The sequence below is a fragment of the Hippopotamus amphibius genome, chromosome 1, assembly GCF_030028045.1.
Source record: "Hippopotamus amphibius kiboko isolate mHipAmp2 chromosome 1, mHipAmp2.hap2, whole genome shotgun sequence".
NCBI lineage: Eukaryota > Metazoa > Chordata > Mammalia > Artiodactyla > Hippopotamidae > Hippopotamus > Hippopotamus amphibius.
Window position 1 is genome coordinate 87,683,930 of NC_080186.1, and position 429,412 is coordinate 88,113,341.

General features: G+C 36.6%; 9 protein-coding genes, 2 long non-coding RNA genes, 2 other non-coding genes and 2 pseudogenes across 28 annotated transcripts; 9 read left to right on the plus strand and 6 right to left on the minus strand.

Annotated features, from left to right (window-relative positions):
- Window positions 1-12,318: 12,318 nt before the first annotated feature.
- On the plus strand, window positions 12,319-93,215 carry AGL (amylo-alpha-1, 6-glucosidase, 4-alpha-glucanotransferase). Of its 2 annotated transcripts, none has more exons than XM_057710521.1 (34): window positions 12,319-12,666; window positions 13,201-13,350; window positions 24,560-24,770; window positions 25,318-25,484; window positions 26,381-26,584; window positions 33,944-34,125; window positions 34,286-34,397; window positions 37,833-37,956; window positions 38,297-38,399; window positions 38,673-38,770; window positions 39,422-39,561; window positions 40,613-40,800; window positions 42,529-42,652; window positions 43,234-43,397; window positions 43,689-43,790; window positions 43,905-44,060; window positions 44,154-44,304; window positions 46,529-46,653; window positions 46,742-46,854; window positions 46,967-47,101; window positions 49,608-49,738; window positions 52,908-53,044; window positions 53,286-53,419; window positions 54,933-55,108; window positions 58,210-58,312; window positions 60,517-60,742; window positions 61,956-62,067; window positions 75,294-75,429; window positions 76,440-76,552; window positions 77,404-77,615; window positions 79,769-79,866; window positions 81,398-81,485; window positions 81,603-81,736; window positions 90,400-93,215. In XM_057710521.1, exons 2-34 carry the CDS (start codon window positions 13,269-13,271, stop codon window positions 90,515-90,517), a joined length of 4,599 nt encoding a protein of 1,532 aa, XP_057566504.1. In that variant the 5' UTR covers window positions 12,319-12,666; window positions 13,201-13,268; the 3' UTR covers window positions 90,518-93,215. The 2 variants fall into 2 exon arrangements, with proteins under 2 accessions (XP_057566504.1, XP_057574269.1); XM_057718286.1 differs by lacking the exon at window positions 12,319-12,666 and adding an exon at window positions 12,900-13,122.
- Window positions 93,216-105,554: 12,339 nt separating this feature from the next.
- Window positions 105,555-105,779, minus strand: LOC130845665 (small integral membrane protein 15-like; annotated as a pseudogene).
- A 7,487-nt stretch (window positions 105,780-113,266) lies between these two features.
- On the plus strand, window positions 113,267-113,339 carry TRNAW-CCA (transfer RNA tryptophan (anticodon CCA)). Its single transcript has one exon. It is a non-coding gene; the product is annotated as a tRNA-Trp (tRNA).
- A 2,377-nt stretch (window positions 113,340-115,716) lies between these two features.
- LOC130847150 (uncharacterized) lies at window positions 115,717-137,324 on the minus strand. Its single transcript, XR_009052412.1, has 3 exons — window positions 136,865-137,324; window positions 125,148-125,322; window positions 115,717-117,744 (listed from the first exon to the last, which is right to left on the minus strand). It is a non-coding gene; the product is annotated as an uncharacterized LOC130847150 (long non-coding RNA).
- Window positions 137,276-176,178, plus strand: SLC35A3 (solute carrier family 35 member A3). Of its 4 annotated transcripts, XR_009051334.1 has the most exons (9): window positions 141,255-144,071; window positions 158,784-158,988; window positions 161,362-161,516; window positions 161,592-161,714; window positions 163,662-163,833; window positions 167,745-167,863; window positions 169,454-169,587; window positions 173,854-173,975; window positions 175,229-175,329. XR_009051334.1 is itself a non-coding variant. In XM_057720559.1 (8 exons), exons 1-8 carry the CDS (start codon window positions 137,276-137,278, stop codon window positions 175,317-175,319), a joined length of 1,272 nt encoding a protein of 423 aa, XP_057576542.1. In that variant the 3' UTR covers window positions 175,320-176,178. The 4 variants fall into 4 exon arrangements, 3 of the variants coding, with proteins under 3 accessions (XP_057576542.1, XP_057578325.1, XP_057577026.1); XM_057720559.1 differs by lacking the exons at window positions 141,255-144,071; window positions 173,854-173,975 and adding an exon at window positions 137,276-137,548 and having other exon boundaries at window positions 175,229-176,178; XM_057721043.1 differs by lacking the exon at window positions 173,854-173,975 and having other exon boundaries at window positions 141,257-144,071; window positions 175,229-176,178.
- LOC130846292 (uncharacterized) lies at window positions 158,969-188,250 on the minus strand. Of its 2 annotated transcripts, XR_009051626.1 has the most exons (4): window positions 188,089-188,250; window positions 187,014-187,252; window positions 165,786-165,836; window positions 158,969-160,388 (listed from the first exon to the last, which is right to left on the minus strand). It is a non-coding gene; the product is annotated as an uncharacterized LOC130846292 (long non-coding RNA). The 2 variants fall into 2 exon arrangements; XR_009051577.1 differs by lacking the exon at window positions 158,969-160,388 and having other exon boundaries at window positions 165,555-165,836.
- A 74-nt stretch (window positions 188,251-188,324) lies between these two features.
- MFSD14A (major facilitator superfamily domain containing 14A) lies at window positions 188,325-227,038 on the plus strand. The gene is made up of 12 exons (XM_057727176.1): window positions 188,325-188,556; window positions 200,385-200,480; window positions 208,594-208,656; window positions 209,349-209,476; window positions 211,315-211,429; window positions 214,879-215,097; window positions 215,381-215,494; window positions 216,238-216,309; window positions 221,952-222,064; window positions 223,251-223,348; window positions 224,571-224,734; window positions 225,797-227,038. Exons 1-12 carry the CDS (start codon window positions 188,473-188,475, stop codon window positions 226,001-226,003), a joined length of 1,473 nt encoding a protein of 490 aa, XP_057583159.1. The 5' UTR covers window positions 188,325-188,472; the 3' UTR covers window positions 226,004-227,038.
- Window positions 227,039-227,098: 60 nt separating this feature from the next.
- Window positions 227,099-282,680, minus strand: SASS6 (SAS-6 centriolar assembly protein). Its single transcript, XM_057726094.1, is given in 18 exon segments — window positions 227,099-229,529; window positions 229,634-229,728; window positions 231,495-231,592; window positions 248,657-248,785; window positions 252,661-252,797; window positions 253,486-253,567; window positions 253,975-254,154; window positions 254,233-254,322; window positions 254,432-254,626; window positions 257,140-257,331; window positions 266,131-266,250; window positions 267,306-267,371; window positions 268,422-268,593; window positions 272,055-272,159; window positions 272,563-272,642; window positions 282,361-282,568; window positions 282,570-282,617; window positions 282,619-282,680. Coding segments are annotated over 18 exon segments (2,166 nt in total). The 3' UTR covers window positions 227,099-229,422.
- Window positions 241,919-242,347, plus strand: LOC130852303 (40S ribosomal protein S23-like; annotated as a pseudogene).
- TRMT13 (tRNA methyltransferase 13 homolog) lies at window positions 282,648-301,727 on the plus strand. 3 transcript variants are annotated; one of them, XM_057728335.1, is made up of 11 exons: window positions 282,648-282,917; window positions 286,483-286,529; window positions 286,617-286,683; window positions 290,926-290,988; window positions 291,155-291,224; window positions 291,358-291,464; window positions 291,819-291,986; window positions 293,680-293,752; window positions 297,742-297,816; window positions 300,685-301,117; window positions 301,423-301,727. In XM_057728335.1, exons 1-11 carry the CDS (start codon window positions 282,771-282,773, stop codon window positions 301,613-301,615), a joined length of 1,443 nt encoding a protein of 480 aa, XP_057584318.1. In that variant the 5' UTR covers window positions 282,648-282,770; the 3' UTR covers window positions 301,616-301,727. The 3 variants fall into 3 exon arrangements, with proteins under 3 accessions (XP_057584318.1, XP_057585110.1, XP_057585845.1); XM_057729127.1 differs by lacking the exon at window positions 301,423-301,727 and having other exon boundaries at window positions 282,691-282,917; window positions 300,884-301,080; XM_057729862.1 differs by lacking the exon at window positions 301,423-301,727 and having other exon boundaries at window positions 282,691-282,917; window positions 298,157-300,821.
- Window positions 301,644-323,973, minus strand: LRRC39 (leucine rich repeat containing 39). Of its 2 annotated transcripts, none has more exons than XM_057730920.1 (10): window positions 323,932-323,973; window positions 320,880-320,993; window positions 316,554-316,737; window positions 311,582-311,687; window positions 310,326-310,482; window positions 309,620-309,756; window positions 306,836-306,981; window positions 305,803-305,955; window positions 304,754-304,890; window positions 301,644-301,898 (listed from the first exon to the last, which is right to left on the minus strand). In XM_057730920.1, exons 3-10 carry the CDS (start codon window positions 316,664-316,666, stop codon window positions 301,843-301,845), a joined length of 1,005 nt encoding a protein of 334 aa, XP_057586903.1. In that variant the 5' UTR covers window positions 316,667-316,737; window positions 320,880-320,993; window positions 323,932-323,973; the 3' UTR covers window positions 301,644-301,842. The 2 variants fall into 2 exon arrangements, 1 of the variants encoding a protein (XP_057586903.1); XR_009053193.1 differs by lacking the exon at window positions 301,644-301,898 and adding an exon at window positions 304,986-305,060 and having other exon boundaries at window positions 304,812-304,890.
- Window positions 319,447-320,114, plus strand: LOC130851614 (NADH dehydrogenase [ubiquinone] 1 alpha subcomplex assembly factor 2-like). Its single transcript, XM_057732544.1, has one exon. The coding sequence runs from the start codon at window positions 319,490-319,492 to the stop codon at window positions 319,997-319,999; it is 510 nt and encodes a 169-aa protein (XP_057588527.1). The 5' UTR covers window positions 319,447-319,489; the 3' UTR covers window positions 320,000-320,114.
- A 12,650-nt stretch (window positions 323,974-336,623) lies between the features above and the next one.
- Window positions 336,624-371,266, minus strand: DBT (dihydrolipoamide branched chain transacylase E2). Of its 5 annotated transcripts, none has more exons than XR_009053973.1 (12): window positions 371,185-371,266; window positions 365,721-365,844; window positions 361,981-362,056; window positions 359,770-359,951; window positions 349,609-349,730; window positions 346,809-347,025; window positions 346,023-346,189; window positions 341,474-341,551; window positions 339,746-339,937; window positions 339,538-339,609; window positions 337,061-337,159; window positions 336,624-336,811 (listed from the first exon to the last, which is right to left on the minus strand). XR_009053973.1 is itself a non-coding variant. In XM_057735943.1 (11 exons), the coding sequence occupies exons 1-11, from the start codon at window positions 371,233-371,235 to the stop codon at window positions 337,124-337,126; spliced, it is 1,317 nt and encodes a 438-aa protein (XP_057591926.1). In that variant the 5' UTR covers window positions 371,236-371,266; the 3' UTR covers window positions 336,624-337,123. The 5 variants fall into 5 exon arrangements, 3 of the variants coding, with proteins under 3 accessions (XP_057591926.1, XP_057590649.1, XP_057593028.1); XR_009053789.1 differs by having other exon boundaries at window positions 337,061-338,146; XM_057735943.1 differs by having other exon boundaries at window positions 336,624-337,159.
- Window positions 371,267-383,304: 12,038 nt separating this feature from the next.
- Window positions 383,305-405,020, plus strand: RTCA (RNA 3'-terminal phosphate cyclase). 4 transcript variants are annotated; one of them, XM_057737999.1, is made up of 11 exons: window positions 383,305-383,547; window positions 383,646-383,746; window positions 385,473-385,616; window positions 387,327-387,450; window positions 390,735-390,793; window positions 392,304-392,445; window positions 392,802-392,926; window positions 393,858-393,916; window positions 399,722-399,816; window positions 401,033-401,137; window positions 404,639-405,020. In XM_057737999.1, the coding sequence occupies exons 1-11, from the start codon at window positions 383,503-383,505 to the stop codon at window positions 404,738-404,740; spliced, it is 1,101 nt and encodes a 366-aa protein (XP_057593982.1). In that variant the 5' UTR covers window positions 383,305-383,502; the 3' UTR covers window positions 404,741-405,020. The 4 variants fall into 4 exon arrangements, with proteins under 4 accessions (XP_057593982.1, XP_057594851.1, XP_057595668.1 ...); XM_057739685.1 differs by having other exon boundaries at window positions 383,522-383,547; window positions 385,458-385,616; XM_057738868.1 differs by lacking the exon at window positions 385,473-385,616.
- Window positions 388,839-388,975, plus strand: LOC130843262 (small nucleolar RNA SNORA2/SNORA34 family). Its single transcript, XR_009050869.1, has one exon. It is a non-coding gene; the product is annotated as a small nucleolar RNA SNORA2/SNORA34 family (small nucleolar RNA).
- Window positions 405,021-429,412: the final 24,392 nt, after the last annotated feature.

Here is a 429,412-nt window from a genome sequence, read left to right on the forward strand (position 1 = left end):
ATATACAAATAAATAAGTAAATGGTATCCAAATAGAAAAGAAAAAAGTAAAATTATCTCTGTTCACAGATGTTATGATCTTATAGTAGAAAACCCTAAAGATTCCACACACAAAACAAACTATTACAACCAATAAATACAGCAAAATAGCAGGATAAAAGTCAACACATACACAAAAAATAAGTTGCATTTCTATATACTAACAATGAACATCTGAAAACAAAATTACAAAAACAATTCCATTTACAATACTATCAAGAACAAATAATTAGTAATTAACCAAGAAGAGAAAAGATTTGTGCAATGAAAACTACAAAACATTGCTAAAAGAAATCAAAGAAGACATAAATAAACAGAAAGATATCCTATCTTCATGGATAGGAAGGCTTAATATTGCTAAATGTCAGTATCACCCAAAGTGATACTCAGATATAATGCAATCTCTATCAAATCCAAATGACTTCTTATTTTTTGCAGAAATACAAAAATTTATCATAAAATTCATATGGAATGTCAAGGGGCCCCAAACAACCAAAACAATTTGAAAAAGAAGGGATTTCCCTGGTGGTCCAGTGGCTAAGACTCCACACTCCCAATGCAGGGGGCCTGGGTTTGTTCTCTCATCAGAGAATTATATCCCACATGCCACAACTAAGAGTTCAACTGCCGCAAAAGATCCTGCATGCTGCAACAAAAATCCCCCATGCCTCAATGAAGATGCCATGTGCCAAAATTAAGACCCAGTGCAGCCAAATAAATAAATAAATAAATAAATATTAAAAAAAAATTTTTAGGGACTTACCTGGTGGCGCAGTAGTTAAGAAACCGCCTGCCAATGCAGGGGACACCGGTTCGATCCCTGCTCCAGGAAGATCCCACATGCCACAGAGCAACTAAGCCCATGCTCCACAACTACTGAGCCTGTGCTCTAGAGCCCACAAGCCACAGCTACTGAGCCCATGTGCTGCAACTACTGAAGCCCAAGGACCTACAGCCCATGCTCTGCAACAAGAGAAACCACCACAATGAGAAACCAACACACCACAACAAATAGTAGCCCCCAACTAGTAGCTTGCCACAACTAGAGAAAGCCTGCACATAGCAACGAAGACCCAATGCAGCAGTAAATAAATAAATAAATAACAAATATTAACAATTTTGAAAAAGAACAAAATTGGAGGACTCGCACTTCCTGACTTCAAAACTTACTACAAAGATACAGTAATCAAAATAGTACAGTAATAAAAATAAAGACAGACATATAGACCAATGGAATAGAATAGGGAGCCCAGAAATAGACCTTCATATATATGGTGAAATGTTTTTTGACAAGGATGACAAGACCATTCAATGAGGAAAGGGCAGTCTTTTCAAAATAAGGTGCTGGGAAAACTAGATATCCATATCCAAAAGAATGAAGTTAGACTTTTAACTAATACTATATATAAACATAAATTCAAAATGGATCAAAGACTTAAATGTAAAACTATATAACTATAAACATATATGTAAATATATATACATATACATATAAAATACAATTACAGTTTATATACTATAAACTATAAAACTAAAAAACTCTTAGAAGAAAACATAGGGCATAAAGTTCATGATATTGAATTTGGCAATGATTTCTTGGATATGACACAAAAGGCACAGACAATAAAAGAAAAAATTAGACAAATTGGACTTCATGAAAATTAAAAACCCTGTGCATCAAAGGACACAATTAACACAGTTAAAAGGTAACCCATGGAATGGGAGAAAATATTTGCATACCTATATCTGATAAAAGATTACTATCTAGAATGTATAGAGACTCCAACAACAACAAAACAAACAGTTCAATTCAAAAATTGGCAAAGGACCTGAACAGACAATTCTCCAAAGAAAGTATACAAGTGGTCAATAAGCACATGCAAAGATGCTCAACATCACTACTCATTAGGGAAACACAAATCAAAATCACGATGATGCACCACCTCACACCCATTAGGATCACTGCTATCAAAAATAAATAAATAAAAATAAAAAACAGAAAATAACAAGTTGTTGGCAAGGATGCAAACTAGAACCCTTATGCACTGATCACGGGAATGTAAAATGGTAAAGTAGTTATGCAAAATAGTATGATGTTCTTCAAAAAATTAAAAATAGACTTACCATATGATCCAGCAATTACACTTCTGAGTATGTATCCAAAGTAATTGGAAGCAGGGCCTTGAAGAGACATTGGTACATCCATGTTCTCAGCAGCATTATTCACAGTAGCTAAAATGAGGAAGCAACCCAAGTGTCCATTGACAGATGAATCAATAAGCAAGATGTGGTATATACATACAATGGAATATTATTCAACCTTAAAAAGGAAGGAAATTCTGACATAGGCTACAACATAGATAAGCCCTGAGGACATTATGCTAAGTGAAATATGTCAGTCACAAAAAGACAAATACTATATGATTGTACTCATATGAGGTATTTAAAGTAATCAGAATCATAGAGACAAAAAGTTAAAATGGTGTTTGCCAAGAGTTGGAAGGAGGGGGGAAATAGGGAGTTTATCATTTAATGAATATAGAGTCTCAACCTTTGCAAGATGAGAAGAGTTCTGGAGAGATGGTGGTGATGGTTGCACAACAATATGAATGTAAATGTACCTAACCACTGAACTGTATACTTTAAAATGGTTTAAATAGTAAATTTTATGTTATGTGTATTTTACCACAATAAAAAATAATTGAGGGAAGAAAAGAAATAAAGAAATGTAGCTCAGTGTGTGAGTTCTGTAAGCCTTGATCAATGAGATATTCACCTACCTACACAAAAGCAAAAAAATAAATAAACAAATAACAAGGAAAAAAGAATTAAGATGTCAAAGTGAGCCTAAGTGAATTACTCATTAAACCAGAAACAAAAGTATAGATATTATAATTCATTTAGTTTTTCATTCCTTCCATCCTTCATTCATTCTTATAGATATCGTTGAATGCCTTTAAGTACCAGGCACAACATCAGGCAATGGAGATCCCAATGTAACAGGGATAATATTTTTAAAGATATCAATGCAGTTTTCTCATTTGTCTTTGCAACATTCAAGACTTTCTCCATTCAGCCTAAGACATCGAGGGGGGGACTTGAACCATTACAAAATGAATACAAAGAGAAAAGAAAGTTAATATTTAACACCTGACATTCAAAATAGGATTTTGCGGCAAGACTACAGGCATTTTTGAGATAGAAAAATGTTCTAAGTTCTTTTTATCTCTCCTTTAACATATTAGGGGCTCAGACTAATGAACTAGTTTCTGATAGAAAGGAAGGAAAACTCATTCCTTCTGAGTCTGAGTGATCGTGAAGATGAGACAACCTAAAGAAGAGAGAAGAAGGTGAAAGAAACAGTCTGATGTATCTTAATGGAAGTAAGTCAGATAGGTTGAGGGGATTATTAGCATTAGTTTATACTTCACATGGGCAAGGATTCACTACTGCTCCCCTAGTGCCTAGACAGTGCTTAGCACCCAGTAGGTATCATATCTGTTGAATGGATAGAGAGAATTTTGTTCTGCTCCCTATTCTGAACCCTGGGTGTAGCATGCTATGTTTAGGCACAGGTGGGGGGCGGGGGGGGGCTGGGGGCGGCAGTGAGGGGGGTGGTCCCAGCATGGTTAGGAGGGTAAAGCAAGGAATCAATTATAGACAGAACCAAGTTTTCATCCCTAGCACATATTTCATGGATCCACCACGGCAGAGGTGTGATCACTCCAACAAAGACTTATGGAATGGATGCCTTGGGCCTTGGACCAGGCCAAGAATATCTCAGATATTCAAAGGACTCTGTAGTGAAAGTAAGATTTCAAGGAAGGCTGAGACAGCGAGCCAAGAAAAAATGATCAAGAAACTATCAGCTACAGACATCAGTAGCTGATGCCAACAGGAGAGCCAAGGATCGGGTGAGAGACAGACTTGAGGCGATGCCAGTCCCTACACAATGACCAGTCAGGGTCATAGAGTTCAATTCCGCCAACGCAATAAGGTCATGTGAGACCCTGCTCTGTGTGCCAGATACCATCTTAGCAGCAGGCAGAGGAAGTGGGAGGGGTTGGGGGGTGGGGTTGAAAACATAAAACAATGATTTCAAAGAGACAGGGTTAAAGAGATTATTTAAATAACCAGATCAGAATTAGTTTTAAAACAGACTAGACTAAATTTTTTTTTGTTTTCCATGCCTACCTAGCAGTTGAGGAATGGTAAAGAGATCAGGGAAGTTTTTAAGAATAAAGTATATAGGGAAACAACCTAAGTGTTCATCAATGGATGAAGAGATAAAGAAAATATGGTACATACGAGGGTGAGTCAAAAGTTATCTGCACTCTGCAGAATTTATAAAAGTTTTAATATAACCAAAGTGCAGTTGATGTTTGACTCACCTTCATACATAATGGAGTATTCTTCTGCCATGAAAAAGGAGACCCGGCCACTTGCAACAATGTAAAGGGACTTTGAGGGCATTAAGCTGAGAAAAAGACAACTAGTGTATAATATCACTTATATCTGGAATCTAAAAAAGCTGAACTTGTTAAAACAGAGACTAGAATGGTGCTTACCAGGGGCTGGGGGGAGAGAGAGTTGGAGAAATATTGTTTAAGGGTACAAACTAGCAACCAGTAGGTAAATCCTGGAGATTTAACGCACAGCATTGGGATTATAGACAACAATACTGTGTGATAAACTTCAAAGTTTCTGAAAGACTATATCTTAATTGTTCCCATCACAAAAAAGAAATGAATAAACTGTGCACTGCGGTTATAAACAATGTGTCAACATTGGTTCACTAATTGTAAAATATGCATCATACTACTTACTATAAGATGTTAGCAACAGGAACATGTTGAAACAAAGAAACAGAAACAGTGTGAAGAATTCAGGAACTCTCTGTGCTCTCTTGCAACTATTTTCTTTAAACTATTCTAAAATATAAAATGTACTTAAAAATTTTTTTAAAGAATAAAGTATGGTTTTCTCATTATATCTAAAAAGTGTAAACAGCTTCACAACTCTGCCTTCCAGACACATAAAACACAGCCCCTGTCTCAGGGACTCCAGAGGGAAAGGGCGGAAAGGGTAAAGGCAGTTATAATATAACAAAGGATCATAGAGGGGGAGCACCCATTCCAGACCCATGGAAGGGAGGGCAAGGCAGGGAAACTGAAGGAACTGTCCTGAGATGACTGAGTCTTAAATTAGCTAGAAACTCCGCAGAAGCAAGAAAACAAACTCATTGTTGACACAGCCATAGATAAAGCAAGCAACATCCAACTTTAACTTATAAAACTTGTATTGATTACCGGGCCGTAGGGATAATATTAGTGCCCTCAGATTTAGAGTTTACTGAACAGAATCACTGAGAATGCAATTGAAATCACATTCTTCTGCTATCTGACCTTAAGCAAGTTATTTAAACTCGGGGACTCAGTTTCCTTATCTTTAAATTGGGGGTAATGACAGTATTGTTTGGGGAACTAAATTAGTACATGCAATGGGCTTAGAGCAGTGTCTGGTACCTCCTAGATGCTCATTAAATATTAGTTGTTATTAACTATTTATAGGGCATATACTTTTTTTTTTTGCCATTTTAAGCATTTATTTTTGCCATACAATAAACTGCATATATTTAAAGTGTACAATTTGATATTTTTTTTTCTTATTAGTAATGTATATATGGCAATCCCAATCTCCCAATTCATTCCCCCCCAACCCTCCCCGCTTTCCCCGCTTGGTGTCCATATGTTTGTTCTCTACATCTGTGTCTCTATTTCTGCCTTGCAAACCGGTTGATTTGTACCTTTTTTTCTATATTCTGCACATATGTGTTAATATACGATATTTGTTTTTCTCTTTCTGACTCACTTCACTCTGTATGACAGTCTCTAGGTCCATCCATGTCTCTACAAATGTCCCAGTTTCATTGCTTTTTACAGCTGAGTAATATTCCATTGTATGTATGTACCACATCTTCTTTATCCATTCATCTGTTGATGGACATTTAGGTTGCTTCCATGTCCTGGCTATTGTAAATAGTGCTGCAATGAACATTGGAGTGCATGTGTCTTTTTGAATGATGGTGTTCTCTGGGTATATGCCCAGCAGTGGGATTGCTGGTCACATGGTAGTTCTATTTTTAGTTTTGCAAGGAACCTCCATACTGTTCTCCACAGTGGCTGTATCAATTTACATTCCCACCAACAGTGCAAGAGTGTTCCCTTTTCTCCACACCCTCTCCAGCATTTACTGTTTGTAGATTTTCTGATGATGCCCATTCTAACCGGTGTGAGGTGATACCTCGATATAGTTTTGATGTGCATGTCTCTAACAATTAGTGATGTTGGGCAGCTTTTCATGTGCCTCTTGGCCATCCGTGTGTCTTCTTTGGAGAAATTTAGGTCTTCTGCCCATTTTTTGATTGGGTTGTTTTTTTGATATTGAGCTGGATGGACTGTTTATATATTTTGCTTAGAGCAGTGCCTGGTACCTCCTAGATGCTCATTAAGTATTAGTTGTTATTAACTATCTATAGGGTATATATTCTTTTCCTTTTGATTAGAGGATATTTTTTTTTAATTTTTTATTTTTTACAATAACTGCATATATTTAGAGTGTACAGTTTGGTATCCCAATCTCCCAATTCATTCCTCCCCCCAGGGCATATATTCATTTTCAAAACATTTCATATATTTTATGTTTGCATATCCTTGGAAGATAGAGTACAGTTTAGGAATTGGACATAAAAGAGGTTAAATGACTGGCATGATGCCTAAAGAAGAATGTTTTTCCCTAATTCTGTTTCCTTTGAAGAAAGAGCTTCTCTAAACAAACTTCTGGTTTCTCTTTGCTCTTTAACTCACTCCATTCCTGGGGAGGTAGAGTGACTTACCTGTTGGTGAATTTGGGAAGAATAACTGGGTGAGCTTGGCTCGCCTCCGCCCTTCTTCCTCTTGGGAGTAAACATGCAGTGAGCATGATTTCCCCAGTCCTTTGTGACGTGAAGGGAAAGTTGGCCAGTTCTGGAGTTTAGTTTTAGCAAGCTCATCTGGCTGATAGATCTAAAGCTACAGGCCCCAACTGGACTTTTTCTTTTTTTCTCCAAGTGAATCATTGATTGATTCACCCCCAAGCTTTCTGACAGAAAACGAGGTGTTTGTGAGGCATCTCTCAATGCAGTCAAGCACATTACATAATCAGTTCTTTTTTTTTTTTCTTGGAGACATTCCTCCTGAGACTTCCATCCCTCTGCTCCAAGTGCACTATAACAATTAAAGTGAAAAATAAAGTACCATGCAAACTGTGGCCAAGACTACCAGTTAAATCCATGACTACCAAAATCCATTCTTTCTTTCCTTAATAATAAAACTTGGATTTTGTCTAGTCTCGCTGCTGACTAGATAAAGGTTGCATTTGTGTGTACCTTGTGACTAAGTTTTGGCTAATGAGATACAAGCGGAAATGTTGTGTGGTATTTCCAGGAATTCTTAAAGGTAGGTAAATCACCCTTCTCTTCCTCTTCCTCCATTCTTTTCCCTGAATGTGGATATGACAGCTGGAGTTCTAGCAGCCTTATTGCACTATGATGAGTTCCACCTAATAAGAGGAAGGAAGCTGTGAGCTAGAGAGTCCGGCTTCCTGATGATATTATAGAGCTGCCATGCCCGCTTTGAATTGCTCACATTACCTCCGGACTTTTATGTGAGAGAGAAATAAACATCTCTAGTTTAAGCCACAGTTGTTTTATTTTTCTGTGATATGCAGCTGTAGTCACCCTGACAAACACAGAAAATTAGTTTCAAGCCCCTCTTCCTTGTCCTTTCTTCCCAACCAGACTGTCTACTCTAAACCCTCCTATATGCAAACTCTGGAGCCACTATTTTAACAGAAAGTTAAATTTACTTGCAAGGGAAAAATGATTTAGCATTAAATTGGAGACCAAACAAGTCCTAAAAGATTTAAGAAAAAAGAAAAGATCACCACTAAAAACGCCCTCTCAAAGTTCCTCCTATCAGGGTTTCTAAGCATTCCAGGCACTGCTGGATGTAACATATTAGCCAATGTGTTATATCCAGCAGGCTAATATGTTATATCAATGTTTAGGAATTTTTAAATGACTCTTCCTATGTTAGTTCTAGAGCCCAAAATTTGTTTTTTATTTCAATAGAAATACAAGTGTATTTACCTCTATACATGTACATCTCAATAAATTTTCCAACAAATATTTATTATATACCAACTAACCCTTATTTCATTCTCAGGCTTCACCCTTCCTCTGTTCTGTACAATTTAGGCTGAAAATTTGGGCTCTTACTTTGCTCTTTGAATTTGCCTTTATACTTCATGGAGTAAGAGACCTTTTGAGGATGTCTTTCGTCTCTGCCATGTGCTGGAAGCCTCCCCTTCATCTACTTTGTCTGATGAGCATCTTTGACCCAGCAAAGACAACTAGTTATCACCCCTTCTTTTTTAAGACTATCCTTATTAAAAGCCTAATTTTTGCAAAATACTAAATGATACTTTAAATGCCTTTATTATTTCATCTAATCTTCACGCTGACCCCACAAGTGAGGTGTTGTTCTCTCCATTTTACGAATGAATCAACTGTGATTCAGAGAGACTGAAACTAATCCAAGGTTTGTTGTACAATAGCCTTTTTGGAAAATCTCTGTTTTTCCACAATTCTCAGACTTCAATTCTATTTCCTTTCCTACTTTCCCTTCTTCTCCTCACTGGCTATATGTGGATATTTGAAAACCTGCAGAATACATTATTCACCTTAGAAGGGCTTTTGGAAACACAGTTCCAAATTTTATAAGATAAAACTATTAATAATATCAGTATATTATTGCTACAAAATAAAATTCACAGAAAATATGTAAAAACCACCCCAAATAACTCCTTTCCTTTCAGAAAACATACACATACATACACAAACCTGAAGAAAGCCCCTTCTGACCACAGCCCTTTTCCCACTCCCCAGGTGCATTAATATTGATGTTTTAGAAAACACTGGAGTCTCTGCCAAATAGCTGAGATCATCCATCAGTTGTTCCTCAAGGAGAGTCTTCTCCTAACAACTCCAGCATGAGGTTACTGTGTATATATAGATCACTGTCATGCACAGGACAGGCACATGACAAATGTTCACCAGAATGAAGGCTGCACATAGCACCACTGTCACCCTAGACTGCAAATTCACTGGCATTCCAAGAACTTCACCAATAGCACGAAGTGTGACTTTTCTTTTTAAAAAGGATACTATGCAGCTTGTAAATTTAATCTTAGAGATGCATCACATTAAATCATCGTGTTTTCATTACTTAACATTCTTCACTTTCTTTCACAATATGAAATCCAAATTAAGGTCATTTGGATTAATGAATCTTCTTTTTAAATTCAAGCACTTGTGTAAGAAGAATTCAACACTAAAGGAATTCACTTCATCAATCTGTTTTACTTCTTATACCTGGTTGAAATATTGGGCACTGAAGTGAGTGCTTTGTTGGAGGAAGGACAGCAGGAAAGGCTAATTTTGGAGCCCTGGAGAAGAGTGATCAACAGGTGGGCAGTGTGATGAGACAGTGATAGGAAAACCTGAAAGCAGAAGAGGGTATGGAAAGGGGAGACTGAAGACAAACATAAATGTGGACTGTGTTTCACAACATGGTCAGGACCCCACTCTGCTCTGATATTTGTACTTACACAGTACTTAGTATGTATTAGGCACAGCTCTTAGGTCCTTGTTTAATTAATAGTAGGTACTATTTTTATCCCTACTTTACAGTTGGAAAAACCAAAGCACAAAGAAGTTGAGTATCTTCCAAAGCTTCACGGCTACTCAGGGGCAGAGCTGAGATTCAAACCCAGGCACCATTTCATAATCATGAATTATTACCATTTTACACAGCATACATTCTAGAGCAGTGGCTCTCAAACTTGTTTTTAACTCTTGACCCCCAGGAGGAATACATGATCCAGCACATCAAAACATAAGTAATAGAAACAGAAGTTCTGTGAAATAATACTTTCACTAGATGCAATGCATTCAGATCTCTTATTTCAAATTGTTGGTTGCAACCATTAAATCGATTTTACAACCTTTAATGGGTTACAATTTGAAAAACACTACTTTGGAGACCAGGGTTACAAATGGTAATTCAGCATCTCCACTTGGAGGTTTGACAGTCAACTCAAGCAAGTGGACAGTCATCTTCACTTCCTCATCGACAGTCTACAGCCAAACTCCTGAATTTCACCCTCCAATCCTGCTCCTCCCCCTTTGCTCCCACTCTCACTAAATGACAGCTTCTTCTGCACTGTCCACGTACCACAAGAAGCTATCAAGCACTTGAAATGTCGTTACCGGAATTGAGACATGCTGGAAGTGTAAAATATACACTAGGTTTAGAAGACAGTACAAAAAAAGAATCTAAAATATCTCATTAATAACTTTTTATACTGATTGAAAGTTGAAATCATGTTTAAGAGACACTGAGTTGAATACAATATACAATATATTATTAAAATTAATTTCACCTCTTTCTTTTTATTTTTTCTGATGTGGCTACAAGAAGAATTTTAATTACCTACGTGGAATATTATATTTGTCAGACACTAATGTCCTAGTTGCTCAGGCTAAAAAACTTTGAATCATCCTTGACTCCTTTCTCTCCACCAGCAAGTGGCACAGGCGTGACCATTAAAACAGATTCATAATTCAACAACTTCGCACCACTTTCACTGCTGCACACACATCCCGCTATCTCTTGCTTGGATAACTGAAATAGCTTCTTAACAGGTCTCCTTGCTTCCTTGCTCACCACACCCTACAGTTTATTTAGCTATTCTGTTTAAAGTTGCCAAGTGATCCCTTTATAAGGTCAGTCGAATTATGTCACGCCTATGTTCAAAATCCGCCTATGGCTCTTTGTCCCAGAGCAAAAGCCCAAGTCCTTGCAATGGCCTACAAAGCCTTTTAGGCCACCCACCCCACCCCATCTATGTGTCCTAATTTCTTAATACTCTCCACTCAGCCAGAGTGACCACTTTGAATTCACCAAGTATGCACCTACCTTGCACTTCCTGTACCTCTGGGTATAACCCTCTACCCTGGATATCCTCTACCTTCTTTCCTTGTTTTGGATCAAATGTCAATTTATCAGCAAGTCCTTTACTGATGATTGTACTTAAAATTGCAAACCACCCTCTCCTGTTTCCTCCACACTTTCTCCTTCTTCGCTTTATGTCTTACGACCTTTAATTAATTATCCTACAAAATTTACTTAATTTGTTTATCGGTCTCCCACCAATCACATGTAGGAGTTCCATGAGATCAGTGACCTTGTTTCATTGCTGCATTCCCAGCACTCATGTGCCTGGCAAATCACAGGTGCTCAATAAATCATTCTCAGAAAACTACCGAAACAAGCAAACATTTCGGTATCTTTAGTTTTTAACCCATTATTCTTCTTGGACCTACAGTAATTCCACAATAAAGAAAGCAAGATCCTTCTCCACATGCCAAGCCTTTTGTCCATTTTCTCATGATCCCTTGGTGCCCTCCAACAGCCCTGGAAGATGGACTTTCCTCTTCCCCCAGGCATAAAATCTCCTTAGGCATCTGCACCACGTCCTGACTGTCTGCCCTAAAATATGTGCAGCTACAGCCAATACAGATTATTCATCTCAGACGATCTTCACGTCTACGCGGTGTACATTAGGGACAACCAGACGTTGTAAACAGAAGTGTATCTGCCCCCTTGATTCTTCGCAAACTGGCCTTACTTCACCTACCTAGTCCTATCACGTCTGCATTCAGGAAGATGCGCCCACTTTGTGACAGAACTAGAAACGTGGACACGTGAAGGAGGGAACGTCCGAGATTGTGGCCAGGCCCCTCATCTTAGACACGGGGAGATCAAGGTTCGGAGAATTAGGCCAGGTAAACTTAGGCCACGTAAAAAAGCCAAAACGAAGACACAGAACATAACTTGGCAGAAAAGGCACCGGAAGCCGGGTGGCCTGCCTCCCGCCATTCAGCGGGTGCACAAAACCCGTGGTGCAGCTCAACCTAGTCTGCAGGCAGCCTTCTCCCTCAGCACTTTAATGTTCAGCCATGATCCTGCATGCTGGGAAAGGAGAGGCACACTTTTGCCGTCGCACCTGCCGCGGGGCGAGAAAAAAAGCGGCTCTCAGCCAAGGCCTCAGTCGCCTCCCAGACGCTGGGCGCCCGCGACTGCACTCTCGCGAGACTAGCGTTCTGGGGGAGCGCGTGCGGAGCCTCCCGGAAGTGGGCGACGGGACCTGACAGCTCCCCCCCGCCCCCCCGCGACTGTGTTCTTGGGGCCCCGCTGGGGTCGAGGGTTTCCTCGGGGGCCGGCGCGAGGCGGAGTCAAGGAGAACCTCTCTGCCACTCAGGCAGCGGCCTCGGCCCTGCCCCGGTTACCGCCGCCCCTCCCTTTGCCCTTCACGGCGCCCGGCCTCCCTCGTCTGCGGCTTCTTTCTGCGCCTGGGCAGCCTGCCTTTTCCCTTTAGGTTTCCTTCCCGCCTCCTCCCCGGACTCTTAACACCAGAGTCGCGGGTCCTGCAGTGTCCCAGAAGCCGCACGTAGAACTTGCTCGGTGTAAGTGTTAGGAATGCCGCCGGCCTCCCGGGGAAACGCGTGCTTTCTATCTATAGCTCTGTCTGTACATTCTATGTCCACGGCAGCTATTCCAGGGGCAACAACTGCTTCCCTCTGTTCGCATCTCCCCATTGGTGGCCTCCGACCCGAATTTGGGAATGGGGAGATCTCCCACCTGTTATCTTTGAGCAGGCTAATCTCTTGTAAGCAGAGGTGCCATATGAAGTCTTCAAAGCCGTTTGGCTTGGGACTGGGAATTTTACCCCCCACCCAACTCCAGACTTTCCAAAACGTATTGCTTTTCTGTGAAAATACTTCATTTTTATTAAATTGTAATTTTTGCTTCGGTCTTCTGCTCGAAGGGAGGAAACAAGTATCAATTTGCTTTTTCTGGTCTTATTTATAAGATTCATTCTTTCTCTTTGCTCTGCTTGGGTTAAAACACATTTTGAACATGTAAGTGTGGCTGTCAGCCTTAGAGAACTTAAGATAATAGTTATTTTCTTTATCTTAATTCCTTTTTTTGTTTCATAGGGGTAACTCATTCGATTTCGGAGTTCTTTTAATTCTTCTGAAAGATTTAAAATCCTTTAGAAGCCAAAATGGGACACAGTAAACAGATAAGGATTTTACTTCTGAACGAAATGGAAAAGCTGGAAAAGACCCTCTTCAGACTTGAACAAGGTCAGTAGCAGGTCATTTGATTAGCTCTATGTCTTTTACATTTTTAATTCATTGTCATATTAAATTTTTTTAACTTTTAGATATAATTTCCAAAGACCTTTCTAAACCTGATTTGTGAAGATGTTGCTGTATTCTAAAAACTATCACTAATTAACGTGAATTTTAGTTGAAAATATTTTATGTATATCTATCATGTTAGAATGAGGATAAAATAGTTCACTTTACATGCTAACTTCCACTTAAGACAGAAGTTGCATTTATAATCAGAAGATTGACTATTATTTCTATTAGCATTTACTATTAAAACTTGGGAAATTGCTTCAAAAGTAATTTTACTTTGGGTGTATATGTAGTTTTGCTTTTTTATAGCTCTCACTCTTTTCCTTTACTAGGCATTTGAATTAGTAAAATAGATCACAGCAAAAAGTAAACAATCATGTGTGTTTATCCAAAACCTCTTAACTATGGCAAAGATAAAAGCTGAACATATTTTTTTTGCCAAGTAAAAAGTGAAATAACTAATTAGGTTGTGTTGAAATGGATTTGAGCTGTGATTTAAAAGATCAAATTATATTTCTATAAGACTAATCAAATAGATGCTTTATTTTCTTAGACTTTATATCTTTCAACATTGAAAAAAACATTTTATACTCCTTTATGTTGATATAACTTACGAAGTATTCAGTAGAAGTTTAATATATGAAAAATAAAATGCAGTCCCCTTTATTATTGTACTAAATGAATGTTGATAGTATTAAACATTTTCAAGAAATTTTTTTCCTTGAATTTCTCAAGAGCTAAATTTCTTTTTTTCAGTTTTGTCCATCAGATGTGTTTCATCCATGCCAAATCTTCATCTTCTTCCAACTTCAGCATTTAAGATCACTGAGCACATAATCCATTTTTGGCTTTCCTGACTCTGCAGTTTTCTGGTTTTGATTTTTTTTTCCTACCCTCTTGAGTACTCCTGTCAACTTGGTGGTGTCTTTTGCTGAGCTCTCTTCTTCCACATTTTAATTAATAGTGTGTGTCTTCAAGGAATCCTTTTTCTGTTCTCCTGCCCTCAAAGAAATATACATTCTCATGGCCTCAGCTGTTGCCTTCATACTGATGACTCCTTTTGGAAGAAAGGCCTTGAGCTTTGCTTGCTTCTTGGAAGCAAGCGAATGTAATGGCAAGAGTAGGGAACTAGAACTTCCCTGGCTGTGCTGAAACAAATTGTTTGACTTTGCACAAGTCACATTAATTCTAAACATTAATTTACTTGTGATCTGAAGGTATTAATTTCTGCTTTTCTACTTTCCTGAGTTTTGAGGCTCAAAATTAATAATAAATGATTTTAAAGACCTAAATAGATATAAGGCATTGCTGGATCACTATACCTGTCTATTCTTGCCCTGGATTCTTGGCTTCATCCCAGTATCATACCATGCAAGAGCCTTAGGATAGCTCCAGTTGGATTTGCATAAATCTAACACGTCCAAACTGTCTCTTCACAATTGTCAAATGTTCTTTACTTCTCCGCTTCCCTGTTTACTTTAGCGATGTCTCGGTTTTCATAGTTTCCAAGGCTAAAAACTTTGGACTCTTCCTTGATGATTTCTTCTCTTTAATTGCAGTCTCTCTTTAAGCCCTATAATTTCTTTCCAAATGTCTCTTGCCTGCCTGTTTCTTCCACATGCCTGAATATGGGTGCTGGAATAATCTTCCTATGCCATCTCTTCTCTTTTTATTATTTGGTGTTCATAAGGTCAAATTTAAACACCTCTGCTTGGCTTCCAGGACATTCCACAGTGAATCCACCTTCCCGAGCCAAGATTTTATCTCATTCCTCATTATTAGTGTCCTACATCTTTGCAGTTCCCGAGTGGTTTTTCTCATGCATGTTCTTACACCTCCACTCCTGTCAGATTCCTCTGTGTCTGTTAAATACTATTTTACGTGTTGCCTCCCTCTCAGCCTTCAGCTAAAATTCCATGGCCTCCAGCAAGCTTTTTTTTAAAAATTTGTTATCTCCTTTCCTTGATTTCTGATTACACAATGGGCACAGAATCTGGAAGTGCTTAACAATGTAGCAGTGTCTAAAAGCTTATAATGTCTGTGACGTTTAAGATCTGTGAAGATAGAAACAGTGTTACAATCCTAGTGCAATATACAACAGCTAATAAATCCTTGCTGGTTGATTACTAAAGTGCCAGTTAAAGCTAGCCAAGCTATTTGAAGAGGGAACTCTGAAGGGTTTGTAAAATAAGCGATATGGTTGACTCTGTAACTGTGGTTAAAGTCAGTAAATTCATTCAAATGGTATAAATGGAAAGATATTGAATTTTTACATACAGTAATGATGTCGTATTATTTTAGAAGATAATTGTACTGTGAAAGATAAAGAGAAGGAACATTGGAGACAAAATAATGGAGAAGGCTATTTTAAAAACATCTCTGGTTTAACTACATCAGGATTGAAAAAAAGGGAGGACAGAGTATGAGACACTTTAAAATTCATAGGACTTGGGGACCAATTAGGTGTAAAGAAAAGCTCTGGCAATTTTTGGTTCTTTCACCAAGCCCTTATTCATTTTTCTTTTCTTTTCACTTTTCCCTAAGAAATGATTCCTCTTCATTTTCAAGGCTAATATCTCTGTAGACTCTTCTAGTTTAACAAGTACAAGACCAAATAATTATCTTTTCTAGCCAAATCATAGCCTTTCCCTCTATTTCATATCTCATTTAGTGGCAGAATAGTGAATAAAATTATTATTCCCCAAACCTGGAATTCTTCCATTTTTTATATAGGTTGGTCAAATTTTAATTTTTACTTTTTTTAAAAAGAAAATATTTATAAAGGTTCCTTGATTAGGAGTCAAGTTTATATAAATTGAGTAGAGGGAACGAGTTAGAAAAATAAAGTTTACAGTAATAGTTTAATCAGTCATCTTGCTAGTTTAATCAGTCATCTTGCAAGAGGGAAATGGCTAATCTGAGTCAAGTATCCCTGGTGTATGAGGAATAAGATAGCCACACCACGTACTGCTGTGCTAAGCTAATTTTAGCAAATTGAGCAGTTAATTATGGAAGTGGACATTCTAGGTATTCTGATGTTTCATGTACTGTATATAAAAATTTTAGTTTCAGAAATATGGGTTAGAGCTCTACAGAGTGGCTATATATACCCTTTGGAGTATGCACTAACCTATCTATTGGGATATAGAAAGAATAGGATTTATTTTTCTTTCTTTTCTCTCTTTCTTTCTGTCTGTCTATATATCTACCTATCTATTTTTGATTTTTAAAAGTAATTAAGGGGAATTCCCCGACTGTCCGGTAGTTAAGACTCTCTGCACTGTCACTGCCAAGGGCCCAGGTTCCATCACTGGTCAGGGAACTAACATGCCACAAGCCATGCGACATGACTGCAAAAAAAAAAATTAAAAATTTTTTAAAAGGTAATTAAATTTTGCTAATATATGAATTGATATTGATGCTCTCAGTTTGTATATCAAATGAGTTATAAACAAAAAAGATATATTCTGAGGAAAGAGTGGAGGTTCTAGGTCTAGAAGAGGTTGACAGTCCCACTGTCACTGGTTTGCTTGCATTATGTTGCCATGCATTACACTTTTACCTAAGCCAGTTTAAGTAGATATACAAGTTATATTATCGTGAATAGTAGAACATTTACAATACTTTGTAACAAGAGGTAGTGTAACTGTAAATGTCTCTTTTATCTCTGGAGGCTGTCAGACTTAAAGATGAGTTAGAAAGTGTTTGAACTTTGCCATTTGAGTTTTGTCCGTTTCAGAAATGACACGTAGCTTTATATAGTGCACTTAGAAAATATTCTCTGAAAAATAAACACAGTCTAACTCTGGGGTAAACATGAGTTAGAAAGTAAACTGCTTTTAATGGAAATTGATGCTATAGAACAGAGTTCAGCACATTTTTTTGTTGTAAAGGTTCAGGTAGCAAATATTTTCAGCTTTGCAGGCCATATGCTTTCTGTTGCAGTTACTCAACTCTGTCATCGTACTATGAAAGCAGCCACAGACAGTACATAAATGAATGATGTGACCGTTCCAATAAAACTTTATTTACAAAAAGAGGGTATAGTTTGCCAACTCTTGTTATATGGGGAGCATTTTAAATATGTATTTTTTGTAATACTTCCATCATATGATGTAGCCATATAAATGAATATCTGTTCACTTTTAAAAGTTGATAACAGACTTTTATAATCTATTTGAAATCTACCAAATAAAGAATTTCAGTTGATTTTCAGATCATCTCTTTAATATATAAAATGGGACATCTTCTCTTTAGCTTATAAAAACAATTGATGTATGTCAAGGAAGATATATATATTTACTAGCACATTTCAAGAAAAATATTTACATAATTGATGAATGGATTTGAAAAGTTAAGGTCATGGATTAGTAAACATAGCTTCTAAGAACTTTATCCATTGGGATTTGGGTATCTTTGTGTTAAATTTTTTTCAAATCTGAAGCTATTAAATCACGTATCAAAACAAACAGGACTTGGAATGTTTAAATTACTTTATCACAAAATATTAAACCAAGACTTTTAAAATTAACGAAATTTATTTAATCACATTACTTTCATGACAGATATTACCAATATTAATTTTTAATGAGAGCTAAAAGATTTATTCCATTAATTAATAAATAAAATTATTTAAAATATTGTTTATTTACATCTTATCCTTATTTTTGTTTTTTATAAATTACATAATCTATTAAATTATCATACATGGGACTTCCTAGATGGCGCAGTGGTTAAGAATCCACCTGCCAACACAGGGGACACGGGTTTGAGCCCTGCGCTGGGAAGATTCCACACGCCACGGAGCAGCTAAGCCCATGCGCCACAACTATTGAGCCTGTGCTCTAGAGCCCGTGAGCCACAACTGTTGAGCCCGTGTGCTGCAACTATTGAAGCCCACATGCCTAGAGCCCATGCTCCACAACAACAGAAGCCACTACAATGAGGAGCCTGCACACCACAATGAAGAGTAGCCCCCACTCTCAGCAACTAGAGAAAGCCCTTGTGCAGCAATGAAGACCCAACACAGCCAATAAATAAATAAAATAAATTAATTAATTTAAAAAATTATCATACATGTATATTATATAAATAAATATTCTTATTTGGAGAATACTTGTCATCTTTTTTCCAAAGGTAGACAACTGATCCAAATACTGTTTTAGAGGTTTTGGATGAGGTTTTAACCTTTGTACTACAAGTTCTCTGAATCCTTGTGTAATTATAAAAACAATATTTGTATAAGCTGAACAGGGGACAGGTTGTTTAAATGTGCTCTGACAGCTAATCTCTGATATTTGTACTGTTCAAAATGACACCATTACTTCTGTAATAAATTTAATCATTCCTTCACACATAGATATTTATGGTTTTCACAATCACTAAGTATTAAAACTTCATATTTTAATTCTTTGGGCGATTACTTCTCCATCTATCTCTTCATAATTATAGCTAATATAAAAATGATGTTTCCCAATTATAAAATTATAAAAAGTCTTTTTTTCTATGCTTTTTGTTTCAAAACAAAGTTGTGTTTATACTACCTAAACAATTTTGATACCTGCTTATAGTATCATGGTGTGTGAATTCCACCTCCCTGCTTAATGCCACATTGCATTCATACTTTTTTCCAGAACGGATTTCAAAAGGTCTATATAGATGCATAAACTATAACAAAACAGTAAAAGTAATCATATTATTAAATATCCCTTGATAATATGATTTATAGTGGCTTTATAATATTCCTACTTCTGATGTACCCCCAAAAAATAAAAAAAAATAAAAAAAATAAAAAAAAAGACACACACAAAAATAATAATAATAATATTCCTACTTACAGAATACCATAATTTGTGCCATAATTTACTTAATCATTCCCAATCGTTAGATACTTAGTTTGTTGTGAGTTTATGTAATTATAATAAATGAAACTGTGATGAACATCTTTATGTATAATCTGTGTTTGCATCCCTCGTTAATTCCCCAGAAAATAAATGTCTTTATGAAATTTTTGAGCCAAAAATATAAACTTCATTAATATTCTTAGTATATTTATGCCAAATTGCTTTATAGAAAAATTTATGCATGTAGCTACTTGGAAAAGAAATTATTAATTTCACTGTATAGTGTGAGAAGTAAAAGTGAGTCCCTCGATTTTTGCAAAGTTACTTCATAACTCCATTTGAATAATTTGTTTCTTGCTTGCTAAAGCCATTTACTACAAATAAATTTGTATCCATATTTTGGTCCAATCTAGGAATACGGTTAGCAGTACTTATCACTAAATTGTAATTTTTTCCAGGGATTCCTAGAGCTTCCATTCCCTCCTATTTTCCACATTGCAGTATATAAAACAGAGCATTCATATTTCTCTAGATAAATATAGAAGTATTTAATTGGATTAAATTGGAAGAGTCCAGCATTCTCTTAATGTCATGTACTGATATCTTTTCTTCACAAAGTATCTTACCCAAGTTTAATATTATGGTATAGAGTTTACCACCTGTCAGACATCACTGTGAGGGCTTTACTTCTACCAAAGAGCAATTTTAGACATGACTAAAGTATACCTACATGTTCTTTATTTCAGGATTTGCCTTGAACCAAACTGACATTCTTTATATACAAATAAATAACAGTTCATACTCATATTTCTGATTCATATCACCATAGCAGGTGATATGAATCATCCTTATTCCCCTGTTAATACTATGTCTTTTTTCCTCTCTGGCTGCTTATAAGATATGCTCATTTTCACTGGTTTTGAGCAATTTGATTTTTTTTTTAAAGTAGAAGTTTAATCTTTATTTATTTATTTATTGGCTCTGTTGGGTCTTCGTTGCTGCACATGGGCGTTCTCTAGTTGTGGCGAGCAAGGGCTACTCTTCTTTGCAGTGTGTGGGCTCCTCATTGCGTGGCTTCTCATGTTGCAGAACATGGGTTCTAGGTGTGTGGGCTTCAGTAGTTGTGGCACGTGGTCTCAATAGTTGTGGCTCATGGGCTCTAAAGCACAGGCTCAATAGTTGTGGTGCACAGGCTTAGTTGCTCCACGGCATGTGGGATCTTCCTGGAGCAGGGATAGAACCCATGTTCCCTGCATCGGCAGGCAGATTCTTAACCACTGCACTACCTAGGAAGCCCCAAACAATTTGATTTCGATATTCTTTGGTGTAACATTCTTCATATTTCATGTGTGAAATTGGGGATTGGTTGAACTTCTTGGATCTGTAAGGTTGTTGTTTTTACCAAATTTGGGGAATTTTTTACCTATTATTTCTTCAAATAATTTATATCTCCCTTCTTTCTTCTCTCCTTTGAGGACTCTAATTACCTTTATGTTAAGCCATTTGAGTTGTCTGATGCTCTTTCCATTTTTTAGATTCTTTTTTCTCTCTTTTTTCTTTTTGCATAGTTTCTTTTCTTGTGTCCTGAAATTTACTGATCTATTTTTCTGCCATGTCTCAGCATCCATTAATTCCATTCTCTGTATTTTTCATCTCAGATATTGGAGTTTTACTCTCTAAAAGTTTGATTTGGATCTTTTTTCTTTTTCTTTTGTTTTAATATTTTACATGTCTTGATCTAATTTTTTGAACATACGGATACAGTTATGATAACTGAAGTCTTTCTTTGTCTACTATTTCAACATCTATGTCATTCCTGGGTCTGTTTTCATTGATTGATTATTCTCTTTATTATGGATGTGTTTTCCTCCTTCTTTGTATTTCTTGTAATCTTTGTTTGGATGCCAGATGTTACTACTTTTACCTTGCTGAGCTCTGGGTATTTTTGGATTCTTATAAATGTTCTCAGTCTTTGTTCTGGAATGAAGTTAAGTTACTTGGAAATATTATAGACTTTTTGAATATTACTTTTATGATTTGTTAAGCCATTGTAGTACTATGCCCTATCTAGGGCTCATTATTCCCCACTAATGAAGCAAGATTCTTCTGAACTTTCTACACAGTGCCTCATGAATTATGAGTTTTCCCAATCTAGCTGGTGAAACAAGCACTGTTCCTGGTCTCAGGTATTTTTCTCACAGACATGCACTGATCATTACTCTTGTATACTCAATACTCAAGGGAGACCTTTTGCAGATCTCTGGAGTTCTGTCTCTGTGCAGGTTTCTCCTCTTCATTCACTACTCTCACCTAAAAACTCTAGCCGCCTTGGTCTCCACAGATTCTTAGTTTCATCTCCTCAACAAAAGAAGTCAGTTGAGGACTACCTGGGTTCCTTCTCCCTGTGCCCCAACTTGGAAACTCTTTCAGCGTAGTAGGCAGGGGCAGTTGTAGGGCTCATCTTGTTTACTCTCCCTCTCTCAGGGATTACTGACTTTTGTTGCGTGATGTCAAGGTCTTGAAAAACCATCATTTCACATATTTTGTCTAGTTTTTGGTTACTGTTAGTTTCTTTTAAGTTTCACAGAGGAGGGTAAATCTAATCTCTGTTATTCCATCTTTGCCAGAAGCAAGTCTCAGGTCCTTTAGATCTCTGTTTCCTCTATGTGGAATGCCCTCTTCCAGGTATCTGTGTGATCAACTCCCTCACCTTCTCTTTCTGTTTATCACTTTTTTACTGGATGCAGGACATTGTGAATATTCTGTTTTTATCTCTGGATTTTGTTGTCTTTAAAGGAGTGATAAGTTTTATTTTAGAAGTCATTTACATTATCTGTGGATTTGCTTAATCCTTTTGAGGCTTGTTTTTAAGCTTTGATAGGATAGGTTTATAGTAGTTTTTACTCTAGGGCTACTTTAACCCTGTTACTTAAGACATGACTGTCTTGAATACAACAGGTGTTCAGCAAGGTCTCAACTCTGGCTGCTTAAAAGTTGTAATGTATCTCAGGCCTGAGTAAGCTCTGAGAATTGTTCAATTTATAGCTCCCACTAGTTGTTCTTTTCCCAGCCTTATGTAGTCAAATCCTACTCATGTAGGCAGACTCAAGATGACTTTAGGTGAATTCCTGGAGCTCTTTCTTTGTATAGCTCCCTTTTTACCATACTCTGCCCTGAAAACTGCAGTCTCTTCACCATCCCAAACTCTAATCTCTGTCTCCTCAACTCAGTGAGATTACTGTGCCTGCTCCCAGTGTCACAGTCCAGGAAGGTCCCCTACTCTGAAAGCTAGAAGGTTCATAGAAATCATCCTTCTCTCAGGCATCACAGTCCTTCTCTACCTGTTTTTGAGAACAGTTGTCTCGTGTAGTTCTTTTAATTTTTCATCAGAGAGCAAGTCCAGTACCAGTTACTCCATTATGGCCAGAAGCAGATATCTTCAGGATAATATTTTTAATACACAAGTTAGGTCATGTCACTCCTACTCAAAACTGTTCACTGGCTTATTTCAGTCAGTGAAGAAGCCAAAATACAATGACTTTCAAGACTCCGCATGATCTGGCTCCCCTGTTGCCTTTCTTTCCTTATACCCTACTGTTCCTCCCTCAGCTTATTCCAGTCTAGCCGTACTGAGCTTCTTGTTATCTCTGGAACCACCAGGCATGCTTCTGTTCTGGGTCCTTTGCGCTGTTTCCTTTGCTTGATCGGCACTTTCCCTTCATGGCCGTGGTTACCCATATGGCTCTCACCCCCCTCAAGCCCTGCAACTTCTCAGTAACCATCCTATTTAAAGTTGCTGCCATCTCCTCACCATCACTCCTTTCCTCCCTTTTTCTTACACTGCTCTGATTTTTGTCTCTTAGCATTTATCCCTTTCTGGCATACTGCTTTTTCTCATTTATTTGTCATGTCCATTGTTTAATGACTGCCTTCCCCCTTTAGAACTCAGGCTTCACAAGGGCAGAGATCATTGTTCTTTTTTGTTCCCTATTACATCATATGTGGTCAGTATGTCACTTTTTATTACTTTGTTGGATGCTTAATAAATTATCAAAAGTATAAATATTACTATACTTTTCTTCTCAACAATTCCTTAAGCTTAAAGATTATAACCAGCAGAACTAAATTTTCCTGCCTTCATCAGTTATTATTACCCATCATTAATTAAATGTTACACCCATGTTTAAAATTTACGTGCCTGATGTTTCTAATAGACTTACTGTAGCCAGAATATTCACATGCTAATCATTATAATGGAAGTCTGCCTTAAGCCAGTAAACATTTTTATTTCACAGTGAAGGTATAACTTTAATGTGGTCTGTGGCAAAATACTTGTAATGCAGTACAGAAGTTTCAGGTATATTTTAATAGAAATAACCTAACTAAGGCAAAAATGAGAATGTTTTGGCTTTCAGAATACCAGGAAAGGCTTAAATAACTCACGCGTGAAGAGCAGAGATAGAGGCAGTAGTATGCTGCAGTTGTTCCTGTTGGCGCATAAGAGCTGGTCATACATATCTCTTCCCAATTCCATGCTCAGTGATGTCATATTGGTAGCTTGAGATTGACCATGATGAGATTGTTTCCCCCAGAAGTCAGCAAACAGTGCAAATTAGTGTTCCTCACCATGCCCATCCCACTCAGCTTCACACAGCCACTTGTTAACCCTCTATTACCGCATATCTGGAGTTGAGCAGACATCAGGAACAGCTGGTATCAGAGGTTTAAATGCCTTTAGAACTTCTGTTAGAAATCTGAATTCTGCCTCTCTAGAGGCTGACTTCTCTCAGGGAAGTCATTGGCTTGCTCTCAATGGTGAGATAGTTGTCCCCTGATACCTCCCAAGTTTTATATACTATCACATACTCTGATACCACAGAGAAACTCACTTTCTCTTTTGCAGTTTGGAAAATACCAGCGAAGGCCTCTGGTTAGGTGCCTACCTCTGGGAAGTCAGTTCAGGAAGTTGTGGTGGGGGTGGGAAGGAGGTGAAGGGATCATGGGAAATGGGGTCATGTAAGAACTTGCATATTCCAAAGTAGCCATGCAACTAGGGATCAGTTTCCAGGAGAAGAAGAGAGGGACAATACAAAGCAGGCACTTCTATGATGTATACTATATGTTAAAATACAAATTAAGCTAAATTGGAATGCAGAGTGGTTCCAAAAACAGCATTAAGTATTTGGAATTATTTTAAACAGAGTTGAGAAATATTGCTCATATAATTAATACTTTAAATAAAGCATATTTTTAATGTGGTAATTTAAGTCCTACAATGAGTTTATTAAAATGTGTTTTTTGTTTAGGGTTTGAACTACAGTTCCGATTAGGCCCAACTTTACAGGGAAAAGCAGTTACTGTGTATACAAATTACCCATTTCCTGGAGAAGCATTTAATCGAGAAAAATTCCGTTCCCTAGAATGGGAAAATCCAACAGAAAGAGAAGATGATTCTGATAAATACTGCAAACTTAATCTTCAGCAAGCTGGATCATTTCAGTATCACTTCCTTCAAGGGTAAGTCAGGTGTTCTGCATGTGAAAAAAAAAGTTAATTTATTCTATAATTTGAAGTTATCTAACTTGTAAAAAGTTACCATATGAACCATGGCAGTGCAATTTTAATACAATTTGATTCTTCAGTTTTTAGGAATTAATTGTAAGCCTCATTGCATATTCAAAGTATTATTATTATTATTTTAACTAACAACATAAATATGCTAATCTTTTCATTCATCCTGATTATAGGATGCCATTTACTTAAGTGCCCTTGCTATTACTGATAGATTTTAGTATACTTATTTTTCTTGAAAGCAATATATATATAATATATATAATATAATATAGTTATATATATATAATATATGTATAATGTCATTATGTAGACATTGGTAAAGGATAAAATGTGGCTTTTCCATTGAGTTTTATTGTAACTTTTAAAATGATTTTATGTGTTTTGAAATATGTTTTTAAATGGGACAACTTACTTTCTAGAGTCAGACTATTAGATGAGAATTTTTTTTCCTGTCACTAATTGAGACGTGTTTGTTTTGTTTTTTCCTTAGAAATGAGAAAAGTGGTGGGGGTTACATAGTTGTGGACCCTATTTTACGTGTTGGTGCTGATAATCATGTGTTACCCTTGGACTGTGTTACTCTCCAGACATTTTTAGCCAAGTGTATGGGACCCTTTGATGAATGGGAAAGCAGACTTAGGGTCGCAAAAGAATCAGGTAATGTCAGCTTTCTTTCTTTTCTTCTTCTTTAAAATAAGTGTAATTATCCTCTGTGATATAGATTTCAAAGGCTTTGATTCTTCTTTTAATTTCATTTCTTAGTATATTTAGTAATATAAATAGATAGAACCGTATGAAATTGTTGATACTTGACCATTTTTAACCTACAAAAATGGCAAATTAAATGGTTCAGCCTAATAAATTAAGGAAGTCTATGATAAAAGGAGATTATTATTGTTTCTAAGACTTTACTTTGACATATAAAAATTGGTAGTAAGCTACTAGAATGTGTTGGAAAATGTATTACCATTATATATAATTTTAATTCAACAAACATTGATTAATTGTCTTCCATATGAAAGTCATAGGCTGCCATGCATAAGAAGAGTAAAGTGGAATGTAAGTTGTATTTTACTCTTAAGTAAAGGATAATGTTAATTTTCTACTTTCAACTTGAATATAGAATGAAGAAAGAAATGAGAAGTTCACTGACATAACTAAAACAGAATACAAGTACTATAGAATGTTAAAACTAGGAGAGACATACTGATATACTTGCCTAGGATATTTTTTCTATATGTAAATATATCCATTCAAGAAATATAAATTGAACTCCTAATCGTAACTAGGCACTGTGTGTGATTTAGTTTCAGATACATCAGCTCATTATTCCTGTCTTGTATTTGAGGACACTGATATCCTGGAAGATTTAAGTAGACTTGCTTGAAGTCACTTGTGGTACAGCTAGGATCTGAACCCAAGTCTAACCCCTTTTCTAGGAGCATGGTTGCCTTGCCATTTAAAATTACTTATGCAAGTTTAACCTTGCATTTTGCTTAGTTTTAGGTATGTTTTTTCTTATAATGGTCTTTGTTTATTTTCTTGTATTACAGGCTACAACATGATTCATTTCACCCCACTGCAGACTCTTGGACTATCTAGGTCATGCTACTCCCTTGCTGATCAGTTAGAATTAAACCCTGACTTTTCCAGACCTAATAAAAAGTACACCTGGACTGATGTTGGGCAGCTAGTGGAAAAATTGAAAAAGGAATGGAATATTCTTTGTATTACTGATGTTGTCTACAATCATACTGGTATGAGCTTCATTAATTACTTCTATTAATTTTGATGAGATTATTATGTTCTAATTATTTCATTCCTTGCTGTTTTATATAACATAAATTTTGAAAACACAAGTGATGATGAGTTGTCTTTCCATTTAAAAATAACTATATATAGTACCACTTTTTTCTTCCAAAGAAAAGTGTTAACTGAAGATATAATCAGTATGTAAGTATTTTACATGTGATAATTATAAAAACAGGAGTGTGTGATCATAGAAAAGACCACATATTTCAACTTACAGGGTTAATACTTTCCAGACCAACTAATGAATCCTATTTAGCAACAGTTCTGGTTGCACATATTTGAAAAAACTGAATGACTTATTTAAAGAGAAAATTATTGGTAAACTCTTACAATTTAAATCTGAAAATTATATATTTTACATGTTAAAAGATATTATTAAAATTAATCTATTTTGGATCCCAAAATTTCTTACCAATATACAGTTCTATAAAATATATCAGAGGTTTCCAAATGCTGATCCTCAGGGGCATGACTGCTTCCATCAGCTGTCAGAGCAGCTGGACCTGAAGAAGCCTCTGGCCATGATCAGTTTTCAGTTTAACCGAGTATACCTTGCAAATATTTTCCTCTACTTGTGCCATGGTGTAGAAAAGTCAGGAAACCACTGATTTACATTTGTAAACAACAGGAATTCTGGGTGGTACAAAACATTTAACCACAACAAAAAAATCTCTGGTGTGTCATAAAATTGTATTCTAACTAACCATAGGAACTATGAAGATATTTAAAAGCTCAAATATTTAATTTACCAGAAGAGATAATAATCTATAATAATAATAATAAAAACAATCAAAGTGAGGCAAACAAATGGGTACTTTCTAAAATTTGTTGTTTCTGCATGCACCTGCAAAGTAAGCATCAGAGTCCACAGTGAAAACTTCATAATATCCAAGAATTCAGTATTCTTCACTTGAAAATTTGACATTGTTGATAACTACTTTGACATCTATAATACCACTCATATCAAATTTATCAAATCGCATAATGACATCGTACGAATTACAATATGGCTTAGGCAGCTATAACAAAGAGACAGAAAAATATAGTGACTTAAGACTTAAATTGTCTTTATTTCTTATAAAAGATTAAGAAATGCATTCCAAGACTGGTGTGGTAACCACCGGTGATAGGGAACGAAGTTCTTTCTCTCATGCTGCTCTGCTGTCTCCAGCACTTTGCGTCCATCTCTTAATCAGATATGGCCACTCCAGTTCCTTATATCACCTTCTACCCAGTGGACATGAGAAAAGGGAAGTAATGTCTTTTAAGGGCATGGTCCCGTGCCCTTCTGTCACATTGTATCAGATAGGATTTTGTCTCTTGTTCACACCTAGCTGTAAAGGAGCTGACAGTGTAGTCTTGTGTTTGTCAACCATGTCTATTGCTGAACCTTGAGAGTTCTGTTACTAAAGAAACAAAGGGAGTGTAAACTTTGGAGTATAGTCACAGACTCCGTTAGAGACTATATTTTGTAAAACATTTGAGAGAGTCTATGTTATATAAAAGAAGTGAAATTTGCTTCCTCCTTACTTGGAAAGTGTTGCGTATCATAATGTCCTTTCTGTGAAACAGATTTTTATTAAAAAGCTACTATCCAGGGAAAGTCAACTTCCAGAATAGCATTGTGAGAGCTTCACAGACCTCCTACCCTGCAAAACAACTATAACTGGTAAAAATTATTTTTAAAAAACTAAAGTCTCTGAAAATTGTCCTAAGGGCACTCAGCATATGGAGAGGCATTTATTCAAGAAAATCTGCTAAATCTCAGAAAGAGTAGTGGGAGTCTGTGACATTCGAACCACAACCTGCTCCTCCCTCCCTGCCCTGCCTCAGCTCAGTGTTGATAGGTCTGTTCCTAGCAGGTGCTCCCAAGGACACCAGGCTCCCTTTCTCCCTGGCTCCCTTTCTCCCTGGCTCCCATTCTAGGGCTGTGGTTGAATTCGGCAGGCTTCCAGTGTTTCTCATTCCCCTCTTTCAGCACTATGTTACAAAACTATTCCAGGCGAGAGCAGATGAGAGGTGTGGGGCTCCTTTCCTTCACCCAGCCCCCACTCATAGAGAGAAAGGTCTACCCGGTGCATGGCAGGTCAGGAATACTGGAGCCTTGCCCCAGCTTGCTTGTGGGTTGGAGTTCCACATGTGGAGAGGTAAGCCAAGAAAACCAGAGTCTGCTTTCCCTGCCACCAGTGGTGGAGCAGTGACACTGGTGTTCTGCCCAGAGGAAGAGATGTTCAGTAAGAACAAAGTAAGAATGGACTTTATTTGGTACATAGCATGGGGAAGTTCAAGCCTATGAGCGCTATTGAAAACAATGGAGACTTTGGTGGTAAACAGTCAAGAGGTGGCTGGTATCTTCATGAGAGCAACATGCTAAACCACAGGCTACCTAGTAGTCTAATAGAGAGAACCAGGGAAAAGACAGCTAATAAGAGCCTTCCTGGCATTAGCACAAGCCTCAAAGTCAGGCCTCAAAGACTACTTTTGCCAGGGAACTCAAATTTAATTGGATCATATTGTGTTGCAATTTATGCTCCAGAATATTATCAAAAATAATAGCACAGTCAGCCTGAGTAACAGCTCAGGAGAGTAATAACTGAGTGTGATACTAGCAGAAGCAGATAGCTTAACAGAGTTCAGGGAAAAAGACACTTAAGGGAGCCCTGCTAAAAACCACCATCATCCCAGGCTGACTGCCCATGGCCAAGGCTGCGCCTTCTGAGTAGCAACATCAAGGCTACACACTGTGGGGGAAATAGACTTCCCTAAAATACTCCTGACAAGCCACAAACAAGCAACCAAAAAGACCTGGAGGGGATGGAATCAGCATCCAGGTTTACTACAGTTATTATATTATCTAAATCACCAACACTCAACAAAAAATTGAGACGTAAAGAAACAGCAAAGTGTGACTCTCACCAAGAAAAACGTAGGCAACAGAAATCACCTTTGAGAAGTCCTAGATGTCATACTTGAAATGGACTTTAAAGCAAGTATTAAAAACGTATTTAAAGAACTAAAGGAAACCAACTTAAGGCAGTAAAGGAGGATAGATATTATGATGATATCACGTCAAAGAGAGAATATCATAAATAGAAATTTTTTAAAAGATCCAAATGAGAATTCTGGAGTTGAAAAGTAAATAACCAAAATGAAGAATTTACCAGAGCTGATCAGCAGAATATTTGAGTTGACGGAGGAAAGGATTAGTGAAGAGTGACTATGCAATCTAAAGAACAGAAAGAAAAAGATGAAAATGAGTGGAGCTTCAGTGAAATGTGAGACATGGAAATACCAGAAGGAGAGGAAAGAATGGAAAAAATACTTGAAGAAATAATGGCTGAAAGCCTCCCAACCTTCAACATTAATTTACACATCCTAAAACTCAGGGATCTCCAAGTAACATAAACAGAAGAGAGCCACACTCAGACACATCATAGTAAAAATTTTGGAAGCCAAAGACTTAGGGAATCTTGAAAGTAATATCCTGAAAGGCAGAGATTATCAGAGTCAATAAAAAAGATCCAGATATATGCTGTCTACATACCATACTTTAAATTTGAACATACAGATAGGTTGACAGTTGAAAGGTTGGAAAAAAATAAACCTGAAATGGTTAGTTTGGGGGTTCCCTATCTGACTGCTGCTGAGACAGCTCAGCCTTGGGCATACACATGGTCTTCCAGACTGCCAGAGGTGAATGTGATTTATTTATAAGGCTGGCCTCCTAGAAGTCACCCTGGGTCAGAGTGTACTTCATTGTTCACTCGGTGTTTGGTTAGAGGTTGTATTTATGTCCCTTTGCCGGTGACTTTCTGTCCTGTGTTGATGGATGTGTATGTGGTTTGGGGAATGCTTTCAAGTCTTTCCCATGTCCTTCTAGGATTGTTCCTGAGGGGCTGCATCCAAGTGCACTCAGCCTTCCCAAACTTCGTTGTTCCCTGTGATCCTGGGAGAGCTCTCCTCGGCTATCTCTTTCCCTGGTTCTCTATGAGATTTCTGGTTGCTCTCATTTTTTCTTGTATCATGGAGCTATCAGCATTCTCTCAACTGCTCCCCACCAAGGTCACCATTATTTTGAACATCATTCTTAGGCATGGAGTTCTCCACTTGTTGTTCCAAATAAACTCAGTCCTTTCAGACACAGCTCTTCATCCTTATGGCTTGCCTCCTGAGCAAAACGCCTGTGCCACTGCTCCAGAGCTGGGGACAGGATTGCTTTTCGTGGAGTGCCACCCCATTCTGGGTCTGCTCAAGCAGGAGGTGGCAATCTCTGGTTTTCTTGGTTGCCCCTCCGTGTGTGGAACCTCCACCCTACAAGCAAGCTCCCGCTCTTGGGGGCAATTAGAGTCCCAGTATTCTGGGCCTCCCACAGCTGGGGTAGGGCAGCTACCCTACAAGAGGGGGCTCGGTGAAGGAGAAGAGCCAAGGTTTCTCTACCTGCAACCTGGAATAGAGCTTCTATAACTCGGGTCTAGAGGGAGTGAGAAACACAGGCAGCCTGCCTTTCCCAGAATGAAACTAACCCCAGACTGGGAGTTGGGAAAGGGCATCTCCCATCTTGGCCACAGCTGCCTGGAGAAGAGCACCTGGGGTAGAGCTTCCATAACAAATAGTTGGTTGGGAGGGATAAGGGAGCAGGTTGTGGTTCAAATGCCACAGACTCTTGCTATGCTTACCAAGAATTAGTAGATTTTCTTGAATAAATGTTTTCCCATGTGCCAGAGGCCCTCAGGACAATTTCCAGAAACTTTCTTTACTATGCTACTCTGGAGGTCCATCTTTCATTTTTGATTTTGATTATGTAAGTCATAGTTTGGAGTTTGACTCCTCTTTCATGTAGAAGTAGAAAAATACTTTTATTACCTAATGTTTAGAATTCTTTCGTTTTGCACTTGATTTTGTTTCATAAAATTGAAATAAGAAATAAAGTTTCAGGATTTTACCATGTAAAAAGTTGGGGTTGCCTTAATATTTATTCTTAATGAAAATCCAAATTCGATATAATTATCATGACATTTTTCTCTTACATAAGCTTGAATTGCAATGACTATGATGATAAATCTTGGGAAAACTATCTTGATTCAAATTTGGAGAATTATCAATGTAACTTTTATTACAGCATCTCTGCTTCTTATGTATTCTGTCTATTAAATACTAAGTAAATCAATGACTTACTAAATGATTTATCATATAAATGAAACTAAAAATAATAATGATTTTAAAACTCTGTAGGGATTGTAAGGGTTCTCAGCTGAGTGAACAAGGCATGACCACATTCATCTCAGCCATAGAGCAAAGTGCTTAGATTGCAGATTCTGAAGAGACTTGCCCAGGTGTTTTCCTGGCTGTGTGACTTTTCACTTATCTCAGTTCCTCATCTGTCAAAGGAACATAATAGTATGTCCTATATCATGTGGAGGGACATGAGGGTTAATAAATTAATGCATTTAACAATTCCTGGCATATGGTAGGTACTGAATAATTGTTACTACTTTCACGTACATTAACCACTCCTGAGAATGAATTTACAGGGCATTAGTCCCTTGTAAAGATGAAACAAAATGTTTCTAACTTTTATTAATAAATTAAAACAAATTATCTCCAATGTTGTAAATGCTTGACATACCTTGCAAAACTCCTGATTCTGATTCTGAACTTACAAAGGGATAATAAGATACAAGCTACACGCTTGTTCTTTGAGTATATTTCTTTCAGCAGTTTCTCAGCCTCACTTTTATCAGTCATCAAAACAATATATCTTATTAACCTTTCAAGACTAGCTATACAAAGAGGTTACCTATGGGAGAACTGACTTTTCTTCCATCAGGATTGTCTAAGCAAAATTAAAAATAAAAACAAACAAAACAACCCATTCTAGAATGAAAGCTCCATGAGCACAGGAACCTTGCTCACCTATTTGCTGCAGAATATCTAGCTCATAGAACAGAGCCTGGAATGTATCACACTTTCAGTGTAGATATATGTGGACCTATGAATGGATTTTGAGTTAACATGCTGTCCCCAGGCAGTGCTATCCATCATGTGCTTGGGTAGATGTGCCTTGGCCTCAGCTGGGGCCTGGACCAGTTTGAGAGATGTACAGAGAAGAGTGGATGTGATGAGCATGTTCAAGGAAAGAGAAGGACTAACATGAAGCAAACCTCGCTCCAAGGTTTAAAGCAGATGAGAAGGAAGAGAGAGGGCACAAAAGAGAGAAGGAAAATTTTAAAGCAACCAAGAAAACAACACCTTTTGTAAATCAAGGAAGAGGTCTTTTGTAAATCAAGGAAGGACTAATTAGTAATGGCAAATGTTGCAGAGATTGAAAGTGATGAAAATGAGAAAGTAACACTAAATTTCATGATTAGGAGGCTGGAGTAATCTCAGTGGAGTGCTGGCTGTAGAAGCATATTGAAGTGAGAAAAGGAATGAGAGTGGGGAGAAAGTGGAAGCAGTAGATACAGGTTGGATTTTCAAGACGTTTGGTCTCAATACTAATAGACGCTGCAGAACTTAGAGAAATAACTGTTTAGATAAGATGTGTGTTTGTATTCTTAGCTTTGGGGAGATATAAGCATATTTAAAGATCTAGAGGAAGGAATCTCACCTCCCTCTCACCTCCAAAAAAAAAAAAAAAAAACCACAGGAGAACATGATATGTAGGGAAAAAAGAGATAAATGACATTTTGCATTCTAAAGGTAGGTGAGAGAACCTAGAGCTTAGGTGCAGCCGAAGAAGGGCCCTCTCACTCAGAAGACCAGGAGTAAAAAGGGAAAGCTCCTGGAGAGAATAAATGTCAGGGGGCTCTTCTGCCCTAGAACCTAATAATAGCCAGACACTGAAAAGCCTAAACCAGAGCTGAAGTTACAAGCAACCGTCTGCTTTAATGAGGCCAGAGAACTTGACATCGGGCAAAAGCCCAGTCTTCCTTAAAGGAAAAGTCCTTTGGGTTTAGAAGCAGCATTCGAAAATATAGTTCACCCAAGGACCGTCAGAACAGGCCAAGGACAGACTGTTCTTAACTCCCACCACAATAGTAAACAATTCATGCAGTGGCATTAATAAGTCAATGTTGACCCTATTTACTGTCAATTAAAAACTCCTACAATAGGAAAGAAAAATGTATGGTGAAATAGATGTATGGTGAAATAAAAATAGAAGCAAAAAATTGTTTTCATACTACAGTATCATTATAAAATATTGATATCTAAGAAAGTGAGGGGTAGATGTTGATGTTTTATTTCACCTTTAAACTTCAGTTTAATTACATAATACTCCTTTATGTTTTTCCTTTTTCTTTAAGCTGCTAATAGTCGATGGCTCCAGGAACATCCAGAAAGTGCATATAACCTTGTGAATTCCCCACACTTAAAACCTGCCTGGGTTTTAGACAGAGCACTTTGGCATTTATCCTGTGACGTTGCGGAAGGGAAATACAAAGAAAGAGGAGTACCTGCTTTGATTGAAAATGATCGTCAAATGAATGTCAGTATGTATAGTGGAATACCACACTAAAACAATAGCAAAATTTCTAAAGTATAAAGTAAATGTATGGTTGAAAATCATTTAGAACCTGTCTTTTAATATGCTAAATAATATTTAGTAGAAAGATTTTAAATATATTTTAACTGTTGATATTTTTCAGTGCATTCGAAAAATAATTTGGGAGGATATTTTTCCAAAGATTCACCTCTGGGAATTTTTCCAAGTAGATGTTGACAAAGCAGTTGAGCAATTTAGAGGACTTCTTACACAAGGTAAAGGAGAGACACTAGAATGTTTCTATCGATTTTAAGAAATTTAGTATTACTCTTGAAGTGATAATTCTTCTCTTGGTTAACACGTTATTAAATCTGTTATTATTATTATATGGTATTTGTGTTGTTTTTGATGCTCTAAAGCTGATTCTGGAAGCTATCTGAGACTTAGCAGAGATATCTAAAGGGCATGTAATGCCTAATTATTTCCCTTGGGGATTGTGTCTACATTGGTTTCTTAGCACAATGCTCAGAATACCGTAGAGCTCAATGTATATTTGTTAAATGCATGAATGGCAGGTAAGTAGGGCAGATTATTTCAGCTGTCAAAGACTTGAAACAGGCTTTGAAACTGAGAGATGTAATTGTTTTCTGTTGGCTAACGTAGAACTCTTTACTGAGGTGGAGGGGCTTCTAGCTGATGGTGCCCACCGTTAAGGCCACTTAACCGCTAGTGAGACTGATTCAGATACTAGTCAGTAGCAAAGATAGAGAAACAGATCTTCAGTTAAGGATGTAATTAACCTCAAAAAGTTAATCATTGTGTCCCTGACAAAGTAGGATAGGAAAAACCATGCTGAAAGAGAAATTAGGGTTATTAGGAGGCAAATTAGAAAAATTATGAAGAATGTATCTACAATTAGCATAGGACAACCTAACAGCAAGGATCTTTGCTGGTTCTTAAAATAAGGGATCTTCTTCCTTATCCAGAAACTAGAACTCGAGTAGGCCCATAAATATCACCTTCAAAGTAGACGTCAGTATGACTTGAGGCCCAGGAAGCTTAGGGTCAGATTCAGTTTTCACAATTGTGTAACATCTTAATACATGAATTTTTTATATTAACTTTCCTTCGTGTTTTATTTTACTAAAGGGCCTCCATCCTCCCTTCCCTCTGATATTTATAAGCTATATTATTTATTTGCAATAATGTGCAAAAATATAATAAATGGAATGTGTGATTTTGTCTCCCCCAAAACCTACTTATTAGAAGGAACTATCAATTAATAGTTTCTTGTATTTCTTTTCAGACTTTTTGAAAGAAATTCCAACTTTATATAATTAGGTATATATAAATTATATTTGTAAGTTTTATATGAGCATTTATATCTATTTTATACACACACAGATAAGACTACAGCATACAGACTAACAACTTGTTCTTTTAGTTGACAGCATAATCTTATTACAGCTCATTGTTTCTTTTGCCCTCTGAATACCAATACACTGGGGTTTGTTTGTTTGTTTGTTTGTTTGTTATTTATTGGCTATGTTGGGTCTTCATTGCTGCAGGCAGGCTTTTCTTTAGTTGTAGCAAGCGGGGGCTACTCTTCGTTGCAGTGCGCAGGCTTCTCTTGCTGTGGAGCACGGGTTCTAGGCACGTGGGCTTCAGTAGTTGCGGCACATGGACTCAGTAGTTGTGGCACAGAGGCTCTAGAGTGCAAGCTCAGTAGTTGTGGTGCATGGGCTTAGTTTCTCTGCGGCATGTGGGATCTTCCCAGACCAGGGCTCAAACCTGTGTCCCCTGCGTTGGCAGGTGGATTCTTGACCGTTGCACCACCTGGGAAGTCCTCCAATATACTTTTTAAAAGTACTTGAATTTCCTTAGCCTTTTTGATAGATTATTTGCAGTTCATTTCTCATTCATTCATGCATTCAGTATGTATTTATTGAATCACCTATTATGTACAACGCACTCTTCCAAGCATGGGGATTCAATGGTGAATGTAGTAGCAAGCCCTTGCCTTAGGGGAATTTATATTCTTATAAGCAGTAAAATAGAAAATATATCCTTGTACGTGTTATCTTTACTTGATATGTGAGTAAATCTGTAGGAAAATTTGTTAGACATAGAATTCATAGGTCAAAGAGTACATAAATTTAATGATAAATTTATGATATATATTGTCAAATTGCTTTTCAACACAAGTTGTACCAGTTTACATTATCACTAGCTATACCATCATCAACATTAGATACCATTAATCTTTATAATCTTTGTCAGTAAGGGAAAATATATTCATTAATTTACATTTCTTTGCTTATTAGTGAAATATCTTTTCACATGTTAATTAGCCATTTATAGTTCTTCTATCAGTTGCCTATTAATGTTCTTTCCTTACTTTTCTATTGGGTTTTTTGTCTTTTTCATATTGACTTATTATTATTAGTGATTCCTTATTATAGCGGCCTCAAATATATCCTCCTAGTATGCTGTTGATCTTTTAGCTCTTGTTTATGGTGGGTTTTTTTCCAAATTTGTTGATCTTTTCTTTTATGGCTACTGATTTCACATTTTGCCTAGACCTTTAAACAACAATCTATAACAATTAACAATCTGATAATCTTATTTATATTTTACTTTTAAATATGTAATATACCTGGAATTTATATAAAGAAGATATTTAACTTTATTCCTATTTTTAAAATGATGTTGAGTTGATAATCCATCCTTTTCCAGTGATTTGGGGTACCACCATAATACTTCATGATGTATAATCATATACTAAATATACATGAACCTGGTAGCTGTGCTGTTCCAGTGGTCTGTCTTTTAGTCTACCAATACTAAACACTGATTTATAATATACACTGATTGTGTACCTTTTTCTCTTTTTTAAACATTTCTTGGCATTTTTCATGTATGTTACTTTTCTAGATTAACCTCAGAAACTGCATTTCAAAATCTGTTTAATTTTTATCTTATTTTGTTTGTGCCTTTATAAGCCATTTCAAATCTGTTTGGAATAAGCCAGATACTAATTAATATAAAATCAAACCCAGTGGAGGCAATTCTGCACCAATACCTGATTTATTAGGAACAAATTCCAGAATAAGAGTGAAAAGTCCCCCCACAAAATGTTTACTTTTTTCATTTTTTTTATTATTATGTAAGAGGAATGTGCTTGTTGATGAAAAGTAAAAAAGGATAAAAACGAACCTGTGTGCTTCTTTCAGAGGAAGTCATGTTGTTAATAAGACTTACTTTTTAGAATAGAAGGCAATCTTTGATGAAAAAGAACTCCTAACATTAGTGTATTTGGTAGCACCTGGGAAGAAAATTTGTGCCATCAGCATCCTTAATGCCCTAAAAAATGTGAGGGATAACTGAATGCTGACTGAGGCAGAAGATGGGACTGGGGTCGGACTGGTAGGAATTGCTATGTTTTTCTTCTATAGTGTTGTTGGTTTTGTTTTTTTTTTGTCAATCAGTCAGTTAGTCTGTTTCCTTCTCTGTGTGTGTGTGTGTGTGTGTGTGTGTGTGTGTGTGTGTGTTAGGTGGTGTGCAGGAGGACGGACAGGGAGGTAGGAAGGATGCTTATGAAATAAACATTTATTTTCTAAGAAAAAATTATAAACTAAAAATTTGAAATCAGTAACAGTTATAATCTACTTATGCATATCTGCATTTAAGATATATTTTCTTCCTTTCAGAAAACAGGAAAACAGCAAAGCCTGATCCAAAACAACACCTTAAGGTTATTCAGGATCCTGAATACAGACGGCTTGGCTGTACTGTAGATATGAACGTTGCGCTGGCAACTTTCATACCACATGAGTATGTTTTGTATTTTACTACATATTAAAGAGTAATATTATTTGTAAACTTTTATGACTAGTATTATTTTCATGCTATTTGTTAAAATCTTGAATAGAAAATGAAATAAAGTAATTCACCATAATTCGACTACTTCAAATGCATGATGTTTCCCCTTCTGTCTGCGGGCTGCTTTGTGTTTCTATACATGTAAAAATGTATACAATTGGAAAACTTCTTCAGCCATAATTAAGATCCTGGTGAATATATTTAAAGTTTCTATGACCCTTATTAGAAAATTTTTAAATGTAGAATTTGTAAAACCCTTAAATAATATTTGTGTTGCTTTATCTGCTTCAAGCAATGGACCAGCCGCAATTAATGAATGCTGCAATTGGTTGCGGAAGAGAATTGAGGAATTAAATTCAGAGAAGCATCAACTTGTGAACTATCATCAGGAACAGGTTTTACCTACTTCTTTTGAGCTGCTGTTTTTCTTTGAGTCTTAATACTGTTTTTTGTCGTTGTTTTTCCCATTCTGAGGGTTGCCTTTTAGTCTTGTTTATGGTTTCTTTTGCTGTGCAAAAGCTTTTAAGTTTCATGAGGTCCCATTCGTTTATTCTTGATTTTATTTCCATGATTCTAGGAGGTGGGTCAAAAAGGATGTTGCTTTGATGTATGTCAAAGAGTGTTCTGCCTATGTCGTTGTTGACATAACATAATTTCATGTTTTCTAGGCAGTCAATTGCCTTTTGGGAAATGTGTTTTATGAACGACTGGCTGGCCATGGTCCTAAACGAGGACCTGTCACTAGAAAATATCCTTTGGTTACCAGGTATTCTGATTTTGTTTTCTTCTCGTTAAAAGTTAAAAATTGAAAAGTGTACTAAACTCTTCAAATTAACTTAAATATTTCCTTCAATGTGTGACTCAATACATTTCTTAAATTGAAACAAGTTTTGATATGGAACTAGGATTAATATTAATTAATTTTGTTAGGCAAATCTTTAATTAGAGTAACTATCATCAGTAGGAACCAATTTATAATCATTTACTTTTATGTTTCTGGAGGACTGCGTACTTACTAATAAATTCAATGTTAATCAAATTAAGCAAGCATTTAGCTCCTTATAAGTAACATACAGCATAGATGAGGCAACTGAAGTGTAGTAAAAAATCTTTGCAAGATAATGTCAGTGCCTCAGTAATTTTCTTAGTAATTTTATGAGATTTTTAAAGTTATTATTTAGAATGTTAATCAGATATGCTATAATACTAACTCAATTTCTCAAATCCTACTAGATTTACTCAAAAAGTCTACTGATGATTTTTTTTACCTATATTGCAGTTTATTTCCATAAATGGTGTCAAACTAACCTTACCTATTCTGTTCATTAGGTAGGAAGCTTAGTCTTAATAGTGCTTATTCAGATTCTCTCCAAGGAGTTTCTCTGTATGGATTTCACACTTAATTGTGTCTCCCTAGATATTTTACTTTCCCTTTTGAAGACACATCCGTCTCCACAGAAGAATCTATGATTCATGTCCCAAATAAGGCTTGTTTTCTGATGGCACATAATGGATGGGTAATGGGAGATGATCCCCTTAGAAACTTTGCTGAACCAGGTATGTCATTTTTGTTAACTGCTCTTTGAATAGGGAAATAAAAGTTCGTGGCAGGCTCAAAATATGAATTATTTATTTATTTATTTCCCTCCACTAGGCCAGTGGTTTTTGAACTGTTTCATTACAGATGCCAGAAGTGCATACAGTTTGAGAGAGAAGAGAAGGGATTAACAGGATGGGATTTACGTTCTTCTTTCCCCTCCTTTCCTTTTCTACCCCTTATCTCCTCAAACAAAATAGCTTTTATATATCTACTTTATATTGTGGTTCTACCTAAGATTTTATTTAGGCAACAATTTATTGCATTTTTAAAAGACATTTGAAACCTCTATTATTACAAATGTTTACTATAAGAGATGTTTTCACTCATTAGCCAGAGGAGTATTTAAGGTATTTGAATGGCAGTTAAACTAGAAACCCATTGTTTTTAAAGTCCTTCTCACTTAATCCTAGCATCTTATTTTTCTACAGCTATTTCATTGCCAGGAAGAATTTTGCAGGGGACCTCTCAGTATATTTTTTTTTAACATTTTAGAATTAGAAGCCTGTTTCAATGACATTAAATTTAATTCAGAAATCTCATTAAAAAAAAAAGAAGGTAGCTTTGAATTTAAGTATCTCTGCCCTCTCCTTTCTAACCATTCTAAATGAAAAAAGCCATTCTGCTCTACACCATGGATTTAATGTCACCTGTTGCCAAAAATGGATAGCAAGGTGGAGATGGAGCTTTAAATGCTTTTGGTAGAACTATAGCTTTAAAGGCCTATGATATTACTATTATTGTTTTCCTTTAAGAAGCAACTTGAATTTTTGTCATTAAGCACACATTTTTAGAAGAGACAGTAAGGTACAATTTTAGCAAAATAGATATGAGATCTAAATTACTATTAATTTTTAAAAACTTTATCCCATGCCATTTAGATGTAATTTTAACCTATATATGGTTTGTGTTAGAAATAGTAAATGTAATTTAAAAACAACAGTTTTTCCTTGAAGTAAATATTTTCATTTTATTTCTTGAATCATTGAAAGCAAGCTTCTTTCTTAACAGGTTCAGATGTTTATCTAAGGAGAGAACTTATTTGCTGGGGAGACAGTGTTAAGTTACGCTATGGGAAAAAACCAGAGGACTGTCCTTATCTCTGGGCACACATGAAAAAATACACTGAAATAGCTGCGACATATTTCCAGGGAGTCCGTCTTGATAACTGTCACTCAACACCTCTTCATGTAGCTGAGGTACAGAAAAACAATTCATCTACATTAAGAAAAGAAATTCAGTATTCTTTCCTAGATTTCCTTAAATAGAGTATACACATATATGTTTCCTTTTGCTAGCTGGATACCAGCATTGATTTGGTGGTAGTATTTAACACTTGCATAATATGCATAATTCTGACAATTTTTTGATGCCGCGTAATAATGGAATACTGGGCTATAAAATGTTTGAGTTAATATTTTTAAGTTAGAGAAGTGCATTATATTGTCTCTGATAATACACACACAACCATATTGCCATGTATATATTATTAAAATATTTTTAATATTTTAATCTTAATGGTTTAACAGAATCAATCTTATATTTTAATATATAAATATTAATTTGTCTTATTATTTTTAGGTTGCTTTCAATACATTAGTAGCCACTGTGAAGTTGAATAGCTTATTTCATATTATAGGGATTATTTAAACACTAACATTACAGCATATTGAAACTAGTTTTAGCCTCATTGATTCAATTTTTATTAATTATTTATAAAAATGTAAATGTAAACATAAAAGTTTTATGTTCTTCTTTGGGTTTTTGACAGTAATTTAAGCAATGCCAACACTTATAGCATTATCTTTATGTTTACAACTTTGTAAATGCTTCAAATTTTCATTCTATTTATAAGATCTTTGATTGTTTCCTAGTGACAAGTTTGTGTTCTTTGGAAATGTGTGCTTATCTGAAAAACATCTATTTCTATACTTTTAAAGCAGTATTATAATGTATATGTTTCAAGTACTGTGAAGAAAAATTGATTGGATTTGGGAGAATTTAATGAACATTAATTAAGGTAGTAGAATGTTTTTTAGCTTAAAAAAATGGCATAGGTTTTTTTTCTGTGTGCCTTTAGAAACAGCAAAAATAAAAATACACTTTTAAGATTGTTATAATATTATGGCAAAACTTAGAATATTAAAATTTAATTTGCTTAATTTTAAGTTACAAAATCCCCTAGGATCTTACTTGATAGAATTTCAAGTATTTTATTAGCCTTTGTACAAATGTTATGTTAAAAAAATTTTTTGGAGCTGATCTGATTTCTGATTAAGAATTTTGGGGAATTCCCTGGCGGTCCAGTGGTTAGGACTCAGTGCTTTCACTGCCATGGCCCAAGTTCAGTCCCGGGTCAGGGAACTAAGATTCCACAAGCCGCGGAGCACAGCCAAAAAAAATAAAAAAATTTATTATCATCTGTAGGAAGAACTGGCTTCAGTCTAGTCAGACCTAATCTTTGCAATAGCTAAATGATTCACCAGCAGGGAATTTATCATGAATAGTTCTGTCAAGTGCCTGGAAATTAATAGTCTGATTAGAGGTATTAAAAACAAAGACATAAAACAGGGGGAAAGCCCAGCAGAATTGCAGTGTTATGGTTTACATTTTTTAATGTGACGCTAACATTTTTCTTTTTCCTTTTTTTCCCTCTCCTGTGTCCCCGTATCTGCAAAATCTAATCTGCTTTTTTAACTGTTATATTCTCTTTATAAATTCTCTTGTTTCCTGTGTGTATTGGTCTGTTTTATGTTTTCTTACATATGCATAATTAAATTTGTTTGGAAATTCTTCTTGGATTTCCATTTTGTTTTGCTGCATGATACTTTCCTATGTCAAATCCATGCCTAGTCTTGCCTCCTCTCCTTCCCCTGCACCATCTTGCTTTTCTCTTTCTGTTACGTTTGCGACTGTGCTTTTTGCAGTACATGTTGGATGCTGCTAGGAAATTGCAACCCAATTTATATGTAGTAGCTGAACTGTTCACAGGAAGTGAAGACCTGGACAATATCTTTGTTACTAGACTGGGCATTAGTTCCTTAATAAGAGGTAAGCTTATTGAAAGTGTTTTTCCCATCTAAAGCTTTAGTTTTTATTTAAGTAGATTAAAAGGCATTTAATAGCTTTATATACAGTGTTTAATAATGTTCAACATAGTTACTGTTCTTTTAAATATTCTACTCAAAATTTCCTAATATAACTTAGTCTGTTTTCATCAGTAAAAATTTCCACTTTGGGGTAAAATATTTCAACTTGAAAAACCAGTGGAATGAACTGATGATTCATGAACAAAACCATTTTTTTGTTGTTGATAATATACAAATCTGTTTTTCATCTCCTACGTGCCTATATAATCTTTAGATTTTTTGCCATAGATTTTATATAACTAGCATCCTAATAAACAACGTATGTTTCCTTTTACCTGCATAAGCCATTTCTCTGGTTAAGTTACAGAGAAGACTTTTTCTTAATCATTTAAGCTAATGGGCATTTGTTTACATGTTTAAAGCAGTTTTATTTTTTATAATATTTATGTGGTCTTTTTTTGAAAGTCAGTCATGATACGATATCTAATCTCTTCTTGGACACTGACAATGAAGATTTTTTAAATATTCTGTAACGCTTTGCAGAGGCAATGAGTGCGTACGATAGTCATGAAGAGGGCAGATTAGTTTACCGATATGGGGGAGAACCTGTTGGATCCTTCGTTCAACCCTGTTTGAGGCCTTTAATGCCAGCTATTGCACATGCCCTGTTTATGGATATTACCCATGATAATGAGTGTCCTATTGTGGTAAGCATCTAACCTGTTTCTTGTATTTTCTTATTCTGCTAAATGGTTTGATACTTAGTTCTCTGCTGTTTAGTGGAAGTAATAGCCACAAAACTTCAAAATAGCGCCTTAGGTTTATAAGTTACTGTGATACAAAGGTTTTTGAATGTTTCGTTATTTGTTTTAAAGCAAATGAATGTATCTTATCGAATGTATTTACGTACTTATCCTTTTACTTCATTATGCTATAGGATGGCACTTTGCTTCTGAAAGAAAATAAACTTTTGGTTGCGTTTCTTTATTGTTTTCTAGCATAGGTCAGCATATGATGCTCTCCCGAGTTCCACGATTGTCTCTATGGCATGTTGTGCTAGTGGAAGTACTAAGGGCTATGACGAATTAGTGCCTCATCAGGTTTGTTTATGTGCTATTTTTCCAAATCCACAAGGCCAAAAACTTTGATCATTTTTACCGAAAGTTCTCATTGTAATTAAAACATACACATGGCTAAGTTTTAACTTTGTTCAGATTTCAGTCGTTTCTGAAGAACGGTTTTACACTAAGTGGAATCCTGCAGCATCACCATCCAACGCCAGTGAAGTTAATTTCCAAAGTGGCATTATTGCAGCCAGGTGTGCTATCAATAAACTTCACCAAGAGCTTGGAGCGAAGGGTTTTATTCAGGCAAGAAACTCAGTTTTCTAGGTTTCTTTCTTAAGGTTCAATTTTAGAGTCTTTCCGATTTGAACACAAATATGTTTTCTCTTTGTTTCTCAGGTGTATGTGGACCAAGTTGATGAAGACATAGTTGCAGTAACAAGACACTCACCTAGTATCCATCAATCAGTTGTATCTGTGTCTAGAACTGCTTTCAGGAATCCCAAGACTTCATTTTACAGCAAGGAAGTGCCTCACATGTGCATCCCTGGTAATGTGATCTAAAAAATGTTATTGTGATTATATTATATTGTTAAAGTGTTAATAGCAATAATAATAAATATTATTAAATTGTTGTTACATATCATACATATTGTAACAGTGCAAGTGTAGATGTAGTTGAGAAAAAGAATTAGAAATTTTTGACAATGTATATTTTTACTACATGGACCAAAACCTGGAAATACTCTCAAATGTTAACATTTTTTTGAGCTGTGAAGTGATTTTGTTTTCATCTTAATACATTCCCTTATCTCCTAATTTGTATAAAATGAACGTGTATTTCTTCCATACCCAGGAAAATATATATGTATGTTCATGTGTTTGTATATGTGTATATACATATGTATTCGTATGTGTGTCCAAGTGTTTTTATGTATGTGTATACACGTATTTACATATATAAACCAAAATGGAAAATAGTTTAATATTTAAGGCTCTTTATAATCCATCCTCATCTACCTTCCTGGCCCTGTGTCACTCCACTATTTCAACTAAATAGATATTTTCACTGCTCCCCAAGTAGTCTTACTGCCACTTATTTATGAATTCTTTACATCTTTCAAAGACTAAAATTTCACCTTCTTTGAGAAGTTTTCTGCAAGTACTCAGTGAATTTTTTGTCCTCTGAACATATAGCAATTATAGTCCTCTATATCATTCTGACACTTAGTTATAAAATACATCCTTGAGATATATCCTTATTATTGCTTGATTTTTTTCTAGACGTGTGTATTTTATTTCCTGACTATTATTATATATAATATATTATGACCATAACATGCTGCTGTGCATACAGCAGCTATCCAAGTCTGTTGATTGAGTGAGTGAAGATTCTCATAAAACATCATATTCTACATTGATTGCTAGTTGCTAAATATTCATAACTCCCATTTTTAGAAATTATCAACTTGAATAGTTTCAGGGTTAAATGTTTATTACTTTTTTTTAACTGTTCACAAGTTTATATTCAGTAATCTCATCTAGTTGTTGCTAATATACATATACATAGTTTTACATGGCTGTACTCAGTGTATACAGTAGTATGTCAGGGGTTGGGTTTTGTTTTTTTTTTTTTTTTGGTAAGTGATAATTCTTAAAATATTTTCCATTTTGTTAGTCCACAAAATTGTCATTTTCTTTGTGTTGAATATTTTATATTTTGTTATGTTACTATTCCATTTTTAATATTTTGGGGTATGTTTAGCAGTGCTCTTTAAGATTTCAATATACACCAGGAATAATTTCTTTTTCTTTTGAACAATTTTCTTAGTATATATTTCCAGAAGTAGATTTCTGGATCAAAAGGTCTTTCACTGTCAGATTAATGGCTTAAAGTTCAAATTATTTAAATAATAAAGTTGCAGTTTTATATATCCTTTGATCCAGCAATTCTATTCCCAGGTATATGTCTGAGAAGCTCTGTTGCATTTCTGTTAGGAAATATGCACAAAAATATTTATTGTAACATTATTTGTAATAGAGAAAAACAGTGACAGCGTTAATAAAATGAATGCATTTTGGTGTATTCATACAATGGAATACTATTTGGCATTTGAAATAAATGAGATAGAGCTAATATAGCAATATGAACAAATCTAAAAAGCACAACGTTGTCCAATAGAAAGGAAGTTGCAGAAATGTATATATAACTTGAATCCACTTAAATAAACTTGGAAGTATGGAGAATAGTATGCTTGCTGAGGGAAGCATCATATGTCGCAGAAATGCACAGAATCATTGAACCCTAACCTTCAGACAGTGGTTATCTCTGAAGGGGAAGAAAGGGTGCACAGCGACATCAGTTGGATTTGGAGTCTTTTCTTAAGCAAGGTAGTGGGATCTGGGTGTTTTAAATTTTTCCCTACTTTTTCTATCTTTGAAATATTCCATTTTTTAAAATGTAAGTCTTCCAAGTGTTCTACTTTCTCTCCTCTCAATATTAGGAAAGTTGTACATTGTTCCTCAGAGCTAAGCCATTATTACTTGACAAGATCTCTTTTCAATTAAAGCTTTGTTAATTAAGTTGTGATTTTTTTTTTAAAGCATTGGGTAAAAACTGCATCCTAGGTAGAATTATATACTTTCAGATTGCTTTTTTTAAATTAACATATTTCATATTCAACTTTAAGTTAAATGATTTAAAACCCCTTTAGCAATTCTTAACTTCAGATGGTTTAGTGTGAGATTTTGTTAAAGTTTTTATATATTCCTAGGCAAAATTGAAGAAGTAGTTCTTGAAGCTAGAACTGTTGAGAGAAAAACGGAACCTTATAGGAAGGATGCTAATTCAATCAATGGAATACCAAATATCACAGTAGAAATTAGAGAACATATTCAGGTATTTGGGACTCTCATCTTACTACTGTGTTTAACATTTTAAGGACATTAGAATTATCTATTGAATGGTTTTATATAATTTTTTTAAGCTTAATGAAAGTAAAATTGTTAAACAAGCGGGAGTTACCACAAAAGGACCCAATGAATATATTCAAGAAATAGAATTTGAAAATTTGTCTCCAGGAAGTGTTATTATATTCAGGTATGTTAATTAGTGTTCAAACTGTTGACTTTATATATAAAGTATTTTACATATCTCTAATTTTGAACAAATTACTCCTAAAAATCAACCATATTTTAATTAATATTTTCAGAGTTAGTCTTGATCCACATGCACAAGTTGCTGTTGGAATTCTTCGAAATCATCTGACACAGTTCAGTCCTCACTTTAAATCTGGGAGTCTTGCTGTTAACGACGCAGATCCCATATTAAAAATTCCTTTTGCTTCGTAAGTATGCCTTATTTTATGGAGATTTGTACTTTAATACCTGAAAAGTTACCACAAGCCTGATTTAAGCAGTTTTAAGGGCCCTCTATATCCTTGTTGTTCAAAGAATAGTCCAAAGACCAGCAGTATTGCCATCACTTAGTGTTAACATTTTGTCCTGTTGCTTTATCATTTGTACGCGTGTATGCGTGCATGCTCTCTCTCATATGCTCTCAGATAGGTAGGTAAATAGGTAGGTAGGTAGACAGACAGACAGATATGAATGCACACATACACTATGCATGTCTGTCTACCTATCTTTACATGTCTCTATCTATACACATATACACAGTTTTTCTGAGCTATTTGAGACTAAGTTGCATACATCATACTCCTTACCACTTCATTTTTTTAATGCCAATGCATTATTCTAATATACAGCTATACCATAATTTATTTCATGAGTCTACATTTTTTGGACCACTAAATTGCTCACATTGATTCCCTATTATGTATGTCTTTGTACATTCATCTTTGCATAAATCCTTACTAATCGTGCTCTTGCTAGGTGGTACCGTATAGTACTAAAGAGTGTGGGTTTTGAAATTTAAGGTTCGGTTTAACTCCAGCTTCACCACTGTCAGTATGATCTTGGACAAGTTATTTAGACTTTCTTCATCTCAGTTTCCTCATCTGGAAAATGGGATTTACAATAGTTCCTACCTCTTAGATTCTGTAAGGATTAAATAGGATAATGCATATGAAGCACTTAACACAATTCATGGCACATAACAAATGCTCAGTATATGTTTGATATCATGAGTACTAGGGTAATTTCCAGGAATGGAATTTCTGAGTTAGACTATCTGTACATATGAGGCTTTTAATACTGCCACATTCACTTCAGAAAGATTGTATTAATTAATATTTTCAGTTCTATGTAAAAGAGTATGGTATCTCACATCCTTACCAATACTGAGTATATGTTATTATAATGTAATGTTTAAAAGCAGAGAGGATGAGACCAGACAGCCAGGGTTTGAATCCAATTTCAGACTCTTATTAGCTTTAAAAGTAAGACCTTGGGAAGGTTATCTAAGAGAGATAATTATAGTGACTCGCAGAGTAGTGTTTGACACAGAGTAAGTGATCAATAGCTAATAAAATTAGCTATTACTAGTCAAATTGGTAAATATAAAATACTTTACAATATCTCAATTTATTTTAAATTTTAGTTAAGCTAATTTTTTTGTTCATCAGCCATTTGTATTTATTTGCTGATATGTCATTTCACATATTAGCTCATTTTTCCGTTCTATTCAATTGTTTTTTAAGAGATTTTATTAGTAATGATATTAACTCAATTCAAACCATACTTAGTAGTTATATTCTAAAAAAATCTATGATGAAGCAGTTTTGTGTTTCTATGGAGTGTTTATAAAATGCACATTCCTCATCAGAGCTACTCAGATTATCTTGGGACAAGATCAAGAAATCTGCACTTTCATATGATCTTCAGGTGATTCTTATGCAGAGTTCACTGGCTACATCTTAAAAAATATTGCACTAGAATGGAGTTGGTACTGAGGCTGCTAATAGATTTGACTGATGAACTCAGTGGCAGGGCTTAATTAAAGACTCACTCTTGACTCACAAATTGCAAAGGAAGGGTCAGGCCCAGCCAGGGGGAGAGAGGTTAGCAAAGACAGAGGAAACAAAGTACAGGTGACAACCTTCTCAATTGAAACAGAACTAAAAGAGAAAGAAGGGGTTACATTCAAGAGGATATGTATTCAGTTATATAAAATGAAATTACCTGAGTACTTAGAAGTGCAGGAAACTAGGGTTTCATTTGTATTGAGGTGTGGTCGCTTACACAATCTCACTGCTAACTGAACAAAGGGAAACCAAGGCCGTGATGGTTAGACACTTCAGTCTGATCATTATCAAGAAACATCTTTAGCTAAGAAAGTCTGCTTTCTTAAGCAACCAAGCTGAAGGGTAATGCAACCGTAGGAGAGGAAAGAAGGGAAAAGGAGAGAAATGCAACAGTAGACTACCACGTGATTTCTAAGGTGGTTAACTGTGACTTTTGATTATCCTTTCACTGGCCCTTTGTTAATTGTTTTGAGTTTAAGATAATTAACATAAAAAGTTCTTCTTGTCCCACATAGGAGAATATAAAGGAGAGGAAAAACTAAGCCTGAACTAGAAAGATTAAAAACACAAATTTATAAGATAAAGACTATAGCAACCAAAAGATTTTTCCAGTGTACTTCTAATTAATAAAATTTAGCACTTGGTTATTTCCTTGGCTTGGGAGAAATGTTACTTCTAATTGTGTTTTTAGCGTATTTACCCTTTCATTATTGTGTATAGTGTATATTGTTTACAGTGTGTAGTATAATGGATACGTTATAATGGAGACATTTCATGGTTAGTGACTCAGATTTTCTTCTTCATCTTTGTTGAGAGAAAGTGAAATTTCAGTATATTTAACCAGTTTTCTTTATTTTCCAATTTTTAGTATTGCCTCTAAATTAACTTTGGCTGAGCTAAATCAGGTACTTTACCGATGTGAATCTGAAGAACAAGAAGATGGTGGAGGGTGTTATAACATACCAAACTGGTCATCTCTTAAATATGCAGGTCTCCAAGGTAAGCAAGTGTAAGGATGGTGAAGCTTTTCCAGTTTTTTAGTTTGTTTGTTTTTAGGGTAATATGGTGTCTCCCTCCTAGAAATAAGAGTATGGGCTCAGAGTTTGATTGCTTGGGTTCAGATTATGGCTCTGCCACCTACTCACTGATTGACCTCTGGCAAGTAACTTAAAATCTCTGTGCCCCAACTTCTGCCTCCATAAAATGTGAATAATATTGTCTAATTCATGGACTTTGATGAGGATTAAATGAGATCACATTGTACATATATTCATCTTTCTTTTTCATCTAATTCGAAATATTTTTGTTGAATATTTGTTTTATATGACAAAGAGAACTTTTAGTTAAATATGATATAGTTAGAGTAGTTGTAAAGTGGGAAACAGGAACTAAATATTTAACTATCAGTTTAACTCATTTGGTTGGTAATATTTTCTTAGATTTTTATCTAGGAAATTTGGCTTATCACACATGTATTCCTGGTTCATAGTTTCTCACTTATCAAACCTTCTTTTCAACTCCTCCTTACTTCTTTGTCCATCTAACCCATCTTTAAGGGCCAGTTCAATTCTTACATCTTCCACAAATCCTTCCTTAACTATTTTTTGTTTTTAAAGATTTATTTTATTTATTTATTTATTTAAAATTTGGCTGCATTGGGTCCTCTTTGCTGTTCACGGGCTTTCTCTAGTTGTAGTTGTGGCAAGTGGGGCCTACTCTTTGTTGTGGTGCATGGGTTTCTCATTGCGGTGGCTTCTCTTGTTGCGGAGCATGGACTCAGTAGTTGTGGCTCACAGGCCCTAGAGCACAGGCTCAATAGTTGTGGCAAATGGGCTTAGTTATTCCGCAGAATGTGGGATCTTCCCAGCCCAGGGATCAAACCCATGTCAGCCTGCATTGGCAGACAGATTCTTGACCGTTGTGCCACAGGAAGCCCCTTCCTTAACTATCGCTTTCACAGTAGTTTCTTTGAACTCCAGACACCCGTTGCATTTATCTATTATGTCTCTTATTAACCCTTGGAATTTATTACCTTATTTTAATAATCAGTATAATTTTTTATGAATCTTCATTATTGTGATCAAGAAATAGGCTTTTAGAGCTACACTCTATGGGTAACACTGACTAGCTGTATAACTATATGGTAAACTCTCTGTGGCTCAGTTTTCTCATCTGTAAAATGAAGATAAAAATAGTATCTACCACAAGGGGTTACTGTTAGGATTAAATGAGTTAATACATGTAAAGGACTTAGACATAAGTCCTTTACATGTATTAGTTCATAGTATGTATCAGTGATAATTAGCTTTTAAAAGTCCGCTACGTAGACTGTACCTTGAGAAAGAATACTGTTTGCCTTTTGGGGATTCTTGTTTTTAGCTTTCATACCTTCTAAAAAATGAAGCACATAGGAAGCTCTCAGTAAAAATTTTTAAGACTTTTTGTGCTTACAACATTTTATTTTTTTCTAAAATATTCTTATTTTCAACAGAAAATGTTTTGTGCTGTGAGTAGTAAAGAAATGTATATCTTACCAGTCTTAAGCAGATACCTACTCCATTTTCACTCTGAGCTGTTAAACTTCTTCTACTTGCCTGAAAAAAATAGATTTGTGTGAACTTCTTTTCTGGCCTTTGTGTTTCTTAAAGTTAAGTGTAGGTTTTTACTAATTCTCTATAGCTTCTCATCAAATGATTTGTCTCATTCTTTATAAATATAATTGCCCTTACCTGATTTATTTTTTACTCTATACCAATCCCTTTTCCCTCTGGCAATTTAATATTTCCAGCAGTCACCTGACATTTCCGGCAGTCACCTGGTATTTCCAGCAGGCTGTTAATAGCAACCTCAGGTTAAATCACACAATCATTTCACTGACCTTTCTGTCCTGTGACCAAAATTCCCCTTCCCTGCTTTTTGTAACAATACATATTCAGTCATGTTGGACTCCAGGAATCCACTTTTGGACCTGCCCCTTTCATCCTCAACTTTCAATCAGTAATTATAACTTCTGGATTTTTTCTGTATTCTCTTTTGGTATACAGTTTCCTTTTTTACTTCCACAGTTATCATTACTATTCTAGGACTAAGTCCTGTCTACAAAACCAACTAACCAGTTTTCCAACCTCTTGACACCTCTTCCACAAGTCATACCATCCCATTGGTCATCATCAGACCTCTCTTCTAAAACACTGCTCCATCATGTCATTCCATTATTCAGTAAGTGGAACTGACATTTACTGAGCAATATTTACCTTCCCTGAAAATGCTAGGGCATATGTAGACCATTATTTTATACTGTCTTGTTTTCTAGATTTTTTATGTTTTAAGCTTTGTTTCCCAAAGATTATAAGCTTCTTGAAGGAAAGAATAATATCTTAAATTTATATATTTATTTTTTAATTTCTCAAAACATGCTATATGCACAGTAAAATTAGTTAAATTCTAACTAAATTAATTTATTTGAACTGAAGTCAGTGAAGCCAATAAAATTTTTAAGATGGAAATTACTACTTTATTACATAATGAAATAAGTGCTATTGCTCTGTCATTGAAATAACAGAATGTGCTATGTATGCATACGAATTCTAATACTTCTATTTGAGTAGTGCTTGAGGATATGCCTGTATACCTCATTTTGATATTTCATTTAGTTCAGGTACCTCTGTTACATTTCAAACAGCCTCTCCAAAACAGACTTTATTATGATCACCATAGGTTTTCTTGCTGTCTCTGAAACCAGTGCTATGATTTTGTTAAATCTTGCTTGAATATTAATGAATCCACCACTTTTCAACTGTGAAAAGATGCAGACTTACCAGTTTTCTTCCCCCAGATCCTTGGCAGGGAAGCTATGCCAAATGCCTTTGAATATTGTAATATTAAAATTCAAAAGAGCAGGACCAGCCCCAGAAGATAGGAATCTTGGAAAACTCCGCATAGCTCTTGTGACAGCAGCCCCCTTCAGTATGGCTTTGTATCTTGGTTCAGGTCAGTGTTGCCACAGTTATCTCCAGCCATGGGAAGTGCCATGAGGACTGTGCAGCCCTTGTGTCTACCTGTATATATGTTCACCCCAAATCACTGGAGACTAGCAGCAGCCCACGCTATGAGAAAAAACTACCTCTGCCAATGATGAAATTGGCATGATATTTCTTTGAATTTTCAGGGTTAATGTCCGAATTGGCAGAAATAAGACCAAAGAATGACTTGGGGCATCCGTTTTGTGATAATTTGAGATCTGGAGACTGGATGATTGACTATGTCAGTAACCGGCTTATTTCACGGTCAGGAACTATTGCTGAAGTAAGTAAAGCTGTATTCTAGTCCAAAAAGACAAGGGCACAATAAGAAGTATATTAACATATGTAATATATATATTGTTTTCTAAACTGAAACATTTTCCTCCATTCATCATCTTTCAGTTGTAATAAGCAAAAATCTGGTTAATAGATTGCTAGTAGAGTTGCATGTTTGGCTTTAGCTCTTAAAATACAGCTAGCCTATAAGCACACCAAATTAACTTTTAAAATTATTTTTATAACAGGTTGGTAAATGGTTGCAGGCTATGTTCTTCTACCTGAAGCAGATCCCACGTTACCTTATCCCATGTTACTTTGACGCTATTTTAATTGGTGCATATACCACTCTTCTGGATATAGCATGGAAGCAGATGTCAAGGTATATCCAGCAAAGCCTGAGTAAATAGGCATGTTTTTGTAGAAGCCACATACCATCAGTTTATACACTCTTTAAGAGACCAAAACATGAGGAATTGTCATACATGCATAGAGCTGAAAAAGTTAAGTGGATAGTAAATTTATTAACATCCTTTAATCTGGAACATGCAAAAACAAACTTAGATATTAAAATCTGTTCTATACAGCTAAAACACGATGGGAAATTTTTATTGTTTTATGTCATCAGTTTCTGTTTATTCCTTAACTTGTTAAGTTAATGGATACAATTTCTTAAATCTACACACACCATTCTTTTTCTTTTTTTTTTTTTTAATTAATTAATTTATTTTTTGGGGGGGGTACACCAAGTTCAATCATCTGTTTTTATACACATATCCCTGTATTCCCTCCCTCCCTTGATTCCCCCCCACCCTCCCTCAAGTCCCCCCCACCATTCTTTTTCTAATTTTTCATTAATTAAGAAAAAAAATATTCTGCTATTATTATAAATGAAATTTGCCTTTATTGGTGAATTTCCCTAAAGTGAAACCACAGGTTGAAATGTACTGGTGAAGAGCCACCAAGTCAATTTTGGCATGATTTCAGAAAGAAGATTTCAGCCCTACCATTTGTTTTACAACAGATCTTTTAAAGCCAGCTGGATAGAATATTGGGTGAAATGAAAGCAGTTCTGAGACCTTAACCAAATTGAAAATTTTGTTCAACTGATATTAGCATTGTTACGCATTTGTGTAGAGAGACTTTTTAAAGGGAAGAAACCACGTAAAATAATACTGCTAAAAATTTTTGAATCAATGGGTGTAAAATTTCAAGTATTCATGCAAGATGAATAAGTTTTGAGATCTGATGTACAACGTTGTGGCTATAAATAACAGTGTTGTATTGTACTCTTAAAAATCTGTTAAAGTATATGTAATGAGGTGGATAGAACTACAGTCTGTCATACATAGTGAAGTAAGTGAGAAAGAGAAGGACAAATATTGTATGCTAACTCACATATACGGAATCTAAAAATGGTACTGATGAACTCAGTGACAAGAACAGGGACGCAGATACAGAGAATGGACTGGAGAACTCGAGGTATGGGAGGGGGCGGGGGGTGAAGGGGAAACTGAGATGAAGCGAGAGAGTAGCACAGACATATATATACTACCAACTGTAAAATAGTCAGTGGGAAGTTGTTGTATAGCAAAGGGAGCCCAACTCGAGGATGGAAGATGCCTTAGAGGACTGGGGCGGGGAGGGTGGGGGGGACTCGAGGGGGGGGAGTCAAGGAAGGGAGGGAATACGGGGATATGTGTATAAAAACAGATGATTGAACCTGGTGTACCCCCCAAAAAATAAAAAAAAATTTAAAAAAAAAATCTGTTAAAGAAGGTAGATCTCAAATCAGGTATTCTTACTCTAATAAAATTGTTTTAGTAAATCAACGAATGATAAAAAATTTTTGTATTTCTACACATAATATTTTGAACTCTATAATTTTGTTGCAGCTTTGTTCAGAATGGTTCTACCTTTGTGAAACACCTTTCCCTGGGTTCAGTCCAAATGTGTGGAGTAGGAAAATTCCCTTCTCTGCCACTTCTCTCACCTTCCCTTACGGATGTACCATGCAGGCTGAATGAGATCACAGGAGAGAAGGAGCAGTGTTGTGTGTCTCTAGCTGCAGGTGAGAAATTATGTACAAGGTTAAAATGTGTAAGTCAGTATCAGTCAGAGAGGAAAATTATGAAGAAATGATTATTAAAGAAACTAATGGTGTTATCCAAGATTTTATGTTACTGCTTAGTAAAATTTCATGGGTATTCACTTGTAAAAATAGTAACCATGCTAACTATTTAATTATCACTGTGCACCATACATTTATTTATGTGCATTTTTTATTGTGGCCAGTTAATTCTTTTCTTGTGCATGTTTATTTTTTCCGACTCATGACATTTTGCATTTTTTAATCAAATTTGTTTTACTACCCTTTTCCTGTTACTTTATACTTTTTTTCCCAATTTAAAAAATTAACCCAACCTTGTAATTACCAAGAGATCATATAAAGGTCCTCTACAAGTTACAAAACACAAAACAAATGTTAAATAATTTTTATTATGTGTCTAATTGCAATCAAATGCTTTCAACTCTATTGGTAGCTTTTCCTAACAGTAGATTTAAAACCTGAATCAAGTAACAAGTCTAACTAAATCTAAGGAAAATAGGCATTTGGTTTCTTTTTAATAAACTAAAAAGTATTTAATATTTAAGTCCGCTGAAGTTTAGAACTTACCAAACTAAACTGAAAAATACCAGTTGCAGGATGAAAGTTAACAGTATCGTCTATGTGATTTCCTCTGTTTACTCTTAAATTTGCATTTGCTCAGACAAAGAAAAAAGACCTAGTGGGACCCAGCAAGTAAAAAAGAAATTAACTTTTCATTTGAAATGATCATGTGAACCTTCTGAATGTTTTAATTATATAATTGTGTTTTAGATTTTCACTCACTCACAATTATATAATTGTGTTTTAGATTTTAGATCACTGTGTGATCTCCTTCTGGTACTTTCCCCTGTGAATCTATGCAGATGGTCATAAAACTGAACAGGGCCATTGTGGGAAAAAGTTGATATGCAGAATTTGATTTTAAAGCCTATTGTTTAGAAGCCTATTACATAGAATAGTGGTCTCAACATTTTTGGTTACTCACTGCTGTTGTTAAGCACCCCCAAAATAAATATATTGATATCATAAATGATATACTGATATAAGTTATGATACTTGGTATGTTTACATATCATGTACAACATAAAACAAAAAAAGAAATTAAAAAAATAAGTTCATAAATATGAATAGAAGTTCTGGTATTTCTTTCTAGCATCCTAAGCGAGAGTTTTGTATGTTCCATACTAACAATATATATAGGACTGTACTCAAATTTGCAGATAGATTTCTTGCTTTTACTTTTAAATGAATGCAAAAGCCAGGAATACCTTCCTTTGGTGACAGTGGTACAAAATATATATAGTATATAATTATATATATATATAATTATAAGGTTGTATAATAATTGACAAGGTAGAAATCATTCAGAAGATGTGTGATCTGTAAGTCATATACTCTGAGAGGTCAGAAAGTTAATATAAATATTTCCATACATCAGTGCTAGAGCTTTTATGTTTTGAGTTTTTAACAAAGACCTGTATTTTAGAGCATACCAACTCAAACTCACCCTTGAATCTATCTATACTTATATTTTATGCAAGGTGTTAGTGGGGTAAAGTACCGGAAAGTCTGCGAGGCACAGGTACTTTGTGTGTGTGTGTGTGTGTATGTGTGTGTGTGAGATAGCTGCTGTCATCAGCAGCAGCAGAATTATCATCGGCCGTATATATAAACTGTGTGTGTGTGTGTGTGTGTGTGTGATAGCTGCTGTCATCAGCAGCAGCAGAATTATCATCAGCCGTATATATAAACTGTGTGTGTCTACCATGTATAAACAGTACATGTTTTGTGCCACTATTTGGGATACAATATAGAAAGAAATGTCTGATGTTACCTTCAGTTCTGATCTGTCTTAACAGAAGAACATAATTGTGTCTTTCTCCAAGGTGAAGATCCAGTAGGCAGACACTTAAATTGTGAAGTATTGCCAAAAATTTTTTTATCTTAATCAAATTCTTTCACCTCTCAATTTACCTTTTATAATTAATCTATTTCATGCATTCAATAAATTTTTATATTGATGTGTACCAGTTACAGTTTTCAGTGATATGCTTTGGTAAACAAGACAAATGAGGTTTCTGTTATCATGGATCTTGTTTTCTACTGAGGAGAGACATTCATTCAGCAAACCAGAAAACAAACAAGATAATGTCAAATAGTGTTAAGTGCTTAGAAAATATGAATAAATGCTGTGAACATTTTACTTATGTCCTCACTTTTTCCCCTCCTAAAATGTTTCTTACATTTATCCTTTAGCATAGCTTTTTTGAATGAAATGCTAATTTCCTTTGCTTTACTTTCCTGGTGATTATTGTTTTTAGAACATATACAGACAACAATTGTATTTCTTTTCATGATTTATGAGAAACCAAACTCAATCTAAAAGTAAAGTTTTAGATTGTATCCATCAGTCACTCTGTTTTATTTTGTGCAATAAAGGCTGCAGTTACCAAAAACGTTCAAGTTATTTGGCATCTGAAATCCTTGTTTTCATCTATAAAAACTGTTTCTGGCTAACAAACTATAACACTTTTAAGTTGTTGTAAATTAATGGAAAATTTGGTAATAAAGTAACTTTAGGGTGATAGACTAATAAACATTTAATTACATATCATTAAGGTAATCATCTCATATTTAGATTAATTTGTTGCCTTCAAATTGCAGGTAGAACCTTTTAAAATACATCATTACTATTATGTGTTTCTTTATGTGTTAAATATTGGACCTCTGATTTTAATCTTTAACTTTAGTTTATTAAAAGAAAGTTTGTGTTTAAAGACATATATTTGAACCAATTCAGATAAGCATTGTTGTCTAGCACTGGTTCTTAATCTCTTTTGGGTGACAGATTCCTTTAAGAATCAAATATGATTATGGAACCTCATTGCACAAAAGTTGACATTAGTATAGCCATACATTCTGCAGATCATTTAAGAGGGTTCGAAGAATCTTTTTTAGCTCATCCTTGACCCCTAAGGTTAGATTGACTCCTCTATAGTAATGTAATTCTTAGGCTTGTGTATATTACGATTAATATATTGCTTTATTGTGTTTTCTGTTAGGGTTACCTCACTTTTCTTCTGGTATTTTCCGCTGCTGGGGAAGGGATACTTTTATTGCCCTTAGAGGTCTACTGCTGATTACTGGACGCTATTTGGAGGCCAGGTAGGAGATCTCTAGAAAGTTCCAATGCGGTTAGCTCCAGTGGCGTAATCGGTTAGTGCGGGTACTTGTAAAAAGTTGCAATGCCAGTTTATGTCAATGTTTTTCACATGCTCTTCAAACTTTTCTTATTCATCTCTTCTCAACATTTGAGAGGTATGTTTTCCTTAGGTGTGTTTTTTATTTTTTATATGTTCATTTAGGAGGATCATAGAATTTCAAAGGAGTGAAAAATCTTTGAAGTTGCTAAGTTCTACTCCTTCATGTTACAGATCAGGTTATCTTCAGCATTTGCTACTTTATTTCAAGTAAAACTGAAAAACGTATAACCATATTACTAACATCACTCACTAAAGTGTAAAATTCTTATGCCTGAATTAAGTATAAGAACTCAGATGAACTTTTAGGTAAAATTGGAAAGACTGCCATTGTTTTATTCTTCTACAGTGAAGGTGTTGCTTGCTCTTTGACGGAATCCTGTAGAAAGAATTACAATATCAGACTTTCTTCTTCCTATTGTCAGACCTGGTAACCTTGTAACATTTTCTAGACTTAAAATGGTGTTTTCTTATGTCACAATATTATATGTGAATTTATCAGAGGTAGAAAGGAAAGGCTCTACAGCAGTGCTCTACAGTGTTCCACAAATCAGCAATGTCACCATCATCTGACAGCTTGTTAGAAATGCAAATTCGTGGTCCCTATGCTAGACCTCCTGAATCCACACCTGGGGCGGAAAAGGCAAAGCTGGCAGGTAGAAATCTGTGTTTTTGCAGGGGTTCCAGGTGATTTTCAGCGGCCTAAGACTAAAGTTGGAAAGCACTACTCTACAAGTTAAAACTTGTAACAAAAAAAGCATTTATATGATACTTTGTTTTGATGTCACCAGAAAAATAACTGAAGGTTTGCCAGTTCAAACAGCAAGAGTTTTATTTTTGCTCCTTTTAAAATTGGAAATTTCTAAGTGAGCATCTGAAATGTATTATATTCTTCCCTACTAGCCCAATATAATAAGACCTTTTCTTATGGAGTTAAGATACCATTATGAGACTGTAGAAATTTGGGAGGCTGTGTGCTTCTTCTGTACTCTATGGAGTATAGTGTAGTGGTTAAGAACTTGGGTTTGGGCCAGACTGCCAGGTTCTAATTGTGGTTCCAAACACCCACCTGACAAATTATTTATTCTCTTTGTGTTCTCTATAGGATGGTTTTAGTACTTACCTTGCAGGGATTTTGTGAGGATTAAATAAGCTAATACAGTTTAAGTATCTAGAGCAGTGTCTGCCACATGCTAAGCACTCCATAAATGTTTGTTTTGAAAGTTATTATTATTTTCATTGTTATCTGGGCTCCCAATTACCCCTTCCATGTACTATCAAAAATTTCTGCTTCTTAGTTTTGCATATGACTGTCTAGTCAGTTGTCAGCTAACTACAGCCTGTCACCAGTTTTGTATGATCTGTGCACTAAGAATGCTTTTTACCTTTTTAAAGGATCATTAAATAAGAATGCATGACCGAGATCATATATGGCCAAAAATATTTACTCTCTGGCCCTTTACAGAAAAGAGCTTGCCTACCCCTGAACTAGATGATTTCCCAGAGGATAATGCATTTGTTAGGGTAGTGGTAGCTGCTGTGAATTACAAACTCTTAAGTTTCAATGGCTTGTCACAAACAAAACTTATTTGCTCCTGGTCCTGTATGGGTGTTCAGGAGGCAGCTTTCCACATAGTGTTTCAGGGATACAGGCTCCTTTATCTACAGGATATACCATCTTCCAGGGTCTCTGGTTCTCTCCAGTCAGCTGACAGAGTGGGAAAGAGAGCCTGGGGGAAACATACCTGTTCCATGTGCTTAACTCTGCAGTTCTTATCCATTTATTTTTATTTTATCCATTTATGTGTTTATTTTATTCTTCGTATTCTTAGTTACTCAGATTTTGAAATGCCAGTGATTGAGAAAACTATCCCAGAGAGGGTGAGTCACACATGTTAGAGAAAAAGACAGGGCTAGGATCAAGGTTTCTGAGTTTTAATTCGGTGCTTGTTTGATATTATAATCACTTATTACGTGAAAATACAGAGACATAAGGGCAGGAGAGAAAAATGCATCAAAAGTAATGGTCACCAAAAATAACTCTTTTGTCTTCAATTTTTTAAATGATTGTTATTGTGTCAAATAATTCACCTAATTCTGTTGTTTTAGGAATATTATTCTAGCATTTGCTGGTACCCTGAGGCACGGTCTCATTCCTAATCTTCTGGGTGAAGGAACTTATGCCAGATACAACTGCCGGGATGCCGTGTGGTGGTGGCTGCAGTGTATTCAGGATTATTGTAAAATGGTTCCAAATGGTCTAGACATTCTCAAGTGCCCAGTTTCCAGAATGTATCCTACAGATGATTCTGCTCCTTTGTCTGCTGGCACACTGGTAAAGATCACTTCTTAAAATAATTTTTTTCCTGAAAAATGACTGGTAGCTTCTAATATAAAAATACATGTAATTAAGAATCTGAACCTTAAGAATTCTTCAGATATTGGTATTTATATAGCACCTGCTGCTACTATGAGAGACTGCATCGATAAGACTTGCTCTTTGCCCAAAGAGCTTGCAACGTGGTAGAAGAGGTGAGGTGTATATAATACAGTCATTGCAAAAAGAGGTGTATGGGAAGTGCTGTGTAGTCTCATGAAAGGAAGAGAGATGATCTGGTAGGTGGGCCTCAGGAGGACTACAGAAAGTAATTAAAATGTCACCTAAACTGAACCTTGAAAGGTGAGTAGGACGTCAGCAGAGATGAAGGAAGTTGTGAGAAGACATTAAAGATGAAAAGAATAATAAAGCACGGCAGGGGTTGAAGCACAGTTTAGGAAATACTGCTCAGTCTAGTTTGGCTTTTTATGTAGGGCACCTGGAGGGTAGTAAGGGATTGTAGAAAGGGTGGGCCAGGTTGTGGAGAGCCTTGGCTGCCAATCCAGGGAGTTCAGAGTTTCTCTTAGGAGCAGCGCAAAGTCAGTAACATTTTGAGTTGTTTTTTCCCAGTCAGAAATGTGCAGGGATACTGTACTTTTGCCATTCCTGATATGCCTTTATGTTTATACTTTGTTTGATATATGACTGTGAGAGACTTCTAATCTCCTCAGGGCTAGGATAGATTTATGTCTCCATGATGTTTATATCATGAAGTATTTAAAGAATATTTGTCCAAAAAAATTTACCTGAAGTAAATTAATACTTTAGTGTATAATTTATCTCCATTGCTATGTATGTAATGAGTAAGAACTTCAATGCCAGTTTAAAATTCAGATTTCTGTATAATAAGCTAGATTCATTTATTAGTTGAACTATTCACTCTAACACAAACTATACAAGCTCACAAGATCTGTTTTCATGCGTCAGCAAGATTACGGATTATTTCATGTCACAGAAATGTGTAGTCAAAGCTCCAGTGTGTTAAATATTCCTATGCCAGAGGTCTGCTGTATTATATGATGTACAGGAGCTGCTTCTTTCCCCACCCTTATCCCCATTCCTCCTTTTAAGGGAAAATATATGGTTTCACAAAACTGCAGTTGTGGAATTTGGGGGAAGATAGGAAAATTATAGTTTCTAACAGAGGTAACATCCATTACGTCTCCAACAGGATCAACCACTGTTTGAAGTAATACAGGAAGCTATGCAAAGACACATGCAGGGCATATGCTTCCGAGAAAGGAATGCCGGTCCACAGATAGATCGGAACATGAAGGATGAAGGTACATAACTTTAGGTACATAGTAAAGATTTACCGATGAGATGAAATTAAACCTTGTAATTGTTCATTTCTTTAACAAATATTTTATTTGTGTGTAAAACTTAAGACTATCATGATGAAAACAATTAAGAATTTCTGATCTCACTAGTTTAGTTTTAGCTTCTAGAGGAGAGATAAAATGTCACATCTTTTGTCAGCCAATTTAAAAGGTAATTTTGGTGGTTGCATTTATAATCATAATAATAATTGCTAATAGTTGAGTGCTTGCTATGTTCTAGGCAGTGTGCTAACTACTTTACCTATGTTATTCCCATCTAACATTCCCAGGAACATTGGGCATGTTGTATTGTTTCCATTTTTATTGGTAAGATGACTGAAGCAGACTGTCTCGCCCAGAGTCACACAGCTACTAAGTGACAGAGCTAAGATTTCACCCATAGTTTGTCTGCCCCTGTAATCTAGGCTCTTATAAAGTACTTTTTGTAAAGAAGTTTATTTGTATTGAGTTAAAATAGATATACTTTTTAACCTCTTCGAAGTTCATGATATTCCTATTTTTGTGGCAAACAGTCATCATGAGCCAACGCGAGGCTAACAGTTTATTTCATTTTATTACCCATGCCCCTTAGAGACATTCCAGTGGGTTTGTTGTATATTCATATATTATTTTGTAAAATATATATTGCTTTAAGTGCATGTAGACTTTTTTTTTAACTTTTTAATTTTGAAAGAATTGGGGACTGATAGAAAGTTACAAAAATGATATATAAGCGTATGTACCCTCAACCCTTCATCTAGCTTCCCCCAGTGAGGACATCTTGTATAACTGTAGTACAATATCAAGATCAGGAAGTAGATATTAGTGTAATACTGTTAACTAAGCTATAGACCATATTCCGTCTTCACCAGTTTTACATTAACTCATTTGCGTGTGTGTGTGTGTGTGTGTGTGTGTGTGTGTGGTTCTGTGCAATTTTACCCCATGTATAGCTTCGTGTAACCATTACCGCAGTCAAGATACAGAATTGTTCCATCACCACAAGGGTCTTCCTTGTGCTACCCCTTAATAGTCACACCAGCCATCCCTGGTCTCTGATAACTGCCAGTCTGTTCTGTGTCTCTGTAGTTTTGTCATTTTGAAAATGTAGATAAATGGAATCATATAGTATGTAACCTTTTGAGATTGGTTCTTTCACTAAACACAATTCCCCTTAGGAACCATCCAAGTTGCTGCATTTATCAGTATTTTATTGCTTTTTATTACTAAATAGTATTCCCTTTTATGGATGTACAATTCATCTTTTGAAGGACATTTGAATTGTTTCCATTTTTTTGGCTAATACAGATAGAATTGCTATGAACTTTCATATGCAGGTTTTTATGTAAACATAAGTTTCATTTCTCTGGGAGAAATGCCCAGTAATGTGATTGGGTAATATGGTTGGCACATGTTTTGTTTTGTAAGAAATTGCCAAACTATTTTCCAAAGTGGTTGTAACATTTTACACTCCCACCAGCAAACTGGATAGATCCAGTTTCTCCACATCCTTGCCAGAATTTGGTGTTATCACTTTTTTATTTCAGCTGTTTGGATAGTTGTGTAGACCACTCCGTATTGTGGTTTTGATTTGCACTTCCCTATTAGTGGTGTTGAACGTGTGTTCAAGTGCTTATTTACCATCTATATCTCCTCTTTGATAAAATGTCTATTCATATCTTTTATCCATTTTCTAACTGGATTGCTGGTTCTTTACTATTATGTGTGTGTAGTAAAATACACATTTACCATTTTATCATAAAATATATCATTTTAGCCATTTTTAAGTGTACAGTGCAGTGGCTTTAAGTACATTCACACTGTTTTTCAACCATCATCGCTGCCCATCTCCAGAACTTTTTCATTATCCCAAACAAAAACTCTATACCCAGTTAACAATAATTCCTCATTCTCTCCCCTGATAGCCCCTGGTAACTACCCATCTACTTTCTGTCTCTACGAATTTGACTATTCTAGGTACCTCATATAAATGGAATTGCCGAGACCAGCTCGGCAACTCGGGGCGAATGACGGGTGCCGCAAGCTTAAAGAAACACAGACACAGATTTAAGAGAAAGATGGGACCAGGGGACTCAACACCTCTAGGATCAAGAGCCCCGCTGCTTCATCCCACGTTGTTTTTATTGAGCTCTCGGCATTTCAGAAGCAAGATAGCATAAGGTTCTCACACTCCCAGTTTCGTCCCACAATCAAGGTTTTCTTTGAAATAACCAAACAAAGGCCTCATATGATTGGGGGCAGTGGTCTTTTGCAAGAACAGCAGAAGGAGGGCAGCTGCTATTGGCCAAGTCTCTGTTTGCCTCCTGGGTCCCAGTCTGAGCTGGGCGTGGGAAGCAACGCAGCCATGGGGGCAGGAGACCTCTCTCAGAAGGAATAAGGGTCTGTGCCCCACCCCTGTTGGCCCCTCTGCGACTGTGCCTGTCTTAGGTTGTTCCTCCTCTGAGGAAACTTACCCGTCTCTGGCTAACCAGCCATCCTCCGGGGCCAAACAGGGTGATATGAGGTGTGCAAGTGAGGAAGGGGCTGCGCCCCCAGAGAGGGTCAATTTTCTGTTTCCTCGGTAGCCTATGCCCCCATGGGCTCCACGCCCAGCACCCTTAGTTCCTCCGCTGCTCAAGCAGGACATCCTGCACCCAGTTGCTCGGCCCACATACTTTAATTACTTTTAGCCATATTTATTGTAACATTTTCAAGGTTTCAGAAAGACTTCTGAATGTTTTCCTACATGGAATTACATAATTTTTGTCCTTTTGTGTTTGGCTTATTTCACTTAACGTTGGTGTATCAGAGCTACATATACTACATTCTTATGCTCTTTGTTTAAATACTACCACATTGCTTTCCATAATTACCGCACCAGTCTCCATTCCTATTAACAATCAGAGTGACTTCTTATGCGCCCTCATGCCTACCAACATTAGGCATTATCCTCTAATGCCAGATGTGGGTGTAAAGCCATATGTAGTTGTTTTTACTTGCACTTCTCTTGTTATTGAGTTTGAGTATTTGCTTATGTGTTTATTGGCCTCTTTGGAAAGTTTCCTTTCCTATAAATTGTTTGTTCATGTTCTGCGCCTTTACTCATCTTTCTTTTGGTATTTCTGTGTTTTTAATGTTGATTATCAGGAGTTTTTTATTTATTCTAGGTATTTGTCCACCTTAGTTTTAGATCTGCACAAATCTTTTCCCAACTTATCTATGGTGTCCTTCACTATATTTTATTTTAGAAGTGCTACCCCCACCTTCATGTCATAAAGATAATCTCTCACATTAACTTTTATTAACTTTGGGGGTTTGCCTTTTACAAATTTTTTTTAAAAAGAAATAATACATTCCACTTTAATCCATTCTATTTTTGTTCTTATGATTCTTGTTTTTAAGACCTATATCTATATTAACTTAAACCATGTCTATGTTCATTTCTTTAACTTATTAAAATCCATACTGACCCCTAACAGAATAAATAATTTAGCATGTACCCCCTCCCCCAATCCCTATTTCATATTATCTAGATGGAATTTCAGTTTGAATTGTTGTGACTTTACTTCTTTTTCTTTACTTTGGTTATTGCCTTTTTTTTTAGGCAACAATAAACTTTGATGTGTAATTTGGTCGTCTTTTCATTCTGTATCTCTTAGTAGTATCCTCCTAGATTTCTTTCTTTACTTATTTGAGTTAATCAAATGAACTTATCTTATTGATTTATGTTAATATATGAAAACCTTTCAGAACAATGCCTACTACTACAGTGCCCTGTTGTAGTCGTTTTTATTGTTGCTATATGAGTATTTTTATTGTTGCTGTATGAGCGTTTTTAAAGTTGAAACTTACATGTCAAGACCTCCAAGACCTTGTATGACTGGCAGTATTTTTATTTATGCCCTCATATTTAAATGACAGATTGGACAGAAATGCTTTTTTCCTTCAATACTTTAGAAAATATTGTGCTGTTGACTTCTTGTTTCCAATATTGCTATTGAAAAGCATATGGACCTATACCTTGTTCCATTAGAAGTGACCTACCTTTTTTTCCTTGAAGATTTTACAACCATCTCTGTGTCTTAATTTGGATTTTACTCTAACTTTTCTTATCTGTTTCATTTGGTACTCTATGAGCCCTTTTAATCTGAAATACTTCTTGATTCTAGAATATTTATCATTTTATTTCTTCAGATATTTTCTTCCTTCTCTTTCCACTTTCTGGGGGTACTTTTGTTTGGATATCTTCTTGTTTATTTCTATCCCCATAGCTTTTAGCTCTTTTCTTCTATTTTCTCCCTTTAACCTTTACTGCTGCCTTTGGAGAATTTTTCAGTCTCGTCTTCCATCTCTCTAATTCATTCTTAGCTGTATCCATCTTTTAGTCTCTTTATCACCTTATCGTTTTCTTTATTTCAACTATTAAAGGTTTCAGACCTAACATCTCCACGCAGTCATTTTTAATGTCTTATGTTCCTGCTTTATGTTAATAATATCTTGTCTGCGTCTTTGCAGATATTTATTTTGCTTATTGTATATTATCAGTCCATCAATTCCAGTAATTCTGCTTCACGTGAAATATGCTACTCAGCTTCTCTCTCTTGTATAGTCTTTAGACTCCTCTGGTATCTAATGTTTTATCTTTTCCCAATAAGCTCATATTCCGTTGATTATTAGCTACTCTGTACAACACTAGAAAGAAGAAATCTCCTTAAGTTGTAACACAGCAGCCTTAAGAGCCGAAGTAGAATAAAAGTCCAAAGTGACTGGTCAGGTCTCACCTGTTTTTATGAGTTTCTCCCAAACGTTATGTCAGTTCTTCACAGCAATACCTCACACGTGCTTCTCCAGAGTTGATTGTGGGGAGGGAGCAAATAGCCTAGAATACTTTGCCAGCTCATCAGGAAGTGCAAAAATAGATTTTCTACTCACTTTATGCATTTGAGACAATCTACTCATTCATAGCCATTTTGACCTGTGTACCATTTTGTTTGTGTTCTTATGACCTTGTAGCCAAATCTCTGAGATTTAATCACTAAACGTTGACTATCCAGATATTTAATATCAAATAAATTAAAAAGCTCTTTGCCTTTGCATCGTATATTTAATATCAAATAAACTAAAAAGCTCTTTGCCTTTGTGTATCACTTGACTAACATTTTCCATAAACTAATACCTGTATTCCTAGTTTATAATAGAGGAAATAGGAACAGGAGGTAAAAATAGCTTGCCCAAGGACATGCATTGACCATCCATTAATAAACATAAGGGAAGCATTCAATATCACCAGTACTCAAACAAATTCATGTTAAAGTAGGTCACTGTATATATGTAATACACCCTTGTTTATTCATTCATCTGTTGATGGACTTTTAGGTTGTTTCCATGTCTTGACTATTGTAAATAGTGCTTCTGTGAACATTGGGGTACATGTATCTTTTTGAATTAGAATTTTCATCTTTTCTGGATATATGTCCAGGAGTAGGATTGCTGGATTATATGGTAGTTCTATTTTTAGGTTGTTAAGGAACCTCAGTACTGAAATGAGCCAGTGAACAGTTTTGAGCAGGAGTGACATGACCTAACTTGTGTGTTAAAAATATCATGGTGACTGCACCAATTTACTTTCCCAGCAACATTGTACGAGGGTATCCTTTTATCCACATCCTCCCCAACATTTGTTATTTGTAAACTTTTTGATAATAGCCATTCTGACAGGTATAAGGTGATACTTCATTGTGGTTTTGATGTACATTTCTCTAATAATAGCAACGTTGAGCATCTTTTCATATGCCTATTAGCCATCTGTATATCTTCTTTGGAAAAATGTCTACTCAAGTCTTCTATTTTTATTCAATTATGTGCATTTTTTAAAAAATATATTGAATTATATGAACTGTTCATATATATTGGACATTAACTGCTTGTTGTTTGCATTATTTGCAAGTATTTTCTCCCATTGTATAGCTTGTCTTTTTGTTTTGTTGATGGTTTCCTTCATTGTGAAAAAGCTTTTAAGTTTAATTAGGTCCTATTTGTTTATTTTTGCTTTTATTTCTTTTGCCTTAGGAGACAGATCCAAGAAAATATTGCTATGATTTATGTCAAAGAGTGTTCTGCCTATGTTCTTTTCTAGTTTTATGACTTCACGTTTCACATTTAGGTCTTTAAACCATTTTGAGTCTATTTTTGTATATGGTATGAAGCAATGTTCTTATCTCATTGTTTTACTTGTGTCTGTCCAGTTTTCCCAGCACCACTATTGAAAAACTCTCTTTTCTCCATTGTATATTCTTGCCTCCTTTGTCACAGATTAATTGACGGTAGCTACAGGGTTTATTTCTGAGCTCTCTATTCTGTTCCATTGATCTGTGCATCTGTTTTTATGCCAGTACTATGCTGTTTTCATTACTGTAGCTTTGTATTATAGTCTGAGGTCTAGGAGGGTTGTACCTCCAGCTTTGTTCTTTTTTCTTGGGGTTATTTTGGCAATTCAAGGTCTTTTGTGGTTCCATATAAATTTTAGGATTATTTGTTTTAGTTCTGTGAAAAAAATATTGTGGGTATTTTGATAGGAATTGCTTTAAATCTGTAGATTGCTTGGGTGATATGGCCATTTTAATAGTAGTAATTCTTGCAGTCTAATAGCACAGGATATCTTTCTGTTTCTTGGAATCATCTTCAGTTTCCATCAGAAATATTTTGTAGTTTTCAGAGTATAGGTCTTTAACCTTGGTTAAGTTTATCCCTAGGTTTTTGTCTTGTTTTGTTTTGTTTTTTTACTTTCTCTTTATGATATTTCATTATTAGTGTATAGAAATGCAACAGATTTCTGTATATTGATCTTATATCCTACAGCCTTGCTGAATTCATTTGTTAGTTCTAATAGTTTTGGGGTGGAGACTTTAGGGTTCTCTATATAGAGTATCATGTCATCTGCAAATAGTGACACTTTTTACCTCTTCCCTTCCAATTTGGATATGTTTTATTTCTTTTTCTTGTCTGATTGTTGTGGCTAGGACTTCCAATACAATGTTAAACAGAAGTGGCAAGAGTGACCATCCTTTTCTTGTTCCTGAATTTAGCGGGAAAGCTTTCAGCTTTTCACCATTGAGTACTATGTTGGCTGTGGGTTTGTAGTGAGTGGCCTTTACTAGGTTGAGATATGTTTCCTCTATATCCACTTTGATGAGAGTTTTATCATGAATGAATGTTGAATTTGGTCAGATGCTTTTTCTGCATTTATTTAAATGATCATGTGATTTTTTTTCTTTCTTTTTGCTAACATGGTATAACACATCGATTGATTTGCCTATGTTTATCCTTGTGACCCTGCAGTGAGTCCAGCTTGATCTTGATATATGATCCTTTTTATATATTGTTGGATTCAGTTGGCTAATATTTTGTTGAGAATTCTTTCATCTATATTCGTCAAAGATATTGGCCTGTAATTTTCTTTTTTTGTAGTGTCTTTGTCTGGTTTCGGTATCAGGGTGATGGTGGTCTCATAGAATGAATTTGGGAGTGTCCCCTCTTTTCAGTTTTTTGGAATAGTTTCAGAAGGATAGGTATAAGGTCTTCTTTATATGTTTGGTAGAATTCCCCTGTGACACTTACCGCTCCTGGACTTTTGTTTGCTGGGAGTTTTTAAATTACAGATTTAATCTCACTTCTAGTGATCAGTCTGTTCAAATTGTCTGTTTCTCCTTGACTCAATCTTGGCAGGCTATATGTTTCTAGAAATTTGTCCATTTCTTCTAGGTTATGCAGTTTGTTGGCATATAACTATTCATAGTACTCGCTTATGAATTTTTGTATCTCTGTAATATCAATTATTATTTCTCCTCTTTCATTTCTTATTTTGTTTAGGTCCTCTTTGTTTTTTTCCTGATGAGCCTGACTAAAAGTTTATTAATCTTGCTTATATTTTCAAAACAACACTCTTGGTTTCATTGATCTTCTCTATTGGGTTTTTTCCTTTTTTTTTTTTTTTTTTTTTGGTCTATATTTGTTTTCTCTGATTTTTCTTATACCCTTCCTTCTGCTGACTTTAGGCTTTGTTTATCCTTCTGTTTCTTATTCATTTAGATGGTAGGTTAAGTTTTTATTTGAGATTTTTCTTCTTTCTATTTTGCAGTGAACTTCCCTTTTACAGCTGCTTTTGCTACATCTCATGGATCTTGGAAAGTTGTGTTTTCATCTCCTTTTGTCTCCAGCTATTTCCTGATTTCCTCTTTAATTTCATCACTGACCTCCCCCCCTTTTTTTGGTAGCATATTGTTTAGTCTCCACTTGTTTGTTCTTTACCCATTTTTCTTTCTGTAGTTGATTTCTAGTTTCATACCTTTGTGGAAGAGAAGATGCTTGATATAACTTCTATCCTCTTAAATTTGTTTAGGCTTATTTTGTGGCCTAGTATATGATCTATTCTGGAGAACGTTCCATGTGCACTCAAAAAGAAGGTGTACTCTGCTTTTTTGGAATGTAGTGTCCTGTTTATATCAATAAAGTCCAACTGGTCTGTTGTGTCATTTAGGACCACTGTTGCCTTATCGATTTTCTGTCTGGATAATATGTCTGTTGATGTCAGAGAGGTTTTAAAGTCTCATACAATTATTGTATTATTGTCAATTTCTCCCTTTAGGTGTCTGTTAGTATTTGCCTTATATATTTAGGTGCTCCTATATTGGGTGCATGTATGTTAACGAGTATAATATCCTCTTCTTGTATTTATCCCTTTTTCTTTATATAATGCCTTCTTCATCTTTCATTAAAGCTTTTGTTTTAAAGCCTATTTTGTCTGATATGAGTATTGCTGCCCCTGCTCTCTTATTTCCATTTGCATGAAATATCTTTTTCCATCCCCGTACTTTCAGTTTGTGTGTCTTTCACCCTGAAGTGAGTCTCTTGTAGACAGCATATTGAGGGTCTTGTTTCTTTACCCAGTCAGCCACTGCCTGTCTTTTGATTGGAGCAGTTAGTCCAGTGACATTTACAGTAATTGTTGGTAAGTATGTACTTATTGCCATCTTATTCCTTGTTTTCCAGTTGTTTTTATAGTTCTTCTTTGTTCATTTCTTTTTCATTTTTCCCATTGTGGTTTGATGATTTTCTTTTGGAGTATGCTTGAGTTCCTTTCTTTTTGGTTTTTGTGTATCTCTTGCAGGTTTTTGATTTGTGGTTACCATGGGGTCCATATATGTTGACTCATAATTATATCTACTTGCTTTAAACTGATGATCATTTAAGTTCAAACATATTTTAAAAGATCTACATTTTTTACTCCCCTCCCCCACATTTTGTGTTTTTATGTAGTATTTTACATCTTCATGCTTATCCCTTTACTGTTATTGTAGATATAGTTGCTTTTACATTTTTTTGTTGTTGTTTTTTTTTAATCTACATACTGGTTTATTTCACTGATATTCAATCCTTACTGTATGTTTGCCCTTTCCTATTGGGATTTTCCCTTTTCTATGGATTTTTACTTCTTTTCCCATTTAAAGAAGACCCTTCAACATTTCTTTTAAGGTAGGTTTAGTATTGCTGAATTCTTTATTTTTTGCTTATCTGAGAAATTCTTTTTTTTTTTTAATTTATTTTTGGTGGCATTGGGTCTTCGTTGCTGCACGCAGGCTTTCTCTGCTTGCAGCAAGTGGGCTTATTGTGGTGGCTTTTCTTGCTGTGGAGCATGGGCTCTAGGGCATGCAGGCTTCAGTAGTTGTGGCGCATGCGCTCAGTAGTTGTGGCTCACAGGCTTAGTTGCTCTGCGGCATGTGGGATCTTCCTGGACCAGGGATTGAACCTGTGTCCCCTACAGTGGCAGGTGGATTCTTAACCACTGTGCCACCAGGGAAGTCCCTGAGAAATTCTTTATTTCTACTTCTATTCTAGATGATAATCTTTCTGGACAGAGTATTCTAGGTTGTAGGTTTTTCCCTTTCAGCACTTCAAATGTATCATACCACTCCTTCCTGGACTGCAGAGTTTCTGCAGAGAAACCAGCTGATAATCTTAAAGGAGTTCCCTTGTATATGACTCTTTGTTTTTCTCTTGCTGCCTTTAGAATTCTCTCTTTATCACTAACATTTGCCATTTTAATTATGATATGTCTTAGTTGAACCTATTGGGTTCATCTTGTTTGGGACCCTCTGTTTTCCTGTTCTGGATATCTGTTTCCTTCTTTGGGTTTGGGAAGATTTCAGCCATACTTTCTTCAATTACAGTTTTGATCCCCTTCTGTCTTCTCCTTCTGGAACCCCTATATTGACACATTTTATATTATTCCATAGATCTCGCATATTGCTTTTTTTTTTCATTTGTCTTTCTGTCTGTTATTCTAATTGGGTGATTTCCATTATTCTATCTTTCAGATCATTTATGCATTCTTCTTCGTCATTTAGTCTGCTATTCATTGCTTCTTGAGTGCTTTTTATCTCAGAAATTGAATTGTCTATTTTTTATTGGGTCTTCTTTATAGTTTCTAGTTCCTTGTTAAAATGATCCATGCTTAGATCAGTTCTCTTTCTTAATTTGGTTAACATCTGTGGCTCCACTCAGACACAGTCCAAGGTTCCGTTTTTTTCCCCTGTTGTAGTATCCCAGATCTAGTGCAAGGTTATGGCATGGAGTGGGCAGAGCCAAAACGTTAACTCAGCTGGCACTGGGATTCATGGCATTGTGGTTGTGAGAACTGAAGCAACTACACTCCTGTCAGATATCCAGGCTCTTTCTGTGGCACTGTTTGAGTAAGCGCCAACAGTGGCCACTGCCACCCTACCTGGACCATAACCCAGGCCCCTGGACTGTCTTCTGCATCCCTACATGGAATCTTTTCCCAGGACCTGGCTGCCTAGATCTATTGCCAAGCTGTGGCATGGAGTGAGTGGGGCCATGGTGTTCACTCAGCTCAGATTGGGGGGCACAAGGCGGCGACAGTCACTAGGGTAGACCTCTCTCTTCGCCCTGTCTGATGGCAAGCCAGCACCCACATATTCCTCACAAGTGGAGTCTGGGCTTCTCAAGCCCTTCTCTCCATCCCAGCAGTTCTCCAAACAGTCAAGTGGGCTTGTTGTCTCTGTATAGGACCCCAGAATTGGGATACCTAGTCTGGCTTGACCCACTCACTCCCCAGGGTGAGTGTCTGCCCTTGTGATCTCCCTTTCCACCCCAGTGCTTTTCTTCTCATCCTACCTGATTACATGGGAATCATTTTTGCAGCCTTGGTTGTATAGAAGTTCTTCTGCTGGGTCCCATTTAGTTTTCCATGAGAATTTTCCACACGTAGGTGTATTTTTGATGTGTTTGGGGAGAGGGGTGAGCTCCACATCCTCTTACTCTGACATCTTGATCTCCCACTGAAAAGAATCTTGTTCTTCTTTCTCAAAGTTGCTTTGGCTCTTTGGGGTCTTTTGTGTTTCCACACCAATTTTAGAATTATTTGTTCTAGTTCTGTGAAAAATGTCATTGGTATTTTGATAGGGATTGCATTGAATCTGTAGTTTGCTTTGGTAGTATGGTCATTTTAGCAATTTCATTCTTCCAGACAGACCATTAGCACTGTATATTTTCCATTTGTTTGTATCATCTTAAATTTCTTTTATCAATGTCTTATAGTTTTCCAAGTACAGGTCTTGGAAATGAGATTGTTTTCTTAATTTCTGTTTCATATAGTTCATTGTTAGCATATAGAAACACAACAGATTTCTATATGTGAATTTTGTATCCTGCAACTTTACCAAATTCATTGATGAGCTCCAGTCATCTTTTGGTGGTATCTTTAGGATTTTCTATACTGTATCATGTCATCTGCAAACAGTGACAGTTTTATTTCTTCCCTTTCAATTTGGATTCTTTTTATTTCTTTTTCTTGTCTGATTGCTGTGGCTTCCAATACTTCCAATACTGTGTTAAATAAAAGCAGCAAGAGTGGGCATACTTATCTTGTTCCTGAATTTAGCAGAAAAGATTTTAGCTTTTTACTGTTGAGTATGTTGTTAGCTGTGGGCTTTTCATATATGACCATTATTATTTTGATGTACATTCCCTCTGTACCCACTTTGTTGACAGTTTTTATCATAAATGGGTGTTGAATTTTGTCAAAAGCTTTTTCTGCATCTGTTGAGATTATCATATGATTTTGTTCTTCACTTTGTTAATGTGGTGTATCACACTGATTGATTTACAAACACTGAACCATCCTTGCATCCCTGGGGTAAATCCCACTTGATCATGGTGTGTGCTTTTTCATGTTGAATTTGGTTTGCTGATATTTTGTTGATAGTTTTTGCATCTGTGTTCATCTCTGAGTTATTTAAATTTTTAATTTTAATTATCAAATATCTCAACATACAGAAAATAATGTAAATTATGCTTTCAACCTAGAACTGAAATTAGACAGATATTAACATTTGGCCATATTTTCTTCAGATCATTTTCTTTTGTTTTGGAAAGAAATTAACCCACAGATACAGCTAAAGCTTCATGTCTATCTCTTTCTCTTCCCTCACTCTCTAGAATTAGCAACTATCCTATAATCAGGATTTACTATTTCCATGTAAATTTTTGTACTTTATGTGTTAATATGTGTTTGAATATGTGTAAATTATGTATGATATATATTATGTAGTATATATTCAGTATTATGTAGTATATATTCAGTATATTATAGTATATACTGTATAATGTGAATATATTATATGTTTTCTAATTTTATACAAATAGTATCATATTAGACATAGCCATATAGACACATATAGTTATATGTATTAGTATTATCTGTACTTTAAACTTTTACAGAAAAGTCATCTTATGCATATTCTTTTGCAACTTATTTACTCAGTCATTCCATTTTATCCATTTTGCTTTATGTAAATTCTAGTTCATTAATCTTAAATGGTATAGAGAGTTTTCCATTATATGACTAGACTAGTGTTTATCTGTTCCTCTTTTCAGCAGTTATACATTTTCTTGCTAATACAAACAATGTTGCAAAGAATATTCTTGTATGTGTCTCCATGTTCACATAGGTAAGCGTTTCTCCAGAGTGTATGTCTAGAAATGAAATTATTGTGTGGTAGAATATGCATATCTTCAACTTTTAAGGTGTCACCAAATTGCTCTCCAGAGTAGTTGTCCTAATTTATTATATTCCTTTTAAATTTTATAAATGTTTTGTTTTTCTTTTTTAGGCTTTAATATAACTGCAGGGGTTGATGAAGAAACAGGATTTGTTTATGGAGGAAATCGGTTAAATTGTGGTACATGGATGGATAAAATGGGAGACAGTGACAGAGCTAGAAACAGAGGAATCCCAGCCACTCCAAGGTAGTGTTTATTTATAGTTTATATATTTATATCATTTGTAAAGCGACATACTTGTGGAATCTTTTATTCTATTAACCATTAAGACTTCATGCTAAATCAGTCAAAATCTTCATTCCTTCCTCCCACTTCCCCTTCCATGCACTCCTTTTTCTCCCCCAGTATACATACACCCAATCCTTTTGATATGTCACCAAGTAAAGCTGTCTGTTCTCCTCTGGACGTTCTCATGGGTTGATTCCCTACGAGCACCTCAAAGGAAAGTTTTGTGATTCATTATTCCTGTGGTTAAGACATTTTTAATAACCTGAAGTATTTTCGTTGTAAATATTTCATTATTATTATCTTTTGTAAATATAGAAAACAACCAGTTGTCCTGTGTTTTATGAAATCCTTTCACTTTCTGGACATTTTTCCCCTTAATCTTTTAATCTTTTATCCCATCGTTTCTTTTTATAATTTCAAGTTCTTACTACAGTATCAAGTCTGGGAAACTATTTTCTTATTCCAAATTTTATCTTTGATCAAAATTATCAAAATTATTGAATAGTAGTTGTCATTACATGTTTTACAAATTCTTTTTAAAACCTGCTTATTTTGGTGAATTATTAGATCTTGTACTTCCCTTTCATTTTCCTTAAGAATGAGCTTTCAAATTATGCTGTTCACCTTCCCTGGCTTTCTTCAGTCCTATATCCCCTGTTTTCTGTCTTTTCTCTGGAACTCTATCTCAGTATTCTCTGACTCCTACTTCTGCCTTTTTTCCAGCAGCTGCCTCCTTTTATTCCATAATCTCTATTCTACTTGACAGAATTTTTTAAAAATACATTAAGATGGTAGGCAATGGCAAAGTAATAAGAGGAGTGATTTCTTATACATGCAATACACATTCCTATAAAGTGAGCATTTTTATAGTCATTTTTATAATACATTAGTTATGTAATTCTTCAAAATTGTTTTTTGAATGCCCTTTAAATAGTGCATCACAGAATAAAGTTTATTTTTAATTTTAGAGATGGATCTGCTGTGGAAATTGTGGGCCTGAGTAAATCTGCTGTTCGTTGGTTGCTGGAATTGTCCCAAAAAAATATTTTTCCTTATCATGAAGTTGCAGTAAAAAGACACGGTAAGCTGTTTCTTTTGTTTACAAAGAAACTCCAAATGTACTATCTATATTTTTTACCTATGTAATCATCATGTGACTCAATGAACTAATATAAGAAAACCCTTAGGATTAAGAGAAAAGAAAAACCATTAATTTACTAGTATGAAAATTGTAACAAGCCCAGTTACTAATCATATTTTTATAGCAACTTTGAACTGAGATATGAAGAACATCATACTTTTTTTTTCTTCAGTATGACCTTAAGCAGGTCAAGTTTTGATGAACAATTATGAAATCTTTACACCTCTTTTTCTAGAACAGTGCTGTCCAATAGAAATATAATTTGTCACATACATAATTTAAAATTTTCTAGTAGCTACATTTAAAAAAGTTAAAAGAGACAGGTGAAATTAATTATGATTATATTTTTTTATTAACTCAATATATGCCAAATATTATTTCAGCATGTAATCAATATGAAATTATTCATGAACTATTTTACATTCTTTTGGGGGGTACTATGTCTTTGAAATGCAGTATATATATAAATATATATATATAAACACAATATATTCTTCTGGCACCTCTCAATTCAGACTAGCCTCCTTTCAAGTGCTCAATAAAGATAATTTTATCAAATGTAAGAGTGATCCAAACAAAGACAAATGATCTGGGATCATTTGTTAGAGTCTAATCCTTTTTTTGGTAAATTAATAAAAGATGATTTTTAATTTCTGGCCAGTGTCCTTCAAAAGACCCTGACACTTTCAAAAAGTGGATAATTTATTGACTAAATAGTACTTTTTAGCTGTAACTAAGTGTATGGGTTTCTTTGAATGCTTAAAACTATCAAGTCTCTTATAATGTTTCAGGAAAAGTTGTGAGAGTCTCATATGATGAGTGGAACAGAAAAATACAAGCTAACTTTGAAAAGTTATTTTACGTGTCGGAAGACCCTTCAGATGTCAATGAGAAGCATCCTAACCTGGTACACAAACGTGGCATATACAAAGACAGTTACGGAGCTTCAAGCCCTTGGTGTGACTACCAGCTCAGGCCGAATTTTACCATAGCGATGGTTGTGGTGAGTGACTTGTTTTGTTCTTTGCAAATTTCAAAAATGTTATGATAGGGTTCATTTAGTTCTTTATTCCCATTTATTTTCAAATTCACTGAATTTCTAAAAAGTGCATTGTTTAGCAGCTAATTTTATATGGTCTTTTCTACTGAATAAAGCATTATGCATATCATCCTTAACCTATAACATTTGGTGTCAAAAATAGAAAATAATGGATGACGACTAATGAAGTTCTTCTAAATGTTTTTTACATCCTAACACACATAGAGAAAATGATGATATTTGTACAGCACGCTGGGCTAAATGGATTAGGTTGCTGCCAGATCCAGCTGCTTCTGTTAGCCCCAGGCCCCACCCAGCTGCCTTGAAAGCTGAGGACATCCATATTTCAGCACACCTGTGCCCTGACCAGTGCCTCAGCACACTAGTTGGAAACATCTGGACTAGTGAACTAATATGGGTAGCTTCAATTCACATTCTGTTTTCTCTGTTGTATTGCTCTAATTGGTTCTGTCTAGCCAAGGATTCTAGACTCTCCTTGTTTTATCTATACTTAGTCTAAAAATAAAGTACAGTAGAATAGAGAAGGTGTTCTATGCCTGCTTAGATGTTGCCACTTTGTCAAAAAGAATATTAAATGTAGTATTATTAATTATAGTAGAATAAAAAATACTCAGGTACATAAAGGTAGCTTTGGTTCAGTGTGCATTTGGTTTCATTTAACATTTAAAATTAATGCAAATTCTTTCTCTCCTTCTCTATATCACATGGAAGTTTACTCATGCTATTGGAGTGGAAATCCTTCTGTATTTTATTATGACCCTAAAAGCAAAAAATGAGTTCCAGGTGAACTTGAAGGAAGCTATTATAAATCTTCTGAAGAATGAATTATATGGGTTTAAATATGTTCTGCCTTCATTGTAGCTGTGGCAGCTTCATTTTGTATACGAGTATACTTTCTTAAGTGACACAAGGAAACAATCACCTCAAGCAGCTTTCCTAACCTCTACAGCCAAGATCAGCATTTCCAAGTTAACCTAATAGTATTAGGTCTGATTACGTGTCTGCACTTGATTTCTGACCTGCACTATATTTTTTTTCAATTATTTATTTATTTATTTATTTATTGGCTGCATCGGGTCTTCGTTGCTGTGCGCGGGCTTCCTCTGGTTACAGAGAGCAGGGGCTACTCTTTGTTGCAGTGCAGGGCTTCTCATTGTGGTGGCTTCTCTTGTTGCAGAGCACAGGCTTCAGTAATTGTAGCACATGGGCTCAGTAGTTGTGGCTCACGGGCTCTAGAGCGCAGGCTTAGTGGTTGTGGTGCAGGGGCTTCATCGCTCCTCGGCATGTGGGATCTTCTCCACCCGGGGATCAAACCCATATCCCCTGTATTGGCAGGCGAATTCTTAACCACTGAGCCACCAGCGAAGGTCCCTGACCCACACTGTATTTTTAAAGTTTTCATTATTTTCCAAGTTTATAGTTTATTTTCCAATGTGGGTGGACCCTAATTCTTCTGTGATCTTAAAAAGCTTGTGTATTTGGAGGGGTTTTTAAGCTTTACTTTTTTTAAAACTCTTTATTGGAATATAATTGCTTTACACTGTTGTGCCAGTTTTTGCTGTACACCAAAGTGAATCAGCTGTATTTATACATATATTCCCTTATCCCCTTCCTCCCACAACTCCCTCCCACCCTAACTATCCCAGCCTTCTAAGTCATTACCCATCATCGAGTTGATCTCCCTATGTTATGCAGCAACTTCTCCCTAGCTGTTTTACAGTTGGTAGTGTATATATGTCAATGCTACTCTCTCACTTCATCCCAGCTTCCCGTTCACCCCCCACTCCACCCCATGTCCTCAAGTCCATTCTCTACATCTGCATCTTTATTCTTGCCTGTCACTGCGTTCATCAGTACCATTTTTTAGATTCCATGTATATGAGTTAGCATACGGTATTTGTTTTTCTCTTTCTGGCTTACTTCACTCTGTATGACAGTCTCTAGGTCCATCCCCCTCACCAAAAATAACTCAATTGCATTCCATTTTATAGCTGAGTAATATTCCATTGTATATATGTGCCACATCTTCTTTATCCATTCATCTGTTGATGGGCATTTAGGTTAAAGCTTGTATATTTGTTTTTAACATTCATTAGGCCCCTGAGCTCTTTACTACAGAAAAAGCATGGAAAGCTTTGGAGATTGCAGAAAAAAAATTGCTTGGTCCTCTTGGCATGAAAACTTTAGATCCAGAGTAAGTCATAAGTATTAAGAATGTTGTTCATATTATATTTAATATATAATTATGTTTAATTATATTAACATTGGCATGAAAACTTTGGATCCAGAGTAACTTGGAGTATAAGTTTTAAGAATGTTGTTGATATTTTATTGTATCAAGCCATCATTTTTTTGCTTATCAAAAAAATCTCTAAAATTGCATTAAAGCTGAATTTTTTAAAATACCTTCTGTATCTTCATTAAACATCAGTGTTCAAAATGCCTTTGGCTTGTTCTGTATTCAGTACTCAATAAAAGAACTTTAATTTTATAAAACTAATATGTCACAAATATTTTCTAATGCCTTTTTTTTTCTGATTGTAAAAGTCATACATGATTATTATGAACATTGGAAATATAGACATATTGTCTCCTCAGAGACAATCTTAATTTTCTAAGTTGTCACTCCTAGTAATTCCCTCCATATTTCTAAATGGTATATGTTTGCATCTGTTTCTTAATTCTTTTAAATATTAGACATTTTACTCTTTGTGGTGACAGATGAGGATTTAACTCTGTCCTTACCTCGCCACAAACCATTTCTATCCTCTCTAAGTAATTACACCACTATTTTTATTTAAACCAATAAATAATTTTTATGATTGTATCTCATTTTGTATTTTTCTTTTTCCATTTTTGTTTTTTCTTGTGTTTCTAATACTTTCTGTTTTTCTTTCTAATACTCTTACTGTTTTGTTTAAAGCTTGATACCCATCATCAAATTGCTTTCTCTTGCATGTGTATGAGATTCCCATTTTTGTAGTACCGTTACCTTTGTAGATTTTTCCTAACTTATTGTGTACTCATTTCAGTCTTGAGATGCTAAATTTTATATGTGTATACTTCTCTGCATTCTAAAGTATCCTCTGTGTTTTCAGAGGTGTTAAGAACCACTGTCAAAACTAAAACCGATAGTGAAAGCTTACTCGTGTTGCAAGTTCTATCTCACTAAAAGAAAAAAAGATAGTAATTACACAGAGTATAGATAATTGTCTTGTATTAAATGCTGTAGTGTTTGTAACTTTGTATAGTTTGTAAGTATGTATAAATTGTGTGTATTCATTTGCTGTTTATAATCTGATAATGTGCCAGTTTAATTTTAAAATAACTTCATGAAGAAGTTTAAAAAACAACCTTTCCAACATATAATAATTAATAAAAGCTTATCTTTAATGTTTACTAATTCAAAATAATCTGTGTACAATTGTTATAAGTATATCAGAGGCCTAGTGAAATAATCTTAACTAATATTTAGTGCCTCCTTGAAGGCAAGATATCTGAGTATTCTATATTTTTTGTATTAGACAGTAGGTGTTTCTTAATCATTCTCTAACATTCTGAATTCAGTACATACTAATATAACGTTAAATGGATGATGAGCTTCAGTCTATAGATAGGAAGACAAAATAATTTGATTATTTCTTACCTTTGCTATTGGGAAGTTTTTCTAATGATTTCTATATAATTTCTGATCTTTTTTTAACCTAAATTCAATCATTTTGCAGCGATATGGTTTACTGTGGAACTTATGACAATGCCTTAGACAATGACAACTACAATCTTGCTAAAGGTTTCAATTATCACCAAGGACCTGTAAGAATTTCATTTTTCTTCTTTGAGTTTTCAATTAAAGTTATTTTTCAAAGAATTTTAGATATTTACAGCTCTTTTTTTTTTTCTTCCCCTTCACTTTTAAATTGTCTTTTTCAGGAGTGGCTATGGCCAATTGGGTATTTTCTTCGTGCGAAGTTATATTTTTCCAAATTGATGGGTCCAGAGATTACTGCAAAGACTATATTTTTGGTTAAAAATGTTCTTTCTCGACATTATGTTCATCTTGAGCGGTAAGTCATCAGGGCATGTAATTTCCAAAACTAGTGTTTAGTCAATTTAGTAGCTATTAAGTAAATGGCATTTCCTTAGAATTCATTTCTGTATATTCTGTGTATCCCCATGAAATTTGAAAGCTTTGCTCTTTAACACAAGTTCTGTTATTTTCACCTTCTTTTAATTATTTTAGGTTGTTATTTAAGTTAAAGACTTGATATTGCATGATTTATACATGTGGTGAAATAGTCTTTGGTTTTTAAAATTTAGCTAATCTTTTTGGATATGGTTAGCACAGGATAACTACAAAAGCTAGAAGTCTGAGTCTAAGCCTTTCAAGTTAACTGATTTAAAGATATATCAATAAATAATTTTCAGAAATGATTTCATTATAATTAAAATATCAGTGTTTGTGTTTTGACTATTTCAAACCCATTTGTCACCTCCTGATTATTAGCAGATAAATTGTATCAGAGTTATGTGTCTTTATAAGATGATATAGCTCAGTCAAAAGCTATCTTAATTTCACAAATGTTAGATTAAACCTAGATATATGTACATCTTATTGCTCAGAATAATTATGCATAAATATGCATCAACTACATAGATTTTTATCTCCTCTATTATAAGAACATGAGGGAATTCCATCTATCACCATGAATGTTGTCAAATTTTTCTTTTTTTTTCAAAGTTAATTTTCATTTGCTTAAATATAGTCACAGAAACCCCAATCCTGTCACACTTCTACCTTATCTAGAGATTGTTTGAAGTCTGTGTGATGTGAACAATCTTATATTCCATCCTTTACTGCCCCACAGTATTTCTCAATATTGGCATTACTTTTCTCTTTCTCCCTTTTTTTCCATGAGGAGTAAGAATATCTTGCACTGCAGAGTTGATTCTTCTACTTTTACCTATAATCCCATCCCTCCTGCCTGTTCCATGACCTTGTCCTTTCTTGGCATTCGACTTGATCCTCCCTTCCTTCCTAAGCTAAAAAGATATCTGTCAGCCTACCCTAAAATAAAGTCCCTTAGTGCAGTTCCTACCTCAAGCCTTGTTTTATCATTGTTTTCTTTTCAGTACATTTCCTATACAATTAACCGCTTTTTTTCCCTCAGATCTTTATTGGAGTATAGTTGCTTTACAGTATTGTGCAAGTTTCCACTGTACAACAAAGTGAATCAGCTGTATTTATACATATATCCCCTCTTTTTTTTTTTTTTTTCTTTTTGCTTTTTTTGGCACCCACTCAGTCATCACCACATGCAATCTGGCTTTTGTTTTGCCCTCACCAATCTGGTGAAGCCACTCAAGAAGAGCCCTTCTGGTTCCCAGATCCCATTGATGCCATGACTTCCTTTCAGTTCTCTTCTTTGACCTGGCTATAGTATCTGACATTGCTGCTTTCCTCTTTTCATGGAAGACCTTACGTTAGCCACAGCGTTAGGTTTCCCTTGTTAACCTAAGAATAGTAGCCACTATAATAATAACAGATAATATTTATTGAGTACTTACTATCTTCAGACATTGTTCTAAATGCGTTCATATAACACTACCCATTTCCTCCAAAAAACTATATAAAATAGCTACTGCTATTATTATTATCCTATTATTGTTATTCATATCTCCACTTAACTAGCTATGTGGCTGTGAGCAAGTTACTTAACTTCTTTAAGCCTCAGTTTCCTCATCTGTATAATGGATGTGCTGGTGTTGTTTTGAAAAGTCATACATTAGTACATGTAACACGGACAAGATACTAACTCACATATGAGCTACTAGCTCCATTTTATAAAGCAAGCTTATTTTTTTTTTAGCTCTTTATTGGAATATAATTGCTTTATACTCTTGTACCAGTTTATGAGGTACACCAGAGTCAATCAGCTGTATTTATACACATATCTCTATATCCCCTCCCTCCCACGACTCCCCCCCCCCCCCCCCGCCCGTCCCGGCCCTCTAAGGCATCACCCATCATCGAGTTGATCTCCCTTTGTTATTCAGCAACTTCCTACTGGCTATCTATTTTACAGTTGGTAGTGTATATATGTCTATGCTACTCTCTCACTTCGTCCCAGCTTCCCCTTCGCCCCCCGCCCACCCAACCTTGTGTCCTCCAGTCCATTCTCTGCATCCACATCCTTATTCTTGTCCTGTCACTGGGTTCATCAGTACCATTTTTTTTTTTTTTATTTTCCATATATATGTTAGCATACAATATTCGTTTTTCTCTTTCTGGCTTACTTCACTCTGTATGACAGACTCTAGGTCTATCCACCTCACTGCAGATAGCTCAATTTCATTCCTTTTTATGGCTGAGTAATATTCCGTTGTATATATATGCCACATCTTCTTTATCCATTCATCTGTTGATGGGCATTTTATGTTGCTTCCATGTCCTGGCTATTGTAAATAGTGCTGCAATGAACATTATGGTACATGTTTCTTTTGGGATTATGGTTTTCTCTGGGTATATGCCCAGGAGTGGGATTACTGGATCATATGGTAGTTCTATTTGTAGTTTTTTAAGGAACCTCCAAACTGTTTTCCATAGTGGCTGTACCAACTTAGAAAGTTAAGTAATTTATACAAAGTCAAATGGCAAGTAATTTGGTAGAGCTCTTACTAAACTCCAGGCAATCTGGCTTCACAGACAGTGCTCTTAACCACTATACTTTTGGCTCTATTTACTGTTTTTCTGGCTTTGCTTCCTGGCACTTAAATATGTTCATTTTCCAAAAATCTATCCTTGATCTTCCTTTCTTTTCTATCTACCTTGTCTTTTGTTATATTTCACCTAATCTCATGTCTTCACTCTTAAGGTAATTTTGAACTTTCACAAACTCCACTTCTACTTTTCAACTACCTGATAAGTTTCTTACCTCGGATGTCCTTCTGCCATCACTCACTTTCTCTCACATGTTTTTTCTTCCTATAGTTCCCACCTTTGTTATAGCATTACCATTATTCATGCTCTGCAAGGTCAGACATCCCAAGTACTTTTTAATTTTACTTCTTTACCTCTCTGGAACATCCAGATGGTTATCAAGACTTGATTCTAGCTCTGTTCCTTCTAACAGTGCACCCTCTTCTTTTCTGTTGCCAATGCCTGATTTGTAACTCATAACCTTTTCTCTGGAACAGGCAGTAGCCTCCATACTTCCACTCTCCTTTCTCCATTTTGTCATATGACCCCAATTAAGATCAATCTTTTTGAAATATAACTCTCACAATTTTAATCTTGTGTTTAAAGATCTTCCCCATTGGCTACAGAATGAAATCCAAATTCTTTAGTTGCCACAATCTTTTCTCAAACTACCATTCCATTTTTATTTCTTACTGTTTTCTGTAGCTACTTTTGATAGCATAATAGCTTTAACTATAAGCTCTGGATTCAGATTGGATTTCAGATTCTGTCCTTGCTGCTTATTTTCACATGTGACTTTAGCAAGTTACTTAACCTCTCTGAAATAAATTTCTTCATCTATAAAATGAGAATAATAATATGTCATTACTTGCTGTCAAGATTAAATGAAAAGATACATCAAAAATGTTTGTCACAATTCAAGAAATGGTTTCATCTAAAGTTCATTATTACATTATTATTTTTTAAACTATTATAGAATCTGTAGTAATGTCAATATTCTCATTCTTGACATTGATAAGTTGTATTTTCTCTCTCTTTTTTTTTTTTCATGATCTGCCTGGCTAGAGGCTTATCAATTTTATTGGTCTTCTTAAAGAACCAGCTTTTGATTTCACTGATTTTTTTTTGTATTGTTTTTCAGTTTTTAATTCATTGATTTCTACTCTACTTTTTATTATTCTCTTGTATTTACTTCAGGTTAATTTGTCTTTTTCTGTTTTTTCAAGGTGTAAGTTGAGGTCATTAATTAAAGACCTTTCTTCTTTCCTATTATAGGTACTTAGTGCTATAAAATGCTATAAATTTCTCACTGTGTACCAAATTAACAATACTCCAAATTGTGTTGTGTTTTCTTTTTCAATTCAGTTGAAAATACTTTGTTTTCCCCTTTGATTTCTTCTTTGATTCATGAGTTATTTAGAGAAAAGTGTTGTTTAGTTTTCAAATATTCAGGAATTTTCCAGAGATGTTTCTGTCACTGATTTCAAAATTAATTCTATTGTGGTCAAAGAATGTATTTTATATGACTAATCTTTTGAAACTTATTGATACTTATTTTATGGCTCAGAATATGTTTTAACTAGGTCACTACCCTGTTTCCAAGTGAAAAAATATGCCTTCTGCTGTCTTTGGGTGGAGTGTTCTTAAATTATCAACTAGGTCAAGTTAGTTGATAGTGTTGTACAAAGTACTTACAGATTTTTCTGTCTGCTTGTTCTCTGAGTTACCTAGAGAGGGGTATTGGCGTTTTCTACTATAATTATGGATGTGTCTATTTCTCCTTGGAGTTTCTGTGGGTTTCTGCTTCATATATTTTGAAGCCTTATTATTAGATGCATAAATGTTTGGAATTACTATGTTCTCTTGATGAATTGATCCTTTTATCATTATGAAATGGCTTTCTTTATCACTAGCAATATGTCTCTGCTCCAAAATCTACTTTGTTTTATATTAATATAAGCACTCCAGGTTTCTTTTTGTGTGTGAATCTGTTTTTTTTTAATTGAAGTATAGTTGATATATAATATTATATAAGTTACAGGTGTACAATGTAGTGATTCACAATTTTTAAAGGTTATACTCTATTTATAGTTATTATGACTCCAGATTTCCTCTGATTAGTTGTTAGAATGATATATATTTTTCCATCTTTTTACTTTTGACCTATTTATGTCTTTATATTCAAAGTAGGTTTCTTGTACATAGAGCATATAATTGAGTCTTATTTTTCTATGCAGCCTGATAATCTCTGCCTTTCAATGGGATGGTTACCATTTACACTTAATGTGATTTTTTATATGGTTAAGTATAAATCTATTTGCTTTCTGTTTATCCTGTCTGTTCTTTGTTAGCTTTTTCTTTTTTTTCCTGCTTCTTTTAGACTGAATGTTTTATTCCATTTTATCTCTTTTGTTGGCTAATTAGCTATTCTTATTTCAGCTTTTTGAATGCTTGCTTTAGGTATATAGTATACATCTTTAACTTAAAGTATACTTTCAAGTGAAGATATAGCACTTCAAGTATACTATAAGAACCTTAAAATAGTATAGGTCCATTTCTTCCCTTCAGATCCTTATGCTATTATTGTTATCTATTTTGCTTTTACATATATTGTAATGTCCACACTACACTGTTGTTATTTTTGTTTCAATCAGTTGTCTCTTGAAGATATTTAAATAATACAGAAAAAAGTCTTATATAAATACATAGTTGCCAGTGCTTTTCATCTCTATGTGAATATCCATATTTCTATCTTGTATCATTTTTTTCTGCCTAAGACTTCCTCTGTTATATCAGGCCTGCTCATGATGAATTCTTTAAGCTCTTGTATGTAAAAAAAGTCTTCGCCTTCATTTTTTGAAAGGTTTTTTTGTTGTGTGTAGAATTCAAGGTGAACAGACTTTTTTTCCAGTACTTTAAAGTTATTGCTTTATTTTGGCAAGAAATCTGCTGTCATCCTTATGTCTAATCTGCCATTACTTCATTCAGTGTATTTTTCATTTCATACATTGTAGTTTTCATCTCTGGAAGTTTAATTTAGGTCTTTTGTATACTTTCCATGTCTCTGCCTAATATTCTGAACATATGGAATACAGTTACAGTAGCTATTTTAATGTCTTTGTTTGCTAATTGATTTCTGGGTTGGTTTCACTTGAGATATTCTCTTATTATAGTTAATATTATCCTGCTTCTTTACCTGTTAGTGTTTTACTGGATGCTAGATGTGAATTTTAATTTCTTGGGTGCTGGATTTTTTTGTTGTTGTTGTATTTCCATAAATATTCTTGAACTTTAGTTTGGAATGCAGTTAAATTATTTGGAAAGAGTCTGATCTTTTCAGGTCTTGATTTTAAGCTTAGTTGGACCTAACCAAAACAGCATTTAGTTCAGGACTAATTAGTGTACACTAATGAGTCAAGACTCATCTGAGTTCTCTATCCGATTTCCCTAAAATTACAAAGTTTTCAAATCTACCTGGTGGAAATAAGCATTGTTCTTGACCCTGCATGAATGGCAGGTACTGCTTCTTCTAATACTTTTGGATAGTTCTTTCCCCATCCTTGGTTAGTTTCCTCTTGTGTATTTGCTGATGGGTGTGCTGTGAATACTTGAGCGAGACCCTCTACGTCTCCAGAGTTCTCTGTGCAGTTATCTCCTCTCTAGTACTCTGACCTGAAAATTCTAGCTGCCTTGGACTTCCTGGATTCTCAGTTGCATCTCTTCAACTCAAAGAGTCTGCCAGGCTCCACCTGGGTTGCCCTCCCTTTGTCAAATCCTAGAAACCCTCTCAAGACAGGAAGGTGTGGTAATCGCAGGACTCACTTCAATTTTTTCTTATTTCTTAGGAATCATTATTTTTTGTTGCTTAATATTCAGTGTCTTGAAAATTACTGCTTCATATACTTTGTCCCATTCTTTGATTGTTTCAGGCAGGAGGGAAATTCTGTTCATGCTGTTCTGTGTTTCCCAGTAGACAGAGCTAAGAAATATATATAATATATATATACACACACATATATTTAAATTTCTCTGTATTTATCTATCTCTATATACTGAAGACCTGCGTTCATACCTATTTAATTCTAGTGTTTAATTTTCTCCCTTTTCACATTTGTAATTCCCTTTTCCAACGGTGAGTAACCTACTCCCCATACTCTGCTATCGCCACCCCATGGACCCAGCTCACCCTGCTCTGGCTCTGACACCCCATGCTGGGATGCCACAGACATAGATGCCCTCTTCACCTTCCTTGGGTCTGGCCACCGCTTGTAGTCCACTCTTGTGTATGGATGCTCTCCTTATACCGCTTGGGCTGTGGACCACCCCAACCCTTGCTGTGAATTCCTTCCTCACCCCCCCGCCCCGGACTCTCATATTCCACTCAATGCTACTCCTGCTACCCTTCTTTCCTTCCCTCCTCAACTGTAGTCACTGACCTTTGTCGCAACTAATGACTTGAGGAATAAATTTTTCAGAAAGCAAGGGAAAGGGGACTTCCTTATACCAGTATGGGTATCTTCTACATTCTTGTGTTCATATCCAATTATGAGCAGCATTTAATGGTTCTGTAAGTTTGTTTTGTTTCTTGATTTTGGTGCTATATTAGTTTGCTTGGGCTGCTGTAACAAAGCACCACAAACTTAGAGGCTTAAACAACAGAAATGTATTATCTCATGGTTTTGCAAGCCAGAAATCTGAAATCAAGGCATTGGTAGCACCATGTTCCCTCTGAAGGTACTAGGGAAGGATCTCTTTCAGCCCTCTCTCCTAGCTTCTGGTATTTCCTTGTCTTGCACAGCATAATTCCCGTCTTCTCGTGGCATTCTCCTTGTATGCATGTTTGCATCCAAATTTCATTTTGTAAGGATACCAGTCATATTGGATTAGGGGCCCACCCTAATCCTTCTTAACTAGTTACATCTGCAGCAACCCTGTATCCAAATAAGTTCACATTCTGAGGTATTGAGGGTTGAGGACCTCAACCTGAATTTTGAGGACACAATTTAACCCATTACACATACCGAGGAACCCAACTTCAGTAATCTGCCATTTCACTCTGAAATAGTTTGAACAGTTGAAAATGAGTAAGTTTTCTATTTCTCTATGACACTTTTTTAAAATATGGTACCCAGCTGATATTATTATTAATTATTATTCAAAATATATCCATATTTACCTAATAGAATCATTTTTTCATTTTTATTATGAAATATTTCCTATCTTCAAAAAAATATATGTAAGTTACAAAACATAATAATGAAACAAGTTAAAAAGTGAACTAAAAAATGAAACATTACAGAATTCTGTATTTTTTTAAATTTTTGTTTCATATTTAAGGGATTACATTACATTGAAGAATAAATTTGGTATGCTAATAATGCTGTGTTCTGATAGTGAGATCTGGAACGAGTCATTAACCCCCATAAACTTCTCTTATCTCCTCTATAAATAGGAATAGTTATGATACCTATCTTATAGGGTTGCTGTGAGCATTAAATGAGATAATGTATAGAAAGCACTTAGAATACAATAAATTCACAATAAATACTAACTGTATTATTATTCAGGAGAGTGAGAAATTAGTATAGAAATTTAGATTGTTTTAATTGGCATTTTTTTCCTAATCATAATCCAGTGTTTCTTTATCATTTCATATTCATTTTACAATTTTGTCAAGATCAAACATACTACATTCACATAATTACAATTCGAGTCTCATAAACTTAATCCAAAAGATATAAAATCAGGCCTGAGGGGATGTTTGTCTCTATACTTATATATTGCTTGGAATGGTATTTTCCTCTGTTTTTAATACATAAAGGGACCTTTATTGTTGAAAATCTTAAATCCCAAAGATTGAATATCAAAGAATAATTTCAGTCTAAATTCTTGATACATAATCATTAGGATATCCTGTTTTATTTTGTAGTAAATGAGTTCATATGATTGTTTTCTAAAAGAGAAGGCAAAAATCACCAGGTATATTGCCTATTTTGTTAATCCAATAAGATGTATGTTTCTTTCTTCAAGATCCCATTGGAAAGGACTTCCAGAACTGACCAACCAGAATGGCCAATACTGTCCTTTCAGCTGTGAAACACAAGCCTGGTCGATTGCTGTTATTCTTGAAACACTCTATGACTTATAGTTGACTCATACGTATTTACTAAGTATGCAATCAATTGTATTGTTGAATGCAAGGTCCTAGTGTAATGTAAATGCTTTATATGCACAAGCTAAAATGATTTTTTAAATCTCATTCATATAATACTGATGCCTGATTAGGTAAGACTGTAAAGCATTGGTTTTTCTTTTTCTTTTTTTAATGGAATGTTTGTCTTTTGAATTCAGGAAGTATTCTTCAAATGCCTAGAAATAAATAATTTGAAATCCAGAGTTTGAAAAAGAAAAGTCATATAATCTTCTATTTGTACATAAGTAAAAAGGAAATATGAGACTGTAATAATGAAAGAAATGGAAAAGTACCTTTAAATGGTGGTATATATTTTCTTCAGTAACAGTATATACTGAATAGGATGTGGTTGATTAATACTTTTACTGCAGTATTTCTAGCACCTTCCACACTGCATTCAATAGATACTAAATGAATGTTGAATCATGGAAGTGTCCACCTATAATGTATGTTCATAAGTGGAGCACAGATATTTATAATGTGCTTTTATTTTTTTCACTGATATGTAATATGTTTTTAAGATAATGAATTTCAACAGTATATTTAACATAATTTACGTGTGCTAATGATGCGTAGGATATATGAAAAAACCACAAAGCATTAAGAATTTATTTTCTAAAAACAGTTTTTTAAAATTAGTCTTGATTCCAATTTCCTACTGTGAGATGGTTTACATTTTCGTAATGCAAACTGTTGGACATGTTTATGAGAACTTTAAAGAAAAAATACTATATTAATTTTTTAAACCTTAATTATTTTTAGTTTGTGTGTAAAAGTGTATTATACTGGTTTCCTATTAGACGAAACCTGTTGACAAGGCTAGCATTGAGAACAACCTTAACATAATATAGAGACATGAATTCAGTAGTTATCTTGAATTCAATAAAATCATTTGAAAAGTTTTCATGTTATTTTAAGATACCTTAAATCTGGAAAAGTCATAAAAGGAAAAAGGCTTTTAACATTTATATGATTTGACAATTTTTAATAGTACTTATTTTCTAGATGAATTTTTTTTTACTGTCTGTTTTTGTCTCAAGAAGGCACTTAAGTTAGATCATTATACTTTCAGTTGAAAGAAAATAGTTGCAAAAATCCATTTCATTATTCAATTGCATATTTATAGTTAAAATAATGGTGCAGTAACACTTTTCTCAGCTAGAGGTTACATACGCAACCACCTTAACTCTGAAGAAGGAGTAAAAATAAAGAAGAAAAACAAGTAAGCTAAAACTTCTGGGTAGTAAAAATATAAAAATGCTTTGGATGCCAAATACCCATGCTCGACCCTACTTTAGTTTTAACTAGCTTGGTTTCCTGGTTTCCCAACCTAAAGCTGATTAAATCCTACAGATTTAAGGACAGTTGTGATAGTAATCTGATCACTATCTATATACACATTGAGTTCCAAGTTTCCCCTCCTTCACTGCTCAATGTGAAGCCTGTGCAGTCAGAAAGAATGATGTTCCTTGAGAGGGAGAACCGTTAGTCATCAAAAATTCACATAGTTCTGTTGTTCTAATTTAACTTCTATATTAAAAGTGGTAAGAAAAGTAACTGAAAACCAACATTAAATGTGTTAAATACAAAAGCAAGAAGCAATGGGTGGCTGAAGGTTAAATGTGATAAATAAATAAGTAAATGAATAAATTAATTCTAATAAATAAATAATAGTAAATTGACAGTTTTAAAAATATAGCCATATTGGGTTATCTGTGGTAGGGCAAATATCCACCTCAGTAAAATTTTAGGAAATCATGTTGCACTAGAAAATTAAGTGGTTCATATTCCTCATTAGAAATATTAATGAAAGAACATTGTTATAATCTGCATGGCCTGTTTTGAAGTTTAAGAGGCATGTTACACATTATTTCATCGAAGGTGGTTAAAATAATAGCTTTAGACTTTAGAGGGATAAATGTTGTTTGACTACAAAATATTTAAATAGAATACTTCATTCCTGAGTGATGTTGGATGAGGTACCACTATATTACATGTTGAGAATGGTTCTGTGCCTTGGTTCTTAATTCAAATCATTCTTACCCTTTCACTTGAGAAAGTTTGCCAGTTTAAGCAGTATGCTGTGATAATTTAATACATTGCACAAGTGACTGAGGAAGCACGCGAGCTGCCATCCTATCCATGAACTTTATAACCTGGGTGAATTGTAATGCATTTCTGGTATGTCTTCAACTGCTCTATCTAGTAGGCAAATGTCCTTTTTATGTCTGTGTGCCAAGAAAATAAAAATCTTTTCTAAAGGGCTATATTTTGCATTTATTCCATTATTTACCAGTTAACTAATTTGTTGATGCTGACTACTGCCATTTATTCAGGGCTTGCTTATTTTAGGTGCTTTATCTTTTCGCAGGTTGTGTGGGGCAAAGAGAGGAGGAAGAATTTTAGGCTGTTAATTAATTTATTTAATTAACCATGTTGAAATTAGGAGCAAAGTTAACTTTTGATGTATAAATTGACCTGTTAGCAGCTATACACTCCCCCGATATTTCTTAAAATCCTTTACATGAGTATGAGTGAATTTGTCAAACTTGTCAGACTTATCTATATAGATCCCTAATGTGCCAATATAATAAACTCAAGTATGTTGATCAGTTTGGAGGCTTTTTTCCATTTGTATGAGATTTGAATTATTAAGTAATACTGATACTTTGTCATTTTGGCACAATTTTTTCTTAATATGTATCTCTTAGTATATCTGGTTTGGGTTAGAGGTTTTTTGTTTAACTTACAAAAGCTTTTCATTTTTCTTTAATCAAATCGTTTAGTGTTTATCTTTGTGAATTCTATCTCTTCAAAATTTAATTGAAATTTTGATCAATAATTTAATAAACTTGTTTCTGTGTTATATTCTGGTTTTATATTTATATATTTACAGCAGCATACAGTATGAGGTGAGACATACTTAGGTTTTTTTTTTTCCAAATTGTTATATCCAAACTAATGAATTGAATTTGCTTTGTAGTGATTCCTTTTTTAAATTATTGAATTTTTATTTAATACTGGGGTGTACTCCTGGGATATACCACTGAAGTTATCTATTCCTGTTCACTCATTTAACTATTATAATTTTTGTTTTGATATTTGTTAGAGCTTTTTCTCACCATCTTTCTCTCTCACTAATCCCCTACTCCTTTTTTACAATCTTGTGTTATATACCTACCTATTTGTTCTTCTCAAGTACTTTTCCATGTCCAAAAAGTATTCTCTTACCATTTTTACTAAATTTATACTCACACTGTAAGTTAATTTGATAGGAATTAACACAGTATTTAATCTTCTAAGAACATAGAGTGTCTGCATTTATTCAATTTTTTTTTTTAGATAGCTGAAATCCTTGCTAATTTTTGTTTTTGCCAGTTAGGATAAAAAACTCAGATTTAACAAACATTTATGAGCCCCTACCATGTAATAGGCAATTTTATATTGTAAGTATTATACCCATTTTATGTATGAGAACATTATTAAAGTGTCTTGCCCTTTAAGTCACATAACTGATAAATGACCGGAGCAAAACTCAACCCGTGATCTTCCTACCACAAATCCTTTTTCAAAGACCCTCAGGACTGAAGTCTTCTGTACTCACCTTCATACTTCTTGCCACCATCCATCCATAGGTCGAGCTGTGGCTGTTATCAGGTGCCCACACGATTATGGAAATAGTAGATCTTGTTCTGCTTGGGTCTAGATATACTCCCTTATTATGCTGGTCAGATAGTACATTTGACTCCCTGGTCAAAATGTGTCTGCAGCAATCTGCCTTGATAGGATAACTGATATTTACTGGCTCAATATTCAGATTCAAAGTGCATGAGTTAGGTTACATAACTTGGATAAATTTGCAAATGTAAGTGTCTTATCAAAGTGAGACAGAGAAGATTCAGAGGCAATAGGGACATGATAGTTAAGAGATGGCCAACTGTCAAAGTTGGTCCATGAGGATTTCTTGGTCAAAAGAAGCAAGTTATATCTATAGAAGTTTACTAACAAATATGGCAATTAAGCAAATACTCAATATATTTGTTGTAATTGATATATTTTGAAAGTGCAAAACTGAGCACTAAACATATTATAATCATAACATAAAGGAGAAATGCTCCAAAAATGATTCACCTTGACTCCCACATCACACTCAATGAATCGCAGTCTTCACTTTTACCTGCCTAGGCACTCATCTAATCCCCACTTTGCATTCTTATCTTGTCCTTAGACTAACATAAAGATTTCTAAATTAACCACAACTTACTCCATCCCTCATAGAACTGAAGAAAACCTTTCTTGAACACTGCTTATACCCCACCACTGATCAGAGGATGTTTGGGATACTCTATAATTTGGCCCCAATCTCATTCCAGTTTTGTTACGACTCTGCTCTTTCCAAACCTGATTACTTGCCACTCTGAGTGTTTTTTCAACTATAAAAACAAGAATGATGGTAATATCTACCTTGCAGGGCAGTAAGTATTCACAGAGGCAACCTGATATATGTTAGGATTAAGTTTGCACATAACAGGCCCCATAACAGTGGTCTCTATGAGACAAAGGTCCAGAAGTGTGCAATCCAGGGCTGATATGTTGGTTCTGTGGTCATCAGGAACCAAGGCTAGCATCTAATGTCAAAAAATATTCTATAATTTCTTAGATATAATTTTCTTAATGTAAATTCATTGTCTCCTCGATGTTATGAATAGATGTACAATAACTTATTCACTTATTTTGATCAGTGGTTTCTCCAAATTCTTTTTCTTCTTGACTTCCCAAAGCCTTACCTTGGGGAAAAAAGAATTCAAGGTTTCCATCTTTCAAAATGGTTGTAAATTTTATGACTTGGTTAAAATAAGAACAAATTTTAAATTCCTAATTTTATATTTTTAAATCATAATTTTATACTTAGATTAAATTTTAAAGAAGCAAAATAGCTATTATTGAAGTCTCTACTAATAAGGCAAGATGGAATTTTGTACAAATTTTTGTTTTGGGTTTGGTTGGTTCTCATCATTGAATAAAGGGAAAAAATGTATTTCAGCAGAAAAATAAATGAGATGGTTTGGAATAATTACCTAGAGTGCAATTGTTTAATAGACTTAGAATTCCCGTCTTTCTGAGTGTCTTTAGAAAACATAAGCTTTTTTATTTAAAGCAACTTCAAGGCACTAACTCTAAGACCTAAAGTAGGTTTCTATTAAAGTTTCACTTAACTTACTGGAATTCAACTCTGTTTACTCGGAAGCAAACAAATATGTTGCTTTGAATGAAGGGGATCTTCATTTCTGTGTGTTTCACATAATGTGATTGTTCCACTGAGTCAAATGTGATTCTAGTGTTTAAAGATGCCATTTTCCACAGAACATAGTTCCCTAAACCAGTGATTCCCAATATTCTATGTATTGTGGAATGTGTAGGAAAAGCTATTTAAACAGCATTGTGGTAAACAAGAGGAGGATACTTCTGGCTGCTGACAACTGGTTAGAGATGTTTGGCCTGAAGGGCTAAAGAAAACTACCTCATCACTCTTGTAACCTTTTTACCATGGGGCCCCCACTTTGGTTGGAAAACTGCGCTCAACACAGAGGCTACTTTACCTTATGCCCAATCTAAGGAAAACCATTTATAATTAAAGGGGTAATGGTTTGTTGGCTTGTTAAAGACATGGCTTAACAGTTTTCAGTTTAGAAACTTCTTAAGGAATGTTCAAGTACAATTGCTTTCCTGGAAAAAAATTATTTTGAAATATGTTGTCCACATAAAAAGTATATAACATATGTACACTTTTAAAGAAGAATAATTAAATGAACAACCACGAACCCAACACAGAATTGAAAACTGTAACAAATTTCCTGTCCCCAGTGTAAACAATACTAAGACCAAGCAAAGATAATAGCGGTGTATTCCAGGAATTCCGCTCTAAAAAGATAAGACGGTAAAACAACTAAAACAGCCTGCTCATCACTATTTTTCTGATGACATTTGCAGCAAGATTTGCTTCATAGGTGCTGGGGAATGGAGCAGGCTTTACACTGAACACTGGGAGTCAGACACCTTCCAAATTCATCAGACCATCTGACAGGCCTGTGAGAGACACAGCATCAAACTCAAGACGACTAGTGAAACTACTGTCTTTACAGAAGTAAGCAGGATGGTGGAAAGGCCACGTGCTGTGGGTTAGAGAATGCTCCCCAACTTAACATCATCTTTGAAATTACAAAAATTGTTCTTAGATGCTACATTTTATTGAAATTTCACTTGAAAATGCATTTATCAGATGATTGTCGTAATTCCCTTCCTATCTTGTCAAATAGTTCAAGAATATTTTGTATAGGGGACTTTCCTGGTGGTCTGTGGCTAAGCCTCCGTACTCCCCATGCAAGGGGCCCAGGTTCAGGCCCTGGTTGGGGAACTAAGATCTCACATGCCGCAACTAAAGATCCTGCATGCTGAAACTAAAGATGCCACACATGGCAACAAAGATCCCAAGTGCCGCAACTAAGACCTGGCACAAGCAAATAAATAAATAAATATCTTTAAAAAAAGAAGAATTTGTAGAATCTACTATTTTAAAACTTGGATAACAATTTTTTTCTCTTTTTTCTTCCAGCTGTATTTTTATATTTGACTCTTTTCTGTCTTTTGTAATCCTGTTGAAATGGTCATATATATATTTTAGAAGTAAAAGAGTTGTCCTTTTTACGAATAGCTGAGCAGTTTTTGTAAAACCCTACTATCTTTTCATCTCGCCTTCCATTTTTTTGTTTGTTTACCTTACTCCCTTTTCCCCTTTCTTTCCCTTTTTCCCCTCTCCTGTTATATTTTATTCCCTCCTTATTCTTACTGTGGGAAGTATAAGCATTGCACAGCCTCATAGTAGTATTCACAGATAGAAAACTGAACAGCTTTGAGTTCAATACCTACAAAATCTAAAACTCCTCTGACTAAACTTTGAAAATAATTGTTCCAGTGACAAAGCAACCAGATTATTTGGTTCAACATCTTTGCTTTTATAAGAACTCTGAGTGATTTTGACTAAGTTCCGTCGATACTGTAATTCTCAGATTTTATATTGGAAATGCTATTTGTGTGAAGAAATTCCATTTTCTAATAATCTTTTATTATTCCCATCATTCCTATAGGGGAAAAAAAAAACCTTCAACCCAAACCATTCTAAAATGGCTTAAGTAGTCATGATTATGTCAGGTAAATATTTCAACCATTTATTTAAATCATTAAAGCCTGTTTATTCTGATCCTAAGTTGTTGAACCAAAATGATTTTTGGTATTCCAACTATACATATTTCAAGGCTTATTACAATTGTGGGTTTTAACAGTTTTCTCTAAACTTTCATACCATAGATACAGGAAAATTATCTCATGGTACTGTATATAATGCAATCTTCATTACTGTTAAGTAAAGTCAGGCTATACCAGTTAAGATAACTGGAATAGATGTTTTACCTGTGGTAGTTTATTTCACTCCAGATTTCCTCTTAGGTTGTAATAATTCCCACTGTAGGGAGAGGGTGGGGGTGAGTAAAATGGGTGGAAGGGGTCAAAAGGTACAAACTTCCAGTTATAAAATAACAAAGTCATGGACATATAATGTACAGCATGGCGACTATAGTTAGGAATACTGTACTACATACCTGAAAGCTGCTGAGAGAATAGATCTTAAAAATTCTCATCACAAGAAAAGAAAATTGTTAACTTTAAGTGACGAATGTTAACTAGTCTTGTTGTGTGATCACTTCACAATATATACAAATATCGAATCATTATGTTGTACATCTGAAACTAATGTTATATGTCAATATCTCAATTTAAAATTCTCAATAATAAAAAAATTATTATATGGTGGGGAGAGAGATGAGGGCACTTCTCAGAAGAGCTAATGCTGACCTTCAAAAAAGGGAAAAGTCAGTCAAGAGCCAGATGTGATTACACAACAATTTGATTACAAGTGGGAAATTAAATGATGGAGACAATAACCAAATTGTTCAAAGATAACCAAGAGAGTCAGGAAATTCAAATTTAAATTCCCAAGTTGAATTTTGAGCTGAATTAGTCCTATTTAATTATGTGATGTTTAAAAGTTAAAAGATATCTGACTCTTTGGTTAAAAGTCGGACCTGAAGTTTGTCTGATTATCTTTCTTTAGTAATTTTTAGTGATATGTATATTTCTTCAGAATATTATATTAAATCTCATTCTATCTAGAATAAAATATGCAGTTAAAGGGAAAAAATGAACAGAAGAAAATTATTTGTAAATGTAATGTACAGAGTTATTTATGCTTAGAAATTATAAAAATAAGCTCTTAGCATTCTTGACTTTGCTTATAAAATGATTTAATTAGCTCTACTGTCTACCCTTTCTTTTAGCAATTAGTATATTTCTTGTGCTATTATTGATTCGTCTTCCAGTAAATGGTTACTCCTAATAATAGTTGTCTGGGAAATAATACAAGAGATATTCTCTTGTACACAAAGGCTTTTAAGAAGGAAGGTAAAATGATGCGTTTTAACAACCGAGGGAGAAGGTAAGTGGATAAGTGATGTTTGGGTTACTTAAGTGAAGCAAGTTGAGGTGGGCTGTTCCACATGGTTCTATTTTTCAGGTCCTGATGAAGACCCAACAAACAGGTAAAACATTTCTCTCACCAGTATTTATATATTATTATGTCAAAGGCCATGTCATCTATTTCTGTAAAAATTGAAAATTTCCAAGTCACTGCCAAATGTTGGAATATTATAACCAGTCATTTGAAAATTTTAACCACTATAAACGAGCAAAACCTAAGTTCTGTGCTATTTATAAAAAGAAAGATGCTTAAGAAAATCACTAATTCATTTTATATACTAATTACAAATTCACACCCTGCTTAGAAAGCTCATAGCCCTATTCAATACAACATGTATGTACTTTAATTTTGTAAAAAATTATTCTGGGGCTTCCCTGGTGGCACAGTGGTTAAGAATCCACCTGCCGATGCAGGGGACACGGGTTCGATCCCTGGGCCAGGAAGATCACACATGCCACGGAGCAACTAAGCCTGTGTGCCACAGCTGCTGAGCCTGTGCTTTAGAGCCCACGAGCCACAAATATTGAGCCCACGTACCACAGCTACTGAAGCCCAAGCGCCTAGAGCCCATGCTCCACAACAAGAGAAGCCACAGCAGTGAGAAGCCGGTGCACCACAATGAAGAATAGTCCCCACTCTGCAGCTAGAGAAAGCCCGCGCACAGCAACGAAGACCCAATGCAGCCAATAAATAAATAAATAAAAATTTTTAAAAATTATTCTGTATTCTACATGCTTTTTCACTATTAAATGGGCCTTTCCTGGTCCTATAGACCAGATTTCCTTATTATACTTTGCAACATTTAAATAGTTATAATTCTACATTAGTCATCATTTAATTAAAATAGTTCCCCTGCTAGGCTCACATTTCTAACCTGAAAACAGCCTGGAGAATGGAGTTCAGTGCCTAGAACACTGCAACGGGGTTCAGGACATACTACCCCAAACTATGGCATCTTAACATATTGAATATTTTTAATTTTTTGTTTCTAATGTATGGGCTTTATTGCCTAAAAATTTTGAGAATTATTATGGGGGTTTTGAGGTTTCCCCTACAAGAAGAAAGTTCCATGAGTCTTGTTCACCCTTGTTTCGGGTTGACCAAAAAGTTTGTCATTTTGGCCAACCTAATATATTCCAGCCTCACATACCGCATATGCTCAATAAATTAATGACTAAATTTCGTTTTCTTAGGACTGACAAAAGAGGAGCACAGTGACTGAGAAATATCCACAGCTGAACTGAAATGTGACTTCACAGCTAAACAAATATTTTATTCTATCTCCCAGGACCTACGATTTGCAATCTGATATACGTACGAAGCAGGTAAACTTTCCAGCTCACATTGAACTTGTAGGAGTTCTTCACTGAAGAGGTGAACTCAAATTGGGATTTGGAAAATAGTGGGGCTTGGGCAAGCCTAAGCAGGCTTCTATGTTGAGTAGAAGGATGGAGGTGAGAGTGAGTGTGGTACGTCCGAGGAATGTGGTCAACACGATTTGTGCTGGGATAAATTATGATAAGGTTAGATACAGGATCAGGCCTTGAAAAGCAAACCAGCTACACCCACCAAAAAAAGAGAACATAGCAAGTACTGACACGGATATGGAGTGACTGGAACTCTCGTACACTGCCTGTAGGAGTGTGAACTGGCACAACTGCTTTGGAAAACTGTTTGGCATCACCTAATGAGCTAGAGAAACGTGTTCATATGTTCAATAGAAGACATGTACAATAATGTTCAAAGAAACATTTGGTTTGGTTTATGATAGACCAAACTTAAAACTTTCTAAATGCTCATCAATAGAAAAATAGATAAATTCTGGTACGTTTGCACAGTGGAGTATACAGCAATGAGAAGAATGAACTACAGCTAAAGCAACTATGAAGATAAACCTTGCAAATAACGTTGTCAGATGCAGTAGAGTACACACTAGATGATTCCATTTACATAAAACATACAAATGAGCAAAACTAATCTATGCAATTGGAAGTCAGGATAGTGGTTTTCCTTGTGTGTTGGGTGGTGGTGTGCAGTGCTTAGAAAAGAGAATGAGAAAGGCTTCTGGGCATTGGCAATTGTTCTGTGTCCTGATTAGCTGCTGTTTATATGTATAAGGTCAGTTTGTAGAAAATCTTTGAGTTGCACACTTAACGATTTGTACAGTATTCTGTCTGTAGATTAGAGTTCAATAAAATGTTCCCCAGCCCTGCCATTAAAACCTGTTACAGAGCCCTTGTATTATTTCAGCAGTAGGTATACTGTATTTTTTGATTTACTACTTTAGGTTTTAAAGGTTACTATCTGCTGGAGAAGTAGTCCATTTTTTAAAATTTAGCTAAATGTGTCCTTTCAGAATTATTACTCAGTTTGATCAGTAAACCTCTGTTTATCCAAATTATGTTTATATAATTAGCATGATAATTTTATAGGCTCCTAGCATATCTCAGATCTTTTTGCCTGTAATCAGTTCTCTCTCTTTCTCTTTTCTGTCTCTCACACACATCATTTTACACACTTGTAAAAAAAAAAATTAGAGCCTAAGTGTTACACAGATTTTTAGATGCAGATATCCTGATGCCCAGCTCAGCAGTCTTCTTCCTGTGTCTCCATGGTGTAACAGGAGCTGGGTGCCTCTGGGGGACGTCCCTGATATAAGTGCTGCCGTTCACATTTTGTGACAACACGGTCACAAAATGGACCCAGGCATGAAATTGACCCCGTGGTTAGGGTCAGGGAATTCAGGAAAATTAGAATTCACATCAAAATGATATCAACATTTATTTAAAGGATTTAGCTTCTACAGAACATGTGACAAAAAGCCATCTTTGAAATTAAGCTTTTTCATTCTTAAACTTATGATTAATTTCTAAAATAAGTCCCTCCAAGAGCCATTCTGCAAGCTCACTGAAGATCCAGGAATGTGGTAGACGGTTCAGGAGTGCACCCCAGCAAGAGCCTGCTGTGCCGAGTGCCGAGCGGGGCTTGAAGGCTTCGCGAGCTGGAGCAAGTGCCGGCAGAGGGCTGTGTGTGCTCAGCTCACACCTCTGACTCACACCACTGCCCTGACAGATGAGGTTGAACAGTTCTCTCCAGCTGGGGGAACTTTCCCAACACATTTAGCTAACTGGGGACTTTGCCAGCTGAAATCAGGGAATGTTGCATATTTGCTTTAAATTTCATAAATCTAATTTGATAGTAAGTTTAACCCTGATATAAATTATACTATAAGACAGGGGCTTTTTTCCCCTCTCAGAAATGAAACTTTGCCTTTCTTTTGGATTGGTATTTGAGCATAATTGTGTGTACTCTGTCTTGTTACCCTTTACATAAGCTTTTCCAAATATCCCCAAACTTCCCAATAACCTAGTGGGATTGGTGACATTTCCCTTTGAGAAGAATTAACTAATCCTAAAAGAAATGAGATGACTTTTTTGGGGGGAAGGGAAGCAGATTTATTTATTTATTTATTTATTTTTATTTTTTTATTGATGTATAGTTGATTTACAATGTGTTAGTTTCAGATATATATAAATATATATGTATATATATTCTCCATTCTTTTTCAGATTCTTTTTTTCCAAATAGGTTATTACAGAATATTGAGTAGCGTTTCCTGTGCTATACAGTAAGTCCTTGTTATCTATTTTATATATAGTGTGTATCTGTTAATCCCAATCTCCTAATTAAGATGACTTTTTTAAACAGATCATTCAGTAAGAGACTACCAGTTATAAAAGTCTGCTCTGAAATTATGAATTCTTCACGTTTTCATTCATAATGTCCTGGTAATTTCTCCAATTGTCATCAGTCTCTTTATCAGTATGTTCATTTGTGGATATTTATTTATTTATTTATTGGCTGCATTGGGTCTTTGTTGCTGCACATGGGCTTTCTCTAGTTGCAGAGAGTGGGGGCTACTCTTTGTTGCTGTGCATGGGTTTCTCATTGTGGTGGCTTCTCTTGTTGCAGAGCACGGACTCTAGGTGTGGTCTCAGTAGTTGTAGCTCGCAGGCTCTAGGGCGCAGACTCTGTGTTGTGGTGCACGGGTTTTGTTGCTCCATGGCATGTGGGATCTTCCCAGACCAGGGCTCCAACCTGGGTCCCCTGCATTGGCAGGCGGATTCTTAACAACTGCCCCACCAGGGAAGACCCTGTGGATCTTTATAGAAAAGAAATCCCATATTGTGGTCATCTTTTATCAATATATATGTATAGCAAATCTTCATATTGTTCACCTTAAGCAAATATATCAATTATATCTGAATAAAGCTAGAAAACAAGAAAAGAAACTAAAGCCAAAACCCCAAATTAAATACATATCATTTCAACAATAGATAAGGTTGAAGTTTTAATTCATGAGAAAATTAAAGTTTTTTTTTCCAACCAATAAAGAGATTTTAATTTCAGTTTAGTAATAGTATGGGAGGAAAAAAACACTTTTGCATAAAGCCTCTTTGGATAACAATGCCTACTATTAAGAGATGAGATATTTCTATTGTTAAAAAGAAACAACATGCCCAAAATGGAGTCACTTGTGTTAAGCCCACGTCATCGTCACCAAACCAATTTATTACCTAACCTAATTGCAGTCTCACCTTCCCAGAAATGAAACCTTTAACCAGTCAATCTAGAATTACCTGGTCAGCACTAAGAAAGGTAATCCCTATAGCCCCTCCTGTACCTTTTAGGAGGGTGACCTTGCCTGAAACAATGCATTCTTGCAATAATTTCCTTTTCTCACACCCTTTCCACCATTAAAAACCTTTCCCTTTGTACAGCTTAGAGGAGCTCCCTTCTATTTGTTATGTGGGGTGCTGCCTGATCCGTGAATTGTTTAATAAAGCCAATTTGATTCTTGAATTTAGTTGAATTTTTGCTGTTTTAACACTATGCAGCCCATTTGGGTCAGGAAGGTGATATTCCCACTGCCTTCAAATAGTTCCCTATAGTTAAGGGTAGGTAGGAAATTGAGTAAGATGTGAGACATTTCCTCATTGCAAAATATTAGAAGTTGAAGAGGTTGCAAGGCAAGCCTTGTGTTCTCAGGACTCTTTAAAATGTCTCAGCATTTTTTTTTCTTTATAAAAAAGTATCAAATTTATTTCAGTATCTAGTTTCATTTTTAAGTTAAAGCTTTTGGATAATTTTTTTGTAATTTAAGATTCATTATCAGAGGTAAGGAAAACATTAATAAGCTATTAATTATTGATAACAAATAAAATTATTAATCATGCATTTACAAAAGCCATTTTAAAGAGTAAAAAGTTCCAGTTATACTACTTAACTGAAGGAAATATTCTTTAGCTCTTTATTTCGAATTATAACACATTCTTATTTAGACATAATTTACACCTTTTTCACCCAACTAATACTACGTCAAACAAAATTTTTCCAAATGTTAAGCCTTTCTTTTACGCTTTAAAAGTTCCTTAAAAGAAATTTGAAATTTTAATTTTCACCATGAACCTCTTGGATCAAAAAAGTAAAGGACATCACTACTAAATGAATTAAAAGAAAGACTGGAATAAAAAACAAAAGTGATACCCATATAATCAGCAAATTATCTGCTAAGACATTTTAACTACTTCACGTTTCTACTTAGCACAAGTTAGAATAAACTGGTTCCAAGGTACTACAAGGTTTGGCATTTTTACTCCAAACTTTAAATCATAGTGTTACTCTACTCAAATCACCTCTAAGAAAATGGCAGTGTTCATAAGTACAAAAATTGTTATATCCAGTAAGTGGTATTCTACATCCTCAAGATAATAATAAGAGAATTCTTTATCAAATTAGATTGTAAAAAATGCAGACTCTCTGGTAATTAACAGCATCTCAAAAGCTAAAATGAGAAAAATACAGAAAATAGAAGTACTGATTAAATAATATTATTTTGCTTTGAGGAAGCCAGAAATAATTCTACTCCAAGAAATAAGTAACAATGATAAAAGATGTAATTAATACACTATATCTCTTTTAAGCCAAAGCACACTTCTCACCTCAGGACAGCTCTGATTTTTACATTCCTAATCTCCTTTGTCCAGAGCAAGACCCCATTTTAAGCCATTACTTGAATAGAGTTCATAATCTAAAGCCATTTTTCTCCACAAGATGTTTTCATTTTAGTACATAAGCTGCAAAAAGGCAAATGACTAAGTCAGTTATGAAGAATTTGTAGCATAATAAATGCCAATTTACAGTAACTGTCAACAGACTTCTACATGGAAGCCTAAAAGTTGCTACAGTACAGGTGAGAACTAAGAGGATTCTTCCATATGCTCAGACTTCGTTTACTAAATAATACTGTCGTAAGATCCAAAAAGAAATCTTAATGGGTCCTTCCAAAGCTGCATAATTTTCCAAACGATCTTCCTCTGGTTGCAGAACCTGTTCGTTCCTTCAATCCTTTTTCAGTCGTTTAGCTTTTGCAATATTTTCTTGACGTTTTTGTTTCTTCTTTTGCTCCTTTTCCCTGGCCTCAATCATCTTGGCCAATTTCTAAGACAGTACAGCACTAGCTAGAAACAATGGAGTTAGGGCCAAAATAACTGTTGTAAGGAAGCCATATGGGTCCTTTGCAGCCCATTCCACAACATACTCAGCCCAAGCCTTTATATCAAACATCTTTGTGGAGGCCTTATGCTTGAGTAGTGATCTCTAATTTTGTCCTGGGATTATTAGCCAATCACAATTTCAGATGACCTTTGGTTGGTGGCCTTCTTCTTTAGCTCTACCATACACTTCTGAGAGATGGCTTAAATTCTATACACTCCAGGCCAGAAGCAGTAAAATGTCTCAGCATTTTGATGGCTCTAATCAGTTCAATCTTTTCTCTTTGGTTTACAAAGTAAATCATGTCATATTTGTTCACAGCCAATTGTGGAAGAGAATCTCTCCTACTCAACTCAGAGACTTTCAGGGAACATGGGTCTGGAGAATTTTTTAGAAACATGAGACATGATTGTACTTAAAATATGACAGTTTACTGTTAAGATTAGAGATCCATAACCTTGGTCCTTTTTTTCCTGGATAAAGTCAGGAAAATGCTAGTCTTAAACTGGCATTTTAAACCTTATCAAACAAGTTGTAAATGGTAGATTAAGTTACCATAAATTTCTCTTTGGTGTTGGGAGAAAAGAAGAAGATCCTGGATGTTTGAAGGGGTTTTGTTTGTTTTCACCTCAAAATGATCAAAAATTGCTCTTGCATGTCATTTCTAGTCAAAGTTAGTGTCTTTGAATAATAAATGTGAAGAAACTTGAGGTTCAGCCTGATTTTCACATTTATGACACAGAGATTTATGTGTAAAAGAAAACATTTGTAAATATAACTCATGCAGATAATTCTCTCTTCCTCATTTCTCCTTAATTGTAGGGATCTCAGGTCTTTATTGTCGAGGAGGGGGAGATTTCCCTCTACTCCTCTTGAGTTCTTGTGGCTGAACTAATAATAACATTGACATAAGACAGATTAACAGGAGAAAAAGAAAAAATTTAAGTCATGAGTATGGAGGCCTCATAAAAATGGGAACTAAGTAGTGACCAGAGCAGACACACCTTTTATACTTTTTAGACAAAAAAAAAAATTGTGAGGAATTGATAGGCCAAAAAAACTTAGGTTTTGGATGCCCAATGAGTGAAGAATCTAAATATAGTTTGGGATTAGGGTAGTGAATTAAAGAAGTAACAAGGTTTTTTACTTGGTCTTACAAACTTGTTTTTTTACAAGCTTCTCAGCCCCCAAATTTTATATCTGGCAATAAGGGTGTTCTTCTACCTCCAGATGCAGAGAGCGAACATTTCACATGAGAGATTTATTTCCTGCCTTCAGGGAGACAGAAAGGAGGGCCAGTGTATCCCTCTTGCATTGGCCATTTCTTAAGTAACTTTAATTCAAAATAATCAATATGCCATTGAAGCACATTTTGGGGACAGCATGCCCTGGGCCCCAACACTTCCCTCCTCTGAAACGTCCCTGGAAGTCTCACATATGAAAGCTGAGCTGCTGACTGCAGAGAAAGTATTAGTACAGTCCTCCATTTCACTGAATCAGTTTCTTAGCTCTGAGAATAGGTCAGTTCAGTTAAACAATTATATCTCATTTCAGGAAGCAGTGATGCAGATGCGCTCCCAAAGCTAGTCTTATGGTACAAACAATCAGGCCTTTAATAAGAGGCATTTCTGTGGAAACAAATGAAAAAACAATGGTTAATGATTAGAGCAGATTATAAGCCAGTTTCTGAGCCCGGGGGGAGTCAGTCAAAAAGATTTCTAGACATCAGAGTCAAAGCATCTTTTGCAGTTTGAAATGTCTCTGATGATGTCATTGGTTGTTCAGGTAAACTTTCTGAGAGGCTCATAGAGAAACAGGCACAAGAATTGTTTAAATGTGAGCTGTTGTGGTAATTTCTATGAAGTTTATACCAAGTCATCTAGCTTCAGTTTGCAGGATTTCAGGAAAAAGGCAGTTTTAGTTTTCAGTGATTCCAAAGCAGAAGGATGGGAGAAAACTGGAAATGTTAGAGAGTTACAGCCAGATTTTGGAGGAAAACAGAAAAATTCAGAATCCATCCAGTTTTCAGGAAATAATAAAACCTCAAGGAATATTAATAGCACTAGGATCTAATATCCACAAGTGTGTATTATAATTTCTTTTGAAACATAATTTTTCTCTCTAAAATCACCCTCATTTTTATCAAAGATAGCCAAATTAAGACTAATTTGTTTGCAAAATAAGTTTATTTTTAATAAATTTATTTTTATTTTATTTATTGACTGTGTTGGGTCTTTGTTGCTGCACACGGGCTTTCTCTAGTTGCAGCGAGTAGGGGCTACTCTTCATTGTGGTGCACAGGCTTCTCATTTTGGTGGCTTCTCTCGTTGCAGAGCATGGGCTCTAGGTGCAGGCTTCAGTAGTTGCAGCATGCGGGCTCATTAGTTTTGGCTTGCGGCCTCCAGAGCGCAGGCTCAATAGTTGTGGCCCACGGGCTTAGTTACTCCAAGGCATGTGGAATCTTCCTGGAGCAGGGCTCGAACCTGTGTCCCCTGCATTGGCAGGCTCATTCTTAACCACTAGTGCCAACCTGCAAAATAAGTTTAGATTCAACAAACTTGGCCTAATTATGTATTTAAGTCCAGCAAGAATAGCAGTTGGCCATATAGGCTCTTTTAAATCTGCTTTGCTGGAACATTTCATAATGAATCTCCAGATTGAATTTCAAACGCCTCTCAAGCCCTGGAAACCACACCAAAGACTTACCATCAGACTTGCCTATAATACCTATGGATTTGGGTGAATTTCTCTTCTTGAGGTCCCCAAAATATCCTAAGGTTCCTGCACCTGCCAGGAAGTGACCTTCCTTACTCACCAGGTAAGGCTGCTAGGAATCCTGTAAGTAGCTACCAGGCTGATTTTCCAAAGAGCTTTATTGGCTCCATAAAGGCAACCTTAGTTCCTTCAAACTGTCTGGTCATATCTGAGTCTACATGTCTATCTGAGTTTCCTATATGACATTCTAGTCAATGCCTTGGTAATATAATCAAATGTTTCCAATTGTGTCCTGTTATAAGGAGAACAGATTCTTACTGAACTTATGCATAACTATATTGTCAAGAAAATGATACATACTGAGAGTTTCTGAATTCTGAAGTGATCAGGTAGGGAGAAAAAGATAAATGTTTCAATTCTGCTTACAAAAGTATGGATTTACCAAGTTGCTGTAAGTCTAAAAAATTCTTTGTATCTGGAAAACAAAATATTTAAAAACCGGTAATATTTGAAACAAAAAGTCATAAAAAATATAATCCTATTCATCAGCTCATTCAATCCTATGTAATTAATCCTTGCTCTGCTTGAATCTAGTTTTTCCATTAGTTCTGTCAACCTTGCCTGATGATTGAGGGTGATAGAGACAGTGATAATTCCAAGCAGTTTGCAAGGTTTTTGTTAAGGCTCAAATGAATTGCCCAGTGAAGTAGATGTCTTGATCACTGAAGGTTGTTGAAGGTACACGCCAAGTGGGAAATGTTTTTTCAATTTTCTTGCCTTCGTGAGGGCATCGGGCTTGCAGCAAAGGAACGCTTCGCCCCATCTGGAAAACATATACGCCATAAGGAGAATGTTTTGATAACGCATACTAAGTGTCAGTTGAATGAAGTCCAGTTGCAAGTGTTCAAAGAGTCCAGAGGAAAGAAGTCTGAGGCCTCTGGGGACAAAAATAGTTGGTTTTTCCTCCAGGGTTATGGACCTGGCAAGTCAGACATTGCTGATAGACTGTTTTTTGCAGCTTTATAGAAATCTTCCCACCAATGTCTATTTACAACTTGAGTCATCTCAAATGCACTATGGTGGGTGAAGGAATGCAAAACAATAACAAAAGCAAAAAATGAGGTTTGTCAGGAAGCCAGAAGAACCAAGCAGCCGTCTTGGGTTTCCTATAGCCCTTACTGTTGTTTAATTTACAGCTATTGTTTACACATTTTAATTTCTCTGATTCAGGAGCAGACTGTTGCCGTGTTATAAGGGCATCAAGATGGCAAAAGTCTGGCAACAGGGGTCAATTTTTTTTTTTGCAGAAGCACAATAGATTTCATCTACGTGTGCCATGATCTTTACAGATTCTGTTGTTGCTGCCTTTTCATAAAAGTCAAAGCATTTCCCTGACACCTTCATTCCTTTTAGTGTGAGCCTCAATTTTGATGACAGACAACATTTCATGCCAAGATATATAAGATTCCCAGAAATTTCACGTATTTTCTAGAACACCTATATTACATACCTATACAGTCTCAGCATAAAGAAGGCTTAACATTACTTCTTGACAATGTTTCCTATGTAATTTAACATATCGAATATACCTAATTAGTTTAGTATCTTTTTATAAGGAGACAGAGCAAACTCTGAGATATTTCAGGGGCCCTCTGAAGTATCTTATATCTCAAAGTTAGGTCTAAGTCAAAAAGACTCATTGATTTTGGGGAATTTTGTCAAAAACATCAAAAAGGTTACTTCCCTGGTGGCTCAGTGGTTAAGAATCTGCCTGCCAATGCAGAGGACACGGGTTCTATCCCTGGTCTGGGAAGATCCCACATGCCATTGAGTAACTAAACCCATGCACCACAACTACTGAAGCCCGCGTTCCTAGAGCCTGTACTCCACAACAAGAGAAGCCACCGCGCTGAGAAGCCTGTGCATCACAACGAAGAGTAGCCCCTGCTTGCCACAACTAGAGAAAGCCTGAATGCAGCAACAAAGACCCAACACAGCCAGAAAAAAAAAAAAAATATATATATATATGTATATCTGTAATCTGTATCTATATATATCAAAAAGGTCTAAAAACATTTACTCAAATAGATCACTGTGAAGCAATGCTTAGTCATACACTTAACCAAAATAACAAAGACTTAATAGGCAAATACAGTTGGTTATATAGTCCAGAGCAAAATTTATCTTTGTTAAAATTGAGAGGACTTGGTTTACTTAAATAAGCAAAGAACTGATAAAGACAACATAGAACATAAGTGATTATTTTGACAAGATGTAAGATCTTTTTTTTCTCCCCCTAGGCAGATTACTTAAAGGTAAAGAAAAATTTTTCATTATCTCTTATTATCAAGAGCAGACCAGTAGAGGGAAAAAACAAAACAAAACAACTTTGTACCTTTAACAGAGGAAAAAACAAAACTCCATTTTGCACCAGTTGACTTTTGATATTAAAACTTATTTACTTAATTAAATTCATTCCAATCTTATTCAGTCCCGACCACACATAAAATTCCTTTCTAAAGATCCCTTTTTTCACAAACATTTTACAACTTTTTATCCCCATTTCATTTTGTCCCTTTTTTTCTTTCCCACTTAGAATTAACCAGCTTTAGGATAAAATTATTTTCTATTTCTTTAACAAAAATATCTCCCTACTTATACCTTTTCTTACTCAAAAACACATTCTATTTCTATTATTTTATGGTAGCTTTAACCACCTATATTAACTGGAATTCTTAATCCTTTGAAATCTTAATTTTTTAGTGAAAATAAAGAAGTAAACATTTCTGAACTGTATTAAAATTTCGTGTCTTGACAAACTTATAAATACATTTTATAATTTCTAGAAACATTCACTACTTCATAGTACAAGCTTTCAATAAAGCGCAAAACATATTTACTAATAAACCCAAACATACTTAGTCTCTCTAATAAGATGTAAAATGTAGGTAAACTTAGACTTGTTTGGCAATTAATGTTTCAGTATCTTATTTGGAAAGTATCTAGACATTCAATTAATTTCAATCATTTAATTTAACTTAGCAAAACTCAAAGGGTGTAAATTACCAAAGAGATTTAGAAAATTAAGTAGACATATCATAAAACAATTATTGTTTAAAAGTTTGCCCCAAAAGTCTTATCTCATTTACACCTACTTAATTCATTTGTTGTTAATAATCATACTTAGATTACTCATGAGACATTAAAGCAGTTAGTCATTATCAAGTGTTTTATTTTTCTGACAAACTTTGTAACAGAGACAAACATTAGCCCCTTGACTAGCAAACCCAGGTAGAAAAAAAGTTATTTATATGCATTATATGTAATGCTAACTCTGAATATATGCCTATATTAATTAAACAAACAAGCTTAAAATTAGCTTTCATTTCATTCACATAAACTTGAAAAACATTTGAGCTAGTTTTTATTAGATTTTAAAGATTTCTTATATAAGTACTTGTTTGTTTAAGCCAATTAAATAGAACTCTTTTTTAAATTAATTTTGGCAATACCATGCAGAGATAGAAGGATACCATATTTATAATATATACATATAGACATATAGACAGACACAACAAGAGATCTCATAGTTTTCATTTTAAAACTTAAAGCATGAGACAGGTACAATACACAAGTCACTAGTTTATAAATAACAGGTGGAGTAACGAGTGATGCCGAAAACTCAGCTTCTCTGTACACTTGTGCCGAATCAAACCTCGGAGATAGAGTTTTGGGTGAAGTAGGAAAGGATAGCTTTATTGTTTTGCCAGGCAAAGGGGGAACACAGTGGCTAATACCTCAAGAACGGTGCCCCCCTCCCTGGGGAATAGGGAGAGGTCTTATAGTCAGGGCTTGTGGTCAGGGGTAGGTGACAAGGATCAAGGCAGGAACAGTCCTGCATTCTTCTGATGGGCTGGTGGTGAGCTAAGTAGGAGTCAGCATCATCAACCTTCAGGTCCAGCTGGTCTGGGGTCTACATGCTTGTGGGCAGCATCCCATCAATCACTAATCTCTCACACCTGGAGGGGGTTTCAACGTCTGCAAACTAGCTCAAAGATATTGTTGTGTGTAATGTCGATGGGGAAACAGGACCTTTCCCCTAGGCTGCTCTTGACTGTTTATTTCTCCCTGGTCTCATATCCCCTCTCTTCCCTAATTGACAACTGCTTGAATCTGCCCACTGGAACTCAGGGAAGGTCATGGAGGCTGAAGGCTGTTTCCTATAATCAGAGAAATGGGGGGCACAGAAAGGCTTTGTGCCCAGGAGCCCCACAGGGCCCTGCATGGTATCACTAGGCATTCCTTCATGTGGCTAAAGTCTTTTATTATTTGTGGAGAAGACTATTAAGATCTGCATTTGCTGTTGACAAGCAATTTTAAGGAGGCTATTTGGGCAAGAGAGTTCTTTTAACAATTTGTGTTTTAAAAGGCCTCTTTCCCTTTTCTTTAGTTTCAGATTTACAATTGAGCTAATCTGGGTTCAGTCTCAGAGGATGTGGGCTGTGTTTACATTTCAAAGACATGATAAGATTTATAACTTTAAGGGACATAAGAAAATGTGAGTTTTCTCTTAGGAGTTTTGTAGTATATTTTTTTCTATTATCATAAGACTTAAGGCAATTTTTTTTCCTTAACAGGACAATTTTCTCCAGTATCCTGATCTTTTTTTTTTTATGTGCAGAATAAAATTTTACATTATTTTAATTAAAGAGCAAGAAGAAAGCATATTAAAAAGATGTGGGGACTTGCTGGTGGTCCAGTGGTTAAGACTCCACGCTTCCATTGCAGGGAGCATGGGTTTGATCCCTGGTCCGGGAACTAAGATCCCAGGTATTTCTGGAACTTCCCTGATGGTCCAGTGGTTAAGACTCCATGCTCCCAAAGCAGGGGGCCCAGGTTTGATCCCTGGTCAGGGAACTAGATCCTTCGTGCATGCCGCAACTGAGTCTGCATGCCACAACTAAAGATCCTGCATGCAGCAAGTAAGACCTGTCGCAGCTATGTGGCATGCACCTGGCCAGGTGGTAGGATGCAGACCAAAACTCAAAGTCTGCTGGAGTTAGAAGAAGCCAACATAGAAGTACTTGATGGCATCTGGTTTGAGGACTTAATGAGGCCCCCGTTTTTGATGTCTCATCGCAGAAAAAATTCAGTGAGAGACAAAGTGATAGGTAAGAGGTGAATTTATTTAAAGAGAAACACACTCCACAGGCAGAGTGCGGGCGATCTCAGAAGGTGAGAAAAGGCCCTGATCTTTTATAATACCTGCAAGTGTTTCGAGAGAAATAGGCAGGGCCTTGGGACTGGTTAGATGGGCCATAACTTGTTTCTAGTGTTGTACTTGGTTGTGCAGTGATTTGCAAGACAAAGACAGTTGTTTCTATCAGTCCTTGAATATTGGACTCCAGCTGATTTGTTTCCTGATTATTTTTAGGAGGGCCTGGAAATTGCTGAGGAGACAGGGCAATTTTTAAGAAGGGGAATTTATGTTGGATTTTTGCTTTAAGTCTGATTTTTGCCCCTTCATCTTAATAAGGGATTCCTTACGGCCAGTCCTTTCAACGTGATCCTCCCAGAAGTACCAGTATGACAGCTGTTTATGATGAGAGCTCTCACAAAAAAAATTTTCCTTTAAAATATAACCAGTTAACCAGTGATGCAAGAGGCCTCTCACAAGAGAATATGTAGCCCTCACAAGATCCAGAAAGTTCACCCTCAGAGACAGTCTAAGAAAGTAAAAACCCTTCATTGCTATAGGCAGTAAGAATGGTGTAGTAAAAACAATGTCTCTGGTGTCCCACAAAAATGTGGGCTTCCTCACAGCCATAGACCCGCTAATTTATGTCACCAGGCAGATGCTACTGGAATGGGACTTTTCCAGCATTAACAAGCAACAAATGTTGAGATGACAAAGGCCCCTTATGAACTAGGACCCCTTATGACAAAATCTCCTGGGAGCCAGCATGGCCCAACAAAGGGAATGCTGATTGTGACTTCGTGTCTCCGAACCCCAGTCTGTTCAACAGGACATCAGATGCACCCCAGTAAGTGTGCCTTCCGGATGGTGAAAACCAGAGAGATTATTCTCACTGGACACAAAGCCAGCTCTCTGGACGTAGAACAAGACAGAAGGAAAAACCTCAACTGATTTTTACATAGAGGACCCACAGCAAAGTCTATCTAAACAGACACGTGTCTAGTGAGAACCATTAACTCACCAGTCTGTACGGCCGGCTTATAGGGCCCATGCCTGCAGTCTGCCCTATGGTTCTTCCTCATTATGACAAACACAATAGACAGAGACAAAGAAAAAGTGACTGTCTCTGGGAGGAAAAGAATCCCCAGAGTCACTAAGTCAAAGGAACTAGCTCCACAAATATTTTCTCCCACTAATCTAAATTGATAGAGAGAGAAGGGACTCTCACCACTTTCCCATTCACCAGACTTTGCAGGCAGAGATCTGGGAGGTTGACATGGTCAGAAATCTCACCCTCTGCCAGCCTTTGTCAAATGTCCCAGGATTTCTCAGCTGCAGCAGCTTCAGGGCAGGAAGCAAGGTCCAGCCAGCCTCCTCCCTGACTCACCAGCTGTCAGAGAGGGGGAAATTGCCCATTGACACAAGACAGATTAGCAGGAGGAAAAGAAGCAAATTTTAATTCATAAGCATTGTGGTCTCATAAAATGGGAACTAAGAAGTGGCCAAAGTAGGCAGCTTTTATACTTTTTAGGTAAAGAAACAATACACTTGTGAGGAATTGATTGGACAAAAAAAAACAAAACTTAGCTTTCAGGTGCCCAGTGAGTGAAAAATCTAGACAGACTTTGGGATTTGTGCAGTGAATTAAAGTAACGAGGTGTGTTTACACAGGATTCTTGGCCCTGAGTTCCTTATCTCTGGTGATAAGGGTGTCCTTCTACCTCCAGATGCAGGGAGTACACCTTTCACATGAGAGATTTATTTCCTGCCTTCAGGAAGACAGAAAGCAAGGTCAGAGGATCCCTCTTGCATTGGCTATCTCTTAAGTAATTTTAATTCAAAATAATCTATGTGCCACCAAGGCACATTTTGGGGGTGTACTACCCTGCTCCCCAACTTTCTGATTCAGGTCATTATGATTCTAAATCTAGAGCCTGGAAAAAAGAGAAGCCTTGGGGGTTAATCTGATCTACATAATAAAGAGTTAGGAAAAAAACTGAAAAGGAAAGAGAACAGTAGAACAGTTGAATGCAAAGAATGATGTAGCTGAGCTCAATCCTCACCCCACCTCCCTCCATCTACCACCTGAGTAGACGAATATTTCTGTGTTTTCTCAACTCTGAGTCTTGCTGGGAAGGAAGATCCTTCACATCAAATGTAGAGTAATATGTTTCTGAAGTAAAATGAAATTCGCAGGTAGTGTCCAAACATCTTTTTAACTGTAAGCTTTAGCAAGAGGTGCTACCCCAAACGCTGACAATTCCATTTGATTCCCTGCAAAATACCTCTCACACTCTCTGGTGGAGACGTTAACGTTACTAAAGAGCAATAAACCAAACAGAGAGGAGACCTAGAGGGATGTTTACGATTAAAAAATAATTCAGAAAGTAGAAAATCTGGTGCCAACAAATTGAGAGCTGGCAGTTCAAATGAAGGAAAGGTGATTATCATCTATCCAGTTCTCCAGAAGCTGGAAGAAAAAATAAATCCTGAAAAATAGTAACTAGGTCACAGTTCAAGATCACAGGCAGGACATTTAGACCTTAGCCTCCCTTCACTTCATAGACCAGTTCTACTCAGAATGCTGTGCAGGCCAGGGCAGGGAAATGAGCTGTGTGTTACAGATCTGCGAATAGAGAAAGACAGCCGGTGGGAGTAAGCATTTGGAAAATTGATGGCAGTCTGACATTACCTGATCAGTTTGATTTTTATTTCACTTTTCTCGTAGCTCCTTTTTATTACAGTTTACCAAGATATCAATCCAAAATGATTTGAGGGGAAAAGAATTGGTCTTTCACTAGGATAATTGAGAAGCTCTGCCCTAGTCACCACTGAAAAGAGATTCAAATGTGTTAAGGCTCATCTGATGTAATAGTAGGAGAGGCCCAACCGTGATGTTCTCCATGGTCTTGGGAACTTTATAGGAACAAACTCTTCCTAAAATTGAGGACGTAGTTTAATGAACTTGACTCACTAGGGACGCCTTTGCCATAGAGAGGAACAGCATTTTGAGAACATATCAGTGGTTATCAATCAACTCTATTTCCATTTGTCTCCATGGATGTGTAAGTCTGAGTTCTGGAGACAGAAAAGTGCAGGAAATGTGGAAAGATTTTCTCTAAATGTTTTCTAGCAAGAAACAAGCAGCACTAGCTAGAGACTTCCTCTAACTGCAGATGAAACAAGAGGGAAAGAGGCATTGCATCCCTCATAGCACACCCTCAGTTTGCTTATGTTGGCTCCTGGTAACTGCCCAATATGAATAGGAGACAGAGGGGCTGGAGGTCCTGGATTCTGCTTCTATCTGCTGGAAGATGGTGGCAGCATTGGAAGAGGGTGTCATGTTTGGTAGAGCAGGGAGCCACCACTGGAAGGCTAATGTACGTTTGAGTCATGAGAGGTGATGGGAAGGAGATCACACAGGAGAACCACTGCAGCAATCAGCAAAGTGAATCTCAGTAAAACCCAGGGCGTGTGTGGTGCACATGCACACGTGTGAGATTTGTAGGTGTCTGCAGACCTTGCAAAACCCCTAGAAATTTGAGCCCCAGATTTCTCAGCAGGTTCACACAAAAGGGGGAAGGTGTGTGTTTGGCCTTGTCACGGGTAGACAGAGGAGTCATCCTCATGTCTTATGGGAGTCACGGGAAAGAGTGAACAGGGGAGTGTGTACTCTAGAGCACGAGCTCGCACCTCTCCAATTCTTTGATCAAAGAATAGAGCTTTCATTTGCTTATGAACTGAAAAAAAAAGGTATGAATGGTGAGTCTTATCTAAGTCATATGGGGAAGGATGGTTCTTTGCAGTAAACCCTTCCCTGGAACACAAAGTGTTGATGGGAGGTGGGAGCTTTCTTAACTGCTGCTCTTATCCAAGAACGTAAGGCTCAACGGAAGTTCAACACTGTCAGTCTTTCAGTGAAGATGAATGAATATCATTTTTTGCTGAACTGTTCAACGGTGATAATAAACAACCTGAGCGGAGCCAAGTAGGGTCCAAGAAATAATCCCTTAAGACCTCTTTTTTGTCGCTGTTTCTTCAAAATCAGTTGAACCATTTGGAGAGGTGATAGAAAAGGTCAGTTGTTTTAGAGTCCTGGATATCAGATATCTTAAAAAGGAATGCCTGAAATGAAAACAAGAAATATTACTATGAAAGTTTGTACTAAAGTAAATAGCCTCAAGAGCTGAACCTGAGAGTAACAAGTCCAGTGGATTCCAAGAAGTTGGTGGAGCACCACTCATTGAGTTCCTTGAAACGAAGATGCTGATGCTCTTGGCAATGTGGTTCACAGCCTCGTTACATTTCATGTAAGGACAAGCGTGACCCAGTATCTTGCCAAGCTTCCTTACTGGCCCAGACAATAGCTTATCCAGGGAAAAATCCAACCCATGCACGGTCTGCTATGGTGATGAGTCCTTGAGTCCTTCAAGATTTATATGAAGTGATTGGGCTTTAGCTCACAAGGCTTCTTCCGATCCTGGGAATAAATGCCTGTGAAGCACACAAAAGGAATCTGGGTGGTCAGATTTTAGTTTCTAAATACAGGAGGGACAGAATTTGGAAAACTTAGTTGAGAAGGTTGTAGCCAGATATTGAAGGAATCTGGAGGAATTGAACCTTTGCTACGTTGTAATGATTTGTGTAAGGTAACAGGATCCAGTCCAAATTATAGGTAGGTTCCTAAACCGGTTTTTCCACAAAGCAAGAAGGAAGTCACTTAAATCTCCACCAGAGAAGATGGAGTTTGCATATCCATCAATTACCTGTAATTTATTGTGTGCAAAGAGCACAAAGACAATGAAGAAGGCTAGAGTTTTGTAACTCCAACTATTGCTAACTTGGGACTAGAGTCAGAAGGGTGTGTTGTCGTTTTCCATTGAAACACAAAATTTCTCTCTATAGTTACTCCCCTGTTAATCAATGATAATCTCAAAGAAAGATTATTTTTTATTATAAAATAAAGCTAGTCTCATCAGATTTAGCCTGAATATTTACGTAGGTACAGCAAAAATGCTATTTATCACACAGTACTTCTCAAGTTTGCTTTGCTGAAAGTTTAATAAGAAATGTCAGATTGGATTTTTTTTTAAGAACTTTTATTGAGATACAGTTAACAGACAATAAACAGCATATATTTAGAGTGTACAATTTGGTATCCCAATCTCCCAGTTCACCCCCCCCAACCCTCCCCGCTTTCCCCACTTGGTGTCCATGTGTTTGTTTTCTACATCTGTGTCTCTATTTCTGCCTTGCATTTCCTCTTTCACAGTTGTTAGCATTTACCTTATGTATTGAGGTGCTCCTATATTGGGTGCATATATATTTATAATTGTTATCTCCTCTTCTTGGATGGATCCCTTGATCTTTATGTAATGTCTTTTCTTGTCTCTTTTAACATTTTTTATTTTAAAGTCTATTTTATCTGATATGACTGTTGCTGCTCCAGCTTTCTTTTGATTTTCATTTGCATGGAATATCTTTTTCCATCCCCTCACTTTCCATCTGTATGTGTCCCTAGGTCTGAAGCGGGTCTCTTGTAGACAGCATGTATATGGGTCTTGTTTTTGTATCCATTCAGCCAGTCTGTGTCTTCTGGGTGGTGCATTTAGTCCATTTACATTCAAGGTAATTACTGATATGTATGTTCCTATTACCATATTTTTAATTGTTTTGTTTATGTTTTTGTAGGTCCTTTTCTTCTCTTATGTTTCCCTCTTAGAGAAGTTCCTTTAACATTTGTTGTAGGGCTGGTTTGGTGCTGAATTCTCTTAGCTGTTGCTTGTCTGTAAAGCTTTTGATTTCTCCCTTGAATCTGAATGAGATCCTTGCTGGGTAGAGTATTCTTGGTTGTAGGTTCTTCGCTTTCATCACTTGAAATATATCATGCCACTCCCTTCTGGCTTGCAGAGTTTCTGCTGAGAAATCAGCTGTTAACCTGATGGGAGTTCCCTTGTATGTTATTTGTCGTTTTTCCCTTGTTGCTTTTAATAACTTTTCTCTGTCTTTAATTTTTGTCACTTTGACTACTATATGTCTTGGTGTGTTTCTCCTTGGGTTTATCCTGCTTGGGACTCTCTGCGCTTCCTGCACTTGGGTAGCTATTTCCTTTCCCATGTTAGGAAAGTTTCCAACTATAATCTCTTCCAATATTTTCTCAGGTCCTTTCTCTCTCTCGTCTCCTTCTGGGACCCCTATAGTGTGAATGTTGGTGTGTTTAACATTGTCCCAGAGGTATCTTAGGCTGTCTTCAGTTCTTTTCATTCTTTTTTCTTTATTCTTTTCCGCATCAGTGATTATTGCCATTCTGTCTTCCAGGTCACTTATTCGCCCTTCTGCCTCAGTTAATCTGCTGTTGGTTCCTTCTAGTGTATTTTTCACTTCAGTTGTTGTGCTGCATATCTCTGTTTGTTTGCTCTTTAATTCTTCTAGGTCTTTGGTAAACTTTTCGATCTTTGCATCCAGTGTTTTTTCAAAGTCCTGGATCATCTTCACTATCATTATTCTGAATTCTTTTTCTGGAAGGGTGCCTATCTCCTCTTCATTTAGTTGTTTTTCTGGGGTTTTATCCTGTCCCTTCATCTTGTACAAAATCCTCTGCTTTTTCCTTTTCTCTATCTTTCTGTGGCTGTGGTTTTCAGTTCCACAAGACGAAATACTGCTGATACTGCTTGATACTGCTGTCTGCCCTCTTGTGGAGGAAGCTATCTCGGAGGCTCATGGGTGCTTCCTGATGGGAGGGACTGATGTTGGGTAGGGCTGGGTGCGTGGAGCTCAGTAAAACTTTAATCCGATTTGGTGGGCGGAGCTCAGTAAAACTTTAATCTGTTTGTCTGCTAATGGGTGGGGCTGTGTTCACACCTTGTTGGTTGTTTGGCCTGAGGCTACCTAGCACTGGAGCTTACAGGCTCTTTGGTGGGGCTAATGGTGGACTGTGAGAGGGCTCACGCCAATGAGCACCTCCCAGAACCCCTGCTGCCAGCACCCCTATCTCCTCGGTGAGCCACAGCTGCCCCCCACCTCTGCAGGCAACCCCCCAACACCAGCAGGTAGGTCTCGTTCAGTCTCCTGTGGGGTCACTGCTCCTTCCCCCTGGGTCCTGGTGAGCACACTGTTTTGTCTGCCCTCCAAGAGTGGAGTCTCTGTTTCCCCCAGTCCTGTGGAGGTCCTGCAATCAAATCCCGCTGGCTTTCAAAGTCTGATTCTCTGGGGATTCCTCCTCCCATTGCTGGACTCCCAGGTTGGGAAGCCTGACATGGGGCTCAGAACCCTCACTTTAGTGGGTGGACTTCTGCAGTATAACTGTTCTCCAGTTTGTGAGTCACCCACCCAGCATTTATGGGATTTGATTTTAATGCAATTGTGCCCCTCCTACCATCTCGTTGCAGCTTCTCCTTTGTCTCTGGATGTGGGGTGTTTTTTTGGTGAGTTCCAGTGTCTTTCTGTCAATGATTGTTCAGCATTTAGTTGTAATTCCGGTGCTCTTGCAAGAGGGAGTCCAGATTAGATTTTAAAAGCCTCTTGAGCCAAGAACTCAGTCAGATTTCACTTGTAGTACCTATAAATTTGGGTAAATTCCGCTCTTCTCAAATACCCTGAAATATCCTAAGGTTCAGAGACCTGCCAGAAAGGGACATTTGCTACTTACTCTGTAAACCAGAAAACAGTCCGGTTTTCCTAAGCATGCTTTGTAAGCACTAGTGCCGTAATGTTAACTATAGTTCCTTAAAAATGTCTGGTCATATATAATTAAATTCAGCATTATTCTCAATTATTTAGTCCAGGCAAAGCCTTGGTTGCATAACCAATGTTTTCCATTAAGTCCTATTAACAAGGAGGACAGACTTTTATTGAAATTGTGAAAATAATTACATTGCCATGAAAATAAGAATACTCAATAAGAGTTTTCGAATTTTGGAGGAATCAGGAAGAAAGAAAAAGGTAAATGTTTCATTTTTGTTTACAAAAGCAGAGTTTACTAAATTATTATGAGTTATAGAGATAACTTAAGAGGAAAGAGAAAGGGGTTCCTTACATCTAGAAAATATAGCATCAACATCAACTACATTCCAAACAAACACCACAATCATCCCTCACCAGTTTATTCAGTCCTGTGTAATTAATTTGTATTCCACTTGATCTTGGGTTAGCAGTCTCAGGAACCCTTCTGTTTCTGGACTAGAGTCCTGGAAAGCCTGACTCAATCTAATCGTGTGGACTCAAAGTTGTTGAAGCAATGCCAGCAAAAGCTTGTGCCCAAGAATACGTAGGCACAGGGCTCTGAGAAAGTCCAATTTTGTTGATACACTCTGGCCTGTGGCCAACTGCAGATCTTTTCAGGGAAGCCTCAGAGTAAAACAAAAACTATCTGTAGATGACGAAAGACTGAAAATAGCTGCGGTTAATGTATTACTGATAATTTTCAAAAGTGAAAGGTTTGATGAGAGTTCATTGTCAGAGTAATGAAACTGGCAAAGAAGATTGTTTCTGTGGCATGCAAAGCAAAATCAATCCAAAAGAAGTTTTAGATAAAATATCTATAAACATAACAATCCTATTTTCAAAGACCTGTGTGAATTATATTTACTTTATGAAAATAAATGAATATAATCTTTACAGAAAAAAAAAACTTTAGATTTAATATATAATAATCCTGAGACATAATATTGTATGGATATTCCAAGTATCTAATTAGAGTAAAGTATCTATCAAGTAAAGAGATTTAGTAGAGTGGAGTAAGACCTTGACAGTTATGTATTCATAAAACTCCATAGGTAAGTGCTATGAATTCCCAGTTTAAAACCATTGGACTAGGAGAAGCTACATTCTAAATAAAGTGGAGACTAACTTAACATTTTAAAAAATTACTGAAATTATGATTGTATTCATTATACTTTTGCTGTCTAATATCAGGCAAAGCAGCACCCAATTCTGATAGATAGAAACATACCATAGACAGTAAGGATGCTGACAAATCTCTAGGAACATCTCAAACAGCATACAATGTCTGAAATATTCATACTAATAATATCTTACCTGCACAAAATCAGCCTAGGGAAGGTGAAGCATTTCTTCTGCTTTAACAGCTCTTCCCATGCAATTCATTAATAGTAACATATCAAATAAACCTAATTATTTCTAGAACCTCTCTTATTATAAGATTAAAGAAAAAATTCTTTATGATTTTTGAAGGGCCTTCTGGGAAATTAGTTTTAGATGCAAAATATATCATTTGCGATTTGATATTTGGAATGTAAAATATCAAAATTTGTTAGGAGGCTTGAATACTTGCTTAAATAGGATCATGGGTTACTGTGAAACAATACTTCACCAACAATTTAACCAAAATGACAATAAAATATTTAAAAAGTGTACATAGGTGATAACATGATTGTAAAGAACCTAGCGCTTTCAAAAGTAGGAGGACTTTGTACTTTTAAATAATCAAGGATATGATAAAATCAACATAAAGCACAGGAAGTAAGTCTGATAAGAGCAGAATCCTTGTTATATAGGCAAATTACTCAGAAGGTAAAGAAATCTCTTACAACCTCTTACTAAATAAAGCAGGCAAGTAATCCAAGAACAGAGAGAAAACTAAAGTCTAGTTTCTCCTCAGTATATTTGTTACTAAAACACTTTTTGACAATCTCATAAATAAATCCATTAAATTTTACCCACCTTTGACCACCACAATTAATATTTCCTTTCTGAGAACCTGATACAACTTTCTATATCTGTTCCAATTTTTTCCTACATCTTCCTCCTTCTCATTAAAACAAAGAGTCGGTTTACTTTAGCAGAAAACTATTCTTTTTGCTTAACAAAAACCCATCCTGCATACCTTGCATACAAAGTTCCTTTCTCCCACTGTTGCTCTGAGTAGAGACTCATTTGCGTATATTAATTATAACTTTTAACCACAGTCACTTAAAGAAAACTAAGAGGTTAGATAATTGAGACTGTCTGTAGCACACTAGCATTTTTAGCAGATAAGCAGAGCTTATGAATACACATCTCATAACTTTTATAGCCATACACATACCAAAGCTGCCAAAGTGAACACATTCATTAACAGATCCAAATAAAAATGAGCAGCAAAAAGTGTATAAAAATTATATAAATTAAAATTATGCTTTGCAATTAATGTTTCAATATCCTACTTAGAAATGATCTAGGTATCTATGAATATCTATTAATTGATTCAATTTAGCATTTGTCCAAGAGTTTAAGTCACCTAGAGATCTTGGAAGCTATTTCTAAGGGGACATACTATAAAACATAATTATTGATACTATTGAAATAAAGTTTGCCAGAATAACAATTCAGTTTGATTAAACACAAATTTACTTTTTCATAATCTCAAATTTCTAGCTGATATGTGCTAGCTTATTTGACCAGTTAATGTACAAGTTTAGAAAAAACATACCCAATTAGAATAAATATGTATCAAGTATGTTATATTTACGCTTAATGCTAATACTCAGAAGATACAACTTTTTTTATTAAACCAACAATATTAAACTAGTCTTATTTGCCAAAGATTTACCTAAATAATGTGAACTTGAATTCCTAAGCTACTTTCATTAATATGTAATATATATACATATATATACAATGAAATTAGTAAAAGATCAATTTCCTTAATTTCTCAGAATTGTAGAATTAGTTAAGGCTTACTTATCTCTAAATCACTTCAAGTAGCACTCTTTTAAGAGAGTTTATAATCTGGTAATACCATGAAGGAAAGAAAATATTACATACTCACAGACACATAAACATACATACAACCCCAAATAAGAGAGCTTATAGCTTCAATTTTATTTATGTATTTATTTAAATTTATTTATTTATTTGAACACTAGGAATTAGGTATTTTACATGCCACTTGTGAACTATTTTAATATGTATAGACTATTGTTAGTATGAAGTCTTTTGGAAAGAAATATGTTCAAAATGGTAACATTTTACCTCAGAAATGACATTGAACCCTTTGTCTTCATGTATATTACATTTCAAAAGAAGGTAGATATTATCCTGTCTGGTATCAAATGGCCTTAAGATTTTTTTTAATGAAACTGTAGTATAAAACATCTTTTGCTCTGGCTCTAATCCAATTGATTTTTTAAATTAATTTTTATTGGAGTATAGTTGCTTTACAATGTTGTGTTAGTTTCTACTGTACAGAAAGTGAATCTGCTATACATAGATATATCCCCTCTTTTTTTGGAGATTCAATTTTAAAATTCCAGTCAATTCTGTATTTCAGCCAAGTAGAAAAAAAGAGTGGTTTTGTTCTCATTAGGTACAAATTTTTAATTGATTTGAGTTTCGAATAGACAAAGTAGAAAAGAGAAAAAAAAGAATAATAAACCAGATTCTCTACTTTCCTTCACCCACAGAGACAAGATTTCTATAAACCATTTAAGACATTTACAGAGGTCATCAAAAGTTCAGACCATAAAAGCAAAAGAAGCTGTACCAGAAATAAAGCCAGTACTGCAAAAGAATAAAAATCAAGTCCTTACCATGCCATTGATGGACAGGAGTCTGGAACATTGGCCCAGAAGTTGGACTTGCTGTTGAATCTCTGGATTACCAGTCAAGAGTGGAGCTCAAAGAGCTCAAGGAGTTCTCCTTGCCTGGGTGGAGTAAAGAGGGACCGAGGGAAAGGTTCAGTCCTGTCTGATTCATGGCACCACACTGTAGAAGACAAAAACTGGACAAGTCAGGATATTGATTTTATTCAACTATTGGGGAAAGCAGATTATAGTATCTCAGCAAGTGGTTTTACCCTGGAGTTTCATAGAGAAATGCTGTGCTCTGAATGTTTGTTTCCCCCCAAAATTCATGTTGAAATCCTACTGCCCAGTGTGATGGTTTTGAGGTGGGGCCTTTGGGAGGTGTCTAAATCATAAGGATGGAGCCCTTGTGAATGAGATTAGTGCCCTTATGAAAGAGACTCCACAGAGCTCCCTAGCCTCTTCTGCCTTGTGAGGATACAGCTAGAAGGTGCATCTATGTATCAAAAAGCAGGCTCTCACCAAATGCCTCATCCACCAGCACCTTGATTTTAGACTTCCTAGGCTCCAGAACGGTGAGAAATAAATTTCTGTTGTTTATCAGCCACCCAGTCTGGTATTTTGTTGTTGCAGCTGGAACTAAAACAAGAAGGATCAACAAGTTGCAGATGGAGTGATTTACAGTTGGAAATGTTTTGCAAGCAAGGGAAGTCTCAGTTGGTTAGCTGAACAGGAAATGTTTTTCTCTATAGATAGCTAGTTTCAGGTGGACCAAACAGGTCTAATCTCAGCTAATCAATCATGAGACAGAGAATGGAAGTTGGATGTTCTCAGTCTGCCTGTGTCAGGATTCATGTAAAAGGAACTTGTCACAGGTAAACAGTGGAGTCATCTGAGTCTTATGGGAACCATGAGAAAGTTGGACAGCAAATCTTATTTAAATTGTATTGGGAGAAGTGGTTCTTTGTAGTAAGCCATTTCTCAGAACATGAAAGGGTAGAGGAGGGGTTTGGAAAACAAAGGGTGGGGGATTTCTTAAGCACCACTTATTTTCCAGGCTCAGGTAAAGTTTAACATTGACACTATACAACACAACCTAATCACGGGTGTGACACCAGGGGCAGAGAACACCGGGGCTATTTTAGAATTCTGCTTACCACAAGGGAAGTTCAAGAAGCTGAGAAAGTTGTTGAGAAAGTTGCCTAATAACTTCAGTTTTCTCTTTGAGTTATGTGTGTGAGGGGGAGAGTTGACATAAGGAGGAGAGCTGTCCACAGATCTGTGAAGGTTTGAAATGACTGTTGTGAAACATACAGTGAGTGAGTTGAAGATACTGAAAATCGCCATGAGTAGACATGTTATTTAATATCAAAGACTATAAATCTGCCATGGCTCTAATCCACTCAGTTATGTGGTTGTGTAGTTTTCTCCAAGAGTCTTTGGCAGATTTGTCAACTGAGTGTATGAATGGCAAAGGAGATTAGTGGACTGATCCAAGTTAAGTAATTTCGGGTGAATGGAAGTACAAAGGGACATGGCAATGGATGGTAGTGGGAAGAGGTTATGGACACTAGGGGTCAAATCTAGGTAGAAAAAAGAAGAAAGAAAGAAGGGAAAGATAGAATAAGGCAAATGGGGGAAACAAACTGACTAAAATCCTGAAGAATTCAAATAAATAGGTATAGTGGGAGTAAAGAAATGACACAGCTGAAATGAAAGGAAGTTCTGGATAGATACTGGACTCTTGGGGTTTATTATTTCAGAGACAGAGCATCATGGTGAGAAAGTCCAAAATGTAGCCATGGATATAGGTGGCTAAAGTACAGTAAAAGAAATAGACTGTAAATCACGTGGTAATGCTCCTGAAAATGTGGAAATATGGCTAGCAGATGTTGGGGATAAGGAGGGGCATAAGGTGGGAGAGTAAAGATGGCAAAGGAGGATTTTTTTTTTTTTCTTGTCAATGAGAGAATAATGTTTTAAAAGTAGTAGTGAGGAGCTAGAAAAATGACAACACCATCTTCTGGAGCTGGAGCAGCTCTTTAATGGAAGGAGTCGCCCTCCTAGCACACAGCTTAAGAAGGAGGAATATCAGTGCCTTGTATATTTCCCAAATACCTGGTACCTTGCTAATAAAAAAAGGTAGCATAATATTTATATTTTTGTCAAATGCCAATTTGCTGAAAATACCATCAAACCACCTACTGCCAAGACAAAGTTGAATTTATAACGTACAGTTAGTAAAGGTATTTTATATATATACAGAGAGAGAGAGAGAGAGACGGAGACAGAGAGAAAGAGACTACAGCTTACTTTTTTAAAAAAGATGTCCAGTTCTATCAGATTTAACACATGCTTAGATTTATGCAGCCACCACTACAATCAGAACACAGAACAACTCCATCACTCCCCAAATTTCCTTACGCTGTTTCTTTGTAGTCAAAATTTCTCCCCACCTCTAATCCCTGACAGCTACTTATTCCCCCTGCTTGGTCCCTATAATCCCCAGATGTCATATAATCGTACCTTGTATTGATGTACCCATTCAAAAACATTTGGGGCACTTGTAGGTTTGGGCAATTATGAATAATGTTGCTAAAGACATTCATATATAGGATTTTGTGTGAACATATGTTTTCAATTCTCTTGAGTAGATAAGTACCTAGGAACAGGATTGCTGGGTGATATAAGTATACATTTAATTTTATAAGAAACTGCAAAACTGTTTTCCAGAGTAGCTACATGACATCGTATTCCCACCAACAAAGTATGATAGTTTCTTGCTTCATATTCTTGTCAGCACTTATTGTCAATTTTTTATTTGTTTGTTTAGCTATTCTAAGAGGTATGTAAGGGTATCTTATTGCAAGTTTAATTTGCATTTCACTAATGGCTAATGATGTTGACCATCTATTCCTGTGCTTACTTGTCATCCGTATATCTTCTCTGAGAAAGTGTCCTTTCAAATCCTTTGCGCATTTTTTAAATTGGGCTTTTTCTTATTGTTGAATTTTGAGAGTTCTTTATGAATTCTGTGTGCAAGTCCTTTGTCGGGAGATTTTAAAATATAGTCTAGCAGTCTACAATTTGTATCTTAATTCTCTTAACAGTGTCTTTTGCAGAAAAAAATGTTTTGAAGTTTTGATGAAGTCCAATTTATAATTTTTTCTTTTATGGATTGTACTTTTGGTATCATAACTAAAAACAATTTGCCTAACTCAAGGGTCACAGAGATTTCCTTCTGTTTTCTTCTAAATGTTTTATAGTTTGGGGTTTTTTGAAGTTGAGGTAGAGGGTTTTTGTTTGTTTTTGTTTTGTTTGTTTTTTGCATTTGGATGTACAATTGTTTTTCCCTACCATTTGCTAAAAAGAGCCTCCTGTATCCATTAAATTGACTTTGTACCTTTGTCAAAAAGCAGTTGACTATATTTGTGTCTATTCCTGGACCCTGTGCTGTTCCATTGATCATATGTGTACATGTTCACCAATATCACAGTGTCGATTACTATAGCTTTATCATGATTCTTAAAACTGGGTACTGTGCATCCTTTAATTTTGCTCTGCAAATATTTTTTTCTGCACTAATTTCATTCTGCTTTCCTCCTGCCCCTCAAATGCATGAATGTTAGGCTACTTGATATCACCCTACAGTTCTCTGAGGCTCTGCCCAATTTTTTCCCAGTATTTTCTCTCTGTGGTTCAGGTTGAATAATTCCTATTGATCTTCAATTTCACGCACAATCTCCTCCTTTCCATTCTGCTGTTGAGCTGTTGAGTCTTGTCCTGGTAATTCTAACATCTGAGTTATCTCAAACTGGGATTCTTTTTTTTTCCCTTATGAGTTGCCACAATTTTCTTGGTTTTCCTCCTGTTTTATTTTTTAACATTGAGTAATTCCACATTATATCCTGGATGTTTTAATGGCTATGGTATGAGACTCTAAGTCCTGTTAAAGTCCTCTGGAGGATGTTGAGTTTTTCTTTGTTTTCTTTTAGCAGCTAGTTGTCCCAGTTAGGTTCAGGCCAAATGTCTTAGCCTGCCTTCTCTAGGCCACGGTTCCAATGTAATTTCTGTTTTCAAATATTTGCAGTATTATTTGGATCTGTTCTGTCTGTTTCCCTCAGGGGCTATACGGGCCTGGCTGGTGGTCTATACCACAGACAAGTGTTCAAAGCCTATGGGTCTTCTGTATCAGATTAGTTTCACACATGAGCTCCTGAGGTGATCCTAGAACTTCAAACACGTATATCTATAGGATTCCCTTTTTTGAGCTCTCTCCTCTCCAAAATCTTCACAACATTCTCTGGCTCCCAGGGCTTCTTCCCCTCATCCTCTGGCCAGAATGCCTGGCTTTCAGTCTTCTGTGCTGTCAGACAGACACTTCCCACAGCTGGATCTACCTTCAAGACAGATCAGCAAGCTCAGCTGCTGATGTGCCCACTGCCCTCAGCCACTGCCCAGAGAGAGTGCAGCTTTGGAACCGGAGCCCTGCAGAGCCAATAGAGGAAAACAAAACCAGGATATTTCCCCATTCTCTCCATTCTTCATGGGGCCCTTTTCCCATTCCTCTTATCTGAGAAACAGTGATTTTCTCTTGGCTGTGCCCATTGCAATGTTCCAGAATTTCAGTTGCCTTGAGACGAAACCAGGAAATAATAGAGGGAAACAAATAAGGAACTCACCATTGGTCTTATTTTGAGTTTTGATTTCCTCCCCAATTTGTCTGCTATTATTTACTTTTCAGAGTCCTCAGTTTCTTTATGTATTCTGTTCATGATTTTTGTTATAGCCATTGGGAGAAGTAGAATAGAGTATTCTTATGCCATTTAACTAGAGCTGCAACCTATACTTTTAATAATTCAAGAAATTTTGCTATTTGGGCGTGACCTATTGAGAAATACTTCCTCAAGTTTTATGTTAGGTAGACTGTATTGCTTTAAATATATTGGAATTAGAATTCCCCTAGCTCAAAAGTAATGTCTTTTGTGCTAACAGGCACTTTCATTTTCACAAGTCTTGTTATAAATTTGTCTTTTTACAAATTATGGCAATGCTTAAAGTCACATGAGTAGACATCCTCTCTGCATTAGACCATAGACTTTAACTTGTGGTACACAGCCACAGGCAGAGATTTTAAATATGGGTATGACAGAGATATGCTTGACTTGATCCTTGCCTAAAGTCCTAGTTCTAATAGCCTTTTTTTTGTTTTAAAAGTCTACTCATTTTTTTTAATAGTTTACCAATTGGGGACAAAAAGCCTATTTAATTTTGTAATTTACCAACTGAGGTGAAAAGCGTTTGCCACTTCCAACCCTGAAAGTTCTTGAACTCCTCTATTCTCTTTATTCCTTTCCATTTCTATTTATAAAAAAGTCAGTTATTTTTTGAGTGCTTCTCTTTCGTGAAGCATCTTGTCAAATGCAGCCAACACTAACCAACATATACAATTAACATTTGTTTTCTAGTTTCTTCTCCCAGAGCTATAAGCCTACTCGGTTCACTATTTACATTAGGTTCATTGTTTACAAGCCTACTAGATTCATTTCTGAGTTGTTTTAGGTGACAGTTTTATCAAATATTCCAATGCATAACATAATCATTCTTCCAGCTTATAAAATCAGCTTAATTGACCGCTAAGCCAATTCTGCAAAAGGAAGGTTTTTATTAAAACACACCCCATCTCTGGGCATCAGTTTCTGTATTAATCGATATATGCCAGGTTTTGTCAAAATTTTAATGACATATAATGACAAAGATTTATTCCTTGTTCACACTGAATGTCTATTGCCAGTTGCCGAGGACTTCACTTTACAGCCCCTCCCTCTAGGTAGGCTCATGGAGTCACGATCACGAACATCGCCAGACTCAAAGCAGAGAAAAAGAGAGTTCCCGAGGATCACAAAATACCAATTCAATGCTGTGGCACACATAATCTTGATGACACACATAATCTGCTTACAACTGATTAGTCACGTCAGAGAGGAAGAAATTTTCCTTTACTCTTCCAGGTTCTTCTGGCTGGTCTAAGAATTCGTTAACATGAGCCAAATTATAAGAAGAAAATCAAACAAAAGTTTAATAATATGTATACATGGGAGAGACCCAGGAAAGCTGAAAAGCTCACCCAAATGGCTAAAATCCTCACCTTAAATATCATCATCTAAAGACAAAAGAGGGTGTTGGGAGTTAGTGGTTTGGGACTTCCAAGTGGAGGAAGACAACTGCCATAGAGATAGAGAAACAAATGTTTGGCGAATAAATGTTGGCTGGGCCATGCAGAGACCATGGGATGCAGAGAGGAATTTTAACAAACAGACTCTGCTAGGTTCCTCTCTGTCTACACACCGAGTTCATACTACAGTTATCTGTAGTGATGGCTCCCTTCCTGGAACAGTTCCTCCATCTACATTCTTTAGGCAGCTACGGGGAAGGTCAAAGTTTCTTCCTGAGTGTTTTGGGCCGTGATTGTTTTCACCTCGAAATAATCCACATGCCAAAGAGAAATTTTGGCATGGTAAGTTCTGTTCCCCTACAGCCAGAACTAGTCATGTGGTCCCATTCCACCATAAGAGAGTCAGAAAGTACAACCTACCAAGTATCCTGAAGGTGGAGAGCAGGAAGTATTTGTAAACAGCAAAATCCAACTGCATATGAGTTGTATAATCAGATGTAGTCTAGGACTGTACAGAGGCCCAGCTTCACTAAATTGCAATGCCTCATCTGTTCTCAGACTTAAGCCCCTGACCAGCTTTAACAGCACAGGTGCATACTCTGTACCTTTCGCCTAGACTTCCACAAAGGCATCTGTGGTGATTTTGTCAGGTAACTCTGCCAGGTAAAAGGGAATCCCCTGACTCTAAGATAAAACCAATCCCTTGATGCCCAGACTACCAAGTTTACCTACCAATCAGAGACTTAAAAGAACATCAGGTGACAGCTGATGCTTTGACCAGAAGCAACAAGCTCCATGGGGCAGCAGTCATCTAGGGTAATTTCCCCAGTTTCTGAATACACAGAGCAAATGGCATCACTTCCGTTAAACAACCCCCTGATCCATTCCTCTCCCCAAAAGTAAGTCTGTTATATAGGAAAAGCCAAGCAGAAGCCCCTCTTTGGTAAAGAAGAAAATAAAAAGTAAGTTCCTTTCAAACCTGTCAGATAGCTGTTCTATAGAGTGTTAAACTCTACAGATCTATTACAAAGCAAAAGAATCACATGACTATTGAGCTATTGATGATATGGTAGTGACCTCATTCAACTTCTCTTAGAGGTAAATGATGGACAAGTGAATAATTTTTGGCTATTCTTTCCACACAGTTTCTTTGCCCTGAAGAACTAACAAGAACATGCCAGATGCAGCTCACCTGGTAGCTTTGAGGCAGGAGATAGATGGGCTCCAGTTTACATCTCATGAGGCAGAGAAGAAGATGAGCTCCGGGCTGGACATTCGTTACCAGCCCCCTGTTTACATTTCCTGAGGCAAGAGACAAACGGGCTCCAGGACTACATATTTATGACTGGACTCCTGTCTATATTTCAATATCTGCACTTCGATATAAGAAAGAGCAACAGGAATAGGGTAAATAACTGCACATTGGGCACTTTTATGGCAGGGACAGGGAGGGGCTAAACCCTGTTAAGAGATCAAGAGGTCACACACTCCCCATCCTTGGGACATTACACATGCACAGAAAGGCTCCTTGGAGGTCAAAAAGGAGGGGGCACCACCCCATAATATGTCATGCGAAGCCTTTCCCATAGGCCTCTGGGCTGAAATCCATCTGGGAAAAAAGTTGCGCATGCATGATGGGGAGGGTTCTAGGACAGGTCAGGTGTGGAAAAAGAAAGCAAATAATTGGCCAAAGGTAAACAAAGACCCGGAAGAACTGCCCTGTATAAATGACTTACCTGCCTCTTCAATGCACTCCTCCTCTTTAGGGGGGACGGCACACCCTTTCTCTCCAGGTGTGCATCTCTGCCTTGCTTCTGTCTTAACAAACTGTCTCTCTGTGTGCTCTCCCACTTGTTGTTATGCTATGTCTCTAATAATAAACTTTGTACCTGCTTTTACAGTGTTAGCATCCGTGAGAAATACATTTTTCACTGGGGGCAATAGCCAGGGAAAGATAGCGTCTAGCCTCTAGCCCTTGCTGGTCTGGTGGCTAGGACTCCTGGTTTTCATCCAGGCTACCCAGGTTCAATTCCTGGGCAGGGAATTAAGATCTTGCTTCACACCACTGCTCACTGCTGCCTCACCGAGATCAACTTGAGAGAACTGGTTTTTCCTGTTCGTGAGCTATACTTTCAATTCAATAGTTTTAAGAACTATAATAGCGTAAGAACAAAGTATAAGTGACACCTGGAGACCTGAGGTTTAATTCCCTAAGCACTGTTTTGGAATGAAATTCTTTAAAAAAATATAAATTGCTATCTATTTTACAGTTGGTAGTGTATATATGTCTATGCTACTCTTTCACTTCGTCCCAGCTTCCCCTTCGCCCCTGCCCCCCCAAACCCATGTCCTCCAGTCCATTCTCTGCATCTGCATCCTTATTCTTGCCCTGTCACTGGGTTCATCAGTACCATTTTTTTTTAGATTCCGTATATATGAGTTAGCATACAGTATTTGTTTTTCTCTTTCTGGCTTACTTCACTCTGTATGACAGACTCTAGGTCTATCCACCTCATTACATATAGCTCCATTTCATTCCTTTTTATGGCTGAGTAATATTCCACTGTATATATATGCTATGTCTTCTTTATCCATTTATCTGTTGATGGGCATTTAGGTTGCTTCCATGTCCTGGCTATTGTAAACAGTGCTGCAATGAACATTATGGTACAGTTGCTGTATAACAAAGGGAGATCAACTTGATGATGGGTGATGCCTTAGAGGGCCAGGACAGGGAGGGTGGGAGGGAGTCATTGGAAGGAGGGGATATGGGGATATGTGTACAAATACAGCTGATTCACTTTGGTGTACCTCAAAAGCTGGTACAAGAGTGTAAAGCAATTACATTCCAATAAAGAGCTTAAATATATATATATATAAATAAATATAAATCACCATAGTCCCCAAATAAGTTCTTTCTTATTTGTTGTCTTTTCTTTTTTTCCTATAGTTCATAAACTACCAGCCTTGATTCTGCCTGAAGATACTGGGGAATGTCACTTTGTCTGCATAATGCTTACAGTGTCATCTACACCAAAAATAATTTAATTTGGTTTTAATTTCTCTGGGGCATCCTTGGAAACTGCAGTTATTGTGCAATATTATAACACTCTCATGCTTTCAATAGGGTTGCCAGATTTAGAAAATAGAAATATAGGATACCCAGTTAACTCTGAATTTCTGATAAACAATAAATTCTTTTTAGTTTAGGTATTGTCAACTGAAGAAAAATGCACAAACTAAAAGTTGCAAGTTAAGTTTTATTTGGGAATCTTACTGAGGACTGTAGCCTGGGAAACAGCCTCTCAGATAGCTCTGGGGAATCACTCCAAAGGATATATAAGGGGTTTCTGCTGAAAACAAAACAAAACATGCACTCTAACATCAGAAGATTACTGCTAATCACAGAAAACAGACATCTGAAGTTAATGATGTTAGTGCTTTTCTCTATATGGACCAATGCATTGAAATTATTCCTTAGATAGACATTTCAACTATTGAGGGCCAGTATCCAAAAGCATAGACTGCTTCCTGTCTTTCTCCATCCTGAATTCCCCGCAGGGTACATGGGGTGAGGCGTGCTGCATTGGCTGGTGGCTTGATCCTTGTAGAACTGAAATGGCAGGCAACACTCTTTGTTTACTGGAATGGCAGGCAACATGCCCTTTCCATAGTATACACCATATTGCATATACTAAATAATTATTCATTGTTTATTTGGAATTCAAGTTTAACGAGGTGTCCTGCATTTTATCTGGCACCCTAATCAAGTACCAGTGGTCCTATTTGGCTCCGGCTGCCCTTAGACTGATATGTTATTCTCATTTGTCTGTCTTTAGGGTGTCAAAATTTTGCCTTTCAGATCTATTATCATAGAAAAGCCAAAACTGGGCCTCTGCCCCAGTGCACCCAGATTGCTGATTTTCTCTGTTCCTTCATGGCCATCTCTGTTCTTCACTGATACTTCTACCCCTATTGCTGCTTTTGCTGTCTGCCACCTTTTTTCTATACTGTGCTCATTCCTTTTCTGTTCCATTTTTTTCTTCCTGTGACAAGTAAGTGTATTGTTTTAAAGCACGGACTTAAAGGCAGACAAGTTAGGATTTCAATCCCAGTTCACCTTTCAGTAGATATGAGTGCTTCAGTAAGTTACTTAATGTCTGTAAGCCTCGGGTTCTCCTTCTATAAAATACAGGTACTAATGTCTACTTTAAAGGGCTGTTGTGAGAGTTAAATGAGATTGATACAGGCAAACTACTCAAAGGTACGATCCTACTGGATTGTTATTATTAAAAGAGCTTCAGGCCTTGGGTGCTGACTTGAATTCTTTGTGTGTTGTATGCCTAGACTTGCAGTTTAGGCTCTGCTGGACATGCTTCCCTGGTGAGCTTTTGTGCTGTCTGGTTTGTCTTCACCATCATTACCAACCAGTTCAGTTCTGTTCAGGAAGTATGTGTTGAGTTTCTAGTATGTGCTCAGCACTGTGCTAGGTGCTGGAGAGCCGGAGATAAATAGGATAGCGCTGACCTCAAGGAGAGTGTTGGGCAGAAAGGATAGATATAAATCAGATCATGATACAGTGAAGTACAATTATTTAGATATGCACAAGATGCCTCAAGATGTTATGGAAACACAGAGAAGGAGTTCAGACCCCTGGGAGGAAGGAGGCAAGAAAAGGCTTCAAGTTTGTGATAATATCTAAACAGAGAATTAAAAGATGAGTGGGGCTAGCTATAAAAAATGTAGGCAGGAGCAATGGAAACATTCTACATTCAGTGAACAGCATGAGGAATATGAATAGGTACTATCAATGATATATACAGGGAAACTCAAAGCAATTCAGTGTTAGTAGAGTATAAATTGTAAAGCTAGCAGAGGTTAATGGAAGTATTACTTCCTTTTGGTCATCAGTTTTGGGACTCATATCTTTGTATCAGTTGTGGGTCCCATATATTTAACCCTCTATTTTCATTGTTGATTTTGTTTGTCTAGAGTTTTGGTCATTTTCCAAGATGCCAAAGCACATGTTACTATTTTGTAATTAATGTGCCTCCACTTCTCTTTTTTTCGTTTTAAAGCTTTTTAAACAGACTGAAAGGTCCTTCTTTTCTCTGAAAAACTGTATTTATGTCATAAGGTGTATTTTTCCTGCTGGTGTATTTTTAAAATATTTTAAATGTTTTCCCTTCTTTCAACCACACATAATTACTACTATTTTTTAAAATGAATATATATTCATTATATATTATCTATCTATATCTTAATCTTAGAATAGTACCTAGCTATTTTTATTATGCACCAGGCACATTTTTCTTCCCAAATATATGGACAAACATTAAGATCTAATATATATTCCACCATCCAGGGAACTTCTAAAAATCACATTACAGAAAATTTTAAAGCCAGTTATTCTACTCTAACACAGTTATTAACGTTCTTTTACTGCTCTTTCTCCGTTTGCCTTTCTTGGACATAATTTTAATCATTTGCAATAGAAAGAGACAGGGGCTGATTCGCAGCGGCACTGTGTGAAGAGAAAAGGGCTAACCCTGCGCTCCTGTTTGGCTCGGCTCAGCGTCGGGGTCTAAGCCGGCTGGGAGGAGTGGTCGTTTCCACCCGAACAAGCCTTCCAGGAGACTGCGTGGCAGCCTGCAGTCTCGTTAGTTTTCACTGTCAGTGACAGTCATTTTTAGGAGGGGTTTGTTTGCTTCTCGGATCCACCTCCTCACCCCCTCTCAGGGTCCTTTGCCCCAGAGGACTTTGACTTTACTTTCGCAGCCGGACACCCTGGCGCCCTTCGCCACAGGACAGCCCGGCAGAGCCCCGCCGCTGGAGTTACTCCGTCCTCCGGCTCCCCTCGGGACACACTGAGCGGGAGGCACTGCCCCGGGCGGTGACACCACAGGGAAGCCAGCACCGGGGGTCGCCCGCGGAGCCGCCCGGGTGCCTCGCCTGCGGGATGGATCTGGCAAGCGCCGAGGTGGAGCCACCAGAGCGGAGCCGGGAACGGCGTTCGCCCGGGCCGAGGCGGAAGCCGGAGCATTTGGGGGACGGGACCGCGGGAACCCGGAAACGCCTGGGCCGCACCGGGCCGGCGGCAGCGACGGCAGCGGCAGCGGGCCGCGCTGCGCTTCAGCGGTCGCGGAGAACCCGGCGGGCGCCGCAGCCTGGGGCGCCCGGCGGAGCTGAGCCGCCGCTCCCAGTGCGCGCAGCCGGCCGAGCTGCGCGGGAGGTGAGCCTGGAGGGCACGGCGAGGCCGGCGGCCGCGGCTCCGGCAGGGGCGGTGATGCGGAGTGCGTCTGACTGAAGGGGAAGGTGTGCAAGACCTTAAGTACTAGGTAGGTAGGGGTGGGAGTGGATGAGGTGACACGTTGTAAGTCCGAGGGACGACGTGAGGAATGTGCTGGGTGGAGGAGGGAAAAAGGCCCGGGGAAAGGGGTGTGTCAGGCGAATGAAGACTGCAGTGTGTGCCTTGGAGCGTGGGGCGTGGGGAGCCGAGTGCCCGAAGGGCCAGGCGGGCGGTCATTCGGTCCGCGAACTGCTCTGGGGCTCCTGCTCAGTGTGTGGCGCTGCGGCAGGTAGTGAGCCACCAGCCGGGGACCCTGCGCTGAAAAAGCCGCAGGGACTTCAAGAAATGGAAAAGCTGTCCTTGGTAAGGCTAGTACGCAGGCAAGGGCTGTCTGAGACCAGGTGCGATTCCTGTTAGAACAGGTGTGTGTGTATGTTTGTGGGGGGGGGGGGGGGGGGGGCGGGGAGAGGATTCTGAGTGTTTAGGAAGAAAAGATTTTAATTAGCATTTATTTAAACCAGCTAAACTCCGGGAAACGCTGGTTCAGATGAATTAAAGAATAGTAATATTAAATATAGTACTGGGTCTTACTTAGTAAAACATATTTCATTACTTTATGGTAGAACACTGAATCTATCATTATGTTCTATTACATGTAGTATTTGAAAATGGAACCAGAGTTAAGTTTTTTGTTTTTGATCAGCATTGAACTTTGGTAGTTAAAGATGAAATTTGGTACAGTTTCTCACTTGGTGCGCTTACTCGTTTTCACTGGTAAACTCAGGTTGTTTCCTTTAAGGACATGACTTCTAAATTTACATTTCTGGCCCTAACTTTCCTCTCAAGTATTGATTCAACTTTTTCAGCATCTCAATTTGCTTCTTCCCTTTTTCATTCCTGTGCTAAACGTGGCTTCTCTTTCTTCTTTTTACTTGGCACTATAGCAATGGCTGGACTTGCTGCCCTCAGCCTGTATCCTTTCCAATAACTCCCCTCCATACTGCTTTTTAAAGCCAGAGGGCTTGTGTATTCTTTGGTTACTCTACCCTCAGAAATACTTAGTGACTCTCTGTTGGATCCAGAATAAATTTAAAATTATTTAGGGTAGCATGCAAAGCTCTTCAAAATTTGTAGCTGTCCGTGGCTCCAATCAGATCAACATGTCTCTTTCATTCTTTTTTTTTTTAAATTACTTTATCCTACATATTCTATCTTTTAGTTAAACCATAGTAGTTACTTTGAAATGTAATATCTGAACATGTTCTCTGCCTACCTGCCTTAGTCTTTGCTTACATCCTTTCTTCCTACAAGGAAGGCCTTCCTTACCATCTTTGTAGAAATTATATTTATTCTTTAATGCCACGTCCTTCTTTAAAAAATTTTTAAAAATTGAGATGTAATTGACATGTGATTATATTACTTTCCAGTGTACAAGATGATTTGATATTTTTATATATTGCAAAATTATCACCACAAATCTAGTTAACATCCATCACCACACATAGATACAAAATTTTTTTCTTGTGATGACAACTGTTAAGATTTACTCTCTTAGCAACTTTCAAATACACAATAGAGTATTATTAACTCTAGTTACCATGCTGTTCAGTATTACCAGGACTTCTTTTCTAACTGGAAGTTGCTGCCTCCTCCTTATGACGTTTTCTGAAGTCTATTCCAAAACATTATTTTTCTCTTGTGTGCTGGACTTTATAACAGGTATTTTATAATACTTGTTAAATTTGCATTTTACTATGTTTTTTTTGGGAAATTTATCTATACCACCTCAAAGATTTATTACTAGGATCAAAGTACTAAAACATAGAACAGAAAAGCATTTTCAAATATAAGGTTATTAATAAAAACCTGAAATAAGGTTATACCAAAACACAAGAGTGATAGATTCAGAGAACTAACAGGTGGTTGCCAGAGGAGACGAGGACGGAGTGAGGAGAGAAATAGGTGAAGGAGATTAAAAGGTACAAACTTTCAGTTACAAAATGAATGAGTAGGCAGTGTACAGTGTGGGGAATATAGTAAATAAATATGTAAATCTTTGGTGACAGATGGTGACTAGACTTATCATGGTGATCATTTTGGAAATATATAAAAATAGCAAATCACTATGTTGTATACCAGGAACTAACATAGTGTTGTAGGTCAATTATATTTCAAAAACAAACAAATTCAGAAAAAGGCATCAGATTTGTGGTTACCAGAGGGCGGCAGGGTGGGGCTGGGTAGGGTAGAAACGGATAAAGGTAGTCAAAAGGCAAAAAATTCCGTTTGTAAGATAAGTACTAGGGATGTAACGTACAACATGATCAATATAATTAATACTGCTATACTTTATATATCAAAGTTGTTGAGAGAGTAAATCCTAAGAGTTCTCATCATAAGGAAAAAAATATATATATATTTTTCTATTTCTTTAATTTTGTATTTATATGAGAAAGTGGATGTTCACTAAACTTACTGTGGTAATCATTTCATGATGTGTATAAGTCAAATCATCATGCTGTGCAACATAAACTTATACAGTGCTGTATGTCAATTATAGCTCAATAAAACTAGAAGAATAAAAAAGTTATCCTTGTCTCCAGGAGCACTAGAAATTTCTGTAAAGTTTATATCAAGTTGTCTGGGTTCAGCTTGCAGGGCCTCAGGAAAAGGACAATTTTTATTTTTTGTGATTCCAAGTCAGAAGTGTGAGAGGAAGTTGGAAATGTTAGTTTAGAGAGTTATAGCTAGATATTGGAGAAAACTAGAAGAATTCAGGATCCAGTCCACTGTATGAGTCGATAACAAAACCTCAAAGACGATAAACAGCACTAGAATTTGATATCCACCAAAGCGTGCTACTAAAACATAATTGTTCTCTCTATAGTCCTCTCCATTTCTACCAAAGATAATCACAGTGACTAATTTGTTTGCAAAATAAGTCTAGTCTCATTAAACTTGTTCTGATTATTTATATAAATACAGTAAGAATAGTAATTGACCATATAGGCTTTTTTTTAAAAAAATACAGTTATTTATTTATTTATTTATTGGCTGTGTTGGGTCTTCACTGCTGTGCACGGGCTTTTTCTAGTTGCGGTGAGCCGGGGCTACTCTTCACTGTGGTGCTTGGGCTTCTCATTGCGGTGGCTTCTCTTGGTGCAGAGCACAGGCTCTAGGCATGTGGGCTTCAGTAGTTATGGCACATGGGCTCAATAGTTGTGGCTCACAGGCTCCACAGCACAGGCTCAGTAGTTGTGGCACACGGGCTTAGTTGTTCCAAGGCATGTGGGATCTTCCCGGCTCAGGGATTGAACCCATGTCCCCTGCATTGGCAGGTGGATTCTTAACCACTGAACCACCAGGGATGTCCCAAAGCTCTTTTTTAAAATCTGCTTTTCTGGAACTTTTCAGAAGGAATCTCAGACTTTTGAAAGCATCTCAAGCCCAGGAAGCCACGCCAAGGACTCACATCAGATTTCTCCTGCAATACTTACAGATCTGAGGGAATTCCTCTCTTCTCTCTTCTTGAGGTCCCTAAGAAATCCTGAGGTTCTTGGACCTGCCAGAAAATGACCTTCCATACTCACCTGAGAAGGCTGGGCACTCTGAAAGCAAAATACCAGGGGATCTTTTGTGTGTTTGTTTTTGTTTTTTCTGAAAGGGGCTTCATTGGCCTTGGTTCCTTAAAACTGATGTTATGCACATCCTCAAATGTGATATACCAGTTAAAACTTTGGCTATATAGCCAGTGTTTCCAATTGTATCCTATTACAAGGAGAACAGATTTTTTTTTTTTTTTTTTTGGCTTTGTTGGGTCTTCATTGCTGCCTGTGGGCTTTTTCTAGTTGTGACGAGTAGGGGCTACTCTTTGTTGCAGTGCTCGGGCTTCTCATTGCAGTGGCTTCTCTTGTTGTGGACCATGGGCTCTAGGTGTGCGGGCTTCAGTAGTTGCAGCGCACAGGCCCTAGAGGGCATGGACTTCAGTAGTTGTGGTACACAGGCTCGGTAGTTGTGGCTCTCGGGCTCTAGAGTGCAGGCTCAGTAGTTATGGAGCACGGGCTTAGTTGCTCTGTGGCATGTGGGATCTTCCTGGACCAGGGATCTAACAGGTGTCCCCTGCATTGGCAGGTGGATTCTTAACCACTGAGCCATCAGGAAGCCCCGAGAACAGATTCTTATTGAACTTCTGCAAGTAACTATATTGTCATGCAATTAAGAACACTCACTATGAGTTTCTGAATTCTGGAGGAATCAGGTAGAGAGAAACAGATAAATGTTTCAATTCTTTTTACAAAGATATACTTTACCACTTTACCAACTTGCTTTAAGTTATAGAGAGCTTAAGAGAAAAGGTTTCCTTAAATTTGTTACAATGTTAAAGAACCAGAAGTGTTTTTAACAAAAACTTGTAAAAATTAAAATCATTCTCATCATTTTCTTAGTCCCATGTAACTATTCTTGTTTTGTTTGATCTGGGGTTAGTAGTTTCATGAATCCATTAATTTTTCCATTAGAGTTCTGGAAATTATTACTTAGTTCAATGGTATGATCTTAAAGTTATTGGAAATCTGTATTCTAGAGTACTTGTCAGTGTTGTTTTCATGAATCTTTTTGAAGACAAGCAATTTTGGATCATAGCTGCTTATTAAAACTTCAGGAAAGCATCAGAGTAAAACAATAACTATTTGTAAATGACAAAAGACTTAAAAATGGTCATGGTTAAAGATCTAATGAGAGGGGCTTCCTAGGTGGTGCAGTGGTTGAGAATCCACCTGCCAATGCAGGGGACACGGGTTCGATCCCTGCTCTAGGAAGATCCCACGTGCCGTGGAGCAGCTAAGCCCGAGCACCACAACTATTGAGCCTGCGCTTTAGAGCCCGTGAGCCACAACTATTGAGCCCCTGTGCTGCAACTACTGAAGCCCATGCGCCTAGAGCCCGTGCTCTGCAACAAGTCACGGCAATGAGGAGCCCGCGCACCACAATGAAGAGTAGCACTCACTGCAACTAAAGAAAGCCCATGCACAGCAAAAAAGACCCAACACAGCCAATAAAATAAATAAGTTAAAAAAATAAATAAATAAAATAAAAGACTTTGTCTTATAAATAAAAAAAAATCTAATGAGAGTTCATTCTAATGCAGGGGACAATGAAATTTGGTTATTTCTGTGATACACAAAATTTTAAGATGATAACATCCCACCCCCCAAGCTGGCATTAGTCAGTAGGACACTAACTACAAATGAGATGCAGCCCACATTTCTGTCTGGCTATATTCTTGTGGCCCCCAACCGTACAGTGGAGCTGCTTGCACACACAAGAATTAATAACCTGCATGCTTGGACAGGCAGAAAGCCAACCCCGTTTCTCAGGACATAAAATGAGACAAACAGGAAAGTAATAGCTGTCCCTGGGAAGGCAAAGATCAGAAGTCAATGAGTACACCAAAACCAATTCACAAAAGTCACAATTTAGAAAACTAATTTTTACAAATGCTCTCCTGCTAATCTGAATTTGTAAAGGAAGGGACAATGTGAAATTTTAGCTTCCTCTCCTAGTCTTCTCTCCTGTGATTAATAGTCCTCCTTGATTGATGAAGCTCCTTTGGGGAGGGGATTTATGACAGTTGAGTTCCTTTTAGAGGGTTTACCTTTAAGCAGGTAAGGGAAATTCAGGGAAGGTCTCCCTGCATTTGAATACCTACAGCTCAAAATAATCAGTATGTCAAAGTGGCATACTTTGGGGGTGGCATATTTTGCTTCCCATCACCACCTTTTATAAATTAGAATATTGAAGGTCAGACAGATCAAATAATTGGCACTACGTCCTACATACAGTCTTTGGGCTGCCTCAGTTATATTTGAAATGGATATAGTTTGTATCCTCAAATGTGTCTTTCACTCAGTAGAAAGTCAATATATTGAATGAGGGACTGGATAAATATTAGAATCAACTGAAATAATCTCTCCCTTAAAACCTAATCATCCTTCAGTAGCTATGAAGTATAACTTTTAAGTTTCTTTCCCTTTCCTAAAAGTTTTAGAGAGGGAGCTTTCTACAAGTAAGTCCCCTACATGTGAACGAGTTCCCTTCTGAGAGTGCATTCTTAAGTCCAGTTTGTTCCTAAGTCCAACAAAGTTAGCCTAGGTACCCAACTAACGCAATCGGCTATGTAGTACCGTACTGTGATAGGTTTATAATACTTTCCACACAAATAATACATAAAAAACAAACAAAAAATAAAACATTTTTAATCTTACAGTACAGTACCTTGAATAGTACAGTAGTACAGTACAACAGCTGGCATACAGGGGCTGGTACTGACTGGAGGAGGGAGAGGAGGTGGGAGATGGTAGAGCTGAAGAATCGTCAGCAACAGGAGATGGAGGGCAAGCTGCAATTTCACACATGCCTGACCTTGATGGAATGCACGTTCACATCTTTGAAAGTTCGAAACTTAAAGGTTCGTATGTAGGGGATTTACAGTATTTGATAATCTGCTGTGGATTTTGTGTGTGTGTGTATGAAATTGCAAAAAAGTTTAAGGGTAAATTGTAGACCTGTCTGAGTAACTGAAGTAGCTTGAACATCATCAAACTAGCAGTTAATAATGTGCATATGAATTTATTATTAAAGTTTAGATCAATTTGAATTAGTAGCTTAATATTAGATTTCAAGCCTGTAAAAAGCAAGTGTATCCTAAGTACATTCAACATGTTTCCTTTAGTGCTGTGGTTATGTATATTTTAATGATTGTTTTTTGGATGTCTTTTGCTATATAAATTTGAGAGTGTTTGGTATATAAATATGAGTGTTTATTTTGTAAGGTATAGTGTTACTCAGTAGCTCTATCCGGATTGCCTGCCCAAAACTCTTACTGGTTTATTATCCATGTTGGAGATACCATCCCAACTGAAACAAAAGAACCAGTTGCTGTCTGGAGATAAACATTTTGATTGAATAGCTATGCTAGGTCAGGTAAAATAGTAGAAAATGGAGTTAAGATGATGCTGAAAGTTTTAGGTCACGTCAGATAAATACTAAGAAAGATCATTCCAATAAGGAAGTGTCCACAATGACTTTATACCGACTCTGCCTGGTTTTCCTGTAAAAGCTAGATAAGGTTTTTCTAAATTTTTTTTCTTTTATTTATTTTACTTATTTGTATATATTTTACTTATTTGTGTTTATTTTATTTTTTTGGCTGTGTTGGATCTTCGTTGCTGCACGCAGGCTTTCTCTAGTTGTAGTGAGCAGGGGCTACTCTTCCTTGTGGTGCACAGGCTTCTCAGTGTGGAGGTTTCTCTTGTTGCTGAGCATGTGCTAGAGGCACGTGGGCTTCAGTAGCTGCAGCATGCGGGCTGACTAGTTGTGGCACGCAAGCTCTAAAGCACAGGCTCAGTAGTTGTGGAGCACAGGCTTAGTTGCTCTGCGGCATGTGGGATCTTCCTAGCCCAGGGATTGAACCTGTGTCCCCTGCATTGGCAGGTGGATTCTTAAACACTGTGCCACCAGGGAATAAGCCCCAGTTTTTCTAAATTTATATGTGCTGTAAAGACCCAATTTTAAACAACATTTCTAGTGGCATTTTGTAACATGAATAAGTCTTATAAAGTTATTCAGTAGATACTCAAATGAGGCAACGTAGTATTATAACCACTTTTTTTGTGATTTATATCCTTTAAACCAGCCTATGTTTATATTATTGTTTATTCCCATTTTACAGATATGGGAAAGGAGGGACAGAGAGTTAAGTAGTCGTGGTTGTCAAGTCATGGAGACAGAATGTGAAGTTAGGCAATCTGGTCTGGAGGCATACTCTAATATATTATGCTGACTGAGCCTCTAAAACTTAAACATGTTTCAACAGTTAGGCTTTACTGCAAAGACCATGCAAAAGACTTATTGAAAAAAATCGTGGGCCATGAATTGGTAGCTTGGAGAGAAATTGTGCTTCGTATCTGAGCTCTGGCATGTTATGCAAAGGAAGTTATAGACTTGATATCTCAGAACTTCAGTTTTTAAATCTGTAAAATGTGTAGTACCTCCTTTTACAGATTAAATGAGATTTAAATGAGATGATGCCTGTAAAGCACCTAGCACAGTGTCTGATGGGTTGGGTGTAGGTACTCAGTAAGTGTTATTTCATTAATTTAACTTCTCTTGTGAAGTTGCTTTTACTAGAAAATATTTAATGAGAACCAGTTTCAGTGTGTGTTTGTCTTTAATGTGTATACAGAGAGACTTAATTCACAAGATCATTCTTCTCTTCTGAGAATTTACATATTGTGGTGTTTATTTATTCTTTTAAAAATCCAACATAGTGTAAATGACTGATATGTGACAGGCACTGGTAAGGAGATACAGGAAATACAGTGATGAATAAATGTCAACATATTAGTTTGATAAAATTAATGAAATATTATGAAGTATTATGGCACCAGAATATAGTAGAGGAAAGGCTTCAGTTTACTTAGAAGACTTAAGAAAACTTCACTGAGCGGAGTGTTGTATTGTGAGGTCTGTAGTACATATAGAAGTTCTACAGATAAAGAAAAGGAAAGAGTTTTTTTGGCTTGTTTTTGTTTTTTAAGAGGGATATTTGTTCAGAGAATGCATGAAGAACAAAGTGTTTGAGATCAGTAATATTTTATGACAGGAAGTTTAGGTTGGGGCCAGATTATGAGGGGCTGTTTTATGTGAAGGAGTTTGTACTGTATCTTCTGTTTGGTAGGGAATCAGTTAAACTTTACAGATAGGGAAGGCATGTGATCAGATCTACATTTTATTAAGATATCTGCTGTATGGAGGATAGATTTAGAGTTGTAAGAGTCTGAAGGCTGTCTCCATCAGTTAGGAAGCAGGGCATGAGATGTATTCATAATGTATTCATAAACAGAAACACACTAACAGACATAGAAAACAAACTTACGGTTACCACAGGGGAAAGGTGGGGGGAGGGATACATCAGGAGTTTGAAATTAGCAGATACAAACTACTATATATATATAAAATAGGTAAACAACAAGGTTCTACTGTGTAGCACAGGGACCTGTATTCAATATCTTGTAATAACCTATAATGAAAAAGAATATGAAAGAGAATATATATGTATAACTGAGTCACTTTGCTATATACCAGAAACTAACACAATATTGTAAATCACCTGTAGTTCAATAAAAAAAAATTTTTGAACAAAACATTTGGAAATTAAAAGACAAGAAATAAATAAAATAAAATGTATTCATATTCTATATTGTTAATAAGCCCATAGTATATATGAACTTCTAAGACTATAGGTTTACCTGGGAGTGGTTGCATTGTCAGGTTTAGAAAGGATTTGAATTTTAATATTGGTATTTTGTCCTTAGGGGAGTGTGGTAATCTTTCATTAATTACCCAAGCACAATTAACAGCTAGGATTTTTAAAAGTTTAAAAATCCTTGACAGTTTGTCAGGCCATAAATCCATAAATAACAGCTCATTTTATGTGTTTTATTAAGTTTTAGTTCATTGTTTTCACTGATTAAACACATTTTTCTAAAATTTTTTACCATTTGTGAACACTGCAAAGAAAAATATTTTAAGGCCCCTATCTTAAAGGTTTATCCTCAGGCTGAATTAAATAAATAGCTAAACATTATTCTTGATTACCCTATTACATTTTAATAATGCTAGAACCCAAGCAGCAATTAATGTTACTGCTTGAGAGTCAATAATACCTTATAGAATGATGTTTGACTTTCTGCATATAGGTAGATATATTTCAGATGGCATGTTTTGACACATGTAGTATACCTGAAATTGGGCAGTAAATCACGTTTAAAGGAGTCAATTTGAGAATAATTGAGTATGGACAGAAAACTTAAAATTGGAAATTGTTTTATAGCTTATAACCTTTATCTCTGATTATCTGCTATTAATATTTTGGGTTATAAAAAAGACTGATAAAAATATCATCTGCACTTCCTTTTTGCCTTTATGTTCTTTAAAATAGCAAAGAAATTGATGTTTTCTAAAATTAGCTGTAGTAGAATTACTTTGTAATGTTGGTCAAGTCTTTACCTTTCCTATAGAAATGTTATTATTAATCATTTAGTTTTGTCAACCAAGTGGATGGGCTTCAGATTTCCCTGATGGATGATCACTAGACTAATATCTCATTTTTTTGGTATCCTTGATTTGTTACTGAGTTTGGCATTTATTTTTTTAAAAAATGCTTTCTGAGCACATACTATGTGCCAGGAACTGTTATGTGCACTTTTCAGTATAACCCAGTTTTCCTGATAACTTATTGAGTACTGAAAACTTAATTTTAACCACTCTTCTTCCCACACGTATTAAATGCATTCTTCCTGACTAGACATGGACTGGAGAACAATTACATTTTTTTCAGTATAGACTCAGATGCTTGTATTGGTTTCCTGGGGCTACTGTAACAAGTTACCATAAATTTGGTTGCTTAAAATTAGAGAAATGTACTTTCCCACAGTTCTGGAGGCCAGAAATCCAAAATCAATATCATTGGGCTGATATCAAAGTGTCAGAGGGACTGTGCTCCATCTGGAGGATCTAGGGGAGAATCCATTCCTTTCTTCATCCAGCTTCTGGTGGCTGCCAACATTCCTTAGTTTGTGACTGCATCACTCCAGTCTTCAAGGCCAGTATCTTCAAATCTCTTTTGTTCCATCTTTACATTGCCTTCTTCTCTTGAGTATCTGTATTTTCTTTTCCTCTTCTGTCTTTTATGAGGATACTTGTGTTGGCATTTAGGCCTCACGTAGCTAATCCAGAATAACTTTCCCATCTCAAGATCCTTAACTTAATTTCATCTGTAGAATTCCCTTTTCTAAATAAAGTAACATTTACATGTCCTAGAGATTAGGACCTGTTGCTTAGTAGGGTCAGCAGTTGGGAAGAGCTGACCTAAAGCGGGGAAGAGAGGGTAACTGGAACCTACCAGCACCTTTGTTTCTGTTTCGCCACATTCAACTATGAGAATCTTCTGGAGTAAAGGCTCTTACTTCACTCTGCCTTCCAAATGTTGTGCAGGGTTTGTGTTTAACCAATTCTGACCTGGCACTGTATACAGAAGGGGATTTGAGGACATGTGTTTGAGTTTAACCAAGTTCATACAGTAATTATACAAGGACCATAATTTCCCTGTGATATTTTCCTATTATACACTATGTCATAGCAGTTTACACCCTTATACTATTTCTTAAATTATTTGAATAATATGTGTCTTCCATGCTAGAAGATAAGCTCTGTGAAGAAACAGATTATATTTGTTTGGTTCATCATTGTGTATCCAGTGCTCATCATAGTGCCTGACCATAGTTAGTATGCATTTAAATATTGATAGTGAATTGTGATACTTTTATTTTCTACTTCTGATCCTGATCTCCCGAGTCTTGAAACTTCACTAATGGTTAGTGCCTGTGGAGCTGTTGTGGTGGAGGAATTTTTCCTCTACTCTTCTAGGTTCTTCCGGCTGGTCTAAGAATTAAATTGACATGAGACAGATTGAGAGGAGAAAAATCACACAAAAGTTTAATAGCAGGTATATGTGGGAGAGACCCAGGAAAACTGAGTAACTCATCAAAATGGCTGAAACTCTCACCTTGAATAACATCTGCGGCTAAAAACGAAAGAGGATGTTGGGGGTAGTGGCTTTAGTCTTCAAAGGAGAGGAAAGCAATTGACAATGGAGATGGAAAAGCAAAAGTTTGGTAAATAAATATTTGCAGGGTCATGCAGAGACAGTGAAACACAGAGTGGATTCTGATCTCTAGGCTCTGCCTAGAGTTTCCCTCCATCACACATAGCCCATATTCTTTGCAGATGTCCCTGGTGATATTTTGGGAACAGGCCTCTATCTGTTTTGTGTGTGTGTGTCATTTAGGGGAAAGGTCAAAGTTTATTGCTGAGTCTTCAGGGCCTTCACTGTTTCTGGCTTGAAATAATCCACATGCCAAAGAGATATTTTGGGGTGACAGATTTTGCTACCCTACAGGTCCTACCTGGATTGTACACTAGTCTCTGTACTTTGTAGGCTACCTTTAATGTCAACCTTTAGCTGTAAATGGTGGGAAGTGACCATAGCAGAGAATGGTAGAGCAGACTTGCACAGGGGTGGGGAAATGGGAGGGTGAGAAAGGAGTACCTTTTTACATGGCACCTCACATTAGAAGGGGATCTTAGAGCTATATTTATTAGGTCTTTATGTTTTCGCAGTCATTGACATTATGTAAAAAATACAATAATATTGAGTAATTTTTAATCTAAAAATTAGAATGCAATAGTTTTATATTTGTGAAGTTGAAGAAATATTTGAGTACTATTGATTTTATTTGAATGTAGGAGTGGAAATTCTAGTCTGTAAAAGAACAAGTTAAAAATTGACAGCACTCTAACTTACATACAAGTGATATTGTCTTATGTAAACAGATACCTGACACCTTGAGGAAGAAAAGGAAGGAGAAACAATGAAAAGTTGTTTAACTTAGAATGTAATAGGAACCATAGAATGTAAAGAGGCAGCTGTTAAGCGTTACTGAACAGGATTTTGCTTTCCTTAAACATTTAAGAGTGAACTTAAGTTCACTAACTTAGTGGAGGTTATTATTTCTATGGTAGAAAGAAACAAAATTGACTATATCAATAATGTAAACTACCTTTAACTCACATTTCTTTCACTTTTGTAAAAAATAAGATATTTGGAAATTCCACAGGATTATTATGGACTTCAAGTGTGACATATTGTTGCTACTTTTGTAGAATGCTGTTTCTACTTCTGAGATAGTTTGGCAAGAAGATATATAAATGTCAGTGTCAGAAGTAAAGCCAGTTGTGATGAATTTTATCTGTTATTATTTAGCATACAGTTATAGGTTGCAGTTTTAAAGTTTGGCATCATGGAAAATAATGGACAAAAAATTGCAGTTGAGGTCAGTATTTATGTATGTATTTACTTTTTCTCTTCATTGATTTGGAAAAACTTTAAAAGGTTTGTTTTTATACCAGTAGCTGTTTCTGACTAGTGTAATGTGAATTTATATTTGCATAGCACTTTAAAATGTGTGTGTTTTCATATGCACTCTATTATGTCATTAACCTGTAATCGATTATAATATTATACTTAGGGAGTATATTTTAGAACTAGTGTTTAGAAAATGTAAATATAGCTCACTAAAAATCTTGTTAGAAATTTAGCCTTTTGTTTTTATAATAGAAGGAAAATTGATTTGTAGAATTTCTTAGCTACTTAGTAGTCTTTAAAAATCTATATAAAGTTTATTACAATTTAAAAACATTGACTAAAGATTTAGTTTTGTGGGACTTTTAGTGGCTGGAGACATAACAGCAAAATACAGATATTATTGTCTCAGTAGAATGATGGGCTTCATACACAGACCTAAAAATTATACATGTAAGTTATTGGAAATAACTCTGTAGCCAGACTGATTTTCAGATTTACCTACAAGTACCTATCTCTGTTTGAAAAGATAAATAGAAATTATTAGTATATAGTGTTTTGAATATTTCAGAACTTTGTTAATGCAATAATGATAGTATAAACAACTGATTTCTCACGAACCCTGATTAATATAAAGGTGGAAGTAGTAGTAGTGTGCATTAATGATACATATACTTTACGTAAGGTATGTTTTTTAAATGTTTAAAGCCTGTAAAGTTACTCAGAATTGGCTGACAAAGCATCATAAAGGCAAGGATCTTAGGGAGCTACTTTAATGAAAATGAGGGATGTGTAATTAGCATATCACATATACTGAAATTATATCTTCTAGCATGTTTGAAAAACCTTTTTTTTCCTTAAGAGTCTTAAATAGTTACTCATAATTTTTTTGAACTCTTAATAAGGTTACTAATATTTTTTGCACACAATTCTAACCAAGTCATCATCCAAACTCATCAAATCCAAATGAATGGAGCTTATTGGATGAAGTTTTTGTTGTACATTTTTCTTTCAAGAGGTGAGAAGGGGTTTAAAAATAATAAAACTCAACTTTGTAAATATCAAACTTATATAACAATTCAGAAGAAAAGTACTGATTGGAAAGCAAGTACAAAATCTTTTACAGTAACTAACCAAATCCTGAAGTACTCCTGTGCAAAGGACTTTTAGAAGTCCTAGCAGTGTGACTGCATTGAATAAGTATGATTATAGTATACACACACACACACAAATTATAACTATAGATTATTATTATTATGCAATAATTAAACACTCATAATTTTACAATAGTTAATGATTATATATGTTATATATTACTGTATGTATACTCAAAGTTTACAGTTTAAAAATTGAGACAATACTGTTAGGTGAAAAAACTGAAATTAATAAAATTGTGTATGTGTGTTAGAACTGGAGGAGACCTGAGAAATCATATAAAATATTAAATTTTAGAAAAATGGCTTGAAATATTTGTAGCTTATATATTTAGGAGCTTACTTGTTGAAAATGTTTAAGAAAAATTTTAAATTTAAATCTTTAAAAGGAAAAAAAGGGTCCTAAATGTTCATCAGTAGGAGAATGGGTAAATAGAAGGTCTGCTTATTTGTTGGAACATTGTAGTTATTAAAAGCAATGAACTAGGTCTGTACATCAACATAGATAGCAAAACAATGCTGAATAAAGTAAGGAAGATGCTGAATAGCGTATACAGTTTTGATGTCATGTATGTATATTAAATATTTAGGCTTATTGATATTTCTGTACAGGTATATAAAATTTTAAAACTGCACTGAAATACGTACTCCAAATGTATGATAATAGGGAAGGGGAAAAGAAATAAGACTTGAGTTGTGGCTTAACAGGGACTTTGACTTTAATGTTTTATTCTTTTGAAAAAAGGAAAGGTAAGCAAATGTGACAAGATTGACACTTGTTAGTTGTGGGCGGTGGAATCATGGATGTTTGTTATATTCTTGGTACTTTATTGTATTTTTAAAATCCATTTTTTCTCCCTCAAGAAAGATCTATTATTTTTTAGGAGAATTTGGAACTTTGTGATGACAAGACTTTATTTTCTGTATAACTAAGAATCCCTCAAACTGTTGAAATACTTTCAGTGGGAATATGAAATGATCTAGGTACTTTATTTTACCTTTGCTTCTAACATCCTCGAGTTTAGGGATTTCCAAAAAACTTAAGGAAAATTGACAGAATCTATATCAAACTGTCATTAGATGTCTTTGGTAAGATTATGGTTTAAATTTTTACTTATTAATATAATTTTTAAGTTTCTACATTTTTCTCATAAGAATACACTGCTTTTTGTTTGTTTTTTAATAAATTTATTTATTTATTTATTTATTTATTGGCTGTGTTGGGTCTTCGTTGCTGCGCTCAAGCTTTCTTTAGTTGCGGTGAGCAGGGCTACTCTTCGTTGTGGTGTGCACGGGCTCCTCATTGCTGTGGCTTCTCTTGTTGTGGAGCATGGGCTCTAGGCACGTGGGCTTCAGTAGTTGCGGCACCTGGGCTCAGTAGTTGTGGCTCCTGGGCTCAGTAGTTGTGGCTCATGGGCTCTAAAGCGCAGGCTCAATAGTTGTGGCACACGGGCTTAGTTGCTCTGCGGCATGTGGGATCTTCCTAGAGCAGGGATCGAACCCGTGTCCCCTGCATTGGCAGCCGGATTCTTAACCACTGCACCACCTATGAAGCCCAAGAATACACTGCTTTTTATAGTAAATAAAGTAATAAATGCTTTTTTAGAAAAACCAGAACAAGTGAAAACAAAGAAAAGCCATCGGAATGAAATAGTGCCATTTACTCTAGTGATCAGGAAGAATACATTTTTCGGGTCTTAGCTGTTGAGGTGAAAGTGGAGCCTCTAAGCATCCTGACCCTTCTGACACTGCCATAAATCTCAGAGCCTCACTGAACTCCAAGTGGGTTTAGGGAGCATAGTAATCAGGGTCTTTAAAGGAACACGGGTGGTAATTTGTTGACTGGTTCATGACTTTTTTGACAATAAACTGAATGAGGCTCCATTTGTGAAAGAACCTAACAGTTTCTTATTGATTGTTGATCTATAAGTTTCTTGGATAGGAAATTTTCATGAAACGAATAATATGGAAACCAGAGGATTGGCAACATCTGAAAGGATAAAAGAAGGAGAATTTGGTGGTAAGAGAAAAAAACGGAGAGACTGAAATTAAATCTTAAACATGAAATTGGTAAAGATTGTTTTCAGTTATAATGGGAAAGGGTGGTAGACTTTAAAATGAAGAAACAATATTAACCTCATAAATTATAGCGGTGGAACATAATCTTTGTTTTCGTCTGTTTTGTATTTATGTATTTGCTTTGCATTTAGGGCTTGTATTAAGTGAAAGTACTTACTTTTACGTATATTGTTCTCCAAAACCAAACTAAGTACTTGTATATCTTAGAAATACTAGTATTTTGATTTTTTCATTTTTAGCTTTTTCTTCCCTTAGGTGGAATTGTAAATTAAATTGTAATTCTTTATAGGTGATCTAGTGCAAATGATCGTGTGTTTGCATTTTGCTTTTCAACTTCATATTAGAAAAGCAACACTGTTCTTTCCTCCTATGTGTCTCCTCTACTCCTCATACAGAATACCTTACTTCTAACACTTCCGGTCATCAGATGTATGTGAGGTTTTTCCCCACACCAAGCAATTCTCTGCAACACCAGCTGGATGTCCTGCTTCAGTTCTGACGCTGTCTGGAGATGGTGTCAGATCTCACACGTTTAAGGGCTCAGTCCCACAAGACTGCTCCTACCCTACTTCACATGCCGATCACAAGTAGTAGGTCCCCAGGTTACCCACAACTTCTCTCTGATTTGGACTTGGCTACAAATCAGAGGTTTTCACCACCTCCTTAGGTTTGATTAAATTGCTAGAGTGGCTCTCATAACTCAGGGAAACATTTATCTTTACAAGTTTATTAATGATATTATAAATGATACAGATGGACAGTCAGGTGAAGAAATACATAGGGCACAGTCTGGGAGGGTCTCCAGCACAGGAGCTTCCTGTCCCCATGGAATTGGGGTGCCTCACCTTCCTTATGTGGATGTGTTCACCAGCCTGAAGGCCCTCTGAACCCTATAGTATTGGGATTTTATGGCGGCTTCATCATGTAGGCATGATCAGTTATTAACTCCATTTTCAGCCCTTCTACCTTCTCAAGAGAATGGGGAGTAGAGGAGCTCAGGGGGTGGGGTTGAAAATTGCAAGCTTCTAATCACGGCTTGTGCTTTCTGGTAAGCTGCTCTCATTCAGGAGCCATCCAGAAGCCCACCCAAATTTGCCTCATCCGAACAAAAGACACTTCTATCACCCAGAAAATTACAGGGTTTCCAGGAACCCGGTGTCAGGAACTGGGTCAAAGACCAAATATTAGAACAAAAGATGCTCCTAGTGCTATCATTTAGGAAATTACAAGGGTTTCAGGAGCCCTGTGTCAGGAGCCAGTGGCAAAGACCACTAATATATATACTCATAGACTTAGAAAAACAAAACAACATTGTGAGAAACTAAGAATATTAAGAACTGTATTATCACAGTGAATGTTTATATCAATGTTGCATATACTGTACTTGGAAATAGAAAAGCAAATTGTACAGATAGTGTATCCTGGTTTAGAATCTGACCTTTAAGTTTTCATTTGAAAAGAAATCAGAGTATTGCCGTTATAACACTTCCTTATGGTCTTAGTTGTACAGAATAAACAAAAGACTTTCTTGAACGGGTTTGAAGTAATTGTTTGATGTTTTCCAGGAAAATCAGATGCCTATGCCAAATGTAGATTGCTGGCCACTTGCTCTCCTTTTATACAGAGATAAAGGCCACCAGGGAGTCTTTTGAAATTCTACAGTAGCATGGAATGGGATCTGGGAACCTGATGTTTAACTTTATAACTGTTATTTACATATCGTAGTTATAAGATCTTGAACAAGTCATTTAACTTCTCTGTTCACTATTTTCTTTATTTTAAAATGAGGAGATTGTACTAGATAATTTCTAAAGCATTTTCCACCTCTAAAATGCCACAATCTTATTTCCCATTAGGATTCTTTTGCTAATGCAGATTTTTAAAAATGAGACAGATGGTTGATAAAGTGGTTGTGCCACTTTACATTCCCACTAGCAAAGTTGAGAGTTCTGTTTGCTCTAAATCCTCTTCAACACTTGGTACATCAGTTTTTAAGATTTCAGCTATTCTAATATGTGTATAATGTTATCTCGTGGCTTTAATTTGTAGTTCTCTAAGACTGATGTTGAACATCTTTTCATGTGCATATTAGCCATTCATTTATCTTTTTTTGGTGAAGTGTCTGTTCAGATTTTTTGTCCTTTTAATTTGGGTTGTCTTCTACTCATTGTGTTGTAAGAGGTCTGAATACATTCTAGATACAAAGCCATGGTCAGATTTTTGTGTTGAGAATATTTTCTCCCATGATGTGGCTTGCCTCTTATTATTTTTATATCGTCTTTAGAAGAGCAGATTTAAATTTTGATGATGTCCAATTTTTCCATATTTTCCTTTTATGGTTTGTGTTTTTTGTATCCTAAGAAATCTTTGCCTGTTTTTATGTGGCTGTGTTTTTCTCCTATGTTTTCTTCTTGAATATTTATAGTTTTAGTTTTTATAACAGCTCTATTTCTAGTTAATATTGGTGTGAGGCAGATAAATAGCAGTTCATTTTTTCAAAAAAATACAGATATCTCATTGTTCCAGAATTATTTTTTGAAAAGACTATGCTTTCTTTTTGATACCTTTGTCAAAATTATTTGACTGAATATGTATGGATCTTGTTCTGGACTTCATTCTGTTCCATTGATCTATTCTTCTGTTCTTATGTCAATACCAGTCTTAATTACTAGGGCTTTATAGTAAGTCTGGAATTTCAGTAGTTTAACTCCTCCCACTTTATTCTTTCTTTTCAAAATTGTTTTGGTTGTCTAGGTCCTTTGTATTTTCCTATAAATTTGAAAATCAGTTTGTCAATTTCTGCCAAAAAAACCTTCAGGGATTTTGTTTGAGATTGAATCTTTAGATGAATTTGAAGCAAAGGATGTGACCCAGGATGGAGAGGCAGTTGACTGACCATGCACACTGCATTAAGTCCTTCTTTGAAGGAGGATGTTAGTGGAGCATCTTCAAGTCTACAGAGTTATAGTGGTTGATAGTGTTGTTCAAATCGTCTATATTCTTACCAGGTTTTGTATGTTTATGTGTGTGTTGTATCAATTACTGAGAAAGGTGGGTTAAAATCTCACATTATTTTTTTCTAAGAACTTTTATTGAGATACAGTTAACAGACAATAAACTGCATGTATTTAAAGTGTACAATTTGGTATCCCAACCTCCCAATTCATTCTCCCCCAACCCTCCCCGCTTTCCCCACTTGGTGTCCATATGTTTGTTCTCTACATCTCTGTCTCTGTTTCTGCCTTGCAAACCGGTTGATTTGTACCATTTTTCTATAGTCCGCATATATGAAAATCTCACATTCTGACTATGGATTTACCTGTTTTTCCTTTTAGTTCTATCAGTTTTTGCTTTATGTATTTTGAAGCTATGTTATTAGCACATGTACATTTATAATGGTTATATCTTCCTGATGTGTTGACTTTTATCATTATGAAGTGTCCTTTAATTCTAAAAATAATTCTTATGTAATCTTTTTGCCTGATATTAATCTAACCCCTCCAACTTTCTCATGGTTATTTTTCTCATGGCTTATCGTTTTACATCCTTTTACTTTTTAACATATTTGTATCTTCATATTTAAAGTGAGTCTCTTAGAGTTAATATTAAATTACTTTAGGAAAAATACAGAAACTTTGCTAATTTTGTTTTTGGAGGAAGCTGGGTAGAGGGTACATGAGAACTCCTGTACTATTTTTTTTCAACTATGTAAGTCTAAAATTATTTCAAGAATGTTTATAATTGCTTCTTGGTTGGTGCATTTTTGTAGTAACTTCTTTAAAATTCTTGTCTGATAATTCTAACATCTGTATCAACTGTGTGTTGTTGTCTGTTGATTGTCCTTATTCATCTTAGTTGAGATTTTTTTTCCTGTCTTGTGGTATGATGAGTATACTCATTTTGGATTGTATCCTGGACATTTTGAGTGTTATGAGACCTTGGTTCCTACTTAAATCTTCTATATTAGTAAACAGTCACTGGAGAGGAAGGAATGGTGCTGCATCTTTGCTGACATTCACCTTATATAGGGCAGGGATGGTTGGCAGGGCTCTGCCCCTACAGTCCTTGTGGCTGCAGCCCCTGGTGGGATATGGGAGGGCTACCAACTGTGTTGTCATTTGTGCAGGGTGGAGGATGATCAGCAAGGCTCTGCCCCACAGATTACACCTTCAGATGGTAAGGTTGCATCCTGCAGGGCTGCTGTCTTCCCAGTCCTTTGGTTGGAGACAGTGGGTTTTTTCTTACGGCTTTTTTGTTGTTGACCTACACCTGTTGATGGTTCCAGGTTGTGAACTGCTATAGCACGCAGGTGAGATACATGTGTGATAAAAAATCTCCAGGGAATTCATTGCTGGGTCATCACTCAAGATCTGCATTCTCAAGCCAGTTTGTCTTATTTTCGTCACCTTTTCAGAGTCTCCTTATAGTTGCTTTGTCTTGGGTCCAATGTTTATAGTTGTAATTAGCAGGAAGAATAGGATGGAATGCACTTAATTCTATCTTGTTTGGAATGAGACACCTCTTACTGGTTTTGTTTTGTTTTGTTTTAAATTAATTTTTATTATTTATTTATTGCCTGTGTTGGGTCTTCATTGCTGCACATGGGCATTCTCTAGTTGTGGTGAGCGGAGGCTATTCTTCATTGCTGTGCATGGGCACGTCATTGCGGTGGCGTCTCTTGTTGTGGAGCACAGGCTCTAGGCACACAGGCTTCAGTAGTTGCAGCACACTGGCTCAATAGTTGTGGCTCACGGGCTCTAGGGCACAGGCTCAATAGTTATGGCACATGGGCTTAGTTGCTCCCCGGCATGTGGGATCTTCCTGGAGCAGGGATCGAACCCAGGTCCCCTGCATTGGTAGGCGGATACTTACCCACTACACCACCTAGGAAGACCTGGTTTTTAATATATTTCTAATTTCTGTATTGTCTAACTTTATTTGCCCTGTGTATTTTGTTTTTCAGGCAAATGAAGATAAAACAATGTCAGCCAACCTGAAATACCTTTCCTTGGGGATTCTGGTCTTTCAGACTACCAGTCTGGTACTAACAATGCGTTATTCTAGGACTTTAAAAGAGGAGGGGCCTCGTTATCTATCATCTACAGCCGTGGTTGTTGCTGAACTTTTGAAGATAATGGCCTGCATTTTATTAGTCTACAAAGAGAGCAGTAGGTATCTAGGTTTTATTTGTTTGTTTGTTTTTAAATCATTGCAATTTATTTAATTGTTTTGGAGTTATTCACATATGAGATATATATATATGTACCTGTATATATGATATGTATATAGGTAACTACACATTTGAACACTGTTGCATTATTTAAGAACATTTCAATTTTCATTTTATTAAGATGGTTTTAGTCTAGTAATAAGGTATTTTATTCTAATCTCTATCATGATTCGTGTCCTCTGGTTAATGCTATAAATATGAAACAGTTTCTTGCATTTATAATAATTTGAGGATAAGAGTAATTTAGAGGAGTCATAATTTTTTACTAAAGTCAAGGCTTTTTTATTTTATTTGCTGCATGATTAGTCAAGCAGTGACTAATTTGATACAGTTTTTTTTTTTTTTTAATCTATGTTGAGGGAATTCCCTGGCAGTCCAGTGGTTAGGGCTCTGCGTGGTTAGATTATTTGGGGGTACATTAAAATGAAAACAGACTTTTCTCATTTTTTTGTATATCAAACCAAATGAGAAGACAAGCAACAGATTGAGAGTAGTTATTTACATCACATGTAATCACTAATAATTAATATCTAGAATGTACGAAGAACTCCCACAACTCAGTAAGAAAAAGACAAGCAACTCAACCAAAAACGGGGACAAGAGATGTAAATAGGAAACTCACGGAAGAGAAAACCTGAGTGGCCAATAAATGTATAAAAAGATGCTTAACCTCTAGCAATCAGAGAAATCAAATTAAAGCCACAAGACTCAGTTTCACTACTCTCATACTGCTAATGAGAAAAATATGTGATAGCATTAATTATTTAAAAGTTTAATTTAAAAAATGAGCTAATATTTTAGATTTTTTCTGCTAAAACTAAGAAAAAATCTTTTTTGTAATTTTTATTTTACTTAATTTTTTTACTATTATCTTAGGATCAGAAAAGGATGAATATCAAGTATTATTCTTTAAAGTTATTTTCATTTTGGAAACTAACAACATTGTACATCAACTATGCTCCACTAAAACTTAATTTTAAAAAAGTTATTTTCATTTTAAAAGTTTTCATAATCAAAGTTTTCAAGTTTTATATTGAGAGAGAAAATCATCTATAACATAGGGTTCCTCAGAATTTCTCCTTTCTTCGGGGATTTGTGTATCTCTTAAAGTTCTTTGGACATTTTTTTGTGTGTGACTGATACTGTGGGTTGGCTAGTTCAGAGTCCATTTTTCACTCCTTTCTCCCTTTCTTATCTCTAATGTAGAGAATATAAAAGAACAGAATAGATTTTCCAGCTCCCTTGCAGCAGGGGGTAGTTATGCAACACACAGTCCTTGTCAGTGAGAGGGAAAAAGATGCTTGCTAGGCCACTGTTTCCTCCTCTTCTTTCTTGCTGCTGGAAAGAAGAACCAGAGATGGCATCAGTCATTTGGTAACCTGTTGCAAAAATTATGTAGACAATAGATGAAAAGCATGAAAATAAAAAGCCAATATATATATAGAGAGAGTTTAGGTCCCTGATCTCATCACTGAGCTGCTGAAGCAGCTTTGGGCCTGCACTCATGATTATGTGAGACAAATCCCTATGGGTTTGAGCCATTGTTGGTTGAGTTTTCTGTAGTTTGAGCCAAATGCACTTCCTGATATTCTTCTTTTTATGATTAAAGTCTAATAATTATTAATTAGCATTAATGGCTGATGATAAAATACATTATAAAATACAGGGTATCAGTATTATAATGTTGCTATGATAAAGTAAGAATACTTGGTTGACAAATTAATACTTTAGAGGTTTTGGTTATTATAAATACATATGTGTATGTATCAATTTGATTTATTTCCCAATGAAAGATACATATATTTATATATATATAAAGATGATGCTCTTCTTAATATGCTACCTTATAGTATTTAATAGTTGAAATATTAACATCATTAAAGGCATAGGTATACCTTATTTTATTGCAGATATTGTGTTTTTTACAAATTGAAGATTTGTGACAACCCTGCGTTGTCAGATAATGGTGAGGATTTTTTAGCACTAAAGTATTTTTAAGTAAGGTATGTACTTTTTTTTTTTGGAAATAATCTTATTGCACAGTGAACAGACTATAGCAAATTGTAAATGTAACTTTTATATGCACTGAGAAACCAAAAAAATTATTATTGCAATATTTACTTTATGGCAGTGGTCTGGAACTGAACCTGCAATATATCTGAGGTATGTTTGTATACTTTAGTCCTAGAAGTATCTTAACATGTAGCCAAATTTCCATATTTTACAGGTGAAAAATGTGAGGGCTTGAGAGAGAGTATGAAACTTATTCGGAGTTAATTATTGATTTTGCTCATTTCATGTTTTTTTCTAGAATGTAGTCTAAGAGCACTGAATCGAATACTACATGATGAAATTCTTAATAAACCGATGGAAACACTTAAACTTGCTATTCCATCAGGGATATATACTCTTCAGAATAATTTACTCTATGTGGCACTGTCAAATCTAGATGCAGCTACTTATCAGGTACTTAAAATACATTTCTAATAGTGCTTCTAAGAAAAACAAACAAACAATAATATTAGCTGTTTTCTTTTTCAGGTCACATATCAGTTGAAAATTCTTACGACTGCATTATTTTCTGTGTCAATGCTTAGTAAAAAATTAGGTGTGTACCAGTGGCTCTCCCTAGTAATTTTGATGACAGGAGTTGCTTTTGTACAGGTAACTATTCAAGATAAGTATACCTTTTATTTTTATGACAGTTTCAAAACCTCATTTTGGAGAATATGGTTCTGTTATTTGTTGAAGCAAATTAATGCTTATTCTTACAATTGACATTTTTTGAGGGCTTCCTTTGAACAAGATACTACACTAGGACTGTGAATGATGCAAAGAAATAAAATCAAATTATCAGACATAAACAAACAGTCTATTTAGGGAAATAAGACACTGTATGTAAAACAAAGCTGAATTTTACTCAGTATCTGGACATTTGAGATCAACCACTCCCCTCCTATTGTCTATCAGCTTTCCTGATGCCATTCATTCCTGGTTCTTTTCACATCTTTCTAATGATTCCTTATTGGTTTCCTGCCTGGGGTCCTCTTCCTTGATATTCCCATTAGATATTGCGTTGTTGAAAGGCTTGTTATTTTTATTTAGGTAGGTATGTATGTATGTATTTTTGGCTGCTTTGGGTATTCATTGCTGCACGAAGGCTTTCTCTAGTTGTGGTGAGTGGGGGCTACTCTGTTGTGGTACACAGGCTTCTCAGTGCAGTAGCTCCTCTTGTTGCAGAGCACGGGCTCTAGGCACGCGGGCTTCAGTAGTTGCAGCACACGGGCTCAGTAGTTGTAGCACGTGGGCCCTAAAGCATGCAGGCTTCAGTAGTTGCGGTGCATGATCTCAGTAGTTGTGGTGCATGGGCTCCCTGGCATGTGGGGTCTTCCCGGACCAGGAATTGAATCCGTGTCCCCTGCATTGGCAGGCTAATTCTTAACCACTGCCCCACCAGGGAAGTCTGGCTTGTTATTTCTCTTAAATTATGTCCATACTTTTGGAGATTTAATTCTTTCTTAAGGTTTTTATTAACACATATGCTAATAGCTTCTTGGTCTGTGTCATCAGTTCTGGTTATCACCTCTAGTTTCAGATTTGTATATCTAAAAGCCTATTGGACATCTTTGGGTGTTCAACAGGCCTTATAAACTCAGTGTATCCAAAACGAAACTTTACCTTTTCCCCACCAGACCTGTTCTTTATTTCTATTTTTTCCAGTCATTATTTACTCAGCCTGAGAGTTGTCCTAGACTCTTCCTTCAGCTTGCACATCCAGTCAGTCACTAAGGCTTTCTGATTCTGCTTTCTAATACTTCTTGATTCTGTTCTTGTCTGTCTCTGCTAACACGTCCCCATTTCATGCCTTCTTTGTGTCTCAAGTGATCTTTTGCTTCCTATTTGATTTTTTTTCCAAACTTCTGCCTTACAGTTCAGCCTTCACTATCTAAAACCAAATCCAATCATGTCAATTTCCTGCCATCCAAAACTCCCCTCCCCCCAGTCATTTTCCTCAGTGTGGTATGTATATTTTGAATGAATATTTCTAATACTTATTTAAGTGGCTATTACAAAAATATAATTGGCATGTCAAACCCATATTTTCATTGATCCTGCTTAAGGAAAGGTAAAGTCAGTATTCAGTTTTTACAAGTGAGGTATTTTAAATTAAAATATCAAGTAATTAATAGTTCAGGTAGAACATGGAAATAATGAAGTTCTAGGAATACTGATCTACAGGCTACAGCTCAGAATAGTTAGCATGATATGGACCTTCCATAGTGAACCAACAGCTCCAGACTCATTTTTGCTGCTTCAACACTTCACACTGAATTTCTACAACTGAACTACTTGTAGAGGCTATTTTGTGCATCTGTGCATTTATTATTGTCTTTCTCTTTTTTAGCGTATTTTTTGAAATGATAAATTGTAACAGTAAAATCACTATGGGAAAAAAAAAATTCTAAGTTTTTCTTTCAAAAGCTCTCCTCTGCAGTCCCCAAGAATAGTATTGATTGCATTTTTACCTTAAGGTCTGAGAGTGGACTCTAAATATGTATTTTGTAAAATATTATAGGAATTAAACTGCAATTTTGTTTTTCTTTTGTTCAGTGGCCCTCAGATTCTCAACAGCTTAATTCTAAGGAACTTTCAGCTGGCTCACAATTTGTAGGCCTCATGGCAGTTCTCACAGCATGTTTTTCAAGTGGCTTTGCTGGGGTTTACTTTGAGAAAATCTTAAAAGAAACCAAACAATCAGTGTGGATAAGAAACATTCAACTTGGTAAGTTTTAAATGTTTTCTAATATTATTATTATTGTTATTATTATTATTTTTTTCTTATTTGACTGTGCCAGGTCTTCAGTTGTGGCCTGCGAATTCTTAGTTGCAGCATGTGGGATCTAGTTCCCCGACCAGGGATCGAACCTGTGTCCCCTAGATTGGGAGCCACTGTTTTAAGCACTGGACCACCAGAGAAGTCCTAAGTATTTTTAATTAAATAAACCTTTTATGAAAGCTGCTGTTGATACAAATATCTGGCAAGGTTTTTGCCTTTTGAAAAACTGTATTTTAAACGAATGTCTTTTATTCAAGAATATGGAATTTTGGGTCTGTGATCATAAGAGTGTATGAAGCCTGTTTCTGTCACCACCATTGGGAGCCTTTGTCTTTGGCTGCTATGTTTTCCACAGATGTTACAAATAACTTACATGTTTTCCTCCTGGGAAAAGAGATTAAGATAGCAGATTTAATTATATGATACAGTGTTATCAGCTATAGTCACCATGTTGTATATCAAATCACCACAACATACACTTTAAATGTCTTAGAATTTTATTTAGCTGTTATACCTCGATAAAGCTGAAAAATGTGGATACTTAAATGGAGGAAGTTTGAAATGGAGAAATTTTTGTCTCTGTTTAAAATTTTACTATGCTTTTTTATTTCAAATTGTTACATTTTAGCTTTTAAATATACAGCATTTTTCTAACTGTAGGTGAAAAATTTAAAAGAAAAAAGAGATTGAGAGATTGCCTTTGAATAGATATTTAAACTATTTATATACAGTATTGTAACATTTAACTCCTCATACAAAGATTTAAGAGTTTAGTATTCTTGCCATATATTCCTTTTGGAGGATGCTACATGTGAGAAGCAGCTCAATTGCAAATCAGCACATTCTGTTTTAATCCTCTATCCCTGTGACTTTGGAGCTCATCTTTGAAACCAGTTTTTTTCTTTGAAACCACTGTTTTTTTCTTTGAAACCACTGTTTCTTTCTTCACATCAACTTAATAGGTATACCACATTTCATGATAGTAGTCATAACAGGTCCTTCCAGGCCCTATATAGTGAATTGTCTGTAATCCTAATGGCCTGTATTTTACGTTAAACCATCTCATACAAACCTTCCAAATTTGATTAAAGTCCATCGTTTCAGCTGTTTTCACGTAATGTAACAAACAGATTGAACCTTCATTTTATCACATAGTATTTATTTGTTTCTCTAAAAAATTTTTTGAAATGTATTGTGGTGGTTTTTTTTTTTAAGAACCTTCAATGTAAATATTTTTAAAGACAAAATTAAATTAGCTTCTCTTTGTTCATTTTGTCTAGTAGGCAAGTTCAGACTTGAAAAGCATTCACAGAAAGAGTATAGCATAGTGGTTAAGAACTCTTGGTTTTGTAGTCTGATCACTCAAATCCTGATTTTATTATTTACCACGTGTGGCATTACAGAACTTACTTAACTTTCCTCTGCTTCCTCATCTATAAAATGTACTTAATTATGGTACTTACTTCATATGTTGCTATGAGGATTAAATGAGATAATGCATGTAGAGTGTTTAGAATAAGGTGCATTGCATATACTAAGCACTAATGTCAGCTATTTATATTAATGTGCAAATATCAGAGAAGAAAGAAATATTCAGGTTTGTATGTGTTGCCCCAAATTTTCTCTATTATAAGATAAAAATGAAAGGTCAGGATTCATGATTCTGTGGTATTTCATGGATTTCTTTATTCTTTGGTTTGACCTCATAACACAATCTAATGGTAATGGTAATAACTCAAAGTTTTGCAAAGGATACATAAATAAGTTATAGATAACTCGAGATTACTAAAACAAATTAAAACAATGTACAGAAGTTTTCAAACATCAGTGGTCAAAGTTTAGCTAACTGATAAAATCCAGGGTTAGCCACAGAATGGAGAAGCAGGAACTCTTGTTACCTGAGGTTGCTAGGAGTGCAGTCATCCCTTGGTATCTTGGTTCCAGGACCCCTGTGGATGATTAAGTCCCTTGTATAAAATCATGCATAGTGTTTGCATATAACTTATACAATCCTCCCATATACATTGAATCATCTCTAGATTATTTATAATACTTAATACAGTGTAAATGCTTTTAAATAAGTTGCTGGCAAATTCAAGATTTGCTTTTTGGAACTTTCTGGAATTTTTTTTCACATTTTTGATTCACAGATGGTTGAATCTGTGGATGCAAAACCTGCAAATATATAGGGCAAACTGGTAGACTGATGTAACCTTATTGGAACTCAATTTGGTAATATATAACAAAGTTTTAAATAAATAACGGCTTTAATGCAAAAATCCCATGTCTGGATAAGAATTTATCCTACAGATATAAATATTTATACAAGAACACAAAGATAAATGTCTGAGTTTATTCATTTCAGCATTGGTTACAATTGTAAAAAATGGAAAACATTTAGAATACTGGTTAAATAAATTATCAATATAATTAAATAGTGTAGTAGTTAAGATCATAGACTTCAAAACCACTCTGCCTGGATTAAAATCTTGAATCCATCACTAACCAGCAGTATGAGTTTGGGCAAATTTATTTAACCTTTCTTTGCTTCAGTTTCTTCATCTATAAAATGAGCTAAAAGTGTCTACTTCATAGGATTGTTATGAGTTAACATACATAAAGCACTTAGTACATTTTGTTGCATGTGGCATTACATACATATTTCATATTATTATCCATACGATGGAATATTATGCAACTGATAGAAAGAATGCAGTAGATCTGTACATACTGACGTGTATACTTGTCTGTAGTGTATATATTTTTGTAATTATCGTGTTATTTTTATAATTAAAAAATGAATACCCTTGTGCTTATTTTTGTGATTTTGTATTATTCCAGTATTATTTTCATGTTCTAAATTAGACATATAAAAATGATAGAGTGGGCATAAATAAAATTTTAGAAAGAACATTTCACATCCCTTTTGGTTCCTTTTCATTGTGGAATACTCTGATTAGTTGTGGATTTATAAAAAATTGCTTTACCCTGCACTTTTTGCATATCTTACCACAGACTGCCAAAGAGAGAACCCCTGTAGTATCCATTTTTTACTCATAGTGTAGGATTGCTCCAGGAAATCTTAGATCCAGTAGTCATGTGATAAGCTCTGTGGTAGAAGTAAGGGATTCAGCAGTGAATAAGACACATTTCCTGCTTTCACTGAGCTGACTTTCCCTAATAGTGAGACTTCAGTAACGACATTCTGATGTTGCCTATAACTGACTGTTTCTTAGCTCTAATTTTTTTTTTCTGTATGATCAGTTTATTTTTTTTGAACTTTTATTGAGATATAATTGACATACAATAAACTGCATATATTTAAAGCGTACAATTTGATTTTTTTTTTTCTTATTAGTAATGTATATATGGCAATCCCAATCTCCCAGCTCTTTTTGGATATTACTTATTGTACATTCAGCATTTCTAAATAAAGGAAAATGCTGTACCAGATAACTGGGCTATTATATCAAGTTGTATGAACGTGAATATATGAAAATCTAGATCTAGCAATAGGAAGATACAAGATACAATGAAATATATCAAAAGTAAGCATTTTACAAATATTTGAATGGAACAGCCATATAGTCCTGTAATGTATACATTATATTTTTTCAGTGCTCCAAAGTTGGCAATCTCTGTTCTTTTTTATATTCCCATGTCTTTTTCTTATAGTCATAGTATTAAATATACTTTTCTTAAGTTTATATAATTATACAAGTAAAAAAAAATTAAAGTTGTCGAATTTTATCAAAAAGGAAAAGCTCAAGTTTAAAATTACTTGGGAATGTTAATGGAAAGATATCTCTCCAGACAAGCTAAATGACATATGATAAAGACTTTGTTTTTTTTTTTAGGTTTCTTTGGGAGTATATTTGGATTAATGGGTGTATATGTTTATGATGGAGAACTGGTATCAAAAAATGGATTTTTTCAGGGGTATAACCGGCTGACCTGGATAGTTGTTGTCCTTCAGGTAAAGCATTTAAAGTCTTATATTTATGCTAATAAATTTTATTTTAACATAGAGAATCAAAGTAGCTATGATGTACTGATATGAGAAAAAAGGGTCTCTCCTATCAGTACTCTCATTATATTGAGTTTATTCAGGGAAGTTAAAATAGAACTGATCTAAATGCCATAATGAAAACTTACTTGAAAATGGATAATGAATGAACTTTATGGTATTTAAATTTAACATAATGAAAATGCAAGTTTAGGAATAAAAGAGTTGAAGCTGAGGACAGATATAACTTTTAATTTTCCTACAGTTCTAGTCATTTTACAGGAAGTCTGTGGTCAGCTCATTCAGGCTCAAGAAACAGATCTAGATATTTAAATCTGTAGCAGTTTATAGTTTATATTGTGGTTACATATTGGAGTATTCCTATCAAATTACCTCATCTTATAACTTGAAATTATTCAAGGGTTGAGTAATTTCATCTTCAAAAAATACTTATTGAGTACTCTGGAGGATACAAAAATGAAGATACAAGTCTCTGCCTTCACAAAGTCTTTCTCTAGACGTATTTGAAGCTGTAGAAACAAGGTCCCTTAGGGAAGATGGGAGAAGGTGGCAAAGGATAGTCATGTTTTGAAAGCAGGAAGGATACTTCTATTTTTAATGTAGGAGAAAAGGAGACAAGGATAAGTGAAAATTCAGAGAAAGTTTGAGGTAGAAATAGCGTAAGTCGGGAGAGTTTATATATAGTGGCTTTTATCCTATCAAGGAGGGAAGCCCTCTTTCCTTAAGAAGGGGCTAAAGACTTGAGAAAAATTTTAAAGGTTTGGTACAGTTGGTATGAGGGAGTAAATAGAGGAATGAGAACACTGCCAAGAAATACCAGGACTCAGACATCAATTTATAGTGAGCTCACTTGGCATAATTTGTGACTTTCTCTCATAAAGCTTTTACCATTTGAAGAGGTGCAGTGAAAGTGGGTAACCCAGATTTGGGAGCTGATACATAGGGTTTGGTAGGAAACAAAACTATGAGATATGGTAAAACTTCATTACTTAAGTAGCCACAATTTGGAATTTGAGAGGGATTTGGTAGCAAGTTCTTTCTTCACTCTTAAAGAGAATGATTAAAGTGCTTTAGGAAGAGTAATCTGACAGCAATGAACGGTAGATTAGAATGGGAAGAAACTAGAGGAAGAAAGCCAAGTTAGGCTATTAAAAGGCTAGTAAAGTAACTTTCAAGTTACACTTTATTTTTAATCAAAAGTAAAAATATTTCACTCATCAGAGTGTCCAGTCTTCCCACATTTGTCTGAAAAAGTGATGTTTAATGACTAAATTCGATGATAGATGTTTTATTCATAATATGGTCAGACTCCATTATAACAAACTGCAAATTATGCTGGTAGTTATTTTATCAGATACCTTTTGAAATAAGGGGGCTACTGAACAAAACCTAGGAGTCCATTTGTTAAGAGATGTTTAATAAAAATCACTTTAATGGGATTAGATTATAGAACAAAAGCCTAAAGCTTCAATGAGATTGTTTTGAAAAGCAGTTTTATATATGTTTATTTTTTATAATAATCTTTTAAAACTTCTGCAGGCACTGGGAGGCCTTGTAATAGCTGCTGTTATTAAGTATGCAGATAACATTTTAAAAGGATTTGCAACCTCTTTGTCTATAATATTATCAACACTGATATCTTATTTTTGGCTACAAGATTTTGTACCAACCAGGTAGTGTATTCTTTTCTATTTCTTTAAATCTCCAAAAGTATGTAGAAAAATAAGAGTCCTTCGTAAGATCTGATCTGAAAAATTTTGTTCTGTTACAACTTTGAAGAAATATAGTGATTCTTTTAAAAAGGTTTTAAATTAAATGCATGAAAGAAAACCTAACACTGGAAAGTGTCTTATACAATTTGGGTGGCCAGAATTTTCCCAATAGATCTGAAAAGGTTTTTTCCCCCAAAGTTAAAAGTTATATTTTTAAAAGTTAATAAGTCATATAAAGTTATAAAATGTCATATAATGACTTTTTTTTTTTTTTTTTGGCACACGGGCTTAGTTGCTCCGCGGCATGTGGGATCTTCCTGGAGCTGGGATCGAACCCGTGACCTCTGCATTGGCAGGCGGATTCTTAACCACTGCGCCACCTAGGAAGCCCATAATGACATTTTTTAATGAAGAATTTATATAGCTAAAGCCAGGAGAGTAGGTGACTTTCTTGAAGAGGATAGTTTGTTTATATAGAGAAGGTAGCTCATGAGAAAATTCTATTAGGTGGTGGCAGGGAGAAGAATAGTCTGGAAAAGAATTGCAAAAGGAACGATAGGTGAGGCAGGAGGCCCAGGACCGTGTAGTGTCATAGATGCCAAGAGAGAAGACAGGAAGAAAAAAGTGTAATAAAATTCTATTCTTTTTTTTTTTTACAATTATTAATTTGTAATCCCAGAGTAATGAGATTATATTTTATTGGATTCTAGGATACCATTCATGGTTTCCTCTAATTTCACTCCCCACCCCGATCTTATTTTCTAGCTTCAGAGTACTCTCTTCACCTGTCCTTGGACTTCTTGTATCTGCACTCACTCCCTTGGTGATCTCTATTCTCATGGCTTTAAATACCATCTCTAGGCTAATAACTCTCAAATTTAAACTTGAATTCCAGGCTTTTACATCTAATTGTCTATTTGACATTTTCTTCAATGTCTACAAGATAACTCATTCCCCATCTCTGTCAGGGTTCCCAATTTAATAAATGGCAGTACCTTCATTCTTTCAGTTGCTTAGGCTAAAATATTTTCTGACTTATTTAGGAACACAGTTTATCGACAGTAACCTAAGAGAAGGCAGAGTACATAGATTTATAAGAGGAAGTTAAAATGCATGGAAATTTTTTATTTTCTGAGTGAAGTAAGGTCATCAGCTTCTCTTTACTCTTCTCTTACATGTCATTCTAATCCAGAAACAAATCCTGTCAACTCTTCCTTTTTATTATTTCCAGAATCTGACCATTTCTCACAACCTCTACTGCTACCACCATGATCCAAGTCACCCTCATTTATCGTCTAGATTAAGGAAATTGTCTCCTTGCTTCTTTTCTTCACCTGTGTCCCCAGATTTTCTCCATTCTGTAACCAGAATGATTCTTTTCAGTTTAAATCAGATCATACTCAGAAACCCTCTAATTGCTTTCCATGTCACTCAAAAGTTGTCACCATCAATGCCTATTTGCTTTGGCTTTTAGCTACCTTTCTATCCTCATCTGATACTACTTTCCTCTTGTTTACTTTTTTTTTTTTTTTTTTTGGCTGTCATAACCTCTTTGCTATGGGCTTTGACTTGCCCTTTATTCTTTTTGGAATACTTATCCCCTACATATTCACATGGCATACTCCCTCGTGTCCTCAGATCTTGGCTCAAATATCCCTTTATCAAGAGATCTCTCTAAAAAAAGAAAAAGAAATCACCCCCTCTTCCAACATTCTTTCCTCCTGTCTTCAGAAGACTTATCACCATCTGATAATAAGTAAGCAAGGCTGGAGCTTGGCACATAATAGATACTCAGCATGTTTGTTGAATCAATGTTCAAGACCTTAAAATTTTAATAGTAAAATGAATTTGTATTAGTCAGAGTTAGTGAGATAGGATTATGAGTGTAATTTGGTAGTAGAAAAATGTAATATGCTTAACTTAATTATTTATTGGCTGTGTTGAGTCTTCGTTGCTGCACACAGGCTTTCTCTAGTTGTGGCGAGCGGGAGCTGCTCTTTCTTGTGGTGCGTGGGCTCCTCATTGCCGTGGCTTCTCTTGTTGTAGAGCATGGGCTCTAGGCGCATGGGCTTCAGTAGTTGTGGCACATGGGCTCAGTAGTTGTGGCGCATGGGCTTAGTTGCTCAGCGGCATGTGGAATCTTCCTGGAGCAGGGATAGAACCTCTGTCCCCTGCATTGGCAGGTGGATTCTTAACCACTGTGCCACCTAGGAAGTCAACTCATTATATTTTTTTAATAGATATTTAAATTATTTTTTAATTAATTAATTAATTAATTTTATTGGCTATGTTGGGTCTTTGTTGCTGCACACAGGCTTTCTCTAGCTGCGGCAAGTGGGGGCTACTCTTCGTTGTGGTGCACAGGCTCCTCATTGTGGTGGCCCCTCTTGTTGTGGAGCATGGGCTCTAGGTGCGTGGGCTTCAGTAGTTGTGGCACATGGGCTCAATAGTTGTGGCTCATGGGCTCTAGAGCACAGGTTCAGTAGTTGTGGCACACAGGCTTAGTTGCTCTGTGGCATGTGGTATCTTCCTGGGGCAGAGACCGAACCCGTGTCCCCTGCATTGGCAGGCAGATTCTTAAACACTGCACCACCTAGGAAGTCCCTCATTATACTTCTATATTGAACATTTATAGTTTTGGTTCTCTAGCAACTTGGACAATAGGTCTGAAACATGCATGTTGAAATCTGTGATTTTTCTGAGGCATGAATTTAAAAATATTTCTGTTTTTAGCTTGGTATGGAATGAATTACTTACTATTGAGACTACCCTAATAATTAGCACCTATGTCTTAATGTTGCTTTATTTCCTACCTATTAAATGGGGAAATTACATGCTTTAATATTATTTGAAAATGTTTGGAACTTTTAGATTTAGATTTTTAGGGTAACTTTAAAAAGGCATACCTTTTCCAAAAAAAATAAAACCTCCTATAAGGCCAAGGTGTTAACTTTTAAATCTTCAAATCAGGCGGGGAATAAAACAAGTAAACGAACAAGTAAACCAGTAGAGGGCCAAAACAGTAGGAGTTTTTCAGTAAGATACATACCTGCGTGTGTAAATCCACATTTCTGAGGGAGCATGTAAGGTATGTTGGGATGAAGATTAAAAAGAGAAAAGACAATGATACTGTTACTATTGAATGAATGAATGTTTTGAGAATATGCATAGGACACGAAGTGAGATGGAGAAGATGGGTTATTTTTCCTAAAATAGATAGCTAAGCCGTCCATCTTTATGTGGCCTTACTTTTGTGGAGAACTTCTATTATCCAATAAATGCATTGATCTATATTCTGAATGTAATAATATATATTCCTTTGTTATTCGCATTTCACCTCTGGAAACAGTTTTTTGGTTTCTCAGGAGTACCTCTGACCCCTGTACCCGCCTTTCTGGTTGTTCCTTTGGTAACCTGTCAGTCCTCACCCACTGTCTTATCCATCTCATCCACTGCCATGTCTTATCTGTCCTCTCTATGAAGATAAGCTCCAACTTCACCTTAACTCTCGATCCCTATTTTCAACTGACTGCTAGACATCTCTGCTGATATATCACCAATATTCCCTTTCCTATTTTTTTGTGCTCATTGTTTTGCTTATTGGTATTACCATCCTTGTATTTAGGCTTACTTATTCTTTTATCAAAAATGTATTGTGTCCACAGTGTGTCTACCTGCCAGTGTACTAGATCCTGGAAAAACAGGAATGCCTGAATATGATATGATTTTCTATCTTCAAGGAGGTCACAGTGATCAGAGAGACAGACATGAGGAATGAATTATAACTATGATCAGTGCAGCAATGGGAAGTATGTACACAATCCATTAGAAAGAGGGGGCTCAAATCCTTGAAATAATAAATTCTGATAGCTTTTTCCTTAACAAAATTTTTTCTCTCAGAACCATCTAAAAATACTGGCTTGGGAAGCAGGGGTTTCCTGACAGCAGATAGTCAAGGAGATCCTTTTAGAGATATCATAGAATGGATTCCTACAGTGGGTAGAAAGCTGGATCAGATAACTTTCCAACTGAGCATGTGATTTTATGCAATTCCAGATTTCTGGAAAGTTAAGAAAAGCTCATAATGATTAACAAAGTGCTCAGTCAGAAGCTTATGCAAAGCCTAAATAGTTACCAAATACTCCTGTGGTAGTAATTTTCTTCAAGATATTTACATTATAGGAAGTTTTATGTTCTCTTAATCTTGTGTATATACCTGTATTCAAGGCTTTTGAAAAGTCACCCATTTGCATCAAGTCAGCACTGGATGTATCATAACAGATAATGATCCTAGGTACTAGGGATATAATGATGAAAGAGGAACACACAGTTGAGCCGGGGAGCAGAATGTAAATAAAGCATTATTTACTACAGTGTGATAAAGTGTTACTACAGAGTAACTCTGCTTAAGAGAGTTAGCCTTGGAGACTTAAGACCTGAGTTGTTATGAATAAGCACTTTTCTTGGGAGGGACATCGCAGGCAGAGGAATAGCATCTACAAGACACTGTTCTGAAAGGCATGTTGTGTTCACTAAATGCAGTGGCTGAATTATAGATGGTGTAGGGGTGAAATGTGGGAGATAAGGTTGGAAGTGCCATATTATGAAGGGCCCTTTAAGTCATAATAAGGATTAGTGATCTTTCTCCTTTCTACAACATTTTTTTTTTGAAGCAGGGGAGTGACTTTGAACTGTTAATAAAAACATTAAAATCAAAACTAATTCATGTCCCTGTAACAGCACTTTGAAGAATATACATGTTAGAAGTTGATTGATATTCCAGTTTACATTCAGTTTTAAGTTCCAGTACCAGTTTAAATTCATTGCTAATTTATAGTAAGGTATATTATATATATATAGATAGATAAAATAAAGAAACCAAGTCTTCCTGCATTTAGTCTAATTTCCTTTTGTAAAGCATCCTATAAAAATCCTGAGTTTTGCTTATTACTACTTTGGATTTTAAACTGAAGTTTACTTTGGTTTGAAAAGAATGTAATTTTCCCATTATATTTTCAAATTTTAAAAAGATTTGAGATCTCTCATTATTCACTGTATTATAGGCAAAAGGCACATTAAGATGAAATACCATATATGTACATATATGTATAACTGAATAGCTTTGCCATATACCTGAAACTAACACATTATAAATTGACTATACTTCAATTTTAAGGAATGGTTTTAAAAAAAGATAAAATACAACATTTTATACATCTTTGCTTTGGGAGACTACAATATAGCACAGTGGATGAAAGTGCAGGCTTGGCTCTCAAGTTAGATATACCTGAGTTTGAATTCCATCTTCTACTTCAAGCTGTGGGACTTAAAGCGAATTATTTAAATTCTCTAAACCTGTTTCCTAATATATAAACAAATGAGGACAATGCTAGTCCTTCACAGAGTTGTTGTGAGAACTAAATAAGATAATGCATGTAAAACACTTAGCTGAATATCTGGAATGTAGTAAGTACTCAGTATTTGTTAGCCATGTTACTGGAACGTTTTGTCCCAAATTACATTTGTTTTTATAGTAAAGAAATACAACTTGTTTTGTTTTTAATCTGATTTTCTCTTTTTCATTTTTTCTGCATCCATTTAGTGTCTTTTTCCTTGGAGCCGTCCTTGTAATAACAGCTACTTTCCTATATGGTTATGATCCCAAACCTGCAGGAAATCCCACTAAAGCATAGTGGTAATACTGTCTTTATCTGGTTTTTCACAATGGTGCACTGGGAATCTCAACATTAATCCTGCACAGAGGACTTCTACAGATTGTACGAAAAAAATCATCATGCTGATTCTGATCATAATATTCAAATGGTTTGAAAATATAAAAGTTTAAGGATAAAATATATGTATATGTAACAAAATGCCTATTGCATCTAGAAATCAAAACTTGAAAGTGTTTCCAGGGATTAGAATAATTATTGGAGGAAACTTGAAATCTGAGTTTAAAGAGATTTTATGTTTTTGATTGCTGCAGAAATATCCTATGCACTCTTTGCAAGAGCACACAACAAATGTCAGATATCAATTTTGCAAATTAGATATATTTAATCTTATTAAATGTTTTTTATCTTTTTCTGTACAGATATATCAAATAACATGGATATTGATAGTCAAAGTTTGAAAATTATAATTACCTATAAAGCTGTGAAGAAATAGAAGTATGATTTGAAAAACATTTTCATGTATTTCAGATTTTTATATTTATACAGAAGATTACTAAACAAAGGATTGCTATATGTTGCAAATGTTCAAATGCATAAAAATTGATAAAGTAACATTCTGGGTCTGATTTGTCAGAGAATAGAATTCGTATTTAAATTTAATGTAAAGACATATACACATCTATTTCTCCATCTACAATTTAAGATCTTTTAGTGCTTCAAAACTGCTGAAAGCAATCCAGTTGTTCCTGTGCTAATAGCCAGTGACTTTTACACTAATGGAGTTTTGTCCTTTATCTCTTAATTGTATTTCTTTTCTGTAAATCAGATAAATCCTTAATATTACTTAAAAATAAATTTCTCTGTGTGTTAATTTCCATTAAAGTTTTAAAATGTAATATAAATACTCATTTAATAATTTGAAATAATAATTATTGTCTTATGCCTCCCTTTGGGGAATTTTGAACTATCAAAGCATATACTGTACACAACTAGAGCATTTTTAGATGAATATTTTACTCATTGATCTGTAAAAACTTTTAATCTACAACTGTTGACAAAACAACAACCAAAAAAATAGTAATACAGATGTCAATAAATTGAGACCAAAATGACTTTTCTTGGAGACATTCCAGATTGCCATGATATTACATTATTTTAAATGGCATTATAACTGTAATTTCAAGGCTGCTCAGAAGAACTTCCTAGGCCTCTCATAAACCCACCATTCCCAGGAATACTCTGATCCCATGTCTGGGAGAGGCAGTTCTGAATTCCCTTTCTGGTGGCCCTACAAAAGATGCCAGTAAGGAGCCACAACTTTGCTTTACAATAGTGGTTTCTTTTCCATTTGATTAGCACTGGAGTTAAGATTGCAAATCACATGAGTTATTTAATAAATTGGTTCAGGGAGAGAAAATACGGCAGAAATGATCAAATGAATTGGTGGGCACAAATATTTCTAAAATTGGAATATGGGTTTAATTTAATTATTGACTAGAATTACCTATTGTGTATAGGAAGTATTTTACTTTTTTCCTACATACATTATATATTTTTAAAAGTCTGCTGTTCTAATAGTATAAAAACTGTAAAAAGTAAATATTTTTATATAATTCTAATGAATTTTGTTAAACAAAATTTAGCTGAAAAATACTATGTTACAAACTGTTGGCTACTCTTGGCTAATTAGGACTGGCTATGTTACTTTGCTGAGGCAAACCTAGTCTCTGCCGACACAGGCCTAATGTATTCCATACAGAGTTTTTTAAAATGCTTAGAATTACAAAGTATTTTAAATTATTTTGCTGGTGATTCCAAATTGGCACCAACCAGACTTTCTGGAACTCCGACTTATGATTTTCAGTGATCACCTTTTAGAGTATTTATTTAATAGCTTTACCACAATTTGAGAATGGTGTTTTTAGACTGTAACAACATTCAGGCTTCCGTCTTATTACTTACTGCTAAGGAAAATCTAAATCCTGTAATGCACAGAATTCAAGACTAAACATAAAGATTTGTGCTCAGTTCACACTAAAGTACTTGCTGGGTACTTTTTTATTAATTTGGTGTGCACTCATAATTAACTGTTAATCCAGGTTTAGTCTCTCCCAATTTTAACACTTCAAAAAATGATACAAGCAAAGTATTGGACATTAGACATGTTATTTACAGTAGTAATATATTTTCAGGTGTCCAAAATAACACAATTTTCAAGATTCCCACCAAAGTTTATAAAATGTAATCAAGAATTCTGAGAGAGGGCAAAATAGTCTAAGGTATATTTTCAAAGCAAACTTTTATTAGACAGGCATAATTTATAGTTTGCTTTTCTAGTAGGTTTGAAAATGTTATTAGAGATTTGGTTGTGTAGTTTATAGTTTTTGATTCATAAAGAAATAATCATATTTGAGAATGTGGACCTGTATCCTAGATCATGTCATATATACAGATAATGCCGTTTTCTTCTGTGTGTGGTGTGTGTTTTGATGACCTCCAGAAGCCTTATTGTATCAATATTTTATAATGATGGCTCCTTGATTATTTAAACTCTTATACTTTTTAAAGTTTACATATTCTTTCTCAACTACTTTGTTCATTATAAAAATGTGTTAACTCGCAGGAGAAGAGTGCCAATTGATAGTTCAATAAAACTTAAGAATATGGTATTTTGGAAGAAAAGTTTGAAATGCAACATGTAGTTGTATCTACACAATAATATCATCAATTCTTTAATCAGTGATTTTTAGAGAAGTCATAGACTACTTTTACAGTGGAAAATGTAGTTTAGAGATGCAAAACTGTTTACATCAGTTTATTATTGAATGTCACAATTTCATAGAAGGAAAGGTGGTTTGATATTTAAACTAGATTCTAAGGAGACAGAATCTGAGCAGAGACTGACTTTGTGCTCAGTAGACTTAGTGTAATTCAGACTGTTCTTGAGAACTGATACACTTTTCCTACATATCAAGTTATTAGACTTTTAAAATGTCGTATAGTCACTCACCTGAGTTTTGTTTTGTTTTTAAAAACACGGTTTAGCATCACTCATTTTATTTACACTTTCATTGTTATAATATTTAATTACATGTGAATGTGTGCTCTACATAAGAAAAAGTTTATAAAAGTTATTTATGCTATATTGAAAGTCATCTTAAGGATCTCCCAGATATGTAGCATATTTAAAGTAATTATAGGACCAAAGAGAAAGCACCTTTATCAAAATCTGGTCCTATGTGCCTTGCTTTACCAAATACCTGACTTTTCTGGAGGATATTACTGTAATTCACAGTTTTGGACACATAGGCAAAATTAGGATGTTTTAAGAATAACTATAATTCAGTTTTTTCATTGTTTCAACATTTGCTATTTAAATCCATTATCTAACAGAATATTAAAATATGTATATGATACAAGTATTAGTAAACAGAACTTATTTAAATAAATTATGGTAACATTGCTCCATCATTGAACTTTGAAACTTTAACAACTGTATATAACTGTCATTTTGGTTTTTATTTCTTATTATAAGATATAATTTACTGTGATTTTTAAAATATTTTTTAAATGATTTGGTTTCTGAATTTCTCTGTATTTTATTTGTTTAGGAAGATTCTTTTGGGTTTGGGGCTGTGATTTGTATATTTAAATTTTTTATGGACATAATTCAAAGGACTGTATAAATTGGTCTTTTGTTAAATGGCTTTTTAATTGATAAAGTTCTCTGTCATTTTTTGGTATCCAGTTATCTATTCAGAAGATTTATGGAAATTATTTTCATAACTATGTAAATTTTTTCCTACATTTCCTTGTTTCCCTATTCACCTGTGTTTGATTTAACCATGAATTAGTCTCCTCTCTATGTATCAGCAACGACTCGCTGAGCCTTTCCCTTCCTCCCTAGTTATCTTTATCATTTACTAGCCCATGCTCTAGCATGAAAAACTGGATTTTATTCAAACTAATTAGAATTTCTCTACCTGTATGATGATAACAGTCTAAAATTTTTTTGCTTTAAATAAATTATCTCTTTGCTAGCCTAAAGTGAAGAAATTATGTAATTGGTATATATTTTCTGCTTCTTTTTTGTGTGGGGGGTGGCTATGCCACATGGCTTGCAGGATCTTAGGATCTTATTCCCTGACCAGGGATCAAACATGTGCCCCCTGCAATGAAAACATCCTAACCACTGGACCACCAGGAAATTCCCAATTTGAATATAATTGCTTCTATTGTGACTATCAATTCAGTGCATAGAGATCAAATGATAAGCAATATAAAGGGTTTTATTTCCACCTTTATTACTGAAGTAACCTTGTACAAAATGCTGTTTTAAAATATTACTAAAATAAGAATATCAGCATTTTAAAAATGTCTGCTCTTCTTTGGCATCTTCTCATGAGAAGCACTAACTGAAAATCTTTAAATATTTTTTGTATTGGAATACTTTTCTTGAAAGTATATCAAACTTCTTGAATCCTGTGCTATGCAAATACACCTCATAATCTCCACTGCCATTCAACAGAGCCAGATAGTGACCAGCATTACTAACCATAATTGTCTTTCTTACTGTTCTTAAAAAGAGAATTTTTTCAAAGCAGGATTAATTACCGACACATTCCAGAAGAGACAATATCAGAGGAAATAAATTTCCTTCAGATTCCAAAGATCTGAAATTGTACTACAGTAGAATGTCTTGGTGACTATAAATTCAGAGGTTTCCAAAATTCACCTTCAGGTTCAATAATTTACTAGGAAGACAGAGCTCACTAAAAGCTATTGTACTCACAATCACATTTATTCCAGAGAAAGGATACAAATTAGAACCAGCCAAAGGAAGAGACACATAGGGCAGAGTCTAGGAGGGGTCCAAACTCCAGTTGTCCTTCCCAGTTGTCCACTCCCTGTGGACAACTGGACAATGTTATATACTTCTGGCCACAATCTATGATACTACACGCAGAGTACTGCCAACTGGGAAAGTTAACCCATGCTTTGTTGTTCAGATTTTTACTGGTTTTATGACTTGGCATGATTGATTGATTCTTTGCACACATGGCTGAACTCACTTTCCAGCCCTGACCCCTCCCTGGAGAACTAGCTGACATCAGGCTCCAGGGGCTCATGTTAGTATAAAGTATCAGATGTGATTAGAGGAGCCCAACATAAATAACAAAGACACTGCTCTCACAGGGACTTGTTGAGGATACAGGCCAGAGCTTTTGGGTAAGGCCAAATTCCTTACTACAGAGTGGCATGCATATCTAATATACATTCTTCTGAATTGATGAGGATGACACAATGCCAACTGTTTACAGAGACTTTTATACATTGTCATTTTTAATTTCAGAAAATTTGTCAAATGATTCTGAACATAGGACTCGAGGGTAGAAAAACAACCAGATACAGTGCTAAGTAGCATACGTAGCATTTACTTAGTTTTAAGTTCTGATATTTAATTACAATTTTATTAAATGCTGGAATTTTAAAAGACATTTAAAAATTAATTTATAAACTTTTAATCTATGCTATATACTAACACAATTTTGAGCTAATTTTATTTTTTTGTTGATTTATTTAGAAGATCTAATTGGCTTTTTTGGCAATTCATGAATTGGGCACCATCCCATCTAGCAACTAGAAGGGTGTGCTGTGAGCTAATTTTAAATTACCATTAGCCGTCACTATCTGAGGAAGAGTTAATAGAATAAAACTGATATCAATTGTTAGCTTGGCTCATAATAGGCCTTCACGGTGAACTGATAGCTCCACATTATTGGGGTTAAGTATCAGCCCTCCACTGGCTCTAATCAGGCTTTTTCATTTATGTATTTATTTATTTAAGGTTTCTAACATGTTAAAATAATTTCTTTAAAACAAACAGTAATGATATTCCTTTGGAAACAGTTTGCCTGAGATATACACTTGCATCCTTTTTTAACTTGAACTCACTAAGAATTTAAAGGAATAATGAATGCTGTCATAGTGTTTTGGGGTAATCATCTGAAAATGCACTCTTGTTAAAATGTACTTTAAATGTAAAGGATTTAAAAGGTTTAGCTAAATGTGTTATAGCAGACTTCACTTGTATATTTTCAACAAAATCTGTGATGTGCATTTATGTGCTTGTTCTTTTAAAAAACACTGTATACACAAAAACACGATTTCTAATATTTAAGGATTTAAGTTTTCTCCTTTACGCTTAAGTTTTATTATGTTTCATTTTATTTTATTCTGCTTGGACAGTAAATACAGCAATTAAAAATTATGATGCTAAGTGCTTTTTTTATATGCAAGCTGCTTCAATAGGTTTTTAAATATTATAGCAATGGTAAAGTAATGTTTCTTGGGTGATGATAGGATTACAGAAAATCATGACAGAGGTGAGTTTGTTTCATTTTATAACTGTTTCAAAATATTGCTATGAATTCTAAAATTTTAAATCTGAAGTCTTACTTTGGATGTTTTATATATATATATATATATATATATATATAATGCGCCAAATGTTCATTCCTTTACATTTGTCTCCATTCACCTTAAAGGCCCCCCCCCCTTTTTTTTTTGGTCTGTTGGCCGTGCTGCACAGCTTGCAGAATCTTACTTAGTTCCTTGACCAGGGATCGAACCTGGGTCTCAGCACTGAAAGCGTCAAGTCCTAAGCATTAGACCGCCAGGGAATTCCCCGTTTTTGTTTTTAATATTTTGTTTTTATAGTAGTATTGCCGTTTTAATGACTTCCATCATGCTATGATAGATTGTATCAACTTAGTTTTGAAAAATTCATGGGTTATCTCCATGTACTCACAAAGTAAGCATTGTTAAAGACATTTTTTTTTTTCAATTTAAATTTTTCTCAGCTTCTCATTTTGAAAAAAATTTAAAATACGAGGGTGAGTCACAAATTATCCACACTCTGGCTGTAGAATTTAATTAATTTTTAGAAAAGACAAATACATCATTTTTTGACATACTCTCCTTGCTTTACAATACACTTTGTCCATCTGTCAACAAGCTTTCATATTCCCTCATTAAAAAATGTTTTAGGCTGAGCTGCAAGCCACGCAAATGCACCACTGTCTTCACTTCATCAGAAGTGAATCTTTGGCCTCACAGGGCTACTTTCAGAGGACCAAACAAGTGAAAGTGTGATGGAACAAGATCAGGACTATAGGGAAGATGCTTTAACACCTCAAAATGAAGTTTTTGCAGTGTCAACAGTGTGGGCAGAAGTGTGTGGACATGCACTGTCATGCAAGATTACCACGCCCTTGGATAGCAGTCCTCTGTGCTTAATCTGAAATTTAGGCTTCAGCACAAGCTTTTCAAAACCTAAGTCTGTCGTGGATTATTTCATAGGCAGAGCCATGGCTAATTTGCAAATGATTTGTCACATAATCCACTGTCACTTGTCTATTTGACAGAATCATTTCACGTGTACACTCAATGTTGTCATCAGCCATGGACATGGACAGGTGTCCGGCTCCTTGAGAGCTAACACTTGCGCGACCTTCCTTGAACTTCTCTATCCATTCATACACACTTCTTCGTGACAAAACACTTTCTCCATACTGTCCACAAAGTCTTCGATAAATAACAGCACCACATACACCCTCAAGAGCACAAAAAACCAGTCACTGCATGCTGCTCTTCTTTCGTGCAAATCACAAGTGAGGCATCCATTTTTGCTCGCACCACAGTTACAAATGAACTGGGATGTAACGTTCACACCTGCACAACAGTGACTGGGGAGACAGTAGCCTTGAACAGTGCTGCTAAGACAGTGCGGCCAACAGAAGTTTTTTTTTTTTTTTTTTTTTTTGGGGGGGGGTACACCAGGTTCAATCATCTGTTTTTATACACATATCCCCGTATTCCCTCCCTTCCTTGACTCCCCCCCCTCGAGTCCCCCCAGAAGTTTTAATATAACAGGAGTGTGGATATTTTTTGACTCACCCTCGTATATGAAAGTTGAAATAATGGCATATCCATTTGCCCTCCACCTGAATTCAACAGTTATTAACATTTTGCCATACTGACTTTATCAGGACACGTTACTCCTGAAAATAAGGACATTTTTCTAATTAAATTCAATCCCATTATCACACTTAAAATTTAAATTAATTTATATAATCTACATTCATATGCAGATATTTCCAACTGTCTCAAAAATGACCATTTACAGTTTTTTTGGTTTTGATCCAGGAATCAGTCAAGGCTCGTACTTTCTATTTGATTGTCTCTTTTAGTGTAGACGATCCTTCCCTGTACCCCGATGGCTTTTTTTCCCATGTCGTGACTTTTTGGAGAATCTAAGTCACTTGGCTTCTGTCCTTGATCTGTCTATATGCTTGATTTGTTCCCTTTATTCTCTGCATTTCTTTTGAAGTGGAAGTCTCTAGGTTTGATTAACTTCAGGTTAAATGTTTTTGGAAAGCATATTTCATAGGTTTTACATTATATCACATTAGAAGCCACATAATTCTAGATTGTCTTGTTACTGATGATAATCATTCAGGCAAAGTGGTGACTATCAGATCTTTCCATTGTGAAAGTCATTTTTTCCCCTTAGCAGTTTGTATTCTTTAGGGTAATATTTTGGCACCATGGGAATGTTCTTTTTCCTAATAGCCTTTCATTCAATGGCTTTAGCATCAACTGATGATTCTTAACTAAATTATTTATCACACTGAGGTGCTAGGAAGGCCCACAGACAGGAGATGAGGCTAAAGTTTCAAAACAACAATCCCAAGACTGATCCGCAAACTTTCATGTTTTTAAGAATCACAGGGGAGCTTGTGAACTATGCAAATTCAATGACCTCTCTCAGGATATCTGGGGAAGGAAGAATTGAGTGAAGCCCAGGTTTCTGTGTAGTTCTAATGTAAGATTTACTGTTTGGCTGATAATGACGAGGCCATTCAGACAGGTCACAGGTAATAACTGTGGCTCATTGAACAAAATGATAAGGTAGTCATTCAAAGTCACAGTGGATGATACCAAGAAAAAACTTTGAGTAAAAAGTCCAGACTGCTACACGTCTATCAAAACAGTAAAATTCAAAGCACTGACAACACTGAATACTGGGAGAAATGTGCAGCAACAGGAATTCTCATTCATTGCTGGTGGGAATGCAAAATGGTACAGCAACTTTGGAAGACAGTTTGGCACTTTCGAATAAAACTAAACATAGCCTCACCGTATGATTCAAGCATGGTGCTCCTAGATATTTACTCGAGTTGAAAATGTGTATCAACACAAAAGCCTGTGTATGAATGTTTACAACAATCTCCTTCATAATTTCCAAAAGGTAGAAGCAACCAAGATGTCCTTCAGTAGGTGAATGGATAAACACTATGTGGAGTATGTTCCTTGCTTTTAAAATTTCTTTTTATGTTTAGAAAGGTTTCCATGTCCTAGTGGTTACCTTTATACTGATAACATTTTATGTAATGCCATAAAAGACCACTTTTTGCTTAAGCTTCTACTATTGTTTGCTGTTTTAAATGTTCTTTTGACTCCCACCTAATTGCCTTTGTGGCAACCAATGAACTTATTCTACTCCTTTCTCCCATCTTCTCATATTTTTAGTTGCCTTATTTCTATTTGAAATGTTTTAGAACATATAACATTTACACACTATTTTCTCACTCTAGTCCCTGCATTTGTTATAAAATTAAATATATTTTAAGTATTTTTAATACTTTTCACCAGTACTTTAGCTGAAGGCTCCCCAATCAACTCTTGGCTGGATGCAGGTCTTCTAGTACAGTACTCAAGGAGGGCTTGTAAGTACAATATTCCTCAAGTTCTAGCATGTTTAAAATTTCTTCTAGAGCCTAGATACTTTAAGTACAGCTTGAGGAACTATAAAATCTTTGGCTCACACTCTTTCGCTTTTTGAAAATGTTGCTCCATTGTTGTGTTGCTTGGTGTTATTGTCAGGAAGTCTGGCACCACTTTGTAAAAAATATTAACTGTTTGCTGTTGTTTTTTTTTCCTAAAGGCCCAGATAATTCTTCCCATGTCATTTTCTCTCTGATCCTTATTTTCTCTTTTTTTCCTTATAGCTGATTTATTCCTCTCCTCCATGTTCCTTACTTTCACTTGTCTATTCTCTCTTAGGGACCTTGTAATTTAGTTTTTATTTTTTAGATGATTTTACTTTTTCAGTAAATTACCTGAGTCTGATCAACTCTCATCCTCCTATTAAGTTGTTAACTATTTGTTACATTCTTTCACATCTGCAATTGCTCATTTAATGATATTTAATTCATACGGGAGTGATGTATATAGTTTTCCTCTGCTTCATATTTTCTAGAGGGTAATATTTTCTATTAATTGAAAAGTTTTCATTTTCTGTTCTCTTTTTATAGTAGCCTTTTATGGGGTTCTGGTGGCTTTTTTTGTCCCTCATAAAACATGTAGGATTTTCTTGGATCAGCAAGAACAGGTTGTTCTACAGAAGGGAGGGCTGAAGGAATGTAGGTGACTGTTTCATAGTTAAGGAGGCCCTCTTCTGTTTGTACGCTGAAGTGCAGTTTCTTTAATAAATGGCACATTTGGGGGATTGGATTCTGCGATGCAATCTTGTTTCTTTAGGAATATGTAGCTTCAGCCACTTGCCCTTCTCTCCAAGGGATTTCTCTCCCTTCCAAAGTGCCTCATGGAGTGTTGTCATGAACTTTCCAAACATTGGTTGTTGCCTGTTTTCAAGCCTGATTCTTCACCTTCTCATTAATTTTGGGAACTTCCAATATCCTTCCAAATCACTCCCTTTTGCTTATGTTAAGTAACGTTAGTTTCTGTTGACTATACCCAAAGAATCTTAACTGACATATCAACCTCTTAATGTAAAGTTTGTGAATCTTCAGAACCCCAAATCACATATAAAGCCACAGTATATGCACAGTAAGTTTGTTAGAACAAGACTCATCTCTCTTGCTTACTTTTGCAGCTCTTCTAGTACAATGCCTGGGACATTCTGGACATTCAATATGTGCTAAATTTCTCTTGTTTTTTTTACAACACAACTTACCACAATTTGTAATTATCTTCCTTTTGTGTTTGTTTTACAACTCTGTCCCCCAGTATAATTAAGCTCTAAGCAGATAAATACCATGTCATCTATTGATGTATCTCTAGTGTCTGGTAAACTGTGGCACACACTTAGAGGTACTTAAATATTTTTTTGAATGACTGAACAATAATCAGTTCTTAAAGATGATAAAACTGGGGCAGCTAGATGAAGTATGATTTTGAAAAAGAGTTAGAGTAACTACACAATACAGGATCTTACCAGCCTTCTCCATCCATCCAAAACAAGTTTCAGGGGATTTAACTATGACATCTATCTCATCTTACTTTCTTGAAAGAGCTTCAAGTTGGTTTCAGTAAGAGGATATTTTTAAACAAATGTTCAGTTTACTTATTGATGGGAACATGTAACTTGAAGCATCAGGCTAAAATGCCTTTCTTCTCCCTTCCACAGAAATTGATTTATTTTCTACTTCTAGTCAGTTATCGAACTAGAAAGAAAATTCAATCAAATTTATTTTTTAACATTTTAAAATAATTTCAAGCTTACAGAAAAGTTGCAATAATAGTACCAAGAACACACATTCCCTTTAGCCTGTACATTGCTTATCTACAGCTGTATACCAAGTTACCCCACAGCTTAGTGGCTTAAAACAAGTAGTTTTATCTTACAGTTTCTGAGAGTGGCCAAGCTGGGTAAGCACTGCTCAGGGTCTCCTGAAGTTGCAGTCGGGATGCTGGCACAGGTTGCTGTCAGCCAAAGCCTTGACCAGGACTGGAGGACTGGCTTCCAAGATGACTAACACACATATCTGCTGGTAGGAGGCCTCAGTTCCTAGACACCAAGACCTCCCTACAGGCTGCCTAGGTGTCCTCATGACATGGCAGCTGGTTTCCACTAGACTTGGGTCCTAAGTGAATGAAAAAGAGGAAGTTGGCAGGAAGATGCAGAGCCTTTTATGACCTATCATAGAAAGTCAGAGCTGTCACTTCTACAATATCCTGTTGGATAACAGTCACTAAGCTCAGCCCACACTCAGGAGGAGGGCAATTAGACTCTGCCTTTTCCAGGAAAGACTATCACTGAATTTACGAACATATCTTAAAATCACCATACACAAATTCACTATTTTTTATCACCTTGCCATTTTGTTTTATCACTCTCTTACCCCCTCCTCACATATGCATACATATTATTTCCTAACCATTTAAGAGTAGGTACCATGCATCACAGTCCTTCACTCCTTAAGACTTTGGTGTATATTTCTTAAAGAAAAGGATATTCTCTTACATAACACAGTAATCACAATCAAATTTAACATCGTGAGACTTCAATCTGAAGTCCATATTCCACTTGCGACAACTGTCCTTTCTGGCAATTTTTCGCCCATTAAATTGATTTTTAACACGGTAAAACAGGCAGTGGGCTACAAAGTGTGACCTAGGTTATGTAAGTTTTTATTGGCAGCGATGAAAGAAAAGATCCTGCCTGGGGCCAGGGAGCTACTGGAAACAGGCTTCCCCCACCAGAAGGACAAAAGACTATGAAAACCCAGTTTATCTTTACTCCTTCAGTTACCCACTATTTCTGGGAAACTATTTCCACTGTTCCCTTCTGTTCCGGCGTTGGTTAGAACCCAGCTGGAGACAGCCCCCAAAGCTGAGCACACCTGGTTACAATTCCAGTGCGGCCGTTTATCAGCTGTATTTCCACGAGCAGGTAACTTTCAGAAACTCACAACTCTACCTCTGTGACGGGGGTCTGTCACCGTCCCCAGCACCCAGGGCTGTGGTGAGGGCTGAGCGAGGGGGTGAGTGGGGAGCACACGGCCCCCTACGCGGGCGGCCGCTCTGCGCGCCGCCAGCTTCCCTCCCGGCTTCCCTCCGCGGGCGCCGACGGCCCAGCGGCCGAGCGGGCGGGGCGCGTCACGTGGTCGGGGCGGGGCGGGGCGGGGCGGGCTCGTCGGCGGATCGCACGATGTGACGCGCCGCCGGAGGCAGGCCGGGCCCTCAAGATGGCGGCGGGTGCCCCGAGCGGCTCGGCCCGGCTGTAGCGGCGGGACGGCACTCGCCGCTGGGGCCGGCCGCCCCGGGAGTGGCTGCAGCAGCGCCAGAAATCGAGGATGGTAAAATGACCCAGGGGAAGAAGAAGAAACGGGCCGCGAACCGCAGTATCATGCTGGCCAAGAAGATCATCATTAAGGACGGAGGCACGGTAAGCTAGGGTACCGCGCCGGGGAGCGTCTTTCGGGGCCCGGACCTCTTTCTCCCCCCAGTAATGAGGCCTGCAGCCGCCCCTGCCTGCCCCCCCTCTCCCCGACCCCTCCCACGGTGCCGGTGTCTCGGGCTCCCGGGCCCCGGTGCCTCTGCCCCAGGGGCTTGCCTCCGGCGCGCCGGCCTGCGGCCTCTGGGGCCCCTGCTCTCGGATGGAGAGGCCACCGGCCTCCCGCACCTGCCGCCCTTTCCTCTGGCCGGGGGACCTGGAGGCCCTGCGGCCTTGAGCCCACGCGCGCCTCGGCCGCGGGGAGGAATGGACGCCGGGCGCCGCCGGTGCCGCCGGGCCCCTCGCCTCCGCAGCCTCGCCTGTGCCGTCCAGGCCCCGCGAGGCCGTGTACCGGCTCTGGAAGCGGCAGGGAGCAATCCCTGCCCTCCCATACGCTGCTCACCGGGGGACACCTGGCGCGGCGACCCCGCTGGGGCCCGTGCTGCGCTCGCTCCCTTCTTCCACGTTGTTCTGGGTCAGTGCTCCTGCTCTTGGCTGCTTCCAGTACGGTAAACACTGTCAGGAGGTGGGCTCTGCTCCTCACTTCCCGCAGTCCGGAGCGTGACGGCGGACACCTGGGGCCTAGGCTGCGATTTGCTAGTTTTCAAGGAAGAGTCATCACCCTGTTGTTTTAAAAGCACCTGGTGTATTTTAAAACAAAAAAATACTAGGTAGAGTTGATCATGATTCGAAGACCTTTGAAAAGAAGACAGATGGAGGGCAAGAAAAATATTTTGCTTTTTAGAAACAGTTGTCATCACAATCAACTTCATGCATTGTGCTGTTGTTAACCGGCAGGGGACGTAGGCCTTTTCATTGAAAACAACTAGGCTATACTTTTTTTATGCCGAAAATTCTCCGCTGCTACACTCTCTGATCTTTGTTGCATTCTTTGATATCACGTTCTGAAATAGAATGCAAAGGTGAAATACATATTTCACTCTTCCGAGAAATGCGCAGAAATGATTCCTTTTATTCTGTATTTGCATTTTGTTGGAGCCCTTAACTGCTAGAACGGTTCTAATATGTATTTAGGCCACCACTGAGGATTTGCTAAATTCATTTGAAATCAGTGACAACTTTTTTTTGACATTTCAGAATATGTCCCAGTCAGTGTGCTAAAATTTAGAAAGCTTGGAACCTATGTAACAATTTGAGAGTATACTTTTAGTTAACTGTCAAATCTGTAGATGTCATAGCTTTGACATTTGGTGAAAAAAGAAACTTAGAAATTCAAGTCTTCAGATTTTTTTATTGTATTTAATTAATTAGTATTATTTAATTAAAACATTATTTTTTATTAAATCAGTTATGAATTGTCATGGCTCTTTTGACCAAGTTGGTTAGAAGTACTGTGTGGGGAGAGAAATAGCTTGAAAAAATACTGGTTGCCTTTGTCAGTCATAGGGACTTGATATTTTAAGTTTTTCATACAATCTACAAAATAGAAGCAGCAAAGAATTGTATTTTGTAAAAGCAAATATTTAAGATTAGTATTTTTTACAAAAGATAAGAGTGAAGCTGTGTTCAAGAAACACATCTTTTTCCTTGTAAAGTTCAGTTTTGTTACCTCTCTGAAGTTTTTTTATAATTCACTTTATAGCAATTAAATCCTGTGCGATTTGGAAGAGGTTTTTTTTTTTTTTTAATCTTGATATTTATTAAAGTTGTAGTGAATTCATAGCTTGCTTTTGAACACAAAATACAGTTTTTACTTCAGCATAGAATAAATGAAAGCTTCTTTTGAGGGATGTGGGCTTGGGGGTATTATCATTTATCATCTTTGTACACTTATGCTGCACTTTCCATTCTAAGAGCACTAGACACCTCTTTATAATAGGGACTTTGTGGCCTACTATGTGAATTTGAAGTGATAAAAAACACATTTAAAGTGATTTTTAAAAATGTGCCTAGTAGGGCTTCCTAGGTGGCGCAGTGGTTGAGAATCCGCCTGCCAGTGCAGGGCACACAGGTTCGATCCCTGCTACAGGAAGATCCCACATGCTGCGGAGCAACCAAGCCCTTGCGCCACAACTGTTGAGCCTGCGCTTTAGAGCCTGTGAGCCACAACTGTTGAGCTGTTGAGCCCAGGTGCTGCAACTACTGAAGCCCACGCGCCTAGAGCCCGTGCTCTGCAAAAAGAGAAGCCAGGGCAATGAGGAGCCCGCGCACCACAACGAAGAGTAGCCCCCACTCACCGCAACTAAAAAGAAAGCGCGCACACAGCAAAAAAAAAAAAAGACCCAACACAGCCAATAAAATAAATAAATTTATTTTAAAAAAATGTGGCTAGTAGCACATTTGTAAAATGATTGTTTAGTGTAATTTTATTTATTCCTATATATAATCAGGGAATATTTATACTTCTAGAAGTGCCAGGGTAATTTTTTTTTCAGTATTTGTATTTTAATCTACTCTAACTGTAAGTGAAAATAAGTATAACTATTATAGTCATAAAAATTGTTTTAAAGTGACATTTTTTTTTCCTGCCTCTCTACTTAAAATTGTTCAGACTACTGTTAGGAACATCCAGGTGTCTGACACTATATGGTCATACATGACAGGCTCTGAACAGTATTTCACATCCCTGGCCAGTGGTACCCACCTGATCCCCTTCCTTTTTCTTCTTAGTGTTCAACAATGTTAAGACTATTTTGCTTTGTCCTTATGTTCATGGCATCTTTGTAAGCTCGATCAACCAGTTGTAATATTCATAAAATTAGTAATGAATTAATTTGTCAGAAACTTAGCACTTAACCCTTCTAAGCAAACCAGGTTAATCATAAGTTACTAAATGTTTTTCTTTTCTTGAAATTGTATCAGTTGGCTCTGAAGCCAGGGTAAGGTTGACTAATATGATTTTCGTTTGAGAAGTACACAATTAAAGTAAATTACATGAAGGTATGTGATTCTATATCAGGACTTCTTAACTTGGGTCTGTTTACCCTGAAGTTGTTTGCAGAATTTTCTTTGACTATACATTTTTCTAGGGAGATTCCAAAAAGGATCTATACTTCCTGAAAGTTTAAGAACAAGTTGTTCTGTATGAAAACAAGTAGCTAAAGAATAGTTTCACAGGTTAAATTAAGTAAATGTTTACTTAAGTATCTACTTATATCATTTTACTGATCAAAGTAACTGTGACATTATTGGTGATTTTGCTTTTCCAAGCATCCACACATAGGATTACAGTGTTTAATTATATTTTAATGTATGTAACATTTTGCTACATCTCTTATTCATTGCAGAGCATTTAGGACAATTGAATTGAAAGTGCATTTTGACACTATAGAATACTTCTGGTTTTGTTATTTAATCGTTACCATGTGTTACCAGATTATTTATAAGTATTCTTGGTAGAGGCTAAGAGCCAAAGAGTTATTTACATGAGTTATTTGTATTATCAAAGATAGAATTTTCCTTATGATTTCTTAAAGTTTGCTTGTTTTTTAGTATGATCTTTATTGTTTTGTGAATACAGTTGTGAGTCTGCATCTCTGACAAAGTGAAAAATGTCCATTTTTTCCACAAGTGAATTGGTAAAATGACTTTAAAGATTAGATAGAAAGCAAGGCATATGTGAATTGCTTTGTTGGAAGTACCTGAAAACAGTAAAATTGACATTTCAAATATGCCCAGAGATGCAGAGCACCAGATTTTTATTCCTGATATCTCTGATTTTAATCACAGTAAATAGGAGTCAAAAGTAATTTCAGAAGCCTGGACCTAAGCTCTGATGCTTTGTACTCTTCACCTGCTAGCATGGCTGAAGGAGTTGCAGAATAGCTCTTTGAGGCCCCCAGAGAGCAGCCTCCAGTTCCTAGAGTGCAACCCATGAAGAGGGCCACGGTACTTTTCAAAGAGCAGCTGTTCTTTGAACTCTCTGGCCCATGCGTAGAAACATCAGGATGTATGCCTGTCCTTGGCAAGCTTGTGGTAGCCAGAACCATGAACTACTTACCTCTGTGAGTCAACGTTTGCTTTAGGTTGCTGTGTTTGGGGGTAAATTAGTAAGCAGTTTTTTCAGATTATATTTCCAGTTTGTCTTACTATAGTTTGAAGACCTGCTTTCCAGTATCATCTTTGGAAATTCACTTATTGTTGAAGTGTTGAAGTTAAGTAAAAAGAACAGCTTTTCTCAAGTATGGTTCTGACAAGTATATATGATTTAAATTTTTCAGTTATTTAAAAGCTTGAGTCTTTTAGCATTATTTTGAAGTGTCAGTTAAAGTAACAGTCGACCATTTCAGCCAAAGTACAGCAAGATCTCTGAAATGGGTTTGTTTCTTTCAGGGCCAGATATAGTAGTTTATTCTTAATAACAGGTCTACTTTCTCAGTAGTATATAAATACAGTTATGAATTCTACCACAGGAAATACTTCTCAGGGAGTCTTTTTGAAACAAGAGGTGGTCCATATTTCATCATTTATCTCTATAAACTGAGTAATTAGAGATCATACTAAGACCAGTCTTGAGCTTAGGCTTCATCCTAGATGCTGGGGACATTTTGATTTTTGTGTTGGTGGGGTTTTTTAAATTTTTAATTGTACTTTACCTTTTTAGTGATTCAGTTTGTAGTCGTTTGAAGTGTGGAACCCGTTCAGAGTTGATGGGGATAAGCACTTAATGTAATGATGACTTGATTTAACAGCCAGCCACATGCTTTCCTCTCAGGAATGGAGAGGGATGCAATAGATTGTCATGTTACTTATCTTTTCAAAATTTACCTCAAAACAGTACAATCCTAAGCTGTAGACCTTTTTTATTTTTTTATTTATGAGTAAAACTTGATCTCACTATAGTCTTGTTGAATATTTGTAAGAAGTGTATTTCATTCTATTTAGGGGTAATCTAACCAATACCTCATCGCTTCTGTGATGATATACAAATATCGAATATCTCCTTAAAATTGATCCATAATGTATCAGTAAAATAATTCTAAAATCTCACTGCAGATTAAGCGGAAGTGACTTAATTAGTATAATACTGTTTCTACGTGTTTATGGTGATTCATACTTTCAGGAAATTAAGGATCAATTTTCCTTCTGTTCATAAATGTAGTAAACCTTGTCTTGCCTGATTAAAGTCAGAAAATAGGAAAACACCAACAGACTTCGTGAGAGTGGTAACATGATACCAAATACTAGCAGTAAAGCCTTATTTCCTCCAGTTATTCCATAATGTGTCAGGATCTTGTGAAAGCAGCTTTGTAGTTATAGCATTCTCTATAGAAATTTTTGTTTCAGTGTTCTTCCATGAAAAGCTGCAGGTCTTAGATATCGATAATTGAGCATCTTTGTCTTTTTGGTGCAATACTTTTACATTAAATTATTTTAGTCAACTTAGTTCTGTATTGTTCAGAGAAAATTCAGTGTTTCTTTCTGAAGATTTATTTTATCCTCATTCTTGATTAATAACTTGTCAATATTAAATTCTAAATTCAAAATTATTCTCCTTCATACTTTATTTTGGTTTTTGTTGTGCTTTTTATTTCCCCAACTTTTATTTTGAGCATTTTCAAAACTACATAAAAGTTGCAAGAATGGCATAATAAATATTTATTTGCCCAGCCCATAGATTCATGATTCAGCAGTTGTTAACATTTTGCCAGATTAATTTTTCCTTTCTCTCTATATATTTTTTCATTTTTTTCTGAACGATTTGAGTTAGTACTAGACATCCTGACACTTTATCCCTAAAACATACAGGATGCATCACCTAAGAATAAGGATATTCTCCCACGTAACCACAGTATAATCACCATATTCAGAAAAGTTAACATTGATACAGTACTATTGTGTAACATCTAGTCCGTAGTCACATTTCCTGTTTTCCAAATAATGTCCTTTATAGTCTTTTTTTGGATGCAGAATTTAATTATTGCATTTAATTGCCATGTCTCTTCTGTCTAGAATAGCTTTTTGTTTGTTTTTGATGATACTGAAGTTTTTAATAGTCTAGGCCTTTGTTTTGAAGAATGAGCCTCACTTTGGCTTATTCTCATGGTTTCCTCACATGATAATATTCTATTTAATGAATAGGACTATAATGGCATTATAATGACCAGTCACTGATGGAATTACTTCTTTCTCCTGGCCAGCAACCCATATACGTCCCTAATTCATTGATAGGAATACAACATAAGTTATTAAAGTCCATATCCCCCATAATAAGTGCTGGATTCATAAACTCATATTGATTAGACAATAATAGACTTGGAGTTTGAGAGTTAGTTGAGGATTCAGGTTAGAAAATAATAGTTTACCCCTAACTGGTAAGAGAGGTAAAGTGACTTACTTAAGTCGTCTAACAGCTTAGTGACTCTCATGATAAGGGTTATCAGTCAGTCCATGAGCATGAAATATCTTTTCTATGCTAGGCATTTAGCTATGCATTGAGATACTAAAATTGTTGAGGTTGGATCCCTACTCTTCAGTGAGTAACATTCTGTGGTAATATATACAGTGTAACCACTGCAACCAGTGTAGCTCCAGACTTGGGCTCTGCAGTTGTCTGGATTGACTGATCCATCTCTTATTTGCTGTATTGTATAATAAAATGGAGATAATAGTATCTAACTTGAAAGGTTGGGAGGGGTAAATAAGATTATTAATGTAAATCATTAGAAGTCTTTAGTGATTTTTAAAATTTTAATCTCATGTATGTGTACAGTAAACCCATGTGATAGATGATACAGTAGCAAACAGTGGGATATCACAGTATAGAGGAGGGAATTAATAGGGGAAGCTGCAATTTTAATTAATGAATATATTGCCCTTTTAACAATGTTTAAATATGATAACCATATACTGAATGCCTAAAGTGATAGGTAGGGGAGACTTACAGAGTAATTCATTTCAGTTCTACAAACACTTATTAAGCACTTTTGTGCTATGCATGTACCACATACTCCAGATTATAGAAGAATAAAGCATAGGGCCTGCCTCAGAGAGCATGAGCTTGAAAAAAGTGTTTAAGTTAAATAAAATGACATAGTTATTTTACAAAGCAAAATATAACTTTGTATAAGTTATCTAGTGTTATAAGATAGAAGAATAAATAAGTATATTTTTTAAAGGCTTAGCCAAAAGCCTAGATGATGAAACCAAATATATTACCAGTGGAAGGTATGCGTTGGAAAATGGGATTAGATTGGAGGGTGGAGGTGGGATTAAAGGAGATTGTCCCTGACTTCTGTGGTTGAAGTTGGAGGTGACTGCCATCAAATCATCTTTAATGCCTCCGTGAGAGAGAAATTACTCAACTGAATGGGCTTTTGGTATAGTAATTATTATGCTTTTAAGGTGGAATATCTTGGCATTAGAGGCTGGGTATGTGTTAATGGTCAAGTTTGTCTCCTTCAGGATTTTTAACTTTGTACCTCTTAATTCTTTTGAGAATTTTCAACTGTCATATGTTGATATAATCTCATTATACTGAACCTTCTACTCTTGGTGCTGTGAACCACTCACTGGTCAAATATTTACCCCCTACCTGTCTGTCAACCCTCTTCCCTTGGTCTTTCTGCTCAGGCCATGACCCTTGTATTCTTCCCAAATTGTCCTGGAATTTTGATTATTTATCAATATTCTGTTAAAACTACCAGTCCTTATGTCAAAGATCCTACCTAGAAGTTTTTGTAATTCTAGATTAGTAAAATATTTTTAAAATTTGTCAATTTTATTAAGATCTTGTATTACTTTTGAAATCATTTAAAACAGGATAGATGAATATGAATATAATTACAACTCTCAAAATTACCTTAGGGCAAGCCAGTATCTCTCCCCCTGCCCTGCCTTAACACACACACACACACACACACACACACACACACACACACTTTTTTCTCCCAAATGGTTTAGGAGGGACAGGAATATGCAACTACTTGTCTTTTACATAGTTATTCTCTTAGGTAAATAAAACATTTTCCTGTTATTTAAAGTACAATCATGACTATTAGAAAAGATTTAGAAAATTCAGAAAAACATAATAAACAATTTTATGTCACTTAAAATCACTACCTACTATAAATATTGCTAACATTGAGGTGAGTTTTTATTTTGTTCTTCATAGTTGAAATTACTCTACACATACAATTTTATATCCTGCTTTGATTTTTTTTTAAATTTAACATTGCCATAAATATTTTAACATGCCATTAAAGATTATCCATAAACAGCTTTTGACTGCATATTATTCTACCTGATTTGCATACCATGATTTGATTATAGGATGTGTAACTAAAGGTTGAACATTTAGATTTTCATATTTACTACTATAAATCATGCTGCTGTGAACATCTTTGTGGTGGAGATTTTCTGAATGGTTATTTCCATGATAGAATGTTATGAGCTATTTTTAAATTTATTTGTTTATATTCTTTATATTTTTATAGCATCTTACTGCTTTGGTATTAGTTTTCATGAATGCTTTACCTAGTTAAGATATTACTCTTTTGCTGTTTCTTGCATATTTCACTTTGTTTTCTTTAAATTTAGCTAATGCTGTACATGTTTTTCACAAACCAATATGCCTAAAACTAATCTTTTATTCTTCCCCTTTTCCTCACTATCCAGCTGAACGAGGCAGAAGCTGAAATCTTTTCATCTTCGATCTTCTCTATGCTGCTCTGCTACAATTAGTCATCCACTGACGGAGTCCTTATTCTACCTCTGAAATATTTTTTCTGTCAATTCACTTTGCTCCATCCCTACTACCTCTATGTCTTATTCCTCTGCAGAGCTTTCCCAGCACTGTCCTTGAATGATTGTGTTCTTCATGTAAGCAGCCACTTTTAACACATTTAGGCCTTTGGTTCTATGTGTATATTTATACACGTTGTTAGGTAATTATCATCTTACTTTTTATCAGCATTCCCAGACAGTTTTCCAAGGAACTCAAGTGTTTGTGAGATACTGTCTCTTATATGACAGAAAAATTTCATGGTCAAGTTTGGAAAACAGTATCTTCTTGGAGAGTCATAATATAAATAATATAAATTAGCATATTAAAGGCCCTGAGAAGTTCTGCTTGGCATTTTACTAGATGCTGAGTGTATGCGATGGTGAACAAAGCTAGTTTGGAGCTTACAAAATCCTATGGACATTTTTTTTTACCTTATCTTACTATACTTTCTCTATTGGGTACTGGGGATTACCCCTTCCTTCCAAAAATTGCTCCTCTGTATTCTGTGACACTGTATTCTCTTGATTCTCTTGATATTTCTCCGACTTTTATTTATCTTCATGGGTTCCTTTTCCTCTGCCCACTACAGTTGACGCATGAACAACATGGGTTTGAACTGCGTGGGTCCACTCATACATGGATTTTTAAAATAAATATGTACTACAGTACTACATGACCTGCATTTGGTTGAATCCACAGATAAAGAACCTGGATACGGAGGGCTGACTGTAAAGTTATACATGGATTTTTGACTGTGTAAGGCTTGGTGCCCCTAACCCCTGCGTTGTTCAAGGGTCGACTGTACTTAAGTTTTGGTGTTTCTTGGGTTTCTATCTTAGCCCACTGCTCTTTTCACACTTCGTCTCACCTACTCTTGTGGTTTCAAACATCATATTTGGTACTAATTGTTTTAATCAACCCTCAGAGGACAACAGAAATGTTTTAAGTACAAGGGCTATCTGCTAGATGGAATCTGAAGTAAATCTGGTCCTCATGGGGGAAACAGAGCTAGGAAACTACCAGCTTCCACTAGTAGACAACCAAACTGAAAACTTGGAAGTGTTCTTGACTCTCCCACATTTATCAGATCCTTTCAGTTTCAAATCCTAATTTCTTATATCCATTCCCTCCCCCTCTGGCATCCATGCCACTCCCCTGTGTCATGCATGCACTCATCATCCCTTGTTTGAACTGATTCAAATAGCCTGCTTCTGCATTCAGTTTGCTGCTCAGTTACATCCTTTAGGAAATCACCATGATGTATTGAAAAATGGAGGTCTCATCACATCATTCTCTTGCTTAAAATTCTTAAATGGTTTCCTTTATCTCTAGAGTGAAGATGAGAAACTCCTTAACAAAGCTTAGAGGCTACCTCTTCTGCTTCCTTTCAGCCTTACACTGTCATGGCCGTTATCTGCTTCATCTGGTTTTTTCCTCTGATGTGATTGCCCACACTGCATCATTTTCTTGCAGTAAACTTTCCTTGCTTCCTAACTTTTATGTATCTCTTTTATTACATTTATATATAAGCAAATGATTATAGTGAGGCTTCTTCCTCTCTAGACTGTGAACTCCTTGAGATCAGGGAGTGTGTCTCACTGGTTTTTGTAATCGAAAACCTCTGGTACTCTAAATGTTTGTTTAATGAATGAGATCTTGTACAAACTCATTCCCAGCCATGGGCTGTCAACTCTTACGTCCACCAACCCCCACCTCACCTCTGTGTCTCCGATTCCTCAATTCCAAGTTCTCCTACCAGGGGAGTTTCCAGGTACCTAAATTCTGCAGGTGGGGAGAGACATCTGTTCTTATAAAATGATATAGCATCATTTTTAGTGTATGGAGAAATCCGAACACTTAATATTTTACACATAAGACTGTTGAATATATTTTTAAAACTTAAGTACAACATTGTTATATGTATTGATTAAACTTGTCTTTCTGCTGTATAAACTTGTTAATGGAGACTGAGTTGTTATTGGTCATTTGCTTTTCTATCAATTTAATGTTGCCCTTAACAAAGTGAGAGAGTAGCATTGACATATATATATACACACTACCAAATATAATAGCTATTGGGAGATCAACTCGATGATGGGTGATGACTTAGAGAGCTGGGATAGGGAGGGTAGAAAGGAGTCGCGGGAGGGAAGGATTATGGGGAATTATGTATAAATACAGCTGATTCACTTTGTTGTACAACAAAAACTGGCACAACAGTGTAAAGCAATTATATTCCAATAAAGAGCTTTAAAAAATAAAAAAAAATAAAATGTATGCTAGGTCAAAAAAAATATATTGCCCTTAGAAATATGAAATCCAACAACTGAAGTAACTCTTAAGATATCTCTAGCAGCAGTATAAAGTTAATTTTGTATTGTCTTTCTTGTGTTTATCAAATCCCAGATCAGCACTTTCCTGTTTTTGAACCATATTGGTGTCTGTTGTGATTCTTGCCCCACGATTCATTTATGTTTTGGAATCAGTGCAGTAGCCTCTTAACTTTCCTTAGTTTTGCCTCCTTTTAATCTATTTGTTACACCTTTGCCAGAATGATCTTTCTTAAAACTTTCATATGATCACCTAAGTCTTGACATCCTCTAGTGGCTCCCCACTGCCTTCAGGATTGAACATAGATTTCTTAGCCTGGAATTTAGCCCTGTGTGCCTCTAGCTCATCTCTCAATACTCTCAGTGTGTAGCCCGTGCTCTAGTTGTACTGAATTTTGTTAGTCCTGTAATGCCTCCTGCTCTCAAGCCTTACCACCTTTGTGCAGACTGCTTTCTTGACTTCTGCTGTCCTTCCCACTCCCACTCCTGGCCTACCTCCTTTACATCCTTTTAGCCTTCCTCCTGGAATTCTGATACTCCCATCTCCACCCCGAACTCTGTTCCCATTGCACACTGTGCTTATATAATGTACGCATTTGTTTCCTTGTCTGCCCCCATCGTCTGAGGACAGGGACAGTGAATGTCCAGATATTTGGCATAGTGCCCAATACATGTATGTTCTCCATAAATATTTATCAACTATTGTCATTATTGTTAGTAAATCCTGAATGCACTGTTAACTTTTTAAAACTCTGTTTTTGTAGCCTCAAGGAATAGGTTCTCCTAGTGTTTATCATGCGGTTATCGTCATCTTTTTGGAGTTTTTCGCTTGGGGATTATTGACAGCACCCACCTTGGTGGTAAGTAATCTTTAAACTTATTTATCACTGACTTTAAAAATCTCTTTTTCTTCATTTTTTCGGGAGGGAAATCAGTTTTGGGAGGGGAAAGGCCCTTTTTCCTTTCCAAGGTTAATTCTCCCACTAATATCATCAGCCCTTTAGTACTATATTTTACTGATTTTGTTGTCTTTTCCAGCCTTTACTTCTCCCTTACTTTTTGGCAGGGCTTGGGCAGCTGTGATTTTTCTGGTGAACACTGGACACGTTTAAATGGGGGCTCATTCCCCACTCTGGGTAGGGTGGAAAGGATTCTTACACTGACAGGCTTAGGAAAAATGGTGTCTGTGCCCCGAATCTCTCAGCATTATTATTTTGAGATTCATTCCTGCAGTTGCATTTTCCAAATACAAGCTTCTTGTAGTTTAGGCAGAGGATCTAGAGATAACCATCTAGAGAGGTCATTCGTTTCATAGCCCTAAGCTGATTTTACTCAAATGTTCCCAGACCAAAGACCTCCCTGCCAGACCAAACATCTAGCTAGTTTTCTCCTGTCAATTTAGACGAGGAGAATGGAATGAAGGAAGGAGTAATGGTAGAACTCTATAATTTGAAAGGATAAATGTACATAAAGCTTTCCAAATCCCACAGGAACAGATTTTTAAAGAGATATACTTCCTCATGTTTTCATGAGCTTGTTTGTTGATACACAAGATGTTTATAAAAAGTTTGTTTATAAATAAATTGTATAATCTTATACAAATAGAATGAACTAGTTTAGGAAAATTTATGTTCCATGTTTCTTGGCATATTTATGGCTACATAATCATTACTGTATCTATATAAAATACTGATATCTAACAGTTATTTCAAATATACAAGGCATATTCATGAGTACTGCTAAAACATGATTCAGAAGAAAAGGAAATGTCAAATAAATACAGTTCCTTTTGTAATAAACCATGCATTGCAAGTTAGAACAATTCCCTGAATATAACAGGTCGCTGACATACATTTTTAAGAATGCTGATTTGATTATGTTTTGATTGAGATCCTTTCCTTTTTGAAAAGGAAACAGCTCATTTCCCTGTAATGGGCCATCAGTTTTACATAAATCTTTTCCAAATAATTGAAATGTGGACTTTTTAAATGTCTGATTTTTTTAAATTTTAATAATTTCTAATGTGAATCTTTCAAATATTAATTTACACATTTCCTGCGATCATCATCCGTGAACACTGATTTGGAACTCAGTCAGATGATGCAGTTTCACTGTGACATTTGTAACTACATTGTACTGTGGTAACCTGATGGCAGGGGCTGCTGTGGTGCTGTAATAACCGTGTGTTCTCACACCTTTATATTCGCTTTCTAATGTTTCAGTGTGCTTGTTTATAATCTACCAATTTAACATGTAAGTCTGCCTGGCAGATCGTTGGTCTTGTGGTTTAAAGTACTTGAGCTTTGTAATAGCAAACAGTTTGTATATATTTATATTATGGTGAGTCCGGGCATCGTCCTAAGCACTGTAAATATATTACTTTAATCCTCAAAACCACTTTATCAATGAGAAATTAGCCTCATAATGATGCTGAAAGCTCATCCTCTCTGTATACCGATGCCTAATTGAATCTTGCAGACAGAGTTTTGAGTGAAGTAGAAGAGAATAGCCTTATTGCTTTGCCAGGCAAAGAGGAATACAGTGGGCTCCTCCCCTCTGTAAAACCATGAATGTGTGTCCCAACCTGGGAGGATTTAATGAATAGTTTTGTAGCAATAGTTCAAGTGTGGGGTTGCTGGTAAGATTAGGGTATGTGCAGGGCCTGCGCTCCTTTCATCTTATATCAGGTAATCTTGGTGAGCTTCTCTGGTTCCTTTACTCTGGCCTCAGGTGGTCTTCGCTGGTATGAAGAATGCTGATATCTTCCATTTGTTGGGTTTTAATTTTATAAAAGAGCTTAAGGATATTGTTATGTGTGTCCCTTGAGGTGGAACCAGGACCCTGCCCCAAGGCTGTGCCAGTTGTTTCTTGGCTGCTCCTCCCTTGACTCTGCATCCGTTCCCTTCCTGGATAGTACTGTTCAGTCTGCTCTTTAGAACTCAGAGAAGGTCATGGAGGCTGAACAGAAAGGCTCCCTGTGCCCAGGAGCCCCTACAGTGTCCTGCTCAGTTTCAGTAATACAGATGAAGAATTTAAGGTTTAAAAGAGTTAAGCAACTCGTTCCTCTGATAGTAAGCTGCAGCTTTTGTTTTAAACCTAGGCTTATTTTCTTCCAGTGCTCAGTCTTGGAGAATACTGGTAGTAAGTGGTTAATACCCATGTTTTAGGTAGTTGAGTAGCCCAACTATTAGCTAAGTAAAGAGATTAAAATATTGGGTAAACTGTAAGCAAACCATCGAAAAAAGCTTTTTGTGATGATTCCATAATTAGTTATCATGATTTGAAGTGTGCGTAGCTATTTTTTTTTAATTCATTTCTGGTTTATATTTTTTAGATATCCCAACTTTTTGACTAACTTTGGTATCATTTTTTCTAATTGGACAAGAAGGAAGAAATCCAGTTATTTAGATATAAATGCTTGCTTATTCATTTTTCATGGCTATGGGAAAATTTTGTGCTTAGTATATATATTCTTAACTGTTTTTTGTTAATTAAAAAATGGATAGTACATTTGATTTTGATTTTTCTTTTTCTCTTTTTTCTTTTACTTTTTAAAATACTGAATTGAATTATGGTCAGGAAAATGAAAAGTGCTAACTTGGGACTTAATGAATTATTTTTCTTTTGCCAACATAAATACATTTCTTAGAGTAATTGCTGTAACTTTTGTTGCCAATTATTTTATTTATGGAAAGACTCCCCTCACCCCCCCACCCCCATTGTTGTTGTAACAGTTACTCTTTTTTTTTTTTCTTTTTACATCTCTTTATTGGAATATAATTGCTTTATACTGTGGTGCCAGTTTTTGCTGTACAACAAAGTGAATCAGCTGTATTTATACATATATCCCCATATCAGCTCCTTCCCACAGAATCCCTCCCACCCTCCCCATCCCAGCCCTCCAAGTCATCACCCATCATCAGAATTGATCCCTGTGTAACAGTTGCTCTTAATTCCCATGTTTGTTTTTTATACTTGAATTTTTTAAAATGATGAAATTGATGAGTTGTGGTTACATGGTAGAGTTGTCTGTAATATTATCAGTCATAATTCTTTGCCTTTTTCAATTTTTCACTTCCTTATATTTTTTTAAATCAAGCATTCTCAGGAAAAATAATTTCAAGCATTAATGAATGTTAAGCTCAGTTTTATTTTTTTAATTCTTTTCTCATCTTTAATGTATAAACATTTTTTAAATAATTGTAGTTTTTGTGCTCTGCACTTTATTGTTTGTTGGGGAAAACCTTGGGTGGGGAGATTTAGACAAAACAGGATTGAATTGTAGAGATTAGATGCATCTAAATGTTGAGATTTGTTATACTATAGGTACTTTCTGGTGTTTTGGCCTTTGGGTATTGGAGCAGCAAGAACCTTTGAAATATCACTGAAAAAAATTGTGCATGAGAAATCTCTCTCTCTCTCTATACAGTCCTTTTTGTATATGTTACTTTTTTAATAATTAAAAACACTGTATGTCCATTGTAAACCATTAAGCAATATAAAAATGTGTAGGGACAGGAAAGTTCTGCAATGCTATTCATCCCCCCAGGCAACCATCAATTTAGATTTTGGCTTCCTGGTAGGTTTTACCAGCCCCATTAGGATAGATTGGCCAACAGGGAGGTGAAGGTTTTAGCTGTTAGAATGTGGTATCTATTAATTCAGTGATTTTTTTTAAACCAGAGGCGAATATTAGAGATACCTGTTTGTTTTGTTTTTTTCCCCAAATACCTATGCCTTACACCCTGTCTGGCTGAAATCAGAATTTTCAAGGGGGAGGCTCAGGTATGTGCATTTTTTAGAAGTGATTCTCATATATCTAGTATGTATCACTAATTAAGAACCAATATATTAATTCACTGTGGGCTTTTAAAAAGGGTTTTGCTCATTTTGAGACTTTCTGCTTGCAATTTTTCATTGTTGTTGACTCTGTCTTCTTTGTTTTGGAGTCTTATACTCCCCCATGTTGAGGTGGAGGGAGAAGTGAATTTCGGGATAGAAGGCACCAAGTTGTAGAACTTTTCTCTCTTTCCCGAAAGTCTGTTAACCTTTAAACATTTTATTTCTGTCTTACGTGTTTTGGAACTGATTATAAATGGTGCCTGCTAGACAGTCACAGCTCTTAACATTCATTTAGAAAGGGAAAATGAGGATGAAAATATAATTTGAGTTATTTGTATTTTATGTCTGTCTCTTCCCATACAGAGCTCTCAAAAATTATAAGGTTTTAAGCATTTCAGTTTTCAAAGATACTGAATTTAACTTTGAATTAATTTAACTTTGAATTAATTGATTTAACAGATAACCGACCTTAAGACATATTAATTACAATAAATGTTTGGTTTTGGTTTATAATAGCCCTCATTTTAAAAAGTAATGTGAAGTTAAAATAAATTTTAAAAAAATTTCATGTGATTGTAATTATCTTTGAGTTTTAAGCCCATAGAGCTTACAGAACACTGTTCTAGAATACAATCAAAGAACAAAGGCTGTGTTCTAAGTGGCCGACCTGCCCAGGGGAGGATGGCAAAATCTCCACCAACAAGGGGATTTACATTAATTACATGGAAGAATTTTATAGTGACATTTTTAGGGACTATAACACTTTGAGAGGTTATAACTATGTGATTGGTTCGTAGAGAGTGTTCAACTGTTACTGAGTCCAAGCTTGGTCTGTTCACTGCACGACAGGCCAGTGAATCAGAGGCAGGTGTTGAGGCAAGGAGTACAACTTTATTCAGAAAGCCAACTTTATTCAGAAAGCTAGCAGACCAAGAAGATGGCAGACTAGTGTCTCCAAAAAACCATCTTATCTGGCTCTGAATGCCAGTTTCTTTTGTAGAATCGGAGAGGAAGGCAGGGAAGTAAAGTTAAAAGGGTTATCAGCCTTGCAAAACATCTCCTAGAATGACTAGCTTTGGGGAAGGGATGTGTTGATTTCACAGGTGGGTAGGGTTCCCTGAGGCAGGCCATTGTGTATGATTAAAGCAATGAAAAGCAAAGGTTAAAGTCAAAGAGACTTTATGGAGTCCAATTTAGCTCTTCCCTGTTACCCAATCAGTGATTACTGATTGATTAAATAATACACATTTACATAAAAAGAATTAATGACAGTAGGTCTAAGGATCTGTAATGCTAAGAAATGGCTTCACTTTTTTGATGGACGATGGTTCTAGAAATACTAGGCCAATGTTTGATGGTTGGAGCTGCTAGATGCATGATGCATGTTATGGAGCAAGAACCTGCACTCCAGTCCTCCAGCATCTCTTCTATATAAAAACCTTAGCATTCTTTGCGCAGAGATAGCCCTAAAGCATTTAGTATTTAGAGGACTGTTTACTCTCAGAAATTTTTAAGTTCTTAAAAATTTTAAGATCCATAAAATTTATTGGAAAAAGATACATTTTTTTCTCTTTAGCTCCAGTGCGTAAGGGCCCTCCAAGATCAAAAATCTTTACATTTTTATTACTTCTTATATTAATATTTGTCTCTGTGTTAAAATTTTTGTTAAAAGAAATGGGAGGGTTCGTTTATCTTAAATTAACTACGTTCTTTTGGAGGGGTTATAAAAGTTTTTATTTTGTAACATTGGTTAAATCAGTTTGCCTAATTGTCATGTTATAGTAAGTCATTTTGAAAGCAGAATTTATAATCTGTTAGTTATGAATATTTAGCTAATGGTTAATATATGAAGGCATTCTGTTGATGAGGCACTAATAGAAATAAAGTGTATTAAATGCAAGGTATAGTAGATATATTGCCTGTCTGCCCTTAAGAAGTTTGAAATAAAATTGAAAAGGAATATTTATCAAATACCTGAAAAGATGAAACTTTTGAAAGTTTACTTATAAAAACTAAGTAACACAGTACTGTAGTATAAAAAATATGGCAAAGCTATATGTGATTACCAAGTGAGTGCTGTAATCACCTATTACATGGTCCTAAAGGAGAAATTGATTACTTTGAACAGGAAAGTTTGGTAGCAAAGGAGGAATATGGAAGATTTGGGGGTCGGCTGGATAGGGAAGATAAGGGGAACAAACATTTAAGGTAGATAGGATATCATGTATAGAAGTATGAATATTGGAAAGCACAGGAATATTTCTAAAACAGTGACGAGACCAGATTGATTGGAATGGATGATGGCTTGACAAAGCGAATTGTTAGCAATAATATTTCGTGTGTTATAAAACTTCTTGTAAGCATTCGTTATGTCCGTCATTCTTTTTAACACCAGATCCATTCTTTGTCGCTAGAAAGAATTATCCCTTAGTGATAACTGGAAGAAAAGCAAATTTGAGTTGTTATGAAAGGTGTGAGGATACCATTTTAAGGAGTTGAAATCTTTTTCTCTAATATAAGAACTAGCAAACCATGGCCAGAGCAAATACTGCTAGTACCCTGTTTTTTGTAAATAAAGTTTTATTGGAACACAACCATGTATATTCATTTATATAGAGTGTGTGGATGCTTTTGTTGAGTTGAGCACTTGTGACAGAGACTGTATGGCCTGCAAAGCTAGAAACAACTGAAAATATTTACTATCTGGTCCTTTACAGAATAGGTTTGCACATATCTTCCTTAGATCCATGGGTCTTCACTACAAATAATAAATAAATAGGGTTTCTCGACTATTGAGATTTGGAGCCAGATGATTATGGTGGGGGGGGGGGGGAGCCTGACCCGTATATTGTAGGACGTTCAGCAGCCTTCCTGACCTCTACCTAAGAGATGCCAGTCATGTCTTTTCTCTCCCCCAACCCCCACTCCCACCGTCCCCCATCACTCATGTTGTGACAAAAATGTCTCCAGACATTGCCAGATGTCCTCCGCGGGGTCAAAATCACCCTTGGTTGAGAATCACAAAATATATGAATATCACAAATATGTGATTTTTCCCATATTAGTGATTTTCTTTGACTACTAAACATTTCTAAGCTTACGTTTACATGGAAGCTAATTTTTGCTAAATTTCTAGTTATTGGCAGAAGGGTAACTGAAGAAAAGTGAGCATTCTGATCCTTCTAAAGGTTTTACTTGCAGGACGTCACAAAATACAACCAGCATAGTTTTTCTTCCTAAAGAGAAGATTTTCCCGCCTTTCTTGTTCTGCACATTGCCATTCTCTATTGTTTTTATTGAGAGACAGTATGGTGTAATAGAAGCAGCATTGGCTTTAAGTCAAGCAAGAACCTCAGTTGCCACATCTGTAAAGTGGTAATATTATCTAATTCATAATATTGTTAGGATTAAATACAAGTATATATATAAAAAGCCTCTGATATATAGGCTGTGAAAATGGTGGCTGCTGCTTTTTATTTTTTCAGTTACCATTCCCCCAATTACTTTTTCAACCAGTGAGTTCCCAGTGGTTCACTTGTTAGCCAGTGAACAAACTGATGTCATGTGATTTCAGACCGGGCTTTGGAAAGGATAAAGAAACTTGTTATATATTTTCATAGGTTGGGATTGTTTGTTTTTTCCTTACCTTATGGAATCTCTGGGTCCACTTTTTGGCAATTAAAATTTCCCTATTTATTCTTCTAGTCTTCTGTCTTCGATAATACACCTATCTGTAAAGGGAGTTATAAGTCGGTTATGTGTATGAAGCAGGATAGCATAGTGATTAAAAGCATGGACTTTCAAGCTTGACTTCATGTACTCATTTTCAGTTTTGCTACTTACTACCTGATCTTGGGTAAGACATTTAACCTTTGCGTTTACCAGTTTTCTAATAGGGCCGCGATGAAGAATTAAAGGAGATAATGTGATAAAAGTGCCCAATTTAGTGTCTTGTGACATAGTAAATGCCATATAAATGTTTGTTATTATTAGTGTCTACTCATATGCATAGTGTCATACAAACCTGAACATGTATATGAAATAAAATTTGATTGTATTATGAAGGGATATTGTAAGTTTTACTAGGACTAAAATGTAGCATGAGCTTTTTATTTTGCTTTCATTCTTTAGGTATTACATGAGACCTTCCCTAAACATACATTTCTGATGAATGGCCTAATTCAAGGAGTAAAGGTAGGCTCAATCATATATATATACACACATATGTATATACATGTACACAAACATGCATGCATGTATTTATGTAAATATATGTATTTCTGCCAGTTTATTAAGTTAGCTAATTGATCAGTCCACCAAGTGTTAATTTTTACAGTTGGAGTATATCTTGGGGGATTCAGATATAGCCAGCTACGTATAATAATGACAAACCCCATCATAACAAACTTCCCCTGTGTTTTATGTGTTGGGCATTTTCATTACAGAGATCTGAGTGCTTTTGTAAACTATTAACAAGAATATAGACTGAAGAGAAAAGTAGTATTTAAAAAATGCATGAGTATAAAATATATCAGTATGGTAAAGTGTTGATTATTCTACATATTCTTTACTCTTGATTGCATTTGATCAGTAAGTTTATAAACAGGTAATTAGCATATGACGTTCCTTCTAGAATTGCTAGAGTTGTAATTAACAATTCATTAGGACATTTTGTGTTTAATATGCTACAAGAGCCCGCAGATGATTCTAGACAGTCTTGGGAAATTTTAAAATTACATAAGACAAGAAATACATTGTTTATGTAAAGTTTGGTGATATTTTAGAAATAAACTTGTTTAAAATTCTTCTGTGGTAGTAAAATGATTTATTTGGGGCTCATCAGTATACATAGTATATGTATTTTCTTCGTTTAACTTTTTTTTTAGGGTTTGTTGTCATTCCTCAGCGCTCCACTTATTGGTGCTCTTTCTGATGTTTGGGGCCGAAAATCCTTCTTGCTACTAACAGTGTTTTTCACGTGTGCCCCAATTCCTTTAATGAAGATCAGCCCATGGTACGTGCACATTCAGATTATAGCAACTGAATATCAACTGTTAATTGTTTTCTGAATATTCCCTTATTTTTTTCACTTTTTTTCCATCTTATCTGTGTAGGTTTTAAATTTATTTTTCTAATACATTTATTCTCTGATACAGATAAAAGGGCCTTTAAAAATATAGTATCTAAGTAATATAGTAGTAAGTAATAACATTTTTTGAACTAGATGCCACTGTAGGAAGCATGTAGACTACCTAGCTAAAATGCACTTCGGGATTTCAAAACAAATTTTAGGCATTGGATAGGGTTGCTAACTTTTTATTTTCTTGAGTAGAATGTTAAAACCACAGTTTATCATCATTATCTGTGTTAATTAGGAATAGATATTGTTATATATCAGTAAAGTCCCAAATAATAGTTTCTTAAAAGCAAGGGAACTCGTTGCTGATTTCTCACTCCATGTAAAAGAAGTCTGGAGTTGAGCAGTCCAGAGCTGGTACAGCAGTTCCAGGGAACCAGCCTTTTCTATCTTCAGTCTCTGCCATCCTCCACTGTCACCTCACTGTCACCTCCGGGATGGCTGCTTAAGTGAGCTTCAGCTTGTGTTACCTTCAGGCAGCAAGATGAAAGAAGTGGCTACAAAGAGCACACAGCCTTCCTTTAGGGAAACTAGAATTCCCACCCAACCTCTGCTTGCATCTGTCTGGTCAGATTTCAGGGCAAATTGCTGCTCCTAATTAGAAGACGCTGGGCTCTTGACCACCCTGATTAAAATCAAGAGTCTTTCACTGAGGAGGAAGGGAGGTAAAGCTCACAAAGAGAATGATTTTCCCAAAATAATAGAGCCCAGTTTAGTTATAGATTTTTTAATTCTTTGACTAATGTTCTCCACTTGAATATTAATGTTAGTTAATTCTATATCATAGCTGGGCTGTATTTCCATGGTGAATCTAGAAAGATCAGGACTATTTATGGGGCAGGATCTTTCTTCCTCTCATAGCTGAGATGCAACTCTAAAGGCCAAACCCTTGATGAATGCTAACCATGAAATGAAATCTTATCAAACAAATCTAGGGCATGAACAGGTTATTTGCTGTGGAAAGCAGTGTGTTAGAAAAAATTTGGTAAGCAGTAAAGTCACGGTGGCATGATATTTTGAAACTGCAATATGATTACACTTGATTTTAAAAACTAAACATCAGCATTACAGTAGAAACTTCTTATTCTCAGCCAGGTATTTTTGAATCATGTATCGCAAAACCTGTTTTGCTTTTTAAAATAGTTTTTGTTCATTTTATAGTATCTGTTCTCAATTTTATTTTGGACACGGCCATACGGGTTTCTTCTATATGAAAACTGAGCTCTTTGTTCTGCCAACATCTGAAGAGCTAAAGACAACTTATGGAAAAACATCTAGTTTCTATGTATAGACTCAAGATAAATATAAACTAATTTGTCCCTCAGTTTTATTTACTGAATTTTGTTTTTTGTGTAGTACTGTGATGGGAAATTGAAATAGATGAATTAGACTCTGGTTTGTTGCTATTTTCAGTAGAAACAACAACAAAGCCACGGAACAGTTCAACAATTGGGTGAAAAATAGACCTGAATACATTATCTAATTTTAAGTATTCCTGCATAGTAGCTGATTTGCTATTGAAGGCCCACATCTAGCCCTATGTTTTCATAATATCTGGGGCTTATGATCTGTAGAAGAATTAATCTATGAGCTGTCCTAGTAAGCTGTTGACTGAAATTAGCTATTCTTACGTTAGTTCACTTATAGAAATGAAGGAAGATTAAGGTCATAGTAATTGTTCTAACCATTTCTTGTCGATTGTCTTTCAATCCTAGGTGGTACTTTGCTGTTATCTCTGTTTCTGGGGTTTTTGCAGTGACTTTCTCTGTGGTATTTGCGTATGTAGCAGATATAACCCAAGAACATGAAAGAAGTATGGCTTATGGACTGGTACGTATGTTTAATCTGTACCTTTGTATCTGCTGAAAAACATCCCGTATTGTCTTATTACAAGGAGTGCAAGCCTTTGCATTACAAGATTTATTTCTGCATAAATGCATTTTATAATAAAATCATCCATTAGACAACATTAAAAAATTTTTTCAGTGCAAGGCCATGAAGTTTTGATATTTTCTTTCAGTAAGTAGTAGTCACACATGAGATTTGAAATTACAGTAGAATATTTTTACCTTATGTAAGTTCTTTTTAATAGAATACTAAAAATAAGGAACTATTTAATATGTAATGAGTTTTAAAATTACTAATATTTAATGGCTAATCTAAGATATAATAGGTTAACATCCATCTCAGGGATCCCAAATCTTTTTGGTGGCTTTGTGGGCCACACAGAGTCCCTTTCTTTCTTTCTCTTTCTTTTCCTTCCTTCCTTCCTTTCTTCCTTTCTCTTCCTTTCTTTTTCTCTTTCTTTCTTTTTTCTTCCTTCCTTCCTTCCTTTTTCTTTCTTTCTCTTTCTTTTTTCTTTCTTTCAACTTAGCTTTTTTAAAATTAATTTCTATTGAATAAATCTGACAATATTATTTAGCTTTAAGGTGCACAAAGCGTTACTTTGATCCATTTATATATTGTAATACGATTGGTATTGTAGCTATATTTATCACATTACATAATTATAGTACAATATTGTTGTCTTGTATTCATTTAACTTTGCATTGGATCTCTTTAGCTTATTTACTACTCCTTGCAAGTCTGTCTCTAATATTCTTTTGTTTTGCTTGTGGGCATGTGTTTACATCACTTTTAACTTGGAAGAATCGTTTATGGCTAGATTTGGCCCAAGGCAGCAGTTTGCCAAGCTCTGAACGCTGTTTTGGTAAACTAAATATTTAATATCCATCAAATCTAAAAATGAAATAAGTTAACAGATTATTATTAGCCAGAAGTAGGACAGTGATGAGTTTTAGCAGATATGGGGCAAGCAACTTTTGTTAAATAAGGACTGAATATTGTGTCAGGCTGAATCTTAACTTTTTTTTTTAAATAAATTTATTTATTTATTTACTTATATACTTATTGGCTGCGTTGGGTTTTCGTTGGTGCACATGGGCTTTCTTTAGTTGCTGCGAGTGGGGGCTTCTCTTCATTGTGGTGCGCGGCTCCTCATTGTAGTGGCTTCTCTTGTTGTGGAGCATGGGCTCTAGGTGCGTGGGCTTCAGTGGTTGCGGCACATGGGCTCAATAGTTGTGGCGCATGGGCTTAATTGTTCCGTGGCATGTGGGATCCTCCCAAAGCAGGGATTGAACCCGTGTCTCCTGCATTGGCACTGCACCACCAGGGAAGCCCTGAATCTTAACTTTTATGAGAGTCTGTTATCTTTGATTCAAAGATAAAAACTATAATAACAAAGAATCATGGAATTAAGATTTGGAGGGAAATGCCTATAGTGAGAAACTTACCAAAAAACTAATGATCAGTTGTAAACTCAAGAACATTAAATGATATGAAGTTGATGATAGCCAGGATGTTTTTAAACAGCTTTATTGAGATATAACTTACATACCATAAAGTTTATCCATTTTATCTGTATAGTTAAATCAGTTTTAGTAAGTTTATGCAGTTGTGCAACCATGGCCACAGTCCAGATTGTTTCTGGTTTTGCTCAGGTCATTTATTTTATCATAGCCAAATCTTTGAAGTTAATTTTCAACTTGGAAGGTTTATGTATTAAAGGCACATCTAGTAAATGACAACTTCAATCTTGTAGAAATAATATGGATGCAGAGAAAAGGGAGTAAAGTGTTCTTTGTGGTCCCCTTTCTGTCTGGCCAGAAAAAAAAAATAGCCACAAGGTAGGAGAATCAAGGAGAAGGGAAATGACATGAAATACCTGCACTCTTGTTAGACCTCTGCTCTCTGCCTATACCCAGATACCTCACTAACCCTCACCTTGAGAACCATTGCCCCTTTCCCAACTCCAGTGCCAGAGCTCTGCTCATACCCAAGTCCCTCTGAGACCACAGCCCACTGTAATTAATTTCTGGAGCTACTGTAACAAAATACCACCACAATCCAGAACATTTCCATCAGCCCCCAAAATTCGCTTGGATCCACCTGCCATCCATCTCTGCTTTACTCCTGACCTCAGGCAATCACCAATCTACTTTTTGTCTCTGTAGTTTTGCTTTCAGTAGAAATTTCATATAAATGAAATAATGCAAAATGTAGTCTTTTGTGTCTACATTTAGCATAATCTTAGGAGGTTTATCTATGCTGATACATATATCAGTAGTTCCTTTTTATTGCTGTGTAGTATTCCAGTGTATGGGATATACCACATTTTGTTTATTCATGCGTTAGTTGGTGAACATTTGGGTTGATGGCTAGATGTTTAGTTATTAGAATTTTATGTACTTGTCAAATAATTGACCACTGGCAACTGAATTGCTTATCTTGAACATTTATTAATAATAAACAGCTGTAAATAAGCACTCCTGTAAAGTTTAAATCCTCCATGCAAAAGTCAAAAAGAGCATAGAAACAGAATAAGGCACAGTGTAGAGAGCAGAAGCTTATGCACCTCCAACATTAATTTTAATTGTCCTCTGAAGAGTGTGGTCTCTATCAGGTGTTACCTGCTGTCACTTCTGCTGTTGATTGGCAGGCCGTTTTGTCCAGTAGGCCAGATATGTCTGGGATTAACGGTTTTTCTCCACCTGCGTCTTCTCTACTTCAGTCTGCATCTTCACCAGACTTGTATGGGTTTCCTCAGGATTTTAGAGAGATGTGGTTAGAGGTGTGCTCAATGCCAAGGATCAATGATCTCGTTCTTCCTAACCGTACTACCTAATGATGACCAAGCTCAGTTTTGTGCTGCGGCTTAACACTATTACTGTTGAAAAGATAAACTTTAAAGTCTTTAAGCTTTATTTTAGCCAGTCTTAAATATGTATCAAAGTAAACATTAATTTTAATATTGGGGGAAAAGTCACAGTGGCATTGGATTTCCTTAGAGTATTTTTTAGACTCCTTTCACAGAGCACTGTGGGATAGGGGGGCACCCCAGGGGCCAGCATGCCTGGCATTCGGGGTCGGGGGGTATTTGGATTATAATCCAGGTCACCCAACCCTTCTTCAGCTAGAACAGTTTTTTGTTTATTTTTAAATCTGTTTTTACTTACAAGTTTTTCAGTAGGATTTATTTAAACAGAGGGCTCCAAGGCTTAAAAGAAAGTTTGAAGCCACTATCTTAGAGGTTATTAATATTTTTTAGTTAAGAATCTAATTCTTTTTTCTTCCTGCAATAAAAGAAAGTATAAGAAAACTAGAACAGGTAGGAGGAGGAAAGGGAGACTGCAGCAGGAGGACTGATGTAAGTCAGAGTCTGTGGTGGTCAAGGAGCCAAGGTGTCCTGACTAATCTCTGTTGATCTTCATTTGTTGCAGGTTTCAGCAACATTTGCTGCAAGTTTGGTAACCAGCCCTGCAATCGGCGCTTATCTTGGGCGAGTGTATGGGGACAGCTTGGTGGTGGTCCTGGCTACAGCAATAGCTTTGCTAGATATTTGTTTTATCCTCGTTGCTGTGCCAGAATCATTACCTGAGAAGATGAGGCCTGCATCATGGGGAGCACCCATTTCCTGGGAACAAGCTGACCCCTTTGCAGTAAGTTTATTCTTTTCATTCTCTTTGACAGAAAAATGAATGTGTGATTCAGTGCAGCATTAATGTTTGGTTGTGGATGTTTCTTTGGGGAAAACATTGTGATGGATTTTCAAACATATTTTGAAATACTTTTCAGAATACTTTTGGGGAAGATGAGAGTAAATTGCGGGGGGGGGGGGGGGGGAGGGCAATTAGGTGTCTGTATGTACACTGCCAGAAGATATCTCTGCAGTAGTTCAGTGTTTTGATGTAAAACCTTGTATGGGTCTTTTTCTTGTTCCAGTCCTTAAAAAAAGTGGGCCAAGACTCCATAGTGCTGCTGATCTGCATTACAGTTTTTCTCTCCTACTTACCGGAAGCAGGCCAATATTCCAGCTTTTTTTTATACCTCAGACAGGTAAAACTCTGTTCTACCAAAGTGGACTTTTCATTGTTTAGTGCCATAATAAAAAAAAAATTTAATCTTGAGAGGGTATAAGAGTGGAGACTTTTAAAAAATGACTATCATTTTTAAAATAATGGCTCACTAGAATTAATTTCCTGTTTAGTGTGGCTGACATTCCTTGTGCATTTCTTTTAAGACTTTTGGCTTAGGCAAAAAGATAGTTTTCCTGTCACTGTGTGTGGTTTGAGTTTGTTTATGTTTTGCTTTATACACTGATGGGATGCTTTAATCCATTCACCTGCTCCAGACAGTCTCTTTGTGATTTAGAACATATATTTATAAAGCAGCTAGCCAAAATAAGAGGATTAGTTTTTTTCTCCTTGACACTAATCTTAGTAGGCAGAGATTAAGCTTTTTATAAATACTTGTAAAATGCACAAAATGGTGCAATATTTTTTTGTAAAATGGATTTTGAATGCTTGAAAGCGGTCTCCAATTTAGGAAATCGAAATTAAGGGATTTAGATTTATTTAATCTAAGTTAAGTAGCTATTATATATTTTCATTATCTAACACTTAGTATAATTTTGGTTCTCAGTGAAAGCCAGATTTTTCCTCTGAGGAATTCTTTGGTTACAAATGAATTGCATTTTCTTATTCTGGCCCATTTAATGTTAATATACAAGTAGTTGCATTAGCATGGTATTTGGTGTGCTATTTCATTTATTAATGTTACTTTTTCTGGAAACCTTCTAGATAATGAAATTTTCACCAGAAAGTGTTGCAGCATTTATAGCAGTCCTTGGCATTCTTTCCATTATTGCACAGGTGAGTTTCTTTTTCGTTAGAGGGAGAGATGTTTGAAGGTTCGGAACCATAATTCTGTTAGTATAGGTAGTATTGATTAGATTTTTGATACTGACACATACTGATCATTCATAAGATGTATAAACCAGAAAGACAGTTTATTGATTTACACTATTCCCCTGCATAAAATCAGAAATTATGTTAGTCTTGTTCTACTGTCGATTCATTCATTCAATAAATATTTATTGAATAGCTATCATGTGTCAGGCACACATGATATAGCAGTGAACTTAACTAAATCCCTCCTGTTGTAAAGCTTGCATTCTTGTGGGATGAGAGAATGAATAAGCATATCAGTGTAAACATATCAGGTGTAATGAAAACCATAGAGAAAAAGGGTACAAGGGGTATAGAGCATGGCTGGGGGCAGGGTGTTATTTTATTTGGGAGGGTTGGGACGGCTTTGCTGATACAAGTGACATTTGAGCCAGAGACCCAAAGGAATGAGGAACAATCCACTGGAAGACCTGGAGGAAGAGAATTCTAAGCCACCAGAACAGAACTACAGCTCTGCAAGACCATTCCTGGCATGTATGAGAAACAGCCAGGGGACAGTAGGGCTCTGGTGGAGTGAACAAGGGAGAGAGTGTCAGGAAATGAATTCCGAGGGGTGGCGAGGGACCAGATCATGTTTAGCTTTCCAGGTCATCATGAGACTTGACAAGAAGATAGGAGGGTGCGGAGCAGAGAACTGACGTGAAAGTATTTTTATCTTGGAAACCCAGTTGGTTGCCAGGTGGTTGGTTGATGATTAAGATATTAACACAAGAATCTGGATTTTCTTAGGAGATATTTCATGCTGGCCTTCAAACTATCTCTGTTCCACTCTTTCTTCCTTCTGTGAAAAAGCCCCTCCCATTTTTTCCTATTTGGCTTTGCTTTTTCTAGACTCTGTAAATGATCTATTCTAACACTGTTTCCCACATTAGATCCAGTCTACTGGGTTGCAGCTTTCTTTGTTTTATTCTACTTTTAAAATGGAAGGTAAAGTTCATTAAATAGTACTCTTGGATGTTTCACCATCTCATAGGTAGGATTGCTTCTGCAGATCTCATCTTTTATGAATTTCTGGTACGTTTAGTGATAAACTTCAAATTTAAATTTAAATTCTGTAATATACTTCCCCCATGGCCTCATACATACATACATATGGCACTGATTATTAGTACTTTTTTTTTTTTGGCTGCATTGGGTCTTTGTTGCTGTGCATGGGCTTTCTCTAGTTGTGGCAAGCAGAAGCTTCTCTTCTTTGCAGTGCGTGGGCTTCTCATTGTGGTGGCTTCTCTTATTGTGGAGCACGGGCTGTAGGCGTGTGAGTTCAGTCGTTGTGGCACGGTGGCCCTAGAGCACACGGGCTCCAGTAGTTGTGGCATGTGGGCTCAGTAGTTGTGGCTCGAAGGCTGTAGAGCACAGGCTCAGTAGTGTGGCACACAGGCTTAGCTGCTCCACAGTGTGTGGGATGTTCCTGGACCAGGGATCGAACCCATGTACCCTGCATTGGCAGGTGGATTCTTAACCTCTGCATCACCAGGGAAATCCCTGTTAGTACTATTTTTAACCTCAGTTTTACCCTGAAAATCCTTGATCTGGAAAAACATTGCATTTAAATATTCATTCTGGGCCATCAGAAATGTGCTCTTTAGCTTCGGGGGAAAATATGTTGCCCATAGCTTTAAAAAAATCACCTTTCTGAACACAAAGGAAAGTGTACTAAGACTAGAGCTTGATAAATTATCAAATGCTAAACTGACCTTGAATCCTGAGATAAATCCAGCCTGGTCATTATGTCCTGTCTTTTTCATATATTGCTGAGATTAAATTTGCTACTATTTTATTTGATTTGAATCTTAAAGAGAACAGGCTACCATCTACTATAATGACACTTATGAGGTTAGTAGATGTAAGGTCTTAAATTCCATTTCATACTCAACTGAGCATGGAAGCTGTAGGTGGGCATCTAGTAAATTTGGCCACACTGTGGACTGCTTGAATAAGTTGAAGGTGCTTTAGGGGAGATTTTCCCTCTGCTCAGTAGGTGGCATCAGGCACAAAGGATACAAGATGGAAAACAGTCCCTAAGAGCTCAGAGTCCAGGAGGGCAGACATGTGAACCCAGGAGGGGGCGTGGTTGGGTTTGCGTTAGAAAGAGCCCTGCTGAGGGCTGCGAATCTAGGAAGGAACTAGCCATGACCCAGCCAGCATTGATGGCACAGCTGATACTATGTACAGAAACATGCTCCACGAGGCATACAATACTTAAGTGACCATTCAGCTTTTGGGGCCTACACAGAAACGTCGTTTTTGAGATGTAAAATCACATTTCTGAAAGTGAGAAAATGAGTTGAATTCCAAAAACAGGTGAATTAGGGGTATGTAGTCTGCATGTAAATATTGATAATTACAGTTTGTCTTTATATGAATTAAAATATCAAGTATAATTTATAGCCCCAGAGGTAGAAGTATTATCTTATGCTCTCATTTGTGGCAGGTATACAACTGAGAGTGATGTCTCCCCTGTTGACCTGTCAGTGAAAGTCTAGTGTCTTTGACTCTGCTCTCCAGCAGCACAGAGCTGCTTGCACCTCCCCATTGATGCCTCTCTCTGTTTATTCTCTTACTTGCCCTTGTGCCTTTGTTCCTACCGTCCTTGCTGCCCCTGCCTTTCACTCCCTAAGTATACCTTCTCTGAGTTCTCATGTTACCTTGGGTGTATCTCTATCCTGGTACAGAATACACTGTATTATGAATTTTACTTCTATTTCTGATTACTTTTGCCTCAGTAGCTTCTGACTTCTAGTAGAGCTCTGAGAAGATTGCAAGGTTAGAATTGTATCCTATTTGTCTTGGTCACTCTAGCACCGTGCACTGTGCCTGCAGCCCAGCAGGTGCTAAATTAGAAATCACTGGGTTTTTTCCATAGTGATCTTAAAACTTTAAAAAGCAATAGTAACCTTTTAAAAATTGGGAGGTGTTATATGAAAATATGGAAATGTAGCTTTTCCCCCAAAATTATGAGATCTGATAACATGAATACGACCTTCCAGTGGGAGCCACAAGGTTGCTGTCCTTTTGGGGGCCTTTTTTCTCTGGTTTGCTGTGGGCCTCATCACTTCCTTGGTACCAGTAGGCACGAATTCATAACATTCACGCTAAATAAATGTTTACATGAGTGCATGGATATAGTTAGTTCTGTACATTTCCTCAGTGCTGTCATCTAGTCCTCTATGTTCTGGTGACACCCAAATTCATCCTGAGCCAATCCTGTTCCACACATCTGCTGGACATTTCAACCTTGACATGGCCCTGACCGCAACCTGGCTTCCTTCCACCCAGTGCTTCTCATCTCATTCAGTGGTATCACCACTCTCTGGTTGCTGGGGCCAGGAACCTTGGCGCCATTCTTGATTCCCTTCTTTCTCCTTCTCCCACATCCTGCACATCAGATGGTATCTCCTTTCACCTCTTTCCAAAACATATTTTGCATTGAAGCATTTCTCACCATCTCCATTCCTGGGAGCCTAGTCCAAGCCATGACAGTAGCCTCCATCTGGTCTTTTTCCATACTTGTCTCCCTACAGCTTATTTGCCACTTTCTAGAGGAATTTTTGTGAAGTAGAAATTGAGTCATAGTGCTTTTCTGTTTAATATTCACTTTCTGTCACAACCAGAATAGAATCTAGACTCTTGACATAACCTCATTTTCCTCCATTCTCCATGTTGTTGAATACACTCCAGTCCAGGGCCTTTGCACCTGCTGTCACCTGCAACTGGAGTGCTCTTTTCCCCCTACTCACGTAACTACCTCCTCCTCATTCAGCTTTCACCTCAGACAGACCTTCCCCGCACATCCTGGTTTGAGCAGCACCTCTGTCACACTACCCTATTTTCTTCATAGCAGCTACAACCTGGAATTATCTGGTTTGATACGTATGCTTATGTCCATTTTCCCTCTACTAGGAGGTAATTTCTTTGCTGACCAGTACTTTGACCTGGGTCAGTGCCGTCAGACCTAGAATAGCCATTAGATACAGTAGGAACTGGGCAAATATTTGTTGGCTGAGTGACCACAGTTGATATCAGTTAACTGTTAATTAGCTGTGTCATCTTGGTTAAGTCATAAGTCATTTTAACTTTTATGACTTGGTTTTCTCTCTTGGTTCTCTTTAAAATAAGAATTATACTGAATTAAGGGATACTAGTTTTTTTCCCTGCCTAGCACACGCTATATACTAAGTAAGGAATTTGTTCCTTTATATTATTGAGTTAAGAATATTGTGACATGTAAAAGAAATCATACATGCTTTCCATAAACACTAAGAACTTATGCTAGGTGCTGGGGATACAAAGATGAGAAAAAAGTCCTTGCCCTTGGGAGAAAGTTGATGTCCCAGTTAGACTATCATATACACGGAAAGTTTTTCTTTTCTCACTGCTTACTCTGGGTGAGTTCCCTTTTGTGGCTGTGGTTGTTGAAGAATGTAAGCAAACAAGGTTCCATGCTTTGTGGAATTCAATCTTACACTCACCTGATTGAAGGGAAAATTTCTCAGAGAAGCTATGAGTGTTAATTGTTCAAGAATCGTTAAAAGATCTTCATTTGCTTCCTGCTGGCTTATCTGTGATAAAATCTGATTAAACTCTTAAATGATTGTCTCAATTTAAAGAATTTTAAACTTGATAATTTTGAGTTTAGAGTATCAGCCAGTCATCAAGTAGTGATTTCCTGAACTATTTTCACTTCTTCCTCTATGGACTTAATAGCTGTCTTTAAAGGGGCGTATTTAATACTCATGTCCCTAAATCATTGCTGAATTTTTATTAACTTTGAAAGAAAAGCAAGAAAACCCAATTCATAATATTGTTTATTAAATGTGCCGGGCACGATGCTAAGTATATCATTTCATTTAACTCACATGACAAAGTTTTGAAGTGGGTACTATTATCACAGTCTTCTAAGAGACCAGACTTTCAGGTTGAAGTGACTTGCGCAGGGTCACATGGTTAGAGCCAAGATTATGATTAAGGCTGTTTTTTCCCCACGGCTGTGTTAGTTCTTAGTAAATCAGTTTAACAAGTATAACTTGGGAGTAGCCTATGCTACTGTTCATAAAAGCACCATGATTTCAGCAATAAGTTAATTTAGGTGAAGGATATATGAGTAATTATACTGTTTCAGTTGTCTTTAGTCAGAATAAGCATTTTGGATTAAATTGGACCTGTAGAAACTTTTTTTAAGCTATTACACAACAGGGATCTCCAAACCATGAGTTAGAACCTTTCAGCCCTACTGTTTACAATTTCTGATTTTAAATGGTCCTCAGTAGAAACGTACTGAACACAAAGTTCCCCTTTCTATTTTCAGTTTTCTGACTTTTCTCCTGAATCTGGATCTTTGTCAGCAGAGGCACCTTTCATCTGCTTATATGACCTGGAGTAATGGTTTCAGATATATTCAGGGCAATTGTTGCTAAAAAGCCAAAATGTAGAAAAGTGGTAAAGTCCTTTTATAGATTGAAATAAGCCAACACATAACTTTTTTTCTTTTCACTATTGAAAAGCTTATTCTATTCTAATAAGCCACTTTGATTTTTCTTATTTTCCAGACCATAGTCTTGAGTTTACTTATGAGGTCAATTGGAAATAAGAACACCATTTTATTGGGTCTGGGATTTCAAATATTACAGCTGGCATGGTATGGCTTCGGTTCAGAACCTTGGTAGGTACAAATAATTTTAATTTTCTTAATTTTAGTTTTGCCTTTTTTTTCAGCTTTATTGAGGTATAACTGAAAAAATTTTTATATTTAATTTGTTTCTCGGTTAAGGCTTAGACTTTAATCTCTCTCTTAGTATGTTTTTTTTTTTCTCAAAGTGTATGTAATATAGATTTCCAACTTCTGTATTTGTATATTCTATAGTGGTTTGAGGATAGCAGAATGACATTTTATATCTAAGCGACAGGCTGGGTTTTTGAATGAGATTGAGTGTTTGAATCTCTAATGAGCATTTAATCCAGTTCAGTCTGTCAGAAAAAAAACACATAATCCCAAAACAACAAGGTTAGGAAAAAAAAAGTTGAGTAACACCAGTGATCATTACTGATGGCAAACCAGAAGTCCAGTTGTTTTGGTGCCAGCTTCATGCTGGGAAAGCTCTGCTTTTCTTGCCAGTCTGGTCTCCTGCAGGGAGGTGACAGTGACAGTGATGGTGCTGGTGCTGATGGCAGGCTGCCCATGCACGCCTTTGTGCTCAGGTGTCATGCGAATGCACTCCACATCTTGCAGTAGTGTTTCATTCAACTGAATGCATCCTCTCTCTTTGTACTTGGGTATGAGTAAGCACCAAGAGTGTGTTTCGATGGACGTTTTCTTTTTCAGTCTAGCTTGTAAAAGAGGTACTCACAATTTATTGAAAATGTGTCTTTTAAACATCAAGCCAGTAGCACATTTAGATCAAATTAGTGATTTCTTCACACTGAATCACAGATCTCTGGGAAATCTTGCTGTAAGTTACTAGCAAACATTTGGAAATATTTAATGATGTCTCTTTTTGTGTGTTAGACATGATTCTCAACATTCCCACAGCCCCCAGCCCTGCAGAAATAATATCCAACACACTTTACAGTTTTGATGATGTGATATCCCAATTCTTCATCAAAACCCACAGCATTCTTGTGAATAAGTGGTTGTATTTCTGCTTTCTAGAAGAGTACACAGGGTTAGACTTTTAAGTGACTTGTCCAGTCACATAGGTAAGAAGGAAGAGCAAGTATAGTTCTCCTTTTTCCTGTATCACAGCCATTTCTCAGTAAGAGTTACTTGACTTTAACTATGTATTTCAACTGTGGCAGGTACAGTGGAGAATAATAACATACTGTGTGTGTTCCACTGCTTTTGCCTGCAGGATGATGTGGGCTGCTGGGGCAGTGGCAGCCATGTCTAGCATCACCTTCCCGGCTGTCAGTGCACTCGTTTCACGAACTGCTGATGCTGATCAACAAGGTGAGCTGATAGAAACCGATGATAATCATTTAAGATACAGAATACTCCGGTCCTTTGTTCTGTCTCTTCCCTAAGTTCTGAAACATAAGTGTATCTTCAGGGTAGAGTATTTTAAATTGCTTTCATTGTAGTCAATACTCTGTAATGGCCTACATAGGAAAAGAATCTAAAAACGATTGGATAGATACACGTATGATTGATTCACTGTGCTGGACACCTGAAACTAACACAACACTGTAAATCAACTATACTCCAATAAAAATTTTAAAAAGTAAATAAATTGCTTTCATTGTAAAGCGGGAAAGCAGATTCTCGGGTATTATCCTTAGGTGGATATCCTCGTCTCTCACTGAATATGTGGCCCTATCTGTTCTTTTGCTAGAAAATTTAGTGATGACAGCCACCTTGTATTCACTAACCATTTATTTATTATGTTTGCTATGATGTGCTAGACATCTCACGGATACACAGATAACCCTTTCACTAACACTGTATGTTTATTATAAAAGACATAGAAAACGTATTTTTATTGTCTTAGGCTTTTGTGACAAGAACACTTAATTCTTAAAATACTAATAGGTGAGGAATATTCTTTGAAAAGTCTGTTTATATCAAAAGGAGAAAAGGGGGCTTTACAAAAGAGTGGCCACTTGGTTGATACATAAGGGCTGTGGACAAATCAAGCTGTATTTTAAATTTGGGAGATGATCCCAGAGGTAAACAAAAATCAAACTCTATAAAAAGGGGCTGTAGGGCTTCCTAGGTGGCGCAGTGGTTAAGAATCCGCCTGCCAATGCAGAGGTCACGGGTTCGATCCCTGCTCCAGGAAGATCCCACATGCCACGGAGCAACTAAGCCCGTGTGCCACAAAAAAAAAAAAGGGGGGGGGGGCTGTATTTGACTAAATGGGGTGTTAAGTAGCTGCTTGGGGACAGAGTTTTTAACAGTTGTACTAATGAACTCATACCTGATTCTGAGTCAGGAGGTTTCCACTTGTTCCTACATTAGACCTATGTCTGGGTATACCTGAGCTTACATTTGCATCAGATAGCTGACTATACTTTGTAGAGCTTATAGCTTCTAAGTAATTTTGATGCCACTGCACTAAGTTGCTAGTGTCTGATAAAAGCTTTGGCTTTAGAATGAGTGGTTTCATGTTTGTATCAGCTGTAGAGTAGGAAGAAATAAGTGGTACACTAAATAACTTGTTTAAATAATTCAGGTGTCGTTCAAGGAATGATAACAGGAATTAGAGGATTATGCAATGGTCTGGGACCAGCCCTTTATGGATTCATTTTCTACATATTCCACGTGGAACTTAAAGAACTGCCAATGACAGGAACAGACTTGGGAACAAACACAAGCCCACAGCACCACTTTGAACAGGTAATTATAAAAATATAGTTCATTTGGCTGGATTGGAAGATGATGTGTTTTGGTCACTAAAGCTTTTATCTGAGATGCTTAGATTGAACAAAAACACTTAAAACCAAAGCCTAAATTACTATGTCCTCCTTCTTATAGATATTATACATACTTCTTTATAGAATTGGCTGTGTGTTCCTTTCTTCCCTGGGTAATTTAAAAAATATATATTCTAGTTTGTCTTACTATACCTAGTGGCATAGGTAACAGCCATTTGTACTACTGTTTGTCCTTCACCTGAGGCTTCTGGAATGTTAGAGTTCCCTGTATCAGGTCTGCCTTCCTTCTATAGAAGAGTCGGGTGCTGGTAAACATCTTCGTTCACTTGTTCACTATACTCCCCTCCTTACAACTGAAAATATTAACAGCGAAACACATGATCATTTAAGGAAATAGAAACAACTCATCAGTTTCCTTGTATTTAGCAGAGTTCTACACTAATCTTCTAACCAACTATGACTGCTTTTAAATAAAAAAGAATGTTTGTTTGTGGGCTCTACACAGGTAAAACTTGTAGTGCAAGTTTTTGCTAAGAGTGAAAGTGATTTGGGGCTAAAACACAGAACTGTGATTCTTCTCGTGGTAATGACATGATCTGTGTTTTCCTTACTTTCAGTCACTAGAGAAAACAAAGAAAATGGTCATTGATTCTGCTACTGCATTTAATATTATATGCTGTGAAATCTCCCTGTATTCCTCTTGAACAAATTAAGTGATGGTTCATAGAATGTGTTCAGATTTTATACTATAGCTGACAATATATTTTTGCATGTGTTGTTTTAAAAAAATTCTTTTGGCTGTTTCTTGGGTCAGCTGTTATCCCCCAGAATTTTATATTGAGAATATGATGGTGCTTCTTTTCCCCTTGAAAAGGGAATGTTTTTTCTAACTGCGGCTTTAATGAAAAAAGAGGAGTCATTGGCTTATAATTCACAGCAGTCAGTTATTACTGAAAGATAAGCAGTTTCTTCTTATGAGCAAAGAAATCTGTGCAAAAATCCTAATTATCCTTTTCTTCCTCAGAATTCCATCATCCCTGGCCCCCCCTTCCTCTTCGGAGCCTGTTCAGTACTGCTGGCTCTGCTTGTTGCCTTGTTTATTCCGGAACATACCAATTTAAGCTTAAGGTCCAGCAGTTGGAGAAAGCACTGTGGCAGTCACAGCCATCCTCATAGTACACAAGCGCCAGGAGAGGCCAAAGAACCTTTACTCCAGGACACAAATGTGTGACAGCCGAAATCAGGAAGACTTTTCTATCAGCACCCAGGTCTTAGTTTTCACTTACAGTTCTGGATGTACATTCCATTTCCATCTACAGTGTACTTTAAAATTGTCTTAAGAAATGTATCTGCATGAACTCCGTGGGAACTAAAGAAAGAACCGGACAGTTTTCCAAAGATGTTACCATTTCTTTTGAAAAGAAACCTTTTGTTTATTAGCACCAGTTTCTTGCCACTAAACTGTTTGTTTTATCATACATCCTTTAATTAAAATTAAAAACTATATATGTAACTTCTTAGATACTAGCAATGTCTCTGCTACCATTTCCTTCAGGTGTTGAGCTTTAACTCTATTTATGCTGACTCGCAGTGAGACAGAGTAGGTAGTATAGTGTGGACCTGTTCATTTTAACATTGTAAAATCTTGAGTCAGATTTTAATATTGTAAAATCTTGGGTCAAATAATTCAAAGCCTTAATGCAGATGCACTAAAGAAATGGTAAATGAATTGTTTGCATTTAAAAAACAAAAACTCTTAAGGAAACTATACTAAATCTGAATCATGTTTCAAGCTTGTTTGTAGTAATTTTATTTTAAACATTATTCACTACTGTTTCTGAAATGAGAAAATATCAGTCATTTAGAATTTAAATTGGGGTGTTTGGAGCCCGTAAATCTAAATGCTGGCTCACATTTGCTCCCCAGCTACTTATACCACTATTCTTTTAATGTTTGCATAATCCTAAGAACCTCAACACTTGAATACGTAATCTAAAAATTATATAGTAAAGCTGGTAGCCTTGAAAATGTCAATGTGATATCTATATGTAGATAAATATATATAGTGGCCTTTCAGGACTGTCACAGTAACACTTTATTTACAGAGCTAATGTTTGTCCTAAATTTTCAGGACCCTAGAAGAGAGCTTTATACAATTACTGATGTGAATTTCTCTAAAGTGTATATTTTTGTGTCCAGTTATATTATTTAAAAAAGTGTTACTTTGTAAAAATTGTACATAAAGTATTGTATAGTTTACACTGTTTTCATCTTGTGTGTGGTTACTGCTTAATGCTTTTTAAACTTGGAACATTCACTATGGTTAAATAAGGTCTTAAAAGAAATGTAAATATTCTGTTAATAAAATTAAATATTTTAATGATTTTTTTTTAAAGAAAGTCTTGATCTGTGATTCCCTTATGGCCTGTTTTGGCTTTGTTACCATATTTTTATAGTAACAGATCAAAGCATTATACCTTGTCCCTTTGAATCCATTTCATTTCCCTCAATAAAACACTGCTGTAGGAAGACAAAAGCAAAGAAATGAAACCTTAGTCTGTAAATTAACTGTAAGTACTTAATTTTCTAAGCACAGGTATTATAGGTCAGTCCTTATTTCTGTTTTTATATACTGTTTACATGTCATATTCCCAAAATATTAATACTTTATTAACAAAGCTCACAGTTTACAGAAATACATTAAATGCAATATTTTGATTATTAACACATGTACACTTGTAAGCAAAACAATTTCAAATAAAAGTTTAAGAGGTAGAGCAAATAATTAGCACACTCGAAAGTCTATATATACATATACACATTTAATACCAAAAAGACTTTAGCAAACTGATATCAAAATGATCTCTATCCTATCTTTTGGGAGTTCTCCCAATTTTCCATGTGTGGATATGGAAAAGGATATCTATATTTTTAAAAAAGAGCTACCTGTATGTCATGTATCCTATCCAAATCCTTGTCACAATGTTTTATATTACATACTATTTACAAGAAAGATTCCAATATTGCCAGGAAGTTTCTTTCCAGATTGTAGTGCTTTCAAGTTATTGTAATTGAGTATTCTTACAAATAGAGTATATCTAAATGACAAAACTGTATATAAAAAGTCACTACCTAATAATGGTTACTAAATTTTTTAGATTAGATCCCTAGTTTAAGACAGCTTGCAGTTGCCAGCAGTTTCAAAAGTATAAGAAAAGACAGTATTGTGGCTTCATAAAAAAATTAGCGAATATTGTGTCTTACCATGGAAGCCAATAACAGTCTGTCATCAGTATCCTGAAATGTCTTTTTCCTCATCTGTGTAATAAGGTCCTTGAAATATATATTTTTTAAATATCACATGAGTGTTGGCAATCTCTGCAAACAAAAACTGATTTAGAGATTTCTTAAGAGAATGCTGCTCTATTGGATGGTTGTCAGTAAGAAAACTGTGATTCTGGGTGAATTTTTTAAAATCACTTCATTTTTTCCAGGGGACAATTCTTACTTGAAACTTGCAATTGAAGGGAAGAGAAGAAAGTTGTAACTTCTAACATTATTCATTTTGCCTACTTTACTAAGCAAACATGAAAATGAACCTATTTGGATATTACAAAATGAATATTCATGATGCTCTCAGTAAATATTTTGTGTAAGTACTAATTTTTAAAACAATATTCCACTAGTAGAGATTTAAATGCATAACAAAGAAAACTCCAAATGAGAAAGAAAAACTGGATGACTGCAGACTTCCAGGAAGCATTAAAAACCTATAAACTCTGCATCTCAAATGACTAAAGCATTTTGTACCTAATCTGGTCATGTAATTAGACTATCCAAAGTTTTTTGTATAATAAATTTATAAAAATTACTTAATAGACTTATTCAAAAGAAAATTTAAAGGTTTCAAGGAAAATATTTACTTGCTATGAAGAATTTATTTCATTCATTTAAGGTAATTTCAGGACTTTTCCCTTTACTGTAAATATCAGTAATATATCTTAAGAGATAATCATTTTCCCTCATAATTCTCAGGTGGCAAATTTAAACATTAAATGAACATCACAGCCCTAATAACACTGTGACTTTGCTGTCAAGTGTAGAATCCTCCCTTGAAGAAAAAGCTTGTGACCATTTTGTATGGCGTGTCTGGAAACTTATGTAAATCTTATATTTCAGTAAAATATTTTTCGTTATTCTAAAAAGAAAAAAATTGCTGTTTTTATTGTAATGAAAATGATAAAATGAATTGACAGCACTTTGGTTTCATACTATTATATCTGAGCAGGTTTTAATTAACTGAGATATTCAATATGATTGGAATGTCCCTTACAAGGATCAATTCTTTCCTTAGAACTTCTGAGAAGTTCTAAGGATTAGTTTAATAAAATTCATACTACTTTTCTATAAAACACCATGTTCCAAACTAAAAAACTGGCATTTGTTCAGAATCTTCACCAATTCCCTAGTACAAATTTGCCCCTCTAAAACTGCATAAATGACAGCAGTACTTAAAGGACCCAATCTAATACAGTAGCTCAAGTAAACTTTGAAACTTGCTTGTTCAGAATTTGATCTGCACTGTTTCTATATTTTTAAAACCACATGAACTTCTAAAATTTCAACAGAAAGTGAAAGGTGACACTGGGATTAACTGTTTGGTAACTGCCCAGGGAAATACGCTGAAGATGTAGAAGGGAGCACTGAGGGTTTTGAAGATGTCTGTAATGCTCCTAAAGTGCCATCTCTTTGATGGTCTGCAAATGAGGACAAAAGAAGAGTATTGGTATTCATGTAAGCCTTTATACAGTACATTCAATTAAACCACAGTGTACAGTCCATTTCAGAAATGTCTTCTCACCTGGATTATTAAATAGATTTTGGCTAAGCCCACGTAAAGGAATGCTGTCTTCCCTTTTCTTCAGATATTTGGATTCCAGCCCTAAATTTTCACCACTTGAAAGGAAAATAGTAATTATTTACTTATTTTAATAAAATCTTATTTTTTCTTCAGTAAAGTCTGAATGTTTAATCTATATACACACATATACTATGTATACGATAATATAAGTTATATTTGTAGCTTTGTTCAAAACAAATCACATGTTTCACTGGGTTCTTAAGCAAATACTTTATTCATAAGCCAAAGTATACTTCCCAGTGAAGAGTAGGTTAAGATTTCTTTTCCCTTTGACCAAAAGCTCCTCAAAATTTTGTAGTGCTTCAAAGTTGTCATTATTAAATGTTAATACACATTGTATAATGATGAATTCTGGTCAGATGAATACAAATATGAAATTTTGTAAATACAAAGGAGGGGATATTTCTGTAGCTGTATTCTTCCTCTTTCAACCACAATATTCCTTCTTTCTAGATCTGTCCAGTATTAAGTTTCTATATTAGTACACATGTAAGAAGTTAAAGGCTCTTGCAAAACAATGACATTTTATCTTTAAAATTAAATGATCTTTTCCTAATTTTCAGAAAAGAAGTAAGTGGGTGAATAGGTGTTTTTTTCAACTTTAACTTTTTTCTTTAACCTTTGCCACTTATTACTAGCTGACAACGAAACAGCAAACCAATTCTAAACAAAAAACTCAAAATAGCTGACCAGTCCCAATTTTATGGACACATGATTACGTTTGATTTTGTACCACAAATGTCATTTTTCTGTAAATAAAATTGTTCTTGGTGTGTATGATGGAGTTTAAACATTTAAACATCACAGTGTTCTACCATTAATATGAATGCCAGGTGCTCTGCCACTTTAACAAACATAAATTTAAATATAACAAGCACATACATTTCAAGACTTCAAAGAATTCTCACCTTTTTTAAAAAACAGAAGCTCATAAACATTAACTATTTTAATACTCATCTTGACGCTAATTTTAGAGAAGCCGATGAGTTAAGAGAGCTGGAATAAGAAGCCTCTTTGAGCCATGTCAGTAATTTCTTAGTTTGCATATACTGGGGATGGTGATAGCTTATGATAATGAGTGCCAGCAAACAGGCCTTAAAGCAATTAAATTCTAAGTAAATAAAGAAACCTCATAAGAAAACAGTATTAGAAACATAAAGCCTACCCAGAGAGACTAGTTTGCATCTACAGATTGTTTACTTTAGCCACAACTCACTGATCCAATAAACTTCACTACATAAGACCTGCTTAAGATCTAAAAAAAAAAAAAAAAGGCAAGGAATCTGAGTATGCAAAACAGAAGTCACAAATTGGCATTAAATCTTATTTATGTTAGCTTGGCTAGGGGGCAACCTCACAAGCCTTTTTACTCTTATTTACCAAAGAATTCTAAAAGTTTAACCAGCTGATTTCTCAGTTTACACTGGAAGCAATTACTCAGAAAAACAAAGAGCTTACAAAGGCACACACAGCCATACAGGAAAACAAAAGCAAAACAGTCAACTCAGAGCAATTAAAAAGATTCCTGAATATCCAAGAATATCCAAGAATATCTGAAAGGGTGTTCTTCAGTTATGTAGGAAAATCCCTTTAAAAAATTAAATTTTACTCTATGTCTATCTTACAGTTTTAAAAAATATGAGAAACCTCATCCTTATAGCTAAAAGTGACTAACTTAAATCCCACTAATCAGCAACTTATAATGTCACATAAGTGGTCATGGTGGCTTTCAAAGACTGATAAAAACTCCTTAAGATGACTTTCAAAATGACAAACATTAAATTTTATGTCAAGAGCTTACTTTTCCTTATCAGTTGAGCAAGGCATACTAATAGTTGTTCCTGATTGGACATCTCCTAGTGATGTATTTGGTTTTGTAAATTGCAAGTTAAACTGCACCTGTGAAAAAGGAAAACATCTTCTGTAACTGAATTAGCGAGAACTGAGACAGTTCTATATGGAGATACGTGGTTAAATTTTTTCTCTGATAAATCTAGACCACAGAAGTTCAACTTGTATTTTATAACATAAGCACATTATATTGGGAAGACAATTTAAAAATCCTATTTCTCCTTGCCAAAAAAGTTCCTGTCATATAAGCAAGATGAACAGCACAAATTATCTTAATTATTTTGAAACAAAAACATGAACACTAATACATTTAAGTAAGCGTCATTAATGCTAAAAGTAACCAAGTACCACAATGATGCATTTACCTCATGCATTCTGAGAATTCCTCTCTTTTCAAGAACTTAAAGCCTGACATATTTAAGGATTCTAAATGAGTTCTAGGAGTCTGAATTTTGACATAGTCAAAAGTAATCCAAAAATCTATACAAAAGTCCAAACCAAAATATCAAGCATATAGGATGTAGTAGTTTATTTAAAGTAATTATGACTGAGGGGGTTTCATACCAGGAATGCATAAATGGGTCCTACGTTAGGAAATCTATAAACTAAGTCACCATACTAATAAAGAAAAAAGTTTTGATGACTTGCATGCCAAAAAAACAAAACAAACAAAAAAACCCCCCAAAAATGCACGAGAAGATAAGAAATATCTGTTTTTGGTTAAAAAAAAAATACTATTAATAAAATAGGGATACTATCTTAATAGTATAAAATTATAAATAAGAAAGGTATATGCTGCTGTCCTTGGCTATCAAGGTTCAATATTCTAAAGATACTGTAACAAGGAAGAGCTAATCGGACTCCATGTTCAATCTGTTTCTTTGACTTTATTTCACCTTTGCTTTTCACTGCTTTTGTTATAAACATACGTGATGGCCTGCCTCAGGGAACCCTGCCCTTCTGCCTGAATGTTAAACTAAAGTGCCTCTGTTCAGCTCACAGGAAGACAATCTAACCCTGCTCACCTGTAAATGGCTGCAGAAAAGAATTAACACATCCCCTCATCGAGGCTGGTCATTTAAGGAGATGTTTTGAGAGACTGATAAGCCCTTTTTACGTTACTTCCTTACCGCCTCTCCCTCTCTGATTCTATAAAAGAAACTGGCATCCAGACCCCAATAAGATGGTTTTTTCAGAGACACTAGTCTGCCATCTTCTCGGTCTACCAGCTTTCCAAATAAAGCCTCAACACCTTGTCTCCAACTCAATGGCCTGTTGTGGGGCGAGCAGAGCGGGCTTGGACTCGGTAACAATATCAGATCACATTAAATACAAACAGGATATTTTAAAAGTGAGACAAGCTGATTTTCATATTCCTTATAGAAAAAAAAACATGCAAGAGTGAGGAAAATTTTAAAAGAGTATAAGACATTAATATATAATATAGTTTCAGCCACCAATCATAAATAATCAGAAAACTGGACAAAATGAAAAGAATGGTCCCAAAAACTGAATAGGTAGTGCAGGGCTGTGATCTCAGAGAAGTGTGATCCCTACAATTCACCCAGCTTTCTAATTAGAGGCACTTTCTGACCGTAAGCACAGAGGAAGAACATAATTGCTAAATGGAGGAGATTAAAATCAGTTTAGAGAGGATGAGGTACCTGGAGGCTGCAAGACAAAATTCTGAAGAAAAGGGAGCTATACAGAAGACAAGCCCCAGAAATCTACACATGAATCCCCTTGAGTTTTTGCTCAATACTAGGCACATGCATAGGGTAAAACTCCACAATGCTGGGCAAATAGAAACAGGGGAGTTTTAAGCTGAACAATTTCCAAGGTTCACAATCATGGAGACAAAGTGGACAGTCCTTAGTATCATTTAGGGCATTCAGTGGGGAGCTTCGCAACAGGGCTGAGCTATCCCTTGAGTAAAAGCTATTTTAAATGCATCCTAATAAAGCTAAAGGAAAAAAACAGAAAAATGAACTCAAAAGAACGAGGGAATCCACAAGTGACTTAAATACCTGCCACTCTTTAAAAAATAACAAAATGCAGATAATCAACAATGTAGCCCCCGCTCACTGCAACTAGAGAAAGCCCACACACAGCAATGAAGACTCAATACAGCCAATTAATTAATTAATTAATTAATTTTTAAAATGTTATGAGACAGAAGTAAAAAGAATGAACTGCCCACAGACATGCACTGTAAGAAATCTTAAAGAGCTATGCTATAAGAAATTTTCATTATAGAAGAAAGGAAAATGACACCACATGAAAATGTAGATCTACACAAAGGAATAAAGTCTTAGACCAAGGGAATTTAGGTCCATGCTTTCCAGCCCAGTGTTCAGGAAGAAGGACCCTGGGAATTCAGAAATCTGGGGGAGAAATCACAGAGAGAAAGGAACTCAAGAAAGAGATCCTATAAAAGTTTTATATGAACTACTGGGTTCTAATCTAAGCTGCACATGCAAGATCTGACCATAGTCAGCATACCAAAGGCTTTGAGAACCAAATTATGGAGTAAACCACCACCCAGGTCACAGAACGGGCACTAGATGGTACACAGACAGACAGACCCAAGTAACATGGCAAAGTCTTCAAGGACAGAACTGACATAGAAACCACAGCCTACAAAAGGGAAGTCAGACTTTGCAACTTGAACCTAACAAGACTATTTGGCACACAAAAAAATTTTTTAATTAAAACAAATTTTTAAATTCACATTCTCCTTAGGATTTAAACAAGATCTAGAGTCTCAAAACATTCAATATTGGATCCAGACACAATCCAAAATCACTCAACAAAAAACCAGAAAAATCTAGGTAATTTGCAAGGCAAAATACAAGCCAATAGATATCAATGCCAAAATGGTAAAGATAATGGGATTAATAAAAAGGCAGTTAAAAGTATCTATTATAACCATGCTCTAAGAAGTAAAAGTGAACACTTTTAAAATAAATGTTTAAAAAAAAAAAGTAAAAAAAAAAATGGAAATTTAAGAACTGAAAAAATTCACTGGATAGACTCTAGAGCAGAATAGAGAGTACAGAAGAAAGACTAAATGGGAAGACTGATCAATAGGAATGAGCATATCTGAAAAAACAGAGGAAAAAGAAAGGAAGAAAAGAAGACAGCCTCACGGACCTATGGGAAAATAAACACAGTCCAACATTCATGCTGCCTGAGTCCTAGAAGGAGAGGGGGAAGAGTGTGGAGCAGAAAACAAAACTTGGCAAAAGATATCAACTTAGAGATTCAAGAAACTTAGCAAATCCCCAAAAGGATACAGTCAAAGAAATTCATGCCCAGAAAGATCATCAAACTGCTGAAAACTAAAGGGAAAGAATAAATCTTGAAAGCAGCCTGAGAAAAAGGATGTTTTATATATAGCTGAACAACAATTGGAATTTACTGCAGATTTCTTATCAGATATCACGGAAGTCTGAGGCAAGTAGAATATTTTTAAAGTGCTTAAGGAAAAATCTATAAATATAGACTTCTATGTCCAGAGAAAATGTCATTCAGGAAGGTGAAAGAAATGTGTCTCCAGATGAAGAAAAACTTCTTTGCCGGAAAACCTCCTCTAAAACAAATGCTAAATGATGTTCTATTATTCAAGGAAGTAATATCAGAGGAAAACATGGAACACCAGGAATAAAGGAAGAGGAACAGAAATGGTAAATAGGGATAAATGTAATGGACCATGCTTTTCCACTCAAGCGTTTTACAGATATGTATAATGGTTGACAGCAAAAATTACAGCACTGTCTGATAACGTTTCCTATGTACAGCTGTAATACATATGAAATACCAAACCATAAAGGGGTAAAGGTAAAGGGACTATATGGTAGTAAGGTATTTATATTCCACTTGAAGTGGTAAAATATTAATTCTATACATACTATGAAAAGTTAAATATGTTTATTATGATGCCTGGAACAACCATTAAAAAAAAAAAGTACACAGAGAGATATAATAAAAAACACATCAGAAAAACTAAAAAGGAATATTAAAAAAATGTTCAAATAATCCAAAAATGAAGTCGGGAAAGGGGAAACAAAGGAATGAAAAATAGAGGGAACAAACAAGACATGCTCTTTACATGAAAACCATTTTAAATAGGATATACACAGATTTAAAGAAAAAGGGTGGAAAAAGATACTCCATGGATGGACTTCCTAGGTGGCACAGTGAGTAAGAATCCACCTGCATTCAGGGGACAGGGGTTCGATTCCTGCCCCAGGAAGATACCACATGCCACAGAGCAACTAAGCCCATGCACCACAACTATTGAGCCTGTGCTCTAGAGCCGAGCCCGTGAGCCACAACTATTGACCCCATGTGCCGCAACTACTGAAGCCCACACGCCTAGAGCCCGTGCTCTGCAACAAGAGAGGCCACTGCAATGAGAAGCCGGTGCACCACAACGAAGAGTAGCCCCTGCTCACTGCAACTAGAGAAAGCCCGCATGCAGCAATGAAGACCCAATAAAATAAATATATAAATAAATAAAATACTTACTATTAAAAGAAAAAAAGAAAAAAGAAAAAGATACTCCATGGAAGCACCACTTAAAAGAAAACCTGAGTAGCTACATTCACATCGAACACAGTGGACTTCAGAGCATGAAAAATTACCAAAACTGAGAGAGGAAATTACATAATGATGAAAGGGTCAAGCAACCAAGAGGACTTAAAAAATATAAAGGTGTGTGCACCTAACAAAAGAGCTTCAACATACATGAGGCAAAAACTGATAGAATTAAATGGAAACTGGTAGAAATGGAAACACATAATAATAATTGGAGATATCAACATTCCTCTCTCAATAACTGATAAATACAAAGTTAACAAGGATATAGAGGGACTTCCCCAGTGATGCAGTGGTTAAGAATCCACCTGCCAATATGGGGGACACAGGTTCGATCCCAGGTCCAGGAAGATCCCACATGCCACGGAACAACTACGCCTATGCACCACAACTACTGAGCCTGTGCTCTAGATCTGTGGGACACAACTATTGAGCTCATGTGCTGCAACTACTGAAGCCTGTGCACCCTAGAGCAACAAGAGAAGTCACCACACTGAGAAGCCCATACACCACAACAAAGAGTAGCCCCTGCTCGCCACAACTAGAGAAAACCCGTGCACAGCAATGAGGACCCAACGTGGCCAAAAAAATAAAAATTAAAAAAAAAAAAAGAAAGAAAAAGGATATAGAAGAACTGAACAAAATCAACCAACTGAATTTGACTAACATTTAGATCAATGAAGTTTATCCCAAGAATACATGGCTTATACAGTATTTGAAATTCAACATAATACATCTATTAACTGATGACAGAATAATCACAAGATGATATCAACGCATAAAAAGCCACCATAATGATTTTAACAAATGAGTATAACAAGGTTTCAGGATGTAACATCAATGTACAAAAATCAATTACATTTACATATAGCATCAATGCATACTCTGAGAAAATAATTAAAACAATTACATTCACAATAGCATCACAATGAGTAAAACACTTAGGAATAAATTTAATAAAAGAAATGCAGGATTTGACATTGAAAACTGCAAAACACTGTTGAGAGAAATTAAAGAATACTTAAATAAATGGAGAGACATTTGATATTCATGGATTTTAAAAAAATATTGTCAAAATGACGTCTTCCAAAACTGATCTGCAAATTCTATATACCATATCATAATTCAAGCAGGGTATCTATAGAAATTGACAAGCTGAATCCAAATATTTAAACGGAAATATAAAGTACCTAAAATAATGAAACAAGTTTGAAAAAGAAGAGAATTAGTGGATTTATACTACTCAATTTCAAAACTTAATATTAAGCCACAGTAATCATAACAGTGTGGTACTGGGACAAGGATAGACAATCAATGAAACAGAATTAAGAGTCTAGAAATTCTTACATTTATGGTTAAATGATGTCCAACAAAAGTGCCTAGACAAGTCAACAGTCTTTAACAAATGTTATTAAAGAGAACTGGATATCCACATGCCAAACAAAACAAAAAAATCCAAGACCCTTACATCATTCCATACATAAAACTCATACCATACATAAAAAACTCACAATGGATCACAGATCTTATTTTCCACCTGTGGTTGGACAGTTCTTAGATACAACTCCAAAAGCATGCTCAACTAAAGAAAAAATTTTGATAAACTAGACTTCATCAAATTAAAACCTTTCTGTGCTTCACAAGAGAAAATAAAAGAGAAGCCACAGACTGGAAGAAATATTTGTAAATCATGTATCTGATAAAGGACTTGTATACAGAACATTTAAAAAACTCATAAAAGAGAAAACCTAATTTTAAAAGGGGCAAAAGATTCAAATAGGTATTTCATCAAAGCAGATATACTGATGTCGAACATACACATGAAAAACTGCTCTCAACCTCATTAGCTATTAGGGAAATGCATGCTAAAATCATGAGATACTTCTACACATCTATTAGAATGCCTGAAACTGAACAACTGACCATACCAAGTGTTTATAAGGATATAGAACTTGAACTCTCAGACTGCTAGTGGTAAATGGTACAACCACTTTGGAAAAGTGTGGTAGCTTCTTAAAAATCAAATATATATCATCAGCCAACCCATTTCTAGGTACTCACCCCAGAGAAATACAAAGACTTGTACACACATTCATAGCCTTATTTGTAATAGCCAAAAGCTGAAAATGACCCAAATGTCCATCAATTGATGAATGGATAGATAAGCAAGTTGTGGCATACCCATACAATGAAATACTACTGTGCAATTAAAAGAAACAAACTACAGATACACACTACCACCTGAATGAAGCTCAAAAATGTCACACTGAGTCAAAGTGGACAGACTGTATGATTCTATTCATATGAAATGTAGAAAGGCAAATTTATAGAGACAGAAAGCTGATCAGTAGTTGCCTAGGGCTGTGGGCAGGAGTGTGGATTAACTGCAAAAAAGCACTATGGAACTTTTTGGGGAAATGTAAATGCTCAAAACTAGACTGTCATGATGGTTTCACATCTCTGTAAACTTACTAAAATTACTCTATTGTAAACTTAAGCATGGGAGAACTATATGGTACATAAACTGTAATAAAGTGTTAAATTTTTAAAAAGGCACCATAAAGAGTAAAAAGACAATCCAAAAATTGGGAAATAATAACAGTTAACATATAAAACCAATAGCAGAGCAGTTAAAGTTCAGAATACATAAAGAACACCTATGATGTCATCTTATAGGGGTTAAACATTCCAAACAAAAAATAAAAAAAGAAATGAAATTTTATAGAAGAGGAAATATCCATAAATACATAAAAAAATGTTCCTCACTTAATAATCAGGGAAATGTTAATTAACATCAGTCACTAGATAGGCAAAATGCCTCTGACCCGGTTACAGTATGGTACTGGCACAGAAACAGCAATATAGATCAATGGAACAGGATAGAAAGCCCAGAGATAAACTATGGTCAACTAATCCATGACAAAGGAGGCAAGGATATACAATGGAGAAAAGGCAGCCTCTTCAATAAGTGGTGCTGGGAAAACTGGACAGCTACATGGAAAAGAATGAAATTAGAACACTCCCTAACATCATACACAAAAATAAACTCAAAATGGATAAAAGATCTAAATATAAGGCCAGACACTATAAAACTCCTGGAGGAAAACATAGGAAGAACACTCTTCGGCATAAATAACAGCAAGATCTTTTTTAATCTACCCCCTAGAATAATGGAAATAAAAACAAAAATAAATAAGTGGGACCTAATGAAACTTCAAAGCTTCTGCATAGCAAAGGAAACTATAAGCAAGACGAAAAGACAACCCTCAGAATGGGAAAAAATATTTGCAAATGAATCAACAGACAAAGGATTAATATCCAAAATATATAAACAGTTCATCCAGCTCAATATTAAAAAAAATAAACAACCCAATAAAAAATGGGCAGAAGACCTAAATAGGCATTTCTCCAAAGAAGACATACGGATGGCCAAGAAGCACATGAAAAGCTGCTCAACATCACTAATTATTAGAGAAATGCAAATCAAAACTACAATGAGGTATCACCTCACACCGGTCAGAAGGGGCATCATCAGAAAATCTACAAACAGTAAATGCTGGAGAGGGTGAGGAGAAAAAGGAATGCTCTTGCATTGCTGGTGGGAATGTAAATTGATACAGCCACTATGGAGAACAGTATGGAGATTCCTTGCAAAACTAAAAATAGAACTACCATATGACCCAGCAATCCCACTCCTGGGCATATACTCAGAGAACACCATAATTCAGAAAGACACATGCACTCCAATGTTCACTGCAGCACTATTTACAATAGCCAGGACATGGAAGCAACCTAAATGTCCATCAACAGATGAATGGATAAAGAAGATGTGGTACATACATACAATGGAATATTACTCAGCTGTAAAAAGCAAGGAAACTGGGACATTTGTAGAGACATGGATGGACCTAGAGACTGTCATACAGAATGAAGTGAGTCAGAAAGAGAAAAACAAATACTGTATATTAACACATATATGTGGACTATAGCAAAATGGTACAAATCAACCAGTTTGCAAGGCAGAAATAGAGACACAGATGTAGAGAACAAGCATATGGACACCAAAGGGGAAAGCAGGGAGGGTTGAGGGGGAATGAATTGGGAGACTGGGATATCAAATTGTACACTCTAAATATATGCAGTTTATTGTAAAAAATAAACAAATTAAAAAAATTTGTTTACAAGTTTGTCATCAAATCATGACTCTAAAAATAAAAGCTATTCATTACAACTGCAAAAAAAAAAAAGAAAAAAGAAAAAAAAAAGAATTTGTCCTACAGTAAATATATATGCACCCAACACAGGTGCACCTCAATATATAATGCAAATGCTAATAGCCTTAAAAGGGGAAATTGACAGTAACATAATAATAGTGGGGGACTTTAATACCCCACTTACACCAATGGATAGATCATCCAGACAGAAAATTAAAAAGGAAACACAAGCCTTAAATGACACAGTAGAACAAACAGATTTAATTGATATTTATAGGACATTCCAGCCAAAAGCAGCAGAATACACCTTCCTCTCAAGTGCACACAGAAACATTCTCCAGGATAGACCGCATCTTGGGTCACAAATGAAGCACTGGTAAATTTAAGAAAATTGAAATCATATCAAGCATCTCTTCTGACCACAACACTATGAGATTAGAAATCAATTACAGGAAAAAAAAAAAAAACCACACAGTAAAAAAAACCACAAATACATGGAGGCTAAACGATATGTTACCAAATAATCAATGGATCACTGAAGAAATCAAAGAGGAAATCAAAAAATACCTAGAGACAAATGACAATGAAAACACGACAATCCAAAACCCATGGGATGCAGCAAAAGCAGTTCTAAGAGGGAAGTTTATAATAATACAATTCTACCTCAAGAAACAAGAAAAATCTCAAATAAACAACCTATCCTTACACTTAAAATAACTAGAGAAGAAGCACAAACAAAACTCAAAGTTAGTAGAAAGAAAACATGAAGATCCGAACAGAAATAAAAGAAATAGAGATGAAGAAAACAACAGCAAAGATCAATGAAACTAAAAGCTGGCTCTTTGAGAAGATAAATAAAATTGATAAACCTTCAGCCAGAATCGAGAAAAAAAGGGAGAGGATCCAAATCAATAAAATTAGTAATGAAAAAGGAGAAGTTGCAATAAACACCAAAGAAATACAAAGGATCATAAGAGACTACTACGAGCAACTATGCCAATAAAATGGACAACCTAGAAGAAATGGACAAATTCTTAGAAAGATACAACCTTCTGAGACTGAACCAGGAAGAAATAGAGAATATGAACAGACCAATCACAAGTACTCAAAGTGAAACTGTGATTAAAAATATTCCAATAAATAAAAGTCCAGGACCAGATGGCTTCACAGGCAAATTTTATCAAACATGTAGAGAAGACGTACCACCTATTCTTCTCAAACTCTTCCAAAAAATTGCAGAGAAAAGAACATTTCCAAGCTCACTGTACAAGGCCACCATCACCCTGATACTAAAACCAGACAAAGATATCACACAAAAAAGAAAACTACAGGCCAATATCACCAATGAACATAGAAGCAAAATTCCTCAACAAAATACTAGCAAACTGAATCCAACAACACAGTAAAGGATCATACACCACGATCAAGTGGGATTGATCCCAGGGATGCAAGGATTCTTCAATATACACAAATCAATCAATGGGACACATCACATTAACAAACTGAAGAATAAAAATCATATGATCACTTTTTTTCACTCAGGCCCATGGCACCAGGCAGGATGGGCAAATGTCATGGTCTCCATACTGCCAGGAAGCTCCGTAGCCACCAATGAGACCAGAAGAGGCATGATAAACAATACAAGAAAGCCCATTTGGGCACAGCCCTGAAGGCCAACCCTTTTGGAGGTGTTTCTCGTGCCAAGGGAATTGTGCTTGAAAAAGTAGGCATTGAAGCCAAATGGCCAAATTCTGCCATTAGGAAGTGTGTCTGGGTTCAGCTAATCAAGAATGGCAAAAAACTCACAGCCTTTGTACCCAGTGATCATTGTCTGAATTTTACTGAGGAAAATGATAAAGTTCTGGTTGCTGGATTTGATTGCATAGGTCATGCTGTTGGTGACATTCCTGGAGTCTGCTTTAAGGTTGTCAAAGTAGCCGTCTCTCTTTCGGCCTTATACAAAGGCAAGAAGGAAAGACCAAGATCTTAAGTTTTAATGATGAAAGCACGACAGTAATAAATTTTCATATGCCAAAAAACAAAAAAAGATCATCTCAATAGATGCAGAAAAAACTTTTGACAAAATTCAACACCTATTTATGATAAAAACTCTCCAGAAAGTGAGAATAGAGGAAACCTACCTCAACATAATAAAGGCCATATACAACAAACCCACATGAAACATCATTCTCAATGTTGAAAAGCTGAAAGCATTTCCTCTAGGATTAGGAACAAGACAAGGATGTCCACTCTCGCCACTTTAATTCAACATAGTTTTGGAAGTCCCAGCCATGGCTACCAGAGAAGAAAAAGAAATGAAAGGAATCCAAATTGGAAAAGAAGAAGTAAAACTGTCACTATTTGCAGATGACATGATACTATACATAGAAAATCCTAAACATGCTACCAGAAAACTACTAGAGCTAATCAATGAATTTGGTAAAGTTGCAGGATACAAAATTAATACAAAGAAATCTCTTGCATTCCTATGCACTAACAACAAAAGATAAGAAAGAGAGATTAAGGAAACAATCCCATTCCCATCACATCAAAAAGAAAAAAATATCTAGGAATAAACCTACATAAGGAAGCAAAAGACCTGAATTCAGAAAGCTATAAGATACTGATAAACCAAAGATGACACAAACAGATGGAAAGATATACCATGTTCTTGGATTGGAAGAATCAATATTGTGAAAATGACTATTACCCAAAGCAATCTACAGATTCAATACAATCCCTATCAAATTACCAATGGCATTTTTCATAGAACTAGAACAAAAAATGTTTTAATTTGTATGGGAACACAAAAGACCCCGAACAGCCAGAGCAACCTTGAGAAAGACAGAGATGGAGGAATCAGGCTTCCTGACTTCAGACTGTATATGAAGCTACAGTCATCAAACAGTATAGTACTGGTACAAAAACGGAAATATAGATCAATGGAACAGGATAGAAAAGTCCAGAGATAAACCCATGCACCTATGGACAACTAATCTATGACAAAGGAGGCAAAGATATACAATGGAGAAAAGACAGTCTCTTCAATAAGTGGTACCGGGAAACCTGCATAGCTACATGTAAAAGAATGAAATTAGAACACTCCCTAACACTATACACAAAAATAAACTCAAAACGGTTTAAAGACCTAAATTTAAGACCAGATACTATATAACTCTTAGAGGAAAATATAGGCAGAACACTCTGACATCAAGATCTTTTTTGATTCACCTCCTAGAATGAAAATAAAAGCAAAAATAAACAAACAGAACCTAATTAAACTCAAAAGCTTTTTGCACAGCAAAGGAAACCATAAACAAAAATTCCACCCACAGAATGGAAGAAAATATTAGCAAACAAAGCAACAGACAAGGGACTAATTTCCAGAATACACAAACAGCTCATGCAGCTCAATATCAGAAAAACAAACAACCCAATCAAAAAATGGGCAGAAGACCTAAATAGACATTTCTCCAAAGAAGACTTACAGATGGCCAAAAAACACATGAAAAGATGCTCAACACTGCTATTAGAGAAATGCAAATCAAAACCACAATGAAGTTATCACCTCACACTGGTCAGAATGGCTATCATCAAAAAAATCTAGGAACAATTAATGTTGGAGAGGGTCTGGAGAAAAGGGAACCCTCACACACTGTTGTTGGGAATGTAAATTGGTACAGCCACTATGGAGAACAGTATGGAGGTTTCCTAAAAAAACTAAAAATAGAGCTACCATATGCCCGAACAATCCCACTCCTGGGCATATATCCAGAGAAAACCAGACTTTGAAAGGATGCATGCACCCTGATGTTCACTGCAGCACTATTTACAATAGCCAGGACATGGTAGCAACCTAAATGTCCACTGACAGAGGAATGGATAAAGATGATGTGGTACATATATCCAGTGGAATAGTACTCAGTCTTAACAAGGAACAAAACAGTGACATCTGCAGAGACGTGGATGGACCTAGAGACTGTCATACAGAGTGAAGACAGAAAGAGAAAAACAAATATTGTATAATATCCCTTATATGTGGGATCTAGAAAAATGATACAGATGGACTTATGTGCAAAACAGAAATAGTCACAGATGTAGACAACAAACTTATGGTTACCAAGCAGGGAAGAGGGGGTGGGATGAACTGAGAGATTGGGATTGACACATATACACTACTATGTATAAAATAGATAACTAATGAGAACCTACTGTACAGCATAGGGAACTCTACTTAATGCTCTGTGGTGACATAAATGGGAAGGAAATCTAAAAAAAGAGTGGATATATGTATATATACAATTGATTCACTTTGCTGCACAGCAGAAACTAACACAACATCGTAAAGCAACTATACTCCAATAAAAATTAATTTAAAAAAAAGAATTTATCCCACAATCTATTTGTACAAAGCCACAAAGAAGTACATACAAAGATAACTGCTGAAACATGTACAACTACCTAGATTGAAAATAACTTAATCATCCATTAACAGAGCATTAATAAATTAATTATAGTACATCCATATACTGGAATACTTCTAAGTTATTAAAAACAAACAAGCAAGCAAAAACTTACATTCTAATACATGAAAATGGACCTGTACCATGATAATACTATTAAATGAAAAAAGCAAGGCATAGAACAATGGGCATGTACTATTTATGTTATATATGCAAACGCTCATGTATACATACACACATATACATATATCCTTGTATATGCTTTAGATATTTTTCTACTATATCACAAAAAACTCCCAACAGGGATTTTTTTCTCTGAGGACTAGGGACCACAGGAGGTACATTTAGACAATACATCCTCTTATACAAAAAATCTGGGAGCTTCCCATGCTCATATATTATCTATTTTCCTAAAGAGTTAATACAAAAGAAATAAAAAATTAATTTAGAACCAGCTGCAGAATGGCATGGTTAATCAAACTACGAAATGCTATCTCTAGATAAAATCTGTCATGAACACACTGTGGGCTAAACACTATCAAAAATTAATCATCTGATGTCAGCTCTTTTCTTATTGTAGAAAATCCCTCACCTGCTTCATAATCTCCAGAATGAAATCTGATCATGTCTGACTGTGAATTTATGCTACACAAAAAGAATCAGAATCAGATATTCTAAAGTATTTAAGAGATTCTGTCACAAGTACTTTCTCTGACATCAAATAACATCTCCTCTTTAATAACAGGTTAGTCTGAAAGATACTACAGCTTACCATCATGATGGTGTTTCACCACAAACTGTACTTTGTCTTGTTCATTGCTATATCTCTTGCAATTAGAACAATGTCTAGCCATAGTAGACATTCATTAAATATTTACCAAATGAATGAATCCTTGGAGATTATTGTCTTCAAAAATAAAGGTGAAGAAACAAGTTATTTTGTCTATCTTGCTTTAAAAGTATCAAGTGATCTTTCTATTTGTCAGCATGACACAATCTCTTAATCCTATGTACTCCCTTCAGCATGACTGTTTCTTGCTTAATTTAACTTGTCATTCTATATTCTCACAGTTAAACATCTACTTGAATGTACTAAATCTTAACAGTAACATTTTAAGAAATCACTATTTCACAGATTCAATGTCATTAAATAATTTTTTTTTACCGCAACTAAAAAAGAACATGCTTTAATCACCATAGCTGCTAGTGCAAGACTACCTAGATTAGTGGTCCCCATAGCAGACAGTGATTACAATCACCCATTGAGGTATGAGAAGAAAATCTTTTAACTTTGATTTATATACATTTTTAATCTCATTCTTTAATTTCTATTTTGGAATACATTTTATTATTAATAATAGATAACATTAATGAAGCACTTATGTACCAGGCACTATTCTAAGCAAATGCAGCAACTCACTTAACACTCACAATAATATAGTAAGATAGATAAAATTATTGCTCCACTTTACAAATGGAGAAACTGAAACATGATGGACAGTTTTTTTGTTTGTTTGTTACTACTGGCTTACCCAACTTCATACTGATAGAGGCAGGATTTAAACTCTAACAACAGATTCCACGTTTTTAACTATCATAATTAAATAGTATATGCATTCATTTCACAAATAAATAAATATTCATGTATTACATTCAAGCTCATAGTGTTTTGTTAGTATTAGAGTTTTTTGGTTGTTGTTGTTAGGGATGCATATCAAAAGAATGTGGAGACTGGGCTTCCTAGGTGGCGCAGTGGTTAAGAATCCGCCTGCCAATGCAGGGGACATGGGTTCAATCCTTGCTCTAGGAAGATCCCACATGCCACGAAGCAACTAAGCCCCGTGTGCCACAACTATTGAGCCTGCGCTTTAGAGCCCGTGAGCCACAACTATTGAGCCCATGTGCTGCAATTACTGAAGCCCACGCGCCTAGAGCCCGTGCTCCACAACAAGAGAAGCCATGGCAATGAGGAGCCCGTGCACCACAACGAAGAGTAGCCCCCACTCACCGCAACTAAAAGAAAAAGCCCACACATAGCAAAAAAGACCCAACACAGCCAATAAAATAATAAATAAATAAATAAATAAATATTAAAAAAAAAAGAATATGGAGATCAATAACACAGGAAACACTGAAAGTCTTGAGTTGATATTTAAGAATAGTATTGTTACAATGATTCCTCTGATTCCAGAAGAGCTATAAGAAAGGTAATCTTTTTATAAGTCATATTTAGTCCTACCAACTAAGCAATTATCTATAGTAGTTCTTGTGCTCATTTTGGACATCATATATATTCCTGGAAAGCTGTTTAAAATAAAGAAGCAACAAGAACAAGGACGCAGATACAGAGAATGGACTGGAGAACTCGAGGTTTGGGAGGGGGCAGGGGGTGAAGGGGAAGCTGAGACAAAGCGAGAGAGTAGCACAGACATATATATACTACCAACTGTAAAACAGTCAGTGGGAAGTTGTTGTATAACAAAGGGAGTTCAACTCGAGGATGGAAGATGCCTTAGAGGACTGGGGCAGGGAGGGTGGGGGGGACTCGAGGGGGGGGGAGTCAAGGAAGGGAGGGAATATGGGGATATGTGTATAAAAAATTTAATAAAAAAAAAAAGCAGGTCTCTTAAAACATAAAAAAAATAAAAAAATAAAAAAATAAAGAAGCAATTGTGAATTCAATAATAATTCTCAAAGAGGATATGGGGATATATGTATAAATACAGCTGATTCACTTTGTTGTACAGCAAAAACTGGCATAACTGTGTAAAGCAATATACTCCAATGAAGAGCTAAATAATAATAATTCTCAAGAAAAAAAACTGATACCAAGATGTAAGCACACTTGAGCACATTGATATTTATTAAAAAATAACAGTATTCCTTTGACCACACATCTCTAATTTTCAATAAGCCATACAAGAAAAGCCAGTTAAATGCATCTAAATAGTCTTTACATAATAATATTCTAAGCATAAAAACTTGAGCTTAATTCTCATTTCACTGAGAATTCTCAACAGCTCCAAATAATAATTAATAAGGTTATGGCTAAAAAGAAGTACATGCCTAAGTAACATGGCCAACTTATTTTTAGGGCAGCCCCAAACTAATCTAACAGAGTTTATAATAGCAGTTTCAAAATCCTCAATTCTACCTTTTATAAAATATTCTTTTCAAAAATGTTTGTCTCCATGATTTAGGAAAAAAATCAATTTTGACCTGAAGTTAGGATGAAAACAGAATCAGTGGCTCATCTGGGTGGATTAAATTACTGTGAAAATAGAATTATAATACACGTGAAAACAATGTATAAATCCAAGACAGTAATACACAATGATGACGAAAAACTCAAGTGGGCAGAAAAAAGTCTCAGCAAATAAATCAAGGTTTGGAGGCATATGCTGTTTGAGATAATGTTGCCAGAACTACATTTTATAACTTGTTATAACCCTGCCCATCAGACCCTTAAATCCTGAAAATGGAATCCAAAAATGTCACCATAGCTAATACACCGGCAGTATGAAGTCAGTGATCTGAGATAAGTTTGAGAGTTACAGGAGATATAAGTAGAAGAATGAATAAAAATGGAGAGGCTGAAAAGGAATAAAAAAAGTTTAAACATACTGATATCCAGGTTATTATAAATTATAGTGACTCAAAAAAATCATATAATGCATATATTTCCTGTAAGCATACGCACTAGATATTCAGAAATATATTTAGAGACATATTCATCTAATACATCACCTAATATACTTAGTAACTGATCAAATAATAAATTTTTTAAATAAAAAAATTGCTTTTTTTCTTTTTTAAAGGTATTAGAATTTGGCTACCTTTGGTCCTGAAACTGGGTGGATGGTGTTTTTGGCAGCTATAGGATGAGGGAAAGAATTCTGGAATGCAAACGCAGAGGAGACAGGATAACCAATCCCACAAGTTGGGTAAGTCAGTCTACTCTCAACCTAAAAATAAAGTATAAAAAAATTAAGGATGAGAAATTAGTTCTAAATAGTATTTGATGATCCAGGAGGCATTAACATCTGTTATAATAACTAATAGTTAAGAACACTATCTCAGAGGCCAATTTTGCTTATTATGACACCACAAAACTCTGCTTCATTATACTGGGTTGGACAAAATGTTCGTTTGTTTTTTTCCGTAAGATGGCTCTAGTAGCACTTAGTTGACTTTAACTTCATTCAAATCAATTTTGCTAGATTGTATTGTGACAGATGTCATATCAGTGTGTATTTTTTAAAAGTTTATCAAAATTGGTGAATTTTTGTGTAGCCATGTTAATACTGAAGATGGAAGAAAAAAGCAACATTTTTGGCATATCATGCTTCATTATTTCAAGAAAGGTAAAAATGCAACTGAAATGCAAAAAAGATTTGTATGGAGAAGGTGCTGTGACTGATCGAACATGTCAAAAGTAGTTTGTGAAGTTTCATGCTGGAGATTTCTCCGTGGACAATGCTCCACTGTTGGGTAGACCAGTTGAAATTGATAGCGTTCAAATCAAGATATTAATTGAGAAAAATCAATGTTATACTACATGGGGGAGAGCCGACATACTCAAAATATCCAAATCAAGCGCTGAAAATCATTTGCACCAGCTTGATTATGTTCATTGCTTTGATGTTTGGGTTCCACATAAGCAAAAAACACCTTCTTTACCATATTTCTACATGCTATTCTTTATTGAAATGTAACAAAAACGTTCTGTTTTTAAAACAAATTGTGAGAGGCGATGAAAAGAGCATACTGTACAATAATATGGAAAAGAAGAGATCATGGGGAAAGTGACATGAATCACCACCAACCACACGAAAGGCCAGTCTTCATGCAGAGAAGGTGATGTTGTGTATATGGTGGGACTGCAAGGGAGTCCTCTATTATGAGCTCCTTGTAGAATCAACTGATTAATTCTAACAAGTACTGCTCCCAATTAAACCAACTGAAAGCAGCACTTGACAAAAAGTGTCCAGAATTAGTCAACAGAAAATGTATATTCTTACATCAGGATAATGCGAGACTGCATGTTTCTTTGATCACCAGGCAAAAAGTGTTACAGCTTGGCTAGGAAGTTCTGATTCATCGGCCATATTCACCAGACACTGCACCTTTGGATTTCCATTTATTTCGGCCTTTACAAAATCCTTATAATGGAAAAAACTTCAATTCCAAGGAAGACTATAAAAGGTACCTGGTTTCACAGAACTAGAGCAAGAAATCTTACGATTTGTATGGAAACACAAAAGACCCCGAATAGCCAAAGCAATCCTGAGAAGGAATAATGGAGTTGGTGGAATCAGGCTTCCTGACTTCAAACTATACTACAAGGCCATAGTGATCAAGACAGTATGGTACTGGCACAAAAACAGAAAGAAAGATCAATGGAATAGAATAGAGAACTCACAGGTAAGCCCAAACACATATGGGCACCTTATCTTTGACAAAGGAGGAAAGAATATACAATGGAAAAAAGACAGCCTCTTCAATAAGTGGTGCTGGGAAAATTGGACAGCTACTTGTAAAAGAATGAAATTAGAACACTTCCTAACACCATACACAAAAATAAACTCAATATGGATTAAAGACCTACATGTAAGGCGAGACACTATAAAACTCCTAGAGGAAAACATAGGCAGAACACTCTATGACATCCATCAAAGCAACATCCTTTTGGACCCACCTCCTAGAATCATGGAAATAAAATCAAGAATAAACAAATGGGACCTCATGAAACTTAAAAGCTTTTGCACAGCAAAAGAAACCATAAACAAGACTAGAAGGCAACCCTCAGAATGGGAAAAAATAGTTGCCTATGAAACAACGGATAAAGGATTAACCTCCAAAATATACAAGCAGCTCATGCAGTTTAATACCAAAAAAGCAAATAACCCAATCCACAAATGGGCAGAAGACCTAAATAGACATTTCTCCAAAGAAGACATACAGATGGCCAACACATGAAAAAATGTTCAACATCACTAATTATCAGAGAAATGCAAGTCAAAGCCACAATGAGGTATCACCTCACACCGATCAGAATGGCAGGCATCACAAAATCTAGAAACAATCAATGCTGGAGAGGGTGTGGAGAAAAGGGAACTCTCCTGTACTGTTGGTAGGAATGTAAGTTGGTACAGCCACTATGGAAAACAGTCTGGAGGCTCCTTAAAAAACTAAAAATAGAACTACCATATGATCCAGGAATCCCACTACTGGGCATATACCCTGAGAAAACCATAATCCAAAAAGAAACATGTACCATAATGTTCATTGCAGCACTATTTACAATAGCCAGTACATGGAAGCAATCAACAGATGAATGGATAAAGAAGATGTGGCATATATACACAATGGAATATTACTCAGCCATAAAAAGGAATGACATGGAGCTATATGTAATGAGGTGGATAGACCTAGAGTCTGTCATACAGAGCAAGGTAAGCCAGAAAGAGAAAAACAAATACTATATGCTAACTCATATATACGGAATCTAAAAAAAAAAAAATGGTCCTGATGAACCCAGTGACAAGACAAGAGTAAGGATGCAGATGCAGAAAATGGACTGGAGGACATGGGGTTGGGGGGTCGGGGGGGCGAAGGGGAAGCTGGGACGAAGTGAGAGAGTATCATAGACATATTTACACTACCAAATGTAAAACAGATAGCTAGTGGGAAGATGTTGTATAACAAAGGGAGATCAACTCGATGATGGGTGATGCCTTAGAGGGCCAGGACAGGGAGGGTGGGAGGGAGTCGCAGGAAGGAGGGGATATGGGGATATATGTATAAATACAGCTGATTCACTTTGGTGTATTCAAAAGCTGGTACAAGGGTGTAAAACAATTACAGTCCAATAAAGAGCTTTAAAAAAAATTTTTTTTTAATAAAAAATAAAAAGGAGTTATTTATTGGACTTAGTCATATGTTAGGTGAATTAAGGAACAGTTTAAGAATGTGGGGCTTTGCTGTGGACTGGATGCTATCAAGAAACGGAGATAACTATATGACTGGGAATCTAAATAAATCGTATTTAATAAGGTAGAATGAATGTATTAAGGCCGAAGCTATAATTGGTAATAAGCAGCAGTCACGCACTTTAGCCAGGACAGGAGGATATCTGCTCAATTTCGTGGTTTGGCAATGTTATATTCTTGTCTGTGTTCAGACCATGATTATGAAGTGGTCTTGTTTTTGTCTTGATCCATCACAGTCAGAGAGTGACGTTGCCTGATGTTGATATTCTGTGAAACTGTTTATGTTCAACAGGAGAGCCCCAAATTCTAGCTCCGAGTGCAACGCCAGTTCCTAGCAATCCCTAGGCCTAGGTGATATTATCAAGCCAAATCCAGGTACTTGGAGCTAAAAAGCTTACACTTGGAACTAGTTTCTTCCAGAATCTAGAGCTGACAAGCTTGGTAATAGGGTTTTTCTTTCTCTCTTTTTTTCTAATAGAATTCAGATTAGGCTCCTCCACTATAAGTGCCAAACTTGAGCCCATACCTTGTTCTCCCTATTGAGGCCTCCTAAATACTTTGTGTGTGTACTAACAGTTTTCCAACACGCTTGGTATTACTTTAGTTAATACTGAGTGATTTCTATATCCACAAAAATCTTACAAAGAAGTGTACCCTTAAAATATAGCCTCCTTGTTAAGAATAAGAATACCTTTATGTCCCACTTCCAAACAGAACTTAAACTCTACTTCAGTGCTAAAAATTGTAGGACTCCAGTTATATTAGGTACCAGCACCTAACAATCTGGAAATATTTTTATTTTAGAAAATTTACTAAGACCATTCACAACATCTTAATTTAACTCTCACCACATTAGAGTTCGGAGAAATTCCACTTCTGATGGTGTTGCTACTAGAATGTACAGGTGGAGTGGTAGAAGTTCCCAATACATCTTGCTTTCTCACTAGCTGATTTTCATTTAATTCTTTATTTAACCATGTGATTACTTAAATAAAAGAACAAGAAACAAGGTAAAGAATTTTGAATTTTTTATTTTTCTAATAATTTTAAATATTTAAAAATTATATTGAAATTTTTTTAATTTTAAGTTTTTAAAACTACCTTATATCACAAAACAACATAGGTTCACTTAAATTTTTGTCATTAACTATTTTTTATTTTAGCAACTGCCATACAGGACTCCTTATTCTTTTACTATCAGAAGCACATATTTCTGCTAGTTAAGGATCTCTTTAAGGGTTTTCATTTCTAGAATGTTATCTCCCAGTGTATTTAAAATTCAAATTCTTTTCTCATAATCAATACTGGAAACTGAGAAGATGTTACAGACTTAATCTCATATTTTTGTTTCAAATAATTCATATTATTACTGGTAGGTAAACACAGCAATTATAACAAGTAGTAGTAAAGAATTTAAATAGTAAATTATAGTCAATATTTTCAACACTTAATTTTGGGTTACTGACACATGTGATAGGGTTTTTTTTAATGATGGTAACTGTTTTACAGGGTAACTGTCTTCACTACAGCAAAGACATTAAGATAGTATATTTAAACCAGATTATTTGCATATAGCAATATCTGGATTTATCTAGACTTATGAATTCAAATAAAAATTTCAGGTTAAGAATAAAGATACAAAGCTCATTTACATAAAAAGGTAAAATACTTACACTTCTCATTATTTTTTAGAAGCTGTTTGCTTTCTTCAAGTTTTTGAACTGTAGCTTCTAATTGTTCTTGTAATTTGCATACCTGAAATATGTTAATCCTGACAGTAAGTATAATACAGGCTAAAATAAAAACTGAAGAAATGTTATTACTATTCATTAAATAATTAATAACTATTAATTACTATTAAATAAGAAAGGAATTAGCTCAGTGGTGCAATAAAATATTATATATGTATACATAGTTACATATCTATACACATATACATACACATATATACATATAAACACTCGAGGTATTTGAGTCATGATAACTAACTTTTCAAACTGAAGCAGGTTACTAAGTTCTATTGATTATAGTCATGTTCTTTTGGGGGGAAAAAAGCCAAAGCTATTCTCTAATATAACCAAGTAGAAATTTTAAAAATACAAGAGGAAATTCATTATGCTTTGCAAATAGTCACACACACAAAAATATAAGATATTAACTACCTCTTGCTCTTTAATTCGGAGAGACTGTCCAACATCTTGTAATTCCTTTTGTTCCTTTTGTAATTTTTCTTCCTTCTCAGCCAAGAGTTTCTCTTGTTGAATAGTTACTGTATTCTTCAGTTTCAATTTACCCATTAAAGTCTTCAGATCTCCTTGCAACTTTTTGATAATTTCATTTGCCTGTAAAAGAGCTTCATATGTACATCTCTACATAATTCAATGAAATATGAATATTCTATTAAGTTTTTAAAAACAAACCTTAAGAAGTTCAGCTGATAATGATTTTATTGTAGCTTCAAGTTTTCCTACTTGTACCTGATTTTTCTCACCATTTTCTTCTAAAGCCACCTGATACGTATTTTTAAAAACATGAATAATTAGGAAGTCTGTGTTTATTTAGGAAAAGCATCATTTATAAATATGATCATCAATTTGTTTAGAAAATTTTAAAATAGACCTTTTGTTCCTGGATTGTATCAAATGCTTCTTTTGTTCTTAAAACAAGCTGATCCTTATCCTTGATTTCCTGTTCTAAAACAGCCACTTTTGTTTGTAGCTGATTAATATGCTTTTCTTTTTCATGGCATTCAGCATCAAGTGTAGAATTCTCTCTTCGCAAAGAGAGGACTTCTTGCTTAGCCCGCTGGAGCTCCTAGAGGAGGAAAAAAAAGCTGCATTATGAAAAAGGGAAGTTGGCTGGTCTGGCAATTTATAATTAAGATATTTAAAACAGAAAAAAGTCTAATAATTTTAAAGTTCTACTACTGATGTTCTTTTAAAGAAATGAAGCTCTCTCTAAAGGTGTATGTAACTTGTAGATTTGAAATATAATTGCATAATACACTAATATCTAATGCAATCACAACAAGGGAAAATAAAACAATGCTTATTTATGAATAAATTACTGTAGCTGTTGAAAACTAATAACAAGAATTCTCTATTCTGAAATTTACAGTTTAAAAAAATCACTTAGGTAATAAATGCTCAATATAACTGAATTTCAAAATACATAAAATACATAAAAAGAAAGCCCTGTTATGCTACCACCAAAGCAGTGATTCTCAATCAAGTCTGCATACTGAAACCAACTGGAAAGCTTTAAAAACTACTGATGCCTGGTACCATGCCCAAGAGATTGTGATTTTATTAGCGTGAGGTATGGCCCGAGCTCATCAACTGTTTCCAAGGGTAGCCAAGGGATCATGAAATATTGTTAACTGACAATAACTGTTAATGAAAAACAGATTATCATACTAAGTGAAGTCAGATAAAGAAAGACAAATACTACATGATAACACTTATATGTGTAATCTAAATCTATTTACGAAACAGAAATAGACTCAGACACAGAAAATAAACTTATGGTTACCAAAGGGGAGGAGGGGGAGGGGGTGTAAATTATGAGTTTGGGATTAGCAGATAGGAACTACTATGTACAAACCAAGTAACAAGGTCCTACTATATAGCACAGGGAACTATAGTCAAAATCCTATAACAAATCATAATGGAAAATATGAAAAAGAATATTAAGAAAATAGATTTTTAAAAAATCTATGCTAGATCACCTCTCAATCAGCTAATATCAGTCCAAACACTGCCAGCATACTATACTAAAGTCCAGTATGTAGTACTTCTCGTTAGTTTTCCATTTTAACAAAAACTTTACAAAATAATTTTATAGTATTATATACCACAGCAGTTTTAGAAGCACAGATTCTGCTATTAGGCAGATTCGAATACAAATCCTGGCTCTTCTGTGTGACCTTGGGAATTACTTAACCTCCTTAAATTTCCATTCTCTTATTTGTAAAATAGAAATAACACCTCATAAATTATTTAATTTCATCTTCACAAAAACCCTTATGTAAACTACTTAGCATACTGCCTGGCAAATAGTAAGTACTTAATAAATGGTAGCAATTATTAACTTTAGGGTACTAATCTCTAAAATGTATAATTTAACATAATTAGGTAACAATACTCAGAAGTTTAAAAAAGAAAATTCCCAGAACTCATAATTTGCAAGTCTTATGCAAACCTTGGAAGAAATATTTTGATTACATTATATGAAAATCAACATAACAAAGCACACTGTTTATTCACTGGCCTGTGTCGGGGCTAAAATAGAAGAAACCACATAGCATTATAATGAAGTACTCACTATCCAATATACTAGGCAGGCTGAAATGTTTTACTAACTGGTGTGAAAGGTGAAGGGGGTAGTGAGAAGGACTGAAGACATCTAACTGTTAGGGCAGAATTCTATGAGGATCTGAACATAAAATCAGTCAGGCTTTAGAGTTTCTAAGCATAACAGACTGGTGAAATGGAGCTGGATGTCTTGTGAACTAGCATAACACTGGTGATCTTCACACTTAAACATGACAGACTTAAAATCTACCTATGCTTTTCAATAACTTATATGACAACAATGTATAATAATGCTAGGAAGAAGTCTATCATCACTGCTAAAGTATCAACAAAAATACCACTATAGCAAGATTTTTTAAATGTCTCTGTTGCCTAAAAGAACAAGGTAGTACCAGAGACAGGCAAATAGAGGATTTCAACCCTCATGCTTCTGCTTACTGGCTATGTGAACCTGGGCAAGTTACTTAAGCTCTCTGTGCCTAAGTTTCATCATCTGTAAAATGGGGATAATAATAGTACCTTCTTTAAAATAACTGTTATAAGAATTAAATGAGTTAATATATGTAAAGCACTTAAAAGAGTGTTCAGAAAGCATTAGCTATTATCATTACTATTATCATTATTACTACACACTAAACTTCACATAGTTGTTTGATATGTTGAGTAGACGAAAGAACCAGCCCTGTCAACACTGAGTACCCTGAGCCACACACACTGTGCTGATATTAAAAGTACAACCGAAAAATCTGAGGGCTATACAGAGGAGCTGCTCCTCAAGACCCGAACTCAAAACATCCAAGGTTTACCTTAGTTCTTTTCTGAATTAGCCCATTTTATTAGATTTTGTATTCTCAATTTTTTGGAGATTGTCTGAACTGATTACCATAAAAATATGAGATCCTTGCAGCGCATCACCCATATAAGTAATAAAGTAACCAAGTTAAAATCAAGTCACCAAATTAAACCATGCTTTAAATTGGGGGGGGGAGAAAGATCAACCCCAACGTTCAATACCTCTTCAACACCAGACAATTTTGTTTTAAGTTCTCTGATGGTGGAGTCTCCTTTATATTTTCTTTCAGTTAGGTCTTTATTAGCAGATTCTAACTCAGACAATCTGTTTTGTAGCTGCTGGATGTTTCGTTGATGGAGGATTTCTAAATCTTTTTTCTGTTGTTCATGCTGCTGTTGGTACTGAACCTGTGCCTATTATATAATAAAATATAGTATCAAAATTCAAAGAAAAAAATACAAATATGAGAAGATTTGAAGAAAAAACAATCTTATTCTTTATAAGATTTCCTTGCTTTTAAGAGGATCTATTTTCAATTACAGATTTCATGAAAAAGGAAGTCAACAAAGGCAAATTTACCACTATGATCTTGTTCATAATTTCTTCTTCTCCTAAACCCACATGTTTAGACATAATGGTCTTCAAATTAAGGGAAGAAAATATATGATTAAATTAAAAAAGGGGAGCAAATTGCAAAATAGTATATATAGTATGAACCTATTTGTGAGAAAAAAAATGAGAAGGTACATAAAGAACTTTCAGTATTTGCTTTAAAGCAAATTATACTGTTTCAGTTTTTTACAACCAGTATATATGTCTTCTAATGAAAAAAAAATCCAAACTTATAAAATTGACAAAGTACTGCTCAGTCTTACATTTAGTTGTTACATTTTACCAACAATAATATTTGAACATGGTTGTAACTCTGAAATCTCTGGTATCTCTTTGGATCATACCACAAATTTCTGTCATTGGACTTGGAGAGTATTATGCTAAGTGAAATAAGTTGGAGAAAGACAAATACTGTATATAACATATGTGGAATCCAGAAAATACAACCAAATAGTGAATAAAACAAAAAAAGAAGCAGACTCACAGATATAGAGAACAAACTAGTGGTTATCATTGAGGAGAAGGTAGGGGGAGGGCCTATATAGGGTTAGAGGATTTAAAAAAGGGTTATTACGGGATTATATAAATTTATGTATGTGAAACTTTTCAAAATTATAAACCACTGTAGAATTGAAAGAATTTCATTCAATAAAAAATAAGTTTAAAAAATTTTAAATAATTTCTGTTGATGAACACTATCAAATCCTAAATATATTTTTAAAATAAAGAGTATTTTTCTGATTATGAAAGTTATACATTCTCTTAAAGGCATAAAGAAAGAAATCACAAATAACCGATAATCTCATAGAGTCATTCTAAATATCTAGGAATATTCCCTTCCACTCATTTATACACTTCTACTGACATCACACATAAACACATAACATACATAATTAAATTTAACAAACTGAGACCAAGCCCTTTACACAATTTAATCATGCTTTTTAATCCTTTAGCATTTGTACCTCCACATATCATTAAAAACTCTTTGTAAATACTTTTAATAGCTGCACAATATTCCATCCCATGGCTATATCATAACTCAATTAACCCCTGCCCTACTATGTTTACTGAGTTTCCAATTTTCCCCAACTACAAAGAAAACTATGGTTAATATTTTTGTATATAAGCATACATCCAAATTCAGATTACTTTCTTATGATCAATTATAGGTCAAAAGCATGTAAACAAACAAAGCTTGATACTAGTTCCAAAACTGCATTCCAGAAAAGTTAAACCCAGTCAACGATTCTTACCACAAAAACAGGGGTGTGTCTCTGTCACAAAATATTCTGGGAACTTTACATGACTATTTTAGGAATTCCCTCATTTTTGGAAAACTGAAATTGAGAGGAGGAGGAAACAAAAGAGATAAAATAGAAAAGAGTCCATATAAAACTGAAAATGTAACCTTGGAAGAAAACACTGAAGGAGCAATCAAGAAAAAAAAAAAACAACGCGCAAACTGGTAAAGATGCTAATTGTAACTAAGAGGGTAATCAAACACACTGACAGCAACACAGGCCAAGGGTACAAAAATAAAAGAACTGGCTTTATCCAAGTGATAATCAGAATTTTAAAAAACAAAAGTGTAATGGATAGGATTACAACATTTACATCTTCTAGTTTGTTTATTTCAGGTGATTCTGATGCACACCAAAGTCTTAAAATCACTGCCTTATAGACTATCAGCAGGAAGAGAACAGCAGCTTGCTTGATTTTAAAGTCTCAAAGGACTGATTCACAATCCTACTAAATGACTTAGAGGGGTGGGATAGGGAGGGTGGGAAGAAGTCATGGAAGGGAGGAGCTATAGGGATATATGTATAAATACAGCTAATTCACTTTGTTGTACAGCAAAAACCGGCACAACAGTGTAAAGCAATTATATTCCAATAAAGAACTTAAAAAAGAAATGCAGGGACTCCCGGTGGTCCAGTGAGTGGTAAAGAATCCACCTCGCAACGCAGGGGATGCCGGTTTGATCCCTGGTTTGATCCCTGGTCAGGGAACTAAGATCCAACATGCCATGAGGCAACTAAACCCACAAAGCACAACTAGAGCCCATGTGCCGCAAATTACAGAGCCCATGCACTCGGGAGCCTGCGTGCCACAACTAGAGAAAAGCCCATGCACCGCAGCAAAGAGCTTGCACACTGCAACGAAATATCCCGCGTGCCACAATTAAGACCCAACACAGCCAAGGATAAAATAAATAAATAAATAAAATATTAAAAAAAAAAAAGGAGAAAGAAGAAAGAGAATGTAGTAAGGAATACAAGCAAATCCTTCAGTCGTTTTGGTGTTATAAACAAATACACTTATGAGACTTTTAGAACCTAACTTATTTGAAAATAGAGCCAAAATAAAATTTAGTACACAACAGAAATTAACGAAATGGGATGGCAGGGGCCCCCAGCGGGGACAGTGTAGAACTAATTAATGAAATAAAAAACAGGTTCTTTAAAAATACTAAAAAAAAAGAAAAACAAAAAAAAGACAAACCATCAATTCTCATTTAAAAAAGACATTAAGAACGTAAGAGAAATGGTATGAAAACTTTAAAAATCATAAGACAACATATATTTTACTAATACATTTAAACACAAAAATGAAACACATGGCTTTTTAAGGCAACGTAAACTAACATAACTCAAGAAAAAATAGAAAATCCAAAAGGACCAATAAACATGAAGGAAATCGGAAAAGAACCTAAAGAAAAATGCCTTAAAAAGGCATCAGACCCAAATGGTAAAAGGCTAATTCTATCAGCCCTGCAAGGTAAAGATAATTCTTCATTTGACTGTTTCAAAGCATAGAGAAAACCAGAAAATGTTTTCATACCTTTCATGACACTAGCATAACTCTAATACCATAGCCCCAAATCCATAATTTTAATTAGCAGACTAAGAGTTCAGGAAAATGGTAATCTCAGACCAATCTCATGTTTGAATATATATACAAATGTCCTAAATTAAATATTAGCAAATTGATTCAACAGGATATTAAAAATCTCTTTGACTAAAAATTATTCTATGAATTCAAAAATGGTTCCACTTTTGGAAATCTATTATTATAATTAATACATTATTAAAGTGAAAAAAATGATATGATTATTTGGTTAAACCCCCAAAAGTCAGTTCATCTGACATAGCGCTCTTTGGAAGCCAGACAGAAGAAAACTTTCTCAAAAGCAGAGCAAATATCATATCTAATGGAGAGATATTTTAGCTATTTACTAAAAAAAGATTAATTTACCAAAATTAATACACAAAAATCCCTTGCATTTCTATACACTAACAACAAAAGATCAGAAAGAGAGATTAAGGAAACAATCCCATTTACCATCTCATCAAAAAGAATAAAATACCTAGTAATAAATCCCTAAGGAGGCAAACGACCTGTACTCTGAAAACTATAAGATGCTGATAAAAGAACTGAAGATGACACAAACAGATAGAAAGATATACCATGTTCTCAGATTGGAAGAATCAATATTGTGAAAATGACTATACTATCCAAGGCAATCTACAGATTCAATACAATACCTATCAAGTTACCAATGGCATTTTTCACAGAACTAGAACAAAAAAATTTTAATTTGTATGGAAACACAAAAGACACCAAATAGCCAAAGCAATCCTGAGAAAGAAAAATGGATCCTGAGGAATCAGGCTCCCTGACTTCAGATTATACTATGAAACTACAGTCTTCAAAACAGTATGGTACTGGCACAGAAACAGAAATATAGATCAATGGAACAGGATACTGAAAGCCCAGAAATAAACCCATACCCCTATGGTCAATTAATCTACAACAAAAGGAAGCAAGAACATACAATGGAGAAAAAAAGTCTCTTCAATAAGTGGTGCTGGGAAAACTGGATAGCTATATGTAAAAGAATGAAATCAGAACATTTTCTAACACCACACACAAAAATAAACTCAAAATGGATTAAAGACCTAAATGTAAGACCAGATACTATAAAACTCTTAGAGGAAAATACTGGTAGAACACTCTTTGACATAAATCACAGCAATATCTTTTTGGATCCACCTCCTAGACTAATGAAAATAAAAGCCAAAAAAAAAAAACAAAAAAAAAAACCAAATGGACCTAATTAAACTTAAAAGCTTTCGCACAGCACAGGAAATCATAAACAAAATGAAAAGACAGCCCACAGAATTGGGAAAAATATTTGCAAATGAAGCCACCGATAAGGGATTAATCTCCAAAATATACTAACAGCTCATACAGCTCAATATCAAAAAAACAGACAACCCAATCAAAACATGTTCAGAAGATCTAAAGAGATATTTCTCCAAAGATATACAGATGGTCAAAAAGCACATGAAAAGATGCTAAACATCGCTAATTATTAGAGAAATGCAAACCAAAACTATAATGAGGCATCACCTCACACCAGTAACAATGGCCATCATCAAAAAGTCTGCAAACAATAAATGTTGGAGAGGGTGTCGAGAAAAGAGGACCCTCGTACACTGTTGGTGGGAATGTAAATTGGTACGATCACTATGGAGAACAGTATGGAGGTTCCTTAAAAAACTAAAAATAGAGCTACCATATGATCCAGCAATCCCACTCCCGGGCAAATATCCGGAGAAAATCATAATTTGAAAAAGTACACACACCCCAGTATTCACTGCAGCACTATTTACAGTAGGCAGGTCATGGAAGCAACCTAAATGTCCATTGATAGCAGAATAGATAAAGAAAATATGGTACATATATACAATAGAATCTTAGCCATAAAAAAGAATGAAATAATGCCATTTGCAGCAACACAGATGAACCTAGACATTATTATACTAAGTGAAGTAAGTCAGAGAAAGACAAATATCATATGATATCACCTACATGTGGAATCTAAAAAAATGATACAAATGAACATATTTACAAAACAGAAACAGATTCACAGACTTTGAAAACAAACTTATGGTTACCAAAGGGGAAAGGTGGGGTAGGGATAGATTAGGAGTTGGGGATTAACATATACACACTACTATATATAAAATAGGTCATCAACAAGGACCTACAGGGAACTCTACTCAATATTCTGTAATAACCTGTATGTGAAAAGGCTCTGGAAAAGAATGGATATACGTATACGTATAACTGAAATCACTTTGCTATACACCTGAAACTAACACAATATTATAAATCAACTATACTCCAAAATAAAACAAAAATTAAAATAAAAAAGAGTGGAACAAGATAAGGATTCTACTATTACTTATCACTTTTCTGTGTAAGAAAAAAATATAAATTTTTGAAGAGATAAGTTACCATTTTTTTATAGTTTATATATCTACCTGAAAAACCTAAGAGAATCTCCAAAACTATTAGAATTAATATATAGGGACTTCCCTGGTGGTGCAGGGGTTAAGAATCTGCCTGCCAATGCAGGGGACATGGTTTCAATGTGAAGATCCCACATGCCACGGAGCAACTAAGCCTGTGTGCCACAACTATTGACCCTGCGCTTTAGAGCCCACAAGCCACAACTATTGAGCCCATGTGCCAAAACCACTGAAGCCTGCACGTCTAGAGCCCGCACTCTGCAACAAGAGAAGCCACTGCAATGAGAAGCCCGTGCACCAACGAAGAGTAGCCCCTGCTTGCCGCAAGTAGAGAAAGCCCATGAGCAGAAATGCAGACCCAACACAGCCAATAAATAAATTTATTTTTTAAAAAAAGAATATGTAAATTAAAATGAAAATTTGTAAATATAACCTAGACTTAATGGGTATGACATTAATACACATTATTATTAGCAATAAACACTTAGACATTACCAGTGGTGGGGTGTAGATGGTCCCATTTATATAGCAAAAACCTGTAAAATCTCTAGGGAAGAACATTTAACAAGAATTGTAAAAGAAGAAAGAAAAAGAAAGAAAAGAGAAAGAAAGGAAGGAAGGAAGGAAGGAAGGAAGGAAGGAAGGGAAATAAAGAGTAAACTATAAGCCTGTTTTAAACAAATTAGACCTGAATAAATGAAGAGATACTTCTCTACACCAGACAAGAAAATTCCAAAGATATCAGTTCTTCCCAATAGTCCAGAAACAAGACCAAATAGAGAAATTTAGTATATATTAAAGGTTGGATTTTAAATCACTAGGAAATATGGTATTGGAACAAGTCACTGACTGTATGTCAAAAAAAAAAAAAAAACACCCATCTCTTATACTCCAGAAAAGTATATTCCAAGCAGATTAAACAGTTAAATTCAATAAGAAAATTATAGAAGTGTTAGAGGAGAATACTGGAGAATATCTTTCATAACCTTAGGGTGGCAAAGGCTTTCGAAACATAAAATGAAGCCTTAAACCACAGAGACAGAGACTGAAACACCGGATGACAATCAAATAAAAAGAATTACAGGGACCCCAAGCTTCCAACACAGGGGGCATGGTTTTGATCCCTAGTTAGGGAACTAAGATCCCACATGCTGCAAGGCACAGCAAAATAAATAAATAAATAAATATTTAAAATAAAATTAATTAAAATTTAAATTAAAAAATAATTTTTTTTAAAAAAGAACTATATATGGCAAGAGATACTAATAAATGCAAATGACAAGCTGAAAGACAATGTTTAAAATATACATAGTAGGTAAAGCTATAATATCCTTACTTTACACCAGAAATGAAAAGGCAAGCCACAGACAGAAAATATTCACAATGTATATACCTGACAAAGAACTCATGTTTAGAATATACAAAGAACTCCTACAAATCAATAAGAAAAACGCTGATTTCCCAAATAAAAAATGGGCTGAAGACTCAAATGTGCACTTCACAAGAGAATATCCATCAACTCCAGGATGGGTGAGGACTTAGAGGGGTGGGATAGGGAGGGTGGGATAGGGAGGGTGGGAGGGAGTCGCGGGAGGGAGGGGATATGGGGATATATGTATAAATACAGCTGATTCACTTTGTTGTACAGCAAAAACTGGCACAACAGCGTAAAGCAATTATATTCCAATAAAGACCTTAAAAAAAAAAAAAGAGAATATCCAAGCAGTCAGTACACATATGAAAAAGTGTTCATTAATATGAGATACTACTATACACCCACTGAATGGCAGTGTGATCTGATATATCCACTTAGGAAAATTCTTTGACAGTTTCTAATAAATCTAAACATATGCCTAGACTAGAACCTAGCCATTCCAATCCTAAATACACACCCAAGGAAAATGAGTATATGTGTTCACAAAAAGACATGTACAAGAAAGTTCATAACAGCTTCATAATAGAAAAATGTCAGAAACAATTCAAATGTCTCCTAATAGGAAAATAAATAAATTATGGTATATTCATATAATAGAATCCTACACAACAACAAAAAGAAACACACAAGAATATAACTGAATCTCAGAGATATGCTGAGTGAAGGAAGCCACACACAAATAAGTACATACTTTATCTAAAGTTCGAGAACAGGCAAAACTAATCAATTATGACAGAAGTGATGGGCCTCCTGTGGGAGTATGAAATGGATTGAGATGGCACACAAGGGAGCCTAGAGGGGTAGTACAATTTTCTGAATCTTAATTTGGGTGAAAGTACATGTAAACTTCTATCAAACTGTACCCTTAAAAGCAAACATTTAGTAAAGTGCATAAAAACAAAAATAAAATTTAATATTAAAGAATTTAACATTAATTAGAGAAATTAGTATGATATAAAAGGTATAAAAAACTAAATCTACACTACAAAGCAGCAGAAAACGAGAGTCAAACAGAAAAAGCAAAAGATATTAAAAGAAATAATCCACAGAAGAAATTAAAATGGCAAAAGTCATATTAAAAGATATTTATCTTCACTAAAAATCTAAGAAATATAAGTTAAAACTAATACTACTATAATACCTATATGGTAGCAGATATTAAGATGGTTAATAGTATCAGGAATATGGGGAAGTAAGTATGGTCATACACTAAAGTTGAAGAACAGGCAACACTATCTTTGGGATTCCATTTGGTACAATCTTTTTGGGTGGCAAATTTGCAATATCCATCAATATTTTATATGGGTATATTGCAATCTCACTTCTAGGAATAAAAATGTTTACTGCAGTATTATTTGCAATAACCAAAATTTGAAGCATTTAAATGTTCATCAGTTAGGTAAGTACTTAAATAATTTATGTTATGTCCAAATAATGAATACTACTCAGCCACTTCTGAACTGATAAAAAATGATATCTATGATATCATGTTAGGTGAAAAAAACATTACAATCAATATATCCAGTAGGACCTCGTTAGCTCAGAAGAAAATCAAAACTCAGATAATGTGTGTATATATCTCCCAATTTACATATTTCTAAATTCATAAATATAAACAACTATTTATAAATTATATATTATTAATACACACAGAGAAAAGTCTGAAAAAACAAATATCAAAATGTTTATAAATTATTGCTGGATAGTAAGATTTTTAAGGAGAGACAATTTTTATATACTTTTGAACCATCTGAAAATTTTAAAGCAAGCATATATTATTTTTATAATTAATAAAATGACTAATAGCAATAACAAAATACTTTTCCAGTCTTTAATAGTCATACCTGCAAAGCTTTTTCCTTCTCATTCGTCAGTTCCTGAGAATGCTTATTGGACAATGTTGCTGTGTGTGATGCCCATTCATTCCGTAACTTATCTAATTCTTGGATTTTCTCTGATAATGTCTGTAGTAGAGTTCAACACAAAATATTAAAATTCTTGAATGTTATTAGACTGGAACATGACAATATTTACAAAGGATATTAAAGGAGACTGAATCACAGCTTTTTAAGACATACTCAAAGCCCTTTCCTACACAGATTTTTTTTTTGTATTTAAAGAAATCAAGATTAGAATAAAAGCAATTTTAGAGTTAAAATGGCCCACAGTTTATCACTAATCTTTCAGTTAAATCTGGCTCTTCACCACTCAATCCTCTCCTCTGGAAATAAGAGAAAAAGTAACCCAGGGCAGAGCAAGTCATAAGTAGTACAGATGACCCTCAGACAAGTTTGAAATGCACAGGTACACTTACACTCAGATTTTTTTTCAATAAATACGTACTACAATACTATACAATCCATGGTTGGTTGAATTTGAGGATGTGGAACCACGGATATGGAGGGCTGACTACAGACTTATACAAGGATTTTCAACTGTGCAGGGGGCCAGAGCCCCTAACCCCCAAGTTGTTCAAGGGTCAACTGTAGTTTACTTATACACCTAAAACCTAGTAACACAGGTTCCCAAGATGGGCTATGTGGTCAGGACAATTTTCTACCTGAAGCCATGCAGCTTATCAGACACTTTGGTCCTCAATTTCAAGGAGTAGCTATGACTGAAATGATAAGCCTATCAGAGGAATTAATTCTAAACTTAACAGAAGGAAGGAAGGGAAAGATTTAGAAGACAGGAACTGAAAAGTCATTTAGACAAGAGGAATGAGGTGAATAAAAGAGGAGCAGAACTAACATGTGACAGATACTATACATTATTTAATGAAAACTTGGAGAGAATGTGTCATATATTGAGGATAACAAATGTTTGGAAAGAATAAACTATCAAGAAGAAAAAGCATCAGATTAAGACAATTAACTGGTACAGGAAGGGTGGGAAAAAGGAGAGGAATTCAATGGTAGGGTGCTTTGGAAAAAAAACACAAAAGCCTAGATTTGATTCAAGAAGCAATTCAGAGTCCACGTTTGGATGACTTGCAAAGACAAAATGAAATATGAATTACCTTTTGTGTGAAATTCAGTTGCCTGGTAACATCATCTAGTGATTGTGTCAATGATAATTTTTCTTCCTATTTATAAAAATAAAATTATGCAGCTTACAATTTAATTTAATCATCTGTAGCTGGGCTACTCAAAGTGCAGTGAAGTAAGCATCAACCACCCTGGGAGTTTGTTAGAAATACAGAATCTCAGGCTCCGCCTCAAAGCTTCTGAGTTAGAATCTGCACGAGCAAGATCCCTAGAAGATTTGCCTAACCATTAAATCTTGAGATGCATTGATCTGTAGTATTTGACTAAAAAGACTTTCTGAAAACTCTTAAGAGGCATCCCAACATTGTTTCCTTATGCCATATACCTTATATAGTTATAAAACACTTTTACTTTCTAATCTTCAAGACACTTTCACATGTGTCATCTCATTTAAGATAGCCTAGAGAGGGTACATACTTCCATATATATCTACCAGCTGATGAAACCAAGACACCAAAAGTTTAAGGGACTGCTCAAGGTCACAGAAAATGAGTAAAAGCCCTGGGACCTAAGTTTCTCAATTCCTGGTCCAGTCCTATCCTGTTGTACCTTGACTAAAACAATAAAGCCAGTACATGTTATAAAAATTTCCTGGACATCTCTAAAAAAACTTTATTCAGAAAACCATACCTAGGGCTTCCCTGGTGGCACAGTGGTTGAGAGTCCACCTGCCAATGCAGGGGACACCGGTTCGATCCCTGCTCTAGGAAGATGCCACGTGCCACAGAACAACTAAGCCGGTGTGCCACAACTACTGAGCCTGTGCTCTAGAGCCCGTGAGCCACAACTATTGAGCCCACATGCCACAACTACTGAAGCCTGTGCACCTAGAGCCTGTGCTCTGCAACAAGAGAAGTCACTGCAAAGAGAAGCCTGAGTACCACAATGAAGAGTAGCCCCTGCTCGCTACAATCAGAGAAAGTCTGTGTGCAGCAACAAAGACCCAACACAACCAATAATTAATTAAATAAATAATAAATAAATAAATTTTAAAAAAACCAAAATCTAATAACAATATAGCTTTTCAATATAGGTTTATCAGAGAGCTTTGGGACTTTTTAAAAGAATAACTTAAATTTAAATCTTACCTTGCTACATTTCAAACAGTCTGCTAGAAACTTCTTTATTTCCACATCATTTCCAGGTAAAAGTTTTAGTGAGAGGTGTGTAAGATGCTTAAAAGGATTTGTCTCTACCACATTTAAAAAAGCAGGTGAGTTATCCAAAATAGTTTCTGGAGAAACTAACTGTAGCAAAAACCTTTGAAAAGAAAGTGTCACAAAACACATTTATAAGACAGTGAAACTCTCCCACTGAATCATGAGCTCTATTGGATCATCAATGATTAAAAGGATCAGAAAAGGGAGCATATTAGAATCACAGGGGCCAACATGAAAATACTCCCAATGGTAAAATTGGATTAATTAAACAGCAAAATGGATATTTATCTGTTGATTGAAAACAATAAATATATAAATGTCCATAAGTTCACAGTGAGAAACAGATGAGGAGAAAAAGAAAGCGAAAGACTAAAAACAAAAACAGCTCAAAAACCCATTGAAACCATGAAAGTAACCAGAGTAACAACTCCTTACTCTGACAACTGACAATTTAAAAGTAAGAACTGAGCACTTATCCTTTCCTGCATGAATTTTCAGAGGAATCAAATAGCTCTAATTGATAAAGGAAAGTTCTTCTTTATAGAAGAATTATACCTAACAAATATAGAAAGAATGATGGAAATGGAAAAGCATAGTTTTATAATCCCTAATGAAATAATTAATTCAAACAAGAATCATCAATTAATGAAACTTATAAATAAAAGGCTGGGAAGCGTTACAAGGAAAGGATCAGGTGTTAGCACTAAAGGAATATAGATACACACACACACACACACACACACAAAATCTTATTCTTCCCCTTTTCCAAATTCATTACAAAAACATATACCTGAGGGACTTCCTAGGTGGCACAGTGGTTAAGAATCTGCCTGCCAATGCAGGGGACATGGGTTCGATCCCCACCCCAGGAAGATACCACATGCCGTGGAGCAACTAAGCCTGTGGGCCACAATTATTGAGCCTGCGCTCTACAGCCCATGAGCCACAACTATTGAGCCCATATGCTGCAACTACTGAAGCCCATGTGCCTACAGCCCATGGTCCACAACAAGAGAAGCCACCACAATGAGAAGCCCAAGCACCACAATGAAGAGTAGCCCCCACTTGCTGCAACTAGAGAAAGCCCGTGTGTAGCAATGAAAACCCAACACAGCTAATAAATCATTAATCAATTAATTTTATTTTTAAAAAGTGACACCCATGTTCACAGCAGTGTTATTCACAACAGCCAAAACAGTAGAAGCAAGCCAAGCACCCATGGATGGATGAATGGAGAAACAGAAGGTGGTATATCCACACAATGGAACATTACTCAGCCTTCAAAAGGACAGAAACTAAGACACATGCTATGAGTTGAATGAACCTTGAAGACATTATGCTAAGTGAAATAAGCCACTCTCAAAAGGATAAATAGGGTTGGATTCCACTTACATGAGGTACAAAGTAGTCAAATTCACAGAGACAGAAAGTGGAATAGGGGTTGCCAGGAGCCAGGGGAAGGAGGAATGGAAGTTGTTAAAAAAACAAACAAACAAAAAAGAACAACAACAAAAATATACTTGAACACTAACAACAAACTATCAAAAAGAGAAACTAAGGAAACAATCCCATTTACAACTGCACCAAAAAGAATAAAATGTCTAGGAATAAACCCAGCTAAAGAGATAAAAGACCTGTATTCAGAAAACTATAAGACACTGATGAAAGAAATTGAAGACAATACAAACAGAAGGAAAGATATACCATGTTCACGGATTGTAGGAATTAATATTGTTAAAATGACCATACTACCCAAGGCAATCTACAGATTGAATGCAATCCCTATCCAAATACCAAAGGCATTTTTCACAGAACTAGAACAAAAAATTTTTTAATTTGTATGGAAACACAAAAGACCCTGAACAGGCAAAACAATCTTGAGAAAGAACAGTTAGAGAAATCATGCTTCCTGACTTCAGGTTATACTACAAAGCTACAATAGTCAAAACAGTTTGGTACTGGCATAAAAACAGACACATAGCTCAATGGAGCAGAACAGAGCCCAGAAATAAACCAACACTTATGGTTAATTAATCTACAACAAAGGAGGCAAGAATATACAATGGGGAAAGACAGTCTCCTCAATAAATAGTGCTGGAAAAACCGGACAGCCACATGTAAAAGAACAAAATAGAACATTCTCTAACATCACATAAAAAAATAAAACTCAAAATGGGTTAAAGACCTAAATCTAAGGCTGGAAACCATAAAACTCCTAGAAGAGAACATAGGCAGAACACTCTCTGATCTAAATTGTAGCAATGTTTTTTTGGATCTATCTGCTAAAAGAAAAGGAAATAAAAGTGAAAATAAACAAATGGGACCTAATTAAAGTTAAAACGCTTTTGCACAACATAGGAAACCACTGACAAAACAAAGACAACCTACTGAATGGGAGAAAATATTTGCAAATGATATGATCAACAAGAGGTTAATATCCAAAATATATAAACAGCTTACACAACTCAACATCAAAAAAACAAACATGACTGAAAAATGGGCAGAAGACCTGAACAGACATTTTTTTCAAAGACATACTGATGGCCAACAGGCACGTGAAAAGATGCTAAACATAGCTAATCATCAGGGAAATGCAGATCAAAACCACAATATCACCTCACACCTGTCAGAAAAGCTATCATCAAAAAAATCCACAAATAACAAATGTTGACAGTCATGTGGAGAAAAGGGAACCCTCCTACACTGTTGGTGGGAATGTAAATTAGTGCAGCTACTGTGGAAAACAGTAGGGAGATGTCTCAAAAAACTAAAAACAGAACTACCTCATGACCCAGCAATTCCATTCCTGGTACATATCCAAAACAAACAAAAACACTAATTCTAAAAGATACATGTACCCCAATATTCATAGCAGCATAAGTTACAATCACCAAGATATGGAAGCCATCTAAGTATCCATCAACAAATGAATGGATCAAGAAGATGTGGTATATAAATACAATGGACTACTCAGCCATAAAAAAGAATGAAATTTTGCCATTCACAACAATATGGATGGACCTAGAGGGTATTATGCTAAGTGAAATAAGTTAGGAAAGACAAATACTATATGATGTCACTTACATGAGGAATCTAAAAAATACAACAAACTAGTGAATATAACAAAAAGAAACAAACACAGATATAGAGAACAAACTAGTGGCTACCAGTAGGTAAAGGGAAGTGGGGTGGGGGGAGCTCTAAAGGGGTAGAGGAACAAACTGCTATGTATAAAATAAATAAGCTACAAGGGTATACTGTACAACCCAGGGAATACAGCAAATATTTTATATTAACTATAAATGGAATATAACCTTTGGAAAAAATATACACTTGATGCTGTTAAATATTTCAGGTAACTTTAATGGCTTTGTCAAGACATGGAAATTAGGGGCAAATATCTCTGATTTTATAAATTTGAGATTCACGAAGCTCTCACCACAGCTTTGAAAATAGACAGGGGTATTTATAATACATAGAATATTTTGCCATCAACTTGTCTTACAAAGAAGAGTCTGTCTGGAGGGAAGTTTAATGATACAGTGCTCTCCTGAGACTTACCTTGGAATTTCTTTGGCATGTTCTTGAGTACACTGTTGAAGGAGATCTATGAATTTTTGTGGGAAGGCTAGGAAGTCTACCAGAAGACCTTGCTGGAATTTTAAACTATACAGAAGAGAGGAAAAGAAATCTTTTAGAATTTTAATTACTGTATTTAATTATAAATAACAACCTGAAAGATTATTTTTTTATTTACTGAACACCCATTATAATCAAAAACTAAGTTAGGGAACTTTGATTTTTACAGAGTTTATTCGATGGAAGGAGAAAAGTCAATAAATCTAGCTAAAGCTCCAAATCTCTGGGCTAAGCAGAATGCTGATAATCTATGAAATATTTATTTTCAAAAACAGCCTGAATAATTATAGTATAAATAGTCCAGTGTTCCCAAAATACCTAAATGTTTCTAATAGGTATATGTTTCAGAGAGAATAGTACTGATACATTCATAGAACTTAAAAACTTGCTTATTCCTAGGTTAAATATAAGACCATAAAAATATAGTTACCTCTGAAAATCTTCCTCTGATATAACAAGATTATACAGAAAAAATGGATCAGTATCATCAGTCAGACGGATAACTAAATCCTAAAAGAAAGATTGTTATTTTTAATGTTTTCAGTAGACTTGGCTTTCAACGTAATTTCTTCCTTCTTGGAAGTAAAATCTTCCAATAGCATCAACATGTCACTAGTATAGTTCAGATGGCTCTATTTTCTGATGCTGCTGGGTTTTCACTGGTCTTTGGAGACTTTAGCATCTTAAGTAGGGGCAGATATTCTGCTCCTTGAAAGCCACATGGCGTGGAAAGTGTGAAGGGAAGGGGTCTATAAAAGCGAATTAAATGCTAGGAGTTAAAAGTTGAAGAATATATCACTCTATCAGAGGCTAAAGAAAGTTTAGACCCAGCCCTCGCTGCACTATGATACCATGACAAAAATATTCTTTACCACTGATCATATCATATTCAATTATATTTTTAGTTTTCCTCAAGTTAATTGTCTGGTATTTCCAAAGTGGTAAATACATCGCAGAAATAACAATCATCTACCCTAGATAAGAAAAGCATTCGTCTCAGACACAGGACAGGAGTATCAGGTGACAGGTTGCCAGGGCTTCTTCCTAAGAGCCTATTCGCTCCCACTCCAGGTGGCCACTGATGTGGAACCCCATCTGTTTTCAGTTTCAGATGAAGTGAATACCTTTCATAAAGACCACTTTCCAGGTAGTTAAATTTACCATATGGCAGATCATCACAGTGGCTAAAGCTGACAGAGAAGTACACAGAAATTATGTACTTCAGAGAACACTCGCATGAGGAAAACAGGACTAGAAAGATGATGGGCTAATAAAGGTTAAAAACAAGTTTTCATTTTGAACTAAAATCTACTTGTGGCTACTGAGGAAACGCTAGGGTCCGAGAAAAATCTAAACCACTTTTATGAGTAGAGCTAGAAAATGAAGAGGTACAGCAGGCATAAGGAATAAAATGTAAGAAGTATAATATATAATCTCTACCCTAGAAAATTAGCAATCTAGGTATTTGCTGTCTCAGAAGGCCCTGTTCTGAAAGCAGCTTCTATTTAAGTATTTCTTGAAATCTTCCCCAAGATGCTATAAAAACTGAAGCTGCTACTATTAGATCCTTGAATATGTATAAGGAAAGCTATGACACAGAGAAAACAGATGTATTTCTTAGCCCTGCATTCTATAGCCACATCTCTGTTAATGACTCATACTTTGAAATCAGATTAGACTGATACTCTAAACACCTCTCTTCAAAAGGCAAAAAGATTCAAGAATATCTCCCTGCAGTGCTTCAATTCATTCTGTTCTCACATTTACATGAAATGCCAGCTCTACAAGGTAGCAATAAATACTCTAGCAACTTAAAAAAGTGCAGTGGGGGGAATTCCCTGCCGGTCCAGTGGTCAGGACTCCAAGCTTCCACTGCAAGGGGCGCGGATTCAATCCTTAGTCAGGGAACTAAGATCTGGCAAGCCTCACGGGGTGGCCAAAGAGGGGGAAAAAAGGGCAATGGGGCAAACCTACGGAGACTGTTGTCCCAATCCCCAATTCTTGCATGCTTTAAAAATATACAGTATAATAATCTCTCAATTGTTGTCTTAGTAGATTCTACCACCCCAGATCTGTAAGCTATAAAATGGCCCAAAATTAAAATGCAAGATGATACAACAAAAGATCATACATTCTTAAAGAACAAAAATAACTATAATGTACAGAATTACCATATTTCAAAAAAAGAAAAATATTTATTTCAAAAGAAATAAATACCAACCTTTCTGTGAACTGGATTAGAAACTGATTGTAGTTCAATGCTCACTCTAATACTCACTCTCCTGTATGAAAAGATATGCCCAACTATCAGAAACATTCACATGTAATGAATTATTACTACCATCTGTAGAGCTAACGTTTTCCATCTTAAGCCACAAGATCCTCCACAGGTTGTCCCTAATTGATGAACAGATGTTTGGAAAGCACGCTGGATTTGAAGTTTAAGTTTCTGTCTTTCTACAAGTAAGGAACCAGGTTTTCAACGTGAGGATAAATTTTTCTCTCCTATAAAAGAGGTTGTTGTAAGGATTAAATGAGATAAATAACGTGGAATGCTTATTGCTAGCCTCGTATACAACCTTACTGGCCTGACTTTCAAATAACATCTACTGAAAAACAAACCATCGGTTTTATAACAATTTTTCACATTAAAAAACACCAACTGAAATGAGCAAACTGATTTATGAGAGATTTCATCTGAAAATTTTAAAATGTGAAGTCATAGAATACTTTGAATATTTACAACCACGGAAATAAGAAAACATATTCACTTCCCTTATGCATACACAAAAATTTTTTTTTCAGATTTACAAAGTACATCTGTTCAACAGACTCTTTATGCAATATATCCACAGAAGTACTGTCAACAAGTTTATTATCTATCTAATACTGAGTAATTCTAAACCCTAAAGGAAAAAACCATAGCTTTACACATTCTATACTGCATCTTAGAAAATCAAGTATATAAATCAAGAACAGAGGCATATAAATAAAGGTTCTCATAAACATTAATCAAATTGAGCAAAAATGTTTAAATAATTCAGGAAACAAACGGGGAAAATGGTGAAAAAACATCTCTGCACAAGTGGTTCTCAAACTATTCTGCTAGAATTAAATAACAATGGTCTTTCCCTGATGTGCAGGGAAAATAAATTAACAAGTTGAATTTGTTCAATTTTAAGTTATTCTTTTAAAGATATGTTTTAAACTTCTTCCACATTCTACTTCTACAGAAGTATAGACATAGCACCTGAGTGTTGATGGAAAAACCTGGTAATAGTTGACTAATGCTAGATTCAACTGTTTAGTTTTATGCTTTTTACATTGGTATAATATGTCATTTTAGTTAAATTTCTTATTGAACATATGATTTGATGTTAAATCTTGGTTCACATGATGAGGTAACCATAACATATATTATCTAAAAAGGAACAAGCAGCACTGGTAAACACCACAAATATAGGAAGAATTATCTTTAAAACAAGAGAATATTTTATTTCTATCTTTCTAGTATCTAAAGCAATATATATGAACAGATTATATTCCTACTCCAATTACACTTAAATTAAGTGTTCTCGGGGTAAAAAAACCTTTCAATTTCCTAACTTATAAAAAAAAGTGGACTGCGTTAGGTTTTTGAGGGCCTTTTCAGCTCTACAATGTCATTATGTTTGGTTTTTGTCTTTTGAAGTTTTTTCTAGTACATACTACCATAGTGATATGACACTGTGGTTGATAACTTTACACTTTAAAAGTGTGCCATACCTGATAAATTTGTAAAAAAAAATTCAAGAAGCATCCATTTAACAAAGTGTTCTTTACATAATACTGGAAGAATTTTATTACTATGATAAATTCCTAATCATATTAATGATTTTGTTGCATACATTCCAAAAGCCTATATGCATTAGATGTTAGGAGGAAAAAGAGGAGAAGCCCATAGATTAAAACTATTCCCCACGTTTACTTCAAAAACTTCCAGAGAAATATCTTGTAGAAAAGTGTGAGCTTTCAGAGGATCTGAAATCACAAATCTTATTTTCTCCACTGTAATGGTTAATGCCATGGGAACAATATAAAACAAAGTTTAAAAAACAATTTTAAAATGTTATTTCTCAAAATAAATGTCACATTCTGAACAATGCATAAATCTGCATGACATCCTCCTTGTCAGTTAGATTTGCCATTAGCAGAACTGGATTCTAGCCCACCTCTGCCACCTAGTAGCTGTGACCATAAACTCTCAATTCAAACAAAAGTTACTCTAAGCCAGGTACTAAGCTGGGTGCTAGGGATACAAACAGAAATAAACATGGTCCATGTCCTCAAACTGAGATCAGATTAAATGATTTAACCCTAGATTTGCTTCTGGTTGTATTTTAAGGCTTCAAGAGAGAGCAGGGAAAGGTTACTAGCACTTACCAATACATTTACTACTGAGTGCCTGCCAGGCACTTTGCTTGTATCATCTTATTTAACAACAATAAACTTGTTAAGTAAATATCTCTGTCTTACAGAGGAAGAACCTGAGATGTACAGAATTACAAATTTAGTTTAGGTCACAATTGCAGAGCCCAAATTAGAACTCAGATCTTTCACCTACACCATGCTAATAAATGATTAAGGACAATTAATTTCAACTCAGGCAACTTTAAAAAGGTCCCTATAGCAAAAGAATTTAAGACAGACGTGGAAAGTTATGAAAGAAAAAGGATCTGAGGTAGAACGAAGAGCTGGAGTAAAGGTATGGTATTGAGAGAGTATCAGGTACATAGGATAACAAGTAGTCCTGTGTGACTACTATATTGAGGAAAGCAGCTGCGGGGGGCGGGGGGAGAAAAAGCAGGTTGGTGTCAAACCATGGGCTTCAAAATTTTGCATCACTTTCCTCTAGACAGAGTTCTCTGAGCACTACCACTGTATTCAACTGAAGTTCCTTTTTCTCTATGACTGTAATTCATTTACATTACATACTTTAATAATAACTAATGTTCAGTGAATGCTCATTAAGTTCCAGGCACTGTTCTAAGCACTTTATATGTATTAATTTATTTCATGTTCATAATAATCCCACATGGCAGGAACTTTTACTTTTATCAATTTAAAGATGAGGCACAGAGAACAAAAATTGTACAAAATCAAGCAGTAAGTTGTAGAATTGGAATTTAAGCCCAGGCTGGGACTTCCCTGGTGGTCCAGTGGTTAAGAATCCACCTTCCTTTTTTCTGCCATGGATGGAAGCAGTGAAAAGACAGCCCACCGTCTTTGAACTAGGAAAAGTGATCACACCAGACACCTACAATGCCCTTGTTGCCTTGATCTTGGACTGCCCAGCCTCCAGAGCTTTTATTACAGAGTATTGAGCAGAGTTCCCTTAGAAGTCCTCCCATCCCTGTACAATCAATATCTCCTCCATTTTCCCCAAAGGAAACTGGCATAAACCAGACAAGAGAGAGGTGTGCCTTCAGTGTTGGCCTTAGATGTTCAAGCTGAGCCAGAGCTCACCTACAACTGACCTATGATGGACACAACCATGAACACCAAATTTGAAAGTTTGATGGGAGTGATCAAGATGGTGGAGTAGTAGGAAATGATGCTCACTTCCTCCCACAAATACATCAAAAATACATCTACATGTGGAAGAATGCTCATAGAATATCTACTGAATGCTGGCAGAAGACCTCAGACCTCTGAAAGAGCAAGAAAATCTCCATGCAAGGACAAAAGGAAAAAGAAAAACAAAAAGACTGGGAGGAAGCTGTGAAAAAGGAAAAGTGCCTGCATCCTGGGAATTCCTCTCACTGGCCGGGAAATTAGTCAGGAAAGAGGGGGAGCTTGGGAGCCTCGGAGGAGATCGCAGCAACTGGTCTGTAGTAGCTAGAACAGAGAATGCCCTGCACAGATGGTCAGTGCTACTGCCCTGCACTCCCCTGACTAAGACATGCGTCTACTCAGACTTCAGAGATCAGAGCCTGGGAAAGGACAGGGGTGAGCTGTGCAGAAACAGCCTGAAGGGGCTGGAATCACGACCTTGCCTGAAGGTGTGTGCAGAGGAAGCCTGGGCCACCTTAGAGGGCCAGGCTCCACTGTGTGAGCAGTGCACGAGGGAAGGGACCCACCTTTACAGCCTTTTTCCCTGAGCAAGCTCTGAGGTAGCAGGATCACCAATACAAGCTCTGAGAGTGGTTGAGAGCCACTGCCTTTGCCCCCCGGGGTTCAGGTGCCATTGTGAGCCACCCAGAAGCAGTTGCAAACTGCTGCCTCTGTCCTGCCCACCCCTCCCCCCAATACAGGAGCAGTCTTGAGCTGCCACCACTCCCATCACATGCTCTGGGGGTGCACGTAAGCTGCCACTTCCACGGAGAACTGCAGGACCAGGCACCAGCTGCTGCATCTGCACAACCCCTATCAAGGGAATAACAGCCAGTATATGCTGAGCTAAGAGGTAACAGGCATCCATACTAAAAAGATCCCTCACACCAAAAAATATTAAGCCCACACAAGCCACACAGGGACACTCTCACATATAAATAGACCTCTCCAAGACCACAGGAGATAACTTTCTCATAAACTCACAGAATAAGAGAAATATAAGTAAAATGAAAAAGCAGAGGAACAATTCCCAGTTAAAAGACTAACTGAATTCTGCTGAAAGAACAAACAATGAAACAGACCTCTTCAGTCTAAGAGAAACCGATTTCAAAAAGGAGATAATGAAAATAATGAACTATGACAGGCTATCAACAGAAATGCAGAGTACTGTAAAAAGGAACTAGAAACTATAAAGAGGAACCAAGAAAAATTAGAAAACTCACTTGCCGAGATGAAAACTGAACTAAAGGCAATGAATAGCAGAATAAATAATGCAAAAGAATAAATATGTGACCTGGAAGATAGAATGATGGAAATCACCCAATCATGATGGCAGACAGAAAGGCAAATGGAAAAAAAAAAAAAGCAATATAAGAGAACTATGGGATAATAAAAAGCATGCCAATCTACACATAATAGGGATTCCAGAAGGGGAAGAAAGAGAGAAGGGGATCAAAAATGTATATGAAGAAATTATGGCTGAAAACTGCTGAAACCTAAAGAAGGAAACATATCAGGGTACAGGAAGCATAGAGGGTCCCAAACAAGGTAAAGCCAAACAGACCTACACCCAGACATATTGTACTAAAAATGGCAAAAGTTAAAGAAAGGATTCTAAAGGCAGCAAGAGAGAAACAAAGCGCTAATTACAAGGGAACCCCCATCGGGCTATCAGCTGATTTCTCTACAGAAAAACACTGCAGGCCAGAAGTAACTGGCAAGATATAGTCAAGTCCTGAAAGGGAAAAATCTTCAACCTAGGATACTCAGCAAGATTATCATTTACAATAATAGAAGGAGAGAGAATTTTTCTGACAAGAAAAAACCAAAAGAATACAGGAATAATAAATCTACCCTAAAGGAAACAGTGAAAGGTCTTCTCTAAATAGAAAAGAAGAACATATAGGAAAGAGAAAATCACAATTGGAAAGCAAATCACCTCAATAAGGCAGTACACAGATTAAAGAAAAAACCAAAAAATTTCTGTGAAAGTGATGACCACATGAACAGCAAAAGAATGAACATGAAGATGTAAAGGAGGACATCAAACTCATAAAATGTGGGGGAGGGGAATAAGAAAATATAGATTTTTTTTTCATTTCCTAAAAAAAAAAAAAAAGGATTCCGCCTTCCAATGCAGGGAACACAGGTTCGATCCCTGGTCGGGAAACTAAGATCCCACATGCTGTGGGGCAACTAAGCATGCATGCCACAACTACAGAGCCCACCATGCACTCTGGAGCCCGTGTGCCACAACTAGAGAGTAGCCTGCGCACCGCAATGAAAGATCCCGCGTGCTGCAACCAAGACCCAAAGCAGCCAATAAATAAATATTTTTTAAAATAAATAAAATAAACCCAGACAATGTGGCTCAACAGCCTGAACTCTATTTTTTTAATATACAAAACAGAGGGATTATAAAATCTTTTTTAAAAATTAAACTATAGTTAATTTACAATGTTGTGTTAACTTCTGCTGTACAGCAAAGTGATTCAGTTATACATATATATTTTTTCATATGCTTTTCCATAATGGTTTGTCACAGGATACTGAATGTAGTTCCCTGTGGTATACAATAAGACCTGGTTGTTTATCAGAGCCTGAACTCTTAACCCGTGCTATGCTGCCTCTCAAAGGAAGATCTTTTTGTTTCCCCTATTAAAGTGTGAGTTCCTTGAGGACTAGAACGAAAATTGTTTTCTGCTGTTGCTGTTGTTGGAGGAAGGTGGTGAGGAGGAAGGGAGCTTTATATTCTCAGTACCTAGGACAGTGCCTGGTACACAGTAGGCATTCATAAATATTTGCTGAGCTTAACTAAAGAGTCTGGATTGTTCTTCCTATAAGTCAAGGTTAGCAAACTTTATCCGTAAAAGGCCAGATAATAAATATTTTAGGCTTTGCAGGCTATAAGGTCTGTCACATTTATTCATTTCTGCACAAAAGCAGCAACACAATTCTTAAACAAATGAGAATGGATGAATTTAATAAAACTTTATTTACAAAAAAGGTAGTGGGCTATCTGGCCCACGGGCTCTAATTTGCTGACCCCTGCTATAGGTGACAAGAATATATGAAAAGTTCCTAGACAGAAAGAATGAAAAGGTTGAAATTGTATATTAAGAAGGTAACTATGATGACAACGTAATAAGATGGAGAAGAGCTAGGGGTTTCAATATTGGAATCAGAAATTATGCCCCCTTTTATCTTTCTATAACCATTCTAGAACACGACTGTCCAACAGAGATACAATGGAGCCACAAATATATGGCACATATGTAAATTTTAATTTTCTAGAAGCACATTAAAAAAATTAAAAGAAAGTTAAATCAACTTTAATATTTAATTAACCTATATATGAAATTACTGTCATCTTAACACATAATCAATATAAAATTGAAATATTTTATATGCCTTTTTTCTCATAGTAAGTCTCCAAAGTCCGACGTGCATCTTACTCTTACGCACATCAGTTTAGCTTAGCTCCATTTCAAATGTCCAAAAACCACAGTGGCTCCCACATTGGGCAGCACAAAAGAATGACCAACTAACCTACAGATCTCAATTTACAGCTGCTGGTCTTGGTACCATCTCCTTGCGTGGCTTGCCAATTGATTTTGAACCTAATTATGAACTATATACTAGTTTCACATTACTGGCAGCTCAGTATATCAATGTCTTCATTATTTATACATCACATTTCCACACCATTTAGTCTTCACACACACTTTCACACCTGATCCTCCTAACAACCAACCATTGTAGGTAGGCATGCTATATCAGTTTTACAAATGAGGAAACAAGGTTCAGAGAAGTTAAGAGACAGCTGACACTCAGTGGTGGAACTGAGACAAAATTGAAATCTCCTGACTTCTAGCCAGGTCTCTCTATTTAAAAGCCTCAATAGCACCATCTCTTTAGTCAAAGCTGTAATTTCGCATTTACCTGTGAGACTGACCTTTATTTCCTTCCCCACTGGACCGTGAATTCCACAAACACAAGGACTTTTTCCTGACCATCCCCAGTGCCCAGCAAGGCGTTTTGCAAATATGCAACATTTGTTGAATGAAAAAATGAATGAATGAATGAATTTATAGTTTTCCCCAACTGTCTTTAGTCTACTCAAAGTAATTTATTTTCAGTAACTAATGTGCAAAAGAGGCAATATACCATAAAGTTGTTGTTTTTTTTAAGTCGAAACTTAAACCTACTTTCAATATAATTCAAAGAAGAGGAAAAAAAAAAAAAAAAGGCTGGGAGCCAAGGCCTGAGTTCCAGTGCCGGCCCTGCTGTGAACTCGTGAGCCCTCGAGTAAATTAATTTCGCTGGGCCAGAGTTCTTAGCTGTTAATAAGAGAGAAAAGGACTAAAATTTCCACGATAACGTTCTGAAATAAGATTTTTTTTCTTTAATTAATTTGATGCGGGTCAGCGTCCGATTCCTCACACCCTTCCCTTCTCAGCAACAGCGGACTTAGTGAGAGATAGCCACTAGGTCCCAGCTAGGTCTCTCTCCACGTCCCGGGGTCTCCGGCCGGACACCCAGCCGCAGGCCTGTGTCCACTGGCCGGAGCCGCCATCTTTCCCCCTTGGCCCGACCCCAACCGCCACCTGCGGGCACGGGGTAACGCGGCCCTCACCTCTCCTCGCAGTCTTTGCATTTCACCTGCAACGGCACGAGCTGCAGGAACAGAACCTGGCTCATGCTGAACCGCTGCCCCGACGGGTGTGCGGAAAACTCCAACAGGCCGAGCCCGCGGTACCAGCCTGAAAGACGTCCGGGTCCTGTTAAAGTTTGAGTTTGGCGCTCGCCTTCCGCGGAGAAGGCGGGGAAAGAGAAACAGAGAGAGTACGGAGGAAGTTTGGACCTCGCCAGCCACCATCAGCTTCTTCCGTTTTTACGGAGGCTGGGGCAGTAGTTCCGGGCATTATCCTGCGTGGCGGGACGCGAGGCAGCCATATTTGTTAAGGGAAGGAGACCCGAAAGAACAAGACAACTTTTCTTCTCTTCACCCGATCAATGCTTGCCACCCAAAGTGAGCCCTGAGTTATGGCGGCTTTTGCGTCGACGCCGCACGGAACTGGCTTTCCAGCAGCGGGGCGATGCGGTTACTATGTGGAAAAGAAGAAGCGGTTCTGCAGGATGGTGGTGGCTGCAGGAAAAAGGTTCTGTGGTGAACACGCTGGAGCCGCGGAGGTCTGGTATCGCCTTACCCTCTCGAGAGTCGGAAATAAGTTTTCTGGTTCAGCACCTCCCCTCTCTGACAGATTTCTGCTTCAGTCCCCTGGATTTTCCAGCTTTTCCTGTGATAAACGCAGTCCTGGCCTCCTTAGGGAGAGATGATGAGCCGTAGTGAAGTGCAGTGTTTTCTTGTACTAAGTAAAGCGCCCCCAGTGACCTGTTTATCTTGATACCAACTCATGGTAATGCTAGATTTTAGTTTTACGGCAGACTGCCGCTTCTTGCACTCCGCTCACTCTCCGCCTTCCTGATGGGAAATGGTGGTTTAGAAAGAAGAGTGATCAAAGAAACATCCGAAGTTTTCACTAGTTGTGTTTTCATTGTTTCGTCAATGATAATCACTTCTTGTCAGTGCGGTTGAGAGAAACTTTTTAAAATTCTTATTTACATGTACAGTCTTTTGAAAGCAACTAATAACTACTTTGCTGAAAGGAAGAAGGAAAGGTTTTTAAAAGTGTAAGAATTGACTCTCCTTTTAAAATTGAGAACAGAAAGTGTACAACTTTTTTCAGTTATGCGTATGATTGTATTGTCAAACATATTTTTATGTATGTGTATTTCTTTAGGATATGTATGATAGAAAATTTTAAAAACAGGAATAGTAAAATTCTTATAGAAAAAGAGCGTTTAATGGGTTTTAGAAGGATTAAACCAAAGAGACAAGCATCTGATTTTATGCCTTCTGAATGTCCAGTATCATTTACATTATTTTTCTTTGTTAAATGGTTTATCCTTCTAGGGAATAGCCAGTACAGATAAGCAGCCCCCAGAACGCTTTCATCTGCTACTGTCCTTTAAAGCTATAGCTCTAGTTCATATTTTGATTTGACTGGTATTTGCCTAGAGTGAAGTGTACTGAAACAAGCTGATTCTTGTTTTGGAATGTAAGTGACCTGTGACTTACAGGAACTCTTTGAAGTACACTTTCTGTTGTATTGACTGGTTTTGGGGGCACCCGCAAAATTCCCCTGATTGAATAATGAACTTTATGATAGGAGGAGGATTTTGTTCTCACTCTAAGACCTTACACTTCACTTTAACCAGACATCCAGAGGTGACTGCAGACGGTGACAGTAGTAGAGTATGAATAGATCCTTACAGGGTGATCTGTATTCCTGGAGAGGAATGACATCATGTTATTAATCCCTTGAAAAAGACTGCAAAACACCAAATGGAAACCCTTTCCATGACTACGATTTGGTATTCAATTTTGGGCATCCTACTGAATCTGTAATTTATGTTATGATTGGGTGTATTGTTTCCATCTTTTTCTTCCCTTAAGTGTCGTATATGGCTGTGATCATTTGTGCTCATTTTTACCCAGTGGTTCTTAAATGGGGGTGATTTAGACCCCCCAGAGAATGTTTGAAGATATTTTGGTTGTCACAACCGAAGAGTGTTTCTTGCATCTAGTGGATAGAGGCCAGGCTGCTAAACATCCTACAATGGACAGGACAGAAGAGAATTATCCAACCTGAAATATCAGTAGTGCCAAGGTTGAGAAGCCCTGTTTGTAGACCCAAATAATAAATTTGAAAAGTGTTTTTTTCCCCTACTCTATCATTAGGCTTTGGGAGGTTAACATAGAGTCTTCTCTTTCATGGAGGTTAGACTTTAAAGTCAGCAAATAGGGAAGAATAATGTACTGTATTTTCAAAAGATATTGAAAAATCTCTTGGATTCGTGAAAGTCAGTGTAGTTTCATGAATACTCTGGGAGGCAGATCAGAACTAAAATAAACCGAAAAAGGAATTAATACTAATAGTGAACACTTAGCATTTACTAGATGAACAGCACTGTGCTAAGCACTTTTTTTTTTAACCTAAAACTACCTCACTTAATTTTTACAACCCTTAGGAGGTAAGATATATTATTCTCATCTTTGAGATGAGGTAGTAGGACTACCTCAGATCATAGTTAGGAGTGATAGTTAGGAGTTGATAGATAGAATTGGGAATCGTACCTAGGTAGTCTGACTGGGCTTTGGTTTTAACTGTTACACTATCCTGTTATATACACATTCATATCAATGTTGGGTAGACTTGCCAGCACTATTAATTACTTTATTTTTTCCGAGTATATGTAGTTGAATCCTTGTAACTTGGAAACGAACAGGATGTAACTCTTCTATACTAAAAAGTTGCAAAGCCAGTGGAGTATGGCCACATACCAAATGGTTAAAATACCATATAGACAGTCCCCAACTTACAATGAATGGTACAACTTACGATTTTTTGGCTTTATGATGTTGCAAAAGCTATAGACATTCAGTAGAGAGCGTACTTTGAATTTTGAGTTTTCATCTTTTCCAGGGCTAGTAATATGTACTGCTAGGCAGTGGCAGGGAGCCAGGGCTTCAAGTCAGCCACGCTGTCACAAGGGTAAACAACTAATATGCTTATTACCATTCTGTACCCATACAACTATCCATTTTTCACTTTCAGTACAGTATTCAATAAATTGCATGAGATGTTCAACACTATTATGAAATAGGCTGTTAGATGATTTTGCCCAGCTGTAGTCTAATGTGAGTGTTCTGATCACATTTAAGATAGAATAGGCTATGCTATGATGTTGGGTAGGTTGTATTAAATGTATTAAATGCATTATTGACTTAGGATGTTGTCAGCTTACACGATGGGTTTATCAAGATGTAATTCCATCATAAGTTGAGGAAGATCTGTCTTTCGTTGTTTCTGAGATACTTTTTTTTCCCCACATTTTAACATCTCTGAAATCAGAATGCTTCTTAAAATCAATGACATGTCATAATTTAGATTGGCAACATTTGTCTTTCTTAGTGGTGCCTAAAATAATAGTGTATATTATAGTCAGTGCTATCATAGATTCAAAATTCCATATGCAGGCCTTCTCTATAACCTGTTTGAAGCTGTAGACCCTTGTTGTCCAAAGCAGTATTTGTTCATATATACATAAACCAGCTACACCGAAGGTGTTTTTTTTTAATTGAAGTATAGTTGATATACAGTGTTATGTAAGTTACAGGTGTACAATACAGTGATTCACAATTTCTAAAGGTTATACTCCATTTATAGTGATTATAAAATATTGGTTATATTTCCTGTGTGGTACAGTATATCTTTGCGGCTTATTTTATACATAGAAGTTTGTACCTCTTAATCCTCTACCCCATATTGCCCCTCCCCCTTCCCCTCTCCCCACTGGTAACCACTAGTTTGTTCTCTGTATCTGTGTCTCTGTTTCTTTTTTTGATACATTTACATTCCCACCAACAGTGTAGGAGGGTTCCCTTTTCTCCACAGGCTTGTCAACATTTGTTACTTGTATTCTTTTTGATGATAGCCATTCTGACAGGTATGAAGTGATATCACATTACACTGAAATTTTGATTTTGCCAGTGTTTTGTTAATATCCTTCTAAGGTTTCCTTTACCTTGTTTTGGGATGGGATAAGCTTATGATTACACTGAAGTTGTATCTAGTGTCTGTAAGCAATGAATTTGATATTCAAATAAATATATCTTTTTTTTTTCAATTAGGAAGAAAATGCTCGGAAAAGAATCCTGTGTCCTTTAGATCCAAAACAGTAAGTATGGGTCAGAGGAGGGTTTTTCTGTGCTAGAAATAGTGATTATCACTGTCTTATTTTAAATAATTTTCTCTTTAAATTTAGCACAGTATATGAAGATCAACTAGCAAAGCATTTGAAAAAATGTAACTCAAGAGAGAAGCCAAAACCTGTAAGTGTTTGATCAGTAAAATTGAATGGAGAAATGTGTGGTATGTAATGTTTATATATACTGAGTAGATTACAAATGTGAATTTTTAACAAGGCCCTTGCCTGAGGAGGCTTAAATATGGCAAGTATATTTGAGTGTATATAGGACATCAGACTGTGAATCCACTTAGACTCCTAGTTCAGATAATAGACTTTTATGCAAGAAGAGTGGTATTCAGAGAGTCATTCCACAGTTTAAGTATTCAAACATATTTGCTTAGTGCTTACTAAATTTATTTTAATAAAATATGATCCCAGCCTTCAGGGATCATTATTCGAGACTGGTAAGTAACTTGTAAATAATGGGTATTATTTAATAAGTGCAATTAAAGAAGTAAGTACACATGTGATAAGAGTACATACTTGCATTAAAATTAAATCCAAGGGATCAAGAAAGTTTTCCCAGAGGAAATAACACTTGAGCTAAGTCCTGATTTGGCAAAGAAAAGAAAGAAGAGACTTTCTTGGTGGAAAGAACTATATGTGCAAAGGCAGAAATTAAGAAACCACTGGAGGTTTTCAAGGAACTTGTACTGATTCTGAAAGATATGGGGAACCACTGAAAGACTGCATGCGAGGGAATGATGTGGTCAGATTTATCACTTAGAAAACTTTCTTTTAGAGCAATGTGGGAGGATGGCTTGCAATCAGAAGGACTAGTTAGGGGGCTGTTGCTGCAATCCAGGTAGGACATGATAAGAGACTGAATTAAAGAGGATGGAAAGAATATAGATAAATGCAAGAATTATTGAGGTAACAGAATCAATAAAACTTGGTGACATTGGAATTGGAGTTGGACATGTGAGTCCGAAACTCAGTAGAGAGGTTGAGCAAGCAATCAAGATTTAGAAGTCAAATATATACAGATCATAGGTGAAGCTTTGGATTTTTAAGTTACCCAGGGTAAGAGATTAGTTAGAGCCGGGGGCAAGTGGGGGGGACTTGTTTATTCAGTAGATATTAATTGACCACTTATGCCAGTCATTGTACCAAGCACTCTGCTTAGAAGAACATTACAATCTAGTGAAATGAATGAAAAATGCAATATTACATGTGTTAAAATAGATGAAGTACAGAGTGCTATGGAAGAATAAAGGAGGAGAACCTAACCCTTTTGGGGGAGAACATAGGGGGTTAGAGAGATAGGGAATGAGTCAGGGAAACTTCTCTGAAGGAATGTCCAAAGTGAGACCTAAAGATCAAAGGATAGTTAACCAGGCAAGGAAGAAAACATGGGTAAGGGCCTAGAAGTGAGAGAGTAAATAGCTTTGTCTGGGACTGGGCATTTCACATGACAAGTATAAAATACAAGGGGAGAGCTGAAGAGAAGATGAGAGGTAGGCAGGAATTAGAGCATGAGACCAAGGACAGAGCTCTAGGTGACACTGACATAAAAGGGTGAGCTGCTAGTAGGAACCATTGAAAAATATTGACAAGGGATGGCTGGAGAGGTAGGAAAGAGAAACAGAGAAGCATGGTATATGAGAAGCAGAGGAAGGAGAATTGCAAAAAGAAACAAGTGATCAACTGTGTCGAGCATCACAGAGAAATCATGTAAGGTAGATACAGAAAAATCCATTGGGTTGGTAGTGTGGCAGTTGTTAAAGATCAAAGAGTTTAGCAAAATGCATATTTAATAGAGTGGAGTGGGCAGAAATCAGACTGAAATGATATATGAGTAAATGGAAGACAAGGCAGTAGAAATCTTAAGTGTAGACTGTTCATTTGAGAAACTAGTCTATGAATGGAACTTGAGAGACTAGCAGTCAGAGAAGAAGGTAGGACAGAAGGAATATGTTTTAAAATGGGAGGGACTTCCTTGGCAGATCAGTGGTCTAAACTCCGTGCTTCCAATGCAGGGGTCATGGGTTCGATCCCTGATTGGAGAACTAAGATTACACATGCCGTGAGGTAACTAAGCTTGCACGCTCTAGAGCCTGTGCTCCACAACTGGAGAGAAGCCCACGTGCCCCAGCGAAGGTCCAGTGTTCCTCAACTGAGGCCCAACACAGCCAAATAAATATTTTAAAAAAAAAAAAATTTAAAAAAAAAAAGAAAAAGAAATTTAATCTTATTTTCAAGCTAACAAGTCAGCCTACCACAGGTTTGTGGATACTGGTAGAAGAAGTGAGACTCCTGGTTCAGAGACAAAGGGCTTTATTACTTTCTGCACAGCAAGCAACATGAGCTTCTTGTCTGCATCAATTCTCCTTGTTCCCAGGACTTCCCTGGTGGCGCAGTGGTTAAGAATCCTCCTGCCAATGCAGGGCACACAGGTTCAATCCCTGCCCCAGGAAGATACCACATGCTGCGGAGCAGCTAAGCCCATGTGCCACAACTATTGAGCCTGTGCTCTAGGGCCAATAAGCCACAACTATTGAGCCCATGTGCCACAACTACTGAAGCCTGTGTGCCTAGAGCCCATGCTCTGCAACAAGAGAAGCCACCACATTGAGGAGCCTATGCACCACAATGAAGAGTAACCCTCACTCGCCACTAGAGAAAGCCAGTGTGTAGCAACGAAGACCCAATGCAGCCAATAAATAAATAAATTTATAAAAAAAAATAAAGTTGCACTAATAATTCTTTAAAAAGGAAAAAAGGAAAGAAAACCAGTGGGCCAGATGGCATAAGTTTTAAAAGAAAATATTTTTACATTAAGATGTGTAGAAGAAAAGTGATGACTACCCCAGTTAGCCCCTTGGTAAAAAGAATGTTGCCTTTACTTTCAAGGATGTATGGAGGTTATCTTCCTTACCTAAGTGTCAGGCTTTAGTTAAAGCAGGCAGATTGAATACATGTTCTGGGAGCAGTTTGAGTTTATTAAATGAATTTATTAGAAATGAATTTATTAAAAATGGAATACCCCTGTGAATTTCCTGGCAGTCCAGTGCTTGGGACTCTGAGCCTTCACTGCCAAGGGATCAGGTTCACTCCCTGGTCAGGGAACTAAGATCCCACAAGCCATGTGGTGTGGCAACAAAAAAAAAAAAAAAGGAATACCTCTGCACAGATTCCATTGCATGCTGGGACACAGTGGAAAGGAAAGGGAGAAAAGTAGTGGGATAACAAGATAGAGGAAAGAAATGCAGAATAGCATTTATCTAAACACTATGAATAACATGAAACCTGGGTAATATCTTATCACTCTTTTGCTTTACTAATAGTTGTAGCTAATTTTCTATTATAGTTTTTCCAGTCATCCAACAAAACATTCTAATACCTGCTTTCTTCACCTGTTCCACTTAATCACTAGTTTTCATTGTTACACATATAGGTAAAAGTATCAGTACACAATCCACACGTTACCTTTCTGCTATCTGTGTAACTAAAGTCCATTACTATGCGTAATGTCCCAGGAGTTATTTTTATTTCAAAACAGAATTTGTAAAAATTGTACTATTTCATTCATCTGTATCTACATAGTCTAATATGGTAGCCACTAGCCATGTGTAACTATTTAAATTTGAGAGAATTAAAATTAAACAAAATTGAAAATCCAGTTCCTCAGTCACACTAGCCATATTTCAAGGCTAGTAGCTACCATGTTGGCCAGGATAGATATAGAACATTTTCGTTATTGCAGAAAGTGCTGTTGGACAGTGCTGATCTAGATGCATACCTGGAGTCTCTCTCTCTGAAAATGAACTAGAAATACCTCACTACATTAAATTAAACAACATAGTATCATAGGATATTTCCGTTTTCTATTTTAATTAGTATTTTAAAATAGAAGAAATCAGACCAAAACCATTATAATGTTTTTTCTTATCTCTGTTTTTGGTCCTGCTATCTATCTGATAAACAACCATTTTGTAGCTGGGTCTTTGTTTTTGCTTTAACCATTAGCAAAACTGACATAGTCCTCAGTCTGCTGGAGACAGGTAAAAACTTTAATAGAAATTACTAATCAATTTATTTAGACTATAAGTGTTTATTCAAGTAGCCACCTCGCTAGAATGTAAGATCGATGAATGTAGAGATTTTTGTCTGTTCTGGCCTCCACTGTGGTGAATCCTCAGCACCTAAAGCAAGTTAAAGACCACAGTAGTCACTCAGTAATTATTTAATGAATACCTGGGTGGGAGAAAGAGAGGATGGCAGGTACAGAGTATTGGAAGAAGGGATGAATCCGTTTTTCAGCTTTATTTTTGTGAACTCTTCACATTAATAACAGTATTTTTATGGTTTTGTTTTTGTTAAGGACTTCTTTATTCAAGATATTAATGCAGGCTTAAAAGATGAAACAGAAATACCTGAACACTTAGTAAGTACTTTTTAATTTTACAAAGTACTTATGAGCATCTCCACACTGTAAATAAGCTGTGTTCTAACTTTTGGAATAAATTAACTATTTTGATTTAGAATGCGTTTTCTTATAGAATCAATGTTATTAGTTCCCAGACCAGCTCACACTCTACTTTTGTATATAGGTTCCAATTTCTTCTCTCTCTGAAGAGCAGTTGGAAAATTTAATTAAGAAATTGAGAAAAGCAAGTGAAGGTAAGTCTGCCTAAATTTGCAAGTTAAATTTTTTTAGAATAATCAGGTGGTTTAAGAGATATTACTACCATTGTTTAGAGCCCTTCAGTTTCATGTTTGGTTGTTTAAGCTTTTGTGCTTCTATTTGGCACAGGTTTGAACTCTACACTTAAAAATCAGATTATGTCCCATCCAGCATTGCATGATGCCCTTAATGATCCTAAAAATGGTGATTCTGCAACCAAACATCTGAAACAGCAGGTATGTTTAAGCCATAGTAACTCTGCTAAAAATGGCCATTTTGTTCATTTGTCAAAAGCTAACATTCTATTGTTTCTAAATATAGTTATTAATGAGATTTTGTTTAGATTATTTTTCAGGGTACAGAATCTCCATTTCAAAAAATGTGTATAAACATATAAAAAAGCCTTGGAATGGATATGGTTCTGAGTACTACATGTTAAGTATTTAAAAGCAAGAGAAAAACTTTAAAGCCAAACAAAAATTATCAATGTGAACATGCTGCCCTATGTAGAAATAAATAATCTTGCTATTTTCCCATTTGAGCCAAATGTTTTTGATCTAGTTTATAAAATAATCTCGTGAAGTTTGCAGGCTTCTATTTTAGGTAACATTGAAAAATTAAAGTTACTTGGTCCAAGAAGATGCTTTGTTGAGTTTGGAGCAGGAAAGGGAAAATTATCTCATTGGGTTGATATTGCCTTAAAAGATGCTGAAAAAGTTCACTTCATCCTAGTAGAAAAGGTGACCACAAGATTCAAGGTAAGGGAAACCATTGTAGTATATTGGTAACCAAACTGTGTGTGTACTTTTCTTGTTTGAAAAAAAAAAAGTGATCCTCAGAAACATGCTTCTTAAAGAAAAACGTTTGTGTTTTTATTTGATTACAGCTTTTTATTCTAATTATATTGATGATTTAAACTGAAGGTAAATTTTTTAATCTAAAATTTGATAGTCCATTGATCTGAGTTCTTAAGATATTTACAGAGACAAGAAATTATGTGAAAAGAGCCAGGCTCAAGCTAGGAGTTAAGAGTTTTGAGTCCCAACCTAAACTTACTTCTGAAACTTACTAACTATTCGTTCAGTAAACATTTATTGAGCATACCACAAGTACTGTTACTTATATTTGGAAAGAAGAGACAAATAGATAAATGATTATAGAAAAGTTAAAATAAGAAAAAAGGCTGCACAGAGTGCAGTGTGGGTTCAGAGGAGGGAGGGACAAGTTTTACTGCAGGGAAGGGATCGTGAATGGCTACGTAGAAAAGGTGATGTTTGAGTTATATCTTAAAAAGTGGATATCTGCTAGTTACAGGGTTTGAGAAGCATTCTAGGAAGCAAGAAGAGTGTAACCAAATGCCTGAAGTGACAGGGAACCTTGGAAACATTTCTATGTGATGGAAGTATATGGTGTGAAGTAGAGTTCAGCAATGGTGAGATGGGAGAGGCAGGCTAGACTCTGGAAGGGCTCATATTTTATGCTAAGGAAGGAATTTGACTTTATCCTGCTACATGCCGGGGACACAGTGGAAACAAGATTTAATTCTTGTCTTCAAGAAGCTTACATCTAATGAGACAGACATAAGTATTTTGGCTCAGTATGCTAAGTGTCTTATGATACTGATGAGTACCAGATGCTGTGGAAGTATGAAGATAGAACACCAGCCTCAGTCTAGTGTGGGTCACTGAAGGTTTTCTGGAGGAGGTGGCAGCTGATAGGAGATTGAAAGAATATATAAGAATTGGTGAAGTAAATAGAAAAGGGTTTTAAAAGTTCATCCTAGCAGTACCATTAAAGCTGTATCAGAAGAGTGTGAAATGAATTAGGGAGATTAGTAATAAGATAATTATTATCCAGTAATCCAGGTGGGAAATGGGCCAGAGCTAAGGATGTTGCAGTGAGATAGAGAGGAGGGAAAGAGTGAGAAATGTTATGATGTTGGAAGCCACAAGACTTGATGACTTGTTATCCATTAAGTATGAGAGAGCAGTTACTTCTAGTGACCTTTTGTGCCTTAAGTGACTAAGTGGTGTTCTTCCCTCAGATAGGGAAAATAGAAGGAGAAAGGGAAAGAGTAGTTTGGAGGGAGAAATAATGAATTCAGTTTTGAATGAGTTTGCTGCTGAACTAGATCTTTATATTATCTATGAACCTTAATTTCTTCATCAGCGAATTGGGACTTTTTAGAGTTAAAGGAAATAATATGTACATAATAATTTATAAAATGTTCAAGTCTTATGAAAATGTACAATATTGTTATTTTGGAGTTTTCATCACGGAATATACCGTCTTAAATTTTTTAATTAAAATTCTATTTTTTAAATACTAAAAGCTAAGGTGGAAAATTATTTGCTCTGAGTTTTGAAAACAAATAGAAATCTTTTTATTTTCATAATGCTTTTTTTTTTTTTACTCAAAAGCCATTGTTACAATAATGTTCTGTTTGTGCAGGTAGATGGCAAACACAGAAAGAAAAATTCGGTGTTTGAGAGACTTCAAATTGATATTCAACACTTGTGTTTGAGTAAGTTGCATAACTTACAGTTGCTCTTCCATAAATCATAGAAGTGTCAAACTCTGAGTGTTGCTTAGAAATCCAGTCATGCAGAACAGTACTTCAGGGAAAACAGAGATTAATCCATTGTTAATATAGAAAGTTTTATCTAACATTTAGATAAATATGAATGGAATTAGGGTAGAAACTTTAAGAAATTGTTTTTCAGTATCAAGTAGGAATTAAGTGTCATACTAGGGAATAGTTTAAAAGTTTTGGGAATATGTCCTTATGGTGCTTTTTTCTTTTTTTAAAATTTATTTATTTATTTATTGGCTGTGTTGGGTCTTCAGTGCTGCACACGGGCTTTCTCTAGTTGTGGCAAGAAGGGGCTGCTCTTCATTGTGGTGCGCGGGCTCCTCATCGTGGTGGCTTCTCTTGTTGTGGAGCACGGGCTCTAGGTGCACGGGCTTCAATAGTTGCGGAGTGTGGTCTCATTAGTTGTGGCTCGTGGGCTCTAGAGCACAGGCTCAGTAGTTGTGGTGCATGGGCTTAGTTGCTCTGCGGCATGTGGGATCCTCCCAGAGCAGGAATCGAACCCATGTCCCCTGCATTGGCAAGCAGATTCTTAACTACTGCGCCACCTAGGAAGTTCCCTTCGTGTTGCTTTTTTGTCCTGTTTAAATTAATTACTGAGTCTGTTCATACCATACATTAGCCTTCTGCCTATAGTTAACATAACTTTACCTAAACTATTAAGGAAATGAGATAGTTCTCTGCGTAGCTAATGTGTAAAAGATACTTCCTACAATTTTAAATTGTACCAAGGAAAATAACCCATCCCTATGGAACTCATATTTCACACACACAAACACACACACATACACCCCAATCAATCCTACTCTTTAATGCCCTTTCTGTACCTTTTAATAGTTTTTCATACTGTTTAAAATGAAAATAATACAAAGCTATGCCAGCAACCTCTTCTGCTAATTTTAATTCAGCCCCGTGATGCAACCCACAGCTGGCCCACATAGTAAATAAAATTTGTTTATTGAAAGTCCAATTGTATAGCACAGGGAACTATATTCAGTATTTCCTGATAAACCATAATGGAAAAGAATATGAAAAAGAATATATGTATGTATAACTGAATCACTTTGCTGTTCAGCAGAAATTAACACAACATTGTAAATCAACTATACTTCAATTTAAAAAAAGGTATAACTTTAAAAATTGTGTTTGTTGGCGCTTCCTAGGTGGCGCAGTGGTTAAGAATCCGCCTGCCAATGCAGAGGACACGGGATTGATCCCTGCTCCAGGAAGATCCCACCAAAAAAAAAAAAAAAAAAAATTGTGTTTGTTTTAATACATTTATCAAGTATTCTGTTAGTTTCTATCTTCCTTAAAAATTCTCCTGAATCCTTCAGACATATTCCAATCTAGACTGGGTGCCCTCTGTTCCTAGAGCACAATTGTCAACCTTAAAACTCTCTTCATTCTCATCCTGAGGATTCCCTTCACTCTTCTGGGTTGGGATTTATTTTTCCACATCTTATCCCACATCTTCCTCTATTGATTTACTCTCTTTGGGCAAAGCACCTCCTCTTATAGTTTCCTGAGAAACAGTTGCATTAGAGATAAATTTGAGACCTTGCATTGTCTGAAAGGATCTTTTACTTTATCCTTACACTTGATTTGGCTGGGTGTTTCTGTTTCTAAGAATTTTGAAACTATTATTCCACTACTGTTGTTCAGAAGTTCAGTGCCATTCTGAGTCCTGATCCCTTGTATGTCATCTGCTTTTTTTCTTTCTAGAAACATATAGGCTCTTTTCTTTGTCCTCAGTGTTTTAAATTCTAACAGTGATGTGTCTTGATGTAGTTATATTTTTATGTGCTGTGCTGGGCACTTATTGGACTCTTTTGTTTATAGCAGTGGTTCTCAAATAGAGGCAGTTTTGGCTCTCAGGGTACGTTGGCAATGTCTGAGACATTTTTCATTGTCATAAGAGTAGACATGCTGCTAGGATCTAATGGATACCAGTCAGGGAGCCTGCTAAACAAGAGGCCTGCTAAATATCCTATATGGTACAGTATAGCTCCCCACAACAAAGAATTATTGGAGCCAAAAGTTAATAATGGCAAGGATGAGAAATCCTGATTTAGAGATTCCAGTATTCTCAACTTTCTGGGAAATTTCTTTACATTGTTTCTTTCATAATTTTCTCTGCTCCATTTTTTCTTTTCTCCCTTAATGGAGAAACTTTTATGATTTAGTTCTTAGACCTCCTGGAATGGTTCTCTATTTTTCTTGACTTTACTTCTCTGTTCTATATCTTTTGTCTTTTTTTTCTATACGTCCTCAAATTTCTTCAACTTAATTTCTTATAGCATAGTTTTAATTTCTAAGTTTTTTTTCTTGAATTTATCTTTGTTATTGTAACCTGTTCTTTTTTTGTAATTGCAATATCTTTGTGAGGATGTTAATGATTTTTTTTAGAAGTGTCCTCCCTTCATATTCTGTTTTCACTAAGTTGCTCTTCTCCATTTGTTTTGGTCAGTCTGTTTCAACTTAGAGGCTCTGCTCAAACATCTGTGCTTTTTGATGGTGTGTTCATGGTGAGAATTGAGGGACTGAGAGCTCTGAGTCTTCAGGTGGAGTTGCTGACTCTGAGCTCCAGTTTGGAGTGACCTATCTAGGACGTGATCTTTCCTCTTGGGCTGGTCATGTTCCCCAGAGAAGACTCTCTTGATCACCTGCCTACAGGGTAAAGGTCTGGTTATCAACATTCTGGGACCCAGTGGTGAATAAAAGTTTAATCCATGTGCATGCTCACTTAACCCTGCTATTTTACTACACTTCAGCTTTCAACTTCCTATTATCCTTCACCCCATTGACCTCCTGTTTTACTTGCTTCAGAGAATTAATCTGCAGTTTTCCACCAGTTGTTAAAGAGGTAGTCACCAAGTGGCTATGAGGTGAGGATCTGACTACTTCTTAAATAGACTTTCTGCCAGCATACTCTGTTAATATAAATAACTACCTCAGGTCTATTTGCAAGGTCCCTGATGCCCCCATTTCCATAAGGGCTTTCTTAGACAACCTTTCTCTTCACCCTGATTGAGGATAAGTTTCTTGAACCACCGTACACAGGCAAACTATTCCACTTGGTACCAGTTTCTTCTCCTAGCATATGATAGCATCTGAGAGCAAGCAACAGAAAATTTGAAATATTAACTAAGGACCTCCATTGGACAATTAACTGTGCTGGGTGCTGTAGTTGGATTTGTAGGGGGAAACATACTTTTCATCTCAGAATCTTAGAAAAAAGAAAATGAATAGGGAGGGGTAATGGAAGGCATAACTGTGATATACTACATTTTACTGCATTACCTTGTAGATGTCTTTTTTTTTTACTTCTATACTACATTATGAATATTTTCTTTTATTCAGAACAGTGTGAAAAGCTAAAATAAAATCTTATTCTCGATCATCAAGATATAAGAAAAGGTATATTTTTAGTTTGATGATAATATTGAGTATAGTATTCTTTAATATAAAATGTTAGTTGTATTATTCATGTATTTATCATACAAATTAATTATGTAAAATAAATCTAGTAGGGAAACTTTTGAGTCCTTTTACCAATGGGTAATAGTATTTAGCAAAATAAGGCTTCTACAGGGTAAAGTCCTGAGTTAGTATAGAAGAAATAGCATTGGCCTAAAAGTCAAGAAACTTTAACTCGGGAGTGAAAGGGCCAGCTGGGGTGAGGTGGGAAGAAAAGGAAGACAAAAAATTTTTTAACTCTAATTCTGACTATGTCAGTAGCCATCTGTGTTACTTATCACTACATCTTTGAGCCCCTTATTCTTAAGCTATAAAGTGAGAATTTTTTGTTTGTGTTTCTTTCAGCCCTAAAATTCAAAGATTCTAATTAGCTCTTTCTTTGGGAGGCCACTTAATGCCTTAATTCACAAGAGAGCTAACTTAGTTCTCATTTCTTTTTATTTCAGACAAGATTCCTTTGCTAAGCAAAGAAAAACTACCTGTGATAGGGATTGGAAAGCATCTGTGTGGTGTGGCAACAGGTATGTAAACATACTAATAATGTTAAGATGAACATATTAAGTTTTAGCTTAACATGGTCCCAAATATTTGAGTCTCTTTTCAGTAGTTTTTATCCCTTGTTTGCAACTCATTAATCTTCATAGTAGCATTGGCCCTGTATTATTGTATCAGATTTAGAGCTTTTCTGTTTATCTGCTTATTTTGGCCATTTTGCAGGATAAATTAAGAGCTTTATGTATAAATACTGTGTCATATGGGAACTTAAAGTTCTTTGGGATATACTGCAACCAAAATGGAAATAAATCATTTACAGAAACTGTATGATTCTATCCCAGAAGCTACTGTTTTTTTTTTTTAAAGGAATTGCTTGGGAAGGACTCTGAAACCTCTCCCACTAGAAGATGATTATGTATCAGGATTCTAGGGGAAAAAGGAAATGTGAAGATGTGTTGTCTTAGCACTTGGATCCATCAGATGTAGCATGATAAAGTAGAAAGAACATGGGCTTTGAAATCAGATAGTACAAGGTGCAACTTTGTTGTATAATCTTGGCATATCACTTAACCTTTCTGAGCTTTCATTATCTCATCTGTAAAATGAGGATAACAATATATAATTTGCTAGTTTACATATAAAGTGTCTGGCACATATCCATGCTCAATAAATGTTAACTATTGTTACGTCTTCTTCTGGCTCCTGCTAATTTCATATTTACCTGTATGGGGAACTAGGAGCCTCCCTAAGAGTTTATTCAAGTTGGTTGGAAATGACTTTAAGTGTTATATATTTGTGTTGTCCTTTATAGTTTTTAGATGATTTACATGTACCTTGTCTCATTTAACTCTCATAAAAGCCTTCTGAAGTAAGCCAATTCTATCCTGGGGAGGAAACAGAAGTACTCTTTACTCCCAGCCATCTAATCCAGGTTTCTTAGAAATACAGTCTACACTGGCCGTTTCTCATTGTTCCACACACTTTTTCCCCCCTTGATTCACTCTGACTGAATTCTCCCTTCATCACTATATTATCACCTTCATGAAAAATCTCTGCTGTTGTTGCTTATCCTTCTTGAAATTCTGTTTTCTTCTCTTTTGTGACATTCTTTCCTGGTTCTTCCCCTACATCTGTGCCATTCTTTCTCCATATCTCATGGTGTCCATCCACTGCTTGTCCTTTAAATATTAATATTCAGACCCATGTGCCACACACCTAAAGTGTCTTTCCCCTTCTTAAAACTATTCAGTAGCTCCCAATCACCTACACCATAAAGTCTAAGCTCTTTAACATGACATCCTCGTCTTAATCTGGCCTTTGCCTTCCTCTCTTTGCTACTTCCTGCCTCTATATTTATTGGTCTACAAGTTCTAACCCTTGGCATATACTATACTATGTCTGTTTCTAAACTGATCAATTTCTACTCCTTCTTCAGCTCAGTTGTTGCCACTTTCAGGGAACCTTCCTAAATAAGATAGTGTTTATCCTTAGCGTTTATCATAATTGCCTCTGCGTATCTTGAGTTCATTGTATATTAATTGTCTGTTTATATATCTCATTCTCCCAGTATGCTCTGGGGTTTTTGTGTTCTTTTGTTTGTTTTTTGAGCATAGGGAGTATGCTAGCATGATGCTTGGTATATAACAGGAACTCAGTAAATCTTTGAATGAATAAATAATCTTGGCCACCAATTTGCTGTGTTTCCTTGTCCCTTTCTAGGTACATGGCTTTATCCCTCAAGTTCTCTATAAAGGAGGGGTTGAGAAGTAGCTAAAGCTACTTCTGATTCTAAAATATCTTCATTCTTTTAATGATTTTTCTGACTATTCCCATTTCTGAAAATCATTACTTAAGTCCAATATAAGTAAAACAGTGGCTGAATATATTTTGTCGGAAAATAATAGTTTTTAAAATAAAAGATCAGTTATCACCTTCTTCAAATAATAGGTTCCCGATAATGTTTGTTGACTTAAATTCATATATTGTATCATATATACTAGTGAATTATCAGATCATTTACTATTCACTTGTGACATCTTGGGATAATAAAGTTTAAAAATACATATATTTTTGATTGAACAAGCAAAGTGTGACAGTCTCATCGACAGAAAATGTGGATTTTACAGCATATATTTGTAGTTTTTCCAGTAGTCAACAATATTGCAGTTGTCAGTGGGTAGTTGTCATAATCATCTAAAATCCATTTGTTTAGTTTTTAAGTGTACTATAAATTTTTCATTTTAATATAGAGTTCATTTAGTGTTTCAGTTTGTGTTTATTATTCATCATATAGCCGCAAAGCCTTGCACATGAAAGACATTCAGGAACTATTTGCTGAATGAGTGTGTAACTATAGTAAGGCTATTCAGTGAGGCCTACGTTCCACCTTCTTACCCCACTTTTCTTAGCTCTTCACTCTTTGCTGTGAACATCTGACGTTTCAAGACTGACACCTGACATCAACTTTAGCAGATGCTGATTAGCTAATACCTTTCCTCTTTCTTTCTTTGGGTTCTTTAAGCTCAAAACTTCCCTGGAATGTAAGCGTAGAGACATAAATTTTTTCCACACAAGTCATTTCCTCAACGAGGGTAGGAGAAATGAGAGCAAATTTGAGTAGCTGGACTAAACGTTTTGCAAATTTTAGATCTTAAGCTTCACACCGGTTTTGGGGGAAGTTGACTTTATGCAGAATAAATCATTAGAGAAAATGATACAATAATGAGAAAAGAGCAAAAATGAACAAAGTTGATAATTCATGAAAATTAGTACAAGTATAAAGCTAAGTAGGTTTTTGTCGTTGGGCTTTTAAAAACCATACTGCCTAATAAATGTAAAAAATACTTATTTTTAAAGATGATGTGGTTTGGGGGGCCACATAATTGTGTTTGCAGATCTTGCATTACGATGTTTGGTTGAAACCTATGCTGCCAGTTGTGAGGAAAGGAATGAAGAACCTTTAGCCAAACGCGTAAAGAATGATAAAACAGAAAAAGAAATTAACACTTTGGCCAAGGAAGGAAATGAAAAAAATACCCCAGAGAAGTGGACCCCTGTGGCTGGCATTGTTATTGCACTCTGTTGTCACCACAGGTGTGATTGGAGACATTATGTGGGCAAAGAATACTTCAGGGCTCTAGGCCTTGGAGCAGTGGAATTCCACTATTTTCAGCGAATGAGTAGTTGGGCGACTTGTGGGATGCGAAAAACATCTTTGGAAGCTTCAGATATTTCCACAAAAAGAAAAGATAAACAGAATGATGGCAATGAAGAGCATGATGACGGAGGATACAAAATCACAGATGACAGCACTGAGAGTTTGCCTAGGTAAGTGACTACTTTGAAAATGCACAGCACTAGGGCAGAAATACTTTATTATTGCTGTACTTTATTTTTAGATGAATATTACCAAAAGTTCATTCATGAAAATATATTTTACCATCTAATTTTAGAAAAAGTTAAAATACACACACTTTTTTTGTGGCATTAATAAAACATATCTTGGAAGCATGAGACATAGCACCTATATATTGTGGGTTATTTAGCAGCTTATCAATAAATAGAAGTAACTAAAATAATTTTTATAAGGTTTTACAGCATTTTAACGTGTTGTGTGTGTTTATTCAATTTAGGTTTCTTACTGTTGAAGAAAAGAAGAAAATAGGGCATCTTTGTAAATTGCTGATTGACCAAGGCCGAATCAACTATTTACAGCAGAAAGGATTCAGTCCTGCTTTACAGTATTATACAGACCCTCTGGTGTCTTTGGAAAATGTATTATTAACTGCTTTACCAAATCATTCTTCACCAGAAACAACTGCTTAAAATGGAAAAGAAATTTTGAACATCTGTCTTCCACCAAAAATATTTTTTAATTGTATTTTTATATTCATGAAAATATAATTTAAATAGCAGATAATATGAACTTTAAAAAATGTTGTGGCCTCATTGAACTTTGGTAATGGCTTTGTTTTTTACTTAGAAGTCCAAACATTAGAGAATTCACCAAATTCCCAAAGTAATCGTCTTCAGCAGGGCATCTTGAATTACTATTATCCATCAACATTTATAGAGTTTGGTAAAGTAGTCGAGCAGTTGACTTGGTTACCTGAAACACACATAACATGTCAGCATATAACTAGCACATTAACTTTCTATTTCATTAATTTTGGAAACTTATTTTCCCTTGGTTTTATTTAATACTTTTTATTTTTCAAGTTCAAGATGTAATAATCAATTGTCAGTTTATAACAAGGACCGATCTGAGAAATTGGCTTATGTATGGATTTTTTGCCCAGGCAGATCTGGAAAGGATAATTAATTATGATTATTTGTTTCTAATGCAAACAGATTCAGAGATATTAATAATCAATTAATGAATTCACCTTCAGATTTCAAGAGCCATACCTGTGTTTATATATTGTCAGAATTTGTCCATGACAGATACCAAAACTAAAGAGATATTTTTAAGGAAGAAAACTATTTCGCTTCATTTCTTAATTGAATAATTATCTAGTTAGAACTTCCAAAAAAGATACTTAAAAGCCTAATTCACAAATTAAGTTGAAATATGCAAATAACTTCTGAAGTTAATTAGGTATCATATCTTTTAACAGGTCATTTTTACATAGAAAAGAACAAAGATAAGTATATTCTCTCCTGTTCAGGAAAATAATTTGGAATAAAGTAGAAATTAGATAATGATATGAAAAACCTCACTTTGGGGCCTCATTTGGCTCATAAGCAGTTTCTATGCACAAGCAAACATTAAACCAAACATATGGTAGGACTGTTAGTCTTTTCCTCATTTTATCCTTTGTTTATTTCTGCCTTATTTGTAAAAATTGTCTTAATCGTACATTTGCCAAGACAAAGATCCAGAATTACTCATTTTAGATATTATAATGGTATTCTTAGGTAACTATTATTTGTAGGTCTGTGATTACATTAATTATAAATTAGAAGTCTAGCCCATTTTTTAGTTTCTGACCTTTCTACTTCAGTTTAATCTTATATATCTTATGAGACTGCGTAGGTTCAAATCCCAGCCCTACTCCTTGATCTCTCTGGGCCTCAGTCCCCCTCTTAAAATGGGGGTGATGAAGATGATAACGGTCACACCTCACAAGGTTATTATCAGCGTTAAATAGCACATTACAGTGCTTAGAACGGTTCTAAGTTCAGGATAAGTACTCAATACATGTTAACCATTTTAATGGTACTAATTCATAAAATTATTTTTAATGACATAATAGGGAGACTTTGTTTTATTAGCTCTGTTTAAGTTGTAACTTTTTTCTCTTGTCATAAGTTCTGACAGTTATTAAAATAAGGTAGTTTGTTTAAATTAGCTACTCATGCCCACAAATCTAGAGAACATAAATGAAGATAATAATACGTCGTTCAATAATTAAACTGATTTTACTGAGTTAGGCAATGCTAATTTGTGTCATACAGTCTGTTTTGTTTCATTCCACAGTTTATGCCCAGAAATAAAAGCTATTCTACAACAGGCATTATCTCTGTTATATTTCATAAAACATGTATACACACAAGAATTATAATGATAGAGTCCTGTGGCCCATTTAGCTTAAGGTATGTTTCTGACAATGATACCAAGTCCTCTATGGGGAGATAAGGTTGTCCTTGAACATGCCAGCTGTAGGTCAGAATTATTGTTTTCCCCAACCTTGCTTATTTGCTTTAAGATAACATGAGACAGTGAATACATAGGATATGCATATAGCTATTTCTTGACCTGCAGAATCTGCAGGTTCAGCAAACTCCTTGAACTTTAGATTGATCTACACAACTACCTCTTCCTGCATGTCCCACAGGTATGTCAAATTTACTGTTAAAACTGAAGCTTATGTTCCACTTCTACCACCAAACTAGCTTCTATGCTTCATTTCCCCATCTCAGCATCACCATTCATCCAGTTGCTCTAACCAGAAACATTCATCCTGGACTCCTCTCTGTTCTCATCTTCATTCAGCCATCAGTTCTGTCTCCTACTTGTCTTTTATATATTTATAGTTTGCTATCCAAACCTAGGCCCCAAACTATTACAACTTTTGTACATATCTTCTTCCAATCGATCCTCCATGTTATTGTTTCTGCTAGAACAGATCTAATGACCTCTGTTGGATGTTGGTAAAAATATTTTCTTCAGCTGAAAATACTCACATCTGCTCAGATTATACTTGTTCTTCAAAGTAACTATTTGAAGATGTAACTAAATTCTACATTTTAACTCAAAAATTCTTCACATTTTAGTAAATTATAAAACCGTGTTTTCTATTACTGTACTATTGTTTATAATTTTTTATTAACAGAGAGTTATGCTCTTTGTCCTCTTCCCCTAATCTTGGGTTAAGTTAAAGTCATTCCTTAGTTAAAGAAACAACAAAAAAGGTTTTAATTCTAAATTATTAGAGATAAAACGATTGAAATCTACATATCGAAAACTCACATTTTAGCTATTGGTTAAAATCTATGTTCTCTTGATATTTTTCGTCCCTAGGCACAGTAGCAAAATGTTTTCCATTCCTAGTCAAAACATTTTTTTCACTATTTGTGGATTATTGTAGAAAAAAAGGAAATGGCAGGGAAGGTAGTGTTCATGAGTAAATTGATGTGACAAACTTACAGAATGAGGTAGTGAAGCTTTAAGAATTACATCTTCATTCACTTGGTCACGCTTCAAGTGCCTGACCAAAGGAATATATTCCTGACTCTACTTGAAAGACTTTCATTATCTTTACAACACTTCTCTCCAAGCCTTTATCAACATTGTGAACAGATTTGAATTTCACTTTTTTTTAACTTCGACAATATTGACAGACCACAATTTGACAGAAAAGGTAAGATGGAATGAAAAGTCTATAAAGGAATTAATATATAGATGTATATGTATTCTTCTACTAAAAAATTTTTAACCTGTGTTATGCACAAATCTCATACCTGCTCTTCGTGACTCCTGTATGTATGTGTGCATAAACTGAAGGCCGAATAATTCCCGTTCATCTTCCTCATCTGCGTTTTCACTGGGAGGAAGTGTAACTTCCAGTTTCAGTGGGTTGTCTCGGAAGTTGACAAACCTAGCAGTTCACCAAAAAACAGTATTTTTATAGGTGCCATAGAAGTGTACATTTATTTACCTGGAGAAAGATCAAATGATAATATACTAAATTACTCTTTTTTAACTGGTTTCAATAACTGAACATCTTGGTGAGATGTGATATATCCCAAGAATCTTTAAGTTTCTTTCCTAGAAGAAAAAAATATTAGCTTTAGACAACTTATTTTCCAAGCTTGTAAAAGCAACTATTAGTCCATAGCATATGTTTAATGTGGTACAATTTAACTTCCAAGAGCAATCCTAATGCATCTCAAATGTACAATTAATGCTATGAACTTAAATTTTCTGCATATTTTATAAAGCATGTCTTATTTATCATTGTATCTTCACCATCCAGTACATGGCTCAGTAGTTGCTAAATAAGTGAATGATTTCGTTATGAAAGTTGTGAGATTTGGTGTGAATTCTCACAGCTTACGCTCACTGTCAGGAAATTAAGTTTTGGAATATATTGAGGGAGTTCTGTTAGTAATTAACTTAGTAAAAAGTTACATTTACTCAACATAATTGCCTGTGTCCATTTATACTTATTTAGAAGGAAAGTAATCACTGTTCTTATGGTTTTGGTTTTTACACCATGAATAAAGTTGGTTAGCAAGTATAAAGATGATTTTCAGGAAACTGTCACCAACACAGGGCATTCCTTAAAGGTAATAAATCCCAGCACTGCTTTAGTTTCAAGGATTCTTTCTTGAGTAATTTAGACCAGTATTATATGAATCCTATCTATAAGTTATAGAATTTCAAAGTTGGAAAAGATTTTTATTCATTTATGTGAATGAGAACTCAAATTGATTAATAACAGTTTCTTTATACTACTTTGTTCTGCAGCCAGAAAGGAACATGTCAGTTTTGTGTCTACAGCTTTTACCTTAGATTGGTCATCTCTTCCATACACACTGGAATATCTTGCAGTTTATTGTTGCTGAGAACAAGGGTACCCAGATTTTTCATATTGCTGATTGTTTCTGGCAAGCATGTTATTTCATTCCGTTGCAGCCATAATGTATGTAGACTTTGCATTCTGAAGAATTAAGAAGTTTCTGTGATTTAGTCACATATAATATGAAAACCCTGGTTCTTATCAACCCAAAAAGTTTTTAAATGTCATCTTGTATAACATCTCCTTTAACCAGTATACCTATTGTATACTGACTTCATATTACCTGATTTTAGGGAAACTGTATTAGGGGAGTTTATCTACAGTATAGCTCTCATCATGTAGTGGTAGAAATTAAATCAATGTATTCTAGAATTCTTCGCTATTCTCATAGGATTTCTTGCAGAAGAACTGCTAAAATGTTATCTAATCTGAATTAGAGTCTTAAGAGGAAACTCAGAAATTATTAATATGCCCATTTAGGGCAAGGCAAGTATGTGTAATGGTTAACAGCATGGACTCTGGGACCAGGGTGCCTGGGTTCAAATCCTAGCTGGCACGCTTACTAACTGTGATCCTAAGCAATTCGCCAACATCTCGACATTAGTCTCCTCAATACGTTTTTAAAGTGCACAGAAGTGCCTGGCATGCACTAAGCAATGCAGTTATTGTTGTGGCGTATTCTTGTCAACTTGTTGAAGTCAGATAGCCAGTTCTTCTCTCCCAAACACCACCCCCCCCCCCTTTCTTTTTTGGCTTGGGATTTTAGTTCCCTCCCAGGGATCAAACCCGACCCCCTGCAGTGGAAGCACTGAGTCCTAACCACTACCACCAGGGAATTCCTCAAAACCTTTCTTTTAAATTTGGAGTACATGAAAATATTCTGTTAAAAAGCAGCATAAATTATTTAAAGCTAAATGGATCTATTGTGATTGATTATGCTTGGGGTCCCCTTTGTTCTTTCTTATTTATCACAGGTGGCTTCAACACATCTCTTGGCAGCAAAAAAAGTTATTTATTTTACCTTTCTATAGTATCAGGAAGTTGTTCAAGTCTGTTGCTTCCCATGTCAAGCCACTCAAGGGCAGGCATGTTCAACACAGCAGGAGGGATTGTAGTAAACTGGTTCATACTCAGATCAAGGTGAGTAAGCTTTAGCAAACTGCTGAGCTGAAGAGGAAGGCAAGGTTTTTCAGAATAACTGTCCGCAGTGTAAACTAGTAGAACCCTCACATTGGTAAAAGAGGTATATCACATCAAGGAGTGTTTACATATGCTTGCGCTTTATTTAGGCATAGCAGTTCACAACAAATTTGAGATAACAATAAATCTAAATAACCTCCATATAAATGAAAAACTCCCTCATAGAAAGTTCATCTCTTCAAAGAAAACTTATCTTCCAAAATAACCAAGCTCCAGGGTTTATAGAACCTTCCCTGGCAGAAGCTTTTTTATTCTTTCTGGGAGTAAACATATGTTTCCCTTTTATCTAGTAGTTGAGATGTTCTTGGGAAAACCCAAACTTTGGTATCATAATTACCTTTGTTACACCCCCTTCTTTGTGCCTGATGCTTTACATATGTTATCTCAGTCAGAATTTACTGTTTGGTAATTCTATTTTTTAAGTGAAAACATCAGTAAAAAATATATTAAGACTATATAACCACAGGAGTATGCTCAGCTTAAGAAAGCAAATATATTGATATTTGCCCTTCATGTACTTCTCCCTTCTTCCTCTTTAAAGATAACTCTATCCTGAATTTGGTATCTATTATTCCCATGCATTTTTAAATGTTTTTATTACTATACATAAACATATGTTTTCTATATATTTCTCTCTATATATTACTATTACATATATCTTTCATAAACAAAATTATCTTTTTATATGTTTTTAAACTTTATTTAAAGATGATGATACTGTACTTATCTTTCTTTAACATGCCTTTTTCTCTCAATATCAGTCTTTATATGTATTCATGTTGATACATATAGCTCTAGTTAACTCATCAACTTTACAAGGTGAGTACCTTTTTCCCTTTATGGATAAAATGGTTTAGAGAGGCCATGTGACTAGACAGGACAGAGCTATGATGTGCACTCAAGTTTTTGTGGGCCTAAAGCCTCAAAATTTCTAAATTTCTCTTTCCCCTGTAGTGAAAATTTCAAAATGTAAGAATTTCATTAACCTTTACAAAAGACTCTCCATTTAGCTAGGCAAGTTCTGTGTTTTATTTCTATCTCAGGGTACATTCAGATTGATTCCACAACTCTAACACCTCAAAAAATGCACAAATACAGTGTTTTACGGGTAATACAAAAAAGTAGTTTTCCATTTAGTAGCTGATATTTCTCTAGCTTTAGAATTCAAGTCATGAATAAAAAACTTTTTCAAAACTTGTCATCAGACTTTTAAAATTTTCAAATGATTCAGAATAGTGTATAAAAAAGAATGTTTTTATATTAGCATAAATTTGTTTGTGTATTAACAGTGTGTGCAATTTAATGGCTGAGAGCTGTCTCCCATTGCAGATTTCTCAGTGGTACTAGAACCCTTTGGTTTTAAAAGATTGAAGAAAGATATTAAAACCCTTATAATCTAAGTCTTAATTTTGCATATGTGAAAATTGAGACCTAGTTATGTAAAGTGGTATGTTCAAGGCCACACAGCTACTTAAAGGCCACACTTGGAAACAATTCCAGGCTCAAGATCTCGGTTCACTATTTGTTCCTGTAAAACCTATTTCTTTAAGTAAAGACATTAAGACAGGTTAATAGACATGCCCAAATTCACACAGCTTTTTAGTGATAGAACCAAAGCTAGAAACAAAATCACAATAAGTAGAAATTAGAAATAAAATATTTATTGGCCCTTTTTTAGGTATAAAAAAATTGTCCCTGGGGTCATGATTTTCATCCTAATCAAGGGTATACAGTTCACTAAATTGAACTATTATACGATCAGATGGATATAGCTATAGAAACTATGTTTTACTTGCAAGAGCAACAATAATTGGTACACATTTACTGGTTTTGGGGGGAAAGTGACATTCTTACCAAAATAAAGTGGGAAAGGGGAATAGTCTTTTGAATGTTATTATTTTTCTTAACTTTTATCTTGCAAAATCATTGTTTTAAAACAAGGCAAAGCACCATGGAAATTTGCTTTGCTGATTCTAAGAGCCTTAAATATGCTTGAAAAATAACACAAATGTCTACATCTCTATGATCATTTTGGTTTTACCAATAACAAGATATCATACCAAATCAAAGTCTGAGGGCTTTCCAAGCCCACTGCCTTGCTTTTTTACTTGGTAGAGCCTAGGAAGCTAGCAGACACTTTCCCCAAACTGAAGAATTCATGTCTTTTCACTTTATCTCAAAAGCTGATTACCTGTAAAAACAAACTAATAAGAGAGTTTTTCTGTCACCACATTCTTCTGTGCTTTATAATATGCTTCATTTATTCATTCAGTAAGCATTAAGTAACGACTACAACCTAGGCTGTGCCTTCAATTCTGGGACTAGAAATAAGTAAGATTCTCACTCTGGCCTTTAAGGAGAGCACAGTCCAGTCAACAAATGATGTCAGTACTGTTACAATAATAGCAATAGCTTTTTATGCTAAATAGATCTTTCTTTAATTAAAACATGCTTTATAATAGTAGGAAATGGTTTTCACTAAATATTTTCTGAAATAAAATTTATAGCACTTTTTTCATTAGTGTTATTTTTAATGATCACACAGTGGAGAAGTAAACTACTAGTAGATGGAAAATAAAATCATAGGCGTTTATGTCATTCCGACCTCTTGTGGAAGATCGCATATATCTCTGTTAACAGCAAGTTCAAGTTTCTCCAAGCTGGCACAGTTACTTAGTTCCTTGGGGACAGTTTTGATTCTGTTGTAGCTAAGAATCAGTTCCTGAAGTCTAGTGAGCAGTCCTACAGAAAAATAATACACAATAAAGAGCAGAGGAATATAAAATAATGTTTCCAGTTACTAAGTATTAGAACATAACTTACTTGCCAGTTTCATATCTGCAAATTCATACTTAGGCTCTTCCCTTTTTCCCAGCATGTGTCCTGCCCCTTCTTCAGATAAGGAGCAGGTGATTTATCAGTGCTATAGGCAAAAATATTTTTTTAATTATGTTTTATCTATACTATATCCTGACCAGTTTTCAATTTGGGGATTTTTTTTTCCCTCATTTAAGGAATTTTTTCTAATTTTCTTTCTTGTCTTCAATTTGTTCCCTTCTAGGAGGAAAAACAAAACCAACAATATTGTTTCCAGCATCTACACAGTATTATTTCCAAAGAGACTTTTCTTGCATTGAAATCTCATCTTGAATCACCTCAGTAAATCTGGAAGCTTGGATCCCCTGGAAGCTTCAGTTTAGCCTAGATGTTTAAAATTTTAAGATTCAGGACTATATAAAGATCTTTATTCCATGTATCAAAAAAAAAACACTCTCAATGAAAGAAACTGAAATAAAAGCAATTTTCCTTACCAATTCCTCGAGGTATCTCTGAAATTGTGTTTCGAGATAAATCTAATATAATAAGGTTCTGGAATCTTCCAATGAATTCAGGGATCTTCAGCAAGCCAGTTCTATGAAGTTGCCATTCCTGTAGCTGATTCAGTTTTAGCAGAGAAGAAGGGAGGGTCTAAACTCAAGCAAAAGAAGTGACAGAGTTACTATATTACTTAAAGTATTTTAGTATGCACACTGAAATATGATTGTAGAAATATTATTTGATTTGTAAAAGAACTTAGGAATATTTTTTCTTTAATGGATTATATTTCCAAATGCTTTGTGCTACTTCTAAGTTTTAAGAACTTTACTTTTTTGGGGGGTGCTAAACTTTCAAACCCCAATCATAATAGCATAAACAAAAATAATGTATTTCAGTCAATATTGTGCACACATAGAGCTGTGTTCCAAAGATTCTATTTTATTAGGCTTAACTAGAGTACATATGTTATTGAACATGAGACTATGGTGGTTAATTAAAATTATAAACAAAAATCATTTTAATCAACAGTTCAAATGTCTCTTCCCCTTCTGTTTTGAAATAGTTTTGTTTTTTTAAGAGGAGTTTCTTTTAATTTAAAAATTTTTAAAGTTTTAACTATTCTGAACTCTATGCCTTTTCCCTTTCAGCCTAAAATAGCCAGAAGACAAAATAAAGGAGCTGACCTCCTAGCTAAATATACTGATATGTATGAAAACAAACACTGACTCAAGGGATAGAGGTGGCCCGTGTCAAAATTAGAGTAGGCCTAATGTAATTAAGCAACTGTGTGTGTGTGTGTGTGTGTGTGTGTGTGTGCGTGCGTGTGTGTGTGTGTATGTGAGAAAGACGGCGGGGGCGGGGGTTAATGTGAATCCAGTTGTGGACCTAAGAAAAAAATTACATTTCCATTTTGTGAAGTTTTCACTGAGCATTTGCTTTGGAAAAGCTGTATGATTTTGTTAAGCAGATGGTCATCTTTTTATGGAAAATGAGAAATTGCTTATTAGAAAGATTAGTGGGAGAAATATTACAAATGACATTTAGGCAGAGTTAAAGCTTACTGGTTGAATTTTTGCAAAAATAAAGTTGTAGAGTTATGTTAGTTTTCAGTTCAAATTCATTTGGTACATTATTAAAATTAGAATTCCTAACTATTCCAGACTTAAGCACATAGTCTAAGAATCATTCTCTCAACTCTCCACAAAATGTGAAATATAAAAAAATCAAATATTATTCCTGTAAAGCTTACCTTCCATTCCTCTTTTTCTATCTTCAAAACGAGCCTTCCATCTTCCTTGGTGATCTTTTCTCTTAGCTTCGTTAAGTTTACACGTTCTTCCCAGATTCGCACTAGCCTAGGAGGCCAGGAAATCATTTTAGTTCACAAGTAATGACATAGGTAGCATTCACTTTTGTATGAAAAAGTGACCCATCAAAAACAACCATTTGATTGATAGTATTTGGAAATCAGACATGAATTTATTTTTCAAGAATTATACATATGATTAATATGATAAATGCCCTATTTTTAAGGTTTTGAAAAGTATCATAACTCTCCATAGATTTTTTTACAACAGCTTTATTGAGATGTAGTTCACATACCTTAAAGATCCTTTTAAAGTATACAATTCAGTGTTTTCTGGTATATTCACAGAGCTGTACAACCATCACCGCTATCAGATCCAAAAAATTTTCAGCACTCAGAAAAGAAACCCCATACCCTTAGCAGTCACTCCTCATTCCTCCCTCTCCAGCCCTGGCAACCAATGGTCTACTTTCTATCTATGGATTTGCCTATTCTGGACATTTCATATAAAAGGGATTATATAATATGTGGTCTTTTGTGTCTGGCTTCTTCACATAGCATAGTTTTACCCAAAGTTTATGCATGCTGTAACATGTATCAGTACTTTATTCCTTTCTATAGAAGAATAATATTCTACTGCATGGATATACCAAATTTTGTTGATGCATTCATCAGTTGGTGGACATCCAGGTCGATTCCCTTTTTAGCTGTTCTGGGTAGTGCTACTATGCGCATTCGTGTACAGATTTTCAGGTAGACATATGTTTTCATTTCTCTTGAAGTATGTATATTCCAAGGAGTAGAATTGCTGGGTCATTTCATAACTCTGTGTTTAAGTTGTTGTTTTCTTTTTTAACTTTTTGCCTGCATTGGGTCTTTGTTGCTGCACATGGGCTTTCTCTAGTTGCAGCAGTCTGGGGCTACTCTTGGTTGTGATGCGCGGGCTTCTCATCATGGTGGCTTCTCTTGTTGCAGAGCACAGGCTCTAGGCATGGGGGCTTCGGTAGTTGTGACACATGGGCTCAACAGTTGTGGCTCACAGGCTCTAGAGCATAGGCTCAGTAGTCATGGCACACGGGCTTAGTTGCTCCACAGCATGTGGGATCTTCCCCAACCAGGGATCGAGCCCATGTCCCCTGCACTGGCAGGTGGATTCTTAACCACTGCGTCACCAGGGAAGTCCCATTTATGTGTAACTTAACTGGCACACTGTGTCCAAATTGCTTGCATCATTTTATCTTCCCACCAGCAGTGTACAAGGGTTCTGATTGCTCCTCATCTTTGCCAGCATTTGTTAGCGTCCATCTTTTTGATCATAGCTATCCTAGTGGGTGTGAAGTGGTACCTCACTGTTGTTTTGACTTGCATTTATTAAATATCTAATCTATAGATATTTAATAAAAATGTTTTTTTAAAGACTTGAAAATGATAGAGTTCAACCTCAGAGTTAAATTATATATTACTATATTCCATTTTATCCAGATTTAGTTTTTCACGTATATAAATGTACAGAATTCTGGAGCACATCCTATTGATTTTTGGTTCATAGCAAACATATATAAAAATAATTTCAAGCTATAAAAATGACTAAGAAGGGGTTGCAGACGGTTTTCTGTTCCTATACTAGAAATTTTTCATGTATGAAAAATAAAGAATATGTTTAGAATTGATGTTTTTGCACTTTTAGCCTATTAGAATGATACATATTAAAGAAATATAAACAATTATCAGAGAACATAGTTTATTTATTTGCCAAAATTCTCTTGACATCTGAAAGTTAATGTATAGTCCTAGAAATTTTGCGTATTAACTGATCTTCATTGAAGATTTTATTTTAATGAACAGAAAACCAAATATCTCTAAAAGCATAATATTTGCTGTCTATGTATGTTTGTGTTTGCAAAATATTTCTATGGAGTCTGCTTATTTTCATCCACTACTTGTCTGAAAGTTAACTAATCTCCTAATAAGTGCACTGTGACAATGGTTATGTGTGGCCTTCCAGACTGAACAGCTAAGCTTCCAATAGGTGTGGTTAAGTGAGACAAAATGTATAATGCCATCTATTCAATTACACCACGTTTATAAAAATAGAACTATTCAAACAGTAGACATAATGATTATTAATTACTTATTACTCATTGAGATATATGTATTTCAGAGAAAGATTTAATGATGAACAATGAGGTATCTTATTCCCTAACCTTTAACTTCAATTAAAGAATTCATCAAGCACCCATTATATGCCAAATACTATGCTAGACATTGTGGATACAAGAAGCTCTGTCCTTAATGAGTGAGGCTATTATTAAACAAGTTTATTTCCATCTCTTTAATTTCATTAATTCTGTCTCTGTATTACTATGATCTAAGTCCAGGATGTATCACTTAATTTAGTGACCACGGGCAAGACATCTCACCTCTAAGGACCTTGCTGATGAAATATGGGGCTTGGATTAAATAATATCTAAGGTCTCTTCTAGATCTAGTATTCTAAAATTCCTACACTGCTTATTTTAAGCTTGATGTTCTTTCAAGTTCTGAATAGAAATTTTCTACCTCCTCTAAAAGGCTTTTATTATAGTCTAAAGCCTTTCTCAAATGTTATCATACCAACTCTTACCCAAGTGCTTGATTTCTTCAAGGCAGCTTAGCAGCAAAAGACAGAACAATTTCTGTTTAAACTTAAGGATTTTGAGCTAAATCTTTAGCCATTTTTAGCTGAGAGAAGAAGCATTAGATTACATTCTTATCCTTTTTTGCCCCTTGCCTGTTTTGTACAGAGAAAACTTGAAGCTGCTGAAATTAAATGATTCTTAACTAGACACATATAATAGGTGAAATTCAAGAGTTTAGAACCAACACATGATTTCTGACCACTGTTTAAAAAAAATGGGTAGGATTTGTGAAGAGTACTTGAGTCAATAGAGAAGAGACTTGTGGTTGCCAAGAGTAGGGGAGTTGGGATTAGCAGATGCAAGCTAGTATATATAGGATGGGTAAAGCAACAAGGTCCTACTGTATATCACAGGGAACTATAGTCAACAGCCTGTGATAAACCATAATGGAAAAGAATATGAAAAAGAATATATATATGTATAACTGTGTCATTTTACTGTACAGCAGAAATTAACACAACTTTGTAAATCAACTATACCTCAATAAAATTTAAAAAGAAGAGTACTCTAGTCAATTTTGTCATAATTGTATAACAAAAACATAATAGGTGTCATAAGAATAGTTTTACATATTCCAATCTAGGGACATTTAAGGCCTATGGTGCATATAAGCTTACTGAGTGAGATTGCTTAGGTATGACTACCAGTGAATACCAGTTCCACATTCATTAGCAGAGTGATCTTTGACAAGTTACCATCTTTAAAAATAGAGAAAATAATATCACCTGTGTGTGGCAGAGACTACTGATCGTTCCCCAGTATCTGTTACTCCTCTTCTTCCTCAATAATAGATCCTCTAAATTTAACTGGGCACAAGACTTCGTTTAGCCATCCTCCCTTGCAGCTAGGTATGGGTCACATGAAGCTTTGGCTAGTGAGATGTTAGCAGAAATAGTAATGTATGTAACTTCCTGCTAGCTGGAATCAAGTACGTGGGTCGCCATTGGTATATCTATGTATTTGGGGCCATGAGGTGACTGAAGTCCCATTCCCAAAGGAATGGAAACCATGCACAACTGAGCAACAGGATAAAAGCCTAAGTGTCTGACTCAGTGCAGAGCTGTGCCAGCTGTCCTCTCTGCTGGGAGAACACCAGTTCTTTCCAAGTGTTTACACTTCCTCTAAGTTACCCAAGTATAAATCTTAATTTGTCTAAATTAATCATACAATCTCATTTCCCTAGAAGGTAATTGGATTTAGGAGTATACTAATGACTCAATTCTGGCCAATGAGAGCTGAAGGAGAGGTTGATGGGGGACCTCAGAAAGGTTTTCTCATTCTTAAAGAAGAAATAGAAGTAAATAGTTCCCGCTATTCTGATAACATAATGTTGCCTGCCTGTGATGCCTGGAAGTATACCAGTCATCCTGTGACACTGAGAGAAGCTAACCTGAGGACCAAACTGACACGCTGAGATGACCTGTGTAAGGTGATAAAAAGAAGCTGAGTCTTTAAAACTGTTGAAGCTTTGGAATCACCTTACCTCAGAACTTTCCTATAGTTTAAGCCATTTTTAGTTGAGTTTTCTGTTATTTGCTGACACAAGACCATTTTTTAAAATGAGATATAATTGACATACAACATTATATTAGTTCTAGATGTACAATGTAATGGTTTGATATTTGTACATATTGCAAAACACAATACCATTTAATGTTTAGAAAGAGACCTAACGAATGATGACCGTAGGGACTACGTGGAATCTATAAAGAAAGGGGCTATCCTTGCAAGAGTAGTAGGATACTTTGGAGATATCCAATGAGGAAAGTAGATAGGTATCAACAAGGCAGAGGAAATGAGACCCAAACTACTTAAGTATAGCCCAAATAGAGGAACAGATGATCCACAGAGGGGCCCTGGCTGGAACTCACAGCTATTTAAATAGGTGAGAATATACCACACCTTCTCCTGCCAGATGTTGTTTTAGATCCTAGGGAATATAATGTTGAGCAAACAACCTATGAAAAGTAGACTAAATGATACTAGTCAAACTTTGATGAATGTTAAACAGACTCCTAGGATAACTACTATTTTCACTTACAGACACTTGCATTTTTTGTGACCCCCATCACATGGCCACACTTAATTGTCAGGTGCTTTCTTTAATTATATTTTGGGTTTTCAGTAAATAAAAACCTCTATCAAATTCAAAAATAAGGCATTTAGTAAATGCTTTTTTTAATAATGAGGATGTTATGAACTTTTGCTATTTCAAAATAATAAACGTTATAGCATACTTTTGTTGAAATTCCTTCTCTCGCTTCAGGTCTTCATTGTGTTTCCTTATTCTTTTTTCCCAAACTTCCTTTACAGAATTGACAGCCCCAGTACAAATCACATTTTCTGACATGACTTCTCCACATTGTCACAGAGTCATTAAATTTTGAATAGCTGAATCACAGATGCCATCTCAGAAAGGACCTGATTGTATCAGAAGAAAAGAAAAACCAATAGTGTTTCAGAATGTTTACTGGGTACCACAATGATCATAATAGCTTATGTTTATTGAACATATTCCATGCTCCCAAAACTATTTTATGCACTTTACATGCCATATTTCACTAAATAATTCTCATAAAAATATCATGACATGGGCACTTGTATTGTCTCTAATACACAGATGAGAAAACTGAGCCCTAAAAAGATGTGTAGTTGGTTAAAGTCTTATCTCTAATAAGTGGCAGAGGGGGGGAATTGATGCCATATCTACTTCCTTTGTTACTATTAATTCACAGCAATGAGAAACCGCAACTAGTTTACATGTCCAATTATATGGAAATGTTTAATAATGGATATACAAGATAAGCAGGTATCTTGGGATATCTACTTAATCTAGATGCTATATGCACAAGCTGGAATTCAGTTAAATGGTAATACATTGGGATTGTTTGCTCTTGTGTAAAATAAATTGCAAACGGACTCATCTAACATTGACGATTGTGACCTGAATCTCAGAAATGAGAGGAAAATAATAATAGGGGAATGGTTATATAAATTACAGTAGATCTATTTGATGGAATGTCCTTTATCTTGCAAATAGTGGTACTAATTTTTTTTTTTTTTTTTTTGGCACACAGGCTTAGTTGCTCCGCGGCATGTGGGATCTTTCTGGAGCTGGGATTGAACCCGTGACCTCTGCATTGGCAGGCGGATTTTTAACCACTGCGCCACCTAGGAAGCCCAGTGGTACTGCTTTTTCACCAAATTATATTAGCAATAATGAAAGAGTCTGATTCACAATTAATTTAACCATTTTGTTCAAAATTCAAGAAGTCAAAGATGTCCACAATTACCACTTCCATTCCACATTATACTGGAATGCAATAATGCAAGAAAATTAAATAGAAAGGTACAAAGATTGGAAAGGAAGTAGTGAAATTTGCAACAGCATAGGAAAAAAGGTACTCTCATACACTAAAGGTGACAGTATATATTGTTATATTCTCTCTGGAGAGAACTTTAGTAATATCTGTCAAACTTACAAAGTCACATTCACACTCAGAGGAAATTATACTATAAATATTTTCAATTGTAAAATGACATATTACAAAGTTATTCACTACAGTGTTTCTCATAACAGCAAAAGATTGGAAACAACATAACTTTCCACCAGTAAATTATAGTACATGCATATCAGGGAAATTGTATAGCTCCCTAAAGAAGGAAAAGCATTTTATATACTGATATAACATGATCGCCAAAATGTATGACTATGACACAATTTCTTGTCCATTCTAATTAATCTGGATACTTGGGTCCCAGATATTTGCTATTATGAGCAATACTGTTCTTATCTTCCTGTTGCTCAAGTGGTATTATTTCTATTGAGTATACATCCAGGATTAGAATTGCTAGATCACTGTGTATGTGAATGTTCAGATTTGTAAGATCGAGCCCAACTGTTTTCCAAAACGATTATGCCCATTTATACTCTTACTATAACCATTTAAGGGTCCCCATTTATGCATATCCTCACCAATACACTACTGCATAAAATGATATCTCGTGGTTATAATTTATGCTTTTCTGATTCATAAATGCTCCAGGCTAATAAACAAAGATTGTCCAATTGAATAAAAGACAAAATCCTGTGTATTGTTTATAAAAGGCACACCTAAAACATGAAGACAGGAAAAAAATGGAAAGTACAAAATAGAAAAAGATCACTCCTGGGTTTATACCCAAGAGACATGAAAATATATGTTCACACAAGAACTTGTACACTAATGTTGATAGTAGCATTATTCATAATAGCCCCAAAGTGGAAAACAAATAGCTGAAAAGTGGAAACAAATGGCTGTTAACTAACGAATGGACAAACAAAATGTGTGTCCAAACAATGCAATGTTATTCTGACATAAAAAGGAACAAAGCACTGATACATGCTACATCACAGAGAAACTTTGAGTAAAGTTATGCTCATAGAAGCCAGACACAAAATACTACAAATTGTATAATCCCATTTATATGAAATGTCCAGAATAAGCAAAGCCATGAAGAAAGAAAGTAGATTAGTGATAACCAGGGGCTTTGCAGAGGGGAAATATGAGTCATTGCTTAAGGGTACAAAGTTTCTTTCTTGAGTGATGAAAATCAACTTTTGAAATAAATCATCCTATGAAAAAGCAAAGACTTAATAGCCATAAATGGCTAAAAACCAGAATGTAATAAATGTAATACATCTTAAAAATATAAAAATAAAAGTACTTTTAATAGAACGTGGAAGAAGGAAATGGGGAAGTAGAGGGTAGAGGACTCAAGAGATACTGTCTATACTTTATGGAACCAGAGATAGAGATTTAAGTATTTAAGTTATAAGGCAATCAAAAGAAAAATTAAAATAAGGATACAACTCTGTGGGGGTACAAGTGAACTTCAGCATAATCTTTCATAATGAAACTCCATAGATAATGTCTAACGTGAGAAGACACAGCATAACTGCCTTTGAAAAAGAAAAAAAGTACGGAGATAACCACTGAAAACTAAATCCTGAAATAGTTAAAATGGTTACTTGTAGGGTAATAGAAATGGGGTAGATAATATTGCTTTTCATTATTAGTCTCCTCTACATTACTGATTTCTTTAAAAGTATGCAATGTGGGGGCGTTCCCGCTTTGGTCGCCGGGATTCCGGCAGGTCCCGCCGTGGCGCGCGCTGGAGCTGGTGCGACGGCATGGGCTGGTCTCGGGACGTGCTCCGCGTCCTGTGGAGAGCGCTGTCAAAGGAAGTGAAGCAGCAAGTGGGCACAGGCCGGTTCGGGAACAGATACTACTATATCCCGGAGCACAAGAACTGGAGAGGACAAACTATTCGAGAGAAAAGAATTGTAGAAGCAGCAAATAAAAGAGAAATAGACTATGAAGCAGGGGATATCCCAACAGAATGGGAAGCTTGGATCAGAAAAACAAGAAAGACTCCGCCTACTGTGGAGGAAATAATGAAGAGTGAAAAATACACAGAAGAAATTAAAATGAAAGACAAAGATTGTTATGAAGAAGAAAAACTCCTTAGAGAAGAGAGCAACAAGGAACTCGTGACTCCACCAGTTCAAACTCAGATTAAAGGGCATGCCTCTGCTCCGTACTTTGGAAAAGAAGAACCTTCAGTGGCTCCCACCAGCACTGGTAAAACCTTTCAGCCGGGATCCTGCGTGCCACAAGACGGCAAGAGCCACAATCAGTGAATGCACTGTAGTAACATCATTTCATTTATATGTGTGTGACTATTTTAACAAATAAAAACAAAAGGTTACTTTGTAAAAAAAAAAAAAGTATGCAATGTGTGTGTGTGAGAGAGAGAGAATGACAGAGACAGAAAGAGGGAGAAAAAGGTGAACATTTCAGGATGAATATATAATTGCCAATATGCAGAAAATTATTAGGAGGAGGTCCTTATTTTAAACAATGCATGCAGAATTTAAACAGGAACAGATTTGCAAGATCTTTTTGCCATCAAGAAACCTTGGGATATTTATGCTGATATTCCAATCCCCTGGGTATATTACAGTCCAGCTACAATTTATTGTCTCAGACGTAAGCAGGTTTGAGGTATTTATCAAATAGTAAAGTTTAAATCTCAAGTATCTACATGTAAATGTGTATTTTACTAGACATATATAACTATTCATGTGCTAATTCATTTCCTCATTTGCCATTAAACCTTGGTCAGCCATCAGATTTTCTATAATAGCGACAAATGCCCCTTTGAGGAAAACAAGTCAGTAGTGATATATGTGTTTCTGCCTCCAGCAGGAACTTGTATTCTCTGCCTAGATTATTACAACAGAAAAGCACATAGCATGGCTGTGACATGACTGGGGAGTCAGCTTCCCACAGTCAAAAGAAAACAAAACAAATACAATCTCAGAATACATACTTGACTTCTGGGGAAATCAATCTTCCAAAGGAGGACAACTACATGAATGACTATAAACCTCCAAAGAGACTTAAATTCAATTCCAATTTTAGTTGTACATTCCAGCAAATACTTACACAGTAGAGACAGCAACAGCAATCTATTCATATGTCAAGAGTGAGAAAAAAATGTTTTTGAAGAATACTTACCACAGTCAGTGGATGCAAGAGCTGACATGCCCAAAGTTCGTGTATCAGCTGTACGTGGATTGCTGGGAGAATTGTTTTCAGTGTGACTCCGAATGACTAAAATCCTCAGTCAGACTGTAACCAAGTGAAATGTAATGTCAGCCTCGTTCTAATTTTAGTTCATGGACAAAGCTGAGAATAGCAAAAATCACATGGGGCTTCTGTGCAAAGGATCAACTGATAATGTATGTGAGTGCATTCCATACACTGCAAAATGCTGCACTGCAGGTATTATAAAACCATCAGATACGGGGATATGTGTGTAAAAACAGATGATTGAACTTGGTGTACCCCCCAAAAATAATTAATTAATTAATTAATTAATTAAAAACCATCAGGTGTAAATATTTCTAAGCACCCGAAAAATAATTCCTGTTGAAAGGAATAATTCCTTCCACTTTTCATGATTTATACATTTTGAGTATTTAATAGAATGTAAAGAATCTGTTCCAAGCAAAGAAACAGATGTATGGCATAACAAAAAAACCCTACCTAGTAAGCCATAGATAGCTAAATATTTAAACTAAAGGTTCAACTGCTTCAGAAAAAAAGGAAAAATGAATATGTGTATAAATTTGGGTGACAGAAGAGCCCCAAGCTTCTGATGCATCCAGGTTTCAAATTTGATTATCTCTTAATTTTCATCTCTTCAGCTTTCAAAGATAGGAGTTAATTCGAAATTCTTTAAAAATATACGTACTTATTTTTTGAATTGGTAATATATGCACATGGAGCACAATTCAAAAGATGACAAACCCCCTTTGCCTCCAGCCATTAAGTTCTCTTCTCTGAAGGCAATCGCTATTGCCAGTTACTTCTGTGCCCTTCCAATGATGGCCTGTGAATTTACAAGCATGAATATGTCTATGTTCTTTAAAAGCGCACACACACACACACACACACACACACACACACACACACACACACACACACACACACACACACACACACACACACACACACACACACACACACGGCTTCCTAGGTGGCGCAGTGGTTAAGAATCCGCCTGCAAATACAGAGGTCACGGGTTCGATCCCAGCTCCAGGAAGATCCCACATGCTGCAGAGCAACTAAGCCTGTGTGCCAAAAAAAAAAAAGCACACACACATGCGGGTATGCACACACACACAAAGGGTAGCATACTATATACATTGTTCTATACCATGTTTTCTTTACTCAGAACATCTTGAAAATTGTTTTAGAGTAGCATATTTAGAGCTACAGCCTTCTTTTGAGTGGCCAGGTAACATTTTGCTGTGTAGGTGGATCATAATTTGTTTAGTCACTTGGACACTTCGACAACTTTAGTGCTTGTAAGTGCCTGATTATTCCATAGAAATTCTCTAATGCTTCTATAGTGAATAAGCTCAGAGAGTCATGAGGTTGCCCAAGATCATAGAAAGAGTAAAGATGATCATGGAACCTAAACTCTAATCTCCCCGTCCAGAGAGTTCGCACCATCCCACACGTGGCTGCTGTGAGTATGTTCCTAAAACAACACTGAAGTCCAGGGAGGAGTTTTCTTTCCATTCAAAAGAAGACTAAATTGTCCCCTTGGAAACAATTTAGATTTATTTCTGCCTTTGACACTGTCTGCAATGGTTATAGAAAACCCACAAATGCCAAAGCTTCTCTCTGCTCTTATCTAGCCTCTTATTTTCCACACTCAGTTCTAAGAGGCAACACGGCAGAAAGTGAGACCAGTTGAGAAGTTGTTAAAGGGACCTACACGAGAGAAATGGCAGGGAGAGTGGAAGAAAGTGAACAGATTTATGAGCTATTTGTGAAGGAGATTAGATAGTTTGGGTGATTGGAGGACAATAGGGGATTAGAGAGAAACAAGAGATAAGGTGTGTATAGTGAATATCTGTCCTTCACGGCTGCCCCAAATCTTCCAAATACCCTGTCCACAGTTTGATAACCCCCTGCATGGTGAGTATAGAATTAGGGGGGAAAATCCCAGTCTCCCTTGCTACTGGATTACGGAACGTGACTGTTTCTGCCAATCATATACTTTGATTTAGAGGCAAAGCACGTGAGGACACAGGCTGGGTGACTGGAGTCCATTTTTGCTGGTATGGGTACAGCAGACGATATATTCAGGAGTTCGTGACCACAGTAGACACAGCTGGTGCTGGGGACAGCCTCAGCAGCATCTTACGAGGCCCGTCCTGTACTGGAGGTCCAGCAGGTGTTCTGTGAGCTAAGACCCCTTCCTTAAACTTTCCAGGAAGAATTCTGTTACCTGCTCTGAGAAAATGACACAGGTATTTCAACCATTTCTTGCTACGTTTCCAAAAAGATGCTTATGTTACTATTTCTTCATATACCAATTTCAGAATCACCTATTGACTTTGTGCTACAAAAGATGAGACTTCTGTGGTCTTAAACCATCCATTCATTATCCTGTATTTCTCCTCCTCCTGTCCTCCCAATATGGTTCTATCACAATTTTTGTTAAATCAGTAGTGTTCATTCTTATGATGGAAATATTATTCATAGATGAACTAAATAGTGGACATGATTACATTGCTTTGGTACTTTCTGTTTTTCCTGGAGTTAAGTGTACTTTTTAAATTTGCTTAATTTTCTGTATATCTATCCCTATATCTTTACACACTTGAATATCCCAGCTCCCACTGTGTGTACCTCGGGCAAGTTACCTAATCTCTCTGTGCCTCAGTTCTTTATTGGTAAAATGTAGATAAAAATTAGAGCTTCTCACGGGCTTTTGTGGGGATTGAGTTAACATATGAAAGAGCTTGGACAGTGCCTGAACATGAGAAGTATTCAATGAGGGTTTGTTATTATTTCCACCCTCCAATAGTGGAGCCACGAAGGGAGGAGCTGGGTATGGATTTGAGTGCCTTAAGATCATAAGAAGTTTGGCTAAGTCTAAAGGAATTTTCTTCTGAGACTGAGACAAAATTAAGGAGAAGACAGCTTTATAGTGGAGGGGAGATAAATGAGCTCATCTTAAATGGCTTCACTCTTCACACAAAGTAAGTACCTCATTTTACATTGTTGTTCACATATTGGTTTATCCTTTCCTGTCATTGTGTGTTTCCAGCTGCTTGGTGCCCAGGTTTGCATTCTGTGGTCCCTCAGGGATATATTTCATCGGAATCCATGGTCCTGATGGCATTCAGTTGCAATGCTTGTGTTTAGAAAAAGAAAACAAATCTAGCAGAGGGACAAGTGGGATGGCCAGGTGAGAGAGGGAACAAAAGCACATTAAAAATATAACGTCATCCCAGAGGACTCAAAGCAGGACTCGAAGAGGTATTTGTACACCCCATGTTCATCACAGCATTATTCAAAATATCCAAGAAGCGGAAGCAACCCAAGTATCCATTGACAGATGACTGGATAAAGACATTGTGGTGTATACCTACAACAGAATATCACATGCTACAACGTGGATGAAACATGAGAACATTACGCTAAATGAAAAAAAATAGTCACAAAAGAACAAATTATATATCATTCTATTCACATGAAGCATCTAAAGTAGTCAAAATCACAGAAACAGAAAGTAGAAAGGTGGTTAATAATATAAGGAAATATTCATGATACCAGTTACAAGAAAGAAAAGTTTACAGACTTTTTATTCTATCCAGATCTTCATTGATTGGGTGAGTTCCACCCACATTAAGCAGTGCAACCCGCTTTCCTCTGTCCACTGATTCAAATGTTAATATTATCCAGAAACACCCTCACAGACATACCTAGAATAATGTTTGACAAACGTCTGGGCATCCTGTGGCCCAGCCAAGTTGACACATACATTAGCCATCACAGTAGGCATCCCTGTTGTGTACACAATGAAACCAAGGTTTAGAGAGAGTAAGGGACTTGTCAAAGACACAGCTGGAAAATAGCTGAGCTAAATTCCAGCTCAAATGGATCTGGTCCCCAAACTTTGACCATTGGGCTGTTCTGCTTCCTCTTAAAAACAAGTTTATGGAAGTTACACAGAATTATATTTGTAGATAGACACCAATAATATCAAAGCAAGTTTTTATTACTGCTTAATTTGTCTATTGAGAGGCAGTGAATGAAGATGGGGGGACAATATAAAAGTAACAGAGGGCTAAGAACAGTTCATGCTACATAGTTCTATTTCCTTTTCACTCTATTCCATCATAACTTATGTTAATAAATAGGCAGAAATTTAAAGAAAGATTGTAATGTTTTTAAACATAAAATACTAAGATAATTACCCTGTTTTTTTAAAAATTAATTTTATGAAACCTACAGTGTTTCTTTTACAAAGGATAATAAAACAATAGGATTAATCGTTGTTTCGTCAAACTTCTCAGAAATTCTGACAAGACTACACTACTGTAAGTAATCACATCAAGCATACAAACATCTATTTTGTGTGACCCATTCATTCATATAAGAACAAGAGAAATAATAGAACACAGGGAAAAATGAAAATAAGAGTGTATTACCTTGAGATTTTGATCTATAATGCTCTATTTATGACTCTCTGGAGTCCTTTAACAAAACAAGTAAACTATTAGCAATTTGTCAGAATTCAAAGCTTTGAAGCAGAAACACCATATAACTCTAGAGAACGAAGAAAAATAAATATGTGAGACTCCTCATTTATCAGATCAATAATTTTTCAATGTTAAAAATTCTATCTTGCAAATATTTGAAAGACAAACAAGAATACTTTAAAAACGGATTTGTTCAGCTCTAGGACTTTCTGGAACACTGATATTCTTTAATGTGGATATGTTCCAGTAAAAAAGGTTGGGTGAATGTGTGTGTGTGTGTGTGTACCCAAGGTCCTAAATAACAGACCACATACTTGCCAAATATTTGGGAGTTTGCTCTTCTGCGTATTTTGATACTTATATTAGAAAGATAGAGCTACATACTAACTTGTTTCACTTTGATGAAACAGAGCTATTTCCTCAGGAGATGGTAGGAAATACCATTAGGCACCAAATGTCTTTCCCCTGGAGCTCCAGCTCTCAGGTTCCAGCCAGTCTCACATGACTTCTGCCACATTACTCCACAGAGTTGCAATATTTTAATAACTTTAATATTGAAGTTACTAAAATGGCTGAGTATTTCATTTTAAATGCTAATTATTCCCATTTTCCCTATTATTAAATATGTTTTATAATAAAAGGTTAATGTATTTCACCAGGAATGTACTTAGAATGTACTTCTGACCTTGAGATTTTTATGCTGGTTGTCATTTTTGATATATACACACACATGCACACACGTCATTTCCCGAAACCAATCAACGGTGGAGACACAAGAAAATATCACATGAAAACCATTTATCCTATAGCCTACTGGGAATGGGCCAAAAATTAGAAGGTCATGGAAATGATTTAATCTTCATTTGTGAAAAGTATACTGTGAGTCTAAGTAACAAATACGTTATTCAGCCAACAAAATACAAGTGAATAAAACAAAATTTCTCTTATGAATGGTTACCATGCTTTTGCCCTTAAACTATTTTTCTTATGTAAAGATAGTTCTCACATGAAATATAGAACCTAAGCAGTAGTAGTCAATATTATGCAAATTCCATGGTCAACTTAAACCTAAAATCAGATGAACACAGAATAAAAGCCATTATAGTCTCGCTTCGAAAGAAAAAACAAAACGAAAGAAAAAACAATACCCCTTCCATACCCACCAAATATTGACACAAAAATTGCACTGGCTTCCTATACATTGGATGAGATATTTTTACCTCATAACAAATTGAAAAAATAGGTGCCTTCTGCTTTTATTTTTATGTACTACTTTTTAGTTCTATAAAAATAAAATTTACACTAAATTTTAAACTTTCACTGGATAATTTTGTAAGAATTACATAATACTTTGTTTCTAGGATATTGATCCCACTTTTAAGACACACTTTTGGGCAACTACAAAAGTTATTTTTCATATGTCCATAAATACCATGCAGATCCTTTAATAGCTGGTAAAGATAGAAGCTATGAGAATTTTTATTGTGTTTAGAAAGTATTACAAACTGAAAAGAAACATCTTATGGAAATAATACCATTTTATTGAAATTGGAATGCATTGAATTTGTATGTCAATATTTTTAATATTCACAAACTTATTTGGGAAACTAGTGCAGTAAATGACAGTGGCGGTTTTAAAAAACTACGCCATCTCTCTGACAATTTGTCCTGCTCCGTCCAAGCAACATTTGAACCAACGGGGCCCTTCTAATCTTGTGCCAGAAACACAATAGGACTAAGGCCAGGCTCTGGTGCAATTGCTGAGGCCTTTGGTTTGCAGAGTTGTTAGTGTGACGGCTTAGCCCGTCGATTCCTCTCCGTCACATTTGAATATCTAATGTTTGAAATTGTTGGTCATGTTCGGATTTATATTCATTTCTGCTGTTTCCAGTTACTTAACTAGACGGGCCATCCACTTAGTTAACTTGCCTTGGTTACTGCAGTCTGAACTCTGGTTGCATTTTTCAAGGAAATTAAATTGCTAGTTTTTTCCAGATAATTGCACTCCGTACAGGCTTTGTAACTTTATTTCTTTACTTTCCTTTTCACCATATTTTTAGATCTACCACATATTTAGGAGCTTCTTGCAGCAAACTTGGAGTCAAATAGTTTATTGCAAGTTGAACCCTGCCTGAGGGCTCCCCTGGGAATGTGGGTGGCTGGGGGCAGTGTGCTGCCTGTGGGAGGAGGCTGCACCCGCCTCAGCTCAGGTGAAGGTGAGCCCATCTTTAACGGTCCTGACGTGCCCCCCGGGTCAAACCTGAATTTTTGATCTCCCACCTGTTCTCATTTCTTCTGTCCTGTCTCTTGCTAAGACCCACAACAGCTGTCCCCCATGCTTTGCGTTGTAACATTCCGCATGGTACTTGGTAAAAGCCTGATATAGATGGCCTTTCTAACAGAACTGCAATTATCCCTGTCACGCTTCGGTTGTTTTTGTGGCTCTCCTCTGGACAGTCTCCAAATTCTTCTGCTCAGTTTTAGCAAGCTGGACTAGAGTTCTCTCACAGGGCTCTGACTCGCATATGAATTAACTTGTGGTTAGAGCCCTTCGGCTCAGTACAGGACTGCCTCCTGATGAATTTCTTTTTAATTCTAAGCTTGCAAACATCAACGGTTCACGATACCTTCAGTGTTCACCTAAATGGTAATGTCTTCTGTCACATAAAAAAAGCCTGTGGTTATTTTGAAGGGATAACAATGGTAACATGACCCACCTCTGGTTTGGCATAAATAGTTCAGAATTGACCTGGTCTGCCTGATGAGATGCCACAGAAACGTGGGGTGACCTTGAGTTGCTAAAGAGTGAAAAGGAGCTTAGAAGAGAGATGCACCCAGAGAGAACTATTTAGGAGACATTTGGGAGAGAGATGTGGCCAGACCTTTTGCCAAGCACACAGGTGAGTGGTGGGCAAGGAAGCCAGGCTTCGAGGAGTTCAAGACCACCCATTCAATTCTAATTGAACTCAAGTTAGACAAAGGCAGGAAAGAGCAGGATGAGAAGCTTGTCCATGCAGTGGTAGGTAGAGGTGACAATATGAAAAAGGAGTGTTTTCAGTCTTCTTTTAGGCAGATGGAAATTAGCCATTAAAGAGGTAGGGAGGTTTTTCTGTTCGTTTTTTTTTGGGGCCAAGATTACTTTAAAAATAAGAACAGTTTTCTCTATATGTTTATTATTTAGGGCAGCATTATCCAGCAGAATTTTCTGTGATGATGGATATATTCTGTATCTGCAATATCCAATATGGTAGCAACTAGCCACATGTGCCTATTTAAATTTGTTTATTAAAATTAAATTAAAATCAGTTTCTCAGTAACACTAGCCACATTTCAATTGTGCAATAGCCACAACAATTAAAATTTAAATTTAAATAGTCACATTTGGCTAGTAGGTATTGCACTGGACAGCTTAGACAGGGTATTATTTTGAGATTAGTTTCAAAATAAGTGTCTTAATACAACAAAAGTTTATTTTTCACCTGCATTACATTCAAACCAATCAGTGCTAGGATACAGGATGTGGGGGCTTTGCTCCACCTCGTCCTTTGGAAACACTGGTGTCCCCCACCTTGTGTGGCTGCCATCTCTAACACGTAGGCTTCTCGGTTGTGGAGAGGAAGGAGAGAGTGTGAAGGCGTTACTGGGAGGTTTAATGGGCCGCATCTGGAAATGGCCTACATCACCTCTACCCATATGCTAATGGCTAGAAATAAATCACTTGGCCCTACCTAACTGCAGGCTAAGCTGTAAATATTTAACTGTGTGCCCAGAAGGAAAAGGAAATGGCTCTAGGATATTCAATGTTAAACTTCCACATTTATCAACAGTAAAATTTTTTTAATTTAGAGAGCTCTGAGTCTCCAATAACTTCGCCATGAAGAACTGGAAATTAACCTTAGTGTGCCGAGGGAATCTTAACTAGCTCTGGGTGTGAGGAAGATGCTGAATGATCGAATTAGGACAATGGGATTAAATGTGGAGCAAGGGTCAGGAGAAAGTGATAGAATTTAAAATAGAGGGGAGAACGTTTGGATTTTGCTGATGGAGAACTTTGTATTCCTTAGAAAGATAAACAAAGGGAGAAAGTGTGAGAATATAGAGATTTTAAGGTGAAAGGAGTGAAATTAAAGATCCCCAGTTTGCGGGGATATGTGTATAAAAACAGTTGATTGAACTTGGTGTACCCCCAAAAAAATAATAAATAAATAAAATTTAAAGATCCCCAGGTTGAATCACCTTGTCTTCTCTGAACACAGACGGTGACGTTATCTGCTTAATATGACAGGGCTGGGAGATTTTTGTGCAGGTGCTTAAAATTATCAGAAAAGACTTAGAACAGGCACCAGGAAGAGGGGCTGGGGCATTTGCTGTAGAAACTGGAAGAGATCTGTTTCAGACTAACCTGGTGACTCAGAACTCTTGTAGAATGTCAGGTAAATTCAAACATGTGTCTTCTTTTTCACTGGATAAACATCTGTATGTCAAGCCGTGGGGTTCTGCTAATCTTCTGTTTGACCGTAGAAGTGAACTTTGAAAATGTAACTAAGACTTCTTCTAAATACTTAATGTGGCAGTATAAGAGTAAAATATCAAAGCTAGTGAATAGATGAGCATGCAAAAATTTTAAGAAAGGTTAGATGAATAGAAGACATTGAAGCTAGTATATCATAACATCCATTGAATTGTCAACATTACAACATTTGAAGTTGGAGAGTGAAATTACTTTTCTTTAACATTGAATTAAAACTAGGAATCAAATACAAATAATCTCTGTCACGGAAATTGTAAAACTCTTGATTCTTTCAGTTGTAAGTGACAAAAGCTTAATTCTTATTAGGTTATACTACAAAGGGAACTTGGTTAATATGACTGAAATGTTATATTTTAAAAAACAGCCATACAATTTAATATTATCTCCTGTATTTGCCTCCCACTCCCTGCTCCATTTCCCTCAGCTGCCTCCCTACTCACGTTCTTAAAAAAACTCTCTTAGAAAACACTCATAATTTAATGTGAGGTGGGGAGGGAAGGGAATGTCTCACTTTATGTAACTGATTTTTTGTTGTTTTGTTTTGTTTTGTTTAATCTGCCCAGAAGTTCTACCAGATCCCCATTCTTGGTCCATGTGATTGAATGGGCTGACTAATTCCCAGATTAAAAGATAACCATAAGGTTCAAGGTTGGCTGGTCAGAGTATTGTAGTCTCCTGCCCACATTGATGGGTATGTGAACCAAGCCAGGACAATCAAAACGCTCCTTGGGATTTTGGCTGGAAACATTCTGAGGAATATAAGCCTGGGTTCTGGTAGGCATTTTTGTCACCATGGTGGGAAGTCTGCCTGAGAATGAAGTCAACACAAAAGAAAAAAGATTTGAGGTGGGGGAGAGAGAGAGAAACACCTGTCTTGATTATATTAAGCTTCTGGATCCAGCCATACTTGAAAATGATACCCCTGAACATTTCAGTTATATTAACCAAGTTCCCTTTGTGGTATAATCCAGTAGGAATTAGGCTTTTGGGAACTTTCCTGGTGGCGCAGTGGCTAGACTCTGCACTCCCAATGCAGGGGGCCCAGGTTCAATCCCTGGTCAGGGAACTAGATCCCACATGCCTGCTGCAACTAAGAGTTCACATGCCACAACTAAGGAGCCCTGGAGCCACAACTAAGGAGCCCACATGCCACAACTGAGGAGCCCGCCTGCTACAACTAAGATCCAGTGGAACCAAATAAGTAAATAAATATTGAAGAAAAAAAAAAGAATTAGGCTTTTGTCACTTATAATGGAAAGAATCCTGATTGTCACACTTTAAAAGTACAGTTTCAGGCTGAAGAGGAAAGAAATTAAAACAATGTAAGACAACAGATAGTCCCTGCAATTTAACCTCTCTCAAATTCTTGACCTCTTTAGGCAGTGGTACTTATGATATTCCCACAGAAGGCAAGGGTAGAAAAAAGAAAACAATAAAAATAAAATTCTGCCTTCTCAATTGATGAGAAAGCTTAGAGAAGACCTAAAGGTGGATAAAGTAAAATTTGGGCATTTCACTTGATAATGTCTCAACCCAGCTATTACTCTCTGTTGTTGATTAATTTAAGCCAGAGCAGTTGTGTTGTTTAAGAGATTAATACAATGCAGTAGCAAGTAGACTTACCTGGGTTGAGTCCCAGCTTGCAGTTTAATGGCTGTATGACATTGTTTTATATTTTGTAGTCTTCTCTAACCTGAAATGGAGAAAATATCTTCTATGGCAGAGACTGGCAATTGTCCCCTAATATCCATTTTCTTCACCCATAGTAACAAAATACTTAGCTAAGCACAAGGCCTCTCATTTCCCAGCCTCCCTTGCAGCTAGGTGTGGCTGTGTGACTAATAGTCAATGCAATGTAAGGGATGGTGTCCAAAGGCGCTTCCAGGAATCTAGCTTAAGAGACAACGTCCCCCTTTCCCTCCATTCTGCTGTGTGGAATGTCGATTTGATGGCTGAAGTACCTGTTCTGTACAATTGGGGACAGATGTGACATAAAGAGATGGCAGAACAGAAAGCTGGAAGGAGCCTGGGTCTATGAGGACTTAATGGGGCAGAGACATCATTCCAGGTAAGGATACTTAGAGGAGAGAGATTTTCTTGTTGCTTAAGCCACCATTTGTTTGGGTCCCTCTTAGGTATAGCCAAACCCAGTACTAACTGATATATTTACTGTGAAGTACTGTTACGAAGATTGAGGCACAGATAGAGTTGAGCATGGTTCCTGGTGCACAGTGAACACTCAGTAACATGGGTTTCCTCCCTTCCTTTTTGTAGCTAAATAGGGCACTGCAGCCTACTCATGACCTGGTGTCAGGTTGCTCTATACCATCAATGTTAGAGTAAAATTACAGGACATTTTTTTCTAGCATAATTGACACCCACAGAAGACTTTCTTCCATTTTCCCTTGTCCTTTGTAGTCCAGAAAACAGCCAATTTAATGGAGCAACTTGGCTTAAATACAAATCTAGGGAACTGGGAGAGACTCTACTGCACAGCATCAATCACACTGGCTTGGGTGGGAGTATAACGCAGCACTGAAGAGGCTGCCTTTGCTAGATGAGGGGTATTCATTAAACTTACGGTGGTAATCGTTGCATGGTGTGTATAAGTCAAATCGTTATCTGAATAAAACTCGAAGGAAAAAAAAAGAGGTTGATTTTGAAGACAGGTCTGCTTGTGTTTCCCCTCTCTGCCACTTACTGTGGAGACAGGAGCAAGCTATTCTCTCTGAGACTTTGCTTCCTCATCATTAAAGTGAAAGAATGACGTGATGTAAGGTTGTTGTGAGGATTAAAGTAATGTATTAAGATGCTTAACTTACAATGTCACGTAAAGGTAGCTGTAAATGACAACACAACAATGACAATCATGCTTTCAAGTGTGGTGAATGTGACCGTGGACACAGTTGCCTTCTTAAATTCTTTCTGAAAGTGGCAGGGCATAGATCAATAAATCAGGAAGTCAATAAATTAGGTAGTTTCTACTTTTTTGGCATAGTAAATGCACCTGTAACGTGTGTAATGTTTTCCCATGTAAATAATGTTGGAGAATTTGGGCTGTGCTGTTTCCTGCTTAGCCTCAGATAAATCATCACATTGTTTAATCACATGGTGTAGTGGCATAAATGAATCATTTGTAATAAACATTCTGATTAGCTGAGGAATCACAATGAGCTATGACATAGACATACAACACATAGCAAGTATAACTGTCCTTTGTCAAAAATTTAAAATGAATGTCTTACCAATTGTAAAGAGGTTTGAACAGACTCCTTTTCCTCTAGATACTTTTCCCTGTAGCAAGCATAGCCATTCAGAGTCATTCCACAGATACAAGAGCTGCGTCATAGCCACGGTTACTTCACGCTATACTCTTCTGTGTCATTGGCAATGCTTCATGCTACGTTAGGACTTCATAAAAAAATATGATCAGATCCAGGGCACAGATTTCTTTTTAAGTCAACCAGCACATATTGAGTACCAGGCAACTGAGCTGGGGCTACTGAGAGGGTTCACTGGCCAGCAGTGAAGGCAGACATACTCATCCAGCTATATCACTGCATGAGTCCTGTCGGAGCCATGGACAAAGCAGGAGAGAGAGAGAGAGGAAAATAAATATTGATTCAAACGTAGGGAGGTGCAGTCAGAGGAGGTCTAAAAGAGGAAGTGACTTTTATTTTGGATTTTCTTCTGGTGGAGACCAGGGTGGAGAAACAAGCCAAACAAAGGCATGGAAACGTGAAATAAACTGCATGTTGTTTTCAGGGAATGGGGACTAATTCATTGTGATGGGAGCCTAGGACAGCAAAGAGCATAAGAGTATCTTCTAAAACCCAAATCCTGTGCTTACCTCTTTCTAGTTTTTGAGTGCTTGTACCTGGGGGGGATAAGGCACTGTCTGCAAGGACCGAGGCCCCGATCCTTTCCTCTGCAAGCCTTGGGATTTTCCTTTGATCATCTCTCAAAGCACGTGATAGCATCCTCATGCTTTGCTGTAGGCCACCAGGAACAACTGGGATGCCACTGCAGGCAGCTTCAGCTGTCACTCTCATTCATAAAGGAAGCATCCTGTAGTCTGAGAATCCCCAATGGCTGGCTCTTCTACAGTCTGGTTCTGGTGTGTAAAGGCTGGCTCAATAAGAGAACAGGATGATGTTGGTAGATCCTGTTCTGAGGTGAAGTGACGTCATGTTGCTTTCATAAACTACTGCTGCAGAGAATTCATAACACCAAAACCCCTTCCTCTCAGTGCCTAGAGAACACAGGGCCCTCGGAGCATTTCAAACTGCTGAGACCTCTAAGACAAACAAAAACTCTCTTCCTTTTAGCCCAATACCAATTCCTCAAACAGCATAAAATCATGGACAATCCTGGCATTTGAAACACAAAGTGAGATAAACTAGTTTAGTTTGCCTACACTTCTTTAGAGTCTGTTAATCCACGTGCATCTGAGTACTTAAACTCTGTTTCCTCATCTTTCATACAGGGATAATCATTGCACCTAACTCAGTGTTGCTGGAGAGATGAAACGAATTAATACATGTAAAGCATTGATGGTGCCTGACACTATTAAAATTATTGTCTCAAATTTTACCCAATGTTTTCCTCTCTAGCACTAGTTCATGAGCATGGAGGCTAGATGACTCATTGATGGTAGTTTAATTAGAAGCTCTTTTATGTGCTCTGAAAATACTATGCTGAGATGGTACAGCCCTCACATATTGCTCCCTAAACGTCTGGGGTCCTGTAGGTGTCCCCTGTGTTGCTTGCCTCATGAAAAGCAACACCCAAACCATAACCTTTCGACGAGCTTGCATGGCCTGTGTCTGTGTGGCCTAAGGATAGAGTCTATCTTACTATTACGTGTATGGTTTGTGAGGCAGGATTGATGAGGCAGGGCTAGTGTGTTAAGGGGACACAATGATCCAACCTCAGTGAGAAAAGACAGTTTCTAGGGAAGGAGCAAAACCACCATTAAGAACTGACTGGAAATACAACTCAACTCTAGAGGCTCTTCTCCGTGTTATTGGCTCAGACCCACTTTGATGAGGGCTTTAATCGCCAGCCAGAGCTCTCGCTGTGAGGGCAGAAACTGCATCTGTCTTCTTCATCTTTATCCACAATGTCTGTCCCAGGGCCTGGAACTGAATACATATTCAGTAATAAATATGTGCAGAATGAACCCATTTATCAATTACAGTGGGAATGTTAAATAAGTCTGAAGACTTCAAGGGAAGTTTTGTACTTCTGGTACTGCAGGGTAGTGCCATCATCTTTCTCAAATCGTAGTTTACTTAGAAATCAGCCAAGAAAGCCATTAAGTTATCTTTGGGACCCACTTTGATTGGAAGCCACGGGAAATGTTGGAACAGGCCGGTGGGCTCCCTCTTCCCTACATAACCACTTCTTGGAATGTTTTAAGATTTGGTACATTTTGATCTCTAAAATGGAAATTAATACCAATCTGGCTTCTGCCCTTCAAACTTCCTTCCCTGTTGTGCTTCCTTTTCAGAATCAGAGGAATGCACTACATAATAAATGGAACCTTGGTTTTCTTGTTGGGCACTTCCAACAATAATTTGGGTCCAATAACTTTGGCTTCTCCCCCTTGGACATATAGTACCTTCCAACCTCCAGACATTCTAGTGAAGAACTTGAATTTTCTGGCTTCTTCCCTTTAATTTCAACCTTTAGGGGTATGGCTAAGGCCTTGTTCTAAACACCTCCCCTCTACGACGCATGGAGCCCTGTGGATCAGCAATGCTACCGGGGCTGTGCTTCTGGCCCCCTCGTCCCTTCCAGGGGATCCTCTTATCTTAAAGGTCCCACACGCAATGGAAAGGAAATCCTTTGCTGAATTCTCAAAAGATGAGACAAAAGAGAAGGTGGTAATGGCAGGGATCTGGGGTAGAACAGGTAGCTCATGGGTTTATTCTGAGCCAATGATGTTGGACTTTTAGGGGAACATACTACATACTCATTTCAAAACTCCTGTTCTCCTAGTTTTCACATTCCTTAAGTGAAGGGGAAATTTTTACTGATCATGTCATTCTTCACTTAAAATTCTGTAAATGCCATCAATAGGGAATTGATTAAATTATGGTACATGCTCTGCTGGTCTTCCCAGATAGGATCAGTAACCTCTATTAGATGCTCTCATACCACCTTGTTTTCTCCTACTGAGCAGTTAATTATGCTCTTATTTTTATGATTATTAAATATCTGTCTCCCCCACCTTGACTGTAAGCCCAATGATGGGAGGAACCAGAGGACGGGCACTGTGTACCCACTGCTTAGCACCACACTTAGTATACAGCAGATGTTTAATATTTAGATGTATAATAAATGCAAACAGGGCTTCCTAGCTGGCGCAGTGGTTAAGAATCCGCCTGCCAATGCAGGGGACACAGGTTTGATCCCTGCTCCAGGAAGATCCCACATGCCACGGAGCAACTAAGCCCATGTGCCAAAAAAACAAACAAAAATAAATAAATAAATGCAAACAATAGAATAGTGTGTATCCACTGCTTAGCACCACACAGTATACAGTAGATGTTTAATATTTAGATGTATAATAAATGCAAACAATAGAATAGCACCACACTTAGTATACAATAGATGTTTAATATTTAGATGTATAATAAATGCAAACACAGCCATTTAAAAGTATCATAATGTAGAACTGTTTATTGACTCAATGTTAAATTAAAAAAATCAAATTGTAAAATTGTAGATACAGCACAATCTCATTTTCGTAAAAAGATAAGCTATGTATACAGATACCTTGATCAAAATGTTAATAGTGGTAGGATTATGGTTGATTTCATTTTCTTTGCAACTCTTCATATTATCTGAATTTTAAAAAGAATAACATTCATTAGATCCATTATTTTCTGACTTATACATCTTTTCCATTTTGGAAAAAACCTAGTAGACATTAAAATAACCTTTTCTGTCACAAAACTTCACTTGAACATACAGTATTCAATTAGACAATGTTAGAAACAATCTGAATTTCTGATTTAAATGGGCCTCTAACAAAATGATCGTGAGGATACCTTTATTTCTGTGCAAAACATTATTTTAATGTCCATAATTACCCATTAGTCTTCTCTCTTCCCTTATTCATATTGCTTCTCAGGATATGGAGAATGGAATAGACCCTAACTTCTTAATCTATCTTGTTTTTCAGATGAAGACTAAGAAAGTAAAAAAAAAAAAAATGTTAAAAGGCAATGGACTTCTGAATGTAAGACAATGTCAGTGGCTGCTACATTTAAAGTACCTTCCTTCCATTGAAGCAAGGTTGTAAAGGTGAAGTTTTTCCTGATAAAACACTAAAACACTACCAAATTCTAAAAGTATTTCCACTTTAAACAAATGTTTTTAATGGCCTTACTGGTTATAAAATTATAATTGAGCATTTTTAACGATTAGCTTATAATTTTCCCTTTTAAAAGATATTAATTTATACAAATGAGACATTTACAGATGATAATCTCTACAGAGCAACACACTCCTAGATATCTTAAAAGGTAAACATAATTGCACTTATTTTATACAAGAATTTGCATTATTGTGGGGAAATAGAAAATATCTTGGCATATAAATTCCTTTTCCCAACTAAATACAATTGAAAAGTTTCACTAAGAGTTAGTTTAAAAAAAAAAAGAAAGAAAGCAAAAAAACAGGGCAAATACTGTATATGGCTTCCTGTCTTTTGGTAATATTCATTTCGTTGTTCCTGCCAGTTTCAATCCATTGACGCAAAGACTTCAACCCCATATTAAGAAGTCGTACTGTAACCTATAAAATGTGACAGCCCAGGAGACCTATTATACCATTATTCCTTTCCAGTAAAAACTTGAACAGAATTGTGATACATATTGTGTCTCAGAACCGTAATCGTACATTACAAATCATTTACAATACAAACTGCACTGAGGAACATGTGCGGCACAGCTGGGCTCTACATTTTCTTTGAAAGCTCAGAAAGCTCAAGGATGTCTTATCAATCTTCATTTCAGATCTAGTAGCATAAAAGCTGGGTTTCCTAAGTAGGACTTCCATAAATTGGAGAAGCGTGCCACTGTAGCGCCATCAATAATTCTGTGATCAGCTGACCAGCTCACATTCATTATCTGGGCTTTATATACTTCCCCTTTCTCATTAAATCGGGGAAGGGCCTACAAATAAGGAAAAGAACAAAGAGTCAGCCTTCACGTGCTCAAAGCAAGCTCTAGCAACAGCAGTGGTGAGGGATTAGGCAAATCCCCCTCCCTGTAATAGAGAAGAAATGGGCATCCCAAATGACTTTTGAAAATGCTAACTACTACTTTTCCCATCTTTCTGAGTATGTGCTTCAAGCTTTCAGAGTTTCCCCAAGATATTTCCTGACCCCTGCATAATTTCTGTATGTACAGTAAATTTCATTTCAGATTTCAATTATTTAACAGCTATTTGTTGAGGATCTACCATGTACCAGGTACTCTTCTAGATTCTGGGGATAAAGCAATGAACAAAACAAATAACAATCCTTAGACTCTTGGAGCTAACATTTAAATGGGGAGAGACTGAAGATTAAGATAAGTAAAATAAATATAGTGTGTTAGATAGTGAAAAGTAAAAATGAGAAAATAAAGCACTTTGGGACGGAGATAGAGAATGTACACAGGAGGTAGAAATAGGGGAGAGGCTGCATTTTTTTTTGGACAAGTGGGCAGGGAAAGCCTCACCAAGAAGGTGTCCTCACTGAAGGCTGTGAGGAAGCAAGCCATATGGACACCTGGAGGAAGACAGAGGGGCAGTGTGGCTGGAGTGTTGGAGGACCAGCAAAGTTGGCAGGGAGGCTGCAGTGGAGGGGCTGGGGTGAGAGGCGGGAGATGAGGTCACAGAAAGAGCAGGTTGAAGGTGGGGCATGCCACTAAGACAAGAGCAATGCTTCCCAGTCTGTCTGATTTTTTAAAAAACAGATTAAAAAAAAAATCTAATTCATTGCAGGCTATTTTTAAAAAATGTATCAAAAGTGAATGACTAAAATAATGATATAAAAAGATACACAAAATACAAGACCCACTTCTTACTGTTAGGTTCAACAGACATAAAATCACCCTGTCAAAGGGCAAGGAAAGTTTCTAAGCCCTACTCTCCCTTTCTGTAGTCATCTCCTCACAACCCGGACACTAGTCACGGCCCGACGTGGCACCCAGTCACACTGAGTGGCAGCGGCGTAGGGCCATGTAGGCCATGGCAGCTATTCTGCCTTTGATTTGGAGTGAGGTGAGAGGCTATTGGTGGTTTCTGAACAGAATGGACAGTCACTGAAAGGGGAAGACTTCAGGAGGAGCAGGTGTGAGGGTCGGGTGGTGAGGGAAGGAGCAGAAGATTGGAGATGCCTAACTGGACTTCCAAGCAGGAGCTACGAGTTTGGGGTTCAAAGGAGAGGTCTGCTCTGGTCTGGAGATATAAACCTGGAAACCATCAGCATATACATGGTATCGAAAGCCATGAGACTAGATCAGATAAAGAAAAGGGCCAGAACTGAGCCCTGAGGTACTCAACTATTTAACAAACATACCTGAATTGCTCCCAGGGCCCCAATTGCCACTTCAGGTGGCAATATCACTGGTTTGGCATAGGTACCACCAATCTTAGAGAGAAAAAAAGAGTAGAAAAATTAAGCTTTTGAGGAACAGATGGCAAATGAAAAATTTATGTTTTCAACTGAGCCTAGGATCAGAAATCCTAAGTTATGGTTTATGAACTTGAACATTACTGTTACTCACTGATCCAATGTTGGAAAGAGTAAAGGTTCCTCCTGTAAGGTCGGTGGTGCTGAGCTGACCTGCAGAGCCTAATTTCTGAAGGCGGTTCAATTCAGTGGCAATCTCAAATATGGAGCGGATCTGAATATTTTTCACATTAGGTACAATCAAGCCCTGCTCTGTATCCATTGCTATCCCAATGTTATGAGAAGCCTAAAAACAAACAAAAAAACAATTACACAGTAGCCTTTTCATAGGCTAACAGAAAAGAAAAGCTCAATCTTCACTGCCCTATGAACTCAACCACTGAAAACTATTTTTACCAGATTGGTGATGATTTAAAAGAAGTAATTTAAAAAGATTTTTTGAAAAAGATAAATTTTTTGGTAAGAATATAGGGCAATAGATTATTTCCATACATTGTTAGTGGAAGTGTAAGCTGGTATAGACTTTCTGGAAAACATGTAACAATATGTACCAACATTTTCAAAAATGTGTGCTAAGGAGATAAATGCAGATGTATGTAGAGATGCACAGAGATGCTGAGTCAGATTGTTTGCAAGACTGAGAAACTGCAAATGATCAAAATGTTTATCGAAAAGTCACTGGATAAACAAATGATAACAAAGCTATATTTATTGACATGTAATGATGTCCAAAATATATTAAATAGAAAAGAAAATAGTAAAATGAAAAAGGTTTTCAATTAAAAAACTATATATATTATATATACATTATATACATAAAACTCCATATTTTTTAACTTTGTAAAAATAAAATCCTCGACAGATGTACATCTCAGCATAAACAGTAAGTTATTTTAGGGTTATGGGATTGAAGGTAAATATCACTATTTTCTTGTCTGAATTGTTTGCAACAAGTATATACTTAATGAGGAAATTGTATTAATCATATGGGAAGATTTCAGATCCAACACACCAGAATATAAAGCTCACCTCCTTGTTGTATATTTCTAGTAAGAAATATAAATAAGGGCTGGTATTCTCAAAAGAGTTCTCAGCGTTAATAAAGTTTCACTCCAGACAGAAGAGTTCACTCAACGGAATTCAAACTTTCATTACTTTGCTCATTTAAATTATTCTTGTTTTATTTTTATTTATTTTTTTAAAACATATCAATGCACAGGCATGTGATTTTATTTATTTATTTATAAAATATTTATTTATTTACTTGTTTATCTAGCTGCACTGGGTCTTAGTTGCAGCATGTGGGGTCTTTGTTGCTGTATGCAGGATCTTCTTACCTCATGCGGGAGCTTTAGTTGCAGTATGTGGGATCTAGTTCCCTGACCAGGGATGGAATCCAGCCCCCCTACATTGGGAGCTCGGAGTCTTAACCACTGGACCACCAGGGAAGTCCCTAAATTATTTCTGTTTTAAAAACTTCAGGAATTCTATTTTGAGAGAGCTCTTCTGTTTGTGGGGAGGTTATGTAGGATGAGAAATGTCAACCATTGCCTCACAGCCGTATATTTCTATTATTTTAATGACAAAAAAACCCAAAAGGGATTAAAAATGGCAATCTGCATATCTGAACAGTATTATTAATTATTAACCAGGAAAACCAACGTCAATAGCAACAGATTTATCCTCAGTTTAACGTTTCACCCCATACTTTTATTTCTAGTCTAAAGAAGATCACTACTTGAGGTATAATAGAAGCTTCTTTAACCCACAAGCACATTCGCACTTGTATTTAAACAAGACACTTTCACAACACATAGCCAACCTTATATGTTATGTTCTGGCAGTTTTCATCCACAGAAGCATTAAGGATAGGAAACTGCAGTAATCCCAAGGAAGCAGCCTGTTTAGAGAGAGAAAATGCAACGTTAGCACTTTTAACTTGGAAAGGATAGGGGATTTGAAGCCATAAGAGGTGTTATGGATGGAAGGAGAGAACTCTTATTTAAGCTGAGTTTAGTTTCAAGACTACGTGTACAAGACTACTTGTAGTGTAGCATATTACCCCCTATGCTACTTCCCAGCAAGGGAACCAGGTTACCCTTATCATTTAAGAATAAAAGATAAAGTAGTCAGGGAGCTTGCAAACAGCAAGGAGATTTTCAAAATAACTATGCAGACTGAACAAAGTCTAAAAAATATCTAAATTCTACGTGTTTTCCTCACTTACATGTAGAGTCTTAAGATTTCTGTGAGAAGCAAACCTGAAGTTCAAAGAAATACTTTGAATTAAAAGACAGAAAGGCAGTAAGCTATTTCCCTGTGTAGAAAGAACAAGTGGTAAGGATTTGAGAGGCTAGTGTTCCACCTGGTGCCCCTGGCCAAGCGAAGGGCAGAGCTGGTGCAAACATTTACTTGAGAGTCTGTCTCCCTGAATCCATGGCATCTGTCTTTCCACTCGGCCTCCTCCTGCCTTAATCTCTCCCCTTCATTTCTCCTTTTTTCTCTTAATACCATTTCTCTTCTGTCCATGTTCAGATTTCCCTGTCTCCAAAATATTCTTTGTAGCTGTTTCTCTGCCCATCCAGAATCTAATCAAAGTTCACACCCTGCATTTGGTTGTCATGCCGTGTAGTCAGCTAAAAAAAATAGGTAAATAGGGAATTCCCTGGATGTCCAGTGGTTAGGACTCTGCGCTTTCACTGCTGTGGCCCAGGTCAATCCCTAGTCGGGGAACTAAGCTCCCGCAAGCCTTGCCACACGGTGCAGCCAGAAAGCAAGCGGGCGGCGGGGGGATAAAAATGATGAAAATTGTCCCTAAAAAGAATTTCGTCTCCCACTGCCTTCATCTTGTCCAATTAAGAGTTGTTTTTTTTAATTAATTAATTATTTATTTTTTATTGGCTGTGTTGGGTCTTCATTGCTGCACGCGGGCTTCCTCTAGCTGCGGCGAGTATGGGCTACTCTTTGTTGTGGTGCACGGGCTTCTCACTACAGTGGCTTCTCTTGTTGCAGAGCATGGGCTCTAGGCGCATGGACTCAGTAGTTGTGGCTCATAGGCTCTAGAGCACAGGCTCTGTAGTTGTGGCACACAGGCTTAGTTGCTCCACAGCCTGTGAGATCTTCCCGGACCAGGGATCGAACCTGTGTTCCCTGCATTGGCAGGTGGATTCTTAACCACTGCGACACCAGGGAAGTCCCAGAGTTCTTTATATGCATTGTGTTAAGTGTTATTTTTGTCTGTGGGTCAGTGGTCTTAGAAAAAAGAAATCATAACTAGAGAGTTAGGAAAGTTTTATTAAGCATTTGATTTGATAACTATAACTTTAATCTTCATATAAAAATCTATAGCTAAGGTTAAAGTATTATACATGAGAAACAGTATTTTGAATGTAATCCAAATTTTATAAAAGGAAAAACAAGGTGTGTGTCCACAGATAAGAGGTCATTTTTTCCCCCTGTACAAAACTCTGTAGTATTTTCCAAATGTTCTAAGATTGTATAGACTGGAAAAAATGTTATTTTGGAACAAAGCATATTAAATTTTATTTTCAAAATAAAGATTAGATATTTCATTCAGACTGGAACAATGAAGAAAATAATAAAATAAATTTAACATATTAAAAAGCTGGACTGTCCTTCCTTCAAAACAGACTTGTCACAGGAAGCAGTAAAAGAAACCCAGTCTGAAACAAGAGGTGGCACTCCCTTCTCCTCCAGGTGAACTTTTCCACCTGGGTCTTCATCTCATTCTTCCCCCATGCCCAGGCCTTGCTCTAACAATCCTTCCCATTCACACATTTTTAACTTTCCAATTTCCAGCTCTTTCCCTCAGCCTACAGGTCTGCTCAATTTTTCCTTGAGGGTGTGCAGGAGGGGAGGGGACTGATGGAACATTTCTTCAATCTACCCCAACCACCATAACCCTGATCTGTACCTATGTCTTGTCTGCCTTTTTGCATATTTTTTCAAGTTTCTCCTCTTCCTCAATTTCTTTCATTCCCCAACTACCTGCAACCAAACTTCTACCTCAACAATACTTTATTCAGTAAGTTCTGGCTGAGGCCACACATGACTTCTTCATTACCAATCCAAGAGCCTGTTCCCATCCCTTACCCAATTTAACCTCTGTAATGCATATAACAATTATCTACTTTCCTCTTAAAGCTTTTTTTCTCTTTTGGTGTGAGAGGCAGAATCAAAGGCCCCCAGTCTTTAACGCCTCCTTATCTAAGTCCTTTTGGTAGTGCTCTCACAAGCTGATCCTGAGCTTAGTCATGTGACTTGCTTTGGTCAATGAGTTAAAAACAAAATCAACTCAGCACAACTTGGGAAAAGTGCTTACATTCTGCTTCTTCTCTTCACCCCTGCCAGTACTGAGACCATGTGCAGGCTAGTATACTGGGCAGATAGGAGAGACATCCAGAAAAGAAATGAGTCCTCCTTACTAAGGCCATCCTACACCAGCTAGTCCCCAGACAATCTACCAGCTGTCTATAGACATATGAGTGAGCTCTGCTAAGATCAGCAGACTGGTCCTGCTCACCTGTAGACTCATGAGAAATAATAAATGGCTATTGTTTCAAACCATTAAATTTGGGGATGGTTTGTTATACAGCAATAAATAGTCTTTGTTTTTAAGTGACTCTTTCCTGGTTCTCCTATCATCAAACCACTGACCCCAGTCACCCTCTTCCATTGCCTCTGCCAACTCCACTTCTACCTACCCCTTAAACACTGATGTAAAACCCTTAGCCTTCTTTTCTTCTTCACACATAATTTGGGTGATCTCATCCATGTGTTTCAATTGCTGTGTCTCTGCAGATGACCTTCTATAGCTGTAATATAGTCCAGATCTCTCATTTATTGGCACCTACTACATCTCATGTTTATAGAGAATCTCTTTCCTTCTTAGGGTAGTTGTTAAAAAGATGGAGATACAGGAGAACAGCTTCTGCCTTACAAGACTCAGCATCAGTGAAAAGACAACTCAGTATAAACACTTTCAATACACTGAGATAAACTGCAATGAGAAACAAAAGGCTATTTAACTCAAACTGCGACAGTCACAGGTTTCTGTAGGAGGCTATCCTGGAACAAAATTTGGTGTTTAGGATGTACATGTATTTGATCAAGGGAGGATACGGCATTTCAGGTCGAGCTGTATATTCCAGCAACTATGCGTAGCTTAATCTGACTATAGCAGAGGGAGGGACTGTGAGGAGAAGACTGGAGAGGTGGGCAGCAGAGACTCATAGGAATATTTTTTATGCCACGTTAAGGCATTTAAAAACTATCCTGAATGCAATCCTGAAGGGGAACCATTGAAAAGAAGCAGGAAATAATACAGTGATTTGATTTATGGGGAATTAGTCTTGGTGCAGTGTGGAAAGGGCTGGTGGGAAGCCACAATGGATTTAGAGACAATAGTACGCATTTTTGAAAAAAATGGACCAGAGCGAAAACTTAGCTTTTCCACTTGTTAGATATAAATTCTTGACAAGTTTCTCGAGTGCCAATTTCCTTAAACGGAAAATGGGGATAGCGATATTTACATGTTAGCATTATTCTGATAATGAAGAGATCATGTATACAGCACACTTGGTACAGGGTTGGGCACACGGCGGCTGCTTCCTAAATGGTAGTTAGTGAGCTGCTCAAGGTCAGCTGATGGCCTTATTTTTTTTAATACCGGCACTGAGGCTTAGTACTAGAAGTGATTCCCAGAAGCCTCAATATAAGTTTGTTGAAAAGTGAAAGATCAATACCAAGCCTCACTTTTCTTCAAATCAGGACTTCGCTGGAGTGATCCTTTCAGAATTAAAGGCTTTACCTACCTGGCAGGACAACCCTCACCTACCTCAAAGAGATAAGTAGATAAAAATCTGACACAGGGACTTCCCTGGGGGTGCAGTGGTTAAGAATCCACATGCCAATGCAGGGGAAATGGGTTAGAACCCTGGTCCGGGAAGATACCACGTGCCACAGAGCAGCTAAGCCCATGTGCCACAACTACTGAGCCCACATCCTGCAACTACTGAAGCCCGAGCACCTAGAGCCTGTGTTCCGCAACAAGAAAAGCTACCACACTGAGAAGCCTGAGCACCACAATGAAGAGTAGCCCCTGCTCACCGCAACTAGAGACAGCCCGTGTGTAACAACGAAGACCCAATGCAGCCAATAAATAAATAAATAAATTTATAAAAAAAAAAAGAATCTGACACAGAAAGTTGAGTGTACCTGCACATTTTTGTAACTATGTGATATGGTGAGACATATATTTTTATTCAAACCCAAAGTTAACTCATTGCATGTATGAAAAACAAAATTTAAATGTCTTACTCAAACCTTGTTTGAAATGAATGAAATCTTACCTTTAAGAAGAAGGGCATAAAGGAGAGTTTAATTCCACGAGCAAAAGCAATAGGTTTTAATTCTTCTCGTAGCTTAACCAGTTCAGAAAGGTCAACCTCATCACAATACCCAAAATGAGGTATCTTCAGGGCTGCAGACATGGTCTTAACCATTGCTTTGTGAAAGCCTGGAAAACAATAAATATATATACATACATATATATGTGTATATATATATATATATATGTATTTTTAAAAAATTCTTAAATCCTTTAATCCCTTTAAAAACTAAAATAGGAAGTTCCCTAATGTCACTTAATCTCAATTAAACTCTTCCTCTTGGAGCTACCATCTCCATTACATAACTTGAAAGCCACTACTTTCAATGCTGGAGCATTTACTGTAGCACAATACCCAGTGTCAAGTGTGTTAATATAGCAGGTAACTGCTTTCAACACTGTGGTGTATGAAAGATTCAAAAGGATGCAAGCCATGTATTTACACAAGGGCTTTCTTTCAAAGTCACTCTTCTGGAAATTAATCATCCTAGGAGTTTGTAAATAACAAATCAGAAGTAGTTGTTTTGAAAGTTAACCAAGAAATAATGTTTAAAATATCCTAAGCAAGTCTTCAAACAGAAAAATTACCTGTACACGTTTATACTCTAAGAAACCTGCTAACACATTACTCTTCAAAAACTGTCAGTATATTTTAAAGCTTTTCCTAGAAAAGCTGTAATTTCATCATGTTGAAGTAGCCTCCCCCCAAATAAATGACACTATTACCTTACATTACTATTATTATTACCTTTTACAGGTTCTGTTCTGTCTTTGCCTGTGAATACTGGAGGTTTTGATATCGGTATAGGAATAGTTCTGTCTTTTGGTTTTGGTGGAGGTGACATAATTTCAGCTTTTGGGGAAGGAGGTAGTATAGCTCCTGTTTGCTTTTCCAAATAGTTGAGAATATCTTCTTTAAGTATTCTGCCATCTTTTCCTGAGCCAACAACTTCACTCAGCTTAACCTAAAAAATGACACATGTTAATGCTAAAAATAAAACTACCTAAAAATAAATAAATCCATCACTGAGGTCTCTAAGTGGAATTAAATGAATTGAGGGTAAAAAAGTATCTCTGCCCAATAGCCTAGTATAAGGAAACAACATTTTAATTATCTTAATAGAACACTATACATTATAAATAAAATTTTCATCATCTCAATAGAATGCTATAAACTACAGCTACTCTTTATAAGTGATCATTTGTTACTTGTGTACATACTACTCACTTGTCCATGTGGCAGCAAAGCAATATACATTGCATGGAGCTGTTTATGAAAACATATTTTTAAACAGTCAACTATTTCTAAATTTCTTGCATAATTCTTATTTGATTTTTTTCTATTCTGAAGACTACATAAGAAGAACTGAGAGTTTAAAGAAGACTTAAACACTGTACGAATGTAGACCAATGTTTCTGACCTTGGCTACTGGTAAACACGTAATAGTTAAAATAATCATCCTATAAAAGCTCTCTTGAATTATTTTTTTTCTGGTGGTTGTTTTATAAAGATCAATACAAAACATTGAAATTAATTTTACTGAGGCATACTTGGAATGTGAGTTCCTCTGCCCAAGTTAAGGGTCAAATACATAAGTTTTATGATTGCTTTCCACAGAATAAACAATAGATGATATAATTCCACTTTCTACTAGGCACTCATGACACTTTTTGGAAACATTCATGATCTGGCTTTATTTAATCACTTCCTATGTTTGGTAATAGAGAGAAAATATTTCACTAAATTGATTTCTATTTAAATAAAAAGACATAAGCTTGGATGATGTTCTCATGCATAGTGTATATTAGTTAATCTCTCAAGGTTAAGACCTGTTTCATTTGTTTTAGCGCTTCTCTAAGAATGACTTCAAAAGAATAAAGGACTTTATCACATCAAACATTTAGTTTATAACAAATGAACTCAAAGAATTTAAACAATTTTTAGGTAATTACAAACAACTGTAAGTGTCACTGGTTTTCAATTTTAGACAAATTCAATTAATTAATATACAATCTGCAAGAAAAGGCAATTTTATAAAAATAAATCTGTTATTTAATTTCTAGCAATTATACAAATGCTCTAATTACACACATCTTTAGGAAGAGGTAGGAAGGCCACATCATATATTTTTACAGGTAGTCCTTCTACATCATTTTTTTTTTAAATGGTAAAATGTTTATAGCATTCAAAGCAATATATAAGATCATTATTTCATCTGATGCCCTTAACAAGCTAGTGTTCCATATTACTATTTCTATTTTTCTATTATGCTAAATCATCTTCATGTTCGAACACATTTAATGGCTAATAAATTTTCATTAAGGGTTTATAATGTAATTTTCCTAAGCATTTCCCTTATTTTGAACACATTTTTGACTATACAAAACACTTGAAGAATATATCCTAGATTATCTCTTGGGATAGTTCCCCAATGGTAAGAAAACTAGCTGAAGAAGAATGAACATTTTAATGACTCATTACATATTCCCAAAATGTAAAATTTTCCCCCCACTGTAATTTAACTACCTCTCTCAAAAACAGACAAACAAAAACCCTGCATTGTGAGGCATAGTGGAACAAACTCAGGCTTTGGAACCAGACAGATTTGTGCTCACGTTCCCAGTTCAGCTACTTACTTGATTTTAGGCAACTTAATCAACTTCTCTGCCTTTTCTCATCTGCAAAAGGGGGATAAACCAAACCAGTTTGCAGGGCTTCTGTGAGGATTAGCGATAATGTGTGTATACTGTCTGGCTCAAAAGTGCTCAAACAATGGAGGCAACAATTGTTGAGACACTATTAATGATTAAGAGCACTGGTTTTAGAGTCACAGAGACTCACTTCAGAATCCTGGTTCCACCACTGTGTTAGCTGCGTGAACTTGGACCAGTTATCTGACCTCTCTAAGCCTTAGACGGGTCCTTTGTCTCACAGAGGTGTGAAGATTAAATGAGATAACATGTAAATTATGAGCACAATGCCTAGAACCCATCTCACTTTGGAGGTTAAGCAGCAATGACTGTCAGGTAAAAGCGAACACAAAAGGCCAGCCCCCTTGACTCAAGTCAGTACAGCTCCATGGTTTCCCCCACTTCTCTGGGATCAGGCAAACACTTGAGACCACATCCTTGCCTGGCCCATTCCCCGTCCCTTCCCTATACTGCTTCCTTCATTCCTAGTAATGATGATCACTCTCCCAAACAATCACGTGTTCCCAAACCCCTGTCTCAAGCTATGCTTCTAGGGTACCTGATCTAAGACACTAGTATCTATAAGTTCTCAATAAACGGTAGCTCTGACTGTTATTAGGCTCTCAGAAAGAATAATAAATCCACACTTCTCAATTAACATGAATAATAAGTTTACAATTTTCTTCTCATTTCTAATGAGGACTTTTATGCAACTATCACTTCTTAGTAACAGACATTTTCATGTTTCCTTTAATCCCAACTTGAGCCATCTCATCATGGGATGGCTAGGCAATTCTTCACAGGTACACATGTATACCCTCTGTGTGATCTCACACTTAAATATTAAGAAAACTTACATTGTTTTCCATTGCAAGGCGACGAACTGCAGGAGTTGCCAGTGTTTTCTGGCCCTTTATCTCTTGGTGTGTGTGTTCATCATGGGACACAGCAGGAGTTTCAACAACATCTTCTTCTGAATCTGGTAACAAGGTAAAATTTTACTCTTTGGTAGAAAATATTGAAACAATAACAACAAGCTTAGTGTCTTATATAAATAAATTCAACTTGAAGTATATAGTCAAAAAGCATGATAGATGAACTACTTCAGAATGGAAAAACACAACTTTAAAATGGAAAAACAAACAAGGGTACTAGAGTGAATAAGAGGGGTGTACTCGTATCAGGTACTGTTTAATCATTATTATTACCTGCTGGTTACTTCATTTCTGTTAAAAACCATGTAGCAGCTACAAGTTAAAAAATGAGAGTTTCTTTCAAGAATTTTAAAACACATTTGTATTGTAAACATTTTCCTAATAAATTTCTCATATATATATATGAAATAAGAATCAAACGTGAGGAAAATTACATGAATCATGTAAAATCTGTGACAATCTTAAATGCTTTCCTAAGATAATTTAGCATTTAAATTTTTTCTTTGCTTTGAATAGCTAATACTAATTTGGTTGTTTTATTCTCTAACTCTAAATTAGTGATATAAGAAAAACTATCTTTGGTTATTAGCATGTAATTTTGCAACCCCAAAAAAAGTTTTTGAGAGCATTTAACTGTCGAGGTCAAATGCTAGGAAATCTCTGTGGGAATAAATGAATTAGAGACAACCTCTGAAAATCAGCAAGAAACTGAGTTAGCTTTAACATTCAATTCTAAGCAAATAAAAATTTTCTACTGCTGGAAAACTATGGAAAAACATTCTAGTTATTCATTCCCCCTCACTAGTCTATGAATTGGACTAGTAGCGTCTCAAAGTTCTCCCATGGGTAAGGAAGAGAAAAAACAAAGAAACACTTCATATTGAATATGAAGGGTGGTAGAATATTCCACCCCAAAATGTGATTGTAGGAGTTCAGGACATGCCACCCCAAAATATGCCACTTTGGTGTACTGATCATTTTGAGCTGTAGGCACTTGAAAAACAACAAATGCGGGACTTCCCTGGTGGCTCAGTGGTTAAGAATCCGCCTGTCGATGCAGGGGACATCAGTTTGGTCCCTGGTCAGGGAAGATCCCACATGCTGTGGAGCAACTAAGCCCATGTGCCACAACTCCTGAGCCTACGTGCTGCAACTACTGAAGGCTGCTGGCCTAGAGCTTGTGCTCCACAAGAAGAGAAGCCACTGCAATGAGAAGCCCATGCACTGCAACAAAGAGCAGCCCCCACTCTCCACAACTACATAAAGCCTGTGCGCAGCAACAAAGACCCAATACAGCCGAAAACTAAATTAAAAACAACAACAACAAAAAACAAATGCAGGGAGAGACTTACTCCGAACTCTCTTCATGTACCTAAAGACATCCAAAAGGAATTCAACTCTCATAAACTCCCTCCCCAGGAGTTTCATCCGACCAGGGAAGACTGATTCATCACAGGAGAAGAGACTAGAAATCAGCAACACACCCAGACAACTTTTGTCACAAACTATCATACCTCCCATACATTTTTCTAAGAGCCAATTCATCTTTTAAAAATCATTTACTCTCCCCTAAGAGGCCTACATCTCTCCTCCCCTTTCCCTGTTAACATGGTATTTAAACCTGAATCCTAAAGCCACCTCTTTGAGTTACTCATTTTTCCTGGGTATCTCCCAGGTATACATGAGGTCTACATGTTAATAAATTTGTTTCTCTTGTTCATCTGTCATATTACAGAGGTCTCAGCTAAGAACTCAGAGGGTAGTATATATCATATACTGCACTACAAATGCAATATCTTAATCTTCACTCCAGTGTGTAAGAGTAGGTGTTATTATTCCCATTTTACAGATTTTAAAAAATGAGACTTGAGATGAAGAGATAGGTTCAAGGTCACACACCTAATAAACTGTGAAGAGCTGGGATTCAGTCCTAGGGCTGACTCAGTTTGTATGATTTCCTTTAGTTCACGGCCCTAGTAAATTTTCTTTCTTTCTAAGCTGGAATAAGACTCCTACAGCTCAAGGCATAATTTTGTTGTACTTGAGAAGCTGTGTGTATGGTCCACATCTGTTGAAGTTACTGGAGAAACTAGCAAGAAAGATTAGCATTAGAAACTAATATCCGAAGAAAAATCAAGGGGGTTCAATTATCGGGATCCCAAATATTAACTTGAATAATGCATATTTGCTGCAGTATGAGAAATGCATAAATGCCCAGGCGTATATATACAAGTTATTATATAACACTTCCAAAGAATTGTGTAATTTATTGCTACTCACCTCTCTGGAAAACATTCTATATATCACCAAGTAGTACCGCCTTTTGGAATAACTTCAGTGTAAGCATTAAGTAATAAAATAAAGATTTGCACGAAGTCACTCATATACGAATTGTAGTTGTCATGTAGTTATGGGAAGAAAGCTCTCAATCAATATTAAAATACTACCTTGCTAAGGACATCAGAAAACCAGGGATGATTTAATAGAGAATATCTAGGGGACTTCCCTGGTGGTCCAGTGGTAAAGAATCTGCCTTCCAAAGCAGGGGACAGGGGTTTGATCCTTGGGCAGGGAATTAAGATCCCACGTGCCACGGGGCAACTACTGAGCCTGCGTGCCACAACTGGAGAGCCTGCATGCCACAAACTACAGAGCCCACATACTATGGAGCCCACGGGCCACAACTAGAGAGAGAAAACTAGCATGCCACAACTAGAGAGAAGCCTGCGCACCACAACTAGAGAAAAGCTTGCAGGCCGCCATGAGAGCCCATGCGCCGTAACAAAGATCCCATCCTGCGTGCTGCAACTAAGACCCAATGCAGCCAAAAATAAGTAAATAAATAAGTAAATAAATAAATAACAGAGAATATCTACCAGAAAGCTATTTCCATGATCCAAGGGTTTCCAGTCTTTTTGTTACCTTGATCACAGAACTGACCTTAAAAGTGACCCAGTACAGAAGAAGTAAATCATAATTATAAGGATATGGAGGAAGTGTCATTTTCTAAATGTATGAGTGTGGAATGATGCCAAGATAAACAGAGTGATCAACATCAAATCACAGTTTCACACAGATACGAAAGGATATTTGGTTCAGAACCTAACAACTAGAAAAAAGATCTAGGAAGATGACCAGATCTTTTAGGCAGGAGAGAAAAGAATAGCTTCTAAATTCAACTTCGATAGCTGGTGGCCACAATAACTTCCATTAGTATTTGATTAAATAACATTAGCCCTGACTAGAGCATGCACTTTTGGAAAACAGTTACAGTTTTGGAGAAAGCTGCTGCCAGTTCAATTGTTTTTCTGCTGATGGAACAATCTGTTCCCGTTTCTGTGCCCTGTTACCTTGATGAAGTAGAGAGATTGCAAGCTGTACAACAGGGAAACCAACAAAGTCAAGATGTCCTTACTTTTCTAGTTTACCCTTTGAATCGTCAACTTAGCTATAAACTGTATGTTTAACACAGGAGGAGGCCCATATTGCTACTCACGAAATGTGGAATGCTTATTACTTTTCCCAGATTTAATTAAACATATGATTGTTCTATGCAATATGAAGAAAGTGTGGGCAGTACATCAGAGGATGACTAAAATGAAACCATGGTGATCTCTGATGTAAAACCAGAGTTTGTGTAACAGAGTGGGATCTGGCAGTAACTCCAGTCATTTTTCAACTTTCTGAAGAGTAAGTCCTAATATTTGACTCCGTCCTACTGTACTTCGCACAGATGACCAAGACAATGAGGAAATTATTAACAGTAAATTCCAGTTAGTACTTTCCTCTGAAGCTATTGGACTTATTTTCATATCATGAACTAATAAAGAGAAATCTAATATCTTATGATTGTAACCAACCAGACTTTGAAAAGCAGGAAGTTTTTTATTGTAAGTTAGAAAAAATACCTTTTCAGGATTGTTTTTGGACATGGATATGGTAAAGAAAGTAAGTTTTTGTCATGAAGACTGTCAATTTAGCATTGCTGGAATTCATCATGTCAAGAAAATTTATAATAAAACTGTATTATTTCAGATTAAATAAAACAGTAATTTGAGTTAGTAAAAATATTAAAACTGTGAGATTGCAATGGGAAATTATTTTTGAGATACCAAAGTACTCAAAGGTTTTTGAAATAGTTTGTTTTCATAAAAAGCTTTAAACTTTTCCTCCCTGCAAAACTTCTCAGGAAGACCTTTCTTCATAGCACAAATATAAACTTTAATTTAGTTTCTGCCCAAATGATCATAAATTGAGAATTAACGACACCTAAACCAATGAGATTGCATAGCATTTTCTTTCTCACTTCAAATTACTGAAAGAGCTAATTCAATTGACTCAATCTACAATTAGCTACACAAAATAAGGTTGTAGTACCATTTACTGAACACTTTATTATGCCCAGGCACTGTACTACACAATTTATGTTATTTAGTGTAATTTAATTAAATGACATGCTATGTTGTTGGAATGGTTTTATGTCAAAGAGCTTTTCTTTAACTCTAAAATGCTGTATTATCCTGGCAAACATTTTAATACTATGGACTCTACAGAACATCTAACCTGTGTTGTTACAGCAGAATGTATGCATATGCACAGTGTTAGGAACGTAGTCCCAGTGTTCTGGATGAATAATGGAGCTGATACCCCCCTCTCTGAATACAATTTTCAGCGTAACAAAGTGGTTAGGAACATGGGTTTTAGAATTAAACAGAGCTGGGGTCAAATCATAGCTCTACCAATTACTAGCTCTATGGCCACAGGCAACTTACTAAACCTCTGTGGGTCTCAATGTTGCATGTGTCAAATGTGGATAATAATCTATATGATTTAATGAGGTAATGTATATATAGCATTAGCACAGAGAAAGCATTCAAACAATGATAGATGTCCATGTTAAAGGGTAAATGCAATATAATGGTAGAATAATATTAGTTTTATAAAGTATTCTGCTATATCTTGTGTCCCTTCCTCTCTTCCCTTAGTATTTCCCCATGGTGGCAAGCCTCTTCAATTAGAGCTAATTAGGTATAGGAACGCTTCACTTGTTTGATGGTCAAGCATTCTGGCAACTTAATCTTGTACACAGCTGCAGGCACAGAACACCTAAAACAGCGCCATGCAACCTCAGCATTAAAATCATGCACTTGCTCCAGAGAAAAGGCCTTTATTTAGACTCTCAATCACATCCTATTTTCTCTTCTTAGCACGTACTTCTTAACAATTTGGTTGTCTGTGTTGCCAGAAAGTTGGGAAGGAGCATGATGGCCTGGCACAATGACAATGCTAAGAAAAAAGGCTGAAAAAACAAAAATCAGATGCAGAATTGTGTTTTTCCCAGAACAATGAATGTTCATTAACATGCCTTTGCATAATTAAAAAAGATTTTAGGTTACACTCAATATTCTCACTTTAAGAAGGAGTAAAATATGTAGTTTTTTTAAAAAAATAAAACTAATGATTCCCATTAAATAAATGGTTGTGAAAAGTTTTGGTTCAAAAAGCTTTAGTCATTTAGAAAAGTGAGGAGTGAGGAGTCATCTTACTTTTTAAAATAGAGGTTAGAGAAAGCCAGATTACCTGTAAAGAGAACTCACGGCAATATTCTCAAAACTGAGTTTATAGTAGACAACATACTGAGACATGGATTAGCTTTGATATAATTTTGATAATGTTAAGTAACTAAATTTCAATTTGTAATATTTTTTTTTTTTTTTTTAAAACAACATAAATGAGTCTCATAAGCTCTTTTCAAGTAGAGTCTACCTACAGTCAGAGCACTCAGAGACAGGACTTGGAGGTCACAAATACATTTTCCCTCATCAAAATTATCATGACACTCCAGTCTTGAAAAGCAGGCTACAACAGCATGTTACAAAAACAGTACTATAGAATATTGTTTAAGCAAGCATTAAAAGACAGGATTTAATTTCCAATACTACTATTAAGATGTCTAGTCTTGATCCCTTACACTCTTGATGGTTCTATGCTATAATTATTTTCTACCTGTAAAATGGACATAATGTATCTTATACTTCTAAAAGACTTTTCTTTAGGTAATTTTCTATTCACAGTATAATTGGTTTTCTTGGCACTAAAACAAGGAACAATATAAACAAATTCAGTATTACTACAAATTCTTATTTAAGACAAGGTACACAAAATATTTAGAAACCTTTCCTATTTCCAGAATTAAAAGAGGCACATATAAATTTCTTAGTAAATTGAATCTACTGTTCTATAGGCTTGCTTATTTCACATATAGGTTTATGCTTCATAGTTATTCTTACAATAAAAAACAAGAAAAATTACAAGAAAAAATAAATGTAAAAGCAAAAAGGTACACACACAAAACAAAACTAGCATGCAAGGCAATTATTCAGAATACACTCTGAATAGCAAATGAAATAGAATAGCTAGCAATGATCAGTTCTCTACGAGGAAAATTATCAGATAATTCTCACTCTGAACATAACCTACCCAATCCCATTAAGTTTTTACACACATATAATAAACTGCACATACATAAAATATAAAATTTGGTAAGTGTCAAAATATGTATATACCCATAACCATCACCAAAATCAAGAGAATGGACATATCCATCACCCCCAGATTTCTTTATACTCCTTGGTAATTCCTCCTTCTTAACATTTTGCCTCCCTACCCCACCAGCAGGCAACCACTAATGTGTCTGTTGTCATTACAGATTACTTTGCATTTTCTAAAATTTTACATACATATAATCATGTAGCATGTTCTCTTTTATGTCTGGCTTCTTTGACTCAGCATAATTTTTCAAGATTCATCCATGTTGTACAGGAAATTAATTTTTGTTAAAAAATTATCTAGAAAAAACACATCCCTCTCCTGAAAAAGTTCTATGATTTTATAATTTGCTATATTAAGACTTATTAAGTTGGATTTCATTGGCAATGGCAAAAGAAACTCTAAAAATAATAGCAAACAATAAAAAACCCCACGAATCTCGATTGTTCACTTGTTCATATACAGTCAGCCCTGGGAATCCACAGGTTCTATATTCATGGATTCAACCAACTGCTGATTGAAAATATACAGGAAAAAATTCCAGAAAGTTCCAAATAGCAAATTTGAATTTGCTGTACACCAGCAACTATTTACATAGCATTTACATTGTATTAGGTATCATAAGTAACCTAGAGATGACTTAAAGTATAGGGGGAAGATATATGTAGGTTATATGCAAATACTACACCATTTTATACAAGGGACTTGAGCATTCGCAGATTTGGGTGTCCGTGTGTGTGTATCCCTGCATGTGTGTGTGTATGTGTGTGTGTGTGTGTGTGTGTCCTGGAAGCAATGCTTTGCAAATACCAAGGGATGACTATAATTTGCTTTTGTGGATGGCCTAGATAGGTATCTAATCTGGTCTACAGCACGTGACTGGGTATTCTAATTTACTGACATCCACAGTAATGTTCAGCATCTCTGCTTGTCTCAGTTTATACCAAGAGCATAATTCTTTCCTTTCTAGGTCTTAACTGAATGAAAAAAAAAAAAAATCTATACCTATTATCTTGCTAATCCATCAAATTAATACTGTGTTTATTTCAGGTAATTTTTAAAGGTAAATTCTTTTTTGTTTTTAATATTCCTAAATCATGCCTTTCAATTGAAATTTGGAATCAGATAATAGGAAGCACCTCTAGTGCCCAGATTATGATCTCTTATTCATTCCACATTAAAAGGAACAAGAGCCCCAGAAGGAATGGATAATTCCAGGTCTGGGCAGGAAAAGTATCAGTACAAGGTGAGTCCCAGATCATCGTCTTGTGCCAAAAGCAAGGAAGCTTTTGAAAATGAACAGGGTCGTGTTAAAAGAATACACAGAAGCCACCTTGAAATGGTCACCACTATAAATGATTTGAGCATTAAAAAGAATGATTATAGTAAACACATCAAGTCAACTGAAATACAAACAGAGAAAGCTGGAAAAATTAATATCACCATCTGAAGGGCCTATTAAAGCAACTCCTTATTTTGATAATTGGTAAAGACTGAAATGTCTTTCCAGTAGGAATGATATCTCATAGTAACTAATAGCCCCAATTGATGAAGGAAGGGATAACTCCACTTCACAGAATAATGCCAGCTAATAACGTTAAAGGAATCCAAAAATCATCATTCTACAACCACTAAAACAATTGTTGATTAGACAAAGATTCTCAAATGAAATTATAAACTACTTATGTAGTGCCAAAGCAATACCACATTGATATCTTTCAGGTGCAAAGAGAAAAACATAACTGTACGATGAAAGGGCAAGGGTATGGTTATCCTAATTCCGTGTTTAAACTTAGCATGACTACAGCAGGTCATCCAGATGTTATTTGTGTCCTGATATGGAGAAATATGAAGTACATAATATTATCCATGATGTAGATTCTAGCCAAAATATTTAACTAGAACCTAGCCTTTAAAACTTACTTCCAGTTTACAGGAAATATAAAGAATGGAGGAACAAGTCAAACACCACCAGGAAGAAGCAATAAGACAAGTCCAAAAGATGTGACATTCTGCAAAACAAATGGTACCATCTCTTCAGCAAGTCCGTGTCATGTGGGGAAATAGAAGCCAGATTGAAAGAGACCAGGTGCAATGTATAGTCCTGTACTAGTCCCTAGCTTGAACAAACCAATTGAAATTTCAAGGACATTTTGGTGGCAACTGGGGAAATTTAAATATGGTGTGATTACCAGATAAAATGAAAACATATCATCATGAAAACATGTAGAGTCAATAACTAAGCAAACACATTAGAATACACCAAATACAAGTCTGGTTAAAAAATAACAATATCCACATATATGTGCCTAGAAAAATGTCTGGAATGACATACACTAATGTATTAAGAGTGGTGATTAATGAGTAGTAGGAATGTGTTTTCATTTTCTTAATTTTGGTTTGCATTTTATAACTTTCTACAATGCACATACCCTGTTCTTATAATAGAATTTAAACAAATAATAGGAAGGCTTCAGCAAGTTATCTTCCAGCTTTTGGAGGCAACATGTTATAGTTGAAAATATTCTAGACAAAGACTCAGGACATCCAAGTTCTAAATTTGGCTTTGTTGTTGCCATTGGGCAAATCACCCAATGATTCCTCTTCCGTTAAACTGGAATACCTCATGAATGAGAATAAATAAAATATAAAGTGTGAAACATTTTATAAACTGCAAAGTGTGACTATGATATTAGTTATTATATTATTGTACAGACTGCAGGACTAAGAGTTAGCCAGCCACTGTAATTCAGACTCCTAGACTTCCGAATTACGCTACTGAAATGTCTTTATCTCAGCACTCCTGGATAGATGGCGGGCTTAGGGTTGCATCACAGAATTATGCTCCCCCACCCCCACATCAAAGCTTCCTAAATGACATAACCTTGGTGTATCACAACAATGCAAAAAGGAACTTCTGACACAGAGAGCCAGCTATTTGCTATAATAGGGACAGCGCACTGTTTTAGTTTCCCTGTAATGTTCTCCTGAGTTCCCTTTTGTCAGGACATCTACTGCTTATAAGTTCCATGGTTGCTGCTCCTTCTGAATGCTAGTTTCTTTGCTTCTCATTCTGATTTTCTTCCTTTTCTCTTCTATCTCTCTTTAAGAAGTTTGGCTTTCATAACCATCACCAATGAGAGGGTGTTTGGGTTTTTGTATCAGTGGCAAACGGAGCAATCCCATTATGTAAAATTTAATCTTTGCATATTCCAATTTTTATTAGTGACCAGTGTTCAAAGCTTGAATCTTTAATTCCCAAGAGAGCTTGTTGCTTCTTTGAATACCAAGGATTCCAGAAGGTAGGCCTCCAGATAAATTAAATATTACTGTACATGTTTTTAACATGGTAACTGGTCAAAAGATAATCATGCCTCATAGAGTACCTTTCCAATTTTCCTGATTTCAGCTTCTAAACCCCCAAATCAAATCCTGTAAGTTATTAAAAGTAAACACCACTTTCAATTGGTACCCAATGACCAAAGGACAGCAGTAATCAATCTGGCAAAATAGATGAACACATATATACAGTACCTTTTAAAGCTTCTGTTTCTATGTCTACTAATGGCTTTCCCACATAGGCAGTATCGTCTAGATTATAATACAGTTTTTTAATGACTCCATCATAACGACTAGTGATAGTAACAGAAGCTTTATCACTTTGAACTTCACAGATGCTATCAAACTGAGACACTGTATCTCCTTCTTTTACGTACCTAAAGGAAAAAGATGTAAGACATTTTTACATGAACAATGATAATACAAATCATCTTAATGATGTAAATTCTATACTCAGATCAGTATCCATTGAGCCCAGTATTTGGTCCCAGAAGGTACACCAAAGAATGTTTCAGGACTTCCTAGGCGGTGCAGTGGTTAAGAATCTGCCTGCCAATGCAGGGTACATGAGTTCAAGTTCTGCCCCAGGAAGATACCACATGCCGCAGAGCAACTAAGCCCGTGAGCCACAACTACTGAGCCCATGTGCCACAACTACTGAAGCCCATGCACCTAGAGCCCATGCTCTGCAACAAGAGAAGAGACCTCAATGAGGAGCCCATGGACCACAATGAAGAGTAGCCCCTGCTCGCCGCAACTAGAGAAAGCCCGTTTGCAGCAATGAAGACCCAACACAGCCAATAAATAAATAAAGAAATAAATTCATTAAAAAAAAAAAAAAGGAATGTTTCAGAATAGACTACAATGACTTCCAGAGGCTCTTTGATGCCTCTTTAAGAAATATAAAAATTTTTTAAACAATTAATAATTCATAGATCTATAATCTAAAAATTTAATTAATTTGTCAGGTTTTCTGCCTCTCCCATTTCTTAGAAGAAATATGAAAAATGTATTTTAAAAGTGTTATTTCCTTTTGTTGTCTTAGCCTTTATCAAATTTTAAGAAATGCCTATTATTTCTAGAATTAAATTTTAAAAATTGATATCTTCAATACACATACATCTTTTTTAATTTCATGCATTTTAATTTGAGTTCTTAGTCTTTGTTTCTAAGATGGCTAATAAGTTTCAGATTCAGGCTTTTCTGCCCTGAGATCATTGCTTTCTCCTTGATCCCACAATGCGATAGATACACAATCATAAGGTACATTTATGTTACCATAATTCTCTTCTAACCTACAAAGCAATTATGAGAACTGCAGGGAAAGAATGTTCCAGTGGCTGAATCAGATTCTTGAAAGGATCTTTAACAGTATACAATTGTGGGGGAGAATCTATTGACTCACCTTAACTGCTACTTCCTGAAACCTTTGAAAATTAGTTCAGTACCAAGAGATGTTTCCTTTTTTTCCAGAAAGGGAAAGAAGGAAAAGGGGTAGAAGGATGACTAAGTAAAGGGCTTTTTAGTTTTTGTTTCAAGCCATTTTTTTTTTGACATTTTTTTTAAACTTTTAAAAATTATTTTTTGATTCATGCCTTTTGGTTTAATATTTTAACCTTTTCTAAAAATATAGGCAAACTCTCAGGTAATGGTGCGTCAAATGGTGCGTCAAACTTGCATTCTTACTGAAGTCATTTTCAGTAAAGAGCTTAGACTACATGATGATTTTAAAATAGTTTGGAAAGAAGCTCTAAGTTCATACATTAAATGCTTTTCAAAACACATGGTCATATCAACTCAATATCTTTTAGAGGCTAATTTATTTCTCTTTTGTAGCTGAGAAAAAAATTTTTTAAAAGAAGAAAAAATAGGGGCTTCCCTGGTGGCGCAGTGGTTAAGAACCCACCTGCCAATGCAGAGAACATGGGTTTGATCCCCGGGCTGGGAAGATCCCATGAGCCGCAGAGCAACTAAGCCCATGCACCACAACTACTGAGCCCATGCGCCTAGAGCCCATGCTCCGCAACAAGAGAAACCACTGCAATGAGAAGTCCGTGCACGACCACAAAAAGCAGCCCCCGCTCTCCACAGCTAGAGAAAGTCCATGTGCAGCGACAAAGACCCAACTCAGCCAAAAATAAAAAATAAATAAATTAATTAATAATAAAAATAAATAAATCTTTAAAAAAAGAGGAAAAAATAATCCTTAATAAATTACATCAAATAAAATGCCATGATGTATGATGAATTGTGCAACCAGTATATTGGCAACACAAACTAGATTTATCTTATTGCTTTTAAAAAATCATTAGATGTTGCAGAAAGAGGTGTCTCAATTTAGAGTCCTACTTATTTTTACTCAAATTATTTTTATACTTACTTAAAACATTTTTCAGAATAACTTACCATTCTTTAACAGTTACTTCTCTAATTCCTTCGCCAATGTCTGAGAGTTTGAATTGAACAATCTGTCCCTGTAGGGCTTCAAAGACAAATGAGAAACGATGTCATTAAATATGTAATGTATTGCTAATAAGCAGATGCCATCACATCTAAAATTTGAAAATATTCTCCAGCAGAGGCAGAGAGTATTCCATTTTTATTGATTTAAGAAAGCATTTTACAATGTTCAAAAGCATAACCATCATTCATAACCACCCAAGAATTATATAAATTATTCAGTAACACACGCCTATTAATATTGTCACAGAACTCATATTTTCCAATTTTCAAAATAATGTTCTTTTACAAGGGTATAGAAGGCCCTTCCAACAAATGAGATTCTGCAACAATAGGAATGAACAGAAAATAGAACAAGATATTATGCAAAGGCAGGTTCAGCTGGATCTCCTTATTTTATGTTACAAAACTATAATAAACATTCCCGGCCTGCTCTTAAAGCTCTTTTGACTTCATACAGCTCTTCTCATTCCCAGTGTCTAAAGATCAGGCAGATCCATATCTAGACTTGGAAAATTCTTTTTTTTTTTTTAATTTATTTACTTATTTATTTATTTAGTTTTTATTTATTGGCTGTGTTGGGTCTTTGTTGCTGTGTGCGGGCTTTCGGTAGTTGCAGAGAGCGGGGGCTACTCTTCACTTCAGTGCGCATGCTTCTTATTGCGGTGGCTTCTCTTGTAGTGGAGCGCAGGCTCTAGGCGCACAGGCTTCAGTAGTTGCAGCATGTGGGCTCAGTAGTTGTGGCTCCCAGGCTCTAGAGTGCAGGTTCAGTAGTTGTGGTGCACAGGCTTAGTTACTCTGCAGCATGTGGGAACTTCCCCGACCAGGGCTCAAATCCATGTCTCCTGCATTGGCAGGTGGATTCTTAACCACTGTGCCACCAGGGAAGCCCCATAGAAGACATGGAAAATTTTTATTCACCCAAGTGTTGTCCTACCAACTTGTTAAATTTTAGTCTTCTATTTCTTCTTTCCATTTTTTTTTTACTCCTTTTCGAATTTCTACACCATCTTTGTAACACTTAGATGCCAATGATACTTTATGGTGATTATTCCCAAGACAGAAAGTATGTATGGTTCCTCTCACTTTTCCACATTAACAAACAGCTCTGCAGTGACTGAAGAGTGCTCCTCTATCTTTAGACTACTATTAATCAAAATTGCTTATAAAATATACAACAAGCTTATTAAGGTAGGAAAATTTTCTTTAATAAATATGAGGAGGCTAGTAGTTAAGAAATACAAAATACATTTTCGATATAGAGGTCTTAAGCACCTCTTGTTTCCTCTCTAGTATGTTTGGCCCCCTCACAGCCTGCCGCTCATAGTATAAACAGGAACCTTTCTGAAAAATAGTTTGACATTAAGTGTCAAAAACCTTAAAAAAAAAGTCTATATCTTTGACTCCATAAGTAGTTTTACTTTTAAGATTTTTTTCCCTGAAGAAATAGAGAGGTATACATAGATTTCTGCTGCTCAGGAATAGTTATCATAGAGTTATAATAAAGAACTGGAAACCAACTGAAGAAATAAAAAAATGAGTAAGTATAAGTAAGTACACCGTGACACCGCTATGCAAAGCAATATTATGCAAGGAACAGCATGTGAAAGAGCATGGAAATATGACAGTATATAGCTTGGTTAGGGAATGACAAACACTTCTGTATGGCTGAGGAGATGATATATGGCAAGAAATCAACCCAGATTTATGGCTTTGTGTGCCCTAATGAGGTGAGGTGTTTGGAACTTATCCTAGAGGTAATTAGGAAGCAGTGGTAAATAATTATGGTCATAAATTCTTTGCAGCTTTTCTCATTCTAGGTAGAGTTTATTTTACCACTACTTAAATCTATGCTGGCCTATGACTCATTTTGACCAATAGCACATAGCAGAAGTAAAGTTGTGAAGGTTCCGGAGTGCAAGCCTCACAGGACCTCGCAGCCTCCACTTTCTCCCGCTTGGAATGTGCCTTCAGATCCCCATGTAGAGAAGCTGTTCTAGTCTACTAGAGGATGAGAGATGCCACGTGGAGGAAAAATGAGATGCCCCAGCTAAAAACCAGCACCAACTGTCAGACATATGAGTAAGACCACCTTGGACCTTCCAACCCAGATGACCTTGCAGCTGAATCCAGTTACATTAGTGAGCCCAGGTGAAACCAGCAGAGGAGCCACCCTACCAACCAACCCCCAGAATCCTGAGGAATAATAAATCATTGTCCCTTTAAGCCACTAAGTTGTGGGAAGGTTATTATTCAGCAATAATTAGCTGACAGGAGTCTCATCTAAAATTTCAGATCTGTAACTCTGTATCTATAATTTTAGAGAAAAATATCTCTGGCAGGGGTGTGGTGGAAAGGACTGGGGGAAGGGTAGCAGAGAAAGCAGTTAGGAGGCTATTGTAGGTAAAAAACTGAAGTATAGAACTTAATATATTTACACATTTTCAAAGCTCTCTGAAAATGAGAAGACAGATTTAAGAAACATAAAATGTAATATTACTAGATCTTGGTAATCCACTCGATGTGAGACAAGAATCAGACCGCTCTAGATTTCTAGCTTAACTATTTACTGAGTTAGGGAATAATAAGAAGAGGTTGTATCCCAAGTACATAGTGCAGTGCCTTTGGCACACAGCAGGTGATCAATCGTGTTGAATGGATTTACTCTCACAACAATACAAAGTTGTATACAATGATACAAAGTTGTATACTAGGATTACTCCCATTTTCCAGATGATGAAACAGAGAGAAATTAAGTAACTTGTTTAAGGTTACACAGTTAGTAATTGGTAGACCAAGAATCCAAAGCTCAGTAAGTGTTTAGCCAGTAGGGCAGGAAGTTGGAGTTTCTGCTTGAATGGCCTCTATTATCTTCCAGAAGTAAAGAGAAAAGATCAACTTTTAAAAATAGAAAAAAAATTTTTAATGGTAAAGATAAGGTTTATATATCTTAGGGTGTTTTGGAAGATGACATATATAAGGCATGGAAGGACTAATTGATCTCAGGGGTTGGATCTGCCTGGAATTCCCTTATTTTTCATCACTAGCACAGACTAAGGCATCAAGTATGTCAAAAGCTTAATGATGTCACAAAAGTCTAGGGTTCTTTACCAGGGTTCTAAATAGAACAACAGAAAGAAAAAAAAAAAGTTGTAGTGCTTTTGCCAAATCTAATACTTAAGTCTCAAGTTCTTTGCAAGCATAGGAAAAGTCGGGGAAAAGGTAATTAAGTGGTAAAAGCTAGAGAACATTCTGTTTTTACAAGCACCTCATGGTGGATTCGTGACACTATCTTAACATGACAGATTAAGTGCCTCATCCAAAAAACAATAATACAGTGAGTACAAGGACACACACTAAGTCAACAATGTAATCTACCTGATAAAGTCCTATCAATGCTGACTGTTGCAGTTAGGTAAGTCAATGATAAAGAACAGAGGGCCCAAGAGAACCCATTCCCAACATTATGAAGACACAAGTATTAAGGGAAAGTATGTGCAAGGGGAGTGGGAGGTGGGGGTGCAAAAAAAAAGAAAAGAAAAGAAAACGAGAATTGGATAGATGTGGGGAGAGCAAAGACAGCCAAGCTAGAAGTAAAAGGTCAACTTTTTTACTTTGATAAGTCTTCAGTTACTGAATAAATACAAAATATTACTTTGTATAGGCTATTTTGAGATCATACTTACCAGCAGCTGTTTTCAGCAACTGATGTGGATGACTGTACTTGAATGAAGGATAACCAAAGAAACACACATATTTTGGCTTCAAAACATGAATGTTACCACATGTTTGAAAGTAGCGGGAACAAATCTAGAGATGGGAAAACAAAAAAGGAAAAGCTTTTAAAAATGATCGTAATGGCTTATCTCTATATATTGAATTTCAAGTCTATTCGAAAAGTAGAACAATCATTATCACAATACAAACAATATGAAATTATCTAGGCTGAAATCAGAACACGCGGCATCAGTGACAAGTTTCTGCCCAAGAAACCAAAGGAATTTGAACCCTAGCACACAGAATATTTTATTGTTCTTTGTTTATTTATATATTTTGGCGACACCGCACCGCATGGAGGATCTTAGTTCCCCGACCGGGGATCAAACCCATGCCCCCTGCAATGGAAGCTCGGAGTCCTAAGCACTGGACCACCAGGGAATTCCCTTATTTAGTAAAACTATATCCTTAAGGTCAGATTTGTCCACATGCTTATGATCCTTGCTTAAAATTCCCTATGAAAGTAAAAAGATTTTAACAATGTATTCTATATAAACACATCAGCTTGTAGGTATATTTGAGTCATTAAAGACTTCCTGAAATAAAACTACTAAAGAATTCAAAAGTGACTGCTAGCATCTAAAGACACTGAAAAACACATGTAGTACTGTATCCAGAGGTTTTCTTATCGTAATTTACAGATGACTCTTTAGATTTAACTATTGATATTTTATATAAAATCTTAGTATAATAAAATACAATGTTAAAGAAATAAGTAGGACTGAATGTATTTCATTTGATATATCAAAACCCAAGTGTGTGAAAGGTACAATATTTTATTTTGAAAGTTAACATTTCAATGTTATTAATACCTTAATTAACTACATCACACTTTTTAAAAAATTTATACAGTTTTTAAAGGTTACCGTCCATTTACAGTTATTACAAAATTTCGGCTATATTCCCCATGTTGTATATCCTTGGGCCTATCTTATACCTAAAAGTTTGTACTTCCCACACCCTCACCCCTATACTGCCCTCCCTTCCACTGGAAACCGCTAGCTTGTTCTCTGTATCTGTGAATCTGCTTCTTTTTGTTCTATTCACTAGTTTGTTGTGTTTTTTAGATTCCACACATAAGTGATATCATACAGTACTTTTCTTTCTCTGACGATTTCACTTAGCATAATGCTTTTCAAGTCCATCCATGTTGCTGCAAATGGCAAAATTTCATTCTTTTTAATGGCTGAGTAGTATTCCAATACATGTATATATATGTGTGTGTGTGTGAATGTATTTCACATCTTCTTGATCCATTCATCTGTTGATGGGCACTTCCATATCTTGGTAATTGTAAATAATGCTGCTATGAACATTACGGTGCATGTATCTTTTCAAATTCGTGTTTTTTTTGTTTTGTTTTCCAGATAGGTACCCAGGAGCAGCATTGCTGGGTCATATAGTAGTTCTATTTTTAGTTTTTTAAGAAACCTCCATACTGTTTTCCACAGTGGCTGCACCAATTTACATCCCCACCAACACTGTACAAGGGTTCCCTTTTCTCTTCATCCTCACCAATATTTGTTATTTGTGTTCTTTTTGATGACAGCCATGTTGATAGCTGTAAGGTGATAGCTCATTGTGGTTTTGATTTGCATTTCCCTGATGATTAGTGGTGTTGAGCATCTTTTCATGTGCCTGTTGGCCATCTGCATTTCTTCTTTGGAAAAATGTCTGTTCAATTCTGCCCATTTTTTAATGGCGAGTTGTATGATTTGGCTTGATCAAATTTGTCAAGGGGAGCAGTGGAAGGAGCTCAAGGACCAAAGTGTTGATGACTGTGAATGTCAGGTTAAGGAGTTTGAACTCATACATTATGGGTTAGTGAAGAAAAAGGTTTAAGAAATTAATCTAGGTGAGTGCATGTGTGCGTGTTTAATAGATTGCAACAAGTAAAGCCTGGAAAGAAAGGACAAAAATTAAGAAACCACTATTATATTTGAGGCATGAAATGACAGGCTCCTGGCTGAGATGATTTAGAGTGGAAAAAGAAAGAAAGCAACATAAGTGCAATAGGTATTATGTGATAAATAGCGATTGAACGGCTATTAAGTGAAGGCTAAAACACAGTAGCGAAGCTGTAGACTAAAAGGAGGTAAAGGAAATCAGAAGGATAAAATCGGAAGGGAGAAGGAGAAAAAATAACTTTTCATGTATGAAAGACATTTTTTTCTACAAATAACAAAAAAAATACAAAGTAATGAAAAGACGGTTTAGCAGGTTCACATAATAAGGATATAAATTAGTAATAATTCAGCAGGCAGTCGCTGAGCACACCTAAAAACAGGATTGTTCTGTGCTCAAGAATTCAAAGCTAAATAAGATACAGAATATAGTCTTTGAATTCAAATTGCTTACACTTTACTGCAGGAAGACAGACAAAACAGAAAAATTCAAGATAATAGGGTAAGTAAATCAAGAGTCAAATGCATGATACCATAGGAGAGTATAAATACAACATGATAAGGGTTTCTTAATAATTTACTATAGGTGATAAGACCTCTTGTTACTTAAGATTTTTTATAACAGATGAAAAAAGATACTTTTTTTTACTGAGTCATTCAACAAATGTTTATTGAGTACCTACTATGTGCCAAGCACTTAGGATTAGAGAACAAAACTGATGTGATTCCTTCCCTTATGCAATGTGTAGCCCATATTGTGAAAGGAAAAACAAGTAAACAGGTGATTACAACAGTGCTCTAATGGGGGAGATAGTGTTAAGAAAACACAAAGGAGGGCACCTACCTGAGGAAAGTGACGTAAGACTTAAGGATGAGTAGGAGTCACCCAGGGGGTGAGATGTGTTGCAGAGGCTATAAAGCAGAGTAAGGCAAGAGTCTTTAAAGCAGAGTAAATACATGTGGAGTTAAGAGAGAGAGAACAGCCTGTGCTCAATTAACTGAAATTGTTCAATATACTTCTAGTGTAGTTTAGTGCGAGCTAAGGGTGAAGTGTCAGAGTAGGGGTTGGGTAGGTAGATTTTAGCAAGGAACGAAGTCCGAGAGACGGGAAAGCTCCAGATCATATATTGCTTCATAGTCATTTGAATTCTGAACATTTTGCTGAGAGCAATTTTAAGCAGGGAAATGACACTCTCAAATTTGTGTCCTACTTTAGAAAATCACTTTGGCTACACTATGGAGAATGGGCTGGAGAGGCACAAGATTAGAGGCAGAAAGTCCAACTTAGGTCCAGGATATCTGCAGCTGGTGACAGGGTAGAGAAAAATGACTAGATTTTTTAGATTTACAGGCTTTGTGGGTTTAGAATCAAGAGAAACAGGTTTGAGGGTTTAGTTCCAGAGCCTTGGAGGCATTTAACACTCCCTGTTAGGTGGCTAAAGGCTAGCCCTTCCAAGCTCCCTGTGCTAGCAGTGGCCATGTAACACAGTTCTAGCCAGGGAGTCTGCATGGTACTACTTCTTCCTTCCTGCCCTGAATACAAAGTTGTAGCAGCCCTCTTGTGACCCTGAGGGAAAGGACAAATGAATTGCTAAAATGACAACCCCGATAATGACAAGTTACTTAATCAAACCCAGCTGCCATCTAACTTTCAGATGCTTTGTATACACAGATAATTTCCAGTTTATTGATTGGGTTTATTACTTACAGCTGAAAAACACGTAAACTACATTCAGTTTGGAGATTTCCAGGACAGTAATATATATGGGCCTGGGGACTTCCTAGGTGGCGCAGTGATTAACAATCCGCCTGCCAATGCAGGGGACATGGGTTTGATTCCTACTCCAGGAAGATTCCACATGCCACAGAGCAACAAAGCCCATGAGCCACAACCATTGAGCCTGTGTGCCACAACTACCGAAGCCCACGTGCCTAGAGCCTGTGCTCTGCAGCAAGAGAAGCCACCACAACGAGGAACCTGTGCACCACAATGAAGAGTAGCCCCCCATCCCCCACTCACCACAACTAGAGAAAGCCCATGTGCAGCATTCAAGACCCAACACAGCCAATAAATAAATAAAGTAAATAAATAAATTTATATATATAGATATATATATAAAAGATACATGGGTCTGGAGTAGACCTGGCTGGAAGACTGGGGGAACTTCAGGAATCATCAACATATAAATGGCAACTAAATTCAAAGAAGTGGATGAGGTAACCCAGCAAGTGCAAGAAGTACACAGAGGGGCAAAGTTAGAACCCTTAGAAACACCAGCATTTAAAAGTGAGGCAAGGAAAGAGGAGGAGGTTGGGATGAAGTGTTCAAAGATGTAGGAAAAAGAATACCGGGAAGCTGGTGTCACAGAAGCCAAGGATGAAGAACTTTCAAAAGAAGAGGCCAATACCTAAGAAGGTAATGTTGAGAAGAGCTTTCTTCTCCTGGTTACCTCCCACTTAGCTTTCACAAATCTCAGATTATACAGTATCTTCTGGGAACTCTCTGACCCTCTCCCCTGACCCAAGACCCCTCCTATGTGTCCCTGTAGCTCTGTGCACGTGTTCCATCTTGTCCTGCTGTGCTGTCATTGCTTGCTTAATGTCTGTCTCTGTCTTTCTCCCCTGTCACACCACAAGGCTGTAATTAAATGCTGAGGGGGCAGAGATCAGTGTCAAGTCTTATTCATATTTGCATCCCCAATTCCTAGCACAGTACCTGGTACATAGCAGGCCCTTGAAAGGTTTTGTAAGATTAGGGGTCCAACACTGCAGGAAATTCTAAAGAGGAGATACAGGAAGAAAAACGTTATGCAAATTTGATGAAACACTATGCTTACTGGGATGTTGTTTGGTGTTACAAACAACATCCCAGTAGAAATGAAGGAGAAATGGTGGTGGGTTGTAGTTCTGGTGATTTAGAAGGTTGGAAAGATACTGGTGCAAATATAGGAGACAAGTGTAAACCCAAAGAACAAAGCTAGAGCCTCTCAGCTGCTTGGAGGCAAGGACCTATGGTGCTATGCTTTCCTTGCCCAGTCTCTTCCTCTAGAATGTAAATTTCTCCAGGGGAAGGGTCGTATTATCGGTGTCTGAAACAAAGGCGTGCTCAATAATGTTTAATGAATATAGTATATCTCCGTATCCCCAGTGCCTACCACAATGCTCGGTACCCAGATGGTACTCAATGAAAGGCTACTGAAAGAAAGGCTAGCTGGGCTTCGGGGTGCAGATGAAGCGGGAGGGCGACCTCGTCACGACAGAAGCGCGCCCAGGTAAAGAGAGAGAGAGGGTCTCCAGACAGGCTGGCTCGCCACCTTCGCAGCCCTTCGTTTTGCGTACATCCCTCCACCTCTCCATCGCGCGAGCCCTGTACGCGAGGCACTCACTCGCAGGGCAAAGCAACGCACCTCTCCCGGGGGACTCGAAAAAATGACTCCTTCCCGACCTCAGATCCACCCAACCTGCTTACCAGCTGCCCGGCAGTCCGGCTCCAGGTCCTCAGCACCCGCGCTGCAGCCATCTTACTCCGGAAATGACAACTGCCCTGAGGTTGGAACCCCTGCCTCCACGGGGGACCTATTGGGAGCCGGGAAACGCGCCTCTCCCTGAGGCCTGAGCGGCCAATGGAGAGCGAAGGAACGAGCCTCCCACCCAACAGCCAATCAGCGAGCGGGGCGGGGCTGAGATGACCCCGTCCCGGGGTGGATGGGGAGCCCTGCGGAGGGGCAGAGGAGACGCGTGGGGAGGAGGGCCGCCCAAATTTAATTTCAGAGGCAAAGTTGGGTAAGACACTGCTGTGTAAGTACAAGTACGCCAACGACCATCTTTTCAGTGCAATGGGGGAGTATGTTAAGGAAACAGAAAGGAAGGGCACTCACCCGGAGAAATTTAGGTTGAAGTGAGATCTGAGGGGTAAGTAGGAAAAAAACCCCAAAACCAAAAAACCAACAAAAAACCCCTTCCTTCAGCTTGTATTGTAACCGCTTGATTACAGAAAATGCGACATTTCTATACCTTGTAGCAAGGCTCTCTACCGCTAGTTGAGTCAAGTCTATACTGGAATACTTCCTAATAACTGGCATTTCTTACTCGCATTGTGTTCTTGGTTACCGAAATTGGCTTTTCAATTTTTTTTTTTCATGGAAGATAAACAAGGTTACCATAATGTGTAAGATAAACGTCATCAACATTATCTTTCCTTCTTAGGGAATTCGTCAGATGTAGCTGCCCACCATACACAACATGTCACAGACATGCTACCTTGATTTCTTTGCTTCTTGGAGAAATGTCAAATTGACGTCAGTGGAACTGGTAAAGAAAAGATCAGAGCTTTAATAGTCAACCCTCCTCACGGCAACTAAGAAACCAATTTGTAGAAATGTCGAGGATGATATTTGCCTGTTCTTCCTCTTATATGGGAATGAAAATCTGTACAGATGTCTAAAGAATTACAGAGGAAAAAAAACAGGACAAACAAATTCTCAAAACTGAAGATTAGTGTCTGTAACACAAAATCTCAGGAACTTCACAAATTCACTGTCTAATACTACTCAAACTCACACTTTTTATTTTGCCTTATTTGCCTTTCAGTGTATTTCTCTCACACACACACGTAAGCAATAAATCTAAATCATTACCTGCAGAGCTCAGCTCGGGGACTCGAGGTGAGTGATGGGTGCCGCAAGCTTAAAGAAAACACAGACACAGATTTAAGAGAAAGATGGGACCGGGGGACTCAAGACCTCTAGGATCAAGAGCCTTGCTGATTGATAAAGACTTCTGAATGTCTTCCCACATTTCCCCCTTTCTGTTTTCGTAGGAGAAGATAAGCCATTCGAGTTACTTCTTTTTTCCATCAATCCTTGGAGCGTTTTTCTTGCGCATCAGGGAACTAAACATAAGATAGTTAAAAGGCAACAAAAGTATCAAAATGCTTAGGAGACTGCTACTCATGCTTTTTATCCAATCCAATGGATGCAATGCTTTTAATCCATCGGCTATACTTTGTAAAGTAGCAATTTGGTGTAGAGATTGCAAAGATGCATATTGCATGCCAGTTATTTTAGTTTTAATTGTTGTATGTCCAGTGTGAAGCCATCCGCTCCATATCCCAGCAGATGTGTCACTGGCATCATGGCCATCGCAGATTTGTAATGTTTTTAAACTTAAGGGAAGTTTCCATATTTCTATTTAAGCTCTGCCATTCTCTAACTGAGGCCAAGGAGGTACTAATCCGGTCCTAAGCCATAAGATGGAATAGGGCGAGTGCATGGCAATATTGGTATAATTATGTTTAGATATATGCCATCACAACCTTTTATAGGGATTGCAGGAGGAGTTTTTTGGCGTGAACAATTAGAGACTGCATACCCCTTAGGGGACCAGTCCCATACTGTTCCATAGGAACCATTAAGTAGTATCACACCCTCCGTCCCACGGCAAACATCCCAAAGAATCTGATCTTGTCTGTCAGCCCATATCCGTTTTATTTCACACAAAGGTCTATCAGGGATGGCATAATTAGTAAACTTAGTCTCTTGATATCCAAAGCTCAAACCTGAAAACAAATGTAATTGCGTTTTGGTATGGTTTCTATTTTGAGAATTGATAGACAGCCATGCCTGTATTGTCATATTCAGACATGCTTTATTAGCGCCTATGTTTCAAAACCCATAAAGCTATTAAATTGGGTTCCTTCTTCGCCTTTGTGTTTAGGCAATCTTTTATCCTCTGGTCTAGGAATCCAAGAGGAATCATTAACATAAACAGGTATAAATCTTTCTCCCCAATTAACAGGTCTTAATAATGGGAGATTAGGCACATAAGCCAAATAGGTATAATTCTTTTCATTTGCTGTGACAAGGGGCATACTCACAGCAATAGTAATCAGACCAAACATTATCCGTGTTTGCAGCAAAAGGCCTGTGATTTTAGTTGACTTTAAAGTCAGACCTTCAAAGTTCATCTCCGGAGATTCTACATCCCATTAAAGATGGCGTTTCTTTGGAATGCTCATGATATGGCTTAATTCTCCGAGATGGAATCCACACAGGTTCCAGGCCTGGTCCTGGTGACACACAAGCAAACCCTCTTCCCCATGTGATTAACCTTCCTGATGACCAGATATTAGTCAATGGGTCCTGCCACCATATCAGTGGCTGTGCATCATTAAAATGAGTCACATTCCTAGACGAGGCTCGAAAATGCCTCTCAGCTGCTGTATCTGTAGCCTGTGCAGATACAGTCAAAAAATTAATAGTGAATAAGGCTTTATTTAAAGTTGTTTGTTGCCCTTGGGTGATTCCCCCTTTTTGTTTTTGGAGCATGTTTTTAAGTAGTTGGTTTGCTCTTTCAACTATTGCTTGTCCCTGGGGGTTGTAAGGAAGTCCTGTAGAATGTGATATGGACCACATATCAAGAAATTGTTGAAACGCTTTACTAATATAAGCAGGGCCATTATCTGTTTTAATGGCTTGTGGCAACCCCATGACTGCGAAGCATGCATATAAATGCTTTTGCACATGCTTTGCAGTTTCACCAGACTGGGCAGTAGCCCATATAAATTGAGAAAATGTATCAATGGTTACATGCACATAGGAGAGCTTACCAAAGGATGAGATGTGAGTAACATCCATTTGCCATAAAGAATTAGGGTGCAAGCCCCGTGGGTTTACACCAGGTTCAGATTGCTGAGGAATTTGGCATGATGGACATGTTCTTAATATATCTTTGGGATGTAATGGAATGGTGAAAAAGCAGTCTTTCAGATCAATAACTATTAAAGGCCAATTAGCAGGGATCATATTAGGTGATGGGAGGCCTGGTTGTAAGGCCCCCATTGGCTGTATAACTGCATTGATTGCCCTGAGATCTGTTAATAAATGCCATTTACCTGTTTTTTTCTTTATTGGAAATACTGGAGAGTTCCATGGGCTAAAAGATTCTTCAATATGTCCTTTTTCTAACTGTTCAGTCACTAATTCTGTTAGAGCTTCTAACTTTTCTATGGTTAAAGGCCACTGCTCAACCCATACAGGTGTATCAGTTTTCCAGGTCAATGGGATTGGTGCTGGGGGAAGCAGTAAGCTTTTACGAACAGTGGCCACTAGTGAAAAGACTGATATCCAAGACCTTCTCTATTTACATTACCTTCAGCTGGAATGAGAAATAGTTTCCCTTGATGATATTTACCAAGACCTAACCCTGGCTGATATCCTTGATTTACTAGCATTTCTTGACTTTGCATACTATAAGTATCTAATGTTGGAATATGGATTTCAGTGTTCCATTGTTCCAATAAATCCCTTCCCCATAAATTAATTGCAAGGTCTGCTATATAGGGTTGTAAGTGGGCTGGCTGCCCATCTGGGCCAATACAAGGCAATATTTTAGCACTTTGCTGCAAGCCATGAGTTCTACCTAAACCTACCACTGTAATGTCTGCAGGACAAGTAGGCCAGCGAGAAGGCCAATGATTACTGCTTATAATTGAAACATCAGCACCTGTATCTATTAATCCTCTAAAATCTTTTCCATTTATAGTTACTGAGCACGTCGGGCGTGTTTCTAAAATTTTTTCAGAGAGGAAAACTCCGGCCTCTCCTGTGCTTCCAAAGCCTTTCATTCCCCTTACTTTTGTACTATTGCCAATCTTATAATATGGCAGAATAAGCAACTGTGCTATTCTATCACCTGGATGGGCTTTCCATGGAACCGAAGTTGATATCATCACTTTAATTTCTCCAGTATAATCATTATCAATCACTCCAGTATGAATTCTAATTCTTTTTGATGTTAAACCAGACCTTCCTAGTATTAAGCCAACAGTTTCTTTTGGCAAAGGTCCAGTAATTCCTGTCCTGACCAATGTTGGAGTTTCTCCAGGCAGTATAATAATAGATTCTGCACAAGGAAGGTCTAAGGCTGCGCTGCCTGCTGTGGCTGGTGATAATTCCATGGCACTGCAGAGTATTGGGCCACTTCCGCCTGTTTCTAGATCTGACAGGCTCCCTTTGGTTGCGGGGCTAGGAGCGAGCCCCGTTGATAGTTTCCCGACAAGGGCGTTCATTCCTTATGGAAGTTAGATTTACACTGGCTTGACCAGTGAAATCCTTTTCCACATCTTGGACAAAGTCCACGCTGTTTTTGCCCTTTGGTTACATCATCTTGAAAATTAACAGCCCTTCTATCCATTCTCTTCCTACATTGTTTCTTTGTATGTCCTTGTTTACCACAGTTAAAGCATTTCCCTGGAAATTTGTTATTTATTTTCATTCCAGCCATAGCTTGTGCCATCACTGTTGCTTTAAAGCTCTCAGTTCCTACTCCCTGACACACTCTAATATAATCATTTAGTGTTCCCTTTCCTTTCATAGGTCCAATGGCCTTCTTACAATCTGTATTCGCATTTTCAAAAGCCAATAATTGCAAAATAGTATCAGCAGCCTCAGCATTAGTGATCTGCCGCTTGATAGCCTCCTGTAATCTGGCAATAAATTCAGTATAGGGCTCTCTCGTCCCATGCATGATCTTTTGAAAAGAGACAGGAGCTTGTCCTTTAGCTTCTATTTTTCCCCAGGCTCTTAAGCAACAACGTCTCACCTGTTCTATGGCCTGATCTTCCATCAGAATCTGATCTTGAACTCTGCCCCAATTTCCACTACCTATCAATTGATCCAAGGAGATAGGAATCTGCCTTGCTTGGTTCTGGTTTGCCATAGTTTCAGCATGATCACACCACCAGGTTTTGAATTGTAAAAATTCTCCCGGGGCTAGTACTGCACGAGCCAGCGTAGCCCAATCAGCTGGAATCAAACAAGAGCCTTCGGCTACTCCCCGTATGATACCTATGGTGAATGGAGAATTTACTCCATAATTTTGTACTGCTTGCTTTAATTCTTTCAATATTTTGAAGGGTATAGGCTCATGTACTGCCTCATAAATTCCATTGGGATTATTAGGATCCACTCCGGGTGCCACCCTTTCATGAATAGTTACTGGAAATGCCATTTGCATAGCTTCCAGATCTCCCTCTTGTCTAGCCTGCAAAATGCCCTTCTGTAAGGGTGATAAAACTGAGTGTCCTTTAGACACAGGAAAGGCATGAGCTCCCCCAGGCGGCATTAAAGAGGGTGGAGGAGGGGGCAGTAGAGGAAGTTCGCCCTCCTCCAAAGTGAGGGAGCAGAAGGTCTTAATCCCTCAGCCATTTGTATTCCCTTTTGTTTTCCAGTTTCCTCCGGCACCGCATATGCCCATCGGCCCTCCGACAGACCGGCTTCTTCATCAAAGCTATCATCTGAGCCTTCAGGAGTTTGTAAAGGCTCTAGTACTGATTTAATTAGAGACCACGTTGACCAAACAGAAACAGGTATGGGAGTCCCTTTAGAATGCAGTTTTTTAAGTTCGCTCCCAACCTTATCCTAAGTACGCAAGTCCAGTGTTCCTGAAGAAGGAAACCACGTACAATATTTCTCAATTATTTGCAGAAGTTCTAACAATCGACCTTCACTTGCTTTTTCTCCACCTGCCCTTAGGAGCTGCCGTAACAGGCATACATATGGTCGATATTGATCTGAACTTTCTTTATTTCCCATATTTTACCCCGAAAACAAAACACCCAAGAGATTTACTTACTGGCAGGATTTTTCAGAGGCCTCTTACTCTCCTCTTGGGGCTTCACGGCACTTCCCAATTCTTTACTTTTATCAATTTCACTTTTCGCGAGCCTTCGTCACTCAAGCCCTTCAGGCCCCACGTTGGGCGCCACTTGCCGAGCTCAGCTCAGCGACTCGAGATGAGTGATGGGTGCCGCAAGCTTAAAGAAAACACAGACACAGATTTAAGAGAAAGATGGGACCGGGGGACTCAAGACCTCTAGGATCAAGAGCCTTGCTGATTGATAAAGACTTCTGAATGTCTTCCCACAATTACCTTTACAAGAAAATCTGGGATAGTCAAAGAACTTTGATTTTTTTAACTTTCCCACTAACAAAACATTTTATAGGCACTTATATTTCATACTACATGCAAGTGTTTGTATAAAAAGATTAAGTAGCTGTGCCTTTGAATTGAATTATTTTTCTTCCCAAAGCCCCTATACTACCTTCTACCTCTCAGCTTTCCCTTTAACTCTACCTTCTCCTGAGAAAATGTCTAGTTTATTTCTTTTCTTTTAGACTCTTTACTTCAACATGTTTACTGCTTCCCAGTTCAGTATGATATGTTTCCTTATCTTTCCTTCCAACATTAAGAGATATGCCACCTATTCACTAGTTAATCCTTTCATTTGAGCTCAAAAGAACCAAATAACCCATTTCTTCTCTTTTTAAAAATTTAATTGAGGGAATTCCCCAGCAGTCTGATGGTTAGGACTGCGAGCTTCCACTGCAGGGGGCCTGGGTTGATCCAGGGCTGGGGAACGAAGATCCCATAAACTGCACAGTGTGGCCAAAATAATAATAATAATAACAACAATAATAATAATAACTGAATGATTATTACCTGGCAATTACACTCTTAGGTATCTACCCAAGAGAAATAAAAATATATGTCCAGGGACTTCCCTGGTGGCTCAGTGGTTAAGAATCCACCTGCCAATGCAGGGCACATGGGTTTGAGCCCTGGTCCGGAAAGATCCCACATGCCGTGGAGCAACTAAGCCCATGCGCCACAACTACTGAGCCCGTGTGCCACAACTACTGAGCCCGTGTGCCACAACTACTGAAGCCCACGCCTAGAGGCTCTGCTCAATGAGAAGCCCATGCACCACCACAAAAAGCAGCACCCTCTCGCCACAACGAAAGACCGCGCCCAGCAACAAAGAGCCAATTCAGCCAAAAAAAAAACTAAAACCAAACCAAAACAAAACACCTCACAAAAAAAAATGTCCACACAAAGACTAGTACAAGAACAATCTTAACAGCCTTATTTATATTAGCCAAAAACTAGAAAGAGCCCAAATGTCCTTCATGAGTGAATGAATAAACAAAATGTGGTGTACCTATAGAATGGAATATTATTCATCACTAACAATGACTGATACATGCTTTAATATGAATGAACATGCTTTATATGAATGATAACATGCTTTAATATGAATGAACCTCAAAAATATTCTGCTAAAAGAAGCCAGATCCAAAAGGTCACATATTGCCTGATTCCATTCGTATGAAATGTCCAGAGAAGGCAAATCTATAGAGACAGAAAGTAGATTAGTGGTTGCCTGGCTCTGGGGGTGGGAACGGGGAATGACTGCAAAGGGGCAAGAGAAAGCTTTTTGTGTACAATTAGGAAATTTTTAGTATATTCACAAAATTGTACAACCATTACCACTATCTAATTCCAGAACATTTTCATTGCCTCCCAGAAGAAACCCCATGCCCATTAGCAATCACTTTCCATTCTGGAACTCCCTCCCACCCCTGAGTCCCTGATACTAATAATGTACTTTCTGCCTCTATAAATGTGTCTATTCTAGACATTTCAAATATACAGAGTCATACAATATGTGGTTTTTATGACTAGCTAATGTTCTCAAGTTTCATCTGTTTTACACATGTATCAGTGTTTTATTCCTTTTTATGGCTGAATAATATTTCATTTTGTGGATATAAACATATTCGTTTATCCACTCAACTGTTCATAGATATTTGGGTTGTTTCCACTTTTGGGCCATTGTGAATAATGCTGCTATGAACATTAATGTACAAGTTTTTGAGTGGACATGTGTTTTATTTTTCTTGGGTGTATACCTAGGAGTCAAATTGCTGGGTTGCACTATAATCCTATGTTTAATTCTTTGAGGAACTGCCAGACTGTTTTCAAAAGTGGCTGTACCATTTCATATTCTCACCAGCAGTGTGTGAAGGTCCTGGTTCCTTCACATCCTCATCAGCTCTTGTTATTGCCTGTCTTTTTCATTATAACTATGCTAGTGGATATAAAGTGATATTTCATTGTGGCTTTGATTTGGGTTTCCCTAATGACTAATGATGCTGAACATCTTTTCATGTGCTTATTAGCCATTTGTATATCTTCTTTGGAGAAATGTCTATTCAAATGCTTTGCGCATTTAAAAATTGGGTTATTTGTCTTTTTATTTTGGCGTTGTAAGAGTTTTTTTTAATATATTCTAGATACTAGATTCATCAGATACATGAGACAAATATTTTCTCCCATTCTTTAGACTGTCTTCACTTTCATTTTTTTCTTTTCTTTTCTTTTTTTTTTTTACAGATGTAGACACAAATTTTTAGTTATGAGAAACCAAACTCCTTTCCAAAGGTAAATTTTAAAACTAAGCTCTCAAACAATTCCAGAACCCTCCAATTCCTTTCCTTAGCCCCAGTGAACACATCCCCAGGTACAACGCCATACATTAAAACCTACACCAGTGGAGGAGAAAGCAATCATCTCAAGAAACTCCAGTTTGTATTCTCACTTTCTGGATAGTAACCTTTGAAGCACAAACATTTTTGATTTTAATTAAGTTGAAGTCCAATTTATCTAATTTTTTAAAAATTGTGCTTCTGATGTCATAGCTCAGAAACCATCAACTAATCAGTCCAAGGTCATGAAGATTTACATTGATATCTTCTAAAAGTTTTACAGTTTTAGCTTTTACATTTAGGGCTTTGACCCATTTTGAGTTAATTTTTAAAATATGGTGTGAGATATTTAAGTCTTTAAATCATCTTGAAATGCTTTTTGTGTATGGTGTGAAATACAAATCCAATTTAATTTTTTCCTTATGGTTAACCTATTGTTTCCACACCATAAACTGAGGAGTTCTTTTCCCACTGATCTGCCATCTCATCTGTCAAAGAATCAGTTTAAGGGCTCTAAGTTATCTATTTATCTACTAATCTCACATTATCTTAATTACTTTAGCTTCATAGAAATTTTGGATTTTGAGAGGACAAGTACCCTTCACCTCATTCTTTTTAAGTTATTCTTTCACTTTTGTTCTTTCATATAAATTTTAGAATTGGCTTGTCAGTCTCCTTAAAAAAGTCCTAATGGGCATTTGATTGGAATTTTGTTGAAACTATATTTTCAATAATCTATCTAAAGATTCTTTGGGGTTTTATTTTTAACTTTTATATTAGAGTACAGTTGATTAACAATGTTGTGTTAGTTTCTGGTGTACAAAAGTGATTCAATTATACATATACATGTATCTATTCTTTTTCAAATTCTTTTCCCAATTAGGTTGTTACAGAATATTGAGCAGAGTTCCTTGTGCTATACAGTAAGTCCTTGTTGGTTATCCATTCTAAATATAGCAATGTGTACATGTCAATTCCAAATTCCCTAACTAACCCTCCCCTGCCCACCCTTTGCCCCTGGTAACCATAAGGTCAGTTGTCTAAGTCTGTGAGTCTGTTTCTATTCTGTAAATAAGTTCGTTTGTATCTTTTTTTTAGTTCACATATAAGCGATATCATAATGATATTTCTCTTTCTCCGACTTACTTCACTCAGTATGACAATCTCTAGGTCCACCCATGTTGCTGCAAATGGTATTATGTCTATGTAGGTAATGATATCACCTGTGAATAATGATCTTGTTTTTGTCCAGTCTTGTGTCTTTCATCTCTTTCTTGTAGAATCTGGCTAGATGTCCATCATCTTCTGAAAAGAAGCCACAATTGTGAGAATTCTTATCTTGTTTTGATTTTAAAAGGTGTCTTATGTTTTACTATTATTTACTATTATTAAGAATGAAATTTGCTGTAGGGTTTTCCAGATGTCCTTAATCAGGTTAAGGGAATTTACATTTATTGCTAGGTTCGTTTGATTCTTTTTTTTAAATAAATTTATTTATTTATTTATTATTTTATTGGCTGTGTTGGGTCTTTTTTTGCTGTGCACAGGCTTTCTTTTTAGTTGTGGTGAGTGGGGGCTACTCGTCGTTGCAGTGCGTGGGCTCCTCATTGCCCTGGCTTCTCTTGTTGCAGAGCATGGGCTCTCGGCGCGTGGGCTTCAGTAGTTGCAGCACGTGGGCTCAATAGTTGTGGTGCACCGGCTTAGTTGCTCCGCGGCATGTGGAATCTTCCTGGAGCAGGGATGGAACCCATGTCCCCTGCATTGGCAGGCGGATTCTCAACCACTGCGCCACCTGCTGGTGTTGGGGGTTTGCCTGCGGAGGTGGGGGGCAGCTGTGGCTCACCGAGGAGGGGGGGCACTGGCAGCAGGCGTTCTGGGAAGTGCTCATTGGCGTGAGCGCTCCCAGAGTCCACCATTAGCCCCACCCCTTTTGATTCTGTTTTATCATAAATGGGTCTTGATTTTTTCAAATGCTTTTTCTTCATCTATTAATGTGATCTTAGGTTTCTGATATATCATCATAACGTTTTTCTAATGTTAGAATGATATTCAACCCCAATTTGGTCATAATGTGTAGTATTTTATAAACATTGTTGGATTTATTTGTTAATATATTGATTGATCCTGGAGCATCTAAATTTATAAAGTTGGCCTATAATTTTTCTTCTCCATGTCATCTTTGTCTGGTTTCGGTATCACAGATTGGGTAAAGTATATGCATTCCCAGTGCTTTCTCTGTTACAAAAGTGGTAGAACATTGGGATTAGGAGACAATTGTGTTCACATCAGATCACCTTGGTTCATATCTCAGTATTCTAGTTAACCTTGTAGCAAATTGTTTCACACAAGCAGCTGTAAATCAGAGTAAAAACAGTACTTCATCAGGTTGTGAATGCATGTAATGGCTAAGTGCTCAATAAATGTTGGTTATTATTTTTATGATTTATCATATTCTAATTGCTGCTCCCTCTTTACTTAACTGTAAATTAAGTACAGTACATTATTATCATTAAGAATGACATTATAATTGATTACTTCTCAGTCTCTAATATACACTTCCAATAACTTCCAAGCAGAAAATACCTTACTCTTCTTTGCTTACCTAGAGGCTTGCATATGATTGGTACTCAATTAACATAGGAATTGAACCACAGGCGGAATCAAGAAGCCGGTTGTCGTTTCTACCTTGGTCGGAGGTGAATTACGTTAGCTGCACTGTTCATTGCAGTCATGAACTTGCACTCATTCTCGGACAAGGTGGCATAACTTTGGCTTTTTTGAGCGTTATATTACTGATTCTGATTCTGTCCTTTTCCACTCATCCCCAACAGGCGAAGAACGAGAGGCTTATGGGTATCATCAATGCATCAGGGACACACATTTCAAGAGACAGGCTGCAGAGAAGGCAAACCCGCCCGGAGAGAAGGTGGCCGGTGCATTGCAGGGACCTTTCCTACATCTTCGGCTCTAAGACTCTCCAGTTCTGGGTACGGCAGGATCCCGCAGAAAACAGATAAACACACGTTTGCATAAGCCTGCGAGACCAGTGGAGGATCCGACTACAGTTGAAAGGGAGGCCTTCGGCAATCTGCGCGTTTTGCTGTGTTCAGGGTGCAAGTCTTCCAGGAACACGTTTCCGACAGTGCCCCAGGGCACCTCGTGGGCCGCACCCCTGCTGCTGCAGAGCTTTCATTTTGCCGGAATCTTCTGGGCGCTGCCTCTTTAAGCGCGGCGCGCACGCGCACTGGCTGTGAGCCGGCCGAGCCCGGCCGCTGCGCGCCGAGCGTCCGCGTTCCCGTCGGGCGTTCCCGGGGCCGGCGCATCCTTCGCCTTTCCGCAGAGCTCCGCGGCCCCGAACGAGGACCGAGCCCCCGGAGCTGCGGGGCAGGAGCCCGCGTCTCCTCTTCCTCCCGCTCGGGCCGAGGCTGCGTCGCGGTTGGCCAGGCCCCAGGACGCCCTCCATGGCGGGCCCGCGGGTGGAGGTGGACGGCGGCATCATGGAAGGGGTGAGTGCCGAGCCCGAGGCCTGGCGGGTCGCGGCTGCCGCCCGGGCTGCGGCGCAGAGCCTGCGCGTCTGATGTTCTCTCTCTTCTCCCCGCATCAGGGCGGGCAGATCCTGAGGGTGTCAACGGCCCTGAGCTGTCTGCTTGGCCTCCCCTTGCGGGTGCAGAAGATCCGCGCCGGGCGCAGCACGCCGGGCCTGAGGTAAATCTGGGCGCTGGGGAGCCGGGCCGCCGGACTGCAGGGTGGGGAGCGGGCGCGGGACTGGGGACGGGGGGAAGGGCGGGGGACCGGGCTTGGGTCTGCAGGGTGGGAGGCAGGCGCCGGGTTGGGGACGGGGGGAGGGTGGGGGACAGGCCATTGCGGGGTGGGATGCGGGTCGTGGTACAGGCGTCGGGCTGCGGACGGGGCGGGGAACAGGGCTTACGTCTGCGGGGGCGGGGGGCAGGCGCCGGCCTGCGGATGGGGTGGGGGCGGGGGACAAGCTATTGCGGGGTGGGTTGCGGGTTGTAGGGCAAGGAGTGTGGAGTCCGGCGGTGATGCTGAGAAGATCCCGGCCCCAGGGTTGAGGACTCTGCAGCTGGGCCTCGGGGGCCGGGGGCCGGTGCTCCGGCCTGAGCGGTTAGCCGTAGCCGGGCTTGAGCACTCTTGAGAGCTTCAAGGGAAAAGTTCAGAAAATAGGCCCATGTTTTCTCTGTTTGACTAGACTTGTCTCGTTTGCTAATGAGTTATTTTTTAAACTGTTTCCCCACCTCGTCGGGCATTCCGAGTACCCGGAGAGCTCGTAGCAGCGGGCAAGGTAGATCAGGGCAGAGCAGCCTCTGGGGCCAGAGAAAACTCCACTTTTTAACCAGTGCATTTTCTGCTGCCGCACGTTTTAGTCTCATAAGGACCCCGAGATGTGTTATTCCAGCTTTCATTCAGACCTCTAGGAAACTGTGAACATGACCAGGATTATCAGTTGTGGAGAAGGAAAAACGTTAACGGTTGACCTTGTTTCTTCTGTCTGGGAAAATAGGCGTGCCACTAGTTTAAGTGTCAGGTATATGCACCTGTTAGAAGAGGACCCAGGGTGAAGCCAAATTGATTCCTTGCACTTGTATTTTGTATATATTTCACTCTAATGGGTCTCTTAGTCTTTTATCCACACTCCATGTTGAAATTATTAAAAGGTAATTACTAATATGTATGAACAGTAATTCTCTGTTACAGCAGTAGTTTGCAGTAAGCCATTTCACCAATAGGTGGCCTAAACAACAGAAATTGGTTTTTGTACAGTTCTGGAGGCTGGAAGTCCAAGATCAAGGTGCTGGTAGGGTTGGTTTCCTCTGAGGCCCATAAGGCCTGTTCCAGGCCTCTCTCCTTGGCTTTGAGCATGACCACCCTTTGCTCCTCTTCCCATGCTCACTGCTCTGTGCATGTGCACAGAGTGTCTTAATCTTCTGGTGTGTCTTAATCTTCTCTTTTGGTAAGAACACCAGTGAGAGTGGGTTAGGGCTCACTCTCACTGCCTCTTTTAACTTAATCATCTCTTCAAAGGCCCTGTTTCCAACTACAATCATGTTGTGAGGTACTCCAACATATGAATTTTAGAGGAACATAATTCAGGCCATAACAGGTACCATAGATTATTCAATGAAGTGCAAGTGAGACTGGTGGCACTCAGGTAGTTTTATTAGTTTTCCTCTTTTGCATACTTCTAATTTGCAACAATATTCTCAGCATATGTATTTATAGCTGAAGTAACTGGTCTGGAAGGAACTCTTAAAATGATGCCTACCAGCAGGTAGTCTACGTGCATAAAAAGCCAAAAAGAAGCTCTGGCACTTAGTGTGGTTTCTTGCCATTGCAGTTTTATAAATGTGTCATAAAAAGTGGGGATATAGGCAGTCTGAATGCACACGTTTTGATGCAGTATTATGACCTGAAGGCCTCAACATTTATCTGGACTGGAAATGATTCGAGATTTGTGTGATGGGCAACTGGAGGGGGCAGAAATCGGCTCAACAGAAATAATGTTTACACCAGAGAAGATCAAAGGTGGAATCCACACAGCAGATACCAAGACAGCAGGGTATGTGTCACTTATATTCCATTTAAGTATGGGTTTTGGAATTAGACCTGCATGCAAATACGGGTGCTACCACTTACTGGACAAGTTGCTTAACCTTTTTGAACTTTTAGTTTCTTCACTTTTAAGATGGAGATAAAACACTTACCTTTTAGGGTTAGAGACTGTGTAAAGGTTCAAATACCTAGTTGCTTATTAATTGTAGCTATTGCTATCTAGAATTTTCTCGTATATATAGTATAGCACGTTTGTTTCTTTAGTTTTTATTACTTAAGAAATGAATATCTGAAAACAGCTGTAGTTTCATGCTCTATAGTGAAGTAGTCTTTGTAGTGTAGCGTGTTTAGTTCTTGGCTTGCAGCTGATTATGAACCATAGTCTACTTTTAGTCTAAGTATTTTTGTTGTCTTTAAATAGATACTTATACAACCCTATTTAGAAATTTTTATATATGATCTTGGCTTTTTCTGTCCATTGAAAAATGGATATTTAACAATTAAATTGAGCCTTTATCCCTTTCCAAGAATCCTTCCTTTTATTGATAAACTATGGAGAGTAATTTTTGTGTTTTCCGTCTTATTGGCTGATTGCTATTGTAAGCAGCGTTCTTTTACCAAAAACCCATCCATTTACTAGGAAATTTGATAAAGTAAGAAATAGGACTGTAACCCTGATGCCAGTTTGTTTCAGAAATGTCTGTTTCAAAAAATTATGATTTGATAATAAACTGAACATTTCCAAATCTTTTTCACTTGCTCCTAGGTTCTGCTCCTGAAAACAGGGATTATGTTGCATACATTTTCTCTTACAATGCCTGACACATTTTACAGTCAATAAATATTTACTGAATTAATGAAATGCATTATCAGTGACAAAAACTGTCTAATTCAGTACAGATGCATCATTGCTGTAAGAAAGTTAAGCAAAGGCTGTCTTTGGTATGTAGAGGCTATGTTGCACTCCCTTTCAAACTACAGTCTTTGTATTCCTATGATTGTTTTCCCTTGACTTTGGAGAAGGGAGATAACAGCTCATTTAGGAAGTCTGACTGTTTAGTTTCATAAAATGCTACATATTCTGTAATTATTTCTTGTGATTTCTCACATTATTTGACTAGAAGGACCAAACAGAGGTGAGTTATGGCAAGGATTAGCTCCTTAAAAGTTTTTTCCATGTAAAATGTTTGGCTATCAGTCTATGTAAAATATTACTCTATCATATCACAAAGGCCATGATGGTAGGAACTGTATCTTAATATCTAGAACAATGCCTTATGCATGGTGGAGACTGATACAATCATTAGAATATTTCTAGACATTGACAGTTTTGAATGCATTTTCATAAACTGTTACTTTAAGAATCCTTTTATAAAAACATTGTAAAGGTGCTTTTATTTTTTTTTAACTTCTTTGTAATATAAAGAAAAGTGTTAGAACTTTTCTAAGATGACACAGCTAATGTATTTAGCATTGGATTCAAACCCAGATTTGCTTATCATTTAAGGCCAGTTCCTTCTACTGTGAAATACTAATCTTTCTTTAAGATTCAGGATGTTATCATTCAGTTACCGGAGTGTTTTTTAACTTTAAACTTGAGGGCATGTACCTGCCTTCTCAGTTGCCTGTGCTTCTGCTAGTGGTGATATGTAGTAATGTCTCTTTTTTGAAACTTTAAAAAGAAAATGCGACTAAGCCTGTTCTGCCTTCTCTTTAGGAGTGTATGCCTCTTGATGCAGGTCTCAATGCCCTGTGTTCTCTTTGCTGCTTCTCCATCAGAACTTCGCTTGAAAGGTGGAACCAACGCTGAAATGGCACCACAAATTGATTACACAGCCATGGTAAGGGCTTTTGTTGCTATTGATAATCTAAGATGATCTCATATAGTCTTCTGAACCTCCATTCTTTAAGTATATCCTGAGTGTTTTTGTGTACGTACGTGTTTATTTCTTAATGGTGTCTGGTTCTATTGTGGGAGAGGATAATTATTTTAGATTGTGTGTTGTATTTTAGAACAGTGCTCATAGTGAATTCTTTAAAAGCCTCAATTATTTTATATATTAATATAATATATATATTATGTTGTTTATCATATAAGTCTTATTTTCTGAATACAGGGATTATGACTTGGAAGAAAAACTTAAAAATAAGAATTAAATACTATGTTTGACAGGATTGGTGAGGATGTGGAGAAATTGGAACTCTTGCACAGTGTTGATCGGAATGCAAAATGGTACAACTACTATGGAAAATAATATGGAGGTTCCTCAAAAAATTAAAAATAAAACTACCAAATAATCCAGCAATCCCACTTCTAGGTATTACCAAAAGAGTTGAAATCAGGATCTCTAAGGGATATTAGCATTCCCATGTTCATTGCAATACTATTCATAATAGCCAAGATGTGGAAACAACCAAAATGTTTGTTGATGGATGAAAGGATAAAGAAAATGTGGTATACACATACAATGGATTACTGTTTAGCCTTAAAAAAAAAAAAAGAAATTCTAGAATATGTGATAACACAGTTGGACATTGTGCTAAGTGAAATGAGCCAGTCACGTAAAAACAGTACTGGCATGATTCCACTTAAATAAGATATCTAAAGTAGTCAAATTCATGGAATCAAAGAATGGAATGGTGTTTAGGGGAGGGGGAAAACTGAGGAGTTAATAATCAACAGGCATAAATTTTCAGTTAAGTAAGATGAATGAGCTCTAGAGAGCTGTTACACACATTGTAACTATAGTCAGCAATATTGTGTTGTACTCTTAAAAATGTGTTAGGAGGGTAAATCTCATGTTAAATGTTCTTACCACAATAAAATAAAATTTCAAAAAATAATTAAATACCATGTTCTAACTATAAATTTTTAGAATGATAAAAGTCAGTATTTGTGTGCTTATACAACCAGTGGGAGAGAAAAGTGGTATCTTTTTTTTCTCCGCATTTATTGAGGTATAGTTATTGATGCTAAAATTCACCCTTTTTCATGTACAGTTCTGTGATTTCTGATGTATGATTGTGAACCAGCCACACAATCAAATGTAGAGAATTACTGTGAAAAATTCCCTTCTCTCTCTTTGTAGTCAATCCCACCCCTCTGCCTCTGGCAGTCAGTGATCTGTTTTCTCCCATAGTTCTGCCTTTTTTCAGAATGTCATGTAAAGGAATAATACTGTACATAGCCTTTTGAGTCTGTTTTTTTCACTTATAATACATGTGATTATTGGCTCTGAATCAAGGCCAGCAGTTTGCTGAAGCTGTTGGTTTCAAGCAGGAGCCTAAAGAAGTCTCTTTCTGTGGTCTATTGGCCATTTCAGAACTTTGGAAATGTAATGATCAATTCATTAGAAAGAGACATCTCAGTCATTGGTGATAGATATGGGCTAATACTTATTTGTAGTTGATTAATACTGGGATTCCAAAATTTAGAGATCCCTGATTTAACTTGTTCGTTAGAATTATACTGTTAAATCCAGTTACTACAAAAAATTGCTGAGGATCCAAAAACAGTAGGATGATTCTGAACTGCGAGCTTTCTTTGAATATTATCCTTTTGTGTGGTCAGGGCCCTGACTTGTATATTTTAGACTTCATTCAAATAGGAAACTTATATTTACTATTGGGCTGTAAAATTTTTTGAATTGTATATTGGATTGTGAAAGTGCATCTATATTATGGACATTGATTGAGGAAGTTACTTTCATAGTAAATGTACTATTTAAATGCAAAAAAAAAATACATGTGATTAGGGGGAGGTGGGAGGGATAGGGATGGATTGGGAGTTTGTGATTAGCAGATACAAACTGCTGTATATAGAATGGATAAACAATAAGGTCCTACTGCATAGCACAGGGAACTGTATCCAATATTCTGTGATAGACCATAATGGAAAAGAATATGAAAAAGAGTGCATATATGTATGTGTAACTGAGTCACTTCGCTATGTAGTAGAAATTAACACAACATTGTAAATCAACTACGATAAAATAAATTTCAAAAAATACATCCGAGAGTCATTCATGTTGCTTAACAATAAAGCTAAATAGTATTCTATTATATGGATGTTTGTTTATCAGTGCCGGGTTGTTTATCCATTCATCAGTTGAAGGGCATTTGGACTGTTTCCAGTTTTTGGCAATTATGAGTAAAGCCACTATAAACATGTACAGGTTTTTGTCTGAACTTAAGTTTTTATTTCTCTTGCATAAATACCTAGAGGTGGGTTGCTCAGTTGCAATAGTGAGTTTATGTCCAGCTTTATGAGAAACTGCCAAATTGTTCTGGCAGCCAGCGTGGCTGCATTGTTTTTCATTTTCACCAGCACTGTAGGAGAGTTACAGCTCTTCTTCATCCATCCCAACACTTGATGTTCTCAGGTTGCAGTTAAAATTTTTTTGCAATTTTAATAGGTGGTACAGTCTTCTAAAATTCAGTTTGATAAGATGTATAATGAAAGTTAATCTCTTGATAATTCCACTTCAAGAAAATGACCCTAGTTACATATTGTAAAATGCAGCAAAAGATAATGTTAAAGGCATTGGAGCAGAGCATTATATGCTATAATTATTGTTATATAATGTATATAATTATATAATAATGAAAACTTGGAGAATGGTTTGGTAAATTATGCTAAAATGCCATGTAGTTCAAATTTTTTAGGAGGAATTTTATGATGCTGGTAAAATGCCTTTGTTTAGAATGTTAAATGGGAAAAAAAAGGGCAGTACATTGTATATGCAGTGAGAGATCAGTGATATAAAAAACATTGAGAACACAATAGAATCCTATTCAACACCCCCTAATTTCTTACCGTACATTATATTGAGAAGGCTAGGAAATACTGGCCTCTGGAGTAAAAAATCTCTAAGATCAGGTATCCTGAGTTCTGATTTTTTTTTTCATTAGATAGACTTGCACAGCTCTGATTAATTAAATGTTAAACTTTTAATTTTAGCTACATGTCAGTTATTTCATTTGAAAAATAACAAACTAGCCTACACATTTTTTTTTGTCTATAGTGCCTCATTACTACCTCAGTGCAAAGCACTTTTGTTTACTAAATATACTTGTTGAATCAGTGAATATTGCTGAATAAAGTAACAATAAACTGATTTTTCAGGTTTTCAAGCCAATTGTTGAAAAATTTGGTTTCACATTTAATTGTGACATTAAAATGAGGTAAGTTACTTATTTCTTGATGCTTTGACCCCTCTACTTGTGCTAAAAATAGTGGAAAAGTTAGATCTTGGGGAACTGTCATTCTGTAACCCACTTAATACATTACATTTCTTGTAGGAAATAACAGTATTTTGAGTTTTTAAAACAATAAGCAGCAGGGGCATGGGGACTTGAAAGCAACTGTATACGATGTTCAGTGTTCTCTTGTTTCTTGGGAGAAATATTTTCAAGGGAATTACTGCATTGAGGCACCTTCATATCTGGAGTTATCCATGCTTGGCACAGACTGAATGCTCACTGTGTGCAGACTACTGGAGTGGGCACTGCAGGGTCGTTAAGGGGATTCTTTTTCACAGTGCAACCAGAATTATTTTCCTAAGAGACATATTGGGCATTCAGGTTATTTCTCTGTAAGGCTTGCCTTCTGCCACATAATAACAAGGCCATATTTCTTGGTGTGGCATTGAAGTGCTTTGCAGTCTTATTCCAATTTACCTTTCTAGCTTTATTCTCCCTCCCCTCCTTTCAACATACCGTATATTCTGACTACATGATTGTTGCCATTCCCTGAACATACTGTGTGCCTTCAGACTTCCCTGCCTTTGTTCATGTTTTTCTTCCCCTGCTCTGCTAAACATTGGAAATCCTATATTTTTTGAAAGTGAAACTTGTAATTTCTTGTGTAAATTGTCAGTGATTGTGCCTCAATTGGAATTCATATCTTCACCTCTATTGTAGTCCTCCTTACAGGCTGACTTGTGTTCTAATAGGTTATGTGTGGAGCCCCATCTTACCAGATGGGGAGTTCTTTGTGGATAGGAGCTTTGTCATTCTCATCTGTGTGTTCTCAGCATCTGTAGAATAAATGACACTAAATATTTGAGTTAAAATTTTATGAATGGTTCAGCTACTAAATATTCATCATATATTTATTCAACACCTACTATGTGCCAGACATTGTTTTAGGCACTGGAATGTAGCAAGAACAAAGTAGGCCAAGCTCCTACTACCATCAAGTAGCTTATATTCTAAAACAGCACTGTTGAATAGAACTTTTTGCACTGAGGAAGGGGTTCCCTATCTGTCCAGGGTGGTAGTCACTTGCTACATATGACTATTGAGCACTTGAAACGTGCCTAGTAGGACTAGGGAGCTGAGTTTTAAATTGTACTAAATTTAGATAGGGAATTCCCTGGCAGTCCAGTGGTTAGGACTCTGAACTTTCACTGCCAGCAGTGTGGGGAGTTCAATCCCTGGTCAGGGAACTAAGATCCTGCAAGCTGTGTGGCCTAAATAAATAAATAAATAAATAAATGAGTAAATAAATAAATTTAAATAGTCACATGTAGCTTGAGTCTACCATATTGGACAGCACACACCTAAAACATTTGGAAGTTTCAAACATGAATTATATAGTTGGAGATTACTCACAAGTTATTTTATTATAAATATTGAGCTTTATTTTTGTCATGCAATCAGTTTATGTGAGTATTTATCATACTTTTCATAGGGGCTACTACCCAAAAGGGGGTGGTGAAGTGATTGTCCGAATGTCACCAGTTAAACAGTTGAACCCAATAAATTTAACTGACCGTGGTTCTGTGACTAAGATATATGGAAGAGCTTTTGTTGCCGGTGTTTTGCCATTTAAAGTAAGTCGTCTGATTCACTTTACTGTATGCCTGAAACTAACACAACATTGTAAATCAACTATACTCCAATAAAAATTTAAAAAAATAAAATAAAGTACAAAAAAATAAAAGTTGTCTAGATGATCTTAGAAGAGTATATGTCTTGATAAGTATTATATCATCTAAATTTTGAAATTATTGAAAGAACTTAATTTTTAAATCATTAAAAATTTTCCTTAAAATTCTGTGCTCTTTACTCTTGAAAATTGTTTTTATATGTTGTGTGTAAAAGTTATTAATTATATGTCTTTTTGGCTTGAAAGCAATTGTCAAAATAATCATTAATTTTATTCTATTTTTTTGTCTTGCCAAAATAGGTAGCAAAAGATATGGCAGCTGCAGCTGTAAGATGCATCAGAAAGGAGATTAGGGATCTGTATGTTAACATCCAGCCTGTTCAGGAACCTCAAGACCAAGCTTTTGGCAATGGAAATGGAATAATGTGAGACAATAAACTTTTTCCTGGACATTGGTTGAGAGAGCCCTGAAATAATTATCCTATTTTAGTAAAAGATTTGTCTTTTTTTTTTTTTTTTTTTAATTTGTAGTTTTAAGAAGATATATTTTTTAAGGGCATTCCTACCTAAGACAACAGTATGATGAATTATGATGATTATTTTATTCTGAATTTTTTTGTGAGGATGGTTTACCTTTTATTACATTATAAGAGCCTTTTCGTTTATGTAGTGAACTTAAATGTTTAAGCTAATCAGAAGTTAGCCTTTGAAGATGATCCTAAGAGAAATAATTTCCAGTTGCTTTTCTATATCTCAAATGTGATATCAGTTTACAAGTAGATATTAGACATGGCAAAGATCTACTTAGAAAAGAAATATAGTATATTAACCCATTTAGGAGTTACTGATTTAAGTGTTATAAAAATGCTGTAATTAATATTTTTGAAGAATAAAAATATTTTTTGTATTTAAATTTTAAGCTCTCATTTTCAGAGTTTGTATTAAAGCGTTTAAAGTAAATGCATTTTCTTCATATGATAATACTATCTAAAAACTATAAAACAAAACCAAACATCTCTGTAAAAGACCTTTTCATTTAAGATAATCAGTACAGTATGCCTCTGAGATGGTACCACTTAGTACTGATGACATGACTTCTGGGAGGGCCATTCCTTATCTGGGAGTGGATTAGAATCTAAAGTGACTTCTTGTCAGAGGTGCTGAAAGATACTAATACCCTGATGAAGATGGAGAATGCTAATCACGCTGCTCTCTGTATGAAGAGTTTCACTTTTGCAGTATACTAACCAGATCTAATTCTGCATATTAATTAATGCTTTTCTCCTGTGTTGTATTTGCATGTAATTTTGGAATATTTGTAGCATAGATAGTAATACATTTCTCCCCCCCGTATAGCATTATTGCTGAGACATCCACTGGCTGTTTGTTTGCTGGATCATCACTTGGTAAACGAGGTATCGATAAATGAAGGGGGTCCACTGTTTCCAGTGCTAGTGTGAACTTCTTTATCTGTCAGGATTAGAATGTTATAGAATGATGGATGACAAGTTTAAAAGGATATGGTTAACTGATTCTATTTTAGAGTCAATTAAATTTTCAGTCTTTCCCCCAACTTTATTCTCTGAAAATTTTCAAACTTACAGAAAAGTTGAATGATTCATGAATAGCCATACACTGTTTTCCTAGATTCACTGGTCATGAACATTTAGCTACATGTTGTATGTGTTTCTCGACCATCTCTGTGTAAGTTGCAGGTACCAAGTCTCACCCCTGAATACTGCAGCATATACATCCAAAGAATAATACCTGCATAATCACATTACCATTTTTATACACAAAGAATCTATTATGTTCAGACATAACCAGTTGCCTCCAAAATATTCTTTAGAGCAATGTGGGGTTTTTTGTTTTTGAGCACACACAGCATTTAGTTGTGTCTGCTTAGTTTCTTCCTTTCTTTTTTTAACCACAAAATAATCTATTCACCTTTTTTTCTTCCTTTCATGATATTTACATTTTGAAAAGTCTAGGCCATTTTCTCATAGGATTTTCCACAATTTGGATTTGTCTGATTATCTCATAATTAGATTTTTCAAGTTAAACATTTTTACTAAGAATATTGCATAGGTCATTTTGTATATATTCTGTTGTACATCAGGATGCGTGTAATGTCAGTCTTTTATCAGTAAAGCTGACTGATTACTTGGCTAAGGTGGTGTCCTCCAGGTCTGTTGGCTATAAAGATTCCTTCCTTCCTCCCTCCCTCCCTCCCTCCCTTCCTTCCTTCCTTCCTTCTTTCCTTCCCTCCCTCCCTCCCCTCCCCTCCTTTCTCCTCCCCCCTCCCCCCCTCTCCCTTCCTCTACCTACCTACCTACCTACTTACCTTCCATGCCACATGGCATGCGGGATCTTAGTTCCCCAACCGGGGATTGAACTCATGCCTCCTGCAGTAGACGTGTGGAGTCCTAACCACTAGACTGCCAGGGAATTCCGCCTTTTCCCTTTGTAATTAATAAATATGCTGGTATAATACTTTGAGACCATCTGATTATCCTATATCAGTACAACTTTCATCCAGTGATTTTAGCATCTGTTGATGGTTTTTCCCTGCATCAATTATTATGGTGTTGATTTCAAAATAATGTTTTTGTGAAAGGGAAATTTCTGTAATATTTGACATATTTGGGAGAGGAGATACATTTCTGCATCTGTTTGTTAGTATTTAAAATAGTTACTTTTCCCATTGAGGCAACTTCTAGTTGAACTTCTCATTGTGTGGTAGTTGATTGCTTTCTCCCTATTTTGTAGCATCTTTAAAAGATGCTTGCCCTTGCTGTGCCATTCAACCACGTTATTACTGCTGAATACAAAAATTCAGGTAATTTTAGTCTGCTCAGTTGGTAGATCTAGATACTTGTTGGGTGTCACATCTAACCATGTAATAGAACAGGTAAAATCAAAATTTTTGGTTGACCAGAAATAAATGAATTCTGTTTAAAACTCTGTTATTCAGTGTGTAACTGGTGGATAAGTAGCTTATCAGCATCATCTGGGAGTTTACTGGAAATACCAATTTTGGGACCCATCTCATATGTATCAAAGATTAGAATCTTTGGGAATGGGACCCAGGAAGCTATTTGAACAAGCTCTCTAAGGTATAATAAAATTTCAGAAATAGTGATCAAAAAGATATATTTAGTGTATACTCATTACTTGTTAGGTGCAATGAGGTATCAACATGGATAGTGAGCCTCTACATGCAGTATCTTTAACAGTCTTAAGAGGGCAAAGATAATGCAAAATATGAAGCAGAAACTAGACGCCCATATGTTACATGTAATAAGTGCTTGGCAGGCATTGGGTGAAATGTGAGTTCAGTTTGTTTGTATTATCATTGGGTACCAAGATGTGCCAGGTGCTGTGTAGGAAGGATTCAGAAGTGAGAGCCACCATTTCTGCCTCCTGGCTTAGTCTGGCAGAGGAGACAGACCACTGCTGTGATTGTTCTATCCCCAGGGTACCATAGGAACACAGAAGAACAGCTAGTTTTGGGGGAGCTCCTTGAGCAAAACTGTCTTGTGCCATTCCTTGATACTCCAGTGGATTCTGTAAATAAGTAGAAGTTAGCCAGATAGAGAAGTGAGAGCTAGGACTTCCCTGGTGGTCCAGTGGTTAAGACTCCATGCTTCCACTGCCAACGGCACGGGCTTGATCCCTGGTCAGGGCACAAAGCTCCTGCGTGCTGTGCATCGCGGCCCCCCCCCCCCAAAAAAAAAAAAAAAAAGGTGAGAGCTAAGGAAGAAGGAGAAAAGAAAGTGCTGACATAAAAGTGTAGTTCTGTGTTTGGACAACTACAACTGCATGTGATGAATACGGGATCTGGGTTGGGGGTGCAGAGAATGAGGTTAGAGAAATCAACAGATTTTGAAGGGCTTTATAAGCCTTATAAAGAAGTTTGGGTTTCATCCTGAAAATATAAAGATTTTAAGGAGGGATGTAATTCCAGGTCTTTGGAAAGTAAATCTGATAGCTATGTAGAGGATTAGAGGAAAACCGTAGTTGAGGCAGGAAGGCTAGAGTCTGTTACAGCAATTCAGATCAGAAATGGTGAGGGCCTACACCAAGGAATGCAGTGACTGAGGCTGGAGAGATGAGTACTGATTACAAGGGTATTTAGGAGGGTAAATAGACAATTTGGCAATCAGCTGGATATGAGAGGTGAGGGAGGCAGTGTAATGACCTTCTAGATTTCTAGCTTGGGTAACTGGAAACATTTACAACTTGTGAATAGGGGAGGTAGAGTTAGTTTGTCTGAGTAGATGATACTTTTAAATATGTTGCATTGACATTGTAAAGGTACCATTACTCTGTTACCAACAGTAGTTGAAATTAACTTTACTGCCAGTCCTGAAAAACTTTCTTTCCTGATATTCCATCAACTTTTTTTTTTTCCACTTTGTTATATGAGACAGTTTTTACTTTGAAGTTGTCTTTGGACAACACACATGTAGAATGCACAGTTATTCAGTTATTTTTAGCCTTACAGTGGTAGGAGGGAATAAAAGATAGATCAGCATACTTGCTGAGGTTGCCCTGCTCCTTCTGGTGCGTGCCCTTGTGTCCTGTCAGGCACTTAAGTCAAAGGAGATGTCATTAGCAAATGCAAAAACCTTGGAGTCTACTCTCTTAGTCTAGGTAGTCTATATATTAAGGATCTCAGAGAACATCATGGCTCCCAATATCCAGATCCCCTTTTTATTTCTGATTTAAATTGACTAGAAAATTATTAGACTCTGAATGTTAATGTTTAAGTGTTATTATCAGAAGCAACATTGGCTGGTTGTCCATACCACCATATGTATTAGAAGTAGTAAGTTGTAACTAGTCATTGTCTCAGTTACTAAAACTATTTTGACCTTAGTTTCCTTATCTATTGAGTGAGAGAGTTCGCCTGAAGAATCTCTGAAATCCTTCCAGTTATAACATTCTTTAATCCTGTTGCAAAGGTGAGGTTTTGTGTGTTTTGTTTTGTTTTGTTTGAGAGAATCTTGCAGTTTTGGATGGAGGCAGTGTATTATAACAGAGAGCACTAAACTGAGAGCAAGAAGATTTAAGTTTTGGTCCTATGTCTGCCATTATATTACATGGTGGCTCTGGGCTGTCTTTATCTGAAAAATGAGATCATTATCTATGTATAAGAATCCCTCCAACCTTATATGATTGTAGTGTGGACAGAATGTATTTTGTCTTTACATTGATGAATATCTGTGTATTCGTTGATTACTCATCTTTCAGTTAGTTGTGGTTTTTACTATGGGACAAATCAGTCTGCTAAGATGAATTATACCTCTGGTTTATCAATCCTGTTTCCTGTACATGGAAACTGCCTAGCTTGTAGTGAGCGCTTTCTTTTCCTCCTTCAGTATATGTGGAAATTCATGGCATCTCTCTGATGCTGTAATCAGTCCTTTAGCTTTTTCTGTTCAGTCTGATAACTATTTTATAGTTTTGTCCTTTTAATAATCTAGAAGAAATCATTGAATATTCATTTTAATTTGTTTAAGAAACCTTTAAAATAACAGAAGAGTATTTGTCAGAAAAGCCTTATGTTTTCAGGAGAAATTAGGATTTTGCTCTTTTGTTTAGAATATAATACTATAATACTTGCCATAGACCGCTGTTAGTAGCTGTTAATGATGTAGATCCATTCATACCATTGTTCACTATCAAGACAGCTGGGTAGGAAGGAATGTGAGTGGCTCTGAGAAATACTTTGCCACTCGGCAAAGAAAGCTTGAAAAACCATAGTGTGTCTTTTGCTCTGTAATACTACAAAGCCAGGAATTCCTTCCTTCTCCGCATCCTCCATGCAAATTTTAGCCATTCTTCAAGGACTCAGTTAAGTCCTTCATGCTCCACGAAACCTTCTCAAATTATTCTAGAACCTATAATTTCCTTTTCTGAACTCTCATTGGATATGTGGTTTACACCATAGAGCTTAGTACTTACTTATCCTCTAATACTCTAATATATGAGTATTTTTTCATGTATCTTTAGCAAAGGAACCAGTTTCTATCACTTAGTATGGTACACACAGTAGGTACTCAGAATTAACTATTTTTATTAATAGCTTATTATGAACCACTTTTAGTAATAGAAGCTTTATAGATATTATTTCTAGTTTTAACAACTTTGCAACTTAAGTATTATCATCTCCATCTCCATCTAGAAGAAGAAATGGAAGAATCAAAGTAGTTTACCCAAGAAGTCAAGATTCATACATGTTCCAAACCATTTCATTCAGTCATGTAAATATTTGACTGATTGATGTTGTGAAGATAGTTTAATTTATTATATTATTATAGTAATTGCTATAAAGAAAAAATGGTTAAAATTTGATTTCTACTTTTCTGGGAAATTTTATCAAGGCAAGTATATAGTCAAATGAATTTCTGAATATAAAAGCAAAAAATTACCACATTCTTATTTTTCAAAAGATATTTTCATTTGTAGCTAAGGGTTCATTTAGTTTAAAGTGAACAAAAAAAGAATCATTTGACATTCCACTGCTTCTTATGGACTTATTTTGTATTCAGCATTGTACCAAATATTTGTGGTATATGTAGAGAAGCAGGAAGCAGAACATGGGAATAAATATTCTGACTTATTTTCAAACTAAGGTAATACCGGGAAATTCCCTGGGGGTCCAGTGGTTAGGACTCAGTGCTCTCACTGCTGGGGGTTCAATCTCTGGTTAGGGAAGTAAGATCCTGCAAGCCTTGTGGTGCAGCTTAAAAAAATAATAATAAAAAAATAAATAAGGCAATACCTGTTCAAATCTTAAATGCTTTATCTGAGAATCTTTATTTGCTCTTCCTTAGATGCAAATTATCTGACTTTTAAAAAAATCCTTTAATTCTAATGAAATTGGCTGCAGACTAATTGTAACATATATGAGTTACAAATTTAAAATTTTGAAATCAAGGTGTAGTATTATAAGGTCATAACTTAGTTATAAACTGGTTTTATAATTAGTACTTAATAAACAGGGCCAAAGCAGCCTGTTTTTTTCTTCCACTGGGGCATTTAATAAAGTACTTGCATATGCTAAGCTCTCAGAAGATTATACATGAAGATCTTATCCTAAAAGTTGCAATGGGTGAGTTCAGAGGCATAAACATGTTATGCCAGTGCTAACTGGGATATATTAAACTTTTTGCCTCTTAGTAATTAGTTTTTTTACATTGTGCCTGTTGTAGGTGTTAATGCAGACAGAGTTGGAATTGAAGCTGCTGAAATGCTATTAGCAAATCTTAGACATGGTGGTGCTGTGGATGAATATTTGCAAGACCAGGTAATGACACTTCTAGGATAAAAACCTTCAAGCCTGTTAGATTCAAATAGTGGGCAATTAGATTGAATATAAATTTTAGTCATTGACTTTCAGGTACTGATTGGTATGTCCTAGTTCAAACCATTTTTTTAAGTATTATTCTGGAATTTATATATACCACAAATTCAGTTCTCATCATACTTGACCTGGCTACAGCATTTGGCACAACTGAGCACTCCTTTCTTCTTGAAATACTTTCTTCACTTGATTTCTGAAATACTATTATTTTTCTGTCTCACTAGCCGTACATTCTAGTCTCTTTGCTAATTTCTTATTGTTGTTGTTTGCCTCTTCTCAGCTTCTAAATTTTGGGCTTAGGCTCACATCTCTTTTGTTTATCTGTATTCAGTCCCTCAATTATTTTGTCCAGTCTCGTGACTTCAGTACCGTTATGCTGACAGCTCCTAAATTTGTCACTAGCCCAGACCTTTCTCCTGAACGCCATGCTCATCGTATCTCTTATGCCTGTCAGCATCTCCACTTAAATGTCATACACCTCTCAGACTTAAGATGTATCTACTCACATTGAGAAATGGTACTGAATGTTTCCAAATGCAATCTTGTGTGTCTTGATAGATTTTCCTTTTAGCATAGTTTTTCTCCTTAATCGCAAATCAGATGTCTATGTTTAGAAATGTACTTGTCAAGATTTCTTGACCAGTTTCTTAAGACAGCTTTCCTTATTTCTAGTCTCTTCCTTCTTACTACTCTACACTCCAGTAATTCTGTATTAATGTATGATTTTACCTGTTAAAATGTTGTAATTTTAGAGTGTGGAAGAAACTTGTCATATCATATATACTAGCTTATAAAGAAACTTGTCATAGCATGTATACTAGCTTGTATATATGTCATATCATATACACCAACTGTAAAGACAGTGGTCTGATTAAATTTATTAACTTTCAACTCTATATTCTTAAACATTAATTTTAAAAAGTCTGTACTGAGATCTGTTACTAAGCATTTCTGTGCTACACCACAGACTTTTGGTAACACAGGTTTTCTATCTTTGGTAACACAGGTTTTCTTTAGGTTTTGGAAACCTAAAGAAATAGAAATTCTTTTTTAGCTATTTTGATTTCTAGTAGTATTTTCAAATGGAAAGTAGTAGAATTTTAACCCTAAATATTAATAAATGTGTGAGAGTTTTCTTCTCTGTTCTTTTTTTTAATAGCTGATCATTTTCATGGCATTAGCCAGTGGAATTTCCAGAATAAAAACAGGACCAGTTACACTCCATACCCAAACGGCTATACATTTTGCTGAACAGCTAGCAAAGGTGAGTATTGCACCAGAAAGAGTAATTGATTTTTATAATGCCAGTTTGGAGTCAAATTTCAATAGACAGAAAACCGAATAGTAATTGTAATTGCTGTCATTCAGTGAATACTTCCTGTGTGACAGACATTGAGCTCACCTGACAGTGAAGTTGAATCGTCATATTCTGCATGACCGTTTTAGGGGCTATTTGAGGCAGAGGGATTAAATTAATTGCTCAAGATCAGATAGTTTCTTGGTGGCAGGACTGAGCTTTGAGCAAACCCAGGAGAGCGTACATCAAAGCTCATGTGTGGTAGTTACTGCCTTACAGTGAGTGAAGTTGTTTTAATGGGAACTATAAAATCAAATGACAGGGTATTTGTAGGTGGCTATAAAGTTAAATTATTTGTATAAAATTTTAAATGTTTTATTTTCTTGTAATTTTATTGGGGTAGAATAGAATGTTTGCTGAAATTCTAACATTTACTAGTCCTTCCAACTTCAGGAGAGTAGAGTTTAATTTTTTTTTTAATTTGGCTACACTGCCAAATTAATTAATTTGGTTTGCGAGATCTTAGTTCCCTGACCAGGATCTAACCTGGGCTGCGGCAGTGAATACGCCGAGTCCTAACCACTGGACTGCAAAAGATTCCCTAGATCTATAATTTTTAGTGAAAACTGATTTAGCATTGAATAAGCTCATATTACTACCTTTACTACCGGATTCTTTTTTTTTTTTTTTCTCTTTTTTTTTTATTTATTATTTTTTTTGGGGGTACACCAGGTTCAATCATCTGTTTTTATACACATATCCCCGTATTCCCTCCCTTCCTTGACTCCCCCCCCTCGAGTCCCCCCCACCCTCCCCGCCCCAGTCCTCTAAGGCATCTTCCATCCTCGAATTGGACTCCCTTTGTTATACATCAACTTCCCACTAACTATTTTACAGTTGGTAGTATATATATGTCTGTGCTACTACCGGATTCTTAACTTAAAAGAAATGACATGTATATTTTGTTTGAAACTAATTTCTTTATAGAAAATTTTAGAAAATAAAGGGGGAAAACTATCCCTAATTCCCCCTTGCCAGTAAAACCACTCTTGACATTTAGGTATTTTCCTCCTCTCTTAAAATTGTCTCTCTTTGTATTTTTTTTTTTAACAGTTAATGCATGTAGCTTCTTTTCTTGCCTTTTCCAGTAATGTGTGGTGTATTTCCATTTTGCCATAGTCTCTATAATGTAATTTTATAAAGTAATATAAAATTTATAACTAAGAATTTTATGAAAGAAGGTGCTGACCTTAAGCATTTTAAAAAGTTATAAAAAATAAGGTATAGTAGTAATAAGAGCTTAAATTAAGCATCATTTAGGTGTACCAAGCATTAAGAGGTGTACCCAGCACAAAGCCACTGTTGCCCTCCTCCTAACATTTTAACTGTATGATTCTTAATATGTACCCTTTTTTTATTATTAGAAAGAATAGGACTTCCTAGGTGGCGCAGTGGTAAAGAATCCGCCTGCCAATGCAGGGGACACGGGTTCGAGCCCTGCCCTGGGAAGATTCCACATGCCACGGAGCAGCTAAGCCCGTGTGCCACAACTGTTGAGCCTGTGCTCTAGAGCCCATGAGCCACAACTACTGAGCCCATGGGCCGCAACTATTGAAGCCCACGTGCCTAGGGCCCGTGCTCCACAACAAGAGAAGCCACTACAGTGAGGAGCCTGCGCACCACAACAAAGAGTAGCCCCCATTCACAACAACTAGAGAAAGCCCGTGTGCAGCAATGAAGACCCAACACAGCCAATAAATAAATTAAATAAATAAATAAATAAAGAAGACAGTAGCATTAGTATTAAAAAAAGATAGATTTTGGTTACATTGTGGGAAAAGACTTGATAGGAGGCGAAGGCAAATTATATTTCATGTCAAAAGATAAATTGTATTTTTTATTATTCTACTTATGCTGTATTTTGTCACTGCTGTTTGTCTCCCTGTGTAGACTGTGATCTTGATAGCAGGGACAAGGTTGTATTCATTCTTTCTGCAGTACTTTGCACATAGTAGACACTCACATGTTATTTGAAGTGAATACACAGTGGAAAGTGCCGTGAGCTAGAATTTTTAGCTCTGGTTTCTTGCTCAGCTTTCTTGCATTTTTTAAATTTTTAAAAAATTTATGTATTTATTTATTTTTGGCCGTGCTGTGTGGCTTGCGGGATCTTAGTTCCCTGACCAGGGATTGGACCGCAGGCCCTCAGTAGTAAAACCTCGGAGTCCTAACCACTGGACCACCAGGGTATTCCCAGCTTTGTTGTTTTTAAACTCAGTGACTTGGGGCAAGCTGCTTTATCATTCTGTGTCTCAGTGCAGATAATTCATCAGTAAGGTCAGAGACTGTGCTGTAGTCCCTTAGGGCTCCTTCCAACTCACACTTTTTGTAGTTTTCAGTAGGTTTCTATATATAGGCTAGAAATGATTTCTATAATTGTTGCCTGTGTTTCATTTTTATATAATGCTTGTAATTTGAAAAATATATATATAACTATATAAATTGTCTATCTAGCTCAAAATTCAGATTCGGTGTTTATTCATTCCACAGTAATTTTCAGTGTTCACTGTGTCAGCACACTGCCATGTAATACTGAAACTGGAATAATTTGTAAATATTACAGTTCAACAGGACCTCAGAGTAGTGGTTTTTAAATTGTATTTCAAAGAATCCTAAGATTTTAGGTTTACCCCTGGGCCACCAGGGAAGTCCCTTTAGGCATACTTGAAATCTCTTTATCACGGATTCTTGGTCTACCCAGTTGTTTTGATTTTAATTCAGTTTTCTTAGGATGGATACATTGGCTTTTAAAAAAAATCATGTTTCCACAATAAAGTGATAGAGATCAAATGTTTCAAAGCCAAACTTGAATTAGTTAACAAGTGAAAAATACAATATTAAGCCCAATAAAGATGAAGAAAAATGTTAATTGTCACCTCCTTCTACCTTTCTGCTCTGAACTACATATTTTAAATAGTATACTGTATTTAGGAAATTAAATTGGCAAGAAAATTTGAGGGAAATTAAAGGGTAATTTGATACTTGACAAGATAAAAGAAGTATAAATGCTTCAGTGCTATGTTGTAGAAAAATTTTAGGAAGTAGGTAGTGCAGGTGCATTAAAATTAACAATTGAGATTTAAAATTTATATTTGCTTAAGTTGCCCTCCTGGGAGTAGGGGGGTGGGGGGGTGGGGTCTGATTCAGTGGGTATGGAGAGGGTCCAGGCTATATATTCTGACAAAACTCCACAAGTATGTATACCTCTGAACAAGGACCATGCTTCTGGAACAACATTTTATATCTATGCTATTGAATTTCTCATGAGTCATTTGATCTTTCTTATCTCTAGCTTTGTCAATAAAATGAGTTTGATATTAACTACCTGCCTATTTAAGCTAGAGTTATGGGCTGTTCCCTCTATCCCTCTTCACATCACTTATATACTAAATACTTTTCTGGTTTCAGGCTAAATTTACTGTGAAGAAATCAGAAGATGAAGAAGATGCCTCTAAAGACACTTACATTATTGAGTGCCAAGGAATCGGGATGACAAATCCAAATCTGTAGGGTATTTGCCTTTTAAATCATACCTCAGTGTTGTATTGCACTAATCATTTCATGAATATTACAGAACAGTGAATAAGAAGTAACTTATTAAAGGACCTGACTTAAATTTGGAGATGAAGTACAGAATATTCTAGATTTGCTGAGAATGCTTTGTCCAGTTAATCTCGCATTGACTATCTTCTGAGATAGATAGGGACAGTGAAATGTAAGAGTTGGTGAATATGTATGATAGCTGATTTCAATATTAAAGTATTGAAATAAAATATTCTTTTCACCTAAATTGTGTTTTTCTCTTTGATATAATATATTGAGTTAGGGATGTATATTTGATCTGTAATTTGTGTATAATTTGAATCACTGCTGGAATCTCATGTAGAATTTAATGACAGCTGTATACACATGTACTTGCTGTGTCAACAATAACATTTAATAAGCATTGTCTCATTCTAATTATATGTATCTTCTTTCTAGTGGGCACTTGGGTAAATATTGATTTTGAATCTGTTGAATGTGTTGTGAAAGCTAAACAATGAGAATTGCAAAATTTCAACCCTAGTAAATTTGATCAAATCAGCCCCAGGTATGTTTTTGTTTAGCTTATAGTATTTTTTTTTTTTTTTTGGCTTATAGTATTAAAAAATAATTGCCTTTAGAACAGAATGCTTTTCATTACACTCTGTTATCTTACACTTAGCCTGTTCCACATTTAGGTTATTTCCTGCTCCCTGTACGTAATTGAGGTTGTGACTCAAACCAGTTTTATGTAACAGCTAAATATGCCATACTATACTATAGTAAGGAATTCATTCAGAGTTAGTTCTGTCTTGGACTTCATCCAGTAATGATTAAAGTGTAGTTCAAGATATAGATCTGGAGGCTAATACTATAAAACATTCAGAAAGTGCAGAATTAGTCTGTATAAAACTGTATAGTGAAAAAAATTACTCTATGTACATGATTGCAATTCTCAGTGATTTCTGTGGCCTTGGACACTTGGGTTCAATTTGTTTTAAAGATGATGATGATAGTATTGCTTGCTATTTGTATTTTCAGGAAGTAACTTTTATAAGTTCATTTCTATTACAAATAAGACATGCAATGTCTTTCTATTTTAGAGTAAAACTATGCTTTTAAGTATAGTTGTTGGACTGGTTGTGATAAACTTGGGGGTCTTAAGATTGGGGATGATAATTGCTGCTCCTGACGAGGTGTGCAGCAGTTTTAAAGAGGTAGGTCGGAATACAGAGATTGGGCGTTTGGGAGCAAGAGATTTAAGGTCAACACTGTACATGATGAGTTTATGATTGATCTTGGCTTGGGTGTGTCAATACTGTTGAGTCTCAGCTTTGGTAAAATAAAGGTGGGACTACTGCAGAGAAATTTTTGTTAAGTCCTAGAAGAAGATATTTATTTTCCCCAAACAAAATTGTATTTCTCTCTACTTCTATATCTGAAATTGTATTTCAGTATGCTTTTTCTTTTAAGATTTATTTTATTATTTATTTATTTTTGGCTGCGTTGGGTCTTTGTTACTATGTGTGGGCTTTCTCTAGTCGTGGTGAGTGGGGGCTACTCTTCGTTGCAGTGCGAGGGTTTCTCATTGTGGTGGCTTCTCTTGTTGCAGAGCATGGGCTCTAGGCACGTGGGCTTCACTCGTTGCAGCACATGGGCTCAATAGTTGTGGCTCACAGGCTTAGTTGCTCCACGGCATGTGGGATCTTCCCGGACCAGGTCTCGAACCCATGTCCCCTGCATTGGCAGGCGGATTCTTAACCACTGTGCAACCAGGGAAGCCCAGTATGCTTCATTTTTTAATAACCACCTAATACAAGTAATTCTGTACACAATAGTCTTTAAAATATTCTTTAACTAGTGGCTTTCAAACAGGGGTATTCATACCACTTGAGTTTCACAAAGCCTTCCCATGAATTTCAGGTTTGCAAATGTCAGTAGTTTTTAGAGAATGTTTCCAAATTTCTGTACTTAAACATGTACTTCTTTCTAAAATAGAGTTGCCTGCGGCTAAAGTAGGACTTTGCAGTTTCTCCTTTCTGACTTCTCTTTCACAATCTCCATTTTTCCTCTTTACAAAAGAAAACTTTGTTTTTTACCCAATCTAATTTTACTATGGTGTATTCCCCCGGAATATAAGAAAATCTCAAAGACACCAAATAAAGGGATAATTTGAAATATTAGTCTCTGAAAAGTCTACTCGAACTAAGAGATAAACCAATACCTAATTTTATATATAGTTGCATGATTTTAAGTAAGAGATGAAAGCTCCAGTGTTTACTTTCCACAGATCAACACAACACCTTTAAATAAAACTTATTTTTCTGATTATCAGGAGAAACATTTTCAGTAGCTTTGCCAAAAGGCTACTAGAAACTTTAAATCTATTTTCTTTTTAACTTTGGGAGAGTACTGCTTAGTAAGAATTATGAGTTACTCCTCTGCTCTCTGTTCATCCCTGCCACGTGGAGTGTGTTGTCATAGCTTTTGTAATCTGTTTTAGTAATATTTTGTAAATAATAAATTACTAATATATATTTTTAAGCCCCACACTTGACAGCCTTTTGTTATTGATTTCCATTGAGCTCTGTCTCATCCCAGTAATTAACATTATCTGTCCATAGATACAGGTTCTAATTTTTAAAATAAGAACATCAATCTCATTAAGAGATACATTTCCATAAATTTTACTTTTATATTTATAGTATGTCAAAACATACATTTGTTATGTTCCATTGTATAATCTAATTATAATTATTCAAGCCAGAAGAAATTTTAAAAAATTTTGTCTTATGTTCACTGAAAATTTTAATACAATACAAATTAAAATACGTATTTTTATTGTAGAGAAATATGAGAAAGTGAACTTTTAAGCATAAAAATATAAAATCGTGGGGGAAGTGGAATGTATTTTTTTAATGGAAATGGTGGATATTAAATAGTTATGGTTTCTAGAGTCTAGTGGGTAAATTTGAGACTGATGGAGTTTTATTTTAAAATAATATTTATAACGATTAAATTCTTTGCTAAAACTATGAAACTTATGATGAAAAATTTTGAATCCCAAATCTGTTTTTTTTATTGTATCTATTTTTTTATTTATTAGTTAATTTATTGGCTGTGTTGAGTCTTTGTTGCTGCGCACAGGCTTTCTCTAGTTGCGGAGTGCGGGGGCTCCTCTTCGGTGTGGTACTCGGGCTTCACATTGCAGTGGCTTCTCTTGTTGTGGAGCACGGGCTCTAGGCGCGCGGGCTTTAGTAGTTGAGGCACGGGGGCTCAGTAGTTGTGGCTCGTGGGCTCTAGAGCACAGGCTCAGTAGTAGTTGTGGCACATGGGCTTAGTTGCTCCACAGCATGTGAGATCTTCCTGGAAGAGGGCTCGAACCTGTGTCCCCCGCATTGGCAGGTGGATTCTTAACCACTGTGCCATCAGGGAAGCCCCCAGCTCTGTTTAAACAGTATATTTTTGTGTGTCCATGAGGGCGTTTCTGGAAGAGATTAGCATTTGAATTGGTGAATTGAGTAAAGCAGATTGCCCTCCCAAATGTAGGTGCACTTTGCACAGTCCTTTGAGGGCCTGACTAGAACAAAAAGAGGAAGATCGTATTCGCCCTTTGCCTGATTGCTGGAGCTGGGACATCAGTTTTTCCCTGCCCTTTGTGCTCCCGATTCTCAGGCCTTCAGACTCAGACTGGAACCTGTACCATTGGCTCTCTGGCTCTCAGGCCTTTGAACAACACCTCTGGCCTTCCTGGGTCCCCAGTTGGCAGATGTGGGACTTCTCAGCCTCCATAATCACATGAGCCAGTACCTTGGACGTCTCTCTCTGTATGTCTTATATCTTCTGTATATCTTTCTCCTGCTGGTTCTGTTTCTTTGGAGACCCCTGACTAATACAAGTGTTTTTATTAGAACCTACAACTTTGAAAGAGGGGCTCTCTTGGACTGATGATCATATCTCTCAAGAAGGAGTACTTTTTAGCTGGTTATCAGACCTCAGGAGCATTGTGGTTGGTACTCAGGCTTTTAAATGAAGGGGATGCAACCTGGCAGGTACTTATTAGATGGTTCAGATAGTATGGCCCAGCAGGTGAGGAAGCACAGTGGAACTAATATTCTTACTGCCAAGGGAGCACAGCAGGGTATACGGCAGGGCCAGCTGAAAAATGCTTGGAGCCATAGCTGGTGGCTGCTGTTGCTGCTACTAGAGCAATCCTGACAGGAACTGAAAGCGGAAAGAGTCTTTTCTTTCCTCTTTCCAAGCTGCACCTTAGGCTTCCCTTTTGCAGAATCTAACCAGAAGCCAATTGGCAAGGGAGTCTGGAAATTTTAGTTTATTCATTCAAAACATCATGAACAGAGTCTTGAAAGGTGTGCTTGGAGCTGAGAGACAGTGAATAGCTAACAGAATCTGTTTTTTTGGTCATTCAGCATCCATTTATATGTTTCCATCTTACAACAATAAAATCCTTTGTTTTTCCTTAACATGATGCAACTATCCTTTTTACAAAGATATTTGCATCCTCTTCCTCAAAAGAAACCTAAACTCCCAACAGTCACCATAGCCATCTCTGGGTGATGTTGTTATCTGCTTTACTCAATCCCAACTAAATAAATATCCTGTAACATAACAGATCTAATTATAAAGTTAATCATCAATAACAGTCCTTACAGAAAATAAAGAGGGGCAAAGAAGGGGATGGAAAAAATAAGTAAATATATATCAATATATGCATAACAAGGAAGGAAGAAAATTTGCGTAACTGCTGCAGTCGTGTGCACTGCTATGAATTCTACATTTTCTTTACCCTCAACAGACACCACAGCCAGTCAAGGTTCTTTTCTTGGCAATGGAGGCAATCCAAACCTTCACTCCCAAAGGGTTTAAATCTTAGTGGCCTGTTTTTTTGTTCGTTTGTTTTAACATGGACAAATGAAGCAATGCTTTATTTCTAATATCTAAAAACAGTGTTCTAATATAACATTATTTCAGGAGGTAAACCCACATATATTTTGGTATACTTTTGTATCATTGTATAATTTAAAAACATTGGAAAATCCCCAAATACCCTAAGTCTGTTCTTAGTGGTGTATCTTTAATATGTTGCTGTAATTTTGCCTTTACTTGTACAACCAGATTTGAGAGAACTCAGAGAATGCCTTGGGCTCCAGACATAGTCCTTCAGGCCTCCACTGTTAGAGCTGCTACTCAATTTACCTTTAGTAATTGGGAGCAATTGCCCCAGGAAAAACAGTGAGCTCTTCTTTGTTATTTCAATAGCATGAGAAGCTCAGCATAGCCAGTGGAAGTCTCATCTTCCAGTTCATTGGAGCTATTGTCATGACCTCTGGTGGGAGCATTCTGCCTTTGGGAATTAGAACAGAGCAATCAAACTTGCAAGGATGGAAAACAAAATTGTGGGGGGTCGTGATGAACTATTGTAAGTGGGGAAGCTTCTCCCACTTCTATCCCTTGACCCATGTATTCTGGCTGTGGAAGAAAAGAGTACCCTATGTTAGTTTCTGATCCCAAGAATAGGCCACATCCTACGGGATAGTGCCCTAACCTTTCAGTGTCTTGTTTCCCAGCAGGTGCTGTGACCGATTCACTAGGCTCTTTTATCAGCTCTGCTACTTCTGAGAGATGTCTTACATAGCAAGACCAGTAAACTCAGTGGCCATGAGCTCACTGGCACACTTTTTTAGCTGAGAAATGAGTTCCTTGGTCAGAAGCAATATTGTGTAAAACAGCCCTAAGTCCACAGATAGTCATTATATTTATCTGTTATTGCATAACAGATTGCTTCAAAATTTAGCAGTTTAAAACAACAAACATTTATTATTTCACAGTTTCTGTCGGTTAGGAGTGCTGGACCAGCTTAGCTGGGTGGTTCTGGCTCATGGCATCTCCTGAGGTTGCAATCAAGCCAAGCCACTGGGTGGAGCTACAGTCATCTTAAGACTTGGAATAGGGTTGAAGGATCCATTTCCAACCTCACTCATAGTTGTCGGCAGGCTTCATTCAGTTCCTTCCAGCCTGATAAACTGTGGGCCTTTCCATAGGGCTTCTCACAGCAAGGCAGCTTGCTTGCTTTCCCTGGTATGAGTGGAGAGAGAGAAAGAGTCAGGAGACAGCCATTGACCCGAAAATGGAAGCCACTGGCCTTTTATAACCCAGTCTCAAGTGATATTCCGCCAAGGCTGGTCTGGCTATCCTCATTGCTGAGTGCCTAACCTGCCAACAGCGGAGACTGATCCTGGCCCCTTTACACAGCACTTTTCCCTGAAGAGGACCAGGAGGATACCTCATGGCAGGTTGAGCACAATGGAGGGAGCAGCAGCTTGTCCTCACCGGAAGGAACTTAATCAGGGTGTGGACTTGCCATCCCTGACCACAGTGGTTCTGCCACTGTGACTATCCTTGTACTAATGGAGGTTGGACACAATATTGCTTTTGACTAGGGAGTTCATTTTTAAGTCATCCTTATGTTAATGAAAGCACAGCTTTCTTGGAAAAAAAAAGAGAAGGTAGGAAGGTAATATATCAAAATGTTAAAGGTAGCTGTCTGGTGGGAATTGCTGTTTCTTTCCATTTTTCTCTATTTTCCAAATTATCTGGAATAATATATTAAAATAAATTTTGAAGGCAATCGAAGATAGTTTTTAAACTGCACTCCTGAAAAAGTTGTTTCCTAAGAAAGGATTTCCCAGAGGCTACTCTATTTCAGTCATGATTTCATTTCTGTTATTTTCAGGCAAAGACTGTTGGCATCTCAGTCAAGGACATTTCTGTATAATCTCAGTGACTCTCAAACCTCAGTGTACATAAGCCTCCAGGGAGAGTTATGAAGATGAAAACTCCCAGTCCACCCCTCTGTCCTGGAAATACTGACTGGGTAGTTATGGGTGGGACGCAGGAATCTGTGTATTTTAAAAAGGAGCCCAAGCGCGTGACCATTGTTGAGGTGGTCCACAGAACATTCTTAAAGGAACACTGCTCCAGAAGGCTCCAGGGCTGAGGAAAAGCTGGGAAGAATTCATATAAGGGGGGAGAAACAGGTACAAGTTGTTATTCTGTTTACAGTAAGATCAGATTCCAGAAACACAAGTAGAAAGACAACCCAAAATCCTTTTTGCCTTTGCTTAGCATTGATTCAAAATGTAGCACGTCATTGCACTCACATTACCAATCTAGGTATGCAGAACAGTTTTCTATCTGCATGAGACAGGCCACACAACATAATGGGTACTGGTATCGGATTGCTCTTTCACAACCATATCACAGCTGCCTCCAAAGTCAGTGGAGACATCCGAATTTGAATACGAGCTTTATCATTTATTAGTTGTTGATTTTAGGTGAATTAACTAAGCACCTGGAGCCTTGCATTTTTCATGGGAATAATATTTTTGAGCTCTTACAGAGTATGACTTCTGTTGCAATCCTTAGTCATTGTAGACCTCAGTTCTTATGTAAAATAGAAAACTAGAATCTGATATTCTTTACAGCTTTAAAATTCTTTGTGTATTTTACGAGGATCCTATTTTTATTATAAACTGAGTGAAAACATTCAGATACTTGCAGAAAACAAAAAATCACAATGTAGAGATAAAAGCCTTTAAAATAATTCTGCTTCCTTGGGCAGAATTTTTTTTTTTTTTATAATCAGTATATTTCTAAACAGAAAAATGAAGGATAAGGCAGTGATTACTTCAGGTGAAATGAGACTACATGGTGAAGCCATATGGTCTCCCGAATTACAGGCAATCTTTGGACCTTCTCTCTAAGTGTTGCCTTATCAGACAAATCCTGTGACTGTCCTCAGGGGACGTTCTGTCTTGAAAAAGAGTGTCCAGTGATGAGAACTCGGAGTTCCATAACACTGATCCTGACATTACCAGCTCCAAAGTGGAGTGTATGGAGAGTGGATGATGCTAAATTCCTGGGGAGCCTTTGAGCTAAAATAGGGCATGGCATCTCATCTCACTCCTGACGTGTCTCAGGTTTCTCCCCTCTCTGTCACCACCAGAGAATACAAAGGGGTAAGGTTTTCTATCAAAGACCAGGAGCCCGGAATCCTGCCTTTTCCTGCTTTTTCTCATTTTCCTGGCACCCACCTGTCCACTCCAGTACACATTGTCTGGGTTTGCGTAGACAACTGACCTCTGCTGCGCAGTGGGGATTCTGAGGTACAAGCACTCCCTAGTTGAGATTTTTTCTCAAGTACACTTCATATCATTCGGTTGGTTTACATAGTTATTAAATCTCCTAGTTATGCATATTTGCCAAACAGTCTTGTAGGTTTAAAGTACTGAACAGATGTTCTTCTTGGCATTCCACCTAGCTCTTAGGTCTCTATGGGGACCTCACCATTGTGAGTACAATTACTCTGATGGCCCTTTCTCCCCTTTCCATAATCTGGGTCTTTCTGTTCCCTGGGGGACTTTCTTTCCCCTGGAGGTAGCATCATTGAATCAAGGAGAAACAGAGTAAGTAAACTAGGTTCAAGAAAGCCAGTGAAAAGGCCAAGAGTGAAGCAAAACAGAAAACAGAAGGGCTATTCTCAAGTCACCCAGTGGGAAAAATTTCATGAGAGTCAGGGGTCATGGAGAAGTTATAGGTCAAACCAGGAGAGCACTCAGGAAACCAGAAGCAGATATAGAGCACCACTGCCAAGACCTTGAGCTGAAGACTGCAAAAAGGAAGCACTATATAGTGTTCTCCTTTTGCTGTCTTGCTGAATTCTTGTTGTATGAGGGAGGCAGGTGACTTACTTTCCCAGAAAGGCTGGTCCAATGCAGGACTGAAAAACTCACCTTGCCTCCTATGAAAGAACTTTATTCCTTTCTCTGTGTGATCCAGATTTATACTCTGGCTTTTGGTAAAAGCTGCATTTTTCTTTGTCAGTTTGGCTGGTGTAGCTTCTCTTTTCCTGCCCTAGAGTTGCTGCTTTTTATGTCACTCCTGTGTTATCCATAAAGATCCTGGATAATCTATTTTTCCCGTCTCATTTTTGTTTGTTTTTTTCTGTCTGACAGTGATATTCTTTGGATTCTTCCTCTTGAGTTTCTCTCTTTATTTTCCTCCTTGGTAGCTGATCTGCTGTCACATTCACTTTTATTCCCTGTGTTTTTTTTCTGGCAGGTATTTTGGTTATTTGCGTAGTTTCCCCACCTTTCTCTTGCAGGTATTCTTTAGCTCATCATAACTTCAGTCCCTGTTTCTCCTTATTGTCAATCATCTTAGATAAAGTAGAGATTATCTTGTAGGAATTTTCTTGGCTCAAATACATCTTTAGCCTTTTCAGTGTGACTGCCAACTTGATAGAAGTTTTATTGTCTTGCATTGAAACGGTATATCAAACCGGATGTTCTATACAAGAATTTTTAAATGTTTGTTTTTTTCAATTCAGTGATTATTTAAAAATTAATATAAGCATGTTCAGGATCATCTGGACACCCATTTTGTAGTTAAATACTGCTATGAAATTTCAGTATTCACAGTTGCATGTATAACTGCATAGACACCAAAGAGAACAGGAGTAGACTTAACATATAAGTGACACGTTTGAGCAAAGTGGAGGCTGAATGAGATGAATATTTTTCAGTGATTGAGATGCAGAGAACTAATGGGAGAAGTGAGTCACCACAGCCAAACTAAAGCAAACCTATGCTGGAACAATTAATACTATGCCTTGTTTAAACCAAATCACATCGTTAATTCCCTTAAATTAATGTTATTAATTCACTTTTGGATTTGAGTATAACTAATTCGATTGTAATTAAAAATTTTAAACTTTTTAGTTGTATAAGAGTCTTATAACTTTTATTTGAGGATATTTACATAACATAATAAAAAAAAATTTATCGGGCTTCCACTTCCAGACAAGGCAGAATACATTTAACCTTCTGCCTGAGACAACTTAAAAAGTGAAAAAAATATATGGAACAATAGTTTTCAAGATATTAAACACCAGGCAATGAAGGATAGTGTTCTATGAGAGAGAGAAAACAAACAGTGAGCCCTGTAATTGCCCCAGTTGACTGCCAAGAGAAAGTTTTCAGGCAATGGCACAGGGAGGGAAAACCCAGGTAAAGCCTGGTGAACTCTGATTTGAGGATACTGACCGAGAGCTTGATGTAACCTGGATGGCTAGAGTTTGCAGGACAGAGTACTGGAAAAGAGAGAGAGTGAGCATCACGGAGAAGTCCAGAGACCTACAGAGGATTGCCCTCAAATATTTAGCCGGCTTCTGAAGAGTGTGTGCACCTGAGGAAACTACCTAACACTGTGAAAGAATCACCCAAGAGGATTAGAGGGAACAGCACTTGGTGTTCACACAGGGCTAGGAAAAGTACCTGTCCACTGCCCATTCCTGTCCTCCCCCCACCTCCTGCCAAATTAGAAAACCTCATAATTCATAGGACGTTGTATAGAGAACTCAGAATAGTCATGGCTCAGAAGTGAAGAATCATTAGCCCTAGAATAAATGCTGAATTGGGCCGACCTAACAATCTTGAAAGACAGATGTAAAAGGGCCAAACTGTCTCCTGCTAACTTCACTATGGCCCAGAGCCAATCTCCCGGCTATTTACACGAATACAAAAATATCCAGCCCCTAACAAAGGAAAAAATGTTTGGCATCCAATCAAAAATTACCAGGCAATCAATGCTGCAGGAAAATATGAGCCATAACTGTGGGAAAAATACATCAGTAGAAGCTCACCCAGAACTGATAAAGATAATTACACATGACAACATTAAAATATTATGACTATTCCATGTGTTCAGAAAGCTAGAGGAAAGATTGAATATGGTAATTAGAGACATAGAAGGTATTTAAAAACACACAATAGAACTTTGAGAGATGAAAACAATGATATCGGACATGTCACAGAGACATGCATCCAGTGTGATTCCCTTTATGAAAACTTCAAAAACATGCAAAAGTATACATTCACTTTATTGGGGTACAATAAATCCAAAGATAATGGGAAAACAGTATTTAGAAAAGTAATTGCGGCAAAGGGAGGGAGAGACAAACAGGCAACAAAAGGCACAAAGCATGTTTCCAAAGTGCTGATGATATTCTATGACTCAACCTGGTGGTAGGCATGGGTATGTTATATTGTTCTAAGAAGCACATGCATGTCATATATGCCATTTTGTATGTATATGTTGTACATATATGTGTAATATACATATTTCATAATATATTTAATAACAACAGAAAAGATTACCCTGGTAGCCATGTGGAAGAAGAGAGATTAATAGAGTCAGGGAGAAAATTAAAGCCACTGGTGCTGTAGTGATAAAATGGGAAAGGACAACAAAGCTCACCAGTCTTTTGAAATAGAATTTACAACTTGTCAATTAACTGGATGCAGCAGGTTAAAGGAAAAAAATGAATTTTTTCCATTTTCCTAGCTTGTGAGACTATAAATATTTTAAAATATTTTCATTCAGTTATTGACAGCCCTGAGCAGCATGCAGGATCTTAGTTCCCTGACCAGGAATCGAACCCTTGCTCCCTGCAGTGGATGCGTGGAGTCTTAACCACTGGAGGAGTCTTAACCATTGGACCACTAGGGAAGTGTCTGAGGCTATAAATTTTTATGAATTAATAGAAAGTTTCTGGAAGGCTAACTATAAACTGGCAACAGTGTTGCTTTCATTGGAGAGCTGACTAGTTCCAGGCTCAGGAGGGAGGGTATCTCTTTGAAATCTGAACTGTGTTTGTGTATTAACTACACACAAAAACATGGAAAGCAAAATTAAAGAGTGGAGATTTTTGTTTAGCTCAGATATGGCTGTTCTAATTTAATGATGGAAAAAATTTGGCAGTAGCCACATGATTATGGAAATGACTTCACCTGTGTTTTGTGATCTGCTGCTAAATTAGGCTAAATAACAAATCTTTTGTATTTATCATAGGCTAGGATGGGAGTCAGGGCTGACTGTCTTCTGGTCAGGGGTTGACTCTTGCTGAGGTAAAATGTGGGTCCCAGGGTTGCCCCTCCAGTAGGGTAATGGGTGGGGCAGTCACCATGATTGACATGTATAGCATAACAGCACAAAGAAACTATAAGATACTGCCAGGTGCATCCTTGTGGCTGCAGCAGCACCATTTAAAAACGATGAGGTGAGGTTGCTCCTTGACACTATCTTACCTACCCTATCTATATCTTTTTCCTGGTCAGGATCCTCTCCTGTAAATAATCCTGCACACATGTTAGATAGTCCTCAATAAGCTGCTGACTTACTGATGAAGCCTTAAGGTATTAACCCTCCGAGAGGATTCTGCCTTTTTATCAGAAATCCTAAGAATCAAAAAAACCCTCAAAACTAAAGAAAAGAATGTTGTACATGTTCTAACATTTATGCTTTTTCTTTTATACTATTTGCCTAATTACTAAGGCTAACCTTGACTCATTTTATAGTTTCATTTACATAATATAAAAATTTTGATCACTGATTCATTTTTATTCATACTTTGCCTCATTTCAAAAAATATTTTCAGAGACTTGTAACAAGCACGTACCATAAAGTGGTGAACTACAGATAAATTAAAAATCAGGCTCAGAGAAATAAAAACTAGAGTAGAAAGTTGTGCCCAGGTATAAAAGTAGAACACAAACGAACCACTAGAATTGAGTTTCAAGTATGGTCTAGGATTCCTGGTGAAAGTGAAAAAGGAGACATGATGTGTTACTAGTTATTCCCTCCCCCTCCCCCTGCCATCCCCCCAGAAGCCCACTATTTCCTTAAGGGAAGTATATAGCTTTCTCTACACATGAGCCTAGAAGAAATTTCTCACCTGGGCTATACGCTTTTATTATCACATTCGAATCCACATACCTTTACAAAATAAAGGACACAAAACCAAAGAGAAAATAAATTTTAGCTGAATTAAAATTGAGCACTGGGCAATGAAGGGAAAGTAGGTGTAGCTGACATGACTTGAGAGAGCTGTGTATTTGTTTACCAGTTTATATCTCAGTAGCAAATAACCAGGGATTTAAGAACCCTCATTGGTTTGCTTCAGAAATATCATGCAATCACCTGATATGGTTGCATCATTTTGGGGGTTCCCACGAAAATAGTTGAAGGGATGTTCACTTGAAAATTCTGTTTGCTGAACTTTGTGATACTTGTTATTTTATAGCATATTTAAGTTGTTCTCTGTAGAATTAAATACCTTTATTTAATGGGCCACTGGGGAAATAATAGTAGTTTCTAAGGAAAAGTGTTGCTCAGCATGTTTATCATTGACCTGAATGAAGAGAGAATATATTGATTAAAACTGTACTGAGAAGCAGACTCACAGACTTAGGGAACGAAGTTATTGTTGGAAGGGGAAGGAGGGGAAGGATAGTTATGGAGTTTGGAATTGATATACACACTGCTATAATTAAAATGCATAACCAACAAGGACCTACTGTATAGCACAGGGAACTCTGCTCAATATTCTGTAACAACCTAATCGGGAAAAGAATTTGAAAAAGAATAGATTAAGAAAAAACCTATACTGGACACGAAGCCGGCAGGGTCAATTGGAATCATGGACGACAGAATCTGGGTCTCATTTCATCTTGGGCCCCTAAGTGACCATATCACAAGTTGTCTGAAACATATTCACATCCAGCCAAAAGCACTTCTGCCCGTTTGTGGGATTTTTCAGACCACTTCTCTTTCTGAGCTTCTGTTCCTTGCTCTGCTCTGTGACTGCCGGTTCAGCCCCTCTCATCCCAGGATTTGCTGCAGGTCTTTTGCTCACTGACCTATGCGGACCCACTTCTCCAGTTAGGCCCTTGGTGCTGTTTCCTAGAGATGGGCTGGTATTCAGCCTTTGGCTCCATGCCCTGAAGCTCTGTAGCAAGGGTGTTCCTACCCTCCCCTGCTTCTGCAAGCCTGACTTGGCTTGCCAAGCTTACCATGTTTCCTCATGGCATGCGAGTGTGTCGGGGCAAGATCAGTGTTTATCTCCTTTGTGTGTTGACTAGAGTTAAGAGTGAGGAAACCTAAGTGCTGCTCTGAGTTGTTTAAGAAACAAAAGTGCTCAAGGGTATATTCATTCATTCATTTGTTCATTACATGTCCATTGCGTGCTGGGTACTGAGAACACTGAGCTGAAAAAGACAGACACTGTCTGTCTTCACAAAGTTGAATTAATAGCAAAGGAGGAAGTAATTTTAAGGCAGCCTTTTATGTATGTGACTTATTTATCATTTTGTTACCTAGTAGACATAGTTGATGGGACATTTAGACAAGAGTGGTAAGACAAAGATAGTCATGTCCTTCACGGCAGCTATTAATCGATCTACCACAGTGGTTCTCAAACCCAGGTGGTTTTGCTTTTCTTTCCTCCCCCAGAGACATTCAGCAATGTCTAGAGACATTATTGGATGTCACAACTGAGACAGTGCTCCATAATGGTTAGATGTCAAGGATGCTGCCAAATATCCTGCAGTGCTTAAGACAGTCCCCCATGACAAAGAAGTATCGTGTCTGCAATGCAACAGTACTGAGCTCGAGAATCCTTGACTAGTGTATGTGTCAACTGCATGTTTCTGAGAGAGCAACTATCAGGAAAGCTTGCTTTAGCCTGAAATTTATTATTATTAGTTGTAGCCGACATTCATTGAGGGCTTACTATGTGCCAGGCATTTATGGTAAACACTTTAAATGGATTACCCCATTTAATTGTCAGAAACTCTGTAGGTATTATTATGAGCTCTGTTTTACAAACGGAGAAACAGGCTTAGTGGGGTTAAGAAACTTGGCCGAGATCTCATTGCTAGCAAGTGGCGGGGTGGGGGTTGAATCCAGGACGCCTGGCTCTTTACTCTCTCACCACCACAAACAACATGTGTAACTCAGAGGCCAGGCCCTCCCTCTAGCTGGGCTTTAGCTCCTGAGAACTTGCTTTAATAACAGGCTGAGCTAGCTCAGTCCTCTGTTGGCTACCGGCTTCTATTGGAGGCTGAAGGGGAAAGAAAGGTTAACTATAATTCAACCCAACTTTGGGGAAAGAGAATCTAATGCTACCTTAAACATCAATATCTAGCTTATGATGAATGGTTCTCCCACACGGATGTGCAGCTGGCTTATTAATCTGACCCAATTAAACAGGATCAGCCCAAACCATTAGTCATATCTAATTCAGCGATGGTTGTGTTGATACAGAGTGAGCCACAGCACTATAAATAGCAGAATGGAGCTAAAAGGCTCTGATGCAGTCAGCTTTCATTATCTTACACTTTAGCTTTACTTTTCATTATTTTACACTTCTGCTTTACTAAGAGCTTCTGGGGAGTTTTTGGTAAAATTTTAGGTTCAGACTGCACTTTTTGTCAGTTTGGTGTTTTCCGAGGGCAAAGCAGCAGTCCAGTGTCATGCATACCTTTACTTGCATTACAATGCCTGAACACTGCTAGACTGTAATTTGATCTAGTTCCTTAACCCTATAATCTAACTGATAGAAGGTAATCCCACACCACGTCTGCCCACATGATAGGGCAGAATTCTTCTGTCTTCTCACCTGAGTAAAACAGGCTTGTGCCACCCAGAAGAATGAAAAGGTAACTCAGAATATGTGGGGTCCTTACAGCCCAAGCGGATATCCTTATGAAGAAGAGGAAGTATGGGCCCCACAGATCTCAGGTTAGTGTGAAGCAAGTGTGGTTTAGGGCCCAGTTAAGTTTCTGAAATGACTTGCTCTGAGAACGGTATATGTGTGTTTCATTTTGAGGTACTGGGAGTTTTTAGAGAGAGTAACTTCCCTAGAATTCCTGTCTGTTTGGCTGACAGTGAAAACACCTTTGTACTCAGGGCCAGTAACAGCTTCCAGTGGGCTGAATGTTAAGGATGTTGATTTTCTTTTTTGTTATATCTGTAGTACGAACTGTTATCATGTAAGGGGGAGGTTGGCAGGTGAAGATTTTTGGTGTGGGAGCACCTTTTTTTCTTGCTTGTTATCGAGACTGGTGTATTACCTTCCCCCCATATCATTCAATAGGTCTCATAGACAATATTTCATTAATCACCTCTTGGACTTCCTGGGGTCACTGCTTGGTGGTTTCTTGTCTTTTGTCCTTTAAAAGAAAGATGAAATAAAACTGAATGATAAAATAGTAGTGATAATAGCAGCTATCATTTATTGACAGCAATGTGCTAAGCACAGTGCTACCTGCCTTAAATGTGCTCCCTCCCTTCATCTGCGTAACAGCCCTTTTACTTATTGATCCCCATTTTATAGAGGAGAAGAGTGAGGTTTATATTAAGCAATACAGGTTGGATTAAGTCTGGTAAGAAGGCAGCTGGTAAGAAGGCAGCTAGGCTGGGATTTGAACGCAGGTCTGCTTGTACCAAGGTTCCTGTGATTAACCGCTGTCCTGTACTGGGGACCCTTCTTGGACTCAGGGTTTAGCTAAAGGACTATAGAGCACAGAGACAATGGAATAAGAAGTGAAAGAATAGAGTAGGGGTAAAGGAGTGGAACTTTCTTCCAGGAGACTGAATATCAGTTGGTTTCTATTTTTCTCAGCCAGGTCCTGCTTCAGTATTCCACAACAGTTCTCAAAAGTGGCAAAGTGTTCTAGGAAAACTGATGTCACCTTCCGGATACATAATACAATATTTTCTGAACATCATTTTTAAGGGCACACACTTTAAAACATTTTCCTAGTGATACAGATCTCAGGCTTATTTCAGATAGAATTTCCCACCCTGCTCTTTTCCCTTGAAGAGGCAAATAGAAGCTTAAGTAAAACTCTTTTTTTTTTTTTTTGGCACACGGGCTTAGTTGCTCCGTGGCATGTGGGATCTTCCTGGAGCGGGGATCGAACCGTGTCCTCTGCACTGGCAGGCAGATTCTTAACCACTGCGCCACCTAGGAAGCCCCTTAAGTAAGACTCTTAATTAAGAAGCTACTACAAGTGTAGTAGTCATTTGATCAGAGATGTAATATGTTGAGTTATAATTTCTCTCCAAAACTCTGTATGTCTTTAGAAGGAAATTTCCTAATACTTAAGCTTTGCAGTCTTTGCACAGACCATAAATTTTTTTTAGGGGAAATAGGAAATGTAGGTTCTTCTTGAATGCTTTCCAATACTTCTTGATACTTACCTGCTTTTGACTCAGCAAAATTTTCACCCAATTCATATGCAAAATAGATTGTAGAGTGGTAGTTATATAAGCTGGGACTTTACTGTAGTGTCTAATAATAGCTAATGTTTATTGAGCACTCAACTATCTGGCCCTGTGCTAAGGCTAGGTACTTTATATCACACCATGTCATTCATCCTCACAACCCAATATGTAGGTACCAGTGTCATCCCTTTTACAGATGATAAAACTGAGGTTCAGAGAGGTTTGGAAACTGGCACAGTTAGTGACAGAGCCTAGACGCAATCACAGGTCTGACACCAAAGTCAGTATTTTCAATTTGCTTCAGTGGTGTCTGAGTTTCAGACTGAGGATAATATGTTTGACAGCATTTTTCTTCTTTTATTGTCTGCTAAAAGTCTGCTCTATTTTTGAACCCTGACACAGACTTATAATGTTAAAAACCGCTATTGGCCTTATTTACTATAAATGGAAGAGCAAGGCATCAGGAGGCACAGGTTTATGTTGTAACACTCCCGATGTCTCAGCTGGTGTTAGAAAGTCTCCATTATTTTTCTAGTTTTATATCCCAGAACTTCCTCTCATGTGCCCTTTGCTCCAGTCACATTGGATTACTCATTGTACCCCAGGTATGCCTCACCTTTTTATGTAACAAATTTGTCAAGGATTTAATAGATGCAAGACACCCCTTAAATATGGGGAAATGTAAAGAAGAATAGACAATTTATAGTCAAGTGAAATTCAAGAATAAAGCCAGCTCGTTTCTTCCGTCATGATTGATCCAGTGATGTCCCAAGTCCTCTTTCTAGTCCTCTCTCTGTTCTGCCTTCCACTGGCTGGCTTTATCCTTGGATTTCACTTGGGGGTAAAAAGGACAATTACAGCTTGAGACATTATCTTTTCTTCCTATACCATCCGTCTGCGGGGAAGGAACAGCTTTTTTTTTTTTTTTTTAACTTATTTGTTTTTATTTGTTGACTGTGTTGGGTCTTCCTTACTGCATGTGGGCTTTCTCTAGTTGCTGTGAGCAGGGCTGCTCTTCATCGAGGTGCGCGGGCTTCTCATTGCGGTGGCTTTTCTCGTTGTGGAGCATGGGCTCTAGGCGCGCGGGCTTCAGTAGTTGTGGCATGGGGGCTCAGTAGTTGTGGCTTGCAGGCTCTAGAGCACAGGCTCAGTAGTTGTGGCGCACAGGCTTAGTCGTTCCGCGGCATGTGGGATCTTCCCGGACCAGGGGTTGAACCTGTGTCCCCTGCATTGGCAGGCAGATTCTTAACCACTGTGCTACCAGGGAAGCCCCAGGAACAGCTTTTTTGAAGTTGCTCTGGTACGGAGTTTGGGATTCATTCCCCCTCTTTAATGCGCATTGTGTCCCCTTTTCATCCCCGACTCAGTGACTGTGACCACTATGGGGGACAGAAAATGCTGACTGGCTAAGCTGGCCAGAGCCCACCTCTAGAGCTGAGCAGGGAGGCTGAGGTTAATGCTACCACAGCCATGTGTTCGAGGGTGATTGAGGGGTGAATACTTCAAAGGAAAATTAGGATTTTATTAGAGGAAAAAGGTGAAAGTAGATGCTAGGGAGCCGGCCAAGACAAGACTAGCTTTAGCCTTTCTCTTTCAGGTGATCGACCTTCTCTGTTCCCAAGGCTGGTCCTGATAGACCACAACTGTAATGGACTGGTTTCTAATATCAGTTGGCGATATCCTCTCTCCCCATGCCATTTCCTTTCTATATTTCAAGTATTTCAAATATTCACCCCTCTCCAAAAAACCTCTACCTAGTCCCACTCTTCTGTTAGGTAATCCCAACTTCTAATTCATAAAGAAAATAGAAGTAATTAGACAAGTACATCATTTTTACCACTTGCCAATCCAATTAATAAATGTAAGTACATTTGCTCATATTCCTACCTCCCCCTCTAATCTTAGAGTTAAGGTTGGCAAACTGCGGTGTCTGGAGCTGCTGTATGCTCTTGTAAGTAGAAATTTATTGGCAGACAACTATGCCTGTTTTTTTGTGTATTGTCTGTGGCTCTTTTTGCAACCTGAAGGTAGATTTGAGTAGTTGCAGCAGAGACCCTGTGATGCAAAAGGCTAAAATATTTACTATTTGGCCCTTTAAGGTAAAGTTTACTGATCCCTGTCTTAGAAGATGGGGTGATTCTCACATCAAGGCTCATCTTTCTCATTCTTAATCTTGTTCTCTTCCATCTCTTCAGATCTTAGGCTTTCCCTCTGCTTTCTGCCTCTCCAACTCCATCGGCCCCTTCCCCCCAGTCTATCAGCGTGCTCAAAGATACCAGCCTTAAGACAAAACAAAACAAAGCAAAATGAAACTTTCCTTTGATCTTTCAACATTCTCATGACCTTGCCTTATTTCTCATCTTCCCTACTGACCCAAGCTTCTTAAAAGCATTGCTTTCATGATTGATTTCATATTCCTCAATTTCTAGTCACTTCTTGCACCACTTCAGCCTTGCTTTTGTCGTCATCATTTGCTGTTAGTTAATTAGTTAATTAAACTAATCAGTTTAATTAATTACAACATTTAGTTAATCAGTGAAAGTATTTGTTGGGTTACCACCATGTGCCAGATTCTGTACTAGGCTCTGAGGACACCATGGGTGAACCAAATTGGCAGAAATTCTTGCCATGAGGAATTTATAATCTGGTTGGGGAGACAGACAATGAACAAAATAAGTAAAATATCCAGGGCTTCCCTGGTGGTGCAGTGGTTAAGAATCTGTCTGCCAATGCAGGGGACACAGGTTCAAGCCCTGGTCTGGGAAGATCCCACATGCCACGGAGAAACTAAGCCCGTGTGCCACAACTACTGAGCCTGCACGCCACTACTACTGAGCCCATGTGCCACACTACTGAAGCCCGTGCGCCTAGAACCTGTGCTCCACAACAAGAGAAGCCAGCACAAGAAGGCAGTGCACCACAACGAAGAGTAGCCCCCACTCTCCACAACTAGAGAAAGCCCACATGCAGCAGCGAAGATCCAACACAGCCAATAAATAAATAAATAAATTTAAAAAAAAAATAATAAAGCATCCAATATAGTAGAAAGTGATAAGTACTATGGAGGAAAATCACTCAGGGAAGGGAGATGAGGAGTGTTGGTTGGGGGTGGGAAGTTTTGAAAGATTTTAAAGAGTGGTCATAAAAGGATTCATGAGAAGATGGCAATTGAGCAAAGACTTAAAGGAGGTGAGTGTGTGAGTCCCAGGCCAAGAGAACAGCAAGGGCAAGAGCCCTGAAGTGAGAGTGTGTTTAGACTGTTCAAGAAACTACGAGGACCAAGGTGGCTGGAGTGAATAGGAATAAAGGGCAGAGTGATGGGAGGAGGGGCTCGAGGGATAATGGGGAGGCTTTGTCCCTTAGAGCCTTACATGCCATGTAAAGGATTCTGGCTTTTACTCTGAATGATTTGGGACATTTTGAGCCAAGACGTGATACGACCTGACTTAGCATTTTAAAGATCCTTCTGGTTGCTCTGTTAAGACTAGACCATAGTTGGGCTTCCTAGGTGGCACAGTGGTTAAGAATCTGCCTGCCAATGCAGGGGACATGGGTTCGATCCCTGCTCCAGGAAGATCCCACGTGCTGTGGAGCAACTAGGCCTGTGAGCCACAACTATTGAGCTCATGTGCTGCAATTACTGAAGCCCACAGGCCTAGAGCCCGAGCTCTGCAACAAGAGAAGCCATGGCAATGAGGAGCCTGCGCACCACAACGAAGAGTAGCCCCTACTCACCACAACTAAAGAAAGCCTGCGCACAGCAAAAATACCTAACACAGCCAATAAAATAAATAAATAAATAATTCAATTAAAAAAAAAAAAAGACTAGACCATAGTTGACAAGGGCAGAATGAGGGAAGCCAGTTAGGAGATTGTTGCAGTTCTTCCCAGATGGTGGTAGCTTGGATGTGGTATGGTAGTGAAATACTGTTCCAGTTCTCAATATATTTTGAGGGTAGCGGTGACAAGATTTGCTACAGATTAGATGTGGTCTATGACATAAGGTGGTGGGTCAAGGATACATCCAAGGTTTTTAGACTGAGGCACTGGAAAGGTAGAATTGCCATTAATTAAGATGAAGAAGCTTGTATGAGGAGCAAGTTTTGGGAGAGAGATCAGGAGTTTGGGACGCACTAAGTTTGAGGTGCCTTTTAAAATTCAAGTGAAAGTGTCTCGGTGGATGTAAGTCAGGAGTTCAGTGGAGATGTCAGGGTTGGAGATAAACTTGTGCAGGTCAGCACATCAATCAGAGTTAAAGCCAACAAATGAGCTGAGATTGTAACGGGAGTGGCAGAGATAGAGAAGAGAAGTGTATGGGCTCTGAGCCCTGGGGTACTCCAATTTTAAGAGGTTGAGAAGATGAGGAACAGAGCGCGAAAAAGCAGCAGCCAGTGAGACAGAAGGAGAACGAGGAGACATGGTGTCATGGAAGCCAAGTGAGGAAAGTGATTCGAGGAGGAGGAAGCAAACAATGGGGTTCAGTGTTGCTAGTAGGTCAAGTAAGATGAGGACAGAGAATTGACTGTTTAATGTAGCATTATGTGGGTCATTGGTGACCTTGACAAGAGCAGTTTTGATGGAATGGTGGGTACAGACGCCTGACTGGAGTGTTTCAAGAGAGGATGAGAGGAAGAATTGGCAACAGGGAGGAAAGAAACATTTTGAAAAGTTTTGCCATGAAAGGCAGCAGTGAAACAACCTCTAACAGACAAGTCCAAAGACACTTGTCATTTCTGAGTTTATCTGTTGTCTTTGACACTTTGGACTCTCACCTCTACTGGCTTCTAATACATCCCCCTGCCAATATCTGCATCTCTGTGCCTGGGTCTCCCTGAAACACGCAGGCAACAAAGGGAAGTGTGAGAGAATTAACATCCCCAAGAGCAGCCCTCAACCAATGGCTGGTGGGAGGTGGTAGACAAATCAGAGCTCCTTTGGTCTTTGGGTGAGTTGGGGGTACTCTGGGACTGGTGGTTTTACATCCTTATCCCATGCACCCAGTGGTAGCTGGCCTTGAAAACATACCCTCTCTTGGTTGACTTCCCTTCCCTGCCCACTTCCTCACTCCCCAGGTGAAGTTTCTTGCACCTACCAAATAAATTACGTGAAGTTGAACCCTTGTTTCAGCATCTACTTCTTGGGGAACCTAAACAAAGACACTGCATATGTAGATATAACCTAAATCTCCGTAAAGCTCTGATTAATGGAATATTTATGAACGGCATATTTCCTGCCGTATCAGTAAACAAAGGATGTCACAGTCATCAACGATTGCAGCCCTCCAGCGGGAGTCGATGGGCCCTGAGGAAACTCAGGGCTGAAAAGAATAGCTGCTAGGGACTTCCCTGTGGCACAATGGTTTAGACGCCGCACTCCCAATGCAGGGGCCTGGGTTTGAGCCCTGGTCAGGGAACTAGATCCCACATTCATGCTATAAGCCACAACTAAGGAGCCCATGAGCCGAAACTAAGGAGCCCACCTGTGGCAACTAAGACCCAGCACAACCAAATAAACAAATAAATAAAGAACAAAGTCTTAATTAAAAAAAAAAGAATACCTGCTATCTAGCAGCCAGCAGACTGCAGTGGTGAGCCCTAAGGAAACTCAGAATGTGAAAATATAGGATACTGGCCCCAGATAGCTGAGGTGCATATCAGAGGAATGATTTCAGTGAGCCCTGACTCTTGCATCTTCCCATACCTAGAAAAGCACTACATTCCTTAAGTTAAGATATCTAGTTTTCTTTAATTAACAATAATCTTTTGATGTTCCTGACTACCTGCCCTTTGTTGCAAAACTCCTGTATATTTTGGCTTTCACCTCCTTGGAGCAGAGCTATCTGAAACAGTCTCCTGGGCTACAGTCCTCATTTTGCCCCAAATAAAACTTAACTCGCAACTCTCACATTGTGCATTTTTTAAAAGTCAACAGCTCAAATGGCCTCATGTTAATAAATGCTGATTTTTGGCTTATAGTTCACATATTCACAATTAAAAGCCCCTTCTTAACAAGTAATTTTGGGCAATGTACCAAAACTAGGTACATTAGAAAATGGAAAGATTGAGAAAGCCTCCTTTCCCAAATAATCCCTAGGCTTTTCTTTTTCTACTTGTGATAAGAAATATATATTTGGTCTTTTTCTCTTCTTGACACAGAGCTTCTAAAACCCTTGGAATTCCCTGAATGAAAGGGATGAGAGGAGCATCTTTTATTATTCACAGCAAATCTTACCTGAGTTGATGCTAGTGCAGTGGCTCCTGGTAGGCCCACAGATACCTTCTGGAGGACACAGGTGCTGCTTATCAGAGGAACGAACCTCGGACCTCGTAATTAGCCGGTTGGAAATTTCAACCTCACCCCTAGACAGATGAGAAGGGGAGAGAGGCTTGAGATTGAGTTCCCTAATGGCCAATGACTGAAAGAGAGGGCTTGGAGAGCTTCATCGTTGGTGAACACATCAAGGTGCTGGGAGGGTGACATGCCCAGAGAGGACGTGGAAGCTCTGAGCCCCTCCCTTCCCCAGACCTTGCCTTATGCATCTCTTCCATTTGTCTGTTCCTGATTTGTATCCTTTGTAATAAACTGGCAGTAGAGAATAAAATGTTTTCCTTAGTCTTGTGAGCTATTCTGGCAAATTATTGAACCTGAGGAGGGAGTCATGGGAACCCCTGATTTATAGCTGGTTGGTCAGAAGTACAGGTGGCAACCTGGGACCTGTGATTGACGTCTGATGTAGGGGCAGTTTTGTGGGACAGAGCTGTGGGGTTTGTGCTATCTCTAGGTAGATAGTGTCAGAATTGAGTTGAGTTGTAGAACATCTAGTTAATGTCCACAGAGAACTGGAGAATTTCTTGATGTGAAAATACCCCACATATTTGGTGTCAGAAGTATTGTGAGTAGAAATAGTAGAGAACTACCCAAAACTGTTTTTAAAACGTACATGTCCTGCATTTTAAAGGCATTGCCACACTATGAGCGTTGCCGGATATGGGGATGAGAGTAGAAGTCATTTCATGCCGGATGAATTGATTTTGTATCTGTGGTACCTAATCATGTAAAGTCTAGGAAATCACTAATTAGACAATAATACTCAGTGCTCTTAGGTGATTTTCCTTTTGGAATACTTTATGAATGTTAGTCAACCTAGAATCTGTGCAGTGGACATTATTTTGTGGTAAGAGTAGCTTTACTCCTCTTGAGAGCCTGTGATTTTTCCTAATGCAGCAAACTCAAAACTTTTAAAATGTGAGGCTTCTTTATAACTGGAAAAAGAATACTAGACACTTCCCCTATAATGCAGCTAGAGACATGCTTTCCTTCTCTCCTATGGAACCTGAAATTGTCCTACTTCTAAAACCATTTGAGAGCCTGCCTGTTTCTCTGCTCACACCTTAAAAGTGTTAATATTCCTCATGGCTAATTCTGGTTTTCTTCAACTATCATTCCATACACTCTATCTATCGTTCCTTTTTTTTTTTAATTTAATTTTTATTTTATGTTGGGGCGTAGTTG

Excerpts from the sequence above, each read along its gene's own strand:
- SLC35A3 (XM_057720559.1), top strand. The coding sequence starts at position 137,276 with ATGGATCTGGCAAGCGCCGAGGTGGAGCCACCAGAGCGGAGCCGGGAA. Across the intron at positions 158,989-161,361 it reads ATTAGTCTACAAAGAGAGCA|AATGTAGTCTAAGAGCACTG; the intron begins GTAGGTATCTAG and ends GTTTTTTTCTAG. Across the intron at positions 163,834-167,744 it reads GATAAGAAACATTCAACTTG|GTTTCTTTGGGAGTATATTT; the intron begins GTAAGTTTTAAA and ends TTTTTTTTTTAG.
- AGL (XM_057710521.1), top strand. The coding sequence starts at position 13,269 with ATGGGACACAGTAAACAGATAAGGATTTTACTTCTGAACGAAATGGAA. Across the intron at positions 77,616-79,768 it reads TTACCATAGCGATGGTTGTG|GCCCCTGAGCTCTTTACTAC; the intron begins GTGAGTGACTTG and ends AACATTCATTAG. Across the intron at positions 79,867-81,397 it reads ATGAAAACTTTAGATCCAGA|CGATATGGTTTACTGTGGAA; the intron begins GTAAGTCATAAG and ends ATCATTTTGCAG.
- DBT (XM_057734666.1), bottom strand. The coding sequence starts at position 371,235 with ATGGCTGCAGCGCGGGTGCTGAGGACCTGGAGCCGGACTGCCGGGCAG. Across the intron at positions 362,057-365,720 it reads GTTGCTGAAAACAGCTGCTG|CCCTACAGGGACAGATTGTT; the intron begins GTAAGTATGATC and ends TTGTCTTTGAAG. Across the intron at positions 339,610-339,745 it reads CTCTTTCCAACATTGGATCA|ATTGGTGGTACCTATGCCAA; the intron begins GTGAGTAACAGT and ends TTTCTCTCTAAG.
- MFSD14A (XM_057727176.1), top strand. The coding sequence starts at position 188,473 with ATGACCCAGGGGAAGAAGAAGAAACGGGCCGCGAACCGCAGTATCATG. Across the intron at positions 216,310-221,951 it reads TTCTTTCCATTATTGCACAG|ACCATAGTCTTGAGTTTACT; the intron begins GTGAGTTTCTTT and ends CTTATTTTCCAG. Across the intron at positions 223,349-224,570 it reads TGCTGATGCTGATCAACAAG|GTGTCGTTCAAGGAATGATA; the intron begins GTGAGCTGATAG and ends TAAATAATTCAG.
- TRMT13 (XM_057728335.1), top strand. The coding sequence starts at position 282,771 with ATGGCGGCTTTTGCGTCGACGCCGCACGGAACTGGCTTTCCAGCAGCG. Across the intron at positions 286,530-286,616 it reads TGTCCTTTAGATCCAAAACA|CACAGTATATGAAGATCAAC; the intron begins GTAAGTATGGGT and ends CTTTAAATTTAG. Across the intron at positions 290,989-291,154 it reads CAGAAATACCTGAACACTTA|GTTCCAATTTCTTCTCTCTC; the intron begins GTAAGTACTTTT and ends TTTTGTATATAG.
- LRRC39 (XM_057730920.1), bottom strand. The coding sequence starts at position 316,666 with ATGTCAGAAAATGTGATTTGTACTGGGGCTGTCAATTCTGTAAAGGAA. Across the intron at positions 310,483-311,581 it reads TAGAAAAAGAGGAATGGAAG|ACCCTCCCTTCTTCTCTGCT; the intron begins GTAAGCTTTACA and ends GCTTGAGTTTAG. Across the intron at positions 309,757-310,325 it reads AGAGATACCTCGAGGAATTG|GACTGCTCACTAGACTTCAG; the intron begins GTAAGGAAAATT and ends ATTTTTCTGTAG.
- LOC130851614 (XM_057732544.1), top strand. The coding sequence starts at position 319,490 with ATGGGCTGGTCTCGGGACGTGCTCCGCGTCCTGTGGAGAGCGCTGTCA.
- RTCA (XM_057737999.1), top strand. The coding sequence starts at position 383,503 with ATGGCGGGCCCGCGGGTGGAGGTGGACGGCGGCATCATGGAAGGG. Across the intron at positions 383,548-383,645 it reads ACGGCGGCATCATGGAAGGG|GGCGGGCAGATCCTGAGGGT; the intron begins GTGAGTGCCGAG and ends TCCCCGCATCAG. Across the intron at positions 385,617-387,326 it reads GCAGATACCAAGACAGCAGG|GAGTGTATGCCTCTTGATGC; the intron begins GTATGTGTCACT and ends CCTTCTCTTTAG.